The following is a 515,280-nucleotide window of genomic DNA, read 5'->3' on the forward strand; positions in this document are numbered from 1 at the left end:
AGTATTCCATTATTATTTGTCAAGCAATTTCATAAAGAACAGATGAGTGTTCATACAGTTTTATTGTCTCTACCATAAATATGGAAACATATCCAATAAAAATCAGTTTTATTTTGGATCTTTGAAGTAGAATCCTGGCTACTTTTCTGTATTGACAGAAACTATTCTAAACTATCCAGGATTATATAATCAACAAATCCTGAAGGTGGGAAATTCTACAGGTTGTTCAGCAGATAAACTGTTTTGAAGAGAAAGGGATGGTGTGGGATACTTCTAGATTAAGACACATTTAAAAGGTTGTGGGGAGGCAAATTATGGTGTCTAGAGATGCAAACCTGAGTGATAAAACTGTAAGAGGAAGTGCTTACTATAAAAGCAAGACAGGGATGCCTGGGTGGCTCAGTTGGTTAAGCGTCCAGCTCTTGATCTCAGTTCAGGTCTTGATCTCAGGGTTGTGAGTTCAAGCCCCGTGTTGGGGAGAGAGTGCAGACCGACACAGACATGATATTACGTTGTAAAAATAATGCTTTGGGATGATGGAAATGTTCTGGAATTAAATAGTGGTAATGGTTGCACAAACTTGTGAATACTCTAGAAAACCACTGCATTGTATACTTTAAAAGGGTGAATTTTATGGTATATGAATTATATCTCAATGAAAAAAGAATGCTTTAAAAAAAAAGAATGTTTTGTTTATAACAACTCCAGTTATTTAAATAGAAAGATCATCAAACAAAAATATGTAAGAATATATACATAAATAAAACCATTTGGGTAGGGCAGCCTAGAGGAAGGAGAGTACAAGATGTGGTACACTAGAAGTCACATTACGTGTAACAGTAAGTGAAAGGTACATCAGGGTCATTTAATCAAGATTTCCCTGCATTCAAAGTACACAATAACTAGGTTTTCATTTATATCCAAAGAAAACAATTTATAATCCTCCTCAGTCTAACCATTTTTAAAATTTTTTTAACGTTTTTATTTATTTTTGAAAGAGACAGAGCATGAGTGAGGGAGGGGCAGAGAGAGAGAGAGGGAGACACAGAATCTGAAGCAGGCTCCAGGCTCTGAGCTGTCAGCACAGAGCCCCACATGGGGCTCGAACTCACGAACCGTGAGATCATGACCTGAGCCGAAGTTGGACGCTTAACCAACTGAGCCACCCAAGTGCCCCAGTCTAATCATTTTATTCTTAAAGTGCTTACTTTTTTTTTTTTTTTTTTTGCTTATTGTTATGTATTGCATTTCACACCATGCAAAGTAATAATACTTTAAACAAGTGCTTCAACTAAACCTAAGTCAAATATCAACACACCAAAATCCACGCAGGACACATGTTTGGTTTTGCTTTTTTTTAAATGTTTATTTTTGGGAGAAAGAGCGAGCGGGTTGAGGAGGGGCAGAGAGAGAAGGGCACAGGATCCAGAGCAGGCCCTGCGCTTACAGGAGAGAACCCAATATGGGGCTCAAACCCATGAACCACAAGACCATGACCTGATCGGAAGCTGAACGCTCAACCGACTGAGCCACCAGGTGCCCCAGGACACATGTTTTATAGCTATGCTTAAGACTCAAGGCATTCTGGCTACCAACTTATTTTGGGACAGAATGAATTTAGAAGGTCAAGAAGTCAGAAGATAGCAAGCTTCAAATGCTAATTACCTGCACTTACACCAAGTAGCCTGAGGATAGTTACAACATGGCTTTCTGCTGAGCACAAATACACCACACTTGGAAGAAGGGCTAGGGATTACGTCCCATAGTAGGTCCCTAGTTACTATTTTATTAAATAAATGTGTTGTAAGGCAAGAGAAAATCGTTATTCACCCAGCATGTATACGATCAGACCAGGTCAAGTTTGGTCCACTTTCTGGGGTGCCCGGGTGGCTCAGTCGGTTGAGTGTCTGACTTCGGCTCAGGTCATGATCTCGTGGTTTGTGAGTTCGAGCCCCACATCAGGCCCTCTGCTGTCCACACAGAGCCCGCTCCAGATCATCTGTCCCACACCCTCTCTCTCTCTGCTCCTTCCCCACTTGCACTCTCTCTCAAAAACAAACATTTAAAAAAAAAAAAAAAAAGAATGGTCACTTTCCCCCTCAGCTACCACTCCATTTCTTTACTTCCATTTATTTATTAAAAAAAAAAAAGGGGCGCCTGGGTGGCTCAGTCGGTTGAGCGTCCGACTTCGCTTAGGTCACGATCTCACGGTCCGTGAGTTCGAGCCCCGCATCAGGCTCTGTGCTGACAGCTCAGAGCCTGGAGCCTGCTTCAGATTCTGTGTCTCCCTCTCTCTCTGGCCCTCCCCCCATTCATGGTCTGTCTCTCTCTGTCTCAAAAATAAATAAATGTTAAAAAAAAAATTAAAAAAAAAAAAATCCTGTCTCCTCCTGCTTTCTATTAAACCAGTCAGGCTTTCACACCTAGCACTTCACCAAAACTACTCTTTTCAAGGTTACCAATGATTTTCATGTTGCTAAATTCAACAGTCATTTCCCAGTCCTCATTTTACCTGATGGCACCATCTGATACAACTGCTCACCTCTCCCTCCTTGAAATGCTTTCTCTACTTGGCTTCTAGGAAGTGTTAGTACCTATGACTTTCCCTCCTACCTCACTGGCCACCTGTGGCAGATACACAATATGCACTGCTGTATTCCCGGCACCTAAAACAGTTACTGACACTTAGTAGGCCCTCAAAGAATGAACTGTAAACGATTCAAGTTTCTTCAAAGCTACAAGTCTTTTATATTAAGAATTTTATACAATTTCCCAACCAGATAGTAGAGAAAGATTAAGTATTGGAGAAAGTAAAATGTCTGTTTAATAGGTATTCAATTGACCTTGAAATCAGTCAATTCTGTACTATCATTTTTCAGTTGAGTCAGGCCCCTTAATTAAAATAAGTTCAAATGTGACACACCAGCATCACGAATTTTAATTTAAAACTACAGTCATGATTTGCCTTCTCCAAATATACATTCTCTCAGGTAGTCCATCCGAGCTTCCTTTGTTGACAGTGCCATAGAGTTCCATTCAAAATGAGGGATCTGTAAAATACGCAACGTAGTTTGAATTTAAAGTTTTAAAGCAACAACAAAAAGCATCAGAGAAGACTTGTAAGCACTACTAAGCCAAACTGTAGGAGCCTATTAAATTAGCTCACATAAGCATAAACCATTTTCAGAAGCCAGGTGGGTCCTTCTTCCAGATAAAGCCCAGATACCTCCTTCTGCCTCACGGCTACTTTCACCTTCCTGTTCCTACAATACCAACAGTGGACATTTTTTCCTGTGTACCTTTCCTACATACACACACTAACCTTTTTCTCTTGTATCTCTACCCATCTCCACAGTGCCTCTCTCTCTTGTAAGATAAATAAATATAAAAACCAACAGATCTTCTACAGATAATAAAATAAATGATTTTTATTTCCTATTCAAAAAACATGGAGAATGTCTGTTTTGGAGATATTTTAATATAACTGTTTTTTTAATATTAAAAAAAAGGTAATTCTAGAACTGTCACATTAAAAGGGAACACATACTGGATGGACCTAGAGAGTATAATGCTAAGTTAAATAAGTCAGACAGAGAAAGACAAATACCATTATGACTTCATTCATGTGTGATTAAGAAACAAAACAAATGAACAAAGAAAAAAAGAGACCAAAAAACCAGACTCTTTTTTTTTTTTTTGAGAGAGAGAGAGATAGAGTGAGCACATGCGTGTGCATGCATGCAAGTGAGGGAGGGGCAGAGGGAGAGAGAAAATCTCTGCTGACAGCTCAGAGCCCAACACAGGGCTTTGTCTCACGACCGTAAGATCATGACCTGAGCCAAATTAAGAGTCCGACGCTTAACTAATTGAGCCACCCAAGAGTCCCAAACACCAGATTCTTAAATACAGAGAACAAACAGGTAACCACCTGTCAGAGAGGAGATGGGTGGAGGGGAAGGGTGAAATAGATAAAGGGGATTAAGAGGTACAAACTTCTACTTGCAAAATAAATAAATTATGGAGATGAAAAGTAGAGCATAGGGAATTTAGTCTGGAAGACTGCAAAATGTTTGAGGACAGATGATCACTACACTTAATTGTGGTGAGCACTGAGTAATGTATAGAATTGTTGAATCATGTTGTATACCTGAAATGAATATAAAAATGTATGTTAATTATACTCCAATTTAAAAAAAAAAGAAAACACATGTACATCTAGTTTTCTGAGTTCTTTAGGGGCAGAATTACATCAGTATTTCATACCTGAATTACACGATACCCCAAAATTTCCAAATGTCGTTTTTTCATAGCAGATTTCCCCTTTAAGTGAGGGATGTTTCTACAAAAAGCTCTTGAATCCAAAAATTCCAAAGCAATCCTACACAAGATTAAAAATATATATATTTACTTCTGAAATCAAAATGAAAAACTAAGTAATTATAAGCGTTTCAGGAACAAAGTTACATCTCCATAAATTAACAAAAACCAAATGAATATATGAGTATGCTAAGTTATTATTCTACTTAAATTGATAACTAGGGACAAATAACGCTACTCATTAGAATTTACACCACATTATAGTAAAAATTTCCACGCTTTCTCATTTGTTTCCTTGTCCAACATATATTTATTATGCAACTACCATATGGAAGGCACTATGAGGGACACAAACATAAACAGATACAGCTTATAGTCTAACAAAACATGTGATACATATTAAGTAACTGTAATGCAGTTAAGTGTAATGCAGGCTAAGTGCTATGAGATAAGTAGAGATGTATGGGAGCTCCAAAGAAGATACTATTTACTTCCACTGAGGACAATCAGAAGGTTAGCACTTTAGTTAGATTGCTAAGCTTTGGACAGCAAAGGACAGACAGTAAGTCAGAAGACACATGAAAAGCAAAGACACAGGAAAAGATGATATGAGCAGCAGATACTCCTACAATTAATCCTGTTAACAGAGTTCATTAAGTTATGCCAAATTTAACATTTAACAAAATCTGAAACTAAGAAATAAGATACCTTTCAGCTCCTGGTGGCAGTGTTGATCCAGTTATTTGGGTATTTGATTCCCAGTGCATTTCTGGTAGTTTTCCCAAAGTTATACTATTGCTTCCATATGGAAGAGGTTTTTTTCTTTTATCCAAGATACACTCAAAATCTAAGGAAGTACAGGAATCAACAGTATGAATTAAGTAAATTCCTACAGGTATAGGTTTAAAGATACATTTTATTTACTTAAAATTTTTTTTAACATTTATTTTTGAGAGAGAGACAGAGTGAGAAAGAGAGGGGGAGGGAGAGAGAGAGCGAGTGTGAGTGAGGAAAGGGCAGAGAGAGGGAGACAGAGGATCCGAAGCAGGCTCCGCGCTGTGAGTGCAGAGCCTGATGCAGGGCTCAAACTCACAAACTGTAAGATCGTGACCTGAGACGAAATCAAGAATTGGCCACCTAAACGACTGAGCCACTCAGGCGCCCTAAAGATATATTTTAGACATGTATATACATATATAGAGACATACATATCTATAGACACAAACAAAGAATGATGTACCTCCCTAATTACCCAACTTGTTTTATAAGATCTGGTCCAATGGCACCTGTCTTTGAAAATCAATCAATAAAAATCAACCAACAAGTATTACTAAACTAGATTTAGCATGGAGTTATATTTAGCACTGGTACAGGCCAAATCACATTAAGTTTTATTTTAATCCTCTTAAATCTCCTGGTAACATTTGGAGAAAGCTAAACCCACTCATCTGAAGGAAAGTTTCAAACATGTATCCTGTCTTTCCTGCAGGAACTGTACATGAGAGTAACTAAATAGTTGATATGGGTAAGTTCTTTTTAGACAAAATCCAGCTAATGCAGAAGAAATGATACAGAATATCACTACTTTACCACCCCTAACGAATGATGGATTTAGACAATAATTTTAATGGCTAATAAAATCTGTAGGTGAAAAACTGATAGGAGAACTTTCTAATGGATAAGCTGATGAATCTTTAATATAATAAAAATAAGACAACCAGCATAGTGTGTCTTCTGATATGATGCACTAACAAGTTCATACCACTTATGAAATAGTCTGGGCAAAATAAATAAATGACAGGAATCTAGCCTGAATCTAATTAAGCCCCTAGACCTAAGGACTGGCTTACAGGAAAACAAGGGATGCAGGAGCATGTTGAATGATACAACAGGGTTGCAACTGGAAAAGTCTAGATAGTGAAAAAAAATTTCTTTCAATAAATAAATTGTAAGGGGAAAAGAGAAAAGTAGAACTTAAAAATGTAATGTTTGGATTCCAATTTCAAAAAATAAACAGTAAAATAAAACATACAAAAGACAATTGAGACATTCAAACATTGACAAGCTATGTGATATTAAGAAATTATTGGGGCGCCTGGATGGCTCAGTTGGTTAAACGTCCAACTTCATTTGGTCATGGTCCAACCTTCATTTGGACAGGTCATGATCTCACAGTTCCTGAGTTCCAGCCCTGTGATCCGGCTCTCTGCTGTCAGCAGAGCCCACTTCGGATCCTGTTCTCTCTCTCTGCCCCGCCCAAGCTCTCACGTACGCACTCTGTCAAAAATAAACACATATTTTTTTAAGTTTACTTACTTATGAGAGAGAGAGAGAGAGAGAGAGAGAGAGAGAGAGAGAGAGAGAATGAGCAGAGGACAGGCAGAGAGAGGGAGAGGGAGAATCCCAGGCAGGCATTTGCTGTCAGCACAGAGTTCGACCTGGGGGGCTTGATCCCAGGAACCACTGAGCGACCCAGGGTCCCCAAAAATAAACATTTAAAAAATTATTATGAATGGCTATAGGGGTGTTCATGATGGTACTGTGGTTATGCATCTTTTTAGATATACATTTTAAGATGGTATGTCTGATTTGCTTGAAAAGGATCAAGTGAATTTTGATAACTGTTGATGCTGGGTGGAGGTTCATCATGCTATTCTATCTTTGTACTTGTTTTGAAATGTTTTGTAATAAGAACAATGGTAAAAATATTTAAACCAAGAAAAAAAAAACAGGACTGAAATGAAAAAAGAAACAACAAATGAAAAGGAGGAAAGAGTAGGTTTAGTTATCTGCTTTTTATACATAAGGGAAACTGAGGCACTGAAGCAACTTCAAGTTAAGTATCAAACATGAAATATAGTTCTCTCATTGAGGGAACGCATTCTGGAGCTATAATGCCTAGGTCAAATACTGGCTCAGCCATTTGCCAACTATATAACCTTGGGCACACAATAATGTCTCTGGGCCTCAATTTCCTAATATATGAAATAGAATAATTTATGTATCTAGTAAGGGCATAATAAAGAAGTTTATTTTATATAAAGCATTGAAGACGGCATCTAACATGTAAGAAACAATATGTAGTTATATCAATTGCTATTGCTGTTGTTGTATGAAACTGCAGCATTGTTTGACAGCTGCGTGTACCAACAAAATATCCTCAAAAAAATCTAAGGATTAAATAAACATCACATACTCACTCAATGAAATATGTATGAAGTCACTAAAAATAATATATATCTATGGGCACAGAAAAATATTTACAATATGTAAACATAGCTACAACTACTATATAGAATAAGCCCTTTTTTGTTTTAAACAAGTTAGAAAAACACAGTAAAAGTAAACAATGATTAAACATGGTAATTCTTTTTTGTTATCTGTACTTTCTGGGTTTTTTAAGTATATATTTTGTAATTTTTTTAAAAATGTGTGTCTTGAGGCTCCGTAGCTCAGGGGTTAGAGCACTGGTCTCGTAAAAATGTGTGTCTTTTTTGGGGGCGCCTGGGTGGCTCAGTTGGTTGGGCATCTGACTTTAGCTCAGGTCATGATCTCATGGCTGGTGACTTCAAGCCCCGTGCCAAACTCAGTGCTGACAGTTCAGAGCCTGGAGCTTGTTTCGGGTTCTGCTTCTCCTCTCTCTCTGCCTGTCCGCCACTCACACTTTGTCTCTCTCTCCTTCAAAAATAAATAAACATTAAAAAAATTTTTTTAATATGGGTTTTTAAAACCCTAAGCAATGCTTCTAATCCACAGTTATTAATCATACTATTATACTGTCTTAATTATGCCATATCCATATACACAAATATTACCAGTTAAACCTTATTTTAATGATTTATATACATTTTCACATAAAAATAAGCCTCTTGACAGCAGGAAGTACAAACATGAGTTGGAAATACAATGGGATATAGTAATCCTGGTTTCAGTACTAATTACATGTTATGCATGATTTGTAATACATGATTTTTTTTTTACTTTTTTCTTTTCTGTATTTTCCAAATGTTTTACATAGATGTGACTCTAATCAGAAAGAAACATTAACAAAAATAATAAAATGCAGTAACAGGAATGAAGAGCCAGTCACAGTGCCTGTCACAAAGCTGGTGCTCAATAATTTTAAATTATGAGATGGAGTTACCCACCATTTTCACATTCATACTTTAGTGCATTTCCTTCCTTTAGTGCATTATTTTTACAGGAGTATATTTTAAAATATAGAAATATATAATTTTTTTAATGTTTATTTATTTTGAGAGAGAGAGAGGGAGAAAGGGAGTAAAATGGGGTCGGGGGGAGGGTGCAGAGAGACAGGGAGAGAATCCCAAGCAGGCTCCTGTCAGTGCAGAGCCCGACGCAGGGCTCGACATCACAAACCATCAAGAAAAATCAAGAGTTAGATGCTTAACCGACTGAGCCACTCAGGTGCCCCAAAATACACATATATTTTAAACAGTGCAGATTAACAGGAGTATGAAGACACAGTCCCCAATCTGTGAGTTTTCAACTTTACAATGGTACAAAAGTGATAAGCATTCAATAGAAACCATACTTCAGATTTTTAATTTGGATCCTGCGTGGGCTAACATGCACTACAATAATCTCTTTTGATGCTGGGCAGCAATAGTGAGGACTGACAACTGACACAGAACCATCCTGTTTTTCACGTTCAGTACAGTATTCAATAAATTATATGAGATATTCAATACCTTACTGTAAAACAGGCTTTGTGATAGATGTTTTTGCCCAACTGTAGGCTAATGTAAGTGTTCTGAGCACATTTTAGGTAAACTAAGCTAAACTGTGATGTTCAGCATGTTACATGTATTAAATGCATTTTTGACTCACAATATTTCCAATGTAAAATGGGTCTCCTGGGATATAACCCCATGGTAAGCCAAGGAAGATCTAAGTCAATCTTTTAAAACAACCCTGTCACAGGGTGTAGGTCGTCCCCCAATACCTAATACTTCCATTCATTTTTAATAATAGAATTAGCTGAGTACATAACCCGGAATAAAAACCACATTTTCTTAACTTAACATAGCCAAGTGTGGCCATGGGGTATAATTAAAATGATTATATATGTGCAGAGGCGCCTGGGTGGTTCAGTTGGCTAAGCGTCCAACTCTTGATTTCGGCTCAGGTATGGTCTCACAGTTTGTGGGCTAGAGTCCCGTGTCAGACTCCACATGTTGGCAGTATGAACCTTGCTTGGGATTCTCTCTCTCCCTTTCTCTCTGTCCCTCTCCTGCTCATGCTCTCCCTCTCTCTCTCTCTCTCTCTCTCTCTCTCTCTGCACCCCCCCCCCAAACAGTATATGCAACTTCAAGGAACGGTACTTAAGGGACACCCTTCCCTTTCCTTCCCTCCCCCTTCTGCTCAGATTATAGATGTGATAAAGTAGAAGGAGTCATTTTGGACCAAAAAGTGGAAGCTACATGTTGAGGTTGTAAATTATAATAAAATAGAAGGATCCTGAACTTCAATGTTCACGGAGCCGGCATCCCAGCCTTGGATGCCAGTTACACATACAGGAGAAGGAAATAACTTTAAGTTCCTATTATTTGTGGATTTTTGTCACTCATAGCCAAATATAATCCTGACTAACATAAAACCAAACAACTGAGAATACGTGTTTTGTAGTACAAGATGAGGGTATTAATGACTATTGGGTTCAGCCTTCGGCTGAATACAAAAATCACTCACACACACACACACACACACACACACACACACACACACCATCTGATCACCCATTTCTGCCCAAACATTTCTTCTTCACAAGGCAGACCATTATTTCATTTTTTGACAAATCTTTCATAAAACCCTTATATTGACGTAAAATACTCCTTTTTTTCCCTTATTTTTATTCTTGAGATAAATATCCACTTCTTCTTTCACATAGCAATCCTTAAAACATTATGTTATACCCACCATAACTCTTCCAGTTTTCAGATTAAACATTCCTAGCTTCTTTGTTAAATAAAATTTATTGAGCACTCACTATGTTCCAAGGACACTGCTAAATGCTTTTCATGCAATATGTCAGGTAATCCTATTAAGTGGGCATTATCATCCCCATTTACAGATGAAGAAACTAATAAAGTTCGGAGGTTTAGGAACTTGCTCAGGGACTGGAATCTGTGCAGTTCCTGTCCTCTCTAGTTGTAAGACATGATTTCTAGATCCTTTGTTTCCAGGCCCTATTTGTCACTCTCACAAAATGTAACGCTCAAAAGAAGAATACAACACTAAGATATGTCTGAGGGCCAGAATACAGTGGAACTACTAACTTTCTTGTTATTCTTAATAACATAGTTTAAAACAGTATTTGACTTTTGGTAACCATTTACAGTATTAGTTTATATCAAGCTTTTAATACTTTATAACATCCTGTATGTATGCAGAAGTTTTCTAATCCTAAATTTTATAAAGTTTATGTTAATCCTCTTAAAACCTCATCTTTTCCTTTAAGTCCACATTTGAATTTAGCTATTTTTTAAAGTTTATTTATTTATTTTGAGAGAGAGAGAGAGAGAGAGCACACAAGTAGGTGAGGAGCAGAGAGAGAGGAAGAGACAGAATCCCAAGCAGGCTCCATGCCATCAGTGCAGAGCCCAATGTGGGACTCAAATTCACGAACTGAAAGATCATGACCTGAACCGAGATCAAGAGTCAGACACCTAACCAACTGAGCCACCCAGGTGCCCTAAATTTAGCTATTAAAAAAAAAAAAATCTTATGTTGCCACCCAATTTATCAGCTGGCCAACCAACTTTATGTCATCCATGATGAAATCAGAATGCCTTCTACAACTAGACCACTGTGAAACAAGGTTAACCAGGTTAGAGTTGATCATACGTACCTATGGAAATCTTCATCCAGGTTGATAATCCAACTTAGTTTTTATGATGAGCTTAAAACAATGAAATTGCTTCAGGGTACTTAGTGGAGAGGAAAAGAACTTTTGAAGATCTAGGAATGTTCAGTGAATCTGAACCTGGGATTTACTTAGAATTTTTTAAAAATATTTTTTAATGTTTATTTACTTTGGGGGGGGGTAGAGAGCATGAGTGGGGGAGGGGCAGAGAGAGGGGGAGACACAGAATCCAAAGCAGGGTCCACACTCTGAGCTGTCAGCACAGAGCCTGATGCGGGGCTCAAACTCACAGACCGTGAGATCATGACCTCAGCCGAAGCCAGACACTTAATGGATTAAGCCACCCAGGAGCCCCTGGGTTTTACTTACAATTAGTAAAAGATAAGTAAAAAATTTTTTTTGAAAAACAGCAAAATGCTGACGGTTATCAAAGCTGGACCATGGGAACCTGAGAAATCACTGTACTCTTCTATTTCAGTCTGTTTGGAAATTTCCATTTGATGAGACAATTCTACTTTAATTAGTTCAGTCTTCTGGGGCGCCTGGGTGGCTCAGTTGGTTAAGCGGCCAACTCTTGATTTTGGTTTATGATCTCACAGCTTGTGAGCTCGAGCCCCGCGTGGGGCTCTGTGCCTATAGCGTGCAGCCTGCTTGCGATTCTCCCTCTCTCTCTGCCCCTCCCCTGCTCATACTCTGTTTCTCAAAAATAAATAATAAAAAAATTAAAAAAAAAAAAAAACTTTTAAAAATAGATCTACCCTATGACCCAGCAACAGCACTGCTAGGAATTTACTCAAGGGATACAGGAGTGCTGATGCATAGGGGCACTTGTACCCCAATGTTTATAGCAGCACTCTCAACAATAGCCAAATTATGGAAAGAGCCTAAATGTCCATCAACTGATGAATAGATAAAGAAATTGTGGTTTATATACACAATGGAACACTACTTGACAATGAGAAAGAATGAAATCTGGCCTTTGTAGCAACGTGGATGGAACTGGAGAGTGTTATGCTAAGTGAATTAAGTCACACAGAGAAAGACAGATACCATATGTTTTCACTCTTATGTGGATCCTGAGAAACTTGACAGAAGACCATGGGGGAGGGGAAGGAAAAAAAAAGTTAGAGAGGGAGAGAGCCAAAGCATAAGAGACTCTTAAAAACTGAGAACAAACTGAGGGTTGATGGGGGGTGGGAGGGGAGGAGGTGGGAGGGAGGGGGGGGTGGGTGATGGGCACTGAGGAGGGCACCTGTTGGGATGAGCACTGGGTGTTGTATGGAAACCAATTTGACAATTAATTTCATATTTAAAAAAATAATTATAAAATAAAAAAGTGGTCTTAGAGTGATAAAAAAAATAATAAATAAATAAATAAATAAACTTTTATAAAAAAAATTAGTTTAGCCTTCTGAAAGTACCTAGTAACCTGCCAAATACTTACCTATTTTATGGTAATAAGGTGTAAGAACCGAGGCTTTTACATAATTGGTTCCTCCTAACACCTCTGCTAACATTTTATAAATCTGCTGTTGTGCTCCATTCATGCTGCCAGTATCTTTATGAAAATAAAAATAATTACTTCACTTAAAATAGGTTAATCCATTTTTTAATAAAAATCATCCCAATTCTGCAAACCAAAAAACAAAGATTAGTATTTTCATCAAGAGCTTCAGTATAATACCATATGCAATGATATTAAATTCAGAACAATGTAAGTTCTGTATTTTCTACCAAAAGAGGATTAGTGTCCTAAATATTAAGAAATTCTTATAACACAAATCTCACCTACAAAACGGTTCTACTAAATAGGTCATGGCACTCGCAGCAACTCTGGTGTCATGGTTAGGCTTAGCAAGGTACTACCTAAAGTTTACTTTGGAATTAAACTTTGCTGTCTGACCCAAAGAAAACTCAAACCTTTATTATACTGTTGTTGGCAGAAGCGGTCATGAAACCATGGAATCTGATACTCAGGGCATTCCAAGCAGACAGCTCTATTTAACTCCATAAGACGTAATTGGACCCTCATACTTAAAGATGAACATAAAACTGAAAGCAAAAATAAAATATTAATGGATTTTAACAGGTTTTTCACATTCATTTATTCCCATTATTTGTTAGTACTTTTAGTCTCATATTATAAAATCATCTCATTTGCACACACATGCTTTATATTTTTTAATTATTCAATGGTTTGATTAGGAACAACTCTTATGTCATTTTCACTACTCACAAACATTAGAACTACATTTTTAAAAATACAACCAAAGAATTTTCATTGACCTAATATTTCACATTAGGAACCAATCCTAAAGAAACAAAGACGAGGTCAGTGATTCATATATAACAGTCATTATTTATAATAATGAAGAATTGAAAACAACCTACATGATAACAAATGCTATCACATTCACATCATGGCAGATTATATAGACACTAAAAAAAATCATGACATCAAAAAATACTTAATGGCATGCAGAACTGTTCAAAATATAGTTCAATGACCATAGGCAACATACAAAAGTGATATATAAATAATCCAAATTTTGTTTTAAAATAGAGATAGATATATAAACACACACATAAGAACAGGAGACAGACAGAAAAAAAAGATACACTCCAAAACATTATTTAAAGTGGTAGTTTCAGGGGCGCCTGGGTGGCGCAGTCGGTTAAGCGTCCGACTTCAGCCAGGTCACATCTCGCGGTCCGTGAATTCGAGCCCCGCGTCAGGCTCTGGGCTGATGGCTCGGAGCCTGGAGCCTGTTTCCGATTCTGTGTCTCCCTCTCTCTCTGCCCCTCCCCCGTTCATGCTCTGTCTCTCTCTGTCCCAAAAATAAATAAACGTTGAAAAAAAAAAAAAAAAAGTGGTAGTTTCACTTGGCAAAAGATGATGAGTAATCTCTTACTTTCATTTTTATACTTTTCTATGTTTTCCAAATTTTCTACAAGAAGCAGGAAATACTTTTATAAACAGAAAAACATATATTAACATTCGAGTGCTTCAGTAGAGGTAGAGTTGAAACCTGGCTAAAAGCACAAGTAATAATTTGATAAAATATAGGTACATACGTTCAAGTTGAGAATCCATTTTGGCTAAGAATTTAATGTTAAAAATAGCCTGCAGCAGATCTTCTGGAAAATATTCAAGTGTGGCCAAAGAGAAACCAAGAAACACTAACATGAGAGGATCCAGTACACCTAAAACAAAATTACCATTAAAAAATTTATAATGTACAGCCACTTCACATATACGTAAGTACACACTTTATTCAGTTCAAACCAGGTTTTTAAAAAATAATACAAACACAGCCTTTTTTAAATACAAACACAGCCTTGACAAAACTCATCTATACTGTTAATAAGACAGGATAGTGGTGAAGTGCTTACATCTGGGTGGGAATAGAGTAGGAAAGGGGGACAGGAGAGAAGGATACTGTGGTAATACTCTGTTTCTTCACCTGGATAGGATTCCTTGGGTGATTCAATTTGTATAAATTCATACTACATGCTAAGGATATGTAAATGTTCCTGTATTATTATTTCACTTCCATAAAAAGTGTTTTAAATTGCTTTGAAAAGAGAAAGAATTCAAAACAAAAGGTCAATGGTGTATGTAAAAACTGGTCCTAGTCTTTATAAATTGGTAACAATATAATATTGTTCAGAATGTGTTAGGTATCCCAGCGCCTGGGTGGCTGGGTTGGTTGAGCCACTGACTCTAGATAAACGCTCAGGTCATGATCTTGCAGTCATAAGATCAAGCCTCACATTAGGCTCCTCCCTTTTTCTCTGCCCTGCTCTCTGCCTCTCCTCTGCTCGTGTGTGCACTCTCTCTCTCTCTCTCTCAAAATACATAAATAAACTTAAAAAAAAAGAGAATGTGTTAGGCGTCATTCCAACTTTACATATATATTAACTCACTGAAATCTCACTTCAGTATATGGCAGGAACAATTATTATCTCCTCTTTGTAAATAAGTATACAGAGGCACAGAGAAGTTAAATGACTTGCCTAAAGTCACACAGTTAGCAGCAAGTGGAGGCTAGACTACTATTCTGTGCTGCTGTGTAGGGATCTCAAATATCCAGGCTGAGTGTAGACACATGTGAAGCTCAGATTTCATATAGCAGTTCCTCCCTTTCCTGTCCCCCAACAGCATGACACATGTCCCAGAGTACAAGACTAAGGTTATTTAGCTGATTTGCCTCATCCAAGAGACATTTCTGATGAGAAGGAAGGGGTCCCTATTGACAGCAATATTCTTAGAAAGGACAACAAAGATGTTAAATCTTTTCTTCTGGATATTTTTGCTGAGTCTATTTAATAAATCAAAATCAAGTCATAAATGAGGTTAATAGTAACCTGTCAAAATTATATTTATTCAAAATAAAGAAAATTATCATACCATTATTTAAAAGTTTACTTATAAAGGCTCCCATGAATTTTCCAAACATTCTGTTAGTAAGTCTTAAAAAAATCAAAGCTATATTTCTCAACCTTTCTTCTCTTAAACATTTTATTTAAAAAAAAAAAGGATATGCTTTCATTTCCTTCTGATGGACACAAGACTGAACAACTGGGAGAGCACACTCTAAGTCTCAGATTCAGGTCTCCTCTTTCTACACATAATTCTGTTACTAAAAAAGGGTGTATATGAATGCCACACGTGCATACGCCCATTCATGACTAAATATATACATATCACAACAGCCCATTTTACTTATCTATTTGCAGACAAAGTAGTATCAGACATAGTTCTCATATCATAGTATCGGTCAATGACAAGAGAAAGGAAAAAAAAAAACAGAATATCTAGATTATAAGAGACTAAAGAGGTATCATCCTAATGCAATAGATGGTCCTTGATTAGATCCTGGGTCCAAAATAACCACTGTGAAGAGTATTTGGGGAACCATGGGCTGTGTATTAGATATTAGGGACTACTCATTTTCTTAGATGTGATAACACTATTATGGTGAAGAGGTCATTATTCTTAGGAGGTATATGCTGAAGCAATTAGGGGTAAAGGATCACAACACAACTTACTGTGAAATGGCTCTGAAAAAAAGTAAGAGAGCAAGAGAAACAAACAATAAAGCAAATATAATAAAATGTTAACAATTACTAAATCTGCCCATTGAGTATATAGGGGCTCTTTGATTCTTTCCATTTTTTCAAGTTTGACATTTTTTCATAATAAAAATGCTTCAAAAATGGGTACAAACTTTTTTTTAGGTCTAGAACTCATGGCTGTTATGGTTACCCCTTAAATGAAGGATATCTCTTACCACAATGGCAATGGTATCCTCCAACCTACTTACTCAATGTACTGCCAAACAATATACCTACTTAAGTAAGAATTAAGGTGTTGAACGCAAATTCCAAAAAATTCATCACTTTGAGGTGGATCATAGTTCAAGATGCTAAATGGAAGAATAATAGGAAGGATCGCAAAAGGGTGGATCTGTATAAACACAACAAAATGTTACAGTTTAAACTTCAGTAAAACAAAACAAAATTTTAACCTAATTATTATTTTGGGTAGAAATCTTTTTCTAACGTGCTGAGAGTTAAATGAACATGCCTACAGTAAAATGATAAATGCAGCACTACTTATTAATTTTTCCACCCTGCTAAAATCTACTTAATCCTACCACTAGTTTCTAGTAACTCTAGTATCAACACAGAAAAAATTAATCAGATAAAATGCAAATTAATTTTGTTAGGTGTAAAACCTATTCCAGGATTCATTAGTCATTAAAATGAATAGGAAATAGTATCACTAATTTCCATCCTATCAGCGCATTATAGAGACCCATCATATAATGTAATTAAGGAAGCTAATTAGTTTATAATCATTAGCATTTATTTTTCTTTCATTGATTCATTTTTTAATTTCATTATTCACTCATTCATCCAAAACTTAATGACTGCCAGGTACAACAGATTTTTATTTTAATTTGGGAGAAATATCGTCTCGTAAGTAAAAGCCTTATCTGATATATACAAGAGATTTTAATAAGTGAGCTTCTTCTCACATAATCCAAAAAGCAACATTTTACAAGTAAGTTCCAGAAACAAATCTGTAAGAAAACACACTGACAATTTAAGAATACACAAGTCAGTGTACAGCTTATATTTTTCTCATTTTTCACATTTGGGCTTTTGAATGGAGTCGTTCTTAGTAAAAGTAATATTACAGGATTATAGAAAATAAAAAGAAAATAAAAATCATTCATACTCCATTTCCTAATACAACTACTATTAAGTATTTCCTTCTAGACAATGAAAGTTGACTACAGATCCTAAAAACATTGTAGTGAACCAAAAGGTGACTGCTAATCTCCCCAAATCTATACTGCAGGAGGAAGAAACTTTAGAGGAAGAACAAACTGTGGCACCAAACACTAGAATTTAATTTTTAAACTTCCAATTCCAATTAAGTTCTCAAAGTACTTACGATGAACTTATTCTTTTAGAAACTGACAACTACATAAAACTCAATTTCACCTTTTCAGTCTGCTGAAGGACCACCGAAGCTATCCTATCAAGTAGCAAAGTACTGAGGTAGTTAGTTCTAGAAAGAAAAGATGCAATCTCAGCCACATTTTTGTAATTAATTTCATCCATCAAACGGTGTAAAGTAGCAACTGTTTCTTCAAGAAGTGACTCAGCAAACCAGTCTCCTTTTAAAGATTTAAGTTCTTCCCATAACAGATTCAAATTGGTGCATTTCTGTAGTCTCTGAAGACCATAGTGATCTAGTTTTTGAAGTAGTTTCAGCTGTTTCCCAGTAGTATTATCCAGATATGTGCGATCATAATGAATCCATCTTAAAACAGATGTGGCGAAACTATTCAGGTCAGTTAGGTCACATTGTGGTAAAACTGCTTCAATTCGAGATACCTCCACTTCATTTAGGTAAGGAGATGGAAGAATGGAAAGGGCATAGACCAGGATGGAAATCTCACTAGGTATAACACTAATTTTCAAATAACTATAAAGGAAGGGGGAGAAAATGAAAAGAACAAAATTAATAAATCAGCAACAATAATGAAATATATTTAAAGTCTGAATATATAATTATTATTATAATTAATAGATGTGGTAGGCTTAAAATACAAGTTAGTTTAAGAAGGGTTAGATAAATTCAAAGATGACAGGTCCACAAAGGATTACTAAGAGAAGTCCTAAGATTTTCTAAGGCACATCCCAAATATTTTACGCAAAAATGAAACCATAGTCCCTAGCAAACCAAAGATCAGTGTCAGAACAATGTTTCCAGGGCTGTTGCTTGTGACAGATTTTGGGCTCAAAGTTTGGTCTGACCTGTCAGGAGCTGGTATGACCTAGCACAGGCCCTGCCATACTGTGATCACTCAGTAACACTAGTTCCCTTCCCACTTCTGCTATATAGGAAGTCCAACCTTAAAAAAACAGAAAACACAGAACATACAAGTGACCCCATTTTCTACTCCTTTTTCCCCAAATTCCCATGATAACAGTCTCACCCCCAAAGTAAGAGTCTTGCCACCAGGACAGCAGTTGTTAAATCGCAAATAAAAAACCGAGAACTTTTAAAGATTCTTTTAGCTTAGACGTACTAGAAGAAAAAATCAAATCTAAATTAAAACAAAGTTGTTGAGCTACTTTTTAAAATATTAAATTAGCACATTAAAATAATCATAATAGTCATTGCTAGAAAGGGTGCATAAGCACAGGCATTTTAAACCTAAAAAGCAACAATATCATTTGACATGGTCAATTCCTGTCTAGGAAACTAGACTAAGAAAATAAACTAAAATGTGGGCAAATATGAACCTATTTTGGGGCTCCTGGGTGGCTCAGTTGGTTAAGCATCCAACTTCGGCTTGAGTCATGATCTCACAGTTCATGGGTTCGAGCCCTGCATCGGGCTCTGGGCTAACAGCTCAGAGCCTGAAGCCTGCTTTGGATTATGTGTCTCCCTCTCTCTCTGCCCCTCCCCTATTCATTCTCTGTCTCTCTCACTCTCTCTCTCAATAATAAATAAACATTAACAAATTTTTTAATTTTTTAAATATATAGGATTATGAAAGAAAAATAAGATGCTAGCAAAGATTTGTGTTATGTTAATTCATCGTATTTTTACATGGCTAACATTCAAAAACTAAATATTCAATGAGGGAATACTTAAGTGAATTATGATACAGTCATATGATAGGTAATATCCAGTCATTAAAAAGATTTACAAATAGTTCTAAATGATGTGAGAAAATGTTAAGTGGGTAAGGTTAAGGGGGGGGGGGGGGAATACAAAACTAATCTCAACTAGGAGGGACAAAAAATTTTTTTTTCAATATATGAAATTTACTGTCAAATTGGTTTCCATACAACACCCAGTGCTCATCCCAAAAGGTGTCCTCCTCAATACCCATCACCCACCCTCCCCTCCCTCCCACCCCCCATCAACCCTCAGTTTGTTCTCAGTTTTTAACAGTCTCTTATGCTTTGGCTCTCTTCCACTCTAACCTCTTTTTTTTTTTTTCCTTCCCCTCCCCCATGGGTTCCTGTTGAGTTTCTCAGGATCCACATAAGAGTGAAAACATATGGTATCTGTCTTTCTCTGTATGGCTTATTTCACTTAGCATCACACTCTCCAGTTCCATCCACGTTGCTACAAAGAGCCATAGTTCGTTCTTTCTCATTGCCATGTAGTATTCCATTGTGTATATAAACCACAATTTCTTTATCCATTCATCAGTTGATGGACATTTAGACTCTTTCCATAACTTGGCTATTGTTGAGAGTGCTGCTATGAACATTGGGGTACAAGTGCCCCTATGCATCAGTACTCCTGTATCCCTTGGGTAAATTCCTAGCAGTGCTATTGCTGGGTCATAAGGTAGGTCTATTTTTAATTTTCTGAGGAACCTCCACACTGTTTTCCAGAGTGGCTGCACCAATTTGCATTCCCACCAACAGTGCAAGAGGGTTCCCGTTTCTCCACATCCTCTCCAGCATCTATAGTGCAGGGAAAAAAAATTTTATACACACATGTGTAAGTATTATCACAAATGTATATATATCACAAACTGTTGTCAGTGGATGAATGAGTTTAGGAATGATTTTTATTTTCTTCTTTATACTTTTTTCTATTTTCCAAAATTTCCAAAATAATTGTTATACAATGTTTGGCCCAGTGCCTGACACAAAGTAGGTACTCAATTAGTACTAAATGAATATTTTATTCTTAGAGCCACAAAAAATAAATACACCCTTTTATGTAAAGGGAAAAACTTCATCTGTCTGCAGAATTGACCTAGGAGATAGAACTCTCAATATTTGCCAACCTTGTGATACTTGTCTAAAAGTAAACTCCCAACAGATACAATCTCTTCAACCTCCACTTGATGTTTTTCCTGGAAATAGTTCCTCAAATTCCAAAACTTACATGTGCATGTGTGTTCCCTTACAATATCACCACATACCCACCAGTATGGCTAAAATTAGAAAATAAAAATATACAAGTGTTGGCAGGGACGTGGAATAGGAATGCTCACATTCTGCTGGTGGGAATATAAACTGGTACAGATACTCTAGAAAACCATTTACCAGGATCTACTGAGGATGAACATATATTTAATCTATGAACCAACAATTACAATCCTTGGTAAATATCTACAGAAGTGCATACATATATCTACTAAAAGATATGTATGAGGATATTCATAACAGCACTATTCATAACAGCCAAAAACTGGAAACAAAATATCCACCGCCTATAGAATGAATAAAAATATTTTTGTTATATTCTTACAAAGAGAATACCATACAACAAAAACATGGGTAAATCTCATAAACATAATATTGAGCCAAAAGAAGCCAGACACAAAATAGGCAAAACTAATCCATGCAGTTAGAACTAAGTGTAGCAGTTAATCTGGGAGACAGGGGAAGCAGAGTAATGAGGAGAAATGTACATTATATTTCAATACAGTAAAAAAAAAAAAAAGCCACCAAAAACCAACATTATTCTAGTAAATCAATTCCCTGTGTTCTCTGAATGGTTTCAGGAGCTATTTGTATAAACATCTATGTGAATAGTTCAATTAAATTGTGTTCCTTCTAACATCTACTTAATATTGCTTGCACTGAAATAGGGGAAAGTGAGCACCTATGATTTTCATACAACATCTCCCAATTAGGGTTTGGATAAAATTTTAAATTACAGAGACATATAAGGGCCATCCCTACTCAGAGTTACTAAATTTTAACATTGTCATATTTGCTTCAAGTCATTCTATAAAGGAAATAAAACATCACAGGTAAAGTGGAATCCCCTTGTATGATCCCACTTCTGCTCTTATTTTTGTTAACATACCTAGAGGCAAACGGTATTCTATAATTTAACTTTTTAAAAAACATTGTGCAGACCAAATAAACCATGTCCCTGGGTCAGTTTATGAAAATTTAGAACATAAAATTCTTCATTCAGAGGCTAATAAAAGTCCATGCTATATGTGAAAAGGGTGAGGAAACAATAATCCTGCATATTAATACCTTGATAAGAAGGAAGTTATTTCTTCAAGAAAAGAGTGAACTTTCTACTAACATACCTATTAAGCTAAATTTTCACCTGATAAAGTGCCACCTCTTATTCTTCAGTTCAAATCCTTCTGAACCTTAACAGCATATACCTTTATTATAATAAAAATCATTTTGAACTACGTGCCAGTCTTTTGATTAATCGCATAGAATCCCATGTCTGGTCTTCCAGGAATCAAACTAAATCAAACTAAATCAAACTAGTATAGAAAAATGGAGGAGAAAAAGATTAATCTAGCTTTAGTTTCACTCAAGACATTATTCTGATCATTAAAATAAAAAAATTTTAATGGAAAACTCCATTTTGGCTCCATTTCCATAAACATCAATGGAAAACTAACTAACTTCCTAGTTCAAATACAAATGTTATATCCATAGAAAAGCAGAAAATGTTAAATTATATACAAAAATGCTTTTGTAAGTAATATTATTCTTAATATCTTATTTTAAAAAGTAGAAATTTAAAAAATTTAATATGTCGTAAGACAATCTAACACGCCTTAAAATAGGCAAGTAAGCAGACTGAAGGCCCCTAAATATGAATGCTCCCAAATGGAGTTTTGCCTTGTTGGGCAGCTCCAATTTTTCGTAGTCATTCTATTCCTGCATGAAAGGAAAATGCCTTGGCTTTTGCCGTTATTCATGCCCTAGGGAACTCCTCGCCCTACTGGCTTCATTTCAAAATATACCAAGCATGAGCACTTGCAAAATGGGTATTGGAGGAGACAAGTGTGTTAACATTTTAAATAATAAGCCACTTAATTCTGCCTCCAAAAGTTCCAACTCTCTACGTAATCAAGCAAAACAGATGTTGAGTCTAGATTATAAAATAAATAAACACTTTGATTTTAACCTTACCTATGCAGTAATTCTCTGAGTTTCACAAAAAGCTCTTTATTTTGAAAATGGAGAAAAATCAGTGCTCGAGTTATCTTCAATAACTCTATCGGTTTATAGTTATCCAAATGTTTATGCAGAATTGAAGCAATTCTAAAAAGAATGGTAAAATATATTAAAAATTCATTCACTTATTTATTAAACATTTACTGAGGAGCTCTTTCATGCCAGACATACACTGCTTTAGAGGAATGAATAAAATAAGGTTTTCTGTTCTTGAACAGCTATCTCAAGAAGGTGACAGAAATGTAAACAACAAAATAGAATGATATAAGAGCTATCAATGAAGTGTGAATGAAATAATATTTAATTATTAATAGTAAGAGGAGGAGGGTGACTTGATTGCTCAGTTAAGCATCTGACTCGATTTCGGCTCTAGTCATGATGTCGTGGTTTGTGAGTTTGAGCCCCACGCCGGCTCTACACTGACTCCCTCTCTCTCTGCCCTTTCCCTACTTGTGTGAGAATTCTCTCTCTCTCTCTCTCTCTCTCTCTCTCTCTCTCTCTCTCACACACACACACACACTCTCTCTCAAAATAAATAAATAAATATTTAAAAAATAATAATAGGAGGGAAAAGCATAAAGTTTCACTTTCTAAATTAAAAAGAACTCAGAAAACAGCCATCAAATTCCACATCTTCCCCCAAAAGAAATCTTTATCAGGATTTACTAACAATTAGCAAAACTGATTTAATTCTCTTTCTTAAATCCACTGGCCCTCTAATGGAACTGATTAAAAACAATGAGAAATGCGCCAAGAAATGGGGCATAAGGAATACTTTAAAAAGGAACATATAATTGATAATAAAACATTAAGTATATATCTGAACTATGCATTTTTTTTCTTCTTAAATTTCAAGTAAAAGAAAGACAATATATGGAGGTATGATTTCAAGGTAACAACTGTGGTATGAAACAAATCAAGTTCACATAGATGCCCTCCACTTTCCAAGACTAAAATGTTCTGGCTTGAGAATAACAAAGCAGCAAATGAAGTGAAAAATACTGTGGACAATTTAAAAATCTCTACCTTAAAAAACAAGCTATTTAATAAACAATGCCTTAAGTGTTAATTCCTTATTTCTTCAAAACCAACAGCTAAATTATAGAAAAAAAATAAGGCATCCTCAAAAAAAAAATAGTTACTTATGAATGACAACTAAAGATAAGGCCATGAATTTTAGGAAAGACTACTTTTTATTCAGATGTGAATTTCTGCTTTCCATCTCTTCCATTGCTCCCATCACTGCCAAGGCTTGCTGGCTGGTTAGCTCCTCTGACATTAATAATATAGTTGATTTAAGTCTAGAAGAAAAGAAAAATACTTTTATGTTGAATAACTGATGAAGCCTATGAAAGTTTTGTGTTTTTTTTTTAAATAACAGTTCTGAGGTAACAAAAAAATATAAACAAAAACTGAATTCTTTATATAATTCCAATTTTCTCCCCACCTAATAGGGGATAATATAAATATAATTGAATAAAGAAAAATATACTGTTTTCATCAAAGGAATTAGGCTTCAGTACAATCTAATCTTAAACTGTCTCTTAAAAAATACAGACAAAAGGTTTTTAAACTGATTTTCAAATAAGATAAAGTTATAATGATTATAAAATACAATAATCCAGTGAAATTCAGGACTATAGAGCTAAAGAACTAAAAATTGGCATTCTAACAATATCCCAATTATTCTAAATTGAGTAAGATCTGATCAGGAAGTCAATATACCTGCATATTAACAGAAATCTTACCTACTAAATACTTGCTGTGACACTATAAACTGAAAATTTACAAAGATGATCCATTTTGAAACCATCCAAAATTGCACACTAATACAACTATCTATATATAACTGTATCTTTTAGAATAATTTAGAATTATTCATATTGGATAGCTCTACACCATCCTTTTCATCAACTTTATCAAACATTTTCAAATCCAGCTTCTCCTCAAAGCTTTGCCCAGTCATTTATTGTCTCTATATTTTTCTTTCATTTTCCTGTCTACTATCTATAATCACTAATTTGAGTACTTATTCATAACTATATTGCAGTATCATGGTATTTATGTAATTCAATTATATATACATTTCTATCCTTCCAATTGGAATATAAACTGCTTGAAGGCAGGCACCCAGTTAAATTCAACTTCTGTACTGCTTTAGAATATGAGATTCCAACAATACTTAGTGACCAAAAATAAATAATTAAAAAATAAAATTCCGGGGCGCCTGGTTGGCGCAGTCGGTTAAGCGTCCGACTTCAGCCAGGTCACGATCTCGCGGTCCGGGAGTTCGAGCCCCGCGTCGGGCTCTGGGCTGATGGCTCAGAGCCTGGAGCCTGCTTCCAATTCTGTGTCTCCCTCTCTCTCTGCCCCTCCCCCGTTCATGCTCTGTCTCTCTCTGTCTCAAAAATAAATAAACGTTAAAAAAAAAAATTAAAAAATAAAAATAAAATTCCAATAAAAGCTTTTTAAGTAATCATCTTGTTCCCATCTTCATACAGTCTCTTAAAATGTCTTAAATGTCTTCATATAATTCACAGGACTCTTAAAATTAAAACTCTCCCTGTGTGTCCTTTGCTAACAGAGTAATAATGATGCAGATACCTCTATTATGCAACTCCTGGAACCCCTGCTTAACTGAACCTACTAATCATACTTATCTCTTGGCTCATACCTAGTAATCATTCATTAACTTAATGTTTGCTCATCTTTATATCTGAAATAGTCCTATCTACATCAGTGTCAGGCAAAACTGGAAATTTTTTAAAGATAGGAGATAGATAAAATTCACTCCAACCTAGCAAGGGAACACTTACCAAGGTGCTTAAGAAATGCCTTTGATGACAAATGTGAGGATCACAAAGCACAGAATGGTCCATTGTTAGCACTAATATAATTCTGAATATTCCACACCCTATACTGGGGGTGGGAGAGTCTTAATACCTGTGTGTAAAGCCTATCAAATGGCCCAGGAAGGGAGAATAAAAGCACTTAAGCGGCATTCTCCACAGAGAATATCCATCTCCCTCCTCCTTTGGGTTCGCCACCACCAGGAAGTCATTGGCCCTTTCTCAGAATTTAGCAGTAGACTAGCAGTAGAATTTAGCAGTAGAGATGTAAATTAGAACATTCAGAGAAAGCATCAAGGAGCAGACATAAGAGATCATTCTCCCTTCCAGGACTACATGGGGGTGACATCTGTGCCTTCTAGAACTGCAAGGAGGTCTAAGCTTGCAAGGCCCCATAGAGTCTCAACAAGAAAAACAAAGCATTTTTAGCCAAACTTACTGTTCCTTTTCTTCAGGTCCTGCCATGGGTCCCAATGCTACAAACAGTTTTACAAAGCTATGAGGGTGATTGAACAGAGAAATCATTTCAGTTAGCCTCTTTTTAGCCATTTTAACAAATTCAAAACTATGAAACTGTAGAGAGTGGTATAGACTAAGTATTTTACTGATGGAGTCCAAATCAAGGTGGTTCATATTGCTTAAAAATACCGTATTACACCTTTCTAATAGTGGGTAATAACTATATTTAATATTTCGAAGAAATTTTACTATTCTTCTTGCAACGTTGACCTGGGAAGAATCTATGGTATCAAAAAGATGTTCTGTTTTGTTCACTAATTGGTCTTGAAAATGTTGTGATATTAAAGAAGATATGTTGACCATCAATATAGACAAGGACCTAAAAAGGAAACAAATGCAAAGATTTTTACATTATTTAAGAATAAAAAACAATTCTAAGACTAAATGATTAGATATGGAAGAGAACTAGTTAAAATATTACAGGTTTTATACCACAAAATTTTTCCTTTACTTACGGGACTTGAACACACATCTAGTAATTAAATGCCTTTAGATTTAAAACAAAAAAAAAAAATACATCGAAATAATATCTTTTGTTGAGTGTGTATAATATCTCATTCTATAGATAACTGCCTTGAAGGAAAATATTTCAGTGAAATTCACTCAGAAATCACTTTGGACCAATTGCCTATGAATGCACCATTAAAAGTCTCATTTTATATTTTTGGAAGTAGACTTCGCTTTGTTGCCCCTTTCTCTGTATATCTGTATCTTACTAAAAAAAAAATCTTGGCAAAATGTTTCTTACTAATAAATTATTTCATATTTTTTAATGCCTCATGCTAGACAGATAGCAATATATGACAGTAAGTACTGAACTTCTGGCAGCATTTAATATTTCTTCACCAAAAAATACTTTTAAGGAACATAACTCTTCCAGTTATTAAGGAAGACATCAAAATTACAAAGGTGAAGTTCCTGCTTTCAAAACGCAGGTGTTACACAATACAAAAACTGAGCCTGAGTGGCTCAGTCAGTTAAGCATCCAAACTCTTGATCTCAGCTCAGGTCTTGATCTCAGGGTCATGAGTTCAAGCCCCACATTGGGCTCTATGCTGGGTGTGGAGCTGATTTAAAAAAAAAAAAATCAGAAAACTACAAATATAAAGCATCATAATGCACCCAAAATGAATAAGGAATGCAAAATGTAAAATACATATAACAAATGTTTGGGGATGATCATTAGAAAACATCTACAGAAAAGACATGAAAATGTAAATATAAAAATATCTCAATCATTAGGATAGGGAAATTATTTACATTTATTTTTGTTTCCAAATTTCTTCAACATTTTCAATAAAATATATTTTAAAAACCCAGTTGTGAGGCGCCTAGGTGGCTCAGTCCATTAAGCATCCGACTCTTGGTTTTGGTTCTAGTCATGATCTCACGGTTGGTGAGTTCAAGCCCCACATTGGGCTATGTGCTGACAGTGTGGAGCCGGTTTGGGATTCTCCCTCTCCCTCTCTTTCTGCCCTTCCCCCATTCACTCTCTCTGTCTCTCTCTCTCCAATATAAACAAACTTAAATAAAAATTTTTATATTAAATTAAAAAACTCAGTTGTACAATCTCTGGCTTCCCTACTCAAATGTTTAATGCTAACATTAATTAGTAACCTATCATTGCTATTTCACTTAACCATAAAACCCCCTGAAATGATTTTTTAAAACTGTATATTTATTTGTAATTGTAGTTTGGAGTAGGGAAATGTCCAAAGATTTGACTAGATTCTCAATGGAGTCTATAGGAATTTTCTACACTTAAAAAAATTTACACTGATTTTAATTGTCTCGGCTTTTACAAGTTACTTTGGTGTATGGGTGTGAAAACAGAGACAGCATAAAATATACCACTGTAATGGTGCAAAATATACCACCATTATTTTAATGTTTATTTTTGAGAGAGAGAGAGAGAGACAGCACAAGCAGAGGAGAGGCAGAGAGAGGGAGACACAGAATCCAAAACAGGCTCCCGGCTCTGAGCTGTCAGCACAGAACCCAACGTGGGGCTCGAACCCACAAACGGTGAGATCATGAGCTGAGCCGAAGTTGGACACTTAACCAACTGAACCAGCCAGGTGCCCCTACCATTTTAAACATTTTTAATCATACCATTCAGTGATAATAAATATTTTCACATTGTTATGCAACTATTACCACCACCTACCTATAGGACTTTTTCATCTTCTCAAACTAAAACTCCTTGGCCATTTGAACAGTAACTCTCAATTCTTCACCCCCGCCAGCCTTTAGCAAAAACCATTCTACTTTCTATTTTTATGAATTTGACTACTTTAGGAGTTCATATAAGTGGAATCATAATATTTGTCCTCTTGTGTCTGGCTTATTTCACTCAGTATAATGTCATCCATGTTGTAGCATGTGTCAGAATTTCACCTAAATAATAATTTCACCTAAATAATATCCCATTGTAGGTATATACCACATTTTGACTGTCCATTCATCAATCAAATGGACATTTAGGTTATTTCTACCTTTTGACTATTCGAACTAATGCTGCTATGGACACTGATGTATGCTATAGACTGAACTGTGTCCTCTCCCAAGCTCCATATATTAAAGTCCTAACCTCCAATGTAACTATATTTGGAGACAGGGTCTTTGGGAAGGTAATTAAGGTTAAATGAGATCATTGAGGGCAGGCAAACTTGTTAGCTTGCAAGTAAAGTAAAATCTCAAATCTTTCACAGATCTCAACAATACCATGTTACACTTTACATACTCATCTCTATTTCCCACAGCAACATTGCAAAGTAGATGCAAGGTAGTACTATTTTTTTTTTAATTTTTTAAATGTTTATTTATTTTTGAGAGAGAGACAGAGGGTGAGTCGGGGAGAGGCAGGCTGAAGCAGGCTCCAGGCTCCAAGCTGTCAGCACAGAGCTCAACACAGGGCTCGAACTCACAAACCACGAGATCGTGACCTGAGCCGAAGTCAGACACTTAGCTGACTAAGCCACCCAGGTGCCCCAGTAGTACTATTTTATAGATAAGGATACTAAAGTTTCAAGAGATTAAAGTCACATAGGTAAGAAGTGGCAATCTAAGTGTATATGCATCCAAAGCCCAGAACCTCTCCAACCACATATTTACCTAAAATAAATTTACCTTAAGTCCTCTATGGTTTCCAGTTTCCTGTGTACAATATCAGCTATTTTTCCCATTAATGGACTGAAATATAAATGTTGATTTGCTAGGCAAAAGGAAAATTTTGATAGCATATTAATATCAAACCTATGAAAAGAAATATACAAAGGAGATCATTACTATTTACTTTCACTTAAAACACGATACACAGTTATAAAATAAAAAGCAATCAAAAGTACTAATATACTACTAACACATTATGAATATAAAAGGAATGTTTCTAAAATGTTGATTATTTATTATTATAAAAGTAACAATTAAAAAGTCAGATACCTTTGGAATATTTTTAAAAGGGAAAAATCACAAAATTATTTGAATCACTTAATTTTTTGAGGTGACAGAACAATTTCAACACAAGGCTGAACAGTAACAAAACAACCACTGCTACAACCATGCTGTAAAAAACTCCAGAATTTTTCTATAGGAAAAATAATCCTATTTCTTCAACAAGTGAATGGCAAGACAAAAGAGAGGAAAGAAGAGTTGTTACAGATTTTAAGACTCTTGGGAAAAAAAAAAAAACAAGACTCTGACTTCACTAAGACAAGCAGAAGAAAGTCCACAGCAGCACAATATGTAAGAGTAAAAAACTGCAAACAATCTAAATATTTATCAAAAGTACAACAGATAAATTGTACATATTCATAAAATACTACACAGCAATAAAAAAAGAACAAATGACTGAATCATGCAACATCATGAGGGACTCTTTAAAGCATATTAAGCAAACTGAACTAGACATAAGAGAATATACTATAGGCTTCCATTCCTATAAAAACAAAACTAATTTATGGTATTAAAAGTCAAGACAGGGACGCCTGGGTGGCTCAGCGAGTTGGGCGTCCAACTCTTTTGGGTCAGGTCATGATCTTGGTTTGTTAGATCAATCTCTACATTGGGCTCTGCACTGACATCAGAGCCTGCTTGGGATTCTCTCTCTCCCTCTCTCTGCCTTTCTCTCTCTCTCTCTCTCAAAATAAATAAATATTTAAAATAATAAATAAAAGTCAACATAACAGTTATCCTCATGGTAGGGGGATGTGCCTGGAGAAAACATGAAGGGAACTTCTGGGCAACTAGTGATGTTCTATTTATGATCTTGGTGATATTACACAGAAGTGATCAGTATGTGAAAATTCATCAAGCTGTACACTTCTGATTATTGTAATATGATGATATTCTTCAATCTAATGCTTACTCACAAAATGAGAGAGAGAGAGAGACACTTGAGACAAAGCAACCAAATATAATGTGTGAATCTGGTTTGGATACTGACTTAAACAAATTGTCTATAAAAAGACCTTTATAGAGCAATCAAGCAAATCTGAACACAGACCAGGTATTAGGTGATATTAAGGAATTATTATTTATTTTTCATAGTGATGATGCTATTGTGATTATATGTATTTTTATTAATGATTATACCTAGATTTCAATTTTTTTACTCTTATTTTTCACTTTTTTTTTTTATTAAGTAGGCTTCATGCCCAGCATGAAGCCCAACATAAGGCTTAAACTCACAACCCTGAGATCAAGACCTGAGCTGAGATCAAGAGTTGGACATTTAACCAACTAAGCCACTCAGGTGCCCAGCGATTATATATATTTTTAAAAAGAGTTCATCTCTCAGAAATACATACTAAAGTATTTACAGATGAAATGATACAATTTAAACTATTCTGAGGGGTAGGGAGAAAATGGGAGGTGACCTAGATAAAACAAGACTGCTTTATGTTGGTAGTTGTTGAAGCTGGATGATGGGTACATGGGAGTTCATTATACTAATGTCTCTAGTTTTATAAATGTTTAACATCTTCCACAATAGATTTATAAATTTGAATTTCAAATACATGCTGTTTACCCTTGGTATGATCCATCATATAGTGCTAATCCATAACAATACATCCTATTTGAATCATTATGAATTATATTTATATAACATTTATAAATATTTTAGCAAAATCATTAACAACTAATGTAACAAAAAATTAACATCATAGGCTACAGACTATAAAAAGTCATAAGTTAATATGTATTTTATGACACTATTAAAAATTCTATATGTGGAATACAAATTAGTTTTAAAACTTTTCATATATTATCATGCAAGAATAAAAGTATTGCTAAATATAAAAACATATAGGATAAAATCTTCTAAGCTATTTTGAAATAAAAAAAAATTTAAGCCTAATTGACTTGGAAGTACAATCGTACATTTGTAATTTAACTGTTTAATAGAAAAACAAAAAGAAAATATTTTACAAGTGATTTGTTCAAGCTGCATAATACACATTACAATGTTGCTTTAAAGAAAAATAAAAAAGTTTTGAGTTATTGTCAATAATGACCAAATTTAACCCTAAACATCCAGTAGTTTATACTGCTCATAATAGAAATAATATTATTTTCCTTATTCTCAATAAAAGATATTACAGATAAAGAGAATGCAAAAATGGAGGATGAGAAGACAATGAGTTTAGGTCATGAGATTTACTAAGAGCACAATGCTGTAAATGAATGTAGAGTTTCTCGACCCAAAGAGCTGTTCGATCCTGTTTAACCTAATCCAGCCCATATAACAAAGGCCCACTAGAGCTTATCCATACATAACCACAATTGAAAGAATTTATCATGGTTTATGTTTTAAGAAGCAATATGCTAAAGGGCATGAGATGGGATAATAATTAATAACCAGTGAAAAGCCTGCTCCACTGTCTACTGTCTATTGTTTCTTCTGTGTTTTAGTCAATTCTTTCCTTTCTGCTGTAGGTTTCTAATTGGTTTAGGAGAGTTGTTCTCCTAAGAGTTTTTTGGTTTTGTTTTGTTTTTTACTTTTTTTTTTTTTTTTAATTTTTTTTTCAACGTTTATTTATTTTTGGGACAGAGAGAGACAGAGCATGAACGGGGGAGGGGCAGAGAGAGAGGGAGACACAGAATCGGAAACAGGCTCCAGGCTCTGAGCCATCAGCCCAGAGCCTGACGCGGGGCTCGAACTCACGGACCGCGAGATCGTGACCTGGCTGAAGTCGGACGCTTAACCGACTGCGCCACCCAGGTGCCCCTGTTTTTTACTTTTTAATCTCCATTACCTATTTCAGCCATCCCCCCACTCACCTCCCTTCTGGTAAGCACCTGTTTGTTTCCCTGGTTAACAGTCTGTTTCTTGGTTTGTCTCTTTTTTTTTCCTTTGCTCATTTGTTTTGTTTCTTAAATTCCTTATACAAGATAGATCATATTATATTTGTCTTTCTCTGACTGACTTATTTCACTTAGCATTATACTCTCTAGCTCCATCAATGCTGTGGCAAATGGTAAGATTTCATTATTTTTTGTGATTGAATAATATTCCATTGTATATATACACACACCACATCTTTTTTACCATTCATCTATTGATGGACCCTTGGGCTGCTTCCATAGTTTGGCTATTGTAAATAATGCTGCTATAAACATTCAGGTGCGTGTATGCCTTTGAATTAGTGTTTTTGTATTTTGGGGTAAATACCCAGTACTGCAATTACTGGATCAAAGGGCCATTCTATGTTTTTATTTTTTGAGGAACCTCCATACTGTTTTCCACAGTGGCTACATAAGTTTACATTCCTACCAATAGTGCAACAGGATTCCCTTTTCTCCACATCTTCAGCGACACCTGTTGTTTCTTGTGTAGTTGATTTTAGCCAGTCTGACACATGTGAGGTGTTATCTCATTGTAGTTTTGATTTGCATTTCCCTGATGACTGATGTCAAGCATCGTTTCATGTGTCTGTTGACCATCTGGATGTCTTCTTTGTAGAAATATCTGTTCATGTCCTTTGCCCATTTTTTAATTACATTATTTGTTCTCTGGGTGTTGAGTTGTATCAGTTCTTTATATATTTTGGATACTAACCCTTTATTGGATATGTCATTTGCAAAAATCTTCTCCAATTCAGTAGGTTGCCTTTTAGTTTTGTTGTTTCCTTTGCTATGAAGAAAAATGTTTGTTTTTATGTAGTCCCAATAGTTTATTTTTGGTTTTATTTCCCTTGTCTTAGGAGATGTATCTAGAAAAATGTTGCTATGGCCAACGTCAGAGAAATTACTGCTTGTGCTCTCTTCAAGGATTTGTATGGCTTCAGGCCTCACATTTAGCTTTTTAATGCATTGCATTTAGTTTGGTTTATGGGGAGAGAAAGTAAGCCAATTTCATTCTTTTGCATATGGCTGTCCAATTTTCCCAACGTCATTTGTTGAAGAGATTATCTGTTTCCCATTGTATATTCATTCCTCCTTTGTTGAAGATTAATTGACCATATAATTGTGAATTTATTTCTGGATTTTCTGTTCTATTGCATTTATCTATGTGTGTAGTTTCATGCCAGTACCATACTGTTTTAATTACTACTGCTTTGTAATATAACTTGAAATCTGGAATTGTGATACCTCCAGTTTTGTTTTGTAGTTCCATACAAACTTTAGGATTGTTTGTTCTAGTTCTATGAAAAATGCTATTGGTACTTAATAGGGATTGCATTAAATCTGTAGATTGCTTTGGGTAGTATAGACACTTTAACAATATTTGTTCTTCTTACCCATGAGCATGAAATGTCTTTCCATTTCTTTGCATCATTTTGAATTTCTTTCACCAATGTTTTATAATTTCCAGAGTAAAGTCTTTCACCTCTTTGGTTAAGTCTATTCTGAGATATTTTATTGGCTTGGGTGCAACTGTAAATAGTTTTCTTAATTTACAATTAAGATTGTTTTCTTAATTTCACTAACGGCTGCTTCATAATTAGTGTATAGAAATGCAACAGATTTCTGCACATGATTTTGTATCCTGCGACTTTACTGAATTCATTTATCGGTTCTGGTAGTTTTGTGGTGGAGTATTTAGGATTTTCTATGTCCAGTATCATGTCATCTGCAAATATTGAGAGTTTTACTCCTTCCTTACAATTTGAATGCCTTTTATTTCTTTATGTTGTCTAATTGCTATGGCTAGAACTTCCAGTACTATGTTAAATAAAAGTGGTGAGAGTGGACATTCTTGTCTTGTTCCTGACCTTAGAGGAAAAGCTCTCAGTTTTTCACCACTAAGTATGATGTTGGCTGTGAGTTATTCATATAAGGTCTTCATTATGTAGAGCTATGTTCCCTCTAGACCTAATTTGCAGAGGGTTTTTATCATGGACGGATGTTGTACTGTCAAATGCTTTTTCTGCATCTAATGAAATGATCATATGGTTTTTATCCTTTCTTTTATTGATGTGAAGTATGACATTATTTTTAAAATATTAAACCACCTTTGTATCCCATGGATAAATCCCAGTTGATTGTGATATATAATTTTTTTAATGTATTGTTGAATTCAGTTTGCTAATATTTCACTGAGGATTTTTGCATCTGTATTCATGAGACATATGGGCCTGTAGTTCGCTTTTTTTGCAGTGTCTTTATCTGGTTTTGGTATAGGGTGACACTGGTCTCACAGAATAAATTTGGAAGTTTTCCTTCTATTCTCTGGAGTAGTTTGAGAATAGATAATAACTCTTCTTTAAATGTTTGGTAGAATTCGCCTATGAAGCCATCCAGTCATGGACTTTTGATTTGGGGGAGTTGTTGATTACTGATTCACATTGCTGGTAACTGGTCTGTTCAAATTTTCTATTTCCTCCTGCTTTAGCTTTGGTAGCTTATATGTTTTTAAGAGTTTATCCATTTCTTCCAGGTTATCCAATTTGTTGGCATATAGGTTTTCATAATATTCTGTTACAATTGTTTGTGGGGTTTTTTTTGTTGTTGTTGTTTATTTATTTTGACAGACAGTGCATATGAGAGCAGGCGAGAGGGAAAGAGAATCCCAAGTAGGCTCCAGACCTCCAGCACAGAGCTCAGCGTGGGGCTTGAACCCACAAACTGTGAGATCATGACCTGAGCCCAAACCAAGAGTTGGATGCTTAGCGAACCAAGCCACCCAGGCAACCCTCTGTTACAAATTGTATTTCTGTGGGTGTTGGTTGTTATTTCTTCTCTTTCATTAGTAATTTTATTTGGGTTCTCTCTCTCTCTTTCACTGTCTCTTTTTTTTTTCTTTTTTTTATGAGTCTCACTAGAGGTTTACCATTGCTGAGCTTTTCAAAGAATCAGCTCCTGCTTTTATTGATATGTTCTATTGTTTGTTTTATTTGTTTTAGTTTCTGTATCATTTATTTCTGCTCTAAACTGTATTATCTCCTTCCTTTTGCTCAGTTGGGGTTTTGTTTGGTTTCTTTGGGTTTTTCTAGCTCCTTTAGGTGTAAAGTGAGGTTGTTTATTTAAGACTTTTCTTGCTTCTTGAGGCCTGTATTACTATAAACTTCCCTCTTAGAACCACCTTGCTGCATCCCCAAGACTTTAGTAACTTGGTTTTTTCATTTACATTTGTTTCCATGTAATTTTTGACTTCTCATTTGGTTTCAGAGTTGACCCATTCATTGTTAGTGTCATGTTATTTAACCTCCATATATTTGTGTTGTGTTCCATGGCTTTTATTTTTTATCAAGGTATAACTGACATACATACAACATTATATTAGTTTCAGGTATACAATATGATGAATTATTTATATACACTGTAAAATGAGTACCCCAATAAGTCTAATTTCCTCCTGCCACCATATAAAGTTACATAATATGTAATATAATATTGTTGACTATGGTCACCATGCTGTACATCACAACCCCATGACTTACTTATTTTGTGACTGGAAGTTTGTAACTCTTGCCCATCTTCTCCCATTTTGCCCACCCTCCAACTCTCCTCCCCTCTGGCAACCACCAATCTATTGTCTGCACTTATAAGTTTTGTTTTGTCTGCTCATCTGTTTTTAGATTCCCATATATAAATGAAATTATATGACATTTGTCTTTCTCTGGCTTATTTCAGTTGGCCTAATATCCACAAGGTCCATCCATGTGCTTACAAATGACAAGATTTCATTCTTTTTTATGGCTGAGTAATATTCCATTGTATATATATACACTACATTTTCTTTATCCATTCATCCATTAGTGGACCCTGTGGTTATTTCCATATCTTGAATATTGTAAATAATGCTGCAATGAACATAAGGGTGCATATATCTTTGATTAGTGTTTTTATTTTCTTTGGATAAATACCCAGAAGTGGATTTATTGGATCATATGGTGGCTCTATTTTTAGTTTTTATAGAATATCCATAATGTTTTCCATGGTGGCTGTACTGATTTACATTCCCACCAATAGTGTAAGAGGGTTCCCTTTGCCCCACATCCTCGCCAAGACTTGTTACTTTTTTGTCTTTTTGATAATGGCCGTTTTGACAGGTGTGATATACTTCGTAGTGCTTTTGATTTGCATTTCCAATGATTACTGATGCTGAGCACAGTTTCATATGCCCATTGGCCATCTGTATGTCTTCTTCGGAAAAAGATCTATTCAGCTCCTTGCCCATATTTTAATCAGATTTGTGTTGTGTTGTTGATGTTATTTAATTGTAGTTCTTTCTATATTTTGGATATTAACCCTTATTCAGCTGTATGATTCGCAAATATCTTCTCCCATTCAGTAGGTTGTCTTTTCATTTTGTTGATGATTTTCTTCACTGTGCAAAAGCTTTTTAACGTTGTCTCCTTGGTTATTTTTCTTTTATTGCCATTGCCCTTGGAATGAGATCCAAAAAAAATATCACTAAGAGCAATTTCAAGGAGCTTACTGCCTATGTTTTCTTCCAAGAGTTTTATGCCATTTGGTCTTGTAGTCAAGTGTAGTCAAGCTCCATTTTGAGCTTATTTTTGTGTATGGTGTAAGATAGTGGTCCAGTTTCATTCTTTTGTATGTGGCTGTTCAGTTTTCCCAGCACCATTTATTGAAGAGACTGTCCTTTCCCCATTGTATATTCTTGTTGTAAGTTAATTGACCATATGTGCACAGGTTTATTTCTGGGCTCTCTATTCTGTTCCATTGATCTGTCTGTTTTCATGCCAATAACATACTGTTTTGATTACTACAGGTTTCTAATATGATTTGAAATCAGGGTGCATGATGCCTCCTCTTTTTGTTCTCAAGACTGTTTTGGCTGGTAGGGATCTTTTGTGATTCCATACAAATTTTAGGATTGTTTGTTCTATTTCTGTGAAAAATCCCATTGGAATTTTGATAGGGTTGCGTTGACTCTATATGTTGTTTTGTGTAATATAGACATTTTGACAATATAATTTTTTCCAATCTATGACCATGGAATTATCTTTCAATTTATTGGTGTCTTCTTTGATTTCTTTCACCAATGTCTTAGTTTTCAGTGTACAAGTCTTTCACATCATTGTTTACATTTATTCCTAGGTATTTAATTCCTTTTGAAGCAAATATAAATGGGACTGTCCTCTAAATTTTTGTTTTCTAATTGTATGCTGTTAGTGTACAAAAGTGCAACAGATATTTTATATGTTGATTTTGTATCCTATAACTTTACTGAATTTATTAGTTGTCACAGGTTTTTGGTGTTGTCTTTGGGGTTTTCTTTATACAAAATCATGTCATCTGCAAATGGTGACAGCTTTACTTCTTTCTTTCCAATTTGGACGCCTTTTCTTTTTCTTGCCTAATTGCTCTGACTCGGACTTCCAATACTATACTGAATAAAAGTGCTAAGAGTGGGCATGATCTTAGGGGGAAATTTTTCAGCTATCATTGAGTATGATCTTAGCTGTGGGCATGTCATTTATGGCCTTTATTATGATGAGGGACATTCCCTCTATACCTTCTTTGTTGAGTTTTTTTTTTTTTTAATCATAAATCAATGTTGAATTTTGTCAAATGCTCTTCCTGCATCTATTGAGATGATCATATAATTTTTTATCCTCCATTTTGTTAATGCAGCATATCACATTGATTTGCAGATGTTGAACCATCTTTGCATCCTTGGAATAAATCCCACTTGACCATGGCATATGACTTTTTTAATGTATTGTTGATTTTGGTTTGCTAATATTTTGTTGAGGATTTTTACATCTATGTTCATTTATGTTCATACTGACTTATAATTTTCTTCTTTTATGGTGCCCTTGTCTGATTTTGGTATCAGAGCAATGGTGGCCTTGTAAAATGAGTTTGGAAGTGTTCCCTCCTCTTCAATTTTTTGAGAGAGTTTGAGAAGAATAGGTATTAAATCTTCTTTGAATGTTTGCTAGAATTCACCACTAAAGCTGTCTGGTCCTGGACTTTTAATTGTTGGGAGTTTTTTGATTACTGACTCAATCTCCTTGCTAGTAATTGGTCTATTTAGATTTTCTATTACTTCATGATTTAGTATTATACGATTATTTCTAGAAATTTATCCATTTCTTCTAATTGTCCAATTTGTTGGTATACAGTTATCATAGTCCCTTATTAGCCTTTGCATTATTTTAATATCAGTTTTAATGTTCCTTCTTTCATCTGATTCCATTATTTAAGACTTCTTTTTTTCTTAGTAAATCTAGCTAAAGGTTTATCAACTTTATCTTTTCAAAAAACCAGCTCTTAGTTTTATTGGTCTTTTCTATTGTCTCTTTAGTCTCTATTGCGTTTATTTCTTCTGACTTTTGCTATTGCCTTCCTTCTACTAGCTTTGGGCTTCATTTGTTCCTTGTTTTCTAGTTCCTTTAAGTATAAAGTTAGATTATTTATTTGAGATTTTACTTGTTTCCTTTCTAATAGATGCAAATATATTTATTCATTCTATTTTTATAAATGTTTGTTTTCGTTTATTTTTTTTTAATTTTTTTCAACGTTTTTATTTATTTTTGGGACAGAGAGAGACAGAGCATGAACGGGGGAGGGGCAGAGAGAGAGGGAGACACAGAATCGGAAACAGGCTCCAGGCTCCGAGCCATCCGCCCAGAGCCTGACGCGGGGCTCGAACTCACGGACCGCGAGATCGTGACCTGGCTGAAGTCGGACGCTTAACCGACTGCGCCACCCAGGCGCCCCTGTTTTCGTTTATTTTTGAGAGAAAGACAGGCAGAGAGAGGGAGACAGATAATCCCCAGCAGGCTCATCAGTGCAGAGCCTTATGTGGGGCTTGAACTCACAAACTGTGAGATCATGACCTGAGCCGAAAACCAGAGTCAGACACTTAACGGACTGAGCCACACAGGCAGCCAGGCACTTGTTTCTTGAAGTAGGTCTGTAGTATTATGAACTTCCTTGTTAAAACTGCTTTTGCTACATCCCACAGATTTTGGAAAGCTGTATTTTAATTTTCATTTATCTCAAGGTTATTTTTTTCATTTTTTAATTCATCAATTGGTTGTCTGGTGGCATGTTGTCAAATCTCCACATATTTGTAATTTTTCCAGTTTTTTGTGATTGATTTCCAATGTCATACCATTGTGGTCTGAAAAGATGCTTGATAGGGCTTCAATCTTCCAAAATTTATTGAGACTTGTTTTGTGGCTAAACATATTATCTGTTCTGGAGAATGTTCCACATACACTTAAGAATGTATATTCTGCTGGTTTTTGGTAAAATGTTTTGTATATATCTAAATCCATCTGGTCTAATGTATTTTAAGGCTAATGTTTCCTTATTATTTGTCTGGATGATCTATTCCTTGACATAAGAGTGATATTAAAGGCCCTTACTATCATTGTCTTATTGTCAATTTCTCTCTGTAGGTCTGTTAATATTGCTTTATACTTTTAGATGCATCTATATTGGGTGCATAAATATTTACAAATGTTGTCTCTTCCTGCTAGATTGACCCTTTTATCATTATGTAATACCCACCTTTTTCTTTTATCACAATCTGGTTTAAGTCTATTTTGTCTGATATAAGTATAGCTACCCCAGCTTACTTTTGGTTTCCATTCACATAAAACATCTTTTTCCATCTCTTCACTTTCAACCTGTGTGTCATTACATCTAAGGTGAGTCTCTTATAGGCAGCATATAGATGGGTCTTGCTTTTTATCCATTCAGTCACTCCCTATCTTTTGATTGAAGAATTTAGTCCATTTGGGGGGAGGGGTTGCCCTTTTCATCAAACATTTATTAAATGAATAACTGCACACAGCCTGAGCTGTGTATGGGCTGTTAAAGGCTTGAATGCCTAGCTAAAGCCAGAAAAACTGTTGCCCCTTTTTCATGTTCACAGAGTAGCTACTGTTCATAGTTTGGCCAGTCCTATGGTCTGCAAAAGGGGTAAGCATCCCAGAACAAGATTCTGCTGAACTGGAATGGAGCCAGGGTAAGTGTACTGAGCCAACCCCTCAAGGCAGTGATCTTACAACCCATTCTTCCTGGTATCCAAACTCTTATGAAGACAGATGGGGAATAGGAAGTCTCTCTTCTGGCTAGGATGAGGCATATAGATGATAGAAAAGAAATCCAGGTCAGGTCATGATCTCATAGTTCGTGACTTGAAGCCCCACAGCATAGAGCCTGCTTCAGATCCTCTGGCCCCCTCTCACTGCCCCTCCTCTGCTCATGCTTTCTCTCTCAAAAATAAACAAACATTTAAAAGAAGAAGGAGGAGGAGAAGAAAAGAAAACCAGAGAGAGGCTGATGAAGGGAGACAGGAATTGCTACTTATTGACTTAGTTGTGGGTTCTGCAGTAGAGCCCCTTTGGGTTTTAAGAGCCTTTTTCTGCCTCCTTTCTTCTTCCTGCAACTTCTCCTGCTGTCTAAGCTGCCATGACTGTAATCCAGCATCCATTTTCTGTGATAGCAGTGCAACTCATCTTGCAAACATCTCCCTTTGGGCTTTTCTTCAAAGCTGGCCTTTCATTGGAGGTACAGGGCGGCCATCTGTGTAAGATCAGTCTGGGAACTCTGTAAAGGGTCTGTAGCCAGAGGGGTTGGTAGCCAGGCCCTGCCTGGGTGGAGAAAAACAGTTCCATGAGTATTCAACCGAGCTTCTGGTTCCCCAGTTCCCCCCAGACCAGCACTCACTGGAGTCACCACTGGCCGCCCACCTAACCCACCACACTGCTGTGCAGCCTCCACACACCTAAAGCAGCCATGCTGAGGCAAGAGAGCTAGAAGTGGGTGTCAGTCCATTTATGTTTAAAGTGGTTATAGATGGTATATACTCATTGTCATTTTGTTAACTGTATTCTGGTTGTTTTGTAGTTCTTCTCTGCTCCTTTTTCCTCTTGCTCTCTTCCCTTGTAGTTTGATGCCTTCCTTTAGTGTTTAGATTCCATTCTCATGATCTTTTGTATATCTATCATAGGTTTTTGCTTTGTGTTTTCCTGAGGCTTACATATATTAGCTTATGCACATCCCAGTTTATTTTAAGTTGATAGCAAGTTACGTTTGAATGCATTCTAAAACTGTATTTTCCCCTTCCCACAGTTTATGTTTTTGATGCCACATTTTACATCTTTTAATTTTGTATATCCTTTAACTAATTGTTGTAGTTATACTTATTTTTACTACTTTTGCCTTTTAACCTTCATACTAAAATAAGTGATTAGTCCACTACCCCTAATATATACTTACCTTTACCAGAAAGACTTTTACTTTCATATGTTTTCTTGTTACCAGTTGGCCTTTCTTTTTGGCTTAAAGAAGTCCCTTTAACGTGTCTTATAAGCCCAGTTTAGTAGTGATGAACTTGTCCAGTTTTTGCTTGACTGGAAAACTTTTTCTCTCCTTCAATTCTGAAGGATAATCTTGTCAAGTAGAGTATTCTTGGTTGGAAGTTTTTTGCTTTCAGCACTCCCTTCTGGCCTGCAAAGTTTCTGCTGAAAAACTTGATTAAAGTCTGGGGGCCAGAGGGTCCCTTATACATAACAAGTTGTTTTTCTCCTGCTGCTTTTAAGATTCTCTCTTTAACCTTTGACATAATTATAACGTGTCTTGGTGTGACTCTCTTTGAGTTCATCTCATTCAGAACTCTCTGGGCTTCCTAGATCTGAATGTCTGTTTCTTTCCCCAGATAAGTGAAGCTTTCAGCCATAATTTCTTCAGATAGGTTTTCTATCCCTTTCTCCCTTATCTTCTCCTAACAGGACACCTATTATGTGAACATTGTTCCACTTGATGTTGTCCCATAGGCCCCTCAAATTATCTTTTTTTTTTTCTTTTCTTACTGCTCTGTTTCAGTGAGTTCTATTGCCCTGGTCCAAGTCACTAATCTTTTCTTCTGCTTCATCTACTCTGCTGTTGAATTCCTGTAGTATATCTTTCAGTTATTATATTCTTCAGTTCCATGTACATTCTTATATTCTCCATCTCTTGGCTGAAGTTCTGTGTTCATCCATTCTTCTCCTGAGATCAGTGAGCATCTTTATGACCATTGCTTTGAAGTCTCTATCAGGTAAGTTACTTATCCCTGTTTCTTGTGTGTGGTTTTTTTAAAACGTTTATTTATTTTTGAGACAGAGAGACAGAGACAGAGTACAAGCAGGGGAGAAGCAGAGACAGAGTGAGACACAGAATCCAAAGCAGGCTCCAGGCTCCAAGCTGTCAGTACAGAGCCCGATGCAGGGCATGAACTCATGAACCAAACTGTGAGATCATGACCTGAGCCAAAGTCGGGTACTTAACCGACTTAGCCACCCAGGCACGACCTTATCTCTGTTTCATTAAGGTTTTTTCAGGAGTTTTATCTTCTTCTCTCATTTGGAACATATTTTTTGTTTCCTAATATTTCCTTAACTTTCAGTGCTTGTTCCTATGTATTAGGCAAAAGAGCTATCTCTTCAGTCTTGAAGGAGCGGTCACAGGAAGACTGGGGTATTTCAGTCTGCTATCTGTAAATTGCTCTGGGGGTTTTAGCTTGCCAAGAACTCTGTAATTATTTCAGTTCCATGGGTCCCAGAAACGCAAACACCCCTGGCCACAAGAGGCAGGTGTTCAAAGCACTCCCTCTATGGACTGCACACACCTGTCAGCTTTGCTGGGGCCAAGGAAGAGCACCAGGCCAAGGCAATGCTGCCTGCCTACCAATTTTAGCACTGTGGGTTTGTGGGGAGCAAAGGTCAGGGCAAGCTGGCCCAACAGGTTTGGTGGGGCAGAGCCACAGAAGAACACAGATGCAGAGCAAACAACTTTCACAAGGCTGAAGGAAAGTGCTAAAATGGCACCAGCTAGTGCTGGTGCTAGCAAGATAGACTGCAAAAATGGTGTGCACCAGTGCCTTTAGCCAGAGAGAGAGCTCCAATAGACCCCTGTCCGTCTGGCAGGCACTTTAAGCTTACCCAGTGAATCTCCTTCACATATGGCCTAGGCACTTCCAACCTGCCATTTTTGTGCTGGGTCCCAGTACAAGTAAGTCTGCGTGTGAGCACTTTTAAGGGTGAGTTCCAGTTTCCTATAACCCTTGGGTCTCCTTGATGTAAGCCCCATTGGTTTTCAAAGACAGACATCTGGGAGCTCATCTCTCTGGTACAGGTCCCAAGAACTGGGGTTCCTGATGTGGGGCTCAAACCCCTCACTCCTCAGGAATATGCTCCATATTTGTTAGATCCCTCCCTTTTGTGGGTCACTGAGTCAGGAGTGGGGTTCCTGGTGAAACCAATCTCTGCCTCTCCCACCGGTCTCAATGTGGCCCTGCCATCTTTGTTGTGGAGTTGTTCAGCTAGTCTCCAGGTCTTTTTCAGAGACAGACGTTCTATATGTAGTTGTAGATTTGGTGTGTCTTTGGTAGAGTGAGTAGGATATCTATGCCACCATCTTGAACCACCTCTCCGTTCTGTGGTTTTTAAATCCTCCTTTCTCTTTCCCACTTTGATTTTCCCTTTCTTCACTAAAATTTGTTTACTCCACTAATAAGATACCTAGGCTATGGTGATCCCTACATTAAAAAGTTCAAAATTTTCAGAAATAGCTAACAATTTTTCAAAATGAGGTCTGTTATTATCTCAACTCTTTTATAAATGGAGTTTCTCACATATTCTCATATAGCATAAATAGCATGGTTTTGTATAGAATAGACTTCACTGTACTCATAAGAAGAATGTCCTGAACAAATTTTACATTTTTCTAGATGACTGCTGATTATGGCAACATGCTACAAATAAAGCTCTGTATAGTAGAGGAAAGAGATCTGAATCAATCATAGTCACAGCAGTGAACTTGAAAGCATCTAAGTCACCTATGAGTGATGTTCATTGTCTCTCAATAAAGAAGTGATAGGCAAGTACCTACAAATGCTGCTAAACAATGTTAAATAGTTTTCCTTTCTACTAAACTGGTGTCTTCTTTTCTCTCCTTTTACGGCTCCTGAATTTCTAGGTTTTTATAGGCAGTCTATCACTCAGAGAATCTTTCCTTTCTTTTTTTCTTAAGTTTTTAAAATAAATTCTACCCCTAATATAGGCTCAAACTCACAATTCCAAGATCAAGAGTTGCATACCCTACCACTGAACCAGTCAGGGCTCCAAATCTTTTCTTTCTGAAGCAAAAATCTTCCAGAAAAGAAGATTCAAAAAGCCAAATAGCTGTTGCTCCACCTTACTTATATTTTGACTAATTATATATGTGGCAAAGCACACTGTTTCCGCTCTTAATTTAAAGAGCAAATATTGGTGCCTCAGTCAGTTAAGCGTCCAACTTCAGCTCAGGTCGTGATGTTGCAATTTGTGAGGTCGAGCCCTGCATCAGGCTCTGTGCTGGCAGCTTGGAGCCTGGAGCCTGCTTCAGATTCTACGTCTCTTTCTCTCTCTACCCTTCCCCTGCTCACTCTGTCTCTGTCTCCCAAAAATAAATAAACATTAAAAAAAATTTTTTAGGGGCGCCTGGGTGGTTCAGTCGGTTAAACGTCTGACTTCAGCTCAGGTCATGATCTCATGGTTCGTGGGTTCAAGTCCCATTTCCGGCTCTGTGCTGACAGCTGGGAGCTTGGAGCCTACTTCAGATTCTCTCTCTCTCTGCCTCTCCCCTACTTGCACTCTTTTCTCTCTCTCTCTCTCAAAAATAAATAAACATTAAAAATAAATAAACATAAAAAAATAAATTAAACATTTAAATAAACATTAAAATTTTTAATTTTTTTTAATAAATAAAGAGCAAATATTCAAGCTTTCTTTGTCTCTTAAGGAAAATACACATTCCTCATTCTTTTCCTTTACACAATCAAAATACCCTCAACTAATTTTTTTTTTTTTTTAGTGAAGGTTGATAAGTAGGCAGCAGCTCCCTATTCTTTCTCTACAAGATTTCACTCAGTTAACCTTGAATAGGATAACTGTGATCTTAGAAAATGAACCCAAAGTACTTGCCTTTCCAGTCTTCTCCATGCTTCTGTAACTAGAGCTTCAACCAGTAGGTCATGGGTCTCAGTAGCACACCTCAATAAAATCAAGAGAAAATAATTTTCCATACATAAACATTTTTAAAGTATTAAAAACAATCATGCAAGTTAACAATTATAATGCAAAAGTGAACCTCAAGTTATTATACTCTTACACAGTCTTTATTTCTGGTGCATTCCCATTTCAGTATTTTGATTTCTTGATACGGTATAATAAACATCTACATTTTATCCCATGCCTCTCTCATTCTTTTATCTGTTCAATGCCTTCCACTGAACAATGAGAACATTCAACAATACATATTATTTTAAAAGTACACATAACATATATTACTTTTCTCTGATTAGAAAAATATTTTTATAGGAGAGTTTTGTAAAATAAAGAAAAACTTGAATAGGGTACTAAAACTTATTTATAGGTCTGTACTCATAAACAGCCACCACCATTAATCTGTAGCATTTTTGCTCCATTTGTCTTTTCTACACACATACGGAATATACATATTCCTTTTACAGTTTTTTTTTTTATTTTGTTAAAAGATTTTATTTTTAAGTAATCTCTACATGCAATGTGAGGCTAAAACTCACAACCCCAAGATCAAGAGTCACATGCTCCACTGACTGAGCCAGCCAGGCACCTCACTTTTACACTTTTGTACCCTGCCCTTTTCAGCATTTGCCCATGACACTACATAGTGTTCAAAACAATTTTTAAACATTGTATATTATTCCATTAAATGAATATAGTATCATTTAAACATTCACCTACTATTAGAATTTTAGTTTTTCAATGTTATAAATACTGCTGGCGTGAATATCAACGCACAATAATCTTAAATATGTACCCCAGATTATTTTCTTTTTTTTTTTTTTGCATTTTATTTTATTTATTTATTTATTTATTTATTTATTTATTTACACCCAAGTTAGTTTGTATATAATGCAATAATGATTTCAGGAGTAGATTCCACTGATTCATTCCCTCTGTATAACACCCAGTGCTCATCCCAACAAGTGTCTTTCCTGATGCCCTTTACCCATTTAGCCCACCCCTGCACCCCCAACTCTTCCAGCGACCCTCAATTTGTTCTCTGTATTTAAGAGTCTCTTATGTTTTGTCCCTTCCTTGTTTTTATATTATATTTGCTTCCCTTCCCTTACATTCATCTGTTTTGTATATTAAATTCCACATGTGAATGAAGTCATACGGTATTCGTCTTTCTCTGACTAATTTTGCTTAGCTTAATACCCTCTAGTTCCATCCATGTAGTTGCAAATGGCAAGATTTCATTATTTTTGATTGCTGAGTAATACTCCATTGTATACATATTTACCACATCTTCTTTATCCATTCATATCCCAGATTATTTTCTTAGAGATAAACTTTAGAAGCAAAATTATTGGATCCAAGGTTATCTTTATAGTTCTTGATATACATTGTACCATCAGAACATATAAGAGTTCCTCCTCCAGTATAGCTTCATTAACCATGAATACTTTCTATATAACTAAACCACATACACTATATATTGTAGGTATAAAAATATCTTTTTAACCAATTTCAATATCTTTATAGCATTAAGCCTATATTAGTTTGTCTCCCCAAAATCAGAAACTTTCACGTTGAGTCATGAAGCAAAATTGAACTACATACTGCTTTTAAAACCTGAAAACAAAATTATATTTTACTCTTGAATCCTTTCAGAATTAAAATATGACTTAGGAGCAAAACACAGAAATATAGTTTTTAGGTAAATCATCACCAAGCAGCATTCCTCCATCTGCCTAACACACATGAGTCTTGTGAGGTGTTTAACACAATGTTTTGTGGTCTGGAAACTGCCCTCACTCAGAGATTTACAGTATACATTAACATATTAAAGCTTCTGAAGAGTCCTGCAATAAAGACTTGTTGAATTTTATTTTATTCATCGTTTTCCAAGCTGACATGACCACTGAGAAAGCAAAACAGGTATCTTGCCCATTATCATTACATACTCTCTTCATATACCTCAGAGAAAAAACTTTGCAACCACAGAAAGACCACCAAAAAAGGGAAGGCACTCTTCTTTTAGTCTAACACCACTCCCCCAAATAGGTAAAGCCCTAAGCCCCTTTCCTGTATAAACTGACTTCCTAATAAAAACAACTGTATCTCTGCTTTGTGCAATGCTGACATCTATAGTTACTGATAGTCCTCACAGGTTAGCCAATCAAGTGAGAAAACTTATTTTTCCATGAATGAGACTAAGAAACAGACTAATTGCAACTTCTGTGTGTGTGTGTGTGTGTGTGTGTGTGTGTGTGTTTCCTTTATATACCTGCTGAATATTTTACTTGGAAAATCCAGTTCTTTTGAAGGCTGGATTCCCTTGCAAATAATGTAAAATTTCTTTTCTTTCTTAATGTTTTCCCAGCTTTATTGAGCTATGACTAACAAGTAAAAATTGTATATATTTAGGTTGCACAACAGGATGTTTGATATACGTATATATTGTTAAATGATTACCACAAAGAATATCCTCTAAACATCTTAAAAATGTTCAATGATCAGGAATACTATTTATAGGGGAAAAAAAAAAACCACATTTTTTTCATTTTAAAGAGATTTTTAGAAAACTGATATATAATTATAAACTATAATCATTTCTATAAAAAGTAAAAGTACATTACTTACTGTTGTGTGAGGTACAACACATTCACCAGGGTATCATCATTCATGAATTCCGTTTGACTTGTAGCTAAATTATGAAGAGTAATAAACTGTGGATGGTCTCTGACACACTCAACATTTTTTAAAAAGCTGGTCTTCTGCTTTTGAAACTGCCAAAGTATATTAAATGCACATTCCACCTGCTTTTCTGAAAGTATGGCTTTGCTTTTTTGAATAAGATCAAAGATTTGCCCTTCATCTGTACACTTAATCATTTCGGTAATTAGTGGTTTACAACTGCAGGATCGAAATTGAAACGCTCTCCAGGAAAATGGACAAACAGCTCTTAGGCGAAGCATATTTACAAACAATAAGTCTTTTTTTAAAAAGGTATTTTTTCATTTATGTCACAAATTTTCTTAGGTAGGAAAACTATTTGCAACAAGTAGTCAGGTGTAATATCCTGGTAAAAAGGTAACTATTTCTCCTTCATGTATTTTGCTTCCATTATGATAACTCCAAATCCCATTCCAAAATGCAGCTTCTGTAAAAGGATTGGTTTGACATGGATTAATACCAAATTAGTTCCAAAATTTAAATTACAGTTACAAGCTCTTTCTGCATTAACTCTAGTTAAGACTTTGTTCCTAGTCTGAGGCAAACAGCAGGATTTGGTCCAAAATTAAGTGTCCGGGAAAAGGGGCTTCTTTCTGCACTCCATTTAAAAAATGTTTGTTAAATTTTACATATATATAGTTTTCAAATTTGACAACAGAAGCAGAAGGGAAAAAAAATCCTACACTCAGAACCATCTTTTTAAACCAAAAGATTCAGGGTGCCTGGGTGGCCCAGTTGGTTGAGTGGTCAACTTTGGCTTCAGGTCATGATCTCAGGGTTTGTGGGTTTGAGTCTCACACTGTCAGCGCAGAGCCTGCTTTAGATCCAGTCTCCCTCTCTCTCTGCCCCTTCACCCCTCTAAAAATAAATAAACATTTAAAAATAAATAAATAAATAAATAAATAAATGGCTCAAACTTTGGAATAAATATGTCACCTTCAATATTTTTACAAGGAACAGCCATTAATTCAGAGTTATAACATTTTATTTTATTTATTTATTTTAAATGTTTATTCATCTTTGAGAGAGAAAGAGTATGAGCAAGGGAGGGGCAATGTGGGCAGGGGAGCAGACAGAAGATCTGAATCTGAAGCCGGCTCTGCACTGACAACAGTGAGCCTGACGCAGGGCTAGAACTCACCATCCACGAGATGGTGACTTGAGCTGAAGTCTGACACTGAACTGACTGAGCCATCTAGGTGCACCCAGAACTACAAAAAAATTTTTTTTCATTTTTTGGAAGGATAGTCTCTGGTATATTTACTTTCAGGATAATTGCTCCTTTCCTCTAGAACCCTAAAAGAACTCAAAGGGTTTGGTCCCTACTGACCTCAGATCAGTTTGAACCAAAAAGCAAGATGATTAAAGCTCCAATCAAGAAAAAAGAAATCAAGTAATGTATCAAGACATGGTGAAGCAATATAAGAACCAAAGATAATTATGAAAAAGGATAATTTGTTTTAGAAATATACTGTAAATGTTTATATTTCTAATTGAGAAAGAACATTTAGAAAATCTGGGACTAAAATCATAGCATTTAACATTTCTGCAACATTTCATAAAGGACTTTTAAAATATATCATCCTATTAAATTTTCTCAATTAACCTGTCAGGTAGATATCATTTGCATTTTACAGATAAGGAAAGCTGTTTGCAAAAAGGTTAAAAATCTACTCTAACTTGTAAAGCTGAGACAATCACTCTGTTCTTTGAATTCTTTCAACTTGGAACACCTCCTTACGTCAACAAACAAATACTAAAAGATTGCCTCAGAGTCTTGTCTATGGCTATGCTGTCTGTTCACAAGAAAAAACAAAAACAAGATAGAATTGGTATTTTATGATCATCAGTACAGCATCCTGGCCCACGCCAACCTGGGTCATACACATACACAAATAACCCTGTACAGAGCAAAGGTATCTTCAAGATTCTCCCGCCTACCCACAACTGAAAATGGAAGCAGCTCAATGATTAGAATATAAAGGTGTCAAGTTCCCAGCTCTGCTCCCAGATAAATGACCTTGGGAAGTCACTTAACAAAAGGAGGGGCCTTAAGACGATGAGAGTAGGGGCCTGTGCAAATGACAAGCATCCTCCACGCCGGGCTCACAGTAACACAGAACGAAAGAAAGTGATCTTCCGCATCCCCGCCTAGGAGTGGGCTCACCCCTGCCCTCCTCTGAGCACTGGAAAATCCAATACCGCAAGGAGGCCTCTGTTCTCAGCCGAACCCTGCATCTTGGGCCCGAAAACATGCTGGGTGGAAGAAAACCTGCCGTAGCTACCCAGCCCTGACTTGCAGGTTAAGTTCTTCCCTTAACAACCTCCAACTTTTCTGGAGGATCCCGGGGAAGGCTGCTTACAATGGCTTAGAAGCCAAAGCTATTCCTGGTCCCCAACAAGAAACACAACAGGCTTGATTGTGTCATTCCCGCCCACGTCCTCCCATATCACATAGTTTTCCTCGAGAGACATCACCTCTCCTCTGACAGTGCCAGTCCCCAAACCAGGAAAAAATGCCGGGACATCGCAGCGTGCTCAGCGGAAGGCACGTACTACATGCCCCAGAGGACGTAGCGGCGAGGCCAATGGAATGGACGTCGCTTACGCATTCACGAGGAATTCTGGTCATTGTAGTTCCACATTGAGAGACTGGGACGACACATCTTGAACTATAGAAGTTATGGGTCCTTTAGGTCAGTGTTCCTCAATCGAAGTTAAGATTTTACCCCAGTCCATGGAAGACAGATTTTTTTTATAACATATAATAAAATATTATTATTTAGAAAATGAAATTTGAAATGGTAAACATGGAAAAAACACATGTGGATTTTTGTTTCTTACTATATTCAGCATATATGAAATAACTGTCAAGTGGCTACAAAATAAACCCTTATTCTCAGTTTCTGCCCCTGTGTCATGGTGAGGCCAGTCTTTGGACCACACTTTTGTTTTTAATAACTTTATTGAGAAATAATTTACACAGTATGCAATTTACCCATTTAGTGTACAATTCAATACTTTTCTTAATTTAGGGTTGTGGAGCACCACCACAATTTATTTTAAAATAGTTTCGTAAGTCCAAAAAGAAACTGGGTAACCAATAGCAATCACTTCCTATCCCCCACCCCAACACCCTAAGCAACTGCTAATGGCAGAGCACACTTTGAGTTGTGATTTAGGTTGTTTGGAACCAGATCAACTGATAACAAATTTGAAGACTGAGGTGTTCTTAACGCACAGAGTAGAAAGAGTTTCAGAACAAACGTCAGAAAAAAGATAGGGATGAAACTGGGCATAACCTGTATCAATGCCCTTCAGTCAAAGACCTATAGTTAAACAAAGTTGGGATTACTGACCAGTTGCAATGAAGCAGAACACACATCCCAAGGGGTGTCAAATTAAAAAGGTGTTAAAAAGAACTTATAGTATTCATCCCTGTGTTAAGTGATTTTGGCAAGGCTTAATGGAGCTTTTCTCTGGACTGGATGCTGTGAGGAAGCAGGAATAATTCTATTATTGGGTATCTTAATAAACTTTATCCATAGGGCAGGAAGAATGAAGTTAAAGCTGTGCTTGACCAAGAGGGAGCAGTCACTCATAATAGCCAGGATACGTGGATGTTTGGTCATTTTTTGTGATTTGGACTATGTTCTTATTTGTTCTCTGTTCTGATATGATTATGTAATGGTCTTGTTTTTGTCTTGATCCATCATAGCCAGACATTGGCCTTGTCTCATGTTGGTGTTCTGTGTAATTGTTCAACAGAATATGAAGGCTGAGCTATGAGGGCCAGACCAGCTCCTGGCAACAATAAGGCCTAAATGATAGTGTCAGGACAGTTAGTTCACTGCTGGGATGTGTTTGTCTCCTTCTCACGTTTGTGGAATTGTAAGGAGACTGGCCTAAGAAACAAATACCTGAAGCTTGCCTTTCTCTGGAATCTTGTTTATATAAGGAAAGGAAACATTTTATTTAGTCACTGTTAGCAACTTTTTTCCTTACTTGCAGTCTAGGGCATTCATAAAATATATATTTATGTATAAATCAAACCTGAGAACAAAATCAAGGTAATAATTTAAGTCCACAGTCATAAAATTGTATTGTAGCTAATGATTTAAATCATGAAGAAGCATCTTTTACAAGAGCTAACAAGTGGTTAACAAAGGGTGGCTCTTAATTTCCTCCTAGCAAATGTCAATGCCCTTCAGCCAAAAATCACAAGAAGTCTGTAGTTGAGGTTTATTACTTGTTGCAGCTAGCAAAAATGCACACAGCAGGGAGTCATTTAGCTGCACAGTAAAAGAGTATTAGAAAGAACCTATTATAGGATTCTCTGGTTGGGTAATTTGGGGGAGGGTCTACAGAAGGAAAGGTTCACTCTATCTTGGGTGCCATTAGGAAGTTGAGCAAGTCTATGATTGGGCATCTAATACATCTTAACTATAAAGAAGGCAGACTAAAGTGGGGCTAAAGCTAAAATTGGTAAAGTAGCATTCACTCATTTAATGAGAGAGAAATCTTTGGTATTTTCTGTGGTACAGTGACCTTGTCTGATGTCAATGTTCTGTGAGATTGTTTATGTCCAACAGGAGGACAATATGCTTTGAGTTGTGTCAGATTAGTTTAAAATAACACTGAGGCTTCACAATGAGCATTAGGTCAGTTTCTCCAACATCAGAGCATCAGAGACTTTTGTTTGTTTATTTTTGTTTTTTTTCCTCCCTCACCAATTAACTTGAATGCTTTTTCTCCTGGAATAATTCTGCCAGTATATATATAAAAAAAGTGTTTATTGGATATAACACCAAAAGCACAGGCAAGAAGAGAAAAAACTAAGTAAATTGAACTTCATCAAAATTTAAGACTTTGGTGCATCAAAGAACACTATCAACAGAGTGAAAAGGCAACTCACAGAATGGGAGAAAATATTTGCAAATGATATGTCTGATAAGGGATTAATATCCAGACTTTTGAAGAACTCCTCTAAATTAGTGACAAAAAATGTTTTTTCAATGGGCAAAAGACTTGAATAGACATTTCTCCATGGTCACATGAAAAAAAATGTGCAAATCAGCATCACTAATCATTAGGGAAATACAAATCAAACTACAAAGAGAGACCACTTCGTACCCAATAGGTTAGCTATTATCAAAAAAAAACAGAAAATAACAAATGTTGGCAAGGATGTGGAGACACTGCAACCTTATGTATTACTTACTGGTGAGAATGTGAAATGGTGCAGCTGCTGTGGAAAACAGTATGGTGGTTCCTCAAAAAACTAAATAGAATTATCATGTAATCTAGTAATTCTACTTCTGGATATATACTCACAAGAATTGAAAGCAGGAACTTGAGCAGTTATTTGTACAGCACTGTTCATAGCAGCATTATTTATAACAGCCAAAATATGGAAGCAACCCAAGTGTCCATCAACAGATAAATAAAGAAAATGTCATATACACATACAATGGGATTTTATTCAGCGTTAAAAAGAAAGGAAATTCTGACACATGCTACAACATGGATGAACCTTGAAGACCCTATGCTAAATGACATAGGCCAGACACAAAAGAACAAATATTGTATGATTCCATTTATATGAGGTACTTAGAGTAGTCAAATTCATAGAAACAGAAAGCAGAATAGTGGTTGCCTGGGGATAGGGGGAAAGGGCAATGAAGAGTTGTATAGAGCTACAGTTTTGCAAGACAAAGAGTTCTGAAGATTAGTTGCACAATGTGAATGTGGTTAACACAACTGAACAATACACTTAAAAACGCTTAAGATTGTAAATTTTATGTTATGTGTATTTTACTACACATTTTAAGTTTAAAATTTTTTTTTTTTTCAACGTTTATTTATTTTTGGGACAGAGAGAGACAGAGCATGAACAGGGGAGGGGCAGAGAGAGAGGGAGACACAGAATCGGAAACAGGCTCCAGGCTCCGAGCCATCAGCCCAGAGCCCGACGCGGGGCTCGAACTCACGGACCGCGAGATCGTGACCTGGCTGAAGTCGGACGCTTAACCGACTGCGCCACCCAGGCGCCCCACATTTTAAGTTTAAAAAAAAAAAACTTAAGTTTTTTTATTTATTTAAGTAATCTCTACCCAACCCCCCCCCCCCCAACTAGGGGCTCAAACTCACAACTCCAAGATCAAGAATCACATGTTTCTCTGTCTGAGCCATTCAGGAGCCCTTATTTTACTACAATTTTTAAAAAGGTATTCAATTAAAAAGGGAAGGGCAACCTCACTGGTAGTCAGGAAATTAAAAAATAAAATGATACCATTTTTTCACCCATTAAATTGGAAAAGATTGAAAACAATTTTCATCAGGGTAAACAGACATTTTCATTCAACCTTCAAGTATTACAACCTTTCAGGATACTAATCTGGTACTATATGCCACATTGAAAACTATATGTGTCCTGAGATGCACTTCTGGCCATCTTTCCTGCAGCTTTATAAGCATCAATATTTTAAGGATATAAGGATATATGTAAAAGGATGTTTATTACAATATTGTTTGTCTTAACCCAAACTTGCAACAACTGAAATGTCTAATAGGAGAATGGCTGGATAAATTATGGTATATCTATACTATGGAAGGTTATATAGATATCAGAAAAAATGTTCATAATATATTTCATGCAAACAAAAGCAATTTAAGAGTAATATGTGTGATGGAATCTTTTTTTGAGAGACAGAGAAAGAGAGAGAATGCACACATGTGAGTGGGAGGGGGCAGATGGAGAGGGAGAGAGTGAATCTTTTTTTTTCTTAATTTTTTTATGTTTATTTTTGAGAGAGAGAGAAACAGAGTGTGGGTGGGGGAGGGGCAGAGAGAGAGAGGGAGACACAGAATCTGAAGCAGGCTCCAAGCTCTGAGCTGTCAGCACAGAGCCGGACATGGGGCTCAAACTCACAGACCGCAAGATCATGACCTGAGCCAAAGTTGGATGCTTAACCAACCCAGATGCCCCGAGAGACACAGAGAATGAGAGAGAGAGAGAGAGAGAGAGAGAGAGAGAGAGAGAGAGAGAGAATCTTAAGCAGGCTCCATGCTCAGCATGGAGCCCAATTCAGGGCTTGCTCTCACACCCTGAGATCATGACTTGAGCCAAAATCAAGAGTTGACACTTAACTGACTGAGCCACCCAAGAGTCCCTGGGATCTTATCTTTGTTGAAAGAAGGGAGAGAAAGTTCTTAAGTTAATACAGGAATAGAAAAGAAAATCACTGGATACTTCAAGGGAAAAGAATTAGAAAGGATTAGGGGCAATTATTTTTAAATCTCTATAGAATGTTCAAAATTTTACAATAACTTTTATTACTGTGAAATATATGTGACAACAAGCATGCTTCTTTTAAACAATATAATCAAATTGCTCACAGTTTTTAAAATTAATTAATTAATTTAGAGAGAGAGAGAGAGCAAGGGAGGGGCAGAAAGAGGGAGAGACAATCCCAAGGAGGCTTTGCAATGTCAGCAGAGAGCCTGATGCACAGCAAAACCTCACAAACCATGAGATCATGACCTGAGCCAAAATCAAGAGTCAGATGCTTTACTCACTGAGGCACCCAGGTACCCCAACAAGCATTCGTTTTTAAAAAGTCTAACATTGGGGCGCCTGGGTAGCGCAGTCGGTTAAGCGTCCGACTTCAGCCAGGTCACGATCTCGCAGTCCGGGAGTTCGAGCCCCGCGTCAGGCTCTGGGCTGATGGCTCGGAGCCTGGAGCCTGTTTCCAATTCTGTATCTCCCTCTCTCTCTGCCCCTTCCCCATTCATGCTCTGTCTCTCTCTGTCGCAAAAATAAATAAACGTTGAAAAAAAAAATTTAAAAAAAAATAAAAAGTCTAACATATTATTGGTGATATAGAAGAAAATTAGTACAATTAATTTGTTGTTTTTCTATGGATAGAAACAAAAAATTTCATTATTGTAAAATAAGGCAAGTTGAGGCACCTGGCTGGCTCAGTCAGTGGAGCATGTGACTCTTGAGCTTGGGGTGGTAAGTTTGAGCCCCACGTTGGGTGTAGACATTGTTTAAAAATAAAATCTTTTTAAAAATTAAAAAAAATAAATAATGGTAAATTAATTGTAGTAGCCAAGCCCACCAACTTCCCTTCTTTTGGTATCAGACTCTATTCCCCACACTACAAAGACTGAAATGATGTAGGCTAAGCCAAATCTCGTAATTCACACCCATGTCCTAGTAGATGGGTAATGCTATCTGCTGTGATAAATAAAGCCAAATGTCAGTGGTTTAACACATATAGTTTGACTTCTCAACCATATCACATTCCAATGTGAATATCCCTGGTCAGTGGAGGACTTTTCTCTATTCAGAGATTCAGGGAGCTATGCTTCTTTTATAATCTCCCAGGGCCTTAAAACTCTCTGAATCTAGCTGACATAAATAGGAAGAAAGGACATGGAGAAGATATAGTTCTTTTGGAAACATCTTGGCCTAGATGTAACATACATAATTTTCACTTACTTTCCACTGATGAAAAGTATTCACATATCTTTACTCAGATGTAAAAGGACAGCTAAAAAAATAAAATAAAAAGTAGGCACGTCAGACACTTCCCAGTGTCACACCCCTCACTATGTAACTGCAAGTACAAATTTTGGGGTCTGTCACTGTAATGCTAATCAAAGACTTCCCTGGCATTTTATAATTGGAGCTGGCAAGGACTTAGATGATTAAGATGTGAGGTAACTTCTTCAGGCTAGAGAATGAAGCCAAAACACAGGTAAGTCAAATAAGACAAGAGACAAGTTCCATGATATTCCATCTATTCTTTCTTCTCTGTATTAGTTATCCATTGCTGCTGTAATAAATCTCCCAAAACTTAGTGACTTAAAACAACATTTATCATCCCACAGTTTCTGTGGGCCAGAAATTCAAAAGTAGCTTAGTTGAGTGGTTCTGGCTCACAGTTTCTTACATGATTTAAGTCAGATATCAACAAGGACTACAGTCATCTGAAGTCTTGACTGACTGACTGAAGTCTTGATTGCTTTCATAGGGCTCACTCACATGGTTGCTGGCAAGAGACTTCAGTTCCTCTCTGACTTTTGCCGGGAAGCCAGTTTCTTGCCACAGAGGCCTCTCCATTTGTCTGCTTGAGCATCTTCATGACATGGCAGTTGATTTCCCCTTGAATGAGTGATCCAAGAGACACAGCAAAGAGGAAATCAAAATGCCTTTTATGACCTGGTCTCCAAAATCACACTGTCACTCTGCCTTTTACTATTCATTAAAAGATAGTCACATTACAGAATTTATAGACATATTTTAAAACCACCACACTGTGCAGCAGTTTTGTTTCACAAAGCAATACATTCCCAATTTTACCTAAGCTAGCTGAAGCTGGTTTTCTTTTATTTGCAAATGAGAGTGCTCACCAATACTGGAATCATAAGGCATATACAGTAAGTATTATTGGGGTGCCTGGGTGGCTCAGTCGGTCAAGTGTCCGACTTTGGCTCAGGTCATGATCTCACAGTTTGTGAGTTCGAGCCCTGCATTGGGCTCTGTGCTGACAGCTCAGAGCCTGGAGCCTGCTTCAGATTCTGTGTCCCCCTCTCAGTCTGCCCCTCCCCCGATCGTGTTTTTTTTTTCTCTCTCTCTCTCTCAAAAATAAACAAACATTTAAAAAATAATAAAATAAAATCTTAAATAAAAGAATATTGTACAACCATTTCAGAAAACTCTTTGGCAGTATCTTCCAAAACTTATCCTATCCATACCCTAAGACCTAGCAATTCCATTCCTGGGTATATTTCCAACATATATATGAAATATATATGCTCGATATACTAGATACAAGAAAGTTCATAGAAACTTTATTCATAATCGCTAAAACCTGAAAACAAAAATACCCATCTAAAGTAGAAGAGATAAATAAATTGTGCAATACCCATTGGGATGGTTAATTTTGTGTCAACCTGATTGGGCCAAAGGCTACCTTGATTAAACATTTAGTTACAGGTGTTATCTGCTAGGAGGTTTCTGGATGAGATTAGCATTTGAACTGGTGAACTGCTGCTCTCCTGCAATAAACGCAATGCCTTAAAACAGGGGCAGATGCAGAGGGAGGTTGTCCTCTCAGTTTCACAGCTATTAAAATTGGTCAAGACCCTTACTTGTACCACTTGCCCAACTGTAGCTGATAATTTACCTAACCTAAATGAGTGAAAAATGTAAATGATCGTAACTTACCCTTCTTTCTATACATTAACAAAATCTAAGTCCCTTTAGCTATCTCCTTTTAAAACTCACTCACCCCATGTTCCCACAGGGACTGCCACCAGCCCTTCCCCCCAAATACCAGAGGCATTGCTTTTCAACCTAATCTAGGGACGCTTGCCTCTGAAAATAATTTTTAAAACAATATATGTCCTATTTTCTTTTTTTTTTTAATGTTTTTATTTATTTTTGAGACAGAGAGAGACAGAGCATGAGCAGGGGAGGGGCAAAGAGTGAGGGAGACACAGAATCTGAAGCAGGCTCCAGGCTCCGAGCTGTCACCCCAGAGCCTGACGGGGGGCTCGAACTCACAGAATGTGAGATCATGACCTGAGCTGAAGTCGGACGCTTAACCGACTGAGCCACCCAGGCGCCCCAATATATGTCCTATTTTCCTAGAAAGTCCTGGTTTTGGAGTTAAAGATTGCTTCGGCATTTAGGAACAGTGTGTTTGGGGAGGAAGCACTTATCCTCCCTGAGCCTCGACTTCCTTATCTGTAAAACAAGCATTAATAACCTATAACATGGTGTTGCTGTGAGAACTTAAAAAAAGAAAGAACATCAATGCCCTATGTAATTTCCTTTATTCCTCAACTAGAGCTTTGTTCGTTTCTGTTGTTTTTTTTTTCAACTTGTGTCATAGTGTTAACTGGAAGCTGAAGTAGAATCTCCCCAAAGACTGGGCTTACTTCCCAATACTCTTGACAGAGGATGAATGTTTACTAGATGAAGCATTTCATTTCACGAAGGACATGGCAATCTGACGGTTACAAACATTCCCAACCAACTCACACGACAAAGATTAAGTTACCTATGAACTAGGTATTTGACAGGAACCAACATCCTAGAATTACCAGGGAGGGCCTACGTGACGCAAGCAAAGAGAACACCAGGAGATGCGGCCGACCAACGGTGACGTACTTCCGGCGCGACGCTTTCTCTCCACGCCAGGACTGGATTGTGGGGGAGGGAGGCGGTTAGTGGGCTTTAGCGCCTTTTCTGGCGGCGGTAGATTTGAAGCGCTTTTAAAGGACCGGACCCGAGAACTGAAGACTACTGGAGCAGGTAGGTGGCGCGAGGCCCGTATTTTTTCGGTGGCGTCCTTTGCAGCAGTCCCGGAGTACGAGAGCGGGAAGGGCCCGAGGAGAGGGGCGGAGCCGACGCATTAGGCCCGGGCGAGTCAACTACCTTCCCCTCGAGGTATCTGGGCTATCTGGTTCCTGAACTAGTCCCCCAAGAACCGTGGCGCTGGCTCCGCAGCTGTTGCAGCTGGACCAGGCCTCCAGCCGTGCCTTCGGGGCCTGGGAAACGGTCCTCCCCCTGCCAGCCCCCGCCCTCTCCACTTGGGCGCACACCTCCCTCCCTGACGCATTTTGCCGCACAAGCTGTAATATGGCGGCAGCAACGGCGGCCTGAACTCTAGGGAACGAGGGTGATTTTTGATGCTTCAAAATCGTAAGTCTGATCGCTAATGCGGGGTAGGTGGGAGGTTTGGTGGGGAAGGGGTAACCTGATGTCCTGTCAGGTTAGGATTGGAGAGTGGCGGGCGAGGAACCTGGATCACAGGGGTTAAGATTAGACTGAAAACAGGCTTTCCTCCACTCCGACCTTTTCGTCTTACGGACGGCGGCTGTCGTGCATACTTAAGTGATACAGGCCTCTTAGTTAAGCATTTTACTTAAGCTGAAATCCAGGCTCTTCGCTTTTCATCCCAGGGCTGTCTAAAGTTCGCCCACGTTTCCAAGGACCTGTGAGCAGCGCAGGCATTTTAGGAGAAGATAATTACTCTTTAGGAGGAAGGCGATGCCTTCAGAGCTCCATATGCCTTGGGGGAAGTGTGCGAATTTGGCTCATCTTTAGTCTTTTAAGGAGCTAAGTCGAGCTCTGCGGGAATGGAGAACTCTCAGTCATTTTGGAAATGTTGTAAAAGCACCATTTTGTGCATTAATCTAATTTATTCTCACACCAGTACTTTCTGTTCAGAACCAAGCTTTTGCAGTAGTGATGACAAATACGTCCAAGAAACAAATGTTTTGGACGTTTGGGGGTCCGTTAACTTTTAGTGGCTAAAACCACATGGAGCGGAAAGCATGTGTGCGTGTGTCCGTACGTAGTCCCATTTGGGAAAGAAGAAAAAAAAACGCCAGTAATTTGCGGGTTCGTAAAGATGATGGGTGAGGGGGTGGGTGTGTGAACGTTTTTGAAATAGTGCTGTAAAATCCAGAAAAAGCACAGATATCTAGAATGGCTGCTTTTCTCATAATATTTTTTCTTGGTACCCGAAAAGTTACGGTTCTAACATTTCCCCCCTTGTTATGTTAACCATTTTAGATGGGATTCTTTTATTATTTTTTTTTTTAATTTTGTCTTTGTTTATTTTTGAAGGAGAGAGACAGTTTGAGTGGGGGAGGGGCAGAGAGAGAGAGAGAGACACAGGTAGAGGTAGACACAGAATCTGAAGCAGGCTCCAGGTTCTGAGCTGTCAGCACAGAGCCCGATGGGAGCTCGAACTCATAAATCTTGAGATCCTGACCTGAGCCTAAGTCGGCGCTCAACTGACTGAGCCACCCAGGCGCCCCTAGATGGGATTATTTCTGTCTTAATCAGTTCATTTTTACATCGTTTGACGTTTTCTTTTTTATTCAGGATTATAGGTGCCCCGAAATCCTAATGGGTCTTGTAGTAGGATTCTGTGGGGTTATTTTGTTTTGTTTTGTTTTGGGGTTGTTGTTGTTTTTTTTTTTTTTTTAAACTGTGTTTGCTTTTTAAGGTTTTTTTTGTCTTTGCAGGCTGTTGTCAGGGTTGCCTCCCCCTGCTGTCAGGAGTGTACAAGTATGCAAGCTTCCTAGGTTAGAAAATTTGAATTTGTTTCTGGCTCAACCATCTTTCTGAACCTCAGTTTCTTCATCTGTAAAATACTTTGATTTCAGGCTTTCATCAGCTGTGGGCTTCAAAAATAAATAATCAGGTTTGTTAAAATTCTGTGTAAAATTGGCTTTCAGTAATAACTCAGTGGTTCTATGAGTGATACATTTATTGTGACTTTTTAAAGATCTTTCATTTTTGGGACTTGTTATTGTGCTCTTGCAGTATCAGTGGTCTCTGGGTAAGGTTTTTGTCCTTTTGATACTTTGCATATTTTATTTTATTTTTTGTTATTTTTTTTTTTTTAATATTTATTTATTTTGAGGGATGGGACACAGCACGAGTTGGGGAGGGGCAGAGAGATAGGCGAGAGAGAATCCCAGGCAGGCTTCATGCCATCAGCACAGAGCCAGATGTGGGGCTTGAACTCACGAAATCGTGAGATCATTACCTGAGTCGAGAGCAAGACTTGGATGCTTAACCAACTGACCACCCAGGCGCCCCACATTTTGTGTATTTTAAATGAGATTTTCTGTCAGGCAACTTACATTCTACATGCAAAGAAAAATTGGTGGTGTGAACGAGCTCTAGTAGTTATCAGAACACCATCAACAATTCTTCCAGTGTTGCTCTTCTAAGAAACAGACGTTGATGTTTTCCCCTTATTTTTTTTACTAATAGGATATTTCAATAGAATTATAATTTGTTACTTAGTTTTAGTGTTCTAAGGTATTAAGGTGTCTAACTTGTCATGTATTAGGAATCCATAGATAATTAATTCAAGTGATTTGAAAAGTTTGTTGCAGATCTGCTACAGTGTGTTATTGCACATTTTTGGCTTTAATATTAGCACCAAGCTTTAGTTTTTAGATTTAGGTGTCAGTGGTTTTGCCCTAGTTTAATTCATATGCTGTCTCTGTAAAAACTCTTTTTTTAATTTCTGTGGGGCAAATCTTGCATCTTGAAATTTACTGCAGGCAGTATTGTAAATACTCAGAGAAAACTTCTGTAACTAGGACTTTGTACTTTCAGTACCAGGCAGGAAATCTTTTGTGGTGGCTTAAAATGATCACCAACTTCTTTGTGAAATGTAACTACGTCATACTTACTTATAAATATAGGCATCAATTTTTTTAATATAAAATGTTATTTTTAAAACATGAATGATTCCTTAAGTCATTGATTTTTTTAAAATGAAGCCTCTTTATGTATTAAGCTACTGCTCATTGTGTATAAACTTTAGCTTAAGATTTATTTGTAATTATGTCATTGCATTATGGTCATAAGATAGAATTTAAAATTAAATAAGCTGTTATCTGGAATATTTGTGAATAAGCTAGTTTCTACAGTGAAGCTGTAAAGTACTTAACTAGAAAACTCTTGCTGTTTTCAACTTATGACCTTGAGCCAGTCACTTTCGCTCTCTAGTCATGTCAAATCTATAAAATCAGATCGGACCAGATTAAGGTTCCTTCAAACTTGTAAAGTCTGTAATTTATATAGGAATTACCAGATTGGCTAACATGTTGTTGTTATATGGTATAGGTATATTTCTGGAGGCAGTGGTATACATTTATCATTGTAAGAACTTAAATAATTGCAGGTACAGCATTAAGAATATTAGCAGAGATTTCCCAGTTAGTATATGCTTTTTTAGTTTGGTACTGACATAGCTGTACTATATTTTTATGCTCTCAGGTTGTATGTTTGGAAAGCATATAATATCCTATTTAACACTGAACTTGGCAACATTACAGCTTTTCTCTTTTTATGTTTTCTAAAGAATTTCAGAAGTGCCTATACACTGTTAATCATATTTCTACCAGCACAGTGATTTGTGACTGGTCAAAGACACTAAGGGAGGGGGCACTATGGAAGATCACAGGTGCCTTTCCTGATGCCTCAGAATATTAACTTGTTTGTACTTAGTTCGCTAGCACTATGGTACTCATAAATGTATTAAAATGTTTTTGAAGCAATCTATTTTCATTTCTCCTTTGATCTCTGAACTACACAGGGTAAAGAGGCTAGTCTGAATGTCAGATTGCCTTTTTTGAAAGTAATCTATGAGATCTGCTATACTTGTAATTAGTTTAATGCAATATGCTTTTAGAAGTGGAAATCTTGTGTGAAAATTGTTACCTGTGTTATTAAACTTAAGCAGGTAAGAACTTTCCATCTTTATTTCTTAGTTCTGAACTGAAGATGCTCCTTGTAGATTCTGTTTTTTAAAAAATAAAAGAAACATTTTATTAGTAAAATGCAGCTCCGTTAGGCAGATTGAGGGAATAAGTTCTGTTTCAGTATGGAATAGATTCAGGGGATGGTTACTGGTAGGCTCTGGGAGAATTTACTGACTACAGATAGATATTAGCTATACTCCATGTGAGAAGCAGTACATTTAGGGGGTACAGTACATTTGAAGCAGAACCTGGTTTTGCTCATGTCTTGATTAACTCGTATTCTTTGCATTTGATAATGTAGTCCTGGGCCAGGCCCTATGCATGGTGTTGAAGATACAAGAGTTTTGAGTTCGAGGACTTTACAGACAAGTTTATGACAAGGAGAATAAGATTCAACAAAGGAGGATCATTTAAGTTTTAGAGAGTCAGGGTGAAGTTCCCAGGAAGGATACTCTGGGCTATTTGAATCTTGTAAGGACACAGGAATTAGCCAAGGGAATCAGAAAGGGCAAAGACCTGTTAATCTTATAGTTTTAAAAGATTTACTGTCTACCTTTTGAAGAGTTATTATTTTACTGACTCCTTTGTACTGTATGAAACTTAAATTTTTTGAATGTCATAAAGTCACTGCATTATTTATTGCCTAATTGCAAATACCATGTCCTTTACCATATATATTTAGGGATTAGCTGTTTATGTCCTTGTCCTGCCCCTTTGCCCATCCTTCATGTTATGTTAGGATGGCTATCAAAATTGTTTTAGGTACGAAACTACAAGATTAAACTTTTTGACGTATGAATTTGTAACTTCTCTGATATTTTTATGAGCTATATTTGTTTCAAAAGTTTACACATCCTAGCACTTAATATTTTAAAATATTTACATGATATGTTATTGACATACAAAACTAAGATATTGTTGGTAAACATTTAAAACAACATTGTAATTCCCTCTGTTTAGAAAAAAGAATATACATAACATTTAAAAACTTATAGCTGCCAGGATTTTATCCATTTTTTATATGTTCTGATTTTTTTTCAGTGAGCCTGTCAACTTTATTGTTTAAAAGTATTTTCATTATGAAAAGAGTAGATGAGGTTTCTGAAGGAGTCAGGCAGGTGAAGTGAGTTCAAGACGTCAAATAGATAATAAATGGTAACAGCTAATAGGCTATAGTTGGAGGCAGACCATGTTTATTGCTGTACAAGAATGGGACACGTTTTTGTTTTTCAAGAAAAACTAGTATCTGGATTTTATGGAAATAGCTGCAACTCTTTTGGGTTAAACAAATTTGCAACAAAGCAGGCTACTGTTCTGAAAGCTTTCATTATATACTGTTAGGAAATTCATGAATTATTTTATTGAAAATTGCATAGACTTTGGGGCGCCTGGGTGGCTCAGTCGGTTAAGTGTCCGACTTCCGCTCAGGTCATGATCTCACGGTCCGCGAGTTCAAGCCCCGCGTAGGGCTCTGGGCTGACAGCTCAGAGCCTGGAGCCTGCTTCGGATTCTGTGTCTCCCTCTCTCTCTGCCCCTCCCCCATTCATGGCTCTGTCTCTCTCTGTCTCAAAAATAAATAAACGTTAAAAAAAAATTTAAAAAAAAAAAGAAAATTGCATAGACTTGATTTTTCCCTGAATTGTATTTTTGATACCTCTCAGCATTGTTTTCCCTTTATTTTTTCTTGAAAAAATGAAAATTAATCAGATGTTTGTCTCATGTTAGATTTTAAGTATTATTGAGTAACACTAGGAAATCATAATTCTAGAGGAAATACTATGTATTATATTTCTGATTAGGTAAAATCTGATTTCAGTAATATTAGAGATATAGTGTTTAGCCATCTTTTTTGTCATCATTGTTCTCATTAGGTATATTTGTTCTTCATTAGCTATAACAGAAGAGCATTTATGTACTCAATATCTGTAGTGCTTTTAATAGTTTGCTGGCTTTCATCTTTCTTGAATTTAAGGTATATTTGGTTTGTTAGTTTAGGAAAACTAATTTTAATCTATTTCTAAGAATGAAAAGTATCCTTATATGGTGTAACCTAAATATATAACCACTTACAGACATGTACATTATGACAACCTAATGTCCAACACAACTATTGAGTAAATTAAGAAATATTCATATGATAGACTATTACACTATGAAAATGCAATTTTTAAAAATATAACAGGGAACAAATGTTGAAGGAAAAAAGATACGTGTACACGCATTAACACATTTTCTTCATTCATTTGTCAGTGGACACTTAGGTTGTTTCCATGTCTTGGCTTTTGTAAATAATGCTGCATAATTTAGAATCAGTGTCAATATTTTGGTGTAAATCCTATCTTCTTTCAGTTATGTTGAGATGTAATTGACATAGTGTATAAGTTTAAAATGTACAGCATATGACTTACATATATTGGAAAATGATTACCACAGTAAGTTTTGCTAACATCTGTCATCTGATATAGATGCAAGAAAAACCTTTTTTTTTCCCTGTGATGAGAATTTTAAGGATTAGTTCTCTTAGTAGCTTTCTAATATACCATATAGCAGTAAGTTAACTGTAGCCATCATGTTTTTCATTACATCTCCAGTATTATAACTGGAAGTTTGCATCTTTCTATCTTCATTCAGTTCCCCTACCCCCTTTCCCTCAGCTCTGGTAACTAGAAATCTGGTTTGTTTTTCCATGAGTTTGGGCAGGGTGTGTGTGTATGCATACATTTTTAAATTTACCTTTTTTTCCCTTAGAGTCTACATATAAGTGAGATCCTACAGTGTTTGTCTTTCTCTGTATGACTGACTTCATTTAGCTTAATGTATCTAGGTCCATCCACGTTGTTGCAAATTGCAAGATTTCCCTTTTTTTTTTTTAAATGGATGAATAGTATTCCATCGTATATGTACATTTTCTGTATTTTCTTTTTTTTTTTTTTTAATGTTTATTTTGAGAGAGAGAAAGAGCGTGCGCATGCACTGAGTGTGGAGGGACAGAGAGAGAGGGAGACACAGAATCTGATACCAACTCCAGGCTCTGAGCTGTCAGCACAGAGCCTGACGTGGAGCTTGAACTCACAGACTGCAAGATCATGACCTGAGCCAAAGTTGGATGCTTAACCAACTGAGCCACCTAGGCGCCCCTCATTTCCTTTTTTTAATGTACATCTGTTATGTGTAAAATTGGGATCTTTACTAACTTGCTTTTTTCACCTGACACATTATGTATATCCTCTCACTCATGAGTAGTCTTTGATAATTTTTCTCTTTCCACATATGTTCATGTGGTATAAAATTGGAAAGGTAGAGAAGGTTGGTTGAACAGTAAAAAAATCTTACCCATCTTCCCCAGCTACCTATTTCCTCTCCCACCAGTAGCCTCTGTATTAGACAAGCAAACATATATATATATATTTTTACTTTTCTGAAAAATATGCAAAGAAAGCATTCCAAACATATCTCTGTATTTTTTTTTTTTAAGTCAACAAAATGTCTTGGAGAGAAAAGTACATAAACTACCTCCTCATTCTTTTTTATAGCCTTTTTTTATAGCCTTGTACACTGTATGGATATAATATGATTTATGTAATCTACTCTCTGTGGACATTTAGATTTACAGTCTCTTAACTTCTGAAACAATGGCTGCCTTGAACAACTTTATACGAACTTTATTTTGCAAATGTGTGGGATATGTATAAAATAAATTTCTAAAGTGGGTTACTGAGTCGGAGTGTATTCAGTGCACTTGTAATATTGTATGTTGTCGAACTGGCAAAGGATCGTATCCATTTACCCCTTTACTATTGACAACAATGTATGAGAAGGTCAATATTGTTTATTTTTGTTAGTCTGGTAGGTGAAAAAAGTTATTTTAACCTGTAAGAAGATTTCCTATGGCTAGATGAATACCATTCATTTCATGAATCATTTATTTAACCAATTTTTTTTTTCTTTTCTATGTTTTATTTATTTTTGAGAGAGAGGGAAACACAGAATCTGAAGCAGGCTCCAGGCTCTGAGCTGTCAGCCTAGAGCCCAACGAGGGGCTTGAACCCAGGAACCCAGGAGTCCTGCGATCATGACCCAAGCCGAGGCTGAAGTTGGACACTGAGCCACTCAGATGCCCCCCAATTTCTTTTTTTGTTAATGTTTATTTAAATTTTTTTAATGTTTTTATTTATTTTTGAGACAGAGAGAGACAGAGCATGAGCAGGGGAGGGGCAGAGAGAGAGGGAGACACAGAATCCGAAGCAGGCTCCAGGCTCTGAGCTGTCAGCACAGAGCCTGATGCGAGGCTCGAACTCACGAACTAGGAGTGCACGACCTGAGTCAAAGTCAGACGCTTAACAGACTGAGCCACCCAGGCGCCCCAGTGTTTATTTATTTTAGAGAGTGCAGGAGTGTGCCTGAGTGTGGGAGGGGCAGAGAGAGAGAAGGATAGAGGATCCCAAGTGGGCTGTGTGCTGACAGCAGAGCACCTGACATGCCGGAACACACAAACCGTGAGATCATGACCTGAGCCAAAGTCGGACATCTAACCAACTGAGCCACTCAGGTGCCCCCTACCCATTTTCTATTACTGTACAACTTGTTTGTTTTTTATTTTACCATTGCAAAAAGCACTTCAATGACTGCATATGAATTTTTTTTAAGGGAAAAGGTAGATTTGGGGGGGGGGGTTAGTTTTTTTTGTTTGTTTGTTTTGTTTTTTTTTTGTTTTTTAGTAAACATGGGCTTGAACTCACAACCCCAAGATCAAGAGTCGCGTGCACTTCTGACTGAGCCAGCCAGGTGCTCTGAATTTTTCTATACTTAGAATCCTTTTAACCGTACAGTGTTGGTATCTTTTTTCATTTAACATTTTTTCCATGTTATATTTTTAAAAGTTGCATTTTCATAGTATAATAGTCTATCATATGAATATTTCTTAATTTACTCAACAGTTTTGCTGGACATTAGGTTGTTTTTAATTATTATTAAACCAAAATCAAATAATATTTCATTTAAAATGGTTACCTTCACAGAGATGCCAAGATACTGATTAGTAAAGTGTTAAAGGTTACAATGAATATGAGTATATTCAAAGTTGTTGGTCTGTAATGCCAAGTTGCTTAGCAAAATCATTTGTGTGGTTTATATTTTTAATTTTACTTTTTAAAAATTATGTTTCCTTGTGTGGTTTTTGTGCTTTTAATTGTTTGCTGCGTGGACCCTGTGGTATTAGTTCCCAAAGGTGGGGGCAGAAGGACAGTGAGAGAGTTTTTTTGGTTGTCAGGTGTGCTGATACAAATAGGGCCACAGGTGGTTAATATTCTTGCAGTGAGTTAGGATGGTCGTAGTCAGTGAAGAATTGTCCTAGTGCCCCCATTCCTAAGCACTGTTCTATAGTAAAAAGTTAACATGTTTGTTGAAAATATTTCCCCCTTTTTTTTTACTTTTTTAATTTTCTTCTGACAAATAGAAATAATAAATTTTTTTCATGAAGTCAAATCTATTTATCTTCATTATTTATTTCATTGTTCACGAACCTGAGAAATTATTTAATATCCAGCGTTTAGATAAATATTCACATGTATCATTCCTAGTTTCCATGGGGTGAGGGGCACACAGTTTTGTGAAAAAGAAAAGTAATTTCCCAAGATCTTCTAGAGTTAAATGCAAACAACAGTAATAATCATGGAAGTAAGACACTTAAAAAATACATGAATACTTGAGTGGTCTTTTGAAGAGTTTCTTTTACAGGTCTCTATTGTTGTAGAAAACTTGGAAAATGAAGAGGCTGAGAAAACCATATGTGACCCTTTCATTTAAGGACAGGCTGTTAGTATTATCGTGTATTTCCTACTGTTTTATTTTATTATACAGATATATTTTTTTATTTAAAAATTTTTTTATTTTAAATTGGGAAACTACATGAATATATTCTCACTGCAAAAATTCAAGTCTCACATTTAAAGCTAAAGACTACTGGGGTGCCTGGGTGGCTCAGTTGGTTGAGCGACTGACTTCAGCTCAGGTCATGATCTCAGGGTTTGTGAGTTCGAGCCCCGCATTGGGCTCTGTGCTGATAGCTCAGAGCCTGGAGCCTGCTTCGGACTCTGTGTCTCCCTCTCTGCACCTCCCCCGCTCATGCTCTGTCTCTCTGTCTCAGAAATAAACATTAAAAAAAGTAGTAAAGCTAAGGACTACCATTGACTTCCATTCCTACTCTTAGTCCCCTCTGATAGAGGACTGTCAATGTTGATATGTAACTCTTTTTCTGTAGAAATAGAGTATTATTTGAGGGTGTAGACAAAATACATGCAACTTGCTTTCTTTTTCTTTTAAGCTAAGTAACAGGATTTTTGGATAGAGTATGTAGACTTTTTAAACTGCTACGTAATATTTAATAGCATGTGTATACCAAAAGTTATTTAGCTGTTCTCTCATTGTGGGACATTCTGGATGTTTCCTTTTTGGTGTTACAGTGTTGCAAGACAGCATTCTCACACATGCCTATCCTTTCATGTATATTCATTTATTTATTAAATACTGATTTCTTGCCATGGCCAAGCACTGTTTGAGGCAGTAGGAATTAAGAGAGCAAAATTGAAAAGGTTTATCACATCACAGAGCTTATATTCTAGTAAGAAGAATAGGTATAAAAACTTGAATTTATAATAAAATATCAATTAGCAGTAAATGCTTCGAAGAAAAATATGACAAGGGGATATAAAGTGTTGGAGGACAAGGGCTGCACCTTTGGTGCATACTGGTCAGTGATGGTTTCCATGTGGAGGGGATGCTTGAGCAGTGATTTAAGTGAAGTGAGGGAATGAACAAGGGGAAGATCTGGGGTAAGAGCATCCCACACAGAGGAAACAACAAGTGTGAAAGACCTGATGAAGGGCTAGGCCTTGGGATGTTTGAAGAACAGCTGGAACACATGTGTCTAAGGAGAAGAAGAATGTTAGATGAAGTCATGGAGGTCATTAGCTAAAATTTTTAGATCTGTGCTGTCTAGTGTAGCAGTAGGTATGAGCCACATGCAGTTATTGAGTTCTTGAAACATGACTTTCTGAATTGATAAACACTGGATTTCTAAGACTCACTACCCAAAAAAGAATGAAATATCTCATTAATAACATTTTTATGTCAATTATATGTTGAAGTAGTATTTTGGACATAGTTGAATAAAATACATTATTTGACCTGTTTTTTTTTTTTTTTTAATGTGGCTACTACAAATTTAAAACTTACGTATGTGACTCATGTTTCTATTGGACAGTGCTAGTTTAGGTTCTTGAAATGCATGGAAAGACATTTTGAATTTTTTTTTTAAGTTTATTTTTAGAGGGACATAGCACGAGTGGGGAAGGGGCACAAAGAGAAGGAGGGGTAGAGAGAGAATCCCAAGCAAGCTCTGCATTGTCAGTGCAGTGCCCTATGCAGGGCTTGAACCCATGAAACTGTGAGATCATGACCTGAGCCAAAACCAGGAGTTGGACAGTTAACCCACTGAGCTACCCAAGCACCCCCATGGAAGGACATTTTTATTAAATGTGATAGATGTTAGAAAATATTAGGCAGAGGAATGAAGTGGTAAATGTACTTTTAAAGAATCATTCCACTTGGTTATTCTAATAAGAATAGAAAATAGAGAACTAAGTAAAAGCAAGGAAAACCAATTAGGAGGCTATTGCAACATTCCAGATAAGAAATAATAATAATGGTAAATATGGTGGGAGCATGTGGGATTTTTGGTTTTTTTTTTTTTTTTTAGAGGGCAAGTTGGGGAGAGGGGCAGAGAGAATCTTAAGGGCCTCAGCACGGAGCCCAACGCAGGTCTCGATTCCACAATCCTGGGATCATGACTCGAGCTGAAATCAAGAGTCGATGCTCAATCCCCAGGTACTCCAGGATAATTTTTGAAGCTAAAATTCAGTCAGTGCCGACTTCCTAATAGTTTGAATAATGGGCTGTGAAGGAAAGTGCAACCAAAGACGATGGACAGTAATAATATTTACTGAGTTCTGAGAGAACGGGATAAAGAAGTAAAGTTTTGTTCTAGATATATTATTTTTAATAAAGTAAACTTTTTATTGAAATATAGCATACCAAAAGCTACATAGAATGTAAGTGTAGCTCAATGTTTTCCCAAAGTGAATTCCCCTATGTAAGCAGCTCTCAGAATAAACAAAACAAACACTATACTGGTAGCTCCCACTTGTGATCATAAAACTCCATAAATTAGTGGTGGTATTCATTGCAGTTTCGAGGTCCCAGAGCTATAGGATTTTTTACATTGTGCTCTAGAATTGAGAAACTTGGAAAATTATCAAAGGTGTGTCTAAAAGGTTAAGGGTGGGGCGTCTGGGTGGCTCAGTTGGTTAAGCATCAGACTTCAGGTCATGCATGATCTCTTAGCTCGTGAGTTGGGGTCCCACATGCTTCTGATTCTGTGTCTCCCTTTCTCTGCCCCCAGCCCCCAGCTCACACACACACACACACTCTCTCTCTCTCTTAAACATTTAAAAAAAGTTAAAAAATAAAAGGCTAAGAGTAACTAGGGATTTTTCTGACCTGTCATAAATGATGCCTGGTTTTCCAACTGGGAGTTTGTTTTCAAGAATTCAGTACTGTATGTAGGAAATTAACTGTAATTATAAGCTATTTGGGGCAGTATTATCTATACCATAGTAATCATTTTGTAATAATAGAAATCTCCAACTGGGATATTGTGGTTAAACAAGTAGCTGTGGAAGTTTTTTTGGAGGAAAATAAATCATTAAAATTTCTCTTCTCTTCCTCCACCCCCAAAAGTAGAGAAGAAGGCCTACAAAAATTATTTTGAAGATAAAGGATAATCACGTACTAAGTAGTTTTTAAGATAAGATAGTTTCCTCAGATTTATGGATTCAACATACCCTCAATTTCAAGTGTGCAGGAATTGAAATTCTATACAAGTAAACACTTAATGCAACCAACTTGGCAGGATCCTAAAATTACTAAGTTTTTTTGTTTCATTGTTTTCAGGAAGTCTATGTAGCCTACTGGAGGATTGAAAGTTTAGATTTTTTGCTTTGTTTCATGTGAAACAAATTCTAATATCTGTTTTACCTGTTAGAAATAAAATTGAGAAGTCATGAGAAAATGGTATTTTCCCCCCTTTCCCATACAGTAATGCCAAAAGTGAATATGCCAACACTTGGGTTGAATTTTAATGCAATGTAATCTATCTTTTGTGTAATTTAATCCCCAATTTATGTGTTTGGGGTCTTTAAAATTGATAAGGGATGTTGGTAGATATATAAACCTACATATGTGATGAAATTTTGTAGAACTAAATAACAGGCACAAAGATGAGTGCCAGTAAAATGGAAATGTGAATGGAATAAAGGATTATATCAATGTTGTTCTGCTTTTACGCTACAGTTGTGCTATTATACAACAGTTTTCTAAAATGTTATCATTGGAGGAAAATGGGTAAAGTACACACTGTATATTATTTCTTACAATCTACATTGAAGCTACCTAAAAATTGATGAAAGGAGGAATCTATTTAGGATGGAGAATATAGATTTTTCACAGCTTCACTGGACCTTTTGCAGAGCTACCAGCTTAGGATAATTTTCAGAAAAGCGTATACATTTCAATCTCTATTCTGAGCCGATGAAACTGTCATTTTTATAGTCCATAATTTTGGATGCTGTTTAAACTAAGTACCTTTGTTTCTTCTGCTCTTCACGTTACCCTGTCATTTCCCATCAGGAATCATGATTGAAACATCTAAGTCTTTCAGATAAATGCCTTAGCAAAAGAATGTTAAATAATAGCTATCTGCTATATAGATAAAAGTATTCACACAGAGTAGTATGTCACCTATTGGTATTTTTTGTCTACACTAGTATATCACTACAGGCTCTTGCTCATGATCAGAAAATAGCCTCATATGTAATGTGCTTTTACTCAGGAAGGAAACCTACTATATATTTCTATCATTAAAATATCCCACTTTCTTCCTTGATAACTTATTTTTGGTATTTTTTAGGAATTTGAATGTTTTTCTTTTTAAAACACCATTTTAATCAAAACTTTTGTTTTTGTTTCCAAGGAGCAAAAGGGTTAGATCAGTCTGTCCTTGATTTTTCTCTATTTAATCTTGTGGAGTTCACTCATCATACAGACAATACAATTTTCTGTTTGAGTGGCAATGTATGTTCAGTTGTTAAAATAAAAGTTTTATTATATTATGGCTAAGGCCTTTCTTTTATGTCTTTTCTATTTGCTTCACAAAATGCAATCTACTCCCCCCCCCCCCACCAAGAAAGAATCTATATTTTCATGGAAGTAAATACCAAAATAAGTTCAACTAAATTTCTAGTTTATGCTCCAGAATTTTTTCCCCCAGAAATTCATAAAAAATTTTTTTGCTGTTTTGGTCTGTTTGCCTGAAACTGCATTTTATTCATAGATTGAAGTATTGGAGCCATGGGAATAAAGGTTCAGCGTCCTCGATGTTTTTTTGACATTGCCATTAATAATCAACCTGGTAAGAAAATTAGTATTCCTATATAACATTTATAAATGAATATTTAATATTTTAAATTGGTAAAGTATAAACCAGCTTCTTTCTTTTTCAGCTGGAAGAGTTGTCTTTGAATTATTTTCTGATGTGTGCCCCAAAACATGCGAGAACTTTCGCTGTCTTTGTACAGGTTTGTTGACATTTTCAGTTGCCCTGATGCTAGTCCCATTTAACTATGGTTTTAATTTTCTTATTTAACAGATTTTAGATTTCCCCATGCAGATTATGTACCATTGCCCAGGATGTGAAAGTAATTCTTAGAAATACTACTTAGTTGAGAGTGAGTGAGAGAGCACATAACTGGGGGAGAGGAACAGAAGGAGATGGAGAGGAAGAGCGAGAGAATCTTAAGCAGGCTCCGTGCTCAGCACAGAGCTTGATGCAAGGCTCAATCCCATGACCCCCTGGGGTCATGACCTGAGCTGAAATCAAGTGTCGAATTCTCAACTGACTGAGTCACCTAGGTGCCCCTAGAAATACTGCTTGCAATGGGCTTTTATCTGAGATTGATTTCTACATTTCTACACTCTCCAGAAAAACACTGGTGATTTTTAAATGAACTAAAAAAAAATTCCCGAGGGGAGTAAAAATTCTGTAGTTTAAAGACGTCTACATAGTTCAAGAGAGGTATATTTTACAGGGGAAAGCTTCCCTCATTAATTTTTCTTTAATACTGCCTGCTTGATTTTTTTCCTACTAAATGGCTTACTAATTTTTCTTCTCTGTAGGTGAAAAGGGGACAGGGAAATCAACTCAGAAACCATTACATTATAAGAGTTGTCTCTTTCACAGAGTTGTCAAGGATTTTATGGTTCAAGGTGGTGACTTCAGTGAAGGTAAGACTTTGAATCCCACAAAAGAAAATCATAATACTTTGTTAGGTATCATAGACCTTAAAGTTAGACAAGTCTCTAGAAGTACTCACAGACAAAAAGAAGGAGGCACATAGGAGATAATTTTACTTTTGATGCATGAATTAATTTCACAAATGTGCTTCTGAACTAAAAAACACTATTCATCTCGTAGTAATTTGTCAGTGTGTGTGTTTGGTTTTGTTAAAACTAGTAATCCTTAACTATAATATAGTTTTTACCTATACTTTTAAATTGTAAAAACACTGAAATTGTATTTTTAAAGACATTTTGGGAAAAAATCTAATTTTTGTTCAAAGGTCTACATAATCACTAGAATCTGAGTGTTCTTTTTTCCACAAATCTTAATAGAGACTTTGTCACATTCTTAACTCTTGTATCAGAGAAAAGAAAGTAATTTGGGATCTTGTCAGTATTGACTTTAAATTAATATCTTTTATGATTTGCTGTGAACCTTTGAGTATTTTTGATTCAAAGTCATTTAAGCACCTACTTTGTAAGAAGCATTTTGTTTAGGTGGCGCCTTCAAAGAGATTACTGTCTTGGGAGTTCAAGAGTCCATGTTTCTCATTCTTAGGGAATGGACGAGGAGGGGAATCTATTTATGGAGGATTTTTTGAAGGTAAAGATGTTTACATTTAAATTGTATTTTTAATGTATTCTGTATTTCATTTTTCTCTATTGAATCAATAAGATTATTAAACAGTATACTAATATCCAACTACAGTCAGTGAATCCAAAAGTTAATCTTTTTGTGAAAAAATTTATATGATAGACTTTTTATAGAGGTAGGATTTTTTGTGTGTTTAGAACATTAATACATCATATTATTTGAAGGGTTTCAATGATCTATAATAAAGTCTTAGAATTACAGTGCTAGATTGGGCACTTCCACAGCTTAACCTTAATCTTTATTAAAACAGATTTAGCAATATTTCATACTAACAGTACTCACATGTTTAGTGGGTCCATTTTTCTGTGCATTTTTTTTATTTTTTTATTTTTTAAGTTTATTTATTTTGAGAGAGAAAGCGAGCATAAGCAGGGGAAGGACAGGGAGAGAGTAAGAGAAAGAGAATCCCAAGCCAGCGTGGAGCCTGATGCAGGGCTTGAACCCAGAAACCGTGAGATCATGACCTGAGCCGATACCATAAATCAGATGCTTAACCAACTGAGCCACCCAGGCTCCCCTTCTGTGCACTTTAAAAAAAAAAAATCCCTTTGATATTTTAAACTTTGGATAATGTTTTTCTCAAATTAAAATTTTCTCTCTGTAATTTTTTATTAATGTGAAGATTATTTGAAAGACTATAAACATGAATGTGGAAATAATTTCGTATTTCATATTTTTCACTTCAGGAATTCAGTAAAATTTTATTTCACGTTCTACTTGGGTGGTTCTCATATTCGAATCCAAGATTGCAAAGCAAGCTACTCTTTGCAATAAATGGTGCTGTGGCAGAGATTAAGTTAATGAGTGCCTCTCTGTGCTTAAAATAACCATATGTGCTTTTTTGTGCTCAGAAAAGAAACAGAGGAAGTGTAAAAGAATCCTATCTGGTTTCTTTCTCTTCCTTTTTTAGGAACGTTTTATTTTTTTGTTTGAATAAGCAAAGAAAATTGTGTTGTCTTTTCCAAAATGATATAAAAGACAAGTAAATGCAAATGGAAAGAAAGGGGGGTGATAATAGTATTTGAATTTATAGCAAGGGATTGAAAATTAGAAATGTTTTAATCTAAAAAGGTGGAAGAAGGAATTGGTTAATATTTGATTCTTTCTTCTTTTAACCTTTAATCTAAATTTTGTCTGGTGCTACAGAGCACATATGAAAATAAGATATGAAGAGTGAAAATGAAATTTTTTGGAGTTTATGCCTATAATATAACTGAAAACTTCGCTTCTCTATAGATGAGAGTTTTGCTGTTAAACACAACAAAGAATTTCTCTTGTCTATGGCCAACAGAGGGAAGGACACAAACGGTTCACAGTTCTTCATGTAAGTATTTATGCTGTGATCATTTAAAATATCCCTTTTTTGGTGTGTCATTTCTCATTGATTGCTAATAAATAGGAGAGGGATCCATAATGGGGAAAATTCTTGAAGGAAGGGGAACAGTGAATTGTTGAAGAGAGTAAAATTGTTAAAAGTGAAATTGAACTGTACTGCTTAAGTTTCCAAATGATGAAGACTTGTCAAAAGGACACAGGAGCCAGACTGAAGGGGTAAGGTTCCCCCTGGCCAGATTAGGAAAATTTGAGCATCAAAATAAATAATGATAGTATCGGATTATTAAATAAAATAGAAATCCAGCAGCCCGTACAGGTATAAATAATAAATGAATAAATAATAAGGGAGAAGACAAAGCTGTTTCTTAGTAGAATGTCAGCTAATAAATTTAAAAGGAATGATAGAAAAGTCACCATTTTGCAGTCATCTCCATAATGACTGATTGAGGAAAGAATTATTTAGAGCACAAGTTTAATAATAAGAATATTTGCAGAGTATCTCTTTATAAATTACTTGTTTACAAAGAATGAAATGCAGTTGATCCTCATTATTCAAAGATTCTATATTTGTGAATTTGCATACTTACTAAAAATTATTTATAGCTCCAAAGTGGGTACTGCTAATGCTTCCAATTCTGAACCCCAAAAAATTTTGGCCAGGACTCTTCAACAGTGCATATTTTTTATCATGTCCTATCGGTACAGATTTGCTCTCCTCCTCAATAGCCTTAGACTCTCCTTGTCTCAGAAGAACTTAATCTGTAAGCACCATATGGCTTATTCCAGTGATTTACTATTCCATATTTGTAATTCCCGTCTTCAATAGTGAAAAACCTGGCTCCCATTATCTTCAGAATTTCTACCCATTTGCTGAATTCTATTTAAAAACTTGCTATTCTATTCTATGAAAAGTAACCTACTAACTAGAGTTGCTATTTACTTATAGTTATTTTTGTTTTTAGACCGAGGGTATGTAGTTAAAATACTGTGTTTAAAAGTGGCTCAGATTAGTGCCTTTTGGTGTGAATTTTGTGTGGTTTTGGTGTGAATTTTGTGTGGTTTTGTGGCTCAAAATATGTTAGGTTGATTGGTGTATGATTATATTTTGTTCTCTCACCATGATTAGTTTTTAGTTTTTTTTTTTTTTTAAGTTTATAAAACGTGATTCAAAAAGAATACCTCTTAAGTATCGTATCCACCTAACTTTTCACTCCATTGCTATTCCCCATTTTTTCATCCCATTCCCATCCATCCATATTAGTAACCAAACCTTATTAGTTTCTGGCTTATCTTCCTCTATTTCTTTTTACAAAAATAAGCACAGATACATATATATATTTTTTTTATTTTCCTTTTTTTCTTACACAACAGATAGCATACTACATACAGTGTTTTTTGTTCTTTTCACTTAGCAGTATATCCTGGAAATCACTCCATATCAGTTCATAGAGATCCTTTTCATTTATCTTGCAGCTGCGTATTACTCTGGTGTGTGAATAGACTCTAGTTCATTCAACTAATTGCCTTTTTAAGGCAATTAATTGTCTTTCTGATTTTTTAAATGAAAACAATTTATATCATGTTGGTCGTAGAAAAATAACACAGATAAATAGAAGAAAAAATTCCTGTCCCCAGAATGTCTTTCTCTGCAATAAAAATGTAACCTAAATGTTGCATATACTCTATAATCAACTTTGGATACAATATAAATCTCTGCACATAGCTAAGTATTAATATTTTGATAGCTATACGTGAATCCATTGGTTGAATGTACTATGCTTTATTTGTCTAATTTTTTTTTAAGTTTATTTATTTATTATGGGAGAGACCAAGAGAGTGAGCATGCAGGGGAGGGACAGAGAGAGGGAGAGAGAATCCCGAGCAGGCTCTGCAGGATCAGTGCAGAGCCTGAGGCAGGACTTGAACCTACAAAACCGTGAGATCATGACATAAGCTGAAATCAAGAGTTGGATGCTTAACTGACTGAGCCACTGAGGACCGTCTTTATTTATCTAAATTTTGAACATTTGGCTTGCTTCCTGGTTTTCAAACTGCTGCAGTGAACATTGTTGTACCTATTGTTTGAAGCATTTTTAACTATTTTACATAAGTTGCTAGAAGTTTACTAGTGAAATGTTTACATATTTTTAAGTCTTTCTATATATATATATATATATATATATATATATATATATATATATATTGCTATATGATGTACTCTAGTATCAACAGTATAGTATGCAAGTTCCAGTGTCACCAGATCTTCAACAACACTGTTTTCATTTGTTTGTCTTTAAATTAAAACCCTTCCTGTGCTATCCAAAACTTCTCTGTTAAGTTTATGTAATCCTTCACATATATTCTCAGAATCTTCACTCTATGTGTTGATTTTTCCTTATCTCTCTTAATTTCTAGGTAACCCTTCTTTAACTTGTGTTTTGTTTTTACTGTTTTTAAAGGAGACAACTTCAGTTTTTTAATCTTAAAAAACTTTTTTATTGTGGCAACATATGTGATACGAAATTTGCCATTTTAATAATTTTTAAATGTATAATTTAATGGTATTAATTATATTCACAATATAATTGTGCCACTGTCACCACTGTTTCCAAAATGGTTTCATTGTCCCAGAAACTAACCCATTTCTTTTTACCCTCAGCCCCTGGTAACCTCTATTCTGTTTTCTGTCTCCATGAATTTCCTATTCTAGATATACAAGCAGGGGCGCCCAGGTGGCTCAGTCGGTTCAGCGTCCAACTTCGGCTCAGGTCATGATCTCACAGTTCGTGAGTTTGAGCCCCACGTTGGGCTCTGTGCTGACAGCTCAGAGCCTGCAGCCTGCTTCACATTCTGTGTCTCCCTCTCTGCCCCATCCCCACTCATGCTCAGTCTCTCTCTGTCTTAAAAATAAATAAAACATTAAAAAAAATTTTTTTAGATCCACAAGCAGAATCATGCAATATTTGTCTATGGTTAGCTCTGTGAGGAGCCACTAAACTGTTTTCCACAGTGGTTGCATCATTTTATATTTCTATCAGCACTGTGTAAGAGTTCTCGTTTTTCTGCTCCTCTTCAATACACTTTTTCACCAATTCGAGAATGACCATGAAAACGCAGAGTATTGGTTTAGGGGTTATAAATGAATTCTAGTGAGGAAGTGAACTTGCAAGTTATGGAATCTGTGAAGTGAGGTTTGACTAAATATAGATACAAAATATATGTATATGTTGAATGTAACATGTAATACAAATACACATAGGGTATACAATGGTTTTTACATCTCTAAATGGTTTAAGCAACTTCAGGTGAACATAGCTGTTGTAGGAAGAAAACAGTAAGGGGTTAGTTTTACATGTAAGGTGAACTTATGAAAATACATGAACATGTTTGAATTTTTGTTAATTAGTATCATGTGGGCTTTAACCAAAGGTTAGCTTAGATTGTGTTCCTTCTTCCAAATTTCTAGTGCCTTTTTAAAAACTTTTTTTAATGTTTATTTTTGAGAGAGACAGAGTGCAGGTGGGGGAGGGGCAGAGAGGGAAGGAGACACGGAATCTGAAGCAGGCTCCAGGCTCTGAACTGTCAGCACAGAGCCCAGTGTGGGGCTCCCAACTGATGACTCAGGAGATCATGACCTGAGCTCAAGTCGGACGCTTAACCGACTGAGCCACCCAGGCACCCCATCTAATGCCTTGTTTGATAAGATTCTTTAACATAATAAATGATATACAGTGTCCATCTTCATTCTACACCAATACCAATCTTCTCAACTACAAAGATTTTAAGTTTGGTGTGGAGTAGAAAAAAAGATTTTACAAAATTACTTCATTTGCAGGACTTTTTGCTTATTTTGAATTTTGTCAAAAGTTTTAATCCAGATTTCTTCAATGTGAAGTTTGTTTGTATATCAGGGAAAATAAACTCGAAGGTCTTTGGATCTTCGGTAACATAAGCCAGTAAAGCCTGCTGGGACAAGAATCTAAACTGATAATCCATGTATTAAAAAGATAGGGATAGTCAGCCTGACCAGTTACTGCCTCATGCAGGCGCCACACCTTCCAGCGTTCCAGAAGGTCTGAATTCTGGATTTTTGAGTCAAAGTATCCAAAACTTTTAATGTTGGCAACTAATTAAAATTTTTACAAACACTATATGGACCATTTCTGTTCTAGTCAACAGAACACATGTGAGGCCCATCTGAATATATACAGTAAGTCCCCTTTTATTCATGGGAAGTACGTTTCAAAGATTCCCCCCAGTGGATGCCTGAAACTTCATATGGTACTGAACTCTCTATATATTACATGTTTTCCTATATAGACATACCTGTGATAAAGTTTAATTTACAATTTAGGGATAATAAGAGATTAACAACAATAGCAAAAAGAACAATACACTGTAACAAAAGTTATATGAATGTGGTCTCTATCGGAATCTCTTACTGTATTGTACTTACCCTTTTTGTGATGATGTGAGATGATAAAATGCCTACCTGATGAGATGAAGTGAGGTGAATAACAGGCATTGTGATGTAGTGTTAGGTGACTTTTGAACTGATAGTATGTCAGATGGAGGATCATCTGCTTCTAGACTGTGGACTGACCACAGGTTACCATAGGTGACTGAAACTGTGGAAAACAAAACCACAGTTATGCAGTTGATCTATGCTTTAACTGTTTAAAATGTTAAGGTTGAAAAGCACTATTGTTAAACCCATAAACTAGTGGAATCTTTTGTTAAATTGTGGTCTGTTCATACAATAGAATTTATAAAAACCATAGAACATTCTACATGTTCAGTAAGAACCCAGGCACATGCAAGAAACGTGGATGAATGGAAATAACACCAAAATGTCAACTTTAGTTAACATGTAAGTTCTCAACAATGAGTGGTATTACTTTCATGATCAGAATGAGTTTTTGAAAATACATTATGTAGAAAGCATCTTGAATTTTTTCTGTTCGACTTAAGGTTAATGTAATAAAATTCTGTTATGTTAAAATAACATGTGATTTCTTTGTATGCAACTTTGTTTCCAATGCAGTTATTTTCTTTTCCTTTTTAGAGATGCTAACTTTGTTTTTCTCTGACTTTGTTTTTATTCTTCTATCTGATGACTTCCAAAGAACAACGAAGCCAACTCCTCATTTAGATGGGTAAAGATTATTTTAATTTATTTTTTGACCACTTTAATGTTAAAATTAAAAGCTTTTATTTAGTCATCTTTACTTGACTCTTTAGGCATCATGTTGTTTTTGGGCAAGTGATATCTGGCCAAGAAGTTGTAAGAGAGATAGAAAATCAGAAAACAGATGCAGCTAGCAAACCATTTGCTGAGGTGCGGATACTCAGTTGTGGAGAGCTAATTCCCAAATCTAAAGGTAAAAACAAGCACATATTTTTGATAATTCTTATGCATGCTAAACGATCAAAGACATTCTAAATTGTTGGTGTGAAATTCATACTAATGTGAACATATATATGAGGCATTTGTGTTTTCTGAATGTCTTTTATCTTCACACTTTGTTCATTTACCATGGAGTCATCTAGTTTTCCCATTAAAAAAAAAATTAATGTTTATTTACCTTTGAGAGAGAGGGGGGGAGTCATAGTGTGAGCGGGGGAGGGGCGGAGAGAGAGGGAGACACAGAATCCGAAGCAGGCTCCAGGCTCTGAGCTGTCAGTACAGAGCCCAACACAGGGCTTGAACTTACAAACCATAAGATCATGACCTGAGCCAAAGTCAGACGCTTAACCGACTGAGCCACCCAGGTGCCCCTCTAATTTTCCCGTCTTGTTAGTTTGCTATAATTTATCCTTCTCCTTCCACTTTGTTTTGGGGTTTTGTTTTGTTTTTTTTAACTGTAGTTGTATAAATAGCATGGTAAATAAATACTCTTCTAGAGAAAGATACAGTGAGGGGGACGATGACAATTGAAGAGAATAACATAAAGAAACTTCAAGGAATAATTATTTCCCTTTATGCACTACTGAGATTCAGAAGTATTTGGAATATTTGAGAAACTTCTTTACTTAGACCAGAACATTTGAAATTAACATGACCAATAGTTTGGTATGATATTATGGAACTTTGTTTACTTAATATTTTTTTGTTTACTTAATGTTTTAAGTGTTTATATTATATATGTGAAATACGTAACTGCCATTATTTTTAACAAATATTGGGTCCTTCGTTACCCTAAAATTAATGGGGTGAGATTACCTGTGTAGAAAACAATAAAATAATAAATGGACTATATTCTTCCTATTCTTACTAGTCTAGGGAATAGTATCCATACTTAGTTTTTCATGTTTAATGAATGTGAGAGTCATCTATAATCTTTTCTTTTCTTTTTTTTTTTTTTTTTAATTTATTTATTTTTGAGAGAGAGAGAGACAGACAATCCCAAGCAGGCTCCATACTGTCAAGCACAGATGCACGCGGAGCTCCATCGCACAACCAAACTGTGAGATCATGACCTGATCCAAAGTCACAAGTCAGACCCTTAAGCAACTCAGCCACCTAGGTGCCCCTATAATCCATTCTGATCCTTACAATAACTCTGTACTAATCTCTCCCATTTTACAGATGAGGATAGTCGAGAAGATTAAGGTTTTTACCACAGCAGGGAACTAAGCTTCAAACCCAAGCTTGCTGGCTCCAGATTTAGAGCCTTTTCTGTTATGTATTGCTAACTCATTAAAGTCTTTAACATTCTTTTTGGAATTGCCCTAAGTAGAACATTCTGTTCTCAAGTTTTAGGTATACTGATTTCCTTTGTATCATTTAGAAATAGGCACATTTGTTTTCTTTTAATTTAAAAACACCCAAACTAGTCATAGAAGCTTATTTTTAATTTTCTGTTTTCTGTATTCCACTTCGATTCTGATAATTTTCTTCTCTATCATATTAAATATATATATACTTTGTAAACCATTGCAGGAATATGCCGCAGCTCATAATGGGACTGTTTATATAACTTGCTGGTATTCATAAGCCTGGCTGTCTATCTTTATGTACAAACAACATGTATAATATATGTTTTGTGTTTGTGAAGATCCAGTGAAGAATGAGATGTTACTGAGTATCTTACATTAAAAAAAACAAAAACTAATTAATGTTTGCAAATTTTACACCCTGATACTGATACTTAATCCTTAAGACTGTTAGTATCATTGGAATATTTTCGTTTAAGGCATTATTTCTTCTGAAATCATCTAGGAAATTTTTATCTTTTATTTTCTACTAAAAACTTGGGTTTTTTCTTGTACTTTATGTCTCTTGTGTCTCTTTAAGGTCTCTTGTGTTAGGATATATTCTCTGCTTATAAAAGTTAAGGATACTGTGGTATATATATTTAGAAAGAAATTGGGGTAATAAAAATGCACATTTTAAACCATAAGCATAGATTTTCTAATAAATTTGGTGTAAACATTCTTTTAGTAATAAAAGGTCAGTGTTTGAATTATTGCTGAAAGAATGAGAAAGTGAATGAGTGCACTCTTTGTATGTTATTATTTGTCTTCATAATGTATTTTCACATGTAGAAATAAATGCTAATTTTGCTGATGCCATTGTGACCACACAGTTGTGCTGAAAGTTGATGTAGTGTCCTACTGTGTGTCCAACTCTTGCTAAGGAAGCATACCTTGCCCTTATCAGTTTTAGCAGGTGGGGAGGGAACATTTGGCCCTTTATTAGTGTCTGCCCAGGAGTTCATGTAAAGGTCAAGTGTGTTTTAAGCCATACTCCCATGCCTACCCTGTTCTGGTCTATACTGTGGAAATATGAAAAGATCTATATATTTGAGGTCACAAAGTTTGGAACCTATTACCCTGCAGTCCTTTAATTACTATTCAGAACATTGGTCAGAATGGATTTTGTCATGCATCTATATAATCTTTTTTTAGGCAGAGCTGTGTCTCACATCCAATTTGTAAGTTTGATGGCCTCCTTACAGCTTTAAATTGGAAACAGTCAGAAAGCTTTATGCAACACTGTGGTGTTCATCATTATATTTAAAATCTTGTTTGAGAGATTTACACCCCAGTTTAAAAAGAAATAAATACAGAATCTTTTTTTTTTCTTTTTCTAACTTCCTGAAAGAAAACAAAAAGACTTCTGAAGAATTCTGACTGTCTGGGCCCACCTGTATATGGTCTTGGTGAGTCTGGGCAATCTTCTTGGGCCTTTATCCCTTTTGCTGTTGCAGAATTGGAAATTCCGTTTTTTGTAGCTATTTGAATATACCTGAGAAGGTTCAGAGTTAAGAAGAAGAACCTTCCAACACATGTAGGAATGGAACACTGGAGGCTAATAAAAACTGCATTTCTGTAGAGGCTGTCAAGGGACAGAATGGAGGATGGAACATAGACCACCAAAGAATGAAACCACTACCTAAGTCAAGCTGCTTACTGATTTTTCAGGAGTTGGCATGGCCTCAGGTTAAAAGAGAGGTCTGTACACACCTTGACCATGCAATAAGAGATGGGGCCATTGCTATATTACATAGAGTTTTATATTACAGGAACATAAGTGCTGAGTTACAGATGGATATACAATAGATAGTTGTATGAGTAGAAGTTTTGCCTGTATGTGGTAGGAAACATTGCCTGGCAATGCACAAAAAAAAAAACAGAATAGGGGAAACAGTCAGTGAATCTTGTACTCAGGAGACGGTAAAGAACACCAGAGATTCATTTATATAGTAAGAGGATCCCATTCATTGTTCTTAACCTGGAATTAGGAGCAGTGGTGATGGAACTTGTGCTGGAAGATAGTGGGATGTTAAACTTAGAAACTATCTAGGAGATGAGACCAGTAATATGAAATGAAAATACCTAAAGGAGACCTATTTTAGGAATAGTTCTATTCTTCATCCTATTTGATGATGCCCTAGAAATTGCCTTCAATATAAGGTTTTCATGTGAAATTCATTGATATAAAATCTATAGATCTCAAATAAAAATGAATAAGGCAGCATTTTTTTTTTTTTTTACCTGAAATCTTTACAAGTAAAATGTTCTGGAGTTTGTTTTACTTTATCATACTAGTAGAATCAGTACCTAATTAATAAGATTACACTGTGGGGCGCCTGGGTGGCTCAGTGGGTTAAGCGTCCGACTTCAGCTCGGGTCATGATCTCGAGGTTCGTTCGTGAGTTCAAGCCCCGCGTCGGGCTCTGTGCTGACAGCTCAGAGCCTGGAGCCTGTTTCAGATTCTGTGTCTCCCTCTCTCTCTCTCTCTCTCTCTGACCCTCCCCCGTTCATGCTCTGTCTCTCTCTATCTCAAAAATAAACGTAAAAAAAAAAAGATCACACTGTACCCTACCCCACCCTCCAAAAAGGTCAGTGAATAGGTTTAGGAAATTCTTTTACATAGTGATAAGCAAATCACATAATCAAAAACTATCCAGAAATGGCCCACAAGTTTAAAGTGTTATTCTTTGTTATTCGTTTTCATCCCATTATGATTTTTAACTTGCATTGTGGTTTTGCTTTAGGTAGTGTTTCATTTTTACCTTAAGGATACTTAAATGTTTGTTAAAGATACTTTGAAACAGATTTTGTGTAAGTGGTAAGGCAAGTAGTAGGGTTTTTTGTTTGTTTTTTTGGCAGTATCCCATTATTGTCATACTTGGAAGTTTTAAAATATCTACAGTTTTTAACATTTAATATATTAATTTGGTTGAAAGTTTAGAGGCCAAAAAGGATAGATAGTCAGTCAATGAAAAGTCTTCTTCCAATCTCTGCCCATCAATTTTCATTCCCACATTTTGTATATCGGTCTATATGTGAATTTTGGTCACATAGAATAAATTCTTAAAAGTGGAATTAATAGACTACAGGGGTCATGCATTTGTAATTTTGGTAGATACTGCCAATGAATATAAGAAAATAAATTACCTCCTGGGGCACCTGGGTGGCTCATTCGGTTAATCGTCTGATTTTGGCTCAGGTCATGATCTCATGGTGTGTGAGTTTGAGCCCCATGTCAGGCTCTATGCAGACAACTCAGAATCTAGAGCCTGCTTTGGGTTCTGTGTCTCCCTCTCTCTCTCTGCCCTCTCCTGCTCATGCTCTCTTTCTCTCTCTCTCTCTCAAAAAAAATAAACATTAGAAAATAAATTACCCTTATGTACTTTGCAAAGCCACGTATTGCCGAACTCTGTGTAATCTTTTTTTTTTTTTAATGTTTGTTTATTTTTGAGTGAGGGAGACAGAGCGCAAGAAGGGGAGGGGCAGAGAAAGAGAGCGGGAGACACAGAATCCAAAGCAGACTCCAGGCTCTGAGCTGTCAGTACAGAGCCTGACATGGGACTTGACTCAATGAACCGTGAGATCATGACCTGAGCCGAAGTCAAGATGCTTAACCAGCTAAGCCACCCAGGTGGCCCAACCAAACTTGTAATCTTTACCAGCCTTATAATAGGTTAGGGTTTTGTTTTGTTTTGTTTTTTAAGTTTTATTTATCTTGAGAGAGAGAATAGGGCAGGGGCAGAGAGAGAAGTGGGGAAAGAGAATCCCAAGCAGGCTCTGTGCTGTCAGTGCAGACCCCAATGTAGGGCTCAGTCTCACAAACTGAGATCATGACCTGAGCTGAAATTAAGAGTCAGTTGCTTAACCAGCTGAGCCACCCAGGCATCCCTGATGTTAACATCTTCTAATTTAAGAACCATTTATATGAACTGATATCATTCCTTTATCCCTTATCTTTTACTCATTCTATTGTTTTTTCTTTTTGAAATTCCAAGTCACTTTCTGTTATTTCCTTTCTATTTGGAGAAATTCCTTTCACCATTTGATTGATTGATATATTAGTTTTAGTGATTCAGCAACTCTGTACATTACTCAGTACTCATCATGATAAGTGTACTCTTAATCCTTTTCACCTATTTCAGCCATCCTGTCCCACTCTGGTAACTATCAGTTTGTTCTCTATAGTCTTAAAAAGGGTTTTTTGGTTTGTCTCTTTTTTTCTTTGTTCGTTGTTTTGTTTCTTAAATTCCACATGAGTGAAATTATATGGTATTTGTCTTTCACTGACTGTCTTACTTTACTTAGTATTAATATCCTCTAGATCCATCCATGTTGTTGCAGATGAAAAGTTTTCATTCTTTTTTTATGGCTGAGTAATATTCCATTGTGCATATACCACATCTTTATCCATTCATCTATCAGTGGGGGCAGCTTCCATAATTTCACTATGGTAAATAATAATGCAGTAAACAGGGGTGCATATATCTTTTTGAATTTGTGTTTTTATATTCTTTGGGTAAATAGCCAGTAGTGGAATTACTGGATTATAGGGTAGTTCTATTTTTAGTTTTTTGAGGAACCTCCATACTGTTTTCCAGACTGGCTGCACCAGTTTGCGTTCCCACATATTTATGTATTTCTTAACCATTTAACATGTGTAAAACTCTGCTGCTATTTTTATTAGTTTCTTATTCTTTTTTATGTATCATTGATGAAGTTTGAATTTTGCGCCCCTTTCCCCATTTTTCCCATAAGCCATGTGGGTTTTCTTGTGCAATTTTTCATATATAGCACAGTGATTTATAGGAATACATAGGTTGTATAACAGTGGAAATGACTGTAATTCTTCAAAGCCTTTCTACTTTACTCTTTTCCTTATTGACTATACTGTCTTCTAAATCCCTATATATACAATTTATAGTCAGTTTCTTTTTTTATATATATACATTTTTTAGTGTTTATTTTTGAGAGAGAGAGAGACAGAGTGCAAGCAGGAGACGGGCAGAGAGAGAGGGAGACAGAGAATCTGAAGCAGGCTCCAGGCTCTGAGCTGTTAGCACAGAGCCTGGCATGGGGCTCAGACCCCCAAACCATGAGATCATGACCTCAGCCGAAATTGGACACTCAACCCAGGTGCCCCTATAGTCAGAGTTTTTAGAACACTTAGTACTTACATATGTATTTTCTGATGCTGTTTGCTATTGAGTTCACACTTCTTGGTCTTATTTTCTAAATAGATTCTAAACTCTGTGAGGGAAGGTGCATGTCTTATGAGTTTATTATGGAATTTCCCCATAAACTCTACTATTCTTTATCTTTGTATCATGGCATCATGGTGGGTATAGATCTGTATACTGTTCAGTTAAACATATGGTTGACCTGTGAACACACAGGTTTGAACTGCATGGTTCCACCTATACATGGATTTTTTTTTAATATAGAAATACAGCGCAGTACTGTAAATGTGTTTTCTTCCCTTACAGTTTTCTTAATATTTTTCTCTAGCTTATTTTAGGAATACAGTATATAATCCATTAACATACAAAATATGTTACTCGAACAGGCTGTTTGCAGTTAAGTTTTTGTGGAGTCAAAAATTACGTGTGGATTTTTGACTGTACAGGGGTTTGGTCATCTGTACTTAGTGATCTGAGAAGGATAAAGTTTCAGTCAGATTCTCAATGTGCCTAAATCATATTTTTATTTTAGTTTTAACACAGATTTTGAGAATCCGGATACATTTTGTTAGAACTAATACTGATTTTGTCATGTCTCTATTTTTTGCCTTTTTACTCTTCAACTTGCCATTTCTTTCTCAGTCATTTTCTCTCCTTTTCTGAGCAGATCATAGGAAAGGGACATGTAAACTAAATTTCACTTAAAAAGTAATATTGAGGGGCGCCTGGGTGGCGCAGTCGGTTAAGCGTCCGACTTCAGCCAGGTCACGATCTCGCGGTCCAGGAGTTCGAGCCCCGCGTCAGGCTCTGTGCTGGCAGCTCGGAGCCTGGAGCCTGTTTCCAATTCTGTGTCTCCCTCTCTCTCTGCCCCTCCCCCGTTCATGCTCTGTCTCTCTCTGTCCCCAAAAAAATAAATAAACGTTGAAAAAAAAAGTAATATTGACAAACATCAGAAGAGGACACCTTTTTAACCTTAGAGCTTTCTAAGTTCTCTTCCAGGGCATTTTTCCTAAAACACAGTTTATTTTCCTTGTATAGTAGATGTCATCTGGTATTCAGGCAGATTATATTACCATACAAATAGTTACGGCATTTCGTATTGTTGTGGTATCTTGCTTCGCTCAGATGTTTTCTTGAAAAGTCATGTGTGAATTAAATAATGGTTATTTGAAATATATTCAGTACATTTGGTGGGGAGAATAGGCTTGTTTGTTAAATAAACCAACTGCAGTATATTTCTCATAGGAAAGAATCTCATTGCAAAATATAGGTTGGAGCTAGTAATCATGGTAATCAATTAAAGCATTACTGTATTTATATGGGATATTTTTATTTTGCTTGCCTATTATGTGCTCTTAAATTTTTATTTAGGGTTACTTATTACTAATTTATTCCTTCAGTTGTTTTAAGTTTGATTACCCGTGGCCACCCACCCATCTCTCAGGTTTGTAGTATATATAAGTAGATGTTTCAGTTTATACATGTTTAAAAGATACCTATTCTGCCTCAACAGTAGTAGTCTTGGCTTCAGGTTAACGATTGAACTCATGAGACAAAATAGACTTCATTCAGCACTAAGTTTATTTTCCTCTAAGAAAGGATAATACCCAGGGCGCCTGGGTGGCTCAGTCAGTTTGGCAGCAAACTTTGGCTCATGTCATGATCTCACAGCTCATAGGTTTGGGCTCCACGTTGAGCTGTGTGCTGACAGCTCAGAGCCTGGAGCCTGCTTCAAAATCTGTGTCTCCCTCTTTCTTTGCCCCTCCCCTGCTTGCACTCTGTCTCTCAAACTTTTCAGAAAATGAAAAGTTAAAAAGATACACGGGACAGGAAACAGAACAGTTTATACAGCAACAACATAGTGGAGATCTCATGATTTCCAGGCAGAGCTTGTGTATGTCCCAGGCATCTCACACTTGTTATTTTCATGATCCAGAGGAACATGACTGTGTGATGAAACCATTACCTGGTGTCCCTTCACCTTTTATACCTTGTACCCATACTCCAATGTGTTAGCATTCATTGGTACTGGAAAAATTATTTTGGCAGTGAACTGCATGTCCTTGGTAAAGGACATAGTAATTTCAGACCGGTTGTCATTTATCTTGGAATTAGTACACTCCTATAAATTCTGAGTTAAGGGTTTCAAGAATGATATGGCACTTGTGCCTCAGGTGTTCCTGAGGCTAAAGGAAAAGTTATAAACCAGCAGTTAACCCTTTCAGTTAAGGTCTATAAACAACCAGTAGTCCAAAGATGTGTTTTCTTTGTCCTCTGATATTTTTTTATCATGGAAGATATTAACATATACAAAATGGTTGAAGTACTATAACCAAACAACAGTGTTCATTTACCCACCTTCAACAATTAAGTCATGGCCAACCTCATTTTACTTATATCCTGGTCATTTCTCCCTTTGTTATTTAAAAAAAATTTTTTTTTTTTTAATGTTTGTTTATTTTTGAGAGAGAGCATGTGTGCGCAAGCGAGCCAGTGAGGGGCATTGAGAGAGGGAAACAGAATCCGAAGCAGGCTCCAGGCTGTGAGCTGTCAGCACAGAACCTGACGCAAGGCTTGAACCCACAGACCGCGAGATCATGACCTGAGCTGAAGTTGTGTGCTTAACTGACTGAGCCACCCACGAGCCCCTCCCTTTGGTACTTTAAAGCAAATTCTAGGCATAACATTTAATCAATAATTTTTTCATTATTTGATCCATAAAATTATTCTTTAAAAAAAGTTGTGGTCATAGGTATACACATACACACGTACACCTATCTATATTTCTAAATATTCCTGACTGTTCAAATTTCTAATTATTTCATTAATGTTATTTTTTTTAATATTTGAGTTTGAATCCAAGTAAGGTTCAGACATGGGGGTTGTAAGATTCTTTTAATTTTGTTTTTAATAGATTCCCTCTACCATCTCCTTTATGTTTCCTTGAGATTTTTTGTTGTACAAGCTAGGTCATTTATCCTGTAGTGTTTCCCATTATTGCACACAATGGATTATACTGATTGCATCTTTGTTATGTAATGTTTTTTTTATCCATTTCATATAACTTTGTAGTTAGAGGCAAATTCCTGCTTCATTTATTCTTTGGAAAACTTGTGATAAAGAGCATCTACTGTTTGTTTAGCCTGTGGCACAGTTTATATAAGGAAAAACAAGTAAATGCTTTATATTTTATTTACCAATATGAACTGATGGATTCTAATATGTTTGATGTGTTTCAGTTTATTATAGTTCTCCATATATTGATATTGTCCCATCTTTGGCCTGATTTCACTTTAAGTCCACCGTGGTTTGAATTAGAATACCTTTAGAGGAGTCAAACTCTATTCGGTTTGTCTTATATTTACCCAGTTCTTGTTGTAGCACACCTGGTTAACTTCACTTATTTATGTTAAGGTGCATAGTCCTTAAAGCGTTGAGTTTGGGAATCCATTTCAATTAAAATAAAATTTCAATTTGAAATTACTTTTTGTAGAGACACCAAATCCTAGTTATTAACCATTGGTAAATGACTGCCCTCTATGCTAAGTCTGCTCTTCAACTAAGCTAAATTTCTTAATCATTAGAGGAATGCTCAGGCATTGAAACCAGCCAATGTCAGCGGAGTCATGTTTCTTATTTTCCACATTCGTGTGGAATATTTTTTTGTATGTGTTATTTCTCTTCTACAGTTCTACCTCTAATCTTGGTAATAAGATAAAAAGTAAAAAACCACCAGAAGATTAGAATCTTGGACTCTTAAATAGTTCTATGCTTTTTAGAAACAATCCTTCAAATGTTTCCTAAAATTAGTGTTTTAGACCTACCTGTTATTTTTCCAGTTCCTTAGTGTAGTAGATCAACTTTGATCTGTGAATCCAGAGACCTGTATTCTAACCCTAAATCTTGACTCCTTTCCTGTACCCCTCAGTTCAGATAGCTGGATGAGCTAAGTGTTAAGTACTGGACTTAGGATCTGCAGCAAATCTAAATTTCTGTCTAAAAAGTGTTGACCAAAAACCTTTTTGTTTTTTATTAAAGCTAAGAAAGAAGAAAAGAAAAGACATAAGTCATCATCATCATCATCCTCCTCATCTAGTGACTCAGATAGCTCAAGTGATTCTCAGTCCTCTTCTGATTCTTCTGATTCAGAAAGTGCTTCTGAAGAGAAATCAAAAAAAAGAAAAAAGAAACATAGGAAAAATTCCCGAAAACACAAGAAAGAAAAGAAGAAGCGAAAGAAAAGCAAGAAAAGGTTTTAACTTTACTTTTATAATACAGGCTTTATATTCTTATTCCCTTCTGTTTGTAAGTAAATCTGTTGGGATTTTGGGTCGATTATATGGCAATATGAAAATAGTGAGAAATACTCCATACCATGAAGTAGAAGACCGTTCTTTAAAAATATTTATTTATTACTTTTGAGAGAGACAGAGAGCAAGCAGGGGAGGGTCAGAGAGAGAGGGAGACAAGAATCCGAAGGAGGCTCTGAGCTGTCAGCACAGAGCCCAACGTAGAGCTTGAACCCATGAGCTGCAAGATCATGACCTGAGCTAAAGTTTGGACGCTTAGCCGACTGAGCCACGCAAGTGCCCCAAGTGTAAGACCATTTTGATTCTATAGTCTATAGATTAAATTTAGGTACATTCATTTCCATTTTCAGTAAAACCATTCAATTCAGTTGTTTCTCTGAACTTAGTGAAATGATCTTTTGGGTTCATAGGTTTATGTTTTATAGGAGGAATAGAGGATTAGTGAGAATTGCAGGAAACCGGTGATTATTGTCTTTATTGTTTGTAACAATCTGTCTTGCTTTTTTAGTCCTTTATTTCTTTTGTTGCTATGATAGCACAAGAGTAAAAGCAAATAATGTCAGTGCATTTACTTTCTTTTCTGTTTTGTCTGAAATAATCTATGTTTGTGCTAAAACATGTCTTAATATGTCTTTTGCTTTTAAAGCAATTAATTTCTTTACCTACATTTTTAACTTTTAAATTTATCAGAGTACAGTGCCAATGGAGTTCCATATTTTAGAACCATTTTATTGGAAAATACTTTCTGAGAATGTGATAATGGAAACAGTTGGTTTGGGTTTTGGGTTGGTTTATGAGAGGAATGAAGGAGGATTTTTCCCTTTGTAATTGAATCTTTGCAGTTGGGGGCAGGATGGCATATGTATTGTGACTTCTTAAAAAGGAAAGAAATCCCAATAGTTGGAAATTTGGGATAAGTGCATAATAACCAAATGGAATTTGTTTTGTGTGTTTTCTGTTAAGCGCATCTAGCGAAAGTGAGACTGAAAATCTTGAAGCACAACCGCAGTCTACTGTCCGTCCAGAAGAGATCCCTCCTATACCTGAAAATCGATTCCTAATGAGAAAAAGTCCCCCTAAAGCGGATGAAAAAGAAAGGAAAAACAGAGAAAGGGAGAGAGAGAGAGAGTGGTATGTGAATGTGTATATCTTATAGAGTGCCCTGCACTCTTCATAATTGAACTTTTTTTAAGTCTTACTTTAAACAAGATTTAATTGGTGACCTTGTCCCAGCATTGAAATATTTTTAATAGGATAATGCTAACAAAGGTCCTTTTTGCTAATAACTACATAGCTGATAAGATAAACTGACTTAATTCAAACAGATTTTGAGTAAAAAGTTACTTTTTAAAAACTAAGCAGTGCAGATACCAAAAAGATGTGTACCAATTCCACTTCAAACCAATTCCATTTAAAACAAGCTTACTGTGTTATTTGAATATATTAAACTTTACTTTTAAAAAAGTAAGAACCTTTAATGGGGCAAAAAGGCTGTTTTCCATGTCTAATTTATAGTATTCTAGTAATGAAAATTGATATCATATAGAACTTCTTCGAAGATTTTTCTCCATAAATTCATGTAATTAGTATTAGTAGCCTTTTTGATTCTTTATAAATCATTTTAATAATTATGTACAAAAACAGAAAAAAGATTGAGACCTTTTTCTTATTTATGACTAGAAATTTGTTGTTATAAAAGTAATAAAATTCAGAGTATCTCCCCTATACTTTCACACTAGAGTAAAAATATAAAAATAAGTCTTAGTGTAAAAAAAAAAAAGTTTTAGTTGTGTGAAACTTGAGGTAATTTTGATGGATTGGATTGAGTTAATTTTTCCTCAAGTGTTAAGAAAGAATATTTTTAAGGAAATAAATATTGCTGAGAAAATGTTTGAACTACTTTACAATCAACTTTTCAAAACATAACTTATATGTGTATTGTTTATGCTAATTAAGTATTAACTCATTATTTTTTGAAAACAGTTTTCCCTTTTTGATGTAAACTTTGGTACTAAACCATGGTATAAACGTTTTGTTAATTCACATCAGCTTGTGTCTGCTTACTTCTCATTAATTACTCTTCTCTGTAGTTCTTTTAACAGTGCTTAATGCTTAAGGGATTATAAGCTACTTTGGAATAAGATAGTTTTAAAATTGTTCTCTCAGTGGCATCCAACCAGTGCTGAGCTATATGAACTCTTGTGTTGATTTTCCTTAACACTGTCAAGTTTATTTCATCTTAAAAATGGTTATATAGCAGTGTTTCTCAGCACACAGCTGGCATTTGCGGGCAGAATAGTTAGTTCTTCATCCTCGTGCACTATAAGACTTTAGCATTCCTGACTCGTGGCTCTAAGTACCAATAGCACTCTCTAGTCATTGACAGTTGAAAAATGCTCCCATACTTTTCCAGATACCTACTAGGAATTGATAACATTCCTGGTTGAGAACTACTGATTTTTAAGTTTTTAAATTAGTTTAGATCCATAAAGCCAAATTTTCTAGATTCATTTTTTTATAAAATTGTATGTTTTAATTTTTCCCTTGCTTCCTTCTAGTAATCCACCTAACTCCCAGCCTGCTTCATACCAGAGGCGACTTTTAGTTACTAGGTCTGGCAGGAAAATTAAAGGAAGAGGACCAAGGGTAGGTGATTCTTTTCCCAAAAATCTTGATAATATTGGCATTTATCATAATTTTCGAATGTTTCTTAAATACTGTTTTGTACATAAGTAACTAAAATTTAGAGTAGGTATGGATATTCAATTATATATTCTCTTTTTATAGTAACTTCTTTATATTGGTATTTCTAAACTGAAAATGCATGGGATATTAATAGATTTTACATGTACACAGTGTAAAATGAAGTCAGTGTTTTGTGCCCCCATGTTACTTCCTGACCACTGTATTGCTAATCTTGTTAAAAATTCATAAAAATTAACCTGGTTCTTATATCTCATTCTCTTTCTCTTTACTGGATCCTCCCTATCAATTTAAATATCTTGTGCTTTCAAAACTTTTTAGAAACCGAGCTATACTTGGTTTATTATTTCTTCACTTCCTACTCATTTCCTGCTTCCTAAACTGTTTCAGTTTGTCTTCTACTGTTCTGTTGAAAATAGCACTTGCTATATGGTTAGCTACATGTCACAAAATCCAGCGAGTCCTTTCAGTCTTTGTCTTACTTAATCTCCCTCCTTGTAATACTCTTGCCCTTTGCTTCCATCGTATTTTCTTTCTGTCTCTGGCCAGTCTGTTTTGAATTTCCAATGCCAGTTCATACTTCAATAGCTAGCCTTTCATAGTGTAGTATCGTGGGTTCCAACTCTTTTTGTTGTGCACCTGCTCCTTGGTGGTCTCATCACTCTCATGGCTTCAGTGGCTACTATATATTGATAATTCTCATTTGCTCTTCTGGTACCAGGGTCTATCTGACAGCTGGCTGGTTGCCTCACAAACACCTCAAACTCTGCATATATAATCCTGAGCATAAGCAGTTCCTCTTTAGGCGTAATTCTCCCTTAGGTTCGTGTTCTGGGTGACAGATACCACCTCCTGTGTAGTTACTTAAAGCCCAAGAATGACTTCATTTCTCTGCTGTCCATCACCAAATCCTGTCAGTTCAACCTTCTCAATACTTTGAAATCCATCTGTTTCTCTCAAGCTCTACTCCCACACCTTAATTTAGTTTACCTTTGTATATTCTCTGAACTGTAAGTGGCCTTCTAACTGTTCTCATGGCAGCTCCCAAACTTTTTTGTCTTAGGGTCTTGGACCCAAAGATTTTGTAATGTGGATTATATCTATCTATATTTACTGTTTTAGAAATTAAAACCAAGAACTATTAAAAATGTAGAAATGTATAAGCACACGTTCCATTAGCAATGAAAGCAAAGATACTAAAATGTCGGGTAGTCTGAAAAACTCCCCTGTACGATAATGAAAGAACGAAAGTGAAAAAGGCAAGTAACATGATTCACTGATGAAAATAGTTTTGACTTCACAGATCCCCTGAGTCTTGGGATACCTAGATCACATTTGGAGAATCACTGATAACAATTCTTTATCTAAACAGCATCCAGAATAGTCATTTAAAGATGAAAATCTGATTATATCACTCCTTTGCCATTGATCTCAGGGTAAATCTACAATTTTTACCATGGCCTATGAGACCTCACAAAATCTAGCCCTTGCTTACCTTATCAGTGCTCTCGAGTACTACTTTCCCTTACAGTTTTTATCTTCAGCCATACTGATCTATCTTGTGATCATTTCTAACAAATGGTATTTTTCCTGTCTCAGAACCTTCAAATATCATACTTTTCATGCTTCACATGTTCTTCCTTACCCATCCATTCTCACTTTTACTTCCTTTTCATTACCCTTGCCTTTGTAACTTCTCATACCTCATACATGTTAGTTTTCAGCTTTTTAAGTTATATTTAACTTTCCCTGTACTAAGCCAGATCTCTCTGTTACATATTCTGTGAGTACCTTGTACTTCTTTTACACTGATTCTGATTATAGCTGCATTTATGCTTATTAGTATCTGTGATTATATATCTGTCTGTGGGTTTCCTAGCCTTGTAGAATACAACTTCTAAAAGACCAAAATCCAGATATGTCTTGGCTCACTAAAGTTTCCTCAATACATGGTAGAGCAGTTGGCCATTCTAAGAGCTGAGTAAATATTGGTGGAATAAATGAACATCAATGCATTTACTCAGTTTTTCTCATAATATGGGAAATGTTTGCTTTGACACATCAAGAATATATATTTCCAAATTGGAACTTGGCAACTTGTAAGGGTTCTACTTGTAAGGGTACTACTTGATAGTAGTATCACTTAAATAGGACAGTTCTACAGAGAGGACATAAGTGGCTAGAGTTTGTGTGGCTAATGCTTTTTATTGGGAATTTACAGTATGAGTGTCTGTTTAAAGTATTTTCACCTCACTGGTTTCATACCTGAAAATTAGGAAATTTTAGTTATTATAGAGGGTATAAGAAATACCAGACATTTTACTTGAACCTAGAAATGTATATACTTCAGGTATTATTGCAGTGCTTTTATATTTTTATATGTTAATTTTTTTCCCTTTTTATTTTCTTAAGCGTTACCGAACTCCTTCTAGATCCAGATCAAGGGATCGTTTCAGACGTAGTGAGACTCCTCCACATTGGAGGCAAGAGATGCAGAGAGCACAAAGAATGAGGGTATCAAGTGGTGAAAGATGGATCAAAGGGGATAAGTAAGATTTAACTATATTATTTCAAATGTAGTGACAAGTATTTTTTTACTCTTATGCATAAAGTTTTACTTATAGCCATTTCATTTATTTCTGAATATTTAAAGGAAAATAGAATACCATTTTAGCTAATAATGGACACCATCCGTTTTCTAATAAAACTTCCAAAAAACTTTTTTTCTCATTTTTAGGAGTGAATTAAATGAACTAAAAGAAAATCAAAGAAGCCCAGTTAGAGTAAAAGAGAAAAAAATAACTGATCACAGGCATGTGTCTGAGAGTCCAAACAGAAAAAATGAAAAGGAAAAGAAAGTTAAAGACCATAAATCTAACAGTAAGGAGAGAGACATCAGAAGAAATTCAGAAAAAGATGATAAATATAATAAAAACAAAGTGAAGAAACGGGCCAAATCTAAAAGTAGGAGTAAGAGCAAAGAGAAATCAAAGAGTAAAGAAAGAGACACAAAGCATAATAGACATGAAGAAAAGAGGATGAGGTCAAGGAGTAAAGAAAGGGATCATGAGATTGTTAAAGAAAAAGAAAAGTGTGATTCTAAAGGAAAAGATCAGGAAAGAAGTAGAAGTAAAGAGAAATCTAAACAGTTAGAATCAAAAAGTAATGAGCATGATCATAATAAAAGTAAGGAAAAAGATAGACGTGCACAGTCTAGGAGTAGAGAACGTGATGTCACTAAAGGCAAACACAGTTACAATAGTAGAACAAGAGACCGAAGCAGAAGTAGGGACAGGAGCAGAAGAGTGCGATCTAGAAGCCATGACCGAGATCGCAGCAGGAGCAAGGAGTACCATAGATACAGGGAGCAAGAGTACAGGAGAAGAGGAAGGTCCCGAAGCCGAGAGAGAAGAGCAACACCAGGAAGATCGAGAAGTAAAGATAGGAGGAGGCGGAGGAGAGATTCACGAAGTTCAGAGAGAGAAGAAAGTCAAAGCAGAAACAAAGAAAAATATAAAAACCAAGAAAGTAAAAGTTCACACAGAAAAGAAAATTCTGAGGGTGACAAGAGAATGTACTCTAAAAGTCGTGATCATAATAGCTCAAATAATAATAGGGAAAAAAAGGCTGATAGAGATCAAAGTCCATTCTCAAAAATAAAACACAGTAGTCAGGACAATGAATTAAAGTTCTCCACATTGAAAAATAAGGAGGATGAGAAGACCAGGTCCTCAGTGGAAAAAGAAAACCAAAAATCAAAGAGTCAAGAAAATGACCACATACATGATAAAAATAAAAAATTTGATCATGAATCAAGCCCTGGAACAGATGAAGATAAAAGTGGATGAGTGAGTTGTGTAAACTTCTTATTTCCATTCTGTCTCAAATTTTAAGTTTTAAAGACTTGCTGATGAATCTCCTTTATGTTGTTTCCCTCTTTTCATTGTTTTTGGGTTTTATGTTTGTCTTTTTTTTTTTTTTTTTTAATGTGGACTTTATTGAGTTGATCTTTTGATAATCTGCAACCTGGATAATTTGTACTGCTAAAGTTTTAATAAACTTGAAATGAGAAAAACATTTTGGTGTAATACTGTGTGCTGTGTTTAACTATTTCATGTATGCATTTTTGTGTTGCAACAATCAGCCAATAATAGCAAATACGCTTTTCTACATCCCAGTTTGTGTGATCAGCCAGTTCAAAACAAGGGTAACTGATTGTTGGAATACATTGTTACATAAGCTTGTGTTTCTCATGTTTAAAGTAACTTTAGAAGCCACTAGATAGAAGAAATCTTGTGTAGATTTTCTGACTGCATTTGTAATAGAGGCTTGCAGCAGCACAACAGCTTTTAATTACACAGAAAAGCAGGATCCTAATAACTTGAGATCTTAAGTCATCACTTTGGATTTTTTAGTGATTTGTGCTTTAAAATATTTATATTGCACTTCCTATGTTCTTTTTAATTTCATTCATAGCTTGATTCATACTAATATTTTTCCTACCAAGTTTTGTTTTACTGAACTGTCTACAAAAATAGTTGAGTACTTTTTTTCAGTTGATGTACTGATTGAGTTTGACTTGCTGTTATACAGCATTTGACAAGAACTTACCTTAGAAGATGAGATTGTAATTCTCAGTTGTATGTTGCTTTTGATCTGAAGAGATGAAACTTTTGCTTTGGGGAACATTGTTTTATTTTTATTATCATTACCCTTCTCTAAAATGAAGATACTTTACTCACTAAAATATACCACTTGTGCAGGTCTTTAAGTTAGATTCTAAAAATTGTTAGTATTGACATATTAACTTCCAAGATTTCTCTTTTGGCCACTGATCTATATAGAGTTGAGTGATAGCTCTGCATGGTTGTTGTTTTGGTTTTGTTTTTTTAACTTGAGCTGGCTTCTCTAAATCTCATAGCTGTGAGTTTCAAATGCAAGAAAATGCATCTTTTCTATATATGTATCACAATAGGGTATAGCATGTTTATGACTCTGGTTTCTTTCTATTCAGATGGCTTTATACCATTATTGTTAACGTTATTTTAGCTTGGCATGTGTAACATTGCCACATAGAGTAGAGTAGAAAGTTGCAAAATTTGATAGCTTACAGAGTTAAACAATAAAGATACCCAAAGTCCATTTAGAATTTTTGTGTGTTGTATATTGCTATTTTTGTGATGTGTGGCCTTTTTTCCTGTATTTTCTCTTCTAAATAAAATATTGAACATCCAGCAAACACAAAACCTGCCTCATTTGAGAAGAAATTTCAGAATTCCAATTAATAGTAGCCTTTAGAGTGTTTTGTACTTTAATATTTGTCAATGTAGTGTCACCTCTTAATCAAGGTAGCTTCTTGGAAAACCCAGTAACTCAGTGCTGTTTGTACTGAGCAAAACAGTGCTTAACATAATACTTTCCATATTGATTAATACAGTAATGACACATTTGGCATTGTGGTAGCTGTTTGTATAAAGAATAGTAGGTAATGATTATAAAATTGTTTGGACTATCTTGAAGCAAATTTCCACAGTGGAGTCCTTTTAAATTTATTTTCCTGATGATAATGGTAATAGATATTTATGATAATCTGGGGTGATTGATTCCTTAGAGACTTAGACCACAAACCCTACCTTAGTTAGGGATGATTTAATCTTGAGTTCCAAGCTATATAATCTGTTACATATTTTAAACTAGTTATCTTAAAATTCAGTAAGTTGCATTTTTAAAATTTGTTATAAACTATTTGAGCTTCAAGAAAGGTGGTGCTATTTAAGAAAGGATTTCTAATAACAACAATAAACCCATGCTAAGTAAAAATACTTAATGTTGTCTGATTCCAGAGCTTTATCTACTAAAAATTACAGACCAGTAACCATAAGGGGAAGAATTCAAATTTCTGAAAGTAATATTCTCCTGTTCTGATTATCAAAAGAACAACTCTGTGCTAAGATCGATAGACGTTTAAAAACTGTTTTTACAGTAGAATAGATACGGTAAAGAAATTGAGATGAGAGATGACAATCAGATTTTATTTTCCGAATATAAAAAATACTTAGAAAATAATTAAACAGCATTAACTGTACCTCAAGTCTGCCTTTGCATCTGAATAGCACATAGCTCAAACAGTCCTTTCATTACATTTTTAATAGTTGTGGCACCTTTAGCTTTTACTTTGAATATACTCCTTCCTGAAAGCCGGCTCTTTCTTTCCTGTCAATTGATTTTATAGTTATGTCTGAGCTTATGATTTACCTCCAACTATCTTTAACTTCATATTCGCTAAAGATATTTAATTGGTTTATTTTATTGTTTGGCAATATCTGAGAATTGTTTTTATGATCATTCTATTTTGGGTTAACCATCTGCCACAGAAATTGACACTACAGAGAGATTAATGTTAATGTAAAGAATCTACTGGGTTGCATTAAAATATTTTTAAATTACTCTACAGTTAATGAGTTCACAGAGTATTGTACGTTCTAATAGAATTTCTTAAAGCCTTCACAGAAATTTCAAAAAATTTGCTAAATCTGTCTTTGCACAAGTGTGATACTGATTCATATTGGCTTTGCTGAATGGCCTTTGATTCTTGTACCCAGTGAAAGATATTAAACTGAAAAGTAAATATTTCTTAATATTATGGACAGGAACACATTGGGTTTCCAGTATTTTGAGTAGTGATATTAATGGACAATTCTGATTTGTTTTCAAGTTGGTATATGGAACAAGTTTTTTTTCTTTTTTTCTTTTTTAATTTTTTTAGTAGCTCATTGTGCTTTACTCCAGGTGGCAGGGTTTTTTCATCACACTTTGAACCTTTTATAGTAAATTTCTACAGAAACTTGTTCCCTTTACCTTCACTGGAAGGTACTTTAAATATATACCATATACAGTTGGTTGTTATAAAGAAACATAAAATGGGTATTTTTCTGTCTCCTTTTGGTCATGTGTACTGTAATTATTCAATTTAGTATTCATACATTTACAGTTGAATAAACTCTCCAAGGATTGTAGATTTATAACCTTATTGTGAAAAGATATGTTTTGTTACAAATACTTGTTTTAAAAAGTAATAAACTCCAGGAAGTACAGCATTGGCTGACACCTGTCCATAGTGGGTTTCCCAACTGCCTTGAAAGGATTCAGACAAATGCAAATTCTGGCCTGTGGTGTGACACAAGATGTAAATACTGAAAAATCACATAAATTAAAAATCAGCAGGGTTGGAGAAGGGAGTTGTTGAGGGGTGTTGTTTTTAGGTGTAGGAGGAAGTGGTGGGATTAATTTGTGTTTCTGCTTTTTTTTTTTTTTTTAAAGCAAATTCCTGTGTTACCAAAAGCCTATGCTGTATATTTTGTTTCTCTTTTGTGTGTTTCTAGTACTTTGAAGGATTGATAAACGAATTGGGTATTTGTATGTGGAGATGTTAAAAGTTGTGGCTGCTCTCTTTGTGGAAGGGAAAAACTTAAATGAAGTTAATGCACTTCTTTTCCTAGCTCAGAAGTCACTGTGATGTATATTTTTTTAATGAAATTTAGGAATAAAGCTGTTGTCACATTGTATAATTAGTTTCAAAATGCTGCTTCTCTTATCATTAGTCTAGTAACTGTTAAAACTGTTTTCTGCAAACTGCATTTTACAGAATTTAAACTCTGAAACTATCAACTTTTATAGTTAAACATTGTATTAAATAAACTATAACAGTTTGTTTTGTATTTTTAAAATTACTGTTGTATTAGTTATTCAACCTTTATTTTTATTAAAAGTAAATAATGAAGATAAATCAACTAAAAAATACTTTTATTTTACCCATGGGGATATAGAATTTGTATTAGGAAAAACTGAGCAAAGAGTTTAACAATACTGAACTTCTTTAAGAATTTAATCAGCAGTGATGACTTCCAGAAGGTTTGGAGATAAATTCTAGTGTAAATGTTCAATCATAATGCTTCAGATTGCAATGTGTCTTTTGCCTCAGCAAACTTAAGGTTAGATTTGAAATTTGTATTACTATCTACTGGAATGCTACCATTTGCTTTTTAATTCCTCCAAATTTCTCAGCATTGGGAACACTGTATTATATCCTGTGCCTGCCAGTTTTAATATAACACTTAACATTGTAAAGCCATATAGATGTTAATTGACTCGTAAAACAAATTGTCTAGTTTTTGGTTTCTTGTTTAGTTTCATTTTTATTTAAATTAGATATATTTAGGGAAAATGCACCAACTTGAAAGTCACTGAAAATATATATGGTTAGATAAAAATGTTCTGACCATTCAGTGGTTTGTATGTGTTAACAGGTGATATTAAATTCTCAAATTCTGGAGTGTTTTTAAATGCTTTATTTAGCCAGGAGAATATGTAAAAATGTGAGTGCTTCATATGGACTGTGTAAATTAATTGTGTATTAAAATACTTTTAGTATCAATTTGCTTTTCCTATTTTCATTGCTCTCTAGGTTTCCTTCTTAAACATATTTCCCAACCTAATACTGTATTTCCTTTTTATTTTTAAGCACTGATTCATAGTTTTTATACCTCCTACCCCATACCCAAATTTCTTAGCCCCACATTTTAGCTATGGATTTCTTTTTCTTTTTTTTTTTTTTTAAGTTTATTTATTTTGAGAGAGAGAGAGAGAATATGAGTGTGGGAGAGGCAGAGAGAGAGGGTGAGAAAGAATCCCAAGCAGGCTCCATGCTGTCAGTGCAAAGACCAATGCAGGGCTCAATCCCACAAACCTTGAGATCATGACCTGAGCGGAAATCAAGAGTTGGATGCTTAACTGAGCCACCCAGGCTCCCCTAGCTATGGATTTATCAAATTGGCAGGTTACAACAGTTGTGTTTCCACTGCTTGGAGTGCTTTACAACTCAATTATTTTCACTTAGTTGTTTTGTGATTAATTTTAAAAGTTTGCATAGCGCTTTTGTTTTTAATGTGCTTAACTCTAGTAGAAAGCCCAGACCAATTGAAAGTAAAACAATCGGGGTGCCTGGGTGGCTCAGTCGGTTGAGCGTCCGACTTCGGCTCAGGTCATCATCTCGCGGTCCCCGAGTTCGAGCCCCGCGTCAGGCTCTGTGCTGGCAGCTCGGAGCCTGGAGCCTGTTTCAGATTCTGTGTCTCCCTCTCTCTCTGACCCTCCCCCATTCATGCTCTGTCTCTCCCTCTCTCAAAAATAAATAAATGTTAAAAAAAAATAAAAAAAAAAGTAAAACAAACTATATGTAAGGAAAAAAACTAGTAATGTCTTTGGTGTTCTGTGTTCTTCACTCAACTAAGTTGATTATAAAACACTTATGAAATTAACCATTTTGTAGAAACATGTTCTCTGTTTTATAATGTGAAGAGAGTTTCATCCAAAACTAATAATCACCCCTAAATGTACAGTACTCTCTAATACGGAATTTAAAGAAAAAGATACATGGCAGAGGTTTCCAGACTATTAGTTCATTGGGCCTTAGCATCTGGGTAATTTTAACGTGGTGGCAACCCTAGGCCAAAAGAAATACTAATTTAGTATCCATGTGAAAAAGGAAAATCATTTGTATTTCACTCAAGCACAGTTACTGATGGGATGTGTGAAACTTATTCTACAATTCAAGACTTCCAGTCAGATTGGATGCCATCATCCTCACAGTCACCTGTGTATCAAATTGCTCATAATATGTTAATACTGCTCATAAGTAGTTAATACTACTTACAGAAGAATTATGTCAGGTAACTTGAAAACAGTAATTTGCACATGTCTAGCAAGATACTCTATAAAATAAACCACAAAGAAATCAAACTCCATAATCATGGTGTTAGTAATAACGGTAGTGTTTTTTGAAACTAAAAATTATGTATTGAAGCATAAATACATAAATTCTGAAGAGAAAAATATTTCCAATGGAATATAATTCAATTATAAAAAAGGAACAAAGTACTGATAATGGTACAACATGGACAAAACCTGAAAATAGCTAAATGAAATAGGCTGGACACAAAAGGCCACAATGTGATTCCATTTATATAAAATATCCCAAAATAGGCAAATCCATAGAGACCAACCAGATCAGTGGTTGCCAGACGCTAGGGAGAAGGAGAGGGAATGGGAAGTGACTGCTTACGTATAGATTTTGCAGTTGGAGCAATGAAATAATTGTCCTGGAACTAGATAATGGTAATGATTACACAGTATTATGAATATACTTAATGCCCCTGAGTACATATTTTTTAAAGGCTAAAATTACACATGTTATGTGTATTATCAAAGGGATTTGGATTAAACTTTGGTAGTTAATCAATTAGACATAATTGCACTTAGATGAGCAGCTTTATTAACAAATCATAAGCATAAAATTCATTTATTTGTAGCTCATAATATTAGTTACACCTTAATATTCTCAATCAAAAATAAACCTTTTTCTACCATGTAAAACCTAGCCTTCCCTTAGACTTTTGAAAATTATATTTTGGTCCCTGAGAGTTACAAAAAGGGAGCTGGACTCCAGTGACATCATTTGCCTGATAACTGGGTCTTATTCCACCTCTGTCCACAAAAACAGGTCCATGGCCACCTCCATGTCCTTCCTGTACAGCTTTTACAAGAGGATAAATATATTTATTTGATTCAGACTCAAGTTCAATTACTTCTCTGGCATAATCCTGAAATTCCTTCTCCTTTTCAGCCATAAGAGCTTCAGTAAGTCTGCAATACTCTAATTCTGCTTGTTTTTCTTGCTTTGCATTAAATTTATTTTTGGCCTATAGAGAAAGAAAATGCAATTTCATATTGGTGCAATTTTCTAAATAAACATAGCATTTGAAGTTGTATATATACTTTTTTCTAAATTCATTGATACATGACAAGTTCTGACTTCACAACTACACCTGACTTTGAACAACATGGGGGTTAGGGACACCAACTCCTGGCACAGTGAAGAATTCATGTATAAATTTGACTCCCCAAAATTTTACTAATAACTTACTGTTGATCAGAAGCCTAACTGATAATATAAAGTCAACACGTCATATGCATATATGTATTCAATGCTGCATTCTTAATACTTTTTTCTTAATTTTTTTATTTTTTAATTTTTTTCCTTTTTAATTTTTAAAAAAATTTCTATGTGGTTCATCTGCAAGTTTTTTCAAATGGTAGCAAATCTCAAAAAAAAAAAAAATCATGTATTTACTGAAAAAAATCCATGTATAAGTGGACCCCCACAGTACAAACCTGATACTCTATAATTTATTTCAGAAACTCCCACGCTTCTCACAGTAGTATGCTCAAAGTAGTGGCTCAGTGAAAATAGCCTTATGCAATACCATATCTTTAAGCAAATAATATAACAAAATAGTTAAAAGCATGAGCTTTAGGTAAAAATCAACTGAGGTTAGAATGTTGTTTCTACCGTTTAGAAAATGTACTTTGGCAGGTGAGGAAGACCTACCAATCACTGTCCCTGACCTATACACTATTTTTTTTTTTTTAATAATCTCTACACGCAACATAGGGCTCAAACTCACAACCCTGAGATCAAGAGTCACATGTTCTTCCAACAGAGCCAGCTAGCCACTCCTCCCTCACCCCCCCATCCACTATTCTGAAGGAACTCCCTCAAACCCACTGTCCTAAATCAGTCCGATATACCATGTAATCCAGCCACATAAGATTAAATCAGCAGTGAATATCTGAACTAAATTAAAACAATTACATTTTCTTTTCCCAGGAATTTGAAGCTGGAATGAGTGGCATTTATCAATGTAGGTTGATTGATCCGGAACTGGGTGGAGTAAGTACTCTCAGCAATTTACCAAAAGTCAATTTATCAACATCTCAATTTTTTTTCTTTCAACTCATATTTGCAAAAGCATTGTTCTTTTCACTGTTTATATTTAAAAAAAAATTTTTTTAACATTTATTTATTTTTGAGACAGAGACAGAGCATGAACGGGGGAGGGGCAGAGAGAGAGGGAGACACAGAATCAGAAGCAGGCTCCAGGCTCTGAGCCATCAGCCCAGAGCCCGACGCGGGGCTCGAACCCATGCACCGCGAGATCGTGATCTGAGCTGAAGTCGGACGCTTAATGGACTGAGCCACCCAGGCGCCCCTCACTGTTTATATTTTAATGAAGTCTGAAAACTTTTTGTCTTAGCATTTTAAGAAATGCTGAGCTTGTCTAACATTTTGTGATTTTTGTCTACTTATAAATATATTTAATATTCATGAAAATATTTTTCTAAATCAGTAACCAACACTTCAGTATAAAATAGTAGCCCAAATGTGATATCCACCATAAATTGAAATTTATAAGGAAATAGAGCAACCATAACAATATGAAATACCAAATTTTTATTAGTCCTACAATTCGAAATTAAGTCTTCTATGTTTAAAAAAAAGGCTTTATGTGCTATTTGTTGAATTGGTGATACAATATACAATATCAAAAGTTTGAAAAGGTAGAAAATGATCAAAAAGATTAAGAAAAAAAAGCACAAAAACACTCTCATAAAAGGTAAAATGCTATAATTTGGGAACTTGCAGGGAAATTAGGATATGTTCGTTTGGCAGCAATTTGTAGAAAGACATTAAGGAAGTACAGAAAGGAAGTGACAATGGAAGTGAAGGATTACCATAATGGATCATAAGATTGATGCCTCAATTTTGATATGCATTAAGCATAAATAGATTTATAAAGAAACTTCAAAAATATTGTTTTACAATCCTAAAAATTATAACAGATGGGGCTAAAGTAATAAGCATCTTTAGAGGATGCTAGAGAACTAATTATTTTGAATACTGGAAAATAAAGGGAAATTATCAAGCATTTATCCTGTCTTTAAAAAATGTACCTGAGGGATGCCAAATTGTTGATCCTGAAAAGTTCTTTGATGACTTGAGCATATGAGTAAGAAGAAATGAGAGAATATCAATGTCTTGCCACCTCATGAACTAAGAGATCAAGCAATGATCATCAAAGGCTGTTCATGTCACAGAAAATGACAACAGTCATTAAGTGCCTTCTGATGGAATTAACACCACCTAAGAATTTTCACCAAAAGATTTGAACCTGAATCTGACCCAAACTAAATTGTATCTGAAATGCAGGGAACATAATAAACTACATCACAGGGATTCAACCATAAAAATCCAGACTGTAGTAATTCCAAAAGACAAGAAACTCTGTCAACTAGTAAAACCCCCCAACTAATAAATTGCAAGACAAACACAATAAAGACAAAAAGGCAGAACTTAAGACAAAAAAGAGAAGATAGGGGTGGAGGAGGAGTGTTAGATAAAAGAGACTTAAAAGACATATCAACCACATAGAATATACAGACCTTATTTGATCCTGATTAAAACAACAAACTAAGGGGCGCCTGGCTGGCTCAGTTGGTAGAGCATGCGACTCTTGATCTCAGGGTTGTGAATTTAAACCTCACGTGGGGTGTGGAGCATACTTAAAAAAAATTAAACAAAACCAACAAACTAAAAAATATGAGACAATTTGAAGGAAATTTAAACACTGAATATTAATTGATTTAGACATGATAATGAACTTATGATTGTGTAAATTTATAGAGTCCCTGAGTTTTAGAGATACATACTGAAATATATGTTGATGAAATGATATCTGGGATTTGCTTCAAAATAATTGGGCAGATGCTACTTCTGGCAATGGCTACATGAGGAAGTCAGCCATTTCGCCTCCACAAAAAACAAACTTATTATTAAAAATTATTAAAATCCCCATTTCAGAGCACTGTTAAGTGACAATGTATAGGCAACTACTTGACAAATGTGTTTTCATGAAAAACTGCTACTAAATCAGGTAAGAATCGCAAGTTTATGGCATTCTTGTCTGGGGACCATTGCTATCTCTTCAGCTCAGGTGGTGAAAACTTGCAGGTTTGCTGGACAATGATGGCAGATTTCATTTGGGTTGAGTAGCAAAGCAGCTAGAAATTTAAGGATGAGTTTCTGGAAGTGAGATGGGTAGAGAAGGACTGAAATAATAAATTCTATGAACATCCTTGACTAATTGGTAAACTACACATTCACACAGGAGACCCCAGTGAGCTTAGCAAAGATTAAAAGCCAGGGGAAACTGTGAATTTGCTGTTCTTAGAAATAACATCCTCAACCCATACACAACTTATATAGCAGGAGTAACAGCATTACTGGCTTAACGTAACTGAACTGAACTCCACCCACATTATTGGTTGACTATCAAACTGTCAATCTGCTGAAAGCCAAAAATAAAGAGAAAATTTTGAAACCAGCAAGAGAAAAATGATATATCACATTTAGGGGACCACAATATGATTAATGGTAGATTTCTAATTATAAACAATAAAGGCCAGAAGACATTGGAACAATATATTCAAAGGGCTGGGGGAAAATGATATCCAGTAATTTTATACCCAATGAAATGAAAACAAAGTTATTTCCATAAATACATAAACTGAAATGGTTTATTGCTAACCCATCTATGCTGAATAGAACTGGCCAATAAACATGAAAAGATGCTCAACATCACTAATCATTAGGGAAATGCAAATGAGAACCACAAGTGAAATACCACTTCAAACCTATTTCAATGGCTATTATAAACAACAACAAAACCAACAAACCCAGAACACAACAAATGTTGAGAATTGGAGAAATTAGAACCCTTGAATATTGATGGTGGGAATTGTTAAATGGTTCAGCTTTATAGAAAACAGAATGGTGGTTCTTTAAAAAGTTAAACCTAGAATTATCATATGATCCAGGAATTCTATTTCTGTGTATATAGACAAAATAATTAAAAGCAGGACTCAACAGGTATTTGTATACCACAGAAGCATTATACACAATAGGCAAAAGATGGATACAACCCAAATGTCCACTGATGGATGTATGTATAAAGAAAATGTACATACAATGGAATATTATCCATGGATGAATCTTGAAGGCATTATGCTAAGTAAAATAATACAGATACAAAAGGGCAAATATTGCATGATTCCACTAGTATGAGGTACCTGGAATATTCAAACTCATAGAGACAGAAAGTAGAATAGTGGTTACCAGGGACTGGGAGGATGGGGGAATGAAAAGTTACTGTTTAATGGTATAGAGTTTCAGCATAGAATGATGAAAAAGTTATGGAGATGGATAATGATGACAGTAAATGCACTTGATGGCCCTGAACTATACACTGAAAAATGGATAAAATAGCAAATTTTATGTATATTCTACCATATTAAAAAAATGTTAAAACCCAATGATAAGAAAACAAACAACCCAGGGGCACCTGGGTGGCTCAGTCGGTTAAACGTCTGACTCTTGGTTTTGACTCGGGTCATGATCTCACAGTTTGTGAGTTTGAGCCCCACATCAGGCTCTGTACTGACAGTGTTGGGTCTGCTTAGGATTCCCTCTCCCTCTCTCTGCCCCTCCCTTGCTCGGGCTCTCACTCTCTCTCAAAAATAAGTAAACTTTAAAGAAAAACAAAAAAAGAAAACCCAATTGAATAATACACAAAAGATTTTAATAGACACTTCACAAAAGAAGGCACACAAATGGCTATGAAGGATGTATAAAGACCTTCAAAATCTTAGTCACTAGGGAAATGCAAAACAAAACCATGAGATATCACTACACTACAAGTAGTTAAAATTAAAGGATAATGATACTAAGTGTTGATGAGGATGTGGAACAACTTATCCTCACATATGTTGCTGGTAGGAATGCAAAATGGTATAGCCATTTTGGAAAACAGTTTAAGTCATAAATGATTGGATGCCAGGTCCTCTACACATATTCTAAAATCTCTGGTACCCCTATTCACCCCAACTCTGAAATCTATGAGATCTCAGTCAACATAATCTCTGGATTACAGTTATAAAGAGGGGAAAAACTAAAAGAAGATAAGCATTATGACCTGCCATATTCATTTGCATTTTCTTTAATATTTACTAAAGCACAGTAGACACTGAAGAAAAATATTTGTGCAAAAGACATAAACTTAGTATGGGAACTTCAGTACAGATAAAAACAGAAACTAACTCTTCACATTTTTTATATATTTTATTGTGTCATAATCATAATGATCACCTGATCTTATTTGATAAAATAAACCACCTGGGAAACAGAAAACTAGCATGAACTCTCCATTACGTATTTATTGCTAAGATAAGTATAAACACTTAAAAATAATTACCATTTGCTGAATATGAGCATCTCGAACTTTTTGATGTTCCTTATCAGCTTTGCGTTTTTTCTCCTTTTCATGCTCCTGGAAAATCTGATCTGCTTTCATGATAGCCAGCAATTGTTTTTTAGCCTCTAGTTTTCTCTGCCTTTCTTCTTCCTCTTTATTTTTCATCTAGATGTTAAAAGGTAAAGGGAAAAAAAAAGTTTTTATCAACCAGTTCTCTCTAATAAAGCAGAGTTAGAAAGCTCCAAGCAGAAAACCAGCCAGGAGCAACGCAAGAGTGGAAAATTTACATGCACCTGGGCTGGTTCCCACAAGGCCAGTTTTCTTCTATTTCTCCAATAACAGGAAACACCGAAAACTTGAGTAACATTGGTGGTTTAAAAAAATAAAATACAGAAACAGATGGCAAGAGCTTCTCAAGGTAAAGGAATATTTGTAGGTAAAAAATTAATTGCTACAATGTCTATAAACTATCCAAATGAAATGTTATGACAGTCAATTTTGTAGGAGATAAGGATTATCTGAAAGATCAAATACAGAAATGCAATAGAGTGATTTCTACTTGGTTTGTCTTAAAAACATTCAAATGTATATTAAGTGAATAACAATTTTTGCATTTCAGATGGTTCTGAAACAGAAGCATCTATCTTTGTTATCAATATCTTATTTGTAGGGGCGCCTGGGTGGCGCAGTCGGTTAAGCGTCCGACTTCAGCCAGGTCACGATCTCGCGGTCCGTGAGTTCGAGCCCCGCGTCAGGCTCTGGGCTGATGGCTCGGAGCCTGGAGCCTGTTTCCGATTCTGTGTTTCTCTCTCTCTCTGCCCCTCCCCCGTTTATGCTCTGTCTCTCTCTGTCCCAAAAATAAATAAACGTTGAAAAAAAAATTAAAAAAAATAAATAAATAAATAAATAAAAAAAAATATCTTATTTGTAATTGATTATCGTGATATTCTGCTAGCAAGTAAACATAGTTTGATTTCAAGAATATAGGCAGGTAATTCATACATTGTTTTCCAAATCTTTGCTAGTTTTTTTTGTCAGAGAGGCAGAGGGAGTGGAAACTACAATGGAAAGGGCTTACATTTGTTGTTGTTGTTTTTTATTTTCATTTGTTATAATTTAATCGCTTACCACAACAGCTCTATATTCTTCAATCGTTTTTAATTCTGCCTTGTTTTTTTCATATTTTTCTCTTTCTCTTTTTTCCCGTTCAGCCTCAGCTTCTGCAGTATCTCTAGCAATAATCAAATCTTCATTGTCAAGTTTTTCTTTCATTAGTTCACTCAGGAAGTTATTTATTCTTTCTCTCCTTTCTTCCATTAGCCTATAACAAAATAACCAGCACTTGTTAAATCTTCATGAATAGATTTGTTTTGAAGCCAATATAATTTTATTAGAAATCATATATTTTATAGTCTTTTACAAGACTAAATGGAGCCCCATTGCTCTTTATATGTACTAATTATTTTAAGTGGAAACTAATTTTAATACTTTATTTTTAGAATAAAGTTTATTTTATTTTATTATTTTTTTAAGAATAAAAATATTTTAGAAAAGATATTTTAAAAATCCAAAGAGAGGAATGTATGTATATCTTGTGTGTGGGCATGTGTGTGTGTGTCCAGGAAATAAAGTGTTAAAATTCTCACAATGAAAATTTTTTCAAAAGTATCAGACACCCTTCTTACTTGAACACTGGAGGCTTAGGTTATAAAATAAATCAAAGGCGGGGCGCCTGGGTGGCGCAGTCGGTTGGACGTCCGACTTCAGCCAGGTCACGATCTCGCGGTCCGTGAGTTCGAGCCCCGCGTCGGGCTCTGGGCTGATGGCTCAGAGCCTGGAGCCTGTTTCCGATTCTGTGTCTCCCTCTCTCTCTGCCCCTCCCCCGTTCATGCTCTGTCTCTCTCTGTCCCAAAATAAATAAACGTTGAAAGAAAAAAAAAAAATTTATAAAATAAATCAAAGGCATTTATTTTTTTAAATTTTTTTTAACGTTTATTCATTTTTTGATAGAGAAAGACAGAGTGTGAGTGGAGGAGGGGCAGGGAGAGAGGGAGATACAGAATCTGAAGCAGGATCCAGGCTCTGAACTGACAGCACAGAGCCTGACGCGGGGCTCGAACTCATGGACTGTGAGATCATGACCTGAGCCTAAGTTGGACGCCCAACCGACCGAGCCACCCAGGCACCCCAACATTTCTTTAAATGAAATCTCAAAAATAACTAGTAAGAATTATCAAACTCTTGAAGAAATCCATCCTATTACTATATCCTGTTTACAATTTATTCATAGCACCTTATTGACTTCATCTATTCATATGAAGATAAACAACTCTCCTTTCATACTAGGAGATTCCTGAGGTCAGAGACGAGGTAAGTCTTCTAATTCAGAGCCAAGCATGGTGCCTGACACATTCAACAATAACTAGGTATTTGTTAAAGGAATAGGGGTATTTTCATATAAGATTGGGTGAAAAATACTTTTAAATTTAGATATGACAGATTTACTAAATTGCGTGAGTTTGCAAAGAAATGTGGGAGAAATGGTAAGAAAGAACACAGTGCATATCCCAAGGAAATTATAATCTAAAGTGGAGAAAAGACATTTATGCAAATAACTATACAAGGCAAAGGGTGATACGTGCCATGAGAGAGCTAGAAAGTGATATAGGCAGATGAGAAAAAAAGGTTTCATGGAAAAAGTGACACTTCATCTAGGCTTTCAAAAACAATATTCTAAACACTTTTATTGATTGCCTACTATACTCCAGACTCTATTCCAGGTGCTGGGGACATAATAGTAAAAAAAACCTTAAAAATCTCTGCTTTCATAGAACTTTCCTTATAGCTGGGGTAGACGGAGAGTAAACTAAGTAAGTAGTTAAAATAATGCCATATCACACAATGAGGAAAAAGAAAGCAACCTAAACAGGTTACCTAAACAGGTAAGCAATGTGGAGAGTGGAGCTGTAATTTTAACTTAGGTAGTCACGGAAGGCCTCAATAAGAAGGCCTTATATGAAGGCCCTATATTTCAGAATAATGATCTGAAAGAGTTAAAGGTGAGCATTCCTCAGAGAGGGTACAGGAGTTCAGTGTGAGTGATTAAGAGGCAACAAAGGAGAGGACAGTATGAGATGAAGTCTGAGTGATGAAGCTGAGGCAGCTGGGAATTAGGAGAGCCTCATGGGCCTTAATAAATACATGTGATGTAAAGCCATCAGAACAGTTTGCACAAGGGAAAAGTAGATCTAGACAGAAACAGGATGTACTGCAACTGGCCTCCTGCTCTCCCTCACCTCATCTCAAACTTCTCACTAAGGTGAGCAGTGGTCTCCCTATCTGATGAACATTTCATTTTTAAAATCTCATTTAATCCCTCTATTGATCTAACACCAATGACTGCTATCTTCTTATTGAAACTTTCCTTTCTTGTTTCTCTGGTTTTCTTCCAATCTCTGAAAACTATTCTTTGGTCTCCACATTATCTTCTTTCTCCATTTGACCCTTAAATATGGACTTCTCTAGGGACCTTCATTTTTTACCTACTCACCATAAGTAAGCTCATCTGTACCCACAGTTCTAACTACCACTTATATATCAGTGGCTCACAAAGCCATCTCCAGCTCAAATCCCTCTCCCACAGCAGAGATTTCCACTATTTCCAACCATCTACCAGATTGATTTCCTTGATATTCCAAGGGAACCCTAACTCACATGCTGTAATTGATATCATCATGTCACTGAATGCCCTAGTCATATATAAAATAATATAAATATAATAATATATTAATATACAATATAATAATATATATAATATAATATATAATATATATTATATATTATATTATGTATATAATATATAATAATATATATAATATACAATATATATTATATATAATTATAATATAATTATAATATAATATATAATATAATATATAATATACTATATATAATATAATATGTATATAATATATAATATATATTAATATATAATATATAATAATATATAATATTATATATAATATAATATTATATATAATATAAATATAATATAATATAAAATAATAAGACTTATTCTTAAAAATTACTCTCATATTCCAACTTCTGATTTATAATAATTTCAGATAGTACTTAATTACATAAGTTATTTTTAAAAGCTTACCTGTGTGTTTCAGCTTCTTTTTCTTTCCCTATTTGCATAAGACGCTTTTTTGCTTTGATAAATTTTCTGATCTTTTCATCCTCCTCCTCTTGCTGCTGCCGTTCCACAGCCTTGATGATATTTTTATCATTCACATGTTCCTTGAGGGAAAAAATTGTGTATTATCCTATCACAGAAATATGTTTCAACATACGAATATCTAACAAAAACTTGTCAAATGGCCACAGTTTCTGACTCAGTTATTTCTCTCTCAGGAACTTATCCCAAAGAAATAATCAGAGATGTGCATTAAGTTTTATGTACCATGTGCTTTATCTCAAAGTTACTTATAAGAGTGAAAAGTTGTAAACAATCTCAATCTTTAATAATGAAGAAATGGCTAAGTAAATTATACTCTCAATGACATGGGAAGATACAAACAATATAATGGGCAAGTGGGGGGAAAGGAGAATATAAAATACTACATAGCAATTTCAGTTTTATACACATATACAGATGTAAGTTTGTAACGTATATATAACTGGAAGAAATGAATCAAATGTTAATAGTTATCTCCGTGGTATGAGATTATATAGGTTACTTTTCATCTTAATGCTTTTCTGTATTTCCTTTCAAATATTTCCTTAAAATATGTAATTAAAAATAATTTTATAATGAGAAAAAATACATTAAATATATACAACTTTCATTTAATGTTTAAATAGTTAATACAATCATATGGTACACAAAATAAAAATATTTAAAAGATACACAATGCAGGGGCACCTGGGTGACTCAGTCGGTTGAGTGACCAACTCTTGATTTCGGCTCAGGTCATGATCCAGGGTCGTGGAATCAAGCCCCATGTGGACCTCCGTGCTGAGCGAGGAGCTGGCTTAAGATTCTCTCTCTCTCTCTCTCTCTCTCTCTCTCTCTCTCTCCCTCCCTCCCTCTGGCCCTCTCCCCCACTCGTACTCTCTCTAAAATAACAAACAAAAAAACAAAACAAACCCCAAGATACAAGTGTAAAGTGTTCTTCCTTCTCCATCCACTATTTGCCTGTATTCCTAATTCCCCTGCCAGACTCGATCACTGTGAAACTAGTGAAAAAGAACTGTACCAAAGTATGTTACTGTGAAATTTTAGAGCTGCAGACGTAAAGACCCAGAAATCTTTCAGAAAGAGAGAGAAAAAAAAGTAAAACACAACGGATCACATAAATAGGCTGAAGACTCTAAATGACATCATACTTCTCAATAGCTATACTGGAAGCCAGATGATTATGAAACTATGAATATAAAATTCTGAATTCTGAACCAGAATTCTATATCTAGTCAAACTATAAAGCAAATGTGATTTTAAATGATAACCTTTTCAGATAAGAATTTTTTTAAATTGACCTGTATACCCTTTGTTAGGAGGTTACTTGAAGATATATTTCAGCAAGATGGAGAAGTAAACCAAGAAAGAGGAAGGCATGTGGTTCAGGATATGGGAGCCTCAGCCCAAGAAAGTAACCCAAGGAAGTGCCAGAATGACTTCTGGGCAGGAGGCCTAGAGGGCAAGCAGCCCAGAAGGAGAAGGATGGAGAACTCTGGATGGGGGAGCTCTAAAAAAAAAAAAAAAAAAAATAATGTAGATAATTTGATATTATTTAGATGAATATTTGAAAACTAACATCAATATACATTTGACGGAACTTATGGAACATGTGGCAAAAAACATGGTGTACAGCCATCAAAGCAAATAAATACACAATTATTTTAATCACAGAAAAACATTTATGCAAGCAAAGAAATATAATCATAGTATATACTGTTTGGCTCTTCAGAGAATATTTATATAATAATGATAATGATTTAGCTATAATTGTAACACAATTATTTTAGAGGAAGGAGAGAATGGGAAGAGAACAGTGTTAGAAAAGAACTCAATCCTTAACTACCAGGGCAGAGAGACAGAAAATGTCTAAAATTGATAAATCAAGATCTATATCTTTTTCTTTAATTTTTTTTTTAGCCATTATTCATTTTTGAGAGACAGAGAGAGACAGAGCATGAGCGGGGAAGGGGCAGAGAGAGAAGGAGACAAAGAATCCGAAGCAGGCTCCAGGCTCTGAGCTGTCAGCACAGAGCCCGACGCAGGGCTTGAACTCACAAACTGGGAGATCATGACCCGAGCCGACGTCAGACACTCAACCGACTGAGCCACGCAGGCACCCCAAGATCTATATCTTTAGAAGTTGATATATATTTTTAAAAAAGCGGGGGGGGGGGGCGCCTGGGTGGCTCAGTCGGTTAGTCGTCCGACTTCGGCTCAGGTCGTGATCTCATGGTTCGTGGGTTCAAGCCCCGCATCAGGCTCTGTGCTGATGGCTCAGAGCCTGGAGCCTGCTTCAGACTCTGTGTCTCCTTCTCTCTCTGCCCCTTCCCTGTCTCTCTCTGTCTCTCAATAATAAATAAACATTAAAAAATAAAAAAAAAAAGAACTTGGTATATATTTTTAAAATACACAGATTATTATTTTTTATTCTCATGTTGGTTAAAATACAGTGTAGTCTTGGCTTCAGGGGTAGAACCCAGGGATTCATCACTTATATAGGACACCCAGTGCTCATCCCAACAAGTGCCCTCCTTAATGCCCATCATCCACCTCTCCCACCCCCCTCATCTCCCACCCCCATCAACCCTCAGTTTGTTCTCTGTATTTAAGAGTCTCTTATGGTTTGCCTCCCTCTCTGTTTTTATCTTATTTTTCCTTCCCTTCCCCAAAGATCATCTGTTACGTTTCTCAAATTCCACATATTACTGAAATCATATGATATTTGTCTTTCCCCGACTGACTTATTTTGCTTAGCATAATACCCTCCAGTTACATCCACGCTGTTGCAAATGGCAAGATTTCTTTTTGATCACTGAGTAGTATTCCATTACTAAAATATACAGATTATTTGGAATATAATTTCATATCAGAACAAACAGCTAAAAGAACCTGGAAGTGGTTATTAACAAGAAGCAGAAGGGGTAAAGCAAAGAACGGCTACTCTTCTTTTAAGCCTTTTGGTAGTGTTTGATGTTTTAATTCTGTGAATGTAGTAAGAATAAAAACTAATTTTAAAGAAAAGAATGTAAAAAATTACAAAATAAAGTGAGTTGCAATAGGAACAAAATAACTATTACATTTATCAAGCACTAATTCTTAGCAGTGCCGCAGGCACCAGACACATACCACTCCACTCATTCCTCACAACTCTCATTTTGAGGATAAGAAAATGCATTCACTTGAAAGAAAGTCTCATTCTCTTTTCTCTTTCTTGTTCATTCATGAGAGCACATCCACATAATTTCATAGCAAATGTAGCCGCCCCAAAAATATACTTAAAAACCCAATTCAATAGCAACTTGTTTTCAACCTTATTATTGATAAAAAATACGTTAAAAGTTAGGCATTGGACATTATACATTTTTTTGAAGAGATATATATTTTCAACTTACAAAAAACAGCCTTCTGCTTTCATTTATCTCTTCTTTTCTCTTTTCTAGTTTTTTCCTCATTTCTATTTCATGTAATGAATTCTGTCGCCTTATTTCCTCTGCATCCTTTTCTTCATGTTTTCTCCTTCTTTCTTCTTCCTCTTCATGTTCCTTTATTCTAAAGCAAAAGAATAACTATAATTGACAGCAAAGCAGAAAAATAGGTTATATTTTGAATACATGAGTGAGATTCCACCCTGGGATGATGTGAAGCTGTGGGGAAACTAGTGAATTTCTTTGAGGACAAGAAGGGAATATATAAAGAGCAGTGATGAAAGCCAAATCCAATCTTGCTAAGATTGCCAATATTTTCCTTTCTCTGAAATTTGTTTCATTGCTGACCAAAATTAAGTCCTACACTAGATTCAAATGTTCCTTTGAACATTTGAATGTTCAAGTTAATTGAATGACAGTATAGTGGAATAGTGACATTATTTTACAGAAAAGTCCTTAATCCCTAGTGTTTCTCACTAGTCAGCACTAGACAATGGTACCTAACCTATGGGTCTAGCCTCTCAGGAAATGGGTTTCCTTACCCAACTAGCCACTTTGCTGATGATTCTTTCTCTAGTCCACATCCACTAGCTATAGTGCCTTCTGAGTGGTAAGCCACACAGGGCTTATGTGTGAGTTCTGCAGAGATCCTGGAACAGCTTCCTTACTGCAAAGCTGTGATCTGTAAGATTTAGCTCTAGCTCTACCTCTTTAACCCACCTTCCCAGCCCTACCACAATCAGTACTTTATTGCAGACTCTGAGTGCCCCCATCTGGCAATTAATCCTCTGCATACTAACAAGGCTGTTCAGCCTAAGATGTCTAGTCTACTTGCTCATGCATTCTTGTCAGTCAATCAAGTGTGCAGGCTACTCTACCACCATTCTTTATCTGCTGTCTCTATTTTTTTTTTCTTCCTGAAAGGTAGGCACAGGGAAGATCAATAATACACTTAGACAAAAATATTGAGGAATAAACCTTTCAAATGCACCTGATCCAAAAGAATATTTTCTTGGAATCTTATCACTCATCTTCAGAAGGGAAAATTCTGTTCCCCATGCCGCGGAGGACTACACAGTTAAATAAGATGGTAAGTTCACTTTGGTATTATTAAGCCAATGGAGGACAGGAGATTCCCAGTTGATTCATCTGTACAGAGTAAGCAGCTTTGGAGCCACAATCATTTTCCTGAGGAGGAGCTAAGAAAAAAGTCATTGTTGTCCACAGCTAAACCAGGTTTACGATTGCCCTAAAAATATTAATTTTCAAAAATGTTTTATTGTTTAGTTCGTTAGAATTCTTAGAAGCAAAGAAGATTCTTTGAGCTGGTGAGAAGTCTACAGGTGAAGAATGGTAGAACAAAATTCCATACAGAAGGAAAAATATGTGGGAAGGCCCTGAGGCAAGCAAAAGTTTGACAGGTGCTCAAGGCCTGGAAGATCAGTATGACAGAAACACAGTAACTAAGGGGACGGAGTGGTAGGAAAGGAGGTTTAGAAGATGCGGCTAGATCACACGAGGCTTAGCAGGAGATGGTCAAGTTTCCATTTTATTTGTTTGTTTATATTTTTGAGAGAGAGCACGAGTGAACGAGGCGCAGAGAGAGGGGAGAGAGAGAATCCCACCAGATGCAGGAAGGGATGGAGAGTGTGGATCCCGGAGTGGAGCTAGAGCTCACCCAAAAGGGGGACTTGAGATTACCCAAAAGCAGGAGCTCACCACCTGTGAGATCATGACCTGAGCTGAAGTCTGATGCTTAACCTACTGAGCCACCGAGGCACCCCTCCATTGTATTTTAAATGAATGGAAAGCTATTGAAAAGTTTTAGGTAGGAGAACAATATGATCATTTTTTTAAAAGCTTATTTATTTATTTTGAGAGGGTCGGGGAGCCAAGAGAGAAGTAGAAAGAATCCCAAGCAGGCTCCATGCTGTCAGCACAGAGCCAGATGTGGGACTCAAACTCACAAACTGTGAGATCATGACCTGAGTTAAAATCAAGAGTTGGACACTTAACCAACTGAGCCCCAGCTGCCACAATATGATCAATTTTTAATAAAATCTCTCTGGATGATGAAAGAAGGGGTTAGGAAGAGAGAATAGTAGGCCAGTTAAGAGGTTGACACAATAATTCATGGGACATGAGGACTAAGATGACAGCAGTAACTTTAAGATTCATTTTGGAGAAAAAATTCAACATGAATTGCTGATAGATTTGATGTGGGAAATAAAGGAACATGAAGAATCAAGGTGTATTTCTAGGTTTCTGATTTGGACAACTGAGGGTTAGATAAGGGTGTCACTAGAATGTCCACTGTGGGGGTGGTGAATAAATACTTTCCTGCTAGACATTTTAAATTTGAGATATCTATGAGACATCAAAATGGAGGATGTCTTAAAGGCAGTTGTATGTGAAGCTGGGACCCAAAGGAGTGGTCTGGACTGGAGTTATAAATTTGTAAGTTCTTAGATTTAGGGTGTGTTTTTAATCCATAGGAATTTTAATCAGTAGGATGTGATCACTTAAGCCCTCCTTTCTCTTTGCTTTTTCCCTAGATGATCTTATCCAGGGGAAAGTCAAGCAAACTATCCTGTAATGATTTTCCCTTCTTCTGGGAAGTTGATGAGATTAATAGGAACTGAGTTGTTCTTAAGCAAGTTCTACGGGCCCCTTCCTAGAGAAAGGCTTACCTAGAAGGAAACAGAATTATATGCAGTATCTACAGATACTGTTAAATTTCTTTTCAATAATTATGTTTAAGGTTCTTGGTCAAAATCCCTCCATGTGGGGATTTTGGTGTCACTAGAGTCCCTCATTTGCCCCATCCTCATTATGCCCACTGGGCTGTGAGCCACAGGCAGATTCTTACACTGCTCAAAGCCCAAAAATGGAATAGAATGACTAGGTCTACAGCCTAGAGATTGTTCTAAAAATGTGTGAAAAATCTCACTTTCAGGCACAGGGCAGCAGCTGTACAGTGTGTTTTGGTTAACCATTACTAAGTAATTACCCCCAAACTTAGTGGACTAAAACAATAAATGTTTACTATCTCATACCATTTCTGAGATTCAGGAATCTGGGAGTGGCTTAGCTAGGTAGTTCTCCAGAGGTTGCAGTCAAGATGTTAATTGGAGCAGTAGTCATTTAAAGGCTTGACTCAGGCTGGAGAACCCATTTTTACATATCTCTTGACATGAGGCCTCAGCTCCTTGCTACATAGACCTCTCCATAGAGCTGCTTGAGTGTCCTTACATCATGGCATCCTCAGGAATGAGTGATCCAAGATAGGAAGGAGGAAGCCACAATGCCTTTTATATGCTAATCTCTCTCAGAATGTCACACATCATCATTTCTACTCATTCTCTTCATTGGAAATGAGTTACTCTGTATAGCCTGCACTCGAGTTAGGAAAGAATTAGACTCCATCCTCTGAAGAGAGGAGTATCAAAGAATGTGTGTACATATTTTAAACCACCACCAGGTAATACCTGAATAGCACTTGGTAATACAATTAATAGGGCATTCAAAAGAGTCTTGCCTCTTGATATCCTCCAATTTCCTTTTTTTGGGTGTGTTAAAATATGGTCTTTGTTCAAAGTGGGAAGTCATTACAAATTTTGGCCTACAAGGCACACCATGACCTGGCCCTTGCCTCTTTCCAATCTCATCTTTAACATTGCCCTCTTTGCCCTCTTACTATAGTCATCTTGACTACTTGTAGTTACCCAAATACACCATACTCTAACTAACTTCTGGCCCTTCACCCATGTTATTTCCTCTCCTTAAAATACTTCTCCATTTCCTTTTCGCATGACTTATTCCTACTCAGTTTTCATAATTCAGTATGAACTGAGATGTCCATTTTATATGCTTCCACACATCCTGTACGTATATTCATCAAGATATCTACTATCATGCCGTAATTATTTGTTCCATGTTTATACCTCCTCCCCAGATTGTGAACTTTTTAAGAAAAAAGACAATTGCATTCATCTTCACAGTCTCAGTTACTAGAATAGTGGCTGGCAAGTGGAGATTGTCCGATAAATGTTTGTAAAAATGAATGGATGACTGGATAAATGAATTTACTAATAAATGAGTAGCCTATCTTAAAAAAATTTTCCCCTGAATAGACTCTTATCATTCAAGAAAGCAGGAAGAAAACTTTCCTTCTTTTCTCTTTTTCTACCACATGGTCCTCTGTATCCACTCAGATCAATACCAGTGTTAGTATTCCAGTTCTATTGTTAGCTTAAAGAGGCTTTTTATGGGCTGATTACCATTCCTAACAGTACTTTAAGTGCCATGCATTCTGAGTTGTATAAAACTGATACATGAATCAACATTCAACAGAATATCACTGGTGATAATTTTGTGAATTTGTATACTTAAAAAACCATTTATAATAAATAGATTTGCATTTTCCTTTGTTGTTTTCAATTACAGAATTGAATGTTTCTTAATAAATTTAAGACATAAGACTTCTGGAACCAAATTGGGAACCCAAGCCCACGTGTCAAATATCTTTCCCTCCTAACTCCCCACAAAGCAATCAGCAGAACAGAAGAAATTCTACACCACTACAAGAAACTGAATAAAGCCAAGTCTTAGCTATATGCTTGAGTTTCCAAGAGATTTCAACAAAAAAACAGGGCACTTGAGAATGCAATGAGGATAAGTAATACTTGGCCATCATCCACAAAGACAGAGTGTACCATGAAAAGGAAAGGAATTTATGCTGACCTCAGAACCTGTTCAAAATCTCCTAGACTGCACTGAAGATAAACCAAACAAAAACCAAACAAGCATTAAACCTGCTGGAACTTCTAATCTATTGCCAAAGACCACATGGAAAGGAGATCCTGTGGCCTCAACACAGTCTACATGCAAAGGCTATAGGTGGATGGCCTGTGAAGTGTTAGTAGTTGCCGGGTAGATTCCTGGAGATCAGTCTGCTACCTGCAACAGCCAACATAAGAGATATTTTTCAAAGGTGACTCACTGATCAAATATTTGCCTCCTTCTGCCAATGGCTCTGTCTCTAACTTGCATAAACCCTTGGATCTCTACACTGACAAAGAAAAACATTACAATAAGTCCAAAGCTTTCCCTTCTCTTTTTACTAGGGGCTCAAAGAACTGAAGAATACACACTTTGGCAACACATATATCCTGAGAATTGATATCTATGTCACTCAGACTATAAGAAATAAATATATATAGCCTATAAGAATATATATATGTATATATACATGCATATACATACATATATATACATATATATATGTATGCATGTATGTATACGTATATACACACACACACAAAACCCAAAACCATAATAACAAAAAGAGACAGATCACATCAAAGTAAGTATATTCTAAATATGGACCTACACAAGAGAACAATGGAGTAAACAATTTATGGTAACAAAAACGAAAACAGATGAATATTTACACATGAAACAATAACCTGCCTCACTAGAAATAAAAAGAAATATAAATTACAAGATACTATTATTTGGTCCATTAAATTCTTTAAAAAGTACTGTCCAGAATTGATTATAACATAAAGAAAAGGGTATCAGATATCATTGATGATTACACACTTAAAATCCTTTTCAGAGGGCAATTTGGCAGCATCTCCCCACATGTAAAATCCAAGCTCAGTTCAAGAAATCTATCCTACATAAATACATCTTTGCACAAACATTACAAAATAAATATGGTCAGGGATGTTTATTTACCATAGCATTGTTAGAAATGGAGGAGGGGAAATCCAAATTTCCCTCGATAACAGTATAGTTAAATAAATAATGGTACATTCTTTGTGTACAATATGATTATTTGAAAAGATGTGACAGATCCTTATATTATGGCAAAAAAGATATTCAAGGTATATTGTTGAGTGAAAAAATGAAGACACAGAAAAATACAGTGTATAATATCCATGGCAAAAAATATATAAACATACTTAAATATGTCCTGCATATAAATATTAGTAACTATAATAAAACATTCTGAAGGGATAGTCACAAAACTTTAAATAATGGCTATTTGTGAAGAGGCAAATGGGACTTAAAGAGACATTGAATAGGGTGTATATGAAGATAGGCTTTTTAATTTTACTCCAAATTTTGCTGTTTTGAATCTTAAACAGGTATATATTCATTTCTTATTTGCAAAATTAAAAAAAATAACTTTGAAGAGTAGCAAATATATGCCCAAATGTTAACAGTACCTACTCTGGATTACAGAGTTTCTAGTGATTTTAATTTTCATTTTGTTTGATCATATATTAATGATATGGTTAAATACAAAAATTATTTTTTCTTTAAAAGTAGAATATTGTTTAAATTTTTTGATATATTTATGCACATTTAAACTATAAAGAAACTGGTAAGCCTTACACCAGCGAAACAAGGTGGCTGATAGACAAGGAACAGACTATTCACTGAATCCCCTTCGTGCCTTTTCCTATTTGCATGTATCAAGTATTTAGAAAAGTAAATAAAATTATGCACAAATACAATCCCCTCTCCTGATATATATATATATAGTAGCTACTTCTTTAAAAAGTTCAGGTTTGGGGCACCTGGGTGACTCAGTCGGGTAAGTGTCCGACTCTTGATTTTGGCTCAGGTCATGATCTCACGGTAAATGAGACTGAGCCCTGCATTGGGCTCTGTGCTGACAGTTATGAAGCCTGCTTAGGATTCTCTCTCCCTGTCTCTCTCTCCCTCCTCTGTCATGCACACATGCATGCTCTCTCTCAAAATAAACATTAAAAAAAAAAGTTCAGGTTTGATTTCTATTTACTGACATAGCAAGAGCTCATGATACTGGTAACTGAAAAAATATACAATGATACTGTTGATCCAATTTCATTTTATAAAATAAGAGTATATATTCTCAGAAAAAAAGTCTGTATCAGTCACTCAATGATTGTCAGGGGCTGAGGGCAAGGAAAAGAACTTAGTTCAAAGGGGAATTAGGGAACTTTTGGGATGATGAAAGTATTCTGTATCTTGACTTAGGGGTGGTTATACAGCTATCTGCTTTCTAAAAGGTGAATTTTATTAGTAAATGTAAATTATAGTTCAATGAATCTGACTCCCTCTACCGCTACCACCAAAAAATGTCTGTATGGCTATATACCAATATACCAAAACGATAACAGATTATTGTGGTAGATTAGATTACTGCTCAAAAAGATTCACTCTCTCACTTCCCACTTCCATAGGAGTCTATTTCTCTGTTCCATGGTTGTTTGGCTTGGCCATGTGATTTGCTTTAGACTTACAGGAGACTAAGCGTATTTCCTTGACTTTTGCCTTTGAGTTTAGCCATGTACTTGCAAGCTCGGGCTCATTCCTTTACATCCCTGTCAATACCATGAGAAAAGTTTCCCTGTACCTCAAAAATGAATACACATGGAACAGATCAGAGCTATAGTCATAGCAACAAGCAAGCCCAGACAGCCCTGTAGTTTGAAGAAAAGCTGTGCAGCCAAGCCCAACCAACCTATGGATGCATGAGAAAGAAATGTTTACTGTTGAATGCCACTAGATTGTGTGCTTGTTTGTTATGCAGCATCATTGTGACCATAGTAACTAACATATTATCTCTGGGTAAGAGAGTAATAGTGATTTTTAAACTTTCTTTGTAGTTTTTCTACTTACTAAGTATTACAGCATACTTTTATAATCAGAAAAAAAAGTTTTTATGAGAAAAATAAGATACAAAAAAGGTAATTTCTATATACATACTGTTTTAAATGATCATTGGCAAGAGCCACTCTATCTCTGCGTCGTTTTTCTGCTTTTTCTTGTTCTTCTTTAAAAGCTTTTTCAATGTTGAGTTTTAATTGTTCTTCCCATTTTTTATCTGATTTTATTTTATTCTTTTGGGATTCAATCTGTGCATCACGTTCTTTCATAACTCTACTAAGAAGAAGTCCTGACTACAAAAAAAAAAAAAAAATTGTGGCATTTTAAGGAAATAAAGTCTAATTATTTATGTAAAGAGATATGTTAAATATATAGAGAAATGCAAGAAAACCCAAGTAGTACATGAAACTTTTTCACTCTTTCTGTCTGGTAAAATTGATATTGCTTTGCGTATTCAATAGCCTTTTTCCTTTCTCCTTGTTTGTATATTGCTTCCTCCACATCAAGATTTTGTCTTTCTGCCTCTATTTCTTCATCACGCTTCTTTTTGGCTTCAAGTTTCTGTTCTTTCATCCCCTGTAATAAGAAAAAAACAGTCTTCTGTCTTCATTTTTCAATTTAATTTTACAAAATTTCACATTGCATATAATGAAATATGAGTGTTTCATTATGAGTCTTTGTTATATTTGCATATATCATTAACAAAAAAATATGTTACACTTAGAAGCTAATATTTTTTTTTCAAAATATGAAATTTATTGTCAAATTGGTTTCCATACAACACCCAGTGCTCATCCCAAAAGGTGTCCTCCTCAATACCCATCACCCACCCTCCCCTCCCTCCCACCCCCCATCAACCCTCAGTTTGTTCTCAGTTTTTAACAGTCTCTTATGCTTTGGCTCTCTCCCACTCTAACCTCTTTTTTTTTTTTCCTTCCCCTCCCCCATGGGTTTCTGTTAAGTTTCTCAAGATCCACATAAGAGTGAAACCATATGGTATCTGTCTTTCTCAGTATGGCTTATTTCACTTAGCATCACACTCTCCAGTTCCATCCACGTTGCTACAAAAGGCCATATTTCATTCTTTCTCATTGCCACGTAGTATTCCATTGTGTATATAAACCACAATTTCTTTATCCATTCATCAGTTGATGGACATTTAGGCTCTTTCCACAATTTGGCTATTGTTGAGAGTGCTGCTATAAACATTGGGGTACAAGTGCCCCTATGCATCAGTACTCCTGTATCCCTTGGGTAAATTCCTAGCAGTGCTATTGCTGGGTCATAGGGTAGGTCTATTTTTAATTTTCTGAGGAACCTCCACACTGCTTTCCAGAGCGGCTGCACCAATTTGCATTCCCACCAACAGTGCAAGAGGGTTCCCATTTCTCCACATCCTCTCCAGCATCTATAGTCTCCTGATTTGTTCATTTTGGCCACTCTGACTGGCGTGAGGTGATACCTGAGTGTGGTTTTGATTTGTATTTCCCTGATAAGGAGCGACGTTGAACATCTTTTCATGTGCCTGTTGGCCATCTGGATGTCTAGAAGCTAATATTTTAATTAAGCTTTTGGGTAGCTAACATGTTTACATGGTTCAAAACACCAAAACATTTTTGTAAAAAAATTTTTTTAAAGTTCATTTATTTATTTTGAGAGAGGCAGAGACAGTGGGAGTTGTGAGGCGCAGAGAGAGAGGGAGAAAGAAAATCCCAAGCAGACTCCACATTCCTAGCACAGAGCCCAATGCAGGACTTAAACCTGCAAAATCGCAAGATCAAAACCAAGAGTCAGACGCTTAACTGACTGAGCCATCCAGGTATCCCCAAACCCCCAAATATTACAAAGGTATACAGTGAAGCTCTCCCTCCAATCCTAACTTCCAGCAGCAATCTCTAAGTAATCACTATTGGTTTTCCAAAGTTTGCTTCCAAAGTTTCTTTTTTTTTTAAGTTTATTTTGAGAGAGACAGAGACAGTGCCAGTGGGGGAGGGGTAGAGAGGGGGGCGGAGAGAAAGAGAATCCCAAGCAGGCTCTGCACTGTCAGTGCAGAGCCTGACACAGGGCTCAACTTCAGGAAACCTCAAGATCATGACCTGAGCCAAAACCAAGAGTTGGACACTTAACTAATGGACCCACCCAGGTACCTCCAAAGCTTCTTTCTATATTTACTAAAAAATATATATATTTACTATATATATATATTATTTATATTTATAAAAACTATTTTTATTCCTTTAAATAACTACTTCTATCCAATGCGTCATGTTAGATGAGGTCTTTCTTCTTCTTTATGAGTCATACTTTTGATAACCTTAAGGAAACCTTACTTACCCTAAAATCCTGAAGATATTCTATGATTTATTTCAAAAGTTTTACTGTTTTACTTTTCACATTTAGGTCTTTAATCCAGCTGAAATTCATTTTTGTATATTCTATATGGTAAGGATATAATCCCATTTTTTCCTATGCCAATTATCTCAGTATCAGTTATTGAATTCCCAATCCTTTCCCTTCTGATTTGAATGACATTTCTGTCATATGTCAAGTTCCCATATATAACATGTGACTGTTTCTAGGCTCTCTCTTCTGATCTATTATTTTATCAATCTCTGTGCCTACAAAAAAAAAAAAACAAAACCCAGCTTTTACTACTACATTTACTATATTTCTTCTTATTCTTTAACATCTGTAGAGATGTAAAGTATTATATGGCATATTCCACTCCAGAGACTTCTTCAAAATCAAGATTTTTAGAGTATAATTTACACACCCTCTTTTAGTGTACAGTTTTACAAATGCATCGTCACTTATAGAACAGTTGCATCGTCCTCCCCCAAAATACCCTCATGCCCTGTTATAGCGACCACTACCCCTGTCTGCAGCTGCTGGCAACCACTGATCTGTTTTCTTTCCCTACAGATTTGCCTTTTTTCAGAATGTAATATATGTAATACATGATGTCAGTCGTGATTTAATTCTTCCCTCTTCGAGAAAAAAGAGACTAAATTATGAATCTTGTTTCTTTTTTTTTTAATTTTTTTTTAACGTTTATTTATTTTGAGACAGAGAGAGACAGAGCATGAACGGGGGAGGGGCAGAGAGAGAGGGAGACGCAGAACCGGAAGCAGGCTCCAAGCCATCAGCCCAGAGCCCGACGCAGGGCTCGAACTCACGGACCGCTAGATCGTGACCTGAGCTGAAGTCAGACGCTTAACTGACTGAGCCACCCAGGCGCCCCATGAATCTTGTTTCTAAAGCAAGGTACCAAAAGCTTTCTGTGCCCCTTCCCACAGTTGGGAGAAAATATTTTTGAATCAAATATCTAATAAAGGACTTGTATTCAGAATATATTTTAAAAATTACCTAAACAAAATAATAATAAGAAAACAAACCCAGTTTAAACACGGGCAAAAGATTTGAATAAACACTTCTCCAAAGAAAATATGAAAATAAGTTCATAAAAAGATGTTCAACATCATTGTAATTAGAGAAATTCAAATTAAAACTATAGTAAGATACTACTTCACACCTATTAGAATGTCTATAATTAAAAAGACTGACCACAGCAAGTTGGCAAGAATGTGGAGAAAATAGAACACTTACATACTTCTTACAGGAGTGTAAAATTATAACTACTTTCAAAAACAGTTTGGACGTTTCTTACAAAGTTAAATATGCAGCCATCATATTATTCAGCCATTCTACCAAGATATTTACCCAAGAGAAGTGAAAGTATATGTCCACAAATAGATTTACACATGAATGTTCATATACAGCTTTATTTATAATAGCCAAAAACTGGAAACAGCTCAAATACCAACATTTGGTTGATTTCAAACCATCGACAATTCAATAGATAAATAAATTGTGGTCCATTCATATAATAGAATACTACTACTCAGCAATAAAAATGAACAATTGGTACACACAACAACATGAAAGAATTCTGAAAGGATTTCAAAAAATTATGCTGAGCAGAATTTAAAATAGAAAATAGTGCAGGGGCACCTGGCTGGTCAGTCGGTGGAGCATGCAACTCTTGACCTCAGGGTTGGAGTTCAAGACCCACGCTGGGTGTAGATTACTTAAAAATAAAATCTTGAAAAAAAGAAAGAAAGCAGATCAGCTGCCTGGAGACAGGGGCAGGAAGGAATGAGAAGGTGTAAATCAAGTATGGGGAAACTTGTTTTGGTGATGAGTATGTTCATTATCTTAATTATAATGATGGTTTCAGGGGTGTGTAAATATGTCAAAACTTAGCAAATTGTACAACTTTAAATATGTCTATTTTATTGTTTGTCACTTCTAAATAAAGCTGTTGAAAATGTGCTTCATAGCATTTTTATGATTTTTTAAAAATGTTTATTTTTGAGAGAAAGAGAGAGAGAGAGAGAGAGAGAGAGAGAGAGAGAGTGCAAGTGCATACGCACGAGTGGGGGAGGGTCAGAGAGAAAGTGGGGATAGAGGATCCCAAGCAGGCTCTGCCCTGACAGCAGAGAGCTCCATGCAGGGCTTGAACTCATGAACTGCGAGATCATCACCTGAGCCAAAGTTGGACACTCAACTAACTGAGCCACCCAGGTGCCTAGCATTTTTTATAGTATTTTACACATAAAAAATATTTATAAAATGTACAAAGAAACAAGAGTGAGTCTTCAGTACATATGTATTCCTGGGTGATTAATACTTACTGCGTATGTATTAGTCCAATGTTTTACCACTTCTTGGGATCGGAAATGCATTTCTTTCTTTGCCTTTCTTTCTGCACGAAGGCATGCTGCTTCTCTTGTCAAACTGTCAAGGCTATCTCGAATCCTTTTCCACTCATTGTGTGGAATTATGGTAACCTGCCGGAGATCGACCTTGCTAGGTAGAAGAGGTGGATAGAGGACTTGATCTTCTTCAGAGTTCTTTATTTCTAATAAATTTTAAAAAATAAACATTAAAGACTTTCAAGAGTTTAAATATTTTTTCTCAGACATTTCTATATTGTCATGATACCAGAAATTCTTTTAAATAATAATTTTATTCTTATTATTTCAAGGACAGCTGGGATTAAGTGGAAAGTATAGAAGAACTTGAAATCAGAAGACAGATTTGAGTATTTGGTCATTTCCTTACTCTGTAAACTTAGGCAAGTCATTTAAATTCTTGGAGCCTTAGTATCAAATCTTTAAAAGTTGAGATCAATAATACCTACCCCAACAGGTTGTTATTAAAGCTTTTTTTAAAAAAATGACCAGGGGCGCCTGGGTGGCGCAGTCGGTTGAGCGTCCGACTTCAGCCAGGTCGCGATCTCGCGGTCCGGGAGTTCGAGCCCCGCCTCGGCTCTGGGCTGATGGCTCAGAGCCTGGAGCCTGTTTCCGACTCTGTGTCTCCCTCTCTCTCTGCCCCTCCCCCGTTCATGCTCTGTCTCTCTCTGTCCCAAAAATAAATAAACGTTGAAAAAAAAAATCTTTAAAATAAAAAAAATGGAACGATCTACATAACATTTTGGGTTTCTGGCTTCTCTTGAAAAAGCAAGCCCTGTGGCAAACATAGGCCCCATTTCTATGTGGCAACAGTTGGCCTGAGTTTAGGTGGGCCGCAGGGTTTCCAGTTCCCTCGATCCCTGCCTTCCCTGACAATGCGAGAAATTTTTTTTTTTTTCAACGTTTATTTATTTTTGGGACAGAGAGAGACAGAGCATGAATGGGGGAGGGGCAGAGAGAGAGGGAGACACAGAATCGGAAACAGGCTCCAGGCTCTGAGCCATCAGCCCAGAGCCGACGCGGGGCTCGAACTCACGGACCGCGAGATCGCGACCTGGCTGAAGTCGGACGCTCAACCGACTGCGCCACCCAGGCGCCCCGAAAAAAAAAAATTTTAAAAAATGACCAAGCAGCAGTCTATAAATGGATAATTTGGGGGATAATTTGGAAGAAAATCTTTTGGAGTTGTAGACATTGTGATTGACTCTATTCAATCCCTTCCTAATTGAGTAGTGGCAATGTAATTTGGAGAACTGAATACAGTCTCAGAGTGGGCCTCATTAGTTAAACAATACTTGTATCTCCCTTGGCAACAGTTATTTCTGTAATAAGCAAACAAAAGGAAAAGAGATTTATTTGAGACTTTTATTTTTTTATTATTATTTTTTAATTTAAATGTTTTTATTTATTTTTGAGACAGAGAGAGACAGAGCATGAGCAGGGGAGGGGCAGAGAGAGGAGGAGATACAGAATCTGAAGCAGGCTCCAGGCTCTGAGCTGTCAGTACAGAGCCCGACACGGGGCTTGAACCCACGGACTGTGAGATCATGACCTGAGCTGAAGTCGGACACTTAACCGACTGAGCCACCCAGGCCCCCCTATTTGAGACTTTTAGAAAAGTTCTTCCTGTTCTTCTGGGAGAGACATCTGAGAGTGACTCTCCAGCTAGATATGAACAAGTTAGCATGAAGACCAGACAAGCAGCATCCTATGACCACAAAAGGAAGTAGCCTTATGATAAAGCTGTTACTGTCAACCACAAAGAAAAAACAAAGGGGGAACATGGGGCAATGAGGATCTCATTATGATGCTAGATCAATTAGACCTGAAGCCTGGAGTTCCTGTTATATGAGCAAATAAATGTCCTTATTTTAAACATGATTGAGTTGGGTATTCTATATATGAATTAAAAAGCATCCTAAATGAACATACCACGTATGAACTATGTAAATCTAGACAAAATTACTTTTTTTAATGTTTATTTATTGTTGAGAAAGAGACAGTGTGAGCAAGGGAGGGACAGAGAGAGAGAGGAGGAGACAGATGATCCAAAGCAGGCTCCACACTAATAGCAGCAAGCCCAAAGCAGGGCTTGAACTCACGAGCCATGAGATCAAGACCTGAGCCAAAATCAGTCACTCACCGAGTGAGCCCCAAAGTGTCCCTGTAGACAAAAATATTTAACTCTCTAATTCCTTAATTGCAAAAATGGAGATATTAATAGGACCTATGTTATATGGATGATGTGAGAATTAAATGAACTTGTGTGTGCAAATAATTTAGAATAATGTGTGGCACACAAAATGTTCTCGATAAGCATTAGCTATTAATATGTTTACTATTATTATTAGAAGATGAAATGAAACAAAAGTACAGAGAAAAGCAAAAGCAAGAAATCACATAGCTCCAGAAAGAGATGAAGATACTGAGGAGAAAAGCTGCCAGGATCAATTAGAGTCTTCTTGGGGTTTGAATTAAAGTTGATGGGATTGAGAATTGGTTGCTGAAGTAAAGAGTGAATTTAGAACCACAGGTACCTCTTGCCTATCACATACCAAGTCCCCCACCTAGAGAATAAAGCTAAGCAAAGCTGATAGATAGAATAGTGTCCTGGATCAAGTTATATCTAAATTCAGCTATATGTAGGTCTATGTGTAGGTCAGCTGTGTGTAGGGTAGGTCTGCTAGCAATGAATTTGATATTTTTGTTTACCTGGAAATATATATATATATATTTTTTAAAGTTTATTTATTTATTTTTGAGAGAGAGAGAGAAAGCGCAAGTTGGGGAGGACAGAGAGAGAGGGAGAGAGAGAGAGAATCCCAAGCAGGTTCTGCACTGTCAGAGCAGAGCTCGATGTGGGCTCAACCCACAAACTGTGAGATCATGACCTGAGACAAGCCTGATGCTTAACTGACTGAGCCACCCAGGACATGGAAATATTTAACAGTTTTCATGGATAAAAAATCTTTAAGTCTTCTTCAGTTAATACCTTGAATATGTCAACCGTCTGTCTTCCGGCTTCCATAGTTTCTTAGCAGAAATCAGCTAATAATCTTATTGAGGCCGACTTTTATGTGTTGCATTTGTTCTCTCTTGCTGCTTTCAAGATTGTCTTTCCCTTTGTCTTTTGACAGTTTGATCATGATGTGTCTGGTTCTGGATCTGTTTGAGTTTATCCATTTTAGAGGATCAATGAGCTCTTGAACGTATAGATTAGTGTTTTTCATCAAATTTGTGAAGTTTACAGCCATTACTTCTTCTACCCCTTTCTCTACTCCTCTCCTTCTAAAGACTCAAATTATATACATCTTGGTATACTTGTTGTGTCCTATATTTCTCTGAGGATCTGCTCATTTCTATTCATTCTTTTTTTCTTTCTATTCCTTAGACTGGACAATCTCAATCAATATATGATCAAGTTCTTTGAGTTTTTTCTTTTGCAAGCTCAAATCTGCTTTTGAGCCCCGCTAGTGAGTTTTTCATTGAAACTATTGTACTTTTCAACTCCAAAGTTTCTATTTGGTTTCTCTTTATAATCTCTATCTCTTTATTTATATGCTCTATATTGTGAGACAACATTCTTAATACTTTCCTGTAGTTCCTTTGACATTTAGTTCTTTGAACAGATTCACAGTAACTGTAAATTTACAAAAGAAACTGTTTAGTAAGTCTAACATGTGGGCTTCCTCAGGAACAGTTCCTATTCAAACTTTTTTCTTATTTTTTAGCATGCTTTGTCATTTTTGTCGAAAGTTGTAAATTTTTTTTTTTTTAATTTTTTTTTTTTCAACGTTTATTTATTTTTGGGACAGAGAGAGACAGAGCATGAGCGGGGGAGGGGCAGAGAGAGAGGGAGACACAGAATCAGAAACAGGCTCCAGGCTCTGAGCCATCAGCCCAGAGCCCGACGCGGGGCTCGAACTCACGGACTGCGAGATCGTGACCTGGCTGAAGTCGGATGCTTAACCGACTGCGCCACCCAGGCGCCCCGAAAGTTGTAAATTTTAAATAACATGTGGCAACTCTAGATATCAGATTCCCCACACACCCAAAGTTTGTTTTTATTGCTGTTGTGGTTTGTTTAGTGATTTTCCTGAACTAAATCTGTAAAGTCTGTATTCTTTGCTGTATGTGGCTTTTGGAATCTCAGCTTGGTTAGCTTAAATGTCAGCTAATAATTGGACAGAGTTTCCTTAAATTAAGCTTTTTTTTTTAATGTTTTTTTTTTTTTATTTTTAAGAGAGACAGAGACAGAATGCGAGTGGGTTAGGGGCAGAGAGAGAGGGAGACACAGAATCCACAGCAGGCTCCAGGCTCCAAGCCGTTAGCACAGAGCCCAATGAGCACAGAGCTTAACCAACTGAGCCACCAGAAGTTTCCTTAAATTAAATTTAATTTCCTTAAATAAATCTCCCAGCCTTTGCCAAGAAACTCTCTGTGAGTGCTGGAGCATGACTTCAATGCTCAGGCAGGTAGTTTACAACTCTGTCTTAGCCTTTACTTTTTTCTTGCATTGAGCCTCAAATTTAGCTAGAGGTGAAAGCTAAATTCTCAGGTATTTCCTGGGCATGTGTATAGCACTATGCATGCATTTGTCCTTCTGGACTCCCAGGAATATTAGGGAGCTTCTCAAAGCCCTTTATGGACATCTCATTTCCCAGGTGTTCTTTTAAAGTTTTTGGTCAGCTTGTTTACAACCAACAGTGATCACTACTTCAGGCAGTTGTGATGTTTAAAAAATTGTCAATAATTGTTTTAACAAACATTCCCAGTGAGCTCTGAGTCAGGTAAAATAAAATTAAGCATTTTCAGGGAGGATTTTCCAGGGAACTGTGAGACAGGTAAATAATAGTTATCTACAAAAAGGCTGTGGAGAGAATCCAATCTTTCCTTCCCCTCCACAGGTTACTAAGCCACTGGCATTCACTGTGGTTGCAGTGGTTTTCTAGACTTCCATGGGCTAGGAAAAAAGTATGGACAAGGAGCAAGTTAAAATGCCAAAAAACTTACTGTTGTTACCAAGATTCAGCTATTTTTCCTGATAAACACTCTTCAATTGTTACAAGCCTTTGGTTAATCTCCTGAGTTCTAAAGAAAAAAATTTTGGTTTTGACGATTTTTGTCAGTGTTGTTTTTAAAAATAAAATTTTTAAAGTGGGCTTTACACCCAACATGGGGCTTGAACTCACTACCCCAAGATCTAGTCATATGCTCTTCTGACTGAGCCAACCAGGTGCCCCGGGGTTCTTTTCGATTTAATAGAGAAGAGGATTTTTGGAGATCCTTATTCCACCATTCTGGCTGATGTCATTCCATTAAATCTTTAGATAATTATTTGTTTTACAGATAGTTGTCTACATATCTGAACCCCTCTCCTACTTCACACACTTCTAAATGTAAATTATAATTTAGCAGTGAGGCTCAGATAGGAACTTTTGGACCAAGTGACACAAAACATTTTTTAAAACCTATCACATAAATCTAAGTCTTTTATAGTACTGTGTATGTAAGAAAGTATGTGAGAGTAATAGTTGTTGTTGTTGTTGTTTTTTCACTATATGTCACATGGTTACTGTCTCTCTCCTACATGTCAGGACTTCATAAGTCCTTCACTGCATAAATACCCTGTAGTGTCCACTGGAGGGATAATGGCTGGCTCTCACTCTGCATCTGGCAGAACGAGGCTCTCCTGCTACAAAAGCTCAGGTGATGACATGAACTCAGTCCAAACTCCCAAGGTTCTGGTGGTCATCATTGCAACATTAATTGGGAAATTTACATACTTAAGAAAGCAAAATCATTCGAATTGTTAGAGTTCTTTAGATGTCCCCCTAGGCTACTTGTATTCAAAAATCAAACTTTTATAACAAGTCATCTAGATTACAATACCTAAGTAGCATTATTTTTTACACTCCTTCACTTTAGAGATGAGGTAATTGAGACATTTCCGTGAAAGACTTTCCTAACAGCACTCAGTAGGTTCACAGCAGGGTCAAGATTCTAATGAGGTCATTGATACTTCCAAAAGATATTCCAATTCACTCAATGAATAACAAAAGCTTAAGGGGATTCAGCAAATACCAGACACTTGGAACTGCAACTACACAGCTCAAGGCTCAGACCAGCTGGTCAAGTGGGAGTCTCTAACTTCTCTTTCCTCCGCTCCTATTTGTAAACTTTTCTCACCTACCCAATCATATGAAGACAAAACTGTTCATTTACACAGAGCCCAACGATACCCATGGGGATGCTTTGGATTTGGTGCAGCCCATTTCAAAAAGTAACCTAAACTCTGATTTGGCACCCTTGCCTCTTACCGTATGCCTGGAGGCCAGAGCAATCCCTGTGCCTGGAGAGGCGAGTTTAGCTCACCTGTGTTTTCCTTCGCCTGTCCAGAGCGCCTTCCGAACCGCACCAGCATCTCCGACGACATGCCCTTGGCGCTATCTGGCTTTCCAAGCTACTCCGAGGCGGGGAGTGTAGGAGTCCTGCTGGTCTAGTGTTAGCCAACTGTGCGGGTTGCTTAGCAAACGCCGCCGGAAGTGACGAGGGCGCCACCGAGGAACGGTGAACGCACTGCAGTCCGCCTTGGGGCTAGCGAACCCCGATGCGCCTGCGCAGGAAGTCGAGGCTCAGCGTGCGGGTGGGTGCCCCTCGCGGGCAGGCACAGGAACAAGGTCGGAGGGCCGAGTCCGCGGAAGCGGCTCGGAGGTCAGGACGGCTGCCGACGTCTGGGTTGGCGAGGAGCTCTGGGACCCGGCCCGGCCGGGTGCTCCCAGCCTCATCCAACGCGATCCTCACAGGAGATGACCCCAACGAGGTGCCCTGCACCTACGTTCGGGGCGGGCCGGCAGGTGTGTGGGAGAGCGAGGCCTATGCTTGGTGTGGTGCGGCCCACCGATCTCCTCGCGGGTGGAAGGTGGAGGGCAGAGGCCTCCCTTCCAGACAAACCCAGAGATTAATTGACAGAAAATCTGTTTGTAAAGACTTTGGCTTCTAAGCCATGATCCGAGCTAGATGAAGCTTATATTAAAAAAATTTTTTTAAAAAAGGAATGTTAAAACTTGGATGTTGTGCCGGAACATTGATATTAGGATCTTTAAGATCCTTCAAATTGCTTAGTAAATACAGTATAGTAAATTGAATGCATTTGTGGGACCAGCCAGACCACTAAGGGCACAAAAATCTGTTAAGAGTGGATGCAGGCTTGTTTTCAGAAGATCCTTTTCTGACACATCGAGGTACAAATGATCTCATTATAAGCTAGTTGTCTAGGACACCTACACATTAGGCACCAAACTAGAGTCACTCAAAGTGAAAGGAGGTAAGATTTTTAATCATTAAGGTTCTAACACATAGTTGTACTGTTTTTCTTCAGGTTTCTATCAGAGGGTACCACCATATAATGCTGGTAAGTATGAAAAAGATTACTAAATATTTGTTGACAGAAACTAGCTTTTGTACATACAGCGTTGGTGGCGTTGGTGGTTTTTTTGAAAGCATAGTTGTAAAAATGCCAAGACTCGGAAGAGTCAGAGATTTTATCCTGCTTGTGCGCTAACCAACTTAGCCTGCGACAGTTTTGTAGAAGACATAGACCCCTAGAGCACAGATGAATTACTTACAGCGGTGGCAGTAGCCAGAAGATTAGCACTGTTGCCCCACTTGCCACAGGGTGATGCAAAGAGGCAGAAGTCACCTGCACTTGGAGATTGTGTTGCATTACAGGACCGGACCCCTGAGCTTAGGGAACCATAATGTTTATATAGTGAACATTAAGCATGCCTTTCAGTATAATACATTTTGACAGCACAGCCCAGAGCATAGAGTGCTGAATGCCTTGCTTGTAAGGCATCTAGAAACAGTAGAGGACCCATAGAGAATTGCCTCCCAACAAAAATTCTCTGGAATTTTAACCTCAATAGGTTACAGAAAGTATTGAATCATATAAAGTTCGTGTCCGTAATTGTCTGTTTGACATGATAGTCTGATATCATTTGACTTCCTACACCGGTTCAACTAACTCATGGATATTTATAGCTAGTCTATCTAGAGTTAGTTACTTATCTGCTGACCTCCACTCTTTGGTGTTGTTGTTATGAAATTAAGGTATTATTTGCACTCTGATCTGAAACAGTTAAATTATTCTGGGGACAAAATTATTACAAAACCAGTGTAGAAAAAGAATGCACTGAAGTTGAGGCACCCATGATCTTACCATTGTACACATAGGCTTTTTTAACTTTTTAAACAAAATGGACTATACTACTGTATACACTGTTTAGTGACTTGTTTAATTTGAACTGAACATCTTAGCTTTACTGGCTAAATAATACTCCATTATCTGGCTATCATATCTTATTTAAGCAGTCTCCAATTCTCAGATATCTATGTAGTTTCCAGTTTTCATTATTGTTAAAGACACATAAGCTATTGTAATCACTGGAAACATTGCAGATATACCAAATACATCCTGTTCATGCTTTTGGAGAGAATAATCAATAACTGCCTTTGGAATTTTAACAAATTGTATTCAAAATAGATTCATATTCTTTTTTGTTAAATTTTTTAATGTTTATTATTTTTGAGAGACAGACAGACAGAACACAAGTGGGGAGGGGCAGAGAGAGAGGGAGACACAGAATCTGAAGCAGGCTCCAGGGCTCGAATCCATGAACCTTGAGATCATGACCTGATCGAAGTCAGATGCTTAACTGACTGAACCACCCAGGAGCCCCAAAATAGATTCACATTCTTAAAACTAAATTTTGGTGCACATCCTTAAGTTTTGGAGACATTTCTATTAAAGTATAGCACTAATCTTTGAAAGCTTATTGACAACAGAATGTGGTACTTGTCTATTATTTAACAAGTAAAAAGAAATGATGAAATCTGGAAATCTCAGCATAATCAGCCTAGCAATTGTGTTTATATCCACTGGATAAAAATCTATATTCACATAACATTTCCTGTTTTATATTTAAGGTTTTTGTTTAATCAGATTTTGTTTCTCCTATTTCTAATAGGTGACTTTCTGATATAAGAGAAAACAGCGTAGTTAGAAACATAAATTTAAAATACCTTAAATACTTTATTAATTTTAGGAGTTAAGAAGTCTCTGTTTTTTGCTCCAAACCAGAAGACTTTGTTCCCTGCATATAGAGTAGGGGTACTGTTGGTTAGAAACTGGCTGGTGTTTAAAACTGTAGATTGTCATGACTATTTAACCTAAGCTCTATTCTGAACTAAAATTAATTGTCTTGGAAATACTAAGTCAAGTAAGTATTTTTAATAAAAGTTTATGTTGAGTGGTGACAAGAAACTAATAGAGGGGCTCCTGGATGGCTCAGTCAGTTAAGTGTCTGACTTTAGCTCAGGTCATGATCTCACAGTTCGTGGGTTCAAGCCCTGTGTCAGGCCCTGTACTGACAGTGCAAAGCCTGCTTAGGATTCTGTCTCTTTCTCTGTCTGCCCCTCCCTGACTTGTGCTTTCTCTTTCTTTCAGAATAAATAAATAAACTTAAAAAAAAAAAAACAACTAATAGAAAAAGATCTGAAATTAAGAAAAGTACACCTTCAGGTAGAAATTAATAGTCAACAGCAGAACTATGTTAACTTCAAGTTTATGATATATCTTATTACTTTGAGGTTAATAGTTCAGGAATTTAGGTTACTTGTGGCTGATTAAATCTAGGCTTGAGACAGTTTTCAACCAATGAGTTCAATTTGAATATTTTTAAAAATTATAAACTCAGAATGCTTAAAAGCATGTTTATTTAAAGTGTGCCTGGAGTGTAGTACTAATGTGTTTGTCCACTCTGCCTTATTGCTGATTATTATGTTGTTTTGTGAGAGTGAATTCTGCACTTAAATCCCTGGCAGCCAATCAGAGATACCTGGATTAGATATTTAGAGATACAAGGATCCATAGTATCAGAATATTATATACTGTCTAAATTTATTTATTTATTTATTTATTTATTTATTGATTTATTTATTTCAACGTTTATTATTTTGGGACAGAGAGAGACAGAGCATGAACGGGGGAGGGGCAGAGAGAGAGGGAGACACAGAGTCGGAAACAGGCTCCAGGCTCTGAGCCATCAGCCCAGAGCCCGACGCGGGGCTCGAACTCACGGACCGTGAGATCGTGACCTGGCTGAAGTCGGACGCTTAAACCGACTGCGCCACCCAGGCGCCCCTAGACTGTCTAAATTTAAACACAACAGGAGATACCCTTCTAGGTTAGTTGTTCTGCAGATACCCTAAATTGAGAGACAGAATACTTACTCCTGTTTGAGCCAACAAGCTCTATTCTCAATTTTACCTACTAGATATCTATTGTTATAAGCCAGAGAATATATATGGTTAAATGCCATGTTTTCCATTAAAAAAAGATTTTTTTTTAGTTTTTATTTATTTGAGAGAGAGAGCAAGCAGGGTAGGGGCAGAGAGGGAAGGGAGAGAGACAATCCCAAGCAAGCTCCACACTGCCAGCACAGAGCCTGATGCGGGGCTCAAACTCACCAACCATAAGATCATGACCTGAGCCTAAATCAAGAATTGGACACTTAACTGACTGAGCCACCCAGGTGCCCCCATGTTTTCCGTTTCTAATTTATCTCTTCTTTTTCTTATTGCTGGGGTTCTTCACTTTTCTTTTTAGGATTTTTTTTTTTTTTAATTTTTAAAATTTTTACTTATTTTTGAGACAGAGAGAGACAGAACAGGGGAGGGTCAGAGAGAGAGGGAGACACAGAATCTGAAGCAGGCTCCAGGCTCCGAGCTGTCAGCACAGAGCCCGACACGGGGCTCGAACTCACAAACCTTGAGATCGTGACCTGAGCTGAAGTCAGACGCTTAACCGACTGAGCCACCCAGGTGCCCCTCTTTTTAGGATTTCTTGTTAAAACCTCAGAATGGTCATAGATGTGGTATTAGGGTTAGTGTGTACTTTGAGGCTAATGAATGTTTTCATGTAATTAAGCATCTTTTTGTCAAAATGATCTATCTAGTATTTATTTTTAAACTGATTGATAAGAGGGGTCCCTGGCTGGCTCCGTCAGAGGAGCATGTGACTCTTGATCTTAGGGTCATGAGGTTGAGCCCCATGTTGGATGCAGAGATTACAAAAAATAATCTGAAAAATTAAATTTGAAAAATTAAAAAACAGTGGGGCCTGGTTGGCTCAGTCGGTTAAGTGTCTGACTTTTGCTCAGGTCATGATCTTACAGTCAGTGATTTCGAGTCCCCCACTCACACTCTGTCTCTCTCTCTCTCAAAAATAAATGAACATTAAAAAAAATTTTTTTAAGGGGCGCCTGGGTGGTGCAGTCGGTTAAGCGTCCGACTTCAGCCAGGTCACGATCTCGCAGTCCGTGAGTTCGAGCCCCGCGTTGGGCTCTGGGCTGATGGCTCAGAGCCTGGAGCCTGTTTCCGATTCTGTGTCTCCCTTTCTCTCTGCCCCTCCCCCGTTCATGCTCTGTCTCTCTCTGTCCCAAAAATAAATAAACGTTGAAAAAAAAATTTAAAAAAAAAATTTTTTTTTAAAAAGAATTTTTTTAATGTTTATTAATTTTTTTTTTATGAAATTCATTGACAAATTGGTTTCCATACAACACCCAGTGCTCATCCCAAAAGGTGCCCTCCTCAATACCCATCACCCACCCTCCCCTCCCTCCCACCCCCCATCAACCCTCAGTTTGTTCTCAGTTTTTAACAGTCTCTTATGCTTTGGCTCTCTCCCACTCTAACCTCTTTTTTTTTTTTTTCCTTCCCCTCCCCCATGGGTTCCTGTTAAGTTTCTCAGGATCCACATAAGAGTGAAACCATATGGTATCTGTCTTTCTCTGTATGGCTTATTTCACTTAGCATCACACTCTCCAGTTCCATCCACGTTGCTACAAAGGGCCATATTTCATTTTTTCTCATTGCCACATAGTATTCCATCGTGTATATAAACCACAATTTTCTTATCCATTCATCAGTTGATGGACATTTAGGGCTCTTTCCATAATTTGGCTATTGTTGAGAGTGCTGCTATGAACATTGGGGTACAAGTGCCCCTATGCATCAGTACTCCTGTATCCCTTGGGTAAATTCCTAGCAGTGCTATTGCTGGGTCATAGGGTAGGTCTATTTTTAATTTTCTGAGGAACCTCCACACTGCTTTCCAGAGCGGCTGCACCAATTTGCATTCCCACCAACAGTGCAAGAGGGTTCCCGTTTTCTCCACATCCTCTCCAGCATCTATAGTCCTCCTGATTTGTTCATTTTGGCCACTCTGACTGCGTGAGGTGATACCTGAGTGTGGTTTTGATTTGTATTTCCCTGATAAGGAGCGACGCTGACATCTTTTCATGTGCCTGTTGGCCATCTGGATGTCTTCTTTAGAGAAGTGTCTATTCATGTTTTCTGCCCATTTCTTCACTGGGTTATTTGTTTTTCGGGTGTGGAGTTTGGTGAGCTCTTTATAGATTTTAGATACTAGCCCTTTGTCCGATATGTCATTTGCAAATATCTTTTCCCATTCCGTTGGTTGCCTTTTAGTTTTGTTGGTTGTTTCCTTTGCTGTGCAGAAGCTTTTTATCTTCATAAGGTCCCAGTAATTCACTTTGCTTTTAATTCCCTTGCCTTTGGGGATGTGTCGAGGAAGAGATTGCTACGGCTGAGGTCAGAGAGGTCTTTTCCTGCTTTCTCCTCTAAGGTTTTGATGGTTTCCTGTCTCACATTTAGGTCCTTTATCCATTTTGAGTTTATTTTGTAAATGGTGTGAGAAAGTGGTCTAGTTTCAACCTTCTGCATGTTGCTGTCCAGTTCTCCCAGCACCATTTGTTAAAGAGGCTGTCTTTTTTTCCATTGGATGTTCTTTAATCTTTATTAATTTTTGAGAGAGAGAGAGAGAGAGAGACAGAGTGTAAGCAGGAGAGGGGCAGAGAGAGAGGGAGACACCAAATCTGAAGCAGGCTCCAGGCTCCGAGCTGTCAGCACAGAGCCCCCTGTGGGGCTCGAACTCATGACCTGTGAGATCACGACCCAAGCCAAAGTCGGACGCGCAACCGACTGAGCCACCCATGTGCCGCAACATTAAAAAAATTCTTTAAAAAATATTTAAAATTTGTAAAAAATAAACTGATTATTTTTACATTAGAGTATGGTACTTAAGCATGAACTAGAGTGTCAAGCAGACCTGAGTCCAAATTCTAGCTCTTCCACTTAACTAATACTTAACCAACTTAACTAACACTTAAGCTTCAGTTTATAGGTCTCTAAGATGAGGTTAATTTCTCCTTAATAGGGTGATGAAATTAAGTGAGATGATGAAATTGTGAAGTTCTTAGTCCAGGGCCTGGTGTATTGTGGTATCTTTAAAAATATTAGGTACACTGAAAAATTTGTTGTTGTTGTTTATACTAATTGTAGCTTCTCTTGGGTATTCTTTATAACTGTCTTTTTTACATAATTTTTATACATACTGTCTGTTGACCAGTTTAGTTTTTCCTTTTCTCTTGAGATTTATAATTAATGACCTTCAGTGTCATTTAATGAAAACAGAGAATTAAGTAATTGTCATATCATAAGCAATGTGATTTTTCACATATACCCAGATTATTTGGTACTCTGGAACTAAACTATCTAAAGACAATATAAATAAATGTAAAAATTGTTAACGAAAGTTACTTCTAGTCTGGAAGAATGGAATTGACTCCCAAGTTTAAGTAATTTGTTTAGAATTAAAGTACAGCATTAAGCAACCATTTAGTTATAACACTGGCATTGATGACTTCAAGCTAAATACAGTTTTTAGGAAAATTATTCACATTTTTGCAAGATTTAATAGTAAGTTAAATTTGGTCAGAATTTTTGTCAGTATACAGAGAATTTATATTATACATGACGTGTTAATATGAGGATTACTGTAAATATTTCAAACTAATTTGTGATTGATAATTTAAAGACAATAAGAGTGATTAGCCTACTTATTTTCTGTCTTAAAATTTTTCTAAATTAGACTGTAAGAGAGTAATTATTTCATTATTCCTCTCATTGGCTTACTCTGTAGTTTAATTCTGAGTGCTCAAAGAAGCATCCCCACAGAAACACAATAATACTGTGAGTATCCTTTTAGATAATCTGTTTCCATTTACCTAAATACATATGGACTTTACTTCTTAGGGAAAAGTGCTTAAATGATGGTCTTAAATGCGTAATCATTTAACTTATTAGAACCTGTGTTTCAGCAGATTAACGGTAATGTTTGTTAATAGTTAAATATGTAAATAGTATGTTTAGGAAATAATATTTCTTCTTTTTCAGGATAACCCAAATTTGCTTTTGGAACCATGAAAATTTTGCTCGTTTTTGACTTTGACAATACAATCATAGATGATAATAGTGACACCTGGATTGTACAGTGTGCTCCAGAGAAAAAGCTTCCTATTGAACTGCAAGATTCTTATGAAAAAGGATTTTGGACAGAATTTATGGGCAGAGTCTTTAAGTATTTGGGAGATGAAGGTGTAAGAGAAGATGAAATGAAAAGAGCAGTGACATCAATGCCGTTCACTCTGGGGATGGTGGAACTTTTGGACTTTATAAGGAAGAACAAGGATAAATTTGACTGCATCATTATTTCAGATTCAAATTCAGTCTTCATAGATTGGGTTTTAGAAGCTGCCGGTTTTCATGATGTATTTGATAAAGTGTTTACAAATCCAGCAGCTTTTGATAGCAATGGTCATCTCACTGTGGAAAATTACCATGCTCATTCTTGCAGTAGGTGCCCAAAAAATCTTTGCAAAAACGTAGTTTTGGTAGAATTTATAGATAAACAGTCACAGCAGGGAGTGAATTATACACGAATTGTTTATATAGGTGATGGTGGAAATGATGTCTGTCCAGTAACTTTTTTAAAGAAGAGTGATGTTGCCATGCCACGGAAAGGATATACTTTACAGAAAACTCTTTCCAGGATGTCTCAAAATCTTGAACCCATGGAATCTTCTGTTGTAGTTTGGTCTTCAGGTGTTGAAATAATTTCTCACTTACAATTTCTAATAAAGGAGTAATATGCCAACAATTGAAATGTGTATCAGTTAAGGTTGGGTACAGCAGCATAAAACTAAAACCTCAAATACCAGTGGCTTTAAAAGATTTTTTTTCCCTCTCACTTAAAAAAATTTCAGAGGTAAGTATCACAAGGCTGCTGTGGTGCTCTACCAACCTCAGCATTTGGCTCCTATCTCATGTTTCAAGATTGCTGTTCGAGCTCTGTCCCTTGCATCAACACTGTAGCCAGCAAGAAGGAGGGCAGTGAGTGAGAAGTTTGTACCCTTACTTTTCTTTGGCCGGAACTTAGTCACAGTGCTCCAGCCTAACTGCGAGAAAGGATGAAAAATGTATTATTCCGGATGACCATGTGCCTGGGGAAAATTGGGGAAAAGAGAAGTACAGAATTGAGGTAGGTGTAATTGGTGTCTCTACTACTGGTGGTTGATAGATTGTATTTTTAAATTTATTTCCAGAGGGAGTAAGTAGTCATATATTTTACTTTATTAGATACTTACTTCAAAAGCATGTCCAGTAGTTACAGAACTTAAAAATAAGCCTGATACCTTATTCCTATAAGAATAAAAGGCTCCTGGGGCGCCTGGGTGGCTCAGTCAGTTGAGCGTCCGACTTCAGCTCAGATCATGATCTCACAGTTTGTGAGTTCGAGCCCCGCATCGGGCTCTGTGCTGACAGCTCGGAGCCTGGAGCCTGCTTCCAATTCTGTGTCTCCCTCTGTCCCTCTCCCCGCATGCTCTGTCTCTTTCTCTCAAAAATAAATAAACGTTAAAAAAAAAATAATAAAAGGCTCCCAAATGTATATAATGTCTTACTCCCGATTCAGTATTTTAAAGATAGGGATGCAGTATCTGTTGCCCAAGTTTTCATCAATCTCAGATTTTCTTTTGAAATGAAATAACGTTCTTCATATATTTTAAATTTATGGGGCGCCTGGGTGGCGCAGTCGGTTAAGCATCCGACTTCAGCCAGGTCACGATCTCGCGGTCCGTGAGTTCGAGCCCCGCGTCGGGCTCTGGGCTGATGGCTCAGAGCCTGGAGCCTGTTTCCGATTCTGTGTCTCCCTCTCTCTCTGCCCCTCCCCCGTTCATGCTCTGTCTCTCTGTCCCAAAAATAAATAAACGTTGAAAAAATAAATAAATAAATAAATAAATAAATTTATATCAGCATCACCGACTGTAACTCCAGTATGCTGGTTTGGTCACTATGTTATTTCTATTTAGCAATTCAGTCTTTGTAGAGAGAGGCATGGGTAGCAGGCAGAGAGAGAGAATCCCAAGCAGCCTCCACTGTCAGCGCAGAACCTGATGCTGGGCTTCATCTCAAGACTATGAGATTATGACCTGAGCTGAAATCAAGAGTCAGAAGCTTAACTGACTGAGCCACCCAGACACCCTGTCATTTTTATTTTTTAATTGAAGTTAACTTGATACTGTGTTGCATTAGTTTCAAGTGTACAACATAGTGGACAAGTTTATATGTCACATATTTATAAATCAGGCTGTGCTCACCACAAGTGTAACTCCCAACTGTCCCCATGCAAGGCTTTTACAATACTGTTGACTATATTCCCTATACTAAGTATAGGGAATATATATATTCCCTTGTGACTCATCCTTGTGACTTACTCATTCCGTAACTAGAAGCCTGTATCTCCCACTCCTCTTCATCCATTTTCCCTTCCCCACCATGCCCCCGTGGCAACCATGAGTTTATTCTCTATATTTATGGGATATTAAAGGGTCTGTTTCTGCTTTGTTTTATTTTTCAAATTCCACATGTAAGTGAAATCATATGGTATATGTCTTTCTTTATCTGACTTATTTCACTTAGCATAATACCCTCTAGGTCCATCCATGTTGTTGCAAATGGTAAGCTCTCATTCTCTTTTTTATGGCTGAGTGATATTACAGTATGTGTACACATCACATCTTTTTTTTTTTAATGTTTATTATTTATTTTTGAGAGAGAAACAGAGTGCAAGCAGGGCAGAGGCAGAGAGAGAGGGAGACACAGAATCCAAAGCAGGCTCCAGGCTCCGAGCTGTCAGCACAGAGCCCAACACGGGGCTTGAACCCATGAACCATGAGATCATGACCTGAGCCGAATTACTGGATCATATAGTATTTATATTTTTCTTTTTAAAATAAACCTCCATACTGTTTTCCATGGTGGCTGTACCAGTTTCTATTCCCACCAGCAGTGCATGTGTGTTCCTTTTTCCCCACATCCTCACCAACACTTATTATTTCATGTCTTTCTGTTACTAGCCATTCTGACAGGTGTAAGGTGGTATTTGCTTATAGTTTTGATTTGCATTTCCCTGATGATTAGTGATGTTCAGCATCTTTTCATGTGTTTCTTAGCCATCTGTATGTCTTCTTTGGAAAAATGTCTCTTCGGGTCCTCTACCCATTTTTTTTTTCCTGCCCATTTTTTAAAAATTAGATTGTTTCTTTGGTGTTGAATTGTGTACGTTATTTATATATGTTGGAAATTAACCCCTTATTAGATATATCATTTGCAAGTATCTTCTCCCATTCAGTAGGTTGCCTTTTTGTTTTGTTGATGGTTCTCTTTGCTGTGCAAAAGCTTTTTATTTCTGTGTAGTCCTAGTAGTTTATTTTAGCTTTTGTTTCCTTTGCCTGAGGAGATATATCCAGAAAAATGTTGTGAAGGCCTATGTCAAAGCAATTCCTGCCTGACCTTTCTTCTAGGAGTTTTATGGTTTCAAGTCTCACATTTAGGTCTTTAATCCATTTTGAATTTTTTTTGTGTGTGTATGGTATAAAAAAGTGGTCTGGTGTATTATTTTGCATGTAGCTGCCCAATTTTCCCAGCACCATTTATTAAAGAGACTATGGTGTTTTCTCCATTGTATAATTTTTGCTCTTTTATTGAAGATTAATTGGGGACATAATTGTATGTTTATTTCTGGACTCCATTCTGTTCCACTGATCTATATGTCTGTTTTTGTACCAGTACCATTTGATTATTATAGTTCTGTGGTAGATCTTGAAATCTGGGATTGTGATACTTGCAGCTTTGTTCTTTCTCAAGATTAGCAATGCAGACTTGAGTGATACAATATATAATAGTATGAATACTCAGCATTTATGAGACTTTCATATGAGGATATTAGCAAAACATCAACTGCACTGAAAGTTTTGTAATTCTATGCTGATTTCTAGGCTCTCATGTTTTAGGCATAAATTTCCATTATGTAATAATAGCAAAATTGTCTTTTCATTATGGAGGGCACCAGAAATAGAGATTTTTCAATATAATTTAATGGGAAAAATTGGTACCATCTATTTTTTTCTAGGTTGAAAAAGTAAATCTTTGCTTTAAATTAATAAGTTAGATTATGTCTAAGCACATTTACTTGTAAGTAATTGAGTAAAGAAATGAAATGAGATTATCTAGGATATTTAGAGCTCCCAGGGGCTTGGCAGAAGCAAATCTAAATTCCCTCAAAAGGAAATTAATATCCTAAATATGGTACCTAGACTCTAAGGTGGCCTCCCATGATCCCTGTATCCCAGTCGTCCGTGTGTGTGTGTGTGTGTGTGTGTGTCTTTGTCTGTGGAGGAGGTGATCTATGATTTGCTTCTAATCAGTGGAATACCACAAAAATGATGCAATGTGCATGATAATGTGGCATGATGATATTATATCAGATTGTGATGCCCATCTTGTTAAGAAATTCTCCCCTTTGATTTTAAAGAAGCAAGCTGCCATGTTGTGAACAGGACATCAGAGAGGGCCATCTGGCAAGCAATTGAAGGTGGCCTCTAGCCAAGAGCAAGAAGTAAGCCACTGGTCCAGTAGTCTGCAGGGAACTGCATGATGCAATTATGTGAGCTTGGAAGTGGATCCTTTCCTAGTGGAACCTCAGCTGAGATCACAGCTCAGGGTGACACCTTGATTTGGTTTTGTGAGACCCTGGAACAGAGCATTTTGTGGAGCTGTTTGGACTCATGACCCATAGAACGTATGAGATAATAAATATATTTTATTTAAGATGTTAAATTTGTGGTAATACTGTTATGCGGTCATAGAAAATTAACACAGTAGGCCTCAAAATAAACCTGTAAATAGTTTTGCAAGTACCTTATGGGGTATACAATGAAAAGTAGCCATACCAAAAGACAAGAACAAACACCAGCAGAAGCTTCCATTTAAACAGATCTGCAGGACCTCTAGATGTTAGCATGTTCACACACAAGCTATAGAGTGTTTTGGCAAAGAATTAAAAATTACACAATATGGAAATACTAGAACTGAAAATTACTATGACTGAAGTTAGAGTCTTGGTGGATGAATTGACAACAGAACAGGCATATCTGAAGAGAGAATTAGTGAGCAAGCACAAGTTAGAAGAAAATATCCAGAATGGTGCAGAGAGAGACAAAACAATGAAAATACAGAAGAGAAGTTAAGAGATATGGAAGATAAATAAGGTCTAACCTAGGAAATTGGTGTCCTAGAAAGAGAGGAGAAAGAAAATGAAATATGCAGTATTTTAAGAGATAATGATGGAGAACTTAAAAAAAATTTTGAAAAGATAATGATGGAGAACTTTACAAAGTTGATAAGCAACATCAAATTAAGTTAAAAAGTATTTATGAACCCCAAACAGGATAAATAAAAGGAAAAACCACATGGAATCACATTGTAAAACTACTGACAATCAAAGATGGAAAAAGCATAAAATGATCAGAGAAAAAAATTGACGTTGAAAGGAGCAACAATCAAACTAATAGCTGGCATTATTTCTTTCTTAAATGTTTGATACAATTCAAAATCGAAGCCATCCAGGCCTGGAGTTTTCTTTGTTGGCAGCGTTTTGACTACTAATCCAGTTTCTTTAATAGATAGAGGACTATTCAGCTTATATAGTTTTTCTTGAGTAAACTTTGGTAGTTTGTTGACTATTGCTTCATAGCAAATTACCTCAAAATTTAACAGCTTAAAAATAAGCATTATCTCAGTTTCTCTGGGTCAGGAATTCAGGAGCACTCAACTGGGTTGTTGAGGATCTTTAATGGGTCAAGATGTTGGCTAAGGTTGTAGTCAGGGAAGTTGGACTAAGGCTGTAGGATCTGCTTGCAAGGTGGCTTTTGGCAGGAGGCTGCAGTTCCTCGCTGCTTGTTATCAGGAAGTCTCAATTTATTACTGGTTGCTGGCAAGAGGCCTCAATTTCCAACCACTTGGGCCTTTCCAAAGAGCTGCTTGAGTGTCCTAAAGACATGGTTTCCTGCCAAGTGAGTGACCCAAGAGAGAGGGCAGAGAGGAAACCACAATGCCTTTTTTGACCTAGTCTGAAAAATCAAACACCATCACTTCTACCTTATTCTATGTATTACAACAAAACACTAAGTTAAGCGCACACTCAAAGGGAGGGGGATCAGACTCCACCTTTGAAGGGGGAGTTAAAGAATGTTTGATATACTTTAAAACCACCATAATGTCTCTCAATGACTTTGTCCATTTCATGTAAGTTGTGAAATTTAGGGACATACAGTATTTCATAATATTCCGTTATTGGGCCTTTAGAACACATGTGTATCTACTGTCTAGATTTTACCATTAACCTTTTACTCTGCTTGTTTTATCACATATCCATCCCTCTATCTAGCCATTTTTTTTTTTTAATTTTGCCTTTTTAACATAAACACTGTTCTTCCCCCTTTGATTTTTTGTTCCCCAGTGTATCAAATCTGTGCTATCTGGGTCTGATTGGAACTCAAACTATACTCACTAGATGCCAGTGGCATCTCTCCCAACAACTTGTGATACCCAAAATGTCTCTAAACATTGCCAAATATCTCCTGAGGAATTAAATAATTCTTGTTAGAGAACTACTTACTTTATGCTTAAAAGGCAGTATCTTTTATTTGTGGAGCAAGTGAGGATATAGCAATTGTACATACTAAATATTGTTACTCTTTTATTTATTTATTTTTGTAATTTTTTAAAATTTTTATTTATTTTGAGAGAGTGTAGGGGAGGTGCAGAGAGAGAGAGAGAGGGAAGGGAGACAGAGAATCTGAAGCAGGCTCTGAGCTGTCAGCCTAGAACCTGACACAGGGCGGGCTTGAACTGTGAGATCATGACCTGAGCTGAAGTTGGACACTTAACCAACTGAGCCATCCAGGCTCCCCAGAAACAAAATATTAATATAGGTATTTCCTAACACAGAAATTCTTAGAAATGCCCAATGTTTATGGAAAATGTTACTTGGTAAAAAAAATTAGTTTGTCTTATGTATTTAAATAAGATTTCATTTGTGTATCTAAAAAACTAGTAAATAATATTTATAATTAAACTAAATATTATTTACCTCATAAGATTTTTATAATCAGTGCAAAATGGAAAACTTGCTCATTCACATATTTTTTCTACCACTCTAGTCATTTTCCGGATTGTGTTACATACCAAAACCACAATGCATTTCACAACCTGGTCCAAACAATATTTTATTATCCTCAGTTCAATATGAAAGATATTCTTTCAGATATCCATGAACAACTTAGCCCTCTCACACTTAAATCCAGAAAATGCTATTACACAATTTTGGAGGCTAAAAATACTTCATTCAACAAAAATTAATTTGGCACTTACTGTGTGCAAACAAAAACCTGTGGAAGTATAGGTTAAATTTCTTACAAAATAAGATACCCTTCCACAAATTTACAATTTGATTGAAAAGGTGGGACATATACATATATAATTCATAATACCAAAGTATGATTCATAAAACAACTTAATAGTCAGCATAAACTAAAAGTACTTAGGTCAAGGAAGGACTAACTGACCATGTAGCACTTTGTTTTGCACTCATTGGCTAATTCTGATGTAAGAAAAGCTTTATGAAAGAGGTAGCGTGGTCCACACCTTAAAAAATGGAAAGGAGGTGTGCCTGGCTGGCTCAATCTGTAGAGCATGAGACTCTTGATCTTCAGGGTCATGAGTTCGAGCCCCACGTTGGGCATAGAGATTACTTCTTAAAAATCAAACGAGGGCACCTGGGTGGCTCAGTCAGTTAAGCGTCCAACTTCGGCTCAGCTTATGATCTGGTTTGTGAGTCTGAGCCCCACATCTGGCTCTGTGCTGACAGCTCAGAGCCTGGATCCTGCTTCAAATTCTGTGTCTTCTCTCTCTCTCTCTCTCTCTCTCTCTCTCTCTCTCTCTCTCTCTCTCTCTCTCTCTCTCTCTCTCTCTCTGCCTTTCCCCCGCTCATGCTCTGTCTCTCTCTCTCTCAAAAATAAGTAAACATTAAAAAAAATTTAAAAAGTGAAACCTTTCAAACCATGCTGCAGGAGGACAGTGTCTACAGAATAAGTCATTTATGGAATTTCCTAAAGAACTATGGGCCCTTGAGCAAGTTTTTAAACAAAATTCTGGAAGTCTTCCTTTTAATCCATTCATGTTTTCATTTATACAACAAATATTTATTGAGCACGTGTTACATGCGGACATTGTTCTCGGATTACAGAAACGAACTGGAGATAGAACTATGAACAAAACAGGCAAAAATCAGTGCTTTTCTGGAGCTTATATTCTAGTGGGAGAAATCACACAATAATCTGATAAATAAGCAAATAAATATAATATATAGTATACGGTAATAGGTACTATGGATTAAAATAAAGCAGATAAGGGGAATAAGGAATAGCATGTGGAATAGGGAGACAATTTTAAATACGTTGGTAGAAGGCCTCACTGGGAAGTTGATATTTGAGTAAAAACCTGATGGAAGTGAGCAAGCAGGTCATATGGTGGTAACTGGGAAAAGCAGTTGTAGGCAAAAGAAATAGCTACTAGTGAGGCCCTGAAACAATGCTGTTCCTAGTGAAGGCAGAAGGCACAGCTGGGCATGGGGGTCCAGGAGGCCGGTATAAGTAATTAGGCTTTTACTAAATGAGACAGAGAGTCTTTGGAGAGCTTTAATCTCTGATTTACGTAAGAGTATCAGTCTGTCTTGGTTTACTTGAGCCAATACTCTTACTTTTTTTTTTTTTTTTTTGGTTATAAGAATTGGGTTTCTGTTGCTTGTAATTGAAAATTTTTCTAGTTTATTTTTCTGTCTTGTGTTAATTGTATCTGGAATTTAGCTTTAACTGTGGCACCCAAAAACATATTCCCAATAAGCTGCTATCTTGTAAGTGACCCTCTCCCACACAGTAGTAGACTAGTTCCTGTTTTGAAGCGAGACCAGTGGTCTTTCATAAGTTTTTTGCACAAGTACCCCCCCCAAACAACTGAAAAACTATACTCACTTCCACATTTTCAGGTTGATATTGAAAAGTTTTCATCATAAGCTTAAATATTTGCCAAGGTTGTCATTTCTAACATATTGTAAAGAATGACTTTTTTTTAATGTTATTTTTTATTTTTGAGACAGAGAGAGACAGAGCATGAACAGGGGAGGGGCAGAGAGAGAGGGAGGCACAGAATCGGAAATGGGCTCCAGGCTCTGAGCTGTCAGCGCAGAGCCAACGCGGGGCTCGAACTCACGGACCTCGAGATCATGACCTGAGCCAAAGTCAGACGCTTAACCGACTGAGCCACCCAGGCACTCCAAGAATGACTTTTTTAAGGGGCGCCTGGGTGGCGCAGTCGGTTAAGCGTCCGACTTCAGCCAGGTCACGATCTTCAGCCAGGTCACGATCTCACGGTCCGTGAGTTCGAGCCCCGCGTCGGGCTCTGGGCTGATGGCTCAGAGCCTGGAGCCTGTTTCCGATTCTGTGTCTCCCTCTCTCTGCCCCTCCCCTGTTCATGCTCTGTCTCTCTCTGTCCCAAAAATAAATAAACGTTGAAAAAAAAAATTAAAAAAAAAAAAAAAAGAATGACTTTTTTAAAAAAAAGATTTTATTTTTATGTAATCTCTACAACCAACATGGGGCTCAGATCCACAACCCCGAGATCAAGTCACATGCTGTACCTACTAAGCCAGCCAGGCGCCCCAAGAATGACTTTTTAATAGGTGGTTACATAACTTTTAAATCTATTTAATAAAAACTGCCTATATTAATTTGAAATTTACCATCATTCATTTAAAAATACATAAACAGAGGCCCCTGGGAGGCTCAGTCGATTAAGAGTCTGACTTCAGCTCAGGTCATGATCTCATGGTTCATTGGTTCGAGTCCCACATTGGGCTCTGTGCTGATAGCTCAGAACCTGGAGCCTGCCTCGGATTCTGTGTCTCCCTCTCTCTCTGCCCCTCCCCGACTCACGCTCTGTCTCTGTCTCTCAAAAATAAATAAACATTAAAACATTTTTTAAATTTAAAAATACATAAATAAGTTCTTTAACAGTGAAATTTTGTTTTCTTTTTCTTTTTAAATCTGAGTATAGTTGATACACAATGTTGCGTTAGTTTCAGGTGTACAACATAGTGATTGGACAGGTTTATACAAATGTATACATTATGCTATGCTCACCACAAATGTAGCTACCATCTGTCACCACACAACCCTATTACAATACCATTGACTGTATTCCCTGTACCTTTTATTCAACAGTGGGAAATTTTTAATCGCATTCTTTTTTTCTTCTTGAGGCCATATTTCTGTTCCACTTTCCCCAGAAAAATGTTGTCCTACTGAAAATAAAGGCAGTCCTCATTTTACACAGTGGTGCAGGACCTAAAAATGTGCCAGATTACCGGGCAAAGTAATATTAATAATTAGTGGGAAAAATTTTAATTGTGACCTTAAAATATTCTTTTGTAAGAACATTTAAAAACTGTTTTACTGTCAGTTACAAACATATAGGAAAATGAAAAACATAGTAAGATCAGTATTTACTTCGTACAGTGCAATTAGAAATATTGAGAATTAAAGTATTTCTTTGTAGAAAATATTATCTTGAGTAGTTTCAACGGTTCTTGCTTTCTTTTGTCATATAACTTAGAATACAGAGAGACCATCTTTCTATGCCCTAGTGAATTGTCATACTTTTTTCTAAGTTTGGATCAGTTTCCAACATTTTATCCTTTGCCTTGTCAGCATTATGAAGAATCTCCACGAGTTCCTGTAATATGAAGTTTTTTGCCAACATCACTTCTTCTGGGACATCCTCATTCCTTTTGTCAACAACCGCTTTCCTCACTTAAGTCCCTAAGTTTGCCTGCAGCAATTTCCACTGACTGTATATCTAGACTCTCTCACATGGTGGCAGTGTTAACATACCCTTGGTCAGCTGTTTCTTCTAGTACTTCATTATGTTCTATTCAAATTTCACGTGTGGCATTATCCTTTTCAACTATTTGCTGAGTTTTCATTTTTATTAGCCAATGTCCTCTTTCAGTGATCTATTTTTGTAAAATAATACATTTGTCACTGGCAGATAACGAGGTAAAACAACCACAGGCTTTGCCGTCTGTGTGTCTTTGCTGCTTGAACTGAATAACAGATGCACAGTGACCAATCACCAACGACTTTGAAAGAAGAAATATGATTGGTCACTGATAACGATGCTCATCTGTTATTCATGTAGTGATTTGTAGATTGAGGAGCTGGGGGCGAAATTTGTATTTTGTGCAGTTACAGTTAATATACCATAGTGATTGAAATTTGAACCCTGTTTAGGGGATTGGTGTTATTTAAGCATGGTAAGTGAAATTCATGCATGTTGGGTCCATTCAAATAAAGAATTATCTGTATATTTTTATACTTGAAATTTTTTTTTTATTAATCACCTCTTAAATTTGCAACAAAAACGTACATAAATTAAAATTTAAACTATTTTATGTCCTGGATTCTTAAGTAGAAAAAAAATTATGGGCTGTTTAACATTACAATTATTATAATTGATCAAATTACATAAATGTGTTTAAATTAAAAGTAAAAATTTCAAAAATTATTTCAGTCTGATGAATTGGGCTATTTTCATTTCATTAGACCATATATCATTGACTAAGTATTGCTTACTGTTGGAATGAGACAGAGTTTAGAATCAATGACATCCTTGTTTTTTGTTTCTACAGATAAAATCCCTGAGAAAATGTGTTCACACAGACAAACAGATGGAAATGAGAGGAATTTTATTATAGCAGTGCCACTCATTTTGTGGATTCTTTCCAAGTTATTTGTCAAAAATGCTCTTTGACATTTGCTAAAAACAAGGAATTTGAAAACTTCTGACTTGCAAAAGTAGTTGTTACCCAGTCATTAGAATGTTCACTCTCTTATTTTCCAGGAGGCCTACCAAAAAGGCTTTGCCAGATTTATCAGCTTCTGGGCAGCCAATTACACACCTGTGTTGATTGTGTAGGTACAACTCCTAAGGACAGTGTTCACATTGCACTCTACTTGAGGGGAATGAGCTGGAATCGGTCAGTGCACAACTGTCACAGCTGTATGTGGTGGCCTTATAAATTATGCCTACTAAATAAGCGTCCGACTTCAGCTCAGGTCACGATCTCGTGGTCCGTGAGTTCGAGCCCCGCGTCGGGCTCTGGGCTGATGGCTCAGAGCCTGGAGCTTGCTTCTGATTCTGTGTCTCCCTCTCTCTCTGCTCCTCCCCCGTTCATGCTCTGTCTCTCTCTGTCTCAAAAATAAATAAAAAACGTTAAAAAAATTTAAAAAAATAAATTATACCTACTATTTACTTAGCGACTTATTTAATCCAGTATGTAAATGAAGTATGCAAAATTTCCTGTATATATCCATCATTTATACACACTGATAATGATATCACAATTAGCATATCAAACATTTAATGACAAAGCAGTATTTAGTGGAAAGATGTACTAATATGGTAAAAACAAATAAAATAGTTATTTTTAGGAACCAAGAGTCTTTTAGAAAGTGAAGTGTGATGTCAAAAGGCATCCAACTCCATGCCAAGCTCAATATCTGCCAAGAGTCATTTATATCTCATCTCCATGGTGGCTCTTTATTTCCTTAAGACTTGAATTCACAGATGGCACATTTGTTTCCTCGAACAGTGTCATTAATTTATTTAATTTATGAATGCTAATTATATGTTTCTGAGTGCATCAGATCTATTAGCATGCTTTGATAAAGCATGTGGTAAAGAGGAACTGCTCTGGCAGTACCCTACAGGACCTGTTCTTCCCTTGGCAAGTTGAGGCAGTCTAACATATACTAAGATACACTGTGTTTGGCCTTTTTTAAAAATGAGATATAATTGACATGTAACTGACATACACTGTTAAGCAGTAATTCATAACCAGTAAATATCAGGCAATGGAAGCAAGAGTTTAGTTGGCCTATACAGCAATCTGAATAACTGCACAAATGACAATACAGTGAATTCTATTATTCAAGAATCATTTATCACATGACATTATGATTCTGGAAGCCCCTACTCCTTGCCTGGGTGGCTCAGTCGGTTGGGTGTCAGACTTTGGCTCCTGTTTTGAACTTGTAATTCGTGAGTTTGAGCCCCTTGCAGCTGTGCTGACAGCTCAGAGCCTGGAGCCTGCTTCAGATGCTGTGTCTCCCTCACTCTGCCCCTCCCCCCCTCTCAAAAATAAATAAACATTAAACAATGTAGAAGCCCCTACTCTTAGTTAGGTGGAGTCTGTAATATTTTCTATGCATCAAACTTGGCATCAGAGCCACAAACTTCAGGACAAATATGGAAAGAATGCCCCCTCTTCAATCAGTCACAATAACACCAAGAATAACATCACTATCAGTTGTGAAGGACAAGCTGTCTATAATTACAATTTACTATAAAGTTCATAATTTTTTGAAGAAATGTTTACAATTACGAATTTCCAAATTGAGGTTTTGATGGAGAATTAAGTGTAAATACCCTTTCATTATAATAGCTTTCATATGTAACATTTTTATGCCACATCCTATGCACTCTCACATTTGTAATTTTATTTTATCCTTCCAATAATGTTATGTTGAGAAAATATTGGTATTTTCTGTTTTACATATCAGAAAACTAAGGATCAGAGAAATTTTGGTACTTCCTTAAGGCTATATGTTATAAAAGTGGCAGAGATGAAACTTCAGCCTGAAACAAAAATCTCATACTTTTCCTCTCTACCAAACTGTTTACCTGAGGTTGAAATAGTGAACCTTTTGTTTTTCTTCCATTTTGGGTCCAACATCCATTCTTCTAACTTTGCAAAAGAATCACCTGATGCCCTTGTTAGAATACAGATTCCTAGGTCTCCACCCCAGAGACCTGGTGGTGTTTGTGGGATGCTGCATAACTATGATCCCACATAATTCAGTTGAGACTGACCTGCAGAATTAAACTAAAACCACCCAAACGAGAACAAGCAGATGCTACTTATTCAGATTTTGCTATAGCAACAGAGTTAGCCCCCATTACTTGCCTTAGGGAGAGGCTCAAAGGCAGGCAGGGGAGTGGGAAAGCTTTATAAAACTGAAAAAAAGGGGGAAGGTATGTTCAGATTGGAGGTTGTTGGCCTGGGAAAGCTAGAGGCAGGCTACTAGAGGCAAGGGGTGTTTTATGTGATTGGTTTGGGGAGCAGTTGGCTTTCTCTGGTTGCTCCTGAGTTGGAAGTCCAGCAAAAAGAGGGACCTGGGCAGTCCTTGAGGATGTCCTAACTGTTCTGGTCCAGATGCAGAGGTTATGGTTTGGCTTCCTGAGCTTCTTACGTGGTTCAGAGTTGTGTTGTCATACATAGTTTGGCCATTGTCCATTTGTATATTCTGTCTCTCAGACCATACTTTGAGAAACACACTGGGCCTCTGATGTTCATTTCATCCTGGTCCCTTTCCTCCCTTAACATGGCTAGACTGTCAGCTCCCTAAGAGCTCTAATTACCAGTGCCTAACCCTATCAGACACTCAATAAACACTTGCAAATGAATGGATGGATGCCGTCTGTGTAGCACATGGACGTCTTTATATAACTGGACTTGCTGTCATCAGGAAGAAAGACTGGAGGCTCCTTCTTCAGCTACTCTGCTCTAAATATGTGAACTTGAATCCTTGACCCTGGCTGCTCTCAGTTTATCTTAAAGCTTCCAGGTTAGTCTGTAGTGTGCAAATCAGCCCCAGGGGCTCCCTCCTGAGTTGAGTGCTCCGCTGGGGGCGGGATGATGTTGGTGGGAAAGCGACACTCATTCTGGCATTCTGAAGGCAACCTCAGCCCCAGACCTTTAAGGTTTGCTGCGCACTTTCCCCTCCATCTCTCCCTCTAGGGCCTGGCCTGTGAGAGCTACTGAAGGAGGGGGAAAGGGCGTCCCTCTCTCAGCCTCCAGATGTGGACTTCAGAGTGTCTAGAGAAAAACGCTCGGGGGTGTGTGCTGTGTGTGAGGCTCAGACCTAAGGAAGGAGCAGAAAGCTAGTCGCGCAGGCGGTCTCCTCGGAGCTGACTTCCCACCTGCTGCAGGGGGGAACGGCCGGGAAGGGGCTGCAGCCGCGTGCCCGGCCGCCCCGCCCCTGCTCGCAGCGCGGCCCCGCCACCGGGGAGTTCCCGCGAGTGGCCCCGCGCCCAGGCCGCGCGGGGGGCTGTTCGGCTGGAGGCGGGGAGCAGCCAGGGCACCAAAATAGGAGCCGCTTGTGGGCTGGAGCTGCACTAGCAGGCACCCTCCGCCGCGCTTCTTCCAAAGATGGTCAGAGGGTCCGGAGGCGCCCCAGCCCCCGCTCGCCGCTAGCCCGTCGGCCCGCACCGTGCCCGGGAGCCGCCGCCGGAGGTAGGTGCGCTGCGGCGTCGCCGCCCGGGGCCAGCCCGAGGGGAGCGAGCGGGGCCGAGCGCGGGAGAGCGAGGCCGCGCCGCCTCCCGAGCCCGCCCGCGGCAGGGGCGCGGAGACAATGGCCGCGCGGGCGCCGGGCCGGGCCGAGCGCGGGGCCGCCCGCGTGCCCTCCCCACACCTGTGCTGCGTCCCGGGGCGGAGGGGACGCGGGCACCGGCCCGGCGGGCGGCGCGCGGCGCCCTCGAGTCGAGTCCCCGCGCCAGGCCCGGGGCGGGGCGGTCTCCGGGCGGGAACGCGGGCCCGGGGCCCAGGCGCGGGGCGTGCGGAAACCCCTGCGGCAGGCGCGGGGGAGGGGGCGCAGGGATGGAGGGACAGCGGCCCGGCAGCTTTCTTTTCGCTCCTTTCTTAAGCCGAAAGGTACAAGGTTTCCCTTTTCCAAGATTTCTTCATTTCTAGTTATATTTCGATCGCCCCTTTTTTGGCATCTCGAGACGACTCCCAAGGGAGACGGAGCTAGTGAAAAAGGTTGAATTGGGGCCGAGCCAAGACGGCCAAAGTCCGGTCTCTAGTGGGGTGACCCGCCCGGACACTCGGTTTGTCAAGCGTGGGTTCTCTCTCTCCGACCGCCAACTAGGGTCGGATTTCGGAGACTGGGTGAATGGGGTAGCAAATCAATATTTTTTATTTAAAGGACTACTGAAAATCCTAGGGGCCTCATTTCAGGCTCAAAGTGACCCCGAATTTAGATTGACCATCACATAAATGACGAAATAGTGTATCCACATTTTGCATTTGTTACTTAGTGTAGCTTTAGAGTATCATCATAAGGATTGGCATATTTAGCATTGATTATTTTCAGTAATATGCAACATTGAAAACACATTTATTTCATGTTTATTGCAGCCATGGCTCTCAAAGGACAAGAAGATTATATTTACCATTTCAAGGATACGACGCATCCAGTGGATTTTCTGGATGCATTCAGAACATTTTACTTGGATGGATTATTTACTGATATTACCCTTCAGTGTCCTTCAGGCATAATCTTCCATTGTCACCGAGCTGTTTTAGCTGCTTGCAGCAATTATTTTAAGGCAATGTTCACAGCTGACATGAAAGAAAAATTTAAAAATAAAATAAAAATCTCTGGCATCCACCATGATATTTTGGAAGGCCTTGTGAATTATGCATACACTTCCCAGATTGAAATAACTAAAAGAAACGTTCAAAGCCTGCTTGAAGCAGCCGATCTGCTACAGTTCCTTTCAGTAAAGAAAGCTTGTGAGCAGTTTTTGGTAAGGCACTTGGATATTGATAATTGTATTGGAATGCACTCCTTTGCAGAATTTCACGTGTGTCCAGAACTAGAGAAGGAATCTCGAAGAATTCTGTGTTCAAGGTTTAAGGAAGTGTGGCAACAAGAAGAATTTTTGGAAATCAGCCTTGAAAAGTTTCTCTTTATATTGTCCAGAAAGAATCTCAGTGTTTGGAAAGAAGAAGCTATCATAGAGCCTGTTATTAAGTGGACTGCTCATGATGTAGAAAATCGAATTGAATGCCTGTATAATCTACTAAGCTATGTGAACATAGATATAGATCCAGTGTATTTAAAAACAGCTTTAGGTCTTCAAAGAAGCTGCCTCCTAACCGAAAATAAGATACGATCTCTAATATATAATGCTTTGAATCCCCTGCATAAAGAGATTTCTCAGAGGTCCACAGCCACAATGTACATCATTGGAGGCTATTACTGGCATCCTTTATCAGAGGTTCATATATGGGATCCTCTGACAAATGTTTGGATTCAGGGAGCAGAAATACCAGACTATACTAGGGAGAGCTATGGTGTTACATGTTTGGGACCCAACATTTATGTAACTGGGGGTTATAGGACGGATAATATAGAAGCTCTTGACACAGTGTGGATCTATAACAGTGAAAGCGATGAATGGACGGAAGGTTTGCCAATGCTCAATGCCAGGTATTACCACTGTGCAGTCACCTTGGGTGGCTGTGTCTATGCTTTAGGTGGTTACAGAAAAGGGGCTCCTGCAGAAGAGGCTGAGTTCTATGACCCATTAAAAGAGAAATGGATTCCTATTGCAAACATGATTAAAGGTAAGTACAGATTACATTTATTCTCTATTTTTAAGTGTTTTTTTTTAAGTTTATTTTGAGAAAGACAGAGACAGTGCAAGTGGGGGAGAGGCAGAGAAGGAGAGAGAGAGAATCCCAAGCAGACTCTCCACTGTCCACACAGAGCCTAATGGGGGGCTTGAACTCATGACACTGAGATCATGACCTGAGCTGAAACCAAGAGTCGGATGCTTAATCGACTGAGCCACCCAGGGGCCCCAATATTTTTTAAGGGTTTGAAGTTAAGACCAGTGATCTAAATTATCTTGCAAATAACTTTAAAAGAATTTATCACTTTTGGAATGCTACCTAGGAACTATAATAGATTATACAAGTAATTGTGGACAGAATGTTCCAAGTAAAAGCGTGGTATAACAGTCCCCAACTTGTTTGAGGTTATGTGATCAGAATATGCTACTCAGACTAGAAAAAAATCATTTATGTAAGAAAACAGTATAACTCATTCTCCTTACTCTACAGCCTGTTTCAAGCCTAGGTCTTGCTTCAGGTCTTAAGAATATATATTTAAGTCAAAGTCTAAATGAAGGGAGAAAGCTAGGTAGTTTTATTAGTTTATACTTAAATTTTTTTTTTTTTGCTTGCTTACTCTTGAAATTGAATCCTTTTCAATCCTGCTTTTAAATATTCAGCTTTCTCCCTCTCATTATGTGGTCATCTCTCCTTTAAAGGGTCTTTCATTAAAACTTTGAAAGATTTGGTCCCTGTAGAGTGTAACAAATTACATTCTCTCAAAAACTAGAGACAGATAGCCCCTTCTTTTTGTGATTCAAGTCTTGTTTCATAGAGTAGAAGATAAGGCAGATCCCATACCCTCCCTCATGCGGTCCACACAGCCAGGTGCACTATTGGGTCTCAATGTCTGTCTGATAAACACTGTATTTTCTGCTGTGTCCAGCACTGTATCAGCCTTGCTCTCCTTCCCTCCCACTGGCAAAAAAGTTAAACTGGAATCTTAATTACATTTATTCATTTGTGCTGGAGAGTTGCACAAAAACAACTGGTAGGTTGTTACTAAATTTGTGTCATTTTATCCCAAATGTTCCTTCCCAGGGCTTTCTGTTTCTTTTTTAACACTAGGGAGGGTGTGGGAATCTGACCTGGTCTGGGAATCTGACCTGGTGTGATCGTTGGATGACAAGCAGGAAGCCTGAGAGGCCGGATGGTCTTGTGATCAGGCACGTTGCTTCTGAAGCCAAACTGCGGTCCAAATCCCAACTTTCCACTTACTTTCTGGTGTGCTCAGGCAAATTGTTTAATCTCCCTGTGCCTCGGTTTTATGGTCTGTACAGTGGGGGTGACAACATTATATAGCTTAGGGTTTTGAGAGGATTAAATGAATTTATGCATGTGAAGTGTGTAGAACAGTGTCTGGAGCAAAGTAAACACCCAGTAAGTGTTAGGTATTCTTGTCATTATTCGTTGTTCATTATTGTCATAATAAAGGTCATTATACAAGAACATGTCAACTTTGATAGAACAAAAATATCTTTCATATTAGGGGCGACTGGGTGGCTCAGTCGGTTAAGTGTCCCACTCACGCTGACAGCATGAAGCCTGCTTGAGGTTGTCTCCCTCCCTCTCTCTCTGCCCCTCCCCTGCTCGCTCTCTTTCTCTCTCTCTCAAAATAAATAAATAAACTTTAAAAAGGTGTCTTTCATATTAAATCATGCCCGTTCTCCTGAATGCCCGAAGGTTCTGCCGCAGTAGGTGATAGAGCGGGAGAAGGGGGCATAAGGCCCACTACTGTTGCTGCTCTGGTTTTGTGGTTTTGGACTCTGCCTGAGCTTGACCGCTGATTCCTGGTCTTCTCCCCAGGATGTTCCTGAAGGTTGTCATGACTCCTTTCCTACTAAAGAGACAAAGAAAGTTCAAATATTTTAGCAGCTATTGTCAACGTGGAAAAGTTTCTGCCAATGAGATAATGAGATAACAGTTCCAGTGCTTTCCTAGTGAAGAGCATATTTCTGTGAGGATGAAAGTTTATTACTTTACTGCAATTTTGTTAAATCATATTAAAAAATTTTTTTTGATGTTTATTTTTGAGAGAGAGAGAGACATACACATGTACACACACACACACACACACACACACACACACACACACACAGTCCCCAGTGCCCCTGGGGGAGGGGCAGAGAGAGAGGGAGACACAGAATCCGAAGCAGGCTCCAGGCTCTGAACTGTCAGCACAGAGCCCAATGCAGGGCTCAAGCTCACCTACTGTGAGATCATGGCCTGAGCCATAGTCAGACGCTCAACTGACTGAGCCACCCAGGCACCCCTGTTAAATCATGTGTGAAACATGCTTGCTGAAAAGAAAATGCTTCAGTGGTGCGTCCACTGTGAAAGAAAGCCATTATCTGTTTTTTGCCTTCACCTTGAATAGAATGGGAGACCCTCATGCATGAAAGCCCCCCATCCCAACCAGTTGGGCTTGAAATTTCAAAGTTTTATTTATACTTTGACATTGAAGTTTTGATTCCTGATTGTAACTAATTGTCCCTGGGAAGGGTAACACTGTGTCAGTCATGTGCAGCTTTCGCCAGTGCTGATTTTGAGTTTTAAGTTTCTCATTTTTCTAAGTTGCAAGAGTAACGTTACTTTTCCCAGTTTGTTTTGTAGTCATGAAGTGAACTGGCAGCTTCCCCTGGTGATCAGAATGTAAATTGGGTAGAGTCAAATTTCAAATTCATTTCCTTTTTTGGTTTAGGGATGTACAGAGAAGAAATAAATACTTGGCTGAAGTTTAGGAGCTCCTGACTTTTTTTTCCCTCTCTTACCGTAACTGCCCTGCTTATAAACTCACTTTTGTGTTGGAGTAGAAATACACAAGGAGATTGAACTGCACCCAGCATGTACCAGTGGTAAATAAAAGTTGTTTGAAAGACTAAACTGATGTATTCAACTAATCTGATGTCTTCCTTCCCTGCCGAACTCATTTCTTCCTCCTCATTTTCCTAGGGCATCAGGGTGTCCTGGTTTTCTGAGCTTAGGACCTCAGAATCAATTTTGTTTGTTTCTGGCACAGTCAGTCATCAAGGCTTATCTGTGTGTCTTGTCTCCATACCCAAAGCCCCTCCTAAATCAGGCCCTCAGTACTTTGTACCTGGGCCAATACCTAGATCTTTCTGACTCTGTCTTCTGCTTTTGTAGTCTCTCCCTTCCTCTGCTTAAAAATCTTAAAAATCCTGCTGAATGAAGTCCACATTTCTTAGTTGAGTGCCAGGATCCTTTGTGATGTGGCTTCAACTTACAATGTCGGCTTTAATTCCCACACGACAGCCCCAGGTTTGCCACGGGCCCTTCCGTGTGCTGGCATCAATCCGGGCCTCTAGACATTGCCCACTAAGCCTCTGTGCTTGCCTTGCCCTCTGCTTAGGATGGCTTCCTCTCACCTTTACCTGCCACAGTCCTACCTACCGGGGTCCAGGTCAGAGTCAGACACCTGCTATCTGACTTCCCTCCTCAAAGCAATGTCTCCTTGCTCTGAACGTTCACGGTGTTTCTGTACCCTGTGTTCTAACTATTGGTGTAAGTGTCTCACCCTCTTAAAAGAGAGCAAGCAGCCTCTCTTGTTCATTCTTGTATCCCTCATAGCACCTAGCACAGGACCTTGCATCTACTATCAGTAATAACAGAAACAATAAACTGAGCCCAGTATTCAGTGTGATTTTAATTAACACACAGGCGTGGGAAATGCAACTGCCTGCGTCTTACATGAAGTTATCTACGTCATCGGCGGCCACTGCGGCTACAGAGGAAGTTGCACCTATGACAAGGTCCAGAGCTACAATTCAGATATCAATGAATGGAGCCTCATCACCTCCAGCCCACATCCAGGTAAGAAAATACTGTTTCAAATAGTACATGTTGTACAGCTAAAAATGGCCTGGAAATAGAAAATGCTAGATTTATAGCAGACTGCACATGGGTGTAATTAAAAGGCTCAAAATATTCATATGCCCATCCAACCATAATCACAGGTAGTTCCAATTAGGTCACATCTACAAATGCTTTCCCCGATGTCTTTACGGAATACATTTTAAGCCTGTGTGGTTAAAAGTGGTAGTTTCTTTTTAAAATTTTCTACATTCTTTTTATTTAAAAATTTTTTTTTAATGTTTATTCATTTTTGAGAAACACAGACATGGTGTGAGCGGGGAGGGGCAGAGAGAGAAACACACACACACAGACAGAATCCAAAGCAGGCTCCAGGCTCTGAGCTGTCAACACAGAGCCCGACGTGGGGTCAAACTCATGAACCGTGAGATCATGACCTGAGCCGAAGTCAGATACTCCAACTGACTGAGCCACCCAGGCGCCCCAAAATTTTCTAGATTCTTTTGTTGTGTTTCCTATTCCTCTGTTGTGTGCTTTCTTTCGTTTATATGCATTATATAAAACACAGTTTTTATAGACAGTTAAAAAGCACTAGTCTGTCAAATAGTCGGGAAGATTACTCATTGATTCAGTTCAACAGGAGATGGTTTCTTCTTTTTAGCATGTTCTGTCTGGGCGCCAGTAATTATTAAGCACTCACTCCTGTGATGTACAGAACCCCATGTTGGCCTTACTTTGACAGTCATGAAGGGGACATGTGGTCCATCCACAAGGAATGGCCAGACTTCTGCCTTCTGTGCCTTTGTTCTTTGACGTGTCTCTTTGATATATGTTTAAGATTTTTCCTTAGGTAAGATTCATATCACCATATCACTATACTACTTTGGATGATTTTCCATATAGCATAAGGCTTCTATGTGAGTCACTGGTGAGCATAATTGGAAATTCCCAAGCTTGAATCATCTGAGAGTAATAGCAGTTGTTAACCTTCTTGAACACTTTCTGTAGGTCAGCTACTGATTAAGCACCATGCATGTTGTATTACCTTAAATTCTATCTATAACCTTACGAGTAGGTACTGTTCACCCCCATTTTACATATTTAGAAATGGAGGCTAGAAAGGATAAGGTCACACAGTTTGGAAGTGGCAGACCAGGATTCATTTAAGCAGTCTGATTGTATAATCTGTGCTATAGCCACGAAGCAGTCTGTCTCTTCTGAAGGGACCAGGCTCTCCTGCTTTTGACCAGTTTCATCTGGCAGTTGAGGTGAAGCACACTGAATCTGGTGCTGCATATCCATATGTGCTGGGCTTTGCATAAGAAGAGACTTCGGCCACAGGCTGGCCTGGCTCTGAAGACATGGAACAGGTAGCCTATCTCCTAGTAGCCCAGATGTAATTATCGCAGACTCCCCACCACTTTCTGTTATGGTCAGCGAAGTTATAATGGAAAGTAGTAATACCGGCTTGTATGGAGTAATAGCTAACTTTTAGTTAGTAAGTATGCATCAGGCACTAACTATTCTAATAATTTTTTATGTCTTAATCTATTTAAACCTTACAGCAGTCCTGTGAGCGAGGTACTACTATTATCTCATTTTGCAGGCCACTGAGGCACAGACATGGTAAATGAATTGCCTAAGGTCAGCTAGCTAGTGCTTGTTAGAGATGAGGTTCAAATCCAGGCAATCTAGCTGGGAGGCCATGTTCTTAACAATTGCACTGTTATCTCATTTGATCTTCATGTTAACCTTATCAGTTAGATATTACTTTGACATCTTTACAAAGAAAATCCAACATATGAAAACTCAGATTAACAAATTAGAGGGCAGTTATTTACATTACAAATTTAATATAGATTTCATAAAGGGTTCCTTTAAAAATAAATGTCCTATAACGTATTTAAGTAGCATAGGGCTTGTTAACTGCTTGAAAGGGAGTCTAAAAGATGTAATCGAAAGCATGAAAATCCATGGCCAACTGAAAAATCAGTCAGAAATAAATATTAGAGTACAAATCAATGGGATCATATAATTCTGTTTGTAAAGTTTTGCTTTATATTGGACTTTTTTGTGACATAATGTAAGAAACAAAGGTAGCAAATTAGCATGCTGCCTGGTATGTTCTTTTTGGGGTACAGTGTTTAAAATATTTTTAACTGACTTGCCACCAATATTTAAAATTCGGTAGTTCTTAAATAAAAATCATGATTCCTGGCCTTTAGAAAAATTATAATGACCTTAGACCACATTCCTTTCTGTCAGCAATCCCTGGAGCCAAGTAGTGGCTGTTCCCTTTTAGATGGCACTTCTTTTTTTTTTTTTTTTTTTTTTTTTTAATTCATTATCTCAGTGCTGCATGCTTTTTTTTTTTTTAATATGAAGTTTATTGTCAAATTGGTTTCCATACAACACCCAGTGCTCATCCCAAAAGGTGCCCTCCTCAATACCCATCACCACTCTCCCCTCCCTCCCACCCCCATCAACCCTCAGTTTGTTCTCAGTTTTTAAGAGTCTCTTATGCTTTAGCTCTCTCCCTCTCTGACTTTTTTTTTTTCCTTCCCCTCCCCCATGGTCTTCTGTTAAGTTTCTCAGGACCCACATAAGAGTGAAAACATATGGTATCTGTCTTTCTCTGTATGACTTATTTCACTTAGCATAACACTCTCCAGTTCCATCCACGTTGCTACAAAAGGCCAGATTTCATTCTTTCTCATTGCCACGGAGTATTCCATTGTGTATATAAACCACAATTTCTTTATCTATTCATCAGTTGATGGACATTTAGGCCCTTTCCATAATTTGGCTATTGTTGAAAGTGCTGCTATAAACATTGGGGTACAAGTGCCCCTATGCATCAGCACTCCTGAATCCCTTGGGTAAATTCCTAGCAGTGCTATTGCTGGGTCCTAGGTAGATCTATTTTTAATTTTTTTGAGGAACCTCCACACTGTTTTCCAGAGTGGCTGCACCAGTTTGCATTCCCACCAACAGTGCAAGAGGGTTCCTGTTTCTCCACATCCTCTCCAGCATCTATAGTCTCCCGATTTGTTCATTTTAGCCACTCTCACTGGTGTGAGGTGGTATCTGAGTGTGGTTTTGATTTGTATTTCCCTGATGAGGAGCAACGTTGAGCATCTTTTCCTGTGCCTATTGGCCATCCGGATGTCTTCTTTAGAGAAGTGTCTATTCATGTTTTCTGCCCATTTCTTCACTGGGTTATTTGTTTTTAGGTGTGGAGTTTGGTGAGCTCTTTATAGATTTTGGATACTAGCCCTTTGTCCGATATGTCATTTGCAAATGTCTTTTCCTATTCGTGGTTGCCTTTTAGTTTGGTTGACTGTTTTCTTGTCAGTGCAGAAGATTTTTATTTTGTGAAATCCCAATAGTTCATTTTTGCTTTTAATTCCCTTGCCTTTGGAGATGTATCAAGAAATTGCTGCGGCTGAGGTCAGAGAGGTTTTTTCCTACCTTCTCCTCTAGGGTTTTGACGGTTTCCTGTCTCACATTCAGGTCCTTTATCCATTTTGAGTTTATTTTTGTGAATGGTGTAAGAAAGTGGTCTAGTTCATTCTTCTGCATGTTGCTGTCTAGTTCTCCCAGCACCATTTGTTAAAGAGACTGTCTTTTTTCCATTGGATATTCTTTCCTGCTTTGTCAAAGATTAGTTGGCCATACTTTTATGGGTACAATTCTGGAGTCCCTATTTTATTCCATTGGTCTATGTGTCTGTTTTTGTGCCAATACCATGCTGTCTTGATGATTACAGCTTTGTAGTAGAGGCTAAAGTCTGGGTTCATGATGCCTCCTGTTTTGGTCTTCTTCAAGATTACTTTGGCTATTCAATCTCCCAACAAGTAAGAGTCCAGGATCAGATGGCTTCCCTGGGGAATTCTACCAGACATTTAAAGCAGAGATAATACCTATCCTTCTCAAGCTGTTCCAAAAAATAGAAAGGGAAGGAAAACTTCCAGACTCATTCTATGAAGCCAGCATTACTTTGATTCCTAAACCAGACAGAGACCCAGCAAAAAAAGAGAACTACAGGCCAATATCCCTGATAAATATGGATGCAAAAATTCTCAATAAGATACTAGCAAATCGAATTCAACAGCATATAAAAAGAATTATTCACCATGATCAAGTGGGATTCATTCCTGGGCTGCAGGGCTGGTTCACCATTCGCAAATCAATGTGATACATCACATTAATAAAAGAAAATATAAGAACCATATGATCCTGTCAATCGATGCAGAAAAAGCATTTGACAAAATTCAGCATCCTTAATAAAAACCCTCAAGAAAGTCGGGATAGAAGGAACATACTTAAACATCATAGAAGCCATTTATGAAAAGCCCACAGCTAATATCATCCTCAGTGGGGAAAAACTGAGAGCTTTCCCCCTGAGATCAGAAACACGACAGGGATGTCCACTCTCACTGCTGTTGTTTAACATAGTGTTGGAAGTTCTAGCATCTGCAATCAGACAACAAAAGGAAATCAAAGGCATCAAAATTGGCAGAGATGAAGTCAAGCTTTCACTCTTTGCAGATGACATGATATTATACATGGAAAACCCGATAGACTCCACCAAAAGTCTACTAGAACTGATACGTGAATTCAGCAAAGTTGCAGGATACAAAATCAATGTACAGAAATCAGTTGCATTCTTATACACTAATAGTGAAGCAACAGAAAGACAAATAAACTGATCCCATTCACAATCGCACCAAGAAGCATAAAATACCTAGGAATAAACCTAACCAAAGATGTAAAAGATCTGTATGCCGAAAACTATAGAAAGCTTATGAAGGAAATTGAAGAAGATATAAAGAAATGGAAAAACATTCCACGCTCATGGATTGGAAGAATAAAGTTAAAATGTCAATACTACCCATACTTATCTACACATTCAATACAATCCCAATCAAAATTGCACCAACATTCTTCTAGAAGCTAGAACAAGCAATCCTAAAATTTGTATAGATGGCACTTCTGTGCTCCATGTCACCAGTCTCTCCCATTCCTATCACATCATGGACCTGGCATCCGTGCCGTTGCTCTTCTTACTCCCGGCCTGCTGCATTCAACTGGTCTGTTAGCTCCTTCGCCCTTGAAGGCATAGGGCCTGCCTCTGCTGAACTGTGGCGAGGTGTGCCTCTTACACACTTTCAGAGTGCCTCCTGAGGAACATAAAATGTCAGTCTCAAGTCTGCCTTACAGATCTGTAGCTTAGACCACAAAAGAAATCATGACTACTCTTATTTTTAAAAGGTACTATAAATGTTATCTTTTTTTTTTTTTTCTTAATGCCTTTGAGGTCGGTGGTTTTTGGGTTTTTTTTGTTTTTTGCTTTATTTTTTTAATGTTTATTTTATTAAAATTTTTTTTAACATTTATTTATTTTCCATAGAGAAAGAGACAGAGTGTGAGCTGGGGAGGGTCAGAGAGAGAGGGAGATACAGAATCCAAAGCATGCTCCAGGCTCTGGGCTGTCAGCACAGAGCCTGATGAGGGGCTTGAACTCACAAACTGTGAGATCATGACCTGAGCTGAAGTTGGATGCCCAACTGACTGAGCCACCCAGGCACCCCTCATGTTTATTTATTTTAGAGAGAGAGTGCAAGCGGGGGAGGGGCAGAGACAGAGGGAGACACAGAATCTGAAGCAGGCCCCAAGCTCTGAGCCATCAGCACAAAGCCCAATGTGGGGCTGGAACCCACGAACCGTGAGATCATGACCTGAGCCAAAGTCAGATGCTTAACCAACTGAGCCACCCAGGCGCCCCCCCCCCTTTTTTTAACGTTTGTTTATTTTAGAGACAGAGCACAAGCAGGGGAGGGGCAGAGAGAGAGGGAGACTTTTTTTTTAATTCTTTAATGTTTATTTATTTTTGAGAGAGAGAGAGAGAGAACAAGTGGAGGAGGAGCAGAGAGAGAGGGAGACAGAATCTGAAGCAGGCTCCAGGCTCTGAGCTGTCAGCACAGAGCCTGACATGGGGCTCGAACTCACGGACTGCAAGATCATGACCTGAGCCGAAGTCAGATGCTTAACCCACTGTGTCACCCAGGTGCCCCAAGGGTGGTGGTTTTGTTTAGTTAAAAAACAGGGGAATCCAATTCCATTAAATTAAAGATAACATTTATTGAGACCTTACCTCAGGAAGGGTACCATTCAAGTTATTATGTAAGACACAAAGATGGTTAAGAGTGAGTCTCTACTGCTACAGGAGCTCAGAATTTAGAAGGAAATATACATACATAACAGGAATATAAGACAGTCATAGAAATAAGTGCTGTTGAAATTGAGGGTAGAAAGAGCTTGAGAATAAGGGGAATCTGAAAATCTTAGAAGTCTTCCAGGAGTTCACTGTTATGATTTAGTCCTTAAAGAATGGATACAATTAAGGTATTTTTTGAGGGAGGAAGTTAATGATGGGAGGCAGAGGGGCAAGTTCCAGGTATATTCCAGTACCTGGGAGTGGATGTATATGATGGGATGTGAGAGGGTAGAATAAGAGATTGGATGGGAGAGTTCAGTGGAGGAGCGTACCATAGAGGGCTTTGAATGGCAGTTAGGAGAATTTGAAAAATTATGAACTAACAAAGGTTTTAGAGCCTTTCAGAATAGATTAGGAGAAGGCCAAAAGTCTGCTGAAACTGTTATAATAACCCAGGTGAGAAATGCTGAAAGCCTGAAGCAGTAGGAGGTGAAAATGGGTAGATATGAGGAATATTATGGATTCACCATGGGAAGGAGGAGGTGGTGGGAACAGAGGAGAGGAGCTGAGTTGGAACTTAGTTTTGTAGTTAACTGTGAAGGACTGGTTGGATCACCCAGAAGAGCTGTCCAGCAGGCAATGGGAAGTGTGGGTCTGTGGCCCAGGAGGAAGAGTGAGGCTGACTTTAGAGATCTGGGTGTCATTTGCTTGGAGGTGATGACTGTGGGTGTGGAAATGGTTGAGGTGCCCTGCAAGGGTGGGACTAAGTACAGCTAAGGACAGAGTCTTGGGAAACAGCACTAGTTAAGGGATGAGCTGGGAAAGAAGAGTGTGGGAAGAACAGGGAAGAAGCAGGATGTGATAAAGAAAAAAACCTATGGAAAGCCTTGTCAAGTGGGGAGAGAGTTCTTTCTGGCTCCGCCATTTATTCACATGACTGCTCTTGGGCAGTGGCTTAAGCTCTTGACTTTTACTTTCTAGTAAAATAAAGAGGTTAAATTACATAAGCTTTACAGGTCTTTTCCGTGAGAAAAATCTTAGGAAAAAGTTCTAAATCATTTCAGTGTATACTGAATACCTGAAAATATCGTGGTTGTCTCAGAGCCCCTACATGGCTTTATTCATATCATTCATGGAATACTAAATACAGACTGCTATGGATTTATAGTGAATAGTTGTGTGTAAACTTTTTGAGCCATGACAGATGGTACCATTCTTAGTTTGAAATTGTTCACTCGTTCATTGGTCCAACAGAGGTTTGCTGAGTGTTTCCCACATGTTGTGTATAGTGTTAGGTATAGTTATGGATAGTGCTGGGAGCTCAATAAAGGCACAGTTCCTCAGGCTCAGTAGCTTTGTAGAGTGACCAACAGAGAAAAAGGCAGTTACGGATGAGGAAGAAAAAGTTTCCATCAGCAAAAACAGAGCATTATGTTGTATTTGGGTAACAGGAAAAAACCCAAGAATCACCTTATCTTAAACATTTTTCCTGCTATAGGAAGATAGAGATACTTAAAAAAATTTTTTTTTGTTGTTTATTTATTTTCATGGGGCACCTAGGTGGCTCTGTTGGTTGGGCGTTTGACTTCAGCTCAGGTCATGATCTCGCAGCTTGTGAGTTTGAGCCCCACACATCAGGCTCTGTGCTGACAGCTCAGAGCCTAGAGCGTGCTTCAGATTCTGTGTCTCCCTCTCTCTCTGCCCCTCCCCTGCTCGTGCTCTGTCTCTCTCTCCTTCAAAAATAAATAAACGTTTTTAAAAAATTAAAGTTCATTTATTTTGAGAGGGAGAGAGAGAGCACGAGCAGGGGAGGGGCAGAGAGAGAGAGGAAGAGAGAATGCCAAGCAGGTTTCACACTGTCAGCTCAAGAGCCTGATGCGGGGCCCAAACCCATGAACCGTGAGATAATGACCAGAGCCAAAATCAGGAGTCGGTCGCCCAACTGACTGAGCCAGCCAAGGGTCCCTTGTGATACTGTTCTTCATATAAGAACCACAAATTGAGGATTTTTTGTGAAATTTAAGAAAGGCCTAGTGAACTCATTGTTGAATCACTTAACACCAATGGATAAGATTTCTGAATCATCATTAATTTTCATGACCATTTAATGGAATGATTTCTCTAATTTCACAAGTACTGAAACAACTAAATTCTATAAAAAATTCTGCATGTATATAACTGGAAAGTAACAAATGGGGTTTTTACAGGTGGAAGAATTCTTATTTTCCTGGATGTCAGATACTTGAGAACAACAAAGCACAAATGTCCATCTTCTGAGATTTTTCTTGGCCTTCACAACCTAGATAGCAGAAACTTTACTGATAAGAATGTACTTGCATCCTTAAAGGGAAATCACATTTTTGATTGTACATTCTCTTTCTAAAGAAGGGTTGATAACCTTTTTTATTTTTTTATTTAATTTTTTTATATGTTTTTATTTATTTTTGAGAGAAAGAGAGACAGGGTGTGCGTGGGGGAGGGGCAGAGAGAGAGAGGGAGACACAGAATCTGAAGCAGGCTTCAGGCTCTGATCTGTCAGCACAGAGCCCGACACGGGGCTCGAACTCATGAACCACAAGATCATGACCTGAACTGAAGTCAGACGCTTAATCGACTGAGCCCCCAGGCACCCCGATAAGCTTTTTTAGTGTATAATGGGAGTGTATATTTGGGTACAGAGGGTACAAAGTACAATTCATGCATTGATCCAACAACCTTTTATTGAGTCCTTAAAAGGTTCCAAACACTTGCCATTCTCCAGCTGGGATGGAGTAGTGGGCAGGACACAGGTCCTACGCTGACCGAGGGTAGAGGGACAGTAAAGAAGAGACATCAGATAATGAGAAGTGCTGTGGAGAACATTAAAACAGGGTGATGTGGTGGAAATGCCTGACTGGCTACTTCAGGTTGGGTGGTCAGAGGAGGGCCCTCCAAGGAGATGATCATAAGATGAGACCTAGATGACAAGAAGGAGGCAGCTGTGCAAAGACTTGGGAAAAGAAGAGTTTCTAGACGTACGGAACAGCTCAGTGACAGCAAACTGTAACGTTAGTGCTCCTGACAAATCCTGCAGCTGGAAGTATTGAAGTGTAATCCTCTGGTTGCTATTCCCAGAGAATGAACTCACAGGCCAGTAGTGGTGCTAGAAATAGGGATGTGGAAGAAGCCTGGGACTCAGCATGCCTGTGACTAGGGTGAGGGAGGAGAGACGCTCGCTCGAGGCACAGAACTGGAGTCCCTCCGCGAGTGAGAGCAGAGCGGCCTTGTGTTTTGCGCTCTAGGCCCCTCGCTTGCCTCGCCTGAGTCACAGACCTGGGAAGGGAGAGGACGTGAGGTTGCAAAAGAGCCTGATGCCTTGAAGAGCCAGCAGGTTTGCATGTGGAGGGGGAGACACATAAAATGGGAAAAATTAAAACAGCACAGAAGGCTTGCCCACCTAGAGGCAGACTCCCAACCCAGGATCCAGCCCTCACACAGCAGCCCTCTGCCTTTGAGCATCTTTCACGGGGTTCTTAAGATGATAGACTGTAGTTCCCCACTAGTCTGGTTGTGCTTCTCTAACTCCTTGTGTCCTTAACTTGACGAGCGCTGTGAGAGAGGCAAGCGGGGTCATCCGTGCGGCACCCGTGGCTGCAGAGGCTACAGATGATAGGGATGGTGGTAGGGATGGCCACTAAGACCTAGAGGAACCTGCACTAGTTACCTCATACATCTTTGTGTCAGAACGTCGGAGAGACCCTACAACTGTTACACGTGGATGTAGAATGAAAGGTGTCTGTGCTGGGGAACTCTCAGAAGGGTCTGAGGATGAGCTCTTCCCTGGCATCCTGCAAAGTCAGATTAAGGATTACCTGAGAGAGAATGGCTGGACAGGTAATCTGAATCAGGTGATGTCGGGGATGGATTTCATGGCTCAGTATTGTGGTAGAGGAATCAAAATGTCAAGACTACTCTACTTTTGTCTGCGGCCTTGTAAGGGATTATTATAGCATCACCCTAAGGAATCTCTTTTGTTCATTATCCTAATAAAAATTTGCTTTTTTCTTTTTAATAGAGTATGGATTGTGCTCAGTTCCATTTGAAAATAAGCTCTATCTAGTTGGTGGACAAACTACAATCACGGAATGCTATGACCCTGAACAAAATGAATGGAGAGAAATCGCTCCCATGATGGAAAGGAGGATGGAGTGTGGTGCCGTCATCATGAATGGATGTATTTATGTCACTGGGGGATATTCCTACTCAAAAGGAACTTATCTTCAGAGCATTGAGAAATATGATCCAGATCTTAATAAGTGGGAAATAGTGGGCAATCTTCCAAGTGCTATGCGGTCCCATGGGTGTGTTTGTGTGTATAATGTCTGACTGAATCCATAGAAATGACCAAGTAATCACTGTGTAGTGGGAGAAAAAAAAAGAATTCAGGGTTTGGAGTCCCTTACTTATTATTGTGGCCTGGCACATAATGGGTAAATTCCATGCCTAACCCCCACTCTTCACTTTAGTACAGTGATTAATGGTCAAGAAAAATCCTATGTATATTTACAGTTGAATCAGTAAGGTTAACACCCTATAATCTCTGCTTTTCAAAGGTAATATGGAATGTTGGACACTTGGTAGAAGGTAAAATACCTTTATAGTGAAATTTTCTCCTGGTAGCATCAACACTGGTGTAGGTCAGAATCATTCTGTGGAATGAAATGTCTCCTATGACCCTGTAATGTACTAGTGTCTATTAAGGTTCTGTTTAGCTAGCAAGGAATTTGAAATTCAAGGAGGGAATCTTCTCTACCTCTACAAAATCAACATTTTAAAACAACTTTTTTTTTTCACCGTTAGACTTATTTAGAATGTGGACTGACTTTAAGTTTTCTTTTCTTTTTAGTGTGTATAATTTATTGTTCTTCTTTAGTTGCTGACTGCAAGAAGTATACAAGATCCTGTGCAAGAGATTATTACTGTTGAGAGTTTACAAACTAAATTTAAAAGAATGGCACATCTGAAAAATTGCAGAGAAAATAGTCAAATATTTGCTGATGCTAAGAGCTATTTTTAATTTTCAGCTTTGATGTAAATTGCTAGTTTAGGTGTCTTTAGTTCAAGCATGCTATGAAATCCTCTTTATTCTTAAGTATAGGTATATATCTGCATACAAAATTGAATTTTAGAGCCAGAAAGCATGTAGAACAGTTGTGACATAGTAAAAAATACATTGATGAGAAGAAATTTGCATTCATTTCCCAGCTGTGCCACTAACTAGATTTTTGTAACTTGAATCGAGTCACTTAAACCTCTCCTCAATTAGCGCTTCATGACCCATGCACTTTGGGTCATAGATGTGCCTAGATGTGGAGCCCCATATCCCTTGGGGCAGTCAGAGGTAGCCTGGGTGGCTGAAGCTTCTGGGCAGAAACATCTTTGCCTACTTTCCCCAGTGTGCCTACAGTATTACTTTCTGTGTGTGCCAAAACTTGAGAAAAGTTAGGAAGCATTGCTGAAGTTATCTGAACTTTTAGTGATCTGTTAGACCATCTATCCACACTCTTCATCCTTTTAAAAATACAGTAATTATTTTTAACTTTAAATGTGGAAGTTTAAAACTGCCTAGTGCTTCTGATTTTTTTTCTTTTTTTTTATAGAAAGAGACTATTTAATGCGTTCATTTCAGGTGGCATTTTAAATAGACACAACCCTTTGGGAATGCAATATGCTACTACATAGAGGGAGCCCCCAAAAATGACCGTATCTTTGTCCCATAAATTCTACTCCTAGATTTTAACCTAAAGAATAATATAAAAACAAAACAAAGGTAAATGCATGAGGATGTTTATGTCTGCATTATTTATAACAGCAAAGAATTGGAAATAATCTACATGTTAAGGAAGAAAGTGGGCTAAGAAAACAGTGAAGTATTATACTCCCACTACAATAATTATTTGGAAGACTGTAAACACATGGATGTGTCTGTGATATGGTAAGTAACATAAGCACAATACAAAAGAGAATGTGCACTATGTGACTTTGTAAAATCTTTTCGCATGTAGAAGGTAATATGCAAACTGAAATCCATTGTGTTAGTGTGGGGGGAATGTGGAATGATTTTTAATTTATTTAAGTGTTTTTCCTTAATATGACTTTGTGTTTTCAATAAAAATAAGTAAATCACAATATATGTGGTAGAATTGCTGGAATTTTGGGTGAGTGAGTCAAAGGATAGTCAGAATTAGTGAAACCACAGAATTATAGACTATTCCAATCTGAAATTGAATTATAGATTATTTGATTGCTTTCAAGAACACTTAGCTGGACTAGTAATGTGATGCCCTATAGCGCTTTGGAGATCTGTTTTATGGAATAGATGAAAACAATTTAAATCACCTTCCCCTGCTTTTAGCTTATCTAAGTCCTGTAAAACCCTGATTCAAGTCCAACCTCTGGGAATTCTTTCCTGACTGCTTCAGCCACAGTAAAACTTGCACTGTCACATTTAAAGAATTTATCATTTATATATATGTAGTATATATCATTTTGAGATCATGGATCACATATGATTATTTTAATTTTTTCAAGGCCTAGCATTTCATTTGTATATCCAGTGTACTTTTTTAACAAAGATGATGGTATCTGTTACTTTTATGGAAAAGCATTCCACAGGTGCTTGAAAGACCTTGAAAATAGTTTGTGACTTGAAGCATTTAATTTGCTGCTCCTATTTTCTATAAAATTCTATTTTTGGTATTGCTTTGTGCACACAAGAAAGGATTAAGGAAGGTAAGGTAAACATTTATGTCAGAATTGTCCCAAGTTCCAAATCACTGTAGTGTGAATGAAAAGTATCGTACTATAATTACATGCAAGCCATTGGTTTGGGAGGGCCAGCACTGTTTTGCAAAATAATTAAAATTGTGGAGATGATTTTAAGTAGATGATTTTGAGGTTAATACTTAAGAGGACTCTAAGTATCCAAATTTTAAAGTTAATGTTTCTCACAAGTCATATTTTTAGTTTTGAGCTGCGACGAAATAGGGTCAACATCAAGAGTACTTGCTTAAAGGCACATTAGCCTTTTTCCCCCTCATTCACATACATAAATGCTGGTGTTAAGGAATGAATGTTTGTGGCTCCCCAAATTCATAGGCTGAAGCCCTTATCCCCAATGTGACTGTAGAGGTAGGGCTTTATGGAAGTAATTAAGGTTAAAGAGGTTATAAGTGTAGGGCTCTGATCAGATAGGATTCATTTCCTTGTAAGAGTTACCAAAGAGCTTTCTCTTTCCCTGCCTGAGTGAGGATACAGAAAGCAGCATCTGCAAACCAGAAAGAGAGTTCTTACTAGAAGCCGACTGTACTGGCATCCTGATCTCAGACTTCCAGCCTCCACAAACGTAAGAAACATTACTATTGTTTAAGCCACCCAATGTGGTGTTTCGTTATGGCAACCTGAGCTGGCTAATGTAGCCTGCAAAGGAGTTGGTGCTTTATATGATGCAGTTAGGTGCTGAATCAGCCAGGAGTAGACAGGCTGTTCCCTAGACAATCCCCCTGCCTTCCTCGTACCCCTCCACCCAAAGCACCCAGAAACCCCCATTTTATTAGTATGAAAGTGTCTGAAACTCTAGAAATACAGTTTCATTTTTCTTAGATGATAGTAGATGTAGCTAGGGGTTTCGTCTGTCTAGTTCTTGCCATGGCTGCATCTGTACTGATGCCCTAACTCCCTCCTTATGGGGACACCTACACTTCGGCCATCATAGCATCTCATCCCCAGCCATGGTGATGAATCCAGAGCTGTGGTTGGCCAAGTTCTCAACTGAGCTGGTTTGAGTGGATATAACTAATACACAGAAGACAGCAAGTCGGGATGGGGGGGGTGGTGACACTGGTGTCTTGGTTCTAGGCCTTCTTGATGCAGCTCCGTGTCTGTCTTTTCCACACTTTGATTATGTGAACCAGTAGGTCCTTTTTTTGTTTTGATTTGGGTTTCTGTCTACTACAACCAGTAGAGCTCTAATATCAAGCAAATGGTGAAATATAAGTATTTTTTTGGATAATGTGTTAGTGTTCTATTGCTGCAGGAACAGTAACAAATCACCACAAACTTAGTTGCTTAACACAGGACAAATTTGCTTTACAGTTCTGCAGGGTATAAGTCTGACATGTGTGTCACTATATCAGTTTTGGTCACCTTAATTCCATCTACCATTTTTGCCATGTACCCTAACATATCCACAAGTTCTGGGCATTGGGACATGAATGGAATGTCTTTAGGAGGCCATTACCCTGCCTGCCACAGATGGTAATATATTAAGTCTTATCCTGACTTTTGGAATTCCATGTGGTTGAATTTGTCTTATTTCCTCAGAGGAGGTTCTAATAGAAGGAAAAAGAAATCATGAGTCTCAGGGACCCCTGGAGGACTGGAAGGTAACAGTAGATGAAAAAAAGAGAAGTTGATAATAGGGTCATTTGCCATTAGACCATTCTTTAAAGGACTAGCCTTTCTACCCTGGAGACAATATATAAATATTTTATTTTTGAGAGAGAGAGCACATGCATGGAGCAGGTGAGGGGCAGAGAGCGAGGGAGACAGAGGATCTGTGCTGAAAGCAGAGAGCCTGATGCAGGTCTCAAACTCCTGAGCTGCGAGATCATGACCTGACCTCAACCGACTGAGCCACCCAGGCACCCTAAGCCTGAAAATAATATATAATGCAAGAAAAATCACTGTAATTATGTTAAAGATGCGGATTTCCAACCTTGTAACCATTCTTTCGGGTAAGGAAAAGCTCCATATTTTTTTGTCTATTAAGAAAACATGTACCTTGAATCTTAATTAGTCTAAGCCAATCACGGCTCTCCCATCTTCCTTGTCAGTGTTTGGTTTAGGAATATGTGTGTGAAGCATTTCAAACCTCTAAGACATGAGAAGTCCGCTTGGGGTTGTTACAGAAAAAACACAGGAGATAGATAGGAGGACTCTACATGGTAAATCTCTTTCTTGAGGTTAATATACAAAGTTTTCTTAACAATTTGGTCACTATTATTAAATATCAGTATATATAAGAAAACCACAAAATACTTCATATCAAGTGTTTCATAGTTTTTTAGCTATAGCAGTGATGGTTGAACAGCTAAGAAATAGCGCAGTGTAAGACAAAAATATTTTTTATAAAATTACAAAATATCAATACTGATAATAAATCTTCATCAATTATCACAATAGTTAAGAACATGACAGCAATACTTCACAATTGAAGGGCTCAATATGAAATTAATACCATTGTCAAGAAATTGAACAGGAATTTTAATTTGTATTGAAGGTAATAAATAGAGTGTTACCTAAAAATATATAGTAGTCTAGTCCTAAAATCCAAATCTGAAGTCCAATGGTATTTTGAAATTGTGAATCATAAACTTAACTCTTACTTTAGCCTCCGATTTAAAAGATAATATTCTTTTGGGGGGTTCACTGGAGTGGTGTTCAGCACCTTGCTCAAACCCTCAGTGAATATTCTAGATTCCAATTAGCCACAATTTAGGGGTGTTCTATCCTGGTTTAGGAATGATCAATGTAAACTATGTCCAGTTGTATATATAAGATTGCCAATATTTTTTTAATGTTTATTTATTTATCTTTGAGAGAGAGCATGAGTGTGGGAGGGGCAAAGAAAGAAGGAGAGAGAATCCCAAGCAGGCTCTGCACTGTCAGCACAGAGCCTGATGTGGAACTCGAACTCACAAACCGTGAGATCATGACTTGAGCTGAAATCAAGAGTCAGTCACCTACCTGAGCCCTAAGATTGCCAATATTTCAACTTCTGCCTTTGAAATTCAAACCAAACCACAAGCTCTTACCTCTGTATACTGACAAGTGCCTATAGAAGTTCTTGGTGGGGAATCTGAAATACCATCGCTGGGTACTTCAGCCTTAATAGGGAGAAATGGAGCCGATTGTCCCCACCCCCACCCCACCCCCGCCTACACACACACCTTACCACCATTGTTCACCAACATAAGACTGTGTGGGCACATGTAATCTGTTAACCCTCTTAGCAATGCCAGCCAGACACTGAAACTTGCTAAATGCATCTTTCAGCATTTCTTTCCTGGACAGATGGATACACAAAGGTGGCACTTACGTTTCCCGGATGTGTATTTCTGCAGCCCCTCTTCTACCCTTTAGCTCTTTCCTTCTCACACCTTCCTCACTGAGGAAATGAGACAAGCCTTCTCCCAGACAACAGACTCTAGGGCCTGTGCATATAGGCAGACATGGAGATAAGAGCTTCACTAGTTTGTGTGTGATTTTTTTAACCTTTTTTTAAACTGTCAAATATAATACAAATCCAGAAAGCCACATGAAACAAATGAACAGATTAGTGAGTTGTTAAAAGGCAAACTTTCTTGTAACTGGCATCCATGTCAGGAGAGAGGACTGGCCAACCACCCTAGACACCCTCCAGAGGCACCTCACAAACACACCCCCCCGCTGCTATGAATAACCTCTGTCCTCACCATAGTGATTATTTTTTTTCTCCTACTGGCTATTAGCACCTGTATTACTAGTTTCCTGTGGCTGCTATTAAAAAATCATCTCAAACTGGATGGCTTGAGACAACAGAAATTTATTCCCTCAAAGTTCTAGAGGCCAGAAGTCCAAAATAAGGGCTGTGCAGGGCTGTTGTCTCTCTGGGGTGTCTAGGGGAGAATCGTTTGATTCCAGCTTCTAGTGGCTGTCAGCATTCCGTCACTTGCAGCCACAAACGATCCAATCTCTGCCTTGCTGGTTGGATGGTCTCTTCCTCTTCTGTCTGTGTCAAATCTCCCTCTACCTAACTTATGAGGACACTTGTGATTGGATTTAGGGCCACCTGGATGATCCTAGAGGATTTCCTCCTCTCAAAATCCTTAATGTAATTACATCTGCAAAGACCCTTTTTCCAATTAAGGTGATGCTGACTGGTCCATAGGATGTGGACATATTTTTGGAGGGTCACCATTCCACTTAGTACACCATCCAAGTGTAAATTCCTACAACACTGTATTTTGCTTTGCCTTTATTTTGTGTTTCAGGTTTCTTAACTGATAGGTTCCCCATCCATCTCTCTCTCTCTCTTTGTTTTAACACCTTACAATTTATTTGCTGAAGAAGTTGGATCATTTATTTTGCTTTCCCAAAGCTGGGGTTGTACTGATTGAATGCGTGTTGTGTAGTTTAGCATGTTCCTTTGTCCTCTGTGTTTCCTGTAAGTTGGTAGTTAAATCTAGAAGCTCAGTCAAGTTCAGGTCTGATTCTTTTGTCAAAACTACTTTGTAGGGGGGTGCCTGGGTGGCTCAGTTGGTTGAGCGTCTGACTTCGGCTCAGGTCATGATCTCGCAGTTTGTGAGTTGGAGCCCCTGCATCGGGCTGTGCTGACAGCTCAGAGCCTGGAGCCTGCTTAGGATTCTGTGTCTCCCTCTCTGCCCCACCCCTGCTCATAGTCTGTCTGTCTCTCTCTCAAAAATAAATAAACATTAAAATAAAAATTAAAAAAAAAAAACCATTACTTTGTAGGTGGTGGTGTGTTTGTCAAAGGACACAGAATCACCTCTTTCTGATGTTAGCAGTCATAGGTACTGTGTGATGAGAAAACCACCATTTGGAGTGGCTGCCTATGCATCTTGCACTATGACAACCCTGTTCACACCTGGAGTCTGGATATTCATTTGTTTGTTTATGGAATTTTATTTTTATTGAAATACAATTGACACACAATATCATATTAGTTTCTGGTGTACATTGTAGTGATTTGATGTTTTTCTACATCAGGAAATGAGCCTACAATAAGTCTAGTCGCCATCTGTCATCATACAAAGTTATTACAATATTATTGACTCTATTCCCCGTAGTTTACATCACATGCCAGAGTCTGGATGTTTAAATAAGGACCTATGCGGGGCGCCTGGGTGGCTCAGTCGGTTAAGCATCCGACTTCAGCTCAGGTCATGATCTCACGGTCTGTGAGTTCGAGCCCTGCGTCGGGCTCTGTGCTGACCGCTCAGAGCCTGGAGCCTGTTTCAGATTCTGTGTGTCCCTCTCTCTCTGCCCCTCCGCTATTCATGCTCTGTCTCTCTCTGTCTCAAAAATAAATAAATGTTAAAATTAAAATAAATAAATAAATAAATAAGGACCTACGCTTAGGATTCCCGCCCAGGCTCCTGCTTTGCTTTTCCCTGGGCACCTTTTAAAAATAACCACTTACAGTGGAGCCTGGAAAAAGTTAGTGGCCTCTGCCCTGACCACCTTATAAGTAATAAGGGCTTGCTACCCTGCTCTCTATCTCCCGCTCGCTCCTGCCCTGGGACAGAAGACTGCCTCTGCCTGGCTCATTGTGCACATCCCCACTCCCTCCACCACCAGTTTCTGGCATTTGTAACAGATCTTGTGACTTTTCTTCTTTTGTGTGAGTATATGGAAACTGTGGCTTCATCATAATGACCCTGGAGTTTTCACTTCCCCCAAATGGGAGTTCTGATGCAGAGGAAGCTACCTGCTGACCCCGTGGTGGTGGCTTCTGCCTCCTCATTCAGCATATTCTGCGTATTCTTAATACACCAGCCAAGGGCCCCCTAACACAGATACTCAATACATAGGTCTTTAATTCATTAGAGACTGCCACATGGTGATTTCCATGCCATTATCTTTTTGGATGTATTTGTTGAAATACTTCTGTGAAGAGAAACTTTCCTTCATTTACTATTTGTTTACCCAGAGGTATAAGAAAGGTGGGATAAATGCTTGGTTCCTACCTTAATGTACCAGTTTGCAAAATAAACAACCTTCAAAGGTAATTTATTAGAATTATTGGATATTTTAAATCATGATTAGCGAATGGATTTAAACATATTTGTCACCTTTCAGTCCATTGTAATCTTATTGAAGTTCAATTTATTCCATCTTGAGCCAGTGAAAGGCTCTACAAATGGCTTTCCAATTCCTTTTGGCACAGTCCCAATAGTCTTTGATACCTTTTCTGCTACCCAGTGTAACGATATACTCCTGGCTCATTGTCTACATCTCCTGCCTCCAATCTGGAATCTGACATTTATACAAAGAGCCCTGGTTTCTTTTACTGAAAAATGATATTCCAGCACCATAGTCTGCGCGCTAGGGATGTTTATTGCTACTAGGTAGGTCATTGTTTCTAGCTCTAAAATTAAAATATATAACAACAACAACAACACAACAACACACAAGACAGGAGAGGGGTAATTAAAGTTTTCTAAGGTCCTAGCATTGTCAAGGAAGTGCTAAAAGCACCATATGGTGTTTACCTAACCTCTTCTAACAGCTGTAGCCCCGTTTTCCCCCAGAAAGTGTTCTGGTTCTCAGAGTTACCTGGGATACTAGAATTAGAATATCACATTACAGTTCATTTTCTTTATCCCACATCTTACACACACATACACCATTCTCAGAATAACAGTATTTTTCCCCCTCAAAATAACAGTATTAACATGCAGGTTGGGAATGCATTTTCAGTCATTTGGGGCTTCTTCAAAGTCCACACAGGAAGCAAATGCAGAGATAAGGTTGAAACTGACTCACTACCACCTGGGACTGTGTGGGGTTTAGACAGAAGGAAAGGATGGTAAGGGATTCCAGCCACGAACTCTAAATGTGTGTAAAAAGTAGGAACATTTTAGAGGATTTTGTTCTTCATAATTAAAAAAAATTTTTTTTTTTTTTTTTTAAGTAATCTCTATACCCAACGTGGGGTTTGAACTTACAACTCCTAGATCAAGAGTCACATGCTCTATGAGCTAAGCCAGCCAGGCACACTCAAGTTCTTCATAATTTTGAAGATCTTTGAAACAGTCTTTGTTAGACCTTTCTTCTGCTTTTTCATCCTCCAATTTCTAGCAGAAGGCGTTTATGCTTAGGAACTCAGCCAACAGCTTATGGGGGAACTCTTCCAGATAACAATTCTCCCTTGTCAATATGTAAAATTATTTCAACTATTTTAAAAGTTTACTAATTTATTTTGAGAGAAAGAGAGGGTGTAAGCAGGGTAGGGCAGAGAGAAAGGGAGAGAGAGAATCTCAAGCCAGCTCCAGGCCCAGCACAGAGCCCAAAGTGGGACTTGATCTCATGGCCAAGAGATTATGACCTGAGCCAAAATCAGGAGTTGGACACTTAACTGATTGAGCCACCCAGGCACCCCTCAACTGTTTTAAGAAAATGTAGACACCCAAAGTTGACTTAAAAATTTATGTATTCTCTTTTCACCTCTGCTTTTAAAAGACATGAGGAAAAAAAAAAAAAAAAAAAGACGTGAGGAAGGCAAAGTGAAGGAGTCCATAACATTTGTCTCCTCGAAAAAGAAGAAATTTATCTAAGGTTTGTGTCAGGAACTGCACAGTTTAGAATCCCCATGTATCCAAGCATTTATGTAGCCACACCCAAGTCACAACCCACACCTGGTTATGAAATTATTGGAAACTTTAAACCAAAATTGCACCCAATGTAAATTATCATTATTATTCTTACAGCTTCAGTCTTCAGGTGCATTTTGTGGCTTTACATTTCCTATTTGAGTTTTTCATCTTGTACACCTGTAATATTTTGAAAAGTAGTTTTAACTAGGCATCTCTCCATAGTGACATCCTCTTCTGGACCTCTGTGTTTTTATTGTTTAAGTTATAAATAAAGATGTTCTTGGCCATTACAAAGGATGAGCTGAAGCTTTGAAATGTTTTTTTAATGAGGAAGCTCAAGATTTTATGAGAAAATATAACAAAACATCCTTGAAAGTAGCACAGCATCCTGTCTCATAAATCCAGGATTGGAAACTTTCTCAACAGGCTCTTTTCTTTTCTTCCCCTTCCCTGTCTATAAAAAACATTTAGAAGAGTTTAAGATGTGGGAACGGACAGCACCCAACCCACTTCTCCAGTGGTACATTTCTGAGGGTAACCAAGAAAAATGTATCAAAATTGCAAATGAAAGATCCTGTTGAACTGGAAGAGAACACTTCTCATCTCCTGATGTGCCCTTCCAGATGGAAGCAGCTCTGCTAGTTTAATATCCTTGGATTATCCTGCTTCTCCCTAGTGAAGGAGGGATGGCTTTCCTAATTTTTTAAACTTATAAAGAATAAACTGGCGGGGCGCCTGGCTGGCTCAGTCAGAAGAACACACAACTCTTGATCTCGGGGTTGGTAGTTCAAGGCCCAAGTTGGGTACAGAGATGACTAAATAAATAAATAAACTAAAAAAAAAAAAAAAAAAAAAAAAAAAAGAATAAACCGGGAAGGCTCCACTTAACCTCTCTTCTTCCTAAACCTATACAGGGAGGCCTATAGTCCATCAACATTGCCTTGAATAACTGGAAAAAGATTGGGAATTGGAAGCCCCCTTATCTACAAATGTAAGCTGCATTCTTCAAACATCAGTTTTTATCAGCAATAAAAGTCATATTTTGATCACCTGCCTAATTCTTTGTCTAATTTCCCAATTGGCTCAAAAGTTGGGTGGGGATGAGGAGTGTTATTTATTGTTCTAAAATCCAAACACACATCTAAGAATTTATCCTACACATACAATTATGTATGTGTGAAATGACACATGTACAAAATTATTCATTGCTTCACTGTTTGTAACGGCAAAAGACTGAAAACAAACTGAATGTCCTTGTAGAATTATTTAAATATATTAAGACACTGCTGCACAATGGAGTACTATATAGTCATAAAATTTGAGGAAGCTCCAAACAGAGATTAAGTAAAAACAAACAAAAAACCCCACAAAACAAAAACAATGTACAGAGCTGTGAATATAGTGTGCTATCAGTTCTGTAAGAAAAGGAAAAATGCATAAATATTGCTGGTGCATTCATAGATTATTTCAAGAAGGATATACAAGAAACTAATGATTTTATTTACTTATTTGCTTCAGGGGAAAGAACATGGTAGCTAGGTGCATTTTATATTTGTTGCTCCTTAAAGTCACAGAAATAATGGGTGAGTGAAAATCCAAGGCAGAAATCATATGTCTTAAAGTCTTATGAAGTAGGTATACCTCTGAAATCATATTGTTTGTAGATGGGTTATAAATTAATCAGTCATAAAAATAAATGAGGTCATTCACTCAATCAAAATGCATTCACACTTAGTCATCTAAATTGAAGTGATTGCTGTGATTGGACTTTAAAAGAAAATACTTAATTCACATTTGCATAAATCCACATATAATTGAGTACCTAATGGAGTTTTCAAATAAATAGAATAAAAGCATAGGTACATGAATTGTTGCACTATATGGTAAGTTTCATCATGAAAAGCTATCTCAGTCTCACATATTCAGAAACTACTCATGGAGAGCCTCCTCTGTGCTACGTCCTGCTCTAAACTCTGGAAACAAAGGGGAGCAAGACACTGTCCCTGTTCTTAGTACTGTTTCCCCTAACAGGGCATAGAGACCATAAACAAATAAACAAGCAGACAATTTTAAAAAGTGATAGTGCTAGAATCAAACCTATAAACACAGAGAACAAACTGGTGATTGTCAGAGGGAAGGGGTGGGGGGCATGAGCAAAATGGTGAGGGCGAGTTGGGAGGTATAGGCTCCCAGCTATGGAATGAATAGATCACGGGAATAAAAAGTACAACATAGGGAATATAGTTAATGATATTGTAATAGCCTATGGTGACAGATAGTAGCTACATTTATGGTGAGTTTAGCACAATGTATAAACTTGTCCAATCACTATGTTATACACCTGAAACTAATGTAACGTTGCATATCAACTATATTCAATGAAAAAAATTTAAGGGATAGTACTAAAAGAAAATAAATACAGCTAAGAAGATAGAGTTGATAAACTGGGAGAGGAAACAGGATTATTTTTCCAATTTGGGGTGGGGGGTGATAAACACATGTAGTATGCCTCTCTGTGCCAGGCACTCAATGCGCATGAAGTAGTAAACACAGAAGACACCATTGCTGCTCTCAGAAAGCTAACATTCTGTTGTTGTGGACTGACAATAGATAATCAAATCTATATTTAAATTTGCAGAATCAAATTTATCATGATAACCCAAACCACGTAAGCTTCAGGCCCCACAAAACCTGTATGTACCTGTAATAAGGTACCAGATGGGTTGGCATAAAAAACAGACACATAGGGGCGCCTGGGTGGCGCAGTCGGTTAAGCGTCCGACTTCAGCCAGGTCATGATATCGCGGTCCGTGAGTTTGAGCCCCGCGTCAGGCTCTGGGCTGATGGCTCAGAGCCTGGAGCCTGTTTCTGATTCTGTGTCTCCCTCTCTCTCTGCCCCTTCCCCGTTCATGCTCTGTCTCTCTCTGTCCCAAAAATAAACGTTGAAGGAAAAAAAAAAATTAAAAAAAAAAACAAAAACAAACAAAAAAAACCAGACACATAGACCAATGGGATAGAATCAAAAGCCCATGCTACTCTTGATCTCAGGATTGTGAGTTCAAGCCCCAGGTTGGTTGGGCATAGACATTACTTAAAAAAAAAAAAAAAAAAAAAAAAAAAGTCAAAAGCCCAGAAATAAAACCAAGCAAATATTTGGCAGGGAGCCAAGCATACTCAATAGAGAAAAGACAGGCTCTTCAATAAACGTACTGGGAAAATTGGATATTCACATGTAAAACAATGAAACTAGACCCCTCTCTTAGACCACTCACAAAAATTAACTTGAAATGGATTAAAGATTTAAATGTAGGGGCACCTGGGTTGCTCAGATAGTTAAACATTCTACTTTGACTCAGGTCATGATCTCCTGGTTCATGAGTTCAAGCCCTGCGTCGGGCTCTATGCTGACAGCTCAGAGCCTGGAGCCTGCTTCAGATTCTGTGTCTCTCTCTCTGCCCCTCCTCCACTCACACTTTCTCTCTCTCTCTCTCTCCCTCTCTCTCTCTCCTCTCTCTCTCTCTCTCTCTCTCTCTCAAATAAACATTAAAAAGATTTTTAAAAATTAAATGTAATACCTGAAATCATAAAACTCCCAGAAGAAAACAAAGGAAAAAAGCTCTCTGACATTGATCTTGGCAACAATTTTTTGGATATGACACCAAAAGCATAAACAACAACAAAAAAATAAACAAGCTGGACTACATGAAACTAGAAAGCTTCTGCACAGCAAAAGAAACAATTAACAAAATGAAAAGACAACCTACAGAATGAGAAAAATATTTTCAAACCATATATCTGATAAGGAATTAATATCCAAAAAATACAAGGAGCTCATACAACTCAATAGCAAAAAAAAAAAAAAGGAAACAATCCAATTTAAAAATGGGCAAAGAACCTGAATACATGCTTGTCTAAAGAAGATACATGAATGGCCAACAGATACCTGAAAAGATGCTCAGCATCAATAATCACTGGGGAAATGCAAATCAAAGCCATAATGAGATATCACCTCATGCCTGTTTGAGTGGCTAGCATTAAACAGACAAGAGATAATAAGGGCTGGTGAGGATGTGGGGGAAAATGGAACCCTGGTGCACTTTTGGTGGGATTGTAAATTGGTATAGCCACTGTGGAAAACAGTATGGAAGTTCCTCAAAACAATAAAAATAAACTGCAATATGGTCCAGCAAGCCCACTTCCAATCCCAAAAGAAATGAAAACACTGTGTCAAAGAGATATCTGCACCCCAATATTCATAGCAGCATTATTTACAAGAGCCAAGACATAGAAACAACCTGTGTCCATCATGAGATGAATGGATATAGAAGATGTAGTATATACATTATTCAGCTATAAAAAAGAAGGAAATCCTGCAACATGGATAGAACTTGGGGGCATTAAGCTAAATGAAACAAATCAGATGGAGAAAAACGAATACTATATGATCTCATCATATGTGGAATCTAAAAAAACAAACAATCCCCCCGCCCCCCGGCCAAAAACCAAACTCAGGAAAAGAGATCAGATTTGTGGTTACCAGAGATGGGGGGCAGGAGTGGGCGGATTGTTGGATGAAGACGATCAAAAGTTACAAATTTCCAGTATAAGTTAAATAAGTACTAGGGGTATAATGTACAACATGATGTCTATTGTTAGCACTGCTGAATGATATGTTGGAAAGTTGCTAAGAGTAAATACTAAGAGTTCTTACCACAAGGGAAAAAAAAACATGTTTTTCTTCTATTTTGTATCTGCATGAGATGATGGGTGTTAATCAAACTTCTTGGCAATCATTCATGATATATATAAGTCAATCATTACGCTGTGTACCTTAAACCTTTTCAGTGATGTTTGTCAATTATGTCTCAATAAAACAGAAAAAAAAAAAGATACCAGGTGGTGATCAATGTTATGTAAAACAAATCAGGATAAAGTAGATGGAGTGGGGTCATTGTGAGGGAATACTGTTTATATAGGGTGGTCAGCAAAGGCCTCTGATAAGATATTTGTGCTTGAGGTCTGAAGGAAAACCCAAACCTTGGAAACAGCAAATGCAAATGCCCTGAGGCCTGTATACTGAGAGATCTTATGTATATTTGTTATCCAAAAGGATTTAGCCTAGGCTTAGTTAATTCTTTTAGAATATTTTACATTTACAGAATCAAGGAACAATTACACTAACAAACATATATACTCATTAAGCAATCAATTCATAAGAAATGCAGAGGGTGAATTTTCATGAAAACAGTTTCATTTTCTGCAAACCAATCTGCAATTTAGTACTGTACAAAGTTTATAGGCTGACTCACATGTTCACACTTGGTCCTCCACAATGATACTCCTAAAATCCTAAAATGATTAATTAAGTTCTGTTTATTTCTAGAATCTTTCTAGTGTCTGACTCTAAGAACCAGAACAAATTTCTTTACATCTTCTGTGAGTCTTCCAAAGTTTACTTTATCCAGAGACAAAGGAGAAAGAATCCTTCAAGTTGGTAGCTCTTAGCTCTGTTTTTAGAGTAAACATAACCATTTAATGAAAACAGACAATGTGCGTGCACTGAGTGTTATTTAAGGGAATCAACAGAGAAGGGAGGGATGGGGGAAAACCAGAAGAGATCAAAGGTATTAAACAACCCGGAATTAATAATAATAAGCTTTTGAAAAAGTTTCAAGCCAGTGTATCCTGTTTTTTTCCTGTCTACCTTCAATAAAGAAATGGTCATTAGAGAGAGGGTGAATTTAACTAGACTCCAAGCTTTCCTGAATCAGAAGGCAGAGCCTCTTTTGTTTACTTTTGTGTCCTCAGGGACAAGCACATGGTAGGCTCACTATGTATATTCGTGGAATTAATAATTAATGTTAAACTGAGCAGTAGCAACCATAGTTTTCCTACACTTCCTGGTGACACCTTGGATTCAATCTTATATATGGGTTTCTTATTATTTTTCCAAGCCCTGCCCACAAAAAACCTTAAGAAGATGAAATGGAGAACTTTCAGCCCTGACCCTGTAGTCACAGAAAATGGGAGACTACCTGACTGCGGGCCTCACAAGAATTTCAAGGCCCAGAACATGTAAATTGGGCCTAGATGGCTTAGCTCACTGAGCCTCAGAACGATCACCTTCCATGGTAGTCTAAGCTGCTTCTGAGCTGCTGTAGTTGGGAACATAGAAAGCAGGGAGTCTGTCATTTTATGTTCCTTTGACCTGGGGGATATTCCGTTCTGCAGAATTGCCAAGAGATGCAAACTTTGGGTGCACTCTGAGAGATATAAAGGAGGCAATGGAAGCCACATTCATCCTCCTGCATCTGTATCTTATTTATATCCTTTGCTCTGCCTGTTGGCTCATTTAGAACTAAATCAAAGTAATTTGATTTACTTGAAGAAAAGCCTTGTCTTTATTCTCTCCATTCCCCAAACTTCGACCAAATCCCATGGTCTAGTTTTGAGCTCTAGCTCTGTGTTTACAGGGAGCATATTTAATAAAAGATGACAATTTATGCAGAGTATTATTTTAAGAGGAGCTAGAAATATATGCTCCAGCCCTCGAAGAGGTGACTTTATAGTAAGGGAGGCAAAAAATATAAAAACTATTCCCTCAAAAGCAATGTCAAAGCTACAGGTCTGGGGCACCTGGGTGGCTCAGTTGGTTAAGCGTCTGACTTCGGCTCAGGTCGTGATCTCACGATTCATGGGTCTGAGCCCTGCATTGGGCTCTCTGCTGTCAGTGCAGAGCCTGCTTCAGATCCTCTGTCTCCCTCTCTCTCTGCTCCTCCCCCATCTGCTCAAGTGTGCGCGCGCGCTCTCTCTCTCTCTCTCAAAAGTAAATAAACATTAAAAAAAAAGCTACAGCTTCTAAGAACTATAATGAACCACACGACATTCACTCAATTTGATGTAATAGTGTAGAAATCTGCCTCTTCAAATTATATTTTTTTTACAGAATTTTAAAACATAGTAAAAGTAAAAGATTATCCAGTATGGAATTATTTAATGTATTTAAACTAGACCTCTTGTATGAGCATACCACAATACCATACACTTCTCCCCCGACTCCAATATTTCTTTGTGGTTTGGGGTAGAAGTCCACAGTTCTCAAGCTGTTAATGGTGTCTGCAATGGCTCCTCAGTCACCTTGACTTGGATGTGGTAGGAGGAGTCTCATGGAAACAAAGCTCAGAGCCTCTTGGCCTTTCAGGGATAGGAGGGTGGAGGGATAGTGTGTACTCTGCACTGGGAACAAGCATCATCGAGCTATGAAAGCTCCGGGCTTTACTGAGTGAGCCCTAGTGTGTTGGTCTAGTTATGATGTAGTATCCTTCAAGAGATGTCAGAAACACTTATGTGTGGGCTCTGATAAGGTACAAGGGCCAGAACAAAGATTTCAAGTCTTAATTCATATACAAAAACAATAAGAAGTGTTATAATTGGGGACGTGTGGGGTACTATGGCAGCATAGATGAGGGACAACTTCTCCCAAGAAATAGTATCGGCTAATGAATGCAGAAAGAATGATGGACTAATCGCCATTTTGCCATCTGAATGAAATAATGGATCTAGTCAATGATCATCAACAGCTGCTAAAATCATTAGGTGAGAAGCTGATGGGGAACTTTATGATTCTGGATCAGACAATACTTGGGCTCAGTGATTAATTTTTTTTAAGTTATCTATTTATTTTTGAGAGAGAGAGAGAGAGAGAGAGAATGAACATAATCTGGGGAGGGGCAGAGAGAGAGAGGAAGACACAGAATCCTAAGCAGGTTCCAGGCTCCAAGCTGTCAGTACAGAAACCAACGCTGGGCTGGAACCCACAAACCATGAGATCATGACCTGAGCTGAAGTTGGGACCCTCAACTGATGAGCCACCCAGGTGCCCCCCAATGATTAATTTTAATATTCCAAAAAGGAGACTAATAGACCATACATATCTCCTAATGTGATGCAATAAAAGCACAGTATCACCTATGGAATGTTCCTCCCAAAGTTTATAGCCAGAATCTTATCAAGCCTCTAGAGCTAATTTTCAGTTTATAGGAAATGCAGGGAACAGAGGAACATTTTAAATAACACCCAGGATACAGTCAGCCAAACCTAGAATGTAGCAAATTCTGTAGGGAAATGATTTGATTTCATCAACAAATAAATGGTGAGGAAAACTAAAGAAAAGAACATATAGATTAAAATAATTTTAAGAGGCATATCAACAATGCAATATGTGAATAGCATTTGGATCCTGATTTGAATAAAGGAACTGAAAATATATTTATGAGGCAAATAAATTTGAGTACTGACTGCCTACTGATGATATTGAATCATTTTTATTAAATTTACTTTTTGAGTTGATAATGGTAAAGATGGCTATTTTTAAGTCCTTATTCTTAAAGATACAGATGTAAGACTTTGTGGATGAAATCATTATGCCTGCCATTTGCTCTAAAATAGTCTGCTGACGGTTTTGGGGAAGTGGGTAGCATACAGATAAAGCAAAAGTGATCATATGGTGATAAATGTAGAAACTGGATGGTGGGTATTTAGGGAGTTATTATACTATACTTTCTACTTTTGGAGCATTCTTGAAAATTTCTGTGATAAAAATGAAAACAAACAACACAACAGCAACAAAAAAACTTGCAACCCTCTTAGCTCTCTCCTTGTGAATTATTTTTCAAAGCCTACCAATGGTTTATCAGCAACACCTTTGCAAAACAATACTTCATCTATGGATTTCTTTCATTGAGGTCCCATGATTCTCTCAAAATTCCCCATGGTTGTTCTGAGTTAATTTATTACTTCATTTCTGTTTTTGAATGAGTAAGAGAGAACTTTTTCCCTGGGATTTTTCTACTAACTGCCCAGTTATGCTCCCCAATGTGGGGATTAGACCAGTCCTCTCAGTGGGAGGTGCCCCCAAAGCATGATTTTAGCTTGTGTGTTAAGAGAAGATCCCCCCAGACCTTCCTATGCTGCTCCTGTCTTCACAAAGCTTTCCTGGGAGACCTCTGCATGATAGGGAATTTCTTAAAGTAGTCTTGCTTCTGGAATGATTTTCTACCACTTTGCTGCCCAAGTTGTATGGGTCAGGATTTCCTCCACAATGCCACCTACCCCATCTCAGCTGGTTTTGCTTCTTTTCTCTCCTTCATTAATGAAGTTTCTAAGGTCTTTTCAATATATGCCTGTCATCCATCCATGAGAGAGTGCTTCATGTTGTAATTTAATTGCTGTTGTTATCATTGCAGTGAGTAGGCTCACTTTTGTATTTTGAGCAGAGTCATATCTGAATTTATGGGGCATGATGCTAAATGAAATTTGGGGGACTCACTTTAAGAAAAAGAATACCAAATTATGTAGGAAAATGAGTATCTCTTTAAATGAAATGATAAATCACAATAAAGACAAATACCACAAAATCCAGAAAAAATAACATTTTAAATTAGTTAACTGCCAGAAACATTTCTTTAATACTTTCCCCTACACTTTTGGCTTCATAGGTTTTGATCAATCTGTATATAACAATAATTTTGTAACATTTTCTACAGAAAGAGTATTTTCTGTAGAAAATGGTACAAAGATAATTCAGTCTTTCCTCTAGAATAGTTAGAATTTCTCTAGGATGTTTTTATTATTGGTTACTTAGAAAGGCATTGCTATTGGTGATGCTTTGTAAATATTTAAGAGTATTATCAAATTTAGGGATACCTGGGAAGCTCAGTCGGTTGAGCATCTAACTCTTGATTTCAGCTCAGGTTGTGATCTCGTGGTCATGAGATTAAGCCCTGAGTTGGGCTCTGTGCTGACAGTGGAGCCTGATTGGGATTCTCTCTCTGCCCATCCCCCATGTGTGCTCTCGCCCACCCTCAAAATAAATAAACATTTTTTAAAAAGAGTATTATCAAATTCAGGAAAACTATCATTTTTTTTCACATATTGATTGTAAGATTTCAGGGTGTATAAATGTTACTTGATGGCACTCATTATAATGGCATAATTTTAGATCATATTTGTTGTCATTATTTTTAAGTGATCAAAAAATTTAATTTTGGGGGCACCCAGGGGCCCAGTCAGTTAAGCCTTCAATTCTGGATATGGGCTCAGGTCATGATCTCACAGTCCTGAGATTTAGCCCTGAGTCAGTCCCTGAGCTCGGTGTGGAGCCTGCTTAAGATTCTCTCTCTCTCTCTCTCTCTCTCTCGCTCTCGCTCTCTCGCTCTCTTGCACTCTCTCTCTCTCTCTGCCCCTCCCCCGCTCACACGCACTTTCTCTCTTTCAAAAAAAATTTGGGGGTGGGGGCACCTGGATGGCACAGTGGTTAAGTGTCCAACTTTTTTTTTTTTAATTTTTTTTATGTTTATTAATTTTTGAGAGACAGAGCGTGAGTGGGGGAGGGGCAGAGAGAGAGAAGGACACACAGAATCTGAAGCTCCAGGCTCTGAGCTGTCAGCACAGAGCCCTACTGGGCACTGGAACCCACTGACCACGAGATCATGACCCCAGCCACAGTCAGACGCTTACTTGACTGAGCCACCCAGCCGGCCCTAAGCGTCCAACTCTTGATCTCCATTCAGGCCATGATCTCACAATTTGTGAGTTCAAGCCTGTGAGTTGATGCCCCGGAGCCTGCTTGGGATTCTGTCTCTCCTCTCTACCCCTCCCCTGCTTGTGTGCTCTCTCTCTCAAAATAAATAAATGAATATTTTTACAAATTAAAAAACATTTTACAATGTGTTATGATTTTCTCCTCTTCATTAATTGGATTGTAAATAATCCAAAAGGCTTATTCCTTTCTTTTTTGGAATTTATTCTTCTTCCTAATCAATTGCTGCTATTGAGATGATCTAAAAATTTTTTGGTATAATTTGCTTCTTGAAGTCAAAATTATGCCCACTACCATTCTCTTTATCACTTTATCTTCATACTCCATTAATTTTATGAATTTTTCTCAGTTCTTTATTAAATAACTCTGTGCTGACAGCTCAGAGCCTGGAGCCTGCTTCAGATTCTGTGTCTCCCTCTCTTTCTGTCCCTCTCTTGCTCACGCTCTGTCTCTCTCTCAAAAATAAATATATATTAAACATTTTTTTAATAAATAACTCTGAAACCTGTAATTTCCTCACATTTTACTGAAATGTTCTAAAACATCTGTTCAAATTATAGATATAATGGCTTATTCTCAATTCAACTGCTTCTTAAACAGATAAGAAAAATGCCCATATCGCTTTAACACTATCAGACACTAGGCGAAATGGGATGGAGGGAAATTTGAAATGGAAAGAACACCAGTTTTAAAATTTTAAAATGTTTTATTTATTTTTGAGAGAGAGAGAGAGAGCAGGGGATGGGCAGGGGACAGCACGGGCAGGGGAGGGGCAGACAGAGAGACACAGAATCTGAAGACAGGCTCCAGGCTCTGAGCTGTCAGCAAACAGCCCAATGCAGGGCTCAAACTCTACGAACCCTGAGATCCTGACCTGAGCTGAGGTCGGACGCTCGACCGACTGAGCCACCCAGGCGTCCTGAAAGAACACCAGTTTTAATGATCTTGGTTACAATATTTTACTTCTGCAAATTTAACAAAAACACTATCTCATGAACATGTTACTAGGATTCCTCCCAGGCTTTGGAAAGAGCCTATGTAACTGAGGAGCTCTGAAGCTTAAACTTCATTAGCTTCACTGTAAATCCACCTCTGATCTTGAGAAATCAGTATAAATATCCTCTTCCTTCCCTTGGACAAAGTGTGTTCCTGTGTTTTGTGTGCTGGATCTTCTGTTTGCTCCTTCAGATCCAGTCTCCACGGGGGAGGCGATGCATTCTGGTTGGGTCCAGCTGAAGGAGAGTACTGGTAACAGATTGGAGCAAAGGGGCAACATACTCTGACCTTTATTTCCCTGGCTCCTTCCCTGAAGTGTTGGCATGAGTTGGATGCCTCTTGTGAGGGCCCTCTCCAAACAGTCCTCTTTGTCACCACTTCCTTGTTTTATTCAGTCAGCCCTTGGGATGGTAAAAGAACCTTCATTGTTACTAGTCCTAGGATACTGCCTTATCCCTCAGAGTTTATTTATGCCCTGCCTACAATTTTGTAGAAAGTGGTTTATTAAACTCTTGAAATTACCCAAGTTGAGTATATCACTTTTTCCTGCTGGGACTCTGATACAGTTTGTAACATCAGCCTTGTACAGGCAACAAATTTTTGTTGTTTAACACTATCTTAACCACTTTGAAGTGTACAGTTCAATGGCATTAAACACATTCATACTGCGAAAACATCACCACCATCTATGTCCATAATTCTTTCATCATGTAAAACTGAAACTCCGTACCCATTAAACAGTAACTCTCCATTCTCCCCTCCTCCATTCCCTGGCAACCACTATTAAGCTTCCTGTCTTTATGACTTTGACTACTCTAAGTACCTCATTTAAGTGGAATCCTATAATATTTGTGTTTTTATGAATGGCTTATTTCACTTAGCACAATGTCCTCGGGTTCATCCATGCTGTAGCATACGACAGAATACCCTTCCTTTTTAAGGCTAAATTCCATTGTATGTGTTGAATGCCACTGTAAGTGTCATTTTAGATTTCTTCTAAAAGTTTTTTTTTTCTTTAACTCAGCATTATGTGTATGAATTTCATCTATGTCAATGTAGGTACCAAGAGATGGTCCTTTAGTATATTATCCTATAAAGTTAAGGTATGAAAGAGGTGGATATTAGCAAGAAAGTCTTCACGGTGCTTTTTCTGAAAAAATGAAGCTTGCAGCTGTGTAGCCAGGAAGCTTGGCCTCTGGAAGAGAGAGGGAAGGGGAGGGAGGGGGTAGGGAGAGAAAGGGAAGAACAGAGATGGAAGCGGGAGGGGAGGGGAGAGAGAGACTAAAGGACTAGGGACCCAATAGAAACACTAAATAAATATCCCGCAGTAAACGTGGTTTCTCGAAGTAGACTGTACCTGCAGTTCTACCCAGACACTATAGGGCATAAAGGAGCAGTTACATTTGTTTAGGTGCCACTGTTTCTAGGCAGAGTCTGGTCTTTTTATTCCCAGTGCTAAGCTCCATACCAGGACATTAGTAGGTATGTAATAAAACAGTTTGCTGAATGGATGAGTGAGAGTACTTTGACACATATTTGATGTGTTTTGTTAAATACCTAAATTCTCACTGACTTGATCAAAAAAGAAAATTAACTTTTTAATTAAGTCTGGCAGAAAGTAGAGACTAGATAAGTACTGAACTTGATGAGTGAATAAAAGAGAACCTGATTAATTTGAATTAAAATTACCTGAGTATACCTAATTTTTTTTCTCATCGTCTTGATGCAATGTCTGGATTGAATCTGTAACTGCATTTTTTTCCCCAAATAGATATATTTGATCTATTTTGGGACTGCCAAAAAGCCCTGAGATCACTTAGGGATCTCAAATTTTCAAGAAAACTTGAGGGGAAAATAAAGATTACTTCACAAGAAAAAAACTCCGTTAGTGACTATATTATCGTGCAAAAAGTATACTAATAGAAAAGAGTTCTAGCAGAGGTAATAGATTTCTGCATTAGGTGGCATCTTGGTCTTCTAAAATGACGTTTTTTGTTTTAAATTAACGTCACCTGCTCCTACCATATGCCAAGCAGTTCCCAGTAAGGAACATGTTGTATCACGTTTAATGCTCACAACTGTATGAAGTAGGTAATATTTATCATTGGCCCCACTTGATACATGAGGGACAGAGAAGCTGAGTAAATTGCCCAACGAAAAAGTCTGTAAACAAGGAGAGCCATTACTTGAGCGCAGGCAATCGGATTCCAGATTCCCAGCTCCTAAACGCTCTACTCTGTTGTTTTCTCAACCCTAAGATTCCTGAATCCCTGATTTTTAAAAAATTTCACTTGCCATTTTTTTGAGAACTATCACAACGCGATAAAGTTTAGATATATATATACGGATCAAGTAAAACAAATTTTTTGAGAAGTATAATCTGAAAAAAAGCCAAAACTTCATACGCATGAAGAGCCGAAGTAAGTACCGGAGATACAAACGCGGTCTAGAAATACTTAACATATATTTACCCTAACACTCTCCACCACCCTGCAGGACACTTCAAACCAATCTCCCTGGCGAGGGGGCGGGACTTCGCGGGCCGTGGGAGCCCACGGCCGGCGCGCATACTCCTTACGCGGCGCTGGCTCCAGTCGCCCGAAGCTCCGCCCACTTGGGCCGCGAGGGCTGCCGGGAAGGCCCCCATCTTCCTTACGCGCGGTAGGCCAGCCGGCGGCGCTGGGAAGTGGAGACGTTGTTGTCGCTGTTAGTGTTTTTGTGGCGTGGCTCTGTGGGACCGGGACCTTAAAGGTGAGCAACTCAGGGTGGCATAAGAGAAGTACAAAAGGATATGCTTTGCGTGGCTGCGGCGCATTCCCTTTCCTTTCTGCCTCACGCCGGGTGCGTCCACTCCTTTGGTCCGCATGTTCCGGGCGAGCGCCGCGTGGGCCGCAGCCCGAGGTGGCGCGCTGGGCTGGCCGCGGAGGGGCGCGGGCCGCGGCAAGGTGCAGAGCTGGCCCGAGAGGAATGCAGGAACCGGGGTTTACCGCACGTGCTGGGGTCGGAGCGGGCCAGTGGTTGCTTTGGGACTGGACTCAGGCGGGTTCTTTGGACGGAGGCTGCCGGCATTCCCACTGCGTCTTCGACCTCCTACCTTCTCCGTGTTTCGGTGTCGCCGAAGGTGGACGTTTCGGGCAGTGTTTTCAGTTTCTGAGGTGGTTGGCTGTGGTGAATCGCCGGAGGCGCCCTTGGATCCCGTGGGACCAACTGGAGGTCGGGGAATGGGGGCCGCAGGTGTTCCTCTAGCGTCATCTCTCTAGGGTCTTTAGTGTCCCTCGTTCACTCACGTCAAGGATTCTGTGCGAAGTGAGAAAGTGTAGGTAATATTTAACTTCTAGATGTACATTATCTTGTGGAACGGAAGTTTCAAAATTGGGTAGGCCAAAGAAGTCTTGTAACGACGGAACAGTTCTTATCTGTTTCATCCTTTGCTTTGTAAGGGACCCTAGATCATGGTAATAATTTAGGAATGTAGGTTGTGGTCGGCAAACAATGCATAAGATCGAGCAAATTTTGTAGTGGAATGGCACCATACAAATACCTATTATAGGAGCTTCCAGTGTGCATCCAGATTACTGCATAGCAGTTACAGTGTGAAAAGCGGTAACTTGAAGAAGTGTACCAAAGATAGTTCACTAGAGTCAACTAGTGGCATCTATCCTTATGAGTTCTTACAAATATATTTTTGTAAATGTGGATGACTGGGTGGTTTAATAGAGCACTGGAGGCAAGTCATTTCAAGTCAGAAAACTTGGTTTGTGCTGCCTAGCAAACCAGCCTCACAACCTCACTTTTTCCTTCAATGCCAATGTCAGGGAAGTGAAACAGGAAACTGGTTGTAAGGCTAACCAATATATTGGTGAATTCGGGGGCATACCCCCAGCTTAACATTATTTTAGTGCCCCCAGATTCTTAAATTATCACGTGTTCCTTAACATACAGATTTTAATCTAACCCTGATGGTAATATTTGATTTTTTCAAGTATCATTATGATACTTAATCTTCGCTGATAAGTTTTTGGTAAGTCAGCTGTGAGTAATTTTAAAAGACGTGCAACCCACGCCAAACAAATAGAACTGAGATGGATCGAAATATACTGACAGATGGTGATCTGCTTAAAGCTGGACATGGTCGGTAAGGAGTTGAATGGAGTTTTTGCCCAGTGCTTTCTTGATCAGCTAAGTGAAGATAACTACTTGCTTTGTTATAGAGATGGAAACGTGATTTACTGAAAGGGTTGCAGATTATCTATCCTTTTCAATGTTCCATCATTTATTCCAACATTCTTTTGTTGAAATTTGAGAATTGAGTAGAGAAATTGAAACTGTGAAATTAAAAATGTTGATTTTTTAGAAAATAATTGATAGCTTTAAAACATTCTTCTAGTCTTGAGTGGTATGCAAAAAAAATAATGACCTCTTTATGCCAATTTGGGAAAATTTGCAGATAGCCACAATGGCTGAAAATGGTGATAATGAAAAAATGGCTGCTCTCGAGGCCAAAATCTGTCATCAGATTGAGGTAGGATTCTTGTGATATTAAGTTGCAAAAATGCGCTCTTTCTTTGAAAGGAAATGTAGAGCCTCAAAACAAATACAGAAGGAACATTTAATTTCACTATGCTGACCTATTAAACATTTCGTGTAGAGTATTAAACATCTGGTTTGTCTTTGATACTTGGAATTAGATGAACTCACAATAGTGTAGAGTTTTGTATTAGTGAAATCAGTTTATGAAATCCAAAACCTGCAAACCTTTCAAAAGGTAACATTATAGACAAATGTTACTTTTTTGCTTTCCTTCCCCAGTTTATAAAGTGAGGATAATAGTACCCTCCTCCTCCTAAGGTTGTTGTGAAGATTACATTAGTTAATAAAATGTAAAACATTCAGAAGAGTTCCTGGCACATAACAAAGTAAAAATTCTTTGTAAAGCAACTTCTCTGTTAAATAACACTTTATCTGTTTGAAGGTCCTAGTAGATTTGCCTGCCCAATTAAGCTAAGTTCTGGGCTGTTACAACTTTTAACAGAGTGTCTTATTTTTTTTTAATGTTTATTTTTGAGAGGGAGAGAGCAAGAGTAGGGGAGGGGCAGAGAGAGAGGGAGTGTCTATTTTCAGTCAGCATTTTTTTTGAACTTAGGTATTATATTTAAATTGAAGCTTTTCAGTGTCCATAATGGCTCTGTGGGAAATTATCTCTTAATGTTTTCTGTTCTTACCGAGGAACTTCAGATCATATCATTTGGTGGTTTTTGCAATTCTCAGAACTTTTTAAGTTGCACTTCTCTGCCATTTAAAATATCCTGTGCTACAAGTTTTTGTACTAATTTCATTATAATTTTTGTGAAGAAAAATTACAAACTTCAGTTTATCATTTAGAAAGTACAAAGATGTGTATAGACAGAGTTAATAATGTCCCTTCCACAATCTGCCACCTCTCAAATTCTGTTCTCTTGCAGTAATCAAAGTTAAAAACCTAATGAATACCCCTTCATACTTTGTGGTCAGTGCTCACACTAACATAATTCTTATTTCCTTCCCTTTCCCCATCACACATGGATGCATTTTGGGGGAGTAAAGTTTTGTGTCCTCAGTTATTTACCCAGTCCCCTGTTTGATGTAGGGTATTTCTATTTTTTTAGCTGTAAGAGTTCTGTGATGAATATCTTTATATTATAAATCTTGGTAAAAATGTTCACTGATAAGGAGATGTTCCAGCTCAAGCGTTATACACATTTTTTAAAACCTTTGATACTTATTGCCAGTTTACATCTCCACCTGCATGACCATTTGTCTGTGTTCAGGACAGTACTAGGTATTCCCGTTTTTAGAATTTTGGCCAGTTTGTTAGGTGAAAAGTGTTATTTTTATATGTTTAGATTACATTCTTAGTAATTTTTTGATGTCCTTTACCCATTTTTCTATTAGGGTTTTCAGAGTTTTTTCTTCACCCTTGATTTATAAGAATTATTAACAAACTTCTTTGTCTTTTACATTTTAGTTACTTTTGGCATTCCAAGTAGTCATACCTGGGTCTTTCCATGTATAGTTTTCTTGTCTGTTTTGCTTTTATACTGAGAAATAGTGTTTTTATGCTTAAATAAACACTTGCCTATTTTTTTTAACTTTTAAAAATTAGAGAGATTAATCAGTTTATTCCAGTTCTTTTTATTTAACAATCTGTTCTTCACACACTGATTTGAAACAAGAGGCTTCTCATATACTAAATCCTTAACTATGTTTTTAAAGACTTAATAGTCTATTCACATATCTGCTAATTACATTGTTTCAGTAATAAATTTTTGGTTTTATCTTTTTAATTTGTATTGTAAATGTTTCATTATAGTATATTTGGGAGAAAATGTTTATTGCTTCTTAAGTTATGACATGTATTTTTAAAGAATAGAACATGGTGATGTAATGGTAATTAAAAAAACAGCTTCAGAATTGGAGTCAATATTATACAGTGCTCTGAAATATAATGTAATTATCTTGCAGTATTATTTTGGTGACTTCAATTTGCCACGGGACAAATTTTTAAAGGAACAGATTAAACTGGATGAAGGCTGGGTACCTTTGGAGATAATGATAAAATTCAATAGGTAAAAACCTTTTTAAAATCATCTTTAGAGTTTTCTGTTAACAAGTGCTACTATGAAGTTTTATGATCCTTTTATATATATTCTTCAGGTTAAACCGTCTAACAACAGACTTTAATGTGATAGTAGAAGCATTGAGCAAATCAAAGGCTGAACTCATGGAAATAAGTGAAGATAAAACTAAAATCAGAAGATCTCCAAGCAAACCCCTCCCTGAAGTGACTGATGAATATAAGAATGATGTAAAAAACAGATCTGTGTATATTGTAAGTAGGCCTTTAACAACGCACTTAATTATATCTTAAATATATCTTATTTAGAAAAACCATTTGGTAGAGTGGATAAGGATAAAGACTCAGGAATCATAGCTTTACCATTTACTGTGTGTTCCTGAGCAATGTTCCTAACCTGTCTCAGCCTTATCTTCATAAACGAGGAGAATATTTTTTACTTTATAGAACTATTATGAGAATTAAATGAAAAAAACCCTTATATACCATTGTACAAAATCTTGGGCATGTTGTAAGCACCCAGTGCCTATCAACATCTTATTTATCAGTAGCCAATCTTGATAGTAATTTTCTTTAGCATCTTAATTTTTTTAAGTAAATTTTTTTTTCCTGGAAAATGTCAGACCTACAAAGGTAGATTGACTGTATAATGTACCATTATCCAACTTCAGTTATTAACACACAATTAATCTTGTTTTATCTCTGTCCCAAGTAGATTATTTTGAAGCAAATTCTAAATTAGTCACTTTTATTGCACTGGAGTACAGTGGCTCTTAACTAGAGCTGTTGTTAAACATTTAAGGGACAGAGGGAGATGGATATGTGTATCCTTGGCTTGGTTTCAAGACAGAGTGAGTCAGAATTTCTGATAAATTGTTTACCTGAGAAGTCATTTGTCCATTTCTTTCTACTCTTCACAGAAAGGCTTCCCAACTGATGCAACCCTTGATGACATAAAAGAATGGTTAGAAGATAAAGGTCAAGTACTAAATATTCAGATGAGAAGAACATTGCACAAAGCATTTAAGGTACAGTTGTATGATATTAACAGACTTTATCTAGTTGAAAAATATATGGGACATACCTTTTTAAAAAGGGTTTTCTTCCCCTTTTCATAGGGATCAATATTTGTTGTGTTTGAGAGTATTGAATCTGCTAAGAAGTTTGTTGACACCCCTGGCCAGAAGTATAAAGACACAGACTTGCTAATACTTTTCAAGTAAGTCTTTATGCTGATGTTTCTTTTGGCTGCTTAGTTATATGGAGTTGACACATTGGCATATAGAATTTGGAATAGCATCTCCTGTAAGGACAATATTTTTAGTATCTTTGGGCATTCCTTGATAAATACTTGACATTTGCTCAGTGGAAACTACTAGTCCTTTGAGACCTTAAGTGTTTTTTAGTACCTTTTCACTGTTAGCAGTTAATAAAGATTAAGTTTTAGTACTTATTTTGCATCTAAAACGTATAATCAAGTTAGATAGTACAGTTTGGGCTTTTGGTGTGGTTAGAGAATCAATCCCTGTACAATTTCCAGTCTGTTCTTAGTTCTCATAGTCTATACATGTCTATATTTGTTAGTACAAAGGACTATTTAATATGGATTTGGATCACGTTTTTGTTTTTGAGAGAGAGTGCCCACACAGGGGAGGATGAGGGACCCAGGGAGAGGGAGAATCTGAAGCAGGCTCCTTACTCTGGATGAGCCTAATACGGGGCTCAGTCTGAGATCATGATTTGAGCCGAAATCAGGAGTCAGAGGTTTAACGTACTGAGCCACCCAGGTGCTCTGGACCACATTCTTTAGTGTGTGTGTATGTGTCAAAAATTGGGACAAACCAGAGCGTTTTGTGGTAAAGTTAGGCCATTGTCCCCTACTTTCTCATTACGCAGTCTTTTAAATGTCATGTGCTAAATCTGATGGACTTAGAGAAAACTGATGAATCGTGCAATCAGTGTTAACCCTCAAAAGTATTTTTTAATGTAATTTCCATAATAGATCTTATTCTTGGGTTTCAGAGATTGTAGAATTTTCTCCTTTTGTGAAAGTAACACTGTAGAAAATTCTATGAAACATTAAAGAATTTACATAACTTCTAGTTTACTTTTTTTCCTACACATGAATGAGAAAACCAGTGTGAGATTATTATGGTGTTGGGTTTCTTTTTGTTCTGAGATTAGATGGTAGTGATGGTTGTGCAATTCTGAATATACAAAAAAAAAAAAATTGAGTTGTAGACTTTTAAAAGTTGTAAGTTTTATGGAATATGAATTGGTTTTTAGTAAAGCTATTAAAATAAGTAACTTCCTTGACATCTTTTGAATTTTTAGGTAATTATGTTGATAGAAAATGTAACATTCCTTCCTGTGTTTAAATCACTCAAAATAATTTGCATCTTATCTTTGTTCTCATGAACTCAGTCCCTATATTTTGTGTTCTTTAGGGAAGATTACTTTGCAAAAAAAAATGAAGAAAGAAAGCAAAATAAAGTGGAAGCTAAATTACGAGCTAAACAGTAAGTACGTTGAGCCAGTCATTTTAATTCCTTGAAGGTTTAACAGGGATAGAGTTAATGGTTCTGGGAAGTGGCGCTTGATGATGAGTTCTGAAATGAGTAGCAGATTTTTCTTTTGCTAGTGAAACATTGAGATCTTAAGCTGCCTTGATAATCTGGGGGCCACATTATGTTGCGTTCCAGCCTTGAACAATCAGAAAACTTACGGACTGGCTTTGATTACTAAGCAGTGTGTGATCGTGATCGAGGTTAACTTTATCAGGATTTAATTTTTTCGTGCAGTAAAAGGAAACGTTCTAACATTTCTTTTGTAGAGAGCAAGAAGAAAAACAAAAGTTAGCAGAACATGCTGAAATGGTAAGTATGTATTATTGGTATCCAAAGAAATCATTAATTCAAATTTATGAGACTAAAAAGTGAGGACTTTTTGAGGCATGTCTATAGTTGTTATTGTACGAAAGTCATAGCCCAGTAATATTGCCTAAAATCGTGATTTATCCAGAGAAGTAACTTAATAACTAGATTTATTTATTAACATATATACCTAAGTAAATATTACTTGTTGAAGAAATTAAGTTAAAATCAAGCTGTTGTGGAACAAGGGATGACATAGGAAAATGCACTGTTAAACTACTTCAAAATAACATTTTAATTTATAGCCTTTTCCATGTATTAGGTATAGAGTGGTTTAAGCCGTTTGTGGTTACTTTTAAGAAACTTCTTTGTTGCTTTGTATGTTTTTATAGAAATCTCTAGAAGAGAAGATTGGCTGCTTGCTGAAGTTTTCAGGGGAGTTAGATGATCAGACCTGTAGAGAGGATTTGCACATCCTTTTCTCAAGTCATGGTGAAATAAAATGGATAGACTTTGTCAGAGGAGCAAAAGAGGTTTGGAAACATTCATGTGCTTTTTAGCAATCAGTTTAAAAATCCATAGAAACTTTTGTTTTTTATTTAGTTTTTAAATGTTTACTTCTTTAGAGAGCGGGGGACAGAGCATGAGTGGGGGAGGGTCAGAGAGAGGGAGACACAGAATCTGAAGCAGGCTCCAGGCTTTGAGCTGTCAGCACAGAGCCTGACGTGGGGCTCGAAACCACGAACTGTGAGATCATGACCTGAGCTGAAGTCAGACGCTTAACCGACTTTGCCACCCAGGTGCCCCGAAACTTATCTTTTAGAAGACAACATTAGTAGAAATAATATAATTTTTTAATTAATGTGTTTATGAAATAGTTTTTACTTACTCATTTACTTTCCATTTTGTTACTGCCATCACTGGATGTGATGTCTGATACTTTCTGAATTATACTATGAATAACTGTTGATGTTAGTGACTATGAGTTTTGTGGTAACTTCCTTCCTGAAGTTTAGTAAAATTCATTGAAACTGGTAATGGCATAGAAGATTTGCAAGGTAGGAAAAATAACTTGAGCAAAGGAATTAACTATGGATCTAAAAAAAACCTTAAGGGTGTGGCTTTCATTGTCTGTCTTTGGTATAGGGGATAATTCTTTTTAAAGAAAAAGCTAAGGAAGCACTGGATAAAGCCAAAGATGCAAATAATGGTAACCTACAATTAAGGAACAAAGAAGTGACATGGGAAGTACTAGAAGGAGATGTGGAAAAAGAAGCATTGAAAAAAATCATAGAAGATCAACAAGAATCTCTAAACAAATGGAAGTCAAAAGGTCATTAGTTCCGATTTGTCTTTGACCATTGGTTATTTTAACTCATTTCCTTGTTCAGAGACACTGACAAGAGATTTAAAATATTTCTTAATGGATTTCTCATTATGTTTCTATAGGTCGCAGATTTAAAGGAAAGGGAAAGGGAAATAAAGCTGCCCAGACTGGGTCAGCTAAAGGAAAAGTACAGTTTCAGGGCAAGAAAACAAAATTTGATAGTGATGATGAACACGATCAAAATGGTGCATCCGGTAAGTTTTTCTAAGTCCTTTGGTACTTTCATGAGAAATTATTTGTGGGAAAGGACAGCAATGTGGGTTTTTCAACTTCTGTATAGTGACATTCTTGGACAGTGATTTTACACAAGTTATCCTGTTTTACAAGTAGAAAACAAAGATGTTTGGAAGATAAGTTTAGAGAGCAGAAGATCTGTACTAAAGGAAAAGCCTTCTCATTGGTGTTGGGAAGTTGTTTTTAAACAGAACTATTTTTGATAATTATGCTCAGTATTAAAATAGAGTAATGCCTATATAGTGAACATAACAAAAATTCTGTTATTGTGTAGGACCAGCAAAAAGAGCAAGAGAAGAAACAGACAAAGAAGAGGAACCTGCATTAAAACAACAGAAAACAGAAAATGGTGCTGGAGACCAGTAGTTTAGTAAAAAAAAAATTTTTATTCATCTTAATTAGGTTTTAAGCTGCTTTTGTCTTTAGACGCTTTTAAAAAGAAAACCGAATTAGGTCCACTTCAATATCCACCTGTAAGAAAGGAAAGTTTTTTGTTGTTTAACTTGTCTTTTTTGTTATACAAATGAGGATTTTTTTTAATGTATAGTTTTGTTTGTGTTATTTCAAATGATTTAAATATCAAAAGATCTTTCCAGTAAATTGCCTTTGTAATATGAGAATGTATTAGTACAAACTAATAAAATATGTACTATATAAAAAAGCAAAAACCTAGTTTTTTTTTATTTTTGTGTCTAAAGCATATGAGAAAGAATTTACTTAAACCAGAATATTGGCTGTTTTCCCATAGATAATTATTCTATCTCCTGCTGGCTTTATGTACTCGGGCAACTTGTTAACACTGGAAACACTCATTGAAAAGTTCTTCAATAGCCAGAATCAAGAGACTTACTGATTTCTTTTTATGAAATTTGTATGATGCTGGCAGGTCATATCGCAACTCTATAAAACAAAAGTCATCTAAGAATAAAAATTACATTTCTAAACATTTACCACCCCTGACATATAAACATACATTCAAGAAATTAAGAAGTACTTAAATTAACCCTGGTAAGGAGAACATTTGACTTGCTATTTCCCTGAGATTAGCTATGGCTAACTGAGGTTGGCATTTTTGTTATTTTGGTCATTTATACCATAATTTGAGGTTATGGGGAAGAGTGTGAAAGGGTAACAGTTGGGGTGCTTAGGTGGCTCAGTCAGTTAAGCGTCCGACTTTAGCTCAGGTCATGATCTATGGTTTGTGGGTCTGAGCCCCATCTTGGGCTATGCACTGACAGCTCAGAGCCTGGAGCCTGCTTCAGATTCTGTCTTCCTCTTTCTCCACTCCTCCCCGTTAGCACTCTTTCTCGAAAATGAATAAACATTAAAAACCAAAACGGTTGAACAAAAAAGAGATAGTACCTTTCTAATTTTAATTTCCTAATAATCTATAGCTGGCGATCATAATCATGCTTATTTTTTAATTTCTTCTCTGGATTTTAATATTGGTAGTAAGTAATTATTTTCCTACTAAGCTCTCAAATGAAAATCCATTTTTCATAATCTAAGAAATAACGTAGGTTCTCCAAACAACACTTTTAGAGGGATGGCAATGAGACAGCCTATTCTTCACGTTTCCCAACATAAATTCTAACTCTATAGGCTACAGCTCTCAAATTTTAATGTGCAGTCAATCATCTTCAAATCAGATCTTTTTGAAATGTGTATTTCAGTAAGTCTGGGTGGACCCTAGAATTATGCAAGACTCCTGTCCCAAGTGATGTCAATAGTATGGTCTGAGGACAACATTTGGAGTAGCAAGGCAGTGGTTTGGTATATGTGGAATTGTTTTAAGGTGCTCCAGGTTGCATATTCTAATACCTTAAACTAGGTATAGAATGACAGTATTGGGTAAATAGGAAGACTGTATAATTACATTACTAATTATTAATAATACCTGATCTAGTTACATGGTTAATACCACAGTGCTAATCCTGGACAGTTTATTATCAAATAAAGATATTTCCCCTATTGTATTCTTATTTCAGGCCTTCCGAATTACTTGGATTTACAGTTAGCTCCTAGTTACAGGTTCTGCCCATTTTGATGTTTGTGAATATTACCCAATTTATTAATAAAAATGTATCAAACATTTACAGTGTGGATGATTACATCTTATCCCCCACTAAAAGAAAAAAGCTTCATGTTCTTTGACTTCAGGGACAATTAGAAAATTGAAATAGAAAAGTAATCGGGGAGCCTCGGTGGCTCGTTTGGTTAAGCATCTGACATCAGCTCGTGATTTCAGTTTACACGCCCAGTAGGGCTCTGTGCTGACAGCTCAGCCTGGATCCTACTTCGGATTCTGTGTCTCCCTCTCTCTCTCTGCCCCTCCTCTGCTTGTGCATGTGCGTGCTCTCAAAAGTAAACATTAAAATTTTAATTAAAAAAAAAAAAAGTAATGAGGCATAATCTGGTGGTATTTTCCATGAATGGATTTCACACAGGTCTGACCCACTCCAAGCTCAAGCTCTTAAGTGACTACAATGCTATATATTGTTCTGAGCCCGGTGTGACCAAATAGTTGGGTGCTATTATAAATTTTCAGTAAAATGCATAAATTGAGAGTTTTAGCCAAACACTCTACCCTGCCTTTGCTTCATTTCCAACCCATTACCTATTACTTCATTTCCATTACCCATCACCTAAACTGAATTTTGCTAAACTGAAAACATATTCTATGATATCTTTTCTCAGCATCTATATACAAAATCTGGTTGGGCTGATATATATTGTCCTTAAATAATTAGGATTTAGATTTGTTTTGTGAAAAACTTAAAAAATTGTCTTACCTGCAATAATATCTATCTTGATTTTCCATTCTGTAGCTTTCTTTTGAATATGCTGAAGATAACATGTTAATGTGAGCTGATTTTTAAAATAAGTTTTTGAAAATTGCTTTACTGCTAATATTTCATATTGAGTTCTCAAGCTTTTATATTTCATTAGGCCCTTAAAATTTTTTCAACTGGATGGGTAGTATTTTGAAAATAAGAAACCAAGCCATTTCAATACTGTAAGTGTCGCGGTGAGTACAGTAGTATAGGTGGTAAAGCTGAATTCAAGTACTTTGACCAGGACAACACAGGGAAACCATAGTCTGGATATGAACCTAGGCAGTCTGGCTCTACAGTCTGTGTCCTTGATCACTATGTTATATTGATAATATACCCAGTGTTCTAGAATACATCTTACATACTCCCATATGTTACATGCTGGCAAGAAGAAGAATGGAAGAGGTAGGTTCTGAATTCAAATCAGTTTAGCTCCAGGCTCAGTGTTCTTAAAAATCAGGTCTTACTGCCTCCCTCATGCATACAAAGGGACAATGGGAGTACCAGGACTTAGCTAACTAGGACATATTATAACTGTAGTTATACCACACTTCATAGTCTCTTTCCTGGTAACAGTTCCTGCCTGAGCAAATCTGTGGCAAAAGAAGTTATGTAAGGCTGGGAGAAAGCTAATCACAAATGCTAGCTACTTAAAGGGAAAATTCAGTTTCTAAGTGCCAGATGTTTATAAAGGTCAGGAGAAATAGATACCTTGGTAATTAGTATTCACAACAAATCCTTAAAAACAGTCATGAATTTTAAATTGACAATATCATGATGATTTGAACTTACATCTCTAGTGGAGGATTTGTGTAAAGAGTACACTGCTGTTCTTGCCATTTCCAAAGCAGTCTTCAGAAATGCCATATCTGTCCCTGTTAAGATAGAAAAAGCTCCTATTTACATTATATATCTGTTATCAAAATAAAAGATTAAATGACTACCAGGTATTAAAAACTTTTTTTTTCCAAATTCCAAAATAGACACTTCAAATTGTTCCTTCAAAAAGACAGGACACAAATAAGTAAAATATCTAAATATCTTTTAAAGTTGATAGAATAAAACTAGAATTATACTATCTTGGTTAAATAAGGCTAAAGTAAAACTTTTAATATTCCAAATTAACAGCTTTCAAGGAAGTAGAGAACAGGAACAATAGTAATCAGAATCAGATGGGGGCTGGAGGGAAAACTTTTCATATCTTCTTACCAACTTCCTATCCTCCTTGCCCAAAGCATACACAAAATAAATAGCCAGAGTCCATCACTGTTACTAATGGATACATGTTGAAACCCTCATGTGTTAAGGCATCAAAAAGAGGTTTTTAGAAGCATAACAGCCTTGGGGTGCCTGGGTGGCTCAGTTGGTTAAGTGTCCGACTTTGGCTACGTCATGATCTCATGGTTCATGAGTTTGAGCCCCACATTGGGCTCTGTGCTGAGAGCTCAGAGCCTGGAGCCTGCTTCGGATTCTGTATCTCCTGCTCTCTGCTCCTCCCCCGCTTGCACTCTGACTCTCTCTCAAAAATAAATAAACATTAAAAATTTTAAAAAAAGTATAACAGCCTTTACAGGATTATTATAATCATTCATAATGGTTAGGTAAGTCATTCTTGAAAGCACAGTATAAATAGTAAATGAGTAAAAAGACTATTCACTTAGTACAAATAGATGAAAACAAAGATTGAAAAATTCGATTCCCTAGCCATGCATTAAAAAATTCAAATTGTATGGGGCGCCTGGGTGGCTCAGTCAGTCGAGCATCTGACTTCGGCTCAGGTCATGATCTTGCGGTTTATGAGTTCGAGCCCCACGTTGGACTCTGCTGACAACTTAGAGCCTGGAGCCTGCTTCAGATTCTCTCTCTCTCTCTCTCTCTCTCTCTCTCTCTCTCTCTCTGCCCTTCCCCCAACTCACACTCACTCTCTCCTTCAAAAATAAATACACATTTAAGAAAATTTTTTTAATTGAAATTGTACTAATTATATAGGTAAGAGATGGTTTATTTAATGAGTAGTGATAAAATCATTTAGCCCAATCAATAAGAAAATGACTTTTAAAACTTGCTTTTCTAACATACAGCAGTACACATGATTCTTGTTACTAACCTTTATTATTTTTGGTCCCAAAGGGAGGATTCATAATTACTGTATCAAATGACTTGGACATTCTTTTAGATAATGAGCACACATCACACTGAACCATGTCAACATTTGTTAACTCAAACTCCTCCACATTCCTATTAAATATTTCCAATGCATCTTCATCTATGTCAAATCCAACACACAGCCTATAATACAAAACACAAAGAGTGACTACTTATAGCTCCCAAGTCAAAACAATGACAAAATCAAAACCATATACTTTTTTAACCCAACTGTCAAAGTAAGAGTGAGTATTGCCTTTCAACAGCATGATTTCCCAACCTGGCAAGGGTTGGAAACAGGTGTGTATAAGGGAGGCATCTGATAGCTGATGTTAACCATTTTGTGTTTTAATTTTTTTGTTGTTTTTCTGCTCATTGATAATGTACTCAGTATCAGATTCTTGCTCCCCTCATCTCATAGTGTAGAGTCTCATAAATATAATTCAGCTAATTCTACTTATGTTTCTTATTAAGGCCATCCTATACCCAAACATTACATACAGGATCACCTACCCAGCTCCTAACATTGCAGTTCCGATGCTAAGAACTCCACAACCACATCCTAGATCTGCAACCACTTTATTTTCAATGTCATCATATGTATTATGGATTGTATACAGCATACATGCTAAAAGATAAAAAACATATTAGGAAATAAGAGCAAGTTGATGACCAAAATCCAATTCATGTAAATGACTAACATAATTTCTTGTTTTGCATTATTCCTTCCCCAAATGGTGTTCCAGATTATTTTTAAAAACAAAGAACAATAATGCACACCAGTGGCTCCCAAAAACTACTCTGCTGACAATGCCAGGAATGACAAAACTCAAAATAAAATAGAAAAATAAGGTTAAAATGTTTTTTCCTCAGCCTGTTCAAAACATTGCCATACACACATATACATTAGTTCTTTATTTGATGTTGAAATGTAAATAGGTTTAAAAAATGTCTTTGTCAAAATATCAACTTGGCAACCCTGTGTCAGTCTCCAAACTGTTTTGAAATTTTACTGATCTGTGAAATCTGTAAGTTGGGGAGCCACTAATATTGAACAACATTAACATTAAAATGGCACAGAACTTTTTGGCAACAAGTTTGTTACTAGAACACAGGTACCCTAAGTTCAAGATAGAATGGGAAAGGAGAAGTCCTATATCCACAATATAGCTTTTAGACACATATACTCATGATCTACAGATATATATGCATATCTACTAATGAGAACTAATAAGAGAACTGAGGAGCACAGCGGAAGCTGCTGAGATCAGAAAGCAATCTTTCAAATACACAAAGATGTGGGATATATACTAAAAGTTAAGCGTGAGTAACACCACTGATATCTCCCTGTGGATATCTGAACCCAGCAAGAATTACTGGCCATCACTGATGCCCTAGGATCCAGGGGTTTTATGAAAAACACAATTAGAGGGATATTGCAGTCTGACTGCTGTCCCAATTACTGCTGCAGGTGTTAGTGACTTTGAGCTGGTATCTCAAAGAATTAGTACATCCACGTGCATGGTACACCATGGGTATGAAACATGGATTAAAAAAAAAAAATTAGACTTCACTAAGAAACCCTACAGCCAGAATACATTAAAGAAGTCATCTAGGAGCACCTGGGTGGCTCAGTTGGTTTAGTGTCCAACTTCAACTCAGGTCATGATCTCACAGTTTGTGAATTTGAGCCCCACGTCAGGCTCTGTGCTGACAGCTCAGAGCCTGGAGTCTGCTTCAGATTCTCTGTCTCCCTCTCTCTCTGCTCCTCTCCCACTCATACTCTGTCTCTCTCTCTCTCTCTCAACAACAACAAAAAAAAAGTCATCTAAATTGAGAAAATAGGTCTTAACCCAGACACAGTTTTGTGCCAGTTTGCTTGGAGTTCTGACAATACTTTGGAGTTAAGTGCAGGTATGCATGTATTTTCCTTGATTTTCATTGACTGCTTAGAAACAGAACTATGTTGGAGCTGGCAGGGATTCCCAAATTAATTTTCCTAAGACTCCTCAGTGACTCTGGTAATAGATTTACTAAATATGAATATTTTTTCCTGTTTTCTCCTGTAGTCCCAATATCAATCTCTTACATTAACACTGATGATTCTGGGTCATTAAAAATTGAAACGCATCCTCATCCTTATAGCACCTATTCTGGATTTGTTAAACTCAGTCCTTTGGCTACCAACCCTAGTATTCATTCATTGTGTGAACACGACCGAGAAATTCTTTACCCTCAAGGAGTTTATAGTATAAAGACAGAAACAAACATTAAAATGATGTCTGACAGTGTTAAGGGGTGTGCAGAAAACTAAACAGTAAAACAATAAAGGGGGGGCTGTCTTTAGCTGCAGTGTCAAAACAGTCCTCTCTAACGTGCTATGCAATCTCAGAGCAGAATTCCTCTAGACGTTCTTTGTATTCAAATAACTTCTATTTTCATTATGGAGTAAGTAGACGGGACTAACCCTGGGAAGCAAAGACCTGGTCACCAGCCGCCCTACCTGCAATGTGCGGCCTGGTAGGATACTGTTCTAGAAGTAGCTTGGGCTTTTCGAATCCATCCACTTGTTGCAGGCGACTTTCTAGTTCCTTAAGCCTTAATTTCTTCATTTTTTTTTTTTTAAGTGTGGGGTCGCAGGATTTACCGGCACTGGATCTGCAGAGAAACCCATTTAACCTGCATCTCCCCCCCCATCTACCCCCGGCCCCACGCCCACGCCCACCCCCACGCCTTTTTTCATTGCCGCTGGCCGGGGCCGGACTGGGGAGGCAGGGAGCAAAGCGCACACCCAGCCCAGGCTGTTCAAGCTTTCCTTTCAGCGCCAGCGGCAGGCGGAGCCTGGGGCCAGCCTCCGATCCGCCCGCAGGTTATACCGAGCCGATCTCGGGCCCCTCGGAGACCCGCAGCGGCTGCAGCCCGGAGTCAACACAACGCTCCTCGCGCCGCGTCAGGGCGCTCCGGGAGACTACTCGCGCCTGGACCGGGGCCGGAAGCGCTGCCACGCACGCGCGGCCGTGTCCGCTGCCCGGCGGCCCGGCTCCGAGCTGCAACCGCGGCCCCGCGGACGGGTTCCGCTGGCGACCCGGGAGCATCACCCACCGGTGGACGCCGGTAGAGCCGTCCCTTCTCGAAGCTACGAAACCGGACTCCGCCCCCTCTCACAGGGCCAAAACCCTCTACCTTTCCTTGAGTACCTGCAGGCCCCCAAAGGATGAGGGAAGAAAGGTGAAAGCAAGGGGGAAAGTCACGGTGGCTTGGTGTTAACACCTGGTTTTTAGCTCTGTCTTCCAGTCTCAGGAGGCCCGTCTCAAAAAGTAACAATTTCCACTTACCTTTGCCTCCTTGGCCAGTCTCATGCCCTACTTTGTTTTACATTCGTTTCCCTCTTTTTAGGTTACCTGTGTCACTTAAGTTGAACACTCACAGGGTGGTGATGTAAGAAAATGTAAGGAAGACAGTTTAAATGAAGGAATGGGTAGTGTGTCAAATGAAGGGGAGGGGTCAGCTTTCATAGACTAGAAGCAGGAAGCAAGTTGTGGTGGATTGTGAAATGAATGGAAGTTTAGAAATTAGAGCCAATGTGAACAGTTCTTAAGAACCGTCGCTATGAAAAGTGAGAATAGTTGGTGCTAAGTAAGGTTGGGGGAAGGTTGTTTTGTTTTGTTTTTAACGGTGGCAGGAGACATGAGCACACCTAAATTCAGACAGGATAGCGCTTATAGAAAAGCAGACGTTTAAAAAGGACAAGAAGAAAGGACACCTGGGTGGCTCAGTTGGTTCAGCATAGGACTTCAGCTCAGGTCTTGATCCTTCCGGTTTGTGAGTTGAAGCCCCAAATAGGGCTGTCTGCTGTCAGTGCAGATCCCGCTTTGGATCCTCTGTACCCTCCTCTTTTTGCCCCCCCCCCCCGCCAATAAATAAACCATTAAAATACAAGAAGGATATTGGAAGGAGTTAGAATCCTGAAAAGATGGGATCCTGTGCATAAGTGAAAGAATTGCCCTTAATCTGGAGAATGGCCATGCTTCGTTATTAAAGGAAGGGAAACAAAAGGAGTGGATGGATGAGGATGTGTGAAAATGAACTAGAGAGAGTGGTGTCTGAAGCTATTTCCTGTGAAGAATAAAACTCAAAGTTACCTGTTATGAAGATTAAGGGAATTAAGATATGTAAAGTTCCTACTGTGTAAAGCTACCACATAAAATTGTCACATAACAAATGCCCAATAAATGTTAGTTTTTGTTAGTGGTGGTGGTGGTATCTATTGAGGAGGAGGTGGCTAGAGTAAGGAGGTGGAGCCAAACGAATGATTGAAACTAGCCCGGTATGTGGAAGGACAATGAATTCATCTGAAGTTGAAGGCAATTTTTTTCTTTCTTTTTTTTAAAGATAAAGATTTTACTTTGAGATAATTGTAGATTCGTATATAACCATAAAAAATAGTACTTAGAAGTGCCTGGGTGGCTCATTTGGTTAAGCATCAGACTTCAGCTCAGGTCATGATCTCATGGTTTGTGAGTTCAAGCCCCACATTGGGCTCTCTGCTGTCAGTGCAGAGCCCACTTCATATACTCTGTCTCCCTGTCTCTCTGCCCTCTTCCTGCTCATTCTCTCTCTCTCTTTCTCAAAAATAAACACTAAAAAAATAATACTTAGAGATCCTGTGTATCTTTGCCCCCAGTTTCCCCCAATAATTATATTTCATAAAACTATAGTATGGTATTACAAGTAAGATATTGACAGTGATACAGTCAAGACAGCATTTCCTTTACCACAAAGATCCATGATGTTACACTTTGGTAGCCACACCTACTTCCTTCCAGCCCTCCATAACCCCTGACAACTATTAATCTGTTCTCCATTTCTAGAATTTTGTCATTTCAAGAACTTTATATAAATGGAGGCATACAGTGTGTAAACTCTGGGGAATTTTTTCACTCACCATAATTCTCTGGAGAACCTTCTAAAGTTATGTGTATCAACAATTTGTTTCCTTTTATTGCTGTGGTATGCATGTACCAGGGTTTGTTTAAACATTCACCCACTGAAGAATATCTGGGTTGCTTCAAGTTTTGTCTATTACAAATAAAGCTGCTATGAAAATTCATGTACAGTATGTGTGTGAACATAAGTCTTAATTTCTGTTGGATAAATGCTCAGAAGCACAATTACTGGGTCATATGGTAAATCCATGTTTAGCTTTTAAAGAAACTCCAAACTTGTCCAGAGTGGCTATATCATTTTACATTCCCACCCATCATATATGAGTGACCCAGTTTCTCTGCAGCCTAGCCAGCATTTAGGGTTGCCACAATTTTTCTTTTTAGCTATTCAGTTGGTGTATATTGATATCTCATTGAGGTTTTAATTTGCACATCCTTAATGGCTAATGATGTTGTACACTTTTTCATGTGCATATTTACCACCTGTATATCCTTTTTGGTGAAATGTCTGTTCATTTCTTTTGCCTATTTTCTTTTAATTTTTATTTTTAGAGAGAGAGCACAAGTTGGGGAGAGGGGCAGGAGAGAAAGAGAATCTCAAGCAGGCGCTATGCTCAGCACGGAGCCTGACGCAAGGCTCAATCTCACAACCCTGGGATTGTGACCTGAGCTGAAATCAAGATTTGGAAGCTCAACTGACTGAGCTACCCAGGCACCTCTCTTTTGCCTATTTCTTTTTTTTTTTTTTTTAATTTTTTTTCAACGTTTATTTATTTTTTTTGGGACAGAGAGAGACAGAGCATGAACGGGGGAGGGGCAGAGAGAGAGGGAGACACAGAATCGGAAACAGGCTCCAGGCTCTGAACCATCAGCCCAGAGCCCGACGCGGGGCTCGAACTCACAGACCGCGAGATCGTGACCTGGCTGAAGTCGGACGCTTAACCGACTGCGCCACCCAGGCGCCCCTCTTTTGCCTATTTCTAATTGAATGTGTTTTCTTTACAGTTCAGTTTTGAGATTTGTTAATATATTATAGATTCTTGTCCTTTGTCAGATATGTGGTTTCCAAATATTTTCTCTCAGTTTGTAGCTTTTTTAAATCCTTTATGGCAGAATAAAAATTTTCAATTTTAATAAAGTCCAGTTTATCAACTTTTCTTTTCATGAATCAGTCTTTGATGTCAAGTCTAGGAACTCTTTGGCCCTAAAACTCAAAAAGATTTGCTCCTATGTTTTTCTGTAAAGGTTTTATAGTTTTCTGTTTAATATTTAAGTCTGTGAATTCATATCAAATTATTTGTTATATAAAATTTGAGGTTTCAGTAGAGTTTTTTTTTCTATGAATGTCCAATTTGCTATAGCACCATTTGTTGAAAAGGCTACACTCTCTCCATTATTGATTTGTACCTTTGTCAAAAAAAAGTTGAGTATATTTGTGTGAGTCAATTTCTGGATTTTCTACTCTATTCTATCAACCTGTGTGTCTGTACATCTTCCAATACCACATAGTATTAAACTGAAGCTATATAATAAATCCTGAAATTAGGTAGTTTGAGTCCTTCCACTTTATTCTTGTTTTTAAAAATTGTTTTGGGGCGCCTGGATGGCTCAGTCAGTAGAGCATGTGACTCTTGTTCTTGGGGTCTTGACTTTGAGCCCCATGTTGGGTGTAGGGGAAAAAAAAAGAAATAATTTTAACTTTTCTAACTCCTTTATCTTTCCATATAGATTTTAGAGTAAATTTACCAATATTACAGAAAATGTTGTTGGGATTTTTATAGGAATTGGGTGAAACCTATATATCAGTTTGTGAAGAATTGATGTCTTTACTACATTGATTCTTCCAATTCATGAATACAGTGTCTTTCCATTTACTTAGATCTTCTTTGATTTCTTTCATCATCATTCTGTAGTTTTCTGCATATAACTCCTATACATGTTTTGTTAGACTTATGCTTAAGTATTAATTTTTTTTTAATGTTTATTTTTGGGAGAGGGGGAGGGGCAGAGAGACAGGGAGACAGAGGATATGAAGTCAACTCTGTGCTGACAGCAGAGAGCCCCATGCAGGGCTCAAATTCACCAACCATGATATCATGACCTGAGATGGAGTTGGGTGCTTAACAGACTGAGCCATTTAGGTGCCCCCATTAAGTATTTAATTTTCATTTTGAGCAAGTGTAAGTGGTCTTACATTTTAAATTTCAGTGTTCAAATGTTAATCAATAATATATAGAGGTATAATATGTTTATCTTGTATTCTGTAACCTTACTAAACTTACTAGTTGCAGGAGGTTTTTGTTTTGTTTTAGTAGATTCCTTAGAATTTTCTGTGTAGAAAACCATGTCCTCTGAAGCTCAGGACAAATTTATTCCTTTCTTATTTGTATGCATTTATTTCCTTCATTAGCCTACTGCACCGACTAGAACTTCCCATGCTATGTTGACTGAGAGTAGTAAGAGTGGACGTTTTTGCCATGTTTTCCGTTTTTGGGAGAAAACTTTCACTTTTTCACCATAAAGTATACTGTTAGATGTAGGTGTTTTGTGGGATGTACCTCATCAAGTTGAGGGGTTCCCCTCTATTCCTAGTTTCCTGAGAGTTTTGATCATGAATGGGTGTTGAATTGTGTCAAATGCTTTCTCTATATTAATTGATATGATCATGCGATTTTTCTTCTTTAGTCTTTTACTTTGGTGGGTAACACTGATTGATTTTCAAATATTGAAACAGCCTTGAATTCCTGGAGTAAATCCTACCTGGTCAGGATGTATAAATTCCTTTTTATACAGTGTTGAATTCTATTTGCTAATATTTTATTAAAGGTATTTGCCTCTGTATTTATGAAGGTTATTTGTAAGTGTCTTTTTTTGTACTGGCTATGTCTGGTTTTGGTATCAGGGTAATACTAGCTTCATTAAATGAAGTGGAATACATTCCCTTCTCTTCCATTTTCTGGAAGAGATTATATACAGTTGGCGTTAATTCTTTAAGTGTTTGGTAAAATTCTAAAGTGAAACCCTCTGGACCTGGAAATTTTTGAGGAAGGGAATTTTTAAATTACAAATTTAATATTATTAATTTTAGGGCTATTCAAATTAGCAGTGTCATGTTGGGTGAGTTGTAGTAGTTCATGTTTTTTAAGAAATTGGTCCATTTTGTCTAAATTATCAAATTTATGTGTATAGAATTGTTAGTAGTATTTCCTTATTATCCTTCAGGGTCTGTAGTGGTATCCTCTGTTACAGCTCTTGCTGTAGTCAGAAGGGGGTGAAAGTTGTAGGCTCACTATGTGGTCCTCACTGACATCTGGTGGTTGGAGGATGGGAGAGAGCCTTTGTACAACCTGAGGAAGGTAGAAGTCTAGGCTTCCCCTTGGGCCTTTGCTAGTGTGGATATGGGTGGGACCAGTGTCTTTTGTGGTGTTTGGCTGGAGTAGAGTGGTTGTTGTTTAAGAGTTTTCTGTCTTGCTACGCTACCCCTTTCTTGGTTCTTTGGCTAGAGAGAGAAGCTTTTGTTGCAGCTGCTCCTCTTGGCATTTATGAACTGCTAGCTTCTTTAGGCCCAAGTCTGGAATATAATGAGACAAAAAGAATACACAGGGAACTCACCCACTGTGTTCTTCCTTGGATCTCAAGGTTCTTCACTGGTCTGTCTTCTTCTCTTCCCTTTCAGCGTCTTCTTATGTTATATATATAATGCCCAGGCTATCTATCTATCTATCTATCTATCTATCTATCTATCTATCTATCTATATTTGTCATTTTTAAGTACATTTACACACTGACCAACAGCACTATCCACTTCTAGAACATTTTCATCACTGCACAAAGAAACCTCATACCTATTAGTAGGAATTTCTCATTCCTCCTCTTCTCCCAGTATCTGACAACCACTAATCTGCTTTCTGTTTGTATGTATGGATTTGCCTGTTCCAAACATTTTCTATAAATGAAATCATGTGTCCTTTTGTGTCTGGCTTATTTTTTTTTTAATTTTTAATGTTTATTTATTTTAGAGAGAGAGAGAGCAGGGGAGGGGCAGAGAGAGAGAGGGAGACACAGAATCCGAAGTAGGCTCCAGGCTTTGAACTCTCTGCACAGAGTCCAACACGAGACTTGAACTCACAAACCATGAGATCAGGACCTGAGCCAAAGTTGGATGCTCAACTGACTGAGCCATCCAGGCATCCCTGTGTCTGGCTTCTTCATTTAGCATAATGTCTTTAAGGTTCATTCATGTAGTATATGTCAGAATTTGTTTCCTTTTGATGGTTCCATGTTATTGTATGGATATACCACACTTTGCATATCCATTTATGAATTAATGGACATTTGGGTTGTTTTGACTTGTGGCTATTGAATAATGCTGCTGTGAATATTCATGCACAAGTTTTTGCAGGAATATATTTCAATTGTCTTGAGTACATAGCTAGGAGTGGACTTGCTGGATCATGTGATAATACTATATTAACTTTTTGAGGAACCGACAAAGAGTTTTCCACAGTGATTGCACTATTTTATATTCCCACAAACAGTGTATGAGGGTTCCAATTTCTCCATATTCTTATGAACACTTGTTATTTTCCTTTCCTTTTATTTTATTTTATTGTTTTTGTTAAGGCCATGACGTGGTAATTCAGTGTGGTTTTGATTTGTGTTTCCCTGATGGCTGATGATGTTGAACATCTTTTCATGTGCTTATTGGCCATTTCTGTATCTTCTTTGGATAAATGGTAATCCAAACCTGTGCCTACTTTTACATTGTTTTTGTTGTTGAGTTGTAAGAGTTCTTTGTATATTCTCAATACTAGATCCTTACCAGATATATGATTTGAAAATATTTTCTCTCATTCTGTAGTTGTCTTTTTACTTTCTTGATAGTGTCCCTTAACATAATGCAAAAGTTTTTAATTTTGGCAATGTCTAAATCTATTTTTTTCTTTGGTTGCTTGTTCCTTAGGCGCTTATCTAAGAACCTGTTGCCTGATTCAAGGTCACAAAAATTTACATCTATTTGTTCTTCTAGAGTTGTATATTAGGTCTTTGATCTATCTTGAGTAAGTGAACACTGAAATCTCCATAATGGTGGTAAGAACTTAAGAAGTAGAGGAAAGCTGCTTTTCTACTGCCAACTCTTTTATTTTATTTTATTTTATTTTATTTTATTTTATTTTATTTTATTTTATTTTATTTTATTATTTTTTAAGTTCATTTATTTATTTTGAGATAGACAGCAGAGGAGGGACAGAAAGAGGGAGAGAGAGAGAATCCCAAACAGGCTCTGCACTGTCAACACAGAGCATCACCTGGGGCTTGAGCTCACAAATCTTTTTAAAATGTAGGTACAGGGCGCCTGGGTGGCTCAGTCAGTTGTGCGCTAAACTCTTGATTTCGGCTCAGGTCATGATCTAACCGTTCATATGTTCAAGTCCCGCGTGGGACTCTGTGCTATGTCAGCATGGAGCCTGCTTGAAATTCTGTCTCCCTCTCTCTCTGCTCCTAGCCCACTCATGCTCTCTCTTTCTCTCTCTCTCTCAAAATAAATAAATAAACTTAAAAAAATGTAGGGGCAAGATTGATCTGTATAGGACATTGATAAGGAGGGTTAAAGAGTGATTTAAATGGATACCACAAGACTTTTGGGAAATACTTTTACCACATCACCAGGAGACCTCTTTGCTTAAACTTTAATTGATGGATTAGTAAAATTTACTTTTGGTTCTAGGTAGTACACACTGTTCTAATGGTAACTGGGAGCTACATAAAATGTGTGATCCCTTCTAGTAGAGAGTTAATGATTTGCTTGGGGGAACCAACAATAAACAGTTGAAAAGTTTAGTAACAACTACTAGCATCTATTAGAGTGGCTAAAATAAATTAGGAAAAGAAGAAACTCACAATACCAACTACTGTAGAAAATATGGAGCACCTGGAATACTCACACTTGGTTGTGGGAATGCAAAATGAGTTAGCCTCCTTGGAATGGTTTCACAGTTTCTTATATAGTTAAATATACACTTATCATATGATTCAGCAATCTGACTTGTAGGTATTTGAAGACCAATGAAGATACACGTCTACATAAAAGCCTTATGTATAGATGTTTATAACAGCTCTATTCAAAATTGTCAAAAACTATAAACATCCCAAATGTCCACTGACTGGTGAATGGATAAAATGTGGGACACTCATACATGCCATACAATACTACTCAGCAGTAAAAGAAAAAAAGAACCCTTGATAAATGCAACAGCATAGATAAATATCAAAAGCATTGTGCTAAGTAAAAGAAGCCAAACTAAAAAAAACTACATATTGTATAATTTTATTTATATAACACTCTGAAATCTATCAGAGAGGAATACAAATTAGTGGATGCCAAGGACTGAGTTGGGGAGGGATTGACTATAAAGGGGTATGAAAACACTTTTTGGGATGGTGGACTGTGGTGGTTACATGGTCATGCATTTGCCAAAATTCATAGAATACCTTAAAAGGGTCAGTTTTACTGTATGTTAATTACAATTTAATAAACTCAATTTCACAAAAAAAGTTTAGTAACAATATCAAACCAGTCATTTATACATTAATCTCACAGTTTTCAAGCTTTTTTGTGTCAGGATAGTTTTCTTTAAAATGATTCAGGACCAGGGCGCCTGGGTGACTCAGTCGGTTGGGTGTCGGACTTCAGCTGGGGTCATGATCTCATGATTTGGGAGTTTGAGCCCCGCATGGGCCCCTCTGCCCACTTTGGATCCTCTGTCTCCCTCTCTCTCTGCCCTGCCCCTGTTTGCATGCGTGCCTGCACGCACTCTCTTTCTCAAAAATAAATGAACTTAAAAAAAATTATTAAGAACCTCAAAAAGCTTTTGTTTATGATGGGTTATATTTACTGATATATTTATATACTGATATACTTATATTACTGGAAATTAACACTGAGAAATTTAAAAAATTCATTAATTTACTTAAGGCAATAATAATTCCATTAGATGCCAACGTAAGTAACATATTTTGTATGAGAAGTAACTGTGTTTTCCAAAACAAAAAACATTAGTAGGAAGAAAAGCATTGATTTACATTTTTGTAAATCTCTTTAATGGCTGACTTAATAGAAGACAATTGAATTCTCATATCCATTTTCACAGTCAGCTGGTTGTGATATGGTTTTTTTTATTGAAATATCTGAAGAAAATCCAATTTGACAGGGATATTTAGTAGAAGAAGCTAGGAGTAGTTTCATTGCTTATTCAGATGATTGTAGATACTCTTTTATATGATGCCACAAGTTGAAAGCAGTAATATCTTGAAGAGCAGCTGTAATGTGGAATCTTAAGCTATCAATGAGCTACAATTCATTAGACTATGTTGGACTTAAAAACTTGTTTTTAATGTTTATTTATTTTTGAAAGAGAGAAAGAGAGAGACAGAGTGTGAGCTGGGGAGGGTCAGAGAGGGAGACACAGAATACAAAGCAGGCTCCAGGCTCTGAGCTGTTAGCACAGAGCCTGATGCGAGGTTTGAACTCATGAACCATGAGATCATGACCTGTGCTGAAGTCAGATGCTTAACTGACTGAGTCACCTAGGAGCCCCAGTCTATGTTGGACTTTAAATAATAATGTTTTACTTATACATGATTTTGTAACATTATGCGTCAATCATTTAGAAAATATTGGTTCATTGAATTACCCAAGTCTTCTGACATATTTTGTTACACCATATCAGAAATCACATTTAATAATATCACCACCAATCTACCCAGAAAAATCTTTAAGTAATGGAAAGACTGTCAAGCTCATGGTAGCAGATGTAAAACTTTTTAAATATTAATTTTGTCTTGAAAAATCAAATTTTTTTTTTTTTGGTAAAAAATACTGCCAGGCGTTTTTCATGAAATGACAGTCTACTTCATCCATTTATCAGAAAATGACAGCCAAATATGAAGTCTGAAAAACCGTATTTTGTCAATCATGCTTTCAAGTAAAATTGTGTGATTAATATCCAGAATATGTAGAACTCCTACAATTCAATAAGAAAAAGACAAAGAAGCCAATTCAAAAAATGGACAAAATATTTGAGTAGACATTTCTCCAAAGAAGATATGGAAATGGTCAATAAGCACATGAAAGGATGCTCAACACCATTAGTCATTAAGGAAATATAGAACAAAACTACTGTAAGCTTATGCCCAATAGGATGCCTATTATCAGTAAAATGGAAAATAACAAGGATGACATGGATATGAAGAAATTGGAACCCTGTGCATTGCTGGTGGGGATGTAAAAGGGCAGCTGCTGTGGAAAACAATGTGGTGGTTCCTCATAAAGTTAAACACAGTGTTATCGTATGATTCAGCAATCCCACTTCTAGTTACATACCCAAAAGAATTGCAAGTAGGAATGCAGATACTTACACAACAATGTCCATTTTAGCCTTATTCACAATAGCCTAAAGGTGGAAATAACCTACGTGTGCATCAACAGATGAACGGATAAACAAAATGTGGTCTACACCTACAGAAGAACACTTTTCAGCCATAAGTAATGAAATTCAGTTACATGCTACAACTGGATGAACCTTGAAGACATTATGCTAAGTGAAAACAGCCAGACACTGGGGCGCCTGGGTGGTTCAGTTGGTTGAGCGTTAGACTTCCGCTCAGGTCACGATCTGACAGTTCATGAGGTCCAGCCATGTGTTGGGCTCTGTGCTGACAGCTCAGAGTCTGCAGCCTGCTTCAGATTCTGTATCTCCCTTTCTCTCTGCCCCTGCCCCACTCATATTCTCTCTCTCTCTCTCAAATAAATAAATAAATAAATAAATAAATAAATAAACATTAAAAAAAAAATCCAAAGCAGGCTCCAGGTTCTGAGCTGTCAGCACAGTCTGACGTGGGCTGAACCCACAAACCACGAGATCATGACCTGACCTGAGGTGAAGCGGGACGGTTAACTAATTGAGCCACTAGGTGCCCCAAACGACAGCTATTATATGACTTCACTTATTTGAAATATTTAGAGTAGTCAAATTCATAGAGGCAGAAAGTAGAATAGAGGTACTAGGGCTGGGGAGAAGAAGAATTGTTTAATAGGTGCAGTTTATGTTTGGGGATGATGAAAAAATTATGGGGATGGATAGTGGTAGTGGTTGCACAACATTGTAAATGTACTTGCTAATGAATTGTGTGTTTAGAAGGGTTAAAATAGTAAATGTTATGTATATTTTGCCACACAAAAAAAAGCTGTTCAGTTTATACATTACATATGCATTTTTTTGCTGGACATTACGTAGATGTTTCAGTATGCAACAAAAGTGCTTTATGTGTAAATTACTAACTCATTGAGACTGTTAAGATGTGTCCTCATGGATGAAAATGTAATAACATTTTATATTTTTTGATGCTTTCTTGAGAACATTTTTAAGGGAAAGTGGTTTTTTTCTTCCCCCTGCAAGTATAATAGAGACAAATACAATGTCAAATAGATAGTTTAGTGCCATTGTCTTGATTAATACTAAGTTGTGAGCAGTTTTATCCATCATTGCTTTTGCAACATCAGTGCAAATAATAATGCAGTTGTTCCAGCATAAATCATGAGATTCAAGAATGTTATTCAATAGTCTGAATGTTTCAACGGGAAATTCATTGCCAAGCATTCACATAAAAGATCATGTTTGATGATTATTTGGCACTGAATCTGGACAAATACAAGGAAAGCAGCAAGTCCAGCCATGTTTTCAGATTTAATATACTCTTTTTAAGCCAAGTAGTCATTCATTTTTTTTTAAGTTTATTTATTTACTTATTTGAGAGAGAGAGAGAGAGAGAGAGAGAGAAAGCAGGGGAAGGGCAGAAAGAGAGAGGGAGACAGACAAAGAATCCCAAGCAGGCTCCGTGCAGTCAGCACAGAGCCCTACGTTAGATCCCATTAACCATTAGATCATGACCTGACCTGAAATCGAGAGTTGGACACTTAACCTGCTTGAGTCGCCCAGGTGCCCCGAGTCATCCTTAAATGTAAGAAACCTATAAATACATTTTCTTATATTTTAGAATCAAACACTATTAGATATTTAAAAACAGTTTTAGGTAAAAAAATTAAAATTTAGAAACATTTTCATATTTCAAAAAATTATTGAAAAATGAGACAACAATTAGTACTGACCTTTTATGTTTGCACAGATGAGATGAAAAGTTCATGATAACTGGGTGGCTCAGTCAGTTAATAGGTGCAGAGTCAGCTCAGATTTGTTTGGGATTCTCTCTTTCCCTCTCTCTCTCTCTCAAAATAAATAATAAAAAAAGAAAAGTCCATGATTTTAAAACAACAATTTAGTCCATAATAATGAGGTTATAGAGACTATAGCAGATATAACCTAACATAGCCAGTAAGAATATGGCAGAAGTACTGAGAACAAACTTGGTTAATCTGTGAAAATGTACAGATTTAAACCCTAATCCTACTACCTCAGAAAGTCCTAAAAAACAAAGAATACAAAAGGACACATTTCATTAATTGTCAGAATGATCATATCATCATACATCATGTAGCATCTGGAAAACTCCACTGCACGATTCTAAAATAATAAGAGTAAAAAAAGCAAATAATGTCTTAGTATTATTATGAAAACAGTCTTGTCTTTGTGGATGTCCTGAAAAGTTCTTGGGTACCCCCCAACCCAAAGTTCTGCAGACATACTTTAGGAATTGCTTACCAAATATTCAAATATTTAATGTTGGAATTTAGAAGATACTGTGTTGTGTACTGGAAAATAATTAAGACATGCTTCCTAGTTCTCAAGAAACTCGAGTTATATTATCAAATAATATTTGATTAATTGCTCAGGTCAGTGTGATTGAACAAGTAGGTGTGAATTGCCCAAGCACAGTGCATATGTGCTGGGTGGTCAGGGGCATTCTTACAGGGACTCTTGCAGTGGAAAACCTACCCTCCTGCCCATTGCCCAAACATCCTTTTATGAATTCTTATCTCAGGCCTTGTTCTACATTATCTTACTCCCTTTCTCTTTCTACAGTAGTCCAATAATTTAACATACTTTCCTTTTCTTCTTTTTAGGGAACTCTACCTGTTTTCAGTAGCAGGCAAAAAATATGTGTTCCGAGTATCTTTATGCATATGTCCTGTAGGGATGCACTGGAGACAGGAATTCTTTTTGAATTCCCACTCTGGCTTTTGATCATATTGTGTTGTTGTCATGAAATGAACTTTAAAGTTTCTCATTCATATATGTGAAAGAGAGGCAGAGAGGTTCAGTGAAATTTAAGCGTAAACTATTCTAATATTTCTAATATTAGAAAGTATACTCTGAAAGCATATTCTAATATTTCAACTTAAATTCATAATCACATTAAACCTTTAAATTTGGAATGTTTTGTATTCGGTGGTGAAGAGTCACTCATTTATTCATAAATTATTAAATGTAAAATATGTATCTTTCTATTAGTACTAATTTTGATTGATTGATTGATTTACATCCAAGTTAGTCAGCATATAGTGCAACAATGATTTCAGGAGTAGATTCCTTAGTGCCCCTTACCCATTTAGCCCATCCCCCCTCCCATAAGCCCTCCAGTAACCCTCTGTTTGGTCTCCATATTTAAGAGTCTCTTATGTTTTGTCCCCCTCCCTGTTTTTATATTATTTTTGCTTTCCTTCCCTTGTGTTCATCTGTTCTGTGTCTTAAAGTCTTCATATGAGTGAAGTCAAATGATATTTGTCTTTCTCTGACTGACTAATTTCGTTTAGCATAATACCCTCTAGTTCCATCCATATGGTTGCAAATGGCAAGATTTCATTCCTTTTGATTGCTGAGTAATACTCCATTGTATATATATACCACATCTTCTTTGTCCATTCATCCATCGGTGGACATTTGGGCTCTTTCCATACTTTGGCTATTGTTGACAGTGCTGCTATAAACCTTGAGGTGCCTGTGCCCCTTTGAAACAGCACACCTGTATCCCTTGGATAAATACCCAGTAGTGCAATTGCTAGGGTATAGGGTAGTTCTGTTTTTAATGTTTTAAGGAACCTCCATACTGTTTTCCAGAGTGGCTGCACCAGTTTGCATTTCCACCAGCAGTACAAAAGAGATCCTTTCTCTCCACATCCTTGCCAACATCTGTTGTTGCCTGAGTTGTTAATGTTAGCCATTCTGACAGGTGTGAGGTGGTATCTCATTGTGGTTGTGATTTGTATTTCCCTGACAATGAGTGATATTGAGCATTTTTTCATGTGTCAGTTGGCCTTCTGGATGTCTTCTTTGGAGAAATGTCTATTTATGTCTTTTGCCCATTTCTTCACTGGATTATTTGTTTTTTGGGGTTGAGTTTGATAAGTTCTTTATAGATTTTGGATACTAACCCTTTATCTGATATGTCATTTGCAAAATATCTTCTCCCATTCTGTTGGTTGCCTTTTAGTTTTGCTGATTGTTTCCTTTGCTGTACAGAAGCTTTTCATTTTGATGAGGCCCCAGTAGTTCATTTTTGCTTTTGTTTCCCTTGCCTCTGGAGATGTGTTGAGTAAGAAGTTGCTGCGGCCAAGGACAAAGAGGTTTTTGCCTGCTTTCTCCTGGAGGATGTTGATGGCTTCCTGTCTTACATTTATGTCTTTAATCCATTTTGAGTTTATTTTTGTGTGTGGTGTAAGAAAGTGGTTCAGGTTCATTCTTCTGCATGTCGCTGTCCAGTTTTCCCAGCACCACTTGCTGAAGAGACTGTCATTATTCCATTGGATATTCTTTCCTGCTTTGTCAAAGATTAGTTGGCCATACGTTTGTGGGTCCATTTCTGGGTTCTCTATTCTGTTCCATTGACCTGAGTGTTGTGTCATAGTACTAATTTTAATTGATGTACAACATATATAAGCAAATAATAAATGAACAGCTTATTGAACAAGTGAATACAGTGAACAAATCTGTAGAAACACCACCCAGGTCAAGAGTGAACACCATCAGCACCCCAAAAACATCCACCTCATGCTCCCTTCCAATCACTTCCCTCCCTGCCATTCCAAAAGCAATTACTATCCTGACTTAAAAAAAATTAAAAAAAATTTTTTTAATGTTTATTTTATTTATTTTTGAGAGACAGAGAGAGAGAGCATGAGCAGGAGAGGGCAGAGAGAGAGAGAGAGGGAGACCCAGAATATGAAGCAGGCTCTGAGCTGTCAGCACAGAGCCTGAAGCGGGGCTCAAACTCACGAGCTGTGAGATCCTGACCTGAGCCGAAGTCAGACACTCAACCGATTGAGCCACCCAGGCGCCCCCCACCCAAAATTTTTTTAAATGTTTATTCCTTTTTGAGAGACAGAGACAGAGCATGAGCGGGGGAGAGGCAGAGAGAGAGAGAGGGAGACACAGAATACAAAGCAGGCTCCAGGCTCTGCACTGGTAGCACAAAGCCTGACGTGGGGCTCAAACCCACGAGCCATGAGATTATGACCTGGGCTGAAGGCAGATGCTTAACTGACTGAACCACCCAGGCCCCCCACTATCCTGACTTTTAATACCACAGATTAAATTTACTAATTTTTTAACTTCACATAAGCAGTATCATACTATGTCAGATTTCTTTTTTTTTTTTTTAATTTTTTTTAATGTTTATTTATTTCTGAGAGAAAGGGAGACAGAGCATGAGGAGGGGAGGGGCAGAGAGAGAGAGGGAGACACAGAATCTAAAGCAGGCTCCAGGCTCTGAGCTGTCAGCACAGAGCCTGATGCGAGGCTCGAACTCACGAACCAGCAGTTCATGACCTGAGTCGAAGTCGGATGCTTAACCGTCTGAGCCACCCAGGCGCCCTTGTCAGATTTCTTTTGTTCAACATTATGTTTGTAAGATTCATCTATGTTTGCTCTTTTTCATTGTTGTGTCGCAGTCCATTATGAATATACTATAATTTATTTGTTCTGTTGATGGATATTTAGTTTGTTTCAGATTTAAAACGAAGATTTAGTTGACAGAAAATGAACAAATTTTAACCATACAGCTTGATGAAACATGAATAACATAGATACCATATAAGTACCATCTCAAGTAACTCATCCTAATGATTTCTACCATTCACCCCACAGGCGACCGCTATTTTAATTTCAATTATAATAGCTTACTTTGCCTATTACAAAACTTCATGTAAATGTAATCATGCATATGCAATTTTTTGTGTGTTTGCCTTCTTTCACATACCATAAAGTTTTTCAGATCCATCCTGGATGTATCTTTTTATTACCAAGTACTATTTTACTGTATAAATGTACCATGATTTGTTTATGCATTCATGTTATACATTTGAGTGATTTCTAGTTTTTGGCTAATATGAATAATGCTACTATGGACTTTCCTGTACAAGTTTTTTTTTTTTTTTTTTTCTGGGTATACATGTTTTTGTTTCTGTTAAATATAATTTTGGGGTCATTGAGTACATGTATTTTCAACTTTACAAGAAACCACTGAAGTCTTTCCCAAAGTGGCTGAACCATTTTGCACTCCCACTGGCCCTCATTAATAGTTCCAGGTGCTCAACATCCTCACCAATATTTAGTATTATCAATCTTTTAAATTTTAGCCATTGCATTAGGTGTATAATAGATAATACAATTTTGATTAGCAATTCTCTGATTACTAATGATTACTTATTTAATATGTTTTTAAAATATTTATTTATTTTTGGGAAAGCACAAGCAGGGGACGGGCAGAGAGAGGGGGACAGAGGATCCAAAGCAGGCTCTGTGCTGACAAGCTGACAGCAGCCCAATGTGGAGTTTGAACTCACCAACCCTGAGATCATGACCTGAGCCAAAGTCAGATGCTGAACCGATTGAGCCACCCGGTGCCTCCTTATTTCATTTGTTATTTGCCATCTGGCTATCTCCTTTTGTGAAGTGTCTATTGAAGTCTCTTGCCCATTTTTCTATTGGGATGACTGTCATTTCCTTGTTGCTTTGTAGGAATTCTCTATATATTATGGATGCATATCCTTTTTGGGTTAGACACATTGCAAATATTCTAACTCCACAGTTTTCCCTTTTTACTCTTAATGGTATCTTTTTTTAACAGCTTTTTTGATATACAATTTGCATACCATTCAATTCACCAATTTAAAGTGTACGAATCAGGGGTGCCTGGGTGGCTCAGTCGGTTGAGCGTCTGACTTCAGCTCAGGTCACGATCTCGCGGTCCGTGAGTTTGAGCCCCGCGTTGGGCTCTGGGCTGATGGCTGCTTCCGATTCGGTCTCCCTCTCTCTCTGCCCCTCCCCCATTCATGCTCTGTCACTCTCTGTCTCAAAAATAAATAAATGTTAAAAAAAATAAAGTGTACGAATCAATGGTTTTTGCTATATTACATTATCAGCTTTTAAAAATTGTGGTAAAATATATATAACAAAACTTGCCATTTTAACCATTTTGAAGGGTATAATTCAATGACAATAATTATGTTCATAATGTTGTTCAATCATCATTACTATCTATTCCCAAAACTTTTTCATCACCCCAAACAGAAATGTTGTAACTCTTTAAAAAATTTTCTTTCAATGTTTATTTATCTTTGAGAGAGAGAGAGAGAGAGAGAGAGAGAGAGAGCAGGGGAAGGGCAGAGAGAGAGAGAGAGGAGACACAAAATACAAAGCAGGCTCCAGGCTCTGAGCTGTCAGCACAGAGCCTGACATGGGACCAGAACCCATGAACTGTGAGATTATGAGCTGAGCCAAAGTTGGACGCTTAACTGACTGAGCCACCCAGGTGCCCCCGAATTTTGTAACTCTTATTGGTGTCTTTTAATGACCAGAAATTTAAAGTTTTAAATTAACCCATTTTGTCAGCTAGTCTTTTCTTTTTTGTGGTTAATATTTTCTGTACCCATTAAAAAATGTTTTCTCACTACAAGATCAGAAGTAATAATAATTGTCGCCATAGTAATAATGCATTTGTAGATAAGGCTGTAATATATAATGTGATTTTATCAGTCTGCAAGGTCCATGTCAGAAGTATTGCATCCTATGAGAATGGTACCTGTGGAGTTGTGCCACTCCAGGCCACGCCATGGACCATGTCTGTTTTGTTCACAGTGCTATCCTCAGCTCTTGCAGAGCAACTAGCAGGGGCTCAACAAATACTGAATTTATTTGCTGCACGTATAAGGCAGTGGGTGAAAATTTTCTGTTCTTTAGTGGAGATGCAGAGAAAACAACTTCTCTCTGGCTTAAAAAAAGAGGGGGGGAGGGAAGAAAATTAGGACAACATGTAATGGTATTAAATAATAATGAAAAAGACCCCAGAAGATTGTTAAGCATTTATAACCTCGGAAAAGTTGCGCAGACCAGTCTGTAGAGGAGCTAATATAGGTCAAATCCTTAATGCACTGTCACGCTTTTTTCCCCAAAATACATCTAAAGCATGAGTTGAGAAACTTACTAAAAATGTCCTAGCTTCAGTATTAAACAAATGAGAAAATCATGGTAAGTATAGCTGCAAGATTTTAAAGGACTCAGTTTAAAGAAAGAAAGAAGGGAGAGAAGGGGGAGAGAGAGAGAGAGAGAGAGAGAGGAGAAAGCAGACGGGCACATGTAGAAACAATAAATTTCTCTTCCAGTGTTTGTTCATATGTTTTGACTCCATGAAATGAAGGGTATCATTGCTGCTTGTAAAATGGGGATAATAACAATTCTCTATCAGGGTTGTTGTGAATCTTAAATGTGATCACCTGGCTGAATTTCTTGGCCATAGTAGGCACAATATTTCTCACAGCGTGAAATTTTAACAATCGTGATTAGAACTGGTGAATTTGCTGTGCACCTAGAGAAAGTCTGGTGTGTATATAGGAGCCAGAAGGAAATTTACAAGTTAATACTGTGGCAGTCATCTTGTATGTGTAATAAGCGTGGCATGGGCCACTAGCTGCGTCGGTCAGAGTTCTTCCCCAGGGTTTTAAGGGGATCTGGCAGAGAAGAGGCTCATTTCTCCATTGTGAGGTTGTGGAGATATGCCCTAGAGTTGGGGTTGGGGAGGCCCATTTACAGAAGCTGTTTGAGCCCATGGAGCCCATCCTGAAAGCAAAGATAAGGATGCGTCCAGATTGATCTCTCTCTTCCCTCCATTATTTATATGATTAAATATGGTCTTCTTTTTGGCTTAAGCTAGTTCGAGTTGGGGTTTTGTCTCTTGCATCCAGAGAGTCCTGATAAATACAAAACAACTTTGGAGTGTTTACATTAATTTGTAAGTTCTCTGTTAAGGGTTTTTAATTTTAGAAGCAATTGCGTTATCTATCATTTATAGTTTTTACCTTATCTGTGTGGTTTATTTTCATTTGAAAAGCCAATTTAGACATATCACAAGATTCTTCCTCATGCTAAGATGGAATACATACAAAATACAGTTTTTTTAATGTTTATTTATTTTTGACAGAGAGAGAAGACAGAGCATGAGCGGGGCACGGGCAGAGAGAGAGACAGGGAGACACAGAATCTGAAGCAGACTCCAGGCTCTGAGCTGTCAGCACAGAGCCCGATGCAGGGATTGAACTCACAGACTGCAAGATCATGACCTGAGCGGAAGTCACAGACTCAACAGACTGAGCCACCCAGGCGCCCCCAAAATGCGGTTTTTTAGATACAATATTGCAGCTTTCTGTAACAGCAGTCTGCTGCATTATTTATTCAATGTCCTCAGTAGAGTAACAGTAACATTTAATGAGGTATAGCATTTAAGGAGTGTGGAGTTTTCAGCTGAATTTCAATCTGGCTTTCCCTCATGGAAATATGATCCTTGTAGGAATTCCCCATGATACAGCACAGTGATTTGAGAGGTAGTTTAGAAGAAGAGATTTTATATTTCACTCAGGCACTGAAAGAGAAAATGTCAGTCTTCCTGAATCCGAATCATAGAAGCTGCAGACATTTTAGGAAAAGCAAAGATTTGAGAGCCTGTCATATGATTTTGAAAGCTAAAGCAGTAAAATAGTTTCTATCTGGACAGAAACTTGATGATTTCATTGATCTCAAACAATAGTTAATACTACTGATTACTATTATTATTATTAACTGATTTATTGAAGTCTGGTTTCATACCATAAAAACCCACCTTTTTTTAGAGTTAAATTCAGTGAGTTTTAGCAAAGTACATAGTTGTGTAACCATCACCCCAACCATCCTTAGAACATTTTTATCATTCTGAAGAAAGATCCCTTGTACCATTTGCATCCACTGTCCGTTCTCACCCCCAGCTCCAGACAACCACTTTCTGTCTCTATACATTTGTCTTTTCTGGACAGTTCATGTAAATGGAATAATGTGTTTTTTGTGTCTGACTTCCTTCATTGACATAACATTTTTGAAGTTTATTCATGTTGTAGCACATATCAAAACTTCATTCCTTTTATCATTAAATAGTATACCATTATATGAAACATGCCACATTTTGTTTATCCATTTACAAATTCATAGACCTTTGGATCATTTCCAGTTTTTTTGACTATTATGAATAATATTGTTATGAATATTTATCTATAAGTTTTTGTGTGGACATATGGTATAAATTCTCTTGGGTAGATTTCTAGGAGTGGAACTGCAGGGCTCTATGGTAAATTTATGTTTAATTTTTAACTTAATTTAATTTTTTTTAAGTAGGCTCCACACCCATGGTGGGATTGAACTCAGGACCCTGAGATCAAGAGTTGCATGTTCTACCAACTGAGCCAACTAGGCACCCCTAATTTTTTTTTATTTTTTATTAGAATATAGTTGACAGACAATGTTACATTAGTTTCAGGTGTACAGCTTGTGGTTTGACAAGTTTATACATTATGCTATGTTCACCACAAGTGTAGCTACCATCTGTCCCATTATAATGCTATGACAATATCACTGACCTTATGCTCTGCTTTTTATTCCTGTGACTTCCGCATTCTATAACTTGGAGGCCTGTACAGTATCTTCCACTTCTCTTCACCCATTTTGCTCAACCCTCCACCCCCCTTCCCTCTGGCAACCATCACTTGTTCCCTGTAATTGTATGGCCGACTCTGCTTTTTGTTTATTCCTTTTTTAAAAATATTCCATTATGAGAGGAATCATATAGTATTTGTCTCTCTTACTCTGACTTATTTCACTTAGCATAGTACCCTCTAGGTCTATCCATCTTGTCTCAAATGGTAGGTTTAAATTTTTAAGTAACTCCCAAACTGTTTTCCCAAGAGGCGGTACTATTTTACATTCCCATCAGTACAGTATGAGGGTTATTGTTTTTCCATATCCTTGCCAACATTTGTTATTGTCTATCTTTTTGATTATCACCATTCTAGTGGGTATGTATAGTAGTATCTTACAGTTGTAATTTGCATTTCCTTAATGACTAATGATGATGAGCATCTTCTCTATGTCTATTGGTCATTAATATGTCTTCTTTCCAAAAATGTCTGTTCACATATTTTGCCCATTTTTCAATTGGTTTATTTATGTTCTTATTATTACCAATGATTTTTAACAGTTTTTTTGATTTTGAATAAGTCTGATATCCTCATTACCAGAATAAGTGGGAAATCTGACAAGTGTCTGTCATTGTGCTGCAATGAATATGTAACTGAAATACAGGGTAGTATTTAAATTTAGTTGTTGTTGTTTAGAGAAAAAGAGACCCTGGTGGGATTCTGTGGACATTTGCAGAATTTTAGGAGTGTATAGAGACCACTGAGAAGTGCTGAAAAGGCTTCATTTGCCAGCATGCATTATCATGGTCAAGCAGGGAGGGCACTCTTGTTATTTTCCACAGGAAAACAATCCTGGAGAGCTATATCAGCACACTTCCCCAACTGCCTTAACCCACAGACGTTGACTAGTGACTACATACTAGTTCTACCTTAGTTTGAAATATTCCTGGAATTTACTTGCTTTATAATTTGGTGATTCATCAAGAGAATTATTGAGCAACTTTTTTTTTGAGCAACTTTTGAATTACTTATCACTGTTTGATAATTAGTATGAAATGCTTTATTTATATAGAGGGTCAGGGCATGTGAAGTAGTATGTTTTACTATAGTGATTCATCGAGAGAATTATTGAGCAACTTTTTTTTTTGAGCAACTTTTGAATTACTTATCACTGCTTGATAATTAGTATGAAATGCTTTATTTATATAGAGGGTCAGGGCATGTGAAATAGTATGTTTAAGTTGTGTTCAATTCACTTATAAATTTGGGGTCATGGATTGGAAATACTCTTATTCTACTTCCTTGAATTATTTCTCCTACAGTTTTTTTTTTTTTTTTTTTTTTTTGTTGTCCTCTGTCATGTGTTACTAAGGTATTTGTATAACACAGCCAAGTGTCTGGAAGTAAGCTGTGGAGACTTCAATAAGCTGTAGATTTTTAGTTCTGGAAAGATCGTTAATGATTCTCTCTCTCAAGATTTATATTTTGCTATGTAGGAGATTTTGATTCCTTAGGTCTGAGGTGGTGCCTGGGAATCTGTTTTTGTGAGTAGAGCTTCAGGTGATTCTTAGGGATCAGGTAGGTTTGGGAAATACTGGCGTGGTAGTTAAGATCAGGGCTTTGGAATCAGATGGATCTGGGTTCTAGTCACATTTCATTTAATAGCTTGCTGTGTGTTTTGGGGCACATAAATCATCTCCTTAAGTTTTAGTTTCTTCTAATAACAGTTCTTATCTCATAGAATTATCGAGAGAATTAAAAGAACTAACATAGATAAAGAGCATGGCCCATAATAAATATGTAACAAGCATTATCTGTTGTAATTATGTTCTATTTAACAATCAGACAAATATTTGAGCATTTATGGCCAATGATGAAATTTGGCAGTGAAGAAATTTACGAATTTGGGGTGCCTTGGTTAAGCAGGCTCAGGTCAGGATCTCACAGTTTAGTGAGCTCTAGCTCCACGTAAAGCTCTTCTCTGACAGTGTGGAGCCTGCTTGGCATTCTCTGTCTCCCTCTCTCTCTGTCCCTCCCTCACAAGCTCTATCTCTCTCAAAATGAAATAAATAAAAAAAAAAAGAAATTTACCATTAGTAGTGGGGTGGAGATGAGATTTTACAGTAAAGCCAATAAGTTGTTTAATCAAGGGGTGTCTGGCTGGCTCAGTTGGTAGAGCATGGGACTCTTTAAGACCTCTAGGTGCGAAGTTCAGACCCAGATTAGATGTAGAGTTAAAAAAAAAGTTATATCATCAAGTAAGTTAAGAAGAGCCATCCTTTTGAAGAAAATAAATTATAGGGGAAGACTGTGCTAGAATTGGTTTGTAAGGTGAGTGAGAGGAATACAGTAGTGTGGGAACTAGAAGCAATAAAGCCCCAGAGGCAGGAAATGATAAAGGCTCACAAAACAGTGAACAGTCCCATTGGTCTCTTTCATATGGCAAACCTGGAGTAGTGTCAGGAGATAAGGACAGAAAGATGGGTTTTTGAGAGAGGATTTAAGGAGCTTGGCTTTTTTTTCCCACTGAAAATCTTGAACAGGCATATGATAGTAAGAATGTAATGTACTTTAATCGCCTAAAAAATGTACTTTAGATTAACTTGGTAATAGCGTGAGGGTAAGAATTGATTCAGGGGGGAAAACTAGGAGTTAGCTTTAATAGTAATAGTGATTCAGTAGTAATTAAGGATTAATAATGGGAATCTATATCGTAAAACGAAATGCAAATACTTAAAGTACATCTGCAAGATGCTGTGTGTAATTCCACAGTCCAGGTAAATACAGAAGAAAACAGTCCATACGAAAGATTTTTCATGTGGTCCATATTAAAGTGGCCCGTATTTACTTATTTATTCATTTTTAAGGCGGATCCTTTATTTCGGTAGCTCTCAACTTTGAGAGCCCAGAGGAGGGGGAAGTGACACCCCAGGTCCCACGAGAGAGGGGCGGGGAGCAGGCCCCGCAGCCCGAGGGGGCGTGTGCAGGGGCGGGGACGCGGACGGAGGTGCGCGGCAGCTCCGGGGTATCGCGAGAGTTGGGCGGGCCGAGCAATCGCAGCAGTCAATTCCCCCACCCTCCCGGGAGGAGCCGCCGGCCCTGGGCTCTCCAAATTCTGAGCTCTCATCATGGCGGCGGCGGCCGCGGCGGCCGTCGGGGGGCCGCAGCCGCCCCAACCCGAGCTGCCCGCGCCCGGGCTGGCCCTGGACAAGGCGGCCACCGCGGCGCACCTGAAGGCGGCCCTTAGCCGGCCGGACAACAGGGCAGGTGCTGAGGAGCTACAAGCGCTGCTGGAGCGAGTGCTGAGCGCCGAGCGGCCGCTGGCCGCGGCTGCGGACGGCGAGGAGGCGGCGGCAGCCGGCGGCGGGGGCGGTCCGGGGGCGGCCGAGGAGGAGGCCCTGGAGTGGTGTAAGTGCCTTCTGGCGGGCGGCGGAGGCTACGACGAGTTCTGCGCAGCAGTGCGGGCCTACGACCCCGCGGCGCTCTGCGGCCTGGTCTGGACAGCCAACTTCGTGGCCTACCGCTGCCGGACGTGCGGCATCTCCCCCTGCATGTCGCTGTGCGCCGAGTGCTTCCACCAGGGCGACCACACCGGACACGACTTCAACATGTTTCGCAGCCAGGCTGGGGGTGCCTGTGACTGCGGGGACAGCAACGTGATGCGGGAGAGTGGGTGAGTGGAGCCCCCCTCCGGGGCGGGGGGCACGCCGGCGGCCCAAGCCGGGTCTGGGGAGGCCTGGGGCGTGCGGAAGGCTGGGAGCCGACCCTGAGCTGTCACGGGAAGGGGGTGGGGGAGGGTGCAGCCACACGGGGATGGAGGTGAGTGAGCTGTCAGCGGCGGAAAGGGAATGGGGAGCGGGGAGAGCAGAGCGCATGTTTACGGAACGAGGCTTTCAATTTTCGGGGAAGCCAGGGCGTGTGTGTGGTAGCGACAGAAGAGCCAGTGCGTGGGGCAGGAGGGGAAGGAGGAAAGGGGAATCTGGGGAATCTGGTGTCAAGCTGTCAGTTGTGTACTTCTCGGGAAAGGCTTTAAAGCTGCCTGATTCTTGGGAAGAAACTGATGATGTGATTTGGATTGGCTGGGCGGGGGATGGTATTAGGGACGGAATTGGGTCGCAGGATTGTAAGAGTCGGGGAGGTGGTCTTGCAGCCAGCTGCAGGGGAGAACGGCTTGGGGAGAAGGACTTCTGAACTGTCAGTGTGTCTGTCAGTATCAGGGAAGGAGCTCTAGCGCTTGTGAGGTTGAGGGAGGAGGGAAGGGGAGGGGCCTGCATGAAAAGTGACTGTTGAGCTGTCAGTGGAGTATTTGGTGTGCTGGAATGACATCTAGAATTGGGCTACTGAACAGTCGGTTACAGAATACCCTACACACCAGAAGAACAAACAAAACACTGAGCGAATTAGGAATCGAGTGTTAGGTCTTCTCCAGTTAAAAGGGCACTTTATTCACTCGCTAATATGCGAACCTCTATCTAAAGAGGGACAGTCAACAAATGTTTTTTAGATAGCAGCAATGTACCAGGGTGTTGGGACTTAGGACAAAAGGCATTTCAGAGATTGCAGTGAGCTAACGAGTTGGTACGTGTATACTGTCTTGGTTTTGGGACACGATATCAATGTCTGGGGAAGTCCTGGGAAAAGAAGAAACCTGATACAAGAGAGGACATTTTGTCTGGGCGGTAGTTGAAAGGATGTTAGCAAACCCAGTTATTCAAGTTTAAAATTTTTCAGGTTTTATAATTGATGATAGAGCATAATCCCTTTAGAAATGGTCACTGTTTTCTTCTTTGGAGTATTTGTAGGTTACTGTTACTATAGAACCTTTGTATCTATCAGGTGCAAGCAAGGCACCTAGGATATCGAAGATGAACAAGACATTGACCTACCTCTTAAGCCGCTTAAGTAGAGTAGAAAATGATAAATTCTTTAAATAATCTGGAAGTTAGAGGAGGCTTCTGTGCAGAGGCAGTACTTCAGGAAGGAGGTATTTTGACCTTGCTACTGCAACTAGTAACAACAACAACGGCAGTAGTAATTGCAGCCAACATCTGAGAACTAAAAAATGAAATATTAAAAAAAATATTTAAATATTTAACTATTTAAAAAATTAAATACTTAAAAATTAATATTTGAATAACTAAAATATTCATATAGCTAAAAAAGCAAAAGAAAAAAATAAAAAGATGCACGGTTTGAAGTTTCCCTCCTATCTTGTCTTTTATCTGCCCAGTTCCTTCCCACCATTATTGCTTTTCTTAGTGCTTAAAAACGAATAAGGATGAATATGTATTTTGATTTTTCAGTTTCTTTTATGTAAAAGGTAACATATTATATACACTGTTCTATACATCTTGCATTTTTCACTTATCCAAGAGGTCTTTCCATGTCAGTAAATCAGTACTCTACTTTAAGAGTGTTGTTAACACTTTCCTGGTTGGCTCAGTCGGTTAAGTGTCTGACTTGGGCTCTGGTCATGATCTCATGGTTCGTGAGTTCAAGCCCTGCATCTGGCTCTGTGCTGACAGCTTGGAGCCTGCTTTGGTCCTCTCTCTCTCTCTCTCTCTCTCTCTCTATCTCTCTCTCTTTCTCTCTTTCTGCCCCTCCCCTGCGTGCACTTTGTCTCTCTCTATCAAAAACGAATAAAGGTTAAAAAAAGGAAAAAAAAAGTGTAATTAACACTTTGGATTTTTATCCATCTGTTTGGTAAACAGTGGTCAAAGATTAACTGCTTTACATTATGTAACTCTTTTAATCTCCAACAGTTCTGAGATTGTTACTGTCACTATTCTCATGATACAGAAGAGGAGGGTGGGGCACAGAGTTTTAAAAACTTGTTTAGGATTATACAGGTAGTAAACTAGGTATGCTGGCTCCAGAGAGTCACAACTCAACATTTCTCTCTACTGTCTCTACAAATAGCATTCCTATTGGTACTTCTGTTCGATACTGTGTTTTGTCTTTCTTTCTTTTTTTTTAATATGCCATTCCTATTTGAGCTTTTGTTTATTTTTCTTTTTAAAAATGAAAATTTAGGGGCGCCTGGGTGGCGCAGCCGGTTAAGCGTCCGACTTCAGCCAGGTCACGATCTCGCAGTCTGTGAGTTCGAGCCCCGCGTCGGGCTCTGGGCTGATGGCTCAGAGCCTGGAGCCTGTTTCCGATTCTGTGTCTCCCTCTCTCTGCCCCTCCCCCATTCATGCTCTGTCTCTCTCTGTCCCAAAAATAAATAAACATTGGAAAAAAAAAAATGAAAATTTAAAAGGGATTTTAAAACAGGAATTGGAACAATCCTTTACTGATATTCAGACATTTTTTTAAAATTAAAAAAATTTTTTTTAATGTTTTTATTTATTTTTGAGACAGAGAGACAGAGCATGAGCTGGGGAGGGGCAGAGACAGAGAGAGACACAGAATCTGAAGCAGGCTCCAGCCTCTGAGCTGTTAGCACAGAGCCCGACACGGGGCTCGAGCTCATGGACCATGATAGACCTGATGGTCTGATGATAGACCTGATGGACCTGAGCTGAAGTCTGAGACTTAACTGACTGAGCAACCCAGGCGCCCCTATTTAGACATTTTTTACTTCTTAGACTAGGTTAGCATTTGGGATGCCCCTAAACAAGGTGAAAGTAGGAAATAATATTGATTCTGTCTTGAAGTTTGGAACACGGTAGTAATTGTCGAGTTGATCTGATTGAGTTGCAAGTCTGATCTGTAATTGTGATGCTTCAGTGCTGGGGCGGAAAGATCTCTGAGTTTCTTTGAAGGTACTCATACAGGTTTTCGGGCATTTGACTGTGTCAGATAGTCCACATCCTAATCTTACAACATTTGCCTTTCTTTGCTGACATCTGGTAGATTCTTATTTTTTTTTCCTAGTCAGGCAGTGCTCTTATGAGTTGATACATAGTACTAAATAATTACTGTTGCCTATCTGAAAGGCAGAGCTGTTGCTGTATGTGCTAGCAGCTGCCATGTCCCATTTCAAGGTATTCCAAGGTAAACAATAAAAGTATTGTGGCCATGTAAATATTCTGAGATTTTTACAGCTCTGGGTTAGAAAGAATAATTCCAGGCTACACAGAATTAATCTACTGCCTGGAGAGACAGAGGTGATGTTAGCCAACAGTGCAGGTTAAAAGGCTGCCTCTGGAACCTTTTCAGAACTGGAAATCATCAACAAATTATAGCAGTTTTTCTGGTGGGCAAAGCTGGACTATCCTGGCATGGACAGAATATATTTAACTTTTCTCAGTTTTCTCAGTTTTGATATTTCTTAAAACCCTGTTAGGTTGCTAAAAATTAAAGACGTGTTGTTTTGGAGTTGTTGTAACTGCCATAGAAATTTATAAATCCCATTGTTCAATAAATTTTTAAGCAAGTATTCTATTTTTCTCTGTATCTGTTTTCTTAGTAAAAGAGAGAAAAACCTGCTGTGCCTTAATCCTTTCCCCAAATGTCTGTTTTGGGTAAGATTTTGTATGATTGGAGATGGGGAAGAAGCTTGGATCCAGCACAACCTATATTACTATTTAATTTTCAAATTTATAATTATAGAAATATGGGGAGAAGATTTAAGTTATTTTTGATTAGTGTTATAGATATAATGTAATATTAACAGGTATACAAACCAAAGGAAGAAAACAACTGAGAATTCATTTGTGGGATGAAATCACAAAGGCTATGGAATATGGAAGCTAGATATTAATAACTACATCATAACAGCGTAATTTTGCCATTAATGAATAAATGCATCATTGTCACAAATGGTTGAAGGATGGATAAAGTTTAAAAAAGTAATGAAAAATCTAAAATCATGTCTGATTGGTTTGGGGTTCTGATGATGCTAACCAGAAGTTGGAATTTTAAACAATTAGTTCTCAAATTTTGATGAGATGATGACCATTTTTATGTTCTATCCTGTATTTATAGATTTTTTTGTTTTTTGCCTCCTTGCTTGTTCTTCTTACGCATTCTAAGCTCCTTAAAAATAGGAATCTCATCTTGCAGTTAGTTAATCAGAGGCCAGCGTAGTCTCGTGCACTTACTAGTTGCTTAGTAAATTGTATAAAATAAATTGAATTCAGTTGGATAAAATAGTGGTTGTTGTATCTGAAAATTTACCCTAAGATTACATTGGTTTAGGTATTCAGGAGGTGGCACTGATTATTAAATTCATAGCATTTTTTTCCCAGAGTGATTTAGGTTTAATTTCCTTCTTTTTTAATTTCAAAAGTAATACATATTGCTTAGAACATAAAAGTAAGTGGATAAAGTAAAAAGTAAGGGTTCCTCTTTCCTCCATCCCACTCCTCAGTGAGAGATTTCCCTTATTTTCTTTTGAATTTAGCTATACATTTAAAAGGTATTAGTTATAATTTACTTTGCAATTGTAGATGTTTTGTTGTGAGAAATTTTTAGGTTATTTGGTCTGTGGCAGTGCCAGAAATGGAAGCAGTGAATGTCTGGTTGAATTGTGTCATACTCTGCTGTACCAGGCTTTTTTCCCCTTACCGTATTTATTGCACACGGTCTCTTATTAGTGCACATAGAACCATTTTATTTTGTTTTTTTTATAGTTAAATTATAGTTCATTGCATTTTTAATTTTTTTTTCCTGTTAATTTATGCTGTCATTTCCCTACTGGTAGACATTTAAATTGTTTTCAGTTTTAGAGTATTATAAACATTGTTGCAGTCAGTATGCTTATATACACTTATTTGTATATATGTGTGAGCACATGGGTGAGGATAAATTCCTAGAAGTGATATCTTGCTTAAAGGAAGTGTATATTTTAAGCTTTGATAGACCCTCCACAGACATGGATTTACACTCCCACTGACAATGTATGAAACAGCATGTTTCCCTATGTCTTGGCCAGTGTATATGGTGTTATCTGTATTTCAATCTTTGTTAAGTGAGAAGTGTATCTTGTTTAATTAATTATTCCTCTCTCCACTGCTCTTTACTTCCAAACTGGAGTATTTTGAAGCAAATCTCAGTTATATTATAATTTAATTTATGAATATGTGAATATGTATCTCCGTAAAGAGATAATAAAAATAAACTCGTAAGAATAAAACATAACCCAAATGTCCATTGACAGATGAATGGGTCAACAAAATGTAGTTTATACATAAGATGGAATGTCGGGGTGCTTAGGTGGCTCAGTTGGTTTAAGCATCTAACTCTTGATTTTGGCTCAGGTCATGATCTTATGGTTCCTGGGATCCAGCCCCAAGCTGTCAGCGTGGAGCCTGCTTGGGATTCTGCAGCCCCCTCTCTCTCTGCCCCTCCCCTGCTTACGTGCATGCATGCTCTTTCTCTCAGATAATAAATAAACTTAAAAAAAAAGATGGAATGTTACTCAACCTTTAAAAGGAATGAAGTTCAGACACATGCTAGGAATGAAGTTCAGACACATGGATTGTGGTGATGGCTGCACAACAATGTGAATGTACTTAATACTACTGAACTGTACATTTAAAAAAGGTTAAATTGGTAAATTTTATGTATATTTTATCACAATTAAAAGAACAACCACAATACCATTACCACACCTAAAATATTCACAGATATTTTTAAAGTCTTCAAATATCCAGTGAATGTTCTGATTTTCCCAGTTTCATGAATGATTTCTTAGAGTTGCTTTAGAATTAGGATCCAAACAAGGCCCTCATATTGTGTTTGGTTGTTGTATCTCTTAGGACTCTTCTATGTTATAGCCCCCTTAAATCCACTCCCCCCCTTTTTCTTTGTTCTCTGCAGTTGAAGAAACCTTCATTCTGAGTATTACTGATTGCATCTCTATGATGTGATGTTTAACTTGTTCCTCTGCTCATTATTTTCTGTAAACCAGTGGTTGGGATTTAGAGTCTTGATCAAATTTTAGGTTATGTTTTTTTTGTTGTTGTTTTGTTTTGGCAAGGAAACTTTATAATGGTGTTTTATACTTCCTGATTCATTGTATCAGGAGCTACAGATCGTTTCCTTGTCTCTCCTTTAGTTAATGTTAGGATTAACTAGTGGCTCAGATTTGTCAGTGTGATCCATTTGTTATAAAGTTACCTATCTTAATTTTTTTTTTTTAATGTTTATTTATTTTTGAGAGAGTCAGAGACAGAATGTGAGTGGGTTGGGGCAGAGAGAGAGGGAGGCACAGAATCTGAAGCAGGCTCCAGGCTCTGAGCTGTCAGCACCGAGCCCAATGCGGGGCTCAAACTCACGAGTTGCGAGATCATGACCTGAGCCGAAGTCGGACGCTCAACCGATGGAGCCACCCAGGCGCTCCATAAAGTTACCTATCTTGTTAAAGATAGTAGTAACTACTGATTATTATTGTCCAGATCCATATTTTCATTAGGGTTTGCAAAATGGCTATGTTCTAATTGTAGTATTCCTTGCATACTCTAGTGAGAGCTTTTTCTAGACTACTTTTAAAATTTCAAGGATCACCTACACTCACATTTGGCCTCTGCCTGCACTGCCAACCTTATCCATTGCAGTGGGATCCTCATTTGTTTAACTCACTGTATGTACATTCCTGTCCTTGAACTTTTATGTTTAACCTTCTCCTGCAAAGTCCAGAGGCACGTTTTACTTTCACTGTCCAGCTCATCTGTAGGGGCAACACTCCTATAACATAAGTACAGCGTGAAACCATATTGTAGGATTTGATTTTCTGAATTGTAACAATTTTTTTCATTTCTAAGTTAAATCTCTCCAAATAACCAACTTTCAATATTTGATGATAAAGACCTCTTTTGTTTATACCTCACACATATTTAGAGTTTTAGTAATTTGGTTAATCATATCATATTTTGTGTTTATTGATTTTGTAGGAGAGTGTTAGAGCTAATCTCCTAAATTATTTATGTATGTATCCATGCATTTACATGGATTACTTTGTGAAATTTTCTTCCTTATGAATCTGGAATTTTCTCTACAGCGATATCCATCTAATTCAGGTCACAAATTCAAACAGGGGAACAATGACACTCCCCATGATCCAAGAGCTTGGAGGAAGAAGAGTTGAAGAATTTTTTTGTCATTTTTTCTGTGTTCAGTGTACTTTTTTTTTTTTGCTAATTTACTAGAAATAGTATAGACAGATTCTTAGTGTAGAAGATTCTACTTGAGCTGGAAGTGTAATCTCTAGTCATCTTCATTGTAGTAAGGTTTAACTACAACACAGCAATTTGGAAGACTTATTAGATTGTAATTATTTTTTCTAATTTTTTTTTTTAATTTTTTTTTTCAACGTTTATTTATTTTTGGGACAGAGAGAGACAGAACATGAATGGGGGAGGGGCAGAGAGAGAGGGAGACACAGAATCGGAAACAGGCTCCAGGCTCTGAGCCATCAGCCCAGAGCCCGACACGGGGCTCGAACTCACGGATTGCGAGATCATGACCTGGCTGAAGTCGGACACTTAACCGACTGCGCCACCCAGGCGCCCCTTCTAATCATTTTAATGTTATATAAAAATCATTAAAACTGTTTTCAACTATGAAACATTTTTAATACACAGAAAGGTACAAAAATAATATTAAAAATACCTTTGTACTCACCACTGGGATTAATAGATGTTAACCTTTTGCCTTGTTTGCTGTAGAGCTTTTTCTGGTCAAAGAACTAAAGGTCATCCTCTTCTCCCTTCCTTTCTCTTTCCCTCCTCAGGAGTTACCATTATCCTGAAATTCCCATGTCATATCCATGCATGCTTTGTACTTCTACTACATCTAAGCAATGTATGATTGTTTTACTGTTAAAATTTTGCATAAATTTTATATTATGTGAATCTTTTTGCAGCTTGCCTTTTTCACTTACCAGGTTACTAATATGGATTAGTTCATTCATTTCTAACCACCATTAAGCATTCTGTGGTTTGACTGAATCATGGTTTGCTGATTATTTTGCTAACGGACAATTAGATGCTTTACATTTTTGCATTGTTTCCACAGGGCTGCAGTGAACATTTTTGCATGTGTCTCTTTGTGTAGATATACTAGAATATTTTTAGGATAGATTCCTGGGAGAGGAATTGCTAGGTCATAGAGTGTGTTGTTCTTCATATATGTGTGTGTGTGTATCTATACATATATATGTACACATATGTGTACGTGTATATGTATATATACTTGTATATATACATATATGTACACACACTTTGTGTGTGTGTGTTGGATATAAACATTTAAAATTTTTTTAATTTAAATTTTTATTTTGAGTTTTAAATTTTAATTTTTAATTTTTAAACTTTCCTGACTACTGGTAAAGTTGAACATTTTTTCATGCTTTTAGGCTATTTGAATTCTTCCTTTGTGATTGCTGGTTCATATTCTTTACCTGTTTTTTATTTATTTATTTATTTATTTATTTTTTTGTTTTATCTTACTGAGTTTTAAGACTACTATATATATATATATATTCTAGATCCTGATCCTTGGTTATGTGGATTCCTAATTTCATCTTTCTTTTTTTTTTTAAATTTTTTTAACGTTTATTTATTTTTGAGACAGAGAGAGACAGAGCATGAACGGGGGAGGGTCAGAGAGCGAGGGAGACACAGAATCTGAAACAGGCTCCAGGCTCTGAGCCATCAGCCCAGAGCCTGACGCGGGGCTCGAACTCACGGACCGTGAGATCATGACCTGAGCCGAAGTTGGCCGCTTAACCGACTGAGCCACCCAGGCGCCCCCTAATTTCATCTTTCAATCTGTGGCTTGTCTTTTCCTCTTGTAATACACAATAGTGTTATAAAAAAAGCTTTAAATTAAAAGTGTAACTTTCCTTCTATAGTTGGTATTATTTGTTTCTTTTTTAAATGTTTATTTTGAGAGAGAGAGTGGATATGCACAGAGGAGGGACAGGGGAAAGGGGCAGAGAGAAAGGGAGAGAGAGAGAATCCCATGCAGGCTCCAAGAGCCCGATGTGGGGCTTGATCTTATGGTTGTGAAAATCATGACCTGAGCCAAAATAAAGAGTTGGATGCTCAACCAGCTAAGCCATCCAGGCATCCTTTATTTGTGTCTTTTAAAAGCAGTCCTCTCCTTTTGTTTTAAAAGATTTAAGGTTTTGCATTTCATATTTACATCTTTATTTCCTTCATCAATCTATAGCACTACCTCTCATATATCCATTTCCTACATGTGTCCTAAGCTTTCTGTTGTATTGGTATGTCTCTGGCAGCAGTATCATACTGCTTTAATTATGGTGACATTAGAATAGTTATTGATATGGCAGGATTTCCCTTATTATTACTCTTTTTAAAAAAAAATTTTTTTTAATGTTTATTTATTTTTGAGGCAGAGAGAGACAGAGCATGAACGGGGGAGTGTCAGAGAGAGGGAGACACAGAATCTGAAACAGGCTCCAGGCCCTGAGCTGTCAGCACAGAGCCCGACGTGGGGCTCGAACTCACGGACCGTGAGATCGTGACCTGAGACGAAGTCGGCCGCTTAACCGACTGAGCCACCCAGGCGCCCCCCCTTATTATTACTCTTAAAAAGAAACTTGGCTATTCTTGGTCCCTAACTCTTTCATTTTAATTTCAGGGTAACTTGTCAAATTCTGTGGAAAATTTCTGTCTGATATTGATTGGAATCATATTAAATTTGAGGACATTTTAAAAGGAGACATGTACAAGGATATTCATTATAATACTGTTTTAAATTGGGAAAAATTGGAAACAAGGAAATTAGTAAACTATGGTTTAATCATGCAGTAGAATACTTTGCACTAGAATACATATATTATTGTCTTTATAGTATTTAGTCTGCCTATCCATGAGAGTAATTGTTTTTTCTTCCAGTAAAGTAATTTTGTCCATAAGTTGTGTATCTTTTGTTAGATTTGTTCCTCATTACCTTATTTTTGTTTCTACTATAAGTAGTATCCTTTTAAAAATTATTTTTTCCAATTTCTCATTTTTTGCTTTTTTGGAAATATTTTATATTATAAATATTTTCAAATGCTATTGAGTTTTTTTATTGAGCAACCTTCAACCTTCTCAAATTTTTTTTCCCTAATAGTCAATCTGTAGATTTTATTAATGAGTGCTTATTTTATATCAGGAATTTACATATATCTCATTTAACATTTTCAGCAAGTCCTAGGGATTGATATTAGCATCTACATAAGAAAATACTATCTCAGAGAAGCAACTTGAGCAAAGTTACACAGCTCTTATTCACATCTGTTTCTGTCCACATCCAAAGCCTGTGTTCTAAGCTCCTTCCTGGCACCTCTGTTGTTACTGTGTAGTAGTGAACGTTAAAGAAAACTTTACAAAGAATTTGATCTGGTGGGAGATTGGGAGGTGAAGGATGACATTGTGGATAGAAGGAACAGAATACATAAAGCTTCACAGGCATGAAAGAATATAAGGCAATCAAGTGCTAGAGTAGTTCTCACCTTCTTTCTTGAATAATGTTAAAACAAATTTTTTTTTTAAGTTTATTTATTTTGAGAGAGAGAGAGAGACAGACAGAGTGAGAGCAGGGGGAGGGGGAGCGAGAGGGGAGACACAGAATCTGAAGCAGGCTCCAGGCTCTGAGTTTTCAGTGCAGAGCACAACGCAGGGCTCAGCCCACAAGCTGTGAGATCATGACCTGAGTCCAAGTAGGGAGCTTACCTGACTGAGCACCCTCAGGCACCTCTCTCTTAATAATATTTAAACTGAGTAGAGAATTTTAGTTGACATTTGTTTTCCCTTGCACTTTGATGATACTATTCTGTTGTCCTCTGGTTTCTATTGTTGAGAAGTATTTCAGTGTAATTGTTTCTTTGCAAGTAATCTGCTTTATTTATTGGTTGCTTTTAAGATTTACTTTTTGGTGATCTGTAGTTTCACTATGATGTGTCTAGGTGGGACTCTATTTGTTGGGTTGGTTCTAGATGAAGATTTTTGTCTCATAGCTTCTGGAAATTCTCAACCATTGTCCCTTTGAATTTCAAGTCTCTCCCATTGTTTCATTTCTGTTTTGGGATTGCTATAGTGTATTTGTTGAATCTTCTCATTCTGTCTTCTAAATCCTAGAGCTTACTTATTTTCTACTCATTTATCTTATTTTGGGCTGAATTGGGGTGATTTCCTAGATCTATCTTCTAGATAATTTCTTCACCTCTATCTCATCTGCTGTCTAGCTTGACTATTACATTTTTTTTTTAAATAAATGTAATTTTCAGTTCTAGGAAAATCTGCTTTTGACTTGGCCTTCTTAAAAAAAAAGTCTTATTCTTTTTTTTTTTAAGTTTATTTTGAGAGAGAGAGAGAGCGCGCGCATGTGTGTGAGTGTGCATATGTGTGCACGAGAGCGGGGGGGTGGGGCAGAGAAAGAGGGAGAGAGAATCTCAAGCAGGCTCCATGCTGACAGCGTGGGGCTTGAACTCATGAACTGTATGAGATGATGACCTGAGCTGAAATCAAGAGTCAGATGCTTAACCGACTGAGCTGCCCAGGTGCCCCCCAAAGTCTTATTCTTTAGTTAGGGTTTCAATTCCTTCTATGCTTGTAGTAATTTTAAAAACATTTGTGTGTGTGTGTGTGTGTGTGTGTGTGTGTGTTTTCAGAATTTTTTGTTCTATTTTTCAAATTTTTTGGAAAACAAACCTGCCATGTATTGTGCCTACTGACTCTGTTGATGGATGGTTTCTTTCTGTTTTTGAAATTTTGGAATGTAATCTCTTCTTTAGTGTTTGTATTTAAGTCCAGTGGTAGAGTGAAGTAGGAATGCTTTTGCTGTGGGAATACCTTGTGGTTTGGGTTTGTTTCTTGTTTGTTCTGCCAGCTGTCATAGATATCACAGATATCCCAATGCCAATTAAAAAAATTAATATATGGCTTGGGGAGTTCCAATACGACATGAGTGATGTAAATTTGAACCCCAAACTTGCATGCAGCCTAGATTTGGGGTTTTGACTTCTCAAGGGAATTTTAACCCTTATTCATTGCTCAGGTTGAGATACCCTGCCCGTAGGCGATTTTATTTGGAGAAGTAGGGACAGTTTAATGGAAGATATTCTTGAAAGAATCCCTGGAAATCTCACCCAGTAATTGAAGAATTTCCTAGAATACTGGTTTGGAAGAATATGTTATAGTTCTGATTTATTAACTGTGATATTTTCATCATCACAGAACTCCAGTTAGCTTCTCAGTCATCTATAGAAAACTCCCATTTTTGACAGGGTATCTTTGAAATTGGTAACTTTTAGTTTAGAATTTGTGAGAACATTTCTACCTGTAAGGCCATGTTTGGGTTGTACCTCCAACATTTGTTATCTTTTTGTCTTTGGGTAAATCACTTAATTTTCCTTGGCTATAGTTTTTCTCACATGTACAATGGGAATGATGTTTGATGTGCCTACTTCAATTTATTTATTTATTTTCAAAATTTTTTAAAATTAAATGGGATACCACACACATATAGAGAATGGTATTATTCCCATTTATGTGATTAATTGCCCAGGACTGTGAAACATTTTGGCATGTCGTATTGATATTCTATTTATACTGATGGTCTTGTGGACAGAGCCATAAGAAGCAAAGCCTTTTTCTTGGAGCATTGCATTGGAATGCTTGAACAAGGCAATTGCATATGATTTTAGGGCATTTTGTGGTATTAGCTTTGTTGGAGGCATAATTGACTTACAAATTGTACACATTTAAAGTCCACTGTTTAAGTTGCCAAATATGTATACCCCTGTAAAACTATCACCATAATCAAAATAGTAAACATAGCAATGATTCCCAAAAGGGTCCTTGTGCCTTTTTTTTTTTAATTTTCTTTTTTATTTTTTAAAATATACATCCATGTTTTTTAAAATATACATCCAAATTAGTTAGCATATAGTGAAACAACGATTTCAGGAGTAGATTCCTTAATGTCCCTTACCCATTTAGCCCAACCCCCCTCCTACATCCCCTCCCATAACCCTCAGTTTGTTCTCCATATTTATGAGTCTCTTCTGTTTTGTCCCCCTCCCTGTTCTTATATTATTTTTGTTTCCCTTCCCTTATGTTCATCTGTTTTGTTTCTTAAAGTCCTCATATGAGTGAAGTTCCTTGTGCCTTTTTTAATCCCTACCTCCAGCTTTTTCCTGTGCCCTGTCCCCCAGCAACCACCTATCTATATTCTGTTGCTATGGATTTATTTGTTTATGGATTTATTTTCTAGAATTTTGTATAAATGGAATTATATAATATGTATACATATTTTTTGATCTGTTGTCTTTCAACATAATTATTTTGAGATTCATTCATGTTGTGTAGTTCATTTCTTTATTGATAAGTAGCATTCCACTGTATGGATATACCACAGTTTGTTTATTTGTTCATCTGCTGATGAACATTTGAATCATTTCTAGTGTTGGGCTATTACATATAAAGCTGCTATCAACATTTGTATTCAAGTTTTTGTATGGATATTAACAAGTCTTTGTAGGGATACTTCATATCTGTTGGGTAAATACCTAAGTATGTTATGAGTGGATCATATTGTAGATTTATGTTTAATTTTTTAAAAATTAAAAAGTTTTTTAGTATGGTTTTGTATATATTATAAAAGTTTACATTTCAGTTATTTTTCAGTGTATGATTCAGTACATTAATCGCATAATGTTTAACTTTTATTTACTTATTAAAAAAATTTCTTTTAATGTTTATTTATTTTAGAGAGAAACAGAGTGCCAGCAGGGGAGGGTTAGAGAGAGATGGAGACACAGAATCCCAAGTAGGCTCCAGGCTCTGAGCTGTCACCACAGAGCCTGATGCAGGGCTTAAACTCACAAACCGTGAGATCATAACCTGAGCTGAAGTTGGACACTTAACTGACTGAGCCACCCAGACACCCCTAACTTTTAAAGAAACTTCCAAAATGTTTTCCCATTGAATGTTCCAGTCTATATCAGCAATGTGTGAGAATTCCAGTTCCTCTGAATTCTTGCTAACACTTGCTGTTGGTCATTCTTTTTAATTTCAGCTCTTCAAATAGCTATGTAGTGGTGTCTTCTTGTAGTATTAATTTGCATTTTCTTAATGGCTAATGAATTTTTAAAGTATCTTTTCATGTCCTTTTTTGCCATTGATACATTTTGTTTGGTATTGGCTCAAATATTTTGCCTATTTTTTTCTTACTGGTTTATTTTTTTCCTTTGTTTCTAATTATTAACTTTTTTTTCCATTTTATTTTATTTAATGAATTTATTTTTTAAAGTAGGCTCCAACATGAGGCTTGAACTCCCAGCCTTGCGATCAAGAGTTGCATGCTCCACTGACTGAGCCACCCAGGTGCCCCTCTAATTATTAACTTTTGATATAGTTCCTTATCTATTGTGGATACAAGTAATTTTTCAGGTATATGATTTGCAAATATTTTTTCCTGGTTTATGGCTTATCTACTTACAGTATCTTTTGAAGACCAGAGGTTTTTAATTTCGGTGAAGTCCAACTTATCGATGTGTTGGCCTCTTTTGGATCCTATCTTTGATGTTAGATCAAGAAGTATTTACCTAACTCAGCATCAAGATTTTCTTCTAGAAGTTTTATAGGTTTAGGTCTATGATCAATTTTGAGTTAATTTTTATATATGGTATGAGGTATGGCTCAAAGTCCATTTTGTTGCATATGGGTATCCAGTTGTTGAAAATACTGTCCTTTCTTCATTGAATAGCTTTGGCACCTTTGTCAAAAAAGAGTTGTCCATATATGTGTGGATATGTTTCTGGACTTTCTGTTTGTTTGTTTGTTTGTTTTTTAATTTTTTAAAGTTTTTATTTACTTATTTTGAGAGAGAGAGAGCGGGCACGAGCTGGGGAGGAGCAGAGAGAGAGGGAGAGATTTAGAAGCAGGCACTGTGCACTGTCAGCATGGAGCCCAAAATGGGGCTTTATCTCACAAACTGTGAGATCATGACCTGAGCTGAAATCGAGATCTGCGCTTAACTGACTGAGCCACTCAGGCATCCCTGGACTTTCTGTTTTTATGCCAGAGCCAAACTCTCTGGATTACCGTAGTAAGATTGTAGTAAAATCAGATAGTATCAACTTTCCAACTTTAGTATTTTTAATTTCAAAGTTACTGTGGGTAACTTTGCATTTCCATATGAATTTTAGATTAAACCTATCAGTTTCTACAAGAAAGAAAGCCTGCTTAGATTTTGACTGGGATTGTGTTGTATCTGCAGATCAGTTTGGGGAGAACTGACATCCTAACATTACTAAGTCTTCCAACTTACAGTAAATCTATTCATTTTTTAAGGTCTTCTTTAATTTCTTTCAGCAATGTTTTGTAGCTTTCAGTGAACACGTCTTGTACATTTTTTAAATGCCTAAGGATTTCGTATACTATTATAAGTGGTAGTTGAAAAGATTTCAATTTCTGATTGTTGCTAGTAAATAGAAATCCAAGTAAATTTTGTATATTGATTTTGAACCTTGCTAAACGTATTTATTCTAGTAGCTTTTTGTAGACTCCATTAGGTTTTCTATGTAGGTGAGTATGCTGAGTCTGAATATAGTTTTACTTCCTTTCAAATCTTAGTGCTGTTTATTCATTTTCCTGATTATGTGGAACAGAACTTCTATTACATTATTGAGCAGAAGTGATAGATGTGGACATCCTTGTCTTGTTCCTGATGTTAGGGAAAAGTAAATCTTTTATCATTAAATATGATATTAGCTATAAGATTTTGTAGATGTCTTTTCTCAGATTGAGGAATTTCTCTTCTGTTCCTCGTTTGCTGAGAAAAAATTTTTTAAAAAAATCATGAATGGGTTGTTGGATTTTGTCAAGTGATTTTTTACTTCAAATGAGATAATTGTATGGTTTTTCTTTTTAATTGTAGATATGGTGAATTGCATGGAATAATTTTTGAATATTGAACCAGTCTTGCATTCCTAGAATAAACTGTATTTGTTCATGATGCATGTCTTTTTTTACATATTGCTAGATTCCAATTGCTAGTATTTTGATGTGAGGATTTTTGTTTTTGTGTTCAAGAGGAATATTGGACTTCTTTTGTCATATGTTTGTTTTCTTCTTTGGTAATATCTTTGTCTGATTTTGGTATCAAGGTAACGCTACTTACGTAAGATGAGGGAAGGTTTTCTTCTTCTATGTATATATTTTTAAGGGTTTATGAAGAATATAACTATTTCTCCCTCAAATGTTTGGTGGAGTTGGACAGTGAAACAATAATAAGTTTAGAGTATTTACTGTTGGAAGCTTTTTTAAGTAAAAATTTAGTTTTTTTTTTATTAAGTTTATTTATTTTGGAGAGAGAGAGTGCAAGCTGGAGAAGAGCAGAGAGAGGGAGATGGAGGATCCGAAGTGGACTCTGCTGCCAGTGACAAGCCCCACACGGGGCTCGAAATGAAGAACCATGAGATCATGACCTGAGCTGAAGTCGGATGCCTGACCAACAGAGCCACCCAGGCGCCCCAGTTTCTTTAATAATGTAGTACTTATTCAGGTTACTTTTTTTTTTTTTTATGTACAGTTTGGCAGTTTTAGTCTTTCAAAGAATTTGTCCATTTCATCTAAATAGAATTTTCTGAGCAAATAAAAATTTTCATTCGTGTTGCCCTTTTCATGAAATCAGCTTTTGGTTTTATTGATTTCTCTCTTTTTTCCCCCCCATCTGTTATTTATTTCACTGATATGTGCTCTTTATTATTGTCTTCCTTCTTGTTTGGGTTTAATTTTGTCATTTCTTTTTGATTTTTTTAAGGTGGCATTTTTAGATCAATGCTTTGTGACTTTTTCTAATGTAAGTGATACTATAAATTTCTCTCTATGTACATTTTTGGGGGAATCCCACAAATTTTAATGTTTTTATTTTTATTCAAGTCACACTGTTTTCTGTTTTCCAGGGCTTCCTTGTTGGCCCAAAGATTTTTTAGAAGTTTTGAAGATTTTCCAAGATTGTTTTTTAATAATTTCTAGGTGAATTCTGTTATAGTCAGAGAACATACTTATATATCAACTTTTTAAAAATTGTTAACTTTGGGGCACCTGGGTGGCTATGTCAGTTGAGTGTCTGACTCTTGATTTTGGCTCAGGTCATGATCCCAGGGTTGTGGGATTGAGCCCCATGTTGGGCTGTACGCCGAGCATGGATTCTGTCTCTCTCAAAATAAAAATAAATAACTAAATAAAATTGTTAACTTTTTTTTTTTAAAGGTTTCCTTCATAGCCCAGAATGTGGTCTAACTTGGTGAATGTTCCATGTGCACTTGAAAAAAGTGTGTATTATTCTGTTGTCAAGTGTGGTGTCTTAAAAATGTCAAAATGTTTTTTTCTATTTCTATGAAAAACCCTATTGGAATTTTGATAGGGGTCACACTGATTCTATAAATTGCTTTGTCTAGTATGGACATTTTATTTTATTAAAAAAAATTTTTTTTTTTAACGTTTATTTATTTTTGAGACGGAGAGAGACAGAGCATGAATAGGGGAGGGTCAGAGAGAGGGAGACACAGAATCTGAAACAGGCTCCAGGCTCTGAGCTGTCAGCACAGAGCCCGACGTGGGGCTCGAACTCACGGACCGCAAGATCATGACCTGAGCCGAAGTCGGACGCTCAACCGACTGAGCCACCCAGGTGCCCCTAGTATGGACATTTTAACAATATTAATTCTTCCTGTCCATGAACATGGGATATCTTTCCATTTACTTGTGTCTTCAATTTCTTTCAACAGTATTTTATAGTTTTCAGTGCACAAATCTTTCACCTCCTTTGTTAAATTTATTTCTACGTATCTTATTGCTACTACTGTAAATGAGATTTTTTTTTTCATTTTACTTGCATATAATTCATTGTTAGAATATAAAAATGCAATTGATTTTTGTATGTTGATTTGTATCCTGTGATACTAGTAATATTCTAATCGTTTTTTGGTGCGGTCTTTAGGGTTTTCTGTGTATAATATGTCATCTGTAAACAGATAATTTCACTTTTTTCTTTCTGATTTGAATGCCTCTTATTTCTTGTTCTTGCCTAGTTGTTGTCATTAGGACTTCTAGTGCTTTGTTGAGTAGAAGTGATGATAGTAGGCATCCATATCTTGTTCATGATTGTAGAGGAAAGCTTTCATTTTTTTCACCATTTAGTATGAGGTTAGCTATGGGCTTGCCATATATAACTTTTATTATGTTGAAGTTTATTTCCTCTGTACTCAATTTGTGGATTTTTTTTTTTAATATATGAAATTTATTGTCAAATTGGTTTCCATACAACACCCAGTGCTCATCCCAACAGGTGCCCTCCTCAGTACCCATCACCCACCCTCCCCTCCCTCCCACCCCCATCAGCCCTCAGTTTGTTCACAGTTTTTAAGAGTCTCCTATGCTTTGGCTCTCTCCTACTCTAACCTGTTTTTTTTTTTCCTTCCCCTCCCCCATGGGTTCCTGTTAAGTTTCTCAGGATCCACATAAGAGTGAAAACATATGGTATCTGTCTTTCTCTGTATGGCTTATTTCACTTAGCATAACACTCTTGTGGAGTTTTTATCATGAAACAGATGTTGATTTTTGTCACATACTTTTTCTGCATCTGTTGAGATTATTGTATGATTTTTATCCATCATTCTCTTAATGTGGTGTTACATTGATTAATTTGCGTATTTTGAACCATCTTTATATCCCAGGGGTAAATCCCTTTTGGTGTAGGATCTGATTTTTTCATGTGCTGTTGAGTTCAGTTTGCTAGCATTTTGTTGAGAATTTTTGCATCAATATGCATCAGGGATATTGGCCTGTAAGTTTCTTTTCTTTTAGTGTCTTATCAGAGTAATGTTTGCCTCGCAAAATGAAATTGAGAGTGTTCATTCCTCTTCGGTATTTTGGAAGAATTTGAGAAGGATTGGCCTTAATTCTTATTTAAATGTCTGGCGGAATTCACCAGTGAAGCCATCTGGTCCTGGGCTTTTTTGTCTGGGAGGGATTTGATTACTGATTCAGTCTCTTTATGTTATTGGTCTGTTCAGATTTTCTGTTTTTTTTCATTGATTGAGTCTTCAGTGGTTGTATGTTTCTAGGAATTTATCCATTTCTTCTAGATTGTCAAATTTTTGGTATTTAATTGTTTATAGTAGACTCTTATTCTTTGTATTTCTGTGCTACTAATTGTAATTTCTTCTCTTTCATTTATAATTTTATTAATTTGAGTCATCGTTCTTTTTCTGTTGATTAGTCTACTTAAAGATTGGTCAGTTTTGTTTATCTTTTCAAAAAACCAACTCTTAGTTTTGTTGTTCTTTTCTATTGGTTTTCCATTTTTAATTTCATTTATTTCTGCTCTGTTCTGTTTTCTTCCTTGTGCTTTGGGCTTTGTTCTTTCTTTTTTCCCCCTCGTTCCTTGACATGTCGAGGTAGGTTGTTTATTTGTAATCTTTCTTTTTCCTTAATGTAGGCATTTATAGCTATAAATTTCCCTCTTATACCTGCTTTTTCTGCATCTTGTAGGTTTTAGTTTGGTTTGTTTCCATTTTCATTTGTTTCAAGATATTTTTTATTTTCCTTTCTTTTTCGATCTGTTGGTTGTTCAGGAGTTTATTGCCTAATTTCTGTGTGTTTGTGAGAATCCCAGTTTCTCTCCTGTTATTGATTTCTAGTTTTATAGTTTTCATTGTGTTCAGAAAAGATGTAATTTCAGTTTCTTAAATTTGTTAAGACTTGTTTTGTGGTCTAACATATGATCTTTTTAGGAAAATGTTCTGTTTTGAGATGAATGTGTATTCTGTCACTGTTGGATGGAATGTTCTGTATGTGTCTGTTACATCTGTTTGGTTTATAGTGTTGTTCCCATCTGCTGTTTCCTTATTAATTTCCTGTCTGGATGATCTATCCATTGTTGAGATGAAGTATCACAGTTTCTTATTATATTATTGTGTTGCTGTTTATTTTCCTTTTAGAGCGAGAGAGAGAGTGAGAGCACACAAGTGGGGGAAAAGGGCAGAGGGGGAGAGAGAGAGAGTAAGAGAGAGGGAGAGGGAGAGGGAGAGAGAGAGAGAGAGAGAGAGAGAATCCTAAACCCCAATGTGGGGCTTGCTCCCAGGATCCTGGGATCATGACCTGAGCCAAAATCAAAAGTCAGATGCTCAACCAGCTGGGCCACCCAGGTGTCCCTCTTTTGCCTACTTTCTAATTGAATTGTTTTTTTTTTTTTTTGTTTGTTGTTTTTACAGTTGAGTTTGAGATTTCTTAATATATTCTAGATACTTGTCTTTTGTCAGAATATGTGGTTTTGATACTTAATGATAATGTGTCTCAATGTAGACCTTTTGGGACTAAACCTACTTAGGGACTTTAGGGCCTCCTGAGTCTTGGTGTTCTTTTATTTCCCCAAATTTGGGATGTTTTCAGCCATTATCTCTTTATTTAAAAAATTTTTTTTAAGTTTATTTTGAGAGAGAGAGAGAGAGAGAGAGAGAGAGAGAAGGCACAAGCTGGAAGGGGCAGAGAGGAGAGATAGAATCCCAAGCAGACTGCTCCATCAGCACACAGGCCCATGTGGGGCTCAAACTCACAAACTGTGAGATCATGACCTGAGCTGAGATCAAGAGTCAAATGCTTTTTTTTGTTAAAAAATATATTTTAAAGAGAGAGAGAGAGACAGACAGACAAAGTGCAAATGGAGGAGGTGCAGGGAGGGAGGAAGACACAGAATCTGAAGCAGGCTCCAGGCTCTGAGCTGTCAGCACAGAGCCCAACACAGGGCTCAAACTCATGGACCGGGAGATCATAACTTGAGCCGAAGTGGGATGCTCAACTGACTGAGCCATCCAGGCGCCCCTAGAGCCAAATGCGTAACCAACTGTGCCACCTAGGCGTCCCAGCCATTATTTCTTTAAATAGACTTTTGGTCCCCTTCTCTCTGTCCTCCTTTTGTGATTCCCATAATGATGTATGTTGTTTGTTTGAGTCGTGTCTTATGAGTCCTGTAGCTTTCTTCATTCTTTCTTATTCTTTTTTTCCTCTTGCTCTGCTGACTGGAGATTTCAAATGACATGTCTTGTTTTTATGAATTCTTTCCTGGTGAAGTCTGCTATTGAATAGTTCTGTTGAATTTTTCAGTTCAGTTATATTCTTCAGCTCTAGAATTTGTTTGTTTTTTAAATGATTTTCATTTCTTCTTGAACTTATTCTATTCATGTATTTTCCCTGTATTTTGCTTATTTTCTATCAGGGTTTTCTTGTAGTTCACAAAACGTATTTAAGAGGATTATTCTAAATTCTTTGTCATTCAGTTCATCTCCATTTCTTCATAGAGGAACCTTATTGATTTCCTTTGGTGGTTTCAGGTTTACCTGATTCTTCTTGATCCTTCTATCCTTATGTTGGTATGTGTGCATTTGAGGAAGTGGTCTCCTTTTCCAGTCTTTACATGTTCACCTTGGTAGGGAAAGATTTTCTTCATTCACCTCAGCCTGGGATTCTGAATGGGCCAGCTGATACTATTCACTGGCAAGCAGCACTTCAGGGTGTCTGGTTGGGTGGAGCCACTGCCTGTGCTCTTAAGTTGAGAGGGGTCCCCTGGCTGGGTTTTACTGTCAGATGAGTCTGCATTCAGGTGGGGCTGCTGGCTGGGTTCTATGGTCAGGCAGGGCCATTGGCTGGGCTCCATAATAATCTCTGGTTGGACAGAATTGCAGGCTGTGCTTCCTGGCCAGGTAGTGTAGCTAGTTGGACTCTGTGATTGGGTGGGGCCACAGGCTAGGTCCTTAATCAGCCCTGATTGGGTGGGTCCCTAGGCTATGCTCCCTGGCTAAGTGCCAGTCTTTGTGTCCTGCTTGGTAGAATTTTTTGAATTCACCCCCTTTAAAAAATTTTATTTTATTTTATTTTTCTCTTTGATTGTTCAAGCTGTTGAAAACTATGGGGGTTATAATATTTTATTATTTTGGCTATACTACATCTTACAGCTTAACTCTTTCATCTGGACACCATATGAAAATTCTTTCTTTGTACCTTGAAAAAATGTTCTCGTAGGTGAACAAGTGAAAAAGTTCTAGATCAGAAATTAGGCAATCCTGACTCTAATTCCTTGAATTACTGGGTGAAATAGGTATGCATTTATACTTTTAATACATATTGCCAAATTGTCCCTCATATTTGGTATGTTAATTTACACTCTTCTCCGTCAGTACAATGAGAATATCCATTGCTTTAGTACTTAGCCAAGCACTAAGCATGGTCCATGCATTGTTTGCAGGTGTGTAAATTTTCAAATTTTTAAGGATTTTTAAGCCTATGTCTGTTACTGATTTCCATTTTAATTGCTTTGTGGTCTGAGAACATAGTTTGTGTAATGTTCATTTAAAATGTTTCAATACCATAAAGTGGTAAGATCCATATACCATTCGTTGATATTTTCTGCTTGTCAGTACTGAAAAGCCATCAGTCTGGTTTGGACTAATTTCAGTGCTGGCCATAAGGTGGGCTCCATTGTGTATTTAGGCAGTTGTGTCCCATTGAGGGAGTATATTAGCTTGCTGCCATAACATAATACCATAGACGGGGGCTTAAACAGTAGAAATTTATTTTTCACAGTTCTGGAGCCTGGAAGTCCAAGATCAAGGTGCTGGCAGGTTTGGTTTCTACTGAGGCTTCTCTCCTGGGCCATAGATAGCTGCCTTAACCCTGTATCTGCACATGGTCTTTCCTGTGTATATGTGTGTAACCCTGGTGTCTCTTTCTCTTCTTTTTTTTTTTTATGTTTATTTTTGATAGACAGAGTACGAGTGGGGGAGGGGCAGAGAGAGAGGGAGACACAGAATCTGAAGCAGGCTTCAGGCTCTGAGCTGTAAGTACAGAGACCGATGTGGGTCTTGAACCCATGAGCCATGAGATCATGATCTGAGCTGATGTCAGACGCTCAAACAACTGAACCACCCAGGCACCCCTATTTTTCTCTTCTTATAGTGACACTAGTTGTATTGGATTAGGGCTCCACTCTATGACTTCACTTAACCTTAGTTACCTCCTCAAAGGTCCTGTCTCCACATACAGTCACAGTGGGGGTTAGGACTTCAATGTATGAATTTTTGAGGGTCACAGTTCAGTAGGAAGAAGAGGATGGAGAGTGGGTATATTGACATGTATGTTGGGAAACATATACAGTGCATATCATTTGAAAAGGTCTATGTGTTTGACTACATAATTCTGTCAGTCAGTAATATCCTAGTACTTCTTAAAAATGATGAAAGGTATTTATTAGGAAATATTTTATGAACAATGGAATGAGCTTCTAGCTGTTGTAGTTTGTAGTGTTCTATTATTGTTGGTTAGGTCTAGTTTGTTGATAGTGTTTTTGGTAGTTATCTATCACTGTGTAACAAATCACTCTGAAACTTAGAAGCTTCAAACAATAAAAATTTGTCATCTCATAGTTTCTATGGACTAGGGATTTGGAAGTGGCTTATGTGGGTTGTTTTGGCATAGTGTCTCATGGGGTGGTAGTAAAAACCTTGGCTGGGTTTACAGTCTTCCAGGGACTGGAAGATCCACTTTCAAGGTGGGTCACTCACATGACTGTTGACAGGAGGATCAGTTTCCTGCCATGTGGGCTTATCATAATATTGCTTGAAAAATTTCCTTTAATATTTCTTATGGTACAGGTATGATAGCAATGAATTTTCTCTGGAACGATTTTGTCTGGAAAGTTTTCATTTACCTTCAGTTTTGAAGGGTGTTTTCTTTGAGGTAAGAATTCTAGAGTCACAGGTTTGCTTTTTTTCTTCTAGCGCTTTAAATATGGTTCTACATTGTGTTCTGATTATGCAGTTCCTGTTGAAAAGTCTGCTGTCCTTTGTATTTTTGTTGCTCTGTACATAATGGGTCATTTTCTTCTGGTTGCTTTGAAGATTTTCTTTTTATTTTTTTTTTTAAATAAAAAAATTTTTTTACATTTATTTATTTTTGAGAGACAGAGACAGAGAGAGACAGAGCACAAGTGGGAGAGGGGCAGAGAGAGAGGGAGTCACAGAATCCAAACCAGGCTCCAGGCTCCGAGCCATCAGCAAAGAGCCCGATGTGGGGCTCAAACTCACGAACCGTGAGATCGTGACCTGAGCTGAAGTTGGACCCTCAACTGACTGAGCCACCCAGGAGCCCCAAAGATTTTCTTTTTAAAAAAAATTTTTTTTAAAATAAATTTAAAAAAAAAATTTTTTTTTAAATAAATTTTTATTTATTTTTGAGAGAGACAGAGACAGAATGCGAGTGGGTTAGGGGCAGAGAGAGAGGGAGACACAGAATCCGAAGCAGGCTCCAGGCTCTGATCTGTCAGCACAGAGCCCGACGCAGGCCTCGAACTCATGAGCTGCGAGATTATGACCTGAGCTGAAGTTGGACACTTAACCTGACTGAGCCACCCAGGCGCCCCACTTTGAAGATTTTCTTACCACTGGTTTTCAGCAGTTTGATTATGAAGTGCCTTTGTATGGCTTAAAAAAAGTTTATTCTGGTTGGGATTTGATGAGTTCTTGGATCTGTAATTTTATGGTTTTCAGCAAATTTGGGGAAACTTCAGCCATTCATCAGATATTTGTGTTTTCTCCCCTCCTCCCCTTTTGGGTTTCCAGGGTAATGCAAGACTGCTTGTTATTGTCACTCTTCACATAAGTTTTGTTTATGTTCTCAGTCTCTGTGCTTTATTTTGGATAGTTTCTTATTTTTTAATAATTTTATTTATTTATTTTAGAGAGGAGAGGGAACGTGCGTGCATGTGCATGGATGAGCCGGGGGAGAGGGGCAGTGAGAGAGAGGGAGACAATCTTAAGCAGGCTCCATGCTTAGCACAGAGCCTGACACAGGGCTCAGTCCCATGATCCTGGGATCATGACCTGACCTTAAGTTAAGAATCAATGCTAAACCAACTGAGCCCCCCCAGACGCCCCATTTCTTATTGTTAGGTTAGTTAATCGCTCATCTTTTTTTTTTCTAGTGTCTAATCTGTTATCCTGTGTGGTGTATTTTTCATTTCTGATATTTTTCATCTGTAGAAGTTTGATATGGGTCTTATTTATCTGTTATCATGGTATAAGGTGTGAGGAGATTACTCCTCCCCCGAATCTTTGCTGGTTACTCAATTCATCTCAATATCATTCATAATAAACCATGTTTTCCTCATAGATTGAAATCTGCCTTGTCATGAATTAAATTCCATATGGATTTGATTCTGTATTTGGATTCACAATAATTTGTCCATTGATACACCTTTTTATGTACCATTACCACATTGTTTCCTTTCTGCCCTCGAGCATTCAATATAATTTATTTACTATTTTAATACTTTAATACATGTACATCTCTAATTTTGCTGTCTTCTAATTTACTGTACATCTCTAATTTACATGTCTTCTAATTTACTATACATCTCTAATTTACATGTCTTCTGATCCTATATGCACACTGTGACTGAATTTAGAACTTAGAGTTTTCATAAATATTTTGCTTTTGTTTTGGTAGTACTTTAGGCCTCACCAAATAATATTAAATCTATATAGATGGAATTTGTTTTCTTTATTTCTAATAATTTTAGACATGAGATGAATTAATACTTTAAGCTGTACAAATTAGAGATGTAGAACTGTATATCTAGAGAAATGGCATAAGAACACATATAGGTGAATTTGGAACTGAATTTCTGACCTAACTTCACCTTTCTTTACTTTATGTTTTATTTAATTATATTTATCATTAATGTCTATTACTGTCTTCTAAAAGGTAAGCTCCCTAAAAGCTGTCTACCACAGTTTTGATTATTTTAACCTTAAAGTAAGTTTTAATATCTGGTAAAGCTATTTTATTATTACTCTTATTGTTCAAAATTTCTTAGCCTTTCTTTCCATAGGAATCTCAGAATGACCTTGTTTATTCCTTACTGGTATTTTTACCTATAAATATATAGGTCAATTTAGTGGAAACCATATATCTTTACGGTATGTCTTTTGTGATCTTTAGGAATTTTTTTTTTTAAACAATTTTACTAGTTAGGCATGTCATTTAGTGTTTCTGAGGTTTCCCCATCTGTAAAATGAAGAGAACAGTTTATTTCAAGGGCTTTTAATATGGGATGCCTGTCTTTCCAGGGGTCTTTGTGAATTACCTTAAATTATATGCAGAATAGTGTATATGTGTGTAATTTGTGCTAAATTGGGAATGGGATGTATATGCCAGAGTCTGATTTTAGGGGAGCTTATCTTAGATGCTTTTCCTAATTTTGAAATATGTGCTTGAGTATTTGAATTGGCCTTTTCTTACTGTCCTAGCCTACCCCCCCCCCCCCCCGCCCCCAACTAAATCTTAATAATTTGCAAATGGACCACCAGGAATCTCTGGTCCTTTTTTCTTTCTTCCCCTTTCTCCTCTCTGGTCCTGTCCACTCCCTTCCCATCCTGTCTCCTCCCTTCTCTCAGAATCCTGGAATTCCGCTTTTAGTCATTTAAACTCAGTATCGTAGGAGTTACAAGTACGTTTCTGGGATACTGGGAATGTTTTGTTTCTAGATCTAGTTGGTTACATAGGTGTGCTGTTTGTGATACTTCACTGAGCTGCACTTACTTTTTTGGAAATTTTCTGTCAGTTATATCTCAATGAAAAATTTTAAAAAGTTGAGGTAAAATAAAATTTGGAGAGGTTATTTTATTAACTGTTTCTGTAGTTCTGTTCAACCTTTCTATTATTGCCATAACATCCTGTTCCACTAAGGAATATTTAATTTTCTTAATCATTCAAAACTGCTGGATTCTTTGAAGAAAGTATCTGTGACCTGTGAGCTGCTATTGTGAACACATTACTTTCTGCCTCATTTTTTCTTTGGAGCCATACCAGTTGTCTAGAAAGGCCTCTTCCTGTTCACTTGGGGAGAGATCTTTCATACCTGTTTATACGCAGTTGGCTTTTGTCAGACCTCTTGACAATATACCTACAGAGCTTGGTGTGCCTAGCCTAGCTTCTTTATGTCATTTGGCCTGTATCCTAAATATCACCGCTTCAGAAAGGCCTTCCATTTCAAACCCAATGTAAAGGAGCCTGGTAGACACATTCTGTAAATCATGCCGTCAAATTATTTTTGCAGAGCTTATTATTCATATTTATGTTTTTGTTTCTTTCTCTGTCATCTTCTACTCACTCCCCCAGTAGAAACTTAGCTCCATGGGAGCAAGGCCCCTGTATTCCTGGGGCCTAAGTTGTCAGTGTCAGGCATACAGTGGTTCTTTAAAATATAATTGAAAAGCTCGTATTATTAAATGGGTGTCTAGTCCTTTTTGTTGTTGTTGTTCACAGGAAGTCTGGTTATTTTTTAACTGGATGCCCTTGAAATCATCTTGGTGTTCTATTATTAGATTCATTCATTTCCTCAAGTCTTCATTGAACACTTGCTATGTAATATGTAAGATGCTTTAGTTCCCACACTATGATCAGTTTGAAATATGAAAACCAATTTTGTTGATCTTAATGTGTTATACAGTATTGCACAGTCTTACGTATTTTAACTAGCTCACAGAGCTTGGTCCTTAAGTCTTCTGGCTATTAATTTTTTCAGTCAATAGCCATCTGATATACTCCTGTAATCCCAGTCCCTAGGTTGCTTAGACCACTCTTGTTCCTTGGGCATAGTTAGTTCAAGGTTGAAATTTCACTCTTTGATGCCACTTGACACTGTTCAAATTGTTCTTCACTGGCTGCCCAGTAGCACTTTTGAATTCATTTCTTTTCTACATGGAAAGTGTCTAAGAGAGCTTTCTGTGCCCTCCTTCATCTAATCCTTTCTCTTTTCCTGCTTTTCAACTGTCAAGTTTTTCATTGCATCCTTTAGTGTATGTGTTCCCATTCTTCTCTTCTGGCTTTCCTTTCATCTGTTGTTTGTTCTTCATATTTATCCTTGTAGGCAGTATAATTAAATTATCTTCGATCACCACTAGTCTAACCTGTCACACAGGCCAGACTTTTTTTTTTTTTTAAGCTTTTAAAAATAGAAATCTTTCCTTGATTTTGCTTATTAGATTTTGTGTGTCACAGCTGAAAGATGTTCTGAAGTTCATATTTATCTTTATCTTTATGAAGCATGTGCTTGAGTCTGGTGCCTTAAACTACTTGGCCATCTTGACACAACCTTATTTATCTTTAATGTTTATTTATTTTTCAGAGACAGAGAGACAGAGTGAGAGTGGGGGAGGGGCAGAGAGAGAGAGGGAGATATAGAAGCAGGCTCCAGACTCTAGGCTGTCAGCAAAGAGCCCGACATGGGGCTCGAACCCATGAACCATGAGATCATGACCTGAGCCGAAGTTGGACACTTAACTGACTGAGCCACCCAGGTACCCCAACCATATTTACCTTTAAAATAAAGGTTTGGACCTTAAGATACAGTACTTCCTAACCTTTTTCATAGTATGCTGGACATGGAAATGATATTTGGATGGGCCACAGAAGCAATTGAGGAGGCTGCTCCGACCCTGCCCATCTGTCTGCCTTGAGGACTGAGGAAATCTGTATCTCTCTACACTGTAATCTGTTGACCTAACATTAAGGATAGATAGGCTTCAGCAGTGTGTGACCACTCTGTTTTGTGGTCCTTCTTTCTTCCTTTTTTAATACGGTTTTTTTAAAAAACTTTTCTTATGTTTTATATTTGAGAGAGAGTGAGACAGAGACAGAGAGCCAGAGACGGAGACAGAATCTGAAGCAGGCTCCAGGCTCCAGGCTCCGAGCTGTTAGCACAGAGATGGACGTGGGGCTCAAAGTCATGAGCAGTGAGATCATGACCTGAGCTGAAGCCAGATGCTTAAATGATTGAGCCACCGAGGCGCCCCTGTATATATTTTTCTTAAGAAAGAGTTATAACTTTCATTAGATTCTCAAAGGAGTCTATGAATCCAGAAATGTTCAGAATTAAAACTGTAAATTGTAGAACTAAAACCAAATGAATGACATAACTTATTGTTTGTTTGCTTTTAGTGTAAATCTTTTCCTTTTGATTACAAAGTTATGCATGTGTTTGTTACACAAAATTCAAATATTATAGGTAGAATTAATGTAGAAGCCAGAGTGTGTTATATATTGTATTCCTGGTTAATTTCCACCAATTAATATTCCTGGTTAATATTCCACAGATACATGTATTTGATATAAATATTTTTTCTTACACGTATTAACATTTTCTTTCCTATTCTTTCTCCAAAATTTAATTATAAAGATATTACAATATGTATACTATTATGTAGTTCATTTCTCTATTTATCTTAGATATGATTCTACTTCAGTACTTGTTGATCTACCTCATTCTCTTTAACAAACATAAAGTATTTTATGGATCTGCCATAATTTGGATAACCTTTATTACTGAACACGAGTTGTTTCTAGCTTTTTTTTTTTTTTTTTTTTTTTTTTTGCATTGCAAACATCTTTGTAGATACTGTCTTAAAAATTTAGGAGTATTTCTGTGTAATAAATCCCTAGAAGTAGAAATGCTAGGGTGGGGTATGAACACTTAAAGTTTTTTTAAAATTAAATTTTTATTTTAATTCCAGTATAGTTAACATATGATGTTAAAGTTTCAGGTGTACAATATTATGATTCATTACTTCCGTACGATACCTGGTGCTAATCACAACAAATGTACTCCTTAATCCTCATTACCTATTTCACCCATCTCCCCAGCCACCTCCCTTTGATAACCATCAATTTGTTCTCTACAGCTAAAAGTCTGTTTCTTTGTTTGTCTCTTTCTCTCTCTCTTTTTTCCTTTGCCCTCTGCCCATTTGCTTTTTTTTAAAAATTATACTCATGTTTATTTTAATTCAAATTTTCACAGGTTAAAAGATTGCATTTTATTAGAATCAATTTATAGGCAGTTTGCAGCAATGATTTCTCATGAAAAAAAAAAAGAGACGATAATCACTCAGATTTTGGATGTGAATGAAACCTCTTCCGGGGCGCCTGGGTGGCTCAGTTGGTTTGAGCGTCTGACTTCGGCTCAGGTCTTGATCTCTCGGTCGTGTGAGTTCGAGCCCTGAGTTGGGCTTTGTTGCTGACAGCTCAGAGCCTAGAGCCTGCTTCGGATTCTGTGTCTCCTTCTGTCTCTGCCCCTCCCCTGCTCATGCTCTGTCTCTCTCTCTCTGTCAAAAATAAATAAACATTAAAAAAAAATTAAAAAAAAAAACAAAACTCTTCCTGCAAACCATGGAGATGTTCCTACCAATCTAATAGCAGGAGTTGAATAAAGACATGACATCTTATGTTGTGCCCAAAATGTAGGGTAAGGCTTGAAGCCTGCAGGTAGCATATGTCTCATAAATGCAAGATGCAAGTGCCGCTCACTCTAGCATTCACAGACACACCACATATGGTCCAATGGCTCATTACTGTCTGGCAGGGATGAACTTAGCACGCACTAGGAGGAAGGGCTGTCCCTTTACAAGTGAATGGATCCAGGCAGTTCTTTATGAAAATGGTAAGGTTTGGGGCACCTGGGTGGCTCAGTCAGTTAAGCATGTTGACTCGATTGTAGCACAGGTCATGATCCCATGCTTTATGGGATTGAGCCTTGTGTTGGGCTGCACGCTGACAGCTCAGAGCCTGCTTGGGATTCTCTCTCTGCCCCTCCCCACGCTCACACTCTCCTTCTCAAAATAAACATTAAGAGAAAATGATAAGGTTTCAGAAAAATGTTTGCTTCAAGAGTTATAAAACTTGTTAGAAAATACACAGAATGAACAGCATATAAAAGGGAACTAGTTCTCAATGGAGGAATCTACTCTTATTATAACTAGTGTAAATAATTACTTCAGATAGATTACAATCAAAATGCACATTGGGGGTGCATGGGTGGCTCTATTGGTTGGACCTCTGACTCTTGATTTCAGCTCAGGTCATAATCCTGGGGCTGTGGGATCGAGCCCCGTGTCAGGCTCCGCAATGACAGTGCAGAGCCTGCTTAGGATTCTGTCTCTGTCTCTGTCTCTCTGTTTTTCCTCTCCATGTGTGCATGTGTTCTCTCTCACTCTGTCTCTAACATTAAAAACAAAACAAAACAAAACAAAAAACCCCCCACATCGAACGGACTATGCTGTATGAGGGAATGTCTGACCAGAGAACATTCCCATGGGTACTTGGGGGGCTGCTGGTACATTGCTTACAGGGTTTCTTCGCAGAGGCAGAGAAACTGTGCCTCACTTGTATTTGCAATGTCCTTCTTCAGTCTTCTTGCCAAGCTTATTCTCTGCTACCAACTTCTTCAAGGACAGGCTGGGTTGAAGCAAAGGGTTCCATTTCATGCCACCTGTCCGTGATGAACTTTGTAGTATCCAGCCCTATGTAATCAAGCTCAAATGGGCCCATGGAGTAACCAGCTCCTAGCTTCATGCAGTGTTGATATCTTCCTTTGGATGCAATTACTCATTCATGCAGCCTGACTGCTTCCATGAGGTATGGCACTAGGAGACAGTTCACAGTAAACTCAGATGTGTTTCTTACAAGAAACCGGATGGTTTTCCAGGGCTTTGCTGAAGTCTGTCAGAGATTCAGGTGTATTCTGGTCGGTCAGTGGTGTTTTAATGACCTCCACAAGCTTTATCAAGGGCACTAGGTTGAGAAATGGAGTCCAGCGAATCAGTCCTGTCGTATGGTGGCATTGGCTATGTTTGTAGACTGCAGAGAGGAAGTGTTGCTGGCAAAGATTGTACGTTCAGAGGCAAACTTGTTCAAACCTCTTGAAGAAGTCATTCTTCATCTTAAATTCTCCAGAATGGCCTCTACCACCAAGTCCATGCTGTGGACTATGGATGCTGCATCCATGCTGGTTGATATGTTGCTCAGGGTCTTCTCCACAAATTCATCACCCGCCTTGGGGTTTTATGCAGACTTCTTCTCTGCCACTTTCCTAAGGCTTTCCTCAATCTCATTTCTAGATTTTGCCAGCATGTCCTCTGTCTGGTCCACCAACACCGTTGTGGCCAGTTACTGCAGCAACCTGGGTGATGTCAGTGCCCATCATCTTGCTGCCAGTAACCAACATGTAGTTGATGATGATTTTCTTCACGGAGGGCTGAGGTAGCGGATGAGGAGCACACAGAGTGCACAAATTGCCGGGTTATGAAAACCATGCTGCTGAGATGAAGGCAAAGGTGGGAACCGTGACAAGACCCACCAAAGCTTTTTTTCCGCTCATTTGCTTTGAACACTAAAAGTTTTAGTAAATTTTGCTAGACGGGATTTATAGAAACGGGATCTATATACATTTCCGTGTATACGTAACAAACATTTCTGAATGTACTTTCCAACAATGAATTAGTAAAGTGAACTTTTCCCAGTCTCAATTGAAAAAGATTTTTGTGTTATCAAATTTTCCACACATACACAAAGATAAAGACGAGAACATTGAACCTCCGTGTATACCCATCACTGGACTCAACATTACCAAGATTTTGTCACATTTGCTTCATTTGTCATCTTTCTGTTTTTTCTGAAATATTTTGAAGGAAATCCAAATATTGTCATCTTACCCCTGACATGCTTCAGTATTACCTTTTTTTTAATGTGATTTTGAGGAGATAGCGAGGATGAGAGAGAGCGAGAGAATGCTAGTGGGGGAGGGGCAGAGAGAGAGAGAGAGAGAGAGAGAGACAAAGGAGCCCAACAGAGGATCCAAAGCAGGCTCAGCGCTGACAGCAGAGAGCCCAATGTGGGGCTCGAACTTGCAAACCATGAGACCGTGACCTGAGCCAAAGTTTGATGCTCAACCAACTGAGCCACCCAGGCGCCCCCAGTATTTATATTTAAAAAATTCAAATAATTCCTTTCTTTTAAGCATTTTTTAGCTTTTTAGTACAGAAAATTTCAAACATATATAAAGGCAATGCACATAATGAACCCAACTACTATGATCTTTTATTTGAAAAAAGCTCCTTCAGTGACATTTTTTATTTAAAGACCAATTAAAACTACATTCATTTGACTTGGTGCCTTAAATATGTGAATGGAATACTTACTGGCTTTGATATTGGCCCACATTCTATTTAATGAGCACAACATAATGAAACCTCATGTATCCATCTCCCAGTTTCAACAACTAACAACTTCTAGTTGGTCTTTGGCATACTCCCACCTAATTCAGTTCACCCCACTGTGTTATTTTGAAGCAAGTCTCATATATATAGCATTTTATCTGTAAGTATTTCTATAGATATATCTCGAACACAGACTTCCTTTTCCCATGATAACTGCATGATGCTTACTGTCCTACCTACATAAAATAATTCCTTAGTATCACCAAATATCCATGCATATTTTCCTACATAATCACAATGCTGTTATCACACCTAATAAAATTATCTAATGAACTAATGAAACTGTTATGTTACCCAGTTCATAATTAGATCTCCCTGATTGTTTAAAAAATACCTTTGTAAAGTTGGTTTTGTTAGGATTGGTTCATGTATTATGTTTATTGGATTTCTAAAGCTTTTTCAAACCTAGAGTGGTCCTTCTACCTTCTTTCTCCTCTTGCACGGACAGGTTGCATAAATTAAATCCATTGTCCTATATAATGGTCTACATTCATGATTTGTCTATTTGTTTTTAGGGGTGTTTTTAACTTTTTCCTTAACCCCATACTTCTTATAAATGGAAGTGAGCTCTAGAGACTAGGTGTCAAGTTCAGCTTGTTTGGTAAGAACTCTTCCTAAATGGTGCTGTGTGCTTCATAAGAATCACAGTGTTTGAATTTTTTTTTTAATTTCTTGTTATGCAAAGATTGATAGGATGTTATCATCTAACTTCTTGTTATGCAAAGATTGATAAGGATGTTATCATCTAAATGGAAAATTTCCCCTTAAGCTTTTCTTTATAATGGCTCCATTCATATGTCAGTTATTTCACTAGATATCACAAAAGGTTATTTTCTAGTTACTCATTTTTATTAAAAAAATTTTTTTAACGTTTATTTATTTTTGAGACAGAGAGAGACAGAGCATGAACAGGGGAGGAGCAGAGAGAGAGGGAGACACAGAATCTGAAACAGGCTCCAGGCTCTGAGCTGTCAGCACAGAGCCCGACGCGGGGCTTGAACTCACGGACCGTGAGATCATGACTGGAGCCGAAGTCGGACACTTAACCGACCAAGCCACCCAGGCGCCCCAACTCATTTTTTATTTTAATATAATTCATTGCTTTGGTTATTAGAGAACTTGAGCATCTTTTCATTTGTTTATTGGCCATTCAGCAGGGTTTTTTTTTTGGTGAATTGTTCATGACCTTGGCTGCTTTTTCTATTGAATTGTTTTCTTTTCTTACTGTTTTTTTTTTTTTTTTAAATTTTTTTTTTTTCAACGTTTATTTATTTTTGGGACAGAGAGAGACAGAGCATGAACGGGGGAGGGGCAGAGAGAGAGGGAGACACAGAATCGGAAACAGGCTCCAGGCTCTGAGCCATCAGCCCAGAGCCAGACGCGGGGCTCGAACTCACGGACCGCGAGATCGTGACCTGGCTGAAGTCGGACGCTCAACCGACTGCGCCACCCAGGCGCCCCTTCTTACTGTTTTTAAGAGTTCTTAATCAAAGATACTAATCTTTAGTGTGTTTTGCCTCTTGTAAATATGTTTTTTTAATTTGTAATTTGTCTTCTGTATAGAAGTTATTGATTTATGTAGTTAATTTTTATCTTACATTTATGGCTTTTGGCTTAAACTTGGTTAGCTTTCTGTACTTGAGGTAATGTAGGCGGAATAGTTTATTTTTTTCCTCATAACTTTTTTCACTTTAGATGTGTATGAAATATATTTTGTATGTAGTGTAAGATAAGAATAACACTTCCTGCATATATAAGTAATCAATTGTCCTAAAGCATTGTTGAATGTCTTCTCCCTACCACATTGAATTGAAATGCCGTATTTGTTATATTAAATTCACAGGTTTACATGGTCTGTTTCTATACTCCATTGTGGTCCTTTGATGATATTTTATTACTACAGTTTTTTGTTTTTCTTTTTTTAATGCTTATTTATTTTTGAGAGACAGAGCATGTGTTGGGGAGGGGCAGAGAGAGGGAAACACAGAATCCGAAGCAGGCTCCAGGCTCCAAGCTGTCAGCGCAGAGCCCGACGCGGGGCTCGAACCCGTGAACCATGAGATCATGACCTGGAGTCGGACGCTCAACCCACTAAGCCACCCAGGCACCCCATTATTACCACAGATTTTTAATTATAATAGCTTTGTAGTATGTTTTAAGGTTTAAATCACTATCATTAATCATATTTCTCCCCAGTTTTACAGATTTTTTCCTATACATTTACTCCTCCATTTAAACTTCAGAATTAGTGGTTAATCCCATTGTGATTTAACTGTAATGGTATCAAGCTTGGTGGCACTGATTTAAAAAAATAATAAAATTAGGGTGCCTGGTTTAAGTGGTTAAACATCTGACTTCAGCTCAGGTCATGATCTCGCAGTTCCTGAATTTGAACCCCACATCGGGCTGTCTGCTGTCAGCACAGAGGGTCCTATGGATCTTCTGTCTGCCCCTCCCCACCTCTCCCCCGCTTGTGGGTGCATGTACTCTTTCTCTCTCAAAACTAAACATTTTAAAATATTTTTTTTAATTATTTTTTCCATTTGAGAATGTAGTTTTTCTCTATTTAGATCTTTTATGCTTTTCAGGTGAGATAGTTTTTGCATTCTTTCTAATAAGTTTGTTTCTAGATATTTTATATGTTAGTGTGGTTATTCTGTATTGTCACAAAATACCGTATTTGTGATCATTTGATTGTGAATACAGACAGTTTGCTTCATTTTTGTTCAAGTATATCAATCAGATTTTAAAATAAGTATAAACAAGATTAGAAGGAATGTATATACTCAAGTGTACTATATTAATTTTTCAAATAAACTAAGTATTTCTATCACTTATGTATTCATTAATACAATAAATTAGAAATAATTAAGGAATAGAAAATGCAAATTCTTAGGAAATGATGTTTCTTCTTAATGGTTTTATAAAGAGTGGAAGTAACAAAGTAGTATGTAAAAGTAATAAATTGCAGTTAAAAATATTAAATCCTGTAATGAGATTTTCTTTTTATATTCTAGTTGGAACCTAGCGAGTATAGTCTTTTATTAGGAGGAAATCCCCCTCAGCCACATTTTTGATTAAAGACTCATTTACAGTCTTTTAACATGGTACCTTGATAAGAATCATATTGGCCTGCATTCTGTTTATGGATGTTGTAAATATAGTGATAATATGTTTCTGGCAGATTAGATATAACTGTTAATTTTTTTTCTTTTTCATATTACAGGTTTTGCAAAAGGCATCAAATTAAATCAAGTTCAAATATTCCCTGTGTCCCCAAAGACTTACTGATGATGTCTGAATTTGTTCTTCCAAGATTTATTTTTTGTCTTATTCAGTACTTAAGAGAAGGCTATAATGAACCAGGTATGTTTAGTCTACTCTTTGTTAGTAGTCTTTTTAAGTTTCCAATTAACAGAATTTAGTATGAATAATGAGGTGAATTTTTTTCAGATATTTTTTTTGTTTACCGTGTTTTATGACAAGACTATGAAATACAGATGCTAAATAAAAACATACTTTAGTATATACATCAATTATATAACCTAACAGATACCTTATAATCTTACAGCCTTTTAGTAGGCACAGTTTAGAACTTTCTGTTCCTGGGATCATAGATATGTTGAATCAAACTTAGTTGGCCTTTTGCGGATGAGGAAATGATCATTTTATGGGGTTAAAGTGACTTTACGATTATATTGTGCTATAAAAGAATTAAGAAGTCCTGGAAATGTGTGACTTTAACTTAGATTTTTAGAAGATAAACTACTTTTTCACCAGTTCTCTTTCTCTCTTTTTTTTGTAGATGTCTATATATTTTTATTCACCTCCATATATAACAACTTATGAGAGAAATTGCTCACTCCCATCTTACAGGTAGAATGTATGGGTGTAAGCATCGTGATAGTATTGAAAAGAAAAAAGAAACATGTAGATATTCTTCTTGCTTTTTAAGATTTAGTCACAATCTTGATTAATATACTTTACTAAATATTTTGGATTTGGATATTATCTGTTAAAGTCGTCAGTCTGACCTTGTAAATTACAGATCTCAATTAGTGTGGTAATTTACCTTTCTGATAATACTTGTATTTTTATCATTTAAGGGACTACATCTTGAATTACTTTTAGAGGTTTTAAATTATGTATTTACCATAAATAATCTTAAATCCAGTTTGCAACTATGGCACACATTTTAATCTTCTATCCCCCATCATTGGAGTGTGAAGAAATACTTAGCATCTTCATCATTTCTAAAATACCATGTTATTCTCATTGTGAGCAAACACTTATACTACTGTATTTCTACATTTTAAACAAAATCTACAATCCTTTCCTTTGTTAACTACTTCCACCCCTCTCAGAGCATATGTCTTAAAATATAGGAAGAAATATTACTTTGATTTAGCCTCAAACTACCCTGTCTTTGGAATGAAGGACCTGGAGGCCAGCTGGTTATTGAACTTGCCTTTTGTGCTATTTCTCATATACTAGTTAATAGAGTTTTTGGGAATTTACATTTTGTATTATGAATGTCCTATTTTAGAAGAGTAATAGGTAGAAATCATTTATTATGAGAACTTTAAACCTTACCATTAGATCAGGGAGCAATTCACACAAAAGTACATTATGTTTATTTTTTCCTTTAGTTACCTTTAGCAGTTATAAAAGGTAGATGACCTAGGTACATAGCTTTGATAATTATTTGCTATTTATTTGCTATTTAATTTGATAATTATTTGTTTTGCAAATATGAATGGAAGCACTTTTTTGTCTTCAGATGAGCTTCATGAACTTAGGTTCATGAAGATTTCCTTTCTGTATTACGACTTGTGCTCAGCATTCATTTCTTCTTGCTGTGCCAGAAAAATTACTACATTGCTTTGTGTAGAGATCACTGTTTAAAATTAAAGAAAGGACTTGAAATCATCTAGTCCACCGTAAGAAACTCAGAGATCTTGTTGTTTGACAGATGCCTTGAGTTCCATTTCTCATTTCACTCTACAATCCTCAGACCAGTGTCAGAGCTCATCTAGAGCCTTTGCAAATGTGAATTAAATATCTGCTGTGTTACTGCATAAGTCATCGGGGAGGATGTGAAGATGAATAATATACAGTATTAGTAATCCACTGAGAAAGTAAGGTTTTTTAGTTTTGGGTCTCAGGAGTCAAGAGTTACCTAAAATTCCATTCACAGATCATCTTTGAGCTGGGTCGTGAGTTCCTTGGGGGGTAGAAACTAGGTTTTATTTAGTTTTGCTTCTCAGTGCCTATCATGTAGTAGGTACTGAATAAATGTTGAATGAAATTGATATCCCCTTTCCTGGACACACAGGCCCCCCCATTAGCTCCCTTATGATGCGTCTTCTTTGCCAATTTTATCTGAGCTCTAAATCTCATTATTTATTTCTTCCTTTAAGACTCAGTTTCTCTGAAAAATCACTTTTTTTTCCCCTCCTAAATATTCTTTTTCAGTTGCTGTACAACTTTCTTCTCTCTTCCTCCAGCTCTACTATACATATCTTGTCTGGTATCTTAAAACTATTTTAGTAAAAACATTCATGTTTATGAAAACAGTTATTTTTCATTTTGCTTGCTTTGACCTCCAGCTAACATGAGTTTGTATTTTTAGAATATGATAGAGGATGGGTTATTTGCTACACAGGTTTAAATTTAGAGCTGACATAATTTTGTTCTAATATTCTTACACTACTCTCAATATTATTTGGTTTCAAAATGTCTTGTTTTATTTTAGAGAATGATCTTACTTTTTCTTAAACACTAATTTTGAAATAATGTTATGATACATTATATATTGGAAGTATAGGACCCTCAAATTGAATCCCTTTTAAACCACATTAAATGCTTAATATCTTATGAAGTCATCTCTTTTCCCCATTTACCTTTTCTCAGAGAATTGAATTCCTGAGCAAGTCTACCCTAGGCTGGGCTCTGGGTGGATAACTACCTTCTAAACTGAGTTCTTATATTAATTTTTTGATTATAAAATACTCTTACCCAAGTTGCTGTAATTTGAAAAGAATAAAATATTGTGATTCTTAGCAAAATATCTTAAAGGAAGTTAATTATATGTTTTTACAGCAGCCGATGTACCATCAGAAAAAGACCTTAACAAAGTTCTTCAGCTTTTGGAACCTCAAATTTCCTTTTTAGAAGATCTAACTAAAATGGGAGGAGCGATGCGGTCTGTTCTTACTCAGGTTTTGACAAACCAACAAAACTACAAAGATCTGACTTCTGGTAAGTAAAATGTTAGAATAGAAGAAAGAATTTATTTATGTTACTGTAATCATAAGAAATTGCGTATTTTCAAACTTAAATGTAAAATGTGGATTTTTCCCCCATAGAATGCTAAAGCTGGGCGTTATTAACTTGGAGTTAGCACTAGAACCCAGGTCTTTTCTAAGTTTTGGTGTGACATACTCATAATTGTACTCCACCTCCCCTTCTGCAAACAGTAACAAAACTACTTCTGTGTCTTCATTTTTGGTATTCTGTACTTTTGGGTTATATTGCATAGAATTTTATAATAATGTAGAGTTTAAGTTAAAAACTTGGAATTGCTGACTATGGTTTGTACATGATATATACTATTATATAAATAGTACAACAAATATTCAAAAAAATTTTTTTAACATTATTCGTTTTGAGAGACAGCAAGAACAGAGCATGAGTGGGGGAGGGGCAGAGAGAGGGAGACAAAATCCAAAGCAGGCTCCAGGCTCCGAGCTGTCAGCACAGAGCCTGACTCAGGGTTCGAACTCATTGACCACAAGATCATGACCCAAGCTAAGTCAGACACTCAATTGACTGAGCCACAAGGTGCCCCAGTACAACAAATATTTTAAATAGCATTATTTTTGCTGGCTTATGAAAACATGCTTTGAAAATTGTTTCTTTAGAGTGTGAAATTTTCATATGTATTGTAAACCATACGTTCTTCAGAGGTTGTCTTATCTGATATGTTTACTTTTTCAACAAATACTTATTAAGCACCTACTATGTACTTGGTTTGGAGGTAAGTACTGGAGCTTGGAGCAGGGAATTTAAGTAGTAAACCAGGTAATCCTATCCCTGCCCTTATAAAGCTTAAGGACTGGTGAGTGAGATGGCATTAACAATTATATTAATACAGTATAGAAGGGAGACTTGATTTCACTGATGGGGAATGTGGGATGCTTCACTGAGGAAGTGATATTTAAAGTAAAACCTAATGGTTGAGAGAAAGTCATTTAGCTAGAGGGTGAGGGGGAATTGGGTGATAATGGGATGGAATTATATTCAAGGTGGAAGACATCCTCTGCTTCTGAGTGCTGGGCTAGCTCTTATGTCATAAACAACATAAAACTAGAAAAAATGTGAGGAAGCTGTTATTAGGCATTGTACAAAAGGCAGTATAAGACTATAAACCTTTGAGAGAAAGGAAAACATGAGACGAACTCCACGATTGCTTTGAATATCTGTCGGGGGATAACTTCCTGACTAGTACAGCAAGCTGGCATTGAAGCAGAGTGTGGTTGTCCAAGTGAGCCAAGGAGGCAGAGATCACAGGTTAGGACAGTGGAAGCAGTTGGAAACTGGAATCTTTGGGGTAGAATACCAAGAGGTATTAGGGCAGATGAATGAGGGAGCCCTGAAGGTGGTTGGCTGAGGACGGAGATCCACCTGTACAGTATGAGACTGCCTCAGGCTTACTAGAGAGTCACTATAGAGTGACTGCTATCGGGTTAAAAGCAGAATAGTGACATTAGTGGTTAGGCAGTTTTGGGAGACATTGGCGTTTCAGCCCAACCAGACTGGAGAGACCTTGTTAATACCCCAGGTATCTAGCTGAGACACCTTAGAGTAAGGTCTACCCTAGGTCAGATTTAATGAAGCCTGAAACCCTGGCAGATTCTGCAGTGGAGACAGAATTTAGAGATTATTCCTGTCACTTAAAAAAAATTTTTTTTTTTTTTTTTAAATTTTTTTTTTCAACGTTTATTTATTTTTGGGACAGAGAGAGACAGAGCATGAACGGGGGAGGGGCAGAGAGAGAGGGAGACACAGAATCAGAAGCAGGCTCCAGGCTCTGAGCCATCAGCCCAGAGCCTGACGCGGGGCTCGAACTCACGGACCGCGAGATCATGACCTGGCTGAAGTCGGACGCTTAACCGACTGCGCCACCCAGGCGCCCCAAAAAAAAATTTTTTTTAATGTTCATTTATTTTTGAGAGAGAGAGGGAGACACACAAACCGAAACAGATTCCAGGCTCTGAGCTGTCAGCACAGAGCCGACAGGGCTCGAACTCACAAATCGCGAGATCATGACCTGAACTGAAGTCGGACGCCCAACCTACTGAGCCACCCAGGTGCTCTGTCACTTTAGAGGGCCTTTTGAGAACCTTAGGCTTTCTACAGACCTGCCCTTCACAAATTTTAAAACCAAACCTTCATGAGTTTGTGATCAGGCTATTAATTGAGTAGTCCGCTAAATTAAAATTGATACTCTTCAAAGGAAGATAATAGAATTCAGAATCTTCTATAATATGTCCTTAGAATGTCCAGTATACAATAAAAACTACTAAACATGCAAGAAAATAAGTTGTGCACTATAACCAAGAAATAGGGCAGTCAATAGAAATTGATCTTGAAATGGTCCAGATGTTGTATTTAGCAGATAAAGACATTGAAGCATCTATTGTCAATACATTCAATAAATTAAAGGAAAATCTATTTAGATAACTAAAAGTAAATATGCTGTTAATGAGTGAAGAGATCAGGAATCTTAGCAAAGAAAAATAAAAAGAAATTCTAGAACTGAAAATTAGTGTTGAGTGCAGTAATTGAGAAAATTTACTGGATAGATTTAGCAGCAGATTGGAGAGGGTAGAAGAAAGACTTAGTAAATTCGAAGACAGATTAATAGATCATTCTATCTAGAGAACAGAGAGAAAACACAACAGAGTCTTAGGGACCTGTTAGACTAAACTGGATCTAACGTGCCTATAATTGGAATCCCAGGAGGACAGGAGAGTATGAATGTGGCAGAAAAAAACATTAGAAAAAATCCTGACTAAAATTTCCCTAATTGGATGTAAAACATTGACTTACAGATCCAAGATGCTTAATAAACCTCAAATAAGATAAATATAAAGACTATCAGTCACCCCTGGACACCTCCTAGATTCCATGTTGAAATATTTGTGGATGAGAATGAGCTTACTTTTTTAAAAAGGACTAAAAAAAGGTCTAGTGTTGAAATTAAATGAAAGTAGGGTGATAGTGACACCAATAAGGCTACCACATCAGGTTAGATCCATGGCTCTCATAGGCCATGTGATATTTTATGTGATATCCTGAATGTGTTGGGAATTCATGGAAATATATATATATTTTAAATGTTTATTTTTGAGAGAAAGAGTGGGGGAGGGGCAGAGAAAGAGGATGACTGAGGATCTGAAGCAGGCTCTGTCAGCGCAGAGTACAATACGGGGCTCAAACCCACAAACTGGGAGACCATGACCTGAGCTGAAGTCAGACACTTAACCAACTGAGCCACCCAGGCACCCCAAGCATGGAAATATTCTAAGCTTAAGAGTGACATGATCAGATACGTGTTTTGAAAGGATGATTTGCTGTTTTGCCAAAATAGATGGGAAGGGGCAAGAACAGAAAAGCTCTGCTATAGTAGCCTAGAGTAAAGATGATGGTAGCTTGTATTTGAGTTTTGGTGATAAAGCTGGAGAGAGATAAATTATACCTGGTGGTCTGTTACTCTTCAACCTTACGCAGAAACTCAACTGTTGTGAAAGAAAGCAGCAAGTTGTTCTTAATCATTGTAAGAATGTATACCTTAGGAAAGATTTATGGTAATTGCCTTCTTTTGTTTCCACAATTCCTTTTTAATTATTTATTGAAATTAAAAAACAACACAACAGAAATGCTTGAGTGATTTTTAGTGATGGAAATCACATTAAATTTTGATCAAGAAGTTTAAAATTTGCAGTCTAGCTTCACTGCTTATCACCGCTTGCTTACTCACTGGCTATGTTACCTTTGTAAGCCTCAGCTTCTTCACTTTTAAAAATGGTGATTATACATTCATTTTTCTCAGGCTTGTTGTGAAGGTTGGTAAAATACATTTTGTTATTTAAAAAGTATTACAGTATTAAAAAGTATTACACCTGGATGGCTCAGTCAGTTAAGCGTCCAACTCTTGATCTTGGCTCAGGTCATGATCTCGGCTCAGGTCATGATCTCGGCTCAGGTCATGATCTCGGCTCAGGTCATGATCTCACAGTTTTGTGGGTTTGAGCCCTGTGTTGGGCTCTGCACTGGCAGCATGGAGCTTGTTTGGGATTTTCTCTCTGCCCCTCCCCTGTGGCATGTGTGTACATGCCCATGCCCTTTCTCAAAAATAAGTAAACTTAAAGTATTACAAAAATTTCATCCATCATGATTGAGAGAAATACATGGCTTTTATTACTCAGGAGACATGTAGTCATTTCTCATATAGGACGCTTAGAAGGTCTTTATTTTTTTTTTAATTTTTTTAATGTTATTTATATTTGAGAGAGAGAGACAGATCAGGGGAAGGGCAGAGAGAAAGACCAAGAAGACAATCTGAACCAGGCACCAGGCTCTGAGCTATCAGCACAAAGCCCAATGCGGGCTCGAACTCACAAGCCTTGAGATCATGACCTGAGCCGAAATCAGATGCTTAACTGACTGAGCTACCCAGGTGCCCCAAAGGTCTTTATTCTTTATAAACTAAATGTAATTGTTTGTGTTACACTAAATGTAATTGTTTTTAATATTGGACTTGAACTGAAGGATAGATGTATTCCTGTCTGTTTTAATAAGTGCTAGAGTGTTTTTTTGTTTTTTGTTTGTTTGTTTGTTTTGTTTTTTGTCTTTTTTTAAACCAGCCCAGAGAGACATTTAAAAAACTAAACTAGGGGCTCCTGGGTGGCTCAGTCGGTTAAGCATCCCACTTCGGCTCAGGTCATGATCTTGTGGTTCATGGGTTCGAGCCCTCTTTTGGGCTCTGTGCTGACAGCTCAGAGACTGCAGCCTGCTTCAGATTCTGTGTCTCCCTTTCTCTCTTCCCCTCCCCTGCTCATGCTTTGTCTCTCTCTCTCTCTCTCTCCCAAAAATAAATTAAAAAATATTTTTTAAACCAAAACAAGAAAACCCAAAACTGTTCTGGGGCACTTGGGTTCAAGCCCCACATCGAGCTCTGTGCTGTCAGCACAGACCCCGCTTCAGATCTTCTGTCCCTGTCTTGCGCGCGTGCTCTCTCTCTCAAAAATAAATAAATCTTAAAAAAAAAAAACAAAAAAAAAACCCAAACCAAAACTGTCCTATTGCAATTATTCAGGCTAGCAAGGAAAGAAAATAGAGAAAAGCTCAACAAGTATTAAGTTCATTTATGTATTTTTATAATCAAGAGATTGAGGTCTTAATTTAAGATATGTAATTTGCCTAAGAGGTGTCCAATGCCATGGTATTTTGGCTTTCAGACAGCGAATAATCTTTTTCTTTTATTTTTATTTTTTAATTTTTTTATTAAAAAATTTTTTTTTAACGTTTATTTATTTTTGAGACAGAGAGAGACAGAGCATGAACGGGGGAGGGTCAGAGAGAGAGAGAGAGAGAGAGAGAGAGAGGGAGACACAGAATCTGAAACAGGCTCCAGGCTCTGAGCTGTCAGGACAGAGCCCGACGCGGGGCTTGAACTCACAAACTGCGAGATCATGACCTTAGCCGAAGTGGGACGCTTAACCGACTGAGCCACCCAGGCGCCCCAATCTTTTTCTTTTAAAGAACTCTCGGGGCGCCTGGGTGGCGCAGTCGGTTGGGCGTCCGACTTCAGCCAGGTCACGATCTCGCGGTCCGTGAGTTCGAGCCCCGCGTCAGGCTCTGGGCTGATGGCTCAGAGCCTGGAGCCTGTTTCCGATTCTGTGTCTCCCTCTCTCTCTGCCCCTCCCCCGTTCATGCTCTGTCTCTCTCTGTCCCAAAAATAAATAAACGTTGAAAAAAAAAATTAAAAAAAAAAATAAAGAACTCTCAAAATAAATGTTTTTCTTTTACTGTTATTCCATACTCCATAAATATATTAAAAAACAAAACAAAAATTGGCAATAATTAATAAGCCGCAATGCTAAAGTGAAAGTTCCAGGATTATGTAATTCTAGAACTTAAGGTTTTCAGTATTACTTGGAATAAATTAATTTTAACTGATACTTCTATAGAAATTATACTTTTAATTCTTGTGATAGAAAATGTGATGGAAAAAGTTTGATAAAACAGAAATTAAGAGTAATCTCAGTTATAATGCTTGAACATTCCACTCGGGTATTATTTTATCCAGGAAGCCTTTCCTAAGTATTTTGCTTTGGGTTAAGTCTAGCTGCACAGTACTGTGAGAGCACAGATTGTCAAACCAAATGGTGAAGTCTAATACACTAAATTGTCATTTACCGGATTATCTGCCTTTCTCTGCCATGAGTTTTCAGGTTCCTTGAAGGCAGGAATTATACCCTTATTAATCTGTGTACCTCTTGTGCCTTGCTTATAATCTCTGGCATATTTTACATTTGTTACCTAGTAGATTTTATTATTTGTTATAAACATGCTGTGCAGTTTTGCCTGAAGCCGTTTTATATTATTCATTCTAGGGTTCTCCTGCCATTAGAATATTCAGCTCTTTTATACATATATTAGTTACTGAGGTTGCTTTACTTATATTTTGAATGGAATTTTTTTCTGATTTTAAATATTAGGTCTTGGAGAAAATGCTTGTGCAAAGAAAAGTCATGAAAAGTACCTTATAGCTCTGAAGAGCTCTGGACTTACATATCCCGAGGATAAACTTGTATATGGTCTACAGGAACCATCAGCTGGCACTAGCACTCTGGCAGTGCAAGGTTTGTCTGTTTAATTTGAACAGTGGTGACTTTTCTGTGTTAAAACAGAAAGACCCTCACACTTGACTTGTTGTTGGAGAAATTTAAGTAATGTGTCATTCCTTGGTGGTAAACATGTAGAAGCAAGAAAGAATAGATTGGCCAAAGAAGAGAATACATTTCTTAAATGGAATTTGGTTAAATTTATTTAAGGTTCTGTTTTTAACTCATAAAGAAGGTAGCAGTTGCTATTTAAGAGTAGCCCAAAACTTTAGTATCTTAATATTTTAGTAAACCATGATATAAAAAGAAAGAGATCCTTCTGAAACATTATTTGTGATGATTAAATCTGGATTTTCACTACAGATTTCCTTTGAAGTATAAACCTGTATTAGGTCCAAATTTATTAAAGATAAATGTTGAACTCTCCCAAGATAACTGTCGGAATGAGTTGTCTTAATGTAACAAAACTTAGCTTTTTGTTTATGTCTCAGAATAATTTTAAAGTAAGGCAATACGTAACAGCTATGAAGGAAATTTTTTTTTTTCCTTTCCAAAGGTTTTGCGGGTGCAACAGGAACTTTGGGACAACTAGATTCTTCAGATGAGGTGACATTTAAAATTTAAAACTTTTTGCAAATAAAAGTTTTAGAACTGTATAGATTTGTGGATGTTATCTAGTTTAAATTTCTCATTTTGTAGACAAGGACACTGAAGCCTAGAGTGAAATAATTTAGCCAAGATTGCAAAGTTACTAGCTTTTTACTTCTGGTTTATAATTCATTTCTTTCTTCACAGTTCAAAAGTGGGAGATAGAAAGAGATAGCAATTTCTCCTAGGAAGATATCCCCATGTTGACCCAAATTATCCTATATACAATGAAATTGTTTTAAGAAATTTAGCTTAGTCTAGAACAGTGTATTAAAAGAGTATAAAATGTAACTGCTTAAAAAAATAAAATGTAACTGCTTTTCCAATTTCATAACAAGCTATACTTTATATGTTATATCTTATTTTAAAAAGCAGGGAAATGGGCTGTCAGTTTGAAATTTCAACTTTTATAGTACTTACTAGCCAAATGGTAGTGTTTATTAAATATGTCTGATAAATCCTTTAGAACATTCATATATTTTATTAATATACAACTTATAAGGGATCAAATATACAAATATTTGTGTACAATTTTGATGCTTATGAAATTTAAATTTCACATTTTTGTAAAATTATACATTTAATGATTAAAATTTATTTATTTTTTGATGTTTGTTTTTGAGAGAGAGACAGAGAGAGAATGAGAGAGAGAGCATGAGCAGGGGAGGGACAGAGAGAGACACACACAACTGGAAGCAGATTTCAGGCTCTGATCTGTCAGCACAGAGCCCAATGCGTTGCTCAAACCCATGAGCCACGAGGCTCGAACCTACAAGCTGTGAGATCCTGAGATGAGTCGAAGTCAGATACTTAACCAACTGAGCCACTCAGGCACCCCAGTGATTAAAATTTAAAACCTAAAAATTGTGTTATATTAAAACATACACTTTTTCTTTGAAAACCCATTTTGATTTGAAAATATCACATGAACTAAGAAAAATATCCTTTTTGAAAACATGATTTCTGTTATTGATGTCTTGTAATTGATTTAATGCCTTATAATTTGAACATCCTGGTAGTATTTTTCCCCTCTAAAAAGGCACTCACAAAATGGAACATTTTATGGAGTCCCTTTTTGGACAGTTTCAAAGAGTTTTCAACAAATTGGAGAGACAATTTCATAGGCTGTTTACAAGTTTGACTCTGGAATTAGAGGGCCTGGGTTTGTTTCTGGCTCCTGTACCAATTAGTAGTGTGACTTTAGGCAAGTATCCTAACTTCTCCATGGCTAAATTTCCTCTTCTGCAAAATGGAGGTGATAATAGTATTATTGCCAGGAGTTATTATGAGGATTGAATGAGTTCATATATGAAAGCACTTAAACTAGTGCCTGGCATATTGTGAACACTGTATATGTGTCTGTTAAATAAGTTAAAATAAAATCATAAAAAAATTAAATTTAAAATCATTAAAAATAGTGCAAATGGTTAGCTAAAACTTTTTTTTTTAACTTTAAAGATAAGTTACAAAGAACATTGCTATAATGATGAATTGGAAAACTTGTATTTAAAATAGATTCTCAAAAGTACATATAAACATTATTCATTATTTCAACCAAAATAATAATAATTCCATTTCGAAGCTAGTGGAGGGGAGTGATGGAGGTAGGAATACTAATTGTTCTTATGTCAAAGAAGGAAGAGATTGGATAATAGACATGTGGTTTCAAATGACTTACTCTTCTTTCCGTAAGGGCATTTTATGGGGAGGCAAAATGGCCTCTAAAAAGGCAAGATCTGGGAATACTAGGAGTTGAATATGAATGGGTGCATGGACATTTTTGGTTTAAAGCCAGCCAGATAGGAAAGGAGCCTTGTCTATTGTCAGTAGAAACTTTAGAAAATAGTTTCATAATGAAATGGTTTAGTGATGTTACAGAACACTTTTAAAGATAATCTAAACATTTTATGTGATTTAGAACAATATAAAAACCTATACTTATATGATGGGATAAAATTTTCGTATTATTTTAGCATACCTAGCATTATGCATCTAACAGCCATGCTAATAATTCTGCTTTACTTCTATGAATTGAATTTGATTTCTGGGCATGTAGAAAACTGATCTTCAACATAGATCCTTTTCCTCTGTCTAAGGAAAGTAGTAACAGTCATTTTGTCTTGGCCTAAACTCTCCAGATTGCCTTTTTAAACTGCCAGGGGAGATTTTAATTGTATATAACTGCATTACAATAACACTGTATTTTATGGTAGGGTGCTAGAAGGAAATCCTTTTGTGTATGTGTGTGTGTGGGCGGTGGGGGTGGAGAGAGAAGTAATTTTTGCGGGGGTATCAGAGGATTTGAAATATGGCTTTTCTTTGTTCATTACCATTGCCTCTAGTCTGTCCTTACATCTTCTGTTCCTCTGTTCTTTCCTCTTGGATTCTTTGTTTCAGCAACTTTGTGTGTGTGATATGGTTTTATTACAATAATATATAATATTTTGTTCCTTCATTATGATTGTATGTCAGTGTGAGTATCATATTAAAAACATCTTGATGGTGACAGCTTCAAAATACTTCATTTCTTCTATCCTCAAAATACATCATTTTTTGAGAGTATCTGAGAAGAATTACTGTTAGAGCATGTGATACATATTTAACTTATGTATTTAAAAGTACTTTAGACTTTTTCACCTTTAAATCACATTTTATAATTAAAATTTTAATCTCTTTAAAAGTACTTTTTGTAATTTACATATTTTTTTTAGTTCATATGTTTATTATATTTTCATAAAAATGGGGTAATTCAGGCATTGGCAGACTTAAAGAGTTTCAAGTGAGTTGTTTAGCTGGAAGTGCATTGAAGGGCTATCTACTTTAGTTTTTCTTTAAGAGAACCTTGGGCTTTAGAGTTAGGAAGACCTTAGTTTGAATTTTCTTTCATAATCTTGCTCTGCTTTTGCCAGGTCATTTAACTTCCGAACATCCATTTTCTCTTGGAGAAATGAAGGTGATTATGTTAGGATTAAATGGGATAACGTATAAAGTACCTATCATGGATTAGACATAGAATAGACTCTTGATAAATGTTTTTGTCTGAGTACTTCATGTGAGAAGTGGTTCAAATACATGAATTTTTGAGCTGTTGTGGGTCATATTATATGCATTTCTATTTATTGTTCCGGAGGAAATAGTTTGCTAAAGCATGTTTTAAAAGAATGAAGTTTATTTTTATATTTATTTATTAAACACATTTTATTTTTTTCACATTACCTGTCAAATTTTCTTTGGCAAATTTACCCCATATACCAAATATTCAATTTAGAGCTTAGTTTATATTTATATAACTGAGTGCCATTCACCAAGATACCTTTCTCTAACCCCTAATGGTTTATTTATTTATTTTTTATAATTTACATCTAAGTTAGTTAGCACATGGTTCAACAATGATTTCTGGAATAGATTCCATAAGCCCCTTACCCATTTAGCCCATCCACTCCTCCCCTAACCCCTCCAGCACACCTCTGTTCTCTGTAAGAGTTTTATGTTTTGTCCCTCTCCCTGTTTTTATATTATTTTTGCTTCCCTTCCCTTATGTTCATCTGTTTCGTATCTTAAAGTCCTTTTATCAGTGAAGTCATATGATATTTGCCTTTCTCTGACTGACTAAATGCACTTAGCATAATACCCTCTAGTTCCAGCTATGTAGCTGCAAATGGACAAATGAAGTTTATTTTTAAAAATTTAATTGAGATATTACCTAAATAATGCACAAATACATTGTAGTTGTTTTCCAGACAGTTCAGATAGAGTAAAAGTCCTTTCTCTATCCTCACTAGCACCAGCTCTTCTTTGGGTAACTACAGTTAATAGTTTGGATGTCCTCGACAGACCTTTTTCCATGGAGTTAAATAACCATATGTTTACAGAAATGTGTGTGTGTGCATGTGTGTAAATAAAAGGTGTTGTGCTATTTTATGGCCTTCTTTTATTTACTGCAAAGTGTATTGTGTAGATCCATCTTTGTCAGTACTGTTCTTTCCATTTGCTGTACAGTAATCTGGAATATGAATAAACTACAGTTTGTCCAATCATTTCTTTAATTTGCAGTTTTTTCTTACAAGGTGCAGTACTTACATTTCTTTTTATGCAGATGTGCAGATAGTTTTCTAAGGTGGAATTGTTAAGTCACAGGATATGCATATCTTAAATTTTAATAGATTGTATTTTTCTGATTGTAAAAATCACGCATACTTAAAATGAAAAATGTAGAAAAGTGTAAAAATAAGATCATTACTTAGGACTAATTGTAGAAGAGTTTTAGTAATAAAGTCAAGAAATTTCCTATTTTAAGATTATAATCACAATTTTTTATATAAAAACACTTATTTTATTGATTTGTATACCACAAGGTCTTTGTTTTTTGGTTCTGAACACATTTTCAAATCTTGAGCTGGAAACAGAAAAATCAGGGGCTCTTCGGTGTCTCAGTCAGTTAAGCATCCAAGCTGATCTTGGCTCAGGACATGATCTCATGGTTTGTGAGATTGAGCCCCACATTGGGTTCTGTGCTGATAGCATGGAGCCTACTTAAGATTCTCTCTTTCCTCTTCTCTGTGCCTCTCCTCCGCTCACGTGAATTCTGTCTCAAACAAACAAACAAAAAAATAGAAAAGTCATATAGTACAACAAAAACAAAAATGAGAATTAGGAAGGGGCAGTTTGGTGGTTATAAAAATTACTAATGCTAGAGCTAAAAGAAACTTTAAAGTGCATTTTGCCTAACTTTCTTATCAATGAAGAAGCTGAATTCCATGGAAATAACAGGTTCACTCAAGCTAGTAAATTTCAGCTCTAGTTAGTAGAGTTGGAAATGGACTCTAGGTCTTCTGTCTAGTTGGTTTAGAGTTCTTTCTATAAAGCAGATAAACTGCTGATTAATTACTATTACTGTGCAGCAAATTTCTCCTAAACTTTGTGGCTTAAAACTGTTCCTTTTCTTTTTCCTTACAATTTTATGACTCGGGAAATTGGGAACTGTATAGTTTGGCATTTCTCACTTGGGTTACCTCATGCAATTCTAGTTAGTTACTGCAGCCAACAACTAACTGCATTGCAACTGTAGTCATCTAAGGCTCAGCTGTGGTAGAGATATAAGGTGGTCACTGACAGGCCTAGGAGTTGATTGCTGACTGTCCCCAGGGAACTCAGCTGGCTTTTCATTGGAGTGACTACCTGTGGCTTCTCTAGCATGGGGTCTCAAGTTGTTACATAGTTACTGGCTTCTCCCAGATTGAGCAGCTGGGGAGCAGAATCTTTACAGGCTTTTCTGAGCTAGCTTTGTAAGTTACAGCGTCCTTTCCAGCTACATTTTATTAGTTGTGAGTTGTGAAGGTGGGCCCAGAGTCAGTGGGAGGGAACATAGATCTCACCTTTACAGGGAGGATATCAAAGAATTTGTAAACACATGTTTAAAACTTCCATAACCAAGATGTGATGTCCGCCATTGTTTTCCCTGGATTCTCTTGATATCCAAAATAATGACTAACAAACCAACAATTGATTATAGATTTTTCCATCTATTCAGTCTTTTTTTTTTTTTTGGTTGGAAGAACTATCACATGATAATGAAACACCACTGCAATCAGAAATGATTTTTGTAGGAGTTTTCCTTAAGTGTAATAGTTACTGTGGTACATTAAGAAAATGAAAGCTTATATTTACGATTATAAGATATTTTTTTAAAAGGTGATGAAAAAGAATGAAATCTTGCCATTTGCAGCAACGTGGATGAAACTGGAGGGTATTATGCTAAGTGGAAGAAGTCAGTCAGAGAAAGACAGATATCATGTGATTTCACTCATATGTGGAATTTGAGAAACTTAACAGATGACCATAGGGGAAGGGGAGGAAAAAATAAGTTACAGAGAGGCAGACCATAAGAGACTTTAAAAAAAAAAAAATTTATTTATTTTTTATTAACTTGTTTTATTTTTTATTTTTTAAAATTTATATCCAAATTAGCATATAGTGCAACAATGATTTCAGGAGTAGATTCCCTAGTGCCCCTTACCCATTTAGCCCATCCCCCCTCCCACAACCCCTCCCGTAACCCTCAGTTCTCCATATTTATGAGTCTCTTATGTTTTGTCCCCCTCCCTGTTTTTACATTATTTTTGTTTCCCTTCCCTTATGTTCATCTGTTTTGTCTCTTAAAGTCCTCATATGAGTGAAGTCATATGATTTTTGTCTTTCTCTAATTTCACTTCGCATCATATCCTCTAGTTCCATCCACGTAGTTGCAAATGGCAAGGTTTCATTCTTTTTGATTGCCGAGTAATACTCCATTGTATATACATACCACATCTTCTTTATCCATTCATCCATTGATGGACATTTGGGCTCTTTCCATACTTTGGCTATTGTTGATAGTGCTGCTATAAACATGGGGGTGCATGTGTCCCTTCGAAACAGCACACCTGTATCCCTTGGGTAAATGCCTAGTAGTGCAATTGCTGGGTCGTAGGGTAGTTCAATTTTTAGTTTTTTGAGGAACCTCCATACTGTTTTCCAGAGTGGCTGCACTAGCTTGCATTCCCAGAGAGACTCTTAAATACAGAGAACAAACTGAGGGTTGATGGAGAGTGGTGGAGAGGGGAAAATGGGTGATGGGCATTGAGGAGGGCACTTGTTGGGATGAGCACTGGGTGTTGTATATAAGTGATGAATCACAGGAATCTACTCCTCAAGCCAAGACTACACTGTATGTCAAGTAACTTCACAAATAAATTAAAAAAAAATTATATTTACCTTTGTGAACTCTTTTTTTTTTTTAACTCTGTAAAGGAGAAAGTTGATGAAGGGATAAGATAGAGTATGATAGAAGAGTACCTAGATATACATTTTCTTGAACAAATACCTATTTATGCCATTTCAAAATTTCATTAAGGCTTTTAAAGCTATATTACATTTTTTTTCCAACCATAGGCACAAATGGTATATTTGCTTTTAATATTTATATTTGAAATTTAATGAAGACCTGGGTATTATTTAAGGATTGGAGTTTCTACACTCTTACCCTACAGGCCCATGAGATTATTGAGCAAACTCTTTTCATGATTTCATTCTTGTAACTTAACAAATGGTATGAAAAGACAGGTTGAGAAGAGAGCAGTGATGTTTTAATTACTACTATAGAGAAGTGATTATAACAACTAAAAATGTTTTAAGAATTTAGAATTGGAGAGACTCTAGAGGTAAGGTACTCTTAACCACTTTGTTTTAAAAATGAAGAAGCAGATTTGGAACTATAACAGCAGCAAGATTTCTATTTGTAAAGTTTTATTTGAATGAGGGTATATATTACAGTCTACTTAAAGTATATTATTCATACAAGTTGTGTCAGATATTTGTCCCCGCTGTCCCTAGAGTAACAGAACATTATGTACTCAGCAGTGCTATTTATACACATGACATTCTTCATGCTACTTACTACTACTTATTCTTTTTTTGTATAGCTCATATGAAATAGGAGTAGAAAATGTTGTTTGTGTTGTATGGCACTGAAAAGAAAATAAGCACATTTAACTTTACAGAGTATTTTTAAATTTATATTTGTATTTTTTGTTTACATTTATTTATAACCATCAGATAATTCAGTTCAAAAGAATTATCTCTGTAATATATGTACCTGGGTCTAATTAGAGAATTTATCAGAGAAAATAGTATCTTTTAGATGAAGATAACGTTGTAAGGAAAGATTATATTCACTGTGGCCATTACCATAGCAGTGTCCATTTATCTGTGTGCAGTGACCAGATCATTAATTTCTGTGGCATTGACGTACTTAGCTGTTCATACAAATGAAAACATTTAAGACACTTTTCCCTCTGTGAAACTGTAAAAATATGAAAAATTGAAATATAGAAAAAAGTATAAAAAAAGAAAACATTTACCTTCAGCTGTACCATCCAGAGATAACCATTGTTGATTTGTTTTTTTAGTTCTAGTTCTTTTTTCTTCTTACTCTTATATAATTGAGAAATAATCACCCAGCAAAATAAGTTACTATGTAAATATGTTCTCAATACTCTTGCCTTTATTCAAGACAGAATCCAAATGAACAGTTAAAAAACTAATTTGTCAAACTGTAGCAAAAACAGGATTATTGAAATTGAAAGTCAGAGTTGCTTTTCATAAATTAATAGGTAAGGGAAAAAATTATTTTTAGTTTTGGAGGTGTAAGAGTGGGGTAGGGAATCATAGAAACTTTTGGTTGGGAAGGCCTTAGAAATGTCTATTGTATTTCTTTTCCAGTGCAGGAATTGATTTTACAACATTCCTGATTGTTGGTAAGCCTTTTCATAAACACTTCGAGTGATAGGTAGTTTACCTAGTTCTGAGGCAACTTGTTCTTTTGTTTGATAGCTGTAATTATTAGGAAGTTCTTCTCAATACTGTGCCAAAATTCTATAATTTTCACACATTTCTTATTTTTTCCTGTAGAAAGATGTTTGTTTTTACTTCCATAAGATGCCTCTTTAAATATTTAGCTTTAGTTATTTAATATTCTCTGCTGTACATACCTTTTTTTTTTTTTAACCTATTCACTCCCTTTTAAATCTGTGATCTAATTCAGTATACAATCATGAGCTATCTTTCAATAAGCATACTGTTTGTTAAGGTCTCAAGTTTTTTTTTTTTGTTAGCCTTCTAGCAGCTGTGCTAGACTGTTCACAGGAGCCCAGTGGTGAAAAATAAAATGCTTAGGTTTGACCCTCTCACTCCCCAACACTTAAAGCTGACAAGTTAGAGTTTCCTCTCTGCTTTGTATTTGTAGAATTGATTTAAAGTAAACCATCTGATTGTAGTGGCTTACTTAAATCTTTATTTCATTTTATTGTTCTAGCCCCTCAGGATCTTTGGATTTTAGTTTTATAACCTGCTATGTTAAATATTCCTTTTAGCCATGTATATATATATTTTTTTTAATTTAAATTTTAACTTACAGTGCAGTATTGGTTTCAGGAGTAGAACTTAGTGATTCATCACTTACATATAACACCCAGTGCTCAACATGACAGGTGCCCTCCTTAATACCTGTGACCCATTTAGCCCATCCCCCCACCCACCTCCCAACATCAACTCTCCATTTGTTCTCTATAAAGAGTCTCTTATGGTTTGTTTCCCTCTCTCTCCCTTTCTCCCCCTCTCCCTCATCTGTTTTGTTTCTTAAATTCCACGTATGAGTGAAATCATATGATATTTGTCTTTCTTTGATTTGTTTTGCCTAATACATTCTGGCTCCATCCACATTGTTGCAAATGACAAGATTGCATTCTTTTTGATGGCTGAGTAATATTCCATTGTATTTATACACCACATCTTCTTTATCCATTCATCAGTTGATGCGCATTTGGGCTCTTTTCATAGTTTGGCTATTGTTGTTAATGCTGCTATTAACATTGGGGTGCATGTACCCCTTTAAATCTGTATTTTTGTATCCTTTGGGTAAATACCTAATAGTGTGATTGCTGGATCCTGGGGTAGTTCTATTTTTAACTTAAAAAAATTTTTTTTAAGTTATTAATGTTTATTTTATTTTACTTTATTTTATTTATTATTATTTTTTTAAGACAGAAAAACAGAGCGTGAGCAGGGGAGGGGCAGAGAGAGGTGGAGACACAGAATCTGAAGCAAGCTCCAGGCTCTGAACTGTCTGCACAGAGCCCAGTGTGGGGCTTGGACTCACAAGCTATGAGATCATGACCTGAGCTGAAGTCACAGGCTTAACTGACTGAGCCATTCAGGCACCCCTATTTTTAACTTTCTGAGGAACCTCCTTGCTGTTTTCTGGAGTGGCTTGCACCAGTTTGCATTCCTGCCAACAGTGTAAGGGGGGGCTCCCCTTTCTCCGCATCCTTGCTAATATCTGTTGTTTCCTGTGTTGTTAGTTTAAGCCATTCTGACAGGTGTGAGGTGGTATCTCATTGTGGTTTTGATTTGTATTTTCCTGATGAAGAGCGATGTTGAGCATCTTTTCATGTGTCTGTTAGCCATCTGGATGTCATCTTTGAAAAAGTGTCAGTTCATGTCTTTTGCCTCTCTCTTAACTGTGTTGTTTTTTGGGTGTTGAGTTTGATAAGTTATTTGTAGATTTTAAACACTAACCCTTTATCAGATACTCATTTGCAAATATCTTCTCCCATTCTAGGCTGCCTTTTAGTTTTGTTGATTGTTTCTTTAGCTGTGCAGAAGCTTTTTATCTTGATGAAGTCCCAATACATGTTTGCTTTTGTTTCCCTTGCCTTCAGCGACATGTCTAGTAAGAAGTTGCTCTCTGGCTGAGATCAAAGAGGTTTCTGCCTGTGTGATCCTCTAGGATTTTGATGGTTTCCTGTCTCACATTTAGGTCTTACATCCATGTTGAGTTTATTTTTGTGTATGCTGTAAGAAAGTAAGTGGTCCAGGTTCATTCTTCTGCCTGTCATTGTCCAGTTTTCCCAACCCCATTTGTTGAAGACACTGCCTTTTTCATTGGGTATTCTTTCCTGCTTTATTGATGATTAGTTGACCATATAGCTGTGGGTCCATTTCTGGGTTTCTATTCTGTTCCATTGATCTGTGTGTCTTTTTTTGTGCCAATGCCATACTGTCTTGATGCCCACAGCTTTCTGATATAGCTTGATATCTGGAATCATGAAACCTCCTATTTTGTTTTTCTTTTTCAGGATAGCTTTGGCTATTCAGGGTCTTTTGTGCTTCCATACAAATTTTAGGGTTGGTTGTTCTAGCTCTGTGAAAAATGCTGATGGTATTTTTATAGGGATTGCATTAAATGCGTAGGTTGCTTTAGGTAGTAGTATAAACATTTTAACAATGTTTGTTCTTCCAACCCATGAGCATGGAATGCTCTTCCATTCTTTGTGTGCTCTTTAATCTCTTTCATAAGTGTTCTATAGATTCAGATCTTTTATTTTTTTTGTTTTTAATTTAAATCCAAGTTAGTGTAATAGAGATTTCGGGATGGAATTTAGTGATTCATCATTTGTATATAACACCCAGTGCTCAACCTAACAAGTGTCCTTCTTAATGCCCCTCTCCCATTTAGTCCATCCCCCCACCCAGCACCCTTCCACCAACCCTCAGTTTGTTCTCTGTATTAAGAGTCTCTTACGGTTTGTCTCCCTCTCTGTTTTTATACTATTTTTGCTTCCCTTCCCTTATGTTCATCTGTTTTGTATCTTAAATTCCACAAAAGAGTGAAATCATATGATATTTGTCTTTCTCTGACTAATTTCGCTTAGCATAATACCCTCCACTTCCATCCACGTTGTTGCAAATGACAAGATTTCATTCTTTTTGATCACCGAGTAATATTCCATTGTACCTATGATGGAATACACATCTTCTTTATCCATTCATCAGTCAGTGGACATCTGGGCTCTTTTCCATACTTTGGCTATTATAGATAGTGCTGCTATAAACACTGGGGTGCACGTGCCCCTTCTAAACAGCATTCCCGTATTTTTGTTTTTAATTTTTCAATGTTTATTTATTTTTGAAGGAGAGAGAGACAGAGCGTGAGCCAGGGAGGGGCAGAGAGAGAGGGAGACACAGAATTCGAAGCAGTCTCCAGGCTCTGAGCTGTCAGCACAGAGCCCAATGTGGGGTTCGAACTCACGGACTGTGAGATCTTGACCTGAGCCAAAGTCGGATGCCCAACTGACTGAGCCACCCAGTCGCCTAGTACTCCTGTATTTTTTGGACAAATACCTAGTAGTGCAATTGCTGGGTCATAGGGTAGCTCTATTTTGAATTGTTGAAGAACCTCCATACTGTTTTCCAGAGTGGCTGCACCAGTTTGCATTGCCAGCAGCAGTGTAAAATAGTTCCTCTTTCTCTGCATCCTTGCCAACATCTGTTTTTGCCTGAGTTTTTTATTTTAGCCATTCTGACAGGTGTGAGGTGGTATCTCATTGTGGTTTTGATTTGTATTTCCTGACGATGAGTCATGTTGAGCATTTTTTCATGTGTCTGTTAGCCTTCTGGATGTCTTCTTTGGAAAAGTGTCTATTCATGTCTTTTTCCTGTTTCTTCACTGGATTATTTGTTTTTTGGGTGTTGGGTTTGATAACTTCTTTATGGATTTTGGATACTAACCCTTTATCAGATATGTCATTTGCCAGTATCTTTTCCCATTCTGTCAGTTGCCTTTTCGTTTTGCTGATTGTTTCCTTTGCTGTGCAGAAGGTTTTTGTCTTGATGAGGTCCCAGTAGTTCATTTTTGCTTTTGTTTCCCTTGCCTCCGGAGACATGTCAAGAAGTTGCTGCAACTGAGGTCAAAGAGGTTGTTGCCTGTGTTCTCCTCTAGGATTTTGATGGTTTCCTGTCTTAGGTTCGGGTCTTTCATCCATTTGAGTTGATTTTTGGGTATAGTGTAAGAAAGTGGTCCAGGTTCTTTTTTCTGGATGTTGCTGTCCAGTTTTCACAACACCACTTGCTGAAGAGACTCTTTTGTCTATTGGATATTCTCTCCTTCTTTATCAAAGATGAGTTGGCCATACATTTGTGGGTCTATTTCTGGGTTCTCTATTCTGTTCCATTGATTTATGTGTCTGTTTCTGTGCCAGTACCATAATGTCTTGATAATTACAGCTTTGTTATACAGCTTGAGGTCTGGAATTGTGATGCCTCCGGCTTTGGTTTTCTTTTTCAGGATTGCTTTGGCTATTCAGGGCCTTTTCTGATTCCATACAAATTTTAGGTTTGTTTGTTTTAGGCCTGTAAAGAATGCTGGTGTTATTTTGATAGGGATTGCATTGAATATGTAGATTGTTTTGGGTAGTATCATGTTCTTCCAATCCATGAGCATGGAATGTTTTGCCATTTTTTTTGTCTTCTTCAATGTCTTTCATAACCTTTATCTGTAGTTTTCAGTGTATAAATTTTTCACCTCTTTTGTTAGGTTTATTCCTAGGTATTTTATGTTTTTTGGTGCAATTGTAAATGCAATCGATTCCTTGATTTCTCTTTCTGCTGCTTCATTATTGGTGTATAGAAATGCAACTGATTTTTGTACATTGATTTTATATCCTGTAACCTTGTTGAATTCCTGTATCAGTTCTGGCAGTTTTTTGGTGGAGTCTTTTGGGTTTTCCACATAGAGTATCATGTCATCTGTGAAGAGTGAAGTTTAACTTCCTCCTTGCCAATTTGGATGCTTATTTGTTTGATTTGTTGGATTGCTGAGGATAGGACTTCCAATACTATGTTGAATAACAGTGGTAAGAGTGGACATCCTTGTTATGTTCCTGAACCTTAGGGGGAGAGCCCTCAGTTTTTCCCCATTGAAGATGATATTAGCTGTGGGTCTTTTGTATAATGCTTTGATGATCTTTTGGTATGATACTTCCATCCCTACCTTCTTGAAGGTGTTTATCAGGAAAAGATGCTGTTTTGTTTTTTTTTTTTTGCCAAATGCTTTCTCTGCAACTATTGAGAAGATCATGTGGTTCTTTTTCTTTCTTTTATTAATGTGATGTATCACATTGCTTGATTTGCAGATATTGAACCAGCCCTGAATCCTAGGAATAAAACCCACTTGATTAAGTGGATTAATCCCACTTAATGTGTTGCTGGATCTGGTTTACTAGTGTCTTGTTGAGAATTTTTGCATCCATGTTCATTAGGGAAATTGGTCTGTAGTTCTCCTTTTTAGTGGGGTCTTTGTCTGGTTTTGGAATCAGGGTATTGCCTCGTAGAATGAATTTGGAAGTTTTCCTTCCATTTCTATTCTTTTTGGAACAGCTTCAAAAGAATGGGTGTTACTTCTTTTTTAATTTTTAAAAAATGTTAATTTTTGAGACAGAGACAGCACACGAGTTGGGGAGGGGCAGAGAGAGAGGGAGACGTAGAATCTGAAGTGGGCTCCAGACTCTGAGCTGTCAGCACAGAACCTGATGTGGGGCTTGAACCCACGAACCGTGATATCATGACCTGAGCTGAAGTCAGATGCTTAACAGACTGAGCCACCCAGGCGCCCCATCTCTTCTTTAAATGTTTGGTAGAATTCTCCTGGAAAGCCATGTGGCCCTGGATTCTTATTTTTTGGGAGATTTTTGATTACTGATTGAATTTCTTAACTGGTTATAGGTCTGTTCAAATTTTCTATTTCTTCCTGTTTCACTTTTGGTAGTTTTATATGTTTCTAGGAATTTGTCCATTTCTTTCAGATTGCCCAATTTGTTGGCATATAATTGCTCATAATATTCTCTTATTGTCTATATTTCTGCAAGGTTGGTTGTAATCTTTTTCATTTGTGATTTTATTTATTTAAGTCCTTTTTTTCTTTTTATCAATCTGGCTAGGGGTTTAAAGAACCCCTGTCTTTCAAAGAACCATCTGCTGGTTTCATTGTTCTGTTTTTTTGATTTCGATATCATTGATTTCTGCTGTAATCTTTATTTTTTCCCTTCTCTGCTGGTTTTGGGCTTTATTTGCTGTTCTTTTTCCAGCTCTTTTAGGTGCAAGATTAGGTTATGTATTTGAGACCTTTCTTCCTTCTTTAGGAATGCCTGGCTTGCTGTATACTTCCCTCTTATGATCACCTTTGTTGCATCCCAGAGGTTTTGGGCTGTCGTGTTTTCATTTTCATTGGCTTCCATGTACTTTTAAATTTCCTCTTTAATTCCTGGTTAACCCATTCATTCTGTAGTAAGATGTCCTTTAATCTCCAAGTATTCATGGCCTTTTCAAATTTTTTTCTTGTGGTTGATTTCAAGTTTCATAGTGATGTGTTCTGAAAATATGCAAGGTGTGATCTTGATCTTTTTTGTACTTGTTGAGGGCTGCTTTGTGACCCAGTATGTGATCTATTCTGGAGAATGTTACATGTGCACTGGAGAAGAATATGTATTCTGCTGCTTTAGGATGAAATGTTCTGAATATATTTGTTAAGTCCATCTGGCCCAGTGTGTCATTCAAGGTCATTCTTTCCTTGTTGACTTTCTGCTTAGGTGACCTGTCCATTGCTGTATGTGGAGGTGTTGAACTCCCCTATTATTATGTTATTATTATCAGTGAGTTTATTTATGTTTGTGATTAATTGATTTATGTATTTGGGTGCTTTCACGTTGCAGGCATAAATATTTTCAAGTCTTAGATCTTCTTGGTGGATAGGCCCCTTAATTATGCTATGATGCTCTTCTTCACCTCTTGTTACAGTCTTTATTTTAAAATCTAGTTTTTCTCGGGGCGCCTGGGTGGCTCAGTCGGTTAAGCATCTGACTTCGGTTCAGGTCATGATCTCGCGGTCTGTGGGTTCAAGCCCCGCGTCGGGCTCTGTGCTGACAGCCCAGAGCCTGGAGCCTGTTTCAGATTCTATGTCTCCCTCTTCCTCTGACCCTCCCCTGTTCATGCTCTCTCTCTCTCTCTCTCTCTGTCTCAAAAATAAGTAAATGTTAAAAAAAAATTTTTTTTTAAATCTAGTTTGTCTAACAGAAGTTTGGCTACTCCAGCTTCCTTTTGACGACCATTTGCATGATAGATGGTTCTCCATCCCCTTACTTTCAATCTGCAGGTGTCTTTAGGTCTGAAATGTGTTTCTTGTAAGCACCATATAGATGGGTCTTGTTTTCTTATCCATTCTGATACTTTATGTCTTTTTTTTTAAAAATTTTTTTAACTTGTTTTATTTTTTATTTTTTTAAAATTTACATCCATATTAGTCAACATATAGTGCAACAATGATTTCAGGAGTAGATTCCTTAGTGCCCTTTACCTATTTAGCCCATTCCGCCTCCCACAATCCCTCCCGTAACCCTCAGTTTGTTCTCCATATTTATGAGTCTCTTCTGTTTTGTCCCCCTCCCTGTTTTTATATTATTTTTGTTTCCCTTCCCTTATGTTCATCTGTTTTGTCTCTTAAAGTCCTCATATGAGTGAAGTCCTATGATTTTTGTCTTTCTCTGACTAATTTCACTTAGCATAATACCCTCCAGTTCCATCCACGTAGTTACAAATGGCAAGATTTCATTCTTTTTGATTGCCGAGTAATACTCCATTGTGTGTGTGTGTGTGTGTGTGTGTGTGTGTGTGTATACCACATCTTCTTTATCCATTCATCCATCGATGGATATTTGGGCTCTTTCCATACTTTGACTATTGTTGATAGTGCTGTTTTCCGTATTGCTGATTCGCTTGCTCTGCTTTATCCATCCTTGTTGTCGTGGCCTCCATTCTTGCTATAAACATGGGGTGCATGTGTCCCTTTGAAAGAGCATACCTGTATCCCTTGGATAAATACCTAGTAGTGCAATTGCTGGGTCATAGTGTAGTTCTATTTTTAGCTTTTTGAGGAACCTCCATACTGTTTTCCAGAGTGGCTGCACCAGCTTGCATTCCCAACCCTATGTCTTTTGATTGGAGTGTTTAGTCCATTGACATTTAGAGTGAGTACTGAAAGATACAAATATAGTGCCATCCTGTTGCCTGTAGAGTTAGTGTTTCTGGTGATGTTCTCTGGTCCTTTCTGGTCTTTGTTGCTTTTGGTCTTCTTTGTTTTATTTCTTTTTTTCTCCACTTAAAATGTCTTGCAGGCTGTTTAGTGGTTATAAATTCTCTTAGTTTTTTTGACTGGGAAACTCTTTATTTCTCCTTCTATTTTGAATGATAGCCTGCTGGATAAAGAATTCTTGGCTGCATATTTTTCTGATTCACCACATTGAATATATCTCCCACTCCTTTCTTGCCTGCCAAGTTTCTGTGGATAGGTCTGCTGCTAACCTGATCTGTCTTCTCTTCTAGGTTAAGGACTTTTGTTCCCTTTTTGCTTTCATAATTCTTTTCTTGTCTGTGTATTTTATGAATTTGACTATGATACAACCTGATGATGGTTGGTTTTTATTAAATCTAATGGCATTCTATGTGCTTCTTTGATTTGATGTCTTAGTCATTCCCCAGATTAGGAAAGTTTTCTGCTATAATTTGCTCACATTAAACCTTCTGTTCCTTTTTCTCTCTCTTCATTTTCTGAGATTCCTATGATTTGGATGTTATTCCTTTCTAATAAGTCACAGAGTTGTATTGTGCTCTTTTGCCTTTTTTCCCCTCTTTTTTTTTCCTGCTCCATAATACTGTTTTCTGTATTGCTAATTCACTGCTCTGCTTCGTCCATCCTTGCCTTCGTGGCATCCATTCTTGCTTGCATCTCAGTTATAGCATTTTTAATTTTGTCTTGACTAGATTTTGCTTGTTTTGTCTCTGCAGAAAGGGATTCTATGGTTTTTTTCCACCCTAGCTAGTATTAATCTTATCATGGTTCTAAATTCTAGTTCAGACATCTTGCTTATATCTGTGTTGATTAAGCCCCTGGCTGTCATTTCTTCTTGTTCTTTATTTTGGGGTAAATGGGTGAATTCCTTCATTTTTTCATTTTGGAGGAAGAAAAAAATTAATAAAATAAAAAAAATTAAAAGCAAAACAAAAAATCAAACAAGGGAAGCTAGATCCTAGGTGTGTTTTGGTCAAGAAGTTGAAAGAAGCTTGATAGAATAGAGAAAAAAGACAGAGAAAAGAAAAAACAGGTAAGAAAATATTTAAAAATTAAAAAAAATTTTATGGGGTGCCTGGGTGGCTCAGTTGGTTAAGTGTCCGACTGGGTGGCTCAGGTCATGCCCTCACGGTTCATGGGTTTGAGCCCCGTGTCAGGCTCTCTGCTGTCAGCTTGCAGCCTTGAGCCTTTTTCAGATTCTGTGTCCCTCTCTTTCCTTGCCCCTCCCCCACTCAAACACGTGCTCTCTCTTTCTCCCTCAAAAATAAATAAACATTAAAAAATTGTATATAATAAAATAGAATAAAATGAACTAAGGGAAATAGTAAAAATTTCAAAAAATAATGAAAAAAATAAAAAAATTAAAAAAAAGAAAATAAAAATAAAATTCTTTATTTCCTTATCCAAGACTAAGAAAAGAATGGGGGGAAAAAAAAACCAAGAAAAACAATTTAAACAAAATCAGAAGCAACAAAAACCCAAAAACAAAACCACAACAAACTAAATAAATGAACAAGCAAACACAATGAAACCCGAAGGAAGTTACACCCAGGTTACCCTGGATTTCAAACTATGTAGTAATCTATAGTCCATAGTAAGCAGGGGGAGGGACTTGTGTGGTCTTCTAGGGGATGTGCTTGGAGGGTGCAGTTGGGTGGGGCTTGGTGTAATGACTCCGTTCTTCACTAGGTGGCACTGCTTAGCTTGCTGGGATGATTAGTGTGGCTTGTGCTAGAGAGGTGGAAATGGCTTCACCCAGCTCCCTTGTCTCTGGCATAGGAACTTCCCATTCTCACTGACCCATGATCAAGCACCCCTCCTCCATTGTCTCAGGCCTCCCTCCACTCCCCGCCCCTACCCTGTCCATATCCAATCCATCTGCCTGCCAGGCAGTACCTCCCTCCAGAGTTTTATCTTAGGTGGGGTTGCGTTTCAAAACCCCACACTCCAGAGGCCCTTGCTGCTTGGACTTGTGCCAAATTTCTGGTGCAAGATCTCGCTGAGCAATGGCTGGGTGCTTGCTCCAGAAAATGTGATTGCGCAGTGACAGAGTTTCAGAGATTATGGCAAATCACAACACAGCCGGAGCCAGGTTTCTCAGCACTCTGGTGTCTTTGTCTCAATAGTAGCAAACATGGCTGCTCTCTGGGGTCTTCTGGGATCTTTGCCTTTGGTGAAGCCATATGACCTCTATCAGATGCCCTCCAAGGGGGGAACTGCTTCTCCCCATGTGGCACACTGACCCCTCAGACCTTGCTGCCTGCTCCTGGGGATTTGCCCTACTTCCTCACGAGAACACCACCAAGCGCTGAGCTCCAAACCGTCAGACTCTGCTCTCCAGTGTTTTATAGGATCCTGGTGGTATTGAAACCCTCTCCTTTCTTCCCATCAGTGGTTTTGGGGAACAGGTTGCTTGTTCAGTCCCCTGTGAGTGTTTTCACTTCTTTCTCTCTCACTCCCGCTACTTTTGGGAAGTGTTTTTTCCTGCACTCTCCTGATGTGCTTCATTCTCCACCTTTGTCTGTCTTCTTTCCAAAAAAACCCAGCTCTCTATCCTTCTCAGCTTTTCTCTCTCCCAGTTCACCTCTCTGCACTGTGTCCCTGCCGAGTTCTGTGGCGCAAGTCATGCAGATAGTTGTGTTCATCCTCAAATTAATTTCCTAGGGTGCAAATGGTTTGGTGCTGATCTAGCTGCATTTTAGGAATGAGGCAAGCTGAGGGTCTTTGTGCTGCTCTGCCACCTTCTCATGGCCTCCAGATTTTGTACTTCATTAGTTAGGTTTATTCCTGGGTATCTTATTGGTTTTAGTGCCATTGCAAATGGGATTAATTCCTTGATTTCTTTTTCTGTTGCTTTGTTATTGGTGTATAGAAATGCAGCAGATTTCTGTACATTGATTTTATATTCTGTGACTTTGATGAATTCATGTATTAGTTCAGACAATTTTTTGATGAAGTCTTTTGGTAGCCCAATAACAATCTTTGGGTATTGTTTTAAGTGGTTGTTAATTTACCTGACTTCTTTTTATGGAGCTCACATGTTTTTCATCTGTCTACTAAATCTAAGAGAGAAAGGAATAGAGGTTAATTTGGATTGAGAAACCATCTGTAAATTTTTCAGACTGGGAGTTTGAATCTGGGTTTTTATGGATCTTATTATCTCATTTTGGACATATACATATTTTGTGTCTGAAACACATGTAGCAGTGTTGTCTACTTCTCTGCCCAGGGATTAGTTAAGATTTGGAAAGTGTTGGGGCGCCTGGGTGGCGCAGTCGGTTAAGCGTCCGACTTCAGCCAGGTCACGATCTCGCGGTCCGTGAGTTCGAGCCCCGCGTCGGGCTCTGGGCTGACGGCTCAGAGCCTGGAGCCTGTTTCCGATTCTGTGTCTCCCTCTCTCTCTGCGCCTCCCCCGTTCATGCTCTGTCTCTCTCTGTCCCAAAAATAAATAAACGTTGAAAAAAAAAAAAAAAAAAAAAGATTTGGAAAGTGTTTCTGAGGGTTGCCCAAATGCTGTTTGGATTGAGGTTGTACTTGATTTATTTCCTTCCTTGTCCATTAGACCATGATTTTCTCCCAGGGTTTTATATTGCTTCCTCATGGATAAATAGGGAAGAACTACAATTTACCATCATGAATTTGGGGTGTGTTGTGGTATTGTAGTCATGGTAACCGTATTCTCATCTTCCTTAATCCTGAAATTCTCACTACTGGGAGTTCTTCCTGTTGTTAAAAGTATTGTTTTTTTCTCAAAATAAAAATGTGGGATTTTTTTTATTTTTTAATTTTTATTTGTTTATTTGTTATTTATTTAAAAAAAATTTTTTTTTCAACGTTCATTTATTTTTGGGACAGAGAGAGACAGAACATGAACGGGGGAGGGGCAGAGAGAGAGAGGGAGATACAGAATCAGAAACAGGCTCCAGGCTCTGAGCCATCAGCCCAGAGCCTGACGCGGGGCTCGAACTCACGGACCGCGAGATCGTGACCTGGCTGAAGTCGGACGCTTAACCGACTGCGCCACCCAGGCGCCCAGTTATTTATTTTTTAAAATTTACCTCCAAGTTAGCATATAGTGCAACAATGATTTCAGGAGTAGATTCCTTAGTGCCCCTTACCCATTTAGCCCATCCCTCCTCCCACAACCCCTCCCATAACCCTCAGTTCTCCATATTTATGAGTCTCTTCTGTTTTGTCCCCCTCCCTGTTTTTATATTATTTTTGTTTCCCTTCCCTTATGTTATCTGTTTTGTCTCTTAAAGTCTTCATATGAGTGAAGTCATACGATTGTTGTCTTTCTGTGACTGACTAATTTCACTTAGCATAATACCCTATCCATGTAGTTCCATCCATGTAGTTGCAAATGGCAAGGTTTCGTTCTTTTTGATTGCTGAGTAATACTCCATTGTATATGTGTACCACATCTTCTTTATCCATTCATCCATCGATGGACATTTGGGCTCTTTCCATACTTTGGCTATTGTTGGGGTGCATGTGCCCCTTCAAAACAGCATACGTGTATCCCTTGGATAAATACCTAGTAGTGCAGTTGCTGGGTCATAGGGTAGTTGTATTTTTAATTTTTTGAGGAACCTCCATACTGTTTTCCAGAGTGGCTGCACCAGTTTGCATTCCCCCAAAAATGTGGGACTTGTAATAGATAACACAATAATCCATTATCTTGAGCAGGTTGTCACATTTTGGATTTGAAATCAGAAGTAGTATTTAAAACATATTTATCTTTAAGTTATAATCCATAGTCATTGTTGAATAAATAGAAAGTATTAACAAAAATATAAAAAATAATGTATTAGTCTATCACTTAGAGGTGACTTATTGTAAACTTCCATATTCTACATTTTATATGTAGTATAGTTTAATGGTTTCATGCTGTATATGAATCTACTCTACTTTTATAATCTATAAATACTTTTATAGATTCTATAATCTACTTTTGTCACTAATGACAGTTTTGAACATTATAAGAATGAGTATATTTTAACAGTTTTATATGTATTTTATTAGTACTTAAATGGTTTCATACTCTATATGCTATTCTACATATCATGCTTTTCTCATTTTTAATAATGGTTTATGAAGACATATCTGGCCAAAATGAATTTAGAGCTCTAGCATTGTTGTTCTTCATAGAGTACAGGTGTAGTATAATTTATCTAATCCCCTGCCATTGGAAGTCAAAGATTCTTTCATTTTGCTTTTATAAATAACACTGTGATAAATAGTTATGCATATAGTCCTTATTCACTTGTCTATTTCTTTAGGATAAATTCCTATAACTAAAACTTCTGTTACAATAATAAATAAAGGCTTTTGATGTCTATTGGCAAATTGCCATTCAGAAAAATTATACTACTGTATACTTTTAGCAGTAATGTACAGGAATTTGCATTTTCTGGTACTCTTCGTATAATCTCCCTTCCTGGATGTATTTGCTATCTATCTACCATGATGTGAATCCCAACTCACTGCTCACTGTTTCCATAGTTTGTTGTTGTGTTTTTGTTCATGCTGTCTTTTCTTGGAATGGCTTTCCTCTCCTTTGCTTGGTTAATTTTACTTGTTTTTTAGACTATAAGGTTGGGAAATTTATACAACTTTGTTATGCCATGACCATTGTTTGATTGAGGATACTCTTCTTATAGGAAGTTTATATTTGAAATTATGAAGCAATTCTAGCCTGGGTTATAAAATATGTTTTTCCAGATTTGTCTTTTCTCTCAAGATTGGGAGAACAGTTTTATAAGTGGCTGTTAGCTAAATATCACACTTTAGAACCCTCTGGGCCCTCTGTCATGATTTTATATTCTTGTGTCTTCTTTCCGCCTTTTAATGCTTGCAGTTTCATTCTGGCCGAGTTACTCCAAGGGCAAATGAGGCTGGTAGAAGAGAAGGAGGAGACTGTAGTTTGACTTTCAGTACTGCTGCCAGGTAGATGGTCAGAGAGGACTGGCAAAAGTAGGGATCTACAGGGAGGGCATACTGAAGTGGTCAGTAAATGCTGACTGAGCTACGTGGTAACTTTGGAAGACCCCAGCTCTGAGGATGGATGCTAGATTTGCCAGATATCTGAAGTTAAGGTATGGTATGTAGGCCAAGTAAGCTATATCTTGGCCGACAAGGAAGCCAGTAGATAAAACAGTAGCATGAAGCTAAGGTTACTTTTCTGCTTTGGAGATTTCATAATTGAGAAAGTATCTGGGAATTTGTACCACAGTTTAACCTGCCACCAACACAACACCATTGTTAGTACAACAGACTGTATAGAGAATACTACCACACATGTCTTTAGAATACCAGTTGGCTCCTATATGAGAGAGACATTAGTATAGAGAGACATAGGAGAAAGACATTAGTATAACATAGAGGTTTTGGATCCCTGTGTGGTCTTTCCTAGTTCAAGAGAGCTGGGATAATGGGGTAGAATCATCCTTTACCTGCATGGGAATAAACCTGAACTGTACTGTGAAGGCAGCAGGGACTTTTTCAGCAACATTTAAAGAAAATTAGAAATGTGCACTTGCATCCAGGGCTCCCTCTGCAAGAGGCATACCTCTAGTTTCACATTGGTTGCACTAGGGGTAGATTGCAGCTTCCTCTGCTCCTCTTACCTCTGTGTTGTCTTAGCTGGCTAGCTTCCCATTCTGCTATGATGCAGTGGTAATATCCCCTGAGGCAGCCTAACACCACTCCAAGATATTTGTCTGGGCATCCAAATAATATCTCCAGGTACCTATTATTGCTTTTGTTACTTCTCTGGTTATAAAACTGAATAGGTTGTAAGTTGTCTGCCCCTCATCTCCCCCTACCCCCCTTTAGCTTTGTTATTTTTAATGGGAGGGTTTTTCAGGAATGAATATATCACATATAAGCAGAAATGCCTGTATTTCCTTTTTGGATTTTTTCTTAAGTATTTAAAACTTGTTATTATTACTTTTTAAACTATCAACTGTAGCTTTGAATGCACTGTGTTTATTTTTCAGATTTTTTTTTTTTTTTTTTTTTTTTTTTTTTTTTAGAATTTGCTTTCTTAAACTCATCTTTTCTCTTAGATCCTTCAAAGCCTTTTCTCTGTTCATTGTTTTAGCTCTCTTCCCCTTTTCTCCTTTCTTCCTGTATTAATCTGCTTCCCTTCTCCCCTTTATCTTTTTTGTGCATTTGATGTTATGTTTAAAAGGTTAGTAATTTTTTTGTGTTTTGGAAATTTTTGTTTTGGAATTTTTGGGTTTTGCAAGTCTGCCATTAAAACACAGATTAAGGGGTGCCTGGGTGGCTCAGTCGGTTAAGCGTCTGACTTTGGCTCAGGTCATGATTTCTCAGTTTGTGAGTTCAAGCCCTGCGTTGGGCTCTGTGCTGACAGCTCAGAGCCTGGAGCCTGCTTCAGATTCTGTGTCTCCCTCTCTCTCTACCTCTAACCCACTCGCACTCTGTCTCTCTCAAAAATAAACATTAAAAAAAATTTTTTTAGGGGCGCCTGAGTGGCGCAGTCGGTTAAGCGTCCGACTTCAGCCAGGTCACGATCTCGCGGTCCGTGAGTTCGAGCCCCGCGTCGGGCTCTGGGCTGATGGCTCAGAGCCTGGAGCCTGTTTCTGATTCTGTGTCTCCCTCTCTCTCTGCCCCTCCCCCGTTCATGCTCTGTCTCTCTCTGTCCCAAAAATAAATAAACGTTGAAAAAAAAAATAAAAAAAAATTAAAAAAAATTTTTAAAGCACAGATTAAATTTAAGAGCTCTTGTATTTTAATACTAAGGATTTTCATTATATATTTTAATTATAATGCTAATTTTAAAGTAAAATATATTTTATTACATTAAATACATGAAAGTAAAATGTGTTAATATTATGGAAGCATGCCTGTGTTATATATTTAACATAATTTATAAGCATATTTATATTTGTGTAAAATGTGTACATTCATGAATAGGACTGTACATGATGCTAATTTTGTTTTTCTCCAGGAGGATCAAGATGGGAGTCAAGGTCTGGGCAAGAGAAAGAGGGTCAAACTAAGCAGTAGCACCAAAGGTATTTATATTCGTTTTTTTCCTTGTATAAGAAGCTAAAAATATAAACCAAGAAACAGACTCTTAACTATAGAGAACAAACTGGTGATTGACAGAGGGGAGGTGGGTGTGGGGATGGATTAAATTGGTGATGGGGATTAAGGAGTACACTTGTTGTGATGAACACTGCGTATTATATGGAAGTGTTGAATAACTGTATTGTACACCTGAAACTAATACTGCACTGTGTTAACTAACTGGAATTTAAATAAAAATTTTATTTAAATGTTTAATCTAAACATTAATTTAAAAATGTTTAATCATTAAGAACACTTATTGGCTAGCCATTTTGAAGAGAGTTATTTTTTTAGATTTGTCTAATGATGGAGAAAGTGTTGTTAGGGAGTGATTGTGGGGGACCTCAAAAGCAAATGAAACCCTTACTATTGGAATTTTGTTTCTTGTTTTTTTCATAAGATATGCATTATTATATTTGAACCATAAAAACAAATCTTTTCATTGATTCTTTGATTTGGATCCAGTGTTTTTGGTGTAAAGTTTTAGTTTGATTTACATCTTGTTATAATCTGGAGTATGCAATTTCTAGAGTGAAAAAGGATAAACACAGAAGAGATGATGAGAGAGAGAGGTGGGGGGAGGGAGAGATTTAAAATGAATGGCACTTATTAAGGGTTGTTTAAAGGGGTGCCTGGGTGTCTCAGTTGGTTAAACTGCTGACTCTTGATTTCTGCTCAGGTTATGATCTCAGGGTTCATGAGTTTGAGCCCCGCATCGGGTTCTGTGCTGGCAGCATGGAACCTGCTTGGAATTCTCTCTCCCTCTCTCTCTCTGCCCCTCCCCTGATCACGCATGCTGTCTCTCTTTCTCAAAATAAATAAGTAACATTAAAAAAAAAGGGTTCAGTAAAGGTTCAGTATGTGTTTGCTCAAAGGAGGAAGTAGATATGTCTGTAGTGAGGAAATAGATTAATAATAATAATATTTTTAAAACTTTTTTGCATATGCTAGATGTAGTGCTAAGCACCTCACGTTTCATTTAATTCTTAAAATCACCATATGAAGCAGTTTTTATTATTATTGTTATTATTGTTATGACTATTTTATGAATGAGGAAATGAAGGCATGTTAGAGATCATAGCTAATGAGAAGTAGTTCCTTAATTCAAGTCCCAGAGCTTAACCTCATAATCACTATGTTTTCTAGACCCTCACTAAAAGCTTTTCTAGAGTACTTGTTATAAGTTGATGGCCTGTGCTGTGAATTTTTGCCATGGATTTCCAAATACCAACGTGGTCTATATGCTGGGTTTGTGTGCACTGTTAGAGAGTTTCCAGAGGTTATATTACTATTTTGATGAAAAGAATTTGTTAAATTACTATTTTGATGTATCTTGTAGAATATTTAGAACTGCTTGGGAAGGAATATTTAGAACTGCAGGCACTTTCAGTTGAGGCTCATTTTGTAAGTCTCTTCTGAGGTACTTACGCTGCTGCATTTAATTTCTAGTGGTGGGGACCCTTCAAGGTCCTTCTAGCCAGACTAAGATGACATGAGACAGATTGATAGGAGACAATCAGATTTAATTGCTTATATATGGGGAATCCACACCAACATGGAAATTCCAGAGACAGGCGAAATACAGCATCTAGGTCATTCTGAACTAAGGAGAAGCGAGTAGGTGTCTGGGACTTCAAAGAGAAGACTTGCAATTCACAGGAAGGGAAAAAGAGTAAGTACTTGATAAATGCATGTTTTCCGAGCTACTCAGAAACAATGGGACATAGAAGACTTTGATCAAACAAGTCTTGCTAGGTTCCTCCTTGTCTACTATACTTAGTTTATACCATAATGTAATTATCTTTGGTGATAGCTCTCTTCCTGGAGCAGATCTTCTATCTAAATTCTTTCTTTTAATTTTTTTTTTTAACGTTTATTTATTTTTGAGACAGAGACAGAGCATGAATGGGGGAGAGGCAGAGAGAGAGGGACACACAGAATCTGAAACAGGCTCCAGAGCTGTCAGCACAGGGCCCGACACGGGGCTTGAACTCATGGATCGTGAGATCGGACCTGAGCTGAAGTCAGCTTCTTAACCGACTGAGCCACCCAGGCGTCCCCTATCTAAATTCTTTCTAGGTAGTTGCAGGGGTAGGTTTTCCTGAATCTGCTGGGTTTTGATTGCTTTTTGTTTGTTTGTTTGAGTATAGTTAAGACACAGTATATGTTAGTTTCAGGTGTACAACTTAGTGATTTGTCAAGTTTGTACATTATGCTCTGTTCACCACAAGTGTGGCTGCCATCTGTCTGGTTACTTCACTATTACAATATCATTGACTGTATTCTGTATGGTCTGCTTTTTATTCCTGTGACTTACTCATTTCTTAACTGGAAGCCCATATCTATACATCCATCCTCTCTCCTTCACCCATTTGGTTCCCACCCCCCCACCCCCAGCACCTGTTCTGGCAGCTATCAATTTGTTCTGTATATTTGTAGGTCTGATTCTGCTTTCTTCTTCTTCTTCTTCTTCTTCTTCTTCTTCTTCTTCTTCTTCTTCTTCTTTTTAGATTTCACTTATGAGTGGAATCATATGGTATTTGTCTTTCTCAGTCTGGCTTATTTCAATTAACATTATACCCTGTAGGTCCATCCTCTTGTCTCAAATGGCATAATTTCATCATTTTTTATGGCTGCCTAATATTCTATTGTGTGTATATATCATATTTTCCTTATCCATTCATCTATTGATGGACACTTAGGTTGCTTCCATATCTTGGCTATTGTCAATAATACTGCAGTAAACATAGGGGTGCATATATCTTTTTAATGTCTGAAGGAAATTAGAAACTCATATGGCTGCCTGGCCCTTTGACTTGCCAGAGTTGTCTTTGTGTTTACCTGAGTTCTTGAGGTAACATCTGAATTGAAGCAGACTGTTAGGCACATACTTGAGTTTAAGCTTTAGGGATGCCCAGAAAAAAATACCTGTTATGGTGTAACATTGTTTTCCTTTGGTCAGACTTTGGCTGAAGATACTTTTTTTGGAGACTTAAAGTTGGAGCTTATTTTATACCTGATTTTTTTCATATTTGAGATTGGATTGATTATCTTCTCTTCCTTCTTCCACTGGTGAGGAGTAGTACAGAGATTTAAGACTTGATCAGTTATCATTTTTGCCCTAATTATGTGCATGGAAGAAATAGCCATTTGAATTAGTAGAACCCCTGTTTTCAAAAAATGATTGTTGCTTTTGAAGATATTGGTAGTCCAGGGAGTGGTGTAGTTTTTGTAAGAATTTGGTTCAGTGGTTAGAAAGGGAGCTGAAAAGAAAACATGTAATGATAGGCAAGAGGTTGAAGCTCTGTGCTACACAAACTCACTGTGTATTCTCAAAACCTAAATTTTAAGGATGAGAAAACGGAGGCCTAGAAGGCCAAGTTTATTGGCCAAGATTATTGAGTTCCTGAGTTATAGAGCCTGGACTCTACTGTTTAATTAAAACCTTTACCTTACCCACAGATTTTCCACCACATACCTGATTGTTCAATTTTTTTGTTTGTTTGTTTGGCTTAAGGTAGTTTTGGCATTGTAAAAGTCATGACAATTTAATCCAGATTTTAACGTAAATATGTAGTCCTACATAACTACTGGAAGCATTTCTAACCACATTTCCATAACAGCACACAAAGCCCATCACACATGTTTTATTTTTTTGTTAAAATTTTTTACATTTTTTTTAATGTTTATTTTTGAAAGAGGGGGAGGGAGGAGGGAGAGAGAGAGGGAGACACAGAATCCTAAGCAAGCTCCAGGCTCTAAGCTGTCAGCACAGAGCCCAGTGTGGGGCTCAAACCCGTGAACCTCAAGATCATGACCTGAGCTGAAGTCTGACACTCAACTGACTGAGCCATCCAGGCACCCCACACGTGTTTTAAATATCTGGGAGAAACTGACATCATCTATTTTAAGAACGACTGCAATGAAGACATTGTGGGCTTTTTCTTTGCTTTTTGTCTGAAGATGAAAAAATTGAATTGTACACAACTGTACCTATTTTCATTTTAGTAGAAGCCGTAGCTTTTCTGGTTCATTTGGCTTGCTTTATTTATTTAAAACAAAGTTAATGTATCTTTCTTTTTAAATACTTGACATATAATAATTATGGTAGCTTCAGGCTTTCCTTTGACAATTGCAAACTTGCAGAGTCCTGTGAATTCTAAGATTAATACCACAAGTTTTTTTAGCTTTGCAAATATTTTTAGAAACACTTATCCTTGAAGGTTTTTAAATTTTTTTGGTAGTCTGTAAAATTTTCAATCATGTTAGTGCTAAATGAACTGTGCGAATTAAATTGGCATCAGCAATATGCTCTGGGTTACATTCTAATTTTAATTTCTAATCCTCATATTCCTGTCATCTGATTCACTTGGGCCCTAATTTTATTGCTTTTTTGGCTTTGAGTATGTCAGTGTGTGCTTTTGAATATATTTTACCTCAGTTTTTGCAAGACTGGTTTATTTCTATTTTTAAATCATTGTCATCCTGTGAATGATCTAGTTCAGGAGGAAGAGATTTTGGTTTTACAAGTAGAAAATTCTGAGATTTAGAAAATAAAGAATTAAGTAGTTTCCACTAAGGGGATATATAGTATAATTGTATTTATATTTTTATCCCTGTTACATATTGCTTATACTAAAGGCACAGTGAAAGGGAGTTGGGGGATTGGGACATAACTTTTGCCTTTCTGTAGTTAAAATTGTCGTGTCTCCAGAATAATGAAATGGTATTCTGAAAATATTGGGTTACTAATTATTAATGAAAAAACTGGATTAAAGTTATGTCTAGTAAGTACTGATTCAAGCCTGTTAAGCCTAGAATATTTTATAGAAGAATCAAGAGAGCGATGACATGCTTGTTGATGGCATGTGTATTGAGCGTACTGTTACATTTGCATACCTATGAGCTGAGGAGATGTGGTGTGACCACATTACTAAATAATAGAACTGTACCACTGAGGTAGGGCCAGTTGAAAAATGCTCCAAGATTACTCTGTAAGACAACTTGAACTATAATGTAGTTTGGGTCATTCCTGAGTATTTTAGTGCATGTGATTTTATTATTTTTAAATCTCTCATCTAACTCTAGTCCCTGTGTAAGCATCATCACTGAACCAATCCATTCCATTGACACTTGCTATGTCCTCTGAAATGTGCTTATGTGGACCTGATGATCCAGAGCAGTAGCCCAAGATTATTGGCTCCAGCAAAAATCAGTAGAATTTTCTTGTTCTTTTTCAGGGAAAGAAATTAGAGAAAGTGAGAGAAAGAAATAACCAAAGTATTAAAATATTCAGTTCATTATATACCCACTGAGACCTTTCTGTTGACTAAGTGTGGCAAGGATGCAGAGATTAGCAGGACACAAAGTAGCTCTCAAGGAGTGAGTAGCACTTCACCATAGAAATTGGCTGTCTAGTAGATAATTTTATCCTTTTTTGAATATTTTTATTTAAATGGGGCATCCAGGGGTGCCGGGGTGGCTCAGTTGGTTAAGTGTCTGATGCTTGATTTCAGCTCAGGTCATGATTTCTCGCATGGTGAGGTCGAGCCCCGTGTGGAGCTCCACGCTCATGGCATGGAACCTGCTTGGGATTCTCTCTCTGCCCCTCACCTGCTCATTTGCTCTCTGTCTCTCTCTCTTAAAATAAATAAATAAACACACACAAATAAAAGGGGCATCCATTTTCTTTCTTTCTTTCATGTTTGTTTATTTTTGAGGAGGGGGGCAGAGAGAGGGAGAGAGATTTCCAAGCAGGCTCCACATTGTTAGTGTAGAGCTGGACACGAGGCTCAATCTCAGGAACCGTGAGTTCATAACCTGAGCTGAAATCAAGAGTTCAACCTGAGTTGAAATCACTGAGCCACTCAGGCACCCCAGGGGGCACCACCCATTTTCTGTTTCTTCTGTGCATGAAGAGGGCATCTTGAGTGCAGTGCAAGTAAGCATGTATAACACTCTTTATACTTGTTCTGGTATATTCTTTCCGGAAAAAAAGTGAGTGCTTCCATATACTAGAGTAAACAATACATTAGTAATTATTTCCTGCAGGAAAGTTAGTATTTCATTTATGAAGAACAATTTTAAAGAAATAAGTTATTGAATTCTATAAAAATTTCTCCCCCTTTCTCTAAAAATTAAAAATCAAAAGATGTAATAATTTTGGGCTTTCTGGCTTTGATATTTTGTTTTTAGCTTAAAATTGTTATTACTGTAAATATTCAGTACCATGACTGTTCCATAATTATTTTGAATCTTAGAAATTTTAGATAAAGTGCTTATGTTTAAGGAGAGATAATTACTTATTTTTCTAGTACCTGCTTCCTATTAAAACATAAAGATTGAGTATTTTGCTATTTTATACTATGGAGATTATAGAAATCTGAATTGATGATGTCAGCATTATTGAATTAATGAAAAGGTATCCTTAATTTATATACATTCAGGTGTTTGAGGTTGATGGATTATTAATTATAGTAAGGTTTAAATGAGATGAACAACTTAAATCATTAGGTGATAAGTTTTCTTTTTTTATGTAGATCAATCTATAATGGATGTTTTGAAACATAAAAGTTTTCTAGAAGAACTATTGTTTTGGACTATAAAGTATGAATTCCCTCAGAAGATGGTAACTTTCTTACTCAACATGCTTCCAGATCAAGAGTATAAGGTATCTACATTTTTTCCCTTTCTTTCTGAACTTTGCTCTCCTTTCTTTGCCTTTTCATTATGAAAAATCTTTTTGGTGTGTTTCTCAGCTGTGGCTTATTTTATTGTAGCTTTGAGGACTGATATAACACTAATAAAAAGCATTAGCTTCTTTTGTTGTCAAACAGGGTTTGCACAAAAAGCACAGGATCATAGCTCTGAGGCAAAGCAGCTTTACAGAACAGAATTCCTAAGGATAGACTTTCTGCATGGAACTTGGTCCAAAGAGAATGCTGGGGGACAAAGACATAATTGCACAAGTAAATGTGTACTTACAAATTGTAGTAAGTTCTCTAAAGGAGAGGTACAAGGTGCTATGAGAATGTTTAAGGGGGCAACTGAATTTGGATTGTGGGGTTAGAGGGGCACTTGGCTGGCTCAGTTGGTAGAGCATGCTTGATCCTGGCGTCATGAGTTCAACCCCCGTGTTGGGTGTAGCGATTACTTAAAAAAATGTATTGTGGGGTTAGGTTTGGGAAAATCGTGGGGTTAGTAATTGCTAGCCATACTGTTAAAGACAGAACAGGTATTGACCTATATACGCATGTAGGTATTGAAGGCTCTAGTCCCAGAAGGTGTGGACCCACGACTACCATGTAGTTATGGCAAAGTGACACAACTGCATGCATGAAAAGAAAATAAATTATGTTGTAGTAGTAGTAGTTGTTGTTGTTATTGTTTTTCATTGATTGATTGCTGTAGTTCTTCTTATGGTTTAGATAATAAAGTCTCTTTAGGAGTTAAACTTTAATGAATAATGCCATTGTTTTGTGTCATTATACCCAGTTAAGAAAACAAGAGGAAATATACATGTTACACAGAGTTGTTTTTTTTTTTTATTTTTAATAATTTTTTTAAGTTCATTGATTTTTTTTGAGAGAGAGAGAACCCCAAGCAGGATGCGGGGCTCAAATTCACAAACTGTGAGATCATGATCTGAGCCGAAACCAAGAGTCGGATGCTTAACCGACTGAGTCACCCAGGTGCCCCAGAAAGAGTATTTATTTAGTCATGTAGTGGTCAGCTTTCCAATCAAATAGGGGAATACATTTCTTTTGGAGTAATCACATTGACACCCTTGTTTTTTAGTTATATTACATCCTCTGGTATGGTTTTTAGCTGAGACTTTAGATTTTGTTGTTAAACAAAACAGTGACACCTATTTTGACATTAGCTAATTGATATTATTTGTAAGCAAAGTGAAAATTTGTGTTTTTAAATCATGGTATTTATAATTGCTCTAAAATTTTAATGATTTAAAATGGTAATTAAATTTTTTTTAACCATTCAAGTATTTTGCTAATGTTCCAAAAAAAAAAAAAAAAAGAATGTGACTACCATCATCATTAAAATTACTTTTAAAATTATCTTGGGCGTCATCACAAGCTAATAATAGCTTTAAAATGCTAACATAATGTATTGGAAAATGTGTTGTAAAACTCTAAACTATTGTGTTTTTTTCCCCCTATTTTAAAAAATTTACAGGTTGCTTTTACAAAAACTTTTGTTCAGCATTACGCTTTCATTATGAAAACACTGAAGAAGAGTCATGAATCTGACACAATGTCTAACAGAATTGTGCATATTAGTGTTCAGTTGTTCAGCAATGAAGAGCTAGCCAGACAGGTGACAGAAGAATGTCAGCTGCTGGATATTATGGTCACTGTGCTATTATACATGATGGAAAGTTGCCTTATTAAAAGTGAGCTACAAGGTAAACTCAGAATTATTTCACTAGTTTTATTATTGGTATACTTTGTGTAACTAGTCTTAAAAACCTCCTTATATGCTTAAAATAACTTTAAAAATATTGTAAAATTATACATCTTTGTTAAAGAATTTTTTTGAAAATTTTCAGCAAAGTTTAAAGACAAACTTTAAAATTAGTTATAGCTTAGTTATTTACAAACAGCTGTTAACATTTGGGGATATTTCTTTTCTGTCTTTTTGTGTGATAGGAGTGTATTCACAGATAGAAATAATACTTTAATATATGGTACAATACTTTAAAAATACACTACCATAGTGTACGTGTTGGGAACATGGTTTTTAATGATTGCAGGTATTAATATCATATGACTTTACCATAATTTAACCATTTCTTTATTGCACATGTTCCTTTTTTTTATTATAAGTTTAACTATCAGCCTTAGGCATTTTTATATGCCTATAGTTTTATAATTTAAAAATTGAAATAAATATTGCCTTTTTTTGTTTTCCCATAGTGAGGTCTTTAGTTTTTTTCTTTTGTGCCCACTATATGGTTGATATTCCTCAAACTGCCGTAATGTCTCTGGGGCCTCCTCCTATTCTCATTTCACTGTGGTCTTTCATCTTAACTTTGCCTCCCTGTAATAATTTATATTATTTGAGTATTTGCTATGTATGAGGCGCTGTGTTAATACCATTCATATGTTTTCTCAGTTAAGCTTCGGAACTCTTTTCTGAGACTGGTATTATTATTTTCCCCACTTTATAGATGAGTTAAATTGAGTCTTAGAGAAGTTAAGTCATTTACCATAGATAAGCCAGCTAGTAAATGACAGAGCCAAGGACTTCATATCTCCTGATGTCAGAATCTGCCCTTAACCATGAAACAAAGCAGGTCAATATCGATAGCAGTGTGTCTTCACTTGTTGGCATGTGGAGCTAAACTTTAACAACAAACAGTACCTCAGATTAAATCTTAGGACTTTTCCATTTTCTCTGGAAGAGAGATCTTGTAGTTGAAACTTGCCTTGTTCCATTGTTACCTTCTTTTGCATATCAGCTCCTATTTTCTCTCTATTCTGATAGTGTGTCTATATTCTCCTGTGATATCATAGCCTGAAAATTGATATATGCTCAGTGCAGGGTACAGTGTCTTATATATACTACTAATAGCTAGCTAATATGATAGCTACCATCTTTTGAGCACTCACTATATGCTATGCTCTTTTTCTTTATATTATGTCATTTAACCATTAGTAGTTCTAAGAAGTAGATTTTGTTTTTTTCCATTTTATAGGTGAGGGAACTGTGGCTTAGGGAGTTAAAGTCAATCATCTGTGGTTTTACAGCTGTAAGTAGTAAGGCTGGGTGTTTGACTTACACCCATTCTTTTGCCCACTCTGTGATTCTGTCTTCCATTGTGGGTATAGTGGGAGCATAATACATTATTTACATTAAGCAATATATCTCTTTACTTTTTTTAAAGGAAAATTTAACAGCTGCTTTGTATTGTAGTTTTTCTGTCTTGTAAGATGACCCTTTCTTTCTGAGATTTAGTTACATACATTACATGTATTGTTTGTTCTCTTTTGAAACAGTATCGATCATCATTCAGTTCAGTATCTAATATCATATCAGTCATATTCTTATATACAGAATTATTTATTTACAGAAGGACTTTTCACAAAAAGTATTTTTATTTTATAGACTAGAAAACTTAAAATTTAGAAGTATCTGCTCTTTTGAAAAGAATCTGGGGTCTGTTTTCTTGACTAAGTGGTTTAGCTGTGCTTATTATATATAGTTTGCACTTGATCTTCAAGGAAGAATGTTTGAGAAGATGTGTTTGAATCTGTCCATATTTTTTCTGCAGCCAGATTTCCTGAAAGAGTTTGTTTGTTTCCTTGCTTTTCAGGCACTCAGTTACTGACTAGAGGTCTAGTGTCTAGTGTCCACTTCTGTCATTCTGTTGATCTCTCCAAAATTGTCCATGACTCCAGTGGTTGCATGTCCTACTTTCCCCAGAACAATTCCAAGTAATGTCTGTTGTTCTGATGTAGTTATTCATACAATCCCTTTTACTCTCAAAAGAGTCCCAGTTTATACAGTAAATTATATGGTCACCCTTTCCATGACCTACATGATGGGGAAACCCATGGCCACTCTTTCGACCTTATCTTTCCTAATTTTCAGTAGCATTTCACACTGTTGATTGTCTATTCTTTCTGTGGCCCAGAACTCTTCAGCTTGTCCTGTCAACATTGGTGTTTTTTGGCACTTTGTCTTGGTATCTTTGTTCTTCTTACTTTACCCATATTTTATGAACTCATATTGCAAAGTCTTATTTTGCTTTCTGTATATACTTCCCTTCTAATGCAGTTAATCTGTCTTGGAAATTCAACACAAATTGAATTTTCTAGAAGCTAAATAGCTATCAGTAGCATTGCTAAGATCTTTAAATACAAGTGTATTTTTTCTAGCAGTAAATTACATTATTTCTAAGCCAAGGCCTAATATTATCTTTAGATCTCATGGTGTTTTATTCCAACGTAGCATAACATTTCATGATACCTGCTTGATGGTCTTCTAAAAACACCATAAACTTTCCTGTTTTTACATCGAGTATTGGAACGGGCTTTAAATATTTTGAACTACCTATAACTTGCTACAGATATTACAACAGGATCCCTGTACTTTGTTTTTATTTTTAAATAGATCTATCTGGCTTTTTCATAAATTTTCGTTAGACACTATTTTAAAATTTTGTATATATCGTTAGTAAATAGACGCTCATATGATGAGAATTCACATGGCCACAGCAATAGTTGAAGATTAAAAGGAAAAAGCCTCTAGTAGTATGCAATCCCTACTTTACACTTTTACTCTGTTGTATTCATTTCTACACCATACTCCTTTGTAATTCCAAACATAACTATTGATGTCCCTGAAATTTTACTATTTGTATTATGAAACAGTCTGTAAAATAGGAACTTAAAACCATATGTTGCATAACTATGGGAGTGTCCGCAATTGGTAATAATCCCAGATCGATCTGTTCTGCACATCAAACTGTGCTATATTCTTTGGGTGTCTCAAACATCCAATTGTGTACCTCAAACCCACGATGTCCACACCAAGAACTCTTTATCTCTCTGTCAAGCCTGCTTCTTTTCTATTGTGTGTGTGTGTGTGCATGTGTGTGAATGTGTGTATTTTTATGTTTATGTGAGTACACAATGTGTGTTTTAGTACCCCTGTCCAACTACTTACACAGCTGCCTCACCTAAAAACCTAGGAGTCATTTTGACTTTTTACTCCTTGTAGATATAATGAGCATCACCGAATCTGTCATTTTAACCTTGTAAACACCTTACAATAGCCACTTCTCTTCATCTTTACATCTTCATGCCACCACCATAGTTCAAGCCATCGCCATCTTTAGGCTTCATACTAGTAGCCGTCACCACCTTCCTTGAGTTACTTTCTATACTGCACATCTGATCATGTCCCCATCTCTCAACCCTACCCCCAGTGGCTTGCCATTCTCTTCACGTGAACTCCAGACTCCTGAAGCTGATTGATAAGGCCCTCTGGCGTCATTTGTGCCACCCGTCTTCTGCATTCTTTGTCCCAGTGATTCCATCCTTTTGTATATTGCTTCCTCTACCTAGAACACCATTGCCTCTCCCATCCCTAGTTTATTTGGCTTATTCTAATTCCTCCTTCATTCTGTAGATCTTAGTTTAAACATCGCTTCCTCAGGAGAGTCTTTTCTAGCTGTATTTGTTCTTACGACTTCTTATACTTTTCCTATTATAGCCCATGGTGATGGCGGTAGTAGTCAGGGAGGGCTTTCTAATCTCAGGTGTGGATGATTTGTAATCGCCCTCTTACCCCCACTCCTTCATTCAGTTACACCCTCTCTCGTCCTATTGAGAGGCACTGAAAGAGAGCATACTTAACTTCGCAGGTCCTGTTCTTGTATATTGTTGTAAGTTAAGAGTTGAGTAAAATAATTTCATGGACTGAAACCTAAATTTAATGTATGGAAATTAAGAAGTGCTGTAGAAACCTCTCACTGATGAGTTTGACAAGTAGATGGTTAGTTGAAAAACTTGGTTAAAGTGAGGAATCATTAAAACAGGTTACATGCATGTATTAAACAGTGCATTTTTAACTAAAAACACAGAGATGCACGTTGATTCTCCAATCTGTTAATTTTGGGCAAAGCATTTTTAAATTTATTTATTATTACTTTTAAATGTTTTTATTTATTTTTGAGACAGAGAGAGACAGAGCATGAGCAGGGGAGGGGCAGAGAGAGAGGGAGACACAGAATCTGAAGCAGGTTCCAGGCTCCGAGCTGTCAGCACAGAGCCCGATGCGGGGTTCAAACTCACAGACTGTGAGATCATGACCTGAGCTGAAGTCAGACGCTCAACCGACTGAGCCACCCAGGCGCCCCTGGGCAAAGCATTTTTAAGTTACAGTTTCATTGACTGGAGTTCTCCCTCATCTTTCTTACATGTACCACTTGTGCAAAGCATCATCTGTGGTTTCCAGTTTCATTTTCTTTAAAGTTAGAACATAAAGATCTTTGTGAATCCATCTGAGTGTAAACTCCTAGATTTTTATGATTTTTCTCCAAGATTTTTTAGCATATATGCTTATCCAGAGTCAGTTTTTGTTTCTGTTCATGTTAAATGTTCTTATTATAAAATTTGAATTAAATATATATAAACTGATGAAATATGAATGCATAAAGAGAGGTATTACAAAGCTTTTGAGAGACAAAAAAGTAACTGCCTAAGAAATGCTAAAAAATCTTGGGGTATTAGTATGTTTTAGAGTAGGAATGGGGAGCTCGTTTGTCCAGTGAATCAGTTAAGTTGGAACAGGTTAAGAGAGCTAATGCATATATGCTGTAACTTCTAATAGTAAAGATTTTGTACATGCCTAATCTTTCCCCACCCACAATAATGTATTTAAACCTTGAAGATTTTTTTAAAGGCTTAAGAAGTTTATTTATGTGTGTATCTTTCATTTTCAAAACACCGTGTTTGCTAAAAAACTATATGTATTTTTTGAATAGAAGAAAGCAACTAAATACATATCACTTATACAGATTTGTTTGATAAGATGGAATAAGATTAATCTAAGAATAAAAATATTTTACTGATTAGAACTGAAGATACTGCATTATGTTGTTAAAATCGAGAAAATAATGTTTTATGAACATATAGCTACCTCAGTATCATGTAATATGTCAGACAAGTGGTATAATTATTATAATGATGTACTAAGTATTATGATAATGCTTCATTTAATTTCCTTAAGGTATGTGTCTTTTCCCCATTTTACAGTTGGGGAAATTGATTCAGAGTATAAGTAACACACCATATGTCAGGCTGGAGTTTGAATTTAGATGTCCCGATACATAATCTGTATCATTGATAAAGTTTTTGTTTTGTTTTGTTTTGTTTTGTTTTTAACTTATTTATTGCTGGGCTGTGTGTATCTGTTTTAGATGAAGAAAATAGTTTGCATGTGGTAGTGAACTGTGGAGAAGCATTACTGAAGAATAACACTTATTGGCCTCTTGTCAGTGATTTTATTAATATCCTTTCTCATCAAAGTGTGGCTAAGAGATTTTTGGAGGACCATGGTTTGTTAGTTACATGGATGAACTTTGTATCCTTCTTTCAAGGTATGAATTTTACTTTTTTTGTTAAGTTTTTCGTTTACAAAATGCCTAATGCAAAACTATCAAATAAGCTAATTAAAAGATAATAAGATACCATTCAGGTTACACGTGAAATGTCTCATTTTAATTAATATTTTTAAGTACTTTAATCAAGTGTTCATGAAAATATGTCAGAGTTATGAAAAATGTCAAATTATTAAAAAGGAAACAGGAGTATAATTTTTTTTAGCACTTTAAACTGTTAATCTGGAAATTTCTAATCTATTCTCCAAGAAAGATTTATAACACTTTCATAAAATTTCAGTTACTGTCAGTTAAAATAGTTTTGACTTTCTTACATAACATATTCAATTATGTTGTAAAGGAGACAATTCACAAAGTGTTCCTAAGAAAACCTAGCTTGTAAAAACTTCCAAAAAGACTAGATTATTTTATTTTAAATATTTATTTCTATACATACTGTGCCATTTATGCCATTTGTGTGCACTGAAGTGTTTGGTACTCAGAAGTATTTTACTTGACTTTTAATGTGAATAGTTGCTTCCATTTGGCAAGGTTTATATCTGCTTTAATTTTTGCAAGGTATGAACTTAAACAAGCGAGAACTAAATGAGCATGTGGAATTTGAGTCTCAGACCTACTATGCTGCCTTTGCTGCTGAACTTGAGGCCTGTGCACAGCCAATGTGGGGGCTCTTATCGCATTGTAAAGTTAGGGTATGTTGAAATATTTTTGTTAATTTCTGTCTTTACCTTTAAAAAAGTGATTTGAGAAAAATATTTGTGAAAACATTGGTTTGTTTACTCATATATATTAATGGACATTGTTTAATTGTGAATTCAGGTCTATGAAAGCTGACCTGAGACAGTAATTATTATTAGGCAGGTAGGAGTTCATTATATTTTCAGATCTTTGCAGCCTTCCCTTACCATGTATATAGCCTTGCAGCTTTGTAAGTCTCCACATTCATTTTCATTGCTTCATTTTACCCATTATCAATTAATTGCCTGATGTTTCTTGTCTTTCAAGGAATGGGAATAGTTCTCAAGACAGTTTCCATTTTTAAGATTCCAAGCACAAAATTAGTACACATTTCATTCAGCTTCCAATTGTTTATGAAAGGAATCTTAAGAGTAGCATAGCAGCAATATAAATTCTTAAATTCTTAAATTCTAGGATAAGAAAATGATCACTTGTAATTGCATGTGTGTGTGTGTCTTTGTGTACAAATATATATTTTACCTTTGCATTTTAAAGTATTGGTTTGATGGGTCTCCTGAATCCTTGGATAATCCAGAAAAATGGAATTCCCTGACCCTACTAAACTAAGAACTTGAATGAGATTTTGCCATATGGATCTCATGGAGACCAACCTGCCAGCCTGTATCAGTAAGCATGCTGGACAAGATTTTATAGTGGGAATATTTTGAAGCCCTACATTCTGATCTTGGCTCTGCCTCTTTCTACTTAAGTCACTTGGTCAACTCATTTAAAACTATTTGAATGTCTCAGTCTTTTTCCTTATTTTTTAAAAAACAAAACAAAGGAAAATGGAAATGGAATACTAAAGTCTGCCCTTCTTCACAGGGTTATTATGAGGCTTTCCTCCATTATATTCTTTAAATATATGGGTTCCTTTAAGTAGATTTGTATTTTATCTCATGACTTCAGCTACTCTCCAAATGCACATGACTTACAACTTTGTTACTGTAGCCAGGTTCAAATTTCCAACAGCTCTGGTTATTCATGTGGATCTCCTTATATAGGTACATGAAATTTCTCAGGCCCCTAACTTTCTAAATTCATCTGCCCATACCGAGTCCTTTATGTCATTTAATGGTGTCTGAAAATATATAATTATCCAGCATGGATACTTTCTCTCCCTGCTGTGCCAGCTGTGTTCAGACTATAATAAGATACCATGAAACATCTCTTCTATTCCAGAAGTTCTCCCTACCACTTCTTTCCTGTGTTTTATTTCTTCATATATTAAAAATAATCTAGGTTGTTAAGATAATTTCTTAACTGGTTCTTCTGAATTTAGATTCCACCTACTCTAATCTGTCCCAATACTTAAATTACTTTTCTAAGCTCTGTGCATATCTCTCCTTTGCTTAAAAATCATTAAAAGTTCTCATCTTTCTACAGGGGACATCTGTGTTTCCTGTAGAGACAAATAAGATCCTCCATCATAGGGGCGCCTGAGTGGCTCAGTTGGTTGAGCATCTGATTTCGGCTCAGGTTATGATCTCATGGTTCGTGAGTTTGAGCCCCACGTCAGGCTCTGGGCTGACAGCTCAGAGCCTGGAGCCTGCTTTGGATTCTGTGTATCCCCTTTTCTCTGCCCCTCCCCAACTCACTCTCTCTGTGTCTCTTAAAGATAAATAAACATTAAGGGGCGCCTGGGTGGCGCAGTCGGTTAAGCGTCCGACTTCAGCCAGGTCACGATCTCGCGGTCCGTGAGTTCGAGCCCCGCGTCGGGCTCTGGGCTGATGGCTCAGAGCCTGGAGCCTGTTTCCGATTCTGTGTCTCCCTCTCTCTCTGCCCCTCCCCCGTTCATACTCTGTCTCTCTCTGTCCCAAAAATAAATAAAAAACGTTGAAAAAAAATTAAAAAAAAAAAAAGATAAATAAACATTAAAACAAATTTGAAAAGATCCTCTATCATTTGCCCTTAACTTGTGTCTTATAATTCATCTTCCATCTATGCCCCTCTATCTATCTCCATGTCTTCATTGGATTGAATAGCATTCTTTTTTTTTTTTTTTTTTTTTTGAGAGAGAAAGTGTGTGTGCGCGCACACGTGTGCACACACTTGGGGGAGGGGCAGAAGGAGAGGGAGAGAGAGAATCTTAAGTAGGTTCCATACCCAGTGCAGAGTTCCACGTGGGGCTCTATCTCACAACTGTGAGATCATGACCTGAGCTGAAGTTCGAGAGTTGGAGGCTTAACCAACTAAGCCACCAGGTGCCCCTGAATAGTGCATGCAGTGTCTTTTCTTGATTCCTGTGCTTTTGTTCATGTTAGTGCCTTTTTTGGCTTATGCTCTCTTATTCTTTCTGCTTAGTCTTACATGAGAATCATCTGAGAAGCTTTAAAAATACATATGCCCAAGCCCCAGAGATTTTGATTTGATGTGCAGAAGGACCTTGGCAGTGATTCTAACCAGAGTGGAGAACCATTTGTATTAGCTCTTAAAAAATGCTACTCAGATGGTATATAATTTGCTCATTTAAGCTTTTTCAGTCAGGTTTATGATTTTAGTTTCTGTGTTTTCATTGTACTTTATTTAATTTCCACTGTAGCATTTATAAAAAAACTATTATATAATATGAGGTTCATTTGGTCATTCACTGAAAAAATGTTTGTTGAATGCTCTTCTTAGGCCTAGACACTATCTAGATTCTTGGGTTTTTGGTGTTGAACCATATAGGTATGGTTCTTGTTCTCATGGGGCAGTCTGACTGGGGAGATAGACATTAAGTAGGTAAACACACAGATTCATTTTGTAAGTGCTCTATAGGAAAATAACAGGTGGCCGTGAGATTAATGAGTGTGGGGACTAATTAGTCTTGTGCTCAAAAGAGAATTCAGGACTAAGGTTATAAGTTTTAGACCCTTGGTAATGTAGATGGTGTTCATCACTGGGGGATGGGATAAGATCAAGTAGGAGAAGAGAAATGGACCCTGAAGAAAGAACTAACATTTGGCATCAGAGATAAGGGTGAGGAGAAAAACCAGAGGAGCACAGTATCATATAAACCAATAAAAGACAGCGATTCAGCAGGGAGGTTGATACGATGTTAATGTGAAAAGATCAGTATTTTGGGAGGACTGTATTTAGGATGAAATTGAATTATGAAGCTGGGGTTATGTTTATCTCTGATGATGAGAACTCATTGTTTCTAGACAATAGTTTAATTTCCAGCTTTGGAGGTTAAGATTACAATGTGTTATGGTTCTCTTAACCTAAGAAGTGAAGAGAACAGAGAGAAAACAAGCTTATATTGTCCTGGTAGAATCTGAGAGAGTAGTTCCTCAGTTAAGGGAGTATTTAGTTCCTAAATAAGACATTCTCTTGAGGAGCACCCACACTATGTCACACATTGTTCTTCACACTATATTCTTTGCATTATATTCTTATCTAATCTTCATTGCATCTCTTATAAAGTAGACACTATCATCTCTTTCTCTTAAAATTTTTAAAAATGTTTATTTATTTTTGAGTGATAGAAAGAGAGACAGCATGAGCAGGGGAAGGGCAGAGAGAGAGGGAGACACAGAATCTGCAGCAGGCTCCAGGCTCTGAGCTGTTAGCACAGAGCCTGATGGGGGGCTTGAATTCCCAGACTGCAAGATTGTGACCTGAGCCAAAGTCAGACGCTTAACCGATTGAGCCACCCAGGTGCCCCTCATCTCTTTCTTTCAGAAAGAGAATAATGTTTATTGAACTAGAAGTTAAATAACTTCTGAAAGAAAGAGATATTCAGAAAAAGAATAATGTTTATTTAGCTAGAAGTTAGATAACTTCTGAAAGAAAGAGATGATACTATTTACTTTATAAGAGATGTAATGAAGATTCGATAATAATATAATGCGAAGAACATAGTGTGAAGAAGAATGTTTGGCATAGAGTGACTTGCTCAAGTTCATACAGCTTTAAGTAGAAAATGAGTTTGAAAACAGATCTATCTGATTTCAGAAGAAGTACTCTTTACCATTTTGCTCTAATTGTTTCTTAAGCAAGAATGTCTAGAGCTTTGTTAGACTTTAGATACGTAAGCTAGAAGAAAGACCATTAATTAATGAAAAAAAATTAGCTATTTTGTTGTTTCTATTCTCTTATAAAATATAAAACTAAAGGATTAACAATGAAAAGAACTTTACCTGATAGCTGACTTTCTTTGTATGATTGCTCTAAATGCTGTTTGGTTCTTGAAAATGTAAAGGGCTAGTTAAACAAGTAATACTAGATTAATAACAGATAGATTGGTTAAAGGGATGGCACATTTCTAGCACCTTACTAAGTTTTGCCTTCCTAACAGCACAAGTAAGTTGTAAAATCTCCATCTAGTGGCAACTTTAGGTTATTGCATGAGTCTGGCCATGACTCTGGAGCACTCAACGGCGTGTTAAGACATAGTGCTAGACTATGATATAGAGCATTTTACAAACATTATTCCATTTGCTTCTTTCACAGTACTAGGAAGTAGATAGTATTATGTCAATTTATGCATATGGATGACAGACTCAAAAGATTATCAAGTAGTAAATCAACATGCACATGGGATGTTTTTGGGTGGATGTGTTAGTGGTGGGAGATGGGAGATGATCTGAACATAATTACTAAATATGATGTATTTAGAAATGGAATTAACTGGTCACCTTTTTAAAGCCTCTTAATGCATGCTTTTCAGAGTTTTCTCCAGAAGGGCTATATCAGTTTATACTTGGGCCAAGAGGGTGTTATGATATACCTTTGCGCAAGCCCTTGATAAAATGGTAGAACATTTGGTTTTAAATGTTTCTTTATCCATGACTTATCTGCCATGTTAGCTTGGTTATGACACATTATTTATGGTAACTTAAAAGTGCCATTAAAATTTTTTAGTAAGAAATAAGGGAACAAAATGTATAAAATAATATTTTTATAAAGATAAATTTCATATAGGGTAGATTAAAGCAGGGTGAGACCTTGGCAAGGAAACTAGATAAGTGATATTTGGTTTGGATGGTAGTGGAAATAAGAGTGGACCTACATGATAATATTAAGGAAGAATTAGCACAATAGGAGACTGAGCAGGGTGAAGAAGGCAACAATATGAGACTTTTAGCCTTCTTTAAAGGCACAGGATAATTTATATATGTTAAAGACTTTAACCTATTTGACTTTGATGCTACCTGCACTTTTATTACACATTAAGGCTCCAAAACGTCTGTCTGTCTTTCTTATAAAATGTATTTTTTTAAACTTTTTTTATTGAGATCAAATTTACACAATCTAAAATTCACTATTTTAACCATTCACCATTTTAAAGTATGCAGATCAGTAATGTAGTATATTCACAAAGCTGTGCAACCATTACCAAAAATTCTCCACTAATCACCCCTCCTCCAAAGAAATGTCATACCTCTCAAACCCAGCTTCCTCTTATCTCCTGGAAACCACTGATTACCCATCTGTCTCTATAAATTTGCCTAATCTAGACATTTTATGTAAGTGGAATCATACAGTATATTACTTTTGGTGTCTGGTTTCTTTCATTTAGCATAATGTTTTCATGGTCCAACTATGTTGCAGCATGTATCAGTACTTCCATTTCTTTTCATAGCTGAATAGTAATCCAGTCCGTAGATATAGCACATTTTACTTGTCCATTCATGGGTTGAGCTACTATGGATAATGTTGCTGTGAACATTGTATATAAGTTTTTGTATGAACATATGTTTTTAATTCTCTTGTGTATGAGTGTAGAATTGTTTATCATATGGTAACTCTGTGTTTAATGTGGCCGCACCATTTTACATTTCCACCGGTAATTATGAGAATTCCAGTTTCTCCACATCCTTGTCAACACTTTTTATTTTTGCATTTAAAAAATTAGAGCCTTCCAGATAGGTGTGAAGTGACATCTCATTGTGGCTTTGATTTGTACTTTCCTAATAACTCATAGTATTGAGCATCTGTTCATGTGCTTATTAGCCATTTGTAGATCTGCTTTGGAGAAATGTCTGTTCAAATTCTTTGCTCATTATTATTATTTTTTTAAGAAAGGCTGTCATGATTTTTCCATTTAATAGTTGCCTATTTCACTGGATCTGTTTCTCCATAAAACATTACAATTTTCTTTCACAGTATCTTTATTTTAATTGGCACACATTTATCCTTTCTTCTTCTTAGCAAGCTAAGATATTTGTAGGCTGCTTATAGTACTTCTGTGTTCTGCCCTCTTTTTTTTTTTTGGTTTTTATTTTTTGTGGCAAATATACATAACATACAATTTAATCATTTTTAGGTGTGCAATTCATTGACATTAAGTACATTTTCAATGTTGTGCCACCTTCACCATTATCTATTTCTAACACTCTTTCATCATCCCCAAAGAAATTGTATCAATTAAACAGTAACATTAGGGAACTTATGTTTGGAATCTCTTCAAATGGAACCTGATATGTAACACATAAAACTATTTCAGCTTTGATTCGTTTTCAAGTTGTGTTCTATAATTTTCATAATTGTCACTGGTTGTTAGTATTAATTTGTGAAAGGCTTTTTTAAAATTGCACATGTAGGTATTTTAAAAATATATATGTTTTCCCATTATGTATACAATTTTTATGTATTACATATAATTTGAAGTTGAAAATATACATATTTATATACTGTAAAATTTAACTAACTTATTATTTTAGGAAACTCAAGAATACACCCGAAATGTTGTTAGATATTGCCTTGAAGCTCTTCAAGATTGGTTTGATGCTATTAACTTCGTAGATGAGGTATGTATATTTTTGGTATATATCGAGGCACTTAAGAAAAAAAGTGTTAGATCTCATTTAACACTAAAAATAATATGGGGTAAGGGAAAGATGTTGAAATGAACATAGTATCCTTAGGTTTAAAAAAAGAAATGGGAGATCAGTTCTTTGACACTTAGGAGATTGAGGAGTGCACTGATCATACTTGCTTATTTCCTAGAGAAGGGCATGATTTCTTTTTCTATTATTAAATGTACATGTCTCCATATTTCTCAGGAGTGAAAATTAGTTTTATGTAGAGGGGTAAAAGTGACAGTGCAAATGTGAATAGGGTGGGGGACATTAATGGAAAGGGTGTTACAACTTTATTAATTGGTCAGTGTTCTTCTGTGGGCTTGAACAAAGGTGATTGTTATTAATAATAAACTGAGAAGAGTTGGCACGGAACATACTCTGTATGAATTAAACAAGGGTTTGCTTGTAATTAGCCAAGTTTCCTATCAGAAGCCCCTTTTATTTCTCTTATGAAGTGAGTTCAGAATATGCCATATGCATAAGGAGGACCATGTTTCAGACAACTCCAGCTCCCCCATCTGATTTCTAAATCCTGGGCAGAATAGAACTCTTGCTATCTTTGTGTGTGTGTGTGTGTGTGTGTGTGTGTGTGTGTGTGTGTGTGTGTTTGCTTTTTTAAAAAAAATTTTGATATAGTCACAGACTTATTGAAAAGTTGGAGTGGAGTACAAAGAACTTTGTTTTCTTGAACCATTTGACAGTTAAGTTGTTGACTTGATGCCCTTTATGCCCAAATACTTTAGTGTGTATTTCCAACAAACAAGGACATTTCTCTTATATAACCAGATAAAACTGTAAATATTAGGAAATTAACATTAATATATTATTACTGTTTAAGTGTTAGAACTCATTCATGTTTTATAAATTGTCCAGTGTTGTCCTTTATAGCAAAAGGATCCCATTCTGAATCTCACATTGCATCTAGTCATCATGTCTCTAGTCTCCTTCTGGAGCAGTTTCTCATTCTGTCTTTGCCTTGAAGGATAGTAACATTTTCAAGAGTATGGTTGGCTCAGTTATTTTGTAGAACATCTCTCGGTCTGGGTTTGTCCCATGATTAGATTCAGATTGTGCCTCCACAGAACCCCTCCTCCTTTCAACCTGCTTTACTCCTTTGCCCCTCTAGGATTAGTTGGGCAGCTGGAGCATCCTTCAATACAGTTCTCATTGTTATTTGAAACTTTAGGAAGTATGTTGAAATAGTAGCATCACTAAGATAACACCTTGATTGAAGGAGGGGAAAACTCTCTTACACATAGAGGGTTATGAAGTACTTTAACATGAAATTAATAGTTGAGCTCAGGGGTGGAGTTAAGGACAGTTAGAATCATGTAAGGTATATAGGGCAGCTGAACTTAAGGAAATAGTACATTTATTTTTCACACAAGTATTTTAGGAATATATTGAATATTATAAAGAATTTAAATAGATTTTTAATAGAAGAGAGAATAAGTTTAGAACTTAAGGAATCACATAGAATGGTATGTTTTTAATGGTGTTTTCGAAGGTTTTTGTTTCTTAAAAGTGCTTTGACAGATTTGTTCCTCAAAACAACCCTGTGAAGTAGAGAAGGTATTATCTTCCTCTTTTTTTTGTTTTTTTTTTTGTAGATGTAAAATGGAGATGCAAAGATAGTAAATCACTTGCCTGTAGTTTCATAACAAATTACTGGTAGTTCTCAGTCAAGAACCCACATCTCTCAACTCCTTGTCTGGTAGTATTTCAGTGATGCTGACTATTGGCAGTGGAAAGAGCTATGGGTCAGACAGGCCCAAGTGTAACTTGTGGCTCAGCCACAAACCAATGAGCTACGTGATCCTAGATAGGTTTTTAAAAATTATTTTTAATTTTTTTTACATTGCAAAATCCATCTCCTCATCTCTTTATTGAAGATAATATTAGTAGTCAATGAGGATTGAATAAGAGGCACATTTTACATTTGTGATAAATATTTCTTTTACCATCCTTGTTGGTGGATGTCAGAAGTTATTGGGGTAGTATAGCACAGATTAAATAAATACTTTTTGAACTGAATTAAGTCAGATCAGTCATATAGAAACAAGGGATAGGGGGTGCCTGGGCGGCTCAGTTGGTTAAGCATCCATCTCTTGATTTTGGCTCAGGTCATGATCTCACAGTTCATGGGTTCGAGCCCCATGTTGGGCTCTGCGCTGACAGTGTGATATCTCCTTGGGATTCTCTCTTTCCCTCTCTCTCTGCCCTTCCCCAAATCATGCTCATGCTTGTGCTCTTTCTCTCACTAGAATGCCAAAGTTCTTTGATATATACTGTACTAAGCTTTCTTATGGAGGCTGTGTTTTCAGTGCTGATATGGGGAGCATCTCACCCAGCTTGTGAAGGCACATAGGCCCTTCACTTGTACGTCACTTTTAGGACTGTGATAGAACCTCTTACCACTCTGAATATAACAGTGGAGTCCAGACTGGCTCCTCAGTTCACTATTTGTTAACTGTAGGAAGTTATTTAAGTTTCCAAGCTTGAATTTCCTTACTTATAAAATGAGAACATTAATAGTTTCTACTCCCTAGGGTCCTTCTGAGGATTAAATGAGGTAATGTGAATATGGTCAGCTGTGATTATTGTTCTTACTACTGTCATCATGTTTGGTATGCATGCATTTGAAGATTCCCAAATAGGCTAATTGTAAAAGGAAATCTGTTCCATCCCTTGTTCAATGCTGGATGCTTCAGAGGATTCAGAGTTGAGTAGTATGTAGTTTCTGCCTTCAGAAACTTGCATTTAGGTGTGTAAAATGGAATTAATTTTATCTTTTATCTATACAGGATTTTTTTTTTAAAGCTATATCTTCTAAAATTTTAAGTTTTGGTTAAAAAGGTTCAGGAATAAATCAAGGTGAAAGTGTGGGTTTAGCATTTTGAAACCTTCTTTGAACTTGTATAAAACATGCTTCAATTTGTGGATTTTGTTTGTTTATTCTAGCCAGCACCTAACCAAGTCACTTTTCATCTGCCCCTTCATCGTTACTATGCTATGTTTTTGAGTAAGGTAAGACTATCATTAAGCAATTCTGGTATTTTTTTTTTAATATTGGGAAATAAGTATTGAATTAGTAACTTTTTTTTTTTTTCAAAATTTTTAGGCTGTGAAATGTCAAGAACTAGATTTGGATTCTGTTTTACCTGATCAGGAAATGTTAATGAAACTAATGATTCACCCACTCCAAATTCAAGTATGTATTCAGGGTTTAAAAAGTTCTAAATTGAGGGACTCCTGGGTGGCTCAGTTGGTTAAGTGTCTGACTTCAGCTCAGGTCATGATCTCTTTGTGGGTTCGAGCACCACATTGGGCTCTGTGCTGACAGCTCAGAGCCTGGATCCTGCTTCGGATTCTGTGTCTCCCTCTCTCTCTGCCCCTCCCCGCTCACACTGTGTCTCTCTCTCAAAAATAAACATAAAAAAAAAAAAAAGTTTTGAATTGAATTCCTCAGTTAAGTGATTCTTCTTTATTTTGTTTTTATGTTTTACATTTTTGTTATAGCCAAAATGTTTGAAAAGCTTTTTTTTTTTTTATACTTGGTTATTTTTGCCAGATTATATTTTGGTGTTTTTTGTTCTGTGAGATTTACAATGAGTTTTAATTTCCCCAGAAATTCTTTTCATCATATTTTAGGGAAGTTTTTAACATACTATGGCATTGTTTTGAGAGGAGATGCCAAAGAGTTCTAGCATTAGTGCTAATTCTATTTTACTAAAACCATGTTGTTTGGGGTAACTTAGCTACTTGATTCTTAGTTTCCGAATCTGGAAAATGAGAGGAGAGAAAAGAGAGAAGAATATTTCTGCATAAGCACCATGGTTTCTTTCAGTTCTAATACTATAATTTTATGGGCCAATCTTTTATATACAGTACAGGGATGTGTGCTTCAATTTATTTTTCCTGGAAATTTTAGATTTATTAAGTATTATTGAACTTTAACACTGGGGGTTAGGAACAAGTAAGAGATGAAGTTGATACAGGACACAAATTCATAAAGAATTAAACATTAAAAAAAAATTGTTCTAATCTGACCTTCTCTTACCTGCCAGTTACTTGAAAGATTACTAATTTAGGTTGAAGGTTGAGTTAGGGTACATTAGAGATATAGATTATATTTATTTATTGGAGCAATTAACTGTTTCATGCTTATTTATGCTTATTTGTGTGTTTCTTTAAGCATTATGTAAGTTTTTCTTGAGAAACAAAGAGTTAAATATAAGTGTCATTGATTCCTCATGAAAGATTTCATTTAAAATTGTTATAAACGTATCCAGGCATCATCATACTAACTCATGTATAAACTTCAAAAGAAGGGATTGTATAAAGCATAATGATCACTTAAAAATTTCAAAGTATGTATTTGAATAGAATATTTTAAACTAACATGGGGCAGAATGTCAGGCTTATTCTATGATTAAGTTACAAAATACTTTGAACTGATTATTCAGTATAACATGATTTTTATAAAGATTGAATTTAGAACACTTCTTTGTCCAGTTTACTTAATTTTTATTTTACTAGGCAAGTCTTGCTGAAATCCACAGCAATATGTGGGTAAGAAATGGTCTACAAATCAAAGGACAAGCTATGACCTATGTCCAGTCTCATTTCTGTAATTCCATGATTGACCCTGACATTTACTTACTGCAGGTAAGCCAGTTTGATAATGCAGATATTATACTTTAGAAGTTTCTCATTTGTACCTGCAGCAGTTAGTTGATAGAGGTGACTCGATGACATGAAGAGGTCATTGCTATTGAAAGAATTTACTACTTAAATTTTCCAGGAGAAGGGGACATGCCATGCCACAGCAGAACCACAGGAAGCATTAGACATTGGTCAAGAGGCAGGAACAAGGGGGAAATCCTAGAGCAGGACCTTTTGGGGGGTATCCACAGAAAGGGCAAGGCAAGGCAGGGGAAGCAGTTGAGAATTGGCTAATTTGAATAGATTCTGGTGGGCTTTGGGGCATTGGGGCTGTCCCCAGCTACCTGGCCATGGGTTGTTTCAGGGCAGGGAGAATATTGGCTTGGTGTGTGAGAGTTAGATAAAGGGGAGTGATTGACTTATCTGTAAGAGGCTTGTCCCCAGGAAGTTGTTTACTGTTTTTAGGAATATATTTAAGAATGTTTCTTGTCTTTAGCTAGCCCAGAGAGGGGTGGTCTCTCCCCCTGTCTGTAAGTGCCCCCCACATTGTCAAAACGTCATAAGACATAGGAAACTAACAAACCACATGATTAATACAAGAAGTAAAACTGAATATTGAGAGATAAAGTTTCTGGGTTTTTTTGTTTTTTGTTTTTTTGTCTTTTAAAGGTTTGTGCTTCTAGACTTGACCCAGATTATTTTATTTCATCTGTCTTTGAAAGGTGAGCATAATTTTATCAAGACAGGTATTAGGAAGTATTTGGAATTTAAGTTGATTTTGTTTTAACTTAAAAAAAATCTGTCTCAAATATTTCTTATTATAGATTTAAGGTAGTGGATTTGTTGACAATGGCTTCACAACATCAAAACACAGTACTTGATGCAGAGCATGAGAGATCGATGTTAGAAGGCGCTCTTACATTTCTTGTGATTCTTTTAAGTCTTCGTTTACATTTAGGTAAAAAGCACTCCTACTAATGCTTGGGTATTAAGTATTCTCTCTTTCCTCCCCTCTCCCTGTGGTAGTAACTGGCTTATGGAAAAAAGAAAAGGATTTGGATGTATTTAAATACTGTTTCAAACTCTTGACATGTACAATTGCTACTTCTTTCATAGTATCCTTTAAAAAACCCTTTACTTAAGGGAGCTGCAAACAGCAGGTTAGTTAAACTGGTTATATTTGGGGCATTGCATTCTTTGCTCTTTAATTTTTGAAGCATCTCATTTTTGGTAAAACAGCTTAATAAAAAGTGTGGTAAGTTGTTTTTTTTATAATTTACGTATATTCAGACTAACTAATTTCCTTTTTAATTGTTTTAGGAATGTCTGATGATGAGATACTCAGGGCAGAGATGGTAGCCCAGTTGTGCATGAATGACAGGACACACAGTTCATTGCTGGACCTCATATCCTTTTAAAAGCTTACGTTTCTGTTAATTATAGAGTCCAAATGATAAGTAATTTTTATGGGTTAAAGATACATCACTTTTGTGATTAAAAAATATTTTTGGAGTTGAAAAAAACCTTTAACTGTTCAAGTGTGTGTCCAGGGCTAGTTGGCAGATATTTTTGCCTCTCTCTGTCACTGCTCAGGGAGCTCTTGTTAGCTGTGGTTACACTTCAGAAGTGATGGCTCTGGGCAACCCAGGATCTGACCTTCTAGGACCGTGTTCGTGAAAGGAAGCTGGACACTTGGTAAAAGGCAGCAAAGTCTACGTTATCTGTATATCTAGGTTGGAATTCATGGTTAAAATTTATAGGTTTACCTTATAATTATTACCAGGGTTTTAAACATTTTAAGAATTTTTTTCTTAGAATTCAATCTTAAACCAAGAAGTTTTTGAGGGGAAAGACTATCGTCTATAAACTTTAAAAACTTATGGTTCTTTGTATAGGACAGAGCATACAACAGACACTTTATTATTTTTTAAGTTAATAAAATTTTAGACAAAGATTTTGTTATTTTGTGATAAAAATTTATTTTATAAATTTTGGACTAAGTTTACTTTGTATATTATGAATACGTTTGGAATAATTGGCTGACATTTTGTGAAATAACTCCTGTGGAATGCCATTTGATAACCTTGAAGATTTTCATAAGCAGCAGCAATTTGATATTGTTTGATGATTTCATTCAACTGTTATATAATGTGTATCAATGCTGTAACAGCAGAGGCATTCCTCTGTAACTTTGAATTTTGAAAAGTTAATTGATTAATGTGAAATCAGTGGGAAAGGATCTTTGTGGTTTCCTGGCTTACTTCTTTATAAAACTTTGTTTAGCATCTTTTCTCTCTCTCTTTTTTTTTTTTTTTTTTTTTTTTTTGGAGGATGGCATTTTGTTTTTTGGAAAAATAATCTTTGCTCATAAAAATATTGGCTAATTTTTAGCATACTGTTTTTGATTCTCTAAGGGAGAATATAACATTATTTGTAAAATGATGAAAATGGAGGTGCGCCTGGGTGGCTCAGTAGCTTGAGCATCCGACTCTTGATTTTGACTCAGGTCATGATTCCAGTGTTGTGGCATCGAGCCCCGTGTCAAGCTCTGTGCTGAACACGGAGCCTACTTAAGATTCCCTCTCTCCCTGGGCTCCTCTCGTGTGTGCTCGCTCTCTGAAAACAAAAAAGAAAGAAAAAGAATGGAGATTAATTTTATAAGCTTTTTTTTTTTTTTTCATAAAATTTGGTTAATTTGTTTTGGGGAGAAATAAACTTGGGAACTACTTTAGCATATAAGCTAGAAGTAGGCTTGTAGGTTAAAAATATTTTAAAAATTCACAATTAATAAAAAGTTACTGAACTCTTGTATTATATAGCCCTCTTGTGGCCAGTATTATATATTACAGCCAATTACTCAACAAAAATAGAAACTAGAGTACCTTGGTAATTTTATAAAGCTGGCTTTTAGGCATTAATTTTTTTCTTGACACATACATCATATTCCAGAAAATCCAAATCCCAAAAGTGGTATTATTCCAGGCAGTTACAGCTTTGAATCAGTTTTATCAGCTGTAGCTGACTTTAAGGCTCCTGTTTTTGAACCTGGAGGTTCTATGCAGCAAGGCATGTATACTCCTAAAGGTACGTTTATATACATAAATATATTTTTTCAGAAATGGTTTTCTGAAGGTAAGTTGTGTACGTAAAGAAAACATTTTGCTTTTTATTTATTTGTCTTTGAGTTATTCCTCAGTTTTCTTATAGATGTGTTTGTTTTTTTATGGTATATGGTGATATTGCTTCTATTTATTTACAAATCTATGGTTTTATGTTACAGGAAACCTTCTTAGATGACTCTGAATTAGAAAAGGAACTTTATATATGAATTCTAGTTCATTTTTATACGTGAATGAGCTGTAAATGAACCAGAAATTATAAAACAATGTATATTAAAATTTTTTTTAAATCTATTTATTCTCTAAGTTTGATTTTGAAATAGTTCTCACTACCCAAAATTTAACTTGAAACAGTTAAAATTAAAATCCAGATATGATACTGATTACATTTTCCTACATCCTATGTAAATACATAAAATCTTTTCCTTAAGTGGTTGGTTTTCCAAGGTTTTCTCCTTAGCTTCATAGATGACATGCTTGCCAAGCGCCACAAGTAGTGAAGTCTTCATTCACAGTCTTGTCCTTTTCACTTTCACATGTTCACTAATCTAAGTTAAAAGTTTGAAGGAAGTACCACTTACATGCTTCTTGACTTCCTCAATACTCATTGTCTAGCTGAAAAACTGATGCCCATGTTGAAGGTGTGAATAACATGTACTGTTTGGCAAAATCCAGCAGCCTTATCATGTGGGATTTTTCCAGGCGTTTGCAATGGTGAATCCCGAGTCTCTGGTTGCAGTGTGTATTCCATTAAAGGAAAAGCACAGTGTTTCTCTATTGTAGAGAACTTCTCAGGTGGAGCTGCATCACATAGTACACTGCTTATTATGGTGTGAGGATTACCTCTGTCCTAGTCACTTGCGGTCCTTATAAAAAACACGGGTTCTTGTGCCTCACCTCAGTCTGTTCTCATCAGGATCTCTCGGGATGGATTCTGGGAATCTGCTTTTTTAATAAGCTCTGAAGGTGATTGTCATGCACAGGAAAGTTTGAGACACTGAGACTGAGCATTGGGCTTTTGAAGATTAGATTAACTAGTTTGTGTGATGTTTGGATTTGACATCTTATTTGTAAAAATGAGAGAGTTGGGGTAGATGAGTACTTTTAAAGCTTTTTAAAAAGTGGTTGAAATAAGCCTTTAGTTTTGGGCAACTAAACCTTAACTAAATCTGTTTTACAAAACCAATAAAAGCAAACCTACTCTTGTTAAAGTGGGTGCAGGTAGTAGACGTGGCTTCTCGACTGTTTTGTCATCTCCTTGCTCTTGAAGTGGCCCCACGTACACTTCTGTGGGAATCCACAGAAGAACACTAAAGCCTGCCAGACTAGTTAATCACTAACAGTTTTCTTGTATTGCTGTGGTTTTATTCTGATAAAAGCATTGGCATTTTAGTTGTACAAATTAATAGATTAAAAAGTGAAGGACAATAAATGATAATAGAAGTAAGAACAAAGGTCTTTGTGAAGGCCTATCTTAAGGATCTTAATCATACTTAGGATAATTTAAGATGAATGAATAGTCTGTTACATGAAAATAGGGACAATTGTTAACAGTTTCTTATGCCAGGAAATTGGAATTACAGTAGGTATGTAGAGAGAAGCTTAAGCTTCTTACTGTTTTCAGATGTTAAGAATTCTGCTAGAATGAGATGTGAAAAAATGATCTAGGAAAGATAACACTCTTAAGGCAATGGTTTCTGAAATTATTATTTGCAGGCCATGCTGTAGATTTTTTCTACATCTAAATACCACCTCTGTTACTGTATACATAGTATGCTGTATTTTCTTGAGTGGATTCACTTCTTTAAATTTCACCTCATGCTAAGCATGATTATGAAATCATGGGTTTTATATGCAATGTACAAGTTCTTAATACATGTTAATATAATTGTATAATTGTTAAAAGCTTTGTGCACTTAAAATCATCTTGTATACCACCACTTGTACACATTCCACACATGGGGTAATGGTTCCTAATCACTTCTACAAACCAAAAATATTACAAAGACTCTTGAAAATCAATAGCTCATTAATTTTTTAATCTAGCTTTCACATTTTTATCTCTGAATGTTTTCAAATTTGTTAATGTGTTTTTTTTCTTACATTCTATTGGCACTTTACAAAAAAAACCATGAACTAAACTTTTATGGTGCAGCATTATCACGTTGTAATACATTTTTTTTTTTTGCTCACTAGTTCTTACTGAAATTAAAAGAATATTCATAATGATGAAATTATTTTTAAGACTTAGAAAAGTAGTCATGATATCAAGCTTATTAAAGCAAATATATGATCCAATTAAACTATCCCATCTTATAAATTTAAAATATACTTAAATGTAATTAGTCATCAGAAATTGACCTTGTTCCTAAGAAGTCAGTGTTTTGTTTCTACTTTCTTTTGAATAATAGCTGAAGTCTGGGATCAGGAGTTTGACCCCGTCATGGTCATTCTTCGAACAGTTTACCGTAGAGACGTGCAGTCTGCAATGGACAGATATACAGCATTGTAAGTCTGTTATGCTAGTATAAAATGGATATTTTATATTTATGTAGAAAAACTTTAGTTATAACACAAATGTGATATGCAGTGATTAAAGTATACTCTCAATCTTTAGAGGAGAAAATAATACTTTAAGATTTAAAAAAATCTGCCATATATTTATGTTCTCAAGATCTTGACCCAAAATCTGATAAATATTATAATGTCACAAATAGACATTAAAAAAATAACAAACTTATTTAGTTGCTGTTTGACTGGTGGAATGCAAAACTTGGTTTTGTGCTGTTCTGCTTTCACACCAGTAGAGGAGGCACAAGTTAAGAGAATAAAATTATCTGATCTCAGAGATGATGGGTATCTACCAAAAGTTTGGTAATATTGCTGTGTTTTTCACAACTGGGAAAATAGCCAAAGAAAAATGAATTTTATTTGTAAATATTTAACAAAGTGGTTTAAAATGTTGATGATTGCAGAAAAAAGTTTTGAAGAATATCTTTTTAATGAAGTATTCATTTTTGTTATTGTTATAGACTATTTTTTAATGTATTGTTTCCACCAATTTTTAAACCTTAATGTTATATTGCTGAACATCATATAATACCATGTTTTATCTGTGCTTTTCTTTTTTTATTAGGTTTTTTTTTTAGTTTTTTTGTTGTTGAAATTTTTATTTTAATTTACATATTTTTTTAAATTGTATCCAAATAGCATATGGCACAGCAATGATTTCAGGAATAGATTTCTTAATGCCCCTTAACCATTTAGCCCATCTCCTCTCCCACAATCCCTCCAGTAACCCTCTGTTTGTTCTCCATATTTAAGAGTCTCTTCTGTTTTGTCACCCTCCCTGTTTTTATATTATTTTTGCTTCCCTTCCCTTATGTTCATCTGCTTTGTATCTTAAAGCCCTAATATGAGTGAAGTCATATGATATTTGTCTTTTCTCTGACTAATTTTGCTTAGCATAACACCCTCTAGTTTCAGCCACGTAGTTGCAAATGTCAAGATTTCATTCCTTTTGATTGCTGAGTAATACTCCATTGCATATATACACTACATCTTCTTTATCCATTCATCCATTGATAGATATATGGACTCTTTCCATACTTTGGCTATTGTTGATAGTGCTGCTATAAACATGGGGGTGCATGTGTCCCTTCGAAACAGCATACCTGTACCCCTTGGATAAATACCTAGTAGGGCAATTGCTGGGTCATAGGGTAGTTCTATTTTTAATGTTTTGAGGAACCTCCATATTTTCCAGAGTGGCTGCACCAGTTTGCATTCCCACCAGCAGTGCAAAAGAGATTCTTTTTCTCTGCATCCTCACGAACATCTGTTGTTGCCTGAGTTGTTAATGTTAGCCATTCTGACAGGTGTGAGGTGGTATTTCATTGTGGTTTTGATTTGTATTTCCCTAATGATAAGTGATGTTGAGCATTTTTTCATGTGTCAGTTGGCCATCTGGATGTCTTCTTTGGAGAAGTGTCTATTCATGTCTTTTGCCCATTTCTTCACTGGATTATTTGTTTTTTGGGTGTTGAGTTTGATAAGTTCTTTCTAGATTTTGGATACTAACCCTTTATCTGATATGTCATTTGCAAATATCTTCTCCCATTCTGTTGGTTGCCTTTTAGTTTTGCTGATTGTTTCCTTTGCTGTGTAGAAGCTTTTTATTTTGATGAGGTCCCAATAGTTCATTTTTACTTTTGTTTCTCTTGCCTCTGGAGATGTGTTGAGCAAGAAATTGCTGTGGCCAAGGTCAAAGAGGTTTTTGCCTACTTTCTCCTTGAGGATTTTGATGACCTCCTGTCTTACATTTAGGTCTTTCATCCATTTTGAGTTTATTTTTGGGTATGGTGTAAGAAAGCGGTCCAGGTTCATTTTTCTGCATGTTGCTGTCCAGTTTTCCTAGCACCACTTGCTGAAGAGACTGTCTTTATTCCATTGTATATTCTTCCTGCTTTGTCAAAGATTAGTTGGCCATACGTTTGTGGGTCCATTTCTGGGTTCTCTATTCTGTTCCATTGATCTGAGTGTCTGTTGTTGTGCCATTATCTGTGCTTTTCTGAAGCATATGTTAAATATTTTAAAAACAAATTTTATTTATTTATTTATTTATTAATTATTTTTAAAAATTTACATCCAAATTAGTTAGCATATAGTGCGACAATGATTTCAGGACTAGATTCCTTAGTGCCCCTTACCCATTTAGTCCATCCCCCCTCTCACAACCCCTCCCGTAACCCTCAGTTTGTTCTCCATATTTGTGAGTCTCTTCTGGTTTGTCCCCCTCCCTGTTTTTATATTATTTTTGTTTCCCTTATGTTCATCTGTTTTGTCTCTTAAAGTCCTCATATGAGTGAGTCATATGATTTTTGTCTTTCTCTGACTAATTTCACTTAGCATAATATCCTCCAGTTCTATCCACCTAGTTGCAGATGGCAAGATTTCATTCTTGTTGATTGCTGAGTAATACTCCATTGTATATATATATACCACGTTTTCTTTATCCACTCATCCATTGATCGACATTTGGGCTCTTTCCATACTTTGGCTATTGTTGATAGTGCTGCTATAAACATGGGGGTGCATGTGTCCCTTTGAAACAGCACAGCTGTATCCTTTGGATAAATGCTTAGTAGTGCAATTGCTGGGTTGTAGGGTAGTTCTATTTTTAGTTTTTTGAGGAACCTCCATACTGTTTTCCAGAGTGGCTGCACCAGCTTGCATTCTCATAAAAACAAATTTTAAGTGATATAAATGTCTTTGATCTTGAGAAAGTATTTGTCAAAGTTTAAGTGTAGATATTAGGTATAATTGAAACTTCTTTTTTGTCAAGACAGTGTAGTAATAGATATATGTTGAATTTATGATCCATCAGAGACCTATCTGAAGAAAGTTTATAGTATAGAATTTTAGTATACCCTTCCTACCCCCTAGAAAACAAAAACAAAAAACAACGCATAGTTCAGCCATCAGCATCTCTCTTTACCTTTCTTTAAAACCCTTGAAGAGGTAGTCTCAGGTTCTCCGTACTCTGGTTTCTTAACAACTTCTTTTTATATGGTTTTGTACCTATTTGTTTACTTGTAGGCTTTTACTAGACTCTTAGTTCCTTGAGGGAAGATATTTTTGTCTCTCCCTTTACATCTTTAGTACTTTTTTTCAGTGCTGGCACATAGTAGGCATTCAGAATACATTCATCGAATAAATAAATTGGAGTAGTTCATCTTGAAAAAAGATGGACGGGAGGAAGCATTTGCATGGAAAGCCTAATGTGACATAAACACTGTGGTCTTAAGTGGCTCTGCCATTTTCAGGTGGTGGTAGTGGTGGCTAGTCATTTGAATATATAAAGAGTATGTATATAGTAAATTTTATTGCTTTTTTTAAATTTTGTAATAAATAGAAATTTGGACTGGGATTGGGCTCAAACTTTCAAAGTTTTCAGGGAGCCATTAAATACTTAATGCAATCAGTTTTAAAGGGGAAATTTTATTAACAATACATATTTATTGAATGCTTGTTATATGCCAGGCACTCTGTAAAGCAAACAGCATTGTATCTTTTATTTTTCACATAGCAGACTTAATTGCTCTGAGCACTTAATTTCCTTCATTGAGAACCAGTAGTTCTCAACCAGGAGTGATTTTTATCCTTCAAGGGACATTTGGCATTGTCTGAAGACTTGGATGGTTGTTACTGACATCTAGTAGAAGCTAGCTAGATCTGTCCCCCCCTGAACAAGAATTATCTGGCCCCAAATATCATTGGTGTCAAGACGAGAAAGCTAGCTTAGACCCATACTGACATAGAGGTATCCTTTTTTTTTGTTTTCTGGTATCTTGTCTTTTGTAACGTATTTTGTGTTATTAGTTGCTTAGAACCAGATCATAGTTTGATTTATACCCACTTCACATAGTCATAGAAGACTGTATCTTCAGAGCTATTTTTATTAATTTTTCCTCTTTCCTGTTTTGTTCTCCATATTTTTTCTAATTCTCTCACGACCCCCATTGGGCTTTTGAGTTCCTTCCTGTACAATATTTTTATAATTTCTTAGTAATTTCTGAAGTGCAGTGATGTTTCTTGGCAGTTTGGAAATCTCTGTTTTAAAAAAAAATGTGTATTTTATTTTATTAAAACATTTTTAATGTTTATTTTTGAGAGAGAGAGAGAGGTGAACAGAAGAGGGGCAGAGAGAGAGAGGGAGACACAGAATCCAAAGCAGGCTCCAGGCTCTGAGCTGTCAGCACAGAGCCCTACACAGGGCTTGAACTCACAAACTGTGAGATCATGATCTGAGCTGAATTTGGATGCTTAACTGACTGAGCCACCCAGGCGCCCCAAGAGATGTATATTTAAATAAAGCAGTAATAACAAAGGACAAATAAATGTACTCTATAGCTTCAGGCTAAAACTCTTTAATCATTTTCTTATAAGTTAATTTATGTATAAACTATTATATTCATGTGATAACATTTCATGTACTTAAATATCATACTCATGAATAAATGTATTAGTTTTTATGTAAACCTTAATTTTGTTTTGAAATTTATTTTGTATGTGAAATAATAGCATCTGCTTTCTTCATGTGATACCTTTTATTTGCTGTATATTTGACTGTATAGTTGACTGTTTCAGTTCTTATTAGAGCACAACAGGAAATAACCCTAAATGGTGGGACTTCCTGGTCATTTTCATTTTCTTTTACTTCTAAGGGACAAGAAGTGGCTAAACTGATTTTACTGAGTGTGATCGTTTTTTATTTGCAAGAAGGCAGTAGAAAATCCTTGTGAAGAATTATGGTGAAAAATGATTGGATAAATTGACCCTATTATGTCTTTAAAATCAAGCTTGGTGATAGGCCCTTTTTAGGCGGTTAGTAATTGCTAAATTAATGAAAAATAAATTTCTTTAAATTTTTGTGCTGAGTGTTCAGGTGAAAACAAGCCATTTGCTGTATGTAATGGTTAGATGTTTAGAATCTTAGGATCTTGTTGCTGGAAAAGGCCTTTAAGATCTACTATCCAGGTTGCATCAAAGTGTCTCTGGGGCCATCACTGGAAGAGCAGGTTGGGCAACAGCAAGAGAAAGCCTAAAGAGAATGGAGGTGGCGCATACTGCTTTCTTCACTCCTTTCCAAATACCCCTTAGTGGGCAGTTCAGCTTTTAAAAGGAAAACAAAAACAAGACTACAACAACACAAACACAAACCTAACAGTTGGAAAACCATCAATATTGTATTTTATGTAGGAGGACATTGTGGCCCAAAGAAGTTAAGTGAAAATGTTTTTTAATGGCAGTATTGGAATTATTGTCTAGGCCTTTTCCAACCCGCAAATGTGATTTTTATACAGTGGCTGTTTTAAATTCAGCTGGAAAGTAAGTTTTTTCAACAATAATTTTTGATATTTCTATTGCTTCCCATCTCCCATCTTGAAGGTTAATGACTGCTGGCCCATGTTTGAAAGTATGATGTATGAGTTTATATACATATCATTTTTGCTTCAGCCTAGTCAATAATTAGGTGTTGGTTTGAATCACTTGGAATTTTTTTGCTGTCATGTAGCTTTTCATTTGCATTATTCTATTAATGCTTTTGAAAAGAGCAGTCAAAATGATGTATTACCTGCTGCCTTGAACAAATATATAACCTTTATTTTGGAATACTTTATTAATCTAGGTGCTACATATCTAGGAGCTAGCAAACAAAGAAACAAAATGAACACTAAACATGCTTATCTATGCTAAATGAAATAGGATAGTTGAAATATTTTATCATAAGCTATTGAAATTTTTTGAAAATTATGCTTTTAAATAGCTACTATAATAGTATATAGAAACCAGCTTTTTTTTTTTTTTTTTAAACAAACTTAGTTTTATGTCTTTCTCATCTTGAATCATAGATGCAACTCATTTCTCTGGTATGTTAATGATATATATCTTTTTGTTTTTTAGTTTTTTCCCCCTATTTACATAATATCTGTTTATTCTAAATTGAGTTTTCTGCTGTTTGGTCTCTGGCTTCCATATTAGAAGCATTCTTCAGATGTCTGATCATTCTGGCTGCTCTTGATAAAGAGCTCGGAGTACCTTGGTGTAGCTTGTAGATCCTGAGTTTTAATGTAGGGTGATTTGGGCAGGCAGATGTGTTGAGAGCCTTTATGTTAGTCTCTTTAGAACTTTCTTTTTGGTCTAGAAAGAGTCCTCAGAGAAGTATTTTCATATATTGCCCAGAAGGTAATGGTTTGGCTGCCATTATTCTGTGAACCGAATGGGAGGAGACAAAGGCCTGGCTCTGAATCAGAAGTGAATACTGTGACCTTAATTCCCCATCCTCCTTCCTTTAACTGTGCTTGTGTTTTACCTTCTCCAGAGATGAATTCTCCAGTCAGAATTCTGTTGGAGTGGGAGAGAAACACTTCTTACTCCCGATCTCCTACTACTGAAGTACCAGGTGCTGTCAGTTTCTGACCTTTTGAGGATTCTGCAGTGTTACTTGGATTGATTCTCAGTTTTCCCAATTGCCTTCTTGTGATTTGGCTTTCTTAGTCTACTAGTTGAGTTACCATGCACTCATTTCCTTTCCAATTAACAAAATTGCATTTTTTTTCTTTTCTGATTTTCCCCATCGTTGTGGTTTTCATCCTTTAAAAAATACCATTATCATAGTTCTGTTGGAGTTTTGGGTGCAAGTAAAATTAAATACTTATGTTCATTCTTTGATTTTAACTTCAAGAGCTGAATGTGTAGCTCACTTTAATTTGCATTCTCTGGATTACTAGGTCCTTGAGGTTGAGCTTTAAAAAAATCTATTAATTTCTCTTCATGTTTCTTGCTCTGAGAACTGTGTATACATTATTCTTTGCCAGTTTTTCTATTAGGTTGTCTAAAGTTCATTCGGTCTCAAGTTTTACTTTTTATTTATTAAAAAAAATTTTTGTTTACATTTATTTATTTTTGAGAAACAGAGTGAGACAAAGTGTGAGCGGGGGAGGGGCAGAGAGAGAAGACACAGAATCTGAAGCAGGCCACAGGCTCCAAGCAAGCGGTCAGCACAGAGCCTGATGAGGGGCTCGAACCCACAAACTGTGAGATCATGACCTGAGCCAAAGTCGGACACTCAACCGACTGAGCCACCCAGGCACCCCAAGTCTTACTTTTTATAGTTAGATCTGTAACCCACCTGGAATTGATTTTTGTTTGTCAAGTAGTGATTTATTTATTCATTTATTTTTCTCCTATAGAAAACCAGTTGCTTTTGGATCATTTATTGAACAGTTCATTCCTTTGTCAATGATTTATTAATATGCTAATTTTGTCATAAACACTTGATCCTCATTATTTGCAAATTTGGCTACTTGCTAAAGTTTAAACCCCAGGTTAATACTTTCTCCTGGGTATTTGTTAAAGCTTTCTCCTGGGTATTTGCAGGTGTGTGCGGACATGAAGAGTGCACCTAGCTGAGGTTGAACAGAGCAAAGCTCTGTCCTCTTGTTTCAGCGCTCATACTTTAAACAAGTGTCCTTTTAGACTTAGTACTGTTTTTAGAACTGTTTTTGCATTTTTGTCCTGTTTACTATTTAAAATGGTCCCCAAATGTAGCTGAAGTGCTGTCTGGTATTCCTGAGGGCAAGAAGGCTTTGATGTGCCTTACAGAGAAAATTCGTTGTTAGATTAATCTTCATTCAGTCATGAGTTATAATGTTGTTAGCTGAGAGTTCAGTGGTAGTGAATCAATAATATGGTACATCCAGAAAAAGGTAGAGGAAATTCACTGATCTGTACACGGGGTCATTCCAAAAGGGGCTAAAATAACAACTGTAGTGTGTAATGAAGCTATGGAAAAGCTGAAAATCTAAATTTGTGGACTCATGAGATGGTGACTGATAAAAAGGTGTAGAGGATAACATTGTTATGAGACTGCAAGCCAAAGAAATTACTGTCATGTTTAGCAAGGGTCAGAAAAAAGGTAAGCCCTACTTTGCTAGTGCTGGCTGGCTTGCACGTTTCAAAAGGTAATATACTGTGAAAAATGTTAAATTTGCAGGCAAGGCAGGCTCTGTAGATCATGAGATGGAGGAATTTTAAAAATACTTGCTAAGGGGCGCCTGGGTGGCGCAGTCGGTTAAGCGTCCGACTTCAGCCAGGTCACGATCTTGCGGTCCGTGAGTTCGAGCCCCGCGTCAGGCTCTGGGCGGATGGCTCGGAGCCTGGAGCCTGTTTCGATTCTGTGTCTCCCTCTCTCTCTGCCCCTCCCCCGTTCATGCTCTGTCTCTCTCTGTCCCAAAAATAAATAAAAACGTTGAAAAAAAAATTTAAAAAAAAAATAAAAAAAAATACTTGCTAAGAGTTCTACAGAAAAGGGTTATGTTCAGAGCAGGTTTTCAGTGTTGATGGGACTGTCTTGATTTGCAAGGACATTGGCAAATATAATGTAAGTTGGAATTTTGATTAACAAAATTGACCCCAGATTTGCAGGAATCTAATTCTGTATTTCTCCTAGGAGCAATAATTCAGTGTGGTGTTTGTGGTGTTTGTGGTGACTTTATAGAGCATAACTACTGTGAGTAAAGTCAGTTGACTGTATCAGGTATCATGTATATAGACCTATTTCTCTTTTGTTCATTCTGTAAATTAATGCCGTACTATCACAAATATTGTTTCCTTCCTTCCTCCCTCCCTTCCTCTTCCTCCTCCTCCTCCTCCTCCTCCTCCTCCTCCTCCACCATCACCACCACCACCTCCACCCTCCGCCTCCACCACCACCACTTCCTACTCTTCTCCTCCTTCTCTCTTCTCTTTATAAGTTGTTTATTCTTGGCCCTTTGCCTAGAATTTTATGATCATATCAAATTTAATGATGAAACATGTTGGATTTTGATTGAAATTGTACTGATTGAAATTATCTAGAATAATTCCTAGATTAATTTGATAGAGATGCCATCTCTTTTTTAAGTTTTTATTTTAATTCCAGTTAACGTATGGTGTTATATTAGTTTCAGGTGTAGAATATAGTGATTCAGCAGTTCCATACATCACTTTATGCTCATCTCAACAAGTGCAGTCCTTAATCCCCATCACCTATTTCACCCATCCCCCCATCCACTTGCCCTCTGGTAACCATCAGTTTGTTCTCTGTTAAGAGTCTGTTTCTTGAGTTGTCTCTCTCTTTCTTACTTTCCCCACCCCCATTGCTTGTTTGTTTTGTTTCTTAAATTTCACATATGAGTGAAATCATATGGTATTTGTCCTTCCCTAACTGACTTATTTCACTAAACATTATGCTCTCTGGCTCCATTCGTGTCATTGCAAATAGCGAGATTTCATTCTTTTTTACAGATATGTAATATTCTATTATATATGCATACCACATCTTCTTTAGTCATTCATTAGTCAGTAGAAATGCCATTCTAACAGTAATGTGTTCTCCCACGGATGAACATATGTGTATCTCCATTTATTTAGGTTGTCTTAAATTTCTTTCCATAAAATTGAGAATGTTTTGGTATCTTTATTAGACTTACCTTATAAGTCGAATTATATTAAAATTTTTATAGATATATGGTATATTTCCTATAATTATCATTTCTTTTTGTTCTAGTGAATAAGAATGCAATTGATTTTGGGGCTTTTATTAGTTCTAATAATTTGTAGATTTTTAAAGATTATCTATGTGGACCATTAAATTATCTGGGAATAGTGATGATTTTGTCTCTGTTTTTCACACAAAGATTTTCTTTTTTTTTTTTTAAATTTTTTTTTTTTTTTTAACGTTTATTTATTTTTGGGACAGAGAGAGACAGAGCATGAACGGGGGAGGGGCAGAGAGAGAGGGAGACACAGAATCGAAACGGGCTCCAGTCTCTGAGCCATCAGCCCAGAGCCTGACGCGGGGCTCGAACTCACGGACCGCGAGATCGTGACCTGGCTGAAGTCGGACGCTTAACCGACTGCGCCACCCAGGCGCCCCATACACAAAGATTTTCTATATGGGCCATTAAATTATCTGGGAATAATGATGATTTTGTTTGTTTTTTACACACTCTCTTGTCTTTGCTGGCTAGTCTCAACTATAATACATAATAATAGCAGTGATGAAAAGCCTTCTTGTCTTGTTCCTAACACTTTTCATGTGTCACCATTAGATACAATGTTTAGTAGTTTTGTAGTTACCTTTTGTCAGATTGAGGAGATTCTTTTTTATTGCAAGCCTACCAGGATTTTTTATTATGATTGAGTTTTTAATTTTATTAAGTGCTTTTCTTGCATCTCTGTAGATGATGGTATACAATCCACATATCTTTGCATTATTGGGAAAAACCCAATCTTGTCATTATTCACTTAAAAAAATATTGCTTGATGTGGTTTACTGATTTAAACATTTTTTTCCCCATTATACTTGCAAGAGTTTGGTCTTATAAGATAGTCTTTTTTTTTTTTTTTTTTTAAGTTTATCTTTATGTATTTTCAGAAGGAGTCAGAATCCCAGGCAGGCTCTGCGCTGTTAGTGCAGAGCCTGATGTGGGGCTTGAACTCAAGAACTGTGAGATCACGACCTGAGCCAAAGTAAAGAGTCAGATGCTTAACCTACTGAGCCACCCAGGTGCCCCATCTTAGAAGATAGTCTTATACATTTTTAAAATCATGTTGTTTTCATATTGGTAACTGGTTGTATTAGCATCATAGAATTATTTGTGTATCTTTTATCTGTTTGCTATTTTCTAAAATTTATGTCAGGAGTTGGAGATTATCTGTTTCTTAAAAAAATTGTTTTAGGCAGCTTTATTTAGATATATTTTACCTACAGTACAATTCACCTATTTAAAAAGTACTATTCAGTTAGTGGTTCTTAGTATATTCAACAGAGTTGTGCCACTGTCACCATAATAATTTTAGAAAATTTTCATCATTCTAAAAAGAAACCCTCATTATTCATTAACAATTACCACGCATTTTCCCCAACCCTACATTCCCTAGGCAACCACTAATCTACTTTCTGTTTTATGGATTTACCTGTTTTGGACATTTCATATACATGGAATTCAATGTGGTCTTTTGTGACGTGCTTCTTTTACTTAGCATAATGTTTTCAAGGTTCATCTACATTCTAGAATGTATCAATACCATTTTTTTTTATTGCCGAGTTAATATTCCATTCCGAGGATATCCACTTTTATTGGTCCATTCATCAGTTAATGGATATTTGGTGCTATTATGAATAATACTGCTATGAACATTTGTGTATAAAATTTTGTGTGGACATATTTCATTTTTCTTGAGTGTATGCCTGTGAGTGGAATTGCTGGGCCTTATGGTAACTCTGTGTTTAATTGTTTAAGGAACTACTAGATTGTTTACCAAAGCAGCTTCAGCATTATGCATTTCTATTAGCAGTATATTTGGGTTCCAATTTCTCCTTATCTTTACTAACACTTGTTATCTGTCTTTTTGATTATAGTAATCCTTGTGGGTATGAACTGGTATCTCATTGTAGTTTTGATTTACATTTCCCTGATGGCTAATGATGTTGAGCATATTTTTATTTGTTTATTGGCCATTTGTTTATCTTCTTTGGAGAACTGTCCAGATCCTTTGCCCATTTTTAATTGTATTAACTTTTATTATTGAGTTTTAAGAGCTCTTTATGTATTATGAATACTTACTTATCAGAAATATGATTTGTAAACATTTTCCACTATTCTGTGGGTTGTGGTTTGTCTTTTCACTTTTTTGAATGTCGTTTGAAGCACAAAAGTTCATTTTAATGAAGCTTAATTTATCTGTTTTTTCCTTTTGTTACTTGTGCTTTTGGTATCATATCTATTGCTTAATCCAGGATTACAAAGACTTATGCCTATTTTCTTCTAAGGGTTTTATAGTTTTAGCTCTTATATTTAAGTCTTTGATAGATTTTGAGTTAATTTTACATATGGTGTGAGGTAGTGGTCCAACTTCATTCTTATTTATGTGAATGTTTCTTGAAGTTTTGATAGAACTTACCTTTTAAACTACCTGGGCCTGATGTTTTATTTTTGAAGGAGGTGTAATTTAAAACTGATTTCACTTTCTTTAAAGCTTATAGTCGTAGAATTTTTACTCCTTTTTGAGAGGGATTGTCAAGTTATATATTTCTAAGAAATCTTTTATTGTCTTTTAAGTATATAATAAAAAAATTGTCTTTGCCTGTTTATTTCTATTATTTATTTGTGTTTGTTGTTTCTTATTCTTGATTAGTCTTATCAGAGGACTGTCAGTTTTACTATTTTTTTAAGAACAAGCATTTGGTTTTGTTGTTACTTCTTATTCCCCCTTGTCCATTTTGTTCTTTTTTCCTTATTACTATCTTCTTTCAATTTAGTTTGGATTTTCTCCCTTAGACACTTAGATTTTGACTTTTTACAAAAACATGCATGTAATGCTGGGGATTTCCTTCTAAGTACTGCTATAGTTGTATTCCACGATTTTTTTTCTCTATAGTTTAGGTTCTAATTTAAAATTTTTTCTATTATGATTATAATTATGTCTGAATGTATAAGAACATCATGTTATGAAATGTCTGCATGTCTGAAGTTTTGAGTTATCGTGTAGTGGATTTCTAGTTTTATTTGCTTTGTGACAAGTGGTTGTGGCCCATATATCCATTCTTTTGGTATTTTCTGAAATTTACTTTCAATCCTAGTATTTTGTAAATTTTCATAAATGTTCTAAGTGCACTTAAAATTATATGTATTCTCTAATTATTGGATGTTCTATATTTGTCTTAGGTTCAAGCTTGTTAATTATGTTGTTAAAAATCTTGAAAATCCTTACCAATTTATTTTTCTTGGGCTTTCTGTCAGAAATATGTTAATGTCTTCTATTATGATTGTGAATTTGTCAGTTTCTCTGTGTAATTCTCTCAAAATTTGCCTTTTGTATCTTGAGTCTGCTGTGATTTGTATACAAATCATTGTTAGTTTCTTCCTGGGGAGGCTGTTGTTCTTCCATCACAGAAGAGACAGACAAGCTCTCTTACTTCTCCTAGTGAGTTATCCTTTCATTGAGGGTGAAGCTTTTCAAAAGTGTCAGCTTTATATGGAATCTCAGTTCCAATAGCTTGAGGTCTGCCTACTCAAGGACTTGAAACCATCACTAAACACGTATTTAGTGCTCATTGTTAATTCCTTCCTTTTCTGGTAACTTGGGAAGTTCACTTTCTTTTTTGAGTTGAAATATGCATCAAAAAGATTACATTTTGTATTTTAACCAGCTTTCCCAGCTGTTTCTAAGTGGGATAGTTTTTCGGTTATCTGGGTTTTTTTGTTTTTGTTTTTTCCAATTGTTTCAACTGGAAATTTCTTTGTTGAATAGTTTATTTTGTATTCTTTCTGTTTATTTCCTTTTGTTAACATTTCCTATTCACATTTTTTTTTCTAGTTGTCAGCTTAGGGACTCTATATTCATTTTTATCTGATACAAAAAGAAAATAGTTATGTTTATTGTGAGAAAATAGTTATGTTTATCTTTTTGGCATTTTTGAGCAATTTGATTAAAATAGTACTGCGTAGAAAAATATGACCAAAAATTAGTATCTATAAATCACTATTTAAACCATAGTTTAATTTTGAATCTATCATCTAATTTTTGTTTTGCTTTCTTTTTACAGTTTAAAACAGAGTGGAAAGTTCCCTGGAAATCCCTGGCCTCCCTATAAGAAAAGGACAACACTCCATCCCAGCTATAAAGGTCTCATGAGACTTTTGCACTGTAAAACTTTACACATTGTGCTATTCACTCTGCTTTACAAGGTACAGTAGTAATTTGAATAGAAAGACTCAGATTAGAATTTATTTCCATAATTTTCAAATAAAAGTGTTAACATAATATTTGCATAAAAGTAGCACTCATAAAGCAAAGCGTATTTATACGTTAAAGATGTATGAAGATATGTCATAATCGCGTATATGTGAATTCTAAATTGAAAACGGAATAGATACACCATTCTTTGTGGGAAACTATTTCATGTTACCCCGTTTCAGATAGGAATATTTATTTATGGCTCCTGTAGAACAGAAGGTAAAATACTATAAAACGACAGGAGGGTGAAATAAACAATAGGTACCAAACGACTACCAGAATCCATTAAAATGACAAAACTAAGCGATGAGGGCCAGTGACCCTGTGTTTAGGGTTGTTTTCTTGGCTTTTTCCCTCTGATTAGGAATGCAACATGGAGGAATTTGAATGGTTTTATGTGTGGCAGCATTAAGAATTTGCTTTGGTAAATACCTTCTAAACTAAAAAGATACTTTTGCTCTCTTGTGACCTAGAATTTGTTTTATTCTTGGGTTTTCTTGTATAGAAGAGATTTATTTATATATTTGGCTAACATTAGCTATGTACCAGAAACTGTATACATAATATTGTGCAGTAGGTGTATATATATATATAACAGGCATATTTATGATCTGTTACGTATTAGAGATGAAAGATGGAAGAACTGTATACTTGTGTATAGATATCAATGAAGTAACTATACATGAGATAAACATAATTAGGTACAAAGAAAACCTTTTGTTTCTTATTCCTAATTAGAATTTGAAAAATTAAAAGAGGTTTTTAGAAAGCATATTTTTGTGCAGATTTCCAATTGCTATATACACATTTTTTAATTACTTTAAGAAATAATTAGTGCATTTAGTTAAGTACACATTTGGTTTTAATTTGCTTTGTAGTGAAAGAATACTTTTAGATTTCTGTACCCCCCCCATTCATTCAACTCTACCCCTTGACCACTTTTTCATCTTACTTATTAAGTTACTTCTGTTAAGATTTTAGACGTGACTCAAAAAACATCTTTAAATTGTTTATTTTCATTAATTTCTGAGAGGATTATTCAGTAAAATGATTTAAAATGTTCTTTTCTTCATCAAAAAAGGTAGATTTTTATTAGATACTTGTATTTACAGACATTTTTTGGATGCTTACCTATACCAGATTTTGTTTCAAATGCCTTATATATATTTACTTTGTTTAATTTTAACAAAAATTCTTATGAGTGAAAGTTTCGTTATTCTTATTTTTTAGAAATAATTATTGAGTTTTAGAGGTTAAATAATTAGATGCTGAAACTGAGTACTGTGATATCAGTTAATAAGTAATAGGTCAGTAAGTCATGTTTTAAAAATTAAAGGAGCGGGGCACCTGGGTGACTCAGTTGGTTAAGTCTCCGACTTCGGCTCAGATTATGATCTCACAGTTCGTGAGTTCGAGTCCCATGTCAGGCTCTGTGCTGACAGCTCAGAGCCTGGAGCCTGCTTTGGATTCTCTCTCTGCCCGTCCCCTACTCGGACTCAGTCTCTCTCTCTCTCTCTCTCTCTCTCTCTCTCTGTCTGAAAAGTAAATAAACATTAAAAAATTAAAAAAAAATAAAAGGAGCCTTACTGCAAATGATTTGTGTTCTTTCAAGTTATATTTTTCAGTCTTTTCATTTGCTTAATGTACAAATAGAGCTTTCTCAAAAATAGAAGGCAGTGTTTCAGTTGTTACAAGATTATGAACAGTTTTTTTTTAAATCTCAACTTTGTAATAGCTGTTCTGACTTTAATAATAATAGAAAAAACTCTAATTGACGTTGCATTGGCAAATCAACTTTCTAAACATCAGTATCAATGAGCCATCTCATCACCTGCCATGTTTAATGTTAAAAAACATTAATATAGAACATGTTAAGAAAACTTCTCAGAAAATCATTCTTAGAAAGTCATTTTTTTTCCTTAGCTTTTAGGTTACTCATTTGAAACTATGAGATGTAATGTCATAGGATTTCAGCCAAAATTTTTTTGAATTTAATTAGTAATGTTTAATTTATCAAGAGGAGGCAGCGTAGTAACGACAGGCAATAGTTGAGGTCTGAAATCTGTTTGGTGTTGCTTATACTAGCTGGGTGTGTGGCTGAGCCTTGGTTTCCTCTCTGTGAAGTAAGAGATTACAAAGGATGCCGTCGGGGCCTCCCAGCCTTCCGTCCTCTCCTCCTGCTGCTCCTCCCACCATGTGCACCACCTGCCTACTGTTTGTTGAACACCAACTGATACATGCTGTACCACACAAATTACAGTTGTTAACTTGTGGGATCCTCACAACAATTCTGGTCTGTTGTTCCAGGTTAAAGATGAGAAAACCAAGGCCAGAATCTGTGGCTCAAGGTCAAATAGCTAGGTATATACAGAATTTGTATAAAACAAGTTTTTTAAAAAAAGTTCCTTACCACCGTGCCACACAAAAGGTGACCAGAAAAGCCTTCTCAGTAGTCAAAATAAACATTAGAAAAGCAATGAACTGAAAATCTTTTTATTTTTCAGTCAGAATAAATTAGCTCTTAGGTGATTAAGTCCTTTTTTTAAGCCTGCTCAGCCTTTGGGGCAGTTTCTATGAGGCCCATCCTAGAATGTTCTCTTTTGTACTCTCTGTAATCTCACCTGCAGCTGACAAGGCCACCCCCAAACAACCTCTTTCTCTTACCCTCCCGTCATTTGGCTAGATGGCTTTCTTATAATGAGGACGGCATGATGGCTGCCAGGCCACTTTTTTCTTAGGTATTTTAGGTATCTTAGGTTAGTAGTTTGTTGCATCATGTTGAATGAGTGATGTGAGTTACTGAAATCCTGCATAAGATGTGTAAAACTTGCAGTGTATAATCCACATAAGGGCTGATTTATTGGTAATTTCTCAGAGAAGCCTCTTTTTCAACTAGCTGCATCCCTTTTTGCTTTCTCACCCATATAAACCAAAGACTAACACATACATTTACTCAACCTCAAAAAATACTCAGGCTGAGAACTTTAATTTTAGAGATATTTTAAGAACATTAATATTCTGTAAACACTTATTGTCCTCCCAATTATATGCCAGGTGCTATGCTAAACACATTTGCATGAATAATCCTATTTAGTACACTTATTTATTTGGTATTTTTGTCATCAGGAAAAGAGTATCAGCAAATGAGGATGCGAAACATTCTTGTTAAGTTATTTCATAGATCCGGTGTATTTATAATAATGGATTTAATGGACTACTTACTGTGTTACCTTTAGGAATCAGTGAACCAGTATTCCTAGATACTGCTTAAAAGACTGTGTGATCTTGAAAAGGAACCTATTGTTTCAGTTTTAGTTTGTCTTTTCACCAAGATATAGTTTTACTTTCCTTCTGATCATGTGGTATATTTATTTAAATATGTATGATTATTACTTTTATCTATTACTTTTATCTATAACAATGTTTTTAGATACTTAAATATATTTTGTGGAAAAAGTAATTACGAAGCATTTTTTCCCCTTTTTAAAGATTTTGATGGATCATCAAAATCTGTCAGAACACGTACTCTGCATGGTTTTATATCTGATTGAATTAGGACTTGAAAATTCAGCTGAAGAGGAATCAGATGAAGAGGTAAGTAAGTTTCTTTTATTTTTTAAATACTGAAGTTATGAAATGCCTTAACAAAGGTACTATGTTATCTTGAAATGTATTTATGGATTCATCATACTCATTAGCTATTCCTTAGAACTACTGGAAAAGGCCCTTTTTTCTTTTATTTTTTTTTAAGTTTATTTATTTTGAGAGAGACAGAGACAGAATGAAGGGAGGGGTAGAGAGAGAGGGAGACAAAAGATCCCAGGAGGCCTATATACTGCTGGCACAGAGCCCCACGTGGGACTCACAAACTGTGAGATCGTGCACGACCGTATCTGAAACCAAGAGTCGAGGCTTAATCGACTGAGCCACCCAGGCACCTCAATTTTCAAATATATGTATGTTCTTTTAGAGGTATCACTGATACTTTAAACTCTACTTACAAAATTACTGAATTTGAAATTTGTAGTTCAGCATATATAGGTCTAAGAAAAGGGATTAATGCAATTTTGGAGTTATGCTAATAACATTGATTACTAGTAAATGTTATGTTAGGACTTCAGTCTAGAAATTCTAATCATTTTATTAGGGATTAATTTTGAGTGGCAAACTCTTCTGTAAAGGTTTTATGTTAATGAAGTAAATATTGTTATATGGGAAAATTTGTAAAGTACTTAAGAATACAAGTTACAGGGCACCCTGGGTGGCTCAGTCGGTTGAGCGTCTGACACTTGATTTCCACCCAGGTCATGATCCCAGGGTCTTGGAATTGAATCCTACATTGGGCTCCATGCCAAATGTGGAGCCTGTTTAGGATTCTCTCTCTCACTCCCTCTACTCCGCACCCCCCACCCCTGCCCCAAAAAATAAATAAAAGGGAAAAAAATTGAAAAAAAAAAAAAAGGAAAAAAGAATACTGTACAGGTTGCTAGAGGTGCCTGGGTGGCTCAGTCAGTTGAGTATCTGACTCTTGACTTGATCTCAGCTCAGGTCTTGATTTCAGGGTTGTGAGTTCAAGCCTGGCATTTGGCTCCATGCTGGGCAAGAAGCCTACTTTAAAAAAAAAAAAAAAAAAAAAGAAAAAGAATACAAGTTGTTAATATGTTTCAGGACTTTAGAAGTATCACTTCAATAAAAGCAGTTATTACTACAAATTGATTTGCAAATGTAAGATTCCCTTCATCTCCTTTCTCCAAAAAGACAAAATACTGTGGAACATTGTAACAGCAAAAAACAAATAAAAAGACTAGGCAGTATGCTATTGTCTAAGATAAGTCAATGTATATTCTTTCATAGATAATAAAAGATCATTGATATTTCTCTAAGGCCAGGTCAGACTTTTGGTTGATTTTTTTCGACTTTCTTTTACAATTAGTCCAAATCAGCATTATTTGACTGTATTATGAATCATTATTAATGGGTACTGAAAAATACTCTGTATTGTTAAGTACTTCCAGATTGAAAAGTGTATTTTTTTTTCCCCAGGAGAAAGTTAGCTGACTTCAATTGGACTTACCTATATTAGTATTAAGAAATTTATTCTTGTATTTTATGTTTGAATTTGGGTTTATTGGCACTTGATAATTTGAAGATGAGACTGTAAAGGATGCAGAGATAAGACAGGCAGTGGGTGATTATTTGGGCTAGTTCATCTCCATTGTACCTTAGACCTGACTTTTGCAAGGTTTCACGTTCATTATTTTCATGTTTTAGGCATCAGTGTGTGGACCAGAACGTTGTCATGACAGTTGGTTTCCTGGCAGTAACTTAGTGTCAAACATGCGACACTTTATAAACTATGTTAGGGTGAGAGTTCCAGAGACTGCTCCTGAAGTGAAGAGGGACTCACCTGCAAGTACCAGCTCTGACAGCCTGAGTTCTTTACATGTAAGTGTAGAAGAGGGAAAAAGAAAAAGAAAAAGAAAAGACTACATGTTATGTTGGGGTATATTGTTTAGATCATCCTGTGATACTCAGAAGAGAAATGTGGTTGTAGGTAACTTTAAATTGTCTTTTGTTTCCTCTGATATATCTAAGCAACTTCTGCTTCACCCATCTTTTCCCTTTAATCTGCCAGAGTTCACGAAGGCCTAAAGTTCTTCAGAGAGAGGTAGATATATATGATACTTGCATTAACTAGCAATATGGCTTTAACTGGAAATCGGAAAACACTTTGAAGTATTTGTGTGTATATGTGTGTGTTTAATATGGTTACGTTTTTTAAAAAGTTTAACGTGTGTGTTTTTATATGGTGACTTAGGCTTAAAGAAAATTCACACTACTGAAGTTAAAAAATAATACTGAGTATTTATTCGTGGGTTTTTCTTAGTATTTTGGACCAGTTATAAGCAGCACGTTTGGGTTTGTTTGCATTTCTCATTGTTACTAATATCTTAAAAATGAATGTTTCCTAAATCAAAATAAATTTAATCTTTAATTGCTGGCAGCATGCCTATTTACAGATTTTTTTGCTTCTGTGGCAATTAATTAACTTTGATAAAACAAGCCCACAAAAATCTTAGTACAGTGTGCATTTGGATTCATTTTGAAAATCAGCTCTTTCATTGCATGTAGCTTTTAATTAACTAATTTTTAAAAGGCAGAAATGAAAAAATCTTGAAATGACCTGCCAAGTAACTGAATTTAAATACCTCTTATTCTTTCAATGTATTTTTTTGTGGATAGAGAGCACTGAATCAGATGTTTCTCTTAGCAGAGTCCATGGATAGGAACTTTCTTTGCCTTTGACAATATGTTTTTGCTGTGAACACCATAAAGAATTTTGATTAAATTGGAATCTTAATCAGAGGCAGCTTTTACCTCTAATAATGGTAGAGAGTACTTTGAAAAACAATTTGGATGTTAAAAAACAGCATATACTATAATTTAGCTCATAAAAGCTCTGTTGATATTGGAGCATCCTTTCTATGCTTGCTTAAAAAAAATTAAATCCATTAAACTGACTTGTATCTTAATTAAAAGATGATTTCTAAGAGCTCCGATGCAGTTTGACTGTTTTAACAAAAAGGCTTTTTAGAAGACAAATTATTGAGGGAAATATTTTAAAAATCCTTTCAAATAAATTATAGTGATATTCAAATATGAAACAGACCAGTTTGATTTTTCATCTTTATATTTTACTTTAGTAACTAAGCATTTATTAGAAGTAATTTTTCAACTTTGAAGTTCTTTAAAAATGAAATTAATTAGTAGTTCAGATTCATCAACTTAGGAAAAATTAGTTTATAATTTACTTAACTAGAAAATGTATCAGTCTTGTAGCAGTTAGTAAAGACATAATATTCTTTTTTTCTTTTTTTTAATAGAAGCATAGTTAACACACAATGTTATATTAGAAGTATAGTATTCTTGATAAATGTTGGGTGGAACATCTTTTATTCCTGTAAACTGGTGAGGAACTTCATGTATGATTTCTCCTTAACATGGCTATAGATACTTCTCAAGCTTTGTCTCTTTTCCCTGGTAGATTGGCCTAGGAGGTTGAGAAAGAGGTGTTACTGTGGATAACCTCCTTTTTCCCCAAAATTGTTTCCACATTGAGTGAGACTAAATATATTTGATTAAGAGAGGTAAAGGGACAGATTTACTTAAAGAGTAAATCTATTGGCTGAATCTTTGGATGGAACGTTGAACATTCCCTTTGGAAAATGTTATACTAATATGTTCTTACACTTGACATTGAATAACTTCTCTTGATTTTTCTTTCTCTTTTTTAATGGTAGAATTCTGGTACAGCTCAAGTTTTCAGCTTAGTAGCAGAGCGTAGGAAGAAGTTTCAGGAGATCATCAATCGCAGTAGCAGTGAAGCAAATCAGGTGGTTCGTCCCAAAACTTCAAATAAGTGGTCTGCTCCTGGTTCAGCTCCACAGTTAACTACAGCCATTTTGGAAATTAAAGAAAGCATATTGTCTTTGCTAATTAAACTTCATCACAAACTCTCAGGAAAACAAAACTCCTACTATCCTCCTTGGCTTGATGACATAGAAATTTTAATCCAACCAGAAATTCCTAAATATAATCATGGAGATGGTATAACTGCAGTGGAAAGAATTTTACTAAAAGCTGCATTGCAAAGCAGAATGAACAAACGCATCATTGAAGAGATATGTAGAAAAGTGACCCCTCCTGTACCCCCCAAAAAAATCACTGCAGCAGAGAAGAAAACATTGGACAAAGAAGAAAGGTAATTTTTATTTTTAATATTTTAAACATGTATGGTTCAGTTGAAGATTTGGTGGATCCCCTTTTTTGGCCATCTGAGGCTAATCATCTGGATGTTTAGCAGCTATAATCATAGTTGATTAGTTTGTAAGATAAAGAGAACCAAACATAGTCAGTGCTTGGGCATGTATAATGCTTGAGTTAGTTTGGGGTAAGAAGACAAGAGTTTATGACCCCAACATTAAATTACTCCCCTAAACTTGTGAGATCCCTTTGGAAAAATTGCTACTTCAGTTATTGCTGTGGGTTATCTAATGATTCTGCTGCTGTTTTCAAATACTATTATTAATCCAACTTTAAATGAAAATAGAAAAATTTTAAAAAATATTTTAAATATTTCTCAAAAATTTGGTTGTTTTAGGGTTTTTTTCCTTTTTGGTCTTTTCCAATCTTTCCAGTATATAATTACTAATTATTAAACAAGTAATGTTTTATTTATTTTTTTAAAGTATATTTATTTTGAGAGAGAGAGAGAGAAAGCAGGGGAGAGGCAATGAGAGAGGCAGAGAGAGAATCCCAAACAGGTTCTGCTCTGTCAGCACTTAGCCTGACGTGGGGCTTGATTGCACAAATTATAAGATCATAACCTGAGCTGAAACCAAGAGTCAGACATGTAGCCAACTGAGTCCCCCAGGCACCCCAACAAGTAATGTTTTAAAACATGGCTGTAGTGGGGCGTCTGGGTGGCTCAGTTGGTTAAGCGTCCGACTTCAGCTCAGGTCATGATCTCATGGTTTGTGAGTTCGAGCCCTGCATCAGGCTCTGTGCTGACAGCTCGGAGCCTGGAGCCTGCTTCAGATTGTGTGTCTCCTTCTCTCTCTGCCCCTCCCGACTTGCACGTTGTCTCTCTGTGTCTCTCAAAAAATAAATAAATGTAAAAAAATAAATAAAAAATAAAACATAGCTGTAGTTTTGGGAACTTTGGGTTGCTTTTTTTAAATTAAAAAAAATTTTTTTAAGCAAACTTTACCACCAACATGAGGCTCAAACTCATGATCCCTATATCAGGAGTCACATGCTCTAGTGACTGAACCAGCCAGGTGCCCCTGTTAAATCATAACATTTATAAATTACAAAAAATCTTTCTTGGATGATGTTCCTCTTTACCAAGATAGGGGAGGATAACAGACCAAGATAAGGAGAGGCTTAGGCTTAGCAGTAAAGTTGATATGCTCTGCTTTGTACATTACTGAGTTTAAAGAGCATACCCAAGTGGAGATGTCCAATCAGATAAAGGGTTTGAGACTTAGGGGAGAATTCAGAGTTAGAGCTATAGATGGGGCCATACAGGTAGTAGTTAAAGGCTTACATATAGAAAAGTGTGTGCAGTAAGAAATGAGATACTTAATACTGAACTTTTATAGAATAAGGAAAAAACATTAAAAGAATTACCTATAAAGGTGGCTTAAAAGGGATGACCAGAGTGGAAGAGGAGGAACACTGTAGAGAGTGGCATTCAAGAGGGTTCCGAAAGGAAGAAACAAGATTGTGCTACAAAAGTTCAGATAAGATTGGCAGTTTCCTTTGATTCAGTAGTTAGGTGGTTATCCTTTCTAACTGTGTCAGAAGCAATTTTAATCACATATATAGTTGTACTTCATTTCTGATATAATTAAAGTTGTAGATAATTTATATTAAAAGCATAAAGTATATAAATAAATATGTGTCCACATTTCTCACAAGGCAGCACATACACTAAAATTGGAACGGTACAGAGATTAGCATGGCCCCTGCGCAAGCATGACATGCAAATTCGTGAAGCATTCCATATTTTTAATTATATTTGAAAAAAACTTTTTTTTTTTTAAATTTTTTTTTTTTTTTTTTATGTTTATTTATTTTTGGGACAGAGAGAGACAGAGCATGAACGGGGGAGGGGCAGAGTGAGAGGGAGACACAGGATCGGAAACAGGCTCCAGGCTCCGAGCCATCAGCCCGGAGCCTGACGCGGGGCTCGAACTCACAGACCGCGAGATCGTGACCTGGCTGAAGTCGGACGCTTAACCGACTGCGCCACCCAGGCGCCCCTGAAAAAAACTTTTTACTCTTACTTCTATTGCATGAAAAAGAGCTCAAGACAAAAAATTCAAACAGTTACTAAAAACACTCACCAATCAAATAACTTCATTGGACTTTATTGGATAGCTTTATTTTGTTATACATTTCATTGTTGTTAATTTAGAAGACATGGTCTAAAAAAAAAAAATCAAACCCATGTATAATTCTATCCCTCAGTGAAAACCAATGTTAATAAGAGTATGTACAATCATCCAGTATAAATGCAATAATAATGGCTTTTCTATGTGTATTTATCATACTGCATTTTAATTTTTAAACAATTGTTATTGTAACAGTAGAGGTGAGATTCTCCATGTTGAGGAATCTTTCTTGTATTTTTGAATCTCTTATATCCAGTACCATATCTGGAACACAGTGCTTAGTATATATTTGATGACTAAATACATGAAAAAAGAAAAATATATATATACAAAAGCTTTTAGTAGGAGAATGTAGGAGAGTTTTATTTCTCACAGTAGTTCATAAATAGGAATCATTATAAATAACTAACCTATAATTTGCATGACAATTTATTAATTTTGAATTAGTAACTGCCTAAGATTTAAGAGATCTATTGATAAAGTTGAAAGCGAGGTAAAATTTTTTATGTTTGTTAACCTTTTAAATTGGTGATATTTCCTTGATTATAGAATAATGTCATTTTTTAAAAAGAAGGTAAACATTCAGTGAATCAAAGTTTATTTTATTTGGTTAAAGGTATTTTGTAATTATTACTCAAAATGCATATGATACTGGAGTAGTTCAGATGCTATTTTTACAAAGGCTCTAATGCTATTGTAATAAATAGTACTCTTGAAAAATTGTAAAGGTTTTCTTCATAATAGGCTTTGTTTCCTTTGAGCAGTGGTGGTGATGGTATTGACAAGGACTTGAAACTAATTCTGTAGCAGACAGCTAAGGATTAAGATAAATTTATTTGAATCTCACTATGCTTCTCACATTATCTTTTCTTAATTTATTTTGGATTTTAGATTAAGTTTCATAATAAAGGCCAGTTTATAAACAGTGGTGGTCCATTTCCAACTACCTCACCTATAGACAAACGTGGCATCACTTTTCATTAGAGTTATTGCATAGAAAACAAGATACAAATAGGAAACCTTTAGATGGTTATAACAATGTGCAGCCTCAATGTTTCTACCTCTGGGATAATAGTGGAAAATTCCTGAGTTGTACTAAATCTGCTACACTTGTCTGCCTTTTCATTTTTACTCATATTTATGCCCAATTTTAGACAAAAAATTACCTAAATTAAGAAAAAATTTATAAGGGAAAAAGAATTGACATTCTTTTTCTGGAAATCATAGAAAGCCAGTAGAGATTTTGTTTTTTTTAAGCAACTTAAGACAACATCCATTTATTTACATAGTGTTTCTGTATGTCGAAGTGTAGGCATGATGTGACTGGGTTCTTTGCGAGAGTCTCTTGAAGCTAATGTCAAGGTGACAGCCATAATTATCTGGGGCTTATAGTTTTCCAGGCTCATGTGGATGCGGGAGAGTAGACATGCATTTTAATACTAGTACCAAGCAGTTATTTGAAGTTTCCTTAATGTTTGATATATGATTTGTTATTTGAAATATTCTTTTATGGATATACTCTAAATGTTCATGTAAAGGTGATTTATAGAGTGGCATAACTGATTGTGTTAATTAAAGAAACATGTAACTTACAAATTTTATATGGAAATTTTATAAAGTAGTGATGTAGGAAACCAAACGTATTCTATCCATTCTCTTGTTGCTTATAGTATTTTTATAATAATAAATTTCATAAAGTAGTGATGTAAGAGATTAAACATGTATTCTATGCATGCTGTTGTTGCTTATAGTATTTTTGAAGGTTTCACAGAATGCTTTGAGCATCTGTAGAGCATTTTTGTTTGTTTCCATTTCTTCTATGGTGGCAAATTTTTGTCCTTTGAGAATGGATTTTAATTTTCATTTTGAAGAAATGTCAAATTTATTGAAAAGTTTCAAGGACAGTACAGAGAACTTCTTAGACCATTTCAGAGTAAGTTGCTTTACCCTGGAATATTTTAGTTTGTATTTCCTAGAAATAAGGACATTTTTTTTTAATATAATCACAATATAGTTTTCAAAATAAGGAAATTTAACATTTTATTTCAGTATGATAAAATCCTTAGATCCCAAGTTTTGGTAGTTGTCTCAATACTGTTTTTTTTTTTTTCTTTTAAGGTTTTATTATCCATATTTGAGAGAGAGAGGGAGACAGAGCGTGAGCAGGGGAGGGGCAGAGAGAGAGAGAGGGAGACACAGAGTCCGAAGCAGGCTCCAGGCTCCGAGCTGTCAGCACAAAGCCTGACATGGGCTCGATCCCACAAACTGTGGGATCATGACCTGAGCCAAAGTCAGACGCTTAACCAACTGAGCCACCCAGGCGCCCCTCAATACTGTTTCTTACAACAAAAATATCCAGTACAGAATTGTTCCTTGCATTTGGTTGTCACGTCTCTTTGGTGTCCTTCAATATGGATTTTCTTTAGTTTTTCCTTTATTTTCTTGATCTTGTCACTTTTGAAGAATATAGGGTAGTAACATTGTAGAACGTCCCTCAATTTGGGCTTCTCTACTGGCCCCTTATGTTTAGATTCAGATTATGCATTGCTGGCAGGAGTATCAAGGAAGCATTGCTATGTTCTTTTGATTGTATTCCATCAGGTGTCCTATGATTTCAGTTTGTTTCATTTGGTGATTAATTTTGATCACTGATTAAAGGGGTTTCAGCCAGACTTCTTCACTGTTAAGTACCCCCCTTTTCCCCCTTTGTAATTAATATGTAATTTATGGAGAGATATTTTGAGATGCTGTAATATCTTCTTTCTCACAAACTTTCAATTTATTCATTTTTTTATTTCTATCAGTTTGGACTTACAGATTCTGATTTTATGGGTTGCAACCTCATATGCTTGCTATTCATTTTGATGCTCAAATTGTTTTAGATTTGACCTGTGGGACTCCCTTCCGGCTGGTTTCTGTATTCTTTTGATGTTTCCCTATCATTCTTTGAACATTTTCTTTTTTTCTGGGGCCAGAAGATAGTCCAGGTTCTTTTTGTATTTGGAACTAGCCATTTCTCCAAGGAGTTCTGATGGCTTTTTTTTTTTTTTTTAGAACCACAATCAATGTGCTCATTCTAGGGGATATAGCTATTTTCAGTCACTCTTAGTGGACAGAACTAGGAAAAGTTTGCGTGTGGGTGTGGGTATGTGAGAGAGTGGGAGGAAGAGGGGAAGGAGTTGGAGGGAATAGGGAGAGAAAGTTATTAAAAACTATGAGTGGGTTGCCTGGATGTTCAGTAGGTTAAACGTCCGACTTTGGCTCAGGTCATGATCTCTTCGTTGGTGAGTTCGAGCCCCACATCGGGCTCTGTGCTGACAGCTCAGAGCTTGGAGCCTGCTTTGGATTCAGCGTCTCCTTCTCTCTCTGCCCCTGCCCCACTCACTCTCACTTTCTTGTTCTCTCTCTCTCAAAAATAAATGAATGTTAAAAAGTTTTTTTAAAGTAATTATTAGAAAAGCAGTGTTAAAATCTTTTGAACGTTATTGGCAAAAGTATGTAACTTCTCATGGTAAGGCTTGACAGTACTTGACTCTATGCCTGTTGATGATAATCTCCACTAATTGGATGGGAGTGGATATGTGAATGAAAAAATCTAAAATTACTGTTAGCATTTTTTAATCCAAGATTCTCTATCTTTGAATCATTGAGATTAATGAAAATTCTTTTTTAGGTTTCCCACAGAAATGACTTTATAGAATCTCAGCTTAATACTATGCTTTGACTTTTATAGTATATCTGTATAATAAATAGTCATTAAATGACTGCTATAATATGCTCTATCCATTATGGTTTTTTAGATTTTTTTTTTTTACTTTTAATTTTCTGAAAGTTTTTATTTAAATTCTAGTTAGTTAACGTACAGTGTAATGGTAGTTTCAGGATATCCTTTATGTTTTAATGGATATGTTTTAATGTTTTTAACATCACAGGCTATGGTAAATTTCTTTTTGAGTTTTGTTTCAGTAAAAAGTTTTCTTTCTTTTGATGAACTAATATATAGCTTACATTGTAACTTTTTTTTTTCTTCTTCCTTGCCTTTTGTTTTAGATTACTATTTTAACCTTTCTTTGCTCGGGATAAAATTTTTATGCTCGCTAGCATTGTTGGCATCCTCAAATCTAGGGAAGCCTCTGTTTCCTTTCTTTATTAGTTCACCTTTATTTTCTTATTCTTATGTTATAGTCCTGTTGTGTTGTATTTGTGTGTGTAGTTTTTATTTTTTTCTTTTATTTTTTTCTTTTTCCCAACCAGCCTCAAGTTAAAATACTCTTTGGAAGTAGATAAAGGGTAAATAATAAATAGAATTTGATGAATTAATCCAAAAGAATATTTATGCTTAGATTTGAAATACAGTTTATTTTTTATGTTGTATTTGAGACTTCTGTATTTTTCCTTGAAACAAAATAAACTAAACTTGGAATATTTCCTAGTAGAAACTGGGAAATTTATTGGCTTCTGCTCATTCTCTTTTAGGAGAGTCCAATTCTTAATATAATAGTAAATCTATTTTTTATCTTTTAGATTCTGTTTATATCTAAACATCATAGCTTCTAGCAACCAGTTTGCTGTTATTTGTGCCTGGGGTTAAATTGTGAGTTCCTTGATAAAAAAACTTTTCTTACTCTTGCTGCCAATTGACATGACATACTTAGGAAATTGTTAGAAACCCAGATTTTCTATCTACTTTAATTATTTCACATTTTAAAATAAATCTTGGCTTTTATTTTTGTCTGTTTAAGCCAGTGATCTTCAAACCATGTTGAAGCAGTGGAATCTAAGGACAGTCAAATCTTACATAAAATTTAATACACAGTTCAGAAAATAGTTGTGTGCCAGGGGCTTTTCATACAATATACACTTCTGAAATGTAGTAGGTAAGTCTTAAACACATCTGATACTTACCACTTTGTTCTGTTTAATCTAGGCGACAAAAGGCTAGAGAGAGGCAGCAGAAATTGCTTGCAGAGTTTGCTTCACGACAGAAAAGCTTCATGGAAACTGCAATGGATGTTGGTAAGCTAAAATTTATTAGTTTAGAACTCTTATAATTATACTTATTCCCTCAGGGATTATCTAGTTCAATCTTCACTAGTTTTCAACATTGTAAACGGATGATTTCTGGTCTTTTTTTAAACAGTAGAGCGATGGAGGATCAGACTTTTATTGCGGGCAGTTTATTCCGTGTGGAGTAGTCGTAATTATTAGAAAGTTCTTCCTGATGGTAGCAATAAAATATCCTCTGCTACTTTCTTCTGCTAGATTGTCCTTTAGATCTGTGTGGTACACCAGTATGTATTTACTTGTTCTGATTTTTCCTGTGAAATTATCCTGAGGTTTTAAAAATAGCTTTCAAATACTTTTAGTGCCTCCTCCTTCTGCTGCCCCTTCAATATTTCTTAAAATCAGGTGTACTTCTCACTTCTGTTAGGATAAGCATTGGTGTATGTACAGTGAGAGGGGATGCCGTTTTCCTGTATAATAGTAGATTGCTATGAGTAATTTTTTACAAACATTGAAAAAGAATGGATTAAATTTCAGTTAATCTCAGTCTTCAGTCAACCAGGATACTCCCTTTTTTGACGATCTCTTGCATTCCAGTGGTTTTTATTTTTTCTTTTAGAACAGAGATGCTGAAATAAAGTCATGCACGTAATTAAAATATATACACATATATGCATTCAAACACCCATGTACATTCTCATGCACTTTTTTTTTTTTTTTTTTTAAATTTTTTTTTTCAACGTTTATTTATTTTTGGGACAGAGAGAGACAGAGCATGAATGGGGGAGGGGCAGAGAGAGAGGGAGACACAGAATCGGAAACAGGCTCCAGGCTCCGAGCCATCAGCCCAGAGCCTGACGCGGGGCTCGAACTCACGGACCGCGAGATCGTGACCCGGGCTGAAGTCGGACGCTTAACCGACTGCGCCACCCAGGCGCCCCTCTCATGCACTTTTGTGCACATAAGCACACAGGGTCAACATCCAGAAGACGTGTGTGTGGGGGTGTTAGTCCAGATATAGTATAATGTCTTCTGAACCGTCAACAGTGGAGTTTATGTTCAGGACTTAATTTTGATGTGAAGAATACTGTTTATCAGATTTAGTATCAATTGACTTTCTCATTTGAAAGATGAGGATTTAGTTCATTGACATTACTTTCCCTTTCTTCATCTCTTCTTCTTTACCTTTTTCCAAAAATTCATAATTAATATTTTGTTTTTTACATATCAAATATAATTACCATGTGTATTATTTGTTCTTCCTATAGCCACTGTCTTCATACCCCTTCATATAAAGTAAACTTATAGCACCCCTATTTTTCCTTTTATTTTTCCTTTCCACATTTCTATCTCTGTCTTTATCAGTTAGTTACTTATTTACTTTTAAATTGTCAGGGTTGCTTACATTTTCTTCTGTAGTTACAATCAAGTGTTCCATCCAAAGATTGACTTTAAATGTTGAAAATAATTAATATGACTTTTTGAATGTTGTTGAGTACAGGGCTAAGTAGTGTTCTAAGATTCATTTACTTTATTATTTTTTTTTCAGTCCAGTGGCCTGACTCCTAGACTACTTTAAGGAGATTGTGTATAGCCCCATTTCTTACAGTTTCTCAATTGCTAAAACCGTACCACCCTTTACATACCTCTGCTTGGGCCGTTACTTTGTTATATTATCTTTTGTTTTTCCTGAAGTTTTCAACTGTTGTTTTTTCTTAACTCACGTGCCCTTATGATATCTCTGTTGTTCTACTCAGTCGTACTGTCCTTTGCATGTAATTTTGTTCCAGTCTGGTCCATTTGCTCTGGAGGTATGCTGTACAGCCATTACCTTTGGATTTTCCTCTTGTAGAGTTGATCTGGGGTTTCCTGCATCTTATATCATCTCTCTTTTTTGGGTCTTGTTTTACTGGAGTTCAGCCATAAGTGTATTCCTAATAATGATTATATGGGGTCTGAAATTTCTGAACTTTGTGTTTCTGGATGGAACTCTGTTTGCTCTCATGCTTGATATTTCATTTGGGTAACTATAATTCCAGGTTGAAATATATTCTCTGTTACAAATGTTAAAGCAATACTCCTTTGTCTTTTACTATTCATTTGATGAGAAGTCTGTTGGTAGTCCTTTGTAGGTGAACTTTTTTTTCCCTTTTCCGTAACCTTTTAATTGATCCTTAGAGATTTGGATTTTTTAAAAAAGATTGTAATGTGTTTTTTTGTTTCATTTGATTTGTTTTGTGTTGTTTTGTTTTGTTTTTAATTTTAAGGAGGCTCCATGCCCAACGTGGGGCTTGAACTCATGACCCTGGGATCGAGAGTCTCATGCTCTGCCGATTTAACTAGCCAGGCACCTCAAGAGATCTGAAATTTTATGATTTGTATCTAGGTGGATCTTTTTCCTTTTCCTTAGTCCTTAGTGGGCCTTTTCAGTCTGAAGATTCATATCTGTGAAGCTCTGAGAAAAAACTTTCCTATGATTTCTCTGATGACTAGCCATTCTCCGAGATGACCCTCAAGGATCCATGCCTTCCTTTTTATTTTTAATTTTTTTAAATGTTTATTTTTTATTTTTTTTTTTTTTAATTTTTTTTTTCAACGTTTATTCATTTTTGGGACAGAAAGAGACAGAGAGAGCATGAACGGGGGAGGGGCAGAGAGAGAGGGAGACACAGAATCGGAAACAGGCTCCAGGCTCCAGGCTCCGAGCCATCAGCCCAGAGCCTGACGCGGGGCTCGAACTCACGGACCGCGAGATCGTGACCTGGCTGAAGTCGGACGCTTAACCGACTGCGCCACCCAGGCGCCCCTAAATGTTTATTTTTGAGAGAGAAAGAGACAGAGTGCTAGTAGGGGAGGGGCAGTGAGAGAGGGAGACACAGAATCTGAAGCAGGCTCCAGGCCCTGAGCTGTCAGCACAGAGCCCGACGCAGGGTTCGAACTCACGAGCTGTGAGATCATGACCTGAGCTGAAGTCGGATGTTCAACCAATTGAGCCACCTCGGCGCCCCTGTGATCCATGTCTTCTGGTTATTTATGCCCTGTGTATTCTTCTTTCACATTCCACCAGAACTGGTGTGCATGGCCACTGGCATATGGCAGAAGTAATACTGTGTCATTTCTGACATTAGGTTATGAAAAACACTGCAGCTTCTGTCTTGTTTTCTCTCTTTCTTGGATTACTTATTCTGGAAGAAAACCAGCTGCCATATTGTGACCAGCGCTATGGAGAGGACTGTCTGGAGAGAGACTGAGGCATCTGGCCAACAATTATGTTAGTGAGCTTGGATGTGAAACTTCAACCTCCAGTTAAGCCTTCGGATAGATTTTTAGTTTGACAGCAGTCTCATAAGAGATCCAGAACCAGAACCATTCAGCTAAGCTGCTCCCAGATTCCTGACCCTCAGTAACTGTGTGAGATAACAAATGTTGGTTTAAGCCACTGAGTTTTGGGGTAATTTATTAAACAGCAGTGAAGAACTATTACATACTTTTCTCCTTATATTTTCTATCATTATTTTCTTAGAGACAGAGACAGAGAGAGCAGGGGAGGGGCAGAAGAGAGGGAGAGAGAGAATCTCAAGCAGTCTCCATACCTAGCATAGAGCCCACCATGGAGCCCAACACAGAACCTAGCATGGAGCTTGATCTCATGATCGTGAGATTATGACCTGAGCTGAAATCAAGAGTCAGACGCTTAACTGACTGAGCCACCCAGGCACTCCTATCCTAATATTTTCTTTATACTCCTTTTGTGGGACTCTTAGTTGTATAAGTTGGATGTTGAAACTCCTAGATTGCTATTTTACTTTATCTTTTATATTTGTTACCTTTTATATGATGTGTTCTTTTTACTTTGCATACTTAGAGATGTCCTTTCTTCAGTATCTTGTTCCTACTTGCCCTACAGAATTTTTTCAAATCTTTCTGAATTTGTTAGAGTGCACGCATGCTTTCTCTCTCTCAATTATCTTTTACCCTTTTGAATTACTTTAAGCTATAATTTTTAAAGTTGGAGAGTGAATTTTTTAAAGTTCATTGGTCATTGGAGAGGTAGCAAGGTGTAGTGGCTATGAATATGGACCCTGGAGCCTGACTGCCTAGGTTCATACCTCAGCCACTCTGTTGTCTGGAGCAATTTACTTAACCTCTCTGTGTCAGTTTTCACATAATGAAAAAGGGATTATTTTTTAAACAAAATTTTTTTTAATGTTTTATTTATTTTTGAGACAGAGAGCATGAGCAGGGGAGGGTCAGAGAGAGAGGGAGATGCAGAATTGGAAGCAGGCTCTAGGCTCTGAGCTGTCAGCACAGAGCCTGACGTGGGGCTTGGACTCACTAACTGTGAGATCATGACCTGAGCTGAAGTCGGACGCTTAACCGACTGAGCCACCCAGGCGCCCCCCCAAAAAAAGGGATTATTATACTACCTGCTTCATAAGATTGTTGTGAGGATTGAATGTATTAGTATATATATATTTTTAATGTTTATTTATTTTGAGGGGGGGAGGGAGGGGAAAAGAGAGGGAGAGAGAGAATCCCAAGCTATAAGCACAGAGCCCAATGCAGGGCTGGATCCCATGAACCCGTGAGATCATGACCTGAGCCAAAATCAAGAGTCACATGCTTAGCCCACTGAGCCACCCAGGCGCCCCTGTATTAGCACATTTAAAATACTTAGAACACAGCACTCTCAACAATAGCCAAATTATGGAAAGAGCCTAAATGTCCATCAACTGATGAATGGATAAAGAAATTGTGGTTTATATACACAATGGAGTACTACATGGCAATGAGAAAGAACGAAATATGGCCCTTTGTAGCAATGTGGATGGAACTGGAGAGTGTGATGCTAAGTGAAATAAGCCATACAGAGAAAGACAGATACCATATGTTTTCACTCTTATGTGGATCCTGAGAAACTTAACAGAAACCCATGGGGGAGGGGAAGGAAAAAAAAAAAAAAGAGGTTAGAGTGGGAGAGAGCCAAAGCATAAGAGACTCTTAAAAACTGAGAACAAACTGAGGGTTGATGGGGGGTGGGAGGGTGGGGAGGGTGGGTGATGGGTATTGAGGAGGGCACCTTTTGGGATGAGCACTGGGTGTTGTATGGAAACCAATTTGACAATAAATTTCATATATTGAAAAAAAATCCTTAGAGTGCTTAGCACATAAGTGTTTATGAACATTGGCTATCCCTATTATTATTTTTATTATATAATTTACTTAATTATCCCATCATAATTAGACTATAGCTTTTTTCTAATTTTAATTCTAAGCATTGTATACACAGAACTTTTTCTATATTTAAGAAAAATTTTTTTAATGTATATGTATTTTAGAGAGAGAAAGAGTGCAAGCAGGGGAGGGGCAGAAGAGAAGAAGACGTAGAATCTGAAGTAGGGTCCAGGCTCTGAGCTATCAGCATAGAGCTTGACGTGGGGCTTGAACTCACGAACCACAAGATCATGACCTGAGCCAAAGTTGATGCTTAACTGACTGAGCCACCCAGGTGCCCCAAACTTTTTCTGCATTTTGAGTCTGGGTCTAAGAGTATGAATTTTGGGGAATGATGGTGGTTATATAGTTTTGTATGTTAATTGTGTACCCACCACTGTGTTGAATATATTGTATATTGACTTATTTATCCTGACACCCCCATGAGAGAGGTGGTATTATTTTAGATAAAGATACCTAGACTTAGATCAAGTAACTTGTCTGAGGTTATACTGTAGTACATGGTATAGTACCACAGTAAGTGGTATTTCTTCAGATTTGGAGGAAATTGAGAAGAGTTAAGTGCACTCGCCCCAAGTTGGTAGCCTGGGGATAGAAAGGGACAGACATGAGAATAGTTGCAAAGTAAGAATTAAAAGATCTGATCATTGCTTGATTGATTCAGGCACAAGGCACAAGATAGAAGGGATATTTAACGTGTTTGGAAATTTTTATTTTTTAAAAACCAGAATGAAAAGAATACTGTTTTTCCAATAGCTAAAGCAAAAATCTTTGATGTGCCTCTATTAGTCTAGCCTATTGTAGGGTCAGCCCCACCCAAATCATATGAATTGGAAGTGAGTGATGAGGGGGTGATTCTGCTAAACAAAAACTGAAGCCTGCTATTAGCAGAAGGGCAGTAGATACTAGGTAAATTGAAATAATATCTGTCCACAGTACCTATCCTTTAAGATTTCATTTGGAATGTGGGGTTGTCCAAGCAACAGCTGGCACAGATCAGGATTTGGTTGAGTTTTATTGTTACTTGTGGAGACAGCTGATTATTTTGTTATTTAATAATACAGTTGGGTTTTTTTTAAGTTTCTTTATTCATTTTGAGAGAGAGAGACAGAGAGAGTGCACACAAGCTGGGAAGGGGAAGAGAGAGAGGGAAGGAGAGAGAATCCCAAGCAGGCTCTGTACCGCCAGCATAGAGCCCCACATGGTGCTTGATCTCACGATATCATGACCTGAGCTGAAATCAAGAGTTGGATGCTTAACTAGCTGAGCCACTCAGGCACCCCAATAATACAGTTTAATTTGAGATTTATCCTTTTATTTTTTAACATGCATGCTAAAAATGTAATGTTAGCATTTACAGAAGAAGGGGGCTGCGGATATGAGTATATTTTATATATTATATTAAGATATAAAAATACTTACATCCCTAGTGTCCCCTTCTTAGGTAAATAATAACATACTGTGTATGCTTTCTTTACCTTGTTTTTTTCACTTAACATTCTATCCTGGAGATCCCAGCAGACAGTGTATAGAGATCTTCTTCATTCCCTTTTCTAGCTGTATAGTATTCCATTTTGTAGATTTCCCCCGCCCCCAGATTTTATTCAAATGGTCTTCTAATACTGGAATTTGGGTTGCTTCTAGTACAAATAGCACTGCAGTGATTGTCTTTATATATGTATTTATTTGTATTTTGATAATATATCTGTGAGATAGATTTTTAGATGTGGGACTGCTAGGCTAAAGGGTAAATACATAGGTAATTTTTCTAGGTACTGTCAAATTACTTTCTTAGGGGTTGTGCTATTTTGCATTCCCACCGACAGTGTGTCATAGTATCACTTTCCTTACATTCTTGCCGTAAGAATAAGTTGTCAAACTTTTGTTTTTTTGGTAATGTCATAGTGAGAAGAAGTGGTATTGTAGTTTAGCTATAATTAGTATTTCTCTTATTATTAAAAAGGATAATCTTTGCATTTTTAACTGCTTCTTCTTATTCCCTGACATCTCTTTTTGCTCCTTACACAGTTTTGTGTGTGGTTTTCTCATGAATTAGCCTCTTTTTAATGTTCTTCCATTTTCTTGGAATCAGACGCATCTGTGAGCTTTGTTCTCTTTCAGGTAGGACCAATCTACTTGGGACATTGGAATGCATGTAGTGCATAGTACTATGCATCTATGGCTGTTGCATATATGTTTAAAAACATTATTTTATGAAGTATCATTTTGAATTTTGCTGTGTAACTTGTGAAATTCTTGCTCTCTCAACTAAGTAGAAACTACTTGAATTCCTTTTCACTGAAGTTAGAAAGCAGATCTCATGGATAGAATATTTTTTACGTTGGTTATTCTGAATCTAAATATGTTAGTTTTGAGGGATGGTGCTTGGTCTGTAATGTCTTGTAAGTTTTTAATTAATTTCTAAAGTTTACTTTGAGAGAGAGCAAGCTGGGAGGGGCAGGGGGGGAAGAGAGGGGGAGAGAGAGAGAGAGAGAGAGAGAGAGAGAGAGAGAGAAGGAGAAGGAGAGAGAGAGAATATATCCCAAGCAAGCAGGCTCCACATGGCTTCAACTCATGAACCGTGAGAACCTGAGCCGAAATCTATAGTCAGATGCTTAACCAACTGAGCCACCCAGGTGCCCTTTAAGTTTTTAATTTAAATTCTGGTTAGTTAACGTACAGTGTAATATTAATTTCAGGCGTACAATTTAGTGACCAAACACTTACATAAACACCTGGTGCTCATCACACCATGTGCATTCTTTAATCCCCATCACCTGTTTGACCCATCTTCCCACCCTCCTCCCTTCTGGTAACTATCAATTCTCTATGGTTAAGAGTCTGTTTCTTGGTTTGCCCTCTCTCTCTCTCTCTCTCTCTCTCTCTCTCTCTTTCTCTCTTTCTCTCTTTCTCTCTTTCTCTCTCCCTCTCCCCCTCTCCCCCATTTTACTTATTTGTTTTGCTTAAGTTTCACATAGGAATGAAATAATGTGGTATTTCTCTTTCTCTGACAGACTTATTTCACTTAGCATTAATACTCTGCAGCTCCATCCATGTCATTGCAAATGACAAGATTTCATTCTTTTTTATGGCTGAGTGATAGGCCATTGTTTATATATACCACATCTTCTTTATCCATTCCTTAGTCGTTGGACACTTGGGCCTTTTCCATAATTTGGCAATTGTAAATAATGCTGCTATAAATGTTGGGGTACATGTATCCCTTTGAATTAGTATTTTTGTATTCTTTGTATAAATACCTAGTAATGCAATTGTTGGATTGTAGGGTGGTTCTGTTTTTTTTTAATTTTTATTTTTAACGTTTATTCATTTTTTGAGAGACAGAGAGAGACTGAGCATGAGCAGGGGAGGGGCAGAGAGAGAGAGGGAGTCACAGAATCTGAAGCAGGCTCAAAGCTCTGAGCTGTCAGCACAGAGCCTGACACGGGGCTTGAACTCACTCGTAAGCAGTGAGATCATGACCTGAGCTGAAGTCAGACGCCCAACCAACTGAGTCACCCAGGTACCCCTGGGTGGTTTTATTTTTAATCTTTTGAAGAACCTCCATACTGTTTTCCAGAGTGGCTGCACCAGTTTGCATTCCCACCAGCAGTGCGAAAGAGATCCTTTCTCTCCGCATCCTCGCCAACATCTGTTGTTGCCTGAGCTGTTAATGTTAGCCATTCTTCACAGGTGTGAGGTGGTATCTCATTGTGGTTTTGATTTGTATTTCCATGATGATCAGTGAAGTTGAACATGATTTCATGTGTCTGTTGGTCATCTGGATGTCTTCTTTGGAAAAATGTCTATTCATCTTTTCTGCCCATTTTTAATTGGATTATTTGTTTTTTGGGTATTGAGTTTTATAAGTTCTTTATAGATTTTGGATACTGACTCTTTATCCACATTTGTCATTTGCAAATATCTTCTCCCATTCCGTAGGTTGCCTTTTAGTCTCATTGTTTCTTTCGCTGTGCAGAAACTTTTTATTTTGATGTAGTACCAGTACTTTGTTTTTGTTTCCCTTGCCTCAGGAGACATATCTGGTAAGAAGTTGCTGTAGCCACTGTCAAAGGCCAATGCTATGGCTTGTGTTCTCCTCTAGGATTTTAATGGATTCCTATTTCACATTTAGGTCTTTCATCCATTTTGAATTTATTTTTGTGTAAGGTGTAAGAAAGTGGTCCAGTTTCATTTTTGCATGTTGCTGTCCAGTTCTCCCAACACCATTTGTTGAAGATGCTATCTTTTTTCAATTGGATATTCTTTTCTGCTTTGATGAAGATTAATTGACCATATAGTTGTGGGGCTAGGTCTGACATTTTAAGTCCATCATTTGTGATGTGGTGTGTTTCAAAAACTGGAGCCCATAAATAAAAGGTTTTATTTGTACCATAAGTAAGACACACACTTCTATCAAGCCAAAACATTTTTTTAAAGCATAATAATATGCTTAACATATCATATGAAACTATTTGAAAGCAAAGGTAATCATCTCTGCCTACCTTCCCTTTTAATCTCACCATTCTGGGGTAAACCATTATAAACAGGTTTTATTCATATGAATACATATAAAAATTATATAAATGGATTTTTTTAATGAAATAAAATTATAGTGTACATAAGGCTGTGCAGTTTGCTTCCTTTTTTAAAAACTTAATGTATCATGAATATCCCTGAAAATTACATATAGTATATATAGATCTCTTCTTATCCTAGATCTCATTATGCACACGTGTGTACACATGCATGCAATGTTACATGAATGGGATTAGTATAAGTGCTTTTCATTTGTGTTTTTTTCTTTTTCTCCCATGACCTATGATTACACTTTGGTTTGTTTACTCCTCTGCTACTCTCTATATTCATATAATCATGTACAAACATACTATAGTTACAGGTTCATTTACGCTTCTCTCTCTCTCTTCCTCCCTCTCCCTCTTTCCCTTTCTTCCTTCCTTGTTTTTGGTCATTGTTTGCTTTTACCAAATGAGATCACCTTTCCCTGCTCTCTACCTCAGTAATATTTCTAAGTCCTAACCAGTAGTTCTGATTCAGTAGTTTTCAACCATGATGCACATTAGAATCATTACAGCCTCCTTAAGGTAAATCTGTGCCTAGGTGCCACTATAGATTAAAGAAAAGTCTTTGGGAGTGGAATTCAGACTTAAGGAGCTTTAGAAAGTTCACAGCTGATTCTAATGTGCAGCCAAAGTTGAGTACCACTGTTCTAATTTAGTGTTTCTTTTCCTTTCTTTTCTTTATTTTGGGGCAAGCAGAGAAAGCCCATAATAGTGCATAATAAAGTAATTTACTCAGCCATGTCTTTATTATTGGACATTCACTTTATTTTCAGTTTGTTTTTTATTCTGTTTTAACTAACAATGCTGCAGTAAACAGCCAACCTAATTTTCTGAAATTGAAATATCGCTATATGTATCTACTCTTTGATAGCCACTAGATGGAGATAAGTGTTTATTTTTGGTTTTAATATTTGTTAACCAATAGTTTATAAAGATCCAGCTACAGTGATATAAATGTGACATTTAACTCATAGTTTTTTCATGTGTTGTCAGTTAAAAGTACAAAAAGTTTCTTGGAACTTTTGGTTTTAGGAATTTGACATTTTCCTCCAAGGTAAATTTAGTCTCACCATATGATCCAGCCATCATGCTGTTAGGTTATTTACCCAATTGATGTAAAAACATAGACCTACACAAAAATCTGCACGAGTGTTTATAGAAGCTTTATTTGTAATCACTCAAAACTGGAAGTAGCCAAGATGTTTTTCAGTAGATGAATGGATGAACAAACTGGTACATCCATACACTGGAGAACTATTCAGCAATAAAAAGGAATAAACTGTTATGCCATACAAAGACATGGATGAATCTTAAATTCATATTGCTTAGTGCAAATAGTCAGTCTGAAAAGGCTATATACTGTATGTTTCCAATTATATGGCATTTTGGAAAGGCCAAAACTATAGAGATGGTGAACAAATCAGTGGTGACCAGGGTTGGGGAAGGGACTTAAGTAAGTGAAGCACAAAGTATTTTTTAGAGCAGTGAAATTATTCTGTATAAGACTGTATGGTTGGATACATAACTGTGCACTTTGTCAAAAGCCGTAGAATTTTACAACAGAGTGAATTTTAATGTATGCAAATTTAAAAAGTCACTTAAGAGGTTGAAGATCCCAGAATGGACTTCAGAATGTGGCAAGAGGCTCTAACTGTATTTTAAATACACAAAACAGCCTCATTTAGGGGAAGGAGAGAAAAGAGGCTAAGTAACTTTGGAAATTAGTGAAGTCTAGAATACTGAAGATAAAAGGAACTATACATCGACACTGAGGTTGATAACATGCCTTCTGTGGAAGTATGGGTTAACTATTCTGCAACTGCTATCCTAATATACTGAGATTGAACAATTAGGTAAATAGATGGTGGCCTGATGGGAGCTGGATTTCTCACTACTGGAGTGGTAGGTTATAGATAGATAAGAGAAGGCTAAAATGATCCATGTAGTAATAGATTAGAGTTGGAGACTGAAAGTGCTCCCAGTGGCCAAGTTGGCACAGTTTATGCAAGGAAATAAAGTAGTGTTGGATTATAACCCTGAGTACAAAATAAATATCCATGAATTCATACTTATATAAATAAATGATTGAATGAATGAAGACGAATAGACAAATTTCCCATGCAGAGGAATTCCAAACCATTTATGTAGATAACTCAACCTTCAAGCAGGTAGAACAACTCTCTACTCCTTAAGTGTAGGCTGTGCTTAGTGACTTCTTTCCAAAAAGTACAGTGTGGAATGGGGGAAAGTAATGTTACAGTAGAGAAAGTTGGCAAGCACTACCTTAACTAGATGTTCCAGGTAAATATTGATAGTGATGTCATGTTGATAATATGACATTGGTATGATGTGATGAGAATGGTACTTTACCTCAGTGGTCTTGTTCTTAAAACCCATAACCTAGGACTAATCTTGAGAAAAGCATTATCCAAGTTACAATTGAGGAACATAGACATTAGGGTGCATGCATCCCTTTAAATCTGTATTTTTGTATTCTTTGGGTAAATATCTTATAGTGCAATTGCTGGATCATAGGGTAGTTCTATTTTTAGTTTTAAGGAAGCTCCATACTGCTGACCAGTTTGCGTTCCCACTAACAGTGCAAGAGGGTTCCACTTTCTCCACATCCTTGCCACGTGTTTCTTGTTTTGTTAATTTTATCCATTCTGACAGGTGTGAGGGGGTACCTCATCGTGGTTTGGTTTGTATTTCCCTGAGAATGAGTGATGTTGAGCATCTTTTCATGTGTCTGTTAGCCATATGGATGTCTTCTTTGGAAAAGTATCTATTCATGTCTTCTGCACATTTCTTCACTGGGTTATTTGTGTTTTGGGTGTTGAGTTTGGTAAGTTCTTTATAGATTTTTGGATACTGACCAAATACTTTCAGCTAATGTGATTTGCAAATATCCTCTCCCATTTTGTAGGCTGCCTTTTAGTTTTTTTGATTGTTTACTTTGCTGTGCAGAAATTTTTTTATCTTGATGAAGTCCCAGTAGTTCATGTTTGCTTTTGTTTCCCTTGACTTCAGTGATGTTTCTAGTAAGAAGTTGTTCCAGCTGAGGTCAAAGAGGTTGCTGCCTGTGTTCTTCTCTAGGATTTTGATGATTTCCTGTCTCACATTTAGGTCTTTCATCTATTTTGAGTTTATTTTTGTGTATGCTGTAAGAAAGTGGTTCAGTTTCATTCTTTTGCATGCTGCCATCCAGTTTTCCCAGCACCGTTTGTTGAAGAGACTTTTTTTGCCATTGGATATTCTTTCCTTTGTCAAAGATTAGTTGACCATATAGTTGTGGGTCACAGAATTTTTTGAACTTAATTTTTTTCCCTGTATTTTCATTGAAGAAAGATTTTTCTCCTCAGAAATTAAGACCTGCAACTTTTTCCCCCCAGATTCTCCTGAGAACGATATTCCTATGGAGATCGCAACAGCAGAGCCACAAGTTTCTGAGGCAGTATATGATTGTGTTATTTGTGGACAAAGTGGCCCCTCCTCTGAAGACCGACCTACAGGATTGGTTGTACTATTACAAGCATCCTCAGGTAAAATCAAAGTAATTTTTCGGTGGGAACATTTTAGAGCCAAAGTATATACAACAGATTAATAAATACCCGTATTAATAAATTAATATCTTTGGATATACTATAGATCTATATAGCAAGGATCAATTTAGATCTGTATAGCAAAGATTTTTAACATGGCTTTATCTGACATTCCTGGACATGACTGTTAGAAGAAGCCCTTAACAGAGAAGTCTTTCTATATGTTACACAGTCTTTTTCCTTAAAGTGTGATGGTATATTATCAATGGTAGGTGGCCAATAACTGAGTTTAGCTTTCTTGACAGTTTAATTGTTTTAAAATTGGAAAGCAGTTTAAGCCCAGAAATACTGTCAGTTTAAATATTTTAATTACATAAGGCACATTCAGGTAGGTTTGCCTTTATTTTTTGAACTACTAGAAGCAGTCATTCTTTTTTTTTTAATTTTTTTAGTTTATTTTTTGAGAGAGCAGGGGAGGGATAGAGAGAGAGAGAGAGAGAGAGAGAGAGAGAGAGAGAGAGAATGAGAGAGAATCACAAGCAGGCTCCACACTGTCAGCGCAGAGCCTAATGTGAGGCTCGAGCTCATGAACCATGAGATCATGACCGAAATGAAGAGTCGGAAGCTTAACCAACTGAACCACCCAGGTGCCCCTATAAGCAGTCATTCTTGAAACAGCCTGCTGAATGATACGTTTGCCAATGTATAGTTAAAAAAATTTTCTTTGAAAAATTTTTGAAGGATTTGTCTGAATGCCCTTCATCCTCTCCCATACTGAAGTATTTTAAGGTGTGATAGCTTTTACACACTTTTGTCCCAATGAATTCAATCCATTTTCAGCAGGAGTTTGTGTGAAGCAAAGAGAAAATAAAATTCTTACACATTTCTCCCAAGCCTTTTTTTCTAGGGTGTTTATTCTCTGAATTAGTATAGTAAAGTGGAAAGAGAAATGGCTTCAAATACAGGTATTGCTTGACATAATCTGGTCAAGTTTGTTGCTTTCTTTTAATTATAGAGATAATATTGACCTCCGAGGATTATTGTACTTGTTAAGTAACGTAATATAGGCAAAAGGATCTAATATGATGTCTAGTAATTAGTTTCTCCTCTTGTGACTTTTCTTGCTTAAAAATAAAATTGATTTGGGAAACCCCAGTTGAATAGAACATTGGAGTAGAGCTGTCAAGATCAGAAATGCTGACTAAAAAGGAAATGTGTGGGAGTATTGACTAGTTTTGTAGCTATTTCTGTTTTCTACTATTGTGAGGAAAGTAGCATATTAGATTTTTGCCACTTTTTATAACTTCTTCTCCAGATACTTTATAATCATCAATGTAATGTTTTGTTTATTCCTTCATTCATTCATTCCACATATATTTATTGAGAACCTAGGTACAAGATACTGTCACAATAAGAAACAAGGCAAAACAAAATCTCTGTCCTATGCAGAGTTTTGGTTTTTGTTGTTTTAATCTTTTTTATTATTTTATATTTAGGTTACTTTCACCAGATTGTCACTTCATTTAATCCTTTTTACAATTTTGCATACTAGCTAAACTTATTAATGTTAGATAATTCTACTATAACATAGCTCTTTTATCTTTTATAGATAGAAGGAAGTGAATAAAAACTAACATTAAAAAGTGTTAAATCTGAAGAGTGATTTTAATTGGGAACTGTGGCAGGTGAAATCTCTGGCTGTTTCCTTCCTTTTTTTCTGAGCCTCACACACCTACTGACATCGTGCCTTTTACCCCTTTTTATTTTTCCTTACTTCTGACTTCTTTTTTTATTTTGATCTCTTTTTATCTATTTACATTTGGATATGGAACATTTCAACCGCACAATGAAGTAAAGAAATTAGTAAAATTAGCTTCCATGTCTCCATCAGTCTTTAATAGTGACAGATTGGCTAATCTTATTTATCCCACCTCCTCAGAATTATATTGAAGAACATTCCAGATATTATTTCAGTTCATCTGTAAACATGTCACTGTTTCAGTTAAAAAGAAAGTTCATGTTTTTTAGATATAGCCCAGTCACTTGTAAGTAAATTAGTTCCTCAGTATAGTAAAATACCTCGTCAGTGTTTAAAATTCCCCAATTGTGGGGCGCCTGGGTGGCTCAGTCGGTTGGGCATCCGACTTCGGTTCAGGTCATGATCTCGCGGTCCGTGAGTTTGAACCCCGCATCGGGCTCTGTGCTGACCGCTCAGAGCCTGGAGCCTGTTTCAGATTCTGTGTCTCCCTCTCTCTCTGACCCTCCCCTGTTCATGCTCTGTCTCTCTCTGTCTCAAAAATAAATAAACGTTAAAAAATTTTTTTTTAATAAAAAAAAATAAAAAAAATAAAATTCCACAATTGTTTCTTATTTACTTTATTTAATTAATTAATTTATACTTATCGGATCTCCTTGTAGTCTTTTAATTAATAAGCTCCCTTTTCATCTCCCCTCTTCCTTCTCCCTTCCCCAAAATAGGGGCCCTCCTATCCACATACGTTTTACTTTTTTGAAGAAATTAAGTCATTTAAGAATGTTTTGAATTTTACTGAATTTATCTCTATGATGTTTACCTAGTTCTTCTGTCCACTCTGTTTTCTCTGTTTTTGAAATATTCACAATGAATTGTGATTATTGGCTAGATTCATCAGTTCATCCACAAATCTTTCTCTTTTTTTGTTTATTAGCTGAAATACTTCTATAAAAGAAATTTTACTTCATCAACTATTTTGATTACTCTGAGACATAAATTATACGCAAAGGCAGGGTAAATACTGTATTCTTTCCCTTAGATAGTGCTCAAAATATTGAGGTAGCCATTCCTTAGCACTTTCCCAAAATAATTAATTAGTACTTTTTAAATCATTATGATATGTTGCAATTAGTTTCTCATTGAGGATCACATTCTTCCCTCTTTGTTCAGTTGGAGCCTCTTCAAGTTACTTCCTCAGTTCTTTTGACACAACTCATGTAGACTTCAAACTTTACATTTTCTGGCATGGCAAGTTATACATTTCTGACCCAGGAATCAGCCATTTCTCTAAGAAGCCGTACTTTCTTTTAGTGGGAAATGGTATTTGGAGACCACAGTCTGGGTGCTAGGTGTGCTTATTGCTCTAGACCTTTTTTATGGCCATTGATTCTTTATTGGCCTACTTTGAAACCATGCATCAAAGAAAAGTCCCATGATATCTCCCTTTAGTCTAACATTTGACTTGTGCTGGATTATATTTTGATTACGAACCCTTCAAAATAACTGCTTGAGATAAGGGTTCTAAAGGTGTTGCTTTATATGCTGTCTCACTATTGTGCAGAATGCCTGTTGTAAATATTATTGACTTGGGAGATTCGGTTCTCCATAGGAGAAGAATACAATGTTATATGATCTTTTCCATATTATTAATCTCCACAGTCTTTGTAGAATTTAAGAAAATCCAAAATTAATGCCAGTGTTTTAATCTTCATAGTGTTTTAAACACATATGTAATTAAAAAAAAACAAAAAAATATATGTAATAAGAAGGAACTAAATCTGGAAAGCAATGCAGATTGAGGTTTTTAAACCAAGTATCAATGTTCTTGTAGAAAAATTCAGATAGATAAAAGCATGAAGGGCAAGGAGTGGAGATGTAACTGTAAAGGAGCAGAATTTTTGTATACTATTGAAACTAAGTTCAGATTAATTCCAACTTGATTGTTAGAAAATGAAGGTAACTATTTAAGGAGAAACTAAAAAAGAAAAGAAATGAGAAGGGAATCAATACAGTATACTAGAACAACAAATTGAGGAACATATAGAAAATAGCAAAATGGGAAAATTAAATCATCCTAAATCAATAATTACTTGAGATATAAGTGCATTCAGCTCTTTAATTAAAAGGCAGAGATTAACAGAATAGATTAAAAAACATGAATAGACTGTAGGAGACATTTTATTTCCTTTTTTGTTTTTGAGAGAGAAAAAGAGTGCTCAAGCTGGGTAGGGGGAGAGGGAGAGAGAGAACTCCAAGCAGGCCCCACACTCAAGGTGGAGCCCTCCCTGGGGCTCAATCCCATGACCGTGAGGTCATGACCTGAGCTGAAATCAACTAAGATGCGCAACCAACTTAGCCACCCAGGCACCCTTAGACATTTTAGATCCAAAAGCACAAATGGGTTGAAAATGGGTGTCGGGGCGCCTGGGTGGCTCAGTCGGTTAAGTGTCTGACTTTGGCTCAGGTCGTGATCTCATGGTTCGTGGGTTCAAGCTCTGCGTTGGGCTCTGTGCTGACAGCTCCGAGCCTGGAGCCTGCTTTGGATTCTGTGTTTCCCTCCCTTTGCCCCTCCCCTGCTCTCACTCTGTCTCTCTCTCTCTCAAAAATAAATAAACATTAAAATTAAAAAAAAAAAGAAAAGAAAATGGGTGTGAAAAAATATTCCGCACAAATAGTAACCAACAGAGAGCTGGGATGGTAATGCTAATATCAGACACAATAGATTTTAAGTAAAACATTGTTGCAAGAGCAAAAAGGACATTATATATTGATAAATGAATCAATCCATCAAGAAAATAAAAACAGTTTTAAACATAATATGTACCAAACAGCAGAGACCCGAAATATATGAAGCAAAAATTGATGGAGAAATAGTTTGACGATAATAGTTGAAGACTTCAGTGCCCCACTTTAAATAATGGATAGGACAACTAAACAGAAGAAGATAAAACAAACAAACTTTAGCAACAGTATAAAACAATTAGATCTAATAAACTTATATAGAATGCTTTCTCCAACAAGAGTAGAGTACACATCTTTCTCAATTGTACGTGGAACATTCTCCAAGATAGATGATGAATTAGGCTGTGAACAAGTCTTAATACATTTAAAAAGATTGAAATCATCCAAAGTATCTTCTCTGATCACAGTGGAATGAAACTAGAAATCAGTAACAGAAGAAAAACTGGAAAATTCACAAATAGGTGGAAATTAAATAAGAGATTACAAGTGAAATTAGAAGATACTTAATAGATGAAAACACAATATACCAAAACCTGTGGGAAAATAGTGCACAGAAGAAAATTTATAGCTGTAAATGTTTACATTAAAAACAAAGATTCCGGGGTGCCTGGGTGGCGCAGTCGGTTAAGCGTCCGACTTCAGCCAGGTCACGATCTCGCGGTCCGTGGGTTCGAGCCCCGCGTCGGGCTCTGGGCTGATGGCTCAGAGCCTGGAGCCTGTTTCCGATTCTGTGTCTCCCTCTCTCTCTGCCCCTCCCCCGTTCATGCTCTGTCTCTCTCTGTCCCAAAAATAAATAAACGTTGAAAAAAAAAAAAAAAAAACAAAGATCCCAAATAAATAACCTAACTTTACACTTTTAAGAAACTAGAGAAAGAAGAGCAAGCTAAACCCAAAGCTAGATTATGGAAAGAAATAATAAAGATTAGAACAGAGATAAATGAAACAGAGAATAGGAAGACAGAGTCAGCAAAAGCAAAAATTGGTTTCTTGAAAATATCATCAAAATTGACAATTTTCAGCTTGACTGACCAAGAATAAAAGAACACACAAATAACTAAAATCAGAAATGGAAGTTGGGGACATTACAATAGGCCTTACAGAAATAAAAAAGACTAAGAATATTATGAACAATTTTCTGTCAATGAATTTGTCAATCTCACCCTTAGGTGAGATGGGTAAGTTCCTAGAAACATAGAAACTACTGAAACTGACTCAAGAAGAAATGGGAAATCTGAATAGACATTAAACAGGTAAAGAGAATGGATCAGTAATCAAAAACTTCTCAACAAATAAAAGTCCAGGACCAGGAAACTTCACTCACAATGCTACCGAACATTTAATTTTTTTTTTTTTTTTTACATTTATTTATTTTTGAGAGACAGAGAGACAGAGCACAAGTTGGGGAGGGCAGAGAGAGAAGGAGACACAGAATCCGAAGCAGGCTCCAGGCTCTGAGCTGTCAGCACAGAGCCTGACTTGGGGCTTGAACTCCCAAACCGTGAGATCATGTCCTGAGCCAAAGTTGGATGCTTAACTGACTGAGCCTCCCCCCTACTTTTTTTTTTTTTTTTTTTTTAATACTGACTGCTTAAAAAAATTTTTTTTGTTTTGTTTAACATTTATTTATTATTGAGAGAGAGAGAGACAGATCATGAGCATGGGAGGGACAGAGAGATGGAGACACAGAATCTGAAGCAGGCTCTAGGCTCTGAGCCGTTAGCACAGAGCCTGACACAGGGGTTGAACTCACAAACTGTGAGATCATGACCTGAGCTGAAGTCAGATGCTTAACTGACTGAGCCACCCAGGCGCCCCCTGTGCTACCAAACATTTAAAGAATTAACATCAGTCCTTCTCAAACTTCTCAAAAAAAAAAAAAAAAAAAAAAAAAGGAGGAGGGAACTTTCTAATTCATTCTATGATGACAGCCATACCCTGATACCAAAGCCAGATAAAGACATCACAAGAAAAGAAAATGATAGACTAGTATCTCATGAATGTAGATGCAGAAATCCTCAACAAAATCCTAGCAAATGAAATCCAGCAGTGTATTAAGAGGATTATACATCATATAGCTAATTATATTTTAGTTGCTAGCATCTCCCTACTTCTGTTTTTTCTTTCTACTGCTGCTGTAAATCTCTTCAAAACTTGGGGTCCATATTTATATACCTGATACTCCTTCCCTAAGAATGGTCTTCCCATGCTTATTGAGTCTTATAGTAATACATGGCAGTGTATGTTTCTATCCCCCCTCCCTTTTTTTGTGCTTTGATGTTTTACAGTTATAAAATCTTAGTATTATTTTTGCCCTTTTGTTATATACCTCTTTTCCTAGCTTTTCATTTTGAAAATTTTGTATCTACAGAATAGTCTTTACTTGCACTCAACAATTGTTAGCATATTGCCATGTTTTTCTTTCCCTCTCTTGTCTATACACACACTCATATACACATGCACACATACTTTTTAGAAGAAAATAGTAGATGTCATGATGTTTTATCCTTGTAAGAACAAGGATATTCTTCTATATTATCTATCTATATTACACCCAAGAAATTTATATAATATCTATTATGTTCCAATTATCCCAATAGTATGTATATTTTTAAAGTTTATTTATTTTGAAAGAGAGAGAGAGAGAGCATGGGCAGGAGAGGGGCAGAGAAAGAGGGAGAGAGAGAATCCCAAGCAGGCTCTGTGCTGACATGGGGCCTGAACCCACAAACCGTGAGATCATGACCTGAGCAGAAACTTAACCGAGTCAGACTCTTAACCGACTGACCCACCCTCGTGACCCCCCCAATAATATTTTTTTGTAGCAGATTTTTTTTTCTTCATCCAAGAAAAAGATCATGCATTGCATTTAATTATCAATTCTTGTTAGTTTCCTTGAATCTAAAACGGTTTCTCCAGCCCCTTTAAAAAATTTTTGAAGAGTCTAGATCTTTTGTTCTGTAGAATAGTTCATGTTCTGGATTCGTGTGGTTATTTTCTTATTAGGTTTAAGGTAAACATTTTTGACAATGGCATTATATACATGATGTTCCCTCCCATTCCATCACATTAGGAGGCTCATAGTGACAGCTTGTCCCATTATTGGTGATGCCAACCAAGTTTGATCACTTGGTTATGGTGGTAGGTAGTCTATAGGATGATAACGTTGGGATCCTGACAATTTACCCCTTTACCCCTTTACTTGATGTTCCTTGCCTGAATTGATGAATGTGTTATCTGTTACTATCATTATTCTTTTCAGAACTCAAATTTTCTCGAATTTGACCATCAAAACTCCTGAAGGTCCTCATGACCAGGCACCTCAGTGTTTGAATATCTCCTTGCTATTTATTACAATTCCAGGCTCACTTTGAACTTTTCCCCAACCCTGGATGTAGCTTTTTCTCCAAGGATCTCTGTTTACTTTTAGTGAGAAATAGTATATTTAAAAATGAGGTTTATTGATACCAGAGAATCATACCTTCTAGGCCTTTTCACTGGACAGATTTTGAAAACCATTCATCCTCTATCGATTGATCGATTGATCGTCCATCCATCTATCCATCCACCCAGAGTTCATACTAATATTTTAGTGTTATTTCAAAAAATAAATAGTGTCATATTTCACACTTATTTACTCTTTAGAAGAAAACTAGAATATCACTTTTTGTTAGGTCTTTAAAAATATTCAGTAGTAGAATAATTAGAGTAGCTTGTGATAAATAACAGCTTTACTTAGTGAATCATGTTGAATCAGGTTGGTTATTTAATGAGCTCTTATTTCTGTTGTTAATGTAGTTTTGGGGCAGTGCCGTGACAACATTGAGCCAAAAAAATTGCCTATCACTGAGGAGGAGCAGATTTACCCTTGGGATACATGTGCAGCAGTTCATGATGTGAGGCTTTCGTTATTACAGCGTTATTTTAAAGATGTAAGTACCCTTTTTTATCATATAGTGATAGTTTGTCTGCAAAATTGATGGTTACTTCTCTCCAGAGTTTTATATTTTTTCTTCTACTAGATATCATTCTAATTTGGAATCTGGAAGTTTATTAGAAAAAAAGTTAATGTATGGATAGTAAGGAAATAGGAATCTGTAATAAATAAACTTTTTAGGTTATAAATGTCATACCTATGTTTTAAATGTTATTTATTATAAGATATATAAATTCAGTTCAATGGAATGATAAGTATTACCTCTATAAAAACTTTTAGTTATGGCATGAATATTTTATGAAGATTTTTGCCTCCTTTTACTTTCTTTTAAACATATACAATAAAATCTCATTATGATGCTTTTAAAATGTAAAGTAGGGACAGATTAATTAATGGCTTCTATGGTTTGTTGTTGTGAACTTGATACGTTTTTTTCCAACTCTTTACATCTAGGGGCTCTATCTAGCACTCAGGTGTTAATTGGTCTTGGAAGGTCAACTTAGTTTATTTAGCAGCACCAGCATTGTTAACTTCCTTATAAAATTTCTGTACCATTTTCAGTATTCTCTCAGTGGATTATTAAGTGGGGTTTCCATTCACCTGTTGTTTTTTGGATTTACTGTATCTTGAATTAAGTAAATATATAATAATAACTTAAAATAGTTAAAATATGAAGTGAAACATTATTTTTAGTTAGCTATATGAGATGAATATCTTGATACATTTTCACATATGATTCCTTTTTGCCCATAACGCACTGGATTAAATGGAAGAAACTAGTAGGAGATGTGGAAGACAGAAACTTAATGAGAATAAGCAGCAACTGACCTAGTAATGATGGGAGTCAGAGTAGGATGTGGTTCAGTAGTTTGGACTGAGGAGAAGGTTTCTAGTGGGTTCTGGAGAAAATGATGGCTCTAGTAACGGAGGCACTGTGTAGGGTAGAAAGAGTTACAGTTGAGAAAAACTGGGGCTTGGTCCTGATTCTGCCATTGCTTAGCCATGTAAGCTTGCCAAAAAAACAGACTAGGACTCCATTTTCTCATCTATCAAATAAGCCGCATATGAGCTTTCATACAGTAACCCACCAGGTTAGAAATTTCTTTAGATCACTGTACATGTTATAAAGGTCAGTATAAATGTAGAGTGGTGTTTTTAATATTCGAGCTAGCCCAGTGAGAGGGCTCAAGTTAGGCCTTATAAGGCAGTTTGGGTTAGGTAGTGAGGATCATGTTCCCATATATTTTCAGAGGCTTTACAATGAAATTATTCTTATTTGGAAAAAGAGGGGTGCCTGGGTGGCTCAGTAGGTTAAATGTCTGACTCTTGATTTCTGCTCAAGTTATGATCTCACGGTTGTGAGATTGAGCCCTGCCTCGGGCTCCATGCTGGGCATGGAATCTGTTTAAGATTTTCTCTCCCTCTTCCTCTGCCCTGTTTGGTCCCTCTCTCTTTAAAAAAAAAAAAAAAAAAAAAAAAGTCTGTGTGTGTGGGTGTGTATGCATACATATGTACACACACATACATTTTCATGCTTTTTCTTTATTCTGTATTGTTTCTTTAAATTTTTGCAGCATATGTATGTTAATTTTTAATCATAGACCAATAAATATCTTCATTTTGAAGAAAACAATGAAACTGTGCCAAGTTCCTCTTTTGCAGAAATTTACTATCACCTTTATTTAGATTTTATTTTGTTGTCATAATCCTGAATTTTATCGTTTCGAATCACTTTAGAATAGATGAGTAAGGATGAATCCTAGAGCCAAGCAGAAAAGGAAAAAATCTTGATTCAATGGAAATATAACCCAGACTTAAGAACAAAATAATTTTGAGGGAAGGGGAGTTCTAATAAAGGAGAGAAAAAGTAGGGTATCTCTTTCTTAAAGCAGCCAGAATAGTTATTCATTTCTAGAAAAAAAAAATCTTTTTTGTAGGAACTTTGAACTGAAATCTGAACTGGACAGAATCTCTGTTGTGTTTCTGTTAATGATTATGGGATTTTATTCTTAAATATATATATTTTTATAGAACAGTTTTTTACTTTCATAATGGTTATTTTCTGTATATCTGATGTGCTCCCTGGACTATATACGTCTAGAGGTGTAGGGCCATTCTTATATTGATTTTACGGTCTCCTCAGGGGCTAGCACATGCTGTGTGTGTTGTAGATGCTTAGTGGATTTCTTACTGAATTACTGTAGCATAGAGTACCTTAATTTTGTATACAGGCAGACAGATAGACTGTATGCAGCAGAAGAGTTTCTATTAATGAGCACTGATTCTGATTACAGAATTAAACTATGTAGATTGTTCTCTTCATATCAGTTGCATGCATTTTACAGAGTCAACCTGTAGAGTTTTAGTTGTGTAAGGCAGTAGTGCCATTGAAACGGGGAGTATTATATTATGAGAGAGAGGACAGAGTAGGGCGGGAGCCCGAGCTTTGGAGTCAGATAGACTTGGGTTTGAACTTGGACTCTGCCATATATAACTGAGTGGTCTTGGTAAACTTTTCATTCCTTTTTTGGTAATGTTTTAATAAATATTGAGGCTATGAAGATTCAGTGTTAAGCAATTCTTAGCACAGTGGTGTGGGCACATTGTTGAAGTCTTCCTAAAATATTAGTCTCATGTTAGTAAATATTTTCCTGCCTTTTTGTTTTGACTCTGATTCAAACAATAAATCTAACAGTTACTTAGACAAATGGCATACTGATTTTAGTTTTAAAAGCTGATTTATTAAAATGAAAGGGGCACCTGGGTGGCTCAGTTGGTTAAGCGTCTGGCTCTTGATTTCAGCTCAGGTCATGATCTTACGATTCGTAGGATTAAGCCCTGTGTCGGGCTCTGTGCTGGCAGTGCAGAGCCTGCTTAGGATTCTCTGTCTCTGTCTCTGTCTCTCCCCTGCTGTGCTTGGGTGCTCTCTCTTGCTCTCTCTCTCAAAATAAAATAAATAAATATAACATTAAAAAAAGAAGTAAGATAAATTACATTTTTATACTACATTGCCAAAGAGAGCAGCTTATTAACTGACTACTAACCATTCTAAAATGATCTAAATCTGTTTCTACTTCAAGCGCTCCAAAACATAAAACAAAGATGAGCAGGTCTCCTATTGCTATTCTGATTTGTGACAATAGAAGCTAGCTCACCTGCTGTGAGTATTTGATTTGTGCTGCTACACATCTTTAAATAGGCTGGAAAGGCATTTTGCACCGTGTAATATTTTCAACTTTCAGATGTTCATGAAGAACATTAGAATTCTTTTAGAACATTAGAACATTCATTTAACATTAGAATTTTGTTTACTATTGTTTAAAGATTATTTGGTCATCTTACATTATATTGTAAAAATTTCTTTCCAAAGTAAAAATAAAGTTGAAAGCTATACTCAGTTTTAGTGGCTCTCAAATCTTTCATCATGTGCTATCACCCATGTTAGACCTTTTTCCTAATTTTGCTCTGGCCTGGTCGTCTGTTTACTACAGACTCTAGAGGGTGAACTGAACTCAAGTTCAGGCCCAAATAGTGTTTGATAGAGGCCAAATGAAAATTCGAAGAGGATTATTTTAGGAGGAAAAGTCTAAGCCTGTGTATAGGTTGAGGGGAAGGAATTAGTAGAGAAGGAGAGAAGGAAGAGTTGAAGATATAAGAAAAAGAGGAGATTAAAAAAGTTAACTTGTAGAACAGATTTCAAAAGGGTATTGTAGTTGCTTATATAATCTGGGTCCCTTCTTTATTGTATATTCTATTAAACCCATGTAAATGTTAAGGTACTTTTTGGGGTTATCTTATGACCAAATTTGTAGTCCAGAAAGATGTATGGAGGGTGATGCATTATGGAGAGAAGAAATTGGCATCAAGGTGACCAGTTAAAAAACTTTGTTGAAAAACCTCCTCCCCCACAACAAATGATGCAGACATGAATGTTATAGTGGAAATGAAGAGGAGGGGCCCAAATCATGTTTTATTTAGGAGATAGAATCTACATAGTTTGGGAGCTAATACTGTGGTGTAAAAGAAAGAATGTGATGTAGAATAACTCTTAGCATTCTGATTTGGTGACTGAAAAGATTGTGGAGTTTTTAAACCAAGAGGAAAAGAAAGATTCATGGGGGAAAAAAGACAAATTTATGACACATTTAAAACAAATGTTTATTTATTTATTATGAGACAGAGTGTGTGTGTGGGTAGGGGAGGGGCAGAGAGAGGAGGAGAGAGAGAATCCCAAGCAGACTCTGTGCTATCAGCATGGAGCCCAACACAGGGCTCAGTCCCATGAACTGTGAGATCATGACCTGAGCTGAAATCAAGGGTCTGACACTTAACCAACTGAGCCACCCAGGCACCCAGTGACATATTTTTTAATGTTATCTGAGGGACATCAAACTAGAGATTTCTGCTTGGGAGTTGAGTGGTTGTATCTGTCACTAAGACAAGTGATCCAGGTTTGGAGAGTGGTCAGATTTACTGATTAAATCACTCAGAGAACAGTTCTAGTAAGAAGAGAGTGGTACAAAGAACCTTGAGGAATATAAACATTGAAGGGACAAGAAAGAAAAAACTTGTTATTCCATTGTATCTATCTATCTATCTATCTATCCGTCTATCCGTCTATCTATCTATCTATACCACAACTTCTATATAAATAATACTGCTATGAACATAGGCATGCATGTATCCTTTTAATTAGGAATTTTGTATTTTGGGGGTAAATACCCAGTAATGCAATTACTGGATCACAAGGTAGTTCGATTTTTGAGGAATCTCCATACTGTTTTCCACAGCTGCTGTACCAATTTGCATTCCCACCAACAGTGGATGAGAGTTTCTTTTTCTCCACATCCTTACCAACACCTGTTGTTTCTTGTGTTTTTGATTTTAGCCATTCTGACAAGTGTGAGATGGTATCTCATTGTAGTTTTGATTTGCATTTCCCTGGTGATGAGTGATGTTGAGCATCTTTTCATGTGTCTGTTGGTCATCTGGATATCTTCTTTGGAGAAGTGTTTGTTCATGTCTTCTGCCCATTTTTAAATTAGATTATTTATTTTTGGGGTGTTGAGCTTGATAAGTTCTTTATATATTTCAGATACTAACCCTTTCAGCCAGAAAAAAGAATGAAATCTTACCATTTACAATGACATGGATAGAGCTAGAGAGTATAATGCTAGCAAAATAAGTCAGTCAGAGAAAGACAAATATCATATGATTTCACTTATATGTGGAATTTAAGAAACAAAACAAATAAGCGAGGGAAGAAAAGAGAGAGACAACAAAAGAAATGGACTCTTAACTGTAAAGAACAAACTGATGTTACCAGAGGGGAGGTGGGTGGGGAGGGAGGGGTGAAATAGGATTAAGGAATGCACTTGTCATGATGAGCACTGGATGATGTATGGACGTATTGAATCACTGTATTGTACACCTAAAACTAATAGAACACTGTGTGTTAACTACACTGGAATTACAGTAAAAGAAAGAAGTTGTTAAAGTCAGATATCACAGAGCAGGTAAAATAATCGATAGCAGAATAGTTTATAGTGAACTATAATATAATATCAAGAGTTTATATTTCATGGGGTAGAGAAAGTGTAATTTATAGTTGCTCTCTTTCATTATGAGCCTAGATATTTGGAAGCTAGAACTTTATGGTATTTCAAGTTTAAAGATACTGCCTTGGTGCTGTCAAGTTGGGTGTTACTTTATATCATAAATATATGAAGTTCACATTAGTATAATGGTATGAAATCATTCAGAGGTTTATGTGGATATGTTTAGGTATGTTTATGCTTCTTAAACATTAATGTATTGTCTCTTTTTTTTTTTTTTTTTTTTTTAAGAGTTCTTGTCTATTGGCAGTATCAATTGGCTGGGAAGGAGGTGTTTATGTACAGACCTGTGGCCACACGTTACATATAGATTGTCATAAATCTTACATGGAATCATTACGGGTAAGTTGATTTAAAGGTGTATGTATCTTTCCAGGTATTAAATATTTTTTTTTTTTTTTAAATTTTTTTTCAACGTTTATTTATTTTTGGGACAGAGAGAGACAGAGCTTGAACGGGGGAGGGGCAGAGAGAGAGGGACACAGAATCGGAAACAGGCTCCAGGCTCTGAGCCATCAGCCCAGAGCCTGACGCGGGGCTCGAACTCCCGGACCGCGAGATCGTGACCTGGCTGAAGTCGGACGCTTAACCGACTGCGCCACCCAGGCGCCCCTAAATATTTTTATAGCATATATATCCCAGTTCATCTTGGGTGATTTTGATTGCCATTTGAACTATTCAGCCTTGTAATTCCCTGACCCCTTCAGCTTTAGGAATTTCATTTTTTTACTTCACTTTAGCAACTGATTTCCATGGTAGTAATTCTAGACTTTGCTACTCTAGCTCTGAAATACTATGCTTTAATATCCTACTATATCATTTTGTTATATGATCACTCTTCAGATTTTCTTATTTCATTTTCATTAGCATGTTTTGCTTCTGACATCAAGATCTCTAGTCCTTTAACCCCTTTATATTTTCCCTAGCGTTAGTTCTTCCTAGCCTCACTTTTTTGAACAGTGCCTATTCTGCTCTGAATATCATTCATTTAATCCTCCTCCCTTGGTTTTAGACCCAGGCAGCTACCTCTCCAGAAAAACCATAAAACTAAGTTAAGTGGTATGTCTGTAAATTTGTGGTTTCCTATATAATAGTGGCTTAAACTAAGGTCACAGATTGTAGATATTATTTATCGATTCATTTACCTGTCTTTGATTGGTTTCCTCTCTTAGTGTCCCCAGCAGCTATTCCAAACCTTTGCCTCCTCTATCCCAGGCTCTTTGCCTAAACTCCAAGATTCCTTTCCCCTCATCAGATTCTGTCTCTTTCTTTGTTACCAAGAAAACAGTGGCTTTCTGTCACATGCTACCTTAGCTTCCTACTTTGCTGATCTATTCCCTGATAAATGAATCTGCATCCCAACTAATCCTTTTCTTCTCTACTCTTTGAGATAGTATTCCTTCTTCTGTTCAGGAATAATTTTTCTGTTTATGCTCTAATATTCCTTTCTCCCATCACCTTAGGAGCTTTGATCTATAGGTAAGTAACCTCTTTTTATTCCGTATCTTAAGTTTTTCTGCCCATTCTATTGTTTCTTTTCAGTCCATAAAGATGCTCAGGTCCCTGCCATTCAGAATTCCTTCGTTTGACTTTGCATTCCCCTGTAGCTGCAGTTTTTCTCTTTTTCTTAGCTCAACTTCTTAGAAGTGTGGTCTTCTCTATTCCCTGATTCCTAGCTCAGAAGCAGTGGATTCCTATTTTTCCCTTCTTATCCTTCCCTATCACATTCATTTAGCAAATTCTATTAATTGTGTTTCTTAAATCTCACTTGACTGTACTCTACTTTCATTATTGTTGCTTCTGCCTTTTTGTGTATGCCTTCATTTCTCATCTTGACTATTGCAATTGCTTTCTTATCAGTTTCCTTACTCCAAGTCTGATTTATTCATTACATTGATCTTTCTAATATGTAAATCCGATGACATATGTCATTGGCTTAAAAATCCTTTACTGAATTCTTCCTGATGGGATAAAGTCCACTCTTCTCTGAATGGCATTCAAGGCACTTCATGATCTGGGCTTGCCTGTTGTTGCTTCAGCTTTATCTTTCATCAATTCAGCATTAATAAGCTAATTAATGGTTCCTTAAGCACATTATCCATTTTTCATATATCTCCATTCAGTCGTTCATTCAACAAATATTTATTCAGTGCTTACAGTGTTCCAGATACTTTGATAGACATTGGGGATTCATCAGTGAATAAGACACAGTTCCTTCCCTTTAGGAGTTTACTATGGATTGCATGAGATGGTGTATGTGCTGAGTGTTATGAGGTATACACAGGGCCTTCTTGGAACATCTGCCAAGTGCCAGAACATTTGATGAATTAAGGTGCTTGAGTGATGAGAGATAAGGGAAGATTAGGGGTCATACTGTAGAGGACCTGGTAGTTCATGTAAGGAACTTGGACTTTGTTTAGATAGGTTCTTTACAGAGAGCCATTAAAGCCATTTAAGACTTTTAAGCAGAGATATGTTCAGAAAGATCATTGTGGTAATTGTGTAGATGGTAGGGGATTATGGTGGGATTGCAGGAGAGTAAGAAAGAATGCAATGAGGTACGAAATGATGGTGGCTTGGGGTTAGTCATGGCACTGGAGATGGAGAAGAGCTTAGAGATTTGAAATATATTTAGAAGAAAGGTCTTCTGGATGTGGTGAGAGATAGCATGTGGAGTGTCAGAGGGAGGAAGGAATCAGGTGATCATTGAAAGATTTTGATTGGGAATAAGAGTCACATTAGGTGGATCACGTTGGCAGCAGTATGGTTGGAAGACTAGTTAGGAGATATTAGCAAAGAGAGTAGAAGGAAGTAGATGGAAGGACTTGTGAGATTTATTAATTAGATATTGAGATGAGAGAAGGTAGGAAGCAGAAGGAGCTGTCATGACTCTTTTCTGAGATAGGAAGTGTAGCTTTATGCTTCTAGAGTAAAAGGGGCAAGGCTCAGGTGGGTGAAGGGACTTGACAAGTGAGGAGGTGGTTTGGAAGAAACACTTCAGAATTGGGTGAGAGAGTGCTTCATAGGATGTTGGAGAGAGATTGTCAGGAAGTATTCAGGGCTCAGTTGGCGTGGAAACAGTTTGTAGCAAGAAGCTATTTCAGTATTCCATAACAACCCTTAATTCAAGTGTAGAATTGGAGAAGCCATACATTGGGTTAATTTTGTATGAAGGTTTTGTGGAGTGTGCATGATAGAAGGACAAATGGACAGGGAATGAGAAGTATTGACCGAAGAGTTTTTGAAGTGGTAGATTGTGTATAGGCAGGAGAGGAAAGGCTTGATAAAGTGGGGAAAAAAGGAGGAACTAAGACAGGAGTTGGCAGTCAGAATGTAAGCTGTTTGGATTTAATATTTTCAGATATGGACACTTTGGGGTCATTTCAGTATAAGGGGATAGTCATGGTAGCAGGTGCTGGAGTAGAGTGGAGGTCAAAGCTATAAGAAATAATGAGGTCAGAGAGCTGATAGACTGAGATGTAAGATTGGTTGTCTCCGTTACACACTGAAGTTGCACAGGAGGATGACGGGACTTGGAGCGATGAGGAAAACTGATTTAGGTACCAAACTCTTGAGTGATGGAGGGCAGTGGATGACAGTAAAAAGGAAGGAAAAGGGTGATGTCACCAAATGACATTAGCCACAAACATGGGAGAATGCAAGAGTAAAGATCTCAAGCCAGCACTGGAGATGAGAAGGATACTAGGTGGGAGGGATGCGGGAGAATGAGCAGTGCCTACTTGAGAATGCTTCTGGAGAGGCTTTAGGAAAGAACACATTTTCAATCAAGGCAAAGAGGGGGATCTAGCATTCTTTAAAATTAAATTATAGAGGAGCTTATCATAGAACGTTCTTCAGTGATATCAGGACCCTTTCCCCAACCGTCTAGTATGCTCTAGTCTTCTTGTATATCTTTAAAACTTAGCTCACAAGTCTCCTCTGAGAAGCCTTCTCTGTTGTATTTTTCACACTATTGTTATAATTTATTCGTTTCTATTTGCTTTTACATTGTTAGGACCTTAAGTGAAGATGTACCTTAAGTCTTTATGCTATCACCTGGCACAGCATTTGACACATGTTAGGAGCTTAACAAATATTTGTAGAATTGGATTTAAGAAGACATGGTGTTATATTTTTAAGAACTTAAAAGAAGTGTCAAAAAGTGAAAAAAGTAGAATTTTGTTCTTTTAGTCAAAGTATTTGAGATCCAAGATAAAGCAATTAAGAGTGGGGAACTTAGGGGCACCTGGGTGGCTCAGTTGGTTAAGTGTCCAGCTCTTGATCTCAGCTCAGGTCATGATCTCGTGGTTTGTGGGTTCAAGCCCCGCATAGAGCTCTGTGCTGATGATGTGGAGCCTGCTAGGGATTCTGTCTCTCCTTCTCTCTGCCCCTCCCCACTTGTGTGTGCTCTTTCTCTCTCAAAATAAGTAAACATAAAAAAAATTAAAAACAAAAAAGAGTGGGGAAATTTAAATTCATCCTGACATTGTCATTACCTTTGTAACCATAGACAGATTCATTTTCTTCTCTTTGTATCCTTTTTTGCTCATTATTTTTGTCTTGTTTGTGATAATGGTCATATTGTAGCATTTGTACATTTACATTAATACATTAAAACATATTTTGAGATAGAACATTAGGTTAGTGGCAGAATAAGAAAGAGTGCTGAGAAAAAGAGTAATATAGTGGTTAGGACTAAATAGCAGTGGCCTAAAGAGCAAAATAGATGTGTGGTGGTGTCATGCAAAAGAAAGGAAGAAATGTAACCGTCTGGATTCCTGCCTTAAGTTTTCTGGTTAGTTAGCATGTATAGCAGTCTCTCGTGAACAAGAATTTTCCTAGGCATATACACTTATGTGTCTCTTTAAAAAATTCTCTTTCCTCCTCTTTCTATCAGAAACATCTGAAGAAAAGGGTGATAAATTAATTCCCCTCCTCTTTCACTTATGTTCTGAATACTATAAATGAATCTTTCCCCATCCATTAATCCTAAACAAATCCACTGCATGAAGTCCAGTCAGTTGTGTTTGGCAGTTAAAGACACATCACGTTTTTAAGGCTTAATTCTCAAAAGTTGTCAATTCTTCATCAAGAGAGAAAGAGGACATGCACGCACAAGCAGGGGAGGAGCAGAGAGGGAGGGCAGAGGATCCGGGGTGGGATCCATGCTGACAACAGAGAGCTTGATGCGGGGCTCAAACCTGCCAAATGTGAGATCGTGGCCTGAACTGAAGTTGGATGCTTAACTGAGTGAGCCACCTGGGTACCCCTAGGGATGTCTTTTTTTTTTTTTTTTTGTATGGTTCATTTGTTTACCGTAAAATGTAATGATGTAAATTTTGTTTTCTGTAGAGGTGTGCATTATAAATCTGTATGTTTATTTCATCTTTTAGAATGACCAGGTTCTTCAGGGCTTCTCAGTGGACAAAGGAGAATTCACGTGTCCTCTCTGCAGGCAATTTGCTAACAGTGTTCTTCCTTGTTATCCTGGAAGTAATGTGGAAAGTAACCTTTGGCAACGTCCTAGTAACAAAAGCATACAAGACCTCATAAAGGAAGTGGAGGAGCTGCAGGGACGGCCGGGAGCTTTCCCAGTAAGCATCAGTGTAAGGCAGAAATACCCTGGTAACCTCAGCTATGCTTTCAGCTCTCATTTTCCTTCCTTTCATTTTCATTCCCTTTCTGAATTGCTCTGGACCTTTAAACATTTAATAGAAATTGCTTTTAGATGTTTTTCTCTTCTGTTTGTGGTTGCTACAAACAAAAATGAGAATAATGGAACAAATTCTTACCAAAGACTATACTTTTTCCTTCATCTAAATTGTTACAGTTTTAATATACATCTTCCAGATCATGAAATTCTATAAGCTTAGATATGGTTAGACTCTTTTAAGATGTTGAAATCTTAAACCAAACAAACAAATAAATTACATGTATATGTATCTTGTAATGTGAAGCATAGTCTAACCACTTTAAAATATGTCTGTTAGGTATATTAGGATTAAGATGATATGTGTACACATACACACTTTTTATGTGTATAGTTATAGATTTGCATACATTGTGTGTGTGTTAGATAAAATATCATACACTTGATTGAACCATTCACAAGTCAGTCTGTTTTACTGTGGGATTTGGTGTAAGTGAACCCATCTTTTATCCCATTCAGTAGGATTTTTTAATTTTATTTCTTAAATTATTTTTTTAAACATTTATTTATTATTGAGAGACAGAGAGAGACAGAGCGTGAGCAGGAGAGGGGCAGAGAGAGAGGGAGACACAGAATCTGAAGCAGGTTCCAGGCTCTGAGCTGTCAGGACAGAGCCGGACACAGGGCTCGAACTCACGGACCTTGAGATCATGACCTGAGCCGAAGCCGGATGCTCAACCGACTGAGCCACCCAGGCGCTCCAGGATTTTTTAATTTGATTTAAATACTTAAATATTTCCCCTTTAATACAGGTTTATGATGTGGTCCCTGAAAGAAGTCATAGCTGTGCCTAGTTTAAGCAGTAAATGTATGAAAACTATTAATATTTGACTTTTGGGACAGAACTTTATAGTTAAAAGCTACTCTGAAAGATTCATCTCTTGGCAGTTTCTTTTCTCAGTTGAAGACTATAATTTTAGTAAATCCAAATTTTGTAAATCCAAATTTTTATGTGTTTAAAATATGCTTAAAGCAAGGGACATCAATATTAGTGTTTGAGAAATGAACTTAAATGAAAATCAGGTTGTTTATAAACATGAAAACTGTTCCAAAATATTATTTTAATGACATCTATTCATTTGTTTAGCATATAGGTTTGTGTGGTTAGTTCATGGTTAGATTATAGGTTAACCAATCACAATATAGAATTAGGATAAGATAAGAGAAAATATTTCTTAATCTATTTTATCTTTGTACAGTAAATATATTTATGGTAGAAAGTTAATGTACATTTGTTTTAACTTTTTAACTTTAATTTCCTAGTGTATTCATATGATAAACCTTGTAGTGTAGACTATATTAGAGAAAGTGAATATGAATAAACTTTATATATGTTTCCTTTTTTTGCAGTCAGAAACCAACTTAAGTAAAGAAATGGAATCTGTTATGAAAGATATCAAAAATACCACTCAGAAAAAATATAGAGACTATAGCAAGACGCCAGGCTCACCAGACAATGATTTTCTCTTTATGTATTCTGTTGCTAGGTAGGTATACATGTTATATACTTCAATATTTACCTATTATTGGTAGTTGGTTTTTTGGTTTGTTTACTGCCATTCATATTTATTTGAAGAAAGGATACATATTTTTTATGTTGGTTAAAATTATGGCTAGTTTTAGAAATTCCTCAAAGGATCATAAAAATGCAGGTTTCCTCGTTTTCTGAAGAGTTTTTATTTTAATGAAATATTGGGTCAAATGTTCTTATATATTATAGGATATGTGGGAAAAAGTATATTGTTAACATTTTGGGACAGTCTACCTCAAAGCATGTGAGTATTATATATGAAGGGTGTTGTTAAGAAATCACTGTTCAAGTCCTATCAAGAAGTGATAATACTGTAAACAAAAACATTGTAATATATTAAACACTTTTAATTTGTTTTTAATTCATAAGTAAGAAGAACTTATTTTCTTTGTTTTCAGCTAGTAAAAGATCTAGTAATATCCTAGAAGACTGTAGGTGGTTTAGAAAATCAGATAAAGGAGCCAAAGCAAGAGATCAGGCATGCTCTAAGCCTCTATTAGTAGCTAGCAGGGGGCTCAAGAAAATAGAGGTAAATACTTCTCATCTTTCAAATTAGGTAGGATTAGTCTAATTGACTGAGTAGGTGTTCAGTACCTAAGAAATAATTCCAAATAGGAATTTTAGAAAACTTAATTGAATGAAAATGGAGAACCATAAAAGAAGTAAATAGAAAAGAGGCAGGCACAGTTAGGAACTTGTAAACACATTCTGCCACAACTGATTTTGTAGACCCCTGGATATCCTTAGAACCATACTTCGTATTTCATCCCAAGTAGTGTTATAATAGGTAACATTTAGAGAGATAACGTAACTTGAATGTCATGCAGCAAAATTAGTGGCATGTAGGACTAGAATTCAGATCTGAGTCAAGGTCTATCGTTCTTTGAATTACTGTCCTCCTTTTTCCTCCCCTGTGTTCACATTTTATAGGTCATATGTGCATGTGGTTCATCAGGGCCATTCTGTCTGCCCTGTTCCTGGAGCAGAGGGTAGTAAGAGTAAATGAACAATATATAGTCTTTAGAACCTAGGAAAAAAGGAACCAGACTTAAGGAAATTGCAAGCAGGTTAGAGCTCAAGATAAGGAGACATTAGTCTTTCATTTAAGAATGCAGATGCTGGACATAAATTGATGTAAAAGGATCTAATGGCTTGGGAAGTAATTTTCTAGTCTGCACATTCCTAGACTATTGTTGTCATTTATCCAGAATACTTTGGGAGAACATATAACAGTTAATTCAACATTTTGTGTTTGGACAGTTACCAACTGCATACTTGCAATAAAATACACTTTATGTGAAAACTAAATTGAATATGATTTAATTTTGCTAAGGTTTCAAGGTTTTAAAAAACTTACATACGATATTGTAGTAGTAATGGTGTAGAAGACTGAGATGAATATAGACCCACCCAGTTATGCTATGTGTATGTGTGTGTGTATATATGTGTGTATGTTTATATATATGTTATATATGTGTGTGTATGTATATATACATTTGTGTGTAAATACTATGTTTATGTTGCTTATTTATGCCTTTCATTTTCTTAGGATTGACCTCGTAAGAAAATTCTGGTTGAATAGGAATGATCTGTCCGTGGAATTTTTCTACAGTATGATAAATCAAATAACTTGATTTAAATTTAGTTTAGTGGAAATTTTAGATTCTTATTTCTTGAATATATAAATTCCTATTTTCTTAAATATAAAATAACTTATAAAGCTTGTCATTTTAATAGGAGACTTTATAGGATACCCAGCATATTTTGGGTTTTCTTTTAAGGGAAACCCAATTTGGTTAAAATTGTCCAGGCCATTGTAAAGTTCTCACAGTGAGATTACATGCCTTTTCTAAGTTTTGCTTAGTCATTAAAAAGAAAACAAACAGAAACCAAATTAATTAAAAAAATTAACAAAAACACAAATTGAAGGAAAAAAGTATATTGTAAGTTTTGTGTCTTAATGTAATTTTTTCAAAGTATGAAACCAGGTCTTTATAAATAACTTATGCCTAGCATATAACCTTATTTCATAAATACATATGATTATAGATTATGATTATTTTCATTCCTAAAAGGTAGGCATTAAAATGTTTAAATGTTTAAGTATTTAGAAATAAACTTATTTGAATTACTTAACTTTTAAATTAAATATTGTGGTTCTTAAATGTGTAATTCATTAGAATGTGCACATTTATTTGTATTTGACATTAGTAATTTAAATGGACTGCAACCCTGTTTCCCAGAGCTGAATTTCTTCCCACTGAATGAGTAATTTAGTTTGCTCTTTAGGGAACTTAAATTTTTTGATGTTTAGGAACAAAATACATCCAGTGGTAAAGTAGCCTATAAAACTGTGGATTTTAATTGTTTTAGAGATTTTTTTTTGTAAGGCAATACATTATTTCTTTGTTTTTCATTTTATTTGCATGGTAAAGCAGCCTTGGAGGATTTTTTTGAGGGCAGTAGAGAAGAAATTGTTGGAATAATATCTTTCTGTTACATTAAAATTAATCAGAATTACTATATTCAAGTTTTATTGTATTTCCAAAAAATGGTCTGTTGCAAATGTCAGTCATTCAGATGGATTATGGAAAGTTAATTTGGGGAAGAAAGCTTTCTTCACTTAAATACCAATTCATTATTTCTTTATTGAAACAATAAATGACACTAATTTTAGTAATAGGTTTTTCCAAGGATTTTGGACTCAAGTTACACATAGCCTAGAAGTATTGGTGAGTAGCATTTAGCCTGCATATATATAGCAAGAAACACGGAAATGGAAAGATGAAACATGAGTAGCTGAGATGTAGATGGAGAGACATCTTTAAGTCACAGTGGGCAAACTGCTCCATAGAGTGAGTGCACCTTGCTTTACATATTAGTTGCATAATTTTAAACTTTATCAACGAATTATGTTCAAAATAAAAGGAATGCTTGCTAAAAATACCATATTATCCATTTTAAAACCAAAATTTATTTGATAACCACCCCCCCTTTTTTTTTCTGTTTCACTGCTGGATTTAAGGAAATAGAAGGAAGGGTCAGCAAAAGAAAGAGCATAAACTACAGGGATAAGAGACTCGTATCGTTGGTTATATACCAAAACAAAGAGGTTGCCAGTTCCTAAGGTGTTTTTGAGCATTTTGCTGTGTACCATCAGGGATTTAGAAGCTTTATCTGAAATGATCCCTGCTCTCCAGGAATTTACAATGTGGTTGGAGAGACAGAATGAATATATATCAATCTGTATAAAACAATACAGTTTGTTTAAAAAATATCATATTGATCGCTTCTCGGCCTTTTGGCTAAGATCAAGTGTAGTAAAAAATATCATATTGAAAAAGTGCTGTAGAACTTGAGAAGGGAAGATGAACAAATTGAAATATAAAGTATATGGAAATGCTTCTTTCCTGTCCCAAGATAAAGGAATTAGTTCTCCCTGACTCCTGAAGGAGGTAGAGCTTGAACTGAGTCTTGTATAATATAAGCTATGGTATAGATGAAGGTATTTTTTTCTCTGAGAAATTGAGTCACTTGTTCAACCAGTAAGGGGTAGGCTCAGGCCTTGAACCCACACTATACCAGTGTGTGTTTGAGTGTCTCTGTGTGTGCATGTGTATACACGCATTTGTTTTTCAAATTATTGCTTTAAAAATTGAAATTAGTGCCAAAGGAGGGTGGAGGAGGATGGAAGTTTGGAAAGCAGACCTTGGTCATGCAAAAAGAAGCTGGAGCATAGTTGGAGTTTTTATGTGGTATATGTAGGTGGACACCAAGGTAGGCTTGAAGCAATCTTTCTCATTATTGTTTCAGATACAGAGATATTTTAATTCATTTTTTTCTTTCCAAACTAATGGATGTGTGTTAGAAATATAGAAAGTAGAATCTACTTTTCTTTGAGAACAATCTTTATGTCATCCATTCAGGAGGGCAGAGACAGAATATCGTGTTGGGATTTTCAACAGTGAGGGAAAATCAAACATGGGGCACATGACATGTTTGTATGTTCTTTCCTCTAGCAAGTGTTAAATTAAAGGACCAGTTTTGATGTAAATGAAATAAGGAAAAGCTGAGGGTTAGGGTCTCTTACATATTGATTTTTAAAGTCCTAGATTATTACATGATACTAATGTTTTGGGTAGGTGGGGCTTTGTGTGTGTGTGTGTGTGGGGGGGGGGGGGGTGGCTTTTTTTTTTTTTTTTTAATGTCAGAGGAATGTTGTTCAGGAGATTTTCCAACCATAATCCGAAATGATTAATTACATTTAGTAGTTTTCTTTCAAGTAGTCTTTAAAATCAACTTCCTGGTAACATGTTTGTCATCCTTTAAAGTATTTTATTTGATGATTGAATTCTGTTCTCTTATTTATATTTTAATGAATATTTTTGCAAACTGTGCTGAAATAAAAGTTGACATTCTGGTTCTGACATTCGTTTGTAAGAATTGATCATGTTTCTGGTTAGCTCTTTTAAAAGTACAATCTAGGAAATCTTAGTTTTTATAAGAGAATATAGCCATTAATTTTTTTCTACAGATTAGGCAACAGAAGATTTGTGAAAACAAAATATATTGATCTCATTTATATTCCCTTGATGAAGGAACACATGCTGGTCTCCGCTCGCTTTCTGTCCACTAATATGAAATCCTTGTCCCTGCTTCCTTGCTGGTAGGTTTTTAGAAGTTCAGTGAGCAATGCAAATCGCCTGAAGGGTGGAAAATTCCCTTGTCACACAGATGCCCTTATCAGCAGCAACCAGATGGAGCTCTGAGCAGGAACATTATCAATGTTAAATTGCTTTTCCCCCACCCCAGTAGAGAGGATTAAGCATTCCTTTAGAAATGGGTGGCAAATGTACAGACTTAGGAATATGAATTTAACAGTTTGCATTTATATGTACATATATGAAAATAATGTTTCACAACATTCTGTCTTTAAAATACAACCCAAACCAGTTCAAACTGTTTTGTTTTAAGTAAAATAGGATAATACTCTTCCTTGAATTCATTTACAGAGTAAGCTTGAAATTTTACCTTTTTTTTTTTTTTTTCTTTTGAGATGGGGATATCTCACTATTAGTGTCAAATGCATATCTTGGATATAAATTTATTCAATTTTAGTTGTGACAAATAAAGGTGTGTTTAAGTTTATTAATACTGTTGAAGTAAAAATACACACATTTTATCACTCAGATTTTCATTTATTATTCTGGCAAAATTCACTGGCTATTTTATTTTCTTGTTTTTGAGTAAACAATTTGATTTTTGAAATGTCAGTTTATTATTATTCTGTAAGCTAATAATTGCTAAATATATAATAATTGCAGATCTATATGAACATTATCAATGTTTAGCAGTGTCAGTAGTTATACAATGTACTTTATAAAACTGTGATTTTAGAAGTCCATAGAAGAGACTGTTGTTAATTATATGTGTTGTTCATAGCCACTTTGATGTTAGTGATTTTAATATTGAATTCTAGATACTATCTAAGCTCCAGTGAGTGATAACCGTTTCTCCGATAGAAAAGTTGGTATGCCCTTGTGTTTTATATGACAGTAACCACCTATTCAGTGGCTGACAGTTGGGTACAAACTCCTTCATCACATTCATGTGCAGGTTTATGAAATGTGTTGCTGTTGTTTTCCTTAAGGCCTAGTTTTTAGTATTTGCCAACATTTGGGATTTTGCCGCAATTACATCGTGATGTGTGCAGTTTTGCAGGTTATAAATATGAACATATAAATATAGATAAACTTTCTTTCTTTCTTTCTTTCTTTCTTTCTTTCTTTCTTTCTTTCTTTCTTTCTTTTTCTTTCTTTCAATTTTCATTTGCTACTCAGATATATCTTGTTGTGGCATTCAGGTAGCCAGGGTCCAGAACTACAGATCCCTTTTTATTTATAAATATCAGATAAAATATTATTATGGATATTACATAAACTATTCTTTGGCAAATAATAAAGTTGAAGAACTTCATTATTTAGGTTGATTCAGACATATCAATAAAACAAATTAAAAAGTATTGCTTCAGCCTAATTGAGTTCTATTTTAATGCTTTACTTACAGAACCAATTTGGAACTTGAATTAATTCATCGGGGAGGCAATTTGTGTTCAGGTGGTGCAAGCACAGCTGGCAAAAGGTCTTGTTTAAGTAAGTAGTAAACAGTGCTAAATTTAAAAACATTTTTATTTTAAAAACATTTTTAATTATGTCATTTCTGAAAAGCCTCTGCAGGCAAAGTGGTCTTTTGATGTATTTTCACATTCTTTTTATGTTCCATATAATCAGTTTTAATGGTGATTATACGCTTTAAATGGTTTATCTTGTACTTTAAAGAATCATATGAATATTTATTTCTTCCTATACTGTGAATACTTAGTAAATAAATGCCATACCAATAGATCAGATTTACAGGGGCTCAAAAATAAAACAATGTCTCAGCTATAAAAAATTGTCTTCAAACAAATTCTTTTAAAGAAGTTTTACATTGTCTGGATTTAAGAAAATCTTTTTACAAGTTAATTTGTGTTGCCTACAGATTTCTGTCATACACAGTGCTGCTGTTAATGAGGGCATTTGCACTCTATTTTGATGTGGACATTACACTATATAAAATTGTGGATGCTTGCTTTTATTTATGAATATACTTTATGTTATGAAATGAGCATGATTTTTCATTACTTTTTGTAAGGGTAAATTTGAGAGAAGTGTCATTTCATACTTAAAGTACATTTTTCATGAGTATGGTTTTGATGCTATCACTATTTAGTCAGAATTAATGTGAATAATAGGAGTAATGTTATTGAATGTCATGTACAGCCAATTATTCTTTCCCAATCACTGGAGTTAAAATGTTACCTAATGTCATCAGCACAGGAAATAAAAATTGTTTAAAATATATAATGTATTCTTTGAAAAATGAATGTGTTTTCTTAAATGCTAAAAAATATTAGTAGTTTATTAAAAATTATCAACACATAGGTTTCAAAAATATATGCATGTTATTGTAAAAAATATACATATATGTGATTTTGGTATGATTTCAAAGGACTGATCAAAAACATCTTGAAAATTTTAACATAAAGGTACAAATTTATGTGAAATTTCAACTGAGTTACTTTTAAAATTCTTACTAGTTGTATTAGATTTTGATGTTTTGGGTTATCACTTGATTCCTAGAAATGTAAGATTTTGGAAGTTATTTGTTACTGAATAGTATTTATTGACTTTTGTATGTATTTAAACCCTACTGTACCAGGTGATTTAGTATTATGTTTTAAAGGAGAAGTTGTTGATACATAAGAGTTTTAGTTTCTGGACTGTTTGAATTAGCAAAAACTGTAAGTTCACTTATTCAGATTATTTTTTCTTATTAATTTATTCTTAAATGATGTTTGGCATCAATAGTGTTCCAGACACTGTCATATTAGAAAGTATTTAGTAAAGGAATTTCAGTTTTATGTTCAAAAGCTCTACTTCATTTTTTCCCCTCTGAGGTACTTAAATTTATCCAGAGACTTGTAAATAATGAATTTATTCAGAATCTTAAAACTAGTAGTAAAATTCTAGCAGCATCCACTTCAGTTATCATCCTTAATTTTAGTTTAAATTATTAAATTGATAGTTACCTCCACTTTCTTTTTATTTTCCCCTTTAATGAATACGAGATTATAATGTGCCAATAAAGAAAAGGTCATGAACATCCTAAATAAAAAATCAATACTATTTTTGGTTTTTCTTTTTCTTCTTCTGATTTATGTTAGTCCTTCATTCCCCCAGCTTTCTTGAAGTATGATTGACAAGTTATATTGTATACAATTCTATATATTAAGGTTGTACAACATGATGGTTTTTATTTTTACTTGCCATATGATTTATTATTGTTCAGTTGCTTATGCATTATTTATCCTAATGTAGAATATATTTTATGTTGTATAAAATCCCACTGTTTTGCAAATGTTATTTACACAAGCTTAACTCAAACTCAAATTAAGATGATGGTGTGTCTTAGGACCTTAGATCAAATATTTCATTTTTTCATTTTCCAGTAGAATGTTAATAGTATTATTAAACAAAAATTCCGTCTTCTCTAGAGACTCCTTTTAAGTCAGTATTTTCTTATTTCCATTTATTGTTCTCTGTTAACTTTTTAAATATCACATTTTTAAAGTGTCTTTTTGATCCCGTAATATTTTGGGGAAAGAGTAAGAAAATGCTTCACTAATTAAGCAAATGGTATGGAACTTACACTTTGGAATGGTGTTCCATTACAACTTCCTGATAAAATTGAAGATTAGTCAAGAAAATAGTTAATATATTTCATCTGGAATAGCTTGTAAAATGCCTGATAGATAATTATGAACGGACACACACACACACACACACACACACACACATACACACACACACACACACACAGGCAGGAGTTGAGGGGGGAAAAGATTGTTCTTTCCATAACAACAAAAGTATAAAATATTACTGGCTAAATTTATGTTGAGAAATAAAATTGTAGTGGAACAATGCCATTCAACACTTACATATTCAACATTTTTAAGCATTGAGGTAAAATGGCCAGTACCCAATCATAATAAAAGTTCATTCCTACATATGTATCTGGGAAATTTTCCGAAGTAAAAAATGAGCAAAATTAATTAACAAAGCAGAGTACTATGGTGTTTTAATAATACCTCACATTTGTAGTTTTAAAGTTTATGAAGTACTTTCACATAAATTATTTAGTCTTTAGAATGACCATGTGAAATAGGTGTTATCTCTTTTTCATAGAAAAGGAAACTGAAGTTCAAAGTGATTGCCTTGCCAAGTCATACAACTGGAAAATATCAGAGCTTGCACTTGAACCCACCTCTTCTGACTCTAAATTCAGTTATGTAAGACATATCCCTTGCCCTTAATAGTACCAAAAGGTACAGAACCTTTAAGAACTTTTACTCATGGGCTTAGTTTAGGACATCTTACTGAATACTGTTGCCTTGGAATCTTTCCAGGCTCTCCTCCTATTATTTTGTCTCCTGTTTTCCTTTGTTAACCTTTCACTGTGATTCCTGTTTTTGTTTGGGGCCGCTACTTCAGATATTTTCTCAAGTCCTGATTCCTTCTTCTTTGAATACCAGCTGGTTTTCTTTTTATTTTTCACCAGTTTGCTGGTTGGTTCCTTCTTACTCCTGGTATCTGCATCAGCTCCCACATACAGCTCTGCTCCTGATTTCTGGATCAGAGTCTGGACCTCCTGTTTTTCAACTGGAAGGTCAGGCATTGAGGACCTTGTATTCAGCAGATAAGACTGTCTAGATAATTAATTATAAGATAGAAAGTTTTCAATTCTATTTTTTTTATTTTAATTTTAATTTTTAAAAAATTTTTTTAACGTCTATTTATTTTTGAGACAGAGAGAGACAGAGCATGAATGGGAGAGTGTCAGAGAGAGAGAGGGAGACACAGAATCTGAAACAGGCTCCAGGCTCTGAGCTGTCAGCACGGAGCCCGACACGGGGCTCAAACTCACGGACCGCGAGATCATGACCTGAGCCGAAGTCAGATGCTTAACCGACTGAGCCACCCAGGCGCCCCAGAAAGTGTTCAGTTCTAAAGAGGGACATGGATAAAGTTCTAGGGAATTTGGAGGTTTGGGATATCTAGATGATAAATCAGTGAAGCTTTTGGTAGACGTGGCATTTGAACAAGACTGTAAAAGATGAGTGAATTTAGGATTTTTGTTGCAAATTGGTATATATGCTGATAAGTACCACCAGTTTCATTAGCAGCAGATGTAGGACAAAGCAGATGCAAAAATTGAAGGCATAACTTTTAATTAAGAATAATGTTTTATTAAAATTGGTTAATTTCTTCATTCAAGTGATTCAAAAGTACATACAGAGCTCAGAGTCCAGTGAGGTTCACAGGATTTCAACACTTTTTTGCCATGATAATCTTAGTGTATTTCTTAGGTAGAAATTGTTGAAACTACTGGCTGGGCTAGGAGTAAAGGGAGGAGGTGTCAGTTGGTAAATTATTAATATTTGGGATAGTTTTTAAAAATATTTATCTTTAGGTAAACAACATCTTTCCATATCTTTGGGTCTGAGACTTTATATTACTGTCATTTAAGAAGCCACAGTTTATATTAAAAATTAAACTGTAGTTAGGTGAAATTATGGCAAACCTTTGCTTTGACATTTTCACTGGGGAGTCTAACTTAATTTTGATATATGATCTCATCAAGAAATGATGCATATGGTGAATAACTGCCCCTGTGTTTGTTATTCATAGAAAGCAATCCAGCTTAAATGTGTGCAGGCAACTTGAAATAATTCTAATTGCTCAAAGAATGAATTAGGAAGAATGATTTAATGTTAATTTCATCTTACAGTAAGACTACACAAAGATGTTGGTTAAGATTACAAAATTCCTCCTAAGTAGTCTGACCTCATTCTTTAACAGTGGTAAAATTCTGATATCTATAGCTTATTAAGGTCTATTCTTAGACTTAAAAATTATGAATTCTACAAATTGAATCACAACTCTTGTTCTATTCTTTCTGTTATTCCATAACAAGAGGAAAATTTGTCTACCAAATCATAACAGTCAAAATGTACAAATTAATATAGAAATGTGAAAATTGCCTCCTGATTCTATTCTTTATGAATAAAATAGGCAGATGATTTGGGAACAAGCTGTTTTACCTCATGAATTCTTTTTGTTCATAGTACCCAAGCAGAAGATTGTTGTAAGAACTCAATATATAAGTCCTTTAATTTTTTTAAAGGACTTAACAGATGTTCTGTTGACCTGGAGATGAGAAGATCAGAATAGGATTTATTCCCAAAGGTTGATATAGTTTATCTGTTGGGAACAAAATACATTGTTGGTCTGGGGAGACCTGGATTAGAGGGATAAGAGTGGGGCTTGAGAATCAGAGCTAAGAGGAGTGGCTTTATTCTTTAGGTCTTTCTGAAGGTTCTGTGCTTTGTGGCAGCGTAGTCAGGCCTTACTGCATTTATGATTTGTGTATTCCAATTTGTGTATTCCAGGAACTAGGTACCACAGATAATAATGTCCACTATCAGGGCTTAGGAGCCCTGAGATCTTGTTAGGCTTAGGCTTAGGGCAGGGCAGCTTCTTTCTTCTGCAGTATGATTAGAACCCCTGCCCCTCAGTTTTAAATGAGGTGTTCAAATTAGACCGGGATTCATGGAGCACGTCCTTTTTGGTAAGAGGAAATTGAGAGTCCTAAGAACCGGCTTTTTTTCTTTACCTTTCCTATGATTACCTACGTTTGGAAGCACATTGGTGCCTCTCCCCATATTGTTCCAAGCAATGATGTAAATGTGAAGGGGGAAGCTGCTAGTCATCTAAACCTTAAAAGTAGAAGGAAAACAGTTTGATGAAATTAATACTGATGTTGTGATACTTGAGGTGACCGGCCAAAGAATGATGGTGTAGTGTGCCCTGGAGTGGAGACATAGGAACTCTAGGAGGCAGTAGAGGAACACACAGCATGGAAAGCAGGGGGGGTACTAAAGACAGCTTTTTTCCTCTGCATTTTTCCAGACTCATATGGTGGAATAAAACCTCCCCTAAGTAAGCAAAGCTCTGCTACTTTACCCCCAAATTTCCATGTGCCTTTATAGGATATAGTGCTGGAAGGAGCACTGGATTCGAGTTAGAAGATCCGGATTCTAGTCCTGTTTGTTATCTTTTGTACTCTAGGAAAGTCACCTAATTTTTTACCTTATTGTGGGAATGGTGATGATGATAGCTCTGCTAACATATCTGTCACAGTTAATTTAAGGATCAGATGGTAATAGATAAAACTGAAAGTATATATATACATGCTATGTATATATACATATACACTAAAATAGAGTTTATGTATAAAACTGAAGTCTATATATAAAAAGTTATTATTATTATTACTTTTTTTCTTAACCCTCTAAAATTCCTACCATGACTGCCACTCTATTCCCTGCCCTGCCTTGCCTGGAGTGGTGGGGAGTGGGATGGGGAAAGATGAGTCAGCTCCTGTCACCCATGGCATGAATCTCCTGTTTCTTGGGAATCAGAGCTGCAAATCTTCCCTTCTTCTTCGAGTTGTACCCAGACTTCATTTGAGGAGCCATCTCCCATCTTTCTATGGCTAATTTCTCAGGGGTGTGTAGAGGAACCAGGATTAGCTGATTCAGCTAGGAGAGGAATTTACCCACACCTATTACATTCACCTTGGATAAATTGGTCAGAATCATTTCTTCACTTTGATTGGTCAGTTACAGAGAAATTGGGATTTTTTTCCAGAGAGTCATTTGACTAATTGAAATTTTTTTTCATTGACAATTATTTCATCAGTGATAGCTGCACTGATACTACTAAAATCTTGAATGATCCAAAATGTAGACCCAGATAAGTTTACCTTAGGTAAATTTTAACAGTGGTACAATTTAAAATGGAACCAATTTATAAAAGTCTTTAGGACAACTCTTTAGTACATATTTGTTTAATGACATGAACTCCACTAAGAAATAATCTACCAGTTTTAGATTACTAGTTACTTTAATATTGATAAAGATAGAAGGGATTGTTAAAGCTTACCTTTTTGTTCCAGCTGAGAGCTCTTATAATTAAATCATAGGGTGTGTGTGTGTGTGTGTGTGTGTGTGTGTGTGTGTGTGTGTGTGTTAAGGACAAACCAGTCTTTCAGGGTGTTTTCTGCTTTGGTGAGGACATGTCTTATTGTGATTAAGCACATTATAATACTTTAGACTTGTCACGATTACAAAGAATTTGGTTAGGTATTGGAGAAAATAGAATTTTTTCTCCCAGGTGAGTTGTCAGAGTAACCAACATAGGGAAGAAGATGGTGGGAGCAAGTAGGTTAAGCATTGCGCTAGTAGTTAGAGTTGAAAGGTCAGTCTCTTTGGGGCAATAAAATTAGGACTGATTAATTGGCATACTTCTTGGTTACTGAGCCAGTGTGTCATTACAACAGGAAAGGAGAGTAAAAATCCTTCATGAATTTTATGCTTATATCATACTATGTTTTTTTGTATGATTGTTGATTTATTCACACAATATTCAGCATACTTAAACAAAATCCTATTATGTGACAAGCACTGTGCTAGCCTAAAAAGTACAGAGAAGAAAGGACACAGTTGTCTTTTTCCAAGCGCTCTCACCATTAATAGAGAAAAACGTGAAAAATAATTACAGGACCATATAAGAAGAGAAAATGGAGTTAACTCAAGGTATAGAGAATGTATAAAGCAGGGGATGATTACATTTGTCTCAGTTGTGGTATTAGAGAACATTTTACAGAGGAGCACTTGAACTTGCTCTTGAAAGAGAAATCGATTTGCCTGGAGCCCAAAAAGGTACTATTCTAGACTAAGAGAAGAGCTTGCAGAGACGGAATAAGACAATATGACACATTGGGGAATACTTGGAAAGGAAAGGGAGGAGAGAAGGTTAAATAAAAGATAGGGCTTAGCTCATGAAAGGCTTTCGATAACTATTCCTTCAGTGGTTCACCAACCAGTTATGAGATAATATGATAGACTTATTGTTTACAGGGATCAGGAAAGAGTGAAACAAAATGAACCTGAATGAGCACTCTGTTGAGTAATCCATTTGTGAAATGATATAGCGGTGGAGTGAAGCAGAGGAGGATGGATCATAGGAGGCAGAACCAATAGGATTGGTAACCAGTTGGCTATGGAGGGCAAGGACATGGGATTTGACTCCCCAAGTTTTTGGTGTTTTATTTATTTATTTTTATTTATTTTTTATTTATTTTTTTTTTATGTTTGCAGGGGCAGTGATGTCATTCCCCCAAATAGGGATTATGAGAGGAACTGAACATTGCAGCCCAGACGAACATTGACCTATATAATCAGTTCATTTTTGGATATATTGATTTTGTGGTGCTGTTGAACATTGAAATGCTAGAGAAATTTGTGTATTGTAAACTTATAAGTAGACATGGAAGTTGAATTTGATGAAGTAGTATGTGCAGAATGAGAGGGAAAGGAAACTAAGAAGGGCTCCTTTTTCTTTTCTTATGGAGAAGGCTGTCTTTTAGGTTTAACAGAGGAAGAACACGTAAAAGTAACTGAGAAGGAACTGGGGGAGAACCAGAGATGAGTATTACTAAAAGTAGTACCAAAATAAATATTTTTTGTGGAGTGGTAGTTTTATGTGGAGACCTGATGTTTGTAATATTATGATTTCTAATTTTAGTTGTAATATTCTCAAGTTTATAAATATTAAACTTATTATTTATAATTTATTCTTGAAAACTATGTATGTATATACATGTATATAAGCACAGCTATCTACACTACAGATATATACTATTATTTATTTTTATTGCTATATACCAGGCCAGAAGGTGGTATTATTCCCATTTTACACATAATAAAACTAAGGTCTTTTGTCCAAGGACATGTGATCAGTACAGAGTTTGGATTAAAATCTAGGACTTCCTGGCTCCTATTAGACAGTGGTGCCTCCTATACATATGCTGAAATCATAGCACACATCTAAATAAATTTAATGATGTTTCTCATTTCCAAAACTCTTATAAGTGTAGGTCTAACTTTATAACTTTAAAACAAAAAAGACATTATCTATTCTTTTTGCTATTGTTATTCAAGATTTTAATAATATGATTTCTTGGTAAAATTATTTTTCAGCTTTTAAAGTATCCTACAAATAGTTGGTATTTAAAATGTTTTCCCACTGGGGTGCCTGGCTGGGTCAGTCAGAGGAAGATGTGACTCTTCATCTTGGGGTTGTGTGTTTGAGCCCCATATGGGGTCTAGAGATTACTTATTTTAACTTTAAGAAACATTTTCCCATTATTTTTAGTTTTTAACTTTTTGATTATGATCATAATTTCTCTTTATCCTAAGTTTGCTACTGTCATTTGTGTTTTAGTGTAAGAGCCCATTTTGCTGATAAATGAGTTTATTCTTACTGATAGCCCTCAGACTAAATTTTGAAAACACACAATGAATAGTGAAAGGTATTGATTGTTATTTGACCAATTTTCTGTTTGCTACTGAAGTTGTCTGCAGTTTCTAGCATTGTTTTTCAAAGGTAGATGTACCTCGTTAGATATTCTTCAGCTCTAGTTAAAATCAGTACCAAAGACTATTATTATATATTGTATTAATAGCTTTAGAAGATTCCTCAGGGTTACGATATCAGTTTTTCATAGGAATGGAAAGGGGTGTGTATGTGTTAGAAAAGGAATTTTGTATTTTTCTTTTAATTGTAAACCCCCAAGGAGAACTGTGTTAGAAATAACAAAGAAGTAGCAAATCTTGAATTCTTAGCTTTTCCAGTATTAGGGTGATCTGGCAGGGTTCTTCCTTTCTCTGGGCCAATTTCCTCATTGGTAGAAATGAGGGAGTAGAAGAAAATGGAAATGTTTCCTTCAACATTTGTATTTCTTTAATTAATGGTAGAGGTTGGGAAAATACCTGGATTGCAACATTATTGCTGTGCCAGCCATGGTTTCAATGTAAAATAACTTAGTAAAATTGTAACGCTTATGCTTTTGATTAAATCAGATAATCTTTAAGATAATTGACTTTGATCTTGAAAGGAAATTTTAAAAAGAGCCCTTTGATTCAGTTAGCACTTATATAAAAAGATTGTAAAACCCACCACTTTGCAATTTGAGTTAATATTTTTCTGCTAGAGGAATTTAGGTGTTTTCTTAAAAAAACACTTTTAGGTTTTAGACCCTTTTTAGATTATAAATTATGTACTTGGTAAAAAACAATCTCTTATGTGTAATTGAAGTGAAATAAAATGACCAATATATCTTCATCATTTTATTTCTCTGCTAGAAACATCCCTGTTGTCAATGCTATTAGTGGAATAAAGTTACTGGAAAAATTGGAGATTTGGGAAACTTAACTGGTCTCAAAACTGGGGGTAACAATATTACCTACCTGGTAGAATTTTTGTGAAAGTAATTGAGTGCTTGGCATGTAATAAATACTCAGCTAATGTTGGCTATTAATAGGATGAAGAAATTTTAAGAGAGGATTTATACTATACATTGACCTATAGACAGGAGTGAAGCAGGTTAAGGTATTTATATTCTTCTGATTGTTATAGAGAGGTCAGATTGAAACTTAAAGGTATGTATAGAGTGTTAAGATTCAGTTCCCCACCTCCCATTTCCTCTTCATGCCCTACAGAGTGGAACATTTACTTTCATCTTACAGCTCTCCTATGTCTTACAAAAGCTTCCCAAGACAACTACTACTATTATTCCTATTACTACTGCACAGCACCCCCCCCATAAGAATTATATTGATGGATCTTAAATGAATCTAGAATCTAGTTGATTTCTAAGTCAGTTGCTTAGAGAAACAAAATCTTGTTCAGTTTTGATTGTTTTAATTTAGAGATTAAGTGGCAACAATATGCTTGTGTTATTTGGCTTTTCATCCTGTCTGGTTTTAAGAATTAGATTCAGTTATATGTCAAAAAGTATTACCTGATTTTCTAAAAAATGACTTTTGATTTACATGTTTTTGAATATTTATGGCAGAATACTCTAACCCATTCCATCTCATTTTTACCACCAAAAAAAAGGCCTTATATGAAAACAAAATTTCGGATTTTCTTCTGCATAATTTAAAATTTTTAAACCAAAGTTTGTTGAAAGCTAAGAATTATGGATTACTGTTATGGTTTAGATAGAAGAAATGAAAACAGCTGGATTAGTTCTGCTAAATAATATTATTATTTCAGTTTTTTTCTTCATGTTGAATCAAAAGATGATGAAGTCACAATTCAGTCTAACGAGGATTTGGGGAAAGATACTAAGTGAACAGAATTTCACCTAACAGTGATTTATGTGGGTGGAGTAGGACTCAGGGTAGGGTATCAAAGATAACACTAAGGAGGCGACCACAAGAGTAAGAAGTACAAGTTGTCAAGTCTGAAGCGTAAGCCAAGAAAAAGTAGGTCTGTGATAGGAGATGAGGAAAACAAACCATTCCTGTATTAAGATTGAACATAAGGATAGTCCATATTCCAAAAGATACTATTTAGAGAGATATATGTCAGAGTTTACCTTAAAAGAGAGTATAAAATAGTCGGTACTTAAAGTTGGTGAATTATCATTATAAGGATGGGAAATATTTCCACACAAATTAGCTAGAAGTTTTGTTTGAAGTTTGTTCTGAAAGAATTGTGTGAACTTTCTAATTACTTTTTCTTCAATTTATTTAGATCAACTGTTCCATGTATTAGCCTTGCACATGCGGCTTTATAGCATTGATTCTGAGTATAATCCCTGGAGAAAGCTTACACAATTAGTAGAAGAGATGAATTCACAGTAAGTATTATCAAAAGATTAAAGTCAATTAAAACTGTTTTTGAAAAATAGTTAAGTATTAAAATAGGATTAAAATTCTCTATGAATATGTAAATTTTCCTTATTAAACATAGAAATATATTAAAAATAAACAATGGTTTATCATTATACACTCTGTAAAAATTGCATAAAAATTCACACCAAATGAGAAAATCCTATAAAGAATCCTGTTGATTTGTATGCAGTTAAAAAGTTTGAATGGAGGTACACAAAGGCTGATTGCCTGTCTTTTTATGTCACAATTGATTATTGATTCAGATAACCTTAGTCTGATCCCTTTATTTATTGTAAAGTTTTCCATCAGCTTTCTATCCAGTGATTTTTGTAACCCCTGATGATTCTTGCCTAAATCTGGTATTTTATTAGGTGCTTCAAAATAGTGATTTTAAAAAACAAAACAAAAAAACTTCAATTCTGATTTATTAGCTAGGAATGTTTTTTTAATAAAGGGAAACTTTTCCATATCATATCAGCTATTTGGTTACCCTGAAATATAGTTTGGCAGGATGAATGCATGATTTTTCCCAGTTTATACATTTTCAAAGATACGAGTTGATGCCCTAGCAACTTCCAGTGGTGACCAGTAAGTTGTGGCTATTTATTTGGTGATCTCATAATTTTTATATGTTTGATGTGTTCACTCCATTTCAGCCATTCTTCTTTTCATTCTTCTTTAATTTTTATTTTATTTTATTTTATTTTATTTTATTTTATTCTATTTTATTTTATTCTATTTTATTTTATCTTATTTTTATTAAAGTATAATTGGCATACCGTATCCTATTAGTTTTATGTGTACATCATAGAAATTTAGTATTTTTGCACATTACAAAATGATCTCCATGGTAAGTCTAGTTACCATCTGTCACCATACAGAGTTACTACAGTGTTATTGACTCTAGTCCCTATGCTGTACATTACATCCCCATGACTTATTTTATAACTGGAAGTTTGTATCTGTTAATCCCCTTCACCTATTTCGCCCATCCCCAACTCCTCCCCATTCTGGTAACCACTAGTTTGTTTCCTGTATCTGAATCTGTTTCTCTTTTGTTTTGTCGGTTTTGTTTTTTAGATTCCACATATGAGTGAGATCATAGATTATTTGTCCTTCTGACTTAATTTCACTTAGTGTAATACCCTCTAGGTTCATCCATGTTGTCACAAATGGCATGATTTCATTCTTTTTTTATGGCTGAGTAATAATACATTGTATGTATATATCACATCTTCTTTATCCATTCATCTATTGATGGATGCTTAGGTTGCTTCCATATCCTGGCTATTATAAATAATGCTGCACTGAACATAGAGGTGCATATATCTTTTCCCTAGTGTTGGTGAGAAGGTGGAAAAAAGGAAACCCTCATATGTTGTTAGTGGGAATGTAAATTGGTGCAGCCACTATGGAGGTTCCTCAAAATTAAAAATATGATTCAGCAATTCTGCTTCTAGGTATTTATCCAAAGAAAGCAAAAACACCCAATTTGAAGAGATATATATTGCTCCCTTTTAGGTTATTGAGAATCCCTTTAGGATGGCTGTTGGACTTCAAAATGATCCAAGTAGTCTTTGATAATATCCTTGTTTTCTGGCACAATAACCTAGGCTTATTTTGTATATCTTACACTCTGTACCTGGAATCAGCCAATCCTCTATGTAGTTCCTTTTAATGGGAAATGGTATTTAGAGATCACAATCTGGGTGGTTAAGGGGTATATATGACTATTATGTTATCACAAAATCTTACAGGCTCATAGGCCATTCCAGTGGACAGAGTTAGGGAATCTTTTTTTTTTTTTTTTTTTTTTTTTAGAAAAAGATTCTGAGTTCTTACTGGTATTTGTAATTCAAATGCAAGATTGAGGGTATATTTTATTTCTTAACTTTTTTGTTATTTGCATCTTTTTTCTCTTATTCTGAAAATCTAGGTTCATAATGGTATTAACTTTATTACTACTTGCATAACCTATAGTATAATGATAATTATTTAAAAAAAAAATCACTACTGACTATATGTTTTTTTGTCCTAGAATCTATACCACCAGGGATGTACAGGCAAAATACTGTTTTTAAAGTCATTTGAAGCAACTTTTTTTCTTGTGTTGTTATGCCATCAACTTGATTTATAGTGAGACTCATTTGTTTCAGTTCTTTTTTTCCTCAGTGTTTAAATTGCCTTTTCCCCTTTGATTTATTTATTTTAATTTTATAAAACTTGTATTTTTCCAAAGGAAAAACTATGTGATAAAGTAAACTTGGAGACCTCTATCTTACATTCGTGCCCATTTGCATTTTTTTTTGTGTGTGAACTCTATCTGTTGCCTGTTTCTAACAATTGAGTTGTTGGTTGTTTTCCTCTTCATTTTAAAAACATGTTTATGGATTTTGAATATTAGCCCTTTGTATTATAATTTGCAAATATGTTTCAGTAGATTGTCAATTTAGTTTTACTTTATGATTTTTTTTTTGCCATCCAAAGTTTTTTTTTAATGTCATATTTATTAATCTTTTCAGTAATTAATTCTGGAATTTGACTCATCCTGACTCAGGTCTTAACCCCACTCCCTTTTTTAAAACTCAGGTTTTCTTTCCCTATTTCTTTTTTCTTAAATTGAGATATGATTGATATATAACATTATATTAATTTCAGATGTAATGAAACTAATTACAACATGATTTGATATTTGTATATATTGTGAAATGATCACCATAGTAAGTCTAGTTAACATCTGTCATTGCACATAATTACGAACTTTTTTTCTTGTGATGGGAACTTTTGTGATTTATTCTCTTTGTTAACTTTCAAATACACAATACAGTATTATTAACTGTAGTCACTGTGCTGTACATTATATACCCATGACTTATTTTATAACTGAAAGTTGGTACCTTTTGACCACTTGTTACCCATTTTGCTCACTACCATATCTGACATTTTGCTCACCACTGTCTCTGACAACCACCTATCTGTTCTTTGTATCTATGAGTTCATTTTTTGTTTACACTTTTCAATTTTATTTTATTTTATTTTATTTTATTTTATTTTATTTTATTTTATTTTATTTTATTTTATTTTGATTTGCTTGCTTATTTATTTATTTATTTATTTATAAATAAATATGAAATTTATTGTCAAATTGGTTTCCATACAACACCCAGTGCTCATCCCAACAGGTGCCCTTCCGAATACCCATCACCCACCCACCCCGCCCTCCCACCCCCCATCAACCCTCAGTTTGTTCTCAGTTTTTAAGAGTCTTAGTTTTTTTTTTTTTAATTTTTTTTTTCAACGTTTATTTATTTTTGGGACAGAGAGAGACAGAGCATGAACGGGGGAGGGGCAGAGAGAGAGGGAGACACAGAATCGGAAACAGGCTCCAGGCTCTGAGCCGTCAGCCCAGAGCCCGACGCGGGGCTCGAACTCACGGACCGCGAGATCGTGACCTGGCTGAAGTCGGACGCCCAACCGACTGCGCCACCCAGGCGCCCCAAGAGTCTTAGTTTTGACTCCCTCCCTCTCTAACCTTTTTTTTTTTTTTCCCTTCCCCTCCCCCATGGTCTTCTGTTAAGTTTCTCAGAATCCACATAAGAGTGAAAACATGGTATCTGTCTTTTCTCTGTATGACTTTTTCACTTAGTATAATGCCCTCAAGGTCCATCCTTATTGTCACAAATGGCAGGATTTCCTTCTTTTTTATGGCAGAATAATAATTCCATTATGTATGTATACATCATCCATTCATCCATTGATGGATACTTATGCTGTTTTCATGTCTTGGTTATTGTAAATAATGCTGCAGTGAATATTGGGTGTGTCTTAAAGTTTTTTGAGTTAGTGTTTTTCTTTCCTTTGGATAAATATGCAGAAGTGGAATTCCTGGATCATATGGTGGTTGTATTTTTAACTTTTTAAAAATTTTTTTTTTTTCAACGTTTTTTATTTATTTTTGGGACAGAGAGAGACAGAGCATGAACGGGGGAGGGGCAGAGAGAGAGGGAGACACAGAATCGGAAACAGGCTCCAGGCTCCTAGCCATCAGCCCAGAGCCTGATGCGGGGCTCGAACTCACAGACCGCGAGATCGTGACCTGGCTGAAGTCGGACGCTTAACCGACTGCGCCACCCAGGCGCCCCAGTATTTTTAACTTTTTGAGGAACCTCCGTACTGTTTACTATGATGGCTGCCCAGTTTACATTCTCACCAACAATGTACAAAGGTTCCTTTTTCTCCATATTCTTGTCAACACTTAGTATTTCTTTTTGATATCAATTTTAACAATTGCAAGGTGATAGCTCATTGTGGTTTTGATTTGTATTTCCCTCATGACTGGTGATGTTGAGCACATTTTCAGTACCTGTTGGTCATCTATATGTCTTCTCAGGAAAATGTCTGCTCAGATCCTCTGCCCACTTTTTAATTGGCTTGTATTTTTCCTATTGAGTTGTATGAATTCTGTGTATATTTTGGATATTAACCTCTTCTCAGGTACATGATTCTTCTAATATTTCTGTGACTTCAGTTTTTACATTTAGCTCTCTATTTGGAATTTATCATGATATCTGATATAAAGAATGGATCCAATTTTATTTTTCCCATATAGCTACCAAATACTGCTTTATGTTCTCTACAATAGTAAATTAAAACAGACCTATCAAAAAAAAAAAAAAGAAAGAAAGAAAGACAGAAAAGGAAAGAAAGGTGAGAAAGCACTTTGTTTACTAATGTGGAAAGATCTCCATCAAGATAAAATGTTAAGAGAAAAAAACCAGGAGAAGAAAATATGTACATTATACCACCACTTATGTGATCAAGTGGAGCTGAGAAAATTAATTTGTATTTGCTTGTTAAAACAAAACAGACGAAACCCACACATGTCCGGATACTGGATTTATAGCATAGATGGCACCGAGGAACAGTGAGAGAAGCATAGTTTTTAAAATAAATGGTGCTGGGTTAATTGGACATGTATATGAGAAGTAATTAATATTGACCCCTATCTCATACAGAACCTAACACATTTTGCCAGTTGTTTCAGTAATGTCCTAGAAATGCAAATGCAATGAAAAGGAAATTCAAGGTTGTGCTTGTATTTAGGTGTCATATCTCTTTAATTTCCTTTAATCTGAAATTGTTCCTCACTTTTTCTTTGTGTTTCGTAACATTGACATTTTTTTCTAAGAGCGCAAGCCGGTTATTTTGTAGAATCCCTCAATTTATTTTTGTCCAGTAGTTTCTTGTGCTTAGATTCAGGTTATAAACTTTTCACAGAAATACCACAAAAGCAGTGTGTTCTTTTTAGTGCATCATATTAGGAGGTACATGCTGTTGACTTTGTTTTGTTATTGATGATAATGACTCTCATTTCTTGGTTAATGTGGCATCTGCCAGGTTTTTCCACTGTAACATTATTTTATCCTTTGTAATTAGTAATTAAAGTTATCTTCTGGAGAGCTACTTAGAGGCTATGAATATATCCTGCTACTTCTCAGAAACAATTTGTGTGTTTTGTGTGTTTATAGACAGAATTAGCAAGCTATTAGTATTTTGCCTGTTATGGCTAAGGAAAATCATTTTCCTTAATATTAGCTAGTGATTTTCTTTCCTAGCTAGACTTCCATACTCAAGGGTGGAGAGGGTGTGCAAGTATTAGAAGGCCTAATTCTCTGAGTCTAAGCATGTTTAGCAAACATAAGGTTTCCTAAGCGTAGTATTGGTGAATTAATAGTTTTAAACAATAGGGCACCTGGGTGGCTCAATTGGTTGAGCGCTGGACTCTTGATTTTGGCTCGGGTCATGATCTCATGGTTCGTGAATTCAAGCCCCACATCGGGCTCCATGTTGGCAGTGCGGAGCCTACCTGAGATTCATTCTCTCCCCCTCCCCCTCCCCCTCCCCCTCCCTCTCCCTCTCCTTCTGTCCCTCCCCTGCTTGTGGTTTCTCTCTCTCTCAGAATAAATAAATAAACTTAAAAAATATATATTGTAAAAACTAGACATAGGTACTATGATTTCAGTAGAACTGTTTGCCAAGAGTGTTCTTATCAAGCCCTAAGATTTAATACCCATTAGGATAGTAGTAAATGTTGTGAACACTTATCCAGTGATTATTTCATGCTTTCATTTTTATGCTTTGCGTATATAATCTCATTTAATCTTCACCATAACTATATACACTAGGTACCATTGTTATCTCAATTTTTACATATGAAGAATGGAGGCTTAGAAAAATTAATTAACATGTTCTTTAGGGGCACAGAACTGGTAAGGAATAGAGGTGGCATTTGAATCCACACCTTTCAGATTCAGGAGTCTAAGTTCCTAACTATTATTCTGTTTCCTTTCTTAGTAAGAAGAAATCTGAGCAATTATTGGAAAATCCCATTGATTTTTCCCCCCTATATTTGTTCTCATTTTTATGGTTCATTAGTTCACTAACTTGTAATATTATAGTTGATTATATAATATGATATATGTGTTTCCTATCTATATATTAGATTTTAAAAGATTGAAATATCTTTTTCTATTTTCTCACTTTTTTTTTTTTTAATTTTTTTTCAACGTTTATTTATTTTTGGGACAGAGAGAGACAGAGCATGAATGGGGGAGGGGCAGAGAGAGAGGGAGACACAGAATCGGAAACAGGCTCCAGGCTCTGAGCCATCAGCCCAGAGCCTGACGCGGGGCTCGAACTCCCAGACCGCGAGATCGTGACCTGGCTGAAGTCGGACGCTTAACCGACTGTGCCACCCAGGCGCCCCTATTTTCTCACTTTTAATACTTTACTAAAATAACATTCTATGTCTAATGATATAGGTTTCTCATATAAATTTTTTTTCTGTAATCCTCATGAAAGTTATTTCTTTGTTTCTTTTTAATTTCATTGTGTTGATAATGGCTTTGGTTTTAAAAAATGGAAAATCAGGCCTATTAACTCTAACCATCCATTTCTTCTTATCCATAGAGTTAGTAGTATACAGTTTTTATAATCTGTATTTTTTTTTAATGTTTATTTTGTGCACACGTGCTGGTGGGTGAGGGGCAGAGAGAGGGAGGGAGAGAGAGAATTGCAAGCAGGCTTCCTGCTGTCAGTGCAGAGCCCAGTGCTTGTCTCAATGACATGAACTGTGAGATCATGACCTGAGCCAAAGTCAAGAGTCAGACACTTAACCAATTGAGCCACCCAGGCACCCCTATGATCTGGATTTTAAAGATAATCTAAAAACTTTAAAAAATGGAAACAATTATGTATTTTTAAATTAAGTATTAAAAGGATAATTACTATAATGATGGTATTAAATCTCACAGTCAAAAGTTTTGGTTCTCTTTTCTACATTAGGGTATATCCATTCATTCATTTGTTCTGATTATTTGCTTGCTGTGTGCCAGGAAAGATCTATTTCTCTGTCCTCAGAATGATTGTTTTTGTCTTTGTAGCCAACAAGCTCCAGGTTATTACTGTTTTTGTAAATTTTTTTCTGATCATAAAAATTGTATTTATTGTACAATGTTTAGAATGTGCAAAAATGGTGAGGGAGAAAATGAAAGAATATAAAATCTTATAACCCACTTACTATATATAGTTTATTACAATTTAATGAATTTATGAGCTATAAAAATGAGGTCAAATATGAGGGCAGGGAATCAATACTATTTTCTGGGAATTCCTCTAACATTGGTAACATTTTGAGATATTTATTTCCAGTTTCTTTTTTTCTGTATATATATATTATGAATTTTTAAGAACTATTTGAATCCTACTATACCAGTTTTAGAATCTGCTTTTTAAAATTAACACACAACTGGGTTACCTGGGTGGCTCGGTGAGTTAAACATCCGACTCTTGATTTCAGCTCAGGTCATCTCACAGACTTGTGAGATTGAGCCCCATGTTGAGCTCTGCACTGACAATGCAGAGCCTGCTTGGGATTCTCTCTCTTCCTCTTTCTCTGCTCCTCCCCTGCTCGCTCTGTCTCTCAAAATAAACAAACATTAAAAAAATAAATAAAATTAACACATAACAACCAAATTCCCACATCATTAAAAATTCCTTAAATGACAGGGGTACCTGGGTGGCTCAGTTGTTTAAATATCTGACTCTTAGTTTCAGCTCAGGTCATGTGATCTCATGGTTCTTGGGTTCAAGTCCCACATTGGGGCTCTGTGCTGACAGCACAGAGCCTGCTTGGGACTGACACTCTCTCTCTCTCTCAAAATAAATAAACTTAAAAAAATTCTTTAGATGACATACATTATTTATTCATTCCTATTGTTAATCTTTTAAATTGTTTCTCCTTTTCTACAATATCAGATGGTGTGTTTAGCAGTTCTTGACATGTCAGATATAATCCTAGAACTATAGAATGACATGAAAGTATATAAATATTTTTTAGTTTTAGTCATTTATTTGATAAATATTCACACTGCTTGTCAGGCACTGTGTTACGTAGTACAGCATTGCTTTTTGAAAAGAGTGCCCTTTTATAAGCTTTTGCTGGCAATGTAGGGTCATTCCTGTTGCTGTTCATCTTGAGTATGATCACTTTAAAAACATATTTTGGGCTAGTTTGATAGATAAAAAATGGGATCCCAAAGTAATAGAAATTTGTTTAATTTCTGGTAAAATTAGCTTCATATTAATATTAAATATTTCCTGTTTATTAGCTATTTGTGTACATTTTTTATGAATTCTATGTTTAGAACATCTGTCCATTTTTCTGTTGGCATCTTATTTTTTAAAAATTATCTGAGTGATTCTTTATGGCTTAAAAATAGTAAACCTTATTTTTTCATAGGTGTTGAAACTTTTTTCCAAACTACATTTGTCTCTCAATTTTATATTACTTTTCTTGACATATTAAAGTTTTAAAATTTCATGTAGCCAAACCAGTCAGGCCTTATAATTCTTATTTTTTCTGATTGCTTTCATACTTAGAATGCCTCCCAAACTTGTCCATGATGTTTACGTTTATAACCTGTATTATAATATGTTTCCTGCCTTGGGGTTTGCAATACCTACTTACATATTCTTTGTAGAATTTTCTTATGGGATGATTTTTAAAAATATATCATCCATTTGGAATTTATTTTCATCAGTAGTTATGAGTGAAGAGTTAATATTTATTATCAAAGAACTGGCTAATTTTTAAAGCAGTTTTACATCCTGTTTATTATATGCTAGATATTTGTATGTTATGGTTCTGATTAGGGACTCTCCACTTTGTTCTGTTGACCCACAAGCCTATGTCTGTGGCAGAAGCATGCTGGTTTACTTTATTGAGAAGATAATGTGTATATCTCTGATCTAGATTAAGATTCTCTCCTTTTTCTCCCCTTTGACCCCCATCCATACTTCCCAATTTTTCTTTACTGTTCTCACCTGTTTATTCTTTCAGATGATCTTTAGAGCCATTTTCTAAGCTCTTCCCTTCACTTGTGATTTTGATTAGAATTATTTATTTATTTATTTTAATTTTTTTTTTCAACGTTTATTTATTTTTGGGACAGAGAGAGACAGAGCATGAACGGGGGAGGGGCAGAGAGAGAGGGAGACACAGAATCGGAAACAGGCTCCAGGCTCCGAGCCATCAGCCCAGAGCCTGACGTGGGGCTCGAACTCACAGACCGCGAGATCGTGACCTGGCTGAAGTCGGACGCTTAACCGACTGCGCCACCCAGGCGCCCCTAGAATTATTTAAACTTATAAGTGAATCTGGGGAAAATAGCTATCTTTACAGTAGACAGTTTCCTCAACTAGGAACATTCTTTATTTTTTTAAACTTTTTTTATTTTTTAAGTAATCTCTAAGCCCAACATGAGGCTCGAATATATGATCCTGGGATCAGGAGTTGCACGCTTTACCAATTGATCCAGCCAAGCACCCCGGAACATTCCCCATTTTTTAAATTCATTTTTTGTTTCATTGTAGTTTTCAAACATTTCTTAATTATACATTCTTAATCGTATTTAATGTAAAGATTGCTAAATTTTTAACAAGAATATATGAATAACTTTAATAGAAGATGTAATCTGGAGGTTTAGACTGATTTTAAATAATATTTGAAGGTCATTGCGATAATAATAAAAAAGCAAATAAGTAATAATAGCAAAAGGGAATTCACCTGTAAATTTAAGAAAGATTGCTTCTGTTACAAAAAAAAAATTGTTGACACATAATGTAATAAAATAAATGAGAATCTAGACTTATGTAAGCCCTTTAAGCTTTTCAGTTGCTTATAATATCCCTATTTTAAGAAACTATATTTAATTTATTCATTTGAGATGTATTTCGTTTCTATACCTAAAAGCTTTGTAATTTGTTAGTCTTTAGGTTGTGACACAGAAGTTCTTAAGTCTCTTTGATTTTTATGCAGTAAAATATATCTTTGTATAGGTATGAGATTGAGCTAGTTTAAATGGATTTACAAAGTTCCTTTTAATTCTAAGTATGAGTCTTTTGTCAGCTGTTAGATTTAATGCAGCAGTATAATAATCCAAAATCATTTTTGTTCTAAATAGTTTTTAATGGACCAATTTCTTACCACTTTCTTTTTTTATCCATAGGTTAGTAAGGATTTTTCAGTGTTATTTTCCTCTTTTCTTTTTGGGAACAGGTTTCATCTTCTTGGCATGTTTTCTTTTGAGTCGTGTGGTTCATTTCACTAAAGTAACTGTGATAAAACCATAGAAATACAAACATGTGTAGGAGTCAAGGGCCCTGATCTTAAGTTTATAATTTACGATGATGTTTCTTCCTTCAGTGCATTTTCTCTCTTTATGCTCTGAAGTCTTAACTGTCTAGTTTTTGTCTCTTTTGCCACCTGTATGTCCATCCAGCAATCCTTTCATTTTTCATTTTTTAATTTATTCAGCTAGTTTTATTAACTGTTTTAATCCAGGCATCAGGGAAATGATGGTAAACAAGATACAGTTTCTGTGGAATTTTTTTTTCAGCGTCTTTAACAGTGTAGAGGATGAATTGGGAAAACGTAAAATTGAGGGAGATTGAATAGTTAGAAGTCAGTGGCCATAGAGATGGCAAAGAAGGAATAAAGATAGTTGTTAGGACTTACTGCCAATTAAATATGGGGTGAGTAAGGGAAGATAGGTTTGGGATATCCCTAAGATCCTACCTTATTTATTCATTATATTTTTATAATTATACATTGTGCTAAATACATATAAATGTATATAAATATATCCATTGTGCTAAATACTAGAGGATATAATAAATAAGCCACATCAAAACTAAGAACATAGAAGGAAGAACAGATTGGTTATGGCTAGGGGAGATTGAGTGCAGTAGAGTAGAATGTTCATGAGTTCAGTTTTAGGCATGTTCAGGTTTAGCTGCCTGTTGGATATACAAGTGAAGACTGTAAATATTCAGGTAGTGGGTTTAAGAGATTCATAGCTAGAGATACAGACTTGGAAGTCATCAATGTGTAGCTGGTGATTGAAGTCATGGTTTAGGAGGTCTTTCAAAAAGAGTCCTTCATATGAAAAGAGAGTGGGAATTGGAGCCTTGGGGAACAGCACCAGTTCTAGGTTAGTCAGAGGAAGAACTTGTCAAGAAAACTAGAGTCATCAGAGAGTTAGGAGAGAATCTAGGAGAGTGTTTCAAAAAGGCCAAGAAAATTTTCCAGATAAAAGTGTTCAACTGTATGCAAAGTCAAGGGTCAGTATGATAAAGTTGAAAAATGTCCACTAGATTTTGCAATTAAGAGATCATTGTTGGCCATGTGGAAAACCATTTTGGTGGGGATTTGAATACTAGGTGAGCAAATGGTGCCTCCCTCCCAGTTTTTTTAAAAAGTACTTTGGGCTTGTTAAAAAAGATTGGAGAGACAAATAGGATTCATAGCATTAATGGAAGGTTAGCTTTAGAGAGGGAGGCAAGTAAATTAAAGGGTTATTTGTAGAGAATGGAGACACTGAAAGAGCTGTCTTCTTCCTCTGGCAGTTATAAGCTTCACAGCAGCAGGCATTGGTTTACTTGCCAGTGCTTCCAGTGCCTGACGTATAATAAGTGATCAGTAACTATTTATTGAATGATGGAGCCTAATAAAAGAGTTGAGCAATTTTTGTTCATCCCAAATCTAGTCTGAAGTATAGCTTCAGAATTTATTGAATTCTTTAGAAACTTAAGATTTGCTTTTGTTTTCTGAATTAAAAATTAAACCTAAGATCAAAAAATGTATCCTTCTATAGGAGTTTTAAAAATTCTTAACAGATCTAGAATGAGATCTGCTTTAGAATATATTCTGTTCCTCATAGTACCACACATTGCTGACGTTTCCTACTTTGTCTTTTATAGTTTAAGTTCTGCCTGTTATCTTTTTTTTTTGAAAGTGTTAAAGAATTTTTTGAATTTTATGTTAGTCATGAAATTGAAACAACTTTTTAATAAAAAAATATTAACCATGCCTCTTCAATGTAACTTGTTTGCGAATTGTACCTGTTCTTTTTAATAATATGAACATTTACTTTTTAGTGTGAAGTTTGTGACAGCAAGTGTCCTATATGCCACCACATTTATAGTGAAACTAATCCTCTGAATTTCCAATTAATCCTTCATTTGATTTCTGTAATCTAAGAGATCAGAAAGACTCATAATCAAGTTAATGTATCCAATTGTTTGCTTAAATAAGATCTAATAAATTTTGTATATAATTTTTTCATATTAGGCAGAATCAAGGGAATAGATAGATTTAAAAGATTATACTTTTAGGCAAAAAACATGGCCCCTAACCTTTTCTTTTGAGATTTCTCAATTGTTTATGAAAGTTTAATTTCTGTTCCTTAGACATATATGTGAAATATAAAATGAATTAGAAAAGATACGCAATATTGTCTAAAGTAATTATGCATTTTTTTTAGGCAGGGAAATGAAGAACAACAGCCTGAGGTTCCAATTCTTTATCATGATGTTACATCCCTTTTGCTCATCCAGATCTTAATGATGCCACAACCCTTACGCAAAGGTATGTCTTTATAATTCCGATTCTTAGATTATATAGTATATATAATATTCTAAAAATAGTGGGGACAAATATTCAGTCTGCTGGAAATGTTTTGAGGTAAATGACTGTACTATTTTTTTATTCGTAGTAAATAGTTCTTACGTCTAAAAGAAGATGACAATGAAATGAAGGTTGTTGTTGGATGTGTTCTTTGGAAAAGTGTTCATGTCTTTTGCCCACTTTTTAAAAGTTTTTATTTAAATTCTAGCTAGTTAACATACTGAGTAATATTAGTTTCAGGCATACAATATAGTATCTCAACACTAACATACATCACCCAGTGTTCAACCCATGTATACTCCTTAATCCCTGTCACCTGTTTAACTCATCCACCTACCCACCTCCCTTCTAGTAACCATGAGTTTGCTCTCTATAATTAGGACTCTGTTTCTTGGTTTGTCTCTCTTTTTTTTCCCATTTGCTCATTTGTTTTGTTTCTTAGATTACACATACGAATGAAATCATGTGGTATTTGTGTTTCTCTGGCTAACTTATTTTACTTAGCATAATACTCTTTAGCTCCATTGATGTCATTGCAAATGGCAAGATTTTATTCTTTTTTATTAATTCTTTCAAAGAACCAGCTCTTAGTTTTGTTAGTCTGTTCTACTGGGTGTTTTATTTTTTTTAATGCTTATTTATTTTTGAGATAGAGAACACAGGCAGGGGAGGGGCAGAGAGAGAGGAGGACAGAGGATCTGAAGCAAAGCAAGCTGTGTGCTGACAGCACTGAGCCCAATGTGGGGTTCAAACCCACAAACTGTGAGATCATGACCTGAGCTGGAGTTGGCTGCCCAACCGACTGAGCCACCCAGGAGCCCCTGTTCTACTGTTTTGTTGTTGTTGTTGTTTCTATATAATTTATTTCTGCTCTAATATTTATTTTAATTTCCCTTTTTTCTGCTGGCTTTAGGCTTTATTTGCTGTTTCTTTTGTAGATCCTTTAGGTGTAAGGTTAGGTTGTGTGTCTGAGACTTTTCTTGCTTCTTGAGGTAGGCCTTTATTGCTATATACTTTCCTCTTCTGCAATCAGAAGGTTTTAGACTGTCATGTTTTCATTTTCATTTGCTTCCTTCTGTTTCTTTATTTCTTCTTTAATTTCCTGGTTAACCCATTCATTCTTTAGTAGGATGTTCTTTAACCTCCATGTATTTGTGGCCTTTCCAAATTTTTTCTTGTGGTTGACTTCACGTTTCATAGTGTTGTGCTCTGAAAATATGCATGATATGATCTCAATCTTTTTGTACTTGTTGAGGGCTGACTTGTGACCCAGTATGTGATCTTTTCTGGAGAATGTTCCATGTGCACTTGAGAAGAAGAATGTGTATTCCGCTGCTTTAGGATGAAATGTTCTAATTATATCTGTTAAGTCCATCTGGTCCAGTGTGTCATTCAAAGCCTTTGTTCCCTTGTTGATTTTCTGCTTAGATGATCTGTCCATTGCTGTAAGTGGGGTGTTAAATTCCCCTATTATTATTGTATTATCATCAATGAGTTTTTTTATGTTTGTGTTTAATTGATTTATATTTTTGGGTGCTCTCAAAATATATATTTGGGGGCATAAATATTTACAATTGTTAGATCTTCTTGTTGGATAGAGCCTCTTTATTATGATATAGTGCCCTTCTTCATATCTTGTTACAGTCTTTGTTTTAAAATGTAGTTTGTCTGATATAAGTACAGATACTCCAGCTTTCTTTTGATGTCCATTAGCATGCTAATGGTTCTTCATTCTCTCACTTTCAATCTGTAGGTGTCTTTAGGTCTCAAATGAGTTTCTTGTAGGCAGCATATAAATGGGTCTTGTTTTTTTATCCATTCTGATACCCTATATCTTTTGATTGGAGCGTTAATATTCAGAGTGATATTGATAGGTATGAATGTACTGCTGTTGTATTACCTGCAAAATCAGTGTTTCTGGAGTTTTTCTTTGTTCTTTTCTAGTCATTGTTGCTTTTGATCTTTCTTTCCCACTCAAAGAGTCCCCTTTAATATTTCTTGCAGGGCTGGTTTAGTGATTATGAATTCCTTTAGTTTTTGTTTGTCTGGGAAACTCTTTATCTCTCCTTCTGTTTTGAATGACAGCCTTGCTGGATAAAGTATTCTTGGCTGTGTATTTTTCCTATTCAGCACTTTGAGTATATCATGCCACTGCCTACTGGCCTGCCAAGTTTCTAAGGAGAGATCTGCTGCTAACCTTGTCTTCCCTTGTAGGTTAGGAATTTCTTTTCCCTTGCAGCCTTCAGGATTCTTCCCTTATCTGTATTTTCCAAATTTTACTATGATATGTCTTTATGTTGGCCTGGTTTTTGTTGATTTTGATGGGAGTTCTCTGTGCCTCCTGCATTTGGATGTCTTTTCTTCCCCAGATTAGGGAAGTTTTCAACTATAATTTGCTTTAATAAACCTTCTCCTATTCCCCTCTCTTCTTCTTCTGGGATTCCTATTATAGGAATGTTATTAACCTTTATGGAGTTGCTGAGTTCCCTAAGTCTATATTCATGATCCAATATCTTTCTTTCCTTCTTCTTTTTGGCTTCATTATTTTTCATAATTTTATCTTCTATACCACTTATTCATTCCTCTGCTTCTTCCATCTTTGTGGTCATTACAACCAGTTGGTTTTGCATCTCAGTTATAGCATTTTTTATTTGGGCCTGACTAGTTTTTAGGTCTTTTATCTCTGCAGTAAAGGACTTCCTGGTATCTCCTATACTTTTTTTCTAGCCCAGTTAGTATCCTTATAATTGTTGTTTTAAATTCTGGTTCAGGCATATTACTTATATCTGTTTTGATTAAATCCCTGGCCATGGCCTCTTCCTGTTCTTTCTTTTGGGATGAATACCTTCATCTTGGCATTTTGTCTAGGTCTCTGTCCTCTGTGTGTGAGGAAAGTCTGTTATGTTTCCTGCTCCTGAGAGTAATGGCTATATTAGGAAGAGGTCATATACTGTCCAGGAACTCATGCTTCAGGAAATGTTCCTGGTGTATGCACTCTGCTGTTGTGTATTGGCTGCTCTTTCGCTGTGGTCAGTCCTCTGCAGAGTTTCTCCTTGCCTGCAGTGAGGAGTGTTTGGATTTTGTCCATTGTGTGGTGAATTTTAACTAGGTGTGTTTTGGTATGCTTGTTAAAGGAGGCTAAATCCTGTTTCCTCTAGAGGTAAAGCTTTGGAACGCTCTGTGGTCAATAGTCTTGGTGTGTGCACAAGGTTTGTGCTGGTCTTCTGGGGGAAGGCCCACTGCTGCTCTGAGTTTAGGCACAATTGTCCTAGTTTAAAAAAAGAAAGAAAGAAAAGCACTTACAGAATGCAGGGGGGCATGGCTTGGTTTAAGTCACTCAAGCCTCCACTGTGAGCACTATTCTGCTTACTGGTCTGTCTGTGCTGACAGGCAGGGGTAAAAATGGCATCAGCCAGCTCTCTAGTCCCCCAAGAAGGGAGTTCAGGAAGCCCTCACAGAAGAGCATATGATCTCCCCTTGTGTGTGTCCCAGGCTTCTCTCAGGTCCCTGCCTTCACCCTGTGTGTGTTTGAGCCATCTGCCCACTTGGTGGCACAGTGTTCCTGCATCTCAGGTGTGCAGGCTGTGTTTCAAAACTCCAAATCTTAGGGACCTGATGCAGAACGGCCCGTGCCGATCCTCTGGGGGAGGGGTCTCACTGCGCTGTGACTAGTGGTGGTTTGTCCCACGAGGGCAATTGCAGGAACATGCAGAGACTTAGAGTTTATGGTAAAGCACTGCAAAAAGCTGGCATCCAGGTTAGCTGTCCTCAGCAGGTACCTCTGTTCCTATGCTAATGAAAAGGGCAGTTCAGTGGTACCCCCTGGCTCTTTTGTCCCCAGAGAGGCAGTGCTACTTCTCTCAAATGCACTCAGGAAGACAAACTGTCTCTCCCAGTGCGACCCAGGGGATCTTCAGGCCACGCTGTCTGCTCCTGGGCCTCCAAACTTCTAAAACTTTAGACTTTGAGCTCCACTGCTTGTAAAAACATGGAATAATCACTCCCTCTCATTTTCCCTGTGTGGTTTTGGAGAAGGGTTTTTTCTTGTTCTGTGCTCTGTGCCCTGTGTGCGTTCTTTCTCTCCTCTCTGATCAGGGCTTCCTCCCCTCAGCAGCACCATCAATTTTTTTCTTCCCCAAATCATGAATCCACACCTCCTACCTTCCACGATGTGGCCTTTTCTCCCTCTAGTTGTGCAGTTTGTTTTCTCAGTCCTCAGATCAATTTCTGGGGCACACGTAATGATTTGATATTTATTTAGCTGTGTTGAGAGGGACAAGGAAGCATCGGGTCCCCCTACTCCTCTGCCATCTTAACTCCTCCTTTCAAGGCCTTTTAATTTGTGATTTAAGAGTTCAAAAGTAGGAATCCATGAATCTCCTAAAATGATATAGGAAATTTTTATATGTACATGTGCATTTTTTTTCTGAGAAGCTCCATAGCCCTTAACAAGGTTTACAAAAGGATCTTCACCCCTAAAAATGAGTTAGCTATAAATTCTCCTGAGGACTCCTGGTTATATGCAGTAATAAGGAATAATAAATAAGGAAGTTGCTTTTGTGCAGTTGGAGAATCAGAAGTAGATTATAGTGGGATGAGAAATGACAGGGCAATGAGGAAACAGCAGAGAGAACATCAAGAACGAATGTGGGGAGAGAGCAGAAGGTATGTGTGGATATATCAAAGGAGCTATATTTTGTTTGTGTTTAAGGTAGGAGAGTTTTGAGCATGTTTAAATTTTTGCCATTTCTCCATTAATAACTGTCAGTGGTACTTTTACCTTAAGTGTTACTCTCTCCTGGAAGCCTTTCTCTTAAATATGCGTTTTTCCCTTTCCCATAATATCTTGTCTATAGTTCTGTTTTGACAGTTGTCTCATGAAAATAATGGTAGATTTTCTTTAAATCCCCTGCTCTAAACTATCAATTCCTCTAGGATTTGCATCATTATACCTGTATCCCTAGTGCCTACCTGCTACCTAATATGCCCAGTAAATGTTTGTGGACTGGATATGTTAAATATCCAGTTGTCTTATTTTCTGGTAAATTGCTTATTTTCTATTTTGAAATTCAAGAAAGCTATTGCTTTGGTTTGAATCTTTATGTCTTATATTATGGTCTTTTCTATATAATGTTCTTTGAGAATGTTGGCAGTTTAGTAGACCCAAACCACAATTGCCCTGAAGTATACCCAAGGGAGCAGCTTTAACTACCTCATTAGTTGTTAGATGGACTCGGGATCTTTTCTCGGTGCTGTTGAGTAATGCAAAGAAAGTCTTACTAAACTATTTGGGTTCTTCACTCATCAAAGAGAAAATAGAGTTGAGCGTATCACACAAAACACATCACAAGTTGATTTTTGTTGGAGACTAGACTTTTTGAAGAAAGAACATGTGTACTTAGAAGCTCAGATCATGAAAGAGAAGATTGAGAAGATTTGATGTTTATATGGATATGTGCAAAGTGCTTTACTGAAGTAGTGCAATGGTATATGTCTTTATAAAAGTTTTTCATGGTAATTTTAAGAAAACAATAAAATGTCTGATATAGTCGTTAGATTGTGTCCTGTTTACTTGTATGATTTTCCCCCAAGAGTTTTGTTACTTTACATATATTATACTTTGTCCTAAAAGAAGTTGGAGTATTTTGTGTTACCTTAAAACATTTTATGGGAAAGGAATTTCTGCAGGCATCTGAATCCTGTTTGTTTTAATTATCTCACCTGCACTAAGCATGGTACCTGTAGGCAAGCCACTATCACCCCAGAAGACTGTCGGTTCCTTGGATTACTCTTATAACACCCAGCAAAAATGCCATTACATGAAGAGGGTACTCACTAAATATTTAATTATCTTATTTTTGAAAATTTCTCATTGTGTGTTTATATATTACCCACGGGAGAGAATCTGGTTGAATCAGATTTTATTGGTATCATTAAAGAGTCATGCTGTTGTCTCAGTTATGTCAATACCCTTTGAACTATTTATTCCTTTTTTAGGATTTTTATCTTGCTGAAAATAAGTCAGAAATAAGGCAAAGATTTACACATGTTATCTATTTAAAATGTCTTCATTTCATGAGTTATGATGTTTACAACTTTTTAAAATGATGATTTAAATATAAATAATGAAACTGATGACTTCATGTTCTCAAATAGTCTAATGATGTGGATGTTGCACCTGTCTAGAAGGTCAGAAACTTCAGTTCTCAGACGTTTAGAATAGGAAGTAAGGAATATAATTTTCATTTTTTTTAAGTTTATTTATTTATTTATTTATTTTTATTTTTTTTTAGTTTTTATTTTATTTTATTTTTTTATATATATGAAATTTATTGACAAATTGGTTTCCATACAACACCCAGTGCTCATCCCAAAAGGTGCCCTCCTCAATACCCATCACCCACCCTCCCCTCCCTCCCACCCCCCATCAACCTTCAGTTTGTTCTCAGTTTTTAACAGTCTCTTATATAATTTTCATTTTTGATTCTAAGGAAAAATTCACTTTTTAAAGAGCTATAGGCTAACATTTCTATCATACCAAACTCTGTATCTCATGAAATCAGTTTTTTTAATTATTAAGCAGCCTTCCCAGCACTATGTTCCCCCACCCTTGTTTCCTGTCATGTAGTAGCTCTATAATACTTAAAATCTGTGCCATCATGGGGCGCCCGGGTGGCTCAGTCGGTTTAGCGTCCGACTTCAGCGCAGGTCATGATCTCACAGTCTATGAGTTCGAGCCCTGTGTCAGGCTCTGTGCTGACAGCTCAGAGCCTGGAGCTTGCTTCAGATTCTGTGTCTCCCTCTCTCTCTGCCCCTCCCCTGCTCATGTTCTGTCTCTCTCTGTCTCAAAAATAAATAAAAACACTAAGAAAAAAATTTTTTAAAAATCTGTGCCATCGTTCATGGTCTGTTTGCTTCTAAATGCATTTCAAGTTAAGTATTGGTCTTCCTTTGTTCACATTCAGGTGGTTTGATGGTGGGCTTTTGGTTTTGGTTGTTTTAAAAGCACATTGACTGAGAGTAGATATCCAATTTCCCTCTCCTTTTAAAATGTTGATAATTGGTTTGAAGGGCTTTGTTCTCTGTTGCAGCCTTAGAAGATAACAACCTGGAAACCTAATGTACATGTTATATGAGTGATTCCTTGTTTTCTTCCAAGTCCCTGATAAACATTGACTTCACGTGGCAATCATTTAGTAAATATTTGTTACATATGTTAGTGAATGTGAGAACTTAAGCAAAAGCTGTAACTTTAAACTGCCATTTGAAATACTTGAAAAATGATCACCAAGGCAGATAAAATGACTAAAACTAGGAATTAGTACATTGCTACAAGGAAAAGCTATGATTACTCTTATACTGGCTCTTATTTCCTTAAAATATATGACTTCTTCTTCTTCTTTTTTTTTTTTTTTTTTTGAGTGTTTATTTTGAGAGAGAGAGAGCGCGTGCACATGCACACACAGGGGAAGGGCAGTGAGAGGGAGAGAGAGAATCCCAAACAGGCTCTGTGCTGACAGCCCTGATGCAGGGCTCCATCTCATGAACTGTGAGATCATAACCTGAGTTGAAATTAAGAGTTGGACACTTAAGCAACTGAACCACCAAGGCCTCCCACTTCTTTTTAAACAAACAAAAAATTTGTGTAGTTTACGATGGGAGTAAGTCATATATGAGTGATATTTCTGAGCAATATTAAATGACTTCCTCATTTTGTTGTGCTTAGTAGACAAATTCTATTAATTTTCATCATTCTATTGAAACATTCAATTAAGTCATGAAATAGTCTTTCCTTGACTTTGATGATACCATCCTCTTCTGGTTCTCTTCCTATCTCTTTTTCACTCGTTTTCATGGCTCCTTTTTATTCACCTGCTCTTCTCACCATTTTTGGAGTTGTCTCTTAGTTCCTGTCCCTTTCTCAATTTTGTCTTCTTTCCCATAGTGTCAGTTCACCTGTTCTCTCATGATTCCCAAATCTCTAGCTGCAGTCGACAATTCCTTGGTGAATTCCTTAATTCATTTTCTACTCATCAAGACTAACTCTTTTCCTCTATTTCAGTCGTTCCATTTTAGTCAGTGCTGCTACTGTCTACTCTTTGTTATACAATGAAAGACACCATCATTCTCTACCTCCAAAAGGCTACCAAGTCCTATCATTTTTGTCATCTAAATACTTCTCTAATTTAACTCATTCTGTCCATCATCATCATTCTTCTGTAGTTCAGGTCATCGAATTTCTCAGGTATGGTACTTCTGCTGTCTGTTAATAGGTTGTCTTGCCTCTAGTCTTGGCTTGTTTCAATCCTTTTTTTCTAAAGAAGCAGCAGTGAACATTTTAAAATGCAAATCTGATATTATCATTCTCATGCTTAAAGTGTTTCAGTGGCTTATTACCTAGTCTGTATGCCTGTAGATATCAAACAAGTAACAAATACTAATATATTGGGGCAGCTGGGTAGCTCAGTTGGTTGAGCATCCGACTCTTGATTTTGGCTTAGGTCATGATCGCAGGGTCCTGGGATCCAGCCCTGCATTGGGTTCCGCACTGAGTGTAGAACCTGCTTAAGATGTCTCCCTCTCTCCCTCTGCACCTCTCCCAGCTCGAACTCTCTCTCTAAAAATAAAAAAATGGATAAATAAACCAGATATTTACTGATTGCCGTTGCTAATCACTGTTTTAAGCATTTAGGTATAAACCTTATTTCACTTAATCTCTTTAAGGTAGATGAGATTATTGTCTCCATTAAATAGAATAGGAAATAAAGCAAGTGTATATTACTAACCTGCTTGAGATCTGAAGAGTCAGAATTTAAATCTAGACAATTTGGCTTCATAGCCTAAATTCATTCTTAACAATAATGTTATATACTGACTACTTGTGAAATAGTCTTTGGTTTGATGTAATTGGGAGTAGGAGACTGAGAGGCTAGAGAATGAATGCTTGGCCAAAGAGGACAGTTACTACTCAGTTCCAAATCATTGTTGGCATGTAAAAATGTGGCCCCAGTGTTGTCAGATCTTCCTGTTTTTTTAAGAGTAAGGGGAATTCTTGACTTGTATAAGAAATATCCTATTTTTAAATGTCAGTAACTAAACACTAAATAGGATAGAGGCAAACCAAACCTCTCTGTAGACCACAGATAGCCTGTAGTTCATAACCTTTCATCTTCAGCAATAAAGATTGCTTTCCTAGCCTCATCTATTAAAAATCACTACTTGTATTCTAGTTACACTGGACAGTTTACAGTTCTTGTAAACCTTGGGCTTTTTCTGTGCCCTCAAAAAATGGCTTCATCTATCTGGAATCCCCCTTTCTTTACCTTTCCCTTCCCCCTTGCCTTCTTTATTATGGCTTATTTCTCTTCATTATTCAAGACTTAACTTTCCTCACTGAAATAGAAATCTTTATTATTTTTTTTTCTATGCCTTGCCCTTGAATTAGGTTAGTTCCTCCTCTTATTTTCTCCCAGTATACCATGTGTATGCACGCAGCCCTCTGTTTCTCTCTTCCTCTCTCTCTATCTAAATTGTAAGTTCTTGTTGTCTTTATCCTGGCATATGTTCAGCACCTAGGTGTTAGGACATTTAGGAATCCATTTGGAGCTAGTTTATAAGCACAAAGGAAGAGCACTAATGTACTCACATAACCAAACTGTAGGAGTTAAGGGTAGTCTTGGGAATGACCAGAACCAGAACTTTGGATGCTGGCATCTTAGGTTTCTTGTCTTAATGGATCTGCTTTATTCAGTGTTACTTTAGACAGTCTGCCATAGACTAGGAACATGACCTGTGACACTTCTAGACTCACATTTTTATACCTTCCATTTACCTCCAGTTAGAAAAATCCCACAGCTGGCTCAGCTATAAGTTCCCACCCCGAGTCATCAACATGAGTAAGAGACAAGGCTCGCACGTGTATGCACTCACACATACTCATTTTATCAACGTTTTTTATTTATTTTTTTTTGGGACAGAGAGAGACAGAGCATGAACGGGGGAGGGGCAGAGAGAGAGGGAGACACAGAATCGGAAACAGGCTCCAGGCTCTGAGCCATCAGCCCAGAGCCCGACGCGGGGCTCGAACTCACGGAGTGCGAGATCGTGACCTGGCTGAAGTCGGACGCTTAACCGACTGCGCCACCCAGGCGCCCCCATACTCATTTTAAAATCAGGAAAGATTTTCCTTAGGAAGTGACTTTAAGGTGTCACCTAAGAGTTAGCCAGGCTTTGAGGAAGGAAAGAGTGTTTCAGCTTGTACAGAGACTCAGTAGAAGGATGCTAGATATTTCTTTTAAGAAGATCAGTTTGGGTGCCTGGGTGGCTCAGTCAGTTGAGTGTCCAACTCTTGTTTTCAACTCAGATCATGATCTTCTGGTTTGTAGGATCAGGCCCAGTGTCGGGCTCTGTGCTGACAGAGCAGAGCCTGCCCTCTCCCTCTCTCTCTGACCCTCCCCTGCTTGGTCTCTCTGTCTCTCTCTCTCAAAATAAATACATAAATTAAAAAAAAAAAAAAAGATCAGTCTGGCTGTAAAAAATAAAAATAAAAAAGATTGCAGGGGACTAAGAGGTGATGCACATAAACCACTGTGCAAGAAAGACTTAACATAGAAGACCTGTTAACTTTTGAAAGGCCTGCTTACAAGGTTGGCACTTAACTGGCATCTGGGAACTTTGATTTTGGAAGGATCTCTACCACCCCCACCGTCCACAGAACTGATGGGAGTGGGTCACTATGCCTAAACTGTACAAACAGTGGTTTATGCTGAACACACCTGCTTTCCTCCTGGGAGTCTAAAAACCTAGTTTGTGCTAAGCAAAGGGTGCCTGTGTGAACTTCCCCCAGTAAAAACCTTGGGCATTCAATTTCTTAACAGGCTCTCCTGGTGTCTATATCTCACAGTCTGTCATAACTTATTGCTGGAGGAGTTAAGCATGCCCTGTGCTAGAATACTGGTAAAGAACTCTGGATTTCATCTGGACTACACCCAATGTGCCTTTTGTCTTTGCTGATTTTACTTTATAGCTCTTGCTATAATGAATCATAGGACTGTATGTTGAGTCTTGTGAGCCCTCCTGGTGAATCATCAAGCCTGGAAGTGGTCTTGGGGCACCCTGAACACAACTACTTAGGGCTGGAATTTTGGGCATAGGCAAGAAAGGATGGAAGCCTGGTCTAGGATTTTAGAATTGACTCGAGATATTTTTAAAGTAGAATTGACAGGACTTGGTGATTTTTTTTCATGTGGGGAGAATGAAATAGGAAAGTATCAAGGATATCTACAAGTTTCTGACCCCAGCAACTGACTAAATGGTAGTATCCATTTATTAGGGGAACCGCATAATATAATAGAAGGAATACTGAATCTGCAGTAAAATCATCTATATGGATTCAAGTTCAGACCTGGATGTTTATTAGCTTTGTTATCAGTGGCACATCATTTTGAAACTCAGATGTCCAACTGAGACTTACGAGGATTGAATGAGACATTTGAGGAAATTTTCTAAGTTATTAGCTGTATGTAAATATTACTTGTGATTTTTAAGCTACTATTTATTAAGTACCTAATATATGCCAGAAGCTACCAGGCATTTTATGTATTGTTAATATTGTTTTTGCATTGTTATAGTTTTAAATTGAGTTTTAAAACTCAATTAGAGTGGCTAAAATACTGGGATTTCTTTTTTTTTTTAACTTTAGAAGTTTTGTATTATATATAATATGATACGATATGATATTCCTTATAAGGTTTATATAATACTAGAAGTGGATGAAGTGTTGGTTTAACACTGTTCTCAGACATCATTGTTAAGTACATAATGATCAGGAAGGGGATTTGCCAACATTACACAGCTTGAGTGGCATTAGCACTCTGTTCGTCTAAAACAGAGCACATTTTACGCTGCGCTAAATGCCTCTCATTTACATATTCTGTGGATGAATAAAGGAATTTTGTTTTCATAATTTCAGATCAGGTGGGTAGCAAATATAATATCACCTTATAATTTCATTTTATTAGGTGAAGTGTTGAACAAAAACCAATTACATGTTCAAGGAAAGATGTATTTGTGAAATGATCTTGAGTAAAATGTCTAGATTCCAAAGAAATAATGATCCTCTCTTTCTCTTCTAGACCACTTCACCTGCATTGTGAAGGTGCTTTTCACCCTACTATACACACAAGCTCTTGTGGCACTTTCAGTTAAATGCAATGAGGAAGATAGGTTAGCCTGGAAACACACGGGAGCTCTCAAAAAGGTTAGTGTCTTGTCTGAATTTGTCATTTATAGTTTGGTGAACTCATTTAAGTTGGAGATATGAATGAATGAGGTTAGATGTTTGAAAGGCAAAATGAGTTATTAATAGTATTTCCACTGGAAATGGAGCACCTTCAGGTTAAAGTTAAAAATGTTTCCTTGGATGGTGAAGTCTTCTTCATCTGTCTCTAAACCTTGGCCTTTGCCTCTTCTTATTTGGGCAGTTTTGTTTTGCTTTTGCTTGTAAGCCTTAAACTTAGAGAAGTTATGAAAATTGTACCAACGCAGTGAGTAAGTAATAAAATGTCTGCAGACTTACCTATTTTACTTATTTGTTATCGTTTCTTCTCCCTGCTCCTATTTGCAGTCAGTCCAAAGATGGCTTTTGATGTGTCACCTATAAATTTAAAAATCTTAACCTTTTCTTAATTATGCTTCTTTAAATACTAATTTTTCTATCTTAAAAAATGTAAGTTCTTACAAATTTAAAGTTCTCAAGTTAAAATTACATAAACAATTTTGAAAAATTGTCCAAGTTTAGTTAAATGTAAGTGTTTTCAGTGACTCGAGAACAAATGTGATACTATAGAACCGAAGAACTGACGGAGTGGTTTGGCTTAGAGGTAGGTAAAATAAGAAAACTACTTCAGGGTGTATTTGGGGAAGTTGGTAGGAAAAAATAGTAAGTGTAGTGTTAACTGAACCTCTTGATTGGTTTATAGACTCTTCAAGAGGTTCAAACCTCTTTGAAAGGTTCCAATTATCTACTTAAATCATGGGGCGCCTGGGTGGCTCAATAGGTTAAGTGTCCAGCTCTCAATTTTGGCTCAGATCATGATCTCACAGTTCGTGAGTTCCAGCCCCACATTGGGCTCTGCACTGACAACCTGGAGCCTGCTTAGGATTCTCTCTCTCTCTCTCTCTCTCTCTCTCTCTCTCTCTCTGCCTCTCCCCCACTTGTGCTCTTTCTCCCTCTCTCAAAATAAACATTAAAAAAAAATCACATCTACTTATGTCAAAGGAAAGAAAATCCATGATAAATACATGAAATGTATTCAATGTAATCTTTACTTTTATCACTAGTTTACTCCCAAACCATGATTTGGTGTAAAAAAAAAAAAAAAAAAAATTAATATAGTATCACCACCAAGCTCATAATGTCTTAATTAGGGATATTGGTTGGACACTGGACCTGAATACTAGGCTGAGCTTCTGCCACTAAATAGAGCTATTATTTTTTTGGTCAAGACATAAACTTCCCAAACTTTAGTTTTCTCAAAGGTAATTGAGAGATTTGGAACATATAATTTATAAGAGCTCCTTTATTTCTAAAATTCTCTTATTCTAAATTCTCAAAATGGATATATCTTTTCTCTTAGTGATTTTTCCTCCTTGTTCCTAGTTTGTTCTTGGATAATTTTGCCTTCTGCAATTTTCTTTTCTTTTTTTTTTAATATTCTTACAATTTCTCTGCACTGTAATCTGATATTTGGATTGTTAGTTTTCAAATAAGGTATATTAGGTTTCTATGCTGCTTCATTGTTTACATATGTTTTCTTTAGTAAGCTGTCTAATCATGAAACAGTACACATTCAAAACATTTTCTGATATAATTTGGGTCTAAATCTATTCATCTGATTGTTTACTAAAATGAGACCTAATGACAGAAAATCAGGCAATTGTAAATCTATGATAGAACTAACTTAGGTAACTGTTCTATCAATTTTCTTTCTCAATTTAATAATTGTTAGCTATGTAAAAAAACAGTTAATGAAACATTTAATATAAGGCATATTCTTATCAGAACATAAATTTAGAAGTTTATAGCCATATAAATTGCTTTTAGCAAATAAAAACAATATGATGTTCTCTTGGTTAGTTTGCCACATGTCACTAGCTTTTTCTGTAATAGATCTAAATATTTAGGTACACAGCAGATGGTAAATAATAGCAACAATATTACAAGGAATGAAATACATCATTGTGATTTTTAACTATTCTGCATCATTCATTCTTTATTTCCTTCTTCCTTTCCTTCTTCCTTCTCTCACCCCCACTTCTTTACTTATTTCCTTTCTTCGTTGAGTCTCATGTATTAATTCTATCCCTCTATTTTCTTATCCTCAGGTATTGATAATTCCAATGAAAACAGATTTTTGCCAGCTGTAATCTGGCCTAGGGCAATAAAAATATAGGTACTATGTATGTATTTTTAAAGGGATATTAGAGTTAATTTGATAATAAGGTTTAGTTGTGCTGGAATAATCATTATTATAGTTAGTATAAATTGTGTTCTTTTGGTTACTAAAATTTCTCTTAAAAGACTCTTTACAACAGGATTTCATAATCTGAGGTCCTGTTGTGTTGTGTTGTGTTGTGTTGTGTCGTGTTGTGGTGTTTTGCTGGGGAGTAGGACGATAGCATCCAACATATATCCATAGTGTCTGTCATCCCCAAAATTTGAAGAACTACTGTAATTTAAACAAAGCATCTGCCCAACACATAACTGTTGGATCTCTCAACTCTCAACTCTTGATCTTTCTCTTTAATTAACTGCATACCTTTGCCACCTTTCCCATTGGATTCTTTTGATCTGCTTCTAGGTCTTTCATCCATGGTCTCCTAAGTCCTCTTCTTAAGCTTTACAAGCCTATTTGTAAATTCATATGTTACGTATATAAAAATATGCTTTCTTAAGACATGTATGAAATAAAACTATTTTCTTGTCTAACAATCTGATCAGAAGAATTCTCAATACAAAAGAGTGAATAGTACATTATATTTAACTTTCTGATCTGATATAGTACTTGCCATGTATAAAAAAAAGTTCTTAAAATATATTTGATAATAATGACTTAAAAGCTGATTATCACTCAATAACTCACCTGGATGATCTGAACATCATTTCTTATTATTGGAGGGTATTTTTTTCCATAAGTTAGAAAGTATTTTGACTTGAAATACTCTTCTGTTGCTATGTATTCTGTGTATCTTTTACTGAAGAATATATTGAATTTAGGAAGATTTTAGGCTGAATTGTATATTTCCAGAAACTTTAATATGTGCAAAATCATGGTAATATTTTCTTTTGAGTCTTCTACATTTTGAGTTTAAGTGAACTCTGTTTAAAAACTACTCTGATTAAATTAATTTTTGTGTTTTTTTCAAGTTTTTATTTAAATTCTAGTTAATTAACATATAGGATAATATTGGCTTCAGGATTTAGTGATTCATCACTTACATATAACACCCAGTGCTCATCACAAGTGCTCTCCTTAATACCCATCACCCATTTAAACCCCCATTGGGGGTGGGTCACATGATTTAAAGAGTGCGGTTGTAGAATCAGAACTGTTTTTGTAGTTTAGAATCAGGACATGATAACACTACATGGCTGAATGATATGAAAAAGAAGCAGAGGAGTAATTTAAAGATAATGCAAAAACTGATTGCCAAAAGAGATACATCTAGGCAAGTTCCAAGGTCAAAAATTCCAACAGTACCAAAAGAAATTCTATTAAGTAGGCAGCAGGTATTTATTGCTCAAATTCTTGTTCTGCAAATGGATATATATAAAGTACAAAGCATAGTTCCTGACATTTTGGGATTTACTGTCTAGATGAGGAGAGCATAATAACACAGGGGAAGACTAAGGATCGTCAAATAACAAATTCTAAAGATCGGACTGTTAGTGATTATCAGATGGTCAGGATAAACGTATATATCCCATAGTGTGTACTCAAATCTTACATTTTACTATGTAAAAAGTATAGTTAATGAGTAGAATAAATGACATCATAGCAAACTTATTACTGTAGCCCATTTTATACTTTATTGTATCTTTTTTTAAGAAAAAATTTTTTAACGTTTTTATTTATTTTTGAGACAGAGAGAGACAGAGCATGAACGGGGAAGGGTCAGAGAGAGGGAGACACAGAATCTGAAACAGGCTCCAGGCTCCGAGCTATCAGCACAGAGCCCGACGCGGGGCTCGAACTCACGGACCGCAAGATCATGACCTGAGCCGAAGTCGGCCGCCTAACCGACTGAGCCACCCAGGCGCCCCTATACTTTATTGTATCTTGAAACAACCTCCAGTATCTCAGTGAATATAAAGAGAAACATTTGTATAAAAACTTACTGACATAAATTTGAATTTATAAATAGCCATTATTTTTCCTTTCTTATAAAAATATAGCATCATTAAGCTTAATTTATAAGCTGTTATTTAATGTATCTGGATTTTCTTTATTAAACATATTGTCATGTGGTGCCTGGATGGCTCAGCCTGGGTAGGTGAGTGTCTGACTCTTGATTTCAGCTCAGATCATGATGTCACGGTTGTGGGATTGAGCCCCACGGGTCTCTGCACTCAGTGGAGCCTGCTTGGGATTCTCTCTCTCTCTCTCTTTCCCTCTGCCCCTGCCCTGCTTGCACTCTCTCTCAAAATAAATAAATAAACTTAAAAAACAACAACAACATGGTCCTATTTTATTTTTACATTAATTTTTTTAAAGAAATCCCATTCAAGGAATTTGACAGAAATTGTAAAAGAAAAAGTTTGTGGTCCGTGTTATTTCATGCGTGTATGATTTTACATTATAATGAGTGTATGTATATATGCTGCTTTTGGCCTTTTTCACATTATTATAAACATTTTTTCATTCAGCTCAAATTTGTCATGTCATATTCACTGCTTATAAAATGTTGTATTGAGTTGATATGGAATAATTTAGGTAACTGCTTTACTTTTGTTGGTCATTTCTAGTTTTTCAGTATTGTAGTATTACAGTGAGTGTCTTGGGGGTTTAGTTATTTTTTTTATTTTAGATTATTTCCCTAGGAAGAATTTCCAGGAGTGGAAATTACTGAGTCAAAATATATGGTTTACATATGTTTGTTTACTCATTCATTATATAATTTACGTCTGTCTTTTAAAGAAGTATTGCAATAGTTTTAATCCCATACCCAGTTTCCTTGCGAATCGAGAGGTGTGCTGTGGTACATAGATTTGGAGGACTTGAAGTTTACATGTGTGAAAAATAATGTAGTCATAATTATACCCCTACTTATTAAGAAGTGTTCTTTCCAATGTAATTTTTTTTGTAATTTTCAGTGACTGATGGAACTAATTTTTCATTTATTCCAGAATGCATGTGATGCAGAAAAGTCTTATGAAGTGTTACTGAGCTTTGTGATAAGTGAACTGTCTAAAGGAAAGTTATACCATGAAGAAGGAACTCAGGAATGTGCAATGGTATGCTCTAGGTGTAGAGATTATTTGTTAAAAATTTAGATTTTGTTGCCATTATGAATATAATTTTTAAGCTATATCTATTAGAGAATGAATTGTTTAAATTCTCTTTTTTGACTTTAGGTTAGCCCTATTGCTTGGTCTCCTGAATCCATGGAAAAATACTTACAGGACTTCTGCTTACCTTTCCTCAGAATCACCAGCCTTCTTCAGCACCACCTTTTTGGGGAAGATTTACCTAGCTGCCAGGTATAATTTGGGATAGTATTTATATGCAGGACTGTCATGCAAGTGTATGTTAGTCTAACTCAAAAGGAATAAATATTTAGAACATTTACTATTAATGTTATTTTTTTGTATTTGCTAGCATCCACTCATTTTTATGATATTACTAATATTTGATATTAGAGCACTTTTAGATGAGATCAGTGATAATAAATGCCCAATACTTGAATAGGATCATAGTATTCATATTGATATATTTAGAATTATTTTTATCATATTGATAAATTAATCATTGATCATCATCTGCCTTTCTATCCTTTTAAAAGTTACGTTGATCAGAAAGCTGGTTGTCTGAAGACATGATGGCATTTATATAACTTTAGGACAGGAAAATGCTCAGTTTGTAGCCAGTTAAGTTAAAAATTTGGATATATTAGTGGTTTAGCCTATTTCATAAAACTGTGGGTTGATGTGAGTAGGCAAGAAAGTGACAGAATGGGGAACCACTATGTTTATAGGATTATAATCCTGACATTATCTCCCATCTGTTTCCAGGGAATTTGATATTAATTCCATGGGAATTAAGACATTTATCATATATATGGCCTTTGAAGCCTGTAATATATCAGAATTAAGCAGTTGATTGTTCTTTCTCTCTTAAGTAATTGACCATTGCATTAAATAGTTTGGATTGTTTGGTTTTTTTTTCAAATGATTCAAGATAAACTCTATACATTTGTCTTTGAAACATTCAGAATTTATGGACATTGAATAAATTAAAACTGTTCATCCATTAGATTTTCTTTCATAGGTGTTTTATTTTTAAATTTCAACTTAAAAGTGTTTTCTTCTGGTATACAGTAGTTGTTCCTTATCCATGGGGTATATGTTCTAAGGCTCCTAGTGTATGCCTGAAACTGGGGATAGTGCTGAACCCTATATATATTATGTATTTTTTCTCTGTACATAAATATCTATGATAGAGTTTAATTTATAAATCAGGCATAGTAAGAGATTAACAACTAATAATGAAACAATTATAAGAGTATACTATAATAAAAGTTATGTGAATGCTGTCTCTCTCTTAAAATAACTGTATTCACCCTTCTTGTGATGATGTGAGATGACAAAATACCAACAGGATGAGACGAAGTTAGGTGAATGATGTGTAGGCATTGTGATGTAGTGTTAAGTTACTATTGACCTTCTAACTATATATCAGAAGATGGATCATCTGTTTCTGAACCACAGTTGACGACCAGTAACTGAAGCCACAGAAAACAAAACTGGGATAAGGGGGAACTACTGTCTGAGCATCTTCAAGCATGCAGGAGATTAATTTTTTAAAAATATGCTACTTCATTAATTTTTCTTTCTTCACATTTAAAGGCCATAGGCTGTGGCTCTTTGTATGCTTATTACCTTATGGTTTATTTTATCATTTGTTTTTATTGGAAGTTATTTTTCTCCCATAAGTTGGACATTATCTGGAAGCAGAAGCTCTTGAACTGGGCATTGAAAGTTGGTTGGGGGTTGGGTGTACAGTGATGCCTATAGTAGAGCACCAGGCACATGCTTAGAACAGGGAAGGAATGCATCAGTTAGGAGGCCTGAAGGGAGCAGTGCTACTTAGTGTTAGAAATACATTAAGGGGAAGTTGTAGTGAATCTTGAATTTCACATGAAGAAATTTGGACCATTGAAAGATTTGGGACAAAAATGTGACATGATTCAAATTTTATTTCAGGATGAAATTTCATTCTAATATTAGACAGATTTGAGAGTGTGAGGAATGGGGGGCCTGGGAACAGAAAAGCTAGTTGGGGAATGACATAATAGAAATAGAAGAGGATAGGGAGCAATTAAAGATTACAGAGGTGGAATAGTCAGGATTTGACAGCTAGTTGAACATGTGGGAGTCAAGGGAGAAGAGAGAGTCACACTGTACTTGGGTTTTGGGCCTCTGAGACTTGAACCTTTCTGGTATAGTTAATAGAAGGAGGAAGTATGGAACAAGTCTCTGGGACCTGAGTGAAAGAATTTTGCATATATTCAAGTTGAGGGGTTGGTTGGATATGGATATATTCAACTGAAGTGAGAAAAGTTAGATTACAACTTTAGGTAGAAGTTCTCTTTTTGTTTAGATTTCTGCCATCTGTGTAATCTAACTTTTGTCGATTTCACATTTTTTTCTTTGTGTCACTTTCATTTAATTTTTTTGGTTAGCGATATATTTATTCTCACAAATACTTTTATAATCAATTTGTCAATTTTCTTCCAATAGCCTACAAGATGTTAGATGAGAATTGCTTTGAACATGTAGTTTTAAGACATTGAGCATAGTTTATATGTCCATTCAGGGCTTCTTTTAATTTTCATAGAATTTTTAAGTTGTCATCTTTTTTATGTTTACTTTATTTCTGAGAGAGAGAGAGAGAGAGAGGCGAGAGAGCACAAGTGGGGGAGGGGCAGAGAGAGAGAGAGGGGGACAGAGGATCCGAAACAGGCTCCGTGCTGAAAGGAGTGAGCCTGATGTGAGGCTTGAACTCATAAACTGCAAGATCATGACTTGAGCTGAAGTCAGATGCTCAACCACCTGAGCTACCCAGACACTCCTAAAATTGTCATCTTAAAGTCTGGAACATTCTTCATACAGTGAACCCAAAAGGCTTTATGGTTTTAGTTTCTTTCTAAATGATGTGTTATTTTTGTGACACTCTGATTACTTCTTGCTGGTATAGAATAATACTATTAATTTTGGTGTGTTCTTGTAACTGGTCACTTGCTGAACTCTTACTAATTCGAATAGTTTGCCTATTGATTCTTGTAGGTGCTTTATGTAATTATCATATCATCTGAAAATAATGAGAATGTTGTCTCTTTCCTTCAAATATTTATTTTTCTATTATTGTCTTAATACATGTCTAGTGAGTATTTTGAACAGTGGATGTAACAGGCAGCATCCTTTTTTTTTTTTTGTCTTTTTTTTTTTTTTTTAATTTACATCCAAATTAGCATATAGTGCAACAATGATTTCAGGAGTAGATTCCTTAGTGCCCCTTACCCATTTAGCCCATGCCCCTTCCCACAACCCCTCCAGTAACCCTCAGTTTGTTCTCCATATTTATGAGTCTCTTCTGTTTTGTCCTCCTCCCTGTTTTTATATTATTTTTGTTTCCCTTCCCTTATGTTCATCTGTTTTGTCCCTTAAAGTCCTCATATGAGTGAAGTCCTATGATTTTTGTCTTTCTCTGACTAATTTCATTTAGCATAATACCCTCCAGTTCATCCACGTAGTTTCAAATGGCAAGATTTCGTTCTTTTTGATTGCCGAGTAATACTCCGTTGTATATATATACCACATCTTCTTTATCCATTCATCCATCGATGGACATTTGGGCTCTTTCCATACTTTGGCTATTGTTGATAGTGCTGCTATAAACATGGGGGTGCATGTGTCCCTTCGAAACAGTGCATATGTATCCCTTGGATAAATGCCTGGTAGTGCAATTGCTGGGTCATAGGGTAGTTCTGTTTTTAGTTTTTTGAAGAACCTCCATATTCTTTTCCAGAGTGGCTGCATCAGCTTGCATTCTCACCAACAATGCAAAAGAGATCCTCTTTCTCCGCATCCTCGCCAACATCTGTTATTGCCTGAGTTGTTGTTAGCCATTCTGACAGGTGTGAGGTGGTATCTCATTGTGGTTGTGATTTGTATTTCCCTGGTGATGAGTGATGTTGAGCATTTTTTCATGTGTCAGTTGGCCATCTGGATGTCTTCTTTGGAGAAGTGTCTATTCATGTCTTTAGCCCATTTCTTCCCTGGATTATTTGTTTTTTGGATGTTGAGTTTGATAAGTTCTTTATAGATTTTTGGATACTAACCCTTTATCTGTGTCATTTGCAAACATCTTCTCCCATTCTGTCAGTTGCCTTTTAGTTTTGCTGATTGTTTCCTTCACTGTGCAGAAGCTTTTTATTTTGATGAGGTCCCAGTATTTCATTTTTGCTTTTCTTTCCCTTGCCTCTGGAGATGTGTTGAGTAAGAAGTTGCTGCGGCCAAGGACAAAGAGGTTTTTGCCTGCTTTCTCCTGGAGGATTTTGATGGCTTCCTATCTTACATTTGTGCCTTTCACCCATTTTGAGTTTATTTTTGTGTGTGGTGTAAGAAAGTGGTCCAGGTTCATTCTTCTGCATGTCGCTGTCCAGTTTTCCCAGCACCAGTTGCTGAAGAGACTGTCTTTATTCCATTGGATATTCTTTCCTGCTTTGTAAAAGATTAGTTGGCCGTATGTTTGTGGGTCCATTTCTGGGTTCTCTATTCTGTTCCATTGATCTGAGTGTCTGCTCTTGTGCCAGTACCATACTGTCTTGATGATTACAGCTTTGTAATATAGCTTGAAGTCCGGGATTGTGATGCCTCCTGCTTTGGTTTTCTTTTTCAAGATCGCTTTGGCTATTCGGGGGTCTTTTCTGGTTCTATACAAAGTTTAGGATTATTTGTTCTAGCTCTGTGAAGAATGCTGGTGTTATTTTGACAGGGATTGCATTGAATATGTAGATTGTTTTGGGTAGTATCAACATTTTAACGATATTTGTTCTTCCTATCCAGGAGCATGGAATCTTTTTCCATTTTTTTGTGTCTTCTTCAGTTTCTTTCATAAGCTTTCTGTAGTTTTCAGTGTATGGATTTTTCACCTCTTTGGTTAGATTTATTCCTAGGTGTTTTATGGTTTTTGGTGCAACTGTAAATGGGATCGATTCCTTGATTTCTCTTTCTGTCGCTTCATTGTTGGTGTATGGGAATGCAACCGATTTCTGTGCGTTGATTTTATATCCTGCAACTTTGCTGAATTCATGAACCAATGCTAGCAATTTTTTGGTGGAATCTTTTGGGTTTTCTATATAGAGTATCATGTCATCTGTGAAGAGTGAAAGTTTGACCTCCTTCTGGCTGATTTGGATGCCTTTTATTTCTTTGTGTTGTCTGATTGCAGAGGCTAAGACTTCCAATACTATGTTGAATAACAGTGGTGAGAGTGGACATCCCTGTCTTGTCCCTGACCGTAGGGGGAAAGCTCTTAGTTTTTCCCCACTGAGGATGATATTAGTGTTGGTTCATTCATATATGACTTTTATGATCTTGAGGTATGCTCCTTCTATCCCTACTTTCTTGAGGGTTTTTATCAAGAAAGGAGGCAGCATCCTTTTTTGTACCCTATCCTAAGAGACTTCTTTTAAAGTTTCCTGTGCATTTCTTTTTGTTTGTTTCTTTTTTATTATTATTATAAATGGAATTATTTAAAATTATATTTTCTAGTATGTTGCTAAGATGTAGAAATCCAACTGGATTTTTTAACATTAATCATCTACATTTATCCACCTTGCTAATAAATTCTATGATTATTTGTAATAGACAGTAGACTCTTGAGTTTCACAAGACATTTAAAAAAATTTTTTTAACATTTTGGTAAGCATGGGAATTCATCAAGAATGGTACCTAGTACGTATTCCAGCACAACATTCTGCTCTCCACAGTAATCTTTAGACTTCCTAATTTGGTTAAATGTCTTAACCTAACACTATTTCTACTACCATAAGAGGGCTAATTATAGTAAACTATATGGTTCTCCTATATTTTCTCCTACTTAAATGCAGCCTCTCTTATTTATCCTCTAACTCCGGAATTCTTACAGAGGGACTTCAGGTAATTTTTGAATTCCATAGCATTACCTGTAAAATGTTTGTGTATGTGTATTTTTCTTAGAAGAAAATGGTTATCAGACTCTTCTAGGGGACCTTGATTATCACCACCATCCCAACATTTGAAAATCAGTGCTCTAATATATCTCCTTTAATTCTTTTTTCTCTCTTCTGTCAAACAATAGTTGTGCCATGAATATTTATATTGATAGCTAGCATTTATTGTATACTGACTACATGCTAAGCACTGTTAAGTGCTTTGCGTTTGAATTCATTTAAGTTCCACAACAATTCTGAGATGGCTGTTATAGTCCTCACGTAACAGACAAGTAAACAGGCCCAGAGCTGAATAATCTGCTCAAGACTCACAGCTAGTATTTAAAGCAGCCAGGATTTGAACACAGTCAGTCTGCATGCCAAATCTGAACTATTACCGTCTGAACTGTGCTACTGCTTGCTACACAAAACTTTTTTTGAAGCACTCAGTTTTCTTCTAGTATTCAGTCTATAAAAACTGTTAAAATATTGCATGTTGTACTCTCTTTGAATCTCAATACAATTGTGAATACTTCATCTATAGGTGTCTCTTTTAGTACAATAATAGGATGATCAATTTATTGATAGCTGAATAGACATGGAAATAGCAAAAAAAAAAATTGAAAACATCTGAAGTATCCATCAATGAGAAGCTTGTTAAATAAATTGTGGTTTTTCATACAATGGAATACTCTTCAGAAGAGAATAGAGGGCACCTGGGTGGCTCAGTTGGTTGAGCATCCGACTTCGGCTCAGGTCATGGTCTCGCGGTCCATGAGTTTGAGCCCCATGTCAGGCTCTGTGCTGGCAGCTCAGAGCCTGGAGCCTGCTTCAGATCCTGGTCTCCCTCTCTCTCTCTGCCCTTCTGGCACTCATGCTCTGTCTCTCTCTCTCTCCCGCAAAAAATAAATAAACATTAAAAACAATTTTTTAAAGAAAATAATAGAAAGTTTTCTATGTATTAATATGGAAAAATCTCAAAAATATTTTAAGTAAACAAAGGCAAGATATGCTTATATTAAATTCAGTAGGGGAAAAATAGTGGTTTATATACACACGCACACACACACACACACACACACACACATACACACTCTGGAAAAATACATTAAAAAATTATGGTCAGTTCTGGGGCGCCTAGATGGCTCAGTCGGTTAAGCATCCGACTTCGGCTCAGGTCATGATCTCACGGTTTGTGAGTTCAAGCCCTGCATCGGGCTCTGTGCTGACAGCTCAGAGCCTGGAGCCTGCTTCAGATTCTGTGTCTCCCTCTCTCTCTGCCTCTTGCCTGCTCATGCTCTGTCTCTGTCTCAAAAATAAATAAAACATTTAAAAAAAAATTACCTAGGAGTTCTTACCTAGGAGTTGGGATTGTGAGTTTGAGCTTTGTATCAAAAGGGAACAGAGATGGTTGAAAGTTTTGTTTTTTTTTAATGATATCTTTTCATACTTTCTAGTGTTTAAATATTATAAACATATTCTGCAATAATTATGTTTGCAGAAAAGAAAAATATATATTTTTTGAACAGGTAATGTATTCATAGTTTTCAAAATTCAAAAGTACAGTTTCTTTTTTTAAAAAGTTTTTATTTAAATTCCAGTTAGTTACCATACAGTATAATACTAGTTTCAGATGTACAATATAGTGATTTAAGCGCTATCATACAACACCTGGTGTTCATCACAGAAAGTGCACTCCTTAATCCCCATCGCGTATTTGACCCATCTCCCTACCCACTTCCCCTCTGATAACCATCAATTTGTTCTCTCAAACAATTTTTTTCCCCTTTGCTCGTTTGTTTTGTTTCTTAAAATCCACATGTGAGTGAAATCATACGGCATATGGTATTTGTCTTACTCTGCTTAACTTATTTCGCTTAGCATAATACATTCTAGCTCCATAGATGTCATTGCAAATGGCAAGGTTTCATTCGTTTTGATGGCTGAGTAATACTTCATTGTACATATATACCACATCTTTATCCATTCATCTATCAATGGGCACTTGAGCTGCTTTTATAATTTGGCTGTTGTTGATAATGCTGCTCTAAACATTGGGGGTGCATGTGCCCCTTCAAGTCAGTATTTTTGTATCCTTTGGGGTAAATACCTAGTAGTGCAATTGCTGGGTCATAGGGTAGTTCTGTTTTTAACTTTCTGAGGAGCCTCCATACTGTTTTCCAGAGTGGCTGCACCAGTTTGCATTCCCACCAACAGTGTAAGGGGGCTCCCCTTTTTCCACATCGTTGCTAATATCTGTTGTTTCCTGTGTTGTTAGTTTAAGCCATTCTGACAGGTGTGAGGTGGTATCTCACTGTGGTTTTGATTTGTATTTCTCTGATGATGAGTGATGTTTCATATGTCTGTTAACCATCTGTATGCCTTCTTTGAAAAAGTGTCTGTCCATGTCTTCTGCCCATTTCTTAACTGGATTATTTGTCTTTTGGCTGTTGAGTTTGATAAGTTCTTTATAGATTTTGGATACTAACCCTTTATCAGATAATGTTGTTTGTAAATATCTTCTCCCATTCCATAGATTACTTTTTAGTTTTGTTGATTATTTCCTTCACTGTGCAGAAGGTGTTTTGTCTTGATGAAGTCTCAGTAGTTCATGTTTGCTTTTGTTTCCCTTGCCTCTGGAAACGTGTCTAGTTAGAAGTTGCTACACCTGATGCCTAAGAGGTTACTGCCTGTGTTCTCCTATAGGATTTTGATGGTTTCCTGTCACACATTTAGATCTTTCATCCATTTTGTATTTATTTTTGTGTATGGTATAAGAAAGTGATCCAGTTTCATTCTTCTGCATGTTGCTGTCCAATTTTCCCAACACCACTGGTTGAGGAGACTTTTTTTCCATTTGTTATTCTTTCCTGCTTTGTTGAAGATTAGTTGACCATATAGTTGTGGGTTTATTTCTGGGTTTTCTATTCTGTTCCATTGATTTCTGTGTCTATTTTTGTGCCAGTACCATACTGTTTTGGTGACTACAGCTTTGTAATATAACTTGAAGTCCAGAATTGTGATGCCTCCAGCTTTGCTTTTCCTTTTCAAGATGGGCTTTGGCTATTTAGGGTCCTTAGAGATCATTTCATATTCAATATATGAAGATCTTCCTCATTTTGTTTTACAGATTCAGAATATTTCATTGTATGAGGTACCAGGATTTATTTAATCAGTCCTCCGTTAATAAATATTTGGGTTATTTCTAGTCCTTTGCTCTTTGTAAATGATGCAACAATGAATAATAGTATATGCAAGTTATTTTGCATGTTTTTTTTTATTGTATTTGTAGGATAAATTCTTTGAAGTGATTTGCTGTGGCAGCCCTTACACGCACTTGTAGTTATGATGGTTGTTACCAAACTACCCTTCATTGAAGTTGTACCAATTATGTTGACAGTAATGTATGAGAGTTTCCCTATACTGTACTTGTATCTACTTAGTGTGTTATCACACTGTTTGATTTTTGCCTCTAGATCTTTTGTCTAGGTAAAATATATCTCAGTGTAGTTTTTGTTAGCATTCCTCCTAAGGTTGAGCATGTTCCATATTTAGGAGCCATTTTCTTTTACTCCAATTTACTTGTTATATAGCACTTCTTTTGAAAATAATTAGAGAATGAAAAAATTAAAAAGATAATTTACTGTCTGATCTTGAAAAAAGTATCTCATGACTTTTCTTTGTTTAGAATAATCTGCCACTCTGTTTTGTTTAAGTTGAATGGGAAACTTTTCTTTCATTTTTTATTTCTTTCATAAATTTTTCCTCAGCTGTGATTCTTTCATTTTAGTGAACTGCATTTGGACTCAGTATCTGCTTCATAAAATACAGGCCAAGTAATCATGAAGTAGCCTAGGAATCCCAGGAGAAAAGAAATACATTTATGTAAATCTTTGTTAATTTTTATTGGTTGTTGGATTTCCTGTCACAAAGATGAAAATGTTGCTATTTTTCTACCATTGGTAATTCCCTTTTTCTCAGGTTATTTTTGTGCCTTACATTAGAAATAACTGTCTTCTCTCAATACAGCAGGAAGATAAATCATTTATAAATATATATGCACAAAACAACAAAACTCCAAATTACGTATGCAGAAATTGACAGAATTGAAAGAAAAAACAGACAAATCCACAATTACAACTAGAGATTTCAGGGTTCTTTCTTACTAGTCAATAACAAGTAGACAGATAACCAAATAGTATAAATGTTATCTGAATAATACTATCAATCAACTTGGTGTAATGACATCTATAGAATACTTCACCAAACAATAATAGAATGCATATTTTTTACTAGTGTACATGAAATATTCACCAGAATATACCATATGCCAAGCCATAATGCAAGTATCAATAAATTCAGAAGAACTGAAATCATACAACACATTTCTGCCACACAGGAATTAAATTAGAAATCAATAACAAAAAATATGGAAATCCCCAAATGTGTGGGAATTAAGCAACATACTTTTAACTAACTTACATTAGGTCAGAAATTCCAAGGAAATTAGAAAACAGTTAAACTGAGTGAAAATGAAAACACAGCATAGCAAAAAAGTGGGATGCCGCTAAAGTAGTCCTTGGAGAGATACAGCTTCAAATGCTTATATTTAAAAAGAAGAAAGTTCTAGGGGCACCTAGATAGCTCAGTCAGTTAAATGTCCTAGTCTTGATTTCAGCTCAGATCTCAGGTCATGAGGTCAAGCCCTGCATGGGGCTCTGCACTGATAGCACCAAGCCTGCTTGAGATCCTCTCTCCTTCTGCCTCTGCCCCCGCCCCCACACAAAAAAGTAAGTAAATAAACATTTAAAAAATTGAAGAAACTTCTCAAGTCATTTGTCTAAATTTCTACTTTATGAAGCTTCTAGTTTCAAATTAGACCCCGAGCAATTAAAAGAAAGGAAATTACAAAAATTAGAGCAGAAATCAATGAAGGAGTAATGAAGAGACAGTAGAGAAATTCAGTGAGTCGAAAGTCTCTTTTCTTGTAAAGATCAGTAAAATGGATAAACCTAAAATGTTAGGAGCTCAGCTGAGCTGGGAGAAAGAGAATTGAGCTGCTGGGTGTCAGAGTAGCTGATTAAAGTCAGTCACAAGCCAAAAGTGAGAGAATTAGGTCTTCAGTCACTTACTGTGAAGCAGGAGGCTAAGACCAGAAGAAGTGCCAGTTCCTTCTGTTCCATTTACTCTTATGGAATGAAATGGTACAACAGTGGAGGATCAGGTGTATCAGCACAGATATGGGGATCTGTTGAAGGAGCCCCAAAAGCCCCGAACTAAAAGCTCTGGCAGTGTTATGGACTCTGAGATAGAGAAGGGGTTGGGGAGACAAGGATAAGAGTAGAAGACACTCCTTCTCAAGGCCTCAGATAAAGAAGCCTAGGAATGAAGTTACCAGGGCTGGGAATGTAAATATATGAAAGAGTGTGACAGGATGGGGGTAGGGGGCTGAGAACTTGACTAGAAATTCCTTCAGAGACTGCAGTGCATTTTGGCTGTGTACTGGATCTGATGTAGGGAGGGCAGTTTTCATCCATGAAGCCTGCGAAGTAAAACCTTTATAAATTGCCTATAGTTAGGTCTGAAAAAATCACACGTAGAATTTTAACCAGGAGCCAGACTCCTCACCAGATCGATAAGAAAAAGAAAAGAAGGTACAAATTACCAATATCAGGAATGAAGGAGGAAACATCCCTACAAAACTGTAAGAGAGTATTATGAATAACATTTGCCAATAAATTTGATAATGTAGATTAAATGGACAAATTCCTTGAAAAATAAAACTTACTAAAACTGACTCAAGAAGAAATAGAAAGTCTTAACTAGATCTGTATAAAGTAAGAAAGTTGATTTAGCTATTAAACCTCTATAATTATTATCCTTCCAAAAAAGAAAAGTCAACAACTTTATACCAACAAAGATAACATCATGGTGAATCCTATCAAACATTTAAGGAAGAAATTCCATTGATACATATAAACTCTTTCAGAAAACAGAGGAAGAAGAAACAGTCCAAATTCATTTTAATCGGCCAATCTTACCCTGACACCCAAATCAGGCATCGTGAGAAAACTACAAACCCACATCTTTCATGAACATAAAGCAAAAGCCTTGACAAAATATTAGCAGTAGAAGAGGATAATACATCATGGCCAAGTGGGTTTATTCTAGGAATGCATAGTTGGTTCAACAACAAAAATCATTTAATTTAATTTAATTCACCATATCAATAAAAGATTTTTAAAAAGCATATTATCATCTCAGTAAAAAAAATTTTTGGATGAAATTCAATTCCTGTTCATGGTAAAAACACTAAAAAAATAACAGAAAGCAATTTTTTTTCAGCCTAATAAAAGAAATGTATGAAAAATGCATAGCTAACATCATAATTAATAATGAAAGATAGGAAACTTTCTCCTGAAGATCAGGAACAAGACCAGGATGGCTGCCCTCATCACTTCTTTTTAGTATTGAATTAGAGGTTCTGGGAAGAGCAGTTAGGCAAGAAAAAGAAATAAAAGGCATCTGGATTGGAAAGGAAGAGGTAAAATAACGTCTGTTTTCAAATTAGATAATCTTTTATGTGGGCAAATTATAAGGAATCTCCAAAAAACTATTAAAGCAAATCATTGAGTTCAGCAGAGTTATTATAGGATACATGATCTATGTACCATAAAAACAAACAAACAAAAAAAAAAAACCATCTAATTTATTTGCACTGGCAGTGAGCAATCCAAAAATGAAATTTAAGAAATAATTCCAGGGTGCCTGGGTGGCTCAGTCGGTTAATCAGCTCAGGTCATGATCTCGCGGTCTGTGAGTTCAAGCTCCGCGTCGGGCTCTGTGCTGACAGCTCAGGGCCTGGAGCCTGTTTCGGATTCTGTGTCTCCCTCTCTCTCTGACCCTTCCCCGTTCATGCTCTGTCTCTCTCTGTCTCAAAAATAAATAAATGTTAAAAAAAATTTTTTTTTTAAAGAAATAATTCCATTTACAATGGGGCGATGAAAATATTCTGGAATTAGTTTGTGATGGTTGCACAATTCTGTGAATGTACTAAACTGTGCATGTTAAGAGGGTGAATTTTATGGAATACAAATTACATCTCAATTAAAAAAATATATGGAGGAAGGACTTGTATCCAGAATGCAGAATATGTTAAGAACTCTTGTAAGTCAATAATTAAAACAAAAACCACACAGTGGGCATAAAATTCGTATAGGCACTTTTCATAGGAATGATATGTGTGAAAAGGAGGCGCCTGGGTGGTTCAGTTGGTTAAGCATCCGACATCGGCTCAGGTCATGATCTTACAGTTCAAGCCCTGCTTCAGGCTCTGTGCTGACAGCATGGATCCTGGAGCCCACTTTGAGTTCTTTGTCTCTCTCTCTTCTGCCTCTCCCTCCCACCCTCCCTCCATTCCTTTCTCTTTCTCTCTCTCTCCTCCTCCCTCCCCAAAATAAGTAAACATTAAAAATTTTTTAATATATATAAAAGACCTACAAGTAAGTAAAAAGGTGTTCGCCATCATTGTTGATGAGAAGAGTACAAATTAATGTTACAAGTGTTGGTAAGGATTTGGAGTATCTGCAGCTCTCACTCATTGCTGGTGGGAATACGAAATGTTATAATCAAATTTGAAAAAAATGTGGCAGTTTCTTTAAAAAGCTGAGCATGGACTTACTATGTTTGGACAACCAAACAGTTCTCCTATCCTGAGTATCTACCAAAAGAAATGAGAACATACATTCACATAAAGACTTTTACATAAATGTTTATAACAGCTTGATTTAGTGTAGTCAAAAACTGAAACAAGCCAGAATTCACCAGCTAGTGAATATATCAACAAAATGTGGTAATATCCATGCAGTGGAATACTACTCAGCAGTAAAAAGGAATGGGCTGCTGATAGAATAACATGAATGAATCTCAAAATACTTTGCTAACTGAAAGAGGCCAGGCACAAAAGATTTTCTCTATCTATCTATCTACACACACACACACACACACACACACACACACACACACACATACACATACACACACACACATATACATATATACACATACCGTTTGAGCCTATCTATATGAAAAAAATTTTTAAAGCCAAAACTATAATGACAGCAAGCAGGATTAGTGGTTTCTTGGGGCCAGGAGTAATGGCTGGAATTGAAGGCATACAGGCACAAGGAAACTTGGAGGGGATGGAATTGTTCCAAAGTTTTATTGTAGTAGTGGTTACTTGGCTACACTTGCCAGAATTCATCAAAATACACTTAAAGTGGATGAATTTTATGGTATATAAACTACACCTCAATAAAGTTGTTTTTTAAGATGCCTTGTGTAGCTATGTAAATGGGGGATTTGCAGCCTCATTTCTAGAGATTTTAAACATTAACATCTTTTTCAGCCTGTGTATCATTTTGCTTTTTTATCTTTATTTTTCTTTGTTGTACATTTTAGAATTTTGTGCTTAATCTACATAATGAGTTCAGTTTTACAAACAGATGTGTGTTGAATGTCTACTATGTGCCAAGCGCTGGAGGTACACAGCCCCTATCCCCAGGGACTACTCCCACAGTCTTATAGGAAATGCTGATTTATTTTTAAATTAATTAATTAATAGAAAATATAAACATGAGAAGTGTTTACAAGGTATGGAAGGATTAACTTCATCTGAATGGAGCTGAGTAACCTAAGTTGTCATTAAGTTTGGTCGGGAAAGGATTCCCAGGTGACCTGGAATTTGGAGGATGATAGGAACTGATCCAGTGGACAGGGGAAAGTAAACGTTTGAGTCTCCTAAATGGTCTTTTAGTTAGAGAAGGATTGGAGGGTGTATTTTGGTGTTTATAAGACTAACAAATTCTTTTCAAAATCGGGATATGTGTCCTTGGCTCACTGAATTCTTTGGTTCTTTTATTACAGAGTAGAGCTTCAGCTTAACTGGCACTTAGATCTCTCAAGCTTTTAAAAACTCCACCCTCTTTTAAAAACTGACCTTGTTGGGGTGCCTGGGTGGCTCATTTGGTTGAGCGTTCAACTTCAGCTCAGGTCATGATCTCCTGGCTTGTGAGTTTGAGCCCTGCATTGGCTTCTGTGCTGACAGCTCAGATTCTGTGTCTCCCTCTCCCCCTCTGTCCCTCCTCCTCTCTCTCTCTCTCTCTCTCTCTCTCTCTCTCTCTCTCTCTCAGAGATAAATCAACATTTAAAAACTTTTTAAATAAAAGAGTAAATAAAAACTGTTTTACACTCATTCAGGGTCCAGGCAAATTATTTTGCATTATGTCTTGTGCATTCCATGTTTTTACTGTTCATCCACACTGACAGCCTGTGTGTTTTTAATCAAAAGCCACTTTCCCTTTGCCCTAAAAACATTTGCTCTCACAGAGTAGCTAGGTTCTATAGACTGTATTCATCAGAAATGTGAAACACTATTTAAAAAATAAATACATAGAAGACACAGATGGTATGGCAGTTTAAGATTTGAATTTCAAAGAGAAATACCGGGGATATTTGAATATAAAAGCTAGAAACCTATTTTCTCTCCTTTGCTCCTCCTACTCCCTTCGTTTTTCTTTAGTTGAATGTTAAGAAAATTTTCTTACTGTCCGAAAGCAGTTGATAAGGATGACACTTAAAATATCTTTAATGAGAAATGAATGTTCTTGATGAAATGTCTTGAGAATTTCCTGTTTCATGTCTAAAAGGAAGAAGAAGAATTTTCAGTTCTTTCCAGCTGCCTGGGACTTCTGCCAACATTTTACCAAACAGAACATCCATTCATCAGTGCCTCCTGTCTGGATTGGCCAGTTCCAGCATTTGATATTATATCTCAGTGGTGTTTTGAGATAAATTCGTTTACTGAAAGACATGCAGAACAAGGAAAGGTATGTAAAAACGATAATGAATAATTAAAAATTTCAGGTCATCTGTTCTTGGCAGCATTTGCTAATAAACTGATGTTGAAAAAATGGTTTTGCTTATATAATGAGTATAAAAGCAGAAATATTTCAGTGAACAAACCTAAGTTATTAATATATTACTTTTAGTTTGTTTTAGGTCATCAAATTTTTATTGAATGCATTAAATTATGATAGTACTAGACTTGGAAGATACAAAGCAATTTTAAGATAGGCAAGGAACTTGTAGGCTTACTGGAAAGAGAACTGTCACCTAAAAGTCAAAGGTCTGGACTAGCAGATTTAAAAGGCCTTGTTTTAACTTTACAATTTGCCTATGCTGCCAGCTTGGCTGGTAAAAAATTTTGTTTTGGAGATGAGGTAATTGGAAAGATAGAGTGGGGGCAGTGGGAGGTGGCTGTGAATGCCATGGTTTGGTGCTCAGACTTTCTTCTATAGGTAGAACTACAGTTTTTGAGAACTGGAATTAGTGTATTATAGGGAGGTAATTTGGGAGGTTTTTTTAGTAGGTAAATTGAAGGAGACAGGAAAGTCAGGGATTGTTTAGGTGGTGAAGAAAATCTGGTTTTATAGTAGAAATTAGATAGTAGAAAATCTGGCATAGTAGAAATTAGAATGTAACCAATGCAAGAGACATTTTAGAAAAACTATATAGGGCTTGATGACCAGATGTACTTGACTTTAAGACCTTGGAACTCAAATCATCGGAAGAGTAGTAGCTAGGAGACATAGATCTGATAGAAACGTGGTCTTGCTTAAAGCACCATTGATGCTGCCCCATTGGCCAGAGGAAGATAGGAAGTCTTTGCATGACATTCAAGAATTTTCACCATCTTGCTTGCCTTTCTAACCTCATTCTGTATCACTTCCCTGCTACCACCTTGCTCAGACCACAGAAGAATGTTTCTTAAGAGTGCTGTATATTTTTAAACATCTGTGTTATTGCTTATTGTTGTTGCTCTTATCTAAAGCAGTTTTCCTACCCTTCTCATGTTGAATTAATCACCCATTAAGGTTTTGCTAAGATACACATACGTCTTCTATAAAGCTTTTTCTGATAACCCATCTTCCTCTTCAGTTCTAATCCCCTCTCTCTGTTGTGCTGTATGACAGTACTTTTGCCATGGTCACTAACAGTTGCCATATTTATCACTTATGTTTGTTTAATATGTCTGAATGGGGGCTCCAAAAGCAAAAATTGTTCCTTATTTATCCTTGAATTCCTAGCTCTTAGAAAGTACCTGATACAGACTAGTCACCTAATAAATATTTGTGGAACAGTTAACTTGTAGGATGATATCATTGGTAGAAATAGAACTGATGAAAGAAGGGTTATGTTTCAGGGAAAATGAGAATTTTAACATCAAGGGACAGAAAATGAGTATTTTAGAGGGAGGTGTCAGACTAGACTTAATTTTTAAAACACTGGGTGAATAATAAAGGCAAGGTAAGCATAAATAAAAAATATCTCTGCTTTTGTTCATTTTGTTTTTTGTTGAAATCCTCAAGGAGATAATATGCTCTTTTTTTTAAAAGGAAAGAGAATTTCTTGAACCTTGTATATTATGTGTAAAAATTTTGTCCTATGTAGTAATTTATTTGTAGATTATAGCTAGAATCTGAAGTTACATATTGATGTCTCAAAACCTATAAGGAATGACTAGGGGTAAGAGATGGGTATAATTGTAGAACCAGGACAGGAGAAAGTGATAAGTGTACTTAAAATTTTGTGTCTTCATAGGAGTCATGAGTTAAGCAATAGATAAAAATTCACTCATTTGACTGCATAATAGCAAGCTTACATGTTGGATATATGATTATCGGTATGGATATTGATGGATAATAAGAATTTATCATCTAGGGCCACCTGGGTGGCTCAGTCAGTTAGACATCCAGCTCTTGATCTCAGCTCAGGTTTTGATCTCAGGGTCATGAGTTTGAGCTCATGGTCATGTGTTGGGCTCCATGCTGGGCATGGAGCCTACTTAAAAAAAAAAAAAAAGCATCATTTAAAAATAATTAATCTTTTTTGTAAAATTGAGTGATAATGATTTGTTTTAGAGCCAGAATAGTAGTCATTTATTTATTTCTACTTAAATTGAATTTTTACCAGTTATTTGAATGTACTTATATCTGACCTGCATCCCTGTGCTTGTTCCTATTCCATTCTGTTCTGTCTCTAATCCTTACCCTGACCCAGATCAACCAGATTTTCTTTACCTGGAATTTTAAGTTTGAACAAGATAAACAGTGATTGGAACTGAATAGTCTAACAAAACTACCCTTGAAAGATAGCCTGAATTACTACTTCTAATTTTTTTATACCAGCTAAGATTCTTTGGTTATAGGCAGACAGTTTGATTGCAACAGTTTTGGGACATGGCAGGTGGGGGGGGGGTGGTGGTGGAAGATCTCTAACTTCGAAACATACTGCTGCTAATTGTATAGCAATATTTCAGTTCCTCCTGATAGTCAAGGTCAGTCCCTCCAGATAATGCTTTAAGCCATTCCTTTCTTCTAGTAATGTGGGGAACCTAAAATGGCCAGATGACATTTAGTTTCTAATTTGGTAGAAATATTATTATATCCTCTGATGGAGGATAGTACACAGCTTCCTTAGGATGGTCCTAAAATCACACAGGAATTCAGAATAGCAGGGAAACAGAAATAAAAAACTGAATTCTTAGGTGTAATCATGAGAGACGCCAAAACCACTTTGTACTCCCTGGTTTCCAGATTGGTGCATTTCATCTGTGAGAAAATGATCACCCATATATACTGGTTGCTGGTTTAGGCTGTATACCTCATTCTGTAGGAGTGTATCCTCCATTTGATAGTTATTTTCTTCCAGCTGGTGCCATCTAAAAACTGATCAGCAAAGTAAGTTCATCATTTAAAGATCAGCAGTTTTTTCAGATTTTTGAATATATGTTAGAATCAGTTAATTCCATAGACATCTACCTATTGGCCTTATATCTCTGTTTGAAGAGAATTCTTTAAGACCATGTGGTGTGAGCTACTGGGTAATTTACAACCTAATCTAGATAAGTATCAAGTTCAGTGAGGACAAATGGCTATTCCTTCCACTGATGGAAGAGTGTAATATAATCAACCCATTACAAAATATGCAATCTTTGCAGTGTGGGATTGGACACTGAATACAGGCAAGTAGCATATTGTAAGCCCATATGTTGTCCTTATTCTTGCCTCCATGGCTACTTTATCCATGAACTTATTGGTAAGTGCCAAGCTGGCTGCTTAAGTACTGCTTTGATTTAGATGGATTATGGCTGTAGGTAATGTGAAGTGATCACCATATGAATTGCCTGCCTTCTATACAGTTTCTTGAGATAATAGATTCGTACGACATTTTATCTATTTTAAGTGTTAATGGAGAGGCATCTAGAAAAAAATTAGTGCTATTACCAGTATTTTTGTACAACTGCAAATAACGAATAAAGTATAGTATGCAGGGAAATTTAATTTGGCAGGTTTTTTCGTACTTAGAGCAGAAAATTTTTGAAAAGAGTTGTAAGCCCCAGCACTTATGGATACAAAAGGCCTTAACAGCTTGTGGTGTGAGTAGATTTTACATCTTCTAAGAAGGAGATTCTAGATTATACAGTATCGAGGTAGAAATAATAAGTTACAACTATGACCTTACCTTAAAAAAAAAAAAGCCAATAAATTGTTTATCTGAGAAAGATCAAAACTTGGGTTTTAAAAATGTTTAACTTTTGGGGCGCCTGGGTGGCGCAGTCGGTTAAGCGTCCGACTTCAGCCAGGTCACGATCTCGCGGTCCGTGAGTTCGAGCCCCGCGTCGGGCTCTGGGCTGATGGCTCAGAGCCTGGAGCCTGTTTCCGATTCTGTGTCTCCCTCTCTCTCTGCCCCTCGCCCATTCATGCTCTGTCTCTCTCTGTCCCAAAAATAAATAAATGTTAAAAAATAAAAATAAAAAAAAATAAAATAAAAAAATAAAAATGTTTAACTTTTTAAAATGTTGCATTAAGCCTATTTAAAAACAAGTACCTCGGGGCGCCTGGGTGGCTCAGTCGGTTAAGCGGCCGACTTCGGCCCAGGTCATGATCTCGCGGTCCGTGAGTTCGAGCCCCTCTTTGGGCTCTGTGCTGACAGCTCAGAGCCTGGAGCCTGTTTCAGATTCTGTGTCTCCCTCTCTCTGACCCTCCCCCGTTCATGCTTTGTCTCTCTCTGTCTCAAAAATAAATAAACGTTAAAAAAAAAAAAATTAAAAAAAATAAAAACAAGTACATCTAGATATATTTTCCATGCTTTCTCAGTTATGTTGAATATTTTTCTTGTATTAACAGGTTTCAATGTGCTTAATCTAAAAACTGACATCATTTTGTAATTGGAAACTACATATGAAAGTAGAGATTGGTAATTGTTGAAGCACTGTTTTAGTCATTTGTAAAATGAAAATGAGAAGAGTTTTAACAAAGAAGATATACCACATGCATACAGAGGCTTTTTCTTTAATAAAAAAAAAAAAAGCCTTTAAGTCAGAAAGAAAAATACCATATGATTTCACTCATATGTGGAAATTGAGAAACAAAACAGATGAACATAGGGGAAGAGGAAAAAGAAGAGAGACAGAGAGGGAAGCAAACAATGAGAGACCCTTAACTATAGAGAACAAACTGAGGCTTGATGGAGAGAAGTGGGTGGGGGACGGGCTAAATGGGTGATGGGTATTAAGAAGGGCACTTGTTGTGATGATCACTGTATTTTATATGTAAGTGATGAATCATTAAATTCTCCTGAAACCAATATTACCCTATATATTAACTAATCAGAATTTAAGTAAAAACTTGAAACAAAAAACAAAACAAGCCTTTAAAAAATAAGTACAGTATTTTGAAAAAAAAATTTTTTTGTTAGTGACTTAAATACAAAGGACTAATGAGTATTTTTGGATATTTTAGGCCTTGCTTATCCAAGAGTCAAGATGGAAATTACCACACTTGCTCCAGTTGCCTGAGAATTATAACACCATTTTTCAGTACTACCACAGAAAGACCTGTAGTGTCTGCACCAAAGTTCCTAAAGATCCTGCTGTTTGCCTTGTTTGTGGTACTTTTGTATGCCTGAAAGGACTTTGCTGCAAGCAACAGAGTTACTGTGAATGTGTATTGGTAAGTAATAATAAATAATATACAATTTATGAAAACTAAAATCTGTCACATGGAAATGTATATGTGGTGAAGCCAACTCTTCATATTTAACTACTCTTTGTATTAAATGCACAGTACGCAAGGATTTCATTTTTGTTCCTTTGTTTGTTCTTTTTAATCTGGTAGAAAGGTTAAAAAAATTCAAGTGAGTAATACTTTTCTTAAGTACAATTCCAGTTCCTCTCCCTACTCCCATTGCCCTTTAATGGCTCATGCTCTTAAGTGATGGACAATGAAACAACAGTCCTGCCTGCTGTTGTGGATGCTAGCCTCAGAGTTAGATTTAAGTTGGCTCTTAATTGCTTTCCCATATAATCCTTACCCAAATTCCTCCTAATGTATTATTAATCAAGTGTTAAGAATGAAATTATAAGTTTAACTTAGATGAAATCTTATTAAAAATTTAAGTAGGGGCACCTGGTGGCTTAGTAGATTATGCATCGGACTTCAGTTCAGGTCATGATGTCACCATTCGTGAGCCCTGCCTCAGGCTTCTGTGCTGACAGTGCAGAACCTGCTTGGGATTCTCTCTCCCTTTCTCTCTGCCCCTCCCCTGTATGCTCGCTCTCTCTCTCTCTCTCTCTCTCTCAAAATGGATCAGTGAACTTTTTAAAAAATTAAGAAATATTTCAGTATTATTTAGAAGTTTAAGGCATTCTTTATTTTCTTATAAGGTCCATTTGATCATGAAGATCATTAATATATTTTTAATTTTTTAGCATTCTCAGAACTGTGGTGCTGGAACAGGGATTTTCCTTTTAATCAATGCATCAGTGATTATCATCATTCGAGGCCACCGCTTCTGCCTGTGGGGTTCTGTGTATTTGGATGCTCACGGAGAAGAAGATCGGGATCTTAGGTTAGATGCACATGAATATATTTAAATGTTTTATTGAGGTTTGATCAGTAAGAACAATGTACCATTCCTGGCTTTGTAATTGTAATAACAAATATGTTTTCTATCAAGAAATTCTGACAGTCATTACTTTAGAGCTATTTCTAGTTTTTGAGATACTTTCCACGTCCATATGCTCAGGAAATAGGAAATAAACCAGATTACTATATGAGATTTTTACCATAAAGAATCTATTTTTTAATAATGTGTGTGAAATCTTCACTGTATTGTATTACTTTTAATGCCTTTTTTTCCCTTTTTATTCTAGGCGAGGCAAGCCTCTCTACATTTGTAAAGAAAGATACAAAGTTCTTGAGCAGCAGTGGATTTCTCATACTTTTGATCACATCAATAAAAGATGGGGTCCACATTACAATGGGCTGTGATTCACCACCTCAGCATTGCATTATATCATTTTCATTAAGAATTTATCAACAATAAGCTTTACCTTAGTTTTGGGGATTAACGCTTTTGCTGAGAGAGAAAAAGAAAACATATATTATGAAGCCTTTCCAAAATTAGGTGCTTGGTAATGACATTAATGGTATAATAAACTTTTTTTTAAGTATCTGGAGAACATAACAAATAAGTTAAATCATTCTTTAATGGTCCTTTTTTTTTTTAAGTCCACAATTAATAATAAGCACAACTTGTTGACAAAATCATTTAAAAATGATTCTCCCAGCAATGCATATCAGCTATTCATTGATACTTAGAGTGGGTGTGATTTATTTAAAGTTTTACTGCTTCTTTATATCTGTGTGTTTTAATTTGCATCTGCTAAACACAGTGCATCTTTTCCCTCTGCCATTCTTGTGTTGATTTGAGATTTTTGCTGTATGTAACTAGAAAAAAAAAATGTAAAACATGATTTATGTGAAATACTGTATAGTAAAAGTTGGTCTAATAGTAGGACTTTAAAATTTTTTCTTATTGTGAGGAATCTGTTAAAAGTTTAAGGCTTTGCTGAAAACTTAATTCATTCTCAGGAATTTCATAAATATTCTCCCCAGGTAAATAATTGAAATAGTTGTAAAATAAGTAGATAGCTGCTGTTAATATAATACAGTACATTTTGGGGGACATATGTGTGGTTGGGGGAGGGAGTCGTTAAAAATCAAAATTTGCCATTTCAGTTGGATGAATTACTTGAGGTATTAACAAATAGATTTTGGTGTAAAATCGAAAGTTTTAAGAGCATACACATGGCAGATTTTGATTTTGTGCATGCCCCCCTTTTATTACCAACCCAGGTTTTCGTTTAAATGATTGAATTGGAAACGCTCAGACTTACCCACAAATGAAGCTTAGTTTTGGAACTTCCCTATCATCTCGAGAGGTTCATCTATATTGTATTTGTGCAGCGTAATCACTGCTATTTCTGCTTGGTTTCCCAAAAGGAAAAGAAGAGGCTCAGTGGTGATGACCCTCATGAATGAGCCGCATCTGCATTCTTCTTAGAAGCTGCTGCGAAAAGCAATTTATGTTTGTCGGGGTTTTAATCAGTAAGAATGGGAATGATTGAGCTAAAACCCACTCTATAAATAGAGAAGGAAGATTACAGAAAAGCATGTTATATATTGCTAACAAGATTTTTCTTCCAAATTATTTAGTAATTTGATGACTATTTAATATATAGTGCTATCAAGCAGTTCCTGGTACTTCGAACTTCCATGGCTTGTTATATAAAATTACATTTTTACATGTAAAAAACTAAAAAGCATCTAATGATAAAATACAAAAATAAATTCAGATCTATGTTCTAAAAATTATCAAATGACATGACATTACAGAATGTGAAAATGGACATTAAATGATGGTCTTGCATTAAAATAGAGCAGAACAGTACATGTTCAAATGTGTTCAAAATGTCAAAAAATGACCTATAGCTCTACAATAAAATACATGGAAATAGCTTGCTATTTTTATATACATTTCCAAAATATTAAGATAACTTTCTGAAAGATGAGACTGATTCTGTTTAACTAAATAGTTGTCCTTTCCAACACATTGCTACTTTTTTAAATACTGTATCATAAGTTCAGCCTGTCATATTTTTTGCATCGGTCATTATGAATACCAGACCATTTGTAAGTGTGGTTGAAGAGCAAAATGCTAATTTAAATCTCTAGTAAATACTGTTACAGGATTCATGAACTTGAATAATTCTACAGTTTGAAACTCTGATGCTATATATACATGGTATAATGTATTCCGACTTTGATTACTACATATTTAAAATGGAATGTTTTATGGTTGTGCATATGGATGTGAAGTGAAAATATTAGCCTTAACATTAAAATTTGGGTATTTGATAGTGTTTATTTTGATATTGGTGAATTAGTCACCAGTAAATTTTTAAAAAGCACTTGGTTGAAAATTGTACTTGAATTACATACATGCATGCTGCTAAACTAGAACTTTAATTTTTTCCCCCATAACTTTTATAAGTCCCATTTATAAACCCACTTTTAAAAATAACAGGTCCAAGCTAGAGTGATGTGTGTATATTATTCAAAAAAAAAAAAAAAATGTACTGGTGTGATATCTTGTATGAATGATCATTTAAATACAGTACATTACTGTAGAGGCTAAATCAATCTTTATAATTAAGCAGAGATTACAAAACTAGGAATAATCAACATTGTAAGATATGTTAATAAAAACCTACTGTCATTTGGTTTGTGAAAGGTCCTTAAAATGTTTAATTCTTACATGTTTTTTTCTTTTTTTCAAAGGTATTGACAATAATATATATAAGTGAGCATAGTGGAAAAGATCAAAGCATAACATAACTAATAGTTGCTTTAAGGTAGGGTTAAATATAAAGGGTTTGCTTTGCCTTAATACCTTTTGTTTACATAGGTAGTTCCTGTTTCTTCTGTCCTTGTCTTAAAATGAATACAAAGCTCTTGGTATAAGTGTGTGTGTTTTTGGAAGTAGGAGAGAAGGAAGTGGATATGCAGATCTGAGGAACACTGTGTGGTCCTTGCTGCTTTCTGAAAATTCCAGCTACACTTCAGAAATCTGAAGTGCTTTATGAGAGTGTTTATTTTGAGTGATCCGTGGTTGTGCTGGAATTGACGGTGTTCACTCCTACCCCTCCCACCCTGCAGTTTACCAGGCAGTTATCAACTAGGAATCCATTTGTATTCACACATCTTTTTTTCTGTTTTATGTATTTGGGTATTTACTGATTTGATTTCTGTGACTTGGAAAAGATGCTGATTTGAAAACACTTGAAGACTTAGAGGTGACAGCAGCATAAGAGGATATACAACACAAGAGTCTATCCCATCTCCAGAATTGTAATGGCTGACTCTCAAGTTCCTGTTGTTGGCTTATCTTTAAGGGCATGTTGAACAACAACAAAACAAAACACAACAGGGTTTTAAGCTCTAGAATCAAATCACCAAGATGAGATACATTTACTGGGCATTTACTGGGGGTTATGTATGACATGTGATGGTTGGTGGGAGAGCAGAAGACTTGTGACTGTCTCAGTCCCATTTATAGCACATCGTTCTTTTCCTTTATGATCTGGCTGGATGAGCTGGAGTGGGCAGAAGGATGGCAACAGGATCACTTCTTAAGTTGTGACCCTTCAAGCTCCCTTGATAATGAGGCATATGAAATACAGAAGAGCTATTATCCACCATTCTGCTGTGCCATAATCAAGTAGCAGTGGAGTGAATGTGACTCCAGCTGAGGCAACACAATGAAAAGGCATAATGGGACCTTATGTAGAGTTACCATGTAAAATGTGGCAATGCCAAGCTTGATGTGGCAGAGCCCAAAAGCAAGCCAGAGAAGTAGGGTCAAGAGCACAGATAAAGGCTTCAGGTTAAGAGGAAGGAAAAGAGACAAAGGGAAAGGGAAGAAAGTCTGGAGCAAACTAAGAGGATTCATATCTGATTCCCTCTTAAGTTGTGACAGAGGAGCAGGATCATCTGTTGACAGTGAGCAGGCCTAGTGTATCTGGAGGCTTGATTAAGTGGTAAGTGATTCATACATGTGCTAGGAGAGAATAGGCTAGAAATAAGGAGAAGCACCACGGAAGTCATATTGAGAGCCCAATAGGGTTAGAGGCCATAACATTTTAATGGACCCAATTAGAAAGGTTCTATGACTTTATAGAGCTCCTGAGATCAGTCCAGGACCTTAAAGGTAGAAGTTAGACTGGGAATTAGGTGGGTGCAGGATCAGATGGTAAGAGAATTAGGAGTGCTGGTTGGAATGAGTGTGGGGCCCATGCTAAGTAAATTGAGGGGTATAGGATTGGAATTCATGATAAGATTTAATGAGCAGATTTAATGCAAGTTTTCAAAGTTTTCATTTGGAATCAGGACAAATTACTGTTGAAACATTTGAATCCATTCAGTAAATATTTATTGAGCTCCTCTTATGTGACAGGCAGTGATGAATACTGGAAATACAATGGAAAAGAAGCCAGATAACCCCTTTTCTCATATAGCTTTCTGTGTGATTAATGCTACAAATGCTGTGTGTTGGGGGTGGGGAGGCTGGCAGGGAGGAAAGTGGAGTATAAGGACTATTATAGGGACCTCTAAACCAGACTTGGGAGTATGAAGAGGCTTCCAGGGGATACAGATGTCTGTGATGATCCCAAATACTGTGTAGGAGATACCTGGGTGAAAGTGGAGGTGTAGGGAGTAGTGTTTCAGTCAGTTGAAGGGGATGCCATTGGCAAAGATCCAAGGTTGAAAGAGAACTTGTACTTACAGACCTGAAAGGGAATCATTGTGACTCGAACATAGGTACTTTTGAGAGATGAATAAAATCTAAATTACAAACTGTTTTTATAAGCCTTCTAAGAGATTTAGACTTTTTTCAGAGAGCATGGGAAGCCATTTTTGGGCTTCAGACAGTAGAGTGACATAATCAGATTTGTGTCTTAGAAAAATCAATCTGGCTGCACTGTGGAGAGAGATCCAGAGTGGGAAGACCTGTTAGATACCCATTCAAAGAGCGAAGACATGATGGTTGGCTCAGCTAGGTGAGCTGTGGTAGACACAGAAGTGGATAGTATCAGAAGAGACTTGACAGAATTCAGTAAAGTAAGGGAGAGCAAGGGATATTTATTAAGTGGCTACTTTGTGCCAGATACTGAGCTAAATGCTGGGGATACCACACTGAACAAGGCAGAAGGGGTGTTTGCTTACTATCTAGTGGAAAACAATACTAAGTATGTAATTACAAGTAAATAGATGTTATTAGCACATTAGGCAGAAGGCTGTGGGAACCAGTGGACTCGTGTATCTTGGGGAGTTCACAGGAGACCACATGGAGGAAGTGATGTTTAAGCCGAGACCAAAAAAAGAAAAAAAAAAAAAGATGTCATTGTAAGACTTTAGAGCAGATTGTGATATTAAAAAAGAGCACTATGGCCTTAGCTTAGAGCAGAGGTCAGCAAACATTTTGTATAAAGGGCCAGATGGTTTCTGTCTCAACTATTCAATTCTGCCATTGCAATGCAAACAGCACCCATTGACATGCATAAGTGAATGGGCATAGCTGTGTTCCAACAAAACTTCACTTATAAAAACAGGGTGCCAGCCACAGTTTGCCAAGATTAGTTCTGGTGAAGTGATAGAGGTAGAAGCCAAAGTATAGCTTCTGGAGGTGAAAAAGTAGAAAAGTGACAATGAAGTAGAGGAGAAGAACGCAATTTTCTGACTCTCCCTAGAATGGCCAGGTCATACTCCTGTCTGCAGGACATCTGACCATGTCTGCATCAAAACCTACTTTCAGTTAGTTTTTGTTGTATTCAGATGGGATGGTTTACCATCTGAATCTAGGGCTTGAAGTCAGCAGACCTGGGTTTGAATGACCTCACTGCACCTCATTATATTAGTTAGGAATGTGCCCTGTTTTTAAACAAAAAACCTGACTAAAACAATGGCTTGAAGAAGTAAGGGGTTTACTAGTTTCAAGGAAAAGGAAGTCAAAATAGGCACACCAGTAAGGGGAAGCTGCACAAAGAAATAATTATGGATCTAGACCCCTACCTTTTTCCTTTTCTGCATTGTTAGATTACAGCTTTCATCCTCATGGCTACAAAACAGCTGTCAGTCTCCAGGCTGCTGTAAAAACAAAACCAAGATGGCTGCTAACTTTGTTTTCTGGACAGGAAAAAAGGTCAAAGGCTTCTTCCTAAGGCTTTGTCCAGTGTTCAGCAAGAGAAGCCCTTTCCCAGCACACTTTTACATAACATCTCATTAGTAACTATCAGATGGCTACTATTAAATGCAAAGAAATCTGGGAAGGTAAGTGTTTTAGCTTTTGAGCCTCTATGCTAGAGGAATACAGGGAGGAAAAAAGGGGTTGTGAATGACTTTTAGATCGCGAATTCAATGCCTCCCACACTTGGGTTTCTCATTTGGACAATAGAAACAATAGCTAATATGATTAAAAAACATAGACATTTCTGGCTTCTCTTAAGTTCAGATTAAATTATTCAGACTACATTAGTTATCAATTGCTGTATAACAAATTACCATAAAATTAATGCAGTGAAACAATATTCATTACTTCATAGATTCTGCGGTTTAGGAATCCAAGAGCAGCTTAGCTGGGTGTTTCTGCCTCAGAGTCCCTTATAAGATTAAGGCATCAGCCAGGGCAGCTTGGCCGGGGCTGGAGGATCTGCTTCCAGACTCACTCCTGTGGCTGTTGACTAGAGACTTAAGTTTCTTGACATGTGGAACTCTCCCCATGGCTGATAACAGCACAGCAGCCGACTTTCTCTAGAACAAGTGATCCAAAAGAAGGAGAAGGAGAGACTGAGAACATAAAAAAGCCCAAGATGAAAGCCTCAGTGTCTTACAACCTAATCTTGGAAGTGGCATATGATCACTTCTGCCACATATACCAACTCTGGTACAATGTGGGAGGGATTTATGTAAGGGTGTTTAAGTATCAGGAGGTGGAGATTATTAGGGGCCCATCTTACTGAAGAAAACTTTAAAAGCCAAATGAGTGGACAGAAGTTGAAGAAGCAACAGTATGTGTGCAGTCTCAAAGTAGGCCTCCCAAGATGTTTATTAACCACAGAGGGTAAGATAGTAACTTTATAGTAGAGAATGGTGGACTCCACTTTAATGCAGTAATTAAAGTTACTATCACCAGGAATAAAGCTTATTGACTTGATGAACCCCTTAATATGATTTACTGAGAAATATATATTATTTCTGTAATAAAATTGCAAAAAGTACATAACTTTAATCACGTGAAAGCATCAGACAAACCGAACTAAAGGACATTCTAAAAAATAACTTAGCAGTACTCTTCAAAGTGTCAAGGTAAAAGACAAGGAAAGACTGAAGAATTGTTACACACTATAAGGGGCAAAGAAGGAATAACTAACTGTAATATGTGGGATCTTGGACAAGATCTTGACACTAAAAACACATTAACGAGAAAACTGGTGAAATTCAAATTGGATCTGGAGTTTAGTTAATAGTAAGTTAATACTAAGTTCTGATTTTCATAATTTTTCTATAGTTATATGAGTTAACATTAGAGGAAACAGGAATATATAGGAAATCCCCACTATTCATGTAACTTCTGGAAGTCTAAAATTTGTTCAAAATGTAAAGTTTTTAGAAAGACATAGACTAAGAGAACTTTCCTCAAAAGAAGACTCAAGTTCATATTGAAAGAGCCCACAGAGTACCAGAAAAATTGACCCTTAATCAAATCCAAGACACACCCTAGAATAACACTAGTAGACTATACAGATAGAAGTTCTCAGGCCCTACAGACACAAAAAGAGAAAATACCTGAGAAGGACAAGGTAAGTATGCTGTGTCAGGCTTCACATGCAACATGTAAAGCAAGGCAACAGGCAAGGCAGAACTTTCAAAAACCCCAAGAAAGAAAGTCACCCAATCATTTTCTTTAAGGTCAGGCTGTCCTTTCAAGTACCAACACTGTAGAGAAACCATTATAAGCACTCAAATGTGAGTGTTTCTGAGCAAATTACTAAAAGATTGGCTTCATCCAACCGCAAGTTGGGAAAACTTCGGCAGAAGAACTGATGGAGTGAAGGTAGCAATTCCAGCTCTAGAAAAAGTCTTGGTTATAGACTGCTAATGCTTTCCAGTGACTAGCAGAAAGAAAGAACTTCCTCTCTGGAAGATACCATCCAAATTCTAAAGTTATTTCTAGAAATATTTCAAATAAAGTAAAGGAACATGATGAGATGATACACATAAACCAGAATCAATAGAAAAAGAATAGTAACAGGCCACTGGGATTCTAGATATTAAAATTGTGATTTTTTTTTTTTAATTAGAAAAAGAGCCAATTAGAAATTCTGGTACTGAAAAAAACTCAAGGGAGCTGTGTAATCATTTGAGACACAGCTAAGGAAAGACTTGGTAGACTGGATTATAGGTCAGAAGAGTCTAAAAGATGGAAAATAGGTAAGAGAGGTAAAAGTCCTAGAGGACATCATGAAAATGTCAAACATACTTGAAGTTCCAGAAAGATAGGAGAGACAGAATGTGTCAGAGACAATACTGAAAGAGATGACAGGATTTTCTGCAAGTGATGAAAGGCATTGAGCCATAAATTCAAGAAGGCAGTAGAACCCAAGTAGAATTAATAGAAAGGAACCCATACCTAGACACATCATAGTGAAACTGCCAAAAAATAAAAAAGGGAAGAGAGAAATATTAACAGCCTCTCACTAGAAAAAGAATGAACTACTCTCCAGATTTCTGATTTCTGAATAGTACATTGGAAACAAGTAGACAGTAGAAAAATATCTTCAAAGTGTTGAAAGAAAAGGACTCAAAGATTCTCTATACAACAAATATTCTTCAAGAATGAAGGCAAAATAAAGACATTAAAATAAAAATTGAAAGAATTTAATAGCAACAGATCCTCAAGGAAGGAAAGAAGGGAAACCCCCCCCCCCAAAAAAAAAGTTTTCAGACAAAGAGAAAATAACCCTGGTGGAAGATTAAATTTCAGTAAGAAATAACAAAATTTGTGGTAAATATGTGAGTATAACTAAATGAACATGTTGCACAAAATATGATAATGCATTATATGGGATTTCAATATGTATGTATGTGAGTGTTTGACAATGATAGAATATAAGCTGCAGGGATAAATGAAATGTTTCAAATTTCTTACATGGTCTCAGAAAAGGGTAAAGGTCATATTAGAAGAAAACAGTTATAAGTCTTTGTGACCTTGGATTAGGCAATAGTTTCTTAGATATGACACCTAAAGCACAAACTTAAAAAAAAAAAGCCCCTCCAAAAAAAAAAAAAAAGATAAATTGGGCTCTATCCATATTAAAAACTTCTTTATCAAAGAACACTATCAAGAAAGTGGAAACCCACAGAATGGGAGAAAAATATTTGTTAATCATATATAGATAATGCTTAATATGCAGAATATACAAAGAACTACAATGACCAAAAGACAACCCAATTAAAAAAATGGACAAAGGATTTGAATAAACTTTTTCCAAAGAAGATACACAAACGGCATATAAGCACATAAGAAGATGCTCAATGTCATTAGCCATTAGGGAAATACACATCAAAGCCACAGTATGATACTATTTCATGCCCACTAGGATGGCTGTAGTCAAAAGGATGGACAATAACAAGTGCTGACACTGTGGAGAGATTGGAACTCTCATGCTTTGCTGATGGGAATGTAAAATAATGTTGCTGTATTTGACAGTTCCTCAAAAAATTGAACGTAGAGTTACCACACGACCCAGCAATTACACTCCTAGGTATATACCTAAGAGAACAAAAAATACATGGTCCTACAAAAACTTGCACACAAATGTTTACAGCAACATTCTCCACAATAAACCAGTGAATGGATAAACAAAAGGTAGTATATCCATACAATAGAATGCTTTTCAACCCCAAAAGGAGTGGAGCATTAATCCATGTTATAACATGGATGAAGCTTGAAAACATGCTAAGTGAAAGAAGCCAGACACAAAGACTACAGAAAAAAGCTAGGATATCCAGGATACGCAAATCCATAGGGACAGACAGTAGATTAAAGATTGCCAAGGTCCTGGGGGAGGAGGAATTAGGGAATGACTGCTAATACAAAAAGGGTTTCTTTTGGGGGAGATAACAATATTCTGGAATTAGATCATGGTGATGGTTGTACAGCTTTGTGAATATAATAAAAACCACTGAACAATACGCTTTAAGAAAATGAATTTTATGGTATGTGAATTACATCTCGATAAAATCAAGTGACAATCATGTACTCTTAAAGTATTAATACACACTACAATTTCTCTAGCCCTCATTTTGATAAATCCTGCCATGTAATATGGTGGAAAAAAGTATAAGCATTAGAGACAAGCAGATCTAGATTCAAATCCAGCCTACCACTCGCTAGCCATGTGATCCTGGGAAAATTAATCTCACTGAAATCACATTCCTGATTGGATGATAATGCTTCACTGTAAGGTTGTTATGAGGATAGATATAATGTGTAGAAAGATACTTGTCAAGATCCAGAGCAGCTGGATTCTCTGAAATAGCAATCTGAAACCAAAAAACTAATATGTGAAAAAGATGTCATAGACTGTTGACAATCTCTACAATAAGCTTATAAAATATTTAGTTCTTTTTATAAACATATGGTGTTTACATAATGAAAAAAAGTAGTAGTCTAAACTTGGGAAACCTAGAGATTCTTTAAAAGAAAAATAAAGGGCCTGGCTTAGACTAAAGTTCCTCAAGGAACAGACTGCTTAATCATCTTACCCCTGTGGCTTTTTATTTCACCTGATATAGGGACATACTCAATACTTTCTGGTAAAAGAAATAAGATTAACATTATACCTTGGAAAGTAAATTTCTAGGGTAATTTTTAAAATCTTTAATATAGAATACAAAGAGGGTAAAACTTCCAAAATAATGTGGGAGTAGAGAGTGGAATAATAAAAAACAATCAAAAATAACATATGAAAGGAGTGAAAAAGAAATGTAGTCAGTAGAGAGAAATATAATTACATAAGAAGGTAGTCATTTGAATCCATACTTACAGAAATTACATTAAGTGGAAATAGTCTGAATTCCTGGTTAAGAAAAAGGTGTGAGCCCAGATTAAATAGAAAACCAACATATGATGTTTACAAGAGACCCATCTGAAAAAACTATGGCTATATTTTGAAAAAGAGTTCTAGAGATATACACTGATGTATATATGATAATAATGACATAATGTCTAGGGTTTGCCTTAAAATAATCTGAGGTGAAGGTGGGAAATGGGAATATGGGAATAGAGATGAAAGAAAGTTGCTTATGTACTAGTAATTATTGAGGCTGAAGGATGGGTACATGGGAATTTTTATGTTATTCTCTCAACTTTTACATGGTTTGAAATTTTCCATAACAAATTATGACCAAGTTGAGTTTATCTGTCAAATAATGGGAGGATTGTTTAACATTAAAATACCAATCAATGTAATCGGCCACATTAACATATAAAGGAGAAAATGTTAACATCAGTAGATACAAAAAAAAAATCATGTGACAAAAATGTAACATGCATTCACAGTTAAAATTATTAATAAATTAGGAATAGAAGATAGTTTCCTTAATCTGATAAAGGTTACATACCAAGAAAAACCTGCAAAGATCATATTTATGGTGAAACATTGAAATGTTTCCCTTTGAGATTGGCAACAAGATCAGATGTCCTGAACTACTACTTAGTTCAAGATTGTACTAATATCCTAATAATGATTGAAGAGGAAAAAATAAAGTCAGTATTCAACAATGATGTGATTGTGTACACAGAAAATCCAAAAGAATCTACAGATAAATTATTCCAGTTAGAGTTTAGATAGTTACTAGAAATAAAATCAACATACAAAAATCAATTATTTCTATTTACCAAAAAATAAAATTTTAGAACATACTATCTACAAAAGCATACAAGTATCAAATACCTATAAGGTAATCTAATAAGAGATTTGCAAGACTTCTTTAGATAAAATTATATTAATGTGAAAAATCAAAGATAATAAGAAAAATCTGAACAGACTTACATGTTATAAATTAGACTCATTAAGATGTTATATTTTTTAATGTTTTATTTATTTTTGAGAAAGACAGCACAAGCAGGGGAGGGGCAGAGAGAGAAGGGGACAGAGGATTCAAAGCAGGCTCGGCACTGACAGCAGTGAGCCCGATGTGGGGCTTGAACTCACGAACCGGGAGATCATGACCTGAGACAAAGTCAGAGGTTCAACAAACTGAGCCACCCAGGCACTCCAAGATGTTCTTTTTCCTTACATTGCCAGGCAATCAAAACTCAAAGATATGCTGATTCTAAATTTTATATGGAAATTGAGAGGTCCAAGTTAAGCCAAGATATTCTTACAGAAGAACAAGGTTCTGGACAAGACTTGTTCTATTTGTTATCAAGACTTAACAGTAGTTCAATAAGGAATTAAGACAATATGTAATTGAGGGGCACCTGGGTGGCTCAGTTGGTTAAGCATCCAACTCTTGATTTTGGCTCAGGTCATGATCTTAAAGTTGTGAGTTCAAACCCCACGTAAGGCTGCTGCTCTGCTGACAGTGCAGAGCCTGCTTGGGATTCTCTCCCTCTCCTCTCTGCACCCCCTTCTCTCAAAATAAATAAAAAAAATTTTTTTAAATCTTTAAGATTCTCTTTCTTCTTCTCCCTTTGCCCCTCCCCAGCTTATGCATGTGTGCTTTCTCTCTCTCAAAAAAAGATAATGTGCAGTTGGGGTAAGGATAGATAAATAAACAAAAGGAACAGAGTACAGAGCCCAGAAACAGAGTTGTGCATATATGAACACTTGATTTATAACAAAAGTAGCACTGCATAACAGTGGGGGAGAGAATGGGCTTTTCAATAAATGATATTGGTATCTACATTGGATCCCATCACACCATACCAAAATCTGTACCAGATAGATGCTACCCCTAAATGTGAAAAGCAAAATAATAAATATATTGGAGTCATTAATGCTGTCCACCTAGTATTTTCTAGTTTACTTTCAGGTTCATGTTAGTTAGGATTGTAATTCCTACCCCCTTGAACTATAGCCATATAATTTGCTTTGGCCAATGTAATGTGATTAGAAGTGATGTGTGCTTCCTTTATAATCTTTAAAAGCCAGTGAATGATTCATCCTGTTGTTTATCCCACTGTCACGGCAACTGGAGATGCTCTGGGTGGTGGCTACTCTGTCCCAGAGTGCTACTGGGTCCCAGTTTGAAAACAAGCCAACTCTGTGCTGGATAAGCAAAACAAACATGAACTAAAATAAGCCTAATGTTTTCATATGATGAGATTCTTTTAGTTGCTTGTTATTGCAATATAACCTGGATTATCCTTACTGAAAGAGAAATTGCTATGAGGAATGGGATTTTTTGTAACAAAAAAATAAAATATATGTCAATGGTTTAAGAGTTGAAGGTAGATAGCAAGAAAGCTGATATTGAAGGATGAAAGGGAGATCTATGTTATCTAAGGACAAAATATTGGTTAAGCTGTTGTCTGCAATAATTTATAAGATGATAAGATACCTAATGAGAGGGTTGGAAAACAGAATGTGTTGCCCGCTGTTGGCTGCATTACACAAGGTATTACAAGAGAAGATGAACTCAGAGAAGAACTGACCATTTTGTAGCAGGAATAAACAACGACACAGTCTAGAAATTTGGGGAGTTGAAGAGTTGGAAAGCGCAACTTCTCTCAACCACAATTACTAAAAGATAAAACTGAACAAGCTTTGAGTAACATTAAACTCAGCCTTCTGGCAAAGATGAAATGAGATTACGGTCTTGATGACATTGTTAAAACCTCTGAAAAGACTTTGTGAAAGTACTTGTTTCAGAGTAAAGATCAAACTAAGGGTGTGGCGTGCAGTATATCCCTTCAGTTGGACAAAATGGTTGTGGAAAAGAGACTAAAATTGTGGCTCTCACACTGAGGTCTGATAAGCTTAATTTACCTGCAAATAACTGGAAAGAGAGTCCTGGAAGCTAGAAAGCAATGATACAGAGAAAATTTAAGAAGAATGTCTAGAAAAGAGCTGTTGTTAGAGCTTTTGAAACATGGAACTGACTGAACACCAATAGAAAAAAAAAGTCTTACTATATTTTCAAGAGAGTTATAGTAAAGAAACTATGAATCAGGATATTAGAAGTCTGTGACTCTTCAGAACTTGAAATGACTTGGTAAGCATATATTGAAAAAAAAAGTAGGCTGTCAGAGAGCTGTGCGGCTCCCAAGGAGACAAGTAGTATAATGGAAAAGGAACATCTTCCCAGAGCGTGGAGCCATAGGCCACAAAGAGAAATGCACAAGGGAGATCCTCCCAAGAAGTAGAATCTGGACCTAATCAAGAAATACACACCTATCAGATAAAGGGCCTTCAAATATCTTGCCAGGCACATTTCAGAATTGCTGTCAATCAATAACTGTTGTATTTCTTTAATTTTTCTATTTTCCAAATGGAAGTGTTTATTATAGTCACTTAGATATTCACATTTTATGTTTTTCTATGTAGACATTTTAACTAAAGTTAGCATTTTCCTCTGTAACAGGTTTTTAAAAAATAAATATTAATTCTTAAAATGTTTACAAAATCACTTTATATTTCTGTTATTTGAGTGTTCTAAAGAGAAGTAATCATTAAAATAAAACCCCCAGAGATTACCGACTTTAGATGTAAAGCAGAAGATGTCAAAGTTAAGTAAAATATTTACCTGAAAGGATTATAACTATGGTAAGTAAAATATACATAAGCAAGTAATAAAGGTCAATGAGAAAATTTGGATGAAATAAAACTAAATGCTTTTGGCCTAAAATGTTTGAGAATTTCTATCTGAGGTCAAATATTTTATTTCAATGTTAGTTGTTTATATTGACCCATATATTGACTCAGATACTCTAGTTTGTTGCCTTCAAAAAATAGATTATATTTCTTTTGCTATCCATTTGCTAGTACATTTTCTAAGTTTCCAAACTAGTTGTATCATCTGGATTCTTTAAAAGAATCATAATTATGTAACTTTATCCTCAGGGTTTTCTTTCCTTATATAACATTTGGGTTGTTTTAAGCTTATTTTTTTTTTCAATGACCTTTACATTTCTTCAGATCAATACTCTTCACTTTAATTTTTCCAAAGGGGATATCCATGATGAATGATCATGTACAGATAATTCCATCACCTTGGAGACCCAGATATACACAGATTGGTTGCTTGCCTGGAATGGACATTATACGCAAGCAATTTCTCCTAAATGTTCTTGTTTATTTGAAGAGTTTCTTCAAAAAAATTGCTTCTCTGTAATTTTCCACAATTATTTATAAAATAAGAACCTATGGTTCTCATCTATGTTATTATTACTGTGCAGTAACTCTGCTACTGATAAAATTTGTCATGCATAATTTTATTTCTCTAAAGGATGATATAAACAGGCTCTTTCAAATCTGTTAGGGAAATTATTCTCTTGGTTCTTCTATGTCTTTTCTTCTCTTTGATGCTTCAGGATATCAATTTGGTTTTATAGAGGAAAATAAGACAAATGCTGCATGGTAGCTAGCAGGTGGGTCTCCTCTCATATATGTCATCAGGCATTTCCCATACCTGTTTTGTAAACTCACTCTTATTTAGTCTGGTAGGTTAGGGGATTTTTTCAATTTACCCTAATATTGAAGTGCCCTTCCCATACCTCACCTATCCCATAAGTCGTCTTACCAATTCCACCTACAGGGTGCGACAGAGTCAGCACATCAGATTAAGACCCTGAATTGGTGGACAAGGAAGGGTAAGCCTGTCAACTAATTACTCTTGTGATTGAGAAAAACATTTGTAAAAGTACTTGTTCTTGTTGCAAATAATCTGAAACAGATAAATACAGAGAATTGAGTGAAATGTCCATTGCCCGGCATTTCTGATAAGATAGAAAGATGAGAGAACATTTGAGAATATGGGCACAATTTGAATAGATGCCTCAAAGGTGAAGTTGATTATATTATTACTATTGGTATTCATTAAGAAGTTAAACACACACACACACACACACACACACACACACACACACACTGCCCTTCTGGCCCCTGACCCCAGGAATCCCTGTTTATTGGTCTATTTCCTAAAGCTCATCCTTCCCTTTTCTCTCTCTTTAAAAATGTTGTTTTCCTGGGGCGCCTGGGTGGCTCAGTCACTTAAGTGTCCAACTTCAGCTCAAGTCATGATCTCGAGGTTTGTGAGTTCAGGCCCCATGCCGGAATCTCTGCTGTCAGCATGGAGCCCACTTTGGATTCTCTGTCTCCCTCTCTCTGCCTCTCCCCTGCTCATGCTCTTTCTTTCTTTCTTTCTTTCTTTCTTTCTTTCTTTCTTTCTTTCTTTCTGTCCTTCTGTCTTTCTTTCTCTCTCTCTCGTCAAAAATAAAACATTAAAAAATATTTGCCTCCCGATCTCTTCTCAGTTTTCAGCTATTTTGTGAATTTAGCTATAATTCCTTAGACTCTTTTAATACAATCTCAATATTATCAACTTTTTATCCAAGAAACATTTTTAAACAGCCTGCTGTTCCTAAAGCCTTGCCTTAGGTAGTAGGTATGATACAAAGTGGAGAATTGAGCTAATATTTTTAGTTCCTACTATGAGTAAGAAGATATTGTGCTTGGCATTTTATCCACGTTATCCTGTTTAATTCTTACAGGAACCTTATTGGACAGATACTATTTCCCCATTTTACTGATGAAGAAATGAGGCTCACAGAGGTTAATTGGTGCAATGTCACATAGTCAGCAAAGGAATTGGGATTTAAACCCTACTTTAAATATAAAAGCCATGATCTGTCTTTAGTATTCTGCTGTATCGAAAATGACTGAGGCAACTGCAATGCTGTAAATGTTCATGAACCATATTTCTAGGCAGACTTAAATAATTGTTAGAATGAAGGCGCCTGGGTGTCTCAGTCGGTTAAGCGTCCAACTCTTGATTTTGGCTCAGGTCATGATCTCACAGTTTGTGGGATAGAGCCCCACATTGGGGCTGCTTGGGATTCTCTCTCTCTCTCCCTCAAAATAAATAAACATTTAAAAATAAAATAAAATCTTTTTTAAAAAAAGAATGAAGTAACAGGAATGCCATGGAGGATTAATTCCATCTAGGAGGTCAAAGAAGCTTAACAGAGAAGATGGCGTTGAAAGTGGCCTTTATGGATGCATAGAATTTCATTAAACAGGTAAAAAAAGATAGTGAAGGAGCAGCAGAAGAAAGGGGTGATTGGCTATAGAGCACACACTGTATCCAGGGAATGGATGCCTTTAAACGCCAAAAGTTTACCTTCATAGACAACGAGCCATCACAGGAGTTTGAGCAGGGAAGTGATGTTCTCCATGCTGAGTTTTGAGGGAAAGAGCCCTGCATCACTGTGAAGGAGAATGAAATTATTATTTTAATGGTGCACATGAGAAATAATCAGGGTCGGAGAGAAATGGAGGAAAAACTAGGGGACCACGAAAAGGTGCTCAAAAGCCCAGTCTGTTGGATACCGGAGGTGAGGAAAGTGAGGTTATTAAAAGTTACTGAGGAAGGGTGCCTGGGTGGCTCAGTACATGTGGGGTATGGTTACCTGGGGTTGTTAGATTAGGCAGGACAACGTCACTGACTGAGGGATTTGAGGATTCGGTGCAGCTCTTGGTGAATAAGAAGTCAGAGAGTGAGTGAATCGGCCAGGCTGGGGAGATGCAGGGCAGGAGATGAAGGTTAAGCTGACAATCTGGGGGCAGTGTAGCAGAAGCAATGTTACTCTCTTTCTACTTAAGAGTTTCGTCTTCTCAGAGGAGCCATGAGCAATGGTTGCAGGTCCCCAACCAAGAATCCCTAACGCAATAGAAAGTCTGGCTTAGTGACAGTTCCTTGATAGTCTTCTTCCATTTACTGCTTCCACATCCACCTCCATGAATGTGCTCCCAGACTGGGCTCGTAATTCATTCTCTTTCTTATTGTTACCTTCCTTACAAGCAAACTGAACTATAAAGGGTAGCAAGAGGGAGAATGTAAAAAAAAAATTTTTTTTAACGTTTTATTTATTTTTGAGACAGAGAGAGACAGAGCATGAATGGGGGAGGGTCAGAGCAAGGGAGACACAGAATCTGAAACAGGCTCCAGGCTCTGAGCTGTCAGCACAGAGCCCGACGAGGGGCTCGAACTCATGGACTGTGAGATCACGACCTGAGCCAAAGTCAGACGCTCAACCAACTGAGCCACCCTGGTGCCCCGCAGGAGGGAGATTTTGATGGGATGGGATGGGATGGTTCTGTATTTGATTGCAGTAGTGTTTATACATATTCACACATGATAAGATGAAAGAACCACACCCATATTTTACCAATATTAGAGTCTTAGTTTTGATATCAGACTATGGGGTTATAAGATGTAAACATTGGGGGAAGGAAATGGGGTTGTCTCTGTATTATCTCTACAGTTTCCTGTAAATCTGTAATGATTTCAAAATAAAAAGTTTTGTTTTTAAATTTCTTTAATGTTTATTTATTTTTGAGAGAGAGACAGAGTGCAAGTGGGGGAGGAGCAGAGAGAGGGAGACACAGAATCCAAAGCAGGCCCCGGGCTCTGAGCTGTCAGCACAGAGCCCAGTGCAGGGCTCAAACCCATGAATGGTGAGGTCATGACAAGAGCCAAAGTTGGACGCTTAATGGACTGAGCCACCCAGGTGCCCCTAAAAGCTTTTTTTTTTAAAAAGGTAGGTGAGAGGCGACTGGGTGGCTCAGTTGGTTAAGCCTCTGATTCTTGATAGTGGCATAGGTCATGATCTCATGGTTCGTGAGATTGAGCCCCTTGTAGGGCTCTACACTGACAGCATGGAGCCTGCTTAAGATTCTCTCTCTCGTTCTCTCTCTGCCCCTCCCCTGTTCATATTTGCTTGCTCGTGCTCTCTCTCTCTCCCTCAAAATAAATAAATAAACATTAAAAAAATTAAAAAGAAAAGGCAGATGATTCTGTATAGTCAATCTCTCTGTGATATCTTTGATTTTGACCTGTTGACTGACAACAAATTTGGGGCCTTTCTCAATACCCCTTTAATTGTGTGAAGGTTGTGCTTTTCACCTTGGTTTCAGTTCTACTTGCTTTTTGATCTGGTTGGCTTGCAATTCCAATAACACTCTGTTGCCACCATTATATATATTTTACTATTTTGGAAAGGATAGAAAGATATACTATAAATAAGATATAATTGCATATGTTCACACATATATATAGGTTTATAGTATACAGCTTCATCAGTCAAGAGGTTTAATAATGACTGGATGGGCTTTTTTTTTTTTTTTTTTTTAACTCACTATCCACATGTTTATGTAGGCTCTATATTCTTGTATTTTTCTATCCAAAGACCCGGAAGCATATAATCTTGCACATCTTTACAATAAAAAACTAAAACAGTACCTGTAATGATTGCCCTAAGATGATTTAACAAGCAAATGAATGATCGGGCGCCTGCGTGACTCAGTCATTAAGCATCTGACTTCAGCTCAGGACATGATCTCACAGTTTGTGAGTTCGAGTCCCACATCAGGTGAACTCGAGGCCCACTTCAGGTGAGTGAGCACAAGCCCCACTTTGGGTGAGCACAAGCCACACATCAGGTAAAAATGAGCCCTGCTTCAGGGGAGCCCTGCTTCTCTCTCTCTCTCTCTCTCTCTCTGCCCCTTGATCACTTGTGCCCTCAATCTCTCTCTCTCTCTCTCTCTCTCTCAAAAAAACAAAACAAAACAAAAAAAGGGGCACCTGGGTGGCTCAGTCACTTAAGCATCTGACTTCAGCTCAGGTCATGATCTCACCGTTTGTGGGTTCAAGCCCCGCAGCGGGCTCTGTGCTGACAGCTCGGTGCCTGGAGTCTGCTTTGGGTTCTGTGTCCCACTCTCTCTCTGCCCCTCCCGTGCTAGCGCTCTCTCTCTCTCCTTCAAAAATAAACATTTAAAAAAATTTTTTAAAAAGTAATTAGCACTGCAATTATAGTATAAGCCACAATTGGCTAGTACAATAAAAAGAAAATTATAAATGTCATATAGTGAAAAAAAACTAAAAAATCTTCCTAGGATTGGAGACATTGATATTATTATTTTTAAAAAATTTTAATGTTTATTTTTGAGAGAGAGAAGGAGCACAAGTGAGGGAGGAGCAGAAGTGAGAGGGAGACACAGAATCTGAAGCAGGCTCCAGGCTCTGAGCTGTCAGCACAGAGCCCGATGAGGGGCTCGGGCCCATAAGCTATGAGATTGTGACCTGAGCCGAAGTCAGAGGCTTACCTGACTCAGACACCCAGGGTCCCTGATATTATATTTTTTAAGTTTATTTTATTTGTACAGAGAGAGAGAGAGAGAGAGAAAGAGAATCCCAAGCAGGCTCTGGTCTGTTAGTGTGGAGCCTGATGTGGGTCTCGAATCCATGAACCATGAGGTCATGACCTGAGCCAAAACCAAGAGTTGGATGGTTAACTGACTGAGCCACCCAGGCGCCCCTGATCACTGATATTATTGAGGAGTATGGACCTTGATGAAGGGGAAAGGGAAGAAAAGATATGAGAGAAGGTAGGCATTTGGAGGACTGGTGCTAGAAGGAATAGAAGGAAACTAGTTAAAACATAGACCTTTCTTCTGCTTACTTTGGGTTTAATTTGCTCTTCTTTTTCCAGTTTCTCAAGATGGAAACTTAGATTTTTAATTTTAGATCTTTCTTCTTTTCTAATAGATTCATCCAACACTATAAATTTCCCTCTAAAGCACTACTTTCACTGCATCTAACAAATTTTGATAAGGTGCGTTTTTATTTTCATTTAGTTCAAAATATTTTAAAATTTCTCTTCAGATTTTTTTGATCTGTGTGTGATTTAGAAATGTGCTATTTAGGCGCCTGGGTGGCTCAGTCAGTTGAGTGTCTAACTCTTGATTTTGGCTCAGGTCATGATCCCAGTGTCATGGGATGGAGCCCCACTCCAGGCTCTGTGCTCAGCACAGAGCCTGCTTAAGATTCTCTCCTCTCCTCCTCCTCCTCCTCCTCTTCTTCTTCTTCTTCTTCTTCTTCTTCTTCTTCTTCTTCTCTCTCTGTCTCTTTCTCTCCCTTTGCCCCCCCCCTTTTTCTCTTCTCTCAAATTAAAAAAAAAAGAAGTTTGTTGTTTAATTATTTGGGTATTTTCCAGTTATCTTTGTGTTACTGATTTCTAATTCCCTGTGGCCTAAGAGCAAACATTGTCTGCTTTCTGTTCTTTTAAATTTGTTAAGGTGTTTCTGTGTTTTATGGCCCACAATGTCTCTATCTTGGTGAATATTACACGGGAGCTTGTGAAAAATGCATATTCTGGTGTTGTTGGATGACGTAGACTGTATATGTTGATTATATTGTCTGGTTGATTGGTGCTGTGCAGTTCAGCTGTGTTCTTACTGATTATTTGCCTGCTGGATCTGTCAGCTTCTGAGAGAGGGGTGGTGAAGCCTCTAACTGTGATCGTAGATTCATCTGTTTTTCCTTGAAGTTCTATCAGTTTTATCTCACATAATTTGATACTCTGTTGTTAGGCACATACACATTTACAAATTGCTATGCCACAGTGCTCTTGTAGATCCAGGTTTCTGACCTATATGATTCTCCTTCTCTCTACAGCACTTCTTTCAACATTTCTTGCAAGGCAGTTCTTTTGGACAGCAAATTCTCTCCATTTCTGTTTGAGAATGTCTTTATCTTCCTTCACTTTTGAAGAATAATTTCACATGGTACAGAATTCTAAGCCAGTGGGGATTTTTCTTTCAAATTTAAATATTTCATTTCACTCGCTTCTTGCCTTGAATGGTTTCTGAGGAGAAGTCAGATGTAATTCTTATCTTTGTTCCTCTTTAGGTGTTCCCCCCCCCACCCCCACCCTGGGTTTTTTCTTTATCTTTGATTTTCTGTAGTTTGAAGATGATGTGCCTAGGTTAGTTGTTGTTAGTTATCCTGCGTGCTGTTCTTAAGCTTACTGGATCTATGGTTTGGTGTCTGACACTAATTTGGAAAAATTCTCAGTCATTATTGATTCAAATATTTCTTCTGTTCCTTTCTCTCTCTCTCTCTTCACCTTCTTGTATTCCCATTTTGTAGTTCTCCTACATTTCTTGGAGATTTAAAAATTTTTTTAAATGTTTATTTGCTTTTGAGAGAGAGAGAGACAGAGACAGAGCATGAGCAGGGTGGGGGTGGGGGGCGGGTAGCAGAGAGACAGAGACACAAAATCCAAAGTAGGCTCCAGGCTCTGAGCTGTCAGCACAGAGCCAATGCGAGGCTCAAACTCACGAACTGTGAGATCATGACCTGAGCCAAACAAAGTCTGTTGTTCAACTGACTGAGCCACGCAGGCACCCTGCTTAAACATCTTTTTTAAATTGAGAGAGAGAAGGAGAGTGAGAGCACACAAGTGGGGTGGGGGGCAGAGGGAGAGGCAGAGAGAGTGAGAGAATCCCAAGTAGGCTTCACATTCAGGGAGAGCCCCATGCAGGGCTCGATCCCACGACCTGAGTTGAAATCAAGAGTTGGACACTCAACGGATTGAGCCACCCAGGAGCCCCCTTGAATATTTTGTTCTGCATTTTTTCCCCAGTCTTTGTTCTCTTTGCTTTTCAGTGTTTCAGGGGTCTATTAAGATCTTCTCTAGCTCAGAGATTCTTTCTTCACCTGTGTCCAGTCTACTAATAAGCCCATCAAAGGTATTCATTTCTGTTAGAGTTTTTGATCTCTAGCATTTCTTTTTGGTGCTTTTGTAGAATTTCCATCTCTTTAGAATTCCGTCTCTTAGAATTCCAATCTCTTTCATTGCCCCTCCGATTTTCCATACTGTCTACTTTACCCATTAGAGCTCTTAGCGTATTAATCATAGTTGTTTTAAATTCCCAGTCTAATAATTCCAACATCTCTGCCATATCTGGTTCCAATGCTTGTCCTGTCTTTCCAAGTTGTGTTTATTACCTTTTGGTATGTCTTTTAATTTTTTCTCGATAGCCAGACATGATGTACTGGGAAAAAGAAACTGTTGTAAGTAGGCCTTTAGTAACATGGTGGTAAGGTGTTGGGAGAGGGGAAGTGTTCTACAGTCTTATGATTAGGTCTCAGTCTTTTAGTGAGCCTGTACCTCTGGACTGAACTTCAGAGGTTTTCTCAGTCTTTTTCTCTCTCTTTTGTGGAACAAATGGCTACAGCTGGTATTTCTCTTCCTCAGGTCAATTAGGCTCTGATAACCCCAGCTGGTTAGGCTTGGCTTAACTAATGTCACCCTAGGGCAGGCCTTGTTAAGAACACTGTGTTCTGATGCATTTCAAAAGGTTTCTTTTCTGCTCCTCCTGCCAGAAATAGGAGGGATTTTTCTCTGATACTTACTTTGGGAACACGATCAAGCTGCTGGAGGTAAATCTCATAATATTGTGGGTGCCCCTGGTGACCAGGTCCCCCTGGAGTTTTTAACTCTCAGACTTGTCCACACTGAGCCTCCAGCAATTTGTCCATTCCAATTCAGCTTTTCTATCCCCTCAAGGGTTCCCACAGGCTTTTCTCCTCCTGAGTCTCTGCTTTAGTCAGTTGCGCCTTCCTGTATTTGCCTCTCAAGTGTTGGGGGGCGGTGGTTTGCCCTGTATCCTCCCCTCTCTTATCCAAGAAGACTTGTTGTTTTTCAGTCAGTTCAGCTTTTTACTTGTTCAGTTCGAGTGATGACTTTCAAGCTTCTTACTTGTGGAAAGGAAAAGCAGACGTCCCAGAGCATAGACTTGAAAATCCGATAATCTTCTATTTAGCTATTGGATTGTAGGTGAGTTATTTAGACTCTCTGGCCTCAGTTTTCTCATCTCTAAAATGGGAGTTATAAGGGCACTGACTTCTATGATCACTGGGGGGCTTAAATAAGTTAAAATGGAGACCCCCATGATACTTTAGATCCTGCAAATATCTTCCCACATTTGGTTATCTGTGTATACTTTGCATTCTGCCCATAATGTTATTCATGGAAGAAAAATGTTTAATGTTTGACATCAAATTATTTACTTTGTACTTTACACTTTTGGGAGGACTTGTTTAAATCAGTAAAGAGTACTTGGAAACCTAGTAGAAAAATGGGCACAGGGTATGAATAGGCAGTTCACAGAACCAGTAATCTAAATGACTAATATCTGTGAAAGAAATGCTCTACCTCACTAACAGGGAAATACAAACTGAAAGCATAAAGAGATACTATTTAGAGCTGCATTTTGGTGGTACCAAGCAAAGATTAATGTACATACTTGGTGACCCAGCTATCCCAACCCTCAATATATATTCCAGAGAAACATTTGTGCAGGAGATGGATAGGAGGTGCGCAGTACTTTCTGTTGTTCATCACGGAAGAAAAAGATGGATAGAAAAGTAGAAGATACACACTGAATGAATGCTGCAGCAGTCAGAAATAATGAGCTAGATGTGCACATAGCATGAGAGATAATTGTTCAAAACCATGGTGTCAGGTGGAAAAAACGAGTAAATATCTATGGTATAAGCCATTTATATAAATTAAAATTTTACACACATAGAAAACTATAATCCTTCCAGTTTTATTGAAATACAATTAACAAAATTGTATATATTTATGGTGCACAATGTGATATTTTGATACATGTATACGTTGTGAAATGATTACCACAATTAAGCTAATTAACTATTCCTCATCTCACGTAGTTATCATTTGTGTGTGTGTGTATGTGTATATGTGTGTGTGTGGTGAGAACATTTCAGATCTACTCTCTTAACAAAGTTTAAGTATATAATACAGTATTATTAGCTATAGTCACCATGCTATACATCAGAGTTCTAGAGTTTATTCATCCTAATAACTAAAACTTTCTATGATTTATAATTTTAAAGAATAAAGTAACATCCAAGGATAATCACAAGGGCATTCTCTACTTACCTATATCTGGGGATAAGGGGAGGACAGAGAGGGAAATAGAGGAATTGGGGATGCTGGAAACAAATAAATGAAAGATGGGCCTTGTGTAGTTGAGGGATTATCCCAACTCTATGACCTTAAGACCACCTATCCCACAAAGGAAAGCATCCTTGAATTTTGTAAGGATGATTGGTGTTAGCCATTGTAACAACAGTTACTGACATTGATAGGTAATAATGTGAGGAAAATATGGATGAGGATGATACAAATTTTATGAAACAAAAATATTTTATATGAAGTTAAATTAAATAAACATTTCTCAAATCATTCTGCTAACATTTAGTTGGTTAATGCCAAATGCAGTTTCAAAATGCAGTTGTTGTTTTTTTTTAATATATATATATATATATATGAAATTTATTGACAAATTGGTTTCCATACAACACCCAGTGCTCATCCCAAAAGGTGCCCTCCTCAATACCCATCACCCACCTTCCCCTCCCTCCCACCCCCCATCAACCCTCAGTTTGTTCTCAGTTTTTAACAGTCTCTTATGTTTTGGCTCTCTCCCACTCTAACCTCTTTTCTTTTTTTTTTTTTTTTTCCCTCCCCTCCCCCGTGGGTTCCTGTTAAGTTTCTCAGGATCCACATAAGAGTGAAACCATATGGTATCTGTCTTTCTCTGTATGGCTTATTTCACTTAGCATTACACTCTCCAGTTCCATCCACGTTGCTACAAAAGGCCATATTTCATTCTTTCTCATTGCCACGTAGTATTCCATTGTGTATATATACCACAATTTCTTTATCCATTCATCAGTTGATGGACATTTAGGCTCTTTCCATAATTTGGCTATTGTTGAGAGTGCTGCTATGAACATTGGGCAGTTTTACAATGTTTCAAGACATGATAGCACTCTATATTTTCCTTTTATGCTTGTCACTATTTTTAAAAATTTTGATGGAGAACATACAGTCAGAAAACAGAAAAGTACACAATTCATAGCTGTCTACTCTAGTGAATGATCACAAAAGAAACATATCATCACCCAAGGCAAGACATGGAATAGTACCAGAGAAATCAGAAGTCCCCCTATGTTCTACCCCAAATCCTATATCCTTTCTCCTCCCCATGACGTTTCTGTCTTCTGGTACCATAGCTTTTGTCTGTTTTTGAACTTCAGTTTAGCACTTTTAAATGCCCTAGTACAGTAGGATTTTGAAAAACAATCTAAGGCTGAAGATTAGATTTATACCTGAGACTTCATTTTGTAAGTGGTGTTTTTAAAAAATTTTAGTTTCCAACGTCATTACTACTATAAAGAAACCACTTTTGTGTGTTGGCTTTGTATCTTATGATCTTATCAAATTCATTTATTAGTTCTAGGAGCTTTTTATAGCTTTCTAGGGATCTTCCCTGAGGACAATCATGTCATCTGTGAATGGGGGCAGTTTTTTCCTTTCTAATTTGTATACCTTTTATTACTTTTTATTGCCTCGTTGCAGTAGCTAGGATGTGGAGTATGGTATTGAATAGGAATTGTGACAGCAGATGTCCTTCCCTTGTTCTCAATCTGAGGGAGAGGGTATTAAGTCTTTCACCTACTAAGTAAATTTGATGCTAGTCCTAGGTTTTTTGTAGATTTCCTTTAATAGAAGTTTCTTTTTCTTTCTGGTTTGCTGAAAGCTTTAATTATAAATAGATGTTAAATTTTGTCAAATTCTTTTTCTCCATCAATTGATACTATCTTCAGATTGTTGATAAGATGGATTACATTGACTGATTTTTGATTATTGAAGCCAGCCTTGCGTTTCTAGGATAAACCCCGCTTGGTGGGGGTAGACTGTTTTTTAATATCTATGCTGGATTGGATTAGCTAATATGTCACTGAAGACTTGTATCTATGTCTATGAGAGATATTTCTAGTTTTCTTGCGCTGTCTTTGTCAAGGTTTGGTATGATAGTGTTGGGAGGTGTTCCCTCCTCTTCTATTTTCTGGAAAGGCACGTAGAACTTGTATTATTTCTTCTTTAAATGTTAGATGGAATTTAGCAGTGAAACAATCTGGGCCTGGAAATTCCTTTTTCACATAGCCTTAACCATGGATTTAATTTGTTTAATTGTTGTAAGACTACTTAGGTTGCTTATTTCATTTAGGGGGAGTTTTGCTAGTTTGAGGTTTTTAGAGAATTACTTCATTTTATGTAATTTTTGCATTTATAAGCATTGAGATGTTCATAGTGTTTACTTATCCTATTAATGCATTTTGAATCTACAGTGGTGTCCTCTCTTTCATTCCCAGTATTGGGAATTTGTGTCTTTTATCGTTTTTCTTTTCAGTCTTACAAGATGCTTATCAATTTTATCGTTATTTCCAAAGAACTAGCTTTTGGTTATGTCGATTTTCCCTATTCTTTTTTCCTGCTTTCAATTTCATTAATTCCTGCTGTGATCTTTATTATTTCCTTCCTTCTGCTTTATTTAGGTTTATTTGATTTTATTTATTTATGTTTAGTTTATTAAGGTGGAAGCTTAGATAATTGGTTTGAGATCTTTTTCCTTTCTAATATAGGCATTTAATGTTGGGAGATTTTCTGGGTTTTTCTTCCAGTTATTGACTTCTGGTTTAATTCCATTATGGTCAAAGAACATATATTATATGACTTAAATTCTTTTAAATTTGTTAAAGTTTATTTTATGACCAAGGATATGGTCTACCTTAGTGAATGTTCTATGGACACTTGAATACCTATTCTGCTATTGTTGGATGAAGTATTTTATGAATGCCAATTAGATAATTTGGCTGATGGTGACTATTCAAATCAGCAGTTTTATAATCTTGCTGATTTTCTGTGTACTGTTTCAGTCAATAGCTGAGTGAGGAGTGTGAAGTCTCCAGCTATAACTGTGGATTCATATATTTCTCCTTTCAGTTCTGTTAGTTTTTTCTTCATGTTTGAAGCTCTGCTATTTGGTGCATACACATTTAGAATTGTTATGTCTTCTTGGTGAAATGCTCACTGTATTATAATAGAATGACCCTCTTTATGCCTAATCACTTTCTTTGTTCTGAAGTCTACTTTGTAATAATATAATTAATAATGCCACTTAGGTTTTTTTCTGTTTTGAAAATGTGTACACAGTATATTTTGTTCCATCTTTTTGCCTCCAATTTGTCTATATCATTACATTTGAAGTAAGTTTCTTGGGTATAGCGTATAATTGGGGCACTTAAAAAATCATTCTGATATACGTATTTAGACCACTTACATTTAAGGTAATTATTAAGGTGTTGAGATTTAGGTTTATAATTTTAGTACTTGCCTTCTGTTTGTGAGTCTATGTTTCTGGTTTCACCCTTGTGAGATCCCGAGCAGAAAGCCTAGAAATTCCTTCCCAAGCTTTTAACTTACTTACAGAATCATGAGATAATAAATTTGTGTGATTTTAAGCTGCTGATTTTGTGATAATCTGCTATGCACCAATGGAAAACTAATATAGGTCTCCTCCCACATGGAGTCAGTACTGGCCTATGTGACCAATAGAATATGGAGGAAGTGACAGCATATGACTTGAAGTCAACCTCATAACAGCTCTGTGAAGGGGAATGGAGAGCCAGGATCATTGTCTAGCTACATGAGTGAGCCACATTGGAAGTGGATCCTCTAACCCCAAACAAGTCCTCAGATGTCTGTAGCTCTGGCTGACATCTGATCACAACCTCATGAGAAACTCTTGGCTATAACCATTTAGCCCAGTCTCCTGAATTCCTGAGCACAGGAACAGTAAGAGATATAAATGATTATTGTTTAAGTCACTCACTTTTGGGTCATTTAGTGCAGCATTAAGTAACTAATATATGGCCTATTGTATGCTAGGCCCTGTTCTACATGATAGGAATATAGCAATGAGTAGAGCCAAGTGCCTTCTGTCATGGAGTTTATGTTCTACTTTAAGGGAAGAGATGGAAATTATATAAGTAGGTGAACATATACTTTGCCAGGTGTTAATAAGTGATGACAGAAAAATAAATCAGAGTGAGAAGGTTGGAAGTAATGGTGAGATTTCTGTAAGATGGTCAGGAACACCTCTTTGATAAATAGAAATCTGAAAGTGACCTGAAGTAAGGGATCAAGCTACACAGATATTTTGGGGCAGAACATTCTAGCAGAGGGAGCTTCAAACATAAAGACCATGAGACTGAGGGTGTTCATAGTGAGTATGAGGAATTGCGGAAGATGTGAAAGTTCTGTCTCTAGCTTTAATTGCTACACTTCTAGAATGTTTGGAATGACAGTTGCCAGATTAAATATACAAATCCCTGTTAAATTTGAAGTTCAGATAAATAACAATTTTTGTTGTTAGTATAAGCATGTCCCAAATATTGCATGGAGACACTTACTAAAAAATATTAGTTGTTTATCTGAAATTCAAATTTAACTAGGCATCCTGAATTTTTATTTGCTATATCTGACAACCCTATTTGGAGCAAAGGAAAATCTGAAGACAAGCAGCTAAAATGATTACGATGATGGAAAACACATCTCTTTGGAGGAATGATGAAGAGGTTCATATGTATATTCTGAAATGGAGAAGGCTAAAGGATTGCTCCCATCCCTACCCCCAAATTAAGGCAACACAGTAGAATAGAAAGTGCACAGGATGGAAGACTAGTATAGTTAACCACCTCCTGGACAGCTTCCCTCAGATGTTTTGCAGGCACTGGAAACTAAATAATCTCCTGAATCTATGTGTGTCTTTGGACAAGCACCTTCATAGGTCAAATAAAACCACAGTGCCAGTTTATATCTGAAATCCCTTTTGTCTCCAATACTCTGTGATTCAATGAATGGATAGAAATTGCACAATAGCTTGTTTTTTTCCATCTACACAGAGAATAGAGCAAGAGTTGATGAGTCTTGCAAGGACTTGCAAAGAATTGATTAAATGTAAGGAAGAACTTCTTAACTGAAGGGCAATTAGACACTGGAATGGCTTTGCATGGGAGGCTATGGAATCCTGCCCCCTCAAGATCTTTAGGAGAAGGCAGCCGCTGTTATGGGTAACATAGACTCCCAAAGCACCATCTTGGAGTGGGACAATTGAACCAGGTGGCTTTCTTGAGGTCTAGATCCTGGGGATGATTCCTTTTTGGTCTAGAGAAGTGGAGGGAAATGACCCTTTATTCCTCTTTGGAGTTGATGCTGGTTCTCTAAGACTTATGATACTAATGTAGCCCTCAAACAGTCTTTCAAACGTGTCCTTTTTATACCTGAATCAGAATTACCTGGAATGACTGTTCAAAAATGCACCCAGACTTAGTGACTCTAGAAGAAGTTACCCAAAATATGCATTTTAACAAGTTCTCTAACTAGTCCATATGTATACTGCAGCTTGACAGCCATAGTCATTGAGAAATGAGAGGCTTTCTTGTTCTTCCTACAGATGGGCCTTTGAGACATATGTAGTTTTGGATGTGCTGATTGAGACCCCTGCCTAAGCTTGTTCCTAGAGGGGAGATACATGTGCTAAGAATGGGACTAGAGAATGGAGATGCTGAAGGCTTTAAAGAGGATTTTGGTTAGGATATCCCAGGCCAAGTGGAGAAGTATAGGAGAGGGAATGAAACAGGGGTTCACTGCATCCTAACTTTTGACAGGAATTCCCATTACAATAAAAAACTATGTCTTGAAAACATGTTTGTGCCTCTTTGTTTTATCTTCTTGAAATTTTTTACCCAAAAGAAGGATTTTGTTCCCCCATTACGTAGTCAGAATAGATTGAGGACCCAGAATATCCCAAGCAGCTATGCGATGGACAACCACGTCTTCTCAAATTTTTTTGGGAAGAACAAATGGAGCTGGTAAAAATCCAATAGAAGAAGACCTCAGGGTCCCCTAGGAGGCAATTCAATGTAATTTAATACAATAACAGGAATCCAAAGGCACCCAGCATTCCCAAGTTCTACTTTGATCCCTGCATTTCAAGAGTTGTTGTGGAAGTCCTTGATGAGGAAGAAGTGGGAAGGAAAGACTCATGTAGGCCATTCCAGATATCCCCTCCATGGTCACTGGAGATTCTGTTGGAGCAGGTCCCTCTAGCCAACCATGTAGGCTACACCTCAGCTCCGTTTTCACTTTTGGAATCTTTTCCAGATTCCTGCCAAGCTCTGAATTGCTTACCCCTCTCCTTCTCTTGGCATTTACGTGTATTTCTGTTTCAAGTTTGGCTGTCTTCAAGTGACTTCCTGCCTCAAACTCCTCTTGCCTTTCCAGACTCTTTCACCTCCTTTCTAGGTTGATGTGGGACAGATAATGGCTTCCCTGGATTTTGTGTCTTCTGCCTTAGGTACAGAACCCTGAGCTTGTCTATATGTGGCAGTCGACTTGGGGTTGGGGGACAAGCCTGCTTCTTGCATACTCTGAGCTCTGAACCCTGCCACTGTTTACTGTTTGGGCATCTCAACAAGTCATTTAAACCCAAACGGAGTAAACTCACCTTTTAGCCCACATCCACAAAACTGGCCCCAGAGTGGACTGCAGCTAGTCTTTGCCTTTGGTGATTTCAAATTGATTCTAAAAGTTTCTTCCAGTAGATTTACGCAAAATAAATTTTTCCCTTGGCAGAGCAGCTTGGTTTGATTTGGGTTATTTGACTACAAAAGCCCAGAGGCCAAGCATTTATTTAGAAATATTAGGAATCAGCAGCACAAATGAGATTGAGGTTTTGTGAAAAGTTAAAGATTTCTCATTTAGGGAGGGAGTTCACAAAAGACCCCATTAGCCAAGCCTCACCAGTAATTAGTCTGATTTCTCAGGCAAGAGGCAGGCTAATTGACTGCCATCCATTCCAGAGGCCTAGAGACACTTTAAAACCTACCACCCATTGAAGAATATCTTTGGAGAATTTCCTGCTGCGTCGAAAGTCTTTTCTTATTAACTAAATGTTCAAACTGAGATCAATATATGAAAATATGAACAAAATGACTGATTATAAACATGCTCTTTCAAATAGCAACTCATGGGCCTGTTATGACACTCAACTATAGAGAATGAAAAGGGGCTGGTATTTATTAATCAATACTAAGGGGTACATATTATTGCCCAAGTTTAATAGAAGAGGGAACCGATGCTCAGAGAAGGTAAATAACTTTCCCAAAGTCACATGATGAGTTCATTGCATAGCCAGGATTCAATGAATTAAAGCGAGTGTGGTTTCCACAACCCACCATAGAGGTCAGGAACGAAGCAGTGCTGAGTTAGGAGTGTCGGAAGCTGGCTGATTGGCTGGCTATCAACAGATTTGCAGGATGGGCTAGTTGTCACCACATGATCTCTCCGGGACAGAATCCACTAACTGGGTATATATGATAAGTAAGGCCAACGTTGAAGCCAGTGTAGGTGAGCCACCTGGGTCTAATGCTACAGAAAGAGGGGTATTACCCTCCTTCTCCCTTCCCCGCCCCCCCCCCCCAGACTCTGGTTTCTTCATGCCTTCAGGATTTCTTAGAGGGGAGTTAATTACTTAAAGACATTTTATATTTTAATTATTTAAAAAAATTTTTTAATGTTTATTTTTGAGAGAGAGAGAGAGAGAACAAGTCAGCAGGGGAGAGGCAGAGAGGGAGGGGGACACAGAATCCAAAGCAGGCTCCAGGCTCTGAGCTATCAGCCCAGAGCCTGACACGGGGCTTGAACTCAGGAACTGCGAGATCATGACCTGAGTCATGCTTAACTGACTGAGCCACCGGGTGCCCCTATTTAAAAGCATTTAAAGGCGCGCGCACATGCACCTGTCCTTATTAAACAGTGGAAGAAGGTTTGAGCAGACCATGATGTTAGTCTGGGGAAGCTCCTTGGAACACATACAGTGTGCTTTACGTGGCTTTCTTGATTAGGCTTTCTCCCACCAGGGAACCTTTCTTTTTCCACCACAAGCCATGACCCCAATACTGCATCCCCTGGATGCCCCTGCCCTATGACTCCCCAGAGCCTTTATACTTCTGTGAAACTGCATCTGGCAGCATCACCGAGTGGGGGAGGAGACAGCATCTTCATAATCATAACACTTAATGGTTGGAGAGCTCTTACCATGCCCTGGCCCATGACCTGAACGTCATGCCCTCCACTGAGCACTTGCTAGGTGCTGCCTCCCTTCATCTTTGTAACAGAACTTTGTAGACTGTTCCTCCACAGAGAAGGAAACTGAGACTCAGGGGCAGAGTAACTTGCCCTAGGGGTCACGGCTGGTAGTGGCAGAGCCAGGATTTAGACCCAGGTCCACTGGACCCCCATACTACACTCAATTTCTGTGTTATGCTGCATCTCTACTTTTTTGCTCAAACAAGGGAATTCAATGTTTATTTATTTTTGAGAGAGAGAGAGAGAAAGAGAGAGAGAGAGAGGCAGAAAGAGAAGGAGACACAGAATCCAAAGCAGGCTCTAGGCTCTGAGCTGTCAGCATAGAGCCCAATGCGGGGCTCAAACTCACAAACCGTGAGACGTGACCTGAGCCAAAGTCAGTGCTTAACCGACTGAGCCACCCAGTTGTCCCTTAAACAATGGAGTTTAAAATCAGTATGTGTTTGTTGCAAAAATAGAAAAGGTACATTTCTATATTTCTTCATTCTACTCCACTTACTTTAACATTTGCATGTTTCTTCCCAACTCTCTCTATATACATGTATATAAAATAGTTCAGAGAGAGGCACCTGGGTGGCTCAGTTGGTTAAGCATCCAACTCTTGATTTCGGTTCAGGTCATGATCTCACATTTTGAGTTCAAGCCCCTCGTCAGGACTCTGCACTGGCAGCATGGAGCCTGCTTGGGAGTCTCTGTCTCCCTCTCTGTCTGTCCCTCCCCTGCTCAAGTTCTTTTTTTCTCTCTCAAAATAAATAAGTAAACATTAAAACATTTTTAAATCGTTCAGAGAAAATTGTTATATATATAATCTACATCTACAGTTATTTATATATCTGTGTGTACACACACACACACACACACACACACACAATGTAGTTCTTTTCTGAACAGGGTAAAAGTAAGTTGTATACTTCATGGCCCTTTACTCCTAGATATTTCAGTGTATATTTTCTAGTAGGAGTATTCTATTACATAACCATAATGCCTGATGAAGTGCTTTTATCTAATCTACCCTCCATATGTAAGTTTTGTTAGCTGACCTGTCAATGTCCTTTATAGCATTTCCCTTCAGTACAGGCTCCAGTCTAAAGTCAGGTACCACCTTTGACTGTCATGTTCCTTTAGCCTCCTTTAATCTGTCTTTTTTAAAAAAATTTTTTTTCAACGTTTATTTATTTTTTTGGGACAGAGAGAGACAGAGCATGAACGGGGGAGGGGCAGAGAGAGAGGGAGACACAGAATCGGAAACAGGCTCCAGGCTCTGAGCCATCAGCCCAGAGCCCGACGCGGGGCTCAAACTCACGGACCGCGAGATCGTGACCTGGCTGAAGTCGGACGCTTAACCGACTGCGCCACCCAGGCGCCCCTAATCTGTCTTTTATGATGTTGATCTCCTGTCTGCCCCACACCATTTCTTTT

The 515,280-nt window shown here is 36.6% G+C and overlaps 8 protein-coding genes, 2 non-coding genes and 3 pseudogenes across 26 annotated transcripts in view; 7 read left to right on the plus strand and 6 right to left on the minus strand.

Moving 5' to 3' along the window:
• Positions 1-2,923: 2,923 nt before the first annotated feature.
• FASTKD1 (FAST kinase domains 1) lies at positions 2,924-50,807 on the minus strand. 2 transcript variants are annotated; one of them, XM_030325817.2, is made up of 15 exons: positions 50,727-50,807; positions 48,156-48,675; positions 45,447-45,515; positions 29,197-29,322; positions 25,988-26,386; positions 23,890-24,000; positions 22,655-22,786; positions 17,720-18,206; positions 16,559-16,673; positions 14,279-14,407; positions 13,124-13,255; positions 12,648-12,761; positions 5,026-5,164; positions 4,264-4,378; positions 2,924-3,050 (listed from the first exon to the last, which is right to left on the minus strand). In XM_030325817.2, the coding sequence occupies exons 2-15, from the start codon at positions 48,488-48,490 to the stop codon at positions 2,955-2,957; spliced, it is 2,499 nt and encodes an 832-aa protein (XP_030181677.1). In that variant the 5' UTR covers positions 48,491-48,675; positions 50,727-50,807; the 3' UTR covers positions 2,924-2,954. The 2 variants fall into 2 exon arrangements, with proteins under 2 accessions (XP_030181677.1, XP_030181678.1); XM_030325818.1 differs by having other exon boundaries at positions 25,988-26,044; positions 50,727-50,785.
• On the minus strand, positions 40,765-41,005 carry LOC115520972 (annotated as a pseudogene).
• Positions 50,808-59,429: 8,622 nt separating the features above from the next.
• Positions 59,430-104,384, plus strand: PPIG (peptidylprolyl isomerase G). 5 transcript variants are annotated; one of them, XM_030324009.1, is made up of 14 exons: positions 59,439-59,577; positions 61,302-61,361; positions 74,008-74,085; positions 74,177-74,251; positions 74,850-74,957; positions 75,571-75,615; positions 76,903-76,990; positions 82,128-82,157; positions 82,243-82,382; positions 92,976-93,189; positions 94,211-94,378; positions 95,806-95,893; positions 98,363-98,499; positions 98,688-104,384. In XM_030324009.1, exons 3-14 carry the CDS (start codon positions 74,025-74,027, stop codon positions 99,796-99,798), a joined length of 2,265 nt encoding a protein of 754 aa, XP_030179869.1. In that variant the 5' UTR covers positions 59,439-59,577; positions 61,302-61,361; positions 74,008-74,024; the 3' UTR covers positions 99,799-104,384. The 5 variants fall into 5 exon arrangements, with proteins under 5 accessions (XP_030179867.1, XP_030179869.1, XP_030179870.1 ...); XM_030324010.1 differs by lacking the exon at positions 59,439-59,577 and adding an exon at positions 59,718-59,967; XM_030324007.2 differs by lacking the exon at positions 61,302-61,361 and having other exon boundaries at positions 59,430-59,577.
• On the minus strand, positions 81,429-138,752 carry CCDC173 (coiled-coil domain containing 173). Of its 2 annotated transcripts, none has more exons than XM_030324015.1 (9): positions 138,615-138,752; positions 132,180-132,406; positions 127,888-128,061; positions 127,585-127,778; positions 119,788-119,944; positions 116,315-116,454; positions 113,281-113,473; positions 112,153-112,317; positions 81,429-81,629 (listed from the first exon to the last, which is right to left on the minus strand). In XM_030324015.1, the coding sequence occupies exons 1-9, from the start codon at positions 138,673-138,675 to the stop codon at positions 81,588-81,590; spliced, it is 1,353 nt and encodes a 450-aa protein (XP_030179875.1). In that variant the 5' UTR covers positions 138,676-138,752; the 3' UTR covers positions 81,429-81,587. The 2 variants fall into 2 exon arrangements, with proteins under 2 accessions (XP_030179875.1, XP_030179872.1); XM_030324012.1 differs by lacking the exon at positions 81,429-81,629 and adding an exon at positions 105,888-106,704.
• Positions 138,753-139,019: 267 nt separating this feature from the next.
• Positions 139,020-147,327, plus strand: PHOSPHO2 (phosphatase, orphan 2). Of its 3 annotated transcripts, none has more exons than XM_030326573.1 (3): positions 139,020-139,064; positions 139,622-139,653; positions 146,559-147,327. In XM_030326573.1, the coding sequence occupies exon 3, from the start codon at positions 146,585-146,587 to the stop codon at positions 147,308-147,310; it is 726 nt and encodes a 241-aa protein (XP_030182433.1). In that variant the 5' UTR covers positions 139,020-139,064; positions 139,622-139,653; positions 146,559-146,584; the 3' UTR covers positions 147,311-147,327. The 3 variants fall into 3 exon arrangements, with proteins under 3 accessions (XP_030182433.1, XP_030182431.1, XP_030182432.1); XM_030326571.1 differs by having other exon boundaries at positions 139,051-139,098; XM_030326572.1 differs by lacking the exons at positions 139,020-139,064; positions 139,622-139,653 and adding an exon at positions 139,302-139,566.
• A 14,478-nt stretch (positions 147,328-161,805) lies between these two features.
• LOC115521800 (kelch-like protein 23) lies at positions 161,806-180,469 on the plus strand. The gene is made up of 4 exons (XM_030327252.1): positions 161,806-161,973; positions 162,877-164,091; positions 167,818-167,970; positions 178,245-180,469. Exons 2-4 carry the CDS (start codon positions 162,879-162,881, stop codon positions 178,553-178,555), a joined length of 1,677 nt encoding a protein of 558 aa, XP_030183112.1. The 5' UTR covers positions 161,806-161,973; positions 162,877-162,878; the 3' UTR covers positions 178,556-180,469.
• A 22,378-nt stretch (positions 180,470-202,847) lies between these two features.
• Positions 202,848-211,978, plus strand: SSB (small RNA binding exonuclease protection factor La). The gene is made up of 12 exons (XM_030325727.1): positions 202,848-202,954; positions 204,651-204,725; positions 206,705-206,808; positions 206,897-207,071; positions 207,737-207,844; positions 207,935-208,035; positions 209,264-209,335; positions 209,650-209,692; positions 210,082-210,222; positions 210,836-211,022; positions 211,139-211,270; positions 211,585-211,978. The coding sequence occupies exons 2-12, from the start codon at positions 204,660-204,662 to the stop codon at positions 211,674-211,676; spliced, it is 1,221 nt and encodes a 406-aa protein (XP_030181587.1). The 5' UTR covers positions 202,848-202,954; positions 204,651-204,659; the 3' UTR covers positions 211,677-211,978.
• METTL5 (methyltransferase like 5) lies at positions 211,709-219,274 on the minus strand. 5 transcript variants are annotated; one of them, XM_030325728.1, is made up of 8 exons: positions 219,166-219,274; positions 218,793-218,947; positions 216,803-216,917; positions 216,252-216,433; positions 214,937-215,019; positions 214,103-214,154; positions 212,161-212,210; positions 211,709-211,781 (listed from the first exon to the last, which is right to left on the minus strand). In XM_030325728.1, exons 2-8 carry the CDS (start codon positions 218,899-218,901, stop codon positions 211,743-211,745), a joined length of 630 nt encoding a protein of 209 aa, XP_030181588.1. In that variant the 5' UTR covers positions 218,902-218,947; positions 219,166-219,274; the 3' UTR covers positions 211,709-211,742. The 5 variants fall into 5 exon arrangements, with proteins under 5 accessions (XP_030181588.1, XP_030181590.1, XP_030181591.1 ...); XM_030325730.1 differs by having other exon boundaries at positions 219,081-219,261; XM_030325731.1 differs by lacking the exon at positions 214,103-214,154.
• Positions 219,275-243,279: 24,005 nt separating this feature from the next.
• On the plus strand, positions 243,280-483,435 carry UBR3 (ubiquitin protein ligase E3 component n-recognin 3). Of its 5 annotated transcripts, none has more exons than XM_030327918.1 (40): positions 243,280-243,857; positions 280,483-280,622; positions 283,359-283,517; positions 290,045-290,188; positions 290,727-290,776; positions 315,289-315,355; positions 321,950-322,080; positions 323,604-323,832; positions 329,356-329,535; positions 330,115-330,248; positions 336,945-337,031; positions 340,047-340,112; positions 340,207-340,296; positions 341,625-341,753; positions 342,420-342,472; positions 342,575-342,708; positions 343,071-343,156; positions 344,693-344,834; positions 347,281-347,377; positions 361,026-361,167; positions 364,706-364,810; positions 366,488-366,661; positions 366,852-366,884; positions 368,518-368,978; positions 376,103-376,191; positions 389,390-389,539; positions 397,830-397,963; positions 403,815-403,925; positions 408,977-409,189; positions 410,644-410,780; positions 416,891-416,976; positions 428,092-428,197; positions 441,116-441,219; positions 453,393-453,517; positions 458,666-458,773; positions 458,894-459,019; positions 474,441-474,620; positions 479,598-479,807; positions 480,566-480,705; positions 481,010-483,435. In XM_030327918.1, the coding sequence occupies exons 1-40, from the start codon at positions 243,313-243,315 to the stop codon at positions 481,125-481,127; spliced, it is 5,715 nt and encodes a 1,904-aa protein (XP_030183778.1). In that variant the 5' UTR covers positions 243,280-243,312; the 3' UTR covers positions 481,128-483,435. The 5 variants fall into 5 exon arrangements, with proteins under 5 accessions (XP_030183778.1, XP_030183779.1, XP_030183780.1 ...); XM_030327919.1 differs by having other exon boundaries at positions 408,977-409,177; XM_030327920.1 differs by lacking the exon at positions 366,852-366,884.
• Positions 275,361-276,293, minus strand: LOC115522241 (annotated as a pseudogene).
• Positions 370,689-370,791, plus strand: LOC115522543. Its single transcript, XR_003971446.1, has one exon. It is a non-coding gene; the product is annotated as a U6 spliceosomal RNA (small nuclear RNA).
• On the plus strand, positions 414,110-414,183 carry LOC115522465 (annotated as a pseudogene).
• Positions 483,436-515,267: 31,832 nt separating the features above from the next.
• Positions 515,268-515,280, minus strand: part of LOC115522593 — a 102-nt gene continuing 89 nt past the window's right edge. The window contains exon 1 of the small nuclear RNA XR_003971490.1: positions 515,268-515,280. This exon is cut by the window's right edge and continues 89 nt beyond it. This is a non-coding gene — a small nuclear RNA (U6 spliceosomal RNA).

This window comes from Lynx canadensis, chromosome C1 (assembly GCF_007474595.2).
Source record: "Lynx canadensis isolate LIC74 chromosome C1, mLynCan4.pri.v2, whole genome shotgun sequence".
In the NCBI taxonomy this organism is placed as follows: Eukaryota; Metazoa; Chordata; class Mammalia; order Carnivora; family Felidae; genus Lynx; species Lynx canadensis.

What these genes read in the sequence shown, in the direction of transcription:
- LOC115521800 (XM_030327252.1), top strand. Translation starts at nt 162,879, where the DNA reads ATGGCTCTCAAAGGACAAGAAGATTATATTTACCATTTCAAGGATACG. An exon ending in TATTGCAAACATGATTAAAG is followed by an intron (nt 164,092 to 167,817) that starts GTAAGTACAGAT and finishes ATTAACACACAG; the next exon opens with GCGTGGGAAATGCAACTGCC. An exon ending in CACCTCCAGCCCACATCCAG is followed by an intron (nt 167,971 to 178,244) that starts GTAAGAAAATAC and finishes TCTTTTTAATAG; the next exon opens with AGTATGGATTGTGCTCAGTT.
- PPIG (XM_030324007.2), top strand. Translation starts at nt 74,025, where the DNA reads ATGGGAATAAAGGTTCAGCGTCCTCGATGTTTTTTTGACATTGCCATT. An exon ending in TTATGGAGGATTTTTTGAAG is followed by an intron (nt 75,616 to 76,902) that starts GTAAAGATGTTT and finishes GCTTCTCTATAG; the next exon opens with ATGAGAGTTTTGCTGTTAAA. An exon ending in AACGGTTCACAGTTCTTCAT is followed by an intron (nt 76,991 to 82,127) that starts GTAAGTATTTAT and finishes TGACTTCCAAAG; the next exon opens with AACAACGAAGCCAACTCCTC.
- METTL5 (XM_030325728.1), bottom strand. Translation starts at nt 218,901, where the DNA reads ATGAAGAAATTAAGGCTTAAGGAACTAGAAAGTCGCCTGCAACAAGTG. An exon ending in TGGGACCAAAAATAATAAAG is followed by an intron (nt 215,020 to 216,251) that starts GTTAGTAACAAG and finishes CTATCTTAACAG; the next exon opens with GGACAGATATGGCATTTCTG. An exon ending in CAAGATAGATATTATTGCAG is followed by an intron (nt 212,211 to 214,102) that starts GTAAGACAATTT and finishes TTTGTTTTATAG; the next exon opens with AGTTGCGATATGACCTGCCA.
- FASTKD1 (XM_030325817.2), bottom strand. Translation starts at nt 48,490, where the DNA reads ATGCTTCGCCTAAGAGCTGTTTGTCCATTTTCCTGGAGAGCGTTTCAA. An exon ending in GTGTTGTACCTCACACAACA is followed by an intron (nt 45,516 to 48,155) that starts GTAAGTAATGTA and finishes GATTTTATTGAG; the next exon opens with GTGTGCTACTGAGACCCATG. An exon ending in CCAACAACAGTATAATAAAG is followed by an intron (nt 12,762 to 13,123) that starts GTTTGAGTTTTC and finishes ATTTTCATAAAG; the next exon opens with ATACTGGCAGCATGAATGGA.
- UBR3 (XM_030327918.1), top strand. Translation starts at nt 243,313, where the DNA reads ATGGCGGCGGCGGCCGCGGCGGCCGTCGGGGGGCCGCAGCCGCCCCAA. An exon ending in CTACAAAGATCTGACTTCTG is followed by an intron (nt 283,518 to 290,044) that starts GTAAGTAAAATG and finishes TTTAAATATTAG; the next exon opens with GTCTTGGAGAAAATGCTTGT. An exon ending in GCCACAACCCTTACGCAAAG is followed by an intron (nt 441,220 to 453,392) that starts GTATGTCTTTAT and finishes TTTCTCTTCTAG; the next exon opens with ACCACTTCACCTGCATTGTG.
- SSB (XM_030325727.1), top strand. Translation starts at nt 204,660, where the DNA reads ATGGCTGAAAATGGTGATAATGAAAAAATGGCTGCTCTCGAGGCCAAA. An exon ending in CATTGCACAAAGCATTTAAG is followed by an intron (nt 207,845 to 207,934) that starts GTACAGTTGTAT and finishes CCCTTTTCATAG; the next exon opens with GGATCAATATTTGTTGTGTT. An exon ending in TAGCAGAACATGCTGAAATG is followed by an intron (nt 209,693 to 210,081) that starts GTAAGTATGTAT and finishes ATGTTTTTATAG; the next exon opens with AAATCTCTAGAAGAGAAGAT.
- CCDC173 (XM_030324012.1), bottom strand. Translation starts at nt 138,675, where the DNA reads ATGTCGTCGGAGATGCTGGTGCGGTTCGGAAGGCGCTCTGGACAGGCG. An exon ending in GCCAATGATCATTTAAAACA is followed by an intron (nt 119,945 to 127,584) that starts GTATGTATATAG and finishes CTTTTGCTTTAG; the next exon opens with AATAAAGGAACATGAAGAGG. An exon ending in AAAGAAGCTGAAACACACAG is followed by an intron (nt 113,474 to 116,314) that starts GTAAGCTTTTAA and finishes ATTTTGTTATAG; the next exon opens with GCTAATGGAAGAAAGGAGAG.
- PHOSPHO2 (XM_030326573.1), top strand. Translation starts at nt 146,585, where the DNA reads ATGAAAATTTTGCTCGTTTTTGACTTTGACAATACAATCATAGATGAT.